This window comes from Notamacropus eugenii, chromosome 6 (assembly GCF_028372415.1).
Source record: "Notamacropus eugenii isolate mMacEug1 chromosome 6, mMacEug1.pri_v2, whole genome shotgun sequence".
Classification (NCBI taxonomy): Eukaryota; Metazoa; Chordata; class Mammalia; order Diprotodontia; family Macropodidae; genus Notamacropus; species Notamacropus eugenii.
The window spans coordinates 23055573-23632288 of NC_092877.1; the positions used below are offsets into that span (position 1 = coordinate 23055573).

The window sequence follows — 576716 nt, forward strand, 5'->3', positions numbered from 1 at the left end:
AGATGAGTCTTCATGTCTCCCAGCCCAGCAGTCTGTGCACTATGGCTCCACCTAGCTGCCCTAAACTACCTTCTAAGCATTCCTTGAAGAATGTTTAAAGACTCCATGGAACAATGGTCCAAATTAAACAAGGATCACAGCATTTTAATCAGAACCTACTCCACTTAAAAATAACCTTTTACAAGGCTCAAGATTCTGGCTTTTCACGTCATTTAAATTTTGTTTCGCCTGTACTAGGTACGATAATTTGATGATGGGAATTTCTTATATGGAAAACAGGGAGCAGTTTCCGATAGAATAAAAATCAGACAAAAAGGCCTGCCAACGAGATTTCGCCATTGTCTCTTGTTTACTAGTCAAACAACCTACAACTGAGTAATACGCTACATAAAGTATGATTTGCAAGTGAATTTCCCCGAACCTTGGATCACACATTCCCAAGAAAGACAGAGGGTGCTGTATCGACAGTTCTCTTCATTAAGGACATAGCTGTAAATAATTCATGACTGAATTTATTAATTTCAGATCTAATTAGATATTGAATAAATTATAATGCAAAACTCTAAGTGAATATAATGCCTATACACAGACTGCCAAATAAAAAGGTCTGGCTTAAAACTATATGCCCTGTGTGTGTAATAAGCAAGCTTAGTAAATAACCTGTTAAAAAAAGTGAATTCAAAACATTAAGATAAACTTCAAACTAAAAACACATTCTTCTGTCCATTGACCAATGTGAAACTAATGAAATGAAGAGAACTTTTTATTATGATAGATATAATTTAGAATATCCTCTAGAAATATTAACATTATAGAAATAATAGCTCATCATTTCTTCACAAGTTGTAAGCTGAACAAATTCCTACATATTGATACAGAAAAATGTGGTCATACATAAAGTTCACTGTTAGGAAAGGGTAGTAAATACAAATTCAGGAACCAAGATTTAGTCCAGCAACATTCTGATTTTAGAATTTTAAAAATTTCTTCATTTAACATAACATTGTTTACTTCAAAGGCCAAGAGTAACGAACAATAAACAGGGACAAATAACAGATTAATGAAAGACAACAATTGCTATCATACTCAAATGGAATTTTTCCCCCAATTTCCTTCAAAGATGCTTTTTCTCAGCTGTATCAAAATATTTCTTCCAATGCATATTCTCTGTTTTAAGATTGAATATTGCTTCCCTCTTCATCTTCATTTTCTATGGTCAAATATAGAAGGGAGCAGGAAATTAAAGTATTCTCTATCAAAGTTGCCTGATGATTATGTCATGTTATTGTTATAATAGCTGAATAGTAGGCTTCTGACTTAGCAGGGACCTTAGAGTACATCTAGAGAAACTTCCAATGTAAGGGTTATTTGAACAAGAATACATGAAGGATAAATGTCTTGTCTTTGCACCTCCATTAGCACTTAGAATATAGTGTGCACTTCAATATTTGTGAGTTGTTCAGAGTGTGCACTTGAGGATTACAAATGCAAAAAATATGCAAAGAGACTGTATATGGTATCTTTCATTCATAACAAACCCATAAAAACTTCCTTCAAGGAGGAAACTTTTTAAAAATTCATTTCTCCAAAGCTTTGCTTCTTTTGGTTCTAATTCTACTGCACATATTTCAATTTATCTAATTTAAGCAATCCTAGTGTCAATTCAAGAGAAAATTAGAATGGTGCACAATATATTTATGAACTGAGGCAAAGTTCTATATCACACACAGAAGATGAAGACATAAGGAGGCTTTTCCATAGAAGCATGCCCTGCTTTCTGCCACATTAAGTAATACAAAAGCTGACTGAATTTTTCCAGGTTATATGGCAAGAGGAAGTTATCCCCCAGGAGTTCAGGGAGCCTCTATTGTCCATCTCTAAAAGAGTAAAGGGAATAGATTGTCCTGCGACAATCACTGGGGGATCTCTCTCTTAGTCATTGTTGGCAAGATTCTTGCTAGAGTCCTCCTTAATAGGCTGCTCCTTCACCTGGAAGATGGTCATATACCTGAGAACCAGTGTGGCTTCAGAAAGGGCTGAGGAACAGTCGATATGGTGTTTGCTGCCCAACAATGGATAGAATGCTAGATCTGGAGTAGAAGACTTGTCTTCAAATTTTGCCTTAAGAACCTAGGGCAAGTCACTTCCCTTTCTGGGCCTCACTTTAATTTGCAAAATTATTTTGCAGAATAATAGTACCTGTTTCACATGGTTCTCATCAAATGAGACAGTGTATGAGTGCTATTTAAAGGTGAAATACTAGTAGTAGCAGGAATAAGAACAGTAATGGTTACCATTTATATTGCTCTTTAAGGTTTGCAGAAGGCTTTACACATATCACGTCATTTTATACACACAACCACCTTGACAAATATTATTATCCCTATTTTACAGATGAGGAAATGGGCAGACAGACATTAAATGACTTGCCCAGGGTAACACAGCTGGTAAGTGTCAGAGGACACGTTTGAATTCAGGTTCTTCCTGACTTCAGGCTCAGTCCTCTATCCACTCACTGCATCATCTAGCAGCCTTAGTAGTAACTAATAATAACCGCTAGAAGCAGGAGCAGTGATATTAATAATATTGTCCAATAAACAGGATATTGGGTGAAACAGTATTATAGGAGTCAGTCTGTGCCCTAGAAACAATGTACACGTTTCTGCTTGATTTAAGGAAAAACTTCCTCATACCCAGGGCTGCCCCAAAGTGCAACGGGCTGCCCCACGAGCTGGTAACCTCTTTCTCCTCATTAGAGGTGTTTGAGCAAAGGCTGGAGGAGCCCATATTGAAAAGACTGTGGAGCAGATTTTTCTCCAATGAGGTTTCTTCTGACTCTGGACTTCTGTGATTGTGTGCAAACATGCTATAAGCAACAGGAGACTGACTGATGCTGAAGGGACTTCTCGTGACTTCAAGTGTTCCTTCAGATCTCAGCCGCTCATATATTTTGTGTGTCAGGTCAATAACCAAAGGATATCAATGAGATTTTAAAATCATATGCTGGCATTTGGTTCTCCACAGATTGTGACCTTCTTGTGACTTGTCCTTCTTGGGAGCACACTGCATGCCCATTCTGTGCTCCTTTCTTGTTACATTTCCACATTATCCATAAAGTACACATGCTTTCTTTGGGACTTTCCCAGTTTGGTATCAGTCTCTGTTTATCTGCAGAGACAGTTGAGGCTTACTGTGAAGATGGGGTTTACTAAGCAAATTAATGGTATAAGCAAGATTTCGGGGAACATAATTTTTTAAAGAAACTGTTTTCAAAGAGATCATGTCACATGAAGATCAGTTGAAGAAATTTAGCAAGTTTAACCTGGAGGAGAGAAAACTTAGGGTCGTGGATGGGACATATAGCTATCTTCATGTATTTGAAGGGCAGTTGTGAGAAAAACAATTAGTTCTGCTTGTCCTCATAGCTCCTAGAGAACTAGCAGTATCAGGCAGAAGCTGCAGATGGAAGTTGATGGAAGGGGAAATTTTCCCTTTTTTAAAAAATTATTTAGTTAGTATTTTATTTTTCCCAATTACATATAAAAAATTTTTAACAGTTTTTACAATTTTGAGTTCTAAATTCTTTCCCTCTCTCCTCACCTCCCTCAATGCAAAGGAAAGCAATTTAATATATGGGTTATAGGAAGGCGAAATTGTCTAACAGAGCTTTCTCAGAAAGTGGTAAGCTGCCTCCGGCCTCCCTCTCTTCACTGGTTACGTTCAAGCACATGCTAGATCAGGCCTGCACAACCTGTGGCCCACCAAAGGATTTTGGCTGACTGTGAAAAATGTAGAGTGGGCCTCAGGTTGTGGGCCAGATGAAGACTTGCCTTGTATATGGTAGAGGAGATTATTATTTAGATATGAATTGGACTGGAGAGCCTTTGAGGTCCCTTTCCATTCTAGATTCTGTCAGTTTCAGGAGGACCTTTAAAATCACTCTTAAGGCTATGTTTACAAACAAAGATAAACTAGTTTTGACTATTCATTAAAGCAGATCCGCAAGGAATTTCCATTTTACAACATTTTGCTAGTCTACTAGCAAGTTACCATAGTTGTTTGAAAGTAATACCTTGTATTTGTATATTTCATAAATCACACTTTTTTAATAATTAAAAAAGCTTCAGTCTATTTTCTTTGGATCTATAAGAGCTAACATTTTTGTCACTGTTTAGAATTTCAAAAGCGCTTTGGGTATATTACTCTGTAACTTAGGTGCTATCATTATGCTCATTTTATAGATAATGACACTGAGGCAGGGAAATCAAGGGCCACAAAACTAGTAGGTACCTGAGAGAAGACTTTAAATCCTATCTTTTTTCCTGACTTTAAGTTAAGAGCTAACTATGCCAATGAGCTATCAAACGATCTACGAAATGAAACATTCAAAAGATAAGCAATATCACACCTTAACAAAGTTTTTCTCTGTTAGTTAAAATACATATTCAATACTTGCTTGATGAAATGTTTATTTTCCCAACTCATGAAACTGATATAATAGAATGATATCATGCCTGGCTCATAGTAGGTGTTTAATATAAATGTTTGTTGACTTGATATAATAGCAATTTTAGTGTTATATCATATAGACTATTTAATAAAAACCCTTTTAGATATTAATCATTGCAATCACAACAATGAAATCCATCAGTATAAGGCGATTTCTTAATGAGAGATACTTGAAGATTGTTAATTGTTAAACCTAATACCTGTATTTGAGAAAGCTAGAGTAATAATTCTTTATTCCCAGTGAGAAAAAAATAAGTTTCCTTTTATAGTTAGGTACAATTCATTTAGTCATAAAAAGACTTGCATAATTTGAATTTCTAAGTTGAAAATTTAGAACATAAAGATATGGTTACAATATCCTACTCTTCTGACAGTTTGGGTTTACATATTTAGGTAAATATAGTATTTATTCTCCTTTAAATTGCATTCCCTTACAATTTATTAACCTTCTCTTGATTAGGGGACTACTTAAAAAAAAAAAACCCTCGCATGACTTTTTTTTTCACTAAAATGAAATCATTTTCCAGTCTTAAAACATAGATTCGTGTGCTGAGTTTTTCTTGTCATGTTTATGTTTCTTGAGTCTCACTTTCCACAAAGAGTGATACTAAATACCCTCAAATCCTGAGTTCTCTTACATCACTAACATTTTATTTTATTTGAGCTGTTTCAAAAGTTCATTCTTTTAAATGATATAGAAAAACGAGGGGCAAGGATGGGCAATGTTTGTGTTTTTACAGCTTGATAGCTGCCCGGAGCTTGGCAGAGCGCCCTCGAGGATTGTCCTGGACCTCCTGGCTTTCCGGAGTCACTACCTTCTTGTGTATCATTTCCCATTCCAAGGGAGATGAGCTTCTAAAGACTTCTTCTTCATTTTCTAGATTTAAACACAGTTCTGGGACTTGGGCTATCTTCTTTCTCCTTTTGGGACTAAGCTTTTCTGCCACATCTATGCCATGTAAGAAGCGTTTGATGATGCGGTCTTCCAGTGAGTGAAAAGAAAGGGCCACAAGGCGACCCCCGGGCCTCAGGAACTTCTGAGCTGTCTTCAGTCCCGCATAGAGTTCATTCAGTTCATTGTTAACAAATATTCGAAGGGCTTGGAAAGTCTTGGTAGCAATATGGGTGGATCTCTGGAGTAAGTCTTTCCTTTCATACAAAGCAGCGGCAGGAAAGGCACCTGTGGATACATTGGGTAAGGGGTTGGGGGTTGGGAGAAGAGAAGAAGGATTGAATTACAATTTTCTCCTATGAGCTCAGCAGCTCTTTGATGAATTTCTGCCCCTTAGAAAGACTGCAGCACTTTCTCTGGCCATCCCACTCCCATCTCCATGTTTCTCTCACATTATGTCTTTCCCTATTTTCTTTTGTAATGCTACACATGGGCAGCCTACCTTAAGGAAAATAAAACAAGGGTGAAAACTTCTACCTGGCCCTAGTGGAAACTCTTTTTGTGACTACCCACAATTCTGTGAAATTTACTTACCTGTTTGTACATATTTAAAATGCTTAAAGTTGAGGTATTTCCTTCCTCTGTGCCCACACCTGCTTCCCCTCCCCTCACAAGTTTCTTAGTTCAGTGGAAGAGTCAATGCAAGTCTTTTCCACATCTGTTCAAATCAGCATTCTAAGAATCTGGAGAACAGGGATCATTAAGTTTTGTTTGCCCCATGTGGGGCTACTTGAACATGGGTTCTTAGACAGATGCTTTTCAGGAGAGGTTTTTTTTTTTTTTTTTACTCTACTTACTACAACTTGGACATTTAGTTTGGAGTGGGGGCACTGAGGCAGAAGATGGGTACAGAAAGGTAACACCTGTTGGATGCTAAAGCCCTTGAGGGAAAAGGTATCTCATGGGACATTAAATGACTTTCCAGGGCCACAAAGTAAGTGTCTGAGGACATATTAAACTAGAGTCTTCCTGACTTTAGGCTCAGTCCTCTAGCTGCTGCATCATCTAGCTTCCAGACTAGTATTAATAGCAATAACTACTACTATTAGTAGTACTGTTAGTACTAGTGGGCAGCTATGTGGCACTGTAGTGGACAGAACTTGGAGTCAGTAGGACCTGGGTTCAAATCTAACTGCATACACTTACTGGCTGTGTAATCCTGGGCAAGTCACTGAACCCTGTTTGCACCAGTTTCCCCTATCTATAATATGAACTGGAGAAGGAAATGACAAACCACTCCAGCATTTCTGCCAAGAAAATCCCAAAGAGTCAGGCATGACTGAAACAACTAAATAATTACTAGTAGTGGCAGCAGCAAAGATGGCAGTGATAGTAGTAATGAAAATAATAATGAAGATGGCAAAGTTATTTGAACAGCTCGAGAGAAGGGGGTATTAAAAGTCTCATAACTGGAAGACAGGGAAGAGGGAACACCTGAAGTTTGGAGAAATATATAAAAGGGAAGTCCTCTGATGCCAGATGCACCAATGCTGTTTGTCCTCCTTCTTACGGACAATTTTATGCCCAATATGACTGAAAGTAATTGAGGGTGGCCACACATTATGCCCTTCAATGTGTTGGCAATTTGACTTACTCTCCCTATACAACTGATTGCATGTGGTTAATTCCATCTGGCAGTAGTCAGTCAAGGTCTTGATTAACCAAGGACTTGCACATGTAATAAGAGCACCTAAAAATGATTCTGACCTCAAAATAAGCTCAATCTTGTGAGTGCCAGTTGTTCATGCTGGATCACAGTGTGGCTAGGCCAACAGAAAAGATGTCCTGTTCCCCATATTTTTCTTGGGTGGATACCATAGTGAGAATGTGATGCTACTACTGCTGCTACTGCTGCCCACAAAGTCCAACCCATTCATCTATGCCATAGGAGAGTGGGGGAGAGGGGCATGACAGCAAAATAAGATAATGGCAGCCAGGGTGATATAGATGGGAACTCTGTGCCCTGAGATCACTAGAGTTATCTGTGAAGGCCTGGTTGGAACCCTGAAACCCTGGCCAACTGGGTTATGGTGAGACCAATGAATTGTCCATCAAAAACTGAAGGCTCTAAATTCACTGAAAATCTTCACTTAATGCAGGCTATAGATATCACACCCCAAAACAAAACTGATGATAAAAGCAGAATCCGATATTTAAAATGATTTTGAAAAGGAGATGAACATACTTAGACTGAAATTCCAAAAAGCCCTTTCTGAGTCTGACAGCATGAATCCAGCTAGCAGATCAACTACACCAAAATACAGAAACCAAGTAGAAGAAATCCACACCATCCGGGCACAGGATGAGATATACATCATCCTCCTTGTCCTATGTGCAGCTGCAGCTGTCCTGATGCTGCTTTCAGGGAGCTACGACAGACAATGTGTGCACACGAGTCGGTGAAACACTTCATATAAAAACTAGTATGATAGCGACTGGTTTTCTCTCCACTCCACAGAAAAGGTAAGGACATTCATATGATAATAATAATAGCAATAATGGAATGATGATGATGATGATGACTCATTATGGATATTCCCTCCATTGGTGCAAGTTGCAAATAATCCACCCCTCTTCATTCTATAGAATGTTACTGTCTACTACCAAGAACTCTCCATAAAGTAACAACCAAAAGATCAGAGGTCTTCTTTTGCTTGTCTTTAAGTATTCTGTGGATGTCAGTGTCCCATTCGAGTGGTCTATTTATTGGTATCCCATACAAGTTTGCTTTTATTGTGATTCCTATAATATACAATAATAATAATGATAGACAATAATGATAATAGTGCTGGGTGGAAGTTCTACTTCAACACAAATTTATACCAAGATATGAAATTCATTGCTTTATAAAAACTACTTCCTTCCTTCTCCTTTCCCCTAAAGAGGAGAATTTTAATTAGGGGAGTCTTACGCAAGTTTTATTTCCCACTTAACACTTAAGAGCTCCTGAATCACAGGAGCTGACACAATACTGCAAGGTGATAAAAATTTTTCCCCATAACTGATTAGAAAAGAACTTTCAATTGTGATTTTTGCATTTAACAGTAAGGATTTTCCAAGTTAAACATAACAGTCTATAAAATAAGTAAATGCATCATTCTGAGTGGCTGAAGGGCTGATAAAAAGGTCCCATTTAGTTACCATTATTATAGATGCATGAAATGTTAAGTAAGATCTGACCTTCAGGGTAGACTGAGAGTTTTACACATATTCTCTGTTGCTCCTCACAATCACTGTGAGTAGTAAGTGGTATTGGGGTTTGATTTAATCAAGAGATGATGTGCCCTTGATCACACAGGCAGTCAAAATCAGGAACAGAACTTGAAACCAGGCCTCTCCTAACTCCTAGTTCAGTTGCCTTTCCACTGTGTCATGGCACCTTTTAAGAACTAGATGAAAGCCTCCAGTACATTGAGTGGCATCTCTACCAAAGACTTATAGGAGGGCATGGATAAGAGTTGCTGAAGTTTGGAGGCATGGATGGGTTGCGATGTGTGCTGTTTGAAGGGAGTTTTCACAGTGATGAGATTGTGGATCCACTGAAGCAATAGAGAGGTGATAGTAACCTATGCTACCTAGGTATCCAACAGAACTTTTGGGAGAATGAAAGATTCATTCTCCTCTCTGTAGTACATTACTGGTGATGTCAAATGCCAAGGGATGACTCCTATTGACTTGGGTAGTTAATATTTAATTGGAATGTGAAATTTCACTATTATCCTCAGTTACATCAATCTAAATATTCATAAAAAAGATGCTTCATCATTTAAGTGCAGAACACTAATAAAAAGTACTTTATGTAAGTGTAGTGAAATGAAAAGAACACTGAGCATAAGTTAGGAGATCTGGATTTTAATCCAAACCCCTCAATTATATGACTACAGACTATCTATAGCTAGTTTACCTGTCTGGGACTCAGTTTCTTGGTTTGTAAGAAGAGTGGAATATGTAAGGCAGCTGAACTCTCATTATAATTACTACTTTGGGTCCAGGAAAACAGATGGTCAAATCTGCCTCCTTCCTTTTTGTAGAAAAATGTGACACCAGGAAATGGTTGGTTGCACACATGGCCAGATGTGGTATTTGTATTGATTACTTTTGCTTAACAATATTTCTTTGATCCAAGGGTGAACTTAGGAATATGTTATGTCAGGAAGCGACTACAGTGTAAAAACAAAATTTGGTAAAATAAAATAAACATAAAAACATGAGAGGAGTACAATTACTTGATCTGTAAAGTTCCTCTCAGATATAACATTTACTCTACAATCCACTGACTTTTCAAGGATAGAATCACATATGAAGATCTGTACAGCACAAATTAGTTAGTCATAGAATCACAGGATTTTACCAGTGGAAGAGATCTTAGAGAACATTTAGTTCAACTTTCTCATTTTACTGATGGGGAAATTGAGGTTGGGAAGGGTTAAGTGATCTGCCAAAGGACATATGTATCTTATAAATGGGAGAATGGGAACTAGAACTTCAGATCTACTGATGTGGGTCAAAATTTCAAGTAGGCATTAGAAGAAGCATCTTTCTCTGACACAAACTGAGCAACCCTGGGCAAACTACTTAAACTCACAGTGCCCTAAGCAACTCTGCAACTGTTAAATACAGGTGAACTGTTTTTACATCATTAGATGGAGTTTCCTTACAGTGAAAATCACAGTGACAAAAACACCCTCCTAAAAAATCAGAATAAACATTCAGGAATGCAAGAGGAAGTATGTTATGCCTATTAAGGATCTATTACAGTGAATTTATTTGAATACAAAATACTTTTTCATTTGCACATAAACAAAGAGGTGAAAATTCCAGAGGTCTGAGAAGACAGGAAACACAGAATGAATAAGGAACCATTTTTCTAGTTCAATGACTATTTAGATAGTTGATACGGAGTGGTGAATGGACCCTGACTCTTCATTAACCTAAATCCTGCAGGTTGCCTCACAGCCACATGGACACAAGATTATTTTCCACAATTATGGTCAGGCATCGCCCTCCTTGCTGTCCTCCCCACATTCACCTCCTGTGCCTTCTAATTCAGACAGCCTGTGTTCTGACATTTTAAGCCACTAAACTTATTCCCTTGCCTCTCATTTTCACAGACTGCCTATCTCCGAGCAGGTATCATTTTACCAGCCAGGGGTCCACAAGGTTAATGCGTATTTTTGGTCCTTTTAAGCATTTCCTTTGCTTTTCCAGTCCATAGGGAGCAGTTTACTTGGTCTATCCATAAGCTGTGCTGAAAGACATGCCTTTCACATGCGGCCTTGGAAGGTAGTAGTGATTAAAACTGATATCAAGTCTGACAAAATGTGGAGAGAAGTTGAGGGAGTGGAGCTACTTCTGTATTTCTTAGACTATAATATTTTCTCTATTTCTTAGACTACAATATTTTTAAAGTAGAAAATGAAGACTTTCTTCAGAAGAAAGCCACTCAAATTATGGCTGGTCGGTCTGCAATGCAATGCCTTCTTTAAGAAGTCCAGATCACCTTCATTCCGATATTTTGGATTAAATGAATTATTTGAGAATGGTACAATTTGCTTTGCCAAAGTTACCAAAGACTTCTAAAGGTTGCTTAAACTGAGGCAGTCATTTTAAGAAGCCATATTCATCAAACCATTCCATCATACTTTCTCTGTTTGGCATTTTATTCAACAGGTTCTTTCTGAGAGAGAAGGATTGTGGAATCCTCAATGTGATGCCTGAATGGCCCTATATTGACAGATGTTTTAATGGAACCCAAACCACTCTGCATCAAGTTGCAATACTTTGGCCTTCTAGCTACATTTCCCTTGGGGAAGGGTATATTGTCAGTCTTAAATACTGTGCATCTGGCGAAGGAGGCAACTTCTCTATTCTCTTATCCTGGGAACTGTAATGAATACCTTGTCTTTTGTACTGTTTGGGCTATTGGAAAATAACATATTGTTAACTCAGGTTATTACACTGTGTATCTCTCTCTCTCTCTGTCTCTCTCTCTCTCTCTCTCTCTGTCTCTCTCTCTCTCTCTCTCTCTCTCTCTGTCTCTCTCAGTACTACTGATTTCATGTGTAGGATTAAGAATTTTAGACTATCCAGTGGTCCACACATTAATGTTTTCCTGACTCATTGTGTAGGAGTACAAAATAACTAAAAAACAAACCCTTCACATTTGTTTTTATCTAATAAAAATTAGCTCTTCATATTTCCTATTCAAATAAATAAACAGGAGATGGACCAGTGGAGCTCTGTAAATGAAGCTCTTAAAAAGTTACTGAAGTACATCTAAAAGATGATCTTTAAATCCTGAGAACTTGAAAAAGAAAATATATTTTGGAGAAAATACTCCTTGATAGAAGAAAGAAAAAGGTTTCTGGACAAATGAAAATAAAAAGATTTCTCGGCAATGATGTTATATAATTCTGCTGGCCATGTACATTTCAAGAACAAAAGTACGTCTCTAGCTATGTAAGATGGAGGCTCTGTTTGGCAAATGCTTGTTTTGGAGCTGACAGAGGTCTTTTATTGTCTTCTAGGTCACTTATCTGATATGAAATGTTCAAAGTCAGGCAACCTTTGCTGGGAAAACATCTCCTCCTCAAACAAAACAAAGCAAAATAATCCAAACCCCCCAAAACTAAAAAGAATGACTAAATAGAAGTTTAAAAATAAACAAGGTAGATTTTTGGATGAATGGATGTATACCATGAATATCTATAATTTTATTAATATTTATACAATAACAAAAAAAGGAAAACATTATAAATGTATAAACAGATATGTACTGGCATAAATATTAGTAGGAATTTGATCTTTCCCCAGAAACCATTTAAACAAAATGTCACCTTCAAACTAGTAGTACTGTCACAGTTCAAACAAATATCTAGTGAAAACTTAGAATTTCCTACTAGCCACTAGCCAAACATATCCATCATCTAGTGAATTCTATGAGACTTTTAGTGAAGACTTAGCCTGTTAAAATAACTTCTCCCACCCTGAAACAGTTAATTCTCCTTGAAAAGAACATGCTATTTTCATATGAAATAGGTAAAACTATACATATATAACAACCATTAACAAGTCATTAAGTCACCAGTGATACAAAATGACACAACCTTGCACTAGCTGTTCTCCATTGCCCAAAATTCTCCCCTCCACAGCTCAGCCTCCTGACTTTCTTCCAGTTTCAGCTAACCTCCCAATGTCTTCAAGACACCTTTCCTGATTCTCCTTCATGCTAGTGCTTTCCCTCTGTGATTATTTTCAGTTTATCCTGTATGTAAGCTTATCCGTATGTGGTTGTTTATATGTTGTCTGCTCCATTGGACTGGGAGCTCCTTGAGAGCAGGGGCTATTTTTTGTCTTTTTTGTATCCCTAGTATCTAGCCCAGTGCCTAACACAGAGCAAGTGCTTAATCAATATTTATCGACTTGATTTATAATTTGCATTGAAATGTCATACATCTATCTATAAACAAAACAGACTTACCAAGTGGAGTTAACTCCTTGACTTTTACCTATCCTAGCTCCGTGATGCTCAGTGATTATGGGGCTTTGGTCAGGTTATTCAACTTTACTGGGCATTAGTTTCTTCAATTGTGAGAGACCTAGAACCAGATGATCTTTACGAACTCCTCAGTTTATCATTTGTTTTCTTTCTGCAGCAAGTTGCTAATTTCATTCATGAGCACAACAATTTTAATGCACTCTAACGTTAATATACAAATCTATTAAATTTTAGGAAGTTGCACAAGGTTGTTCCCTAGACATGATCTTTTCCTTGGGATATCAAATAATTTGTCTAAGAAGAGCACAGTTGGCTAGCAGCGGGTCCAACTCCACTAGCTAACTGTGCCCCCCATGTACACTTCCAAAGAATTTTTGTTTTAGAGTTTAGCACACACACACCTTGCATCTATTGCAAGGAGGAACTGAGAATATATTTGTGTGTGTAAATAATGCGTGTAGAGGCAGCAAGATGGCTCAGTGGATAGAGTTCTGGGCCTGGAGTCAGAAAGACCTGAGTTCAAATCCAGTTTCAGACACTTACTAGCTGTGTGACTCTGGGCAAATCACTTAACCTCACTTTGCCTTAGCCCACTGGAGAAGGAAATGGCAAACTACTCCATTGTCTTGGTCATGACATCCCCATGGACAGGATGGTCCACAGGGCCATGAACAGTCGGACACAACTGAATGAATGAACAACAATGTGCACGTATATGCATGCAGACATACAAGTATATGTGCAAATACATATGCATATGTGATTGTAGGAGAAACAAAAGTAATGGCAGTTCTTCATTTGAAATGGTAAGAAATTTGTGTGTTTTTTTACACGTCCTCATGAGGTACAGAATTTTTAAAAAGAATTTCAAAACCATGGTTAGTTATTAGTTTTTACGTTCAAGGTCAAAGGCTGTAAGGTGTTTTTCCATAGAATCACAGGATCTCAGAATTGGGATGGCTTCAGAAGCCATCCCGTCCTCTCCGTACTGAAACGAACATCCCTCCCACAACACATTGCTTCAGTGGACACATGTCTTTTACCTTACAACTCCAGTGAGGGAGAACTAGGCCACTTTTGCTCAGCTCTTCATTATTTTACTGGTTTTTCCTTACTTGCAGTCTACACCTGACTTTTGTATAACTTACACCCACTGCTCCTCCTTCTCCCCTCTGGGGCCATGGAGAACAAGTCTATTCCTTCTTCTTTATGACAGCTATTTAAATATCTGAAGATAATTATACACCCACTAAATCTTCTGTGGGCTAAACATCTCCAGTTCCTTCAAATGAGCCTTATATGGAAATGAACTCAAGTTGGAAAAGCTGAATTACAGTCTTGACATTACCACTGATTTGTGGAGCAGACATTTACCCCATAGTCAGACTGACATTCAAAAGGTGCATATTCTCTTCTCTTGGGTTGCCTTTACATGACACTTAAATAAACCTGCAATCAAGTCTGTAACACTGAAACACCCAATTATGGCAATTCCATAAACAATTCAGCAAAGTTCAGTGGAAAAAAGAATATGACTTGGAATTTTGTAGCCATGACCTAAATCAGCTTACTGTGATTGGGATAAAGGGATATCTGTGGACCCTACAAATGACAACTCTGCCAGCTACACATATACCTGCAGTCAGTGCAAGAATACCCACAGGCCTGTCCAGAGAGCCAAGGTGAATATCCCACTGACAGATAAGAGGATCTGGTGAAGTTTCATTTTTGACTTTACATCCTTTAAACTTGTTTCAGAAGAAAAAAAAACCCAAACAAAACAAAAACCCCTATATTTAAGGTTTTTTTTTTAAAGAATAAAACTTTACTACCAAGAATACCATTTTGCCATTTAATTCCACAATACCATTCACATTTATCAAGCAATGATAATAAGTTAGCATTTATATAGTGCTAACCATGTGCCAGGCACTGTGTTAAGTACTTTACAAACATAATCTTATTTGACTGAATACCCACTTGATGGATGGGAAGAGGTGGGAAATATGATGGCCAATACTCAGTTTCATTCTCATTTACAAAGGAAACTCGTATTAAAAATAAAAGAAAACCTTGCTGAGGAACAGTTTGCACTATATATAATAATAGAACACAATTTGTACTGAGCCTGTAAGATACATTTCATTCATAAAAAGCACTATGCTTCTGGCTAGATAAGTGATTTGAAATTCCAGAGAGAAATGATCATTTTGGGTTCCTGGATACTCTTATACTATTCACACATTTTAAAATTTAATAGATTCACATATTAAAATGTATTGAAAATTTTAAGGTTATGAATGAAATTAGCAATGTGCTGTGGTTGTCAATGTGATGCACTGCAATCTCTCAAGTGGTTGGGTTTAAAAATCATTTCAGATTTTGCGCGTTTGCAGGAATTCATCTGTTGAATTTGTATCACATTTACTAAGTCTCTGTGACACAACTTGTGTCCTTTTCGCCCAGGCTTCCTGAATATAGTGTTAAAGTCTTAACCATCAAGAAATAATGATACAAATCTTAGATGGTTAATTAAAATTTTTGAACTTGGATAATTTGAATTAAACTTGCTTTACAACAAGGTGTGTGTATGTGTGTGTGTGTGTGTGTGTGTACATGACTTCTTCAGTTTTCACATAACCTCTAGCTCCTATCAAATCAGACGACAACATGCTCTCACTATGGGTATCCAAGGATTATAATTCAGAAATGACTGGAAAACACCAAGTTTTAAGCTTTAGAGAAATCAGAAGAAGGAATATTACCTGTCAAAGTGAAATAAAAACCTTGGCACAGAATTGTTCCATCTGAATTTTTCAGTAATTCCATTCATGTCCCACTCTAATGCCATAGGGTTGACCCTGGGCTTTCAAAGACCACACAAGAGAAAGTTGTGGTCAGTAGTCCTAATAAGCCTTGGAGTGTGGGCCCAGTGAATGCTGAATTCCATGACATCTGGAGATAAACCCAGATGAGTCTGAAAAACACTGTCACCAGAGAGGGCTAGCCAAGAACTCATGAATTGTTTTGGTGGCAACTCCCAAAGACTGTGTGTGAAGAGTGCTGCATGACCAACAAAGAAGGGTACACCTACGCTGATGAAGTCATAGGTACTTGGAGCACTGAAAAGTATTCTGTACTATTTGCCTTAAATTTCTGAATGTAAACTATCTCAAATAGAACCATGTATCTTATTAGCTAGTCTAAATGGTCAAGATGTACTCAGTTTTTGGCTCTTTAAAAATTGGTCAGAGACCATCTGAAAAGATCGCATGAACATAAAGTTTTTGTTGTTGAGTTGTTCCAGTTATGTCCAACTCTCTGAATGCCTTTGGGGGTTCTCTAGGCAAAGCTACTGGAGTGGTTTATCATTTCCTCCTCCAGTTAATTTTACAGATAAGGAATTGAGGCAAACAGGGTTAAGTGACTTGTCCAGGGTCACACAGCTAGAAAGTGTCTGAGGCTAGATCTAAACTTAGGTCCTCCTATCTCCAGGACTGGCGATCCATCCACTGCACCATCTAGCTGCCCCCGGTCATAAGGTAGAAGTCTATATAAGAGGGATCAGCTTATTGAAGTCACAAAATGAGCTCATTTAAAACCATTGTAAATATTCTACAGTGTATCCACAGTGTGCTATTTTGGGAGATGGGCTCTTTAAGCTTCCTCCAAACATCTGCCATGACAGAGGAGCTCTGAGGAGAATGGAAAAAAGATAATCGATAATGTTCTTATGTATTAGGCACTGATTGGGGAGATCAATACTTATTCCTAGGGCTAATAACAACAGGATTTTATTTATGGGATAAAAGATAAACAACCAAAGGGCAAAGGCAGTGGGATGTGTCTGCTAGAAACAATAGGTTACTACTACTGTTTCTGATTTCCTTTTCTCCACTCAGATCTAAGACTGAATTGCTGTTTCTGATTGCCAGTTCCCTCCATCCTCTTCACAAAACCTGTGGATGACTTCGGGATTATGTGATGAATGAGACAGAGGGCTCAATATTTTCTCTGATCTCCTCATCTCTCCAATCTCTCCAAAGCAGAAATTATGCATCAAAGATAAAGCAACTTGAACTGTCACTATGATTTAGACCACCCAGGATCTGAGAGGTTAAAACAAACAAACTCATAAACTGACTTGTCATTTAGCATCCCACCCCCACCTCCCACACTACCAGCAGTGAGGCAGAACTTAGCTGGCTGAAGGATTTGAACAAAGAACACAGTATTCCCCAGTGTCATGGAGATTCCCAACAGTAGGATGTGAAAGTCTGCTGAGGTTTTGTGCCTTGGCAGTGCTCCAGGGTCAGGAGTTTGATGAGGGGTGCAGTGATCTGTGTTGCAGCAGAGAAAGAATCAGAAACAAAGGGACAGGACTCTCCAACTTAATCCAATCTCCTCCAAGAGCCCAGGAAACCCAAACTACAGAAATCAATCCTGGAGAACCAGCCCTGAAAGACTTTGATCTGCTGATTCTGTGGAAGAGAATTGAGAAATGGAGGGAGAGGAACAGGTTACTGTGTAGGGAGACCGTAGCACTCTACTAAGCCTGAAGGAAAGAGCTCAGCATCCAACTAGGGCACATTCTGTCTCCCTAAAAGTCATGTGGGTCAGAAACCTCAGTGGGTGAACCACAAATTGCCCAACAGGGAAGAAAGCTAGAGCATTCTGAGATCTGGTTTCCAAGGAAACCTCCATCAGAGGGGAGGGAGTCAGACAGAGAACAACAAGGAAATATAAGGAAAAGAAAAACAAAAATCTGAAATCACGAAAGAGCTCAGGAAGAAGGAAACTTAAAGACCTTGAATATAAGTAAATAAATCAACGTGGAAAATACTAACAGTTGAAAGAAACATGGCCTCTAGATCTAGTAAAATAGTTCAAGTATCTATGAATAAATACTGTAAAACACAGTGTGTGAATGTGTGTGTGTGTGTGTATACACAGTGCCCAGCCTATAGCATTGGTCTAACACATGTTTTTTGTGCTTTGTTGAAGTTTAGCATCATTGCCCACTAGTTCCCTGAAGATGACTTTTTATACTAGTTCTCTATCATTAAAAGGATTCTTAGTGTGCTGTCTATAACAAGTGTGGCAGGCGCACCACTGGTCTGAATGAAGTGTCTTTCACTATTAGGAGGCATCTCTGTTGCATGGATAATTTGGATTATACCCTCCTTTACTACAGACAGCCCAATGATGAACCATGGCTGGTAATGCTCCAGAAAGGATAACAGGTCTTTAGAAGGAGGAAAGTTAAAGAAGAACAGTAAAGAAAAGAACAGCCTAACATAGGGCATACATGTGGCAAGTTCTGAATTTGGCATCTAACTCCATCTTAGATAAACAGAACTTGCATCAAGTCAGTAATTGGTGCATCCTATATGATTATCACTTGTATTTATCAGTTGTTAGATTAAAGGTACAACTATTTCATGTGGATTTTGCATAACTTTCAACAATTAAAAAAAGTGAAATGTCAAGTTATAATAAAAGTAACACTACCTACAAAATCATAACAACTGGGCAGCAGACATTATTATTCACTTATTTAATAATCATGATTATTCCTATTACTTGTTACCAAGGCATTTTATTCTCTCAAAATCCAACTTCACAATCTGTGATGGGACCAGTGATGGGAGAGGCAACTCTTAAGACTAGTACACTATGAATATATTGTCAAATCATCATGGAGTTCAATCTTACCAGTTAAGTACTGGTATGAAACCCAGGAATGCAATAGTTCAGTAGTAATAAGATGTGACAATGCTTTCTTCCATCAGAGAGAAGTGCAGCAAGTAGCAGTGCCCCAAAGAAGGAAGGAAAATCATTTTTGAAAGAGTGAAGTCCAACCAATTCCAAGTTTTATAACAGCAAGTAAGTCAATTAGCAGGGCTGGAGTGCTCAAATAACCATGTGAAACCAATAACAGAAAGAGTACCAACAATGTTATGGGCTGCTCTTCTAAAGGCTTCCTGTTGTCCTAATTAGAAAAAGATATCTCAAAGACAAAAAACAGCAGATTTTGTCATCAAATATTCAGATCTGACAATGCTTTATCATGTAGGAAAATATCAGGTTAGAGATAGAACGCTGTGAAAGGAGACCTGGTGTTAATGTTTCTATGTAAGTCATTAAGTGAGAGATGTAAAAGGAAATGGGAACTAAGAAACATATGAAGAGTCTATAGTTAAAGATGATGGAAAGACAAGAGTAGTGATAGAAATTTTAAAAATGGGAAGCCACATCTTTCAAACATTAGAAAATAACAGGAGAAAATGACATTCATCTGTTCTTTAAGTTCATTCATTCAACAGATTTTTTATTAAACACGCATCATATGGGCAAGGGCATTGTGAAAAGTAAAAAAGGATATGGTAACTTCACCTCTATCCTTAACTTTTAGTTTGGGAGAAAAGATGAGACAGGTACATATATTGCCAGAGCTAGCTCAGAGTTTAGGAGACTCTGAAGAAAAGTATGGGGGAGAAGAGGTATTAGACTGACTACCAAACTGAAGGTCTACACAGGCGCTGTGCTGACCTCATTGTTGTATGCCTGTGAAACATGGATAGTCTGCCAGCGCCATGCCAGGAAACTGAATCGCTTCCATTTGAACTGTCTTAGGAAGATTCTGAAGATCACCTGGCAGGATAAGATACCAGACACTGAGGTCCTGGTTCAAACTAAACTGTCAAGCATTCAAACTATGCTTGAGAGAGCGCAACTCTGATGGGCTGGCCACGTGGTTCAAATGCAAAATGTATGCTTGCCAAAAAAAGACTATTTTATGGAGAACTCACATGGGGCAGGTGATCACATGGAGGTCAGAAGAAACTATACAAGGACACTCTCAAGATCTCCCTCAAGAACTTTGGATTTGATTGTGTGACATGGAAGACACTGGCACAGGACTGCTCAGCATGGCGTGCCCACATCAGAAAGGGTGCTGTGCTCTGTGAGCAAAGCAGAATTGGAACAGCACAAAGTAAACACAGGATGCACAAATTTGGAAAAACCACCCCAATGTTCACGCAGACTATCTGTACCCAATCTGGTAAAGCCTTCCGAGCTCATATGGGTCTGATCAGCCACAGCTGGACACGCTGAAACTTGACTTTATCATGGTGATATCATTTTGGTCCTCTGCGAGAAGGAAGGACAACAATCAAAAACCCATACAGAATATACGATATTTACACAAATAACTACATGTTCAGAATGCAAAAGGACAATAAGAGTTACTATATGTGAAGGGAATTTTAGAGGAGGGAGTGACTATTTTTCTAGCTAAACATATGTGGAAGTCGGGGGAAGTACTTCAATTTCCTGATAGAGAAAAAGAAAAATTAGCTTTGTCGATTTATTCACTGCAAACACATTGAACCTGATCCTCCCTTTTGCACTGTAGGACACTGGCGGTAACGTCCCCACTAGCTTCTTCCATAAAGGTGAGTCTGCGTCTATCTCTGTAAAAGTGATTGAGTTATTGGTTGTTGCTGAACATTCACACTTTAAACCAGCAGCTAGCTGGAGACCAGTGAGCTGAGAATGATTCCTACAATTTAAAATAAAGTTGTGTTACATTTTTAAATAAAGTTTTGTTGTATTTAAAAATGTAAAAATGATTCTTAGCGCACTGGCTGGGCAAAAACAGGAGACGTTCCCCTCATGCTGTAGTTTTCTGGCCTCTGCTTTACATTTCACTGGTCCAAGTCCTCCACTCCAGGTCAACGAGAGAGAAAATGCAGTCCCAAGGCTCATCCATTAACTTATAATAGAAAGAACATGGATCCTGAAGTTAGAAGACTTGAGTTCAAGTTCCAGCCCCAACACTTAATAGTGGCGTGATCCTGTACAAGGCACTTAGCTTTTCTGAGATTCCTTATTTGTAAAATAGGGATATTACTCACAACTACATAGAGGCACATGGCGAGGAACAGTCTTTGTAAACCTTGAAGTGCTATACAAATATGTTACTATGATCATTGCTATATGTACAGAACTGCTAAAATGATTTTAAAAAGAGTCTATAATATAGTTAGGGAGAACCTAAATGATAAGAAATCTCTTCCAGAACTAAAATCTATACTATTCTTTGAATCAAAGATGACTGTAGTAGACGAAGCGTTTGAGAAATAGTGAAAGGGTTCATGTTCTTATTTGAAAACTACATTAAAGGAAAAGGAGCATATGGAGAGATGCCCTCCATTTCCTAATTTAAAAAAAATGTATCCATAACTCCTGAGGGGTTTCTTTTCCAGATACCCCATAATTTTTCATCTTCATCTCTAAAACAAAAGGAACCATGCACACCAATTTGTGGACATCATTCTTGATTCTTACACTTACCATTTGACTTCAGACATGAAAATTTCCCTTTCATCCATTCTCCCTCCCCCAAATACTATCTTTGATCTATGTGACCCCATTCACATTGGAGTTTTCTCCTCTTGACATTCCTTTAGGATGAAATAAACATTTTCAAGTTTGCAAAATGAAAGCAGATGTTTGCCTTTAAAGTGTTTCCACATTAAAAAATGTAATAGCTAAAGTCTGAGCAAATCTCTGAAACCACTGCCTTGGGGATTTGACCACCTATTTCATTCACTTATTCACTCAACAAACATTTATTCTGCACCTATTCTAGGCACGGTGCAAGGTAGGTGTATTCAATTTTTCTTTGGGGGAAGTAAGTACACACATTATCACCTCTATTACAGAAAGGATGGGAAGTATATAAGTCTCAAAAGCAAGTAAAAATTCTATTAAAATGCAGTTCTAGATCATCCTCATTCTCAAACTGGTTGTTCTTTCTAAGATTTTTGCCATGTTAGCTACCTCTTGAAGGCTTCTATAGCACTGATCATCGTAATAGCAGGAAATTATTATTTACTTAAAAAAACAAAGCAAAATGAAGCAGAATGACATATAAGTCTGTAAAACTGCACCAAGATAAAAACCATAAATGTAATTTGTACTTGGAATACATCATTTTTATTTCCATCAGTAGAAATACACAAAATATGGGATGACGAGAAATAGAAAGTAATGACGTAGTTGGATTATTTTACCTCTTCTCCATTCCCTCGAGCCAGCTTCAGATTCAGCCCAGGTCCGGAGACATCATAGAGCCTTAGCTATGGAACATAACAGCACTATGTGAGCTGATTTGGGAGTCATCCCTGATCTACAGTACTCCATAGTAGTCTATTTTGCTCTGTACTTCATTCGTACAAGTAATATTTACTTGTGTATGTCTTGTCCATCGCAAGTCAATGAGCATTTATTAAGTGTTGGCTGAGTGGAGGTTTTCTTCAAAGTCTCTTCCTTCAAAGAACTTATATATTCTGCTAAGGGGCACATGTTCATAAGTAAGGACATATAGGACAAACACAGTGACTTAGTGGGTAGGCATTACATTTTAAGGTTGTAATCAATCAGCAAGCATTTACCAAGCTCCTATTAAGCTCATACAAGATGCCAGGCATTCTGCTAACTGCTTATGATTTTAAAGGAAAAAAACAGGCAAAACCAGTCCCATACCTCAAAGACCTTACATTCTTCCTCCATGGGGAAATGATGAAAGGTAAATTGAGAGGGGAAAGCTCTAGTACTTGGGGAGAGGAAGGTCTAGGGAAAGGCCTCTTTCAGAAGGTGGCAAATGGAATCAAGTCTTAAGGCATGAAGATCAGAAATAGTAAGCAGGTAAGTATGGGTTGCTCATAGATTATATGGTGAGGAATAAAGTGTAAGGTAGGAAGGGGCAAACAAAGGATGTCATATTCAATCCTGGAAGGAACAGGCAGCCACAGGAGTTAATTGAGTAGGTTGGTGACCTACTCAGACCTGTACTTTAGAGTTGTGTGGAGGATGATCTTGAGTGGGGCTGTTGGGTTAGGGCAGAGAGAGTAATTAGAACATCATTTGGCAATTGATTGGATGTATAGGGTAAGAGTGAGGAGGTGAGGATGACACTGGTGAGATTTCGAGTCTAGGTAACTGGGAGAATTGTGGTCCTTTTGATGATAAAAACAGAAATTTCAGTAAAGAGAAGGGTTCAGAAGGGCAAGATGATATGTTTTGCTTTGGACATGTTGAGGTGAGATACCTATGGGATATCTTGTTCCAAATGTCCAACAGGTAGTTGGTGATATGGAACTGGAGCTCAAGAGACTAGGTGGGGGAGATATATTACAGATCTGGGAATCAACTTCATTAAAAAATTAACCAAATCTATGGGAGCTGAGGGGGTCACCTAGTAAGAGAATATAGAGAAAAAAGAGAAGAGGGCCCAGGAGGGAGCCTTGGGGGTCACCCACAGGTAATGGATACGACATGGATGAAGATCCATCAAAAGAGAGTGAGGAACCAGGGAGAAATTATAGCGATTGGAGCACTGAGAGACCAATGAAGACTTTATAGGAGGACGTATCTAGGAAGAGGTGATCAACACTGCTTAATGCTACAGAGAAATCATGAAGGATGAGAATTGAGAAAAGGTTACTGGATTTGGCAATTCAGTATATTGGTAGGCAGCGTAGGTATTCAATAAATGTTCCTTACATTAAAAAAGAAATGGGATGTTTCTGGGCCCAAATCATTAATGAGAGTTGCCTTCACAACCCGGGATTAGACCTGAAAATACCGTCTACCATTAGGGTTGGCAAGAAGCCACAATGGATTAGACCTGTTCTGCCCAACTTCATCCTTAGAAACTTAACCCAGTCAGAGCTAAAATGAAAGTAGATGTTCAATTGTTTTCTGTCTTTTTATTCAGTGTTGAACTTTCTGTACAGAACGTCTCCTAAATGACTTATTAAAAGGAAGAAATAAGTCTCCTTATGAAATGTCACTTGATAATTTCCTTGGCATGATGCACATATAAAAAATGCACAGTGTACAATGGATTGAACTCAAGAGACTTGAGATGACAGAGGAATAAGTGCCTTGTCATAGCAGCAATAATTCCAGCTCTGACTCACTGGTAACCCATCCAAATACTGCTGTAGGTATGACCATCAAACTTTACACAGAACTGGTAATTAAATGTCCTGACAGTTTTATTTCTTCATAGTGGCAACATCAGTATAAAGAAATTTATGGTGGTTATTTTTTGAGACACAGAGCTTACTGAAAAGAATGGAAAAGTATACTTAAAAAATGCAAACAATGGCAAAATAGTTTGAACTTATTGATAAGATGTGTGTGGGCATCTTAAGATCATATTAAATACGACGTTATGAGTGAAAAGCCTTTATTAAGTGCTTGTTACATGGTGGGCACTGTGCTAAGTGCTTTAGATCCAAACAAAAAGTGAGACAGTCCTTGTCCTTGAGGATCTTACATTCCAACAGGGGAAAGCAGCACTCCCTTCAATGCCAGAGAGCAGTGTTGTTGCAGGACTGGTCATCGAAGACAGGGCAACTGATCAAGATGAACACATCCCTTCTAGGAACGGCGACATTTATGGCTGCTCTCAGAGGCAGGCTGAAAGTGCAGATGAGTAGAGAGAACAGGGGATATATAGCATGAAGATGGCCAGGTATTGTGATGGGTTTGGGTGCAGGACAGAAATGGTGAGTGTCAATCAGTCAAATGCACAGGATCCCAGGACAGGAGCTTCATTCAGTGCCTAAATACTGATGAAAATCACTACTTTGTAATAATGGTTGCTGCTTTATGAACAGTATGATTTCTATTTTCCTTTTTCTTGATGCTAAGTTCTCCTTATTTCCTCTAGCCTACATCCCTGGAGAACCAGGCGAGAAAGTAAGAAGCATTTAAATATCACCTATTATGCGCCAGGTAATCTGCCAAGTGCTTTTACAAACATTATCTCATTTGATTCTCACAACAACTCTGTGAGGTAGGTGCCATTATTATCCTCACTTTACAGATGCAGAAAGTGCGGTTAAGTGACTTGCTCAGGGTCACACAGCTAGTAAGAATCTGAATTCAGCCTTTCCTGACTCCAGGACCTGACTCTATCTACCACCCGTAGCCTCTTCCAAACAAGTTACATTCTTACAGGTACCAACAGTAGAAGCCAGAGGAAAGAATACTCAGGAAAGAGATAGTCAGCATAGGGGCATGGGGGAGGAGGGGGAAGAATATTCTTTCTTTGCATTCCACAAAATATAGAGCTCAAACACTCTAAAAAAGTGAGGGAAAGAATGTAACTGTCAGTAACGATGTTCAAGATTATAGTTTTTACATAAGTTAAATTTCACTCTGGGAATATACAAATCTTTCATTGATTTATTTTTCCACAAACATGTTTCAGCCACGTATCCAGAAATGAGCTACAATAAACCTTCAATTTTTCTCAGGTGATGACCACACTATATATTTCAACTCAACAGCATCAACCAACATTTAGCAAATTCCTCACACTTCATATAAACTTTACTACCATGTAATTTCAGGCAGCTCTAACCATAGCATCACAGATTCTTAGGACTACAGACTTTATCTGGTAATAAATGATCTGCACGAGTACAAGATGGGGGAGATAGAGTTAGAACAGTCTCCACTGCCAAAGACATGGGAGTGTTAGTGGGCTGTGAAGACAGTATGAGTCAAAACTATGAAGTGGAAACAGAAAGAACTGATATGACTGTAGACTGCATTAATAGAAATATATTATCGAGAATGAGGAAGCCTCTGATCCCAATATATTCTAATGGAGTCAAACCATATTTGAAGTATTGTGCCCAATTCTGGGTACCACATTTCAAGCTGGATTATGTTCTGGGAAAGTTACCAGTATGGTGAAGACATGAAACTGGGACCTAGTAGTTGACAGAATTAGTGATGATGGGAAAAAGCCAGGAATTGAGGAGATTTGTGAGGGATGTAATAGCTGTCTTCAAATACCTGTCATATGAAAAAGTGACTTGATTTGGTCCCCACAAAGGTAGAGGGTGGACTCCTTGGCTTTCTACCTCACTTGATGTTAATAAGCATAGGGGATGTTCAACAAAGTTATCAGTGTTACACTTTTTAAGGAATCTTGGGTAATGGTAAAACATTAATTGTAAAACTGTAAAACTTGTAAAACTGTAAAATAAAAAAAAAAAGACACCTTGTTGGAAGAGAGCCTAAAAGTGAGAATTTTGCTCTACCAACTGACTAAAAATTTGGAGTCAACAATAATAAACACAGTGAATCCCATTGTCCCTTTCAGTCCAATGTATGATTTTTAAGATGTGGTCTGTTGTAGTCAAGTTTTACTTAGGGAAATTTTCCTCTTCTTTTCTCCTATCTTCATCCAGGCTGCACATGTAAATTATTCTTTTTAAAACCCTGAGCTTTACTAACATCAATAAAAGGGAAAATATTTCTTCATATAAAATATAACAGAAAAAGAGATTATATGTGATTCTCTATTACATACAGCTTGTTTTTATTAAAAAGTAATCATAAATTCAACATATAATTTTCAAAGCTGTGCCACTTGTGTGTTTCCTTCTGGATTTCCTTTCTGTGCATTTTAAAAATGACTTCCATGGCTCTTTTTCTTGGCAACATTGCTTGGCTTCCCTCCTGCTTCCCTCTACCCCCCACCATGTAAAGAAGAAAAACACAATCCTTGCAACAAGTCAGCAGAGTGAAGCAAAACAAACCCACACAGTGGCCATGTCCAACAAAGTGTGTTTCCTCCTTCTTGAGTTGACAGTGGCCCTCAGAAGGGTCATGGTGTTAATCAGTTTTTAAGTGTTTCCAATTTGCTTTACTTTAAAATGTTGTTGTTTCTACATAAATTCATTCTGTATCAGGTTAATCAAATGCTCCCATATTTCTCTTTTGTCATTTCTTATGGTGCAATATAGTGTTCCATGATATTCACGTATTGTAACTTGATAAGCCATTACCTAGTTTTGGATACACCTTTGGTTTTTGGTTCTTAGATACAACAAGACTTTCTAAAAATAGTTTTGTATATATGGGTCCTTTACCTTTTCCTTAGATTTCTTTGGGTACAGGCATAGCAGTGGTAAAGAGTATGTGCACAGTTTAATGACTTGGAGAGCACACATCCAAATCGCTTTCTTGGATATTCACCACCACCCTGCTCTTTACAACAGTGCACTAAGGGGCTTGTTTCCTCCTAAACCTTCCATTTTTCTTTCCCTTTTGTGTCATCTTTGCCAGTCTAATAGGTGGTGCAATCTTGGGGTTGTTTTAGTTCGCATTTCTCTCAGGCATTTAGAACATTTTTCTGTAGGATAGTTTGGATTTCTTTCTTTAACAATTGCCCATTTACATCCTTTGATCCACTGTAGAATGTCTGTCATTCAAATATTTTCCAGGGTAAATTGGGTGTTGTAGAAGTCTGTACTAAGTCTTTTGGAAGATCTTACATATTTTAGATATTAGATCTTTATCAGACAAACCTGATGCGAAGATGTTTTCCTAGTTAACCAATTTCCTTCTAATTTGATTTGTATTGGTTTTGTTTGTGTAAAAACATCAATTTTATGCAGTCAAAATTGTCCATTTTATCTTTTATGATTCTCTCTTTCCCTTGTCCAATCATGAATTCTTCCCCTACACAAAACTGTAAAAAGCATTTTCTTTCCTGCTCCTCTAATTGGTTAATGATATAAGCTTTTACATCTGTGTTTTGGGAGTTTGTGAGATATTGACCTAAAAACTAATTTTTGCTGCAATACTTTGCAGTCTTCCCAGGCTCAGTGGTTGGGATTGTGCTATCTTATTATGTATGGTTGTACATGATCAAATAGTTCTGATCATCATGGCTGCTTTGTAATATAGTTGGAGATCAGTTATTTCCAAGGTCCCTTCCTTCCCATTTTTTTCATTATTTCACTTGAAAATTTTTAATTTTTTCTCAGGATGAATTTTGTTATTTTTTCCTAGCTCTCTAAAGTGATTCTCTGGTAGTTTTGTGGGTATATTGAATGAGGTAGTGCAGTGGATAGAGCACCAGTGCAGGAGACAGGAGGACCTGAGTTCAAATCTCACCTCAGACACTTGACACTCACTAGCTGTGTGACCTTGGGCAAGTCATTGAACCTCAATTGCCTCATCCTGGGTCATCTTCAGTCATCCTGATGAATGACTGGTCACCGGATTCAGATGGCTCTGGAGGAGAAGGGAGGCTAGTGAGCTGCACAGCCCTCCCTCACTCAAAACAAAGTCAAGTGCAAGTTATGGCATTATTTCTCTGATGGCATGGTCTTCTTCGGCAACGAAGGAGGAACACACATACTGAATGAACAAATTAATGTAGGTAGAGTTTGTATTTTTGTTACATTGGACATAGACCAACTATGATTACTAACCTTTCCATTTACCTAGGTTTGTCTATTTACATTAAAAAGTTAATAGTTGTTTTTATATAATTCCATTAAAATAAAACCATTGCCAAGTAGATCTGCAAATATTTTTTTTATTCTAAAGTTATTATGAGAAGAATTTTTCTATCTCTTCCTGTTGGATTTTGTGGGAAATATAAAGAAAGGCCAGTGATTTGTTACTTTACATCCTTCAACTTTGTTGAAGTTATTGTTTCAATTAATTTTTTTAGCTGAATAGTTTCCTATGAATATCATCATATCATCTTCAAAAAGTTGTAGTTTCATTTTCTGTGCTTATTCCTCAGTTTCCTTTTCTTCCTTATTACTATAGCTATAGCTAGCATTTCTAGAACTCTGTCAAATAATAGGTGTGATAATGAACATTTTTGCCTTACCCTCAATCTTATGGGAAAGGCCTCTGCATTACATACAATGCTGGTTCACTTTTTGTGATCAACACTATTTATCATATTAAAGAACATTTATTCCTATGGATTTTAAGACTTTTTTCAAGCATAAATGGATGCTGTATATTGGCAAAGCTTCTTCTCCATCTATTGAAATAATCGTGATTTTGACTGTATTTTTATTAATATGGTCTATGATATCTATAGTTTTCCTAATACTGAACCAATTTTTGCATTCCTAATGTATAGAGTATACCTGGTCACAGTGTGCAATCTCTCTGATATGTTGATGTTGCCTTTTTTATAATATTTTAAATTTTTATATGGACATTCACAGGAATATTGCTTTATGACTTTTTTATTTTTCTCTCACCATTTTAGGTATCAAGATCATTTCTGATTCATCATAATTATTTGGTAGTATCCTTTCTTTTTTCTAGTGTTTCAAAGAGTTTATGTAATATTAGGATTATTTTTAAATTGACTTGTAAAATCATGTAAGTCTAATGATTGTTCTCTTTTGAATTTCATGAATGGCTTATTTAATTTTTTTTTAAATTGGGTTACTTAAATTCCCCATTTCTTTTTGTATTATTCTGGGAATTTTATATTTCATAAATATTTGTCCATTTCATTTAATTGGCCAATTTTGCTTATAACTGGGAAATATAGTTTCTAATATTTTTGGAGGCAGCATGGTGGAATTCAAAGAGCCCGGGATTGAGTTAGAAAATGAAGGTGTAAAGCTGAGCTCTTCCAATTAGTACCTAGGTCACCTTGGACAGATCTGGGGCCAGACTAGAGCCAGTTCTGTAACACAATCCCATGACCCTTTCTCCTTTTCATTTGTTGTGATTCCCTCTTTCATTTTTTATGCTGGCATTTTGGTTTTTCTTTCTCTTTTCTTTTCATCAAACTAGATAACAGCTTTTCTGTTGTTTTTTTTAAACCACCTTCTTTTTTATTTATCAGTTTAACAGATTTTTTTCACTTTCAATTTTGTTCATCTCTTATTTATTACAGAATTTCTACTTTGGTGTTTAATTGAAGCTTTAATGTATTGTTTTTCTAGTTTATTTTTGCTTTACATCCAGTTCATTGATTGCTTCTCTCTCTTTTTTGCTGATCAAAGTGTTTGGGGCTCTCCATTTTCCCCTCAGGACGACTTTGGCTGTATCCTAATGTGCTGCTTAGATTGTGCGTCTTATTGAGTTCTTTGGAGCATTTCTTTTCCACCTACTTCTTTGCAAAAGATAGTGAAGCATTTTTGTTGCATATTTTCCTGGTAGTCTTTTTTTTTCTTTTTGCAAATGTTTACCACAAGCACTGTAATACAAGTTAAATAACCAAGTCATAAACTGATATTTCTTGTTGCTTTGGAAACATAAGACCAACTCCAACAATTCCATTATTTCGCTCACCAAAAAGAGAGCCTGCGAGCCATCCTTTCATTTAGCTATAATTTGCTATTTCTTCTGCATTCATAGTATAAATGTTAAGATTGATAGGACTTAGAACTAACTTGCCATTGCTAATCAAAACCTAATAATACTGTAATGGCTCTTCTTTTTCCTTTTTTAAATTTAGTATTTTATTTTATTTTCCCCAGTTACATATAAAAACTATTTTTAACATTCGTTTTTAAAACTCCGAGTTCCAAGTACTACTCTCCCTATCTCTCTCCCCATGTCCCCTCACTGAGAAGATTTCCATAAGTCATGTTGTAAAAGAAAACATAAGCAAATAAACAAAAAAAACTTCCAGAAAATTAAAGTAAAAAAAGTATACTTCAATCTGTATTCTGACACCAACAGTTCCTTCTCTGGGGATGGATTGTCTTGGATCATTGTATTGCTGAAAATAGTTACATCATTCACAGCTGATCATCTTAAAATACTGCGGTTATTCTGTATACAGTACATTTCATTTTTTATCACTTTATGTACGTCTTTGCAGGTTTTCCTGAGAGCATTCTGCTCATCATTTCTTATAGCACACTAGTATTCCATCATAATCGCATACCACAGTTTGTTCAATCATTCCCCAATTGATGAGCATGCCCTCAAATTCCAATTCTTTGCCCCCAGAAAAGGGTTGCTGTAAATATTTTTTGTACATATAGGTCCTTTTCCTCTTTGTTTTGTTCTTTTTTTTAATCTCTTTTGAGATATAGACTTAGTAGTCATATCACTAGGCCAAAAGGTATGAATGGTTTTACAGCCCTTTGGTCATAGTTCCAAATTGCTTTATAGAATGGTTGAATCAGTTCACAATTCTATCAACAATGCATTAATGTCTCATTTTTCCCACATCCCCTCAACCATTTGTCATTTTTCTTTTCTGTCATTCACCAGTCTGATAGGTATGAGATAATATCTCAGAATTGTTTTACTTTTTATTTCTCCAACCAAGAGTAAGTTAGAACATTATTTTTATAGGGCTATAGATAGCTTTGATTACTTCATATGAAAATTATTTGTATCTTTTGATCATTTATCAATTGGAGAATGAGTTTTATTTTTATAAATTTGACTCAGTTCTCTACATGTTTAAGAAATGAGGCCTTTATCAGAGAAATCTGCTTCAAAATTTTTTTCATGGGTACTATTGCTAACTGTATTTCTCTCTATTTCACCCCATTTATTCTACTTTCTCTCTCCTTTTACGCTGTCCCTCCTCCAAAGTGTTTTGCTTCTGACTACTCCCTCCCCCAATCTGCCCTCCCTTCTATCACATCCCTGTTTGAGCCAATTCTGAGGAGAGTAATGTTCACTCAAGCTCCCTCACCTCCTCCCCTTTTCCCCTCCACTGTAAAAGCTTTTGCTTGCCTCTTTTAGGTGAGATCATTTTTCCCATTAGATTTCGCCCTTTAATCTTTTCCCAGTACACTCTTCTCTCATCCCTTAATTTTATTTATTTAGATATCATCCCTTCACATTCAGCTCACACCTGTGTCCTCTGTCTATATATACTCCTATCTGCCCTATGAGTTACAAGTGTTCACCTCCCATGTAGATATCTAAAGGGTTTAACTTTATTAAGTCCCTTATCATCTCCCTTTCCAGTTTCCCTTTTTATGCTTCTCTTGAGTCTTAGATTTGAAAGTCAAATTGTCTACTCAGCTCTTGTTCTTTCATTAAGAATGCTTCAGTCCTCATCTTCCCCTCCCCCCTACCCTAAGGATTATACTTCGTTTTGCTCCACAGGTGATTCTTAGTTGTAATCTAAGCTCCTTTGCCCTCAAGAATATATTCCAACCTCTCTAATCTTTTACTATAGAAGCTACTAAATCTTCTGTTATCTTGACTGTGGCTCCACAATGCTTAAATTGTTTCTTTCTGACTGTTTGCAATATTTTCTTCTGAACCTCAGAACTCTGGAATCTGACTATAATATTACTGAAAGTTTTCATTTGGTGATCTCTTTGAGGAGGTGATTAATAGATTCTTTCAATTTCTATTTGACCCTTTGGTTCTAGAATATCGGGGCAGTTTTCCTTGACAATTTCTTGTAAGGTTATGGCTAGGTTCCTTCATCATGGTTTTCAAGTAGTCCCATAATTTTTAAATTATCTCTCCTGGATCTATTTTTTCAGGTCATGTTTTTCCAATGAAATCTTTCACAGTTTCTTCAATTTTTTCATTCTTTTTGTTTTCTTTTATTGTTTTTTGATTTCTCATAAAGTTATTAGTTTTCATTTGCTCAATTCTAATTTTTAAGGGATTACTTTCTTTAGTGAGTTTTTGTACCTCTTTTTCCATTTGCCTAATTCTACTTTTTAAGGAGTTGTTTTTTCTTCATTGAATTTTGGTGCCTTTTCATCGGCCAATTCTGCTTTCTAAGTCATTTCTCTCCTTGGCTTCTTGTACCTCTTTCACCATTTGGCCCCATCTGGTTCTTAAGGTGTTCTTTTCTTCAGCAGTGGCAGTTTCCAGACCTCTCAGTGCACAGGTGGTAAGAGGAGTGGGGGAAGAAGGGGCATCAAACAGCTGGTCAGAAGGTGACTACAGTTACCCAGGTCTGCTCCTGGTTTGCTGGGGTCTAGTCTGTGCAGACGCAGTGTGTGCCAGACTGTGCTACTCTCTCATCCTGCTGCAACAGACCTTTCTTGCCAACCTTCTAAGTTGTCTTCTGCTAGAAAATTTTTTACTGTCTTTTTGTGAGTTCTGTCTCTCTAGAATTTGTTTAGAGTTATTATGTAAAGGTATTTGAAGGGATTTGGGGGAGAGCTCAGGAGAGTTCCTGCCTTTACTCTGCCATCTTGGCTCCACCATCTTGGCATTGTGTGCTGTAATGGCTCTTTTCAAAGGGGCAGATCTCAACCCATCCATACCTTCTCATTCTGGGAAATTCTCATTCATGTCTTTTCACAAATCCTCTAAAGATGATCTAGCCAATGTACAGGGGGCCTTCATCTGGTTCCTTCAAAATTCTGTGGTTGCCTGTGGAGCATGTGGGTGGTGGAGTAATAGCTTTAATATTAATATACTAGCTTTAAGATTTGCAGAGTACTCTACATATACTTCCTTATCTGATCCTCACAACAACCTTGGCATTCTTATGGTCATTATATTTCAGATGGGGACACTGAGCTGAAAAAGATTACTCAATTTTCTCAGGGTCATTCAGCCAACAGGAATCTGGAGCAGAATTTTAATTTGGGTCTTCTTGATTCCAAGTCCAGTACTAGTCCCCCTTTAAGAACACACTGCATAACAGGCACTTTCCTGTTCCTGGTGATATCTCTTATGGCATTCCTTAGGCACATGGAAGGTGGTAAGATGCTGCATCCCATTTATACCTAGTATGCATATTTCTATTGTCTTTTAAGTCAGTTGCAATTTAGATTATTCTGAAATTGCAAGGTTATGAGTCCTTTAAGAAATGATGAGTCATACAAGTTTCCTTTTATCCATTTACATGTTGTTTTGTTAAATCAACAACTTCTTTAAAGAGACCAGATTTTCCATAATTCACAGCAGAGATAATGTTAGGGTTAAAATGGTAGGTTTTCTTGAGATATCTTAAAAATTTGTCCCTAATATAAGGATTCCTATCATAATTCCTTGAAAATCCTATTATCCTCAGAGATTTCACCTATGCAGAAATGATCAGAGCTAGACACCAGTTCCATCTTCCTTTCCGCCTGTATTTTGATGGCACTTTTCCCTATCTCTGAGCACCTAGAGGTGACAACCAAATATTGCACTTTTACTATAATCACGAATGAGAACAGACTGTTATGGAAATATGGCAAATCTGCTTCATTTCACGTCTATTTGTTGTCTTTCCAGTTTAATCTACAGCTGCTTTCATGATGATCTGACTTAGCTTGATCTCACACCAAACTCTTGGCAGGCTCATTTCCCATCATCAGCTTTTCACTGTTTGGTAAAGTGATATTACCCATAATGTCCTGATACTTCCTGCTGCTTTTGGGTGCATGTAAAGGCAAATCCTTCAATAGCTTTTTGACAAAATTACTGTCACCTCTCCTTTCATTTAGTTGCAAGTCCTTCAGTCTTCTGGTTTCACTATCTACTTATTCATCATTGAACAAAGATCTCACGTTGAAAATGACAGAAATTAAGATAATGTGTATGAACGGTCTAAGGGTAGTGTGAATCTTAACATCTTTTCCATCTTTTCCTGCATTTTGACCACCATCATTGCAAAAGCAGAACTGGGGAATATTCTGTATTTTGACCCATTTTCTACATTACTGGGCAAAAATCATACCTGACGACCAACCTTCTTGTGATGAGCTTCTCGATATTTGATCTTGAAGAGTAGACACCATCTATCTACAATTAAGATTGTGTTGACAGGTTTTATGGCTGAGTAGAACCTGCTGGAATGCGTACTCTGCTGACCAGACTAGGAGAATTGGGGCTGATCTCAATATCTTTATGAGGCTCTGAAGCAGGAATTTTGGAAAAGGCCTAAATCTGGAACTCAAAAATCGCACCTGAGAAATGATTCCAATTCAAGGTTTAAGATAATCACTATCTACCTAGACGCCCCCGAGTAAAGTGAACTGCCTTCAGCTCCCTCCTGTCTCGCTTCTCTGATTCCCCCAGCTAACAATGCTGCTAGCCTGCGCACCTTGGAAGCAGAGGACAACCTCTTTCTTATGAGGGCATCCTCAGATGGCAAAATCACAGGGAGAGGTGCTGTCATGAAGTCAGGAACAGCTGGGTTCAACTTCTGCCTCTGATACTGACTGCCTGTGTCACCCAGGCCAAGTCCCACAACAGCCTCTAAGCCTGGAAGTTACAGAAATACGTCTGATTTGCTTAGTGGAAGGAGTTCACACAAACAGTGAAATCACAGATCTATCACACTTGGACATAAAGGCAAATTAGCACTGAGGAATTTTCCCTATTGTATACACAAAAATTAAAAGAGCACTTTAAAAAAGGAGAGAATTATTGAACATTTAATTCTTTTAATGCAATAAACATTAATTTTGTTTCTTACGCAGTGGGAAAGAAAGGAAACATATTAATTCATGTCTTTATTCATTCAACATGGATCTGTTATCTATTTACTATGTGCCAAGAACTGTGCTAGGCACTGAAGATTTAAAGAAAAACTAATTTTAAAAAGCTGTCGCTGTACTCAAGAAACTCATAACTGGGGAGAAATGATGAGACAAGTACATACAAAATCTATGAGAAGCCAGTACCAGTAGATATTTAGGGAGGAAAGGTGCTCATAGTTGGGAGCATTGAGAACAGCATTTTAAAAAGCAGAACCTGAGTTCTGAGTGTTGAGGAAAGAAGGGATTCCTGCTGGAAATGAAGAAGAAGGCCAAGAGGTTACTGGACTTATACAAGCAGATGTTTGAACTCAAGTCTTCTAAATCCACAACCAGTCTCCTTTCCACTGTACGATACTGCATCGGTTTTAAGGTAATAATATTTCTTAAGTGCTAAGTGTCTGTAAAATAACTCTGTGGAGGGGACAGGAGCAGATATTATTTTTGTTTATGGATAAAATGGCCAAGGTACTCTCTTCTCACCTCTCCTTTTTAGAATCCCTGGTTTTCTTCAAGACCTAGCCCAGGTGCAAGCCACCTCTGAAACTTGTCCTGGTTCCTCCAGCTGCTGGTGGCCTAACTCCCTCCCAAAGCTTCATTCCGCTCTCCCTGAGGTCATGGCTGGTTTTACTTCTGCCTCTGTATTCTTCATACTCAGCACAATGCCTGGCACATAGGGCAGGACAAATATTTGAATGTTGTTTTCCATATAACTAGCAGATAAAAGGGTAACACTTTCGTGAAAGATAGTTATGAATAAGCAGGACTACTTCAAGTATATGTTCTTTAGATTTTCTCATTCAGCAGAATCTCTCATTTACAAATCATAAAGTCACAGAAGTATAGGTTTTTTCTACAGTCTCTCTTTGTTTATCTGGATTTTTTTAAGGGAGTCTGGAGGCTCCAAATGAAACTGTGAATATAAAACACTTTGTAATGTACTAGAGAAATATAAGCTGTGATTATTAATTCTAAAAGTAGGATTCTAGCTGGGTTCATATGGAAATTCTTCATTAACATGTTTATGGATTCATTTTTCTGTACCTTCACATGACTGCTACACTTTGAGCATCTCTGATTCCATCACAGATGGAAAGAGTATTCCCTACAAAGATCTTAACCTGATAACTTGGCAGGTGTCCTCTGAAAGTTGCTGTGGCTGAAAAATTAATTACTTTGCAGCCAATCTGGTGATGAGGCTCTCAAAACATAGCTGAGCTGGAGTTCCAGTGGGACTTATGTAGTCAGTCCCTGGGAACATGCCCTTGTGAAGCTTTTCTAGCTTACTGAGATCTGCAAAGGGTCGTGATCCCCTGGCAAAGTCCCTAAAAGTCCAGGCTCATTCCCATGTCACAAAAGGCCTTCAGAGTAGGAAATTAGTAAGGACAGCATAGGCCCTGAAAATCCAGGGTTGTTCCTTTGTCACAAAAGTAGGACTTTAGTAAAGATGCTTCGCGTTATATCCTTGTAGATGATAAAAGTTTCCACTATATATAAATGTATACATATATGTGTATATGTACATATGAATGTGAGTATACATGTATACATACCTATATGTAATATATAATATATACCTATACCTATACACACAATCATATATATATGTGTGTGTATATGTACATATATATGTATATATACATATATATGTACATATACACACACATATGTGTGTGTGTGTGTGTGTATTTTTTCCTTTTACATATTGCAAGTTTCATTTTCCCTGCTTTTCAGGTGAGGAATGTCAGGTGGAGAGGTCAAATTATTTCTCAAAAAGAAATAAGCAACCAAGCTTAGAATTCCAGATTCTGCTTCCCAATCTAGTCCTTACTCTGTCACTAATTAAATATATGACCTTGAGAAAGTCAGTCTCTCTGGGTCTGCTTCTTTATAAAATGACAGGAACAAAGCACATAATCTTTTAAGGTTCCTTAGAGTTCGAACATTTTGCATTTTTGTCATTTAAAATGAAGTAGAAAAAAAAACAACTTTATTAATCACTGTCTATATTTGAAGCAGTGTGCTAGGCCCTGGTGAGAGACATAAAGATGAAATAAAGATACAGCCTCCTCTGTGCCCAAGAGTTATGTGAGCAAATGTTTTCTACCTATGAAATAGTGTGTTTTACTCATGACTTTTTGTTATATCTCTGTCTGAGAGAGAAGGGAGAACAACATCCAGCTTGCGGAAGAGTGATAGAAAGGGCCTGAGTAGGACAGGGTCAGTGGGGATGGCGTGGGAAGAGAGAAAGGTACTGGAAACTAAGGCTGACTGCATGCAGACACGTTGAAGTAGATACTTTTTCTTAGGAAAGATACCACGGAATAGCTGACTTACTTATCTAAAAATAATCTCCATGTTAAGCAAGAAAAAGCATGAGGTACAGAGCTTAAAAAATTAAAGGTGTACTGAATTATTTTTACTGTGTGAGCCACAATCATCACAATTGTGTGGAAGATGATCTTATTAAATGATGTGCCCAAGCTAAATTACCTCTACATTTTAATGATCTAGTTGAGTTAAAGCAGATTTAAATTAAAATTAAGTTTAGTTCCCTAAATGATGAGTAATTCTAAGGTAGAGGCAGCCAATCTCAAGTTCCATTTATAAACAACCCAAATATACCTTCTGAAGTTTTTTAGTTCTTTAGAAAACTTAAGATGCAACAACAAAAAGAAACTATACTACAGCCTAGTTGGCCAGTTTTCTGACTCTTACCAACGGCAGCTGCAAGTGATGGGTTTAGAGTTCCCACCAACGCCCTCCATTCTCCACTAGCAAGTAGTAACTACAGGAAAAGTATTTTTTACCTTGGAAAACTTTCATCATGGGACACAGCTGTGAAACAACTCTGGCTTCAAAAGGGGAGACTATCATAAAGCACCTCCTAGCTAAATTTTGGTTCAGGAGGTTTATGATGCGGAACAGCAGAAGAGATGAAATGCTTCAACAAAGCCCTCAGGCTGATTTAGTTAGCATTCACAAAGTGAAATAACCTATACACAACATACCCTTTGTTAGCTGGTCGTTCAGAATAGAGGGGTGAGTCACCAGATTTTATTTTAGGAGCTGGGCAATGCAGTGTTACTTTCCCCGAAATATTAAAATGCAGAAATCTGAAAACTAAGGAAGGCTAAGTCATATCTGATACTGGATACTTCTCAACTCTGGGAATGGATGGAGAATTCCCTCTGCTTTTGTCATTCCATGTTCCACACCTTGGTAGGCACCAGTGATAAATTACTTCATGTAAAATCAATCAAGAAACTAATCAGAAAACTACAGTGGTAGAAAAAAATAGGCGCTTACAAAACAAAAATAGAGGGAGAGGCAGAATTAGATCCTGCATGATTTCAGGAACAAATAGGTCCCTCTGGGAATTGGGGGGATTAATATATGTGTGTGCATATGTTATATACACACACATATATTTCTTTTTCTTCCCCTCTCAGACACTGTTTGGAATTAATGAGGATACCTGCAACAATGCTGGCAAGCTGCTGGGTTCTGGTGATGGGGTAGATGCTGCGTGCCTGAACAATTGCTGAAGCGATTTTCTTGGCATACTTCTCTTCCCCGTATGTTCTCAGGATCAACGTGAGTGCCTGTTGATCTAAGGCATTCACAACATCAGCAGCAGTGGGCATGTCAGGGTACCTATGCACAAGAAGAGCCGATTAGTGACAAGAGGTGAAGCTTCCGAGCTTTAAGACGCACAGGCTATGAGGGCTTCAGAGATTTTAAAATAAGAGACTAGAATTTTGTGCAAATGGGAGAGATGTTCCCTTTAACGTCTCATATCACTATATCAAGTGGTTCCATTTGCAACATTAACAAGTACATAAAGAATACAAAATTCTAAAAAGTTACAATAATATATGTATACACACATATGTGTGTGTATGTGTGTGTGTGTGTGTGTGTGTGTGTGTGTGTGTGTATGAAAAAGAAAATCATTTTAATGGGGCTTCTTTAACCTACAACAGTGGGAAATGCTGAGGGTCTTTATAATTCTGTATCCTATCCATACGGTCAGTCATTCTGAATGATGTTGTCAGTTTGGCATCTAAGCTTGGTTGCTTATTGCTTTTTGAGAAATAATTTGATGCCAGGGACATCACGATCAAGAGATAAATAAAACAGCTGCATTGGAGATGCGAAAATGCATTGGCCGCTTCATCAATGGGGCTGCAACACAAATTCGGAAAGTGTCTGGAAAATGTTGCAATTGGTCAGTTTCTGTTATGAGAACTTCTTGAGGAGCCCCAATGACAATGATGCCATTTACCACCAAAGAATATTGTGAACCAAAAGGAGTTACACAAAGCTGAAACACGAAAACAATCAACAAGGATTCACTTAAGCACCTGTTGTGTATGTTCTGGGCACATTATGAGTCAAGGGAAAGGCAAAGATGAAATGATAGCCCCTCCCCCAAGGGAGCTTTCATTTTACTGAAGGAAATTATATGTGTGTGTGTGTGTGTGTCTGTGTGTCTGTGTGTATGCATATGCATGTACATGTGTATGAATGTGTATTCCTATGTGTGCATATGGGTATGGATATATGTACACACACACCTTTAAAATGCTGAAAAAGGGAAATACCATTTTCAATCAAAATTAAGGTGAAATTATTACATGAGAAAAAAAAGAACATTAATGTTTCAGGATAGCTTAATTAATATTCTACAGAAATGGGCCATGAAAGCCTGGGTTGACAAAGACCTGACTTGGTTTCTTACTCAGATGCATGAACTAATTTGGCATTTATTACATGCTTACTACATATCTAGTACTGTTCTTGGTACTGGGAATTCACAAAGAAAAAATGAAATAATGCCTTCCTCAAAGAGCTCATATTTTCCTGAGGGGGAAACAACGTGTATAACGATTAGAAAATAGAAAATATTTACAAAGTAAATGTGAGTTAATTGCAGAGGTAGCTATGGTAATGAAGGTATGAGTAACGAGGGAAGATAACAGCCAACATCTACTACTTTTAAGTTAACAGTACTTCATACACACATGTACGTTATCTCATTGATATTTCACAGTAACTGGAAAGTTGCAGTTATTAGCTCCACTTTACAGATAAGGCACCTGAGGCTTAGGATGGTTCTGTTTTCCCTAAGGTCACACAGCTAGTAAGCATGTGAGGCAGGAGTCAGATCCAAGTCCAGAGATCTATCCATTTGATTTGAACCTGAATGGTAATCTGGGATTTTTAAGAGACAGCTGATGAGGGAGAGCATTCCAGACATGGGAGACAATCTAGGTAATGGCACCAAGAGTGAAATGAAATGCTGTGCAGGGAGAAGAAGGAACACAGTGGACATGGTGGGGAGTAATGTGAAAGCAATTTGGAAAGAGATCAGGTGGACTGTGAGGGCTTGTAAGGGCCACAAAGCTTAATGAAGGTGGAAGCAGGGCAAAGCCATGTTCCAGAAATATCAATATAGCAATTGTTGGGGGCCTGAGGGGTGAGTTTGGGGAGGGCAGAGGCTGGAAGGAGGTTACTAGAACAGTCCAAGATAGAGGTGATGATAGCCTAAACTTGTGTCATGAATGTATGAGTGGCAAGAAATGTTGTGGTGGGTGATAGAGTTGATACAAGTTGTTAATTGACTTGATAATGGCAGATGAAGAGTTCAGGATTACTTCAAGGTTAAAAACCTGGATCATTAGAAGGAGAGTGACAGAAATAGGAAGAAAAGGAATGGATCTAGTGGGAAAGATAATGGCATCTATTTTGGCCATACTGAATTTGAAATTCCTGTGGGACATTCAAATGGAAATACCCAGGAGGCAGTTGGTAAAACTGGGAGGTAGATGATGACTCGATATGTAGATTTAGGAGTCATTTCTTTATAGATTATGAAAGCTGATGAACTTACCAAGAGTGAGAAAAGAGGGTCTGGACAGAGTCCACCCACAGGTTGCAAGACATGAGCAATGGTCCTGCAAAGAAAACTGGGTAGGAATGGCAACCAGAGAGGTAGGAGAACTACCTATGTGGCCTAACAAAGGACAATGCATAAAAACCCAGTAAGAGAGTACATCGCAAAGTTGTGGTTTGCTGTGAATCCTGTAAAGAATTCAAGAGAGAAGAGCTCAAACAAAGCATTGGTTTTAGCCATGAAGAGATGATAGAGAATCTTGCAGAAGGTCATTTCAGGTGAGTGGTGGAGTCAGAAATCATGCTGTTAGAGGGGAGAAGTGAACGAGATTTGAGGGAATGGAAGGAAGTTGTACAGAGAGCTTTCTCTAGGAGTTTGCCCACATAGGTCAAAGTAGGACTCCTTACAGATATGACAAAAGCTTATCTGTGTGACCTTTTTTCCTTCTGAGAACTTTCCCTTCAGATGTACTGAAATCTTGTTTATACTTGCTCTTAACCTTGCCTGCTTCAAGGAATCAGAAGAATGCATGTCATGAGCCCGCCATATTCCTTTGCTTTCACCTTCCTCCATCTGAAGTTGACGGTCATTGCAAATAACTAGCATTCAGATTTGGTTGATTGTGCGTCTGAAGGCTTGAAGCCTCTTTTTGCACAACTGAAAAGCAAAAATTTACTGCTCACGGTTTTGTTACTGCGGCACAACAACTTCAGTTTCCAAACACGAGAAGGTGTTGGTCCTTTTCCATTAGTTACTCAGGAGATTGTTCTTCCAAGGAATTTTTTTTTAAGGTTCTTCCTTATATTCACTGTCACGTTCTCAATATTTCCAGTCTTATATCACTAAAGATATTGGACTTATTGGACATTTCCAAAAGGATATTTCAAAGACATCGTAAACTCAACCCATTCCAGTTGGAACTCACTATTTTTCTCCACCCCTCTTTCAACTTCGCTATTTGTACTGAGGGTAAGAATATCCTCCTAGGAACCTACGTTCACAACCTTGGAATCACTGAATGCTACTTCTTACAGACCTGGTAAACATTTGGTTTATAAGAATGTTTATGCACACTGAAAACTACAGAATAAAAATAATGACATATGTTCCATTTAATTACCTGTGAGAAAATGACCTACACCATTCAAAAGTAAACTTGGCTTTCATAGCATGACATTCTCCTCCTCTTACCTGCTGGTCTCTTCTCAATCTCCTTTGGGAATTATCTTTCATGTTCTGCTGCCTGAATGTGGGAGACCCTCCTGTCTATTCTGAGATGTCTCCTCTCCTCCCTTTATACTATCTCTCAGTGATATCATAGGCTATCTTTATTAGCTGACTTCCAAATCTCCATTTTAAGCCCTAATCTCTTTCCTGAGCTCCAGTCTCCCATCACTAACTGCCTCCTGGACATATCCACCTAGATGTCTCATAAGCATTTTAATTTCAATATGTTTAAACCAGAATTGACCTTTCTAAATCAAACTTTCCTCATTTCGCTATTGTCAAGGAAACCACTCTCCTTTTTGTCTCCCAGCTTCATAACTGTGCCATTAACCATGACTCTTCCCTCTCCCTCAGCTTCCATATGTGAATCTGCCAAGTCTTCTGATTCTAGCTGCATACCTCTCACCTCACCCCCATGCCAACTCAGGCCCTCATCACCTCCTGCCTAGATTCCTGTCATCCTGCACTTATGAATGGTCATTGCACTGATCAGAGTTCCCACAGTTTTCAAAGCTGTTTGTTTGTAAAGCACTGTTGTTCTCCTGCTTCTGCCCCTTTCCCTCTGGATCAGCTCCTCACTGCTTGCAGGCCCTTCAATGAAGCCCAGCTCTTCTCCCCACTCTATGTTGTCCACTATACAGCTGATAAGAGTAGCTCACTAGGGCACAAGAAAGTCTATGGATCTGGAAAGTGCACTGGTTTAGAGTTGGAGGACCTTGATGACCTTGGCCAAGTTATTTGACTTTCTTTTGATCTCAGGTATCCCCAGTGTGGATGGAGGAGGCAAAACTAGATGGCCTCTGGGATCACTCCCATTGCTAGCTCTGTACTCCTATGAGCTATACTGCTTCCCTACTCAACAAGATTTAGATTCTACCTATTACTAGGAGGAATAAACACAAGCAGCTAGCTGGTGTAGCATTTAGTAGCTGTGTGACCCTGAGCAAGTCACTTCATCTCTGGAAGAGGAAATGTGCGAAGAAAACAATAGACAGTCCACAGGGTCACAAAGAGTCAGATACAACTGAATGACTGAATAACAACATTGAATGCAATGGGCAGAGTGCTAGGTGACTTCAAACACTACCTCAGATCGTAGCTGTGTGACTCCAGGCAAGTCACTTAACTTTTGATGGCCTCAGTTCCCTAAACTGTAAAATGGGGATAATCCCAGCACCTACCTCCCAGGGCTATTGTGAAACTCAAATGAAAGAACGTAAAGCTCCTAACGCAATGCCTGGTACATAGTGGGCAGTTACTAAATGCTCATTCTCTTTTCTTCCTCCACAATAAAATATGGACTCCTCGGTTTGGCTTTAAGGCTACCACTCCTGGCAAATTCCCTGATTCATACATGAACTCTGTATTCCAACCATGACAACCTCCTTGTTCCTCTCTTTATCTGTGACCTGTGCACCTCTGCATAGGCTGCCTCCGGGCCTGGACCACACTCCTTCTCCAGAATTCTGATCTCCCTTTGAGGCTCAGCTCTCACGCTACTTCCTCTGGAAAGCCTTTCCTCTTTTCCCCTGGTCTTAGTGGTAGTACTCTCCTGAAACTGGCTTCCCCCCTTGTTTACTCAACCAGACTCCAAGCAGTGTGGAAGTTCCCTGACAGTTACGCTGGAAACAAAGTAAGACTAGCATGTAATTGAGCTCAACAATATCAGTTTCATCACAGAAAACTACTATTGGAAATCATATAAAACTAGAGATTTAGATGCATCTTCAACCTCATTTTGGCTAACGTAACTACAATGATAAAGGCAGGAGAATCAATTCCTTTCTGAGTTTGTGACAGTAGGAAGAAATGATTTTTCTCTGATGTAAAATTTTAAGAATACTCATTTTAGAAAACTATTACTTTAAATATGAAGACCAAAAACCAAAACACAGATGGCTATAATGGAAAAAAAAAACCCCAAGTTGATTTATTATGGATGTATAGCTTTAGGTATAGGCGTGTGATGGGAATTCTGCAGTCGAAAAAGGAAATTGAATTCAGAGTGTTGTTGAGAAATTGATTTTTTGTTGTGAGAAGTGTTTTATCAATACTCACCTGCCACCATCCATCCTCATGTCCAAAGGGCCATCCTTTCGAAGGGAAAAACCTCTTTCAGGAGTATCAAGTTGCATGGAGGAGCACCCGAGATCTAGAAGAACTCCATCAACCATCCCCGGCTGTACTCCAGCTTTCGTTAGCATGGCCTCGGCTTGGCTAAACTGGCCGAGCAAAGCTCGAATCTGTTTTCTGGAAACAAACAAAGAGAAATAGTTCTGTTAATACTAAAGCATTTCCTTTCTTATGTCATCAATGGCCAGAAACTCATTCTAACAAGTACCAGACAACCTTAGGAAGGACCTTGGAGGTAAACAAGTCCAGTTCTACAGATGGAGCAATACTTTTGGGTAATATTATCCAGCAAATATCAACATATTCTACTAAATGATCAAATACAAATTAAACAAAATTTAAACTCTGTAATACAAAATGTCCAATCTGCAAAAAAATTATTTTAATCTCTTTGCCTATCTTAATCTTTATGCATGAGTACATAAAATTTTTTTGAGTGTTCCCTTATAATTGTGGAGAAAAAATCTAATCTTTGATTAGTTAAGAAAAGAAACAAGTTAATATATCTTTAGTATCTCCCCACACTAGCCACATTTTAAAGGTTAAGAATGTGGAGTATGCCCTTGAAGTATGACAAAATGCCAATAAAATAGAAAAGAAATTTGCATTTAGGCTTGAAAAGATATTTGCACTATCTTAGCACAAATTTCATTCAAAAACGGTCGCTGTAACTTTTCTGTTTCTTCCGTGATAAAAAACAAAATCCCACCAGGACTAATTCATCATTAGTCAGAAACGTAAAGAAAAGCTGTTATGTTTATTATCTGTACTATTTTCCCATATATTTTTCTCACCCTCTAAATAGCTAAAATAAATAGTCTACACATTCCTGCTGATGGAACTTTTTCTGAGAGCTGAATTACATTCTGTCAATCTACTTTCAACTTAAATGAACATGTAATAAAATTTAGTTTTTAATAGATGTTTCAACTGAATCTTTCAATATTCATTATAAGTGTACATTTGCTGTTTTTATGCAAACTTTTGATACTGTTTTATCAAAGATCAATATGAGATTTGGGTCTTGGAACACAGCATCAAATAATTTGTAGGTTAAGGTATCTCACACACACACACACACATATACACACACACACACACATGCATGGAATTACTTCAGAAACATGGCTTAAAATGCCAAAAATGCAAATCAAGGTTCAAGATAATACTGATGAGTTGGCACAAATCCATTCTTACTACTCGAAAGTTATCTCAAGAATGTTGATGGGATCATTTTTGTATGAGGAGGCCATAACATCATCAGTATTAGAGTAGAAAGAGGCAAATTGGAGAGCCGCTACAAGTGGACAACAGGTCAAGTCCCGAGGAAGAATTGTGTAAGTAAATGATTAAAAGTGAAGTTAAGATAGGATGCAGCTTATAGAAGACGCAGTGGAGTGTGAGTAAACAGTACAAATGAGATGAGCCATCCTCTGGTACTTCTTGAGTCCTCTTTCCCCTTCCACTCCGAGCTCATCAGATTTGCTGTAATGTTATGAAAGAGAAAAGGATGCTATGGCATGAATTGTGGGTAGGACTTTGAAGGGAGAAGAGGACTGCACAAAATGAAAAAGCTTGACAACTACTGGCTTAATACCACCCAGTTACCCAGGTATTCTTTTATTACGTGGAATAATTTTGCAATTCATATTCATTACATTTTATAGACATGAATTTATTTCACAAATCTACCAGCCCTTGATATTTAATTTTATTAAATGTAAGAAAATAGGTTACTAAAGGAACTAAAGGAAGACAATGTAACAACTAACAATAGCTACAGAAATCACAACATTTTGGGCATAGAAGAAAGGAAAGGAATGTTTCATAAACAAGAAAAAAGAAAGATGAAATGAAGGGTTTACATTTTTCTCCTGAAGTTAGGTTTGACCAAGTGTGCCATGCACCTCCAACGCCCTATGTGGTCTACCCACTCACTGTGGTATATTACACTTGGGTTTAAAACCATTTCTGTTTTACTGATGCTTTTTATTTTCACACAACGGCAATTTTTCAAGTCCCAATCCCTGCCCTGTCACAATGTCCCTCCACCAGCCCCCGTCCCTTCCTTGAAAAAAGAAAAAGAGTTAACACCCACCTACACATTGGCTGCATTTGGGTGTGTATGTAAAATCCCATACCCTTAATTCCTTATTTCTGAACTAAGAGGAAAGAGATATATTCCATTCTACTCTCCAGATCAAAGTGGTTGCTCAAATTAAAGTTTGGCAATCTTTGGATGTTGTTTTCATTTACGTTACTGCAGTAGTGAGGCTTACTGTTTTCCTGGTTCTGTGTGTTACTCTATCCATTTAGATTTCATGCAAGTCTTTCTGTGTTTCTCTGGATTCCTCATGTTTGTGGTTTCTTACAGCAGCACAATAGTAGTTCATGCCATTCCTATACCATAATTTGTTTGGTCATTTCCCAATCAATAGACACATCCTCTGTTTCCAGTTGTTGCTTTATTGTAATATATTTTAGAAAATACCTTCTAAGACTTTGTGAAGAACAGTGCAGAGGGCCCTAGCTTTGGAGTTTCAAATCCTGCCTGAATAGAGGGCTGGAGCTTGAACCTTGTTCCAGACACTAGCTGTGCATCTCTGGACAAATCACCTAATATCCTTCAGCCTCAGTTTCCTCATCTGTAAAGTTAGGGAATTGGAATGGATGGCATCCTAAAAGTAATCGTAATATTTTAAGTTCTTTGGCCATCCTGAAACCTTCAGGATCACTTATGCATTCCAAGGGTTGAAAGAATGTTTTCCCTGCTGCACTTCAATGCTTTTGTTCATCTTTGAAAAGTAAGGTGGTACCCTAATTTTTAGGATTTTAGAAGGGGTTGGTTAGTGGAATTGGACATTTTTCTCCATTAAAACTGATTAACTTACTCAGATGCATGCAATTATTTTTTTTCAAGTCACTATTTGTTTTCTTTTGAAACATGAAAGTCTTCAAATGAGGGGACATTAGAATGACAGGTTAAAATAATAACAAAATGTCACCCTTCTAATATTTATTAATAATTATGTTTATAATTATTCATTATGATGATGAAAGTGATGGTGATGATGATCTCCATCTCACATATTTTCAGAAGCCTTCTTAGAGGAAGGTGGGGGAAGGAATTCCTCTAAGAGTGGTTTATCTGAGTGACATCAGGCATGGAGATTTTCTTTTTATGGTGGAGAAAAATCAACTCCATTCCCTGTTTGGTCCCTTTTCCTTGGATGCTTTGTCCTACATCATCGGATCCTGGGAACTAGAAGGACCTCAGAAACTATCCAGTCTCACTTCACTCATTTTACAGATCAGGAAACTAAGGTCCAGGGAGAGCTTAAGTGCTGAGTCATGTTAGCAGAGGAGGATTCCTGTCCAAGAGTTATGACCCTCAATCCAGTACTCTTTCCATGACCTCTGCTCTTGATAGCGCTTTCAGAATGCCTTACACTTAAACTCATTATCAAGGACTAGACACCCTCCCTTTCTGGTTTTTTCCTTTACCCCTACAATAAATAAATATTTCTTAATGACCTACTACATGTAATCAACTGTGCTAGGCATTGGGGACAGGGACCATATATTATTATATCTCTGACAAGAAGCTTAAAATCTAGTAGGGACAATGTGACCCCATGTACAGAGGTAAGTATAATATGAAGTCAAATATGTTAAGTTCATAAGAAAAATGTAAAATCCCATTAGATCCCACAAAGGACAAATCATTCTTAGCTGGAGGGATCAGGGATGAGTTCATGGATGGGATCGTGTGAGAGCTATGCTTTGAACATGAGAAAGACATTTCCAAAGAGAGGTGGGCAGAAAAGGGGGAAGCACATTCTAGCAACAGGGATCAATAAAATCATGGTATGGAAATGGGGCAACAGAGGTGTCTGGAAGATAGCGATGTGCCCAGTGCATATGGCACACTGTGGGGACCAAGCAAGGGAGATTCATGGGAGATCAAGTGTATATTTGATCCCAAGTGTCTGTCTCAGTAGTTATCACTCTTAATCAGTAGTCACACAAGATTTTATTTGAGTCAGTACTTTATACAAGTCTTATGGGGGAAAGTTTTTTTTTAAAACCTCTCCTTTCTCTTTTCACACTTAACACCTTTGCCACACTGATAACTCTCCAAGATCTCCACAGTACAGCACAGAATCCAAAACACTGCCTGGGATAAAAAAAAAAAAATGTACATATTTGAGGTATTTTAGTAAATTTGGGACACAAAATACATAGATTTTATTGTAGAAATAATGGCCTTAAAACCATTTCAAGTATACAACGTATGTTCTAAATGTTAGGTGAGTGATAATACATTCCTGATTGCCAGATAATCATGTTTTGAAAATGAAAGTAGGGATACTGTGTTGTATTTTATTTCTTTAATCTTAAGTAAAACTTGGCTTAATGTATTTGCTGTATGGTGTTAGGATCAATTTGTTTTCTCCATATTTTTCCTAGGTTACACAAAGAGAGTAGCTATTTAAGAATGAAACCTATGTTTAATAACTGCTTCCTTGCAGAGACTGAGTAGTGAGTGGGGATTTTGAAGCATGAAGCATTTAGAATGAACGGAACACACAGAGAGGTACAGATCGCTTGGTAGCTGTATTAATTCTTCTTTTTCAGAGAGGAATGCTCCCTTCTCAGTTTCTCAGAAGTCTCAGGACAACAGGCTTACCTTTGCAAGACGGAATGAATGTGGAGCAAGAAGAGTCAAGTATAGCTCTCAGGGCCTCATTCTCTCCTTCCTGGAAGTGGGTGGAATGAGTGGGGATTTAAGAAGGAGGTGGATTAGGAAAATGACTACTTTAGACATGTATAATTTTATTTAGTGTGAGGTTAAAGACTCATGAAAGAAATCTTTTAAAACTCAGATAAAAAGAGTGAATTAATTAAAGAAATGTTAGAATTGAGAGGAACTTTACAACACATTTAATCTAACCCTCTCATTTTACAAATGTCTTTGTTTTCACACATGAAGAAATAGACCCACAATTGATTCTCAGTGGTAGAGCCAGGAGAGAATCTGAGTCTACAACTCTTTCCATTATCCCCGATGGATGCTCCATACTGAACTTTCTATTAATGCAATCCCTGAATGACCAATAGCAAGTATTAATGCCAAGTATCGATAGATTTACTGTAGTTGGAGACGTCTTTCAAATGCTCCTGTTTTGTATGACACTATGTTGACAGCATCTAGCCCCAAGATTCAGAGACTCTTAGAACAGATATATTTGGCCTGTCCATCTAAACAGGAAAGACTCAATGAATTCAGAATGTTTGTTTCCCATATTCCAATGCAAATTTGGATGGATGCTACAGAGCAGAAACCCTTAACCTTTTCTGCGTCATGGATCTCTTTGGCAATTTGGTGAAGACTATGCCTCTTATCAGAAAAAAAAATTCATAATTGAAGAAAATGCTAAATTTTAGTTAGAGGTTGGTGAAAACAAAAATTTATTTTTTTCCATCTAAATTTACAAATTCCCTGAAATCTATCCATGGATCCCTAAAGGGTCTACGCATCCCAACTTAGGAACTGCATTTTCAAGCTTGTCTGAGATTATGAATATCTGGGATAGACAGCGTAGGTGGCCAATGATCTGAGCCCAGAAGTGTAAAAAGGCAGAGAGCTGGCTGGGACAGCTTTGTGGACATTGCTAAACTCTTTTACTGATTGAAAGCTTCCTATGAAAGCAAAGGCCAGTCTTTTCAATTTAACAGTTTTATTAGTGCTTCCATTTGGCAGCAACACTACTACCTCTAAAGAACTAAAGATAAGAGGAAAGGTAGACATAATGGGTGTGAGCAGGCTCCAACACAGAATCAACAAGAGAAGCAGTAAAATACAGGTGCACAGCCAGAGCGCTGCATGGGCACCCTTCTGATGTGAGGAGAAAGCGAGGAGGGCCTGCAGCATATCAGATGGACTCCCTGAGGCAAACTTGTAGAAGAAACTGGCCAAGAGTCACACGGGACAGGTGGCATAGATGGATGTGGTCTGCATCACTATAGGGAACAACCTGATTTAATGAGAACACAATTCCATTTGAGTATTTGAGTGTCTACAGATCTCATTTAAAAACACCAAGACTAGATTAATGCAATGCTAACTCCTTGGAACTTTCGTTACTGCAACCACAATAGTTATTTCCAACTTTATATAACGATTAGAATTTGCTGAGTTTCTTCAATGAATGTGGTCAAGTAGCTGTCCAAATATTCTTTTTTTCAACATCTAAAAACCTAGTTATCCTAATTTCACAAATATTGTGATAATTAACAGTTCCTTCTCTGCAACAATTCACAACACTGTTGGGTTTAAATTATTTCTCTTAGTTATCAGGATCTTCTTCACTATTAGAAAAAAAACCTGCCCTATCCTGATCCAGGATTCTAATTTCTCCAGAACTAGAACATTAATGTCTCAATCAGAGTCAATGTAAAGGTTACAGTTTTAAATTATGTACTCTTTTAGGTAATATATTCATAATGTACACAAAAATAGAGCCAATCTAAGTCAGCAATAACAACAAATATGATATAATTTCCTCAAATTATCATCATCATTTGTTATTTTTTCCTCAGGGATATCTATAAAATCTGAGTCTGCTATACCACAAATGAAGCAGCTAAGTATAAATAAATCAAACACCAGTAAATTGACCATTTGACAATGTGTTCTTTAACCATGGTCATCTATGATAGTTGCAGAGTTGTGGAAAAGGAGGCAGACGATTCTAAGAATCACAGCTTTTAGACCGTCTATAAACATTTATAGATGTTCTAAGTCCGACTTCCTGGCTTGATGAGAAGTCTAAATCTTCCAACTTTGTGAAATCACAAGATCATCTCTTGATCAAGGAGGTAGGGTGTGTTTTGGAGGAGGGGGAGACTCCTCTCCATCCTTCCACTAGCAATTCCCTCTCAGGAGCTAGATGAAGCTGCCCCACCACTAGGCTGGTTAGTTATTGGATTTTTCCTATAAAATTATAAATCATATACATAATCTTTTCTCTGAACCTCTGGAAATGTGCTCTGCCCAAATCTAGGATATATGTCAGACTATGCCAAGTTTTCCACTGTTCAAGACCATCAGTGTTGCCTTTGTCAGTTGTAGTCTCACCTGGTTTTACTCTGGAAAAGGAATCTTGGGTGGGCTGAGTGTTGGCCTGTAATGCTCCAGGCAAAGATATGGTACAACCGAAAATATTTTTGTGAAAACCTACTTGATCTCTACTAATACTCTTATCAAGGATGCCTGACTTTGTGTAAAAATGACTCATCAAGATTTTGCATAGGTAAGCCAACAGGCATTGAAACTAGTCATTTTTAATGTTTTCTTCACTATTTTTGCCACTAATAAGGTTCAGAATTGTTCCTCTGCCTTTATCCCTCCTTATTTCAGATATATCAAGGGATTTTAATCCCTCCAAAGCTTCTTCAATATGTCTCCTGAAGCACAGACCTCGTTTATGCATACTTGGTCCAATACAATGCTTTTCACCACTCTTCAGTGCCTGTTTTGATCTTTCCTATAAATAAGTATATTCAAGCCTGTGACATTAAAATCTAAGGGTGATAGTTCTAGTATCTTTAATCAGGATTACAGTAATCTTTACAGATCTTTTCCATTTTTTTCTTTTGCTTGTCTTATTTCCTTTTTAAATGCCCCTGGGATAACTGCTTAGTTGGATTGCTTGCCACATATTCTCTAAACTGGTTTTCCTTTACACTAATTTTCTCTGCTTTGTGAAATGATGTTACTCATTATTGCCCTCTATCCTTCTTTGTAAGATTATATAAACAACCACTCTTGGCTTCATCTAACATCTCTCTCTGCTTTTAAGAGAAAGTAGGCTGAGTAGATTGCTTCCTGATTTTCTTGTGGCAATAGACTTAAAAAGGTTAAAATTCTACATAAAATTAATGTGATCAATATCAATGTCATTTCTGATATCCACTTCCTAGTTCTTGCTGCTGATGCAGATCATTCAGGATAGAGTTCACTCAACTATACAAGGTATCTTTTTCTTATTACTCTCTTTATTCCTTTATACCAACAGCTAATTCAGGAACAACTGAATAACATAAAATAGAATTTATTTTGGTATTAATCATGTTTAACATCTTAATTTATGTTTATTTACTAATTTTTTTCTCAACTAAAGTACTCATGATATAAAGACTTAAACCTTCTGTGCTTTTCAAGCCATTAGTCTTTCCCATTTATTTTCTGGAAACATGTTTTTCCACATTTCTCAGCAGCCACATTATTCTTCAGCTTTCAACTGAAGTCACAAAGTGTAAGAATGTATGCTGATCTAATATGGAGAACTATTTCCGGTTATTCACAGAATTCCTCTGCCTCTTCCTCCTCAGCTCTCTCTTGCCAACTCCTTTATGTTTCTCCATGGAGGACTTCTGACACTTCCTTCCATTTATCCACAACTTTCTTCTTTCCTTTTATTTCAATAACAACAAGGAAGGCAAGATTGATATGATTTAGTCCCTCAAGTAGGGACTAACCCTCTCACTGATTACTAGGTAAGGACTGTGTTTTCAGACTACCAACATTAATAAAGTATCCATACACCATTTTCATCCACTATTACTGCAGAAGGAAACTGTGGAGGACTGAGGACAATTTTGTATTGTTGTTTCATAGATTCATGTGACAAAAAATATTCACTACTAAGTGGCCAGGCAACTGGTATCGAGCCACTCTATGTTTTGTTGGGATGTTTTTCACTTTGTTGCCAGAAACCTACTTGAAGTTTTTCTAGCATAATAGAACCTGAAAAAGCCTACAAGTAGCTAGCATAGCCTGTTAGAAGCCATGGTCACTTCCACAACACGAAAAGACATCATGGAGGAAAAAAGGGAAACACATCATGTATGTGTGCACACGTGTACACACATGGGATATCAAGTAAGGTATGAAGTGGGCAAAGGAGAATTTCAGATAAATTTGAAGATATGGGGAATATTCTTATCCAAGGAATCTGGGAAAACTTGATGGAGAAGATGGCTTCTAAACTAGGCAGTTAAGGAAGATAAGGATTCTGATACACAGAGATGAGGGTATGAATTCGAGAGAGACAAAAAACATGTTGAATTCAGGGAAAAGTGAATATTCCACTTACAATGAAACATATAGAATAGAAAAATAACATGAAATAAACCTAAAAGGGCAGTTTAGAGTCATATTTTTGGGGGTGAGTGGGACTTAAATATCGCACTGAAGACGAAACTGAGGCTCAGAAAACAGAGGAGTTGCCTATGGAGACATGGCCAGGAAATGAAGGCGCTGGTCATGAAGTCCAGTTTCCCAGTATGTGAGTCCAGTGCTCTTTTCCTTCTATCACAGGCAATCACTTTGGGGAACCAGCCATCTTTTGGCTTCAAAATGTGTTAACTGTAAGCAAAAATACTTTTTATTGTCTACAAATTCATCGTGTTTGAATTTCCAGGTTTATACAATGCAGGAGGAAGAACAATCCTACACATAAAATAAAATTACTTAAAACCAGGCTGTTAATACATATTTGCCAAATCTATATAATTTAACATATACTTTATTTGGAGGAAAACCATGCATTTAACGAAAAGCTATTTCTGCAACTGCCAAAGCAAGATAAACATCACTACTACATTTATTCACCTACAGAAAAGGTCAACAATTTATAATGAATGCTAGAGATGAATCTGTATTCCCCAGTCTTGTGCATGATAATGGACAATGTCTCATACATATAAGAATAGACAGGGAATCCAGATATAAATGATCTAAAGTAACTGCCTCCAACAAAGTCAAGTTAGGAGGCTATTGCTGTAGCCTAGACTAGAGGTAATACATGGTGCCTGGAATATTCTTCCTCCTCAACTTTGCCTTTTGGGAAGCTCTGGCTCACTTGAAGGCTCAGTTCCAGCACCACTTCCTTCAAGAGGAATTTCCTAATGTACCCTTTTGTTTGATCTTGAGGACAGGGACGATCTTGGTTTTAGATATGTGTCTCAAATGCCTAGAATAGTGCTTATTCCACAGTAGGTGCTTATTTTGTTGATTGAGGAAAGCAGAAAAGAAGGGATACACACAAGATATTTCAAAGGTAAGAACCAATAGGACACAACAACTTGGACAGGGGAGTGTAAGAGTTGAAGAAAAAAAAAGGAGTCAAAAACTACTCCAAGAAGTGAAGCTAAGTGAATAAGAGGATTATTAGACAAGTGTTATCAAAAGAAATTGGGAAATGAAGAATAGTTTTTTGGAGAACAATAAGTTCAGTTTTAGAAATATAGAGCCTGATATCCTAGTGGACCACCCAGGTACAAAAGTTCAGGAAGCATCTGAAAATAAAATTTCATTGCTCAGGAAAGAGCAAAGAATTGGCTTTAGAATGATACACGTAGAGGAAGAACTCCTCAAGGAAGGCACTGAGTGAGAAGAGGAGTTAGGGAAAGAGAAAAAGGAGAAAAGGTCAATGAGGAAGGAGAACTCTGAGTATTCAGTGGAATGAAAGCAAACCAGGGAGAGTCTATCAGGAGGTCCCAGGGATTAGTCAACAGTATCAAACACTCCTGAAAGTCTGTGAAGAATTGCATTTGAAGCTTAGCAGGGTCTCAGAAACAGAATTAAGCAGTGCCTTTCCCAGTGATTCCTAACCTGCCACATCTTTATTATTGTTGTTGTTTTTCTACTACCAAATATTTATTTTTTTCTTCTTCTCACCTCTTCTCCCCCCATTATAAAAAACAAAACAACCTTTAAACATAGACAAGCAAAACACATTTCCACAGTGACAATGTCCAAAAATATGTGTTATTCTTCTTGGATCCATCACCTCTATGCGAGGAATTAGGCGGCATTCCCCAGAACTGTGGTTACTCATCTTATTTTTTACATACAAAGAATAAAAGAGAAGATGGTCAGAACCAACCACTGCCATTTCCTTGGCGCACTGGGCATCCACTTCCCTGGTCACTTCTCTTCTCACTTAGTACCCAACGACAGGTTCTTACCCTTTTTTCTTTCCTTTTAATTCCTTCTTGTTGATCCATTCTCCAAAGTTAAAGTTTGTTTTGCTTATGACTAATCCCTACGCACCCTTGTCCCCCTCCTCATTCCCTACTGTTTCTTTTTTGAATTGAATGTATTCTACACCAAACTCCTCCATGATCAAATATAAGTCCTTCATAACTTGCCTCCTCCTATCTTTCCAGGCTTCTTAAATTTTACTCACTCCAGTGATACTGGCCTTCCTGTTGTTTCTTACAAGTACACTCCATGTCCCAACCCCTTGCATTTTCACTGGCTATCCTCCATACTTGGAATACTTTCCCTTTTCATTTTTGCTTCTTGGCTTCCCTAGCTTCCAAACTAGAATCCTGATTTCTACAAGAAGGTTTTCTTTTTTAAAGAATATTTTTTTCTAAATTACAGGTTAAAACAAATTTTAATATTCTTTTAAAATAATTTTTGGGTTTCAAATTCCCAGCCTCTTCCTCACCCCTCCTTGAGAAGGTAAGCACTTTGATATAGATTATATACATAGCCATGCAAAACTTATTTTCTTATTAACCATGTTGCAAAGGAGAACACAGACCCTCTCCAAAACAAAAAAAGGAAAAAGAAAAAGAAAACAAGAGGAATAAAGTAAAAAAGTATGCTTCAATTTGCACTAAGAATCCACTACTTCTTTCTTTAGAGGTAGAGAGCATTTTTTCATCAAAAGTCCTTTTAAATGATGTGTATCACTGTATTGCTGAGAATAGCAGTCATCCACAGCTGAGCATCATACAGCATTGTTTTTACTGTGTCCAATGATTTCCTGGTTCTGCTCAGTTCATATACATCTTCTCAGGTTTTTTTCCGAAACCATCCCACTTGTCATTTCTTACAGCAAAATAATATTCTAGTACAATCATACGCCACAACTATTCCCCGATTGATGGATAACTCCTCAGTTTTCAATTTTTTGCCACCACAAAAGGAGCAACCATAAATAGTTTTGTACATATAGGACCTTTTCTTTTTCTTTGATCTCTCTGGGAGATCTACAAAACCAGTAGTGGTATTTCTGGATCAAATTTCTGGACAGTTTTATAGCCTATTGAGTATAGCTCCAAATTGCTCTCCAAAATGGCTGGATCACAATTCCACCAAGAGTGCATCAGTGTCCCAATTTTTCCACATCTGCCCTGACATTTGCCATTTTCCTTTTCTATTACTCAATCTGATAGACATGAGGTGGTATTTTTATTTGTATTTCTCTAATCAATATTGCTTTAGAGAACTTTTTCATATTACAGATAGCTTTGATTTCTTCTGAAAACTGCCTATTCATATCTTTTGATTATCAATTAGAGAATGACTCAATTTCTTACAAATTTGAATCAATTCTCTATGTATTTGAGAAATAAGGCCTTTATCAGAGAAATGTGCTACAAAATGCTCCCCACCCCTACCCCCGTGTCCAGTTTCCTGCTTTCCTTCTAATCTTGGCTGCATTGGTTTTACATGTACAAAATCTTTTTAATTTATTCTAATCAAAATTATCCATTTTATATTTCATATTGTTCTCTATCTCTTATTTGGTCATAAATTCTTCCCTTACCAATGGATCTAACTAAAATATTCCTTGTTCCATTAATTTGTTTATGACTTCACATTTTATTTCTAAATCATATATCCATTTTGACCTTGTCTTGGTACACAGTGTGAAATGTTGGTCTGTCTCTAGTTTCTGCCAAACTCCTTTCCAGTTTTCCCACCAATTTATGTCACATAGTGACTTCTTTTCCCCAAAGCTTGGATCTTTATGTTTATGAAACACTAGATGACTACGGTCATTAACTAACTGTGCCTGGCTCCGCAGATCGACCACTCTGTTTCTTGTTCAGTACCACACTGCTTCCATGATCATTGCTTGTGACACAGTTTGAGATCCGGTACTCTAAGCTACCTTTCCCTTATATTTTAAAAAAACTGATTCTCTTGATATTCTTAATCTTTTGTTCTTCCAGGTGAATTGTTTTTTTTTCCTAGCTTCAGAACAATTTTTGGTAATTTGGCATAGCACTGAATAAGGAAATTAATGTAGATAGACTTGCGATTTTTATTGTATTGTCTTGGACTGCCAATGAGCTATTAATATTTTTCCAATTCTTTGGATTTGACTAGGTATGAAAAGTGTTTTGTAATTGTGTTCATATAGTTCTTGGGTTTATCTTAGCAGCTAAGTTCCCATGTATTTTATGTTGTCTGCAGTAATTTTAAATGGAATTTCTATTTCTTCTTGTGGGACTTTGTTGGTAATATATAGAAATGCTAATGATTTATGTGGGTTTATTTTATATCTTGCAATTTGCTGAAGTTTACTTGTTTCAACTAGTTTTTTATTTGATTCTGAAGAATTCTCTAAGTATACCATCGTATCATCTGCAAAGAATGATGTTTTTGTTTCTTCAATACCTATTCTAATACATTCAACTAAGTATTCTATTTCCTCTTCTGTTAATCTGGGCAATTTGTATTTTTGCAAATATTCATCTATCTCAATTAGGTTGTTAAATTTATTGACAAATAATTGGGCTAAAGAGCGCCTAATAATTGTTTAATTTCATCTTCAGTGGTATTGAATTCATCCTTTTCATTTTTGATATTAGAAATTTGGTTTTCTTCCACTCTAATTTTCAGAAATTGAGAAAAAGAAATTGATCAAGCAACAAATGAGCTCCCTAAGTAAAAATTCCCAGGACCAGATGGATTCACAAGAGAAATCTATTAAACATTTAAAGAACAATTAATTCTGACACTCTATTAACAATTGGGAAAAAAAATGTTAAAGATGGAATCCTACTAAATTACTTCTGACACAAATATGGTGCTAATATCTAAACCAGGAAAGGCAAAAGCAGAGGAAGAAAACTATAGACTGATTTTCCTAATAAACGCATCATTTTCAGATCAGAATGCAGTAACAACAGGAAAGACATCCTGCAAACACCTAAGCCCTAACATTGCAGTAACACTTACGTGTCCCTCCTGTTAGACTGTGAACTCCTTGAGGGAAGGGACTTTGCCTTCGTGCATGCCCTGGCACACAATGGCTCTTAATAAACACTTACTGACTGACCTTGGTTGATCCATTTTAATTTTCAGGAAGTTTATTCCTTGTATACGGTGCTATTCTAAACTGTTAATTCTTCTCCCGTCTTTCTTCCAGCACCCTCATTTCTTTTTCATTTTTTTGCTGGTCCTTCCTTTAATTGACAATATCGTCAGCATCCTCAAGGTCTTGCTTCCTCACTCCCAAGAATCTCAGGTGAGCTCATGGCCAAGCTCGGTGCTATCAGAGTCTTTCACTGTTGGTTGCTGCTGCAGTTCTTACCCTTCTGCAGTCCAGCTCTGAGGTCACAGATGAAGTTGCTGGGCTGGAGAAAGGCCTCCTTGTGTTTTCTCCGTAGATTTTCTGGTCCTCATTTGGTGCAAGGTTCCTCTTAGATCTTTGCTGATGTAGTTATGTGGTAGGGACGGGCTATACTGCTTCTTTGGATTCCACCGCTGACTGGTCTGTCCACCTCAAATACCAAATCCTCCAGAAAGCCTTCCCTGATGTCCCTCTAATCTCACAGAGCACTTTGTTTTAAAACTCTTCAATAGAATTTTAATGTGATATTGGACACTATAGTTATCCATGTTTGTGCCTGATCCTCCTATAAGCCTAAGCTTCTCAGCACTGCCGAGTGGAGATAAAAGTAACATTAATAAATATTTTGTTGACTGATTGTCACCTATCATAGTCTGTCCTTCACTTGAATAGATTTTTCCTTTCCAACTACCTATGATTCATTTCTTGCAGTACAATCCCTCAAGTAGCACATAGCTCCAGAGCTTCAGGCTACTTTGTGATTAAAAAATCTCTCAGGTTGGCTTCCCTTAGCTGCTAGCAGGTACTCACCAATCACAGCCAAAAGTGATCTATTTACTTTTAGACTATCAGATGCAATTAAAAGATTGACAGAATCTCAAGAAAACACCACTTTGCATGGATCCTGTACAATGTAGAACAGTCACCCCTCTGGGAAATTCAGGGGATTCCACTGCCATCCAAATCCGTTAAACACTTTTCTCTCTTGGCTAGGGAGACAGGGCTGGAATAGCTACACTAACTTTAGGTCAGTCAAGGATAAACTCCTGAGACTATTGAGTGATGGAAGTATAAATGAAAAGGATGATTAATGGGGAAAGATGGCAAGTTTGATTTCAGAAATGTTGAATTTAAAGTGCTGTAGGTGAGGGTGGGTAAGTATTATATTCCAGAGGAAAATGCAACTTAAGTTATGAGGAATGGAGCTAATAAATGGAGATAGAATAGACTTGAAAAATGCTGGCATTTAAGTAGGCATCTTTTATCTTCTCTTAGCAATCTACTGATTTTGCCTTTTCTGTATGACCGAAATGTAATTACAAAGATTTCTTTTTTGATTTAAAAAGGAGCTGAAACAATTTCTGGCTCCAGGTAGTAATTCACCTGAAAATAACTTCCAACTCACTAATTCTCAAAAATCAGATGATATCTTAAATCAAGGTTAGCATATAATACTATCTTATTTTTCTAATGATAAGTATCCTTGATTTATAAACAATGTATTGCATTTAATATACAGATCATTTGAGATAAAGAAGCAAAACAATTTTTTTATTCTGAATAATTATTCTAAGGGTAGGTAAATTCTTTTCAATTAAACATAATTTAAAATTTTCCATATATATATACATACACACACACACACACACACACACACACACACATATATAAAATCTTTCCCACTTTGGACAATGCTCTGCCATGAGGCCCCATTCTTCTTAGGATTTCTTCTCAACCTCCTCCCCCCATCTTTCCAATTTCTCCATTAGAATGTAAGCTATGTGAAGGTAGGGTTGGTCTTTTCCTTGTATGCCTAGCTCTTAGCACAATGCCTGGCACATAGTAAGTATTTAATGTCTTAATATTTAAATGTTTTCATTCCATCTCTCCCTCTCTCTCTCCTTCTCTCTTTCTCTCTCTCTCTCTCTCTCTGTCTCATCCAAGCATTATTCATCTTCTTTCCAGATGAAGAAACTAATGTTCTGAAAAGCATCATGAGCTTACTTAGTGTGTGATAACATTGTCTGCTCATTCATCATTGGTAATGTTGTCACTGTTGATTGAAAAATGACTACCTTTAAGGTATGTGGAAGGGGACACATGAAAACATGAACACCCTCACCTTCAGTCAGAACAACAGGTCTTGGAAAAGTGATCAACAAAGGGCGATGTGATTGGCTGAGGCAACATTTTTTTTTGTTATTAACAGCTAGACTTTCTTGGAGAAAATATAATCTCCTCCTTAAAATGGTGGAATGTCTCCCTTCCTCTATCTTCCCCCCCCACCCACACTACAAATCTCAAATTTGGCACAGAATTTGGAATGAATGAAGCACATGATATTTTGCTTCTAAGCCTTACGAGGTGCAAAGGAGTTGATACCATGGAGTCTAGGAAAAGGAGTTGTGAGGTGACTGTAACAGCAGCAGTCATGGATGACTTCTGCCCTCTTTAGGAGCTTCTACCTTGGTGGTCAGGGCAGCAGATTCTTAGAGGTCTGATGACATTGCCCTGCTTTTTTTCTGATCACATCAAGTCACAACTTGTGTAGTTTTTCTTTAAGGGACTTTATTTTCTCTCTGCTCCTCCAGTCTAAAAACTAATCTCTAACCCCATTTTATGTGAATTAATGTTTACATGTCTCTCTCTTTAGGGTGATTGCTAAGAATTAAACTCTCAATTTCTAGGACTCATTTCTGATAAATTTGCATCTTTTCACTGAATTAGAAATTTCCCCCAAAATCCCTTAAAATGCTTTTAAGTCCTCATTAACTTTTCCATTCCTTGCCACCCAATCTGTGCCTCTACTGAATGAGATTCACCTAAATGAACAGCCTGCTATATAGTCTGTTAATCTCTAAAGATGCCAGCTTGAAAGGGAATTGATTCCTCTTCATTTCTCCCCCAGCACTCCTAACTCATCATCAGAGGACTTTGTCTACCATTCCACAGAAACCTCTTCACCTTGGAAGTTCACTCTACCACCTTCTCCCATTAAATATACCCTCTGCCCTGGGATGTCTCTCTCTCTGATGAGTGAGTTCTCCTAGAACCTCCATGCTAAGAAAGAGACCCAGGCCAACCAAGTGTTCATGCTTCTCCAGGCTTTCTCGACAATGCCCTGAGCTGGGTACCTCCCCCTCCTTCTCTGCATCTCTCTTTTATGTGCTTCTTTTCCCCAGTAGAATAGAAACTCCTTAAGGGCAGCCAGGGACTGTCTTTCTTTCTGCTTGTATTTATACTTCCAGTGCTTCGTGCAGTGTCTGGTACACAGCAAGCATTTAATAAACGCTTCTGTACTTGACCTGACTCTCGAAATTCCTCAGCAGTGTTCACAATAAATTGCAAAACAAAAAAAAATCATCACAGAATTTTAAAAAAGAATTAAGTATTGGTAACATTTGACCCAAGTAAGGACTGGAAATAAAGCTTAAACCCAGCTAAAATCCAGGCCCTTCCTACCACTACACCTGAGGAATTGTTTCTTCTGCTTCTTTTTAACCTCAGAACCTAGCTCATAGTAAGCTATCAAAAAATGTTTGTTGCTGATTTCAAAAAGGAGAAAGATGACATGGTAACACACTTACAATAGAAAATGATAGGCAACAACTCAGATCTTAGACCTGGAAGTGATCTTACAGAGAATTTATTATAGAGCCACCATTTTCCAAATGACAAAAATGAAGGTCAGATCAAGGAAGTGACAAAGGAAATGATGGGGACTTCAAAGGTAGCATTCTTTCTAAAGGATGTGAGTTACAATACTTCATATTAAGAAAAGGGAAGAAGAAGACAGATATTGGTAAATGTTCATGATGTGTGAGGCTGGAAGGGAAAAATGTGTCCCTGTGACTTCCTAAAGTATGCTTCAGAAGCGTGACTGAATAATAGGACAAGGGCAAAGCTTTAAGTACTTATTTTTATATGTATAATGGCTATAAGAAGCTCTACAGTCACTGTTCAACTGCAGGAGATCAATTGAAAAGTTTTTTAACTGAAGTTTTGTTCATGGAACCCTGCCACATATAGTATCACAGCAGAACTTAAATAAATTCAGAGACAAAAAGCTAGTGCATGTTCTAATAACAAAGGGAATAACATTCACGACTTAGACCAGCTAAAGCCAGGAAATTCAGTTAAGGCTGACACTCCATCTTTAACTCACAGAGTGTGGAAAAACTTTGAAGTTCTTAGCTTTGAAGGTTTGTATCACAATCACAATGCTATTTAAGCAAAATTCCCTTTTCAGCTTTTTTTTTTTTTTTTTTTTTGCTTTTCTGGGGCATTACAAAAGTCATAGAAACACAATTTATTTAATTTAATTCTCAGGAAGACTTACTCATTTTTATTCTTATCTTCTCTGAATTATAATGATCACAGAACATTACGCAAAATCCCCTTTAAATGGCTCCTTCCCTAACGTTCTGTGTGCTGGCAACCTGTAGCTCAATACCCTCCTTTCCTTCCTCCCAAATTCCCAAACTGTCCAAACTTTTCACTTGAGTAAGCAGAACAAGGCACATCCATCTCTTTCAACCATCACTGTCAAACAGTCATACAACTCAACACAGTTCAGACCAATAAACATAAATCACCGCATAAATCATGTTTCACCTAATGCCAAAATATTTAGGCAATTCTATCAATAATTCAGAGAATTCACAGGAAAAAATCAGTCAGTTTGGATGTTTAGCATTTTGAAGCCATGAACTTGTGTAACTGGATAAATTTTTAAATCACTGATTAGATGTTTTTTCTGAAGTTAAGATGGTCTAAAAAGAAGATTTATTATATGCCTATTAATGGTGTTCACTCCTTTAAGGCAAGATCAACTCTTGTAAGAGTAATAACTAAACATTAAAAAACTGGGCAGCAAAACAAATGAGAATTTAGCGTTCCAGCTTCCTTGGATATCTGAGCTGAGGTCAAGCATCATCTAGTCCAATGTCCTAATTTTATACATTAAAAAAAAATGAGACAGACTGATTTGTCAAAGGCCAGACAGTGACAAAGGAAAAATAACTCAGATTTCCTGACTCCCAGGAACATATTCTTTCTGTTGAAACATGCCGATTTTTGTGTCTTTTACTGTACTGAGGTGTCAGTATCTGGGATGGCATCTCTAAGTGAGCAGAGTCCGATTGATGGTGCTACAGGGTCTAACACAAGCTAATGAATACAAAACGGTCACAGGGAGAGCTTGGACGAGGCAATTAATTCCAATGGTACCTGATATTTGGGGCAGAGCTACCCCTTCCAGGAATAGTATCAGTGCCATACTTATGAATAACGGACTCAGCAAGTTGTAAAAATGCTTGTGTCATGGCACAACCTCTTGAACTTGACATGCCAACACAGGGAGACATTGACGCCCTTTAAACAGGCAGGTAAACTGGCAAAAGTAGGAGGTATTAAAGAAGGACTGATCGCAATATTTCAGGACAGGGATGTAAACTTCATTTTGCTAGTTCTTAACTTATAAGGGTAGAAGAACATATGAACCAGCTGTAAGTTCTTAGTGTTAGATTATCAGAATTTTCAAATGAAACACCAAAGTGAGCTTGGACATATGTAACATATGTTCATTTTTATTTGAATAGCTATATTTATTTACTATTAATATTCCTTCTGAAAACCAGTCTGCTTTAAAAATTAGAAACCTAAAATAAATTTTAATTTTTAGAGCTCTGATTTTTTGAATACTATTAATTCTGAAAATGAGCTCAGAAGTTGATCAGAATGGTGAGGTTACTAAAAACTACATTATAGTAGAATGAAGGGAAGCAGAAGAGAACCTAAAATCTGAAAAGTAAATAGTTGGTTAAAGTAAGATCGTGCATGAGAATGGGATTTAGATTTCCAAAACAGGTTCTTGACTAGAGTAGAATGCACCTAATAAGACTAATAAGAATATATTTGCCTAAAATCCAAAACTAAATAAAAAAAGGAAGGAGAAAACTATACATTCACTAGATATCAGAGAAGAACTACACTGTAAGGACAGCAGCAGTTGAAAAGGCCACAAGTTCACACAACACAAAATCCAGGAAAGAATTATCCAGCTTAACCTTTAATCACCGACAGTCACAACTAAGCAGATTTGTTTCTTAAAAGATGCATGCCTTCTGACCAATACAAGGGAAAGAAGAGAATTCTTTTTAAAACATCATTCTAAGTGCTAAATTTTGTCCATGAGGGTTATTTATTTATTTATTTTTTTGCGTTTGCACCTCTTGCCAGAGCTGGGTATCTAGTAGGTACTTGCAAAATTCTTGTTCAATAAATGACGAGATAGAAAAAGACATCACCTGACATAATAAGTCCATTACTACAGTATCATGCTGTTTCTTTCCCTGACCTTAAAAGTGTTCTCCTTGGAGGAGATTAGGTCAGATGAGAAGCAGAAAGCTGAGATGGATCAATGTCAATATTACAGAGAAAGAATATGAGGGTCTCAGAATGTCCAGTAAAGTTACCAAGTCAACAATTATTTATTGAACACACGCCATATGTTCAGAACTATCTTATGCAGGGGAAAGAGAAGAAAGAAAAAACATAGTTCTTTCCCTTTAGAACACTGTGTTTTAGCTGGAAACCCAAGACATGAACCCATACATGAAGCCATTGCAAACCACAGAGTAATTAAATTAAGGTCCAGAAAAATGTGAGCTTCTTAAGGTCAGGGATGACTTCATTTTGTCGTTGTACACACAGAATAGTGCCTGCCAGGTAGATGCTTAATAAATACTTGTTGAGTTGAACTGAGTCATGGATTTTTAGGATGAATTAGTTGATTTTGTTCAGGTGCATTATGGAGACAGCATATGAGCATATGACATGAAGGTTTGAAGTTAATGTGCTATTTTCAAAATAGGAATTATTCTTTTACATTAAATACCAAATGAACCTGCTGAAACCTTCTTGTGAGAAAGGTTGTGATAGAGCAATCTGTAGCAAGTATACTCGTAGGATGACCAAAGTGATGTTGACTTGATAATTTTATAGATAAATAAGTAAACTTTACCCAGGAAAACATACTACATTCAAAATTATTACAAGATTAATGGCGAGGCCAAAATGAAAGCTTATGGAGATTTAGCTCTCAAATAGAAGACCAAGAGAAAAGTAGACAAACTTTCTCATCTTAAAGAAAAATAAATGCATGGACCTCCTTAGCCACCACAACAAAATTATTTCCCAAACAAAAGTTTGGCAATGTCCTCTTGTACAGTTTTAAGAGAAGCTGGAATACTAAATAAAAAACTGAGGTCTTTTCCTCTCCTTATTCCAAACAGTGGTCTCTTTATATTCAGCCTAAACTACTCCAGAACAGCTCTGTCTCTGTGCTGGCTCCACTGCTGGCTCAGGTGTTAAGGGACTCAGGCTTCATGCATGGATGCCCAGTGCAGATTCAGTACCCTGGAGAGAAGGTCAGTGAAAACTAAGCAGGAGGGAAACCTGTCTGTAACAGATTAGATTACATTTGTACACAATGGCATTTCCCTCCTTAATTTCCACCCATATGCACTGCTGATAATAAGCCAAATTTAAGAAGATAAAAAAAGAAAAACCCCCTTAATTCTAACCTAGACAAATATGATTTATGAAGTTCAAGAAGGAAACCTTAATACAGTTTTTGAGAAGGACCATGCTAAAAAGACATATATATATATACATATATATTTTATGCTATATATTAATATCAAATTAAAAGAACAGGTATATGTTGTCTTTGTGTTTTACATGCACAGATATGTAAGCATATAGACATGTACCCTTTCTTGAACACAAACACATGGATATACAAACATATAACTTCTTATTTCTGGAAGAGAAGAATTCTAATTGGTCAAAACTAGTCATAAAATTTTAACCATGTTTCTGAAAAACAGCAGTGCCAAAGGGTAATGCATCGCTAATGGTTTCCAGTGGAATAAATAGCTACTTTGACGTCAAAACTTTGTTACACTCCAATAACTGGCTCACTTGGGGCTTCAGGTACAGCAAGTTACATGTCAGTTTTAAATAAAGTTATAAAAATAGAATGCCTGGCAAATCATATTGTCGCTATGCAACCTGATACGATATGATTTATATCCAATAAAATGTTAACAAAGGTGATAGATGATACCAAAATAGTATCTGGCGGCTAAGGATGTCCCAGCTCCTTAGATTTTAGATAGAAAAATAAAATATTATGTTTTAATCTATCTCTCTCCTGAAAAAGTATACAAATGAGTTATCTATTATTTTAAAGAGTATCAATTCAGAAGTATTGACGTTCTTAAAATCCCTTTCTAATGATCTCCAAAAGTGTTCTAACTAGCCATAAAGAATGATAAAAGAGAGAATATTCTTCATAAGGATGCTTCAAGAAGTTAAATAAGCAATTGTTCTTAGAAGATCATTTTCTTTCCAGAGAGGAAAAAAGAATTCAAACAGAGTGTCTTACAACCAAAGCTCAGCAAATTTCACTTACCGTTTCCTCATCCCTGAACTAGATGGAGCAAGTCGGCTAAAAGAACCAGGATATTTATTCCAAACAAACGTCTGGAAGTACTGCACTCCTTAAGTAAGAGCTAGTCTATAAAGGTTTACCTGAAAGGATACACAATTGAGAAAAAGCAATACTTGAACAATTTTCAAGCAAAATATGTAATTACTGCATTTTAAGCATGTTTTTATATCAGTGCCTTGTTGTAGAATAGGGAATGAATGGGGAAGGGGAAATCGTTTAATGTATTAATTTGCTCAGTGTGGATACCTACATGGGTCACATAGTCAGTGCAAGGAAGGGAAGAAGGAAAGGGAATAAACAAAGGCCTAGTTCCACAAGAGGATTGGGTCAAGCCCCTACAGAGAACTCATGAATGGAGAAGGGTAGGCAGGGGAATTGTGATTTGCTTCAGTAGAAGTATACCCACAATAATGAAATCATCTGTTAACAACGGTTTACACTAAAAGCCTGCTGAATTCAAGTTCATGAGACACAGAATTCTGAGGCTGGAAGGAACCTTAGAGGTCATCCTTACCAGGACCTTATTTTACAGATGAGGAAACCACAGATCACAGAGGTCAAGTTCTTACTCCACATCATGAAATGAGACATTGACTGATCAAGAATGAGATCCCACATCTCCACTCCTAGGCCAGGCTCCTTGTACTACACCAGAATTAAGAAACTCATGGGATAAGAGATCTCTCTCTTTCTTTCTTCTCCCTCTCTCTCCTCTCCCTCTCTAGGTACACACACATGCAGATATGTAGATATACATATATATTACACACACATGTAATATACATACACATATACACATAAAAATTAAATGTGGACATATGTATATCTATATATTACAACTTACCTGTGTGCTCTCACTCTATAAAACATGAATCTGAGTTTATTTGTAAATTCTCTGCAGAGGCTAAACCAAATCTACCTGTAGTATGAGGCCTTTTAACCTTTTATGGGTTCCAATAAGTATAGTGCTATACCATACTTGCATGTAGAGACAGAGATAGAGATATAGATGGATATGGATCATATATATTTATGTTAAACATAAAATGCTAGCATTATTCAGTTAAAAAATTTTAAAGGAAAAGAAAATGTTTTTGCAAGAAGATTTCAGAGGGCATTCTATCGGTCCCTTTGCTTGGACAAATGGGGAATAAGTACAATTACAACATTTTACACAGGTAGGGCACCCCACGCTGGGATGCAGTGCTTCCTAGACTCTAGCATGGCAGAAGAGATTTAGAAAGGGAAAAGGTAAAGACAAAGACAATGTGTGTATTCAGAGTTGTTTTGTTTTGTTTTGTTTGTATTTGCTCGAGTTTTTTCTGGCTTATTAAACTTTCACCAACTCTCCACCTTGATCCTAGAGCATGTGCTGCTATATGAGGATGCACTGATACAAGATGTATTTTCCTGCTCTTCTGTAGAAAGGGATCGTGGGTGCCCTTGAAGAGAAGGAGTGCCTTTAGGAAGTGCAGAAGAGTAGGAAATAACCATTTATACAAGTCCTGCTAGGTGCCAGGAACTGTACCAAGCACTTTTTACAGGTATTTCATTTCTCTTCCTGCAAAGGAAGGAAAGTTTATACCAAATACCTTCTAGGGCTGAAATTCTTGACTGGGGATGTTGATTAAAAAAAAAATTTATAAATATTTAAATGGAATTGGTTTCCCTTAAAATCTGATACATTTTATTTTCTGCTTTTGACAGATTCTGAGAAGGGGGTAAATAGGTTTCACCAGATTGCTACCCAAGGGGTCCATGACACACACAAGGTTAAGAAGTTCTCATCTTGACCAGGGGCATGGTCTCAAACCTTGAAGATAACATGGGTTCAAGGAAAAGAAACTTGAGTTAAAGTTTAAAGATCTGGGTTTGAACAACTTCACTACATATTAAAAAGAATCAGACGAATATGTATGATCTTGGTTATCAAATGTGTCATTGTGATGATGAAATGGGATAAAATTTGTTAAACAAAATTTGGTGTGTACTATGTAGAGATGAGCTATCATTATGATCACTCTCGTTATTTCTGCTGTATTCAGAGGGCCTAAAGGTTACTTATTGCCCTAGGCTCATTCGTCAGCTTTCAAGTCATCCACATTGGTGGGGAGAATGGCGCTTTTTATGAAATTCTAATGATGCCTCTCATAATTGAGTTAATTTGGGCTTAAATAGAAATGTAGTAACATGTATTAAATGTAATAAACTAGGCTAGAAAGTTAATCATATCAAAATCAGTGGAAAGGATAGAAAGAATTAAGTTTTAAACACTGTCTTTTAAAAAAGCATTTTATTTTTAAAGTCAATTTTTATTATAAAATTCAAATGGGGGACAGTGGTGTGTTTAGACTCAAAGTCAGGAGAGGTGAGCACGGTCCTTCATCAGTCAGGTGGTACCTGACCAATCACTTATCTCCCTTGTCTAAGCCACAGTTTCCTTACCTGTAAAATAAAAGGATTGTATGAGATCATCTCTAACATCCCTTCCAGATATATGCTGAGGATCATAAGAACGAAATTCAATTCAAGAGAAATTCTGTATGGAATATTTAGTTTGACAAACACTGGGTCCCTGGGGTTTACAAATGTTGTAAACAACAATCTTTTGTTCTCAAAAAGTAAACATTCCTTTTGGGGAGATATAATTTACACAAGTGAAACAATTAACGAATGATAGTGATAGGTGTATTCTATCTAGCTGAGAAAGCTAGTTGGCTCAGTGGCTAGAGCACTGGGCGCAGAATCAAGAAGACCTGAGTTCAAATTCAACCTCTGTGATGTTTGGCAAGTTATTTAACTTCTGCCTACCTCAGTTTCTTCAACTGCAGAAGGGGGATCTTTATTGCATCTGGCTCTCAGGATTATGTTAAGGATCAAATGAGATATTTGTAGCGTTTGCAAACCTTAAGATGATCTATGAAATCTCGCTTTTGTTATTATCACTTATCTGGTATGAATTTGACAACTCATTCAGTCTCCTTGTGCTTCACTTTCCTCATGTTGCAAGAGTTGGATTACATGATTTAAAGGTCTATTTTGTTGTCTTCAAAGACCTTAAATGTGCTCATATGGAAGGATTTAACTGATTTAATCTTTGTGACCATGATGGGTAGAACTGACACTAATGAGCAGAAGGGCCAGGAAGGCAGACTTGGGCTCTACAGAGGCACATGGGTTTACATCCTTCAAGTCTTTCATTCAAGGGGTGTTCTGAAACTGGCAGCCAACCTCTAGGAACAAGATCTACCAAACTAGAAAAAAAAGATAAACCAAGCAGGCTCTGCATATGATAAGCTCTATCCTAAAAGTACATGGTCTTTATCTAGCACCTGGATGGTAGCCATCTTTGTCAATCAGTGAATCCAAGTATTTATTAAGGGCCTAAGCTGTTCCAGGCACTGTAAGCTAGAGTATTCTTTAAGGAGCTTACTGCCATTCTACTAAGTCCCAAGTCATCTAACTATTACAGTCTTTTAGTTATAACCACCTGGGCCCTAGAATAAATTGTGGAAGATTCCCTCCCCTGCAGTCCCCCCATACCACTCAAGGCAATGAGCTCCTCAGTTTTTCTGTGAGCACTGACACGTGTGAGGCGCCACCTGGATAAATCACTGGGGCTGCTGTGCCTGTGGGTTAGTCTTGCTCAAGGACAATTGGCGATTTCTAACTCAAGCCCTTTCCTTCCTCTCCCTTTTCACCATCATTCTAAATTAAATTGGTTTTACCCTCACATTCTTGCAAAATCTTGAACTCACACAACGAAATAGAAAAAATTTCCCTAACCAGAAATGAAATGGGCTGCCTCCATCTTCAAGCAAGTCTTGGATGTTGTAAATGGGAACTAAGCTTTAGGTAAGGGCAAGAGAACTTGACCTCTGTGATGCTATCTAACTCTGGTGATCAATGATGTAAGCTGAAAATACTACGATTATGACATGCAAGTACATTACAATTAAATGATATTAGAACATATAAATGTTTAATAGTTCTATCAAACTTACTTTGTTTTCCCCAGTCACAATGAAAATCTTTTATTACACAGACTGTCATCTTAAATAGCATGAGAAATTTTCTTTAGAATTTTCTAAATGTTTAGAGCTATGAGAATTCTGTGCGTCTACTCTAAATGAATAAAATGTGAATATTTATATTTTGAAAATCCTCTACGTGAACTAAAACATTTGTCAGTTGAATCCTGGCCCAGTTTTGTTCCTGACTCTTTGCCCTTTTTCACTTTCTCAGCTGCCTTTTCATCTTAGAACATCCCTCAACCATTCTGGCCCCATTCCCTGATCACTGAGTTCCTCTAGAAACTTCCATTTCAAGGCAGTGGCTGGTCTAGCCATGCTCACTCCTTCATTCCTATCTTGACTTCGCTCCCATCATCCACTGTGTTGGTATTTCTCTCCCCTCTTCTGACCTAGAATGCCTGCATTTGTGTTCTGTAGTCTTTAGGACAGTGCCTGCCATGTACTAAATGCTTAATAAATGTTTGTGACTTGACAGTTTTTTTCTCAGCTTCAAGAAATGCCTTCGTTATCTTCACTCACTTGACTAGCATTTAGTTAGCATCTACCAATATATGTGGAAGGTTTTGTGCTATGTGCTTGGGATGCAAAAACAAGAACGAAAAAGTCTTTTTTCTCGAGGAGCTCATAGTCTACAAGAGGAGAACAGTATGTGCACAGATGGAACATGACAAGAAATATACAACATAATTTCAGGGATCTGGGAGGGAAGTAACAATTGGAAAGACAAGAAAAGTCTCCTCTAGGATTTAGCCCTTCTCTAAGAAGGGCATGAATTTCAGCCATGAGGCATAGCCTTTACAAAAGCATGGAGGATGGAGATGAAATGCTGCATCTGGAGAATAACTTTTAATACATTTCTCTCACATAATGTGTGAATCCTCCCCCAAGGCATTTGAACCTGGTAGGCCTTGGTTTCCTCATCAATAAATTTTGTATAATAATATTTGCAAAACCTTAGAATGCCATATAAATGTGGGCTGTTACTGTTAATGTTAGAAGTATATATTGAAGAAATTTATATGAGGTGACATAATTTTAAAGGCACCCAGGAATCCATTTAAGATATTTCTAAGAGGAATATATTCTAAGAGGGGGGAAAAAGATCATGGACAGTATTATCACCAAAATAAAGCAAATGAGAAGATAACCTAAACCACGGATCAGTGCACAATAGCAGGCTACACTAGGTGTTTTTGTACGGTCTATGAGCTAAAAATGGTTTTTACATTTTTAAATAAAATTTTATTGTCAGTACAAAAAGAGAAGTCCTCGCTCTGTCTCCAGGTGTGCCTGCAGTAAATATAATAAAACTTTATTTTAACCATTCTTAGCTCATTGCCTATACAAAAACAGCTGGTGTATGCCAAAACAGCTGTAGTTTGCTGAATCCTGTCCTAAACTATTGACCTATACACAATTTCTTATCTCTTTAAAATTTTAATCAGCTTTATACAGATGCCCATTCTTCATTAAAATATAGGCAGGGAAGAGGTTGGCTTGTACATCTGATTTTCTGTAATTGACCATATATTTATCGTTTCATAGACTGAGTGGCAGAAAACACAAGATTTTTCTGTGAAATGCTGATTACAAAAAAGGCCTGGACTGTGTAAAGTAAAACCTGTGCTTAAAGGGGTCTTTCCCCACAAAGTGTCTCCCAAAAGTATATTAAGATAAGAACAGATATTCCTTTACAGATACAAGTACAGAGACACATTTGCTGACTAATCCTAGTAAGACCATTAAAGTTGGACATAAAAGGCATATTTTGCCATTGTTAAATACACTAAAAGATAAATACACTAAATCCAAAGAGAAAAAAAAAACCCTTCCTTATAGACAAAGCTCTTCAGGTGTCACTCATCTGATCGCATCTACCCTGAAACACCACGGAGCTGCCATGCAAACTTGAAAGAAATCAGACCAACAATATATTATGTCCAGTACATTGACAAGATGTAGATTAAGAATGCCTATTGCCTGGATGAGATGTCGCTGAATGAGCAGCATGGTGATCAGACACTCTAGCTTAGGCAAAGCAGTAAATCAACATTTCTTAAGTGCTTCCTACATGCCAAGCGTTGTGCTAAACACTGGAGGTACAAAGAAAAGCAAAAAACATGGGCTTTGTCCTCCAGCCTGGAGGGAGAACAGTCCAGGAACAGGACAGCCAGTGAAAAGGCACAGAATTGGGAAAGAGTGCCTTGCGGGGAGAACAGCATGGAGGCCAGTGCCACTGGATCATAAAATATGGGAGTGGGGGCCAGGGCAGGTAGTAAAGTATAAGAAGACTGGAGAGGTAAGAAGGAGCCACTTCAGATTTTCAGGTAAAGGGTTTTCAATGCCCAACAGAAGATTCTGTATTTGATTCCAGAGGTAATGGGGGGCTACTGGAGATTTTATTAAAGAGAGTGATAACATGGTCAGACCTGTGCTTTAAGAAAATCACTGTGGCAGCTAGCTGAATGGAGGGTGGAAGGAATGGGAAGGATGGGAAGCAAGAGACTGAAACAAGCATTTCTATAGGGTCTACTATGCTCTCAGTACAGGATACCGTGCTCAGTGCTTTTTGCAAATATTATTTCATTTAATCCTTATAATGACCCTGCAAGGTAGGTGCTATTATTATCCTCATTTTACAGATGAGGAAACTGAGGTAAACAGAGGCAAAGTGACTTGCTTAGGGTCATAAAACTAGTATATGTCCGAGGCTTTATATTTGAATTTAGGACTACCTGGCTCAAACCCCAGCACTCTATCCACTGCACTACCAGATGCCTTTCTGTAACTTGAATAGGGATAAACAAATCTTTGGAAAGCTACTGAAATAGTCTAGGCAAGAGATGGGAGCCTGCACTAGGGAGGTGGCAGTGTAACTGGAAAGAAGATGAGCCTACCAAAGATATTGTGAACTTAGAAATGACAAGGCTTGGCAGTGTGTGTGCAACAAGAATGCTAACCCCAGCCCAGAAAAGAAATGGAGGAAGGGGATGATCAGTCATCTGCACTTTAGAAACTTGGTCAGACTTTAAATCATTCCAAGCTGCTGCCTGTCCCTAAAGTTCCCTCTTCCCCCACCCTTTTAAAACACTAATAGTGTCTTGACTATAGTAACATGAATGTGAATCATGACACAGCATAACCTCAGAGAAATCAAAATTCCAGGTGACAAAAGAGCAGTGGAAGGATGCACAACAGGTACAGAAAAGAGAAAATGCAAAGCTAACATGACTGCTTTCTTTGAAAAAGGGAAGGCCATTCTATCTGGAAGGGGAATTAAGTTGACTCTAGCTGTAAAAAGTTGGTACCAATGGATAGGAGGTATAACAAGACAATTTCAAATTTGAAGTTAATTAATGCATTTTCTAACAATAAAACAATCTCATTTATATGGCAGTAAGGTCCCTGATGCTGGAATCATTAAAATTAAATCTTGATGATAATCTGGAAAGGGACATTTATAAATGAGATTTTTTTGCACGGTTTTAGAGACTGGATTATATCAGGTTATGATTCTGCTTTATCCTTCCCGGGGAAATGTGGGTGGATGGGGGTGAGGTATCTATCGACTTTGAGTAGGCAAATCAGAACATTATTAATAATGTCATTCTATATGGAACACTAAGTTTAAGTGTTCCTTCTTACGGAGCCAGATTTTCTCAAGCCTTAAACAACTTTCTGAGAACAAAGGAAGCACCTTCATCAACTGCAACAACTGCTACATTAAATTACCACTTTAGTAAAACTAAAAAAATAACAATACCTTACATTTGTGTACTGCTTCAACTGTTCAAAACTGCTTAACATTGGTTAATAAACGTTTGCTGAAATGTCTTAAGTTGGTCATCCATGACCCAGAAAAGTAGATGAATTATTCAAAAATACTTAGCATCCTAGCAGAGAGTAGCTTAAGCACTCAGAAAATCTGGCTCGACGGGTCTTACGTGCACACAAGTCCAACACAGAATGTCCAAGCAGAGGCTGGACCCTTACCTGGTGCTCCAACACCTGCTTTTCATTGTATCCCAAATTGCAAACTGGATGATGTAAGTAATGTATTTTGTAACTCTAGAGCAGCCATAAATGACCATTAGTAGTAGTAATAACAGTCAAATAATCAAAAATACCTTCAGGTATGTTAAAGAGCTAAAAAATGCAAAGAGATCAAATGACAGGATGGGCCTTATCAGCAAGGACCCCGGCATACCCAGGAGGGCCTATTGTGCAGGTTCTGAGATCTGCATTTCTAAAAGGAAAGCAACTTTTGAGGGGTCAACAATCACTTTAATCAAGCATATTATATCATTCACTTAGTCAGCATCCTGAACTACAGAGAAACCAAAGATCAGCCAACAGACAGGGCTTCCAACTGTCTGACTGTAAGCAGTACATATGTCACAGATCAACAGACAGATCCAACTGTCTGACTATACATACATAGCTACCAGAGAGAGAAGTGCCAAAACATCTCGATTTTCAAAGCTGGCAGGCTCTTTAATGGCTGCCCAGAGTCTTGTCTGGTCAAACAAACACTTCCAATGAGTAAGCCTCAAAGTAAAACCTCACCTCACAGTATCTGTACACTTTTCAGAGCCAGAGGGCATCACAACCCTTGAGAACCAGAGCCTCGTTAGAAATTAAGAAAAGATGTGGGCCTCCCCTAATCCAGCTTCCCCTAATGGGCAGGCCCATCAATGGGTGGGGAAGATCCTTGACTCTTAGCATTACATGGGCTGCTCTAGGTAGCCAATCAAAATGAAAGGTTTACTCTTATTGGTAGCTGATAATTAGAAACCCAGAACCTCAACATGACAAAATACCCAAACCTCAAGGCTTAGGAGAAGCAGGAATAGGAAAAGAAGACAGGACAAATGCTGTTTTGGTTTTGTTTTTGTTTTTAGTCAAGGAGAATGGAATGGAAAAGAACATACCAAAATAGCTGAGATGGCAGATTGCAGAGGAGGTTGGAAGCTCAAATAAGATGGGAAAGGAAGAAAAATCAGTGACAGTCTATCGACCCATGAACAAGGAGAGGACCAAGACCAAAGAGCAGAGTGTCTGGGGGCATTCAGTGAAAGGATCCCATATGCCTCAAGAGTTGCTCACACATTAACCAGCATGACAGAGCTAAATTTTAGGCATTTAGCAAAGTAGCAAGCTAAGTCTTATTGAAATAAGAGCCTCGGAGGACTTCACGACATTTCACAGATTGCAATGCTAAAGTCATGCTGACTACTATACCACAACAGTCTTTGGCAACCCAGAAAGTAGAGGGAAAGGAAAGGAATAAGCATTTATATTAGCAACCTACTATGTGCCAGGCACCGTGCAAAGCACTTTTAACCAATATCTTCTCATTTGATCCCAACAACAACTCTTTGAGGCAGGTGCTGTTATTATTATCGCCATTTTACAGATATGGAAAAGGAGGTAGACGCAGGGGTTAAGTGACTTACCCAGGGCCACACAGTTAGTTAGCGTCTGAGACTGAATGTGAACTCAGCTGCCTCTTTCCACTGAGTGCAGCATACTGTAGAAAATGGAGGTGTACTACTAAAGAGTAGCACGTACAGAGAATAGGAATGATGTGGCTTTGATTATACATATATCTATGTCTACTATACGATACTGTTGCTCAGTCACGTTCAACTCTTCATGACCCCATGGATCAACTATCTATGGGCTTTTCTTGGCAAAGATACTGGAGTAGTTTACCATTGCCTTCTCCAGTTTTATTAAGGAAGGGATTCAGTTACTTGCTCAGGGATATATATGAGATACATGCAAGAAGAAATAAGCACCTAATACCAAGTTCAAAGATCTGTGTTCTTACCAAGAAAGACATTTTTCTTTGAGCCCTAACAACAGTTTCTAAGAATCAAGGATATCTAGAAAAAAGCACCACCCAATTTTTATAGCTTGACACATCTACTTTTTTTTTATCCTTTCTGCTACCTGGCTTATGCTTTCATAGCCAGATATGTTTTTCTAAGCTGTATTTATTTTTTAAAAAATAACAATATTAGAACTGGGAGTGTCCTCAGAAATCCTCTGTAGTCTATCCTGTACCTGAACAAGAACCCACTCTGCAATATATTTGACAAATGGCCATCTAAATGTTCCTTGAAAACTTTTACTGCTTCTGAAAGGGAATATGAGGGAATATACATGTTCTTTAACAACTCATCATAACTATAAAAACTGATCATCAAAGAAGACATGAAGAATCAAAAAACAAATGTAAAAAAGCAAAAAAAAAAATGCCCTGTTTATCAATTTTAACACAATAAAATAAATGATGAATAAAGAAAAATGGGGAAAAGATACAGATATAAATGTAAACTAACTAACAACATACTTAATGATTGGGTCAAAGAACAAATAAAAAATTATAAATAATGATGTTCAGATCAGAGAGGTTTTATTAGTGAATTTTATCTTAATCTACAAAAAGTATTCTGCAAAATACAGAAAGTATTCTTCTAAACCTCTTTTGAAACAAATATAATCCAAATACTCAAATCAGAGAGAAACAGAGGACTTAAAATCAATGTCACAAATAAATTTTGATGCTTAGATTTTCAATTCAATCCTAACAAGAATATGACAGCAATGCTAAAAATATTTTACAAGGACAAGTTGGATTTATACCTAGGATGCAGGGACAGTTCGATATTGGGAAAATAATTAGCAAAATTAATCATATAAACGATAAAAACAACGTAATTGCACCAACAGATTTAGTAAAAGGGTTTGACTAAATTTAGCATGCATTGAGGCTAAAAACTGAAAAAGAAAAGTCTGGAAAAGCTCCTCTTTAATAGCAAACCAAAACTTATATTTGACTTTCTAGTAAGAGGTAGAATTGATTTAAATGGAGAAACAGAAACTTTCCCAGTAACAGGAGTAAAGCAAGAATGCTATCTATCCTTAGTCTTAAAAGACAGATTTCTAGAGGTGCCTAATGTATCCCTAAAAGCACAGAATCAAAGGCAAAAACGTCAACAAAACTATAACCTGACAGTGTACTTAGAAAACTCAAGAAAATCAGCAAAGGAAACGACTTGATTAATAGCTAGAGTAAGGTTGCAGGTTGCAAAATCAATCTACAGACACAATCAGCATTTTATATAATATATATATATGTATATATATATATACACACACACACACGCACACATGTATCCACACACATATACATATATATTTATACATGTATGAAAAAACTAGAAGAATTCTAATAAACCATCTTCCATTAAAAATGACTATAAAAAGTATAAAATAGCTGGGAGTTAATCTAGCAATAGGCACCAAATTTATATAAATACAATAAAACACTCTTTAAAGAAATGAAATGAAGCAAGCAATTGGAAAGATATACATTACTTATGATTGTATCACACATAATACTTCCTAAATTAATTTACAGATAAAGTAGATATTACCCCCCAAAATCTCGAATAAGAAAAGAGTTTCAGAACTCCAAAGAGTATAATGAGAAAAAGTACAAATGAAGGGGGCAGCACATTACCAGACTTCACACTACAGTATAAAGCTGTAGTCATCCAAACTAAAGCAAATTTTTAAAAAAGAGAAAATGAGATCAATGGAGCTGACTAAACAAACAAAAGACGAGACGCATTACAAGACCGTGGTCCAGTGTTTGATGAACGGGAGAACAGAGATTACTTGGGAATAAATTCCTTTTTGTCAATAAGTAGTGGGAAAAAAATTTTTGAAAAAAAGTTTATACAAAATTATAATTAGACTAGTATCTTATAATACATAGTATAAGCTCAAAATAATATATGTAACTTGAACATAAAACTTGAAAACATTTTTTAAAAACCTTGAACAAGTTCTGGTAGCTTTAACAACTATGGCTGGGAGGAAAATTCTTAATGACATAAAGAATGAAACTTATAAAAGATAAAATAGGCAATTTTAACTACAAAAAATTAAAAAGCTTCCACATTGTTAAAAGAAAATCTTGGTTTGGGCCTCATCCTGGTCAAAGAAGGCAAACTCAGGAAATGAGACAGAGGAGTTTGTTGGCACTCCAAGGCAGCTTGGGTTGGAGCACAGCTGCACAGGAATTCAAACTGCTCTCGGCTTTTATAAATAGGAGTAAACAACTTCCATATAAGGACAAAAGTATTTTGATGGATTATGAGGAGATGAGATTAGCCATCTCAGCTCCTCCCTAAGTATTTTGATTGGTAATTATGAGGGGATGGAGTTAGTGTGCAGGTGCACTGCCATCTCATGCAGGAGAGCTGCTGATGGAGTTCAGACTCTGGGAACTTCCCTGAATTCTCCTTGAATCTCCCCACTTAACCTAGGCTTTCATACTCAAATCTATAGCCATTAGTACCTCTTGATTGCCTCACCTGCTTCCCACCCAAACCTTCCATTGTCAGATATCTCCAGATTGCCTCCAGCTGTTTCCAACACTTGACCAGTCATTCCCTCCTTGGACTTCTCCTCAAGATCCTCCCTAAACCCCTCCTCCCATCACCCTAGACTACCAGACCACCCCCAGATTCCTCCTATAGTCTTTTCTGTATTTAAGTTCCATCTTGCCTCCATGAAGGCACTCAGATTCAATCCAGCTCAGACTCTGTCTAGCCGGGATTCTATCTGGCCTGCTTGTGAATACAAGCATTACAAATGCTTAGGCTCCCTAAGAGTCAACCTAAGGTGGCAAATCTTTAATAAACTTTGTCTTTCTTTGACTTTAAGAAGGCTTCAGTTGAGTTCATTCAAGCAGGACCCGGACTCTCGGTATTTTGGGGTCCCAAGTACCCCCAACCTCATCAGAGCTATCAATGAATTGCTATAACCATTCAGGATTTCAATTTACAGTAATTCAAGAGAAGTGACTAAAATATCTATGCTTTTTGACCAAGTGATTCCACCGGGAATAACCTCAAGGAAAACAAACTCAGAAACAATGCTCCAAAATATTTATTGCAGCACACTTTGTGATTACAAAGAAATAAAAACAAAGTAGGTACCTGTGGAATAAACAAAATTAATTGTATATGTATGTAATGGAGCATTCCAGTATAATGAAATATGATTAACATGAAGAACACAGAGAAACCTAGGAGGATTTATGAAAAATGATGCCATCACAACCAAGAGAATAATATACCCAAGGATTACAAAAGAGGAAGAAGTCATCTAAAGTAGAGGTGTCCAATCCTTGCAGCAACAATCCCCAGCGCAGCCAGAATCAAATTAAAATGTAACTGGGAAATAGTTAACAAAATAAATAAAAATGCAACAGAAAACAGATAATGTTCAAATAAGATGATATACGGCCACAGGGACCCTCAGCACAGTTTAGTAGCCTCTGTTCCTATTTGAGTTTGATTCTAATGATCAGAAGGAAGGTAAATTCTAAATAAAGGGAAAACCAAAGAAAGTCCTGTAGAAGAAATAAAGAAGTAGACTTCCTCCTTCACAGCAGAGGAATGAGAAACAGCCAGGAAATAAAACTGGTTTATGTAATGGAAATTTATGCTGATTTTTTTCCCCACAAAGAAAGATTCAATCTGGGGAAGTAGATGGGAAATTATTATTGATGTGGTCTGTGAATGGTGGAAACCCTGAAATGTCAGGGTACAGGGCAGCGTCCACCTGGAAGGAATTCACACACTCAAATCTTCTTGCAGTCAAAGCAGCAAGGTTTCCAACAGAAGATGGAAAGGTTTTTAGTGAAACTGCAGCTTAATGGGGATGAGACTGATACTTATATATAAAAGGGACAATGAAAGGATCTAGATGGGATTAAGGAGCAGTACGTAGTCTGGGAGTGGGTCAGGTGCAGTAGTGAAAGGAATATCAAGTATGCTAATGAGGTCATCTAGGTGGGATGGGGTGGGCCAGTAGCCTTGAGTAAAGGCACCAGTGATCTGGGCTGCTGAAATATATGGGAAAATTCTGGGACTGAGTTGCTTTCAAAGACATGGTCTTTTCCTTTTAGGAGTCCAGGTCCCATCACCCCTTCACCCCAGGATATAAAGACAAAGAACATCAATAAAAGATTTTTTAAAGAAAATATCTAGAGAAGGGGAATGCACTACCATCTCTGGAATCACACCATTCCAGTTTTGGATAACTCTATTTGAATTGTTAGAAAGATGTTTTTTGTCTGTTTTTGTTTCCACAGAGCACATTATCATCTTTGTAAATCATACCCAAAGTTTCTAGTTCTGCCCTCAGGTACCAAGCAGACTAGGGCTTTTCATATGAATCCCCTTCAAGTGTTTCTAAGGTACTTATTACATGTTAGGCTTTGTGCTAAGTGATAAGGATCCAAAAAAAAGGTGAAAAACAACTCCTACACTCAAGAAGATAACAGACTAATGGGGGGAAAAGTGGGAAATGAAGACCTGCAAACAATTTTTTACCAACAATCTATTTAGTCAATCAAGCATCTACTATATGTCACTGTGCTAAACTCTGGGTTTACAAAAAAAGGCAAAAGACAGTAATTGTCCTCCAGGAGCTCCCAATCTAACGGAAGAGATGGCAAGCAAGTACAAACGAGCTATACCGGTTAATTAGGAAACAATGGACAAAGGGAAGACACTAGAACTAGGAAAGATTTGGAAAGTTTCCTATAGAAAGTGGGATTTTAGGTGGAATCTGAAGGAAGCTAGAGAAACCAGGAGGCAGAGAAGAGGAGAGAGAACAGGGAACAGCCAGTGAAAATGCCAGAATTGAGAGATGGAGGATTTTCCCATGAGACAGGCTTTCTGCATCAAAGAGCTGCTGTTGTTCATCATCCTTCACTCCTGAAGAGGACCGATGACATGTCATGGCTCATGGGTGAACTGGATTTAAGTCAGGCAAAGTTAAGCAAAATCATCAGTCACACTCTCTCATTGAGAGTCATAAAAGTCCAGTGGCAAGACAAAAGTCAAGATGATTGGCACTGGCCCAGGATGCGGTGGATGACCTTGGCATCTTCAATGTCTGATCAAGCAGTAAGAGCTCCACAGTGCCTGCTTCAGCCACTTTCATTACCATTGGAACAAATTGTTTTCATTCATCCATTCCACTAGGGGAAGTCTTCACATGCTTGAGTTAGACATTACCTAACTCACTGACCGGTTTGAGGTCTGCCAATTACCCTCAACCTGGTTTAGCCCATCTGCTGAGATGGTTTACTGGGGTATGGTTGCTGTGCATACTAAAGTTTCTTGAAGCCACAGGTGAGAGTTGAGTGCCGGGTGGACAAAAAGGTGGATGAGTGGCCCTGAAAAGGGCGTGGCAGTCCTCCTGGCAGAGGTGCTAGTCCTCCTTGAACAATGGAGGAAGACACTAAAAAGGTGGAGGGGGTTGATTATGAAAGGTTTTGAACAACAAGCAGAGGATTTTAGATTTGATCCTTGAGATAACAGGGAACCATATGTTTACTGAGTAGAGAGGTGATAGGGTCAGACTTAGGCTTGAGGAAAATCACATCACTGGTTAATGAAGGATGAACTGGAAGGGGGAGAGACTTCAGGTAAGGAGACTAAATGGCAGATTACTATTTTCCAAAGTACTGGCAGTATGAAAGGAGGGAAAGGGCCACATTCAAGAGATGTTGCAAAAGTGAATTGACAGGCTAGAACACTTCTGTTATGTGATATGGAAATAATACTACTTTCAAAGTTACTGACAAGTCGAGGGATATGGTTAAGAGCAGTGAAGATAAACTTCTGAAGGGTGAGAAGACAGAAAAGATTTTTGGTTTTGATTCAATAATTATTTTTGCAAAAAAGAGCCACTCTATACTACCTAGTAAGACATGACTTACACTTTTTTGGAAAAGATGCAAATGGCTAAAAACGAGGTAGATTTTTTTCAAGAAATCAAAACCTATGGCTTTCCTGGTATTAGTATCTGTTCAGTCCTATGTTCCATCCTGGTCATCTTTGTATGAATTACATCTGTATCTAAAACCAAAGTACAGTACAATTGATTTTCATAATGAAGACTGTGAGTCATCAAGAATGGATGTGTGTTTCAAGCAATCTGCAAACAGCGCCACCCTAAATTAGTGATGAAAACTGCACAATTCAGAAAATGTCTATTGAATTTATCTGCACATTAAATGAAAACATAAAAGATGTGGTAATAATTAGGCATTAAGTAACTAGTATATAGAACTACAGCCACAAAATCATAGAATGATTCGATATGATCCAAATTTACATTCAAATAACACCTGCTCTAATCTCAAATCCTATCTAGAGCATCCCCAAGATTGTGCTCGTCCTTCGTTGCCAAAGGAGGCTGTGCCATCAGAGAAATGATGACATGACTCGTATTTGACTTTGTTTTGAGTGAGGGAAGGCTGTGCTGATCACCAGAGCCTCCTCCAGAGCCTTCTGGATCCAGAGACCTGATGTTCCTCAGGATGACTGGAGATGCCCTGGGAGACCTTGCGCCCCTTAGGCCAAGGTCTTTGCAGGTACTCACTTAGGGTGAGGCAATGCCCATTCATTGCACAGGCCTGTTTGAGAAGTAGCCAAGGCATGGCCCCTTTAATGAGGTCAAGAAAAAGAAAGACATCAGGCTGGGAGGGAAACAGCAACAGTTACTATTGATAATCACTCTAAAGCCAGGAGGGTCCAGAGCGGTCCTTAGGCAGGGGCCCACGGGAGTCCCACTTTCAGAGTCCCCAAGAAATGGTAATCTGGTTGCCATTTGTGATGCCTTGAATAGAGCATGATGCTTTAGATGTCTTCTTAACAAAGAAGTATAAGAAAACTTCTATCAATATATCCTATTAATTATATAATAATTATACTAATCATATAATAATATCATATTAACAATTTTGTCTATCAAAAGCTAAAACTTGACTCATACTGAGCTTGAAGTACACTAAAACCCTCAAGAGCGCCTCCTTTCCCCCACTTTTTTTTGAATTGCTTTCTAACCACATTTTCTTCATTCTAGAATTGTTCAAGTTTTACTTTTATACACATCCCTACTAAATGTAATCCATAGAGCTTTATACCACTATTCCAATCTGTACATATATATATACACATATATATATATGTATGTACGTATGTATGTATATGTGGTTGTGTGTGTGTATGTATTCACCCAACATACTAAAAAAAAGTGGAAAGGCTAGCTAAATGGAGTAGTGGAATAGAGCAGAGGGCCTGGAGTCAGAAAGACCTGAGTTCAAATGTGCCCTCAGATGCTTATTAGCTGTGTGACCCTGGGCAAGTCACTTCACCCTGTTTGCCTCAGTTTTTTCATATGTAAAATGAGCTGGAGAAGGAAATGGCAAACCACTTTAATATCTTTGAAAACCCCAAATGGAGTCATGGAGAGTCAGACACAACTCCAACAAATAAACAAAAATAACAAGCTCCTTGAAGTCAGGGACCATTTCCATTTTTGTCCTTGTATCCCTGGCATCTAGCACAATGGCCAGAATACAGCAAGTGTTTAATAAATGCCTGTTGATTGGAAATATTTAAGAGGATATGAAGAGTTTTCAAAAGAATTGCAGTCTAGCAACCACAATATGAAAGTGTGCTCCAAATCACTAACAATAAAAGAAATGAATATCCAAAATGCCCTAAGGTTTCAGCTCAACCTACCCCCCACCCCTACCCCCCCAGCCTCACCAAAGTGATGAAGATGGTTGAAAACAATTGAAATAGTCATGCTGAAGAGCTTGTGGGAAGATTCTAGCCCTTTTATTCTAAATGCTTCTTCCTACTAAAAGCAGAGTAACTAATCCAAAGTGTCTTATTTAGCTGTGAATTTCATCTAGGAGAAAGGCATGTTTAGCCTAGGCACTTCTTGTGGTAGCAAAAACTCTAAAATGATAAAATGGCTGACCTGTTCATTGGGGACTGGAGGAACAAACGGCTATATGCAAAAAATGCAGTAATATTGTGTCATAAGAAAGAAAAGGCACAAGGAATTTAGAGAAATATGGAAAGACTTGAGCAGATACAGAGTAAAGCAATCTGAACAAGAAGGAAATATACTATGACAATAATGTAAGCAAAAATAAGGCTAAAAGGCAAGTGAACTTTGAACTTGAAATGACTGATCTGGGGGCTAATAACAGAACCCATAATAAAACAATTCCCCCTCCTCTCAGTGTAAAGGGAGGGTACGATCCATTTGGTCAGGTTTGGCTTCACTGTTTGTGGTTGTTGAAGGTTCAAAAGAAACACTGTGAAACAGAAACAAAACTGAACCATGAAACTTAAAGACAGGGACAGGGAATAGACCTGTAATTGATTTGTACAGGGAACTCCAAGGGAGGAAACTTCTCCCAATGCAGTTTGGTACCCTCTCTGCCACTCACAGTCCTAGAGAGCTGCCTAAAGAACTGAGGGGATCAGTGGTTTGCCAGGATCATAGGTTATATGTGCTGGAGGCAGGACTTTAACTTAGATCTTTCTGGTGCTGAGGCTCTACCTACTCTGCATATTCTTCAACACGATTTTGCAAAGAACAAAAAGAAAGAGTCCTCTCCACGTCTAAATCAATGAAGTCCTCTTTCATGGCTTTATCTTGACTTCATGCCAGCCTTGTGATCTCTATCATCCAATCCCCTGGCTAGTGTGTCCATCTCTGCTCTACTCTCACCACGCCCCTCCTGTGGGCCTCCTTCAGATGGCCCATGCTGTGCTTAGGTTACTCAGTTTCATGGACTTCATCCCTACTTGATGTACAATGCTGCCCTGCTGCCTGTCTGAACAAGGTGTATCCTTCTACTGACAAGGTGCGGTCGGGAGACAAGTCATGCCAAGACTCAGCGATAATGGTGAAGTCATGTGTGCTTCCTCCTGGTAAGATCTAGCTTATTTCTTTCTCCCCATTCTGTTAGCTGATGCAGAGGCTGGGCCTGTAGTCGCTGCTCCTTCTTGTTCCATGTAATAGCCGCACTGCAGTTCTTCTCCCTAGGTCATTCCTACTACTCTTCTCTGGCTGCTGTCTCCTCCCTCCCCTTCCATTCTGGTTTGGGGAAGGTAAGGCCAATGGCCACAGTGGATGCCAAGGATGATACTGTTGACCAAAACTTGAGAAATCTTTAAGAGAAGATGCTTTTGTGGAAAAGGAGACAAAGAGAGAAAGAATTAGATCTTGAACATGTTGATCATGTATTAGTGGGACATCCAAGTACCTTATAAAACATTTCAGAAAGATGTTCATCACAAGCCAATAAATTAAGATGGAGGAAACTTTCAGTTACTTCTAAATCTGGGGGGAATGCTTTGTTCTCCAACAATGCTGGATAACTCACGTGCAGGGAATATGTTAGAAAGGTTCTGGTAGCTTTCTTCATCTAATTTTAAAATGGTTATTCAAACTTAAATGAGACTAACCATGGTCAAAGTCCCAGAAATGATCTGATAAAATGAGGCTCAACAACGGCTACCTCATCTCTGTCCTTACTCCTGTGTTTTCCACTTCATTTTCCTCACTTGCAGATCCTCCACAGGTTTCCTTTGGTTATTTTCCTGGTCGATTTCAAACCCTTGGGAGACTTGTTAGCAAATGATTTGGAAATAAAAAGTGACGCAAAAAGCCATGTAAAGCCATATTAATCGTTAACTCACTCTACCTTCAAGCCACCTGCTGTACCTCTAAAAGTTGATTATGGGACAAAAGACGTCAGAAGGCCATAAGAAAAGAAAGTGTGTTTGGTTCCGGATATGCAGCATGATGCATTATTTCAGGAAGCTCTGTTCAAATTGCCACTCAAGTTTAAAACGTGCCCTGGTTCTGACCTTATGGTTTGATATGTGCGTCAAACTATACCAAACTACCAACAGCAGTTAAATATAGACAAACCATTCCACATGCCACCCAAAAAATGTATATTAATAAACTCCCTAACTTGAAAAGTCTATGAGTTAGTAGAAAGTAGTTCAAAAGAGTTAGAAAATTAGTATTTGGTAAATGGATTATAAAATATTTTCAAGCAGCTATACAAACAGAAAGATGTGTATCCAGGCAAGCTTATTGTGTAATGTATCACTTCTAATGACAATTAAGCTCCAGTGTGAAATGCTTCAATTTCATATCTAGATGAGTATTAAACACACATAGAATGGTCAGTCCTCCTGGTTAAGACTCCTGATAAGATGATCAAAATATCAGGAAACAAAATATATAAGTATATGCTAAGATTCCGGTGGGAGGTATTTGGGGTTTTTTTTTAAACTAATCCAATGGCAGTAAAGGATGGAACTAATTAAACAATACATATTTTTTAAAAACACTGGTTTTATTTATATCTTAGTTTTTTTTTAAACATAGGGCTTATAAATCACAATTGATATCATTCATTTTAAAAGGTTTTTTTTTTTAAATGAAAAAGTTGTTCTTGATTTTTAAACAAAATAAGTAGGTTTCTCAAATTTCTGAGGAATGTTTAGCGTTATGCTCCAAAGCAACCTATACTGTTATATAGTAATTCGTCAGTCCCTGAAAATACAACTATTGTGCTACCTTGAAGTCTGAAAAGGTAAAGAAATAACTCAAAACGATTTTTAAAAAATAGAAAGTTTTGGGGACAGCTAGGTGGCATAGTGGATGGAGCACCAGCTACCAAGTCAGGAAGACTTGAGTTCAAGTGCAGCCTCAGGCACTTGATGTTCACTAGCTGTGTGACTCTGGGCAAGTCACTTAACCCTGACTGCCTTGCAAAAAAAAAATAAAAGGTTTCCTATCATGGTAATGAAAATTTGAATGTAGGAAAAATCCAAGAAAGACTTTAAGTGATTTATAATGTAAAATAGCGGGACATAATCATTCCTTTCTTCAGTATTATGAGTAATTTCATAGAAATATTGAAATTACATATTATTTGTTATTATTCAATTAATAAAACTTGTTCAGTGCCTATGTGCCAGACACTGTGCTAAGCAGTAGGGAGACAAAAAGAGTCAAAGATTAGCACCTATCCTCAAGGGTCTTACAATCTAATAAGGGATAAAACATATATGAAAAAATATATGTTAATATGTACAAGTTAATATCCATGTGTATGTTATATAACACTTCTTCAGTCATTTCCAAACTGATGGGCACTCCCTCAGTTTCCAAATCTTTGCCATCATAAAAAGAGCTACTCTAAATATTTTTCAACAAGTAGGCTATTTTTCTCTTTGGGGTTTAAACCTAGCAGTAGTATTGCTGGGTCAAAAGGAATGTACAGTTTAATAGCTTTGGAGGAAACAATCTGAAGTTGCTTTCCAGAATGACTAGACCAGTTCACAGCAACATTAATATATCTGTTTTCCCACAGACCCTTCAGCATTTGCATGAGATTGAATGTTAAGCATATCTTTAAACTTATACGAGCTGTATAAATACATTCTTCTGCTTTTATGGGATTCTTAGGAATCACTTTGTCATGTACTCCAATTAATTAACAGTGATTAAGTGCCTAATACATTCCAGGTGCTGTGCTAGGCACTAGAGATACAAAAGTGTAACAGCCTCTGTCCTCAAAGAGTTAACATTTGAGACAATGTGTACACATGTACATCCATAAGAATGTATGGAAAATAAAGAGTGTGTTAGGAAAGAGGAAAGTCACAAACCTCCAGGAGCACAGGAAAGCCTGATGTAGGAGGGACTGATTTTCTTAGAGGTGGAAGTGAGGATGTGGGAGACAACAGCCTGAACAAGCAGAAGGAGTTCCATGAGCCAGTTGTGGAGGTAGAATGAACAAGACTTGGCAACTTCTTTGATATGTGGGCAAGAGTGAGGGAAGAGTCTGGAATGATTCTGAGGTTTGGAACCTGGCTGATTAAACCTTTCATGAGATGTAGTATATTTCAATGTACAATTCTGAGATGAAGGGTTATTATTGCTAATTCTGCCCTAATATCTACTTAAAAGGAGGTGCTGTTTTCCCCCCACAAAGTTAAGGAATTCAGTCTCAGAAACAATTATTTAAGATGAAATCGGAAAAGGTGAAAAAGTAGTTTTATTTTATTATTCAAAGGAAATAGGAATAGGAACCAGACTTGTGATCTATAGACAACTCCTATGTAAGTAAACTTCTACCAATGCAGGTTGGCACCGTTTTTGCAGCTTAGGGTACTGAGATGTTTACTGACGTGCCTATGGTGTAGACACAACTCGTATATGTCAATGGTGAGGCTTGAATCCAGGTCTTCCAGTCTCTGAAGCCAGTTCTTTATCCTTTATACCAAGCATTTTCACTGGCTATCTCCATGCCTGGAATCCTCTTCCTCCTAACTTACCTAGCTTCCACTGAATCCCAATAAAATTCCATCTGCAAGAAGCTTCTCCCAATCTCCATTAAGGCTAGTGCCTTCCTTCTAAGATTATCTTAGTACCTGGATCATGGTAAGTACTTAATAAACCCTTGTTTATTAACTGATGAATATCTTGGTACTATGAAATTGGAAGGCCTCTAACACGATCCTGTAAATATCACTGGCCATAGATCAGCAATTACACCTCTCAACTATTACATGGTCTGAAAGATACATAGATATTAAGTGCTAATCATATGACAGGCACTGTGCTGAGAGCTAGAGATAAAGATATAAATAAGTAAGACAGTCCCAGCCATGAAGGAGCTTACTTACATTCTAATGGGGGAGATCTATATGTCAGAAGAGCTGGAAAGGGAGGTGGGGAGAGGTAGGAATATGGCATCATGGAGTCAGGTATGAATATTGTGGGGAGGTCTACTACATAGCCCTATGCAATTTCATTTCCTTACATCCAATCCAGATCTATCAAAGACAGTAGATGTAGGGATGGAGTCCAGGTGGGGAGGAGGTAAGAATGATGACTTGAGTAAAGAAGTCTGAGAATGGGACAGACTGAAAAACTCATCTGGAATGAGTGACTTGAACTCACCAAGAATAATGAGGTGCTATTCTTGTACTGGCCTCTTACTTATAGTGGTTTTATACTCCCTAGAAACCATTTTTTCCCTATCATTTAAGGTCCAAACATTGTTTTTCTTAGAAAAGAAAACAGATAAAACAAGAAGTCCATCTAGAGAAGGATGTGTGACCCTGGACAAGTCACTTCACTTTCAAGTCATTTACCTCACCTGTGAAATGGAGATGATAATAACTCCTACCTCCCAGGGTTGTTGTGAGGATCAAATGAGATAATAATTGTAAAAATATTATCTAGCCCATAACAGGCTCTTAAAAATGTTTATTGTCTGATTTAAAGACCTCAGCACAGTCCCTGGCACATAGTAAGTAGTATAGTAGTAGTAATCATTAATAGTAATAATAGTAATCATTAAATCATTTACTCTGTCTTTATGTCTTATCATCCTCCTTTTTCCCTTACAATGTAGCTTTAAAAACAAACCAAAAAACCCCACTTTTATCCCTAGCATTCATCCCAAGCCTCAGCTCATTCTGAGCTTTAGCCCTCTTGGCACTGTTCTGACAGTACAGTCTTTGCACACAGCCTCCATTATGTGTTATTCTTATCATCTGCTGTACCTGCCTTTTAAAAATCTAAGTTGGTTGATGTGTTCCCTGTATAATCTCATTGGTCTCTGTCTGTCTGTCAGTCAACACACATCACAAACACAAAACACAAGACAGTTCTTGATCTTAAGGAATTCACAATCTAATAGTGAAAGACAACACATGCTGAGGGAAGGGGCAGAAGGAAAAGGACCCATGAGGAAGGGGTAGAAATGATCATGAGAGAGTTCAGCCCAAAGGAGAGTGGCTATCTAGGGAAGGAAGAAGAAGAAGCCAGCCTGGAAACCCTCTTCTAACAGCGGCTTTGCAAAGAATTTGGTTTTGAATAACCCTTCAATTTCCTCCTCACTGGAATTGTCTTTATTTGAGGATGTATAAAATGTGTTTATAGTTTAAATTCAGTAGCAAAATATAAAATCATATATTCTGATGAAGAAATGAAAATAATTGATAAAATAAATTAAAATAATTTGAACAAAAACAGTTAAATAATATTATTAATTTTAACACAGGTCATTAAATCCTGATTAAAAAGATGACTCACTTACAAGGGATTAGTAATTTAACCAAAGATAACTAAAACAGTGATTAGGTCTGACATTGAATACAACTTTCTACATTTGTAGTCCCCCACCAACCTATTAAAAGAAGGGAAGTATATTTCATTATCCATTTTCCAGGACTGAGATTGGTCATTACAGTTGCTTAGAGCATGGCTTTCACTTAATATTCTTTTCCTTTATACTACCATATTTTATTGATGGTAGAGAAATTAGCACTAGGCTTGGCTCCCAACTACAGGTATACTTTGGGGCAGGGTCTGGGTGTGGGGTATGAGATTCATAAGGCGAAGAAATTGATTTGGGATGTGGACTCCCCAGTGGTCAGTCTTCTTTCAGGTAGGAAGAAGATTCATGGTTTTCTACTTTACTCCTTTGAGGTCATGTAGACCATGAGTTCTACTACACGATTCTTATAATCATACTTATTGCCATACCAAAAAATGAGCTTGACAAAATGGTCTTTAAGGGCAATGCCAGCGATGGAATCAAAAGTACAAATGGTTGTCACTATGCAAGTCACATCAAACAACCTGGCCTTTTGTAGTCTAAAGATGCCCTTCAAAGACTTCTCTAGTGCTTGTTTCACCTCTTTCTTGGTATGGTCTCATACTCGGCATCCAATATAGCCAAATCCATTGGCCATGACCTTTACCATCATGTCAACTGCAACTGCAGTTACTGGTACCAAGCTTAGGAGAACAGCTGAGAGGCTATTAGAGCTGTAATGGACTTCAGAAGTCATCAAGTCCCACTAAGTCCTACCATGCTGTTGTTGCTGTTCTGGACTCATCTTATTGTATAATAACATTCCATTCCATTAGCATACCACAGTTGTCAAGCTATTTCACAACTGAGGGTCATCCTCTTAATTTCCAGTTCTTTGCTACCAGAAAAAATGCTGTGAATATTTTGTCATACATATGTCCTTTTAAAAATTTCATTTCCAGTAGTGGGATTACTTGGTGAAAGCTTAGTTAATTTTCTCTTATAAATACAAACTGTTTTCCAGAATAGTCAGACTACTGTAGAACCTGACCAAAGGGAAACTAGTATGTCCTTTCAACAATGACTATTTCTGGATTTTTTATCATCTTTACCTGTTTGCTGACTATAAGGTGAAACCTCAGAGTTGTTTCAATTTTCAATTCTTTTCCTAGAAATGATTTCAAACATGCTTTTTTTTTGAATGCTGAAACTTTTGTAAACTATTCGGATCCTTTAACATGTGTTTGTTTGCAGTCAGAGGAGTCCGTGAATTTTTACTTGGTCTTTTGTTAGATTTTTAGCTCCTGTGAATTTCTGGCTATTTCTACTGCTATCATTCTTCCAACATTGGAATTACTCTCTATGGCAGTAAGCTGGATGAATATAGGCAGTTTTCATATACAGGCAGGTTTTTCCCAGTCTTGCTTTTTGGTCTCGAGTTCTTTGGATTTGAAAGACTCAAGGCAGATATGTTTTTAACAGCGCTATTTAGCCACACTCCATCTTTGGCTAGGAATCCATACCTCCCATCTTTTGACATAACTCTGGATTTCATCCTTGGATACCATCTCCTTAAGCAGTTGTTTATTTCCCATAGCTACCTTCTCGGCTCAAACCTGACATGCCTTTGAATGGTAGAGTAATGGTAATACTAGGGGTGTTTCTAAGGTCTTCAGGATCTAGTCCAAGATTACAAAATCCTAATAGAAGTGCAAATAAGGGTGTGCTACAAATGTAAACATAGAATTTGAACCTGAGGACACCGTGCTAAAAGATTGAAGTTTCTGGAAGTATGGTCTCCAGAAAAATAGGCCTTGTCCTTCTTTTGAACTAAATCTACTAAAAGAATGCAGAACTCAAGAGATTTCATTAGCAAATCACAATTTATACACTGAACTTAGGAAGCAAGGGTCAGAGAATCACAAAAACTCAGAGCTAGAAAAAAAATGCAGAGATTATCTGGTCCAACTTCTACACTTCAGAATGGATCTCCCTCACAGAATTACCAGGTGATGACACCACCCTGTTGGTGAAGGAAATCTTTTTCCCCCAAAGTCTTAAGATTCCTGAGGGATGGGGAGGAAAGTAAGAATGTAGCCTTTCACAAGAGGTTTGAAGGCAGAGCCTATAGCATCAATGTGATATTCACAGTACCTACAGTGGCCATGAATATCCCGGCTTTATTCTGAATCATGAAATACAACAGATTCTTCACATGGAAGACAGAATCAAAACATTTATTCAGATACCGGAAAGCCAAATCCATCGTAGTAACAAAAATCTATACACAATAACAATGCAGAGGACAACACCATCCCCAAGCCTTTCCCCTGCTAGGCTTCCCACAAACTAGCTCCCTTGAACAAATCACAAACAGGTTCTCCCACTCCCACTAGCCAGCTGCCTGATTGTCTGTATCCTTCCTGGCTCTGACTGCTCTCATGACTAACTTCCTCTCAGCTCTGCTCTAGCTCCACCTCTTCCTGTTCCATCCTTCCTGCTCCACCCCTTCCTATTCCATGTGACTTAGACACATGGGCCTATTAATGAATGGGAAAGATCTTCCCATTTAAATTACCATTACAGAGCCATAACTAGATCTAGAGACAGCTATATTTCCTGGCATCCTGTTATGGGCATTGACCAGTCAGAAGAGGGAGAAGTACATGACAGAAGGGATGACATGGATGCTGGCTTGGCACTCTCCCAGACTGAGGCTTTGAGATATACAAGTAACTGCTGGTAGAGGATGCCATTAAATAATATAGCACAACCTAAAATAACTCTAAAAGACTCATGATGGAAAATGCCGTCCATATCCAGACAAAGAAATATGGAATCTGAATGCAGATCGAAGCATGATATTTGCTCTCTTTTTTGTTTTGTTTTTTCTTTCTCATGGTTCCTCCCATATAGTCTAATTCTTCTATACAACATGACTAATGTGAAAATATGTTTAATAAGAATGTATATGTAGAATCTATATTGGATTGCACACTGTCTTGGGGAGGGAAGAGGAGAGGTAGGCAGAGAAAATTTAAAACTTATGGAAGTTGAAAACTAAAAATAAATTAATTTGTAAAAAAAAATAAAGAAATACAGGGGAAAAGTGATATAGCAGATCTAGTGTTGCCATTTTTATGTATTTTAGCCTCTACTTTTGCTGTACACTGTAGCTACAAGAATCCCCAATTGCATGTATCAACACTTTTCCAGAATCACACTGATAGCTCAAGAGGCAGACGCTATCAGTAAAACAAAGAAAACATAAAGTTGAAAAGAGAAAGGTTGACACAGGCACTCACCACTCATCTTTTGAGTTTTACCTCACTCAAGCGAGGACCTGAAAAGACCTTAGCCTCAAGGGGCCTGAGTCTCCCAGTGCATCCTGGGCCATCTCCAGGCTTCCTGATGAATATCAGGCCACTAGACCCAGATGGCTCTGAAGGGGAAAGTGAGGCTGGTGACCTTGTACAGTCCTCCCTCACTCAAGTGATGTCCTCATTCCCTGATGCCATGGTCCTTTTTGAGAGTGAAGGACAAACACAGCAGCAACAACAACACAAGCAGTGGATCATCCTCAGAAAATAGCTTGTTCCCAGACAGCTCCACATGCCAGCACACATCAGTGTGTACCTGTTTGGCTAAGTAGGGAAGGGGGCATTTCAGTCTCGTTAGTTGCTCCTTCCATATGACATCTGAAGACACCACAACAGAGAAAATACATTTACTTAACTGAGATGTGAATCTTTAAAAAGACGGTGTCTTTTTAGTGTGCTAAATGCAGCAAAGTAAAGCAAATCATGGCAGAGCTTCTGACCACAAGCAAATGATCATTTAAGTGTCTGCCATATCAAGAGGACTATGCTGTCTCTCTCACTGTTTCCATTTTATGACATTTTAAAAATCTAATTACATCTTCTTAATGTCTTAAGCATTGCTAATACTTTTAGCATTATAGTTAATGTTTCATTAAAATGTTGTCTGACACAGAGAAAAAAAAGTTTAGAGAAGGCAGCAAGACCAGAGTTCAAATCCAGCCTCGGCAACGTTCTGGTTTTAAAGCATGGAGAATAGTCTGTAGCCTCTCAGTTCCCTAGGAAACTGTCTAAAGCTATGAATTACAGAGAAATTGCTGATTTTCAGTGAGGAAAGTTTCCACACAGGGAATGTTCTACAGGGATGAAGTCACAGGAATGGATCACCAACAACAAATCATCATTTGCAAAGTTTAGAGAAGACTATCTCTAAAGAGTCTTCTGTTCTACTCATCTTTTGTTAGATTTCTATCTCCTTTGAATTTCTGACCATTTCTACGGTTACCATTCTTCCAACATTGGGACTCCTCTCTCTGCTAGCTAGCTTGATGCATATAAGCAGTTTTCATTTACTAATTTGATCCTGGTTATCAAAGGTGGGATATAGGATTCACTTAGAAGAAGTCATTTGTTGCTTTCACAACAAGGTTCTCAGGAGCACTCATTATGTTATGTGGTCCATTAGGCAAGCAAGAATCTTAAGAAGGATGAGCTCTCCTTTCTGAGCAAGGATTGGTCACTTATGTTTGATGCAACAAAGACAGCCAATCCAAGGACGTTATAACTGTACTATTAGAGTTAAAAGCCAATATGAACATTATTTGATTTCATATTTAAATAAAGTAAACCTGGTGGCTGAGAAGAATTTAAAAAAGTAAACCTGCCGGCTAAGAAGAATATTTTTAAAAAAATTTTTTCGATTAAAAAAAAGAACCTTGAAATTCCAAATCTCTATAAAGCTATAAACTCTTGTCACGAAACTCAAATAAAATATAAAAAAGAAGAAAACTCCAACATGTACATGAAAGACATTTTCCCACGTATTTTGCACTGCTTGTTTTATTTTGATCCCAAATTACCACCAAGAATCATATCATATCATATTAAATGCACAGGACTTGGCCATGGAGAAATAAGGCTTATGTTATATACTCTCCTTTCTCACCTTTCAACCTCAAGGTTGAAACATGCTCTTCTTTTTCCCTGTCTCATAATTTAGCTGATGGATGCCAGCAAAAGCTTGACATTATGGGTATTTAATAGCAGAAAATTAGGAAGGCCTGGGATAAAGTGCCTTATCCCATACAATACACAATACACAATTAGCACATCATTGCGTATTCATTGTGCTAATCATATGCAGTCATCTTTGCGTCTCTGCTATGTCAACTTCCTATGATCTGAGATTCAAGGGAACATCATTTTAAAATGTGAATTGTTATTAATATTCTTAAGAGCAATGTATGTAAGTTCCAAGTGTTCATTCCTATAGAACAGTTCAGGTCATAGAGTATGACTTAAATCTCAAAAGATTTCACAGAACTTCAGAACTTTTATCTGTCAGTTTGGGCTCTTAACACTTTATAGAATCTAATTAATTGAAAGTGAGGCTGAGGTTATTATGAGGATTTTATGGATGGTAGAAAATTCAAATGGTGATACCTCTGCTTCCATATAACACAAAGTATATTCTCAGGTGACATCACTACAAAATAAATCTCTCCTAAATTCTCTTTACCAACTCTATTCTGATTTCTAGATCAAAGGGCTCAAAGATAGTTATCCTGAGACCCGCAGTCTGCAAATTATGTAGTGGATCTGCTAAATAGAACTGTAGGCATGAACTGGAAGCAATTTCTTAAAAAGGCCATAAGAAAATTCCTCTAAAAAAGAACTGTAATGTTTCTATCGATTTGTTAATTTTCTCTCCCTTCTACTACAGTCTCAAATTCCCCAACTAGTACAACCTCTGCTCAATAAATCAAAGGAAAAATAATAAACTGTCAAAGAGATTATAAAATCAAATTATTTTAAAAATAGTATCTCTATAACAAGTCAACAGTAATTGATTACTTTGGGGAATCTGACAGCTTTGATATTTACCAAGTGCTTTCCTCCTGACAATGGTGAGAGACTGGTAGTGCAAGAAAAACCAATACCCATTTTACAGATAAGAATATGCATTGCACATGTTAAATGCCTTGCCCTGAGCAGGGCTAAAGCACCACTGTCCAAGTCTTACCAGCTCCTAAAAGAACAGTTTCAATTGTATCTAACAGTTGTCTTACTCTAACACTTAAGGCAGTTTAGATGAATGATTCAAAAACTTTTTCAGTTGCTGATATACAGAAATTCCCTCACCTCTACCCTCCATTCACCAGAGAAGACAGTCATCTCTCTTTCCATCTGTCCCATTATACACAAACATTCCAGCTATTTATGATTATCATGAGTGTATCACAATAGAGTATAAAAAACTGGCAACTGGAATGAAGAAATTTAATAGGATGTTGCACAACCATCACCTCATAATGCAGCAGTGTCCCAATCCATTAGTTGGGAAACAAGGATTTAATTATTACAGTTCTATGGCTAAACATAATCAAAACAGAGTAAAAGCTAAACTCCCAGATTTCTGGGGGAAATGAACCCTCTCCTCACTAAAATAGAAGCTATTTAGATTTTGCCTCAATATACCCCCCAAATCTCCCGTGTTCAGCATAGTATCTGGCACATAGTAAGTTCTTAATAAATGCCTTTTGAAATGAACTGAATCTACTGAAAATCCTTATCAATAGAGAATCCCTATTATACTTGAACTTTGAATAGCACCAGCCTTTAAATGAACCTATTTCCTTGTTTTATTCACCATGTTTAATGGTCTAAAACTCATCAATGAAGTACCGAATATACAGCATCTCTGCGAAGGATTCTGAGTTCATTTTTCATGATAGTTGGTTTTAGGAAATGGAGATGCTTAGCCTGGAGCCCAGAAGAAAAAGTAAAGACATGGTAGTAGATTCATCCTCAATGGAGATCATCCACGAGAGCTTGAAGAACCGATGTCAGGTATATCATAGAGGGAATTTTTTTGGAGCATGGTTTAGACTAACTGGCCACTGAAGTCCCCTTCAGCTCTAAAATTTTGTAATTCTGGTTGCATCTGTCAAGAACTCTTGTATGACTTTATGTGTGAGAGAGACACCTCATTGCAGATATCCTTTAAAGCTATATTTTGTCAAGAGACAAAAGATGCAGTGTGCCCTTATTCCTTTACCATTCTGTTGGAATAATTCCTAATCAGAAGACTCCTAAGTTCCTTCATCACAGATTTTATCTGGAAACACTACGTTTTCAAATTTCACCTTTCAAGAAATTTGATACATATCATTTTGACACAACAGGTAATTCCCAAGAAACACCTAAACAAGTCCCCTTACCAGGGGACCCATGTGGTAGCACTAGGCACAGGACTGGTAGCATATGGCACCTCCTTCACCCACCATCCAGTTTGGGGTTGCAGTTCCAGGGTGGACAGGAGCAGTTGTAGTCACAGAGGAGTAGGATGCCTATGTGGGTAAGTACCAGAGCACAGGACAGGAGGGCCATGACCAGATGAGCCCCTCCAGACCAGGCTGTGAAAGCAGCAGGACATAAAAGACTAAAGCTCTGATTGGTAATCCCTCTTTCACCCCTGTGATGTGAGCAGAGTCCAACCCTAACAAAATTCCAAAGTCAAGAAACAGGCTAAAAAAATGAGCCAGGGGGTGTAGGAATGGGGAAGAGGATAAGGACAAGATTATGGTGACAGTGAAGCCCAAGACAAAAACTCACAAGAAGACAATGTCTTGAAAATACCCATAAGCAAAGGCTCAAAATAAAATGCAGACTGATACACACCCAACAACAATTCCTAGAAGAGCTAAAGACGGAGACTTAAAAAATTGAAATCAAAATGATAAAAGAAAAAGAGGGAAATTAAAATAATGGAAGAAAATTATGAAAAAAAGAATTAACAGCTTGTTAAAAAAGGCACAAAAATGCTAAAGAAAATAACTCCTTAAAAATCAGAATTGGCCAAATGGAAAAAGAGATACAAAAGCTCACTGAAGTAAATAACTCCTTAAAATTTAAAATTGGTCAAGTAGGAGGTAATGATTCCATGACACATCAAGAAATAATAAACCAAAGTCAAATGACTGAAAAATATAAGAAAGCATTAAATATCTCATAGGAAAAACAAATGACCCAAAAACAGATTGAGAAAAGAAAATTTAAGAATTACAGAAATCATGGAAATTAAGTAATTACAAAATCACAGAAAACCACAATCACAAAAGAGCTTAGACATTATATTTCAAGAAATTATAAAGAAAACTGTCCAGACATCTTAGAGCCAGATGGCAAAGTAGAGACTGAAAGAATCTACTGGTCACCTCCTGAACGAAAACAAAGTGAAAACTTCCAGGGATATGATACTCCATATTCAGAGCTCCCAGGTCAAGGAGAAAACGCTGAAAGCAATCAGAAAGAAAGAATTCAAATACTGTAGACTCACAGTCAAGTTCACCCAATATTTAGCAGCTATCATCATAAAAAACCAGAAGTCTTGGAATACGATTTTGTATTGTTATTTTGACTTTGTTCTTTAGTTTAGATATGGTTTCACAGAAGTCTACATATTGATCATTTCTTATGGCTCAGAAAGAGTCTATTGCAGTATCATGATAAATATTTCTCCGATGTTCTGAATCATCAGATATATTTTGTTTTACAGATTTTTTTTTGTTGTCCCAAATAATACTGGTATTAACATTTTTATGTGTGTTTGTATGCATGCACATATATATGGGCTTTTTTTCAATTATTAATTTATTTGTTTTCAATTTGTTTCAATTTGTTTACAATCACTTCCATAAGTCTTAGATTTTCTTCCCCTGAATGTGGATGGCATTTTGCTTCAAGAGTCCTTTGGGAATGTTTTAGGTCCTTGAATTGCTGTGACGGGCTAAGTCTACCAGAAAAATTCCTCATACACTGTGGTTTTTACTGTGTACAATGTTCTCCTGGTTCTGCTCCTTTCACTCAGCATCAGTTCATATAGGTCCTTCCAGGCCTTTCTGAAGTCTTGCTATTCATCATTTGTTATAGCACAACAGTATTCCATTACATTCGTATACAACTTGTTCAGCCATTCCCCAACTGATGGGCATGTCCTCAATTTCCTGTTCTTGGCCACCACAAAGAGAACTGCTACAAATGTTTGTGTACATGTGGGACCCTTTCCCATTTTTATGATCTCTTGGAGATACAGTACTAGAAGCGATATTGCTGGGTCAAAGGGTATGCATATTTTTGTAGCCCTTTGGGCATAGTTCCAAATTGCTCTCCAGAATGGTCGACCTCTTTTTCTTATCAAAAACAGTTTAGTAAAATTTCCTGTGTATATCCCCTTATTTGATAATTTTTGGACCTATTTTTATATCCTCATACAAATATAGGAGTAAAGGAGACCGAATCTGGTGGTTTTAATAGCACTTAAGAAAATGTATAGCTCCTGAAACATTAGCAGATCAGATATTTTCCATTTCCATTTATTTTCTGTCCTTCCCATTTCATCAATAAATATTAGAATGGTCTGGCTTATTTCAATTTCCTAGTGAGGTCTCCGCAGGTTCAACTCCCACCCCCTAAAACTCATTCTTCTACGAAGTCATGATTCTTTAGAATCTTGTGACATCTTTTATTCTACTTTGCAAAGGAGTTTATACTCAAGATAATAATATCGCTATCCAATTATTATGGAATGATGATAGATATTGTGGAATTGTAAAATAATTAAGGATGAAGTCTCATATTATTGTCTTTATCTTATTCTATATCATCCTCATATGAGCAGATATGAAATGAACATATTGGGTGGAATGTGGAGGCTCCGAGTGGATTCACATCATTAAAAATTTCCAATGACACAGTTTAATTGTTAGATTTTAGTAACCTTTTCATTCTACCTCTTTTTTTTTTAATGGGTGTTAAAGTGTTTATTTGTAATACACATTGCTACTGACAAAATTTATTTTATTCTCTTGGAATCTCAGCAGCAATTCCCATGTTAGAGGTTTCCCCAGAAAACCCGTCAAAGGATTTCCACCTACATACTGAATATCTAAATAGGAATTGACCTATTTTTGCCTTATTAATGCACCAGTATACACAACATAAGGGGTGGTAATGGGATGGGAATTAAAGCTAGTCTGAGCTTTAAATAAAAAGAATTACCAAGTAAGACAATGAAGGGGGAACTTTATTCTAACCATAGGACTATATTTTATTTCTGGTATATATTAAATGATAATCTAAAATTCTATCCTTAATCAAGGAATAGCATCTGTTTTCAAAAGCACAGTTTTGTTATTTAGTTTTAAAAATTTTATATTCATAAGCATGAGAAGAAATGAATTTTCATGTTAAAAACAGAATGCAATATAAATCAGCCATACATCTTTCTTCCTGTGCCTTAGGGCAACAGAATATATTACTTAAGGGTTAAATATCTCAATATTAAGAACATAATAAAATGATTAAATGATGAATAAAGACACTACATGACTATACTATACCAGCACTGTATAGAAAATATTATAATTTATATTTATAAATATGATTTTTATTTTGTAACTGAACATATGCCAATATTCTTTTCTTCCAAAAATATGAACCAATTAAAAGTTTTTTCTTCTGTGACACTACAGAATCATGGCATTTTAGATTTTTATGGGTCCTTAAAGGCAATATATTCCAAACTATATATGACTGAAAATTCATCCTTTCTGCAACATCTACAACAGAGCTTCACTTGCATACCTCTAATGAGGTTCTACTCATGTTGCAAGGCAGCCCATTACTTTAACTCTTATTGTTTATGTTTTTTTCCCCTTAAACCGAAGGCAATTTGGCCCGGTGACCTTCATTCATTGTTTTTTTCTTCACATTTTTTCAAACAATATGTACTCTCTCCCTCTTACCTTTCCCCTTCTGCTTTGTCCCTTCTCCAAACCACTAAGAAAAACAAGAAAAAAAGGGGGGGGGGGGAAGGAGGAGAAACTGTCCCAAACACGTATAAGCAAGCAACACAAATTCCATTTCCAAAAAAGCCCCCTTCTTTTAATCTGTATACTGAGTCTACCACCTATTGAGGAAGACATAGGCAGCATGTTTCACCATGAGTCCTCTGGTGGCTGGTCACTGTGCTGATCAGAGTTTCCAAGTCTTCAATATTGTTTGTATTTACTATAGTTTTGTTACTGTATAAATTGTTCTCCTGGGTTGTAGAAGCTCACTTCATTCTGCATCGGGTCACATAACTCCTTCCAGGTTTCTCTGAGGTTTTCCCTCTCATCATTTCCTATGGCACAACAGCATCCCCTCACATTCATACACCATTAATTACTTGTTCAGCCAATCTCCAATCAATGGACGCTTCTTTCAGTCTCCAGTTTTTTGTTCCCACAAAAAGAACTGACACAAACATCTTTGCACATCTGAGTCCTTTTCCTCCATCCCTGATGTCTTTGGGGTACGGATCTAACAATAGCATTGCTCAGTCCAAGGGCATCCAAAGTTTAACAGCTTTTTGGGGACACAATTCTAAAATATTTTCCAGAATAGGTCCATTCATAGCTCCGCCATCAATGTATGAAGGTACCTGTTTGCCCACAGTCCCTCCAGCATTTGTCATTCTCCTTTTTTTGGTCAACCCTGCCACTGTGAGGAGTATGGAGTGGAACACCAGAATTGCTTTAACATGAATTTCTCTATTAATGATTTAGAACATATTTTTTAATGTGGCTATTGATAGCTTGAATTTCTTGTGCTGAAAACTGCCTATTAATATCCTTTGACCACTTATCAATCAGGGAACATGCCTCAGTCTTATAAATCTAAATCAGTTCCCTACTTTCATTCATGGTTTATGACTCTGATTGTTGGGGACAAGCACAAGTCTAGCCCTGTTTTCCACATGGCATCCCGTGCAAATATTTAAAGATTACCATTCCTCATATCCAAGCCATCTTCAGGCTAAACAGCCCCAGTGCCTTTCACTAATCCTCCTACAGCATGACTCGGAGGTCCTTCACTATCTTAACCACCTTCCTCTGATGACTGTCAATTTATCAATATGCTCTTAAATCCCAGATAGCCTCTGACCAGAGCAAAACACAAGAGGACCTCTTCTATCTGAATACTTTCTCTTAATGTGGTATAATTCATAGTAGCCTTTTTTTAGGTTCTAAGTTGAACTTATATTAAACTTGAAGTCATCTATACCTTTAACCCAACTGGCGATAAAAATGTTGAAGAGCATAGATCCCTAATGGTTTCCCCAGATACCTCTATCCTAGTTAACAATGGCCACTAGTGATGATTCTTGGGCATGCCAATTAACAAGTTCTAAATCCCACCTCCCCCCCCCACACACACAACTAATTTATCATTTAGCATACACGTCAGTATCATTTTCACAAGAATAACAAATGAGACTGTGAAATGATTTGTTCAAATCTGGACATGTTACATTTATGCCATTTTCCTGTTTTACTAATCTAGTAACCCTTTCACAAAGAAAAACAAATGTACTCTAGCATGACTTAATCTGGCCAGCTGTCTCTTTGTGATTCTACTTCCTTGTCTGTATCTTCAAGAACAGGAAAACCCATACCACTTATGATCTCAGATTGAGAATTCCTGGCTAGGAAAAGGCTCATCAGAAATGTGGACATTAGGGCATGACTAAGTTTATCTGAAAATCCCAGAAAAGCAGTGCATGTGGCCAGATAGAGATTTTTATGCCTTCCTAACTCCAACCCACACTGATCTTCCCATCTGTGAAGTTCTATTGGCATTCTAGTCAGTACCGCACAATTGAACACATTAATTTTCTTCCATACACAGTAGACTTGTCTCCCTACTTAGACTGTAAATTCTTTAAGACCAAGAACCATGTCTTATATTTCTTTTATATTACCATGTTCCTACCTTTTTCCCTCTTAGAATATCTAGCATAGACATGAGCATATATATGTTTTTAATAAAATTTTGGTGATTGATTATGCTGCATTCATGCTAGGGCTAATGGCCAAAGTGTAGGATAGGAAGATGCTGCCTCTGGTCATTTCTAAAACTTGGAGCCTGTAACCAAAAGAGTAGAACACGAATTAGCTTTCAATGACATTACTGTTTTTCTTCTCAAAGAGTTTAGTCCACATTCTAGACCTTAGTATATGGCAGGGATTTGGGTCAATTTATTTCCTACTTTAAAAAGCACCAATACCTGGGAAAAGGGGGTCTTACAAGCTGATTTTTAAAATCCTCTTAAATGGCACAGGTATGAACTCCAATTTGCCTTATGAATCAAAAAGAATTAAAACATGTCCAAAGGGTTATATAAAAGAAATCTCATCAAAATAGATATCTTAATACTATTGCTTTCCAAATTTAGTACCTCTTAACAGGATGGTGGGGAGAAAATTCTTCCCTAGAAAAGGAACAAAATGTTCACTATATCAGCAATTTAACTGGTTTCCCTTTTCAAATTAAATAACATCTGATGGCCATTTGGTCCAGGTGGTATTTAATAATATTCAAATAGGAAAAATTATAATGTCACTTTTTATCATGATGCTAAAAAGGTAAAAGCTTGTTATCAATAGTTAAAATGACCCAGGTTATTTGTTTCTAATTTATCCCTCTCTTCTTTAAAATTTAGATATAATTACAGAAACGCATCCACTTTAATGTCACAGAGCAGAAATGACCCCCTATGGCTATGAAATTTACAGCAGCTGTGTACCTCACAGGGGAAAACTGTGTGAATATTTACCAGGAAATATGAATTTTGAGGAAGAAGAAATGTTTGATATATTTTCTCGATACTACCCTACACTCACTCTCTCTCTCTCTCTCTCTCTCTCTCTCTCTCTCTCTCTCTCTCTCTCTCTCTCTCTCTCTCTCTCTCAGTCTCTCTCTCTCTCTGTCTCTCAGCAGATAATTTAACAATAAAAGGTGGTGGGAGAGTATTAGGGAATTACTAGGATAAATTGCTTTCCTTCCCCATCACTCAGCTATGCAAGGTAAATTTGGAAACTCGCTGTTGAAAAGGGAAGTGTATTTCCCCAACAAGTAAGATTCCTGACGTTTTTGTCAGAGTAGCTAAGCATTGTTATCACTTCTCTGAGAATTACAATTCCACTTAAAGGAAATAAGGTTATTCTTTCCTCTTTGACTACTTCTAGCAAAGCTTAGACACAATTTAAAACAGCTTGTCAAGAGAAAAGAAAAGTAGACAGATGAAAAAAATCACATATTCCCTTGAATAATGAGGGAAATGGCAAGGAGGAGGCAAAATACATGAGTGATGCGAATATCCAAAGATTTATGGCATACCTTTTAACTTGGTGTGGTAAAGGTTGGTTCATATCTCTCTCCAAAGCAGAGTTGTTGAAACAGGAAATATTCAAATTGAGGTATAATCAGAAAGCACTTACCTGTATTCCATGCTGTTAAAACGGAGATTAAATTGGATGTTCTGCAATAAAACACTTACTTCACCACCCCAAGGATCTGTAACCAGTCAATATGGACCCTCCCCTAAAGCAGATCACAGCTCCTCACAGGTGGTTTCTCAAGGTAAATGGGGGATGGAGGAACAAAAAAATGCATCATCCTGCCTGTTGAAACACCTAGGGGAAGAAACCAGAACTCATCGAGTTTGTCCTCACACCCAGCGAGACAGAGCAGTGGACAGAGCGCTGGGCCTGGAGTCAGGAAGATCTGAGTTCAAATCCACATTCAAACACTTTCTAGCTGGGTGACCACGGGCAAGTCACTTAACCCTGTTTGTCTCAGCTTTCTCATCTTTAAATGAGTTAAAGAAGAAAAGGCAAACCACTCCAGTATCTTTTCAAGAAAACCCCACAGGTGGTTTTTATTATTTATCATTCATTATTTAATTATTAATTAATTAATTATTATTAATTATTAATTAATTATTAATTATTAAATAATTTTTAAATTTTAATTTTTTAAATAAAGGAAAACACAAAAACAATCAAGAATTCTTTTTTTAAGAGACAAGTTCAACAAGTTCAACAAGACAAACCCAAAGGGGTCAAGTGGAGTGAACCATGACTAAACATCACACACGACACAAAGGGACTCATCGGGCCTGTGGGGGAGACTCTTCTAGCCTAGGAGGACCTGCTTCACCTTCCAAAATCAGGGAATATTTCCACTCCAGGATGAATTGAAGAACAGGATGAAGCAATGAACATTGTCTGATGGAAATTTAAAAGAAATCCTTATGTCTCATATATAAATAACACTTTTCTAAACTGCGGCATTTGGATCATCAACAATTTTACAATCCCCATGATTCCAATTTTTTTCTTCATCATTATGTATGTGTACACTTTAATTTTAGGAGACCTGGGTCAATGCAATGGGGTATATAACAGATAAGGCAAAAATAAGAAACAAGAGTTTTAAGGATAACAGCTCAAAATGACACAAGAAAATTAGAAGCAAATGCATGGCACACACTTAGAGTTCATAAATGCCCCTTGCACACATGCCATTACATACTACTGTTTTGTGTGGGTGAAGAAAGGGGGGTTATATAAGTCACTTAGTTCTATTAATCTACTTTTACTTATGCAGAAGTTTAATTCAATTCTTTCTCTTTTACTATTTTTTTTAAATTAAATATTTTATTTTTCCTCAATTACATGTAAAAACAGCTTCAACATCCTCTCCTTTCAAACTCTGGATTCCAAATTCTCTCCCTCTTTCTCTTCTGTCCCTCATTGAGAAGGTGAGCAATTTGATATTTTCCCTTTTATTATTAAAAATCAATGTAACTCCGTATTGGTCTAATTTATATTTTGTTTCCTCCTGTCCCCAAAGGACAATGACTATGTGGGTTTCTGACAAGATATGATTTGACAAGTTCTTGCCTACAATGTAAAGCATGAGTTTAAACTTCAGGCTTACCTATTCATTACTTAGGTTTTGTTAACATGGTTGGTATGATCGCCCGTGAAAGTCCAAAACACTATCTTTTAGAGGAAAAATTATAAGTACTGTTTAAAAAATAAACAAAACTTAAGAAGATTATGTGATATTTTCTCAAAGGATTTCACATCACTTACTTCTTTGATAAAATCATTACAAGAACCTCTACTCAAATTTCAATCCCTGGATTGGAGGAGAAATTAAAAGAAGGGCCAATGTAAGTCTCTGGCAGGTCCAAGCTACAAGGGCTTTGAATATGGCTCTTGTGACAAACTGGACTTCTCTTGCTTTGTGACAGGCCTCCATGAGCAAACAGGGAATGGCTACCAGAGATTTAGTTACCATTTTTTGGTAATAGTGATGTATAATGATTGTTGATTAAAAGTGGGAAGAAGCTGAGCTCTCTGACAGTGAACCGAAACGGAAATAAAAATACTGAATTAATGGTAAGGTGAAAAGATAGCATCTAATCCAGGAGAAAACTGATTGGTAAAGTTTTACTGATTGACAAGACATCGTGATGTAAAGGAAGTTATACTAGCCTGGAAGATAGAGGACTTTTCAGTAATAAGGTGGGTGACTTCATAGAAGGCACTTAAACTCTTGGGCCTGAGTTTTCTCACTTGCAAAATAAAGGTGGGGAGGGGTGTGGAGAGAGAAGGCTGTAGACTGTGTTTTCAGAGTGTCTAATGTCTCTTCCAGTTCTAATGAGGTCCAGGTTCTGTGAAGTTCAAGCCCTAAGAGTGGTAAGAACAAAAGATAAGGTGGACCACAAGAACTGGGAAATAGCAGTCAAAAAAATAGGAGATAGGATGCACTTCATTGTTTCCACAAATAACTCTGAAGATGACTGGGAAACAAACCATCAAGTGAGAGAATTCGGAACACTGCAAGGAGGGAGGCATTATAATTGCTTACTTTTTAAGAAACTTTTTTTTAAAAAAATCACAAAATGTTCTTGAAAATGGAACAGTTAGCATGCTAGGTTAATAAGAGGAATTCCAGAAAGATTGAATTGCTTCAATTTATTTGTAAAAAATAGCAACTCCAACCGCAACTTCAAATTCCTAGGTAAAAGTATAGAAGTAAACTTCAGACATCTCAAGTCCCACGTCTGAGCCTAGCATTTGCATCAATGTGATTCCCGATACAAAAAATGATTCACTGATTCAACAACTATTCATTCCATGTCTACTTTATTCATATAATTGAAATCTAGAAGGAAATTTGGAGGTCATCGTTTAGTACAATTTACAAACCAATCTCGTTCTAGAGTGTACCTAACATCTCGGATTCCAGCCTGACATTTCCCATCATGAAAACTAAGCACTATTTCCTAAAGCAGTCCATTCCATTGTGCAGCAGCTCCATCTTTAATGAAGTCTTTCCTTCTATTGAGTTTCCGTGTAATTTCTACCTATATGTTCTACTCTAGAGAAAAAAGTTACCATCTTTTATGCATAAGAGCCAGCTCTTCAAATATGTGGAGACAAGATTAATTTCCACAAGTCTTTTTTATTCTGTGCCAATGCTTTTAAAATAACTTTTAATTTTGATTTAATCTACTCCCATTCACATTTTTCCAAAGGAAAATGTTATCATCTCATTTTTATCAAGGATATAATTTTCCACAACTTCAACATGTGCTACTAAAATGGCATTGATTTAAGTTATTTAGGGGAAAGTCAGTCTGAATGTCAGAAAAAAAAATAATGATGTGCAGTGATATTACTCTGAAACATTTATAGTAGAAATGCAGTCTTGTGAATCTATGTGAATTTTCTTGTGCTTGTTTCTCCCCAGTAAATAGTATGGAGTTCGAGTACATTTCTGGAATCTTAATCCATTAATGTTCTTTCTTTTTTTAAGAGACAAGTTCATTTACCAAATTGCTTTTCATGTACTAAATGTGTGTGTGTGTTTCCATATTTCTTTGATTTTGTGACCAGAACCAGTTACTGTATTTCTGTATCTATGATGGCAGGAAGAGGAATAATACAGCACAGCAAACACTATTTAAGTGGTATCAATATTGCAGGTAATTGCTTTAATGACTGTGGGGAAGACAAGGAGAGTGTTTAATAGGAGAGCAAAGTTGTCACTATTATGCAGGATAACAGAACTCAAACCAGAAGATTTCATAAGAATTTAAACACAAACTACATAAAAGAAAGAGCACTATACTTACGGATACAATTCTGAAAGCTGCTGAGCTATGGCATAAGCTGTTGGATCTCTGTCTAGAACATATAAGGTAACATCCACTTCTTTCTGTAGTATGGCTCTTGAGTGGCCTCCTGAACCAAATGTCATATCAAGAATATTCTAGTGAACATACAAAAAAGCAAAAACAAATTATTTAAATGTGAATTTTAAGTCTTCATTGTTTTTTCTTTCAAGTAGCTTGTCAATTTCTAAATATGTGTGATTTTTCTCCAATAAAAGTAATACATACTGATGAAGTTATATAATCAGGACCCAATTTGCTGTATGTGAATTCTGGCTCAGTTTTAGACAACTGTCTAATGTAGATTGAGCTCAAATTATTTCTTTTATGACAATATTAATCTTCCCTCTTGTCTCTATAGGATGTCAATATTTAAATCCAGAAAAGATCTGAAGAAGTCATCCAGTCCAATGCATTCAGTTTTACAGATGAGGAAATTGAGACTTAAGGGACTGGTTGAGGCAGTCAGTGGAAAAGCTGGGGATCAGAACCCACACTCCCACTGTTTGTGAACAGCTTTCTGTGTGGGCCATTTTATCCCAATGTTCAAAAATGTTGCATACAAATGAGATAAATATTCAAGAACATGAAAATAACTCCATATTCCAGACCCATCCAATTTCTCCCTCATTTTTTAAATAAAGGAAAACACAAAAACAATCAAGAAAATCTTATTGATATAGTATGAACTTAAAATGACAAGACGATTGAGATATTGAGCCCTTGTCTATGTTTTGTTGCCCAAACTACAAAGTCAACAATTCAACAAGCATTATGCTTATAAGCATTTACTATGTACAAGGCAGTGTGTCAAAAAAAAAAAAAAGGATCAGAGTTCTGGAGTTGAGAGAGACCTTAGAAGTTATCCATTCTAAAAGCCCTATTTTATAAATAAGGAAACAAAGGCCCAGAGAGTGATTTGGCCAAGGTCATAAAGGCAGTAAATGAAAAAGCAGGGATCCGAACTCAGATCCCTTAACCTCAAGTCCTTTAGTGTACTCCAAGGTCAACACCATAGTCCCTCCCATGCTAGATCACAGTTGGATAGGGAATTAAATTATATTTGCTTCCTGGGTAACCTAGGGCAAGTCACTATCTAGGGTTTTAATTTTCTCAAATATTTGGTGTGAAAGGGTACACTAGATGACCTCTGAGGTTCTTTGCAGCTCAAATCCTACATGTAAATAAATGGTTTGTTAGACAAAAAACTCCCTAGACTTCTTCTTAGGTAATCACTAATACTGGAGGGTATGAGTCAAAAGTCATTTGGAGCCTATATATATGCTACAAGATAAAATGCTTCATATTAGACTATCTGAAATATTCTTGGTGTTTCTTCTACCTCAGAAAGGGAGAACTTTACTTTTCTCCATGAAAAAATAAAAATAATTTTTATTACACAAGTAGTACAGGGGACTATGGGAGGTTCATTCTTATTTCTGAACCTATTAAAAGGTAAGACAATTTCTGCAGGGGCACCTGGCCATTCCCTGACCCTTTAAATCCTATAGCAGCATTAACACCTAAGAATTTCCTTTCTTGAACTGAAACATTAAAATCTTTGTTAAATTCCTTTCCCCTCCCCATTTTTAAGACTGAAAAGAGCTTAGTTAAACTAAGGAAACATTTACCCTGGATGATGCTGGAAAACTATGTTCTTTTGCTAGAAAACGATTTTCTTTTGAATACCAACTCTAAACTTAACCACTGGACTTAAACAAGGCACACATTTTAAAAAAATACATTTCCCTGAGACTGCTTGTTACATCTTCCAAGTCAGAGCAATTCTAATCAATATAAAAATTCTTCATTAAGATTTTTCCAGGGAAATAGGAGATAGATTACAATTTACATGATTATTTTTATTATATCATGATTATGTCCTTGGAGATGTGCTGATAACCAAGTAAGTTTCCAGAGGGGAAAAAGGATCTAGCATTGCAAGTCAAGGGTAATACATCAATTCCAAAGGGGAGAAAAGAAGCATTTATTAGATGCAAAGTGGAGACCACCACCCAAGTTCCCGGATTATCCAGAGAACAAATTCATCTCCATTTTCAATTCTTGTTTAGTTTGTTTTTCACATTTAACAATGCCATCCAGGTTATAAAAGGAAAACTAAGATGTGTGTGGAAATAGAAGATGGGAAAACTTTCACCTAGTTATCTAAAACACTATTTCCAAATGGTGACCAAGAAGGAATAAATTATTTGACAATTAATTTCAACAAACATTATTACATACCAATCCAGGTTGAGGAACTGTATGAGGTGGCAGACAAAGATAAACATAAAACTGTAAGAATGGTCCTCTTCAAAGCAATCATAACAAAAAGATATGCAGTAATGGAAGTAATGGGTACAGTCTTCAATTGATGTTGGAAACTTCAGACAATGGGCTTTGAAGTCAGGTGATGTGTAAGTAAATAAGAAAACCATTCTCATGACTAGTTATTTTTACCAATCAAGGATCCAAATGACTTTTGGATCAGTATAAAACAGACCCTTCAATAACCTGTAGCCGTTGGTTATTCAAAGGAAGTTAACAGAAGTTCTGAAGGCAACTTACAAAGATTAACTCCAATCATCATCAGATCTTGATCTAACAGACAGAAGCATCAATGCAAAATATCTCAAGTCAAATAGGCAGGCAACGTGGTGCAGTGGGAAGAGCCCAGAGTGCCTGGATTTAAACTCCAGTTCTATTACCTACCACATCTGTGTGACATTAAGCAACTTGTGTGACTTTTCTCACTCTCATACGCTGTATAAGAAGTTTGAACTAGATGACCTCTAAGGTCTTTTTCAGTTCTAAATCTATGATGAGAATTCAATTCTTAGGCTCTTTTGGGTCCAACATTCATTTTGGACATACAAAGGTGTGTCTTTCAAAGTCTGCGTCTTTAACTTCTAATCACAGCTGAATGATATGTGTGTGTATGAAATTCTATAAAAAGGATGCTCAGCTACCGAGTGCAAGCTACATAAATTCAGTAATTTGACTAAATATTACATGTTAACTTATTCCTAATGATAAATATGCCCTTCTTGATGAACAAACCTTTTTGGAACATTACCCATGAGTTGAAATTAATTATAATATGTTACAATTTCAACAGCAGAGTATTTTATTCACTGCTCAAGTTTTCTCTACCTTTCAAATGAAAAACTAGATATTTCTGCCACTAAGGTCCCCTTAGCTTTATATTTAAGATTGTATGATACCTCTTTTTTTCCATTCCTTAAATTTTTGTGATTTTTGCACAGATATACATATGTAGTTATATAAATAATACTTTCTTCTTATGGTTTTATAACTACAATAAAATAATTATACCTATTCTTCTGAGTTTTTGACAGAAGTTATGCCTGCTTATCATAAAATCGTAACATTACTTAAGAATACAAGTCTCCTCAGAGATCTCTTACAACCTCCTCATTTTTATGATTAGAGTCGCAGAAAGATGAAATGACTTGTTGATGGGTAATGAAATGAATCACTGACAGAACCAAGACTTGAAATTATAAGTTCCAACTCCAAGTCCCATGCCATTGTATCTACACTGCCCTGCTTCTCATGTAATACACTGTTATACTGTAGATGCAGAGTATTATGACTACAAGAAATGTTACTGAAAATCTGGTTTTATTTACGCAGATAAAGGAAAGGAGGATCAGAGGGGAAAAGTGAATTGTGTAAGGCAACACCCTAAATTCATAGCAAATTTGAGCCTCCAATTCAGGTACTCTGACTTCTAGTTCAGTCTCTTGCTATAACACCGGACGATATTCCCCTAGGGGAATCTTATACAGAGACAAAAGGGAAAACTGGGGCCAGGGAAAGGGGGAGAATCAGGATCACCAACCTTCAGTTCTTCCCATAATGTTCAGCTAGGTAATATGGTAAGTTGATTCTTAAAACTGTTACAGTTACTAGTAGGGAACCTCAACTTTACCTTCTCAGGACTAGATATATGTAATCATAAAATAAATAAGAAAGAAGTTAAGGAAGTGATTAGAATTTTTGAAAAGTTAGATATGATAGATCACTGAAGAAAACTGAATGGGAATAGAAAGGAGTACACATTTTTAACAGCTGTATATGGCATCTTCACAAAAATTTATCATGTATTAGGGCATAAAAACTCAAAACAAATGCAAAAAAACAGAAATATTAAATTTACCCTTTCAGATCATAATGCAATAAAAAGTTCTATTGCGTAACGGTCCTTGGAAATATAGATTAAAAATTAATTGGAAACTAAATAATTTAATTCTAAAGAATGAGGAGAATAAATCATAGAAACAGTCAATATTTCATTAAAGCTAATGCAAAAATTGCATAAAAAACAAAATTTGTGGGATGTGGCCAAAGCAATACTTCGGGAAATTTTTTATCTTTAAATGTTTATATCAACAAAAAAGAGAAAGAAGAGATCAATGAATTGGACTTGTAATTTAAAAAAAACAGGAAAAGTACAAATTAACAATCCCCAATTAAACATCAAATTGGAACTCCTAAAAATTAAAGAAGAGATTAATAAAACTGAAAGTAAACAAAAATTGAACTGATAAACCCAGGAGCTGGTTTCATAAAAGAAAAAACAATCAATAAAATATATAAACAATTGGTTAATTTGGATTAAAAAAAAGATGAAAATCAAATTACCAGTATCAAAACTAAAAAGAGTGAATAAACCACAAGTGAAGATGAAATTTAAGCAATTTTTAAGAGTCATTTTGCCCAACTGCATGCCAATAAATCTAACAGTTTAAGTGAAAGGGGTGAAAGGGGTGAAAGGGGGAAATTGCCCAGGCTACAGAAGAAGACATAGAATATTTAAGTAATCCTGTCTTAGAAAAAGAAATGGAAAAAGCCATAATGAAATTGTTAAAAAAAACAAACAAACCCAGAACCATAAAAATTCTAGCAAAATGAATTCTACAAATGAATCCTACCAAACATAAAGAAAATTAATTCTAATAACATTAGAAAAATAGGTAGAGTCCTATGAAATTCCTTATGTGACACAAATGTGGTTTTGATACCTAAACCAAGAAAAACAAAACCAGAGAAAGAAAATTACAGACCAATTTCCCTAATGAATATTAATGTAAACATTTTAAATAAAATACTAGCAAGGAGATTACAGCAATATATCACAGGGGTGTAGGAATTTATACCAGGAATGCAAGACTGGTTTATTATTAGGAAAGCTATTAGTATAATTGATCATATTAATTACAAAAACAACCAAAACAACATGATTATATCAACAACTGGGAAAATAATAATTGCTCATGGGAAGTCTGAGCCAATATAACAAAAATGACCATTTTACCTAACTTAATCTACCTATTCAGTGCCATACCAATCAAACTACCAAAGAATTATTTTACAGAGCAAGAACAAATAGTAACAAAATTCATTTGGAAGAACAACAGGTTGAGATTATCAAGAGAATTAATAAAAAAAATATTAAGAAAAGTGGCCAGATTTCAAATTGTATTATAAAGCAGTTATCATCAAAACAATTGAAATTGGTTACAGAACAGAGTGATAGATGAATGGAATAGGTTAGGTACACCTTACATAGTAGTAAATGACCACAGTAATCTAGTGTTTGATAAATTCAAAGATCTAAACTTTTGGGGTAAGAACTTAACATCTGACAAAAATTTCTGGAAAAACTCAAGAGCAGTTTAGAAGAAAGTAGACACAGACCAATCTCTCATATCACACACCAAGATGAAGTCAAAATGGTGCAAGATTTAGAAATAAAGGGTGATATAACAACTTAGGAGATAATGGACAATTTTACCTATCAGATCAAAGAATCAGGGAAGAATCTATGACCAAACATGAAAGAAAGGATGACAGGAAGTTAAATGGACAATTTGTTTAATGGGTATATTAAATTGAATGGATATATTAAATTAAATTTGACGGATATATTAAATTGAAAAGGTTTTCACAAACAAAATTCATGTACCTAACATTTGAAGGAAAGCAAGAAATTGAGGAAAAAAACATTTTACACTAAGTTTCTCTGTTAAAGGCCTCATTTCTCAAATATATTAATATCTGAGTCAGATTTATAATATGAGTCATTCCCTACTTGATAAATGGTCAATGCATATGAATAAGCTATTTCCAAAAGAAGAAACCAAAGCTATCAATAGTCATATGAAAAAATGTTCTAAATCACTACTGATTAAGGAAATGTAAATTAAAATAACTCTGAGGTACCAACCACATATCTATCAGACTAGCTAACATGGTAGAAATGGAAAATCACAAATGTTCAAGGGATATGGAAAAATTGGCCCTGCTGATGGAGTTGAGAACCGGTCCAATCATCCTGGAGAACAATTTGGAACTATGCCCTTTGACTCATCAATACCACCACTCGGCATGTACCAAAAAAAGAAAAAAATCAAAAAAAAGGAAAAGGACTTATATGTACAAAAATACTTATAGCGCTCCTTTTGTGCTGGCAAGTAAGTGGAAATTGAGGAAATGCTCATCAGTTGGGGAACAGATGAGCAAGTTGTGATATTATGATTGTGATGGAATACTATTGTGCCATAAGAAACAAGCAGGATGGTTTTAGAAAATCCGAGACTTATAAGATCTGATAGAGAGAAAAGTGAGCAGAACCAGAAGAAAACTGTATACATTAACAGTAATATTGCAAAGATGATCAACTGTGAAAGATTCAGCTACTCTAATCAAGACATTGATCTAAAAGAATTCCAAAGTACTCATGATGAAAAATGCTATCCACCTCCAGAAAGAGAACAAATAAAATCTGAGTGCAGATTGAAGTATATATTTTTCAATTTGTTTTTTTTGCTTTTTTGGCAACATGGCTAATACGGAAATATATTTTGAATAATTTCACATGTATAATTGATACAGATAGTGTGCTTTCTCAATGGACTGGGGAAAGAATATGGGGAAGGAGAGAATTTGGAACTCAGTTTTTTTTTTCTAATAATATATTCTAAAAATAATTCTAAATTTGGAACTCAATTTTTTTCTAATAATATATTCTAAAAATAATAAATTTATTTTTAAAGAACTATTACAGTTTTTATAATATCACTACCTAACTTTGCATTTTAATGTGTATAGACTAAATTGATTAATTAAATTGTAAAGAAACTTATCTTATATAATGTACTCTACCCTAATACAGCAGCATGGAAACCAGAATATCGTGTTCCATTTGGGAGTCACAATATATCACTGACATACTGGAAGGTGGACAGAGGATGGTAACTATGAAGCTGAGGGGACTAGCAACCTCAGAATATAAAAGTAAGTTGAAGAAATGAGTGATGTGTAGCCTATAAAAGAGAATATAGAGTAGAGATATGATCACTTATCTCCAAATATTTTAAGAACTACCACAAGGAAGACAGAATAGAATTGTTCTGATTGGGCAAAATTGGATGAAGGGGTCAAAGTTTCAGAAAGGCACATTTTGTTTCAGTATACAGAAAAACTCAGAAACACAGAAAAAAAAAGTACATTAAATCAATGGGTTACTCTTTCCTGGAATTCCTTCCAAAAATGCTGGATGATAACCACTTAGAAGAAGCATTGGGGGCATTCCTATTCAAGAGCAGTTTTGACTAGATTGACCTTTAAGGTCACTTCCAGCTTTGAGAGTCTGTGCTATTATTGAATTCTAAATCTTCACACTGAAGATATAATTGATAAGTACTTATGAATTTGAATGAAATATAGTGCAACCACCATTATTTATCTGCAATAAGACAGGTATTTTCACAATGACACATATATCTAACATCTTAAGTTACAAAACATTTTTTACATAGTAAATGACAAAATACTTCTTCTTTTCAATCCAGTAGTTAAAACACAATTGCTGGTGACATGCTAGAAAATATTGTTAAAATTGGACATGGAACCATTTTTAGACATGAGCAACACCGGTACAGATTTTCCCTTTTTATTTCCCTAATGTTGATTAGTCATTTCCAATCTGTGCAAGATTTTTAATTAGTAAGTCCTCCTCCCATTTTGGAAACAATATGGCCTTATTTCGCTTTAAATTTTCCTCCTATGAACATATTTTACTTTTTTTGCTAATTACAAATTCCTAGTGTTATAAAATAAAATGTTTAACCTTTTTTCCCTTTTAATTTACATATCTGCAACCTTGGACTTCTTTCTGGCAAAATTCAATAAGTATATCCTTAAATGAAAGGTTGAATGTCTGAAAGATCCTTAAGTAAAGCCAATAAGAACATCATTTATTAGGAGATTTCAATATTTTTTTAATAAACATCTCATAACTTTACCTTTCCTAAAATTTAAGCACACGATTAATTGTTTTAACTTCAAAAAAAATTTCAATCGGCAAAAATCTACTGTCTCACCATCTCAACCAACTCCATCCACACAAAAGTACAAAAGAAAAACAAAATCCCTATTACCAACATGCAAAACATGTCAAAAACATGTCAAGCAAAACAAATTTCTACATTGTCTATGTCCAAAAACATCTTCACATCTCTAAAATGAAGTGGTAGCATGTTAATCTTCTGGAATTATAATAAAAACATTATGCTCATCAAAGTTCTTAACTCTTTCATAATTGTCTTTACCAAACTGCTGTCATTCTTCTTAATTATTCGCCTGGTTCTGTTTACTTCAGTCTGTACCAGTTCATGCAAATCTTCTTGGGTTTTTCTGAAGCCAACTCCTTCATCATTTCTTATAGCACAATAGTATTCCATCACATTTATCTACCACGACTTGCTCAACCATTCCTAAACTGAATCTTTAGATTGCCATTTTTTCACCTCAAAAAGAGCTATAAATATTCTTGTACATCCTTAAAGTATGTTGTACTTAAGATTAATCCTTCCCTTAGTCTACCCTCCCTCTATTTCTCTTGCCCCTTCTCCCTTTTCTCTATTTCCCTACTGAGTAAAATAAAAATTTATTTAGTTACCTGTGTCTGTCTATGTGCATTTTCTTCTTTTTTGATCAGCACAGATGAGAGTGATGTTGAAATGTCAGCTATTCATCCAATCTCCTCCTGCTTGTTTGTATAGATGTCTATTTGCCTAACTTGTTTATGTGAGATAATGTTGGGGTTGGAAGCTCAATTCCGTGTGGACAGTCTCAGGCGGGTAAAGGTGGGAACTTCTAAATCTTAGAGCTCTCACGAGACCCCCCCAGGAAACGGCTGGGAATCGAGGTGAACCGAGCTATCTCGTGTATTTCCGCCTCTTCCCGTGAGAAACGTGATGGGAGAGAGATCTCCCCGCCCTCGAGATTGTCCCGGATCTGGGCACACTATTGTTATCTAACAGCACGGTATTTAGATGCAAACTATGCGACTGGAGAGTTAAGTAGGATCAGGGAAGCCTGAAAGCTCTCTTAGCATGTGAGGAGCCAAAGAGGACACAAGGCTCCGCTTTTCCTCTTCTCCTTCTCTCCCCTCCCCCTCTCTCCCCGCTTGTACTTCTACTTCCAATCTCTTATTGTAAGATCTTTGCCTCCTTGGGAGATTCTTCTATCCCTCCTAAGGAAGAATTCCCCTGCACTTGTAACTAGACCCTGAAATAAAGCTCAACCCTTGTTCGACTCTGGAACGTCCTTTCTCTCATACGAGCATCCGGTTTGGCCAACCGAAGACCTCGGGAGGTGAGGTAAGAAGACTCGGGTAGCCCACAGGCCTCTAGGCCTGGCAAGATAATTTCCTCTAATATTCATTTCCTTTCTTCACTCTCCCAAAACTCCAACCTTTCCATGAGTTGTAGTATTTTTATCTTCTTATTTGATTCTTTTCTTAAGATGACCAAAACATAACAGAAAGACTCCCTCACTTGTAGACCAAGATTGCACTCCAATGGCCCCTAATGATGATACAGTTCAGAAGGGACACATAACTATCTTCTCATGTTGTAAGCAGTTTGTCCTCATTTGGTCCTTTGTCATTTTTCATTTGTGTTTACTTTTTTTCTGTTTCTATTAAGTTCTGAGTTTGAATTTAAAGTTTATAAGTAGCTCTGGTCTTTTTATCAGGAATATCTATAAGTGTTCTATTTCATTAAAGGTCAGTAGTTTCCCCTGTATCATTATACTGTTTTGCTGGGACAGTTATTCTTGAATATAAGGATATATTCTGTGCGTCCTAGAATATTGTAGTCCAAGTTGGTTGAGGCTGCTAAATCATGTGTGATTCTGACTGTGTATATGAATTCCTTCTTTCTGGATATTTATAGTATTTTTCTTTAACTTAGAAACTCTGGATTTTAATTATGAAGTTTTAGGATATTTTCATGGGAGGTCACAAACAACCAAATGATGAAAGGTTTCATGTGGAAAGGTAAGTGATGGTAGGGGTCTTGAGCATTCAAGGAAGTTGTAGCTATATTCTATGAGGGAGAGAGAAGTAGAGACTTCATTGCACAGAGGTAGAGACAGAATGTCACATATAAGGAAGGTCAAGTTACCTAGACTGACTAGATTGTAGTGTGATGAAACAATGGTATTCTTGACAGAAATAGGAAAGTTTGGAAGAAGGGTAAGATAATGAAGTATATGTCCATCATGTGAAATATCTGAGTATTCTCTACTTGGAAATGAACAATAAACAATTGATGAGTAAAATCCTGATGTTTACATCCAATTCAATAAACATGTAGAAAGCCCCATTATGTGCTTGTTAGAGCCTGGTTATTCAATACGTTAACATCAGAGATTTCACCCACATAGATAATATTGCCAACAATGCAAACAAAATGCCACACCTCTATGTATTAGAAGACAGTGGCCAATCCTCTGGAAGTGAGCAGCTCCAAATACAGATAGGCTGATCTTTAGAGACCAGACATATTATCCGTGGCAGAGCATATATCTTAATATCATCATTTTTATTATATTGGCTTGGTCTACTCATGAGAAATTACAATTTCTCCACTTATACAGATTTGCCTTTATTTGTATGAAGTGTTTTATTGCTGTCTTCATATACTTAATAATTATAACAACAATGATGAGAATGAGAAGGAAGAGGATAGTTAGCATTTATATAACATTTATTTTATGCTAGGAATTGTGCCAACCACTTCAAAATATTATCTCATTTGGCCCTCACAACAGCTCTGGGAAATAGGCACTGTTGTTATCCCCATTTTGTAGTTCAGAAAACTGAGGAAAAAGGAAGTCAAAGGGCTTGCCCACAGTCACAGAGTTAGTAAGTGCCTGATGATGGATCTAAACTCTTGTCTTCCTAACTTCAGGACCAGCTCTCTATCAACCCCACCTATGTTTACTGGAAGTTTTGTCTTGCAACTATTTGGGGAGGGTGGGGGGTAATTATTTCAAATAGGATTTCTCTGTCTCTTTCTGATGGACTCTGATGCTAAAAAACAGAAATAATGATTTATGTGGCATTATTTAAAATCCTACAACTTTGCTGAAGTTATTAATCAAATCAATTAGCTTTAGAATGACCGATTTTCAAAATAAGCCATAATATCTGCAAAAAGCAACTGCCTTGTTTCTCTTTTACTTATGCTCATTTGCTCATTTTTTTCTTATTGCTACAGTTTGTGTTATAAAATAAAGTGTTTAACCTTTTTTTTCTTTTAATTTACATATTTGCAACCTTGGACTCATTTCTGGCAAAATTCACTAAGTATATCCTTAAATGAAACTGAATAATAATGGTGATGATGGACATCTGTGCTTTACCCCTGGGAGAGGTCTCCAATCACAGATGCTGGCTGTGGTTTTAGACAGATATTACTTAACTTATTAAGGAAAGATCTGTTTATTCCTATGCATTCTAGTGTTGTTTTTTAAGGAAAAGGTGTATCTTGTGAAAATCTTTTTGTGCAAATATTGATGTAATCATGATTTTTACTTGTTATTAATATGGTCAATTATGTTTAAATTATTCTAATATTAAAACTGCCAATGAATTCCTAGTATATATTCAACCTGGTCAAAGTATAAAATCTTTTTGATAAGCTTCTACTGTCTTCTTGATAACACACTATTTTTAAAATTTTCAATTAGATTCATTAGAGATATTGTCCTTTTTTTTGACTTTCACTGGTATAGACATCAATATCATATTTATATCATAGAAAGAATGTAGTAGGACTTCATTTCTTGTTATTTTTTTAAATAGGTCATGTAACTTTGGAAATTTTAAAAAAATATTTGAAAGAATTCACTTAGAAATCCATCCAGTCCTAGGCCATCCTCTACCCATTCCCCATTAACTTTGGGAGCACATTTATGACCTGTTCAATTTCTTTTTCTCATATTAAGTTGCTTAAGGATTTTATATCTTCAATTAATCTGTGTATTTTATATTGTCAGAAATATTGGGGGAGGAGGGCGCCAAAGTGGTGGAGTAGAAAGATGGACCTGTAGAAGTTCCCCACATAGCTCATAAAATACCTGTAAAAAATTACTCTAAACAAATTCTAGAGAAGCAGAAGCCACAAAATGACAGAGTGAAAGAGATTTCCAGCCCAAGACAGCCTGGAAGGCCAACATGAAAGGTCTGTTGCACCGCGCGCAGAGCGCAACCCAGCACAGGCATGGCAGGGACAGGATCCAGAACAGGCTTCAGGGGATGGAATCCCTGGCAGCAGCAATTCCCAGATTGCTCAACCCACAAATGCCAAAGACAGCTTCAAAGGTCCCTTTCACTTGAGTGACAAAGGAACGTGGTCTAGACTGCCTGCAGCAGCCACTGCAGGGGCAGCATCAATTTTTGGAGCCCTCCGCCTAAAGTCCCTAGAGGGACTGAGTGGTTGATCTCAATGACCTGAGTGGTTGCCCTGGGAGCCCTCTGCCTAAAGCCACTGGCAGAGCTGAGCCGCTGATCTGAATCTCAGCCCTGAGCAAGGCTCTGGGAGCACTGGTGTGGTGGAGCTGGAGGCAGTTGTAGAGAGGGAATTCTACTCGCAGTTTCTGGGAAGAAAAGTTTTTAGTTGCTCCTAGACCAGTGTGCAGGCCAGGAGAGAAGTAAACTCCTCTCCCTTGATTGTGCCACCTTGGAGGAACTGAGAACTTACAGGTCCCCAGAACATACCCTCCTATGGACAGAGGACTCAAAAGTCAAGTAATTGGCTGGGAAAATGCCCAAAAAAGGGGGAAAAAATAAGACTATAGAAGGCTACTTTCTTGGTGAACAGGTATTTTCTTCCATCCTTTCACATGAGGAAGAACAATGCATACCATTAGAAGAAGTCAAGGTTTCTGCATTTAAAACCCCCAAAATAAATATGCAATGGTCTCAGATCATGGAAGAGCTCAAAAAGGATTTTGAAAATCAAATAAGAGAGGTGGAGGAAAAATTGGGAAGAGAAATGAAAGTGATACTAGAAAATCAGGAAAAGCAAGTCAACAGCTTGCTAAAGGAGACCCAAAAAAATGCTGAAGAAAATAACACTTAAAAATAGGTTAACTCAATTGGCAAAAGAGGTCCAAAAAAACCAATGAAGAGAAGAATGTTTTAGAAAGTAGAATTAGCCAAATGGAAAAGGAGGTTCAAAAGCTCACTGAAGAAAATAGTTCTTTAAAAATTAGAATGGAACAGATGGAGGCTAATGACTTTATGAGAAACCAAGAAATTACAAAACAAAACCAAAAGAATGAAAAAAATAGAAGATAATGTGAAATATCTCCTTGGAAAAACAACTGGCCTGGAAAATAGATCCAGGAGAAACAATTTAAAAATTATGGGACTACCTGAAAGCCATGATCAAAAAAAAGAGCCTACACATCATCTTTCATGAAATTATCAAGGAAAACTGCCCTGATATTCTAGAACTAGAGGGCAAAATCAATATTGAAAGAATTGACCAATCACCTCCTGAAAGAGACCCAAAAAGAGAAACTCCTAGAAATATTGTAGCCAAATTCCAGAGTTCCCAGGTCAAGGAGAAAATATTGCAGGCAGCTAGAAAGAAACAATTTGGGTATTGTGGAAATACAATCAGGAAACACAGGATCTAGCAGCTTCTACATTAAGGGATTGAAGGGCCTGGAATATGATATTCCAGAAGCCAAAGAAACTAGGATTAAAACCAAGAATCACCCACCCAGCAAAACTGAGTATAATACTTCAGGGGAAAAAATGGTCATTCAATGAAATAGAGGACTTTCAAGCATTCTTGATGAAAAGATAAGAGCTGAATAGAAAATGTGACTTTCAAACACAAGAATCAAGAGAAACATGAAAAGGTAAACAGGAAAGAGAAATCATAAGGGACTTACCAAAACTGAACTCTTTACATTCCTATATGGAAAGATATTATTTGTAACTCTTGAGACTTTTCTCAGTATTTGAGTAGTTGGAGGGATTATGCATGCACACACACACACACACACACACACACACACACACAGCACAGGGTGAGTTGAATAGGAAGGGATGATATCTAAAAAAAATAAAATTAAGGGATGAGAGAGAAATATATTGGGAGGAGAAAGGGACAAATGGAATGTGACAAATGATCTCATAAAAGAGGCAAGAAAAAGCTTTTTCAATGGAGGAGAAAAGCAGGGAGGTGAGAGGGGAAAAAATGAAGCTTACTCTCATCACATTTGGCTAAAGGAGGGAATAACATGCTCACTAAATTTGGTATGAAAATCTATCTTACACTACAGGAAAGTAGGGGAGAAGGGGATAAGTGAGGTAGGGGATAAAAGGGATGGCAAATGGGAGGAGGGAGTAATTAGAAGTGAACACTTTTGGGGAGGGACAAGTTCAAAAGACAGAATAGAATAAATGGGGCACAGGATAGGATGGAGGGAAATATAGTTAGTCTTACACAACATGACTATTATGGAAGTCTCTTGCAAAACTACACATATGTAGCCTATACTGAGTTGCTTGCCTTCTCAGTGGGGATGGCTGGGGAGGGAGGAAGGGAAAGAAGTTGGAACTCAAAGTTTTAGGAATGAATTTGAGAACTGTTTTTGCATACAACTGGGATATAAGAAATATAAGTAATGGGGTATAGAAATCTATCTTGCCCTACAAGAAAAGAGGGAAGATGGGGATGAGGGAGGGGTATGGTAGAAGGGAGGGCAGATTGGGAGAAGGGGTAATAAGGGGTAATCAGAATGCACAGCATTTTGGGGTGGGGGGAGAAAATTTGGAACTCAAAATTTTGTGGAAATGAATGTTGATAACTAAAAACAAATAAAAATAAAAAAGAAATATTGGCCCATTTAATTTAGATAGTAAGTTTTACTGGCATATAATTGGGTGCAGTAGTGCCTAATAATTTTTTATTACTTCTTCATTGGTTATGAATTAATCTTTTTCATTTTTGATACTAATAATTTGGTTTTCTTCTTTCTTTTCTAAAAATTAAGTTAGTTAATAGTTTTATTTTTTTACTCCTAAAATAGCTCCTTATTTTATTTACTAATTCAATATTGTTGTTCTATGGTTTTCAATTTTTCACATCTTCACTGATTTTCAGGATTTCAACTTTGGTGCTTAATTGAAGGCTTTTAATGTTTTGGTTTTCAAGTGTGTGTGTGTGTGTGTGTGTGTGTGTGTGTGTGTGTGCATGCGCGTGTGTGTGTATGTGTGTGTGTGTGTGTGTGTGTGTGTGTGTGTGTGTGTGTGTGTGTAATTCTTTTAGTTCCATGACTAATTCATTGGTCCACAGTTTTAACTTTTATTGATGAAAACTGCTTATAAATTTTCTTCTAAGAACCACTGTGGGGGGCGGAGCCAAGATGGCGAAGTAAAAAGACGCACATACACATAGCTCCGAACACACAAACCACAGAACGGCTAGAGGGGACCAAGCCAGGGCGAATTCTGCACCCAGAGACCACGGAGTATTGGAGCGAGGGAGATTCCTGCTCCGGAGAGACCTACGGACCTCTCGCGGGGGGTCCTTCACGCAGCAGACTGGGCGCCGGGACCGGGAGCGGAGCCGGGACACTGAGGGGAGGAGATCTGAGAGGGCTACGGGGACGGGATCTCCAGCGGCCACGCGGGTCCCCCCACCCACAGAGCGACCTGCAAACCTCTCGCAAAAGGTCCGTCGCGCGGCAGACACGGAGCCCAGCCCGGACCTGCGGCGGTGGCGGCGGCGGCCACGGCTCCGAGAGGCACAGATCTGAGAGGGCTCCGGAGGCGGGATCTTCAGCAGCGGCACGGGCCCCCCCACCAACGGGGGTGGATGAGAGAGTCTCTTTGGCAGGTTGAGAAGGGAGTGGGGTGGCCCCAAGGCTCGGGCCCCCCCGGGAGGTGGGGGCTGAGAGGCGGCCGCGGACGGGGGCCCGGATCCATTGTGGAAGGTCTGTGCATAAACCCCCAGAGGGAACTATGCCTGAGAGGCGGCCCTGCCCCTGACCACCTGAACTTAATTCTCACACTGAATAGCAGCCCTGCCCCTGCCAAAAATCCTAAGGCGGGAAGCAGCATTTGAATCTCAGTCCCCAAACGCTGGCTGGGAGGACCAGGAGGCGAGGTGGGTGTGAGGAGAACATTCAGAGGTCAGGCCACTGGTTGGAGAAAATGCCAAGAAAAGGGAAAAGAAATAAAACTATTGAAGGGTACTTTCTCGGAGAAAAGACACTTCCTCCCTTCCTTTCTGATGGGGAGGAACAATGCTTGCCATCAGGCAAAGACACAGAAATCGAGGATTATGTGTCCCAGCCCACCCAATGGGCTCGGGCCATGGAAGAGCTCAAGAGGAATTTTGAAAATCAAGTTAGAGAGGTGGAGGAAAGACTGGGAAGGGAAATGAGAGGGATGAGGGAGAAGCATGAAAAGCAGATCAGCTCCCTGCTAAAGGAGAACCAAAAAAATCTTGAAGAAATTGGCACCTTGAGAACTAGCCTAACTCAGCTGGCAAGGGAGGTGCAAGGGGCCAATGAGGAGAAGAATGCTTTCAAAAGCAGAATTAACCAAATGGAAAAGGAGATTCAAAAGCTCACTGAAGAAAATAGATCTTTCAAAACTGGAATGGTACGGATGGACGCTAAGGACTTTTCGAGAAAGACAGATATCTCAGAACATACCGCGCAGATTCGAAAAATGGAAGATAATGTGAAATATCTTATTGGAAAAACAACTGACCTGGAAAATAGAATCAGGAGAGACAATGTAAAAATTCTGGGACTACCTGAAAACCATGATCAAAAGAAGAGCCTAGACATCATCTTCCATGAAATTATCAAGGAAAACTGCCCTGAGATTCTAGAACCAGAAGGCAAAATAAATATTCAAGGAATCCGCAGAACACCGCATGAAAGAGATCCAAAAAGAGAAACTCCTAGGAGCATTGTGGCCAAATTCCAGAACTCCCAGGTGAAAGAGAAAATATTGCAAGCAGCTAGAAAGAAACAATTCAAGTATTGTGGAAATAGAATCAGGATAGCACAAGATCTGGCACCCTCTACATTGAGGGATAGAAGGGAATGGAATAGGATATTCCAGAAGTCAAAGGAACTAGGACTGAAGCCAAGAATCACCTACCCAGCAAAACTGAGTATAATACTTCAGGAGAAAAAATGGTCTTTCAATGAAATAGAAGACTTTCAAATTTTCCTGATGAAAAGACCAGAGCTGGAAAGAAAATTTGACTTTCTAACACAAGAATGAAGAGAACCATGAAAAGGCGAACAGCAAAGAGAAATCATAAGGGACTTACTAAAGTTGAACTCTTTACATTCCTACATGGAAAGACAATATTTATAACTCTTGAAACATTTCAGTATCTGGGCACTGGGTGGGAGTACACACACACACACACACACACACACATGCACACATACATAGAGACAGAGTGCACAGAGTGAATTGAAGAGGATGGGATCATATATTAAAAAAAAAATGAAATCAAGCAGTGAGAGAGAAATATTGGGAGGAGAAAGGGAGAAGTTATATGGGGCAAATTATCTCTCATAAAAGAGGCAAGCAAAAGACTTATTAGTGGTGGGATAAAGAGGGGAGGCAAGAGAAAAACATGAGGTCTACTCTCATCACATTCCACTAAAGGAAAGAATATAATGCACACTCATTTTGATAGGAAAACCTATCTCATAATACAGGAGAGTGGGGGACAGGGGCACAAGCAGGGTAGGGGGGAGGATGGAGAGGAGGGCATGGGGAGGAGAATGCAATCCGAGGTCGACACTCATGGGGAGGGAAAGGACCATAAGAAAATAGAAGTAAAGGGGGACAGGATAGGATGGAGGGAAATATAATTAGTCCTATACAATACAACTAGTATGGAAATCATTTGCAAAACTAAACAGATATGGCCTATATTGAATTGCCTGTCTTTCAAGGGGAAGGGGTGGAGAGGGAGGGAGCTAAGGAGGTTAGAACTCAAAGTGTTAGGACCAAATGTAATGTTCTTACCACTGGGTAACAAGAAATACAGGTTAAGGGGTCAAGAAAGCTATCTGGTCCTACAGGACAAAAGAGAAGACAGAGACAAGGGCAGGGAGGGAGGATAGAGGAGAGAGCAGATAGGTCACAGGGGCAATCAGAAAGCTCGGGTTTGGCAGGGGGGAGGGGATAAAAGGGGAGAAAATTTGTAACCCAAAATTGTGTGAAAATAAATGTTAAAAATTAATAAAAAAAAAAAAAAGAATGAAGAATAAATAAAAAAAAAAAAAGAACCACTTTGACTGAACCACAAAAGTGCTGGTGTAGTGTCTTATTGTTCTTGTTTTTAATAAAATTATTCATTTTTTCTCTGAATTATTCTTTGATACCCTTATCCTTTAGGATTAAATTCATTTAGTCACAAATTAGTTTTTAATAATTTCCTCAGTATCCCTTTATTGTATGGAGATAATTTCTATTTTATTGTGGTTCACAAAAGACATGTTTGATATTTCTGCTCTTCTACATTTATTTGTGAGGCTTGTAGACTCTAATAGATATTTAATTTTTCTAAAAGTGCTATCTACATCTGAAAATATATATATACTCCTTTCTATTCTCATTCAATAATCTTCAGAGGTCAAGCATATCTAACTTATCTCAAATACTATTAAGAATTCTTTACTCTTTATTTTTTGGTTAGATTTATCTAGGTCTGAAAGCGGCAAATTGAGGCCTTCCACTCAGCTTTACTGTCTATTTTCCCTTATAACTCATTTTAACTTTCCCTTTAAATATTTCAATTTTTTGACAATCCTGGGGTCAGTACCATGCAACTATTTTTTAATTCTGAACTTGTTCCTTGCTTAGTAGATAGTCTTAGGCCTTCTTAGGTCTTCTCCACAGTCCTTCTTGTATCTGTGAACTGGAGCTGGGTAAAGAACAGCAGAGTTTCCAACTGGCACCGGTTCCTGCCTTCTGCAGAAGATTTGGGCTCTCCTTTTTGGAACTAAGGCCTCTTCTTCTAGTGCTGCAAAGCCTTAGTCTTTTCTCAGTTCTAAAATGCTAGAATGCTATCCATAAGGCCTTGCTACCTAGATTCTGTTCCCAATGTCCATACATCTCTCTAGATGTTTTTTTATTGATCTGAGTTGGAAATATGACTTGCTGAGATGTTTTTCTTTAATTTCTCAATTAGAACTTCATCTGGTATATTTTCTAGATCTTTATGGAAGAGCTCTGTTGGGAAGCTTGGTTCTGCTTCTTCCTGTTCTTCCCTCCACAACCATGCAATTCTTCATTGTCCTTCAGGTCATAGTCAATTTCAGTTCTTTGGAGACTGGAGGTTTCATGACTGGTATCCATACAGTAATACCAGAATGATGTGGAGAAGACTGGAATCGTTAAAAGAACCATGCAATTTCCCAAAGACAATTGAGTCTTCTTTACTTCTGTTCAATACAGGGTAGAACTTTTTGTCCAGACATATTTTATATTTATAATTTTCTCTGTACATGTTATTCCCCCAACAGAATATTAGCTCTTTGAGGCCATCTGTTTTGCTTTTGTCTCTATATTTCCAGGGCCTAACACACAGAGGTCCTTAACAAATGATTATTGAATTTTAGTTGAAATGTGTAGTATCTACACTGACAGATGAAATCTGTTGATCATTCAGACATTATCATTTAGACATTGGGCCTTGTTCATTCAATGAATATTTCCTGTACATAAAAGCCAAACTGGCTAAAGTGATTAATGGATTTCATTTAGGAGGCTCTATATAACATTTTAGAGCTGAATTGCATCAATATAACATGATCTGTAAAACAGAGCATCAACTTGTTCTCTGAGCTAGGTCTCCACAACAGTTGCAAGCATTTTTTAGTAAACATATGCCTTGACATTTTTGCCTGTCTTGATATTAATAATCAGATGGTTACTGGATAACCTAATCTATGTTGTTATCTATTTCAAGAAATCATCTGTATATCTGACACATGCATGGGAAGCATGTTGTTATGTAGGGAAAGTTTTAAGGAGGCATCTGACTTTACTGAATTAAAAGCTTTTTTATCATCATCAAACAATAAGCAGAGCAGGATCTTCATCCTCTCTACCTTTAAGCCAACTGTGCAATGTTAAAGATATGGTTTACTATAGAAAATCCCTTCTGAAAGCCTGGCTCCTCCTAATGCATTATCAAGAAAGCCCTAAATGTGTATATAGATTATTCTCAACATAATCTCACACAAATGAGGAAGTAGGCATGGATGTTGGTAGTTCTAGACATTCTCCTACTTGTCTTTTTGGGGAAATCATGATGTCCGAGGTTTTCTCCTCACTTTGGTAATTTCTGAATACCATATGCTTTCCATGCTCTCAAAACTACATCACAAAACAATCCACCTCTATGTGTATTTGGTCTTATCAGACTGTTTGTCTTATCTATGTTTTTTACCTCTCTAGAAACAATCCAGGATTGTGTTAAAAGTCCAAATGTGATGGCTCCAATGTCCTCAACAGTGAAAAGTTTTTGCTTATAAAAATCTTTGTATACCTTTGCTCCCTTCTATTTATTATTCTCTTTCTAGTGTCTTCTTTCAATTATACTGAGGACTATTTTGCTTACATTTTTCTTTTAGTAAGTTTTCTTTATAGTGTCTTTTCTTGTCATAGCTTTTGTGTTCTTTATAATAAAATGCGGCTTATGAGCTTTCTCAGTAATATTTGAAAAATTAAGTTAATATTCTAAATGGATGTTGCTCTTGGCTGTCACTGCTGTCTAGTTGGCAGGTAAGTCAAAGGGCTGCTGGTGAAGGAGCTTTTCAGCTATGTTTAGTCTTGTGGTTATGGCAGATGATTTATATCAGTCAAAATTCCACGTGAAATTATAGTTTCTATATACTTTCATAATCAGGTTCTTATTTTTCCACATCAATAATTCACTTAAAAAGGTCAAGATGGAATTATTTTAATTACATGCCTTAACTTTTTCTCATTTTTATTTTTTCTTCTAGTTTTGTATTAATTTTGATCTTTGCTCCAATAAGTCAGTGATCTGAATGCACGCAGACATCTGGTTCATGAATGACTCGTCCATCAGTAATGAATCATTTCCTGCTAGCTAGGATCAATTTCAGGGTGTTTTTTGTGATGTTATTTGGTACTCATCATGTCTAGGGCTTTCTGAGTATTTTTTTTCAAAGCAAGTATTCATAAAACCTTTCAGTAGTTCACAAGTCTTTGACCTCTCCCATTTCCTCCTCCTGAACTATATATTTCAACATAATTTTTGCCATCTTTGTTTATTCTCACCTTTACATTACAGTAAACAAAAACAAAGTATGTGTTCAGATGCATGTATGCATGCATAATTTACATATAAACATATAAATCATCATGTATGTGTATACTGATTGAATTTGTAGGGTCTTATTGAGTTTATTATAGATTTCCTTTACCTCTTCATCCTCTGCAACAGATTAAGCTACAATTATTTTGATGGTGGCCTTTTTGCTAATAATTATGAGCACTGTAATTCAAGATGACCAAATGCCCCATAAAATATTGCTGATTTTGTATACATGATAAAACCAATTCTTAACTCCTCCTTCATTTGCCTCCCCAAGGAGAAGTTGTTAGCAATGAATAATCCTATTTAACTCCAACTTCCTTCTACCTTCATTTATGGTTAAAATACCACAACAGATACAATTCAGCCCTTCCCAAAGCACCTTTATTTATCCTTCCTATGAAAAGGATAACAGATTTAGTTTACCAACAGTTAGGTTAGTGTTTATATGATTTGAAAACTGTGTGGTTTTTGGAACTCTCTTACCTGTCATTGTAGAGGTATAAAGGGACTACAGGCTACATATGATTGAGGGTCCTTTTGAATTTTTCGTTATTTTATAGGTTTCCATAGTCAAAGAATTAGTCAAGTGGCCAGCCTACTGGTGATGTACTCTGAACTTTGCTAAGCCGGTCAGTGAAATGAAGAGGTAGTTTTTGCCAGGGACCATACTCAAAGCCTTTTCAGCATAGCAGAATCTGCCAGAGATTGCAGTTCACTGAGAGAGCCTTCAAGAACCCAGGATCACCTTCCAGAACAAATTGAATTAATCAGAGTAGGACTTTGTCAAGATACCTTCCATAAGAAAAAATAAAAAATTATCTCTTCTGCAGATGAGAACAACTGTCTAGTGGACAGAGAACCAGATCCAGAGTCAGGAAGACCTACGTTCAAATCCAGCCTCAGACACTTACTAGCTGTGTGACCTTGGGTAAGTCACTTAACTTCTGTTTGCCTCAATTGTCTCTTCTGTAAAATGGTGATAACAATGGCACTTACTTCCCATGGCTGTTGCCAGGATCAAATAATGATTGTAAAGTGCTTAGCATAGTGCCTGGCACATGGTAAACACTATATAAATGGTAACAATTATTATTATGAGAAACTGAGATTAAATGAAATTAAAGTACTTATGTCAGGTCACATGAGTGCCCTGCAGTTATCATGGTCAAAGAAGTAGCCACGTTGTAGAACTGGCATATGAACCAAAGGTTCAAAGAGCAGTGGTTCTTTCCACTATCCCACACCCCTTTCTATAAGTAATTGGTTCTAAATGCCTATTACACAAAGATTATGACCAACAATTGAATGGACTTATCTAGATAATACATGGAAGGAATCAGAAGTTCAGAACGGGAAAGAACTTTAATAGCCATAAAGTCAAAACTTTAAAGAATCCCCTTTAAAATGGGCAGTATGAACTTGGGAGTTAAGGGAAACCTGGATTTAAATTCTGCTTCACGTACTTGGGAGGCATCAAGATATAGTGGCTATAGACCTAGCCTTAAAGCCAGGAGGAAGAATTCAAGTATTGCCTTTAGGGCAGCTGGATTGTACCACAGTAGACCGAGCCCTGAGCCCGGAGTCAGGAAGACCTGAGTTCAAATCCAACCTCAGACACTTACTGTGTGACCCTGGGCAAGTCACTCTTTTTATCTCAGATTCCTTATGTATAAAACAGGGATAGTAATAGCAACGACTTCACAGAGCTGTTGTGAGGATCAAATGAAATAATAATTATAGAGCCTGAGCACAGTGCCTGGCGCTGTAGTCACACAGTAACATGAAAATGTCAGCTACTATTATTAGCTCTAATTGACTGTAGTCTTGGGCAAATCACTACTGTTTTCAATATTCTGTATATTACTCTCAGTATTCCAGGCAACTGCCTAAGAACATGAATTGCGGAGAAGGTGCCGATCTGCACTGATAAAGGGAATTTCCTCTGGGGAGCTCCCTACATCAATGAAATTAATGTGGAGTCTATCTACTCCTTCCTAACTGTGTGACCATGGGCAGATCTCTTAGATCATCAGTTCATTAAGCTAAAAAAGAAAGATAACTATAAATTGTAGACATGGTTCCAACCTACACTGACGAGGTCCCTAAAAAAGTGGTGTTATAGGTTCAGTCCCTATTCCTATCCCATTCTTCAACTCCTTACTAGTTGTGACACCATGGGCAAATGACTTCATCACTTAGAGCCTCTGCTTATTCATCTGTAAAGTGAGGATAACAGACGATGCATTACCGACCTCACGTGACTGTGAAAGTGCTATATAAATGGAAATTCCTGTTACCGTTGGCATGCTGTCATTCCCATTCTAATAAAGTTTAGATTGAAACAGTCCGAGGGCAGGTCCTTAGTCTTTTGTGTCTAACAGTCTGTAGACTATTATGCCACTGGATAAAGTAGATGCCTTTTGTAACTGATTAGAAGTGTTGATTTGAAGCTCTGTATTGTGGAGGCTCACTGAAAGCATCTTTGAGACTACTCTGCGTGCAGATAGGAGGATGGGAATGATATGTATATACTTCGGCCTCTTTCCACATAGTACTGATTTATTCCTCTAGGTCTCCATTTTGAAATGTTTTGATTTCATGCAGCTTGGAAATTGTAAGCATTTACATGGCGACATCTATCTTAAAACACTGTTCTTATATCTGAATAGATCATTGGTAGATCCGAACAAGTGAGAACAACAAATCTGCCTAGAATAACACTCCTGTATAATTTCTATTGAATTCTCAAGGACATTGTGTTTGAATTCTCGGGGATCCGTCACCTGTGTTTCATAGTTATTGTTATGTCTATTGTCTCCCACAAGTGATCATCATTCATTCTTTACTTGCAGACCATCAGGGAGGGGGAATGAACCACTTCCTCCAAGGACAGCTATAACCATACAGCTACAACTATACAGAATTTTCCCTAACATTGTCTAAATTGGTGTTTTGGAAATTTCTTCTTACCGCTACTGGTTTTGCTATCTGATGTCAAGCGTGATAACCCTACAAATGAGAGCTACCATAGCCCTCTATTCCTTCTTCATAACCACAAGTACGTTTAGCTTTGTACTTAGGCAAACTTGGTATGACTTGAAACTATGGCCCTTCACCATACTGATGGCCCTCCTCTTGACACTCTCCAGAAAATCATATAGGATGAGAAGGCATGGGCGAATTATAATTGTCACACTGAAATGAGTACCCAAGTCTATCAAATCACAGATCTAGAAACTAAGAAGAAAAAGTTCAGAATTGAGTAGATTAAAATAAATACAAATGATTAGTCTAAAAACCAGTAATTAGGTAATATGCTACTATTGCAAAGCCCATATAAATCTATATCCGATTGTGTTTTCTGGTAGTAAATGTAATACCATTTTTCCACTGAACATGAGATACTAAAACACTATAATAATATAAAGACCAAATTTAAAGATTCTCTACGTTCAGACAGCAATAATCAAGGTATTAAAGAACTTAAAAAACAATTAGGTCTCTTTGAAGAGTTGCTTGTAGAACATAGAAGCAGATATACAAATCAGTTAAATTTTGTTACTAAATTTGTACACTAAAATTTAAATTCAGCCATCTATTCAAATCACAAAATAAAAATGCATATTGTGGAGAAGGCCCTATATACATTGGTTAATGAATTTTTTTAAGGCTTTCAAGCAACTTTTCTAGCAACTCTGGCTAGAGTTCTACACCATTTTCATTAATTCCTAATTTTCATTACATTAAACATTTATGTTTAGTTTATTCTGAATTTTAAAAGTTAATTTTGTCTTAATCCTGGACTCATATATTGACATGTGTCAATATCTAAGAGAAATGGCTTTTCACACCATTATATTGTGCAAACTCACAGAGATTTGGGGCAAAATCAGTATGTCATTCATATATATGTATGGATTTATATATATATATATATATATATATATATATATATATATATATATATATATATATATATATATATATATATATATCAGTATTCCTGGTATATCTTCCCTGAAAATAACCAAATGCAACCTTTTTGATGCAATTAATACTTCAACTGTTAAGAGAAAAATGATCTATTCTGACATGATTATGCTAGGTTATTCACTGGGACTAGTTATCTGCTTTTGCATGCTACTGACTTACTTGTACTTGCTAAGTCAAACCATCACACACTGAATCAGTCAGAAATAGTTCACTGACTTCTCTCAGGTTTTACCTATGTTTCTTGCCTATTACGCTGACAAGGAAGCATTTGTCACCCTGATTCGTTTCTATACCTGCAATGATTTACAGCATGTATCTGTGAACACAGAAGGTCAACTCAATAGACTCGACACTGTGAACCAACAATCTGGCCATCCAAGCTCTTGATTCATTAGTGCACTGCTAAGCTTGCCTGGGTAGCTATCTGCTAAACACTTATTTTGTTTTATTTGTGACTGTTACATTAGCTTATGTTGTGGGCAGGGGTGACCAAACCATCAAAGAGCACAAAAGTTATATCATAAACAAAACAAAATCAATACACTGCCCTACATTGATCACTTTTTTCCATTTTATTACCAGTGTTTGCGTTACTATAAGACTTATCCAGCCATTGTGCAACTATTTCAGCTTGCTGTCACTCTTATCCACAAAGAAAGTGTCATTTTTCACAACGTATTTTTCCTACGGAATTTTTGAAACAAAAGCTCTAAGGCATTAAAATGTCATGGAAGAGACAACCTGTCTTGTGACTTGTAGCTGGGATGACTCCTTGGTTACAATCGATAAATAGTGTGCTGTTCAATCGAGAGTGTTCCATCATCCTTTCTCCAGTGCTTTTTGATAATCTTACAGGCACAAGAATCCACTCAACACAAACGGCCAGAAGTGTTGTTCAATGAATGTCTGTCAAGGGAATCTCCTTGCTTACATGACTAATCTGCCAGGTCATTTCTATACATAAAGTTTAATCAATATGTTGGTCTAAATTCCCTCATCTTTAAACGAAGAGGTTAGACCATGTATTCCCGATCTCCACCCCACCCCACCCCACCCCGCCAACTGGACATAATTTTCTCCTCACTTGATCTCATAGCATCTCATCTGGTTATAAAGTAACTTGTATTATACTTATATATCACATGCTTTGGTGGTATTATTCCAAATTCTGATTCTCTGATTCTCACTAACAAGCTAGGTACATAGAGGTTGATCATTACTTACCCCCTCAGAGTTCTAAAGGACTCTGAGGAGATATAAGTCCTGTGTTTCTCCTATTGGATAACCAGTTGACATTGATTAGCTAAAAAGACTTAATTATCCTTTAAAACATATATTTACTTACATGGCATGGTAAAGAGAATTAGTACAAAAATGAGCCCAAACAGGGCATACTTCTGTTAATATTGAATCCTGGGAAAAGTGAGCTTAAGCTTAAAGAATCCATTTGATTAAAGGCTGACACATATCCTGGCTGCTGGGAGTCCTTTCCTTACTTTTGTGGAGTACTTATGAGATTCCCCTTTCTGTTGGGCTCCTTAAGAGTTCTGAAAATTCCTTTATTTAGTGTATGTAGTTGTTCCTTAATTCCCAATGCAAACCTTTCTGCTAGTCACCACTGCTTTGGGGACACTGCTAAGAAGCAGATGAGAAGCCAAAATCCTCCAGCCCTACAAAGTTCACAAGGTTTCCCTCTTGTCAAGACAGGAGGGAAAAGAAAGGGGACAGAGGTTCTACTTCTTCCTTCTCTTCTCTGGGCTCAAAAGATTCCCTCTCAAGAGCTTGACTGGAATTGCTCTCTCTTCTAAGCCACCATATACTTGAATAATTTGGGGTTTGGAATTGGTTGGCTATTTTATAGAATGTGGAACAACATGGCATATATTAGTTTAATCGATCTGATTAATTAATTCAATAGAATTGTTCTCATCTGATAAAGCCATCATGACTAGAACCTCCAGTTATTTCAAGTAGGGTGGAGTGACTGATCCAATCAGTATTCTCTTCCCCAGTTAAAGATCTGCTGTCCAAATCTATTGGAATGTGAAGGAATGGAAAGACAGAGCATTTATTAAGCACTTACCACATACAATGTACTGTGCTAAAGTGGGAATACAAAGAGAAAAGCAAGAGAGTCCTGCTGTCATGAAGCCCATGTTCTAACAAGAGAGACAAAACAGGTGGAAGGAAAGAATGGCATGCTCCTTAGAGTGCAGTGGCAAAGCAGATGGTAATGCTTCTCCTCTATCAGTCATTACCACTGATAAAATCATGTTATTTTCTGATGCTGAACCATTTGACAGTGCGAAGGACTTTAGTGACAAGAACTTTTTTTTTGAGTTTTCAATAAATGGGGCTTTAACACCTTCAGGATCCAGTTGCCAAGTTGTACCTCCACAGGAATGACAGATGAGGGTACTGGGCTGGAAGCAATGCTAGTCCAAAGACTTTTAGGTTCAGGAAGAGTTTCCAGTCCCAAGTCCTTAGTGTCTTGTAATTCAAAGGACTTAGGAAAAGTCAACCTGGCATAGTTTGTATTCAAATATAAGAATTAATATTTTTTATTCCCTCCAAAAACATGGTGATACAATTTAACAAAATGTATAAAATTCTAATAGCCTGTCTGTGGGTCTCCTGAGCCCTGATGGTGAGCCTGCCTCTCCCATTAGATGTAAGTTCTTTGAGGGCAGGGACTGTTTTCCCTCTTTATATATGCCCAACAGTTAGCATAGTATCTGGCACATAGCAGATGCTTAATAAATATTGATTGATTGATTATCTTACTGCTGGCAAAAAGTCTTTCTGAACCACCCCGCCCCCCCCCCCAAAAAAAAAACCAGAAAAAGCAAAAGCGAAGGAAATTCAACCCTCCCTTCTGAAAGGCAAAAGTCTGCTTTCTTTGAATGCCCCCAAGCAGGTAGACTTTTCCACTGGGATTAGGGAACTAGGGTTTATTAGAAGTAACCTCTTAATCCTTCAAGTGAGAAACTCAACCAATTTAGCTTAGTGTTTGCTAGCAAACAAAAGCAAACACTAATCACAACTTTGGTCTGCTAATTCTAAAAGGCTGATAACTTTGACCTCTCCTCCCAATGAGAAACTCCTTTATTCTTGGCTCAGGTGCGTATAAAACAAAACCACTCCAGACGTAAGTGGTGTGTTCACCCTCACCCTTTCCTTCTGTGGTACCTCTCCTCTAGACCCATGAGCTGGGTTTAACTGGAGACTAACTGAAAGGGAAAATAAAATGAAGCTTCTTATTTCAGAAAGGTTCCTTACAGGGATCCCAGGGCATGAAGAGCTCTTCACACAGGTTTTAAGGACCTGGACTTGACTAGACATTATTCATTCACCCTTCAAGTGAGAAACCAAGTTGTCTTTGGTAAAAAAAAAAACTTCCATGATTCCATCAGAACATGGCCATCCAATGGGAGTATGAAGAAATATAAAGAAACCAGAATTTCTTCCAGAGTTATTGTACCACAGGTATTTCCTTTGGATGTCTGGGCAAATTTATTGGGTCTCTATAACATGAAATTCTCCCAATGAATCTCTGCTTTTGTATGCATAGTTCAAATTGAGTTTCTAGCTTACTTCTCATTAGGACAAGCAGGTTAACCTAAAGAAAACATACTCATAGAAGTCCTCAAAAATATGGAGCTCCTCCAAAAGATTGAACACTTAGGATTATCTACTCAGGTTTTCTAAACCTTCAGGCAAACCTTATCTTGTGAACTGGTTGTCCATAAGGATTTCAGGACAAGAAATCTGAACTCATATCACAAATAAGGCAAGTAGTCTAGGACAGCTCAAAAGTAAAAAGAAAAAATAAAGGAACAATTAAAAGCTGCCATAGTTTGACATAGGTGAACTTCTAAGCAATAGTCTTTCAGGGATGCAAAATCCATACTTCTCCTTTTTTCAGTGCTTATACTGTGTATAGTAATACAATACAACAAAAGAGAAAAAATGCTGACTGTCTAAAGAGACTCTAAAATGGATCAAAAGAAGATGGTGGAGTAAAGGCAAAGACTCACCTGAGTGCTCCCAAATTCCCTTCTAAACAACTTAAATAATGCCTCAAAATGAATTCTAGAGTGGCAGAATCAAAAAAACGACAGGGTAAAACAATTTTCCAGCCCAAGACAACTTGAATAGTCAAGAGGAAAGCTCTGTTTCACTGGGGTAAGAGTAGAGTGCCAGAAGTAGGCCTTGGGGATTGCTGAATCAGCAGTAGCAGCTTTGGGAGCTCTCAGTCCACAGACTGTAAGGGGGTCAGACAACTGGGTCAGAAAGAGATTAAAAGGGACCCTTTGCTGGCACTGGATGCAGAACTCTGTTACACTGCACATACATAATTCTAGATCACAGATCACTAGCACAATAGAGCATGCAACTGCAGAGGAACAGGGACCATGGTCTCAGTTCCAGGGTAGAAAAGAGTGCTTATGGTCACTCACAGGCCAGAAGAGTGGTGACTACAACTCTCCTTCAGAATAAGTGAAAGCTTACAGATTTCCAAAACTACCTCTGAGAACAGCAACATGAAAAACCTGATTTTGAGACAGTGTCCCCTCTACCCACAGAACAGAGCCCAAATTTAAGATAAAGGTAAAAGTCAAAAAACAGGCTGAAAAAATGAGGAAACAAATAACAAAAACAAGCTTGACCACAGGAAGTTCCAATGATTACAGAGAAGATCAATACACAAACTCAGAAGAAGACAACAAAGTCTTACATACTAAGACTCAAAGAAAAATGAGAATTCATCTCAGACCCAAAAAGAATTCCTAGAAGAGCTAAAAAAAAGATTTTTAAAATCAAATAAGAGACAAAAAAAATTGGGAAAAGAAACAAGAGTGAAGCAAGAAAATTATGAAATGAAGGCCAACAGCTTGGTAAAGAGGCACAAAAAAATATAGAAGAAAATAATACCATACAAAACAGAATAGGCCAAAGGGGAAAAAATGTACAAAAATTCACTGAAGAAAAGAACTGCATAAAAAGTAGAACTGGCCAAATGGCAAAGAAGGTACAAAAGCTCACTAAAAAATTACTTAAAAATTAAATTGAGCAAGTGAAAACTAATGGTTCCATGAGACATCAAGAAAAAACAAAAGCAAAATCAAAAGAAAAAAAAGAAGAATGTGAAATATCCCATCCAAAAAACAACTAATCTAGAATATAGATCATGGAGAGATTATTTAAGAATTACTAGGCTATCTGAAAGCCATGATCATAAAAAGAGCCTAAATATCATATTTCAAGAAATTATCAAGGAAAACTGCCATTATGTCCTAGCACCAGAGAGTAACACAGAAATTGAATGAATCCACCAATCACCTCCCAAAGAGATCCCAAAATGAAAACTCCCAAGAGTATTGTAGCCAAACTCCAGAGGTCCCAGGTAAAGAAGAAAATATTGCATGCAGCCAGAAAGAAATAATTCAAATATCATGGAGCCAAATTCAGAATAACACAAGATTTAGCAGCTTCTACATCAAAGGATCACAAGACTTTGGAATATAATATTCAGAGGGAAAAGGAGTTAGGATCACAACCAGTAAATCAGAAAAACTGAGTATAATCCTTCAGAGGAAAAAAAATTGACATTTAATGAAACAGATAACTTTTAAACATTCTTGATAAAGACCCGAGCTGAACACAAAATATGACTTCCAAATACAAGACTCAAGAGAAGTTTAAAAAAGTAAACAGGAAAGAGATATCATAAGGAATTCAATAAGGCCAAACTGTTTACATTTCTACATGAGAAGATGGTACTTGTAACTCCTAAGAACTTTATCATTATTAAGGTAGTTAGAAGAAGTATACTTAGACAGAGGGCAAAGGTGTGAGTTGATTATGATGGGATGAATTCTAAAAAAATAAAATTAAGGGGTGAGAAAGAGGGATGCACTGGGAGAAGGGGAAGGGTGAGGTAAAATGTGGTAAGTTATCCGACATAAAAGAGGCACAAAAAAACTTTTACAGTGCAGAAAAAGATGGAGGAGAGGACAATGTTTGAACCATGCTTTCATCAGAACTACCTCAAAGAGAGAATAACATACATACTCAGTTGGGTATAGAAAGTCATCATACCCAACAGAGAAGTAAGAGAAGAAGATAAGGAGGGAGGTATGTGAGAGAAAGGAAGGAAGACTGAGGGAGGCAGTGATTAGAAGGATCAAGGTGAAAAAAGAGAGAAAAAAATAAATAGGGAAATAGGGAAAACACATAGTAATAATAACAGTGTAAAAAGTTTTACAGCAAGTTTCCTGATACAGGTCTTATTTCTCCAATATATTGAGAATGAAGTCAAATTTGTAAGAATACAGACCATTCCCCAACTGATTAAAAAAAAAGAATATGAACAGGCAGTTTTCAGATAAAGAAATCAAGGTTATTTACATCTTTTATGTAAGTCATATGAAAAAATGATCTGAATCACGATTGATTAGAAAAATGCAAATTAAAGCAACTCTAAGGTAGCACCTCAGATATATCAAATAGGCAAATACAACAGAAAAGGAAAATGACAAATGTTGAAAAGGATGTGGGAAAATTAGGACACTAAAGCATTTCTGTTGTGAACTGATTCAACCATTCTGAGAACAATTTAACTATGCCCAAGGGCTATGAAATCATGTATATTCTTTGACCAAGCAACACCACTACTAGGTCTGTATCACAAAGAAATAGATATTTTAAAAAAAGAACTTACGTGAACAAAAACATTTAAAGCAGATTTCTTGTGATAGCAAAGAATTAGAAATTGAGGGAATATCTAGCAGTTGTGGGATGACTGAACAAGTTACACATGATTGTGATGGAATACTATTGTGAAATAAGAAATGACAAACTGAATGTTTTCAGAAAAATCTGTGAAGATTTACATGATAATGCAAAGTGAAGTGAGCAGAACCAAGGCAACATGTTTTCCTACACAGGAAAAATAATATTGTCTAGTTATCAACTGTGAATGACTGAGTTCTTCTCAGCAATACACTGCTCTAAGATAATTCCAAAGGACTCATGATGAAAACTGCTATCCACCTCCAGAGAAAGGATTGATGGGGTCTGAATGCAGATTGAAGAATTCTTTTAAACTTTCTTTAACCAATATTAAATTGTTTGACTTCTCAATAGAAGGAGAGGCAGGGGAGGGATGGTAAAGATGCTACTTGCATTTTTAAAAGAGTGAATGCTACAAAATGTTTTATATGTCATTGAAAAAAATATGAAAACAATAAAGGTCTTAGTAGCTGTCCTAGCTACAGTGGAAAGAACGCAACAAAAGGAGAACAAAAAAGAAAAATGAAAAGCAGGATGCTTTCAGAAACACCTAGAAAGACTTATATGAACTGATTCAAAGGGAAGGAAGCAAGAAAAAGCAGAACGTTGTACACATAATAAGATGTATTATTATATATACACATACACACATCCAAACATATCCACATGTGTATATCACAAAAAAAGTATTCATATTTTCCTTAAAAATTTATTTGTAAACCTCACATTATTTAGATATGGTCTTTTCTACTAAGATAACAGGTAACATATAGGATAAAAATTAAGCTAAAAGTCTAGGTTAATTGGTAATACAATGACTTGTTTTGGAAGTTGGGGAAGAGATAGTGTCTACCAAATTACAAATTATAATATTACCTTTTCACAGTTTATTTTTTAAAGTCTTCAAATTATTATTTAATTTTTAAAATTATGATCCTTTAAAGTTAGTATAATATGGCTGAAATTTATTTTAAAATTGTATTGGTAACATGACTTTCTCCTCCAGTCTTGATACATGTGAACATTCTGTACCATATGACATCCGTGAAACAGTACTAGGTAAACTGGTATGACTTCTATTCCCATTCTACCATCGAACTGTTGCATACTTTTGGGTGAACAAGGCAATTCCTTTATCTGAGCTTCAGCCAGACTAGCGGCCTTGGTGGCTGCTTCCAACTGTAACTCTATGACCCTCGTTTATATAATGATGGGACTGTGCTCAAAAATATCTTAGATTTTTTCCCCTAGAATCCAACATTCTATCATTTCAGATTTATTACAGTCAATTACCTTCTAAGACGTTTAACTGTACACACTAATAATTTCTGGCACAATTCCACACGTAAGTAAATGCCTTGGTGCCTAATACTTTGCAGTGTACCCAATGGTTTTTTTTTTCTTTATACATATTGCTGAAGACAGTGTCTAATTCCATCTAAACCATCATTAGAAAAAGTTGGGGGGAACATTATTGTTGATGTACACAACAAAGGTAAAGTAAATATTTTTTATTTAATTAAGAAATATTTGTAGTGGATCAAAAAATTAGGGGTACTATCTTTTGAATATTAGGAGTCGAGAAGGCCTGGGCTCTGTTTCTGTCTTTGCAAATAATTAAGGGTGTTACTCTTTGAAAGAAAGTCACTTGGTTCCTGTACATTTTCTTACCAAACAACCCTACTTATCAGTTATATTTAAAAAAGGAAAAAAAAAAGGAAGGAACTGCCTGAAACAATTCAAGTTCTTTAGATATGAAAAGTTACATAAATTCAAGGTTACCACTGTTAGTTGCTTAGGCTTTAAGGAAATTCATAGCTACATGTATACTATAAGATTGCTGGTTTTAAAAAGATCACTTTTCTTTCTACAAATAAAGTTGCCAAGACAAATACAAGTTATTTTTTGCAAAGACATTCTAAGTCTCCATAAAGTAAAAGGAAGGCACGCAAACTTCTCTGGCTTATTTTTGATTCTTTCTATGTTTAAAAAGTGTTTCTTTTGAGAATTTTTATTCAGCAGATAAAACCAAAACACTATTTTCCTGAATGGAACATTTCATTTTCCACCCTAAAACAAGTATATAGAAACCGTATCTTGAAGACAAGTTATTTATTCATCAACAAGCCAAATTAAAATGATTTGTCGTTTTTCTAATAATTGCCTCTTGTTCCACCACCCATACATGCTTTGTTTTGTAAGTCTTTGTGCTAAAAAACAAGTCCCAATGACAAAATACATTGGTGAAATATGATTAGTTAAGTTTTAAGAAATATCATTAGAACATTTTTATATAGCTTAAAAAAAAAACCGACCATTGAAATTTTTTATCCATGACATCTGAGCAATTATATTTTTTAAATATAATTTGATATTTTAAGCACAATTATTTAGTTCATCAATTTTAAAACCTATTCAATTTTCATTTTTTCAATTTAAAAACTGCACAGACATCAAATTCCCTATCTGAAATGCCACCAGACTCAGCACCAGAGACCCTGCTTTCCTTTTTTGAGTAGCGGCTGTACTCATCTTTTGAACAAAGCCGTAGAGCTAAGCTGAGCTGCCAAGTAGGTGAGTGTGAACTCTCCTATGGAACGACATCTAGTAGACTGATGAGCATGCTTGACTTACCTGCACCCTGCACCCCTTGGAACAGCTTCACATTCTCTCTGCCACTCCCCTCTGCTGGGCTTCTACTTATTGTTCTGGGAGAAATAGTTAAATCAATTCTACCAGTTTCTGGAAAGGGAATCCATTCCAAATGCCACCCCCCCCCCCCAGCTCTATTCACTATTTCTTGAGTCCTTACTAAAACAATAAAAAAAAGCCCCCAGACTCCCTTCCTCAGACAATACCACTCTATGTTCAAAGACCCTTGAGGGAAGGGACTTTGTCCCTTTTATATTTTTAACTCCAGCACTCAACACAGTACCTGGCACACAGCCAGACCTTAATATCTCTTCATTCATTCTGATAATATCTGGAAAATTCCTCTGAACCTGAATCTTACGAAGGTGCAAACAAGACGACCTCTGGAAGAAAAGAAAATCCTTATATCGTGGATAACCCTCCACAGGTCTATTAGGGTCATTATACGCACTGTGCTTGCCAACCTCTATGCTTTCCTCGCTTCAGAAGGGCATGCTGGTGCTAAAGCGCAATCAAGTACAAGATGGGATACACGATGGGCCTCTAAAAAGGGGTGTGTTAGATACTTCATGATGATATTTTTCAATATTGTTCAATAAGGTGATTTTTAGTACTTGGCCCTGTCCAGCTAAGATCACAGTTATGACAGTAACAGATCAGTTCTCCAGAGATAACCCGATGCATAACCAACTGTCTCAGAGAATTGACAAGACAAGGAGGAAGGGCTCTTTTCTTCATATGCTGCCCTGTACTTCTGAACCAGAAATTATGCCCCAGAGATTCTAAATAAGGACTCTAAAAATTAAATAAGGACTCTGAAAATTAGGAGTTTACGCAGTAACTTTGAAAGCTTAGAATTTGAATCATTGACAGGATGAAAATCCTTATGGTTCTTATTTCAATACTTTAAAAGACATAGGATTCCTCTAGTATGGGTAAATTTTCCACTAATAAAAACAATTCACATTTATATCACGCTTTAGAATTCATAAGGCACTCTCTTCCTGACAACTCTGTGAGTTGGGTAATATAAGCGTTATTATCATTTGCAGATGAGAAAATTAGGAATTAGAAAGATTTTCTCCTGGCTAGCATTTCTAGCAGCTAAAGCTCAAACCCACCTCTTCTGATGCCAAATCCAGGGTTCTTTCCATTACGTCACACTGCAGATAACAAAAGGCATAGTCCTCCAAGATTTAGTAAATGGTTTTGTTAAGTACAGCTTTAAAAAAAGTAACGGAAAAGTTTTTAAAGTAATTATTATTTGACTTGTTACTTTAGTGCTAAGAACTAAAAATCCAAATAGGAAAATCAAGGCAGTCCTTGTTCTTAAGGAACTTTTACTCTAATATAGAGATATAAGGCAGTAGAGGCCGGGAAGTCTGAAAATGACCGTAATGCAACTGACTGACACATGCTTTTGCAGGAATGGATGTGTTGATTTGATGACTATTCTCAGAATCAGAAGAGGAAATAGGGGAAGAGGGTAAGGAAGTAGGTGGAAGAAGGTGCCTCCAGAGCAGCATGACAGTTCTGAGTTGGTTTCAATATGGCAGTGGCAATAAGCAAAAGGGTGGCAGGAGTACTTATTTCCCCTGTTTTAGTCTAAATTGTCTGGGTACCAAAAGAACTTTTTGATTTGATTGCTGAATCATCATTTCATTTTTGAGGCAATAGAGTGAAAGGAAGATGTACCTTCTTTTAGTCTTAGAAATAAGTAAATATTCTGATTTTCAAAAAGTAGAAGTGATACACCTCATATTAAATGCTGATAAAATGATATGGCAAATTATTAAAAGTGTGTTAGCACAAAGAAAGGGAAGAGATCATTAATATGAGCCAATCTGAGTTCCTTAACAATTATATTAGACTATGCTCACATACTTTTTTCCCCCTTAGGGCTTACTAGACTGGTAGATCAGAGAGATACAATACATAGATTATACATACTTTGATTTTGTCAAGGCATCTGATAAATTTTCTTACGTTATTCCTATGTTCTAGACAGAAATCTATGGGCTCAATGATAGCTGGTGGTTAAACTGGCAGGACCCAAAGTATTAACGAATGAATCCACAGCAACTTGAAAAGAGTAACATGTCATTCTCTTGTTGAGAGCAGGTTCTGGTTAACATTTTTATCAGCTTGGATGGCAGCACAGGCTATAAACTTCTCAGATTTCTTGACTACACCAGTGATAGCATAACCAGGATTTAATAAAACCCTGAGAGGTTAACATAGTGGGCTAGAGCTTGAAAAAAATTAAATTTACCTAGAATGTGTGATGTCCTGCATTTGAGATTTAAAAATTAAACTGTACTCTTAGTACAAGAGGAGGTAAAAAAACACTTTATAGGAAAAATACTTATGGATCTATAAGCTCCATAAGAAAGCAGTGCTGCAGCAGTCAAAAAAACTGATGCACTCATAAATTGGCTTTGCGGAAGAACAGCAGAGAGGTGGACATCTACCGGGCTCTATTTTGGTTAGGCTATAACACGATTGTTGTGTCCAACTCTGGGCACCACTTCTTAGGGGAAACAGCAATAAGCTGCAGTTCATCATAGGATGGTGATCAAGACATTGAGAGGATATAAAACCACAATACAGGTGAATAATTTACAGAAACCAGAGAAGGAAAAAATCAGAAAGGACAAGATTATCCTCTTCAATTATGTGAAAATACGCTGTCTGTGTTGTGTAAACTCATTGCAGTGGCTTTGCACAAAATAAAAATAAACCTTTGGGAGGCAGAAAGAAGAAATACTGTTTGGTAAAAGAAATAATAGCTTAATAATGAAAAGAGGATGCCTCAGAAAGTACTGAGTTCTGAACCACTGACAAGTCCTCAAGCAGAGACTGCAGTCTTTTGTCAAAAGGCCACAAATGGGATTCATGCTTTCAGCAGGGGTTCTATCCCTTTCAACCTAAAAATCCTGCTATCTGAGGTTTTAGGATCCAGCATTTGTCATTAGGCAAACAAAAATCTGCAAATATAAAAGAGCGCCACTTTCTATACATTAAAAGATTTCTATTTCATTGGTATCAATGGTCCTGAAATACAAGACAAAAAAATAGCTGCTCAGTTTCATATCTCTTAAAAGTGTACCTGGTCGTGCAATTAGTCAGCATGCCTTCCTGTTTCAGTTCCCCACTTCCTTCTTCTACAAAGATAACTGGACTGGCAGAAAATGTCCAGACCAGCATTTCATACCATGTAACAAGAATAAGCTCCAAATGGACACATGATCAAGATATAAAAGTCAAATTATAATTAGGAGTAGACAAAGAGGGATCTTTCACAACTATGGATAAAGAACTGTTGAACAAACAGAGGATTAAAAGGATTACAGGAGACAAAATGAATAACTTTCATTACATAAAAATGAAAAGGTTTTGTGTGAATAAAAGGAATGCAGCTAAAATAAGGCAAAGAATTAATTGGGGAAAAAAATCTTTGCAGCAAATTTCTCTGATAAAGGTTATATATCCAGGATATATAGGGAAACAATGTGAATATCTAAGAATAAGATAAATACAATTTATTAATTTTATCAATTTTATTAAATTTAATTCATTAAATAGATTTTAATTTCCAAAATGAATTATTTAATTTTATTAAGTTATTATGATCCTTCAATTTTAATTTATTTGATTGATTTTACAAAATAAAGTAAATAATTTTTATTACACAGAATTGAAAAGGTATTGCATGAACAAAATCATGATAGTCAAAAATATAAGACAAATTTTGCAACAAATTTATCTGATAAAGATCAGCTATCCAAGACATATAAGGAATAAACATGAATATATAAGAACAAGAGCCATTCCCCAAGAGACAAATTGCTAAAGATCATTATCAGTATTCAAAAGGAGAAATGCAAGCTACCAACACTGATTTAGTTACTGGAACACTGAATTTTTCATTCAGGAAGCAATTAGCCATCCACTGCATGTTTTATGGGGGTGGGAGTCAAACAACATGAAAGTGGAGTCTACGCAAACACAATGACTTAACTTTTGCAAAGTAACATATACTCATATTTAATGAAATGTTGAGTTGTTTCTTCTTCTAAACAAAATACTGAGACACCCTACACTTAACCAGTTAATCATTATAAAGTTCTTCAAGCACATAAACAATTTTAACCTCAATTTCAGATCCACGGGACATAGGTTAGGTTCTCATAAGCCCATTAAAAGTGATCCCTATGCAATAATTTTCTTGTCCTTTGTGGTTGCCAAAAGGGAAAAGTCAGGCCAATTATTTACTAGACAGAGACTATCATTTCTTAGAACAACTATCCTAATAGTAGATTTATTTTCTGTTAACTAGTTAAGGTATTTCAGTCTTAGAAAAGAACGCATAGCTATTTTCTACCTGTCCAGTTTTAATGAGATACTAAAAATAAATCAATTTTGTCTTACGTAAGTTAATTTCTAACATACAATTGTTACTTCTTTACATATTTATGTGCCAAGAAGATGCTTCCATGATGTAGTACCATAGCTTGTTCACATTTCAGATTCATAATTACACATGACAACATCTCCCACAAAACCTGTGACATGACACAGAATTTTGTCCATATACTATCTTTACAAAATGGAATGGGATTTGAAGAGGCTACTCCTACTTACAAAGAATTAAACCTAACAAATTGCTTAAGAAGAGGTCATAATTCTAGAAAGGTATATCCTCCCAAGTTTAAATAATTAAGAATTTATACAATTATAAACAAGTTTCAGATTTCATCCCCTACTGAAACCTTTATACTACATTTTCAATTCCTTTTATGATTTCCATATGATCATTTTAATCTGTTTTATGTCTAAATATAGACACATACATGCTATATGCATATATTTGTGTGCAAGATCTTTTCGTCTGACAAAACCCCCAGCACTAGAACACGAAGATAAAGGAAGAGCAATATATATGAGCCTAGTATTTATAGAGAACAATTTTTACTTTGCAATCTCAGAAACAAATTTAAATTAAGGAAAAACAATGTCAATTAATGAAAGAGGAAAAGCCCTGCCTCTTCTGGTGCTTCCACAGCTAACCCTCAACACAGTAATTTACGCAGGCTCAGTTACACTTGGCAATCTGAAATGTCAGGGCTGACTTTGGAATACCTTACTATGGTAACAACCAATCTATTAAAAAGAGCTAGTGGAAGCAGGATCACTTTTCTTCTGTAAAACATATGGAGTCTCTTTTCTGTCAACTGAAGTTCATTGTTGGACTCGGTTTACAACACACCCTGGCCCTGAGGATGACTCTCATTACTGTACACTGTACCTGGTTGTCTCTTTGCACAAGCCGCAACAAATAACACAACAGCAGAGCAAATGTTCCTCCTGTCTTACTCTATGATCATCCATCAGAAAAAAAAAAGTCACCAAAGCTTAGGACTGAACCACAGAAATGGGACCTTACATAAACCTCACCGAATGCAGTCTTAGAGATCTAGAGCTGGAAGGGACTGGGAGGTCCCCTACTGTGATGCTCTTGTTTTACAGATGGCTTTAAACCAGGGCCAAATGAAAATATGCTGCCCTGCCTCAAAGGGCCCTTCTAGTTCTAGATATGTGTAAATCTGAAAGCATTCCATCAACGTGACCGACTGTTATGAACATCGAGCAGCTTGTATACACAAACAAATGAAACTGCAGCAAATGAGGTTTGCTCATCGTCTAAAGAATGCTTTTCTTTTCACCCACAAACTAACTAAACAGCCATGAAAATACTTAATTAGTATTTAAATCTGACTACAGCAGAATCTGAATATCAAATCTGATCCCTGCCCCTCAAAAAGAGATCAAAATCATTTCCTAAAATGGTAGCAAAATTTACCATACTTTTTTCCTTAATAATATTTTATTTTTTTCAATTACATGTAATGATGGTTTTCAACATTCATTTTTATAAAATTTTGAGCATCAAATTTTTCTCCCTCCCTCCCTCCCCCTCCCCATCCTCAAGACAGGAAGCAATCTGATATAGGTTATACATGTACAATCACATGCAAACATATTTCCACATTAGTTGTGTTGTAAAAGAAGAATTAGACAAGAAATAAAAGGGGAAAATCATGAGAACGAAAAAACAAAAAACCATAAAAAATGAAAACAGTCTGCTTCAATCTGCATTTAGACCCCACAGCTATTTCTCCAGATGTGGTTGCACTTTCCACCATGAGGGTTTTAGAATTATCTTGGATCATCATGTTGCTGAGGAAAGCTCAGTCTATCATGATTAATTATCGCACAGTGTGGCTGCTGCTGAGCACAGATGTTCTCCTGGTTCCACTCACTTCACTCAGCATCGGTTCATGTAAGTCTTCCCCAAGCTTTTCTGAGAGCTCCTCATTTCTTATATCACAATAGTATTCTATCACATTCATGAACCACAACTTGTTCAGTCATTCCTCAGTGGATGGGCATCCCCTCAATTGCCAATTCTTTGCCACCACAAAGAGCTGCTATGTATATTTTTGCACATTTGGGTCTTTTTCCCTTCTGTATGATCTCTCTGGGATACAGGCCTAGTAGTGGTATTGCTGGGTCAAAGGGTATGCACAGTTTGGTTGCCCTTTGGGCATAGTTACAAAGACTGGGAAAATTTACCATCCCCAAAAGAATCTGTAGCTCCCTTTATGGCACCAGTAGTGTCGGTCAGATGAAAACAGTCCATGACTCCTAGGGACTTGGAAAATACCTAAGTGCAGGAATAAAGGCAGTTAAATTAGTCTGAAATTCTAAGGGGTTTTCAAAACCAAAGATCAGCAAATTAGGGTGAGTAATAGGAGCTATCAATTCCTTCATGAAAGCTGTCAGTTTTAAGCTATATTTTATTTTAAATTACTGACCAATAAAAATTAAATCAGTAATAAAAATATCTATATCTATGTCTATATCTATATCTATCTATCTATCTATCTATCTATCTATCTATCTATCTATCTATGTATCTATATATATCTAGGAGGAGATAAGTTTTATCGTTTCAAACCCCAGGAGACAACAGAGAGGGTTCTGAAGAAAACTTTTCACATTTCCCCAAAAGGACAATTTGTATCAATCACTACAACTACCGATTTACAGGAAATCCACCACAAAGGGCTTCACAGTCACGGCTTCCTAAGCAGAAGGCCCGCGGCCATGCTGGCCGGAGCTCCGCACCTGAACTCAATGGCCCTGAATTGGAAGGCCTGTTTACACCTGCTTAGCTCTGGGACCACTGGCAGGTGTCTCCCCTACTCTGGCTATGAAGCATGACACCAACCTAGAAACATCTCTTACAGAAGATGGGTTTTGAGGTGTGTCTTCAAAGAGACTGGGCAAGGCCAGTGGTAATGGTGAGGGGAAATGCACTCCAGGAACAGGAAAAGGCACACACTTGGGAGACAGAATATGTTTGTGAGGAACATCCAGGATGCCAGGGTAACTAGGACAGAACATGTGGAAGGAAGTCAGGTACAACAAGCCTAAAAAGGAAGGACAGATCTGGATTGTAAAATGCTCTAAATACCAAAAAGGATCTTTTATTGGATCCTGAAGATAATAGAAAGATATTAGAGTTCACTAAGTGTGTATATGTGTGTGTATATGTGTGTGTGTGAGAGAGAGAGACTAAGTGTAATATGGTCAGACGTTACAAACCTACTCTTTAAAGGATGAATTAGAGTAGTTAGCGATGAGGCAGGAAGAGCAACCAGAAGGCTATGGCAATACTAGTCCAGGGCAGGAGGTGATGAAGGCCTACACCAGAGTGATGGTCATTTGAGTGGAGAGATGTTGTGACAGTGCAAACAAAAAGACCCGGCAACAACTTGGCTATGTGGGGTGTGTGTGAGTAAGGAGTTGAGGATGACAGAGAGATTGGGAGACTGGGAGAATGGTGGGACCCACCCCAGAATCAGGGAGGGTAGAGGAAAATGCACATATGTTCAGGAAACCTACAGGACATCAAGTTTGAGATGTCAAAATGACAGTTGGTAATGTGGCCTTAGACCTCAGGAGAGAGAGACTAAGGCTGGATATATACGTTGGTGAATCATCTAAATGGAAAAGATAAAGGAACCCATGGAAGCTGAAGTGAGATGGTACAGTGGAAGGGCAGAAGAGGGCCTAGAAGAGACCTGGGGAGCCCAGAGAGTAGATATGACCTAGATGAAGAGCCAGCAAGAGAAGACTGAAAAACAACAGAAAGGTTAACGTGGCGAGCTCTGGCAAATCAAGGAGACATCAGCGTCACCAAAACCTAGACAAGGCTGGAGAGAGGTCAAGAAGGAATTAGTATTAGTAAAAAATCTAGCAATTAAGAGATCACTGGCAACTTTGGAGACAGAAGTTTCAGCTGAATGGGGAGTTTATTCAACTATAACGAAACTACTGATTTCAAACATGAATTGTATGTTTTTAATCAAAGTACACTACCAGTTCTATCAGGGGTGGGAACTTGCAGCCCTTAACTAAATCCAAACTTCACAGAACAAATCCCCTTGGTAAAAGGATTTGTTCTGTATAACTTGGACTCAGCCAAAAGGCTGCATCCAAGGACCCAGAAGGCCACATGTGGCCTTGAAGCTACAGGTTCCCCACCCCTGCTCTAAGTCTTTGTCTTGGCAGAGACATGCTTATCTTATTACAAATTCACCTAACAAATAGTACATAATATGCTTAGGGGTCTTCAATCAAACAGAAGAGACCTTAACATATATAAGTAGTCCAATGGAAATAGAAGATACTAAGTTATATTCCCTTCTATTTCTGGATGACAATCTATAACTTGCTTTCTTTGTTAGAAATTAATATAATGTACATGTATATACACACCTACAACTTGTATTTTTAAAAATTAAAATGAAGGAATAAAAAGTTTTATGCAGACTAACCTAGAAGCAGGAGAAAAGAAAGCTACCCCATTACGGTTTCCTTCTCTAATACTCATCTTCAACATTTCCACTGAAGTCCTACTCTAATGTCTCATTTTGGCATGACCATCTCATCACCATGACCCTGGGTTCTTGAAGACTGGGATGGCAGAAGAAAGTTCCTACAGATTTCAATGAATGCCAGTTTCTCTTCTGTAACATAAGGAGGTGATAATAGATGATCTCCAAGGTCTCTTCGTCCTGATTTTATGATTCTAATTCAAACTGTGGTAGTTTCATGGGTCTAGAAAGTCTTTGAATATTGGCTTGGTGAAAAACTGTCTGACTACCAGTCCCAGGAATAATCTGGCATTTATCTAAAATGGAAACCATTACCATTACCTTTTCCTTTCCTTTCCTTTGGATATAAAACTTAAGCTATAAAAAGAAGAAAAATAGTATGAGTGTCAATGTGCTAATATTTTAAGTTTTATGGCTTAAATTACTGCACGAATACCATATCCCAATACTTCAGAATAGTCGGCAAAGGAAACAAAGGAAAGAGAAATTGAAATTATGACTTGATACTAAATCACATAAAGTTTCTTGTGGGATTTACAGGTAAAAGTATATATAACCAAATGCACTTACTACAATAGTATTTCACCCAGTTTATAATTTTACCTGTAAAGCTACATTTGATTCTGAGTTCAACAATGCTCTCAGAAATCAAAATGATAAAGCATACCATATAGCTCAGTTATAGCACAAGAAGTAAATAATATTGTGTAAATGTTAATATTAAAAGGAACAAAAAATACAATAAATCACTAAGAAATTATTTATATGCTTAATACTGGCAACTTCTATGAGTAAGTTTTTCTTCAGAGCATCACATCATTTCTTTTAAAAATGCAAAGTCTTAGTCATATTATTTTACAATGGGAGAAGAGGAGCTGGAGGTAAAGAAATGAACTGTCTGGAAGCATACTGCTCATATTTCCTTCTATTCTGGATGCATTTGGAATGCCTACAAGGCATCAAGTTGGAGACATCCAGAAGATCTGGTAATGTGGCACTGGAGCGCAGGGAGTAAACCAAGGCTGGATATATAAATCTGTATGAAGATGATAAAAGAACAAAACACAACAGCCAGGGGCAAGTTGTTGTGGTTTGTTTAAGTCATGGCAGAGCCACAATGAGAATATGGAATGTGTAATAACGCTTTGTAGCTAAGCAGTAGAGTGAAAATTCAGGTAGGTTGTAAAAGTAAATCTGTCTTTAACACTCTGGTTAGTCTTAAAAGTGTTAGACATTCTTAGAGACCTTTCATTTACTTCCACTTACTGAGTACAGACCATTACGGAGTTTTGTGTTTGGTTCATCTGAGTCCAATTTTAAGTCCTATATAATTATATTCGTACTTCAAGGTAGGAATATAAAAGTTATGAAACAAAGTCTGATCCCGTCTTCTTTCATAAATCTGAACAAAAGAATCCAATCCAGGCAGAAGGCACAACGAGAGAGAAGCAGTGTGGTTGGGGGGAAGGGTAGGGCGGTGAGTCATAAGCCTGGGCGTCTGGTGCCAGCCCTGCCACAAACCTGGTGTGTGACACAAGAACATGATAACTTCTGGAGGCTCCCAATGCTTCATCAGTAAAGAGAGTCATTTAGTTCTTTCCAGCTTTACCAGTCTCTGTGCCTCAGGTACCAAGGGCCACTCATTCTATAAGGTTCAGTAATAGAAGAAAACATATCACAATAAATAAAAAACACAAACAGTGAACACGAAGCAGACATTAAAACCTAGATATACCGGGTTGTATGCTAAGTGCTAGATTTTAATTGTATGGTTTAGAAGGCATAAGGTTATGCTTCCATTAAGTCATTTGAAAATATTTTCAAATAAGCTAAACTAAGTGATCCGCATCTCATGCTGTTTTGTTTCCCACATAATAGCCACAGTGGAACTGAACCACTAAGATGTCTTCCACAGCGATGGGAAATTCAGAAAATTTTGAATAATCAGGTGAAATTCAACAATATGAACATTAATTATCTTTAAAATTACATCAAGGTGAGTATAACAGTGGTGAGCCTACAGTTCTGGTGCTCTGAACCAGGGATGCTTGCCAACTCACTGAGAGATGGTAGAGCCGACAACTGTCCACTGGAGCTCCAACCAGGGGAAAATCTGTAGTTGTGTTTCCCAGATCCAGACTGAAGTCGGGAGCCCCCAAAGTTGGTACCAGAAGAATTAACAATCAGATGGTACCTTAGAATAGGCCCCTTATGGACTAACTGAAGCCTTAGGTCTAGCTGCCTCTGAAACCCTTGAAGAGCAAAGCACTGAATAATGAGAGAAAGCCCAGCAACACACTGGATAATACAGATCAGAACCGTACAAGTCCTCAGTATTCCCTCCAGAAGTACGCAAAGCCTAGACCTAATAAAAAAATTCTAATTGAGGAAGTAAGTCTGGAAGAACGAGAAAACAAAAAAGATATTACAGGCAAGGACCTTTTGTAAAACCAGGGACACCCAAGACACAAACACCAAAAGATAGAATAACTCCATAAAACTTAGCAAAAAGACCTTAAAAACAAAAACAAGGGGACAAAAGGAAATGGTAAGGAGAAAGGAAGGGAATGAGAATGGGGAGGGGAAGGGGAGGGAAGGACCAAGAGTCAGAAAGAATCACAGAAAAGCAAGACAGCTTTTAAGGTTACATGAAGAATTTATTCTATACTTTAAAAAGAAAAACAAGTTGGATATAGTAGAAATTCAATTTTCAAGTAAAATTCTCTATTTGGTGGTTAAATTCAGAATGAAAAGCAATCAAAGAGAGAACAAAAATTATCAAGACAGCTCTTTTAGGAATCTGGCTGTTAAAAGGAGGTGAGAGGATAGCTTGAGGAGATGGCAAGGTTAAGTGAAATTAAGGGAGGTAGAAAGAGAAGAAGAGAAGAGAGAGGAGAGACTGAGGGATTGAGAGAAGGAAGGGAGGGCGAAAAGAGAGAGACAACAAATGAATGAATAAATGAATGAACTGTGAAACCAGGTTTCAGAAGAAAAGAGAAATAATGAGATCAAGGGCACCATCATTTTATAATACCAAATGTCACATGAACCAACATTTTTATTTGTAAAATACACTAAAGTCTATTTGAGCAAATAGATGACATTTGATCAAATACAATAACATCCACTGTAATTAGCACTGGTTAAGAGGGATCTTTCAACCTACCAGTACAACAATGAATCCCGAAGTCAAAATAGGAATCCTGGTATAATTCTAGGTAGCAATGAGAGCAAAAGAGAAGCAGCAGCGAGTGACTGAGCACTAGTCTAAGTTGAACACCAATTACCAGCATAAACTGGGATCTATCATTGAACTTATCAGTGTCCTCTGAAAAATGTAGATGCTGAACTTGATGATCTTTTTTTAAATTAATTAATTTAATTTATTTTCAGTGTTCTACAATAACTACCATATAACTTAGATTATTATTTTCCCCTCCCTCCCTGAGACGGCATACAATTTTGTGTAGGTTCCACACATACATTCCTATTAAATACATTTTCACTATAGTCATGTTGTGTAGAAGAATTAAAAGGAGTGGGAAAAATCACCTAACAAACCAAAACGCAACACACACACACACACACACACACACACACACGATCTGCTACATTCTGCATTTTGCCTTAAGAGACCATTGGGAATTTTTTTCAAGTCCTTGCACTGCAATGAAGTTCCAAGTCTACCAGAAAAAACCCTCACACACTGCGGTTGTTGCTGTGCACAAAGTTCTCCTGGTTCTGCTCCTTTCTCCAAGCATCAGATCATGTAAGTCCTTCCAGGCCGCTCTGAAGTGTGCCTGCTCATCATTTCTTATGGCACAATAGTGTTCCATTACATTCATATATCATAATTTATTCAGCCATTCCCCAGTTGATGGGCATCCCCTTGATTTCCAGTTCTTGGTCACCACAAAGAGAGCTGCTATAAATATTTGTGTACATGTGGGACCCTTCCTCATTTTTATGATCTCTTGGGGATACAGGCCTAGAAGCGCTATTGCTGGGTCATAGGGTATACACGTTTTGGGCATATGAACTTGATGATCTTAATAGACTCCTTTGTGCTTTAACATTCTGAATCTACGTGGCCCAAAGATGAAGATCACATTCCAGAGTCTTTTCAGCTTCTAATCCAACTAAGAGAACTTGAGGCAAACAGATTTACACACCCATCATCACTACCTGTCATTTCTATCTGCCTCACTTCTCTGAATTACTTCTAACATCTTACATATTCTCTACCAAACTTTCTTTCTATAAAAACTAGAATTTTTCAAGGACTTTGGAAACTTTGGGATTTCTTAAGAATGTGAAGTTCTGAGGAAACAGTTTTGTGTATTTTCAGTTTATTCTGACATCACCAGACACTGACTGTTTGACTTCTCTCAAAGCTGATTCATACTATAGTTGATAGGCCTAGTCACTAAACTAAAGATCCCTGATTAGTAAAGTGCCTTATTGAGAGAGAGAGAGAGAGAGAGAGGGAGAGGGAGAGGGAGAGGGGGAGAGAGAGAGAGAGAGAGAGAGAGAGAGAGAGAGAGAGAGAGAGAGAGGGAGAGGGAGAGGGAGAGGGAGAGGGAGAGGGAGAGGGAGAGGGAGAGGGAGAGGGGGAGAGAGGGAGAGGGAAAGGGAGAGGGAGAGGGAGAGATGAATGAATACAATTATTCACAATTAACTTCACATATTCAAAAAAAGGAAACTCCTTCCCTGAGTAGTTTTCATTGTATGACAATTCACTCTCAGCTAATCATGACACCTTTTCTCCCACTATGCCAAATAACCAATGTGTCAATACGTATTTATGAGTAAAGTTTGTACTTTAAGGCAATCAAGGCCAACACACTTTCTTTTGTCATTCTATAGAGCAATCCATCCTAACTAAATGTCTTTGTACTGGAAGGGCTTAATGACCTCCACTACACTGTAACTTAAGATACTCATATTCTCATCTGGCAAACAAGTACAATGCGCTAATACATAATGAAAGAACAAGCAGTTACGGTGATTTATATTTATGTGAGGTCAGCTTTACAAAGCAACATGTTTCAGACTCAGGGGGCAATTAAACTAAGATTCATTTCTTACCACAAATATGAAGTTCAAATTGCTAACAATATCAGGAAACGCTAATAATGAAGATAAGAATTGCTAAAATATAAAAAGAACAAATGTCTCAAATAAATACGAATCAGAAAACTTCATTTTGCTCTGTCCATTTCAAAAGGCTCATGAAGTACTTTAAAAAAACTACAGGAAATCAACACAATTGAGTCTTTATTTTCTTTTTCCATTGTCCATTAAAATAAAATTTAAGTCAGTTCTTTAAGTCAGATCAAAGAAAAAGCGATATTAATTTCAGGGAACTATTATCTCCAGAAAAATACCAAAAATGGGCAACAAGCTGAACCTCATTAAAGCGGGGGCTCATTACAACTCATGGTGTGGCTGGAGAAAGCTGGTTTTAACCTTCATTTTTATGAGTATCTTTTCTGCTACGTCACTACAATTTCTGAATTTGCCTCCCCACTGAGTCCTAATACTTAACAAGAACATAAAGAATTGGAAGAGCAAAAACAGAAAGTGGTTCAGCAAAATCATCCAGTGTCCACGGCCAGCGCCTCCCACCATGTGAATGCTCAGAACAAGGAATACTTTCTTGTCTTCTTTAAGACCAGTCTGCATATTGTAATTACCCCAGTGCTCAGTGGCTTCCATCGTAGTACTTTCCGTTTACATTTCTGTGGTGAATGAATCGGTTCTGCTTATTTCGTACTATCAGTTAATCTAAGTCTTCCACAAGTCTCTGAATTCCTCGTACTCTTCACTTCTTAGGTGGTTGTAATATTATTCCATTTCCTCCATTTATGGTAAATTGCTTACAATTCCTCAAACAACGGGCATCTTTTTGATAGTTTTTTTTCTTTCCTACCACAAGAAGTGTGGCTATGGATATTTTGGTGTATACAGGACATTCCCTTCTGTCTTTGGTCACCATAGGAACTCTGGGTCAAAAGGTAAGGACATTTTAGTCACTTTTTTAGCATCCCAAAACGGATGGAACCAATTCACAGCTCTGCTAACAGTATGTTACTATGCCTTCAGCTTGAGGCTGAGAATTGATCTGACAGATTAAATTTATAAAGTACCAAAAACTATGTTCCTCCATAAAAACTTCAACAATATATTTTGCTTATTGTAACTTTCATGAACTTAATGATGACTAAAGCTTATACAGATGTTAATGGTCATCCCATATCCCTAAAATGTCTTCCTTTTTTACCTCTGCCTCATAGAACCTTTCTCTCCTTTGACACAGTCGTAGTACCATTTTTTGAATAAAACTTTCTCTGAAGGGAAACTAAGTGGTACAGTGGATAGAGCACTCTCCCTGGAATGGCAAGTATGGGAGTTCAAATCCAACCTCAGACACCAGCAGGAGGAGCCTGGTACTTGATCCCTGTCCAAGTGCTAGTGGCCTCCCTCCCAACTACCTTGTGCTCACCTACTTGGGTTACTTTTGCATTTGTCCACTTTACATTTATGCATCTTTTATATATGGATTGGCAGATACTCCATTAGGCTGGATCCTCCTTGCAAGTGCGGCTTGTTTTATTCTTTGCTATTCTTTTTATTTTATTATTAGTCTTTTATTCTTTTTTAACCCGTGCCTGACATTTGGTAGGTGCTAAATATATGTTCACTGATTGAATGGGTCCATAAACAAATGCTAGTACTATGATGCCACTGTACAAGGATCAATTATCTAACAAACTGCCTCCTAAAATATTCATTTTTGCAAAATAAGTAATTGTTTAGAACTTGAATTTTGAAACAGAGTGACTCAGAAGCCCAGCACTTTGCCAGGTGTGTAGTTAACTCTATGTATGAGATGTGGCACTGTTCTAAGAAGTCCTTGTAGAATAAATGTCAACATGGACCAACAGGTTCAGGACCTAGAAGTTAGGATATTCAAGCAACCCATAACACGGATGTTGAAATTTCTTAAACTCAAAGCAGAAGTTGGGATTGAACTTTTTTTACATGTTATTTGATGCTTGTCACTGAAATTTTTTAAATAATGTTTTTAAATGATCCCAGTGACTACAACTTCTTTTATAAATGTAAGGTAAATAAGCCAAAATCATGCGTAATCTACACATCTATGGCCTCTCTTGATTCTTTCTGAATCATGCTTTCCTATATACTTCTCCCCAGTCTCAGTTTTTCTACTTTTACGATGAATTCACCAAATGTTAGACTGCGTGCCAGTTTAAGCTTGGTGGGGTCTTACCAAGGTTCACTGTTTATTTTCTCTTTTTTCAAATTCAGCCACCGATCTTACCACCTAATCCCTAATCATTTTCATGATGACCTCTTTGCAAATACTTATCATTCCTACTGCAATACATGCTAAGAAAATAACACATGAAATTATGTTTCTTGTTCTGAGCAGGACAACCAAATGTATTCATTCCAGTTCCTTTCACTGTCTCCTCAAGGAGTACTTGTGAACTGTCTTTCCATTTAGCTACAAGTTCCTTCTTTACTCCCGTTTAGTTTATAGCAATAATGTCAAGACTGATATGGTTCATAATGGGGTGGGGAATGTACGGCCTCAAGGCCACAGATGGCCTGACTGAGTTCAAGTTTTACAGAACAAATCCTTTTATTAAGGAGATTTTTTCTGTGAAGCTAGGATTCAGTCAAAAGGCCACACTTGAGGACCTACGGGGCCACATGTGGTGTAGAGGCCGCAGGTTTCCCATCTCTGGTTTCTTATCTTCCTGCTGAAAACAATAGCCTCCCAAAATCAGAACAGGAATTAGTTATTAGAAGTGTTGGGAAAATAGTACATATTTCCCACACTTACATGGAAGTACTAGCAGAAACACTAGGGAACCATAGAACTAACTAAAGATGAGATGTTTAGTATGCAGAACAGAAAAAAATAAAAATATGAATACTGCTATTTACAAAATCATCATTTCTTCAGTTTTCTTATCTATTTTCTTCCCTCTCCTCAATCCATGTACTTATCTCCACTACCTGTCCCTCTCCTACCATAAAGACAGCACAACACTAGGTTCCCTGTAACAACACGAGGTTCACAGCAGCTCCCTACACAGGCTTCTAGAACTGCTTCTTGACCTTTATCTCTTGCTGTTGAATCGTTCACGTAGTACTAAATTTCTGCCCTTCAGAAACATCTGAGAGGAAAATAATAGATAGCATTTTAGAGGAAATGGACTTTGGGAACCATGAAGAGAAAAATTCCTGTTGCAGGCCTGGCATTGCTTTGCTGCTAACAGCTTCCATCTTTCACATCACTGCCTCAAAAGTGTGTTTCCTAATGAAAACATTCTTTCTCATGACATCCTCTATGACTATATTTCTTATGTTTTGACCATCTAGTAGGAATTCCACAAATTAATGCATGACTCTAAGAAGCACCTAGGGGTTTTTTTTAACGTAAAAATATGCCATTCTTTTTTTTTAATGGTCAAATCCCCATGGGGATAAGAAGAACACAACTGACCAAACCTCTGCATATATCTGTTCACTACTGGGCAAAACTATATATGTGCATATGCATACATATACATACAGATAATCTGCCTGAATATTTCCTCCCACTTTAAACTAGTAATTGTGTTGCTAAAAGAGACTTCCCTAAAGTGAAATAAGTTTATTTTTTTTCCCAGGACCACAAAAGTTTAACGTAAATGAGGAGTTTACCATTTGATTGGGTCAAAGAAAAGAAAGAAAATAAGTGAATTCTTCTTCCCTAGGAATAAAATAGCGCTTCAATCCCAAATAGGAACTCTAATAGCAAAGCAAATCTTAATAAAATAATATACTACCTTCCAAATATTGAGAAAATTTTTTTTTGCTCCTTTGTTTCTAAACTCAAATGCAAGCACTACTTCAGGCTGACCCTTCATTCCAAACCCCCCGTCACTCTTCAAGAGCTGGACTGAAATGAAAATTGTTACTGTATTTTTGCAAATAGAAGTGAGAATGTTGAGGGTATAAGTGAGGGGGGCAGCAGACAACAACCAAAATGTATGCCGTTTACAACAAAAACATGGGGCACTGTGATTACTTTTTGTTCTCAGTTAAAGATTTTTAAAGTCTTCACAGGGTGCAACAAAGTCTCAAAGTCCCATAGTCTACTTGTAGTAAATAAAAGCAGGGTCTGGATCTGTCATATATTATATGTACACATACATGAACAATATAAATGTAACATACTAGCAAATATAGGAGCTTAAATTTGTCATTTCATCAATGCAGGGCATTCTTAGCAAATTCTCTGTCTACCCTTGATCCCATGCCCTTCCATATTTTCCAATACCTTGCTCTCCCATCCCCCATTCTCTCTCTCTCTCTCTCTCTCTCTCTCTCTCTCTCTCTCTCTCTCTGTCTCGCTCTCTGTTTCTCTCTCTGTGTGTCTCTCTCTGTCTCTCTCTGTTTCTCTCTCTGTCTCTTTCTGTCTCTCACTATCCCTCCATCTTCAATCACTCTATCTACTGATTTCTTCCCTGTTGCCTACTAATATGTCTAAACTCCCCCATCCTTAAAAAGAGCTCCCCAATTCTCACCATTCCTGCCACTTACTGTCCTATCTCTTTCCTCTATTTCTCAGCCAAAATCCTTGAAAAAGATATCTATACTAAGTGCTTCTACATCTTCCTCTCCTTCACTTCTACAGAACTCAACTGAACCTGCTCTCTCTAGAGTTACTAATGGTATATTAATTGCCAAATTTCATGTGCCTCTTCTTAGTTCAGATCTTTCTTGATCTCTGTAGTATTTGGCACTCTTGATCATCCTTTCCTTCTAGATACCCTCTTCTCTCTGGGTTTTCTTGACGCTGCTCTGTCCTGGTTCTCTTCCTCTTGTCCAACTGCTCTGTCATGATCCCTGTTGTTCATTTGTCCACTGTCTTGGCTTCTCTTTCCTTTACTGTCTACACTCTCCCACTTGTTAATGTCATTAGCTCTCATGGCTTCATTTACCAACCCTATACCCATGACTCGCAGATCTTTAGATTCAGACTTAGTCTCCCCTGGGTGCAGTGCATCGTAAAATGCTTACTGGATGATTCAAACCTATTCCACAGGCTCTTAAACTCAACAAGTTCAAAATAGAATACGTTACCTCTCCCTTAAGTCTGCCCCTATTTCTACATCCCTATTTCTGTTGAGGTTGCCAACACCGTTCTTCCAGCCACCCAGGTGGGTAATCTTAGTGCCATCCTTGATTCCTCGTTGTCATTCCACACATGAATTAAGTGTCATAGCCTCATACCTAGAGTTCACTATGAATAAGTTATCCTAAGACAAGTCACAGCTTATTTCAGTCCCATTTTCCGTATCTGTAAAATGAGAGTTTGATTAGATGACCCTTGCAATTTAGATCTAAGATGCCTCTTCCCATCCAAATCAATACTTACTTTACAACTGAGTTTCACAGAGTTGTAAACAATAGCCACATGTGTATAGATTATATATGTATATATGTGTGCATGTGCATGCGCACGTGTCTGTGTGTGTGTGTGTGTGTGTGTGCGCGTGTGTGTGTATCATAGCATTATAGACCTTAGAGAAAGAGAGAGGCCAGAATGTGAACTTTGAAATCAAGAAGCCCTGGCTTTAATTCTGCTTTTAACATGTCACCATGGGCAAATCTTTAAGGCTCTAAATTTCAGAGGGAGGTGTGTGTGTGTGTGTGTGTGTGTGTGTGTGTGTGTGTGTGTGTAACTTTGTCTACATAGAAAATATTTAACTCAAAACCATCATACTATCTAGAACATTTGCCGACAAATAAAACATCTGCTTTACCAGCAAATGTTTCAAATCCTCAAACATTTGTTTCAATCGTCCTTGGAGAAATCAGCATTTTCTTTGGGTTACTTCCAAGTATTTTGGGGGAAAGAAAACCATTAATTCGGTCTATTACTTTTGCTGTAGGGATATTCCCTTCTATAGAATGAGTGAATACATTTACAATAATATGGTTGGGATACAAGAAATGTACATGAGTCTTCTCACAAAACATGCAGATTTTTCAGTCAAAAGTTTTTCCAAAACATTTGTAAGTTTTTGCACATGCTCTTCTAGGAATGAAATTTTTATTTTTATTTTTATGTTTTATTTTCATATATTTCATAGAGATACTCATCTTATACTGGGTGATTGTCATATAAGGATGAGAAAGAAATAACTAGATCATGAATTCGTATTCATTTCCTTGGTAATTTCCTCAATCAGCCTTAAGTAGTGCTATTAGTATATTCAAACTAAATTGCAGATACTACAGTTGCTGGCATGAATACAGACATGTAATATTCCCACATGCATTACTTCACAATTTCAAGGATTCGTGATTTTTACAATGTACTGTCTCCACTGAAACAGCTTTCTATCATTCTGCACCTTAAAGGACAGCAATCCTGAGTTACAGCTGAAAAAAATGTCACTTACAGATCCATCTAATGATCTACCTCCCTGTTCATGGTATGGCAGCCCATAGCTTGACCCTCCCTCAAAGCCTTTCCAACTTTGTAAGACCTACTAGAGTCACAGTTATCAATGACTCACACACAGAAATAAGACTTTAGCAGAGAATCAAGCACCTAAAATTTCTTTAACTTTTTAACAGTAAATTTATCATTCAAAAATATAGTAGCATTTGCTCTTTGTTGTCACTTAAGAATTCTGAGTCATCTGTTCAATGAAGATAATAATTTCTATACCTAACCTGATTAGACTCTTGAAAAGAACAAGTGAGATCACAGGAAAACTACATGCATGAAAACAGCATGAAAACTTGAAAGACCAGGGGCAGTAGCAATAATAGGAGTAAAATCCAGTGTAGTCACAGAGAAACAAGCTGGTCCTCACAGGGCAAATTTCAGAGAAAAGGAACATTTTTAAGTGAATAAAGTACGATCTCTCATCATCCTACCAGTGACGTGGCATAGACTGTTCTCCAATTTGTACAAGGTGCATTTTACTATATGGAATTGTGAATGGTAACACAGTATCCTGTAACAGCATTTCAATATATAAGCCTTTGCAATAGTTTGAAAATCCTCTTACATATTCCAGCAAATGTTTACATTTTTTTAAAAAATCCAAATTCCTTTGCCCACGTTTGGAACACACAATAACAGAAAAATGAATATGCATCTCTAGAAAATAAAGCATACAAATTTCCATATGGAAGAAGTAAATACTAGAGAAGGAAATAGCTCATACAAAAGTATTCATTCTGAGGAACTGTTTTATATTGAATGTCACATAATTGAAATAATGTATTGAAAGGAAAGGGATATCATTCAAAAAAGGCAGAATCTAGATTTTGTAGTACCTGACATATAAATGATTCAGATTTAAAGTCTTTAGTACTGAAGGAAATAAATTTGGTTCCAGAATTTTCATTGCTTAGTGAAGATTTTATCAGAGGCTGGCTTACATAAGTCAAACTGCCAAGCACTTAAAAGTTTTCTATGTAGTGGGCACTAATTAAAGCACTGGGGCTAGAAAAAAAGAAAAAAAAACCATGGACCTTGTTTTCAGAGTGGAGATGACAACATGTAAACAATTATGTTCATTAAATATGAGGCAGTTAGGTGGCTCAGTGTAAAGAGCACTGGGTCCAGAGATAGGAAAACCTGAGTTCAAATCTGTTCTCAGACATTAGCTTTGTGACCCTGGGAAAGTCACTTAACCCCTTTTGCCTTAATTTACTGGAGAATGAAATGACAAATCACTCCAGTATCTTTGCCCACAAAACCCCATGGACAGTATGGTCTACAGGGTCACATAGAGCTGGACATGATTGAGCAACTGAACAACAAAATGTTCAACTGAAACCTAGATGCATGTATCCATACATATAAGTGGAAACTGCTTCAGTGGGAAAGGGAGATCAGAAAGTTGTCCTACAGAAAGTGGAATTTGAGCTGAGGTTTAAAGGAAGCTAGTGACACTGGAAAGTGGAGGTGAGAAGGCATTCCAGGCAGGGAGAATAGCAGGGAAAGTGAAGTTAGGGGCCAGTATCCTGCCCAAGGAGCAGAAACAAGGCCAGTGATGCTGGATTGCAGAATGCATGGAAGAAAGAGTTTTCTATCTGATGCTGGCAGTCACAGGGAACCAATGGAGTTTATGGAATGTGTTTAGGGAGAGAGATGTGTGAAACACACAGACCTTTGCTTTAGGGAAGTTACTTTAAATGAAGGATGGATTCAAATTTTTAGGATATAACAGAGGTAGAAAGGCCAATTAGAATGCTACTGTAGGAAAAAAATTAAAAATAAATGTTGCAAAATGACAAAGAACAAGCTTGGCCCCAAGGAGGAGATATGAGAAGGCACCTCCCTCACCAATATTTTGCAGAGATGGGAGATAAATGTGTGTTGAGCATTGTATATGTATTATGTCAGCTATTTTTCAACGTGCTAATTGGTTTCACTCAATTTTTTGTCTTCTTCCTCTTTTCTTTAAAACAAATACTCTATGGGCTGCCTTTGGGGCAGGAGGAGCGCAGGGACAAATGGAGGCAAAGCAAAAAACAAAAGCTATCAAGAAAAATTTCTTTTAAAGAAGAGAAATGTACTGCAGCAAGCCAAGCAAGAGGCGATAAAGGCCAGTTGTGTGAGTGGAGACCAGGACACGCAGAGAGATGCTGTAAAGAGAAGAAACAGCAGAGCTCGGTGAGGGACCGAACACGTGGGGTGAGTGTGAGAGAAGAAGGAAGGATGCCACTGGGACAGGGAGCCTGCGACAACGACCAGAGAGGTACAGAGGTGGATGGGGAGAAGAGAGGGTGTATGGGAAAATAAAGAGTTCTCACAGCTTTTGTTACTTTGAAAACAGGCAACTACACGGCACAATGGGTAGAACACTGGGCCTAAAGTCAGTAATAATAAGTGTATTTAGGCGTTTTTTAGTTATATTCAAATTAGCAAAGTTACATAAAATGCACTGTCAGTCCTAACAATCCATATAAATGACAGTTATCATAATTACTATTGCTATAATCATAGTTCTTATGGAACATAGTTCTTATTGGTAGGTAATATATTAATTACAAAAATATCTACCCTTTGTATAGTATTATAAATATAATAAAGTACTTTCCAAATTTTATTTCATTTGAGGCCCATAAAACCCCTGTGAGGTGACAAAGTCTCAGAAAATGGTTGACTTGCCCCTGGTCCCACAGAGAGCAAGTATCAGACATACTTTGAATACAGGTCCTTTAATGGCCTTCTATTCACATTTCTAAGTAGAACTGCTGAGATTCTACAGAGGGGGCTCTACCTTCAGAGGCAACTTTCTTTGGAGTTCACCATGCTGCCCCTCACAGAAAGGCTATGAGCAACCTACACCTAAGAAACCAATGATGGCACAAGAGTGGGAGCCTTGAATTGCTAGTATTGTATGTATTCATCAGTAATCGATATATTTCTGGTAACTAACCAACAATGAGGAGAAAAATTTCATAGATATTGTAAAAGTGAGTGATAAGCCAGACAACTAGGGCTGTAAGCTCACTTTGGGAAGCTCATATCTATGGACAGACATGCAGCAGTTCAGGTTGGCTAAGTTTCACTGTGAATCCACTTTGGATCCTTTTTGTACAAAATAATGTAAAAAGCTAATTTCACGCACAATAACATCAATGAATATGATGTCATTCTCCAAGATCACTAAAAGAAACCTAAATGAGAATAAAAATAATGGTTGCAAATGGAAACAAGTTACAGATTGCAAATGCAAAACTGGCATTAACCACTACTGAACTGAAGGTTAAATTTCAAAATGGTAATATGTATGAGTGAACTTGGTTAAAAAAATACTTCTGACAACGTCAATTTCACCTTTTTGAAATTATTGAGAAAATAATAATTGACATGGAGAGTTTTAAAGTGTTTTTCATACATAATCCCATCTGAGCTGTCTCTGAGAGGGGTAGTACTAGCACTATTACTCCCATTTCGCAGATGAGCAAATGGAGTCTAAGAGACCAGGGACTTTCCCATGTTCACAATGCTAGCAAGTGTCAGAAGTGGGATTTGAATCTATGTCTTCCTGAGGTCCTATACTCGGCATTCAAAAGAGTGATTATTTTGGAAAACATCCCCTAAAGGATTTTATTGACCATTACCTGAGGAACAGCTAAGCCAGTGAGAGTATAGAAATATAATAGAACATAATTGTGCTGTAAAAAATGACAATAACAGCGACTCTATAAAGACAAAAACCTCTAAAGACTTAAGAACTATGAATAATGAAGTGATCGAACAGGATTCCAGAGGACCAATGGTAAAATGTGATTCTCAGCTCCAGTGAGAAAGAAAGGACTCAAGACGCATCCTGAGATATATTTTGAGGACCCGGCCAATGCAGGAATTTGTTTTGCTTGATATAAATATGTGGTAAATGAATTTCTTTCTCTTTTTTACCAAATTGGGGGGAGAGGTAGGTGGGAGAGAGAGAAAATAAAATTTTAAGTGAAAATTTTTTAATTTAATTGTTAAAGAGATGATAAATAGACTAAAATAGAAAGTTGTAAATTTTAACCAAAATAGCAGACTTTGAAAAATTGGATGGAACAAAAATTACTATATGATCCCATAAAACAACAATAAATATTAGTACAAAATGAAAAACAGGAAAAAATAAGAGAGTGTAAGATTACAAAAAGGCATAAATGATATGGAAAACAAGATCAAGGAGAAATAATTTAAAAATCACTGTACTCCATGACCATTAAAAAAAGCAGTACCATATTTCAAAAAATCATTAAGGAAAATCATCCAATTCTATTAAAAACCAGAGGAAAAGGTGAAAATAGAAAAATAATACAGTGGCCATTTCCTAAAATAAACTTGAAATTTAAAACACACAGAAAGCTCAACTGAATAAAAAAAAATAAAAATTCTAAAAAAAAAAAATGAGATGAAGAAAAGTAAAAAAATATAAAACCACTAAATTCATAAATTTAAAATGATACGGTTTTACTCAGAAATAACCTATAATGTAGGTGAACTATTAATTTACAAAACCAATTTAATAAAAATCAAACTTGAGAAGAAAGGAGAATCAAAATAAATGAAGAAGAAATTAAATTGTAAGAAACCCTTTCCTCTCTGATAGTTTGTCCAAGCAAAACCTGATACCTTTAAATAAACATAACAATATAAAATCATAGATCACGACAGATTTCAAATGACCCTATTACCAAAAAAGAGATCAAAACAAGACACAAGGGGATTCCAAAAGGGAAAAAAATCCATAATCAGATGGATTTGCAATCGAATTCTATCAAATATTGTATGAATTGTTTGCAAAAATAGGTAGAAATCATGCCCAACTGCTTGTGTGAGACAAAAAAGGCAACAATAGCTAAACTATCAAAATATACCAAGAATAAGAAAACTACACATCATGAGCGAATATTGATATAATAATAATGGATAAATGACTACGTGATGTTAGGTAGTATTGCTAGATGCATAAAAGGCCACAACATCCTGAAAAGAAAATAAATTACAACCAGACTGAATTTATACAGTGATGGAAGGTTGGTTCGATATTTTGAAAACTATAAATACAATATACTTTATTAATAATAAAAAATCAGTAGAAGCAAGAAAAAGTTTTTATGAAAATACATCAATTTTATGACAATATTGAAAAGATGACAAATAAATGGAATTTTCCTTAATATGGTAAAGAGTAGCTAGTCAAAATCAAAAGCATAGCAGTATAGATACTGGAGAAATATTAGAAGTCTATCTAGGAACATCAAATTTTACATCAAATAAGAACTTTAATTGTCCTTATTATTTGATAGTTTTAGATATGCCAGCTATAACAATATATATGATATGTAACAATATATATAACAATAAGATAAGAAAGAAGTTGAGTGAATAAATATACGCAGTGAGGAAATAAAAGCATTGCTTTTTGCAGATACGATGGTTTAGAAAACCCTACATAAAATCCTACATAACTCAAAAAAAAAAAATTGAAACAACAGCTTTGATAAAGTAGCAAGATATAAAATAAACCCATAGAAATCATCACCCTTTCTATGTATCACCAACAAATCCCAGAAGGAAGATATATAAATAGAAATTCCATTCAAAATGACTAGAGTATATAAAATTATCTGGAAATCCAGATGTAATAGTAAAGAAAGTACTGGATTTGAAGCTAAAAAAGATAGAATCCTGCTTCAAATACTGACCCAGGGCAAGTGACTCAACCTCTTTCAGCCTCTTTTCTCATCTGTACGTGGAGATAATAACAGTACTTACTTTACAAGGTTGTTACAAAGCTTACGCTGGATCATACGTGTAAAACCTCTTGCTAAACAAAAAATGCCACATAAATATTAACCATCGCTATTATTATGAAAACACATGGGAATTATATGTATGTAACTACAAAATAATGTTCAGAAGTAAAGACTTAAGTAACTGGAATATTTTAATTGCTCATTGGTGGGTGGGACCACCATAATGAAAAGGACAATAAGATCTAAATTCATTTATAGACATATGATAATAAAGTTCATCTGGAAGAACAAAAAGTCAATAATTACAAGGGAAACAATGAAAAAGGAAAAGAAAGATACATAGTAGCAGTTCTCAAACTTTAATAAAAATAATAAGCATCAAAACGATTTGGTACTACTTAAAAAAAGAGGAAGTTGATCAACGGAACAGGTTGGACACACAAGATGTAGAGGTGAGCAAACAGAGAGGCTAACGTTCAATAAAATCAAGGACTCCAACTGCTGGGGTAAGGACTCACTATTCAACACAAACATCTGGGAAAACTGGAAAGCAGTCTGGTGCATACTAAGTTTAGACCAGCCTAACGGAACAGCAGTAGATCTCAGCCACTTGACTGCTGGAGGCTCAGGATTCTCTACGACTTGGCTATACCTCGCAATGTCCTGAAGGCATCCACAAGGATGGATAGACCCCCTGTTGAAAACTTATGGGCAAATATGAATAAGAGTCAGGCAGGAGAGGTAGGCGCAATCTGCATTGCTAGAGAGACAATCCAATTGGATGAGATCACAAATCTATTTGAGTACAATCAGTAGGCATCCAATGTTGACTAATTTAAATTGTGAACACACTTTGGACTTAAATGAGTTACAACTAAAATGGAAGATGAAGCAATAAAATATCCTATAAATAGCATTATTTGAATATTCAATTAGCTCTATTACTGATATGTAGCTGTCTATATAAAAGAAAAAAAATTGAAGAGGGTAACTTTGGAGATTAACAGAAGCCAAAAAATGAAACAAGAACCTTCACAAACTCGTCATTATTATGCTTACCTCATGTTTCCAAGTCTACCACAGGAACTCTTTCCTAAACTGTTAGTGCTCTGTCCAGAGTCATTCTAAATTGGTACCTTAATTGTTTCTTTTCATGAGTCAGCGGGTGTTAGATTTTATCTGCTGGATTTTCTAAATGCCAGTTCCATCATGTTCTGAGCATTTACTCTTGCCCACTCACTAGCCTGGGTCACCAAGACAAACCTTTAGTATAACACTTACTGAAATGAAGTTTTTGATTCTTTACTTTGTCTCTCACAAGTGGCCAATGGACCAACACGTTCCTCGGCAGGTTTTTCACTATATACATTTTTTAAAAAATTTTGTCCATTTAAGGGAACTATACAAATTGAATTTTAGCACATTTCTTTTTTAAAAGATATTTTCCAAAGTTTAAAAAAAATTTCCAAAGACAGTGAACAATTTTTAAACAATGTTGCCAATAAATATTTTTCCTTTCATTCTCCTGGAAATACTACTCAATTATTAAAATTAAAAAATGTAGCATTGCCATAGTAAAAGCAATCACTGTACTAGTAAAATATGAAAGGATTTTGTCATAAATTTATCAAATGAACATCTTTTGAGCAAAGCTGGCTAAGGAATAAAATATGAGATCTTCCACGTCACTTTTCTCTTGGAATACATTATTAACACTTGTTTCTACAGCTCTTTCACACATACAAGGGAAACACACATGCTATTTTTTTAATTTGATCTCACAACAACTTTATGAGGTATAAATGGCATTTTACAATTGAACAAATTGTTCAGACTGGTAAACTGACTGTGCAAAGTCACAAAAGCATGATGTGGCAGAGATTGAACTCAAGCTTAAGTACTAAAAGAAACCCCGAGGTAGTCAGGTAGGAGCATATTCCTCTATTGGTAAGGCTGTAGGGTGGTTCTTCTCTCACCTTGACATTCATTAAGCCAAGAGGAAATGACAAACTTCTTCCAATAACTAAGACTGTGGAGTTGAGAATTCCATCTTGGTAAATCCAAAAGACAAGATGACTGAAACTAGAGGGACCTTTTCTGGTCTCTGCTTAGCCCTTTGCAACACAGCCCATATTAAATAGGCCCCGAGTGGCAAAAGAAGCCAATGCCTCCCTGTCCTATCCCTTTGGCTACCCAGAAAAGCCACTTTCCTTAGCAACATCTGGCTGCACATGAGTTCTGACAAAGGGACAAGCAGAACCAATTCTGTGCAATAGCTCTGAAGCTCTTTAAGAGTTACTATCCAGAGAAAATTCACCAAGAAAATTCTGGAATGGAGGTGAAGGAATACTCACAGCTTAATTCGATCATTTAATGGAATGTCACAAAATGAGAATTCTATCTTCCCGATTGTCTAATATCAGGATGTGCTCTCAAAACTATAAGAACTGAAATCTATTTTCCTACATACTATTAGATCTACGGTATTGCTGTATACTGAGCTTTAAATTCAAACAAGTGACAAAATGAATAAAGGTGCTATGTGTTATATTTAGAAACAGAAGATTAAAGATTAACTAAATTCCAAATATTTACTTGACCTCAGATAGAAATATTTGTCACAAGAAAGCAAAAGACCTCTGTCAATTATTTCAAAAACTTCATCCTCCACCAAAACAAAAATCACCAAAGAGGATTTTTTCCCCTTAGTTTAGGTTTATCACTTCTCTTTAGTCTTGAGAAACCTGTTCCATCTCTAGAAATTTCAAATGCTAAGTAAGACTTTTTTGGCACAGGCTCACAAAAGATGCTTATAGCTATCAAACTAAACAGCACTGGATTATTTTAGAAAAAGCTGTGCCAGGTTCAAGTCTGTCATTAATTTGTGAGAATACTTTTGACAAATACCAAGATTCAAGTAAAGAAAGCTCAAGCCTCTGCTCTGACGGGCCAACAGCACTTCTCAAATGTTCCTATGGTAAAGTTGCTATATCACTTCTAAGCAGAAAATAATTCTAGTGCAATCTCTTCTGCAAAAATAATCAGGTAATCAACTCAATTATGCTCTTCATTTCTAAGATTTTAGGCCAAGTCACTGCTTTGCACTAGGGGCAGGAAGCAAATTCTTCCAAATCTTGACTATGATCTTGTCACTCTTACATCCTAATTTGACTTCCTTTTTCTTCCACTCTGCTGCCTCTTCAAAAGCCAGAGTGGTAGATGAATGGAGGATGCGGGGTGAGAATCAAGTTGGCTGTGTTACAGTGGAAGAATCTTGTATATCCTCCTGCTTGGTAAAATCTGTGTACTTACAAATTTTTTAGTATCACAGAAAATGCAAGATTAAGTAAGCTAGGTCTCCTGAAGAGTGTCAGAACATGAAAGCAAATACCCTGATTTCAACACAGAATGGATTCAGAGGCCAAGAGATGCAGAAACCAATCTTTGAGCATTGAGAAGCTAGGTATAAGGGAAATAGCAATTTACTCTGATAGAGTAAATCCCGGGCTACTGGAGACCAGTGATCAATCAAACACTTATTAATCACCTACCATGTGCAAGGCTAAAAAATCAGCCAGATCTCTCAACTGTAAAAAGTACAAGACATAAGAAAAATCAAAAGAAATACAAATAAGCTAATATAAATTTTTAAAAAGGCATGGGAACCTAAGAAGGGCATGTGCAAGGCTAAATCTTAGAAAAAACTTAAAATGGTGAAAAAGGGTAAAGAAGACAAAAAGAGCTCTTTCAGAAACCACTGTTTGGAGAAGACAAGTTAATGTAAACAGATGACACAGAAGGACTCTGGCAAGAGTTTATAGTTCTTCCCAGTTCGGGATAAGAGGAAACCAAGAAGAGATCAGTCCTCCAACAGCTGAGCAGAGGGTTCTCACATACAACGGATGATAGGAGCTTTGGAGGAACAAAGGAGAAGACAGCTGTCCAAGGGGGTGGTCATCCAGTGACCACAACACTGTATCTCCACATCTCGAAGCTTTCTTCTTCAAGGTTATAAGAAATAACCTCTATATGAACAAGTCACAAGATATTAAACTGTGTGAGTTTTTACCACTGGTTTGCTTCAGTAATATAAGCACATTAAAAAAAACCGCAAAGTCAAACTTGAGTAGGGCCAGGGAGTGGCCAGTACAAAGAACTAAGAAATCAAAAGAGCCCAAGTTCCACTAAATGTTCACAGGGGGCAGAAGAAAAGTTCCAATTATCTATCTGATGAAGTTAAGCATCCAATCACGAAGTAGCATATAAACTCTAAGAATGAATTTAAAGTGAAATGGGATCTGATACAAAATAATTGATCAATAGTGAGTAGATTTGAAAAGTAAAAATTCAAAGGCAAAAGATGATTGAATCCTTGAACAATATTTCATACGTCTGTATCAGGCAACTTATGACTCTCCATTTTGATCCCTGAGCAACAGAATCTACTATTGTCCCCAGCACTACATAGGGTGAATACCAATCCCCTTGGTATTCTACACTATGTGCAGTGTAGCTGTACATGGACAAGACAAGCAATACTTAGATGGCCATTTTACCAGGTAACAGGACCTAGAAAAAGACACCCCTGTGGGGTATCATCTGTACTTTGGGGTTCCTTTGGAAACAACTGTGGGAAAAGAAATAAGAAAAATGAACAAGAATTGTGAAAGGCATTTAGAGGGCACTGGAAATGTGAAGAGACCAAGAAACTGAATGGGAGAAGACTTGAAGAAGAGGAGAAGGGAAAAAAACAGGACTCAGGATAAGGAGGAAAAGGATCAAAGTTGAAGAGACAGAGAAGAAGAGGAGGATAGAAGCAGACAGAAAAAGGCCTGAAGGAGAAGGACTTGAGCACAAAGAGTGGAAGACAAGTAGGAAACTGAAAGAGCAAGGGAAAAATTCAAAGAGGAAGAGGAAAGATGAAGAGAGGACTTTAAGAAAATATGAGAGGTAATTGGCAAAACAAAGTAATGTAGATGAGGTAACAGAAAACAAGACAAGAAGTCTGAAAGACAAAGAAAAAAGAAAGGAAAATGGTTGTTTAAATGTCAAGAAGTTACTAAAGAGGTGTGGCCAGTAACAGCTCCAGAACTGAAGATCTTCACAAACCAGGGGAGTTACAAGGAAGAAACACAAAGCTTAAAGGATTCCACTTGCAGTAAATACGGGATTTATCAACGACCAGCACCTGAAAAGCCAATTTTTGTATTTCTTCAGTGACAAAATATCCCCTACCTATGCTCAAAATGAAAATGGCTTTCTCTCCAAAAAGAGATCAAGGTGTTTGAAAAACACTTCTCTAATCTCCAAGTTTTCAGGAAAAATTAAATCTTCTTTCAAAAAAAAGGAAGGGTTTCAGCAGGAGGGAAAAGAGATGAAAAAGGATCTGAGAAGGAAGAAGACAATACTGAATTGTGTCAGGAGGTTGGACGATAAAAAATGTCACTCAGAAGAGAAAAAAATAAGTAGTTTAAGACAAGAACAAGATGAAAAGTGTTTGCTCGCAAAAATTTAATAGAAAAAGGCAGGAGGGTTTTACATTTTCTTACTGGAAATTCCTTTTTTTTTTTAATTTTTAGTTACCAAAGTAATCAGTGAAAATTAATAACCAGTTACTATGTATTTATTTTTATACTGGAAAATGATAAGCATTGTATAAAATAATAAATATACTGAAATTTCAAGTGTAAATATTATTTCATTTTAACAATATGTATACATAAGCTAACCATTATAGGGCAAGAATCTCTATAAAAGTGGCTTTCCCCTCTTCCACTCCCAGTACTCCGGCTACATTCTCATGAAACGCTAGTGAATGAGTGAATAGTATTGCCAACCAGATCATTTTAAAATCACAGAGATGGAAGAACAGCAAAACAAGTAGGGCAGCTAGGCAGCACCATGGATAAAGTGCCAGGCCAGGAGTCAGGAAGGAGCATCTTCTGGAGTTCAAATCTGGCCTCAGACATTTACTAATTGTGTGACCCTGGGCAAGTCACTTAACGCTGTTTGCCTTAGTTTTCTCTTCTGTAAAATGAGCTGGAGAAAGAAATGGCAAATCACTCCCATATCTTTGCCAAGAAAATCCCAAACTGGGTCATGAAAAGTCAGACATGATTGAAACATCTAAACAACAACAAAAAAGGGGAGAATAAGTTAAAATCAGAAAACAGCCCTAACACTGCAACGAAAGGCAACATAAGGCTTGTTTCTGGAGAAATTTTGGGATGGTCCATGACGATTTCCAGATCGTTTGTAATGCCAACATTCACCACTTCTTGATCACATGATGACATAACTGATCAGGTACAATCATAGGAAACAGAGAGGAATGAGGAATCTGCATCTCCACAGCCACTGGGCGTGGACTTGGGTTCAAATATCGAACCCTTATGGCAGTCTGGACAGAGTCTGATCAAAGGCTGAGAAACTCTAAGAGCACAACGATAATATGCTTACTCAGAAATGGTCAGAGTTTGATGCTGTCAGTCTACACAAACACCAAAATCATTGTGTTCATGATCCTGACAGCTTCAAATCGCCACAGAAACAAACCTATAATACCTCAAATCTGCACATCATTGTGAACACTGAGGGAAAATATATTCATACCATAATTGTGTAATTATTTGTTGCTTAAGATGCCATTAAGGAATTTTCAGTGCAAAACCCCTAGACCATAATTATGGACTCACAAGGGGTGCATGAACTACTACATGGAAACCACTGTCCTGTATACACTAAATCACAGGTACAATCTCTGCTTGTAGGATATTAATTTTGCTCTGTAACAAGCCAATAATCTAGTTACATACATATGTGTATATGTATGCACATACACATATACTGACAGCTGATTCAAGAATGATTTTAGAATCATTAAAACATAACCATTTTTGGTGGTGTTGAACATTTACAGTGTCTGCTAGTTATTTTTTTTTCAAAGAAAGCATTCATAAATTGAAGATCATAAGGTTTTTGCACAGTCTCCAAGTTTAGGGGTGCTCTCATTTTTTATTTATGAGTCATTATTCACTCACTTCCCATTCCCACTTTGGTAATGTCATCACTAAATATCAACATTTGTTTCTGTTTGGGGGAGGGGGGATTTCCCCTCCATTAGTTTTATCAGTTTGAGGAAATTCTGATGCAGAAATTCCTCTCACTGATCTATGTCAACAATTCACATAATACATGACATAACTTTTAGAAGGTTTCCTTGGAAAGGCTTACATGAAGTAATTACAAAGTAAAGTAAGTAGAGACATGAAAACAAAATACATAACTAAAATAATGTAAGTGGAAAGAGCAATTACCATGAAATAATCGTTTTTAAAAAGAATATTGTAAAATTAAAAAGAATAAGCTTATTCTCAAAGAAAAGACATCTTCCCCTACTCCTTTAGAGTTGTCTGGCATGTAGGAGAAGAGGTATTTGATAGTGTGTGGGATGGCTCAGGTCCCTACATAAATCAATTACTCAGAGGCCTCTCAAAGTGATGACAGAAAAGTGATTTATTCGATTCTCGAGAAGCGGGGCTTACCTGTAGGAGTAGGAAAGCCGAAGACAAAGAACAGGACAGTGATTTATATAGACCCTAACGCAAGTCCCTCCTCCCCGCACTGACCATTATCCTCATTAGCTGAGAATATGGTCTTACATTCTAGACGCGAAATCTAACCAATCCCTTTTGAAATGAAGACATCGAGGAATTATGTAAGTTTTGTCCAATCATTGAGACCCTAATACACTACACAGTTTTATATCCTTATATGGAACTATTCTATTCTAAAAATATTGTAACCTTGAGCCTTTAGGCCTTACCTCACCCCTGGGAGAAAAATTACAATCTGAGGAGTCTTCACTAAGTCTGTCCCACTCAATAGGTACTGAATATAATGAAAAATTTTTAGGATGCATTGATTAGCTTTGCTGATTTTCTTTTGATATACTGATTTTTTAAAAAATTTTCCTCTTTTTTCTTCTTCTTTTGTTGTGGTTGATATAAGGCAGAGGTGCAGAACCTGCAAGCCTCAAGACCATTTGTGGCCTTCTAGGTCCTTGGGTGTGGCCTTTTGACTGAGTCCAAGCTTCATAGAACAAATCTGTTTATTAAGGGGACTTGTTCAGCAAAGTTTGAATTCAGTGAAAGGGCTGCACTTGAGGACCTAAAAGGTCCCATGTGGCATTGAGGCCACAGGTTCCCCAACCCTGATATAAGGGATAGATCTCTGGCAGGGGAGAAAGAGATACAGTGGAAAACCTAAAAATATCAAATATCTGTTTTTAAAGGTAAGGGGTTTTTTTGGGGGGTGGGGGGGGAGGCTTGTGAGATTATGTTAACACTGAAAAAGTATAAGAATAAAAGAATCTTAATCATCAAAAATATCTTGCTAGATCAAAGATCTGGTATTATTCTTAATGGAAAAATACTGGAAGCTTTTGCAATCAGAACAGGGGTAAAGCAAGGATGAAGCATCTCTCCACTATGATTTGACATTGAGCTGAAATTGCTAACTATTTAAATGAGAAACAGAAACTGAGGAACTATGCACAGACAAGAGAAGCAAAAATATATCTATCTGCAAAGAATACATGGGTTTACTTTGGAAACCCTAAGAATCATTGATAATGGCTTTAGTAAAGTAACATGATTCAAAAATAAATCCAAAAGAATCATTAGCAAGCAGTCAGTAAATTGCTAAATAGCTACAGAAGAATAAATAGTCCAAGAAATTACATTTAGGACAATAAAAAAAAGTGCATGAAATATATGATAATCAGCCTACAAAGACACCCAAAGGCCTTAAATAAATAAAATTACAATTTTTTTAAAAACTCAAATACAAGATTTAAATAGAGGCATAGTCTATGTGTATACCTGGAATATACCAATACATTAAAAATAACAGAGTACACAAATTACTCTACAGATTTAATATTATATATCAAATTACTAAAGAGAGACTTATAGAATTGGACAAGAAAATACATTTTACTTGAAGGAATAAAAAAATAAAATATATATAGATACAAAAAATAATAAATACAAAATGTTTAATAAAGCTTGGGTTTTGATTAAAAAGTATATTCATTTGCAAATCTATATTTAAAAGGAATTATTATCAAAGCAATCTGGAAGTGGATAAAAAAACAGAGAAGTAAAACTATGGTAAAAACAGGTAAGTAAGACCTAAAAAAAATTCATGTGGTTAGAATTTGGTAAAATGGAGAATACAAATTAGTAGAGAAGTGACTCCTCTATTCAACAAGAACTACTGGGCAAATTCATGAGCAGCCTGATAAAAAATCAGTACAGAAAAACATCTTACTGCATATGCTATAATAAAGTCAAAATGTACAATCTAAAGAAAAAGACTACACCAAAAAATGGAGAAGAATGAAGAATTATGACTTAAAAATTTATGAACTGAGGAAATTTTACAAAGAGATGGAAGAAAAAATTTCATAAAAGGCAAAATTAGGCAATATTATGTAAAATTTTAAAAGCTTTGTAAAAAAACACACAGTTATAATCAGGAAAAAATATGTAAATTGGGGAAAATATTTTTGCATTAAATTCCTCTTATTAAAAAAAAATCCAACATTCAACTATATAATGAATTGATATAAAAAAGTGAAACTTAATCACTCCATGTGTGATCATAAAAAGTCAAAAGATATGAAAAAATTTCAAAAGAAAATCAACAACTCCCTGAAAAAAAATGTCCAAAATCACAAATACTCTGAGGGAAATGCTAATGAAAATGACCTTGAGGTAGTACCTCAGACCCAAAAGTGGCAAAGATCTCAATAGATGGAGATGCAGAACACATTAAGTCCAGTAGTCCCCAAATAATAGTTCTACATCATAAAACATCAACTTTATCCGGCATGATAGATTTCTCCCTTAGGATTCACACCTGACCCACAAGTCTCTAGTTCCTGAGAAATCTCAATAAAACCATAAATATCTTTGCAATAATTTTCAAATATCACAATTTTCCCTAAAAAGTAAAGGACATAAGTTGAACTATGGACTAAAAAGAAAAAAACATAATTGAGAACTGTCCATACTACTGTGACCATACTCTGGCTATTTGAGAAGTCTGAAGTATACGAAAGCAGCAAAAGCATAAAACTTACTCATATTCAAATAAGTGCTCTTCCCCTTGAAGTAGAGGAGTATCTCAACCATCAGGACATATGTTTTTCTAACCTCTTACAGAGTCCCAAAGAAGCATCCCCTAAGTTACTGCTTCTATCCATCCAAAATATTTCAATCTAATTCTTCTCATATTCATTTCTCTTTACACAAGGAGCTGACTTGATCATCTTCCTCTCATCTTCATGAAGCCAATAATTAAAGTATTCATTTTTCAAAATGAATATGAATAGAATGGACAAATAAAAAAAAACTTTTATAGAGAAAAAATCTTTTTCAAACAAACCTCACACAAAGGTATAACTATAATACAGGCTTGCTTTTCATGAAGTACACATGGGAATGGTTACTGAAAGGGGTCATATTTGACAAATCAATATAACTTCTATGATTTTATACATTAGGAAAGATTTCCCTCCTAAGAATCTGATGAATTAGGAGACAATTACATATTATAACATCTAAAGGGGAATAAAAAAAGGAGAATCTAAGAAAGAAAAATTCAACACAAATGACACACAATTCATTAAAATGCTTTGGGAAAAATCAGTTTGAGAATATTCACTACAATGTTTTGTTGTGGTGGTTCTTTTAAGATCTGAAGGCAAGGAGGCAAAACAAAAACCCAAATGCCCAAGAACAATTAAAGCAAGTTGCCAAAAACCAAAATACTTTGGTGGGATGTCAATCAGTAACACTGGGCTGACAGCTGTGCCTTAATTAATTTTGAAACTGTTTCCAATTAGTTAGTCTAGAACACTAGAGGCTTCATGCTGCCGATGATTCAGGGTGCTGACTCATTCAGCAAAACTTTTCTTACTGAAGAAATATCCAAGCACCCACCAGGATGCAAGATCAAACAGAAAAAAGGTTCACCAACCTTCTTACTTAGAGCCTTGTGATAAATTTAGATGACCGGAAGAATAGGGAACAACCTTCCAGAAAGGTTTAGTAGTCAGAAAGTTATAAAAGTTTGCTTTTTGCATACATTAATAGAAATCCTTCAATATCAGTTTTGGGGAAAAAAGTATATTTTCAGACAATTGTATTAAGAATCCTGGTTACAGACAAAATAAACCATAAAGGATACAAATAATAATTGATATATAAAATAAGATTTTAATAATATAATGAACTGTTACTCTCCACATAATTTTTAAAAATACCCAAGTTTCTTCCCAATCTCTTAATTAAAAAAAAATTCAAAGGGTCAAAAGAATAATCTAAAATAAATTAGATGGACTACATACCAATTTGGAGTGGCAGAAGCTTATCTCCCCTGACCTTAATACCAGAGACTCTCCTTACCCAAAGCTCCTACACACAGTTGCTAAAGAAGAGCTCAACACTGCTCAGAGATTTAGGATAAAGGAACTTCAGTAGTGAGGAGGAACTCACAAGAGGAGCTAAAAGCTACAGATCTTGACAAAGATGCTCCAAAACAGTAAGGGATTTGGAGATTTCACCTCTCTTACTAATTTTCAGTTCTATTCTCATAATATTTCTCATATCTGTCCACTCTTTTCCATTCTCATTTGTTCATAAGGTCATAAAATTAAAGATATAGCAACCTTTGAGGCTATATGATCCAACCTCGTTTTATAGCTGTGGAAACTAAGGCCCAAGGAGCTTAAATGATTTGCCCAATATCACAAACAGCAGTAAGGATGTCTCCTAACTGGACTACCACAGCAACTTCCTCACTGTTCCACCTTTCTGTTTCAACATGATCCAATCCATCCCCCACATTGCAATTAAAGCAGTCTTGTCAATATCATGCTTGGACCAAGGTCCAAAAACCTTTAGTGGTTTCTCATCACTAAGAGGACAAAATCCAAACTGATTATTGACATTCCACGGCTCCTAAACTGTCTCTAACTTTATTTCTACAGTACCCTCCTTTAAATACTCTATATTCCACATTAACCAGACTACCTACCTGCCATGTCTTTCCTAGCTCCTTATATTCCTATACAGAATCCAAAGATCCTGGGGAAAAAAAATGAAGACCCCAGTCTCTGTCTATTGAGAGGAAACCTTCCTTCAAGGAACAGCTCAGAAAGCTTCCATGAAGCTTTCTCTATCCCTTAGCTTGTCTCCCATCTTCTCCACAAATCTCTTGTACTCCTCTGTTGGTATCACTTCTACATTTATCAAATTCTAACTTATATTATTCTTATTTGTATACATCTTTACTCAACTATACTAGCTTGAAAGTTCCTTGAGGAACAGGACTACATCTTTTTCATGGTTTTTTTTTTTTCTTGTTGGTTTGTTTCACTAAGAGTATAATAGATCCAAGCTTAAGCCTACAAAGGCAGAAGCTTCAACAGCATCCACGGAAGTAGTAGCAAAGGCAGCAGTACTATTCCTGTAGTATCAGTGGAAGCATTATCATTTCCAAAGTCATCAATAATCTTTTTTAATCAACAAATCTAACAGTCTTTTCTCAATCTTCATCTTTCTCGACCTGTCTGCAGGATTTGAAACCAGTGGTTATCTCCTCCTCCTGAACACTCTTCTCTACATTTTCTGGACACTGCAATCTTCTGGTTCTCATTCCACCTGTCTGATAATTCCTTCTCAGTCCTCTTTACTGGTTCTTACCAGGTCATGCTCACTAACTATGGGTGTTACTCCAATGTTCTTTCCTGGGTCTTCTTTTCCTTTAACTATCTCATCAGCTTCCATGGGATCCCCATTTTCTTTCACTGCAGTCATCCTCCCCAGAACTCAACCCTTGGAACCATCCTTACCTCTGATAGGTAACCTTTTACCTTATCTTGCCAGAATCCAGGCTTCCAAGCCACTTTCTCATCATTTACATGCAAAGTCAGCCACATACACCCTCACATTTTTCCAGTTCCGTTTGATGTGTCTTCCATTATTAGAATGTGAGATCCTTGATGGAAGGGACTGTCTTGCTTTATTTGTATTTCTAATGATAAGCACAATGCCTGGTAGATATTAGGGAATTAATGATAAAATTTTATCTTTCTGTATGAGTAATTCCTAGATCTATATGTTCAGCTCTATTCTCTCTCCTGAATTACATTACTACATCCCCAAATTCCAACCCTGTCTCCCAAGCCACTTATCTTTCTACATGCTTCTGTTTGTTTGTCTGTGAACAAAATATATTCAGTTCAATCTAGTATCTACAATCATTTCCAGTTCTAAATCTATGATCCTATGTCCAAAACAGAATTACTTCTCTTTCATCCAAACCCTCCTCTCATTAAAATGTCCTTGTTAGTGCTGAGGGCACCAGGTTCCTCTCAGTCATAGTAGTCACCCTCGTTCATCTCACATATCTAAAGCAGAACCAGGTCTTAATGATTTCTACCTTCACAATAGTTCTCCTATATGTTCCCTTCTCTCCACTGATAAACCCTAGTTCAGTCCCTTGTTACCTCCCACTCTCAATGCTGCAGCAGCTTTCTAATGGATCTCCCTATGTCATGTCTTTCCCTACTGCAAGCCATCCTCCATGACCATCCTCAAATGCCAAGGTGATTTCTGTAAAGTGCAGGTCTGACAGCACCACCTCTCCCCAATAGGCTCCAATGGTTGGTTCTCTACCACCTCTACATCAAATATAAGTAGTTTTTAAAGTTCTTCAAAGCCTGGATCTTTTTTACTTCTCTAGACTTTTTATATTTTGTTCCCCTCCATACCCTCTGAGATTTAGCTAACTGACCTCTTTGTTATTCTGTGAACATAACCCTTTATCTGGCACCCTCAGACATTTGCACTTGGCTCTCTCCCATGCCTGGAATGCTGCCTCTTTCACCTCTACCTCTTAGGGGAAAGACAACTCCTGTCTTTCTTCAAGACTCAACTCAAAGCCCACCTTCTGTAGGAGACCTTCTCTAGTCCCCACCAGTTGCTAATGCCTCCTCTAAAAGATAATAGGTACCTTATAGAGGTATCATATCTCCAAGAGATACTACATATATATATGTATATATATTTGCATCCAGCATATATCATCTATACTTAGTTATTAACACATCTGCAAATTCCTTAAGAGCAGGAACTGCCTTTGCCTTCCTTTGTATTACTAGTACTTAGCACAGTGCCTGGCACATTGTAGATATTTAATAAAATGCTCATTAACTGAATGAATGGCTGTTAGTAGTAGTTTACATGAATAAACAGTTCTTAAATCAAGGCCTAGTGACCTATTTAAAGAATCGATGCCTACATCTTTTAATAACATGGATTTTTACCTGATAGGAATTTCTGTCTTTTAACTCTTGCTCATGACTCATTAGAAAAAAAAAATCACACAAAACTTCCCAATAATTACATACTTTTTTTCAGGAAGTAGTATCCAATCTGTGAGGAAATTAGAAGTCAAAGAATGAAGACCAAAATTTAGTTAATAAAAATGTATATGAATAAAATATCAGAACCACAATAACATGTGCCAAGTGCTTTACAAATATTATCTCATTAGTTTCTTACAACACTGTGAGGTAGTTGCTATGATTATCCCCATTTTACCTTTGAAGAAACTGAGGCAAAGAGAAGTTAAGTGACACGCATCACTGCATGCAGCGAGGAAGTGCCTCAGGCATCTTCATGATGGCTGGTCCAGAGTGCTATCCACTGCTACCTACCTGCCCTGATCATTAATAATCTAATTCATTAGGAATTTATTATTAATGAGGGAAAGACAACAAAAATTGGTAGAGAGGCAAGAGGCAAGAGGCAAGAAAGGGGATGTAGAAAAGGAGGCAAACTCAAATACTGTTTATTATGGGACACAGAAGCTTCCTAAATAAAATGGTGGCCAAGAGGGAAAAATAACAAATAATCCCCTGAAGCCCCTGCAGCCATGCCCTGGAGCCTGCAAAGGAGCAATGAGATGTTTTGGTCAGACCGGGGTAATCACTGGTCGAGACCTTCACCTCAGACATACATTCTGTCCTAAATGATTCACTTGATTCTTGTCTCCCGTCTTCATTTCATCCCCACTGTTCCCTTCCTTCAAAGCCTGTGTAATGTTTGAATTATTCCAGATCCTCCCAACTGAAAGTGTTATCAACTCAAATTCTCCTAGAACGCTTGGTCTAGATTCCCTCTTTAGGCTCTATCACATGCTACAATGTACTTAACATATTTATATGCACCATATTGTATCCCTCTTAATAGAACTTAAACTCCTTGAGGGGAAAGATTATCTATCATAGTTATCTCTTATATCCCAAGCAAATTAAATAGTATCGGGCAACTGGTAGACAGTTAGTAACATGATGAATTCAAATGAATGACTGAAAACATGTTTTAAAAACTGGTTTTGTTTTCCTCTTCTTTGTGTCTTGCTACTCAAGACGATTCTTAAGGCCTTTTCTGCTCTAAGTCTTATGAAAACCAAATTAAGCTTTGGCCTTCCTTGACTTCCTATTTCTACCCCACTGAAGATGAGGGATCATCAATTTAGAGTTGGGAGGGACTTTGAGGGTCATCTAGTCTACCACCCTGGTTTTTAAAGGAGGCCCACAGAGATACTAAGTTCAGGTCCTCTGACTCCAAAACTCAATTACAGAAGTCTGAGATAGAAAATGTAGGTATTTTATCCATCTATAATATAGTCTGTTTTGGAAAACACTGATCTAATACAACCATTACCTAACTCATGAAACTATTCTACATTATCTCCAAAAAAGTTATTTGTTCTCAGACTAAACATCTCCATCAACTCCTGCACTACTCTCTTTGTTAAGTTTTCAGGATCATCTATTTAGAGATACAAAGTGCTCCAGAAGTCATCTCCTCTGACCTTCTCCTTCACCCTCTCATCCTCAGGACCCAAAGGGGTGACATCCTTTGCCCAAGGTCCCACAGGTGCTACAAAGCAGATCTACAATGCACACTGAGGTGCTGACTCCTGGACCAATGTTCGGTCAGTCACCTTTCTTCCTTCTGCTGATCTGAAATCCACCTCTCCAGCAACTACTAATCAACCATGGACCCTGGTTATTTCCTCCTCAGATGAGGAAAAGTTTAATCTTTGTTTTCCCCATCTCAGCATAATCATTTCGTAAAGACAACAACCATCACACTCTTCAATTCTTTTCTAAGTTAACTATTTCCTGGTTTTCTAACTAATCCTTGGGTGAGATGACTTTTTATCCAAAATAACAAATAAGAATGGTTCATATGTATATGGGCTTGAGAATTTATAACATCCTTTTATTTAAGATAACCTTGTGAGAACATGGCCAATGTGGTCATCTTCGTTTTACAGATAAAGAAAGTGAAGAGGCCGCCCAGTGAGTGCTAAAGCCAGGATGCCCAGTATCAGAGCATCTGCCAGGGAACCAAGTGGCATCCAATCCAGCTCCCATTTCAAGCGAGAAACCCCATTATAATATTTGTGAAAAGTGACAATCTAGGATTTGCTTAAAACCTGAAGTAATATGATGCCTCCGACATAGGCCATCTTGCTTGAGGACAGCTCTGATGGTTAGGAATTTTTCCTGACAATCCAGTTGAAATGTACTTCTTTGCAATTTCGCCTACTGATTCTAACTCTGCCCTTTGGAACCAAAAAGAAGAAGTTTAATCCTTATTCTACATCTCCTAGAAAATGATACCTCACCATCATGGGTTCTCTAATACAGTCAGAGTCAACAGGCAAAAAGCTGAAATAGTGGATTATAAAGCAATAAAAAAAAAATAATAATAGCTGGCATTATATCAGCACTTTACAAATGTCTCATCTGATCCTCACAACAAATCTGGGAGGCAGGTACTCTTATTATCCTCATTTCACATTTGAGGAGACTGAGGCAAAGGGACTTGTCCAGGGTCACCCAGGTAGTAAGTGTCTGAGGCAAGATTCAAACGCAAGTCTTCCTGACTCCAAGTCCAGCACTCAGAATTCACTTTTTCCTAATAACATGAAATCTAGTGCCAAGAAGCACATGCTATAACATAGATCAGATTTAATTAGATCATTAAAATCTAATTAAAAAACTGAAAATTTCAAAGCCCCAACTGCCAACTGACTTCAAACATTCAAAATAACAAAATCTCCATATGACAAAAGTATCTGGATAGTTCCTTGCAATTCATTAAGTTAGGACTAGATCTACAGAAATGGAAATATACCCACTTGTTTATGGGAAGACCAGTACTAGACCTCTCACCTCTTTGGGGTTCTAGATTGAGACATGAGCTGCCAAGTGTGATGCACAAAGCAATTTTCCATAAACTTACAAACTGTGACACAAGCATCTACTCACTGCAGTAACAAATACCAAAGTATGTAGAAGGTCATGAAGCAATTTTTTCCAGAATGTTCACGCTGCTATACGTGGCTTTTTAACAAAGCTCAGTTCACATTTGTTTTACTGAAAAGTCAAAGATATAGAGCAGCTGTAAATATAACCAAAGATGACTATTCAGAAAAATTCTCTGAAAAGTATCTATGAATACTTTAGAAATAATAAGATATCTGGGATCAGCTTGGTCCTCGCCTACATCTTCGTTTCTCTATCATATAAGAAGGAACATTAGCTTAAAGAATGAAAAACATCGAGCGCTTAGTATTCCTTTTCAAGCCGATGTAAAAACAAAGCTTTTGACTGAAATTTTGTTCTCTAATAATATATTCCTAAAATAAAATGTTCAGTTTCACCTCAACATCTGCTAGCAACATAAAATATTATTAGACTTAAATTTACACTCTCTGAATGCTATCACCATTTAAATATTTACCATCAAATCTGTTTTCTCTCCAATATTAGTACCTGCTGGTGTCAATTAAAAGTAGTAAGCATAAAACAAAAATCAATAAAAATGAGAAAAATCGATAGTAAATGCTTTCACTTAAATAAAGATAAAAGTGATTTAAATATCCAAATGCTCAGATTAACTGTCTGAAATTTCTACGTACTAAAGTCTTTTAAATTATTTTGAATTGTAAGTAAATTCCTTAATTCTATTCCCCAAACACTGTCCCAGGAAATTCTCAAGTTGTTGGGACCATGAATTGATGTTCCACAAGAACATATCAATGCTAGCGATACTCCCCCCAAAAGTACTATATATGAAAATGTATGTAGATAAACATTTCCAAGTCTAATAATTTTTGAATAAGACTATCTACTAAATGTTCTCTATTTTGCTCCAGAATTTCCCTAACCCTTCTCTTTATCAAAGTGATATTTAACAATCACTCAGACAAGCATTTGTGGGTTCTTCAAATGTATTTCAAGCACAGAAGTGTTTTGTGGCCAAATTCCTTTTGGGAAGAAGATGTTTCCAATCCAGTAAGCCAAGTATGTCCAGTCCTTCATTTTCCCTCCTCAGGTGACTCTGCTCCTGCCTCTCCCAGCTTTCCACCACCCCTTGCACATGAACCTTCTCTCTCCTCGTCCCCCTTCCCAGTTTCCTTTTATGTTCTGTCTTCCTGTTAGAAGGGAGCTCCTTGAGAGGACAGTCTAGCTTTCTTTTTGCCTATGTTTGTATGCCCAGTCCTCAGCAGAATGCTTTCTACACAGTAAGCACTTAATAAATGCTTGTTGATTTAAATAGTATGTTTGACGACCCAGGTTATGTGTCCCAATTAACTGGGCACGGTCAAAGGAATGTAGGATTTTGAACAGAGGAAGTGGTTTCAAACTCAGCTTCACTTTTCTGGGCCTCAGTTTCTCCAATTTTAAAGTAAGAATGAAGCATTCTTTTTTCTCTTTTCTTTATGTTTCTTCCTTTTTACTGGTCTTTTTTTGTAACATAGCTCATAAACATGTTTTGTATGACAGCACATATGACATATTCTTTGCCTTCTCAACAAATGAGGAAGGGGTAAGCAGAAGAAAGAAAATATAGAAATAAATCTTTTTTACATAAATGTTAAAAAATAAATTAAAAATTAAAATAAAAACAACAAGCAAAACACCCTGTAAAGTGAAAAATTTGGGCTATGACCTCTAAGATCCTTTATGATACAGGAATCCCTAGCATTACCAATTAGAGCAATAAGAACAATCTCACTGAAAGAGGTGACACGTAAGCTGAACTTTAAAGGGACCAGGAATTCAGATAAGCAAAGGAGAGGAAGATGATATGAGGGACAACACACACAGAGGCACAGAAGGAGATGATATGAGGGACAACACACACAGAAGCACAGAGGGAGATGATATGAGGGACAACATACACAGAGGCAGAATCAAATGTTGTGGGGGGCATAGCAAGGAGTCTAGTTTGACTACAGCACAGAATGCATGAGGGGGACTGATGTACAATCACCCTGTAAACGAGAGAAGAAGTCAAATGGTGAAGTTCTTTAAATGCCAAACTTTTATTCTAAAGCAGGAGTTCTTAATCTGGGGTCTATGGACTTTTAAAAATTATACTTTGGTAACTGTATTTCAATATAATTGGTTTCCTTTGAAACCCTTGCATTTCACTCTCTTCATTTGAAAACCTTATCCGGAGAAGGGGTGCAAAGGTCTCACCAGGATGCTAAAGGAATTCATCACAGTAAAGAACCCATGTTCTAGAGGCAGTGTGAAGGCCCTGAAAATTCCAGAGCAGGGAACATGGTGATCTAGTGGTTTTAGGAATACCAAGTTGGCACCCACATGAAAAATGGATTAATGTTGCAATCATTCAGACAAGAGGTGTTGTGATCCTGAATTAGAATGGGTGCAATATGATTCGGGAAAGGAATGGATGCAAGAGGAGTGAAGGAGGTAGAATCAAAAACATTGGACAAGTGACTGCACTTGGGGGCTGAGATAATCAGAATGACTCCTATGTAGCAAACTTGAATGAGTGGAATGATAATGGTGCTATAATCAGGAATAAGGAAATAAAGAAGAAGGCTGGGTATAAACAGAAAAATCATGAGTCCATCCAGTTTTAGACAAGATGAGTTAGAGAAGCCCATAAAACATACAGGAGTAGATTCCAGATCAGGAAAGAGATGAGGGCTAGATAGATAGAGCTGAGATTCATCTCTACAGATGATAGCTGAATCCATGTTAGCTGATGAAATAACCTAGAAATAGAATATAAAGAGGAAGGGAAAGCTCAGGATGTATTCCACCCAATCCAACCACCACTGACTTCCATTTCTGCTAACCTTTAAGTTGTACCTACCTGATAGCTCCACTTCCTCACTATTTTTTCTCTCCTACTGCCCTGTAATCAGGCTCCCATGTTACCCCAAAAATGTTTTCTCAAAGACCAATAATAGCAACCTAATCTAAGAAGTCAGTAGCCCTTTGGCCAGCTTTGTTCTCTCTAACCTCTCCAGAGATCTTCACCTTCACCTTTCAATGGATGTTCTCCCATGTCTTGGATGTGAAGACATCACACTCCTGTGGTTCTCCTATGTCTCCACAGCATTCATTCTGCCTCATTTCACTGGCTACTCAACCTTTTTTTCAACCCTGTGTACTATAAAGCCCAACCTTTCTCAAAAGAGACCTGGCAACTAACTGGATGTGTTGAGTGAAACAGCATCAGGAGTCAAGGATGATTCTAAGGTTGTGAACCAAAATGAATGGGAGAATAGTGGTGTACTCACTGAAAGAAAAAAAAGCACTTCAGAAGAGGACTGAGTGTTTGGAAAGGTCTGTTTTAGACATGTTGAATTTGAGACGGCTACAAGAACTTTATCTCCAGGCCTGACTTTCCTTCCAAACTTCAGACCTATATCTCCAGCTCCCTGTACAGTAGCTTTATCGGAATCACAGGATTGTTGATTTAGAGTTGGAAAGGCCCTCAGATGCCATATTTTCAAATCCTTTCATTTTATAGATAGAAGCACTCAGGCCCTGGGATATAGTATGAACTGCTCTTTGTGGATCTACTAGGTTCTGTGTAGGGAGGCCTGAGCTGTGAAACATATTGCCATCCCCTCCCTTCTACTAGAATACTAGCCTTCTAAAACTCACAGAGGATCTAGGACACAATAAAAGGGGTTCACATTTACATATCATGTGTGTGTGTGTGCGTGTGTGTATGTCTATGTGTGTGTGTGCGTGTGATCTGCCTTATGAGAGACTGTCAGAAATGGATTTAGATTCTAAAAGCGCAGAGGCTTTGGCCCGGTACCCACTTCTGGAGAATGGACAGCCTGAGCGCGGCCCAGAAGACAGCAGACAAGCCTGTGGGCGCAGCTCTGGAAGCGGGGGCAGCGCTGTGTCTGGAGGAGGCCAGGCAGCGCAGTGGTCAGGGAGGCAGGAGCTCAAAGCCTCCTTCAGACGCGTCTGCGCCGTCCTAGGTCAGTCACGGAACCTCTCTTTGCCTTGTCTTCTGTTGATGAAATGCGGATAATGGAGCATCTGCCTCCCAAGGGCCTTTGGGAGGGTAGAATGGAATGACATCTGTAAAGCGGTGACGAGCCTTAGAGCGCCGACGCTGTCTGTGCTGAAGGATGAGATTGTCATCATCATCATCATCACTCAGCTGCTCAGAGAGGAAACCACGCGCAGCCCGCCTGCGTCCTGGGAGGGTTGTGTGTGCGTGTGTTTATGTACATATAGAACATCTAATGTATGCGCTAAACATGGATACATATGCATATGTTGTAGCTTTATAGCATCTGTTATACCTGTATGTAATTATGTAGAACATACACATGTTTTGTATACATATGTATGTAAAACTATTATATATGTAAAATATTATATATAGTTACAGTATTACTGTACTAATTTTTCTCCTCTATCAATTAAAGCTGAAAATTTATTACAGTGTGAATCTCTACATGTACATATATTTACGATTTAAGTGTATGTTTATGTAAATATACATGTAAATTTCTAGTTTTAATTGATGAGTAAAGGAGAAGAATTCAGAGCATAGTCATTTGGAAGGAAAAAACGATCAAAATTAAGAAAATTACACTCATTACCTGGGGTGAAGTCATTCTCACAAACACTTAATGTATGCCTGCAACACATAGGTATCTCTGCTAGGTAATCAATTTAATTAAAGACAGGAATAAGCCCAAATCTCCTCAATTCTCCTTTTGCAGGGCACAAAAATATCCCTCCCCCCAGAACTTAAAGAGCAGGACATTTAACAGACTACACTGACACATTCCTGTAGGTTAAAGAATTAGACTGATTGTTTTATAAGATACTCATCACATAGTATTAGATTAGGAATAAAAATATAACCCTGAGCTACCTAAATCAACAAGACCAAGGGTTAGCAGCAGTGAAAATGATTCTAGATGGTAATAGTATCAATTGTGAAGCACATGACATGAATGTGTCTTTGGTGCCCTACCACCTCCCCAGTCAACTGTGTCCCTCCTAATGCCACCACCTCTCTAAGGCACCAGTCCTTCAACCTACTCCTCTTCTCAGCTAGTTGTCAAATATCTCAGTCAAGTGTTACAGTGTTAAATCAGCAAATCATCATTGAGAACTATCATGTGCAACTCACTGAAGAACACATAAAAACCCAAGACCCAGTGTCTGTTCCCAAAGCATTGAGGTAGTTGCATTAACTAGTAATTAAGGTGTTAGCTGGTAACAGATAAACTTATCATCTATTCAGATAATGTAAAACGGGGACCTTGAAGCTGAGATCAGTGGACTGAAAAGTGATAGCACTCATGTTGTGAAACGGTCAATCTTAGACATATCATCCAGGATTATAGAGAAAGGTACATCACATGGGGGAAAGTATTTCTCCTATGGCCATTCTCTACTTCCTGATCGTTAATTCTCTCAGGAACCCAAACTGACCTCAGAGTACATTAACACCTCAATCAATCCATGACCTCATAATTATGAGTGTTCCCTCCTTCAGTGTAGATCCCAACCTGTCCATGCCTTGTTGTGCCATGAGGTTCTTACCGAATCCCTTTATCAAGAGTCACTTCAAATACAATGGCAGTCTTCTTTGATTCTTTCCATATTGCTGGGTTATTTGGCCAGCACTCAGGTTTCTACCTCATTTCCTTCACTCTCACTACATGAAGGGCCTACCTCCTTTTCTGATCTTACTCATATAATTTTTTTTTTTTACATTACATCAAACTACAGAAAATTCTTCATGCTTTACATTGTAATAGTGGCATGCCTCACAGAAAATTAAATATGTAATCAAGAAGAAATAAACAATAGATATTTAATATTAAAAAACAAATTACTCCATATATTTATGTTCTTTTAATATGCAGAAAGCCTTTAACACACTAAGCCATTAAAAGCCATGTAAAATTTAGTGAAATGAAAAACAGCATTTTCACAGGATACACAGAAACCAAATTGTATTAGTGGATGATATAGCATCAAAAGAGATTTTTTCCCCTAATTAACTAGCAAAAGAAGGAAACAAATAGGACTTCTGGTCCTGGAAGCCAAAATGACAGGGTGATCAGTAATTGTTATCTCCCTCCCCTTGCTGACCTTGACGAGCCCAGAGAATATCTCCCCAGGAAAATCCCTGGAAGCATCAGAAAAGGTAAACAGACTCTCAGCCCAGGAGGCTAGAAAGATTGCTAAGGAGGGTTCCTCTTGCTGTGGCCAAAGGCGACCAATGCAGGATCGGAGCTGTCCCAGATGGCCCCACTTCAACAAACCAGGAAAAGATCCTGAACCCCAGTGGGGGTGAAGCCAGTAACTGCCAACACCAGGACCCCAGACATGCCTCAGCACCCCAGTGGAATCAGGAAGAAAACAGTGGAGACAGCTAAGCTTGTCTATGCTCTACCTAAACAGAGGAGGCTCCAGCGTCCAGACCACCCCTTCCCCACACTTAATGAGCTAGCTCCAGGGTAACTGTGGGAAACCCAAAATGACCTAAGTAGCCTCTGCCTTTAAATAAATACCAGTCAGCTCAGCATCAGGTGAGCTGTGGCATTTTAGTTTCTAGGTGAAAGAACCAGAGGCCACAACACACAAAGCCTCAAGTTTTAGACACAAGAATTGTGGGACAGAGCTCCCTGTGCCACAGATGCAGAGATCTACCTTAAAAGTCTGAAAAAGGGTTATTATCATGAGTAGGAAGAAAAGCAGAAAAGAAAAGACCACAGAATCATTCTACAGGGGCAAAGACCAAAACATAAATACCAAAGAGGTCAGCATTGAGACTGTACTCCCATCTGAAACTTCAGAAGGAAATATGAACTGGTTGAAAACACAAAGAGCCTTCTTGGAAGAGCTCAGGAAGGATTTAAAAACCCAAATTAGAGAAATAGAAGAAAAACTGACCAATGATTTTAAAAACATAAAAAAAAAAATTCACTGAAGAGAACAGCTCCTCGAAAAGGAAAATTGGACAAATGGAAAAGGAAGTACAAAACCTAACTGGAGAAAATAACTCCTTAAAAGGAACAGTTGGACAGATGGAAAAGGAGATGTAAAAGTTAAGTGAAGGAAACAATTTGATAAAAAATAGAGTCGGGCAAGTAGAAGCTAATGAATCTATGAGACATCAAGAATCAGTCAAACAGAATCTAAAAAATGAAAAGATAGAAGAAAATGTAAACTAATTGGAAAAACAACTGACCTGGAAAATAGATCCAGGAGAGAAAATCTAAGGATTGTTGTTCTACCAGAAAGCCATGATGAAAAAAGAGCCTGGACAATATCATCCAAGAAATCATCAAGGAAAACTGGCCAGAAGTCCTAGACCCAGAGGGCAAAATAGTCATTGAAAGAATTCACTGTTCACCTCCTGAAAGGAACCCCAAACTAAAGACACAAAGGAACACTGTTGCCAAATTCCAGAATTATCAAGTGAAGGAGAAAATACTGCAGGTAACCAGAAGGGAACAATTCAGATATTGAGGAGCTACAGTCAGGATCACACAGGACCCTGCAGCTTCACATTAAAAGACCAAAGGAGGTGGAATAGGCTATTCCATAAGGCAAAGGAAATGGGATTACAACCAAGGTTTAATTACAAAGCAAAGTTGAGCATAATATTTCAGGCAAGGAGATTAATTCAATGAAATAAGGGGTTTCCAGATCTTCCTGATGAAAAGGCCAGAACTCAATAGAAAATTCGATCTTCAAACACAGGTCTCAAGGGAGGCATAAAAAAGGTAAACAGGGGGGAAAAAAACAACTTGTTACGCAACATGGGCAAACAGTTTACATCCCCATTGTTAATCCTGAGAATTGTATATTTATTATGAAATGTAAAAGGGATATACATAGATAGAGGAAGTGGGCATAAATTAAATGATATGATGATAACAAATGTGATTTAAAGGTGGAAAGGATTGTAAAGGGAGATGTGAAAGGAGGAGGCAGAAAGAAAGAAATTCCATCAGAGGAAGAGGCACAAAAATATATTATAGTAGAGGGAAAGAGGGAAGGGAGATGAGCATTGTTTGAGAGGTACTGTCATCTGATTGGATTCAAGGAGGGTACAAAAAACTCAGTTAAGTATAGAAATACAAATAGCTCTATAGGCAATAGGAGGGGAAGGGGGAAAGAAAAGGGAAGGGAGGCTAAAAGGGAGGGAAAAAGTAGTAAGGGAAAAGGGGATTAAAAGGGAAGGAGGCTGAAAGAAGGGAGGGAACACTGAGGAGATGGTGGTCAAAAATTAAAATTCTGTTGTGGAAGGGAAGGGAGAAGGAAGAACTAAAAGCATAAACAATGGGAAAGGGGATGAAGGGAAAGAACACAGACAGTAATCATAACTGTGAATGTGAATGGGATGAACTCTCCTATAAGACAGAGCCAGATAGCAGAATGGATTAAAAACCATAATCCAACAATATATTGTTTACAAGAAACACATTTGAAACTGGGAGATACACATAGGGTAAAGGTAAAAGGTTGGAGCAGAATATACTGTGCTTCAACTGATGTAAAAAAAAAAGCAAGGGTAGCAATCCTAATCTCAGAAAAAGCAAAAGCAGAAATAGATCTAATCAAAAGGGATAAGGAAGGAAACTATATCCTGCTAAAAGGCACCACAGACAAGGAAGCAATTTCATTAATAAACATATATGCTCCAAGTAGTATACCATCCAAATTATTAGAGGATAAGTTAAGGGAGTTACAGGAAGAAATAGATAGCAAAACTATACTAGTGGGAGACCTCAACCTCCCCCTCTCTGAACTTGATAAATTTAACCTCAAAATAAACAAGAAAGAAGTTAAGGAGGCGAATAGAGTTCTGGATAAGGTAGATATGATAGATCTCTGAAGAAAACTGAATGGGGATAGAAAGGAATATACCTTTTTCTCAGCAGTATATGGCACATATACAAAAACTGACCATGTACTAGGGCATAAAAACCTCACAATCCAGTGCAGAAAGGCACAGATAGTCAATGCATCCTTCTCAGATCATAATGCAATAAAACTTACATGCAATCAAAGGCCTTGGAAACATAAACCAAAAACTAATTGGAAACTAAACAATCTAATCCTAAAGAGTGAGTGGGTTAAACAACAAATTATAAAAACAATCAACAACTTCATTCAAGAGAATGTCAACAATGAGACAACCTACCAAATTTGGTGGGATACTGCAAAAGCAGTTCTTAGAGGAAGTTTTATATCTTTGAGTACCTACATGAATAAAACAGAGAAAGAAGAGATCAATGAATTGGGCATGCAGCTGAAAAAGCTCGAAACAGAACAAACTGAAAATCCCCAAGTAAATACCAAATTAGAAATACTGAAAACCAAAGGAAAGATTAATAAAATTGAAATTAAGAACACTACTGAAATAATAAATAAAACTAGGAGTTGGTTTTAAGAAAAAACCAATAAAATGGATAAACCTTTGGTCAATTTGATTAAAAAAAAAAAGAAAACCAAATTACCAATATCAAAAAAGAAAAGGGTGAACTCACCTCCAGTGAGGAGGAAATTAAAACAACAATAAGCGATTACTTTGCTCAACTGTATGCCCACAGATTCGACAATCTAAATGAGATGCATGATTATTTTAAAAGATATAAATTGCCCAGGTTAACAGAAGAGGAAGTTGAATACTTAAATAATCCTGTCTCAGAAAAAGAAATTGAACAAGCCATCAATGAACTCCCTAGGAAAAAATCTCCAGGGCCATATGGATTCACAAGCGAATTCTATCAAATATTAAAAGAACAGTTAATTCCAATGCTATAGAGAATATTTGGGAAAACTGGGGAAGAAGGAGTCCTCCCAAATTCTTTTTATGATATAAATATGGTTCTGATACCTAAACCAGGAAGAGCCAAAACAGAGAAAGAAAATTATAGACTAATTTCTCTAACGAATATAGATGCAAACATTTTAAATAAGATTTTAGCAAAAAGAATACAGCAACTTATCACAGGAATAATACATTATGATCAGGTAATGATTTATACCAGAAGGTAGGGCTGGTTCAATATTAGGGAAACTATTAACATTATTGATGATATCAACAACAAAACTAACAGAAACCACATGATTATCTCAATTGATGCAGAAAAAGCTTTTGACAAAATACACCACTCAGTCCTATTGAAAGCACTGGAAAACATAGGAATAAATGGAACTTTCCATAAAATAATAAGCAGTATCTGCCTAAAACCTTCAGCAAAGCATTATATGCAACGGGGATAAGCTAGATGCATTTCCAATAAGATCAGGGGTGAAACAAGGATGTCCATTATGACCACTATTATTCAATATGGTACTAGAAATGTTAGCTGTAGCAATAAGAGAAGAAATTGAAGAAATTAGAATAGGCAAAGAAACTAAGTTATCACTCTTTGCAGATGATATGATGATATACTTAGAGAATTCCAGAGAATCAAGTAACAAGCTACTTGAAATAATAAACAATTTTGGCAAAGTTGCAGGTTACAAAATAAACACACACAAATCTTCTGCATTTCTATATATTACTAACAAAGCCCAACAGCAAGAGATAGAAAGAGAAATCCCATTTAAAGCTACAGTAGATACTAAAAAATATTTGGGAGTCTACTTGCCAAAACAAACCCAGGGGCTATATGAACACAATTACAAAACATTTCACACAAATAAAGTCGGATCTAAGTAAGTGGAAAAACATCAGTTGCTTGTGGGTGGGCCAAGTCAATATAATAAAAATGACAATTCTACCTAAATTAATTTATTTATTCAGCGCCATACCAATCAAACTATGAGACAATTATTCTGTAGAGCTAGAAAAAATAATATCGAAATTCATCTGGAAGAACAAAAGGTCCAGAATATCAAGGGAATTAATGAAAAGAAATGTTAGGGAAGGTGCTAGCTCTACCAGATCTCAGATTGTATTATAAAGCAGCAATTATCCAAACCAGTTGGTACTGGCTAAAAAAGAGATAGGTAGACCAGTGGAATAGGTAAGGTACTGAAGACACAGCAGTCAATGAATATAGCAATCTACTGTTTGATAAACCCAAGGACCCCAGCTTCTGGGATAATCACTCACTCTTAGACAAAAATTGCTGGGAAAACTGGTTAGCATTGTGGCAGAAACCAGGCATAGACCAATGTCTGACACTGTGCACAAGAATAAAGTCCAAATGGGTCCCTGATCTAGGTATAACGACTGATACTATAAACAAACTAGTGGAGCAAGGAATAGTGTATTTATCAGATTTATGGAGAAAGGAAGAATTTTTGACTAAACAAGAGATAGAAAACATTATGAAGTACAAAATGGATAATTTTGATTACATTAAACTAAAAAGTTTTTGCACAAAAAATTCAATGCAACCAAGATTAGGAGGGAAGCAGAAAACTGGGAAAGAATTTTTGCAACTAGTATCTGTGATAAAGGCAGATATTTCTAAAATATATAGAGAACTGAGTCAAATGTACAAGAATATAAGTCATTCCCCAGTTGATAAATGGTCAAAGGATATGAACAGGCAGTTTTCACAGGAAGAAATTAAAGCTATCTATAGTCATATGAAAAAAATGCTCTAAATTACTACTGATTAGAGAGATGCAAATCAAAACAACACTTAGATACCTATCAGATTGGTCAACATGACAAAACAGGATGATGATAAATGTTGGAGAAGATGTGGGAGAGTTGGAACACTAACTCATTGCTGATGGAGCTGTGAGCTGATCCAACCATTCTGGGGAATATTTGGAACTATGCCTAACATTTGACCCAGCAATACCATTTCGAGGACTGTATCCCTAAGAGATCATAAAAATGAGAAAGGGTTCCACATGTACAAAAATATTTATAGCAGCACTCTTTGTGGTGGCCAAAGACTGGAAATCAAGGGGATGCCCATCAGTTGGGGAATGGCTGAATAAATTGTGATATATGAATGTAATGGAATACTATTGTGCTATAAGAAATGATGAACAGGAAGACTTCAGAGAGGCCTGGAAGGACTTATATGAACTGATGCTGAGTGAAAGGAGCAGAACCAGGAGAACTTTGTACAACCACAGTGTGTGAGGATTTTTTCTGGTAGACTTAGAACTTCATTGCAATGGAAGGACTTAAAATTTCTCAGTGGACTCTTAAGGCAAAATGCCTTCCACATCCAGAGAAACAACTATGAAATTCGATTGCAGAATGTAGCAAATCAGTTTCTTTTGTATTACATTTTGGTTTGCTTTATGATTTCTCCCATTCATTTTAATTTTTCTATGCAACATGACTAAGGTCAAAATTATTTAATAGGAATGTATGAGTAGAACCTATATAAAACTGTATGCTGTCTCAGGGAGGAAGGGGGGAGGGAGGAGGAAGGAGGAGGAGAAAGGGGAAAAAAAAATCCAAGTTATATGGAAGAGATTGTAGAACACTAAAAATGGATAAAATCATAATAAATTTAAAAAAAGAAAAAATACAAATATACCTTTTGAATTATACCCCTATTGTCTGAGTCTACTATAAAACAAAATTAATATGTAAAACCACTTTAAGGTGTGATGCCAGAGTGGGGAGGAGGGACTGTAAGAAGTTTCAGGAGTCCAAGGTAAACATGACATATCTTTTTACAGTTTACATGCCTCTTACACGGTCACCCGTAAGTCCACAGGTCAGCTGTGAATATGAACAATGCTTCTAGTCTAGGGATCTATCTCAGTCCTCTATTACTACAGCCACGACATCAATTTACATTAAGAAAAAACACCCATACTACCTGATATACATTAGCAATTAAGTGGCTTTCTATTATACTAAAATATTTTTGTTGTGCTTTCGCACTGTCTACATCTTTGTGACCCCTTTTGGGGTTTTCTTGGCAAATACGCTGAAGTGGTTTGCCATTTCATTCTCCAGTTTATTTTACAGATGAATAAACTGAAACAAACTGGATTAAGTGACTTATCAAGGATGACATGGCTAGGAAGTGTCTGAAGCCAGATTTGAAGTCTTCCTGACTTCAGGCATAGCACTCTATTCAAGGCACCACCTAGTTGCCCTAAAATATTTTTTAACCTAACTAACTTTAAAAAGGAAATTTATTGTCAATGCATCGCCATGTCAAAAAGAATGAATGTAAATGTTTACATGTACACAGCTTTACCTAGAAAACTAGTCGAAAAATTTCATTAGATTCTGTCGAGTTTTTTCATAATTCTACAATAAACAGTATGTACTGAGAAAAAATAGGGAAACAGATTGAAGAAGAAAAATATAGAAAAGTCTATAGTGAATGCATACAATGTTTGCTCAGTTATAGAATTGTTCAAAATGTTGGGGCATATGAGGTGAGGATATGGAGAAATTAATTTTAAAACCTCCAGATTAATTTTCTAATAAGTATACTGGAAGAAATACATTTTTCATAACATTATTATTTTACAATTAAATTCCCTATAAAGAGTTTTATATCTAAATATATAATTAACACATACATTTATATTAAATTCATAAAAATAACTGTATCAAAAATATACTTTCTATATTTCTTTGAAAAATCTTACACAAATACGAATTTAAAAATTTTAAGTGCCAGAATAATCAATGACTGAATGAAGATTAAGGGATGTGGCCAAGCTCCTGTGTATTTGAAGCCATATTTGAACCAAGGTGTCCTGATTCCAGGCCCAGGGCTCTCTCCATGGTGCTACCCAGATGCCTCTAGCTTAACATGTGCGAAGGAATAAACTAAATGAAGGGATAAGAAATAAAAACCAAAGAAACTCCTTTAACACAGGACTGGAATTTAGTAAGTGCTTAATAGGTACTTTATCTCTCTTTCTCTCTATGCCCAAAAAGGTTATGTTCTCTTTACTTCTTTTACTTTTTTTTTCACTTAAGCAACAAAAATACTACATTTTCATATACACAGCAGAATACCATGAATGTGAAACTCTTAATCTCTATTTCATACTGCTTGCTCTAAATATGTGTGTGAGTATGGGTGTGTATATACACATAAATACACACACACAATAAATTATATGTATATATAACTTTCAAAACTATCATCCTTATTGATGCTTCCTTCTAAACTGCTTTTTCATTCTCTTCTTACATTTCTATAGTGGTTCCACAATTCACTCCCCTTTTTAATCACCATTGCTACTTCTCCTTCTCCCCAGCCCCATACTCTCCAATTTTAAAAATGAAAGAAAAAAACTTTTAAAAATAAGTATAAAAAGGCAAAACAGATCCACACAGTAGCCATGTTCAAAAATGTACCTCTTTTTGCACCCTGAGTTCAAGATCTCCCTATTAGGAGTTAGGTAGGAGTCACTCTTCCTGACACTTACAGTGTTTCCTTCCTTTGGATTTGGGCTATAATGTTCCTAGATTTCATTTTGAGCTGTCTTTTGGGAGAAGATCTTGCATCCTATTTGTACCTGACCTCTGACTAAAAGGTATCTGGGCAATTTGATGATTTCTGAAATATGAAGTCCTCTTTTTTTGATCTCTTTCAGACAGTCCAATAACTCTTAGATTAGCTCTCTTGGATCTCTTTTCCAAGTTAGTTGTTTTTGCTATGAGATACTTTACATTTTCTTTTATTTCTGGGGGATTTTTTGTTTTGTTTTTACTTTGTTGTTCTCCCATGGGATGATTCTGTTCTGTTTGGTTCCTTCTCATTTCCAGTGAGTTTGTTTCTTACAGGTCTCAAGTCAGGAAATCGGTTAGAGGAACAAACAAACCAACAAAATTTCACCATAAAATTCTATTACAATGATGTCATATTCAAGACCCAAACCCAGGAGAAGGACTCCAAAAACATCTACAAACAAAGACTCAAAGAGAACCACAGCTTATGGAGAAGTTCAATTAAAATTCCTGGAAGAGATAAAGCAGGAGTTTTTCCTTTTTAAAGCTTTACAAATGAAATGAGAATGCTAGAAAAAAACCTTGGAAAAGAAATGAGAGCTATTATAAAGGAAATGCAAAAGGAACTAACACAATATATACAAAAATAACAAAACTAAATTGAGTCCAAAAGTGAAGGGAAACAATGAAAAAGATATGAATAAAGGGGCCAAATCTGTTTCTGATCTCAAACTGTATTGTAGAACAGTAATCACTAAAGCTATTTGGTACTGGTAATAATTTTTTTTAATTAATTTTTTTTTCAAAGTACATCAGTGAAACACACTAAACAAGACCCAGAAGAAAATATGCACAGTGGTTTCCCTAAATGTTAAGCTCCCAAATCCCATCTACTAGGAGACATCCTCTAAACTGGATAAAAATTACTGGAAAAATCAGAAGCAATTTCATAAAAAATAGCTTTAGGCAAGCATCTTAATTCTATTATATAACAAAATAAGTGGGCAATGAATAAGAAACTTGAATTTAATAGTTTACATTTTTTTAAAAAAAAAAGTATATCAGAAAGTAGTATTTTTCACAGTTATAGTTAAGGGAAAATTTTTTCAAGTCAAAAGGGATATACAGGATTAGAAAAAGGAAAACTGATAATCTGATAATATAAAATTTAATAGTTTCCACATGAACAAAATCAATATAACTTGAAGAGAAGCAGTCAGGTGGGAAAAATCATTGCTTTTGGTCTATGTGATTAAAAAGTATGATATCCAAGCTGTACATAAGGAATTTATAAAAACATATTGGGCAGCAATTCCCCCAACAGGTAATTCAACAATTCGATTCAATTCAATAAGCTACAGTTTTAGGTATTATATTAGAAACTGGAGATACAAAGACAAAAATGAAATAACATAAGAAATAAGCAGGTAAAAGACAGGAACAATTTTCAAAGAGTTATCAAAAACCTCATTTGTAAGACTGTTCCAAATAAATAAAAAAAAAGAAATGCTCATTAAAACAACTCTGAGTATTAACTTCACTCCCATTATTTTGGCAAAGATGATGAAAAATGGAAATAGTCAATACTGTTGGCACCATGGGAAGGAAGCTACAGCTTACAGCGTACTGTTGGAAGAACACTGAATTGAGCCAGTTGTCCTAGAAATCATTTTGGACTTAAAGAAAAAAATGAAGTGACTACACTATTAATTTGATCCAGAAATACCATTTTTAGGCATATAATCAAAAGGGGTAAATCATAGAAAGATCTTCTATTTGCCAAATTATGTAAAACATTCTACTTATTGCAGTAGTAACAACAACCACCCTTGAGTGGGCGCTTTTCAGCTGTGGAATGGCTAAATAAAAAGGGGTAAATGAAAGCATAATGGAATTGAATGTAAGAAATTGTGAATGTGAGGAAGTAAGAAAAACCGATGAACTGAAAGATCAAAGAAAGAGTAGAAATAGAGCACACAACCACAGTAACGTCGATTAAAACATTAAAGACATCAGAAGTCAGATTAAAGACAATGACCAAAATTGGTTACAAAGAAATAATGATGAGTCACTTCCTTCCTCTCCATGAAGACCTGGTAGACTACGTGTACAGAATATTTTAGAAGCTGTCAGCCAAGGGCCCTACACTAGTTATTTTGCCTAAATGTTTTTCTTTAGAAAGTGACTATGGTATAACAGTTAACAAATATACAGTGCTTCCTATGTGCCAGGCACTGTGCTAAGTGTTTGACAAACAAAAGAAATATATTTTTTTTAATTTAAAGGGCTTGGGGGAGGAGGAGATGTCATACAGATATCAACAGATTTAAAGATTTATTTTACTTTTTGTGTTAAATATTTTCCCATAATTTTAAAGAGTTGTTTTGGAGGGACAGGAGGAATGTGGGGAATATATACGTTAGACTGAAATCTTAATGTCTGAAGTAAAGAAAAACAATTAGTAAATTCATAAAATGTGCCTTTTTATCCTTTTATACTATTTTAACAGGGCTGATGTCAGAAAAGGTAGGTTGAAGTCAAATGGTGAAGGGATTTGATAACAATTTAGAGGTTCTGAGATGCAATATCCATAGTCCCAGAGTTCCTTGAGCAGGCCTTGATCACAAGGGCTCCTGATTCCAGCTCATTCCTTTTTTTCACCTTATCAAATGTCCTCCTCTTTGAAAGTCCACCACCTCCTATTTCCAGCCTATATTTGTAGGCTTTCCAAGCTTTGGAAAGAGGTAAGGAAAGAGCACATGTCAGTCATCCTCTCAATATGTACTTCTTAAAGTAGATGTTGTCTTCCCCATTAAAGTGTAAGCTTTCTCTCACCTTTTCTTTCTCTCCCCAACTCATACACTTAATATTTGCTCACTGAATAAAACACAAAACAAAGATTGAAGCAAGGCAAAGGGACAGGGGATGGAATAATGTGTGTGAAGGCAAAGTCCTACAAACATCATGAACATCAAAGAGATCTTAGCCACAGAAAACACTTCCCCAAAACTTGTAGATTTCAAACTAAAATTGAGCCTTAAAGACAAATCTCAAATTTCCCACAGTGGTTCCAACTCTTTCCCCATTACGAAATCCCCAAGCACCTTTCTTCCCTATAAGCCATGTTCAAAGCTAATGGCTCTTCCTATTCTCTGAATAAATAGTAGCAATCTCCCAAGGCCTCAATTTTACTCCTGCTCTCTTCTAGGTCATAATCTAGAGCTAAATCTAAAGCTCGAAGGAACTCAAGAGTTTATCCTATTCAACCCTTCTCATTTTAAAATTTTGGAAACTTGAGACTCAGTGAGTTAGCTAGACTTCAGAGTTTATAAAGGAGAGTAATGGAAAAATAGTTTGCAGCCAGGCTACAGAAGGCTTCCAAAGGCAGAGTTTACACTTTGTCTTCAAGGTAGAAGAAGACAGTAGAGTTTATAGACCAATGGAGTGACTCTGTAATTTGGGAAAATCATTTTGAAAGCTATGAGGCCCACAAGATAGGTAAGAGAGAGACTTGAAAGAAAAGCCTTAAGGAAAGAAGAACAATTAGAAGAACAATATCTCAGGAATGGGTTATATAATGATCTTCCCTAGGCTTGTGGCCCCATATTAATGGAAGATGTGAAACTAGAATAGACAAGATTTGGAGAGTAAATGGATATTATGAAGAGGGAAAAATCAAATATGATGCCAGATTGTGAACCTAAGTAATTGGTAATATGTCAATGTTTTCCACAGAGCCAGGGAAGCTCAGGAGAACTAAGGGTTTGAATAGAAAGATGAGTTCTGTCTTTGAATAGGTTGAGTTTGAGATGCTTGCAGGACATAGTTTGAAATGTCCAAATGGTAGCTGTTGATGTTGTACTGGATTTCAGAAGTGAGACTCAGGCTGGATCTCCAAATGTCAGATTCATCTGCATAGAGATGATAACTGAATCCATTAAAATAATGAGGTCAACAGGGGAAACATGATAGAGAAAGAAGAGGGCCCAAAACAAAGCCTTGGGGTATACCACATTTAATGGGTGGGACATAGCTGATAATCCAGTAAATTAAACTGAGGAGTTATAAGACAGGAATGAAAAAAAGTCAAGAAAACTGAAAGAGATGTGATTAATCACCACCACATAAACACATAGACATCATAGATGTATGTTCATACACGCTCCAATGCTGTGCATTCCTTCTGGTGTCACAAGAATGCCTTAGCACAGAATGTGGCGTAGACTTCTCGACTGGTATCAGTGGACAGGAGAACACACCGACACCTTAAAGACTCAACAACCAGCCCAAAAAACATACCAACATTTATTTAAACATTGGAGCAGAACAAATTACCATGACTAATCAAAACCAAGACCCAATTTCCTTTGGCAGCTCATTCGTACTCCATCCTAGATCAAATCAGAACATGAAATCTTGGTGTATAAAATGTACCACTTCACTGGAGGCTACTCATCTTTAAATAAAATATGCTCAGAATGTTTGTCAGGAGATTGAATAAATTTAAATTCATAGACCTTCACAATTCATAGCTAGTGTCTTGAATTTAACTGAATTTGTACTTTCAACAAGAATAAAATTTCCTCTGCAATGTTAAAATTCATAAATAAGTCTATCAGCGAATCTTAGTTATACAGTCAACAATTCAAAGAAAATAATGCTACAGTAAACTACATAAATTAAGAAACTTATTATGTATAAATTTTTAATGTGGTTCTAAACCTGAACAATGTAATATAAAAATGCAAACTGCAAATAAGTGTTATTATAAAAATACACATTTCAAAACTACATTTATAATCATCTCTCTGAACCAGATATTGAACAACTTTTTAACCTTTATTATATGCTACGCCTAACTAAAAATAGTACTTCTTGGAAAGTTTTACTTCTAGCAACTCCAATCATTCATAAAATAGTAGAGGGGGAGAAAGTAATTTAAAAAAAGGTCTCTGAGCAGTGATCAAAATAGCTATTATAAAATTTACACACTTCACTGCCCAGGAGTGAATAACTTGCAATCCAGAATTGTATGAAAAATATTATCTCCCCCTTATTCTAATATCTATATTTTGATTGCAAATAGCTGTTTGCATGTTGTTTCCCTCAGTTGAGACTGTGAGCTCCTTGAAAGTAGGAACTATTTTTTTCCTTTTCTGAGCCTGGCACTTAATAGATGCTTATTCTCTGCAATTATTTTCATGGTATGCACATTTGAGTACCACAATGGGCAATGATCAACATCTCCTGAAACATTTTTGTTGTCTTTGAAAATGTGATAAAACCAACTCCAGTGCTTTTCCTTTTCCTTTCTTTAACTCTTCTAGAATAATCTTTGGGCCATTCTACCACTTAGGTTGATTTCACTATCTTGTTTAAGAACTCAACAAAAATGTGGTTATTTTACCAAGGATAAACAAAATAAATAACCGAAATCACTAGAAATTAAATTGTGCCAATAAAGGTCAATTATGACTTTCTGGAGCATAATTCTGCCACAGTGGGTTAAGAAGAAGGCATCTATCATACAAAAGACCAATTGTCTATTTTAACATGGTTTCAATGGATGCGTTTCTTTGCCATTCTATTGTTACACTACTTTGATTACTAGACTTCTTCCTTAAATTGAGAGGAAACCTGCCACCCTTTAACTTCTAACTTCTAACTTCTATTAAGTATACATTCTCTAATTTTTTCTAATTTTATAAGATAACCCTTCAAATGTCTGAAGTATTATCATGATCCACCACCAAGGTCATTCCAAGTCAAGCAAGTCCAGTTTCCTTAAGCATTGCTCATATGACAGTTTCCAAACTCTTCACCATCCTTGTTACAGTTCCCATGATGTACTCTACTTTGTCAATGTTCTTCATAAAATTTGGTTACCTGAAGTGCACTGCAAACATGTTCTCAAGATCAGAAGTCTTTGACCTAAACAGGAATCCTCAACTTCTACAAATGCCTTAAAAGCCCAGTGAGAGCAAAATTTTCTCTTGTGAAAGACAATAAGAGTAAACATAGAAATAGGATTTTTGTGGAAATCTGGTTGTGAATTTTTAACAGTAATACACCCCAAATGGGTAAAGAAATAGTACAACAAATAAAATATATTTTTGAATCAGTGTTTTTTTCTAACATCTCAAATAAGCAAATAACATACACGAACACAGACATGAAAGAAAATGAGTAGCAGTAACAATTAATTAACAACCTTTCTTTGATCACAGTTCGTAGTAAGAAAAAAACTTTTTTTAAAAAAAATGTATACTACCTCCTGGTAAACTGTATTTGTTTTACCCAAAGGGGGCAAAGAGTAATACAAGCCAAAAAATGAGTTCACAAAACATTATTACAAGGTGAGTCACCACAAGGCTCTGCATCTTGGTTTATTATAAAATCATAAATGTACTACTAAAGCTCTCTAATATGTGTAAGAAAGGTAGTGGGAAAATAATGACAATAAAAATTAAATGTTTGGAAAAAAAACTCATGAGGTGAAGGTATACTTTCTACCACCCTTTACAAAAACGGTATGGCACTTGGAAAAATGGTGGTAAAAGGTAACAACAGTTCACCAAGACCCTGGCAGAAATGATGATCAGGGACTAGTGCTCACCTAAAAGCACCTAGCATGACTCATGGGAAGAGGAAAACAGCATTTGCTTTTCTTCTTTTTATTTCTACTTGTTTCTCCTATAATATGGACCTTATTTTTCTCCTGAGACATCTATTTCCTAAACCAGAAGTTATTTCTAAGTATTCTAAATAGTATAAGTAAATATCATGCCTTTAAATATGAGAAAAATAAATCTTTATAAACTATATTATTATTAAAAATTCACAACCTGAATCTTTTTATATATTCAGTCCATTGCTTTTCTTTTTTTCAAACAAAATGAAAATGGGGGGAAAGAAGCTTATATTCTCTCAGGTTTTCCAAAGGAAAGTTCAAACTAGAGAAAAGAAATTTTAATATACTCAACCCAATATGTTAAATAAAGTGATCATCATATACTGTCCCACCTCCTTTCCTTAAGTTCTACCCTATAAAATCCTAATGAGGCAAACTATGGTACAGGAGAAAAGTTAAAGGAAAACTTCCAGAATGCCAAGGATGTTTTCATGGCTATTATGTCATAATAATAATAATTGGTCATAAGGACTTTGCATTCAGATGCTAACTGAATGTTCATTGTGTCACAGAGGTAACCCTAGATTTCAAAGGCTATCTTAGTGAAGCTGTAGTTTTGGTGTGTCCTTCTAGTCTGGAAGGGTTTTGAGCACAGATCTGACAACAGACTCCTCATAGGTTGTCTAAAGACAGAACTAAATGACTTTGGAGAGATTTCTTATAAGAAGGATGGCCATCCAGGGATAAATTTCTTTGGCCATAGCACTTCTTGGAACCTTTCACAAAACATAGAAAGGTGAGGTATACTGGTATAAATGCTATCCACATGAATGAAATCACAAAGCCTTCCTGTGAAGGCTATGCACACACAATTCCATTTCATTGCACCTTCTCCAACACATTTCTCTTTCTCTCTCAATTATCTTCAATCTTTCCATCTACTGGCTGCTTCTTACCATCTCCCCATGTCTTCCCCACTCAAAAAAACCCATCACTTCATCCACCCATCCATCTATCCATCCATCCACCCACCCATTCCCCCATCCCCCCATTCACCCATCCACCCATCCATCCACCCACCCATCCATCCATCCAACCATCTAACCATCCATCCATCCACCCACCCATCCATCCATCCATTCATCCCTGCTTGCTATCATTCCATATCTCTCTTTTTGGCTAAACTCTTTGAGAAAAAGGTCTATAATAGCTGTCCCCACCTCCTTTCCTTGCACTGTCTTACTAACTCTCTATAGTTTGGCTTCTGACTTCATCATTCAATTGAAATTGCTCTCACAAAAGTTACTTATGATCTCAAGAGCCAAATCTAATACCCTTTTTTTCTCAGTACTCTCCTTTACCTCTCTGTAGTCCTCCATATAGGTGATCATTCTCTTCTCTCTCCTGGTTCTCTTCCTACTTCTCTCATCACTCCTTTTCAATCTCTTTTGCTGGGTCTTTGCTCAGGTCACACAAGCTAATTGTTCTGGGCTCTGTTCTGGCCCTTCTCTTTTCCTTCTATACTTCCTGACTTAGTGATCTTGTCAGCTTGCATCAATTTGATTATCATTTCTCCACTGCTGATTCTCAAATCTTCATATCTAGTCAACCTCTCTGGTGATCTCCAGCCCTTCATCTTCAACTACCTATTGAACATCTTAAACTGGATGTCTTGTAGATATCTTAAACTCAATATGTCTAAAACTAGACTCATTATCTTTTCCCCAAAACTCTATCCTTTCCCTAACTTCTCTACCACTGCTGAGGGCATCATCATCCTCCTTCAGCCTCATAACCTATGTGTGACTCCTCACCTTATTTCACCAGCCTAATATTCATTCTGTTGTCAAAGTCTATCTATTTTACCTTCATAACATCTCTTGCACCATATATAGATATCTATATCTATATATGTATATATAGATATCTATATACGCATATATATAGATATATATACATATATGTATATATAGATATATAGATATATAGATACAGGTATAGATATATCTGTATGTATATATCTTTCTCCCTTCTGACAATGCCATTACCCTAGTGCAGAGCATCATACCAAAACTACTGCAATGGCTTAATTTATTTTCTGGCTACATGTCTCCCCTCATTCTATCCTACACTCACCTGTCAAAGTAATCTTCTGGAAGTGCAGGTCTGACCATGTCATACCACTACTCAATAAATACTGGTGGCTTCCAATCACCTCCAAAATCAAATATAAAATTCTCTAGTCTTCAAAAAAGTCATAACTCACTACCCCACCTTTCCAATCAGCTTACATCTCACACCCCCACCCAACCACCACCTTGTATTCTGCAATCCAGCGACTCAAGCCTCCTTGCCATTCCTGACAGAACATTCTACCTCCCAGCCACAGGCGTTCTCACTAGTTGCCCTAGTACATGGCAGGTTCTCCCTCCTGACTTCAAGGCTTCCTCCAAGTCCTGGCCAAAATCCTAATCACCACCATAAGAAGCCTCTTTCTGCTTTTCCTTAATACTAGAACCTTCCCTCTGTCGATGATTTCCAATCTGTCACATATGTAGTTTGTTTGTATAGAGCCGTTTTCATATTGTCTCCTCCATTAGTTGCGAGTTCCTTCAGAAAAGAAGCTATCTTTTATCTTTCTTTGTACCAACCCACTTAGCACAGTGCCTGGCACACAGCAGGTGCCTAATAAATGTCTACTAACTGGCTACATATGGCTTCCTCAGGATGGTTATAGGCTACTTGTAAAACCGTGCTACTGAAGCTACATCACAGACATTACAGAACTATTTCTGACTATCTTTTCAACATCAGAGCAAATATTGCCATTGATGTATATATATATTACATGGATACATATATAGAGAAAATATAGAAAAAAGGCACCTCTGAGGTCATTTAGTCCAATCACTTAATCTTACGTATGAGTAAAGTATGACTGAGAAAGCTTATGTGACTTGTGTGAGACAAGACAGGAGGTAAGTGGCACAGCCATCATCTGAGCCCAGGCCAGCTCATTTTAAAGCCACTCTCAGAATCACGGTAAATAGAAGTACCTAGGGTTACTCTTATTTTCCCATGAAAAACAGATTCTGTTCCACAAAATTAAAGAGTTGGGAAGAATAGGTGGGACTTTTGACACAACCTAACCCACTCAATAATGAGATCTTGCTTATTAATATGCTACAATCATGAAAACACAACTTGATAAGATGCTAGAAAACTCAACTTCCACATGCCTTTCATAACCTTAAGCAAATGAATATTTCTTAAGTAATATTACACAAACACTCTTGTTAGAGAAAATGTATTATTTAGCAATTCCTGGAAACCCTTCTGCAAAGGAAAGAACTTCTAAATATTAAGGTTTTTCAGTTAACACCTTTATTACCCTATTCAAATTCTAAATGTTTAGAGAAATACATTTTAATTGAGTTAAAGTTTCAAACTTTTTTTTTTTTCTAATTCCTTCATGAAGTAGGCAGATAAGGCTAAACTACAAACTCTTTATGGTAAAAAAAAAAAAATAATCCTTTTTTTTTTCTTTTCCCTAAATTTCTTGTATAATTTCTTTCAGTTGAACCACCTCAGTTAATAAAGAATGGAGAAAAACTCTTCAGGCCCTGAAGACGTTTTAAGGAGCAGGATGTTTGGGAGCAACCAAATGTTTGCCTCTAGCTTTCTCCTTGCTTTCTCCTACAAGGCAGCAGAATCCAAGGGGGTAAAAGTCCCCAATAAAGAGGACTGATCACTGAGAACCCTCAGTTGTTCTCTTGCTTGGCCAGATGAAGGTGAATGGAGAACACTGAAATGTAAAGACTCTAGAAATAGGCAGCACATCCTGAATATCTGCTAGATGAGGATTCCAGGTATCTCAAAGTCACCCAAATCTTATCTCCAGTCTTTTCTGGTCATTAATTCTCTTGATATTTCATCCAAAAATGCCTAAAAAGTAAAATGTTTCAAAAATAAGTGAGACAGCTACTGGACATGGGGCATCAGAACTCCTGTACACTCTAATACAACAGCTTAATGGTAGGGTTAATTCTATTTCACTTAGTTTGAAAAAAAGTCCTTGAAATTCTGTCAGACCTTACTAAGGGTCACTCAACTATCTTCAACAAGTGATCACTAAACAAAATATTTTGTTAAATGGGGAAAAATGCTAATTTTATTTACTTCCTTTTATAGTTCATTTTTGGAGATGCACAATTGATTTTTTTTAAACCATGTTAATATTTTGACCTTATGTGCAAAGCTAAGTTAATACATATTAAAATGCCCTCAGTACTAAAGTATTTCTACAAATCAGTCCCTTTACTTAGGTAAACAAATTCTTAAATTTGAAAAATCTATAAAATATTATGGCCCTCAAATGCACAGTATCTCAGATATTAAGAAGTTCATGCTACAAGCAAAATTCCCATTTGTAACAACAGTGTTGATGGTAATGCTGAAAACAGTAATTAAGTGTGATGGACACAAGTGAAGTGCATGACTCATGGTTTATGAGGGAAAGGGATTTAGCAGAAAGGGCTTAGAAAGAAAAGAAGCAAAATCATGACTTCTGGATGAAATGGAAGCCTTCCTAGTCTAAGGGCTGCAATGACTCTTTATTACACTAGAAAATAATTAGGCTGCCTGTGCTGTAGCTGAAACCATAGTTTTAAAAACCTGTATCCAATACAAAAAGGTTTAGGATGAAAATGTTTAAATAAGACCTACAAATATTAACTGAGAAGGCCAATTTGAGTCATGAACAATGGCTGCTAACAAGGAAAACAAGCTCTATTTCTCTTAGAAAAATTACATGAATGAAATATTAATTAAAGAGTAAGTTTTTTGATGATCTGTTTCCAGCAGAATTTAAAAGATCTATTATTTCAGCACTATGGGTTTTCCCACTATTAACAGATAGAGCAACATTGTAATAGTTATGTACCTTAGAAACTGCTATGGTCAAAGAAATTGGTGGCATATGTATTCTAGGGGTTAGCCTCTCTCTCAATTTAGGTTAGACCCTAGATAGCCCATGACCAAGTCTGTATCTGAAGTTTTATCAGCATGGTACAACCTACTAAGTCTTTAATATAGTAATAGTTCATTTGGATAGCTCCCTAGTGCTGATTTGAGCTGATTCACTATATTAAGGGCTCTTAATATGGGGTCAGTGAACTTATTTTTTAGTATTTTGATAGTAAACTCCATATAATTGGTTTCCTTTATCATTAATGCTATGTAATTTTATTTTGTGCATTTAAAAACAATGGGTCTCACCAACCCCCAAAAGGGCTCATGACACTAAAGAGACCGAACCACTGAACTAGGCTAAGGAGACGATGAAAATCAAAGATTTAGAGCCAAAGCAACCAATAATATCATCTACTCTAAACCTTTCATTTTCTAGACCAAGAAAATGGGGCTCAGAGAGGTTAACCAAAATTATTCAGGCAGAATGAGACAAAGCCAAAATTCAAGCCCAGGTCTTCTGACCCTAAATTTAGCACATTACTGCTCTTTTTCAAATTTTAGAAAAATGAGCTCTTTGGATTTACATAGGGTTCTATAAATGAACAGTTAATGAACATTTCTTGAGGGCTCTGTGAGAGTAACTATACCCTTATTAGAAGAGATCGCAAGATAGAGTCTATCTAGGGGAATACCTATGCTCAGTAAGCATGCTGAAGAACCAGCAAAGGAGACTAAAAAATAGATTGTTGGAAGAAAGCACTGTAACACCCTAAAAGAGAGAATACCTAAGTCAAGAAGGATGGGGACTGAGAAAATTGGACAATTAAGATATCACTTGTAACTGTGGAGAGAAATTTTAGTTGAATGATGAAGTTAAAAGCCAAATTGCAGACATTTTAGAAGAGAGCAAGAAGAGAAGAGGGTCTATCAAGTAAAATTGGTTTTCTCATTGTTTAGCTTTGAAAGGAAGGAAAGACACAGGATGACAGCTAGTGGAGATGATCTGATCAAGTAAGGGTTTTTTAAGGATGGGGGAAATACGGGCAAGTTTTTAGGCAACAGAGAAATAGCTAATAAACAGGGAGAGACTAAAGATCAGTGAAAAAGTGAGGTTGATGGGGAGATAATCCACTGGAGAAGTCAAGGGTGCTTGTAGAAGACATATACGTTGGCAAGGAACAAGCCCCCTTCTTCATGGGAGATAAAAAATGAAGAAGGAGGTAGTGGAGACAGAGATCTACATGACATGAGGAGGAAGAGGGAAGGGGGAGTTATCAGCGAATTAGCTTCAAATTAGTTCTGATTTGTTTCAGCTAAGTTCAGTTCTAGTCTCTGATTTCCACCTTATGTCTTCCTACTAATTAGTATCCTTTAATGTAGAAAGATTTTTTAAGTAACACTTGTTTATTTTTCTTCATTAGGACCTCTTCAGATGGCATATATGACTATAAAAAATCTTGTCGTGTTATATCCTTGTCATCCTACAAGATAAAAGGAACTTTGAAACTCATGCCTTCTCAGGTCATTTCCTTCCACCACTGTAGGACTTCCTCATGCCCCTAGGTGGGTTAACTATTCCCCAACCCTACCACCCCTTTGCCTTCTTTTGATGTGTTGTGTCCACAATCATTGTGAGTTCCTTGAGGGCCTGGACTGTCTCATATGATCCCCAGCATTTAGCGCAGAGCCTGGCACACTGTGTGTGCTAAATAAATGGTTACTGACTAGTGACTACTGAAAAACAATAATTAAACATCACTTTCATATACATGACTATTCCCCATGCCTAGAATGTTCTCCCTCCTCACTGTCTCTTGGCACCACTGGTTTTTCTCATGCCTTACCTTCTACAGAAGGCATTCCCTATCCCCTGCCTCAGTCAATTGCGCCTTCCCCTAGAAGGTGGCCTTCCTTCTCCTCTGTCTATATCTTGCAAATACCTTCTCCTTTCCATGTTTTCTCTCCATTAGACTGAAAGTTCCTTGAAAGTAAAAATCGCTTTTGCTTTTCTTTATATACCCAGCAAATTGTCAAAGATGATAAAAGATGGGAATGATCAATGTTGAAGGGGTTGTGAGCAGTGAGGCACTCCGGTGTATTTACTGGTGGAGCTGTAAATCAATACAACCATTTTGTAAAGCAATTTGGAATTATGCAAACATATGACCCAATAATTTCACAAGTAGATTCATATCCCAAGGAAGTCATTGATTAGAAGACAGTCTCCATCTAACTCTTTATAGTACATCTAAATATTTATAGCAACACTTTTTGTGATAGTAAAGAATTAGACACACAAAAAAAGAATTAGACAATTCAAGAAAACTTATGCAAATGGTGGTACATATAATAAAATATTACCATGCTATAAGAAATGATGAATACAGAGAAACAGAGAAAGATTTACATAAATTGATACAGAGTGGAGTAAGCAGAGCCAAGAATACAACACACACAATGACTGTGACAATGTAAATTATAAAGAACAATTCACAACTTGAAAGAAGAGATATAAGAGAAAATTCCCATTTCACTTCTTTGCAAAAGTGAGAGGTCTGTAGTGGTTTCTACCTTGCAAATATTTTCAGATTTTTCCAATATATTGATCAGTTATGCTGATTTTCTCCCTATTTTATTCCTTTTTTTGCCTCTAAAAATATTATTTCATATAAGGGGTGGTGGCCCTTTGGGAAGGAAAGGGGAAAGAATACTGGGGAAAATTATGGTGATATAAAAAAAGATATTAATAAAAACTTAGTTTGGAGGAGAAAAGAATGTTAAGTTCCTTGAGAAGGGAATGTTTTTGTGTTTTTGTCATTTTTTGTACCCTCTGAGTTGAGCTCAGTTTCTCACATGGAGAAGGCACTTAATCAATGCTTGTTGATTCGTATCCCACCATAAGGTATACAAAATACCTTAGATGAGGACATTATGTCAAAAAGGTAAGTATGACCATGGGAAAGTCCCTTAATGTCTCTGACCTTCACTTTCCTCATCTATAAAATGGGATAATAATCTCTACCATATTTCTCTTCACCTACAGATCTATACAAAGAGCAAATGAAACAATGCCTGCAAGGCACTGTGTCTAAAGAACAACTATTATTTTTATTACATGACATTCCTTGGTTGCTCCAGGGTCACTGAGCAGCAGAGCAAGGCTAGACCTTCTGAGAGGTCTACTAATACTGCCAAGATAGGAAAAGAAAAAAAGAATGAGGCCTCTAACATGGTGATTCTTTGGAGAGAATTTAGAATAAAACTGGGACAAAAATCATACAGGAAGAGGCCTGATTCAGATTTAACTCTCCAGCTGGCAGGGCCTCTGGCTCCCATGATGATGAAATGAAAAATCTACCAAGATCGCCATTAGTCCTATTTTTAAGGAAAGGAAAAGGATCTTTGTAGAATCAAAATGGGGAATAAGTTTACTATTTTTAAGGATCTTTTATGCTAATGAAGATCGAAAATTAACACTAGAAGTAATACCTAACATTTTGTTAACAGAGTAAATAACATCAGGTTAAGAAAATTATTCACAATAATTTATTCAATAATTACACAGAGTCTAAGGTCTTGAGAAGATCCCACTTTTCACTACTTCATAACATCGTATAGATTTTTTACAGTAAAAATTATAGTCATTCAGTTTTAATGAAGACAAAAAAGTACTTTAAGAAATCTAGTTAAGTCAGTATTAGCTCTTTCTTCCTTTCAAATATCTTTTGCAACATCACTCACATAAATTCTGATGTTTTTACATTTACACCTATACTTATTGAGAGAAGATCATGCTTTTCTCTAGGTCAATATTGTAGTAAAGAATATAAAATTATTTTGTTATCCATATATTACACCTAAGGAGAGAGAAATGAGGCCAATTATTGTCTTTGAGCTGGTAACATTTTAGAAACATTAATCATTTCACTGCCTACGTTTTACACTAGCAACAAGGCCTTCTTAAATTTTTTTTGATCAACAGTCTGAAAGATCATGTAAAAAATGACTACCTAAGTATTAAATAAGATGAATATGGGTAGCTTCTGTACAGCAGCTGATATGTGAAAACTAATAAGGAGTAAAGTTAGCTTGGGCTGTATGTACCAAAAAGGCAGGAAGTACGACTTAGGAGATTTAAAATGTCACCTTTAGCAGGGTCTGTAGCGTAAAAAGCCAACTTTCTAAAAGTAAAGAGATAATTATCAATATGTGGAAATTACAATAGAACTTTCTAGAAAAAAATTATATTAAACTTGCTCTTTTAAAATAAATGTTTACTCACAAGTTCTAGCATTTGTCTTTCAGACACAAATTTGGACTTTCTGAAAATAATCAACTATAGAAAGAAATCAGTTAACTCACCTGCCCTTGCTGTGGTGCTAAAAAATTAATAACTTCATTGACCATCACAGGTACGTGTAGCTGTTTTACAGTTTCATGGTTTCCACCTGGAGAATGATGCATTTCCTGATCTTTGGAAACACTTGCATGTTCTCCATCTTCAGGTTCACTGCGCCGGCTGACTGATGAATGCATTTCTTTTGGGTGTATGCCTCTATTAAATACGCCAGTTTCAAAACCGTACGGGAAGAATCCTTTGTAGATTCTGCAAAGATACTGGTATCGAAGCATCCTGAAAGCTCATAGGATCTGGAAGAAAAAAATAATCCAAAATGTATTTTTTTAATTTAAACAATGTTTATGAGTGAAAACTAAGTTTGAATTCTGTTAAGTATCATACCTTCAAAGTATACTAAAAACGATCAAGAACATCTATTGCTTCAGAAACTTAATCCTACAAGACATCATTCATTTGAACATCTTAACCAAGAGAAGTTGTCTTCTTCTAATATGGAGCAAAGAGCCTAAACAAAACCTTAGAAAGAGCCCAAAAATGCAAATGTTGACCTATCTGATGAGCCATCCAAACTGCTAGATATTTTCTAACAACTGAAGATCTGAAAATCATCAATCATCATTCTTCTGAAGAATAGTTTTGGAATATTGATCCAGTCTAAATAGAAGTATAAAGCAAGTGGGTGCAATAGCATAAGAAATATGTTTCAAGAATGGTGCCGTCTGTTGCAGCAAACAACGGATTCCAATGACCATGTTCCACAAATCTCTCAGTTTGTAAACAGAATTCTAATTGTAGATGTATTTTTTACCATGGTCATTATCATGTTATTACCCTTGATTTAAAACATTTGTTTAAGAAATGCTAAATATTATATACTTATCACACCAACTTATTTGTTTTAATTATCTGCAAAACTATAAAATTAAGGGTGAGTTTTTTGCTTTTTTGTTTGTTTGTTTATTGGGAGGAAGTTAACTTATTTATTTGCAAAGACTAATTTTATTTTAAAACACCAGCAATTCACATGTCAATATGAATGGATTGTACTTTCAAAGTCTTTGACTCATTTCTTTTTATAATTACATTTATACATCAATATTTCACTAATTACATTTATTATAAATTAAATAAGTGACACATTTTGAAATACAAAGTAGCAAAATTAACTTGTGAATGAGTTCTACCCTCATCAGCTGGTGCCTTCCTTGTCAAATATTGAAACAAACATTGGTTCTCTATTCTTTCAAAAATGTTTACATGACATTACTACCCTTTCAGAACCAATCTTTTAGAAACAGCATTTTTTCCATCTTTTCATTTCTTCACAACCAACTCACTCCTCAACCTCTTTCAATCAGGCTTTGATTCATGTTTTCTTATGTTAGGTCATTTTTCCTTTTCAGTCTGCATATTATAGCTTCACAGGACAAAAATACTACTAGGATAAAAAAATACAATCAAGATAAAATATACATAAAATATATCTCCAAGATAAAATTCTCCTGCACATCATAATAACTATTTTGCCAAATGATATTAAACAACATTTGAGGCACTATCCCTTATTTTCCTCAAAACAATGAATACCTAACTAATCATTCCAAAACATGATATTTCAGGAACTTTTTTTTTCGGCAGAAACAGCCAAATCAGAATGAAAAGTAAAAATTCCTAAAATAAAATTTATGGGACTTTAACTTCACAACAAGAATACAGAAACCATTCTACTTCTAAAACATTCCAAAAAGACTCATAAAATCTGGCTTAAAAAAATTCTTCCTTTCAGAAGATAAAACAATAGATATTGAAAAGTTGATTGTATAAAATCTGCAAAAACATAAACCACTTAACAAGTAACCTGAGGAAAAGACTTGATTCAGCTATGTCCAAAAAGAAACAAATCTAAACAGTACACTGCCCTAAATAAAGATAAGAATAAGTCATTCAAATTTTTTTTAAAAGGCCAGTTATATTAAAAAAAAAAAACCCAAAAAACTATATAAACATAGTAAATACTAACAGTGTCAGCATAGTTACATAGTAAAAACTAGACACTGGTAAAGTTGTAATAGACTTGGGAAAGTAAAGTGATGACAAGTTAAACATGAAATAATGCTTTCTATTTTCCAGAAAGTTTTTTTGAGGATACCAACTACTTTCCTACCTGACAGTAAAACTCCAACCAAACTCTCCTATTTAATAACTACATAAAAACTTATGCAACAGACATCCATACACACTCAGAATCATCACAGTATCTCAGAGGTGAAAGTGACCTCAGAAGCATCTACTCCAACTCATATCTGAGAAAGAAGCCCCCCCACACACACACACACACACATCCCATCAGCTATCATCTAGTTTTTGGTTAAATTCTAACAAGTCTTTCATCTTCAAAAACAGAAATATTCTATTTAGACAATTAAACAGTCAAACATGTTTGGTTATGGTCCATTGGCCAAAGTATGTATGTGAATAAAGAGTTAGATTTCATTCATCTAGATTTTAGTTTAAAAACTAGAATCAAACTAAGAGTCTATAGTCATGGAGAAAATCAAAATCAGTGGAAGAAATTTTGGAAAAGTAGCACTAACCTTTCACTGACCTTTGGAATGTTTCCAGAAAATCAGATTTTGTAAAGTCACTAAACTGTGCCCCAGGCACACAGCTAGAGGGTATTATTAAAGGAGAACTGTGGGAAAAAATATAGAAACCCAGAGGGGGAGGGCAACCTTACCTCACTGAGAAAGTTTTGTTTGTGTTGTTTTCTACATGACTGATCACTTTAAGGTAGCCAGCACTGAGCAGTCCCCCGAACATCTCCCTGGGACACCTCACTTGCTGGCCTGTCTCCACTGAAAAGGGTGATGATCCATTAGGACCAGAGACAGCGCGCCGGACCTGAAGGAAGACCTCCGATACGAGGCTGGCTGAGACTAGTGGTATGACACCTACCAAGTCACTAAACCGAGCGGAGCCTCGGCGGCCGCGTCTGCAGAATGGGATTATAACAGCCCCTCCCTCTGGGGACTGTGCAGGAGATAAAACGTCCTGGGAGCCCCCACTGGGACCTTCCCCGACCTCCCCGGCCTGTCCTCTGTCTCCCTCACAGACTCCCACGGTATAGCCGGGCACCAGCTACCCTCCACCCCGGGCGTGAAATGCGCCTTCGCAGACGGCGGCGGTGGGAAGGACCCGCGGCCCGGGAGCCCAGGGGGACGGCGCTCGCTCGCCGGGCGGCTGCGGGGCCGCGGGGAAGGTCTTCCCCTGGGGGAGGGCAGCCTCGCCTTCCTCACCTGGGTCGGACACGAGGCCTTACGTCCAGCTCAGTCTCTAACTGGCCTTTGCTCGGGCCCTGAAGGCCGAGGCCGGGCGGAGCAGGGGGCGAGCAGAGCGGCCGCTCGACGTGGGCCGCCCGAGGGGAAGGCGCCGCCGGAGGAAGGCGCCGAGGACGGACGCGCGGGCCCCGCTCCCCCGGCAACCAGCCGCGTCGCCTTTGGTTCCGGGGGCTCCGAGCCGCGGCCCTTCCTCACGGTCCCGGGCGTCGGAGCCGAGCGGGGCGCACTAAGGGCTCCCTTCTCTACCGGGGCCAAATCAGAAGGGGCCGAGCCCCGGGACAGAATGGGATGACAGTAACGGTAGCTTCGGGATTCTCAGAACTGTTCACGTGTGAAAACTGAGAGATGGAAAACTTCCAAGGGGGCCATCCTGGTCTGGCTTCATCACTTGGGGCTACACCGCATGTAGTGGCAGAACCTGGCCCGGGAGATTGTCCAGAATAAACGATTCGGAGCATGATCCTACTACTCTAACATTGTGCATTTCAGAGTTTGCGGGTGCAACTGACACACCAAAAAGGGACAAGATGTAGCAGCTTCCAGGCTACTTTGTAGCAAGCTCCTCATGTAATCTCAAAGTATCACACAACCCAATGACTCATCTACGAATGGCTGCTTAGCGCAAGCCTGTGAAAAATCATTTGTAGGATATTCTCCTATAATGTCCTAGTGCTGGAAAATGGCTTTCCATTAGACATCTCTTATTTAATCCCCGTTATTTCCACACACCTTGCCTTCTCATCTTGGCCTAGTGGCTTCCTTCAAGTCCTAGCCAAAATCCCAGGCTCTATAAGGAGGCTTGTTTCCCTCGATGCTAGTGCCTTCCCTCTACTGATTATCTCCAATTTATATATCTTGTTTGTATATAATTGGTTTTATGTTGCCTCCCCTATTAAACCGTGAGTTCCTAGAGAGTATGTTTTTTTGTTGGCAGTATAGTGCTTAAAGATGCTTGTTGGCTGACAACTTGAATCAGGCTTGGTTTTACTGTGTAAGGATGTCGTAATTGAAGGAGTCAAATCACAAAATTTAATAGAATAGTAAGGAGGGCTCGCAGTTCTACAACATTTTAAGGCTTACAAAGCACATTATTTCACTTGGAGAGCCAGCCCGTATTATTAGGGTGTATGACTGTACAAAAGAGTCCTCCTTTTCTGTTTATTAATACTTTCAGTTAGATGGATTTGGGTTTAAATTCTACCTCTTTGCCACCTATTGTCTAGTCCTGACCTAGCCGCCCATCCCCAATTCTGACTCTAACTTAGAAAAGTTACTCATCTGCACTTATGACAAATTTGGTGAAATCACAGGTACAGATCAAGAAGAAAGATAAGTTTTAATATGTGTCTTATTAGGACAATTTGCTCTATGTCAAAAAAAAAAAACCCAAATCCTAATAAAAGCCTTTTATTCATATGGTTCTATCCATTTTGTGGCTATTTTAAAATCCCTAATTAACAAGTATAAATGTCTTAATAAACAGAGGAAAGGATGCCTGTTTTACTACTTGTACACCCCAATACTACAAAAAGTATTGTCACAAAAGTAATATAGAAAAGGATGGCTGTTTTGCTTTTTTAAAACCCTAATTTTAACAAGTACTCATCAGTGACTAACACAAAGCACTTTTCCCAATGAAGATATCTCAGAAAGGAAAGGCTTCCCAGTTTTGCCCCTTCAATATCTCACAAAATCCTTACAGGTTTGTTAAGAAAAAATATATTTGAGCAATGTCCATCTCCGCCCCACTACGAGGTGATCTGACCTAGGGCCGAGGGAACTGCTTCCAACTCTCCGAATCAGTTTTGGGGGCTTTTCTGAAATCGGTTTAGATTTATGAGGCCAGCTCGGATCACGAAGAGGTGGTCAATAAGCACCGGCCAGATGCCAGGCGCTGGGGGATGCCAGGCGCTGGGGGATGCCAAGCCAGGGCAAGGGCAGGCCCTGCCCTGGGGAGGCTTCCAGTCTGATGCCGACCAGGCTCACACAACTACATACAAACAAGTCAAAGACGGGAGAAATGGGCCTCCGCAGGCTTTCGGCGGCAGGAGGCCGCGGGGTAACCCCGGAACCGCGCCCCCGACTCCTCGGAGGGGATGGAGTAGCGTCCGCTCAGCTCTAGCACCGCCCTCCAGTCGGGGCTCCGCCTCCAACGGCCGCAGCCAGTCCCGCCCAACCGCCGCCGTTACCAGGGCAACGCTAGGGGCCGACGGGCTCCCGCTCGGGCCAATCTACCTCGAATGCGGACGCACGTGGCTTCGTCCGACGGGCGTGGTGACGTCAGGCGGATGGCAGCCAATGAGATGCGCCGGAGAAGAGACAGGCGTGCGTTTGAATCTGGAGTGTGGAGCGGGCCCTTTCCCGGAGCCGGCGCGGCGGCGGAGGCGACGGGGTCGGGCGCGGCCTCGGGGAGCACGGGCGGCAGCGGGGTGAGTGAGGGCGGGGAGGCGGAGGGGCCAGGGCCGGGGAGGCCGCCTCTCTCCCGGGGCCGGGATGGGTCCCGCGGAGGGAGCGCCAGGCACCTTGCGGCCGCGGGCGCGGACCCGGGACCGTCCTTCCTCAGGTGGGACTGGGGGCGGGGCCCCGCCTTCCAAAACAGACGCCCCCAGGGAGGGAAGAGTGGCAATTACCCCCCCCACCCCGACCCACCTTGTGCTCAGTTACCCGGTGAAGGCTTTGCTTGGGGGGCCTGGTTTGTCCCCCCCTCCCCGGCGGGAGTGAGGGTCCGGGAAGGGGCTGCCGGCAGAGTGGGGGAGAAGGGAAGCCCCCTTGTGGGATGCGGTTGTGAAGCGCTCGGCCCGGTCCGCTGCGGGCGGTGGGTGCGAAGTCCGTGCTTGTGGTCCTGGCCCGGGGATGCTGAGAGATCCGCCGCCTTAGCCTTAGCCGAGTGTGTGTGTGTGTGTGTGTGTGTGTGTGTGTGTGTGTGTGTGTGTGTGTGTGTGTGTGTGTGTGTGTGTGTGTGTGTGTGTGTGTGTGTGCGCGCGCGATAATAATAACACATATAACATGTGTTATCTATAGTAATAGCAGCGTGCAGGGATTAGGCGCCTACTGCATGGCGGCGGTGGGGGCGAGGCTTCCGATAGGAGTTTACATTCTAGTGTGTCGATAGCTGCTAACTAGAGAAGCCTCGTTCAGCCAGGGCTGACTGAGGGCTTAGTGTATAGAAGTACTTTCTGCAGCCACAGAAAGGAAGCAGGCCGTCCCTCCAGGCGCCCGCCTTTCTGCAGAGAGTGTAGTAATAGGATCATAGAGTTCAAGATTGCCAAGCCTATCCAGATGGGACCTCACAGCTTTGTAAAGAGGCATGCGTGTGCCCATCTCACAGAGGAGGAAAGGAAGGCTCCTTCTCCTAGGTGTTCAGTCAGTTTACATTATTCAGTTGTGAGTGTGTGTTTTTAACTTCTCTTGTTGGATGTAGGGCAGCCCAGACCAGAAGTTTTCCCTCCCCTGGCAGGGGCTGGTATGTTAGTATTCACAACCTTTTTTGCTGATCTGAGTACAAGTTTGAGGGCAGGGGCAGGTGCAAGCTCAGGCTTACTGTGTGCTGATGCCCTCTTATCTGGCCTGGAACTTGTCTTCCTGGAATTGTGCTATACTGTTATGTGTGGTTTGACGCTCTCTGGAGTTTATCTGAGAAAGGAGACAGGAATGCCTCGGTGACATTATTATTTTAAAAAAAATGGATTTTTAAGCCTTTGAGAAAGTGTACCCTTACATTTTACAAAGCACTTTCTTCATGTCAACCAAATGAGTTCTATAGTGTTGTTGTGAAACAGGGTGTCCCAAAAGTCTTAGGGCAGTTTTGAACTCTAGTAGCTTTGAGTCACTTTGTGTTATCCTTCCCATATTACAGTTGAGGAGCTTGAAGTTTACTCAAAGAGGTTATGTGAGTTAGGCTTTGATGATGGTAGTGTCCACATACATACATAGTACCAGACTTGTGGCAGCCTTTCCGTGTAAAAGTGTTACCATCACTATTTTATGAAAGAGGTGATTTACCACAGTTGCTTAGCCAGTAAGTTTGTAAGCTAGGATGAGCACTCGTTTCTTTGCTGGGTCCCCAGGTAGCACTCTGTAATGCCATTCTTGTAGTAGCAAAGGAGGCATTCAAACAAAAGTGTTTGGGTTTGGGTTTGACTTGGTTCTTTGGCTTGTTTTCTGGTTTTTGGAATAGAGAGAGAGAACAGCTCAGAGGATGAGTAAAGAATCAAGATCGTAGATGGTGCAGCAAATAGAGCCCCAGGCCTGGAATCAGGACCCGAGTTAAATCCAGCCTCTGATGCACTAGCTGTGTCACGCAGCAAGTTACTTAAATTCTGTCCGTCTCAGTTTCCTCATCTGTACAATGGGAGTAATAGTGGCACTTCCTTCCCAGAGTTGTTGTGAGGATCAAATGAGCTAATAATTGTGAAATGTTTAGCACAATGCCTGCCATGTAGTAAGTGCTATGGAAATATTAACTATTGTTATTATAACTTATGACCTTGAAGAGATCTTGAAGGTCATCTAATTCCCAATCCCCTTGTTTTCTGGATGAGAAATTGGAGGCTGTGGTGGATGAAACAACTTCCCCAAGGTCACACAGCAAGAAGCAGAACTGAGATTTGAGCCCAGTCTTCATCTCCAGATTGAATTCTTTTTCCAGAGATGACATCTGAGCTGAGCCCGAATGAAAGCTCAGGATTCTCAACTTGGAGGGGCACCAGTGAGGAGCAAGGACATTCCACAAGTTGGGCACTAACTCATTTCTCTGTTGTACTGTTATCCCTATGATAGTATGTGATAATAGGAAGTCACAGGTGTTATCACAGTGGACATGGAAGCGGGAGGGGTAATGATCATTTTACCATCTCAGATAATCCAGTTCACCTGAGAAAGAGAGACTGCAGCAAGACTACTGGCAGCCTTAGGGGACTAGGTAAGGAGCTTGTGTCTGTAGGGGAAACAAGTGGCCAACTCTTTGAACAGAAGAGTGAGATGGTCAGATGTGTCCTTAAGGAAGATGGTTTGGAAGCTGTATAGATGGATCAGAGCAGAAAGAGACTGGTGGCAGAGAGGACAGCCGGGATGCCCTCCTAGGCCAGTGCCCTTTCTACTGCTCCATGTTGCCAGGTATTTGAAAGGACATTTTCCTTTGCCCACGTATTGGGAAGAGCAGGCTTAATTGTCCTCCATCGAGAAGCCTAAGTATGCCTTCCTTTCATATATGCATGTATAAAGGTTTGCACAAACTGAGCACCTGCTTAGAGTTCCTAAGGAGGTGACGTGTCTTCTTTGGCAAGTGGTCTGCCCCTAGGATCATCAGCTTGGCATGGGCCAAAAGGTTCTTTCTATCTGCTTTATCTCATTCAGTGCATTCGATGACTGACTTCTGCCATTGTGGAAGTCATGCTTCCTTAACTCATGTTGTGATCCCTTATTCGTGTATATGTTGGCATCTTCCCTGAATCAAAGCTCCTTAAGAGCAGAAACTTATTCATTTTTGTCTTTGTATCTTCAGGGCTTTGCCAAAAATAACCATGTCATGTTTCTTGTAGAATTGAATTGAATTTGTTACCCAGACAAGGACTAGTGGAAATTCTTTGAATAGAAACATAAAAAGGAAATAACAAGGTGAGATCTGAACTGTACTTGAGAGGAAGACAGGACTGGGAGATGGGATGTCGTGGAGGGGGACCAGCTATGAGGTCAGTTTGACTGGCAGAAGAAGTAAAGGAAGGGGTTAATAAGTATTATACTTGAAAGGTAAGTGGAATCCATATTGGAGAGGACTATGATTGACAGCCTGAGGATTCCATATTTTTTCCTGAAGACAATAGGGAGCCACTGAAGTTTGGTGAGTGATGTCATGACATGACATGACCAGACAGGTGTTTTAGAAATAACAGTTTAGCATCTCTGTAATGGAAGATGGATTGAAAGGGGAATGCCTTTAAGCAGGGGCATTGAAAAGGAAGGCACTGTAGAATTCCAGGTGGATGGTAGTGAGAATCTGAACTAGAGTAGAGGCTGCATAGAGAATATGGAGCAGATGGTAGAGATGTAGAGATAGAATGAATAGGACTCTGCAAATGTTCTGTTACCGGCAATTAGGGAAGAGTCAAGGATGACTCCAGGGGAGCAAATGTCACAATTCGAAGAATGACAGCACCCTCAGCAACAGAAAAGGGAGTTTGGAAGGAAGTAGTAGCTCCATTTTAGACGTCCTGGTGGTATGTACAGGCAGTCAGATGTGTTGATATGAAGAGGACTAGATAAAGATGAAGAAAAGGGAAGAGAAGAGCCCAGGGCAGAGCTTTAGGGAATGTTCACGCTGAGTAGGGTGGATAAAGGAGATTGAGAAGGCACAATCTCAAAGGTAGGAGGAAAGCCAGGAGGTTTCCTTGTCCTGTAAGAAAGGCAAGTGAAGATTGGGTAGGATGGGGAGGGAATCAGCACTTATTAAGCACTAGTGACCAATGGCAACCCTGGGAAGCAAGTGGAGTTGAGGAAAGGGAGACCATGGTTACACAGCTAGTGTCTGAGGCTAGATTTGAATTCAGGTCTTACCGTCTCCAGTCCCAGAGTTCTGTCTGCTGTGCTTCCTTCAAAAACTACATGGTTCTAACAGAATGACAACTGCGAAAAGGCCATTAGATTTATCACTGAATGACATTTCAAATGAAAATTGAAAAAAAAAATTTTGAAAAAAAAATTAATAACTAATTGACTCCCAAATAACTAACCTTACATCATAGAAAATCATAGAATTTATAGCTGGGAAGTAATTTAGACAGGCCCTGGCACAGTGGATAGTGCACCAAGCTGGGGAAGCAGGAAGATATGAGTTCAGATCCAGTCTCAGGCACTTACTAGCTGTGTGACCCTGCATTTGCCTCAAGGTCCTCATCTGTAAAATGAACTAGAAAAGGAAAGGACAAACCACTCCAATATCTTTGTCAAGAAAAGCCAAAATGGGGTCACAAAGAGTTGGACATGACTGAACAACAACAATTTAAACATTAACCTAATATCCTCATTTTACAGATGAGGAGACTTGACTTGCCCAAGAGCTTGCAGGGGCTTCTGACTCCAAATCCAGTGCTCTTTGACCCCACTTTGACAAAGTATGTTCCCATCTGCACTACAAAAAAGCTTCAGTCTGCTCTCCCCCTGCCATGTGTATGTAACTAAGACATGCATCTGGGCAGCCCTGACTGTGGGCATGACTGGCTTCTACCCCAGCTGCACCTGCCTGGTCTTTCCTGAGGATTGTGGGAGGCAAGGATGGTCACAGACAGTGAAAGAGGCTAAAAGTTGAGGCAGTCAGTCTTTTCCCTGTATTGAAAGAGGCGACTGCTTGGCCAAGGGTTGTGCACTTTGACCACTACCTCAGTCCAGTCTGTTTCCCCACAACTCCCACACCTTTTATGTTTCTTGTTTTAGTGATGGTAGAAGCAGAGCTGAGAAGGTAAATCTGCCTGTGAAGAACTGGTTGGCTATCAGTAAAATAAAAATTGTCTAAGGACCAAGAAAAATATTGCAAGATGGATACTGGCCCATAAGAGATAATATGATCTATACAATATATACACACTGTATACATTATACATTAATCTCATCTTAATGCCCTGTTCAGAATCATAGTAATTGTGGAGAGTGTGCTTGTAAATCTGGAACTAATTATTTTATAAAGATGAGAGATGACACCTGTTTTCCCCTATAACTTGATTTGAATTTGAATCAGTGTTTTCTAGAAAAAGGAATCCCATTGTAGGATCATAAAATCACAAAGTGTACAACCCACAACAACTGTTCCAAACATTCTTTCTCCTCTTATCTTCAACTCTACCCTCAACTTTGAGCCTCTTTCAACAGAAAAATGAATCCCTCTGCTTTCCCCCATTTCCTCCTTTCCTGCAGGCTTCGATGAGGTACCTTTATCACCATAGCTAGGCTTTCTATCTACATGGACCTTTGATCCCTTCCTCTCTTTTCTAACAGTAACTTTCTCTACCCAATCATCCTCTCTGTCACTCTAATCTTCATCTCTCCTTCCTACATAAAGATATATCCAAGGCATATTCATCCTTTAAAAAAACAGTAGTCTTTACTGCCCATCATCCTCCATCTCTCCTTTCTTTTTCCACCAAACTTCTCAAAAAAGCCATCTATATGGAGTCTATACACTTTCTTTTTAACCCTTGCAGTTTGACTTTCAGCTTCATTATTCAATTGAAACTTCTCTCTCAAAAGTTACTAATGATCTCCTAGTTGCCAAATCAAATAACTTTTTTCTCAGTCCTCATCCCTTTTGACCTCTCTTCAGCATTCAACATTGCTGTCTCCTCTTTTCTCCAGAGTTTTTCTCCTGAGTTTTCATGACACTGCTGTCTCCCAATTCTCCTTCAGTTCAGTTCAATAAACATTTATTAAATGCCTCATATGGAGGAGATACTGCTGGAGATACAAATTAAAAAAGGATGGTCTCTGCCATCAAGAAGTTTACAATCTAATGGGAGAAATCAACACCCAAAAGGAAGCTGTGAAGGAGAGGGATGGTAAGGGAGGAAGGATACCAGAGGGTACACAGCACGGTGCCAAGCAAAGCTGGAGATAGAGAGTAGAATGAGCCTCTTAGAAAGGAAAGTTTTGGGTGGAGTTGAGTGCTTAGGGTGCTGAGGATAGCATAATTAGATTTCTGGTGCTCAGTTTATCCTGGGAGGGGCATCTTATGGGAGTTCTCTATGAGTCTCCTTTGATCACTTATCATTCCTGTTAAACCCACTCATTATGGTTTTACTCCTAGTCTCTGTCCTGGGCCCTCTTCTCTGTTCTCTGTAATCTCTCACTTGGGTTCACTTGCGTTCCCAAGGTTTCATTTTCCATCACCATGCAGATGACTCCCAGATCTTTCTGTTCAGCCCTGATTTCCAGTGCCACATTACCAACTGCCTATTGAATACATAGCAGTGGATATCCATAGGCCTGTCAAACTCAACATGTCCAAAGCAGAATTCATTCTCTTCTTTTCTTCCTGACAATAAACTTACCCCACTTCCAAGTTCCATCTCATTGTTGAAGACACTACCATTCTTCCAGTCACTCAGGTGTCATTCTTAACTCCTTGTTATAGGTCATTCAGCATAAATATCAAATTTGGGCCATATCTTGTCAGTGTGACCTGCCCAGCACATCTTTTCTCCATTCACTCACATAGGCACCTTCCAGTTCAGACCTTTATCATCTTTCCCATGAAGAATCGTAGCAGACTCCTAACTTTTCTTGTTGCCTCTCCCATCTCCCACCGGTCATCTGCACAGGCACCGCAGTGACTTTCCTCACACCCTAGTAGCTCCATCATCCACCTCTCCAGGCTCCTCTCACACTGTTCTCCCTGTGCTCTGAGTACTATCCATACTGATCTTCTTGCTGTTCCTCACACATGATACAAAGCTTCATCTCATCCACTCCTCTGCACCTTGGTGCTGGAGATCCTCTAAACCGGGAATGCTCTCCCTCAGCACTTCTGTGTCTTGGAGTCAATGGCTTTCTTGTGCAGGATTCCCTTCCTGGCCCTTGAATGCTAATGCCTTCCCATCCAGGGTACCCTGTGTCTGTTTTGTGTGTGGCCTGTATGTTGTATCACCTGTGTTAGAATCATGAGGGTCAGGGATAGCTTCATTTTTGTCTTTGTACCTCTAGCACCAAGGTTCTGCAACGTATTAGGTGCTAAATAAAATGCATGTTGATTGAGCTTTCCATCCTCCCATCCTGAAGATCTCAAAACTTTTCCATAGTCTCTGATCTAGTCTTAGGCACCTCGTTATCTTAGTGCTTGAGGTGGCTTTCCTTGCCCGCACTGAGCTCTCAGACTGCTCTTGGTCCATCCTCTCTTTTTCTTAGTGCTTTATTGGCCATCCCTGTTATATTTCTTCCTGTGCCTCTTTCACCTTCCTATTTGTCTGCAAATTAGTATTTTAGTAATGACTAAATAATAACTGTTTCTCTTTTACCAGGAGCCCTGAGGGTCTTCCCCTCCCGGTTTGATGTTTTTGTTGTTATTTTTCCTTTTCTTAAAAGGGGCCTTTCCTTGCGCATCCACTTAAAGAGGCATTGAATGAATTAAATGTATTCATTAAAGTGAATACATTGAATGGGTGTATCTCACTCAAAGTGAGAGTCTGATAACACCTTAGCCTAAAATGGCCAAGGTGTCCCAGTGCATCCTGGGATATCTCCAGCCATCCTGATGAATATCAGGCCACTGGACCCAGATGGCTCTGGAGGAGGAAGTGAGGCTGGTGGCCTTGTACAGCCTTCCCTCACTCAAATTAAAGTCAAGTGCAAGTCATGTCATCATCTTGATGTCACAGTCCTCTTTGAGAATGAAGGACAAACATAGCAACAACTTGTCTGCAGATATTCACATAACACCCCCTCCCCAATCCTTTGCAAAATAAAAGTTTCCTTTGACCTCTCAAGCTCTCATTCTCCCTTCAGATCTAGACTTTTAGGAAGAATAGTTAAACTTATCCTCACTACTTGTATACCATCCCCTCACTAAAGCCTGTTTGAGCCAGCTTCTGACCCTAACATTCCCCTGAAATTGTTTTCTCTGAGGCCACAAGTAACAGTCATTGTCAGTCTTTAACGATTCCTCATTCTTAGGCATTCTGCTTGCAGCATTTGGCACTACTGAGCCACAAAGGCCTCACTGATGCTCTCTCTCCTTTCCAGTCTGCTCTCTCATTTGCTTTCTCTTGGTTCTGACTGATCTTCTCATTCTTTCCCCACCTCCACCACCATGTGTGGATATGTGCAACAGGGTCTGTCCATACTCGTCCTCTTCTCTTTTTCTACACTCTCTCCTTTGGAGATCTTTTCCCCTTGCCTTATTTCTTCTTTGTGAATCGTTACCAAATCTCCATTTCCAGCCCAAACCTCTCCCCTTTCCTCTAGGTACTGGACATCCTATTGATATTTCAAATTCAGCATATCCAAATTGGATTTTATCTTTCCATTAAACTGGCCTTTCTTCCTAACTTCCCTCTTTCTGGTCACAGTGAGTTCCATTATCATCTCTGAGCAAATGATTCCCAAATCTATGTATCTAGTCCTCGTCTGTCCCCTGAATTCTAGTCCTTCATCACAAACTGACTGCTGGTTATGCCACTGGTGTCTCAGCCTCAGTCTATCTAAAACAGTTCTTTACTGTTAAAGATCCACTCTCTGTATCCCCAAGAGATCATAAAAATGAGAAAGGGTCCCACATGTACAAAAATACTTATAGCAGCTCTCTTTGTAGTTGCCAAAAACTGGAAATCAAGGGGATGCGCATCAATTGGGGAATGGCTGAATAAATTATGGTACATGAATGTAATGGAATACTATTGTGCTATAAGAAATGATGAACAGGAAGATTTCAGAGAGCCCTGGAAGGATTTATATGACCTGATGCTGAGCGAAAGAAGCAGAACTAGGAGAACTTTGTACACAGCAATGACCATGGTGTGCGAGACTTTTTTCTGGTAGACTTGGAACTTCATTGTTTGTTAGGTGATTTTTCCCACTCATTTTAATTCTTCAACACAGCATGACTATAGTGAAAATGTATTTAATAGGAATGTATGTGTAGAACCTATACAAAATTGTATGCTGTCTCGGGGAGGAGGAGGGAGGGGAGAGGAAGGGGAAAATAATAATCTAAGTTATATGGTAGTTATTGTAGAACACTGAAAATAAATAAAATTCATTAATTTAAAAAAAAAAAAAGGATCCACTCAACAACTCTGTTTCTGTTGAGAGAACCACTATTCGCACCAAGGTCTGAAACCTAGTCGTCATCCTGGCCTCATCACTCTTTCACTTACTTCTCCCTCTTCCTTCTTCCTCCCTCCCCCACCCCCACAGTCAGTCAGTCTTGTCCTGACAAATTGAGATTTCTTAAAGCACAGGTGTGACCATACCACCTGCTCAAGAATTTTCAGCGGCTCCCTAGTGTTACAGAATCCTTTTGTTTGGCATTAAAGCCCTTTCCCCCACCCTTTCTAAACATATTTCCTGTTTCCTAACTTCCTCCATCCACACATACACACACAAAAACTGATGAGCTTGCTATTTCCCATACGCAGTATTCCATCTCCTGTCTTCATCCTTTTTTTTGCACAGGTTCTCTCTGCCCCAAGAATGTCTCCCTCTTTACCTTCACCTTTTGGAGTTCCGAGAGTCTTCCAATTACTCCTTCCTACCTTTCCCTATGTCTTTTCTCTCCTCTACCTCCTTAATTATCTCCCTCCACCAGGACAGGGTGGGGGAGTTCCTTTGCATTTACCGTATGTTGTGTCTTTTGAGTCTAAAATCCTTCAGGGTAAGGACTTACTATGTTGTACTATGTCTCTGGTGACTAGGACAGTATCTTATAGCATATGCTTAGTAAATTTTTAATGAATGAATAAATAAAAAGTTGCAGGATCTAGTAATAACAGGAGGACTAAAGCCCAAATAAACTGAAGCTAGGAGGAATGCTAAGGAAAGGGGAAAAATTAAACTATATGGTGTATTGCAGAAGTGGGGCAAAAAAAGTATAGGACTGGTGCTCAAGGTAGTTAGTAGGGTGTTAATAGATAATAGTGAGAAGTTTGAATTACTTAATTTCTATTTTGATTTTGTTTTCTTTGTAAAAGAAAATTATCTTTTGGGTACATACTAGACCTTAATAAATGCTTGTTGACTTGACTTGATTAGAAAAGTACTCAACAAAAAATGGCTAATAGAACATTGAAATCCAAAAGTAAATAGAGAGATAGTGAGACAGCATCTGATGGCCTTTCATCAGTTCTGAGTCGCCAAGCCAAGAAGAACTGCCTTCTGGATATTCTTGGGTCACTCTCAGTGACTGAAAGAATATCCAAAGTGGGAGAGGTGCTATAGGACTGAACATGGCAAAGGTTAACAAGATCATTTTAAGAAAAAGAAAAGACAGGATTGAATTCTGTTGGCTGATCGTCATGTGATTTTTTTGGCAAAAATATAGTAAAATTAAAGGTATAATTTGTAAACATTTAAAAAAGGAAACTGATCATATTGTTGTTTGGCATTATTGTTTGTCCTTCATTCTTGGAAAGGACCAATGACATCAGGAAGGGTGATGTCTTAATTGATTTAAGCGAGGCGGGACTGTGTGGTTTTGTCATGAATACAGCAAACCTTGTACGTGTTCAGGCTATGACTGACATGTTCTAAGACATTTACTATGTTGGTCAGTTTTTCTCTGTTTACAGTGGAGGATTCTGTGATTGTGATGGAAGTCGGGTCATGTGAACTTTCTTTTTTGGACAAGATTGCTGCACCAGTTGGTGAGAAAAATAATCTAGATATCCGTTACCTAAATTTCAACCAAGTGTTTGACATATTTTCTCCTACTGTTCTTGTGGACAGGATAGAGGACTGTCAGCTGTCAGCTGTTATGACAACATAATTAGGTGAATGTGTAGCTGGTTCAATGACTGGACTCCAAGAGCAGTCAGCTCAGAAATGGACGTCTAGTCACGTGTCTGTGTGAAACTCTGGGCTGCTAACGTTTTTCTTAATGGCTTGCTTATCCAGCTTGCAGGTGGCACACAGCTGAGTGAGACAGCCAGCATGTCAGCTGACAAGACACCCAAAGTTTTGAACATCTCAGGACTCAGGCACACTGTTGAGAGGAGATTTTAATAGGGATAAATGCAGGTGGAGGCTGAAAGAGTGTGTTTTGGAGGGGATTATTGTACTAGGTAGACTTGATGGCCTCTGAATACCCTTCCATCTCTGATAAAGATGGACAGGTAGTTGTACTGGAGGCAGAACTGGACTTGATGTAAGGAAGACCTACCTCAGAAACTTGCTAACTCTGTCCCTGTGCAAATCACTTAACCTGAATGTGTCTCAGTTACCTCATCTCTAAAATGAAAGGATTGGACTCAGTGGCCTCTAAGGTATCCTTCCCACTCTGAATTCATATTAATATTGTGAACAAACATTTCTGAATTTCTTACCAGTAGTAAGGTAGTTTGCTAAGCAGTAAGGAATACATATGTAACTAGCACAATAGCTAGGTAGCATAGTCAGGAGGCAAGAAGACCTGAGTTCAAATCCATATTTAGACACATACTGGCTGTATAACCCTGGGCAAGTTACTAAACCTCTGCCTGCCTCAGTTTTTTCATGGCACCTAACTCCCGGGGTCATTGGGAAGGTCAAGTGAGATAACATTGTAAAGTCCTTAGCATGTAGGAGGTGCTGTAGGAATACCCCCCCAAAGCTACCCTTTATCTAAGAAAGTGTAAAGATTACTCTTCGAACAAAAGATCAGTAATTTACAAGGTTGGGATGATAATTTCAGAACCTGTTGGGACTCTTCATGTAAGCAAAATTTTGTGAATCAACCTGTGTTCTTGACAGATCAGAAACAGTACTAGGATATTTGTTCATGTTTTTGTTGCAATTTCATGATGTGTTGTGGCAACATCATCTCAAAGAATTCAGAATCAGCCCACCTCTAATCCAAGTATAGGCATTTATTGAGAAGTGATGCCACTCAGAAACCGGCTAGGTTCCAAGAGGAACCTGCAACTTAGTAAGACAACGCAGGCAAATTTATAACAACTTTATGATGATGATTACAAAACAAAAATTGTGAATATTAAATAGGCAGGAGGTATTTGTTAAGGGATTAAGTAATGGGGAGGGGTCCCTTCTATGGTTTAGTGGTCAAACATCCTGGTTGTGCTGCCTTCCAATTGGCTAGCTGCTGTGGTCCTGTCTGGTCAAGATGGATAGTTAGGTATTGTGCTCGATGGATTGTGTTCCTCCTTCATTGCCGAAGAAGACCATGCCATCAGAGAAGTGATGACGTGACTTGCCCTTGACTTTGCTATGAGTGAGGGAGGGCTGTGCAAGGTCACCAGCCTCACTTCTCCTCCATGAGATAATAGTTGAATATAAGAATACACTTGTTCAAATATATGAATTGGATTTGAGGGCAGTGGCTAGTGTCCCCACGATCTGGGGACCTATAGTGTGGTTTAAAGCCAGTTTACATGGTTAAATAAGGACATGCTGACTGCTCAGTGGGGCCCATAAGGGAGGATATTGGGACTGGGGACAGCTTTATTAGGATTTCATCATTTTCTCATTAGACTTGATTCAGGATCAATTTATGTGTTGTAAAGCCTTGTCTAAACCAACCCAGGAATCCTTTCTTGTTTCACATATTCTAGCTTCCCAGTCTTAGATTATGGAAATATTATATCATCCCAATAGGTCCCTTTCTCAAAAACCTTTGATTGCATTTGCTTCCAAGATAAAGTCCAAAATCTGGACCAGCTTTATATATCCACACCTCTCTTCTTATACTTATCAGCATTATCCCTGCCCCTAGTCTATTTGTACCATTTATGTTTGAGTTTAATCCTGAATGTCTTTGTATTATTTCTGTTTAACTGTTTCATTTGTATATTCTTTGACTCCCTGTTCAAATTAACATTAATTTGGAGGGCAGAAATAGTGTTATTAATGCTTCTTTGCTATGCTTCCTCTCCTGCTGCACCATCCCCCTCTCTCTCCAGCACCGAACACCGTGATGGACGTGCAGTAGAGTTGGATGAATTCAAATTGGAAAAGAGGACATTAAGCAGTGTACTTGGTAAGTGGGAAGCTTTCCTTCTGATATTTATTTATAAAGTCATCTTCATCTCCCAGGTGAGAATGGAAACTCAGATCCCTACGTGGAAGGGGAAGGACAGAAAAGTGTTAAAAAACAAAGGAAGGAAATGTGCCTCTATTCTGGGGAAAGGGAGGGCACTTCCACAAGCTGAAGAAACCCAGACTCCCTGGGAATCTGGTTCTTGAAATGACAGTAACAATTCTTTCCCCTCCTCCCTTGCAGTGAGGGTACTGCGATTTCATGCAGGCATTTATATTTCAAAACTAAAAGCTAGAGGATGCTGATACCTGCTGAGATATAGTCAAATCTAGGAACTCTTTTTGAGGAACTTCCTCATTTTGTCGTTGGGGATCCAGCCAGCCCAGGTCCCACACCCACAAACAGACCAGTGGATCCTACCCTACCTAGAGCAGAGTTCTCTTTCCCAAGGATACAGACAGGATAAACCCTTCTTTCTCAGGCCTGAAGTTTGTAGGCACCAAGCCATAAAAATTTGCCTGCATGTGAACAGGCTTGTCTTATTCTCACTATGCTAAGTTCCTCTTGTTGACTGTGGTTGTATAATCCATGTGACTTTCACCAGCTCCCCTTGGCTTTTTTTTTAACTTGTAGTTTCTGGTTCCTAGAGACTTAAAGCCTTTGAGTGTGACCTTTTTATGAAGGGCACAATAATCTTTTATGGGGTGGAACTCTGAAAAACCTTAACTTATTTGATTTATTATTATGTAAGGCAATAATAGTCACTCTGAGTGAGAGACACAAGGTTTCTCCTTGTGAGTAAAAAAACATGTTTTACTGCAAGGTCATTAAACATCCTACATAGTCTATTCAGAGGCCTTTTTTTATTTACTTTCTAATTCTCAGCCATTTTCTAGATCATTTGATTTGACAAATATTCATTGAACACTTACTTTGTGAATGTGATGTGTTAGGCATTGGGGGAGATGCAGAGATCTGTAAAATGGTACCTGTCCCCACACATCTACAAATAAATAAAATTCTTCTAAGTAAGAGAGGTATACGGAGGCTCTTGGCTCCAAAGAGAGGCCTGACTTCAGTCCGAGGTAAAGCGAAGTTTTATTTCACTGTGGCCTCCCTTGCCTTTACTGTGCTTCTAGTCCAGCCTCCTCATCTTCCAGAGGAGGAGACTGAGGCCCACAAAAGTTAATTGTTCTAGGCCATCCCGTTTGTAGGCGGCAGAGCTGGAGATCAGTCTAAGGAACTTTCGTGCCAAGTTCAGGGCTCTGATACCGATACACCTGAAGGCCTTGTTGATCACTGAACAGTAATGTATTTATGCAATAGTTAAAATAAATTTGTGTGTCACAACTCCATAGGAAATGGAGAGTTACATACCATGATGGTTCTGAATCGATAACTTTAGGGTTTTGTCCAGGTTAGTCCTGAGTCTTTGGAACTATTTGTATCTGAAAGCCAGGTAGGGACAGTTTGGCCATATCCCTTCTCTGATGCTTTAAAAGTCACCTACTGAGTTCCTTTTTTCCTATAAAATGTCAAGAAATCAAAATACCTCCTTTCCTCTCTTCACATCAGATCTGACTGAAAGTTCCTATCCATACCTTCATTTCAAATTCAAGTGTTGCTATCATCTTCGAGAAAAGAAATAATGAGGACTTTTAGTCCTGACTAGACTCTGAACCAGAGCTTCTTAACCTATCTTGTGGCCAGGACCCCTTTGGGGGAGTCATGTGAAGCCTTCAGTGCCCTGTCTCAAAACGTTTGTAAACGTATGAAATACAAAGAAATAGGATTACATATAAAATACAAAGGCATAGGATTATATAAAGGAATCCATTAGTTTGAAATTCAGTTGTCAAAATATTAAAAACAAAGCTCACAGAACCCACGTTAGGAACCCCTGCATAAACTAAGCTAATGAGTGTTCTCCCAGTCATTATCATTATCACATCCTAAATACTACAAGGTAGAAGTAGTATTCTGTAAAATTGCACATATCAATTAAAGTGATGGACTTGCCTTTTTTGAACTTTTTTTTTTTAAATTGTAAAATACAAGCTATTGCTTGAATGTTGACCCTTTAGCTTATCTGAGAAAGTCCGGTTATTTTGTATAGTAAGTGGTGTTGGAAAACAGAAGACTTAAATGGTTTTGTTTGATTATCCCACAGTGAAATTAACAGCCAGAGACATGACTATTATGGAATTCTGCTTGAAAATGATTCTGTGTATTCCCATGGTTTATTGCACAGTGTAATGTACATGTCTTATTTGATAGTCTACATAAAGTGCGTACTTAAATGTTTGAATCAGCATGTAAAAAAAATAAAATATCTTGTTACTTATCAGAATCTCCTTGTGGTGTTATTGTTGAATTTCAGAGAAATCAGGCATTCAGTTAAGGAAAGAAGCAAGAGAAAATAAACATGTCAGTTCCCCAAGAAGATGTGTGTAATCACATGAAAGTGGTCGTTCGTGTGCGTCCTGAAAATCAGAAAGAAAAAGCTGTTGGATTTTATAAAGTGGTCCATGTTGTGGATGAGCACTTACTGATCTTTGACCCAAAAGAGGAGGAAGACGCTCTCTTTCATGGGAAGAAAACGATGATTCGAGATATTACAAAAAGGAAAAGAAAGGACCTGAAGTTTGTCTTTGATATTGTTTTTGATGAGAATTCCACACAGTCTCAAGTTTTTGAACACACCACCAAATCTGTGCTTGATGGTTTTTTAAATGGGTATAATTGCACAGGTAATCTAACAATTTTGACTTCAATTTTTTCTATCAATCTCAAATCTCAATCTCAATCAAAATCAAGTTTGGAGTTACCTATTAGACTTTCTCCCAAATATAATCAATAGAAAAATGCATATATGGTCAAACTGAAGCGGAAGTAGCACAGTTGGTTTTATCTTTGGATTTTAGACTATTTTTCTAAAATGACAGTAGCTTGCTGAAATGGTGGTAGTCTATGTTATTTGCAGTTTAACATCTGAATGTGAAACTTATTTACATTGTCATAGCTTATACTTAGTAATAGTTTTCTCTGATTTTCATTTCCTAGCTCTGTCTTTATTTATAAAGATGCCTTTAGACAAGATATTAGTCCACAATTGATGCTTTCAGAGAAGCCACCTGGGTTGGTACTGTGCTGGAGCTAACCATTCCAGTCTCACACAGGACACTCAATCTCCCAAGTCTGCATTTGCTACTTTGCTTTCCCCCATAAGTGGTCTCAGACCTCTTTCAAGACTCAGCTCAAATGCCACCCTCCATGGGAGGGCTTCCCACCTCACCCCTTAATTGCTAGTTTGTTCCCTCTAAGATTACCTTCTCCTCACACTCTGTATACCCGGTACGTAGTTTTTTGTCTGTCTTTTCCCCATTAGAATGTGACCTTGAGAGCAGGGACCATGTTTTTACAATTCTGTATGAATGACACTTGGCTTACAGTAAAAACCTAATAATTGTTTACCTAAGTAAAGGCCTTGTGGTTGTCTGGATATGGGAAAATTCCATTATGTCTACCCTTTGTAGAGAAAAACTAGGTGCCATGTAGTATTTTAGATGTCTCTCTTTTTTCATTATTTATGGTGTCTCCCCTACAGCTTCTTCATGGCACACCTAACCTCAGTTAGTTTTGTTTTGTTGTAAGAACTGTATTCTTACAGTAATAACAGGGTCTCCATCCTATCTGAGAGTTTTGTTTCAGGAGTGTCTTACTATCTTCCCAAGGTTCAATATGGTGGTTTGGGACCATCAGTTATGCAAAAGCATTTAAGTAAGATATAAAGACAGTATGAATGTGAAGAAAAAAAGAAGTGAATAGACCCATTCTTTATTGCCCATACAGTGGTGAATGTAACCACATATATCTTGAGGTGGTAGACAGAGAACAATCCTGGACCAGATAAGCACACTTATTGTATTCCCATTTCTTCTTTGGTGGGTTTCAGCGTTCAATACTGATACCTGCTGGCGTCTTGGGAAGGCTGGAGGCTGCTCCTGCCTCTGGGCTGTATCCTGTCCTAACCATATTTCACCAGAGACTCCTGAGTTTAAGGATGCCATGGCAAGACCACTGCATGTACTCCTTCTTCCATCTTTCCATCTCCAATTCATAGACTCTGAATGCTGAGCCCAATGACCTTATGATATTATGCTTGTCTAACCACTTGTATTTTCCCCATCATGCCCCCTGTCTTCTTAGTTTCATGTTTTTGCCACCTCTTACATCTCCACATCTGGATGCAAGGTCCCTTAGAAATCTAACATTCTGAACCTGTCTCCAGTGAATATCAGCAACCCCACCTTGTCATTTTGGGGGCAAAGTTTGCAGTGGAGAAGTTGCGTTAAGGATATCTTGTTTCTATTAACAATATATTTCATTGTTCTTAGTCTTTAATCATTCAGAAATTCCGCACTCCTTACTTTAGAGAAGATATACTTTTCTTCTTTCAACGATTAGGTACTGCTTCTAGAAATTCTCTTAATTCCTATTTCCCCAGAGGACAGATCTGGATCAGAGATAATTATAATAGTAAATACTTTGAAACATAGCATCTTCTTCAGCATTTTCTTGCACCTTTACTGAAATTTGTTCTTAGAGCTCACTTTTAAATTTGCTTTCATTACTTAAAGAGAAAAATCAAACCTCATTGTCCTTCCTGTATTAGAGAAGATGCTAGGCTTGGAGACAGAAGGCCTGAGACCATCCACTTTCTCCTGGCCTCACTTTCATCTCTGAAATGAGTATTGGACCAAATGGTTTCTGAGTTCTAGTTCTAAATATCTCAATTTTAGATAATTTTTTCAACTGGAAAAGCTTTTCCTAGTCTGCTTTACATGCCTTAAATTCACTTCTTAAACTGTGGGTTACAAACCCATATGGTGTTAGGAGTGGAAAAAGTTAAGTAACCCTGTTTTAAAGAATGGATAGGTTTTTTTATATATATAAGTACTTTCCACCTGAATTTATTCAAAACTGAATTTTTTTCCTCCTCTATACATGTTTTCACAATACATTTAATTTTATATTGATACCCTCTCTTCCTTTCCTTTAACTTCCCCCCCCAAAAAAATAAAAGATTTTAAATTGTTGTTCCTTGACATTGTACTTTGTCATAACAATTATTTTTTATTCCAAAAACCTTTTTCTGAAAATTTAGTGCTTGCGTATGGTGCAACTGGAGCTGGGAAGACACATACAATGTTAGGATCACCTGATGAGCCTGGAGTGATGTATCTGACAATGTTAGACCTTTATAAATCCATGGATCAGATTAAAGATGAGAAATTATGTAGTATTACAGTTTCTTACTTAGAGGTGAGTAGGAAATCATTACTTTTTAGAATAATTCAGTATACTTGTGAATTGTCTAAAAAATGCTCTATGGAGGTCATCTTTTTTTTAGAGTAGAATTTTGCTAAAATGAGCCTAGTAAAGTTTCTTGGCTCATTTTTTTGTAACATTTGCACTACTCTGCTAATTCTTCAGGCACTTCATCCACACTCCTCTCTATCAAGCTTTCCTTTTCAATGCCTTTTTAATTTGATTGCTGATTGATTTGATGTTGATTGCTTCACCGTCTATGAATACAGCATAGTTAGTATGCAAATATTTCCCTGTTTTGTAGAGAGAAAGATGTCTCTAGAATGTACACTTTTAGGAACAGAGATCATAGATATCCTGTATATTTTGCTCACATTCTCATTTCCAGTCTGTAGATGCTAGAAATTAAAACAATGTCCAAACATTCCAAAAGAAGATAGCTAAAGGAAGTGATCTTACTGAGAAGGAAAAGAGAAAACCTGAGGGTTAAGAGGGAAGTGAAAAAGTGTTCTACTTCTCCTTAAGTATTTTCAGAGAGGGATCCAGCTTTTTGCTTGATCCAAGGAGGCAGAACCGTGAGCAGAAGATGACTGAAGTTGCAAAGATGTCGATTTAGGGTTGACTGAATAAAAATCTTCATAAAAATTACAGCTGTCTAAAAGTGGGATGATGTGTCTCAGGAGGTGGTGGTTCTCTGTGCTAAAAGACCTTTAGGCTTGGGGGGGAGGGCATAACTTTACAGGGGTGTCACGGAGGCAGTGTTAGTCACATTCAAGTCAGAACAGTTGTTACCTGAGATTTCTTCTCAACCTGGAATTTCTGGGAGGAGGGGGAAGGGATCACACACATAGCTGCCTTTCCTCTGCTGTCTTTTGGATACTTTGCGTGGGGCTTTTTCTCCTTAATGAGTTTTTCAATTTAGGTTTCTGTGTTTCTGGTGGGTTGGTTGGGATATTTGAGGTGAGAAGGTATGAAATGTCAGAGCAAAAGATTTGTGAAGAGCTCAGCTCTTTCCATATTGTATCAGGGACTTAGTGAAATAGTTGCTGTTTGAGTTATTGATTATGAGAACCTATGAATCGATGGTGATATGAGCCATTTTCAAGAGTGCAGAAATCAGTTTTTTTAATCAGGTGAGCACTATAATGATAGCAGTTTTTCATCTGTAAATTTTCCATTTTTTAATCACAGTTTGGGGAATTAGTAAAATTATACAATGAATAGTTGCTTGAAATGAAGGTAATCCGTTCAGTAGAACTGTTATTGCAAAGAATGCTCCATTTGGAGTTTGTCATCATGGGTATAAAGGTGAGTTCTTCCACTTGGTCCTAGGGTAATCTTGGAAAAGTTACTTCTCTCTGGGACTGACTACATGTTTTCAAATAAAGGACTATACTAACTGATCACTGAGATTCCACCTCTGAATCTTATGATGTTAGCTTATTAATAAGTTTTCCAAAATTAGTTTTAAAAACAAACAAACAAAAAAAGCCTTGAAACTCCAAAATACAGAAATGCAGTGTAAAGTGGACAGGAATCCAGACTTGCATGTTAGGACCAGCTCTTATCTTAACTAGCTGTGTCTCCTTGAGCAAGCAATCTCACATAGCTTATTTGTAAAATGAGAGTTGGTTATCCTGAGCCTCCTTGAAGTCTCTTCCAAACCACAAATTCTATAATTATCTAACTAGTCTAAGATTGTTTCCAAATTTGAAAATTGAAGATTGTGTGTTTTATCTTGAAATTGATGTTAATGCCAAATTTAAGAAAGAAAATAATCAGTTCTGCGTGATAGGTTATAGATTGACTCCTGACTTTTATACCCTCAAATTCGTGATTTGACTGCACTCTACACCACTTATGTCTCCAAATGACCTCCTTTGCATGGCACAGCAAACAGTAGTAAATACACATTTATTCAGTGCCTGTGGACATGGCAGGCACTGTGCTAAGCACTGGGGATACAAATGGAAAAAGAAAAACAACCCCGCTCAAATGTGCCATGGCTCTAAATCTTCCTCCCCTCCCCCCCCCTTATTTCTGGAAGCAATAGTGACAGTCATATGTCACTGAACAAAAATATGTTAAAGGAGTATTGATGTTTCTGAGTTGACAATGTGTTTTAATCAGCACTAAGCAACTGTTTTTGTTTTTATTTCAAGGTATACAATGAACAGATTCGTGATCTCCTAACAAATTCAGGGCCGCTGGCTGTCCGTGAAGATGCCCAAAGAGGGGTAGTAGTGCAGGGATTAACATTTCATGAGGTATGTAGAGTAGACTGGTTTTGTTTTAATTAGAATGATAGTGGCTGTAATTTTTCAAGCATTGTCCACCAGTTCCTTTTTGTTTTCCATTTATTTTCTCAAGGAAAAAGGAAAATAATTTCAAAAACCTGAAACTATTTCAAAATATGAAATATGAAATTTATGATTAGTGAAGTACGCTTTTTGTTATTTTATGTTGCCACAAATAAAATTTAGTTTGAAATATTCTTACAATAATATATCCTATTCTTTTTCCAAAATGAGATTTACAAATTCTTTGAAAAGAGAGCAGGTTCTAATCTGTAAACAAGTTGTTTTGTGATCTTGGACAAGTTACCTAACCTCTCAAGCTCAATTTTCTCCTGTAAGAAATGAGTGTAATGGATAAAATTAGCCCCAACATCCCTCTCAATTTTAAGATTATAGTAATACACTAGAGACCACAGGGTTTTCTCCTCTGTGATCCCCCATCCCTCCACACAGACCCTAAGGCACATTTACAGAAAGCAACTTCGTTTAAGTTTGATGATTTCGCCTTAGCATCATAGATTTATAGATGGAAGAAACATTAGAAAACATGGTGCTTCTGATTCATTTTACAAATAAGGAAATTGAAACAAAGAGAGGATAAGTCTCTCTCCCAAGGTCACATCATTTATTTTGAGATTCAGTAATAGAAAGTTAATTTATGAATGCTTCTTTTCCAAAACCCTCCAGCCTAAAACCTCTGAGGAAATTTTACAGTTGTTGGATGATGGAAACAGGAACAGGACTCAACATCCCACGGATGTGAATGCCACCTCCTCTCGTTCTCATGCTGTCTTCCAGGTAAAGTGAGGCCCCAGACATCTCAGTCCTGATGTCCCAGGCATCTTGGTGTTTAAAATGCTACTCTGAAATTCTTTAAAACATAAGGAGCTAAATTTCCAAGTTAATGGATTGGTAGAATATATTTTTTATATGCAAAGGGGATTCCTTCATCTAAATCCTTTTCCATTTTCAGTTTAATATGTTCCATAACATTCAGTAGATGTACCATAAACCATACTTAGCATGGATATGGCATGACATAGAAGTTCTGATTTGTGCCTTTGTCAGACTTCAGTCTCAGTCTTTGTTTTCCTTTGAGATCTTTAATTGGTAAAAGATTTTTGTGCTCTCTAATAAATTTGCTGTCCATTTGAAGGAAATCCGCTCTACAATTACAGTGATTATTCACTTTACTTGATTCCTTTAAGTGACAAGATTCTTTAGTGCTATTAAAATATAATTTAGTAGACATCACTTTTCAGAAATAAAACCTCAGTAAGAACTGGTACTTGTAATTATGTCTGTTGTTGCATTTGTAAAAACATCTTTATATCTAATGAAATTGTAATAAATACTTGATTTTTGTGTCATATGTGAAAAGAAAGATACTTATTAGTAATTAACTCCCCACCTATGGTGATTAAAACATTTAAAAAATTTAGCTTACAGAATTTGAAGTAGACATTTCATCATTTCCACTTTTATTCCTTCCTATTTGGCTCAACAAAGAAGAAAAAATATATACTCATAATCCTAAGACTCTCATTGACTATGTATGACCTCCAGATACTTCTCATGAAAACGCAACATAAAGTTTAATAATTAGAGAATATTTTGTCCTTCTTGGTGTGCCTTTGTGTGTATTGTATTAGCTTTTCATTTTGCTACCAGCTTTCTTTGCATTGTGAGCACACGTTCAAAGGATGGTGCTAAACACTGAGAATACACATAGATAAGCAGATCAGGCATGGGCACTATGCAACCTCTAGGTCCTCAAGGATGGCCCTTTAGCTGAATCCAAACTTCTGTGAAGGTTCCCCACCCCTGAGCCAGAAAGTTCCAGCTCTTAGGGCCTTTTAATTTCAGGCACTACTCCCTCACATGCAGCCCTGCCAGGAGTGGTGTGGGCTGCTTTTTTGTTCTTCACACAATTGCTGGAGGATCTCTTTTCAGGTATGGCATAGAAGCGATTGTTTGTCAGTCACTGGCTGAATAATTTTCTCTTAGATTCTCTGGTTGTGAACTCTGAAATTTCCCTCTGCATTGATCATCTCCTCTCTTTTCATATGCCTTGGAGTCTTGGATTTTCAAAGTTCATAGGGAGCTTAATTGCCATCCCGTCTGATCTATACCTTCTTCAGCATCCCTAACAAATGGCCATGCAGTGTTTTCACGCAGCCCTCCGAGGAGAGATGACCCACTGCCTCCTGAGGCACCTCATTTCACTGTTGAATAGCTCTGAGGGTTAGGAAATTTGACCTGATGCTACAATGAAATGTGCGTCTCTGCAACTTTCTCTAAGGATTGTTCTCAGTTCTGTCCTTTAAGACCAGTCAGAACACACCCAAGCTTTAAATCACAGCCCTTCATGTTCTTAAATACAACTGTCATTCCACTGATCTTCTCCCTAGCTAAACAATTTCAGTTCCTTCAGAGAGCCTTATGTATCATGAACTCATTGTTTTTTACCCTTCTAATTTCCCTCCAAACATTCCAGTTTTTCATTATTTTTTAAAATTCAGTAGCTGAGATTGGACATATGATAATAATAATGATGATAATATAATCTGCCTATTCCCATAACTTACCAATAGTAATGCCTTTTTCCTAGCCCCGTGGTATGTCTTAGCACAAACCAAGATCACATTAGCTCTTCAGTTACCTGGTTCTGCACAAAATGTCTCTCCACTGGAATGTCTGCACCTTATAGAAAGGGGCTGGTTTGTACCTTTGTTTGCATTTCCAGTGCTTAGCACTAGACATAGTGAGTATTTAAGAAATGTTCATTGACTGACTGCCATATCGTAACTTTGACTCATCTAGAGCTTTCAGATCATCAACACTAACTGCATCTTAGCTATTCAGCTTGATTATTTAACTTAAGTATAACACTTTACATTTATAACTCTTAAATTCTATTTTCTTCGGTTCTGCGTAGTGTCAGAGCCTGATATTTTAAAAAATGCAGTGTCATCCAGTGTTTTATCTAGCTATTCACACTTAGTCTTGTGTCATCCGCAAAGTGATTAAACATCTCATCTATATCTTTTTCTAAATCATTGATAAAAATGTTAATGGGCACGAGACCAAACACAGTTCCATAGGGATCAAGAAGACATTGAACCCATCAGTGGCTACTCTTTGGATCTAGTTATTCAGTCAATTCCTGAGCAGTCTCATATTATCATCTGGCTGATACTCCTCCATCTTTTCATCCAAAGAAGCTTGGCCAAGTGCTGTGTGAGACTCTAGGTAAAACATCTCTTACAGTCCCCTAATTAAGCAGCTTCCTTAAAAGGAAGGAGCTTAGTGTGGCATGAACTCTTGGTGATAAAACCAAACCAGCTTCTTTTCCTTGCCCTTCCATGTTCTGAATGTTCACTAATCAGCCCCTTAATAAAAACCGTGAAGAATTTTGCCAGGAATCAAAGCCTAATGAACTGAATTCTTGTGTGCAGACTCTGTGTGCATCCCTTTTTTTGGAAATAGGGCCATTGACCTCTCTTGTGTTCCATGATCTTTCAGATATTACTGACAATAATCATATTCACTGATTTTCAGTACTCTAAATGTGCTTAATCTGATCCTGAATTTGAATTCAGTGAATTTGAACTCAGCAGAGGATACCTAGTTCCCTTACTCACTCCTTACTACTAAATAATTGATTGATTTTAGCTGTCAGCTTCCCTTTAGCTTTTTCTCTTTCATCCTTTCCAGTCCAGAAATTATTGTTCTTATCTGAGAAAAAGAAGCAAAATATAAGCATTAAGCAGCTTTGTCTTTTTTTTCTGTCACTATCAGGTATTATCACTCCATCCTCCCTGAGCAGTACTAGCCCTTCCTTGAACCTTTTATTTTCCCCAATAAAGCTTTAATCCTTTTTCTTATCTTTCAATTCCCTAACTAACCTAGCTCTTTCTGAGCTTTTATGTGAATGACATGATTAATGTAGACCATACAATTAATCCTATATTACCCATCTTTGATTCCATCTTCTCTACATACCTTTTTAAAACTCTTAAATTTGTTGTTGTTTTCTGTGAACTATAGTAGCCTTGTTAACAATTCCCCTTTCCTTCATTCTTGGAATTATTTTCCTTTTTGTCTTCAAAATTTCATCCTTTTCACCTCTCATGGGACCTCTGTTTTAATCCATGAGATTCTGCCTACCCCTTCCTCTGAATACTTTGAAGTCTTATGTCTAAAAATCTGTGATGTGTATCAAATTCTTAGTCCTACCATGATCTTCAAACTCCAAACCCTTAGTGTTTTCTCAATCTATTATCCATAATCTGGCCTCACTTTTTTTTTCCTCATATAATCTTAACCATAGTTAACCCATGCCCAGGATGATGGACCTTCCTTCTCCATTCTGTTTCCCCCTTGTCTTTCTATCATTGCCAAGTCTTATAAATTGGTCATAACCTCTTATATCCATGCCCTTTTGTCCTCTCAAATGACAACCCTCACCTCTTGTCCAGCTCTTTTTCTAGCCTTTTTACTGTCCACCCCACATTCTACACAGCAGTAAATACCACTTTTCTAAGGCTCAGTTTGTGACACAGATGTTAGTTACTCTAGCGAAGTGCCGCATACTTAGTGGGTACTTAATAAATGTTCCTTTAATTCTAGTCCAACAAGAACCAGCAACATGAATAGCAGTTATTTTCCCCTTATTTGAAGTCTATGGTCATTTTATATATGGTACATGTACATAAAGTTATCATACTGTTACTAGTGAGGATTTTTTTCTGTTTTAATTCATTTTTATAATATTGGGGAAAAAAGCATTGAATTTTAGTTTACTTAAAGCTGATAAATACTGTTTTAGTTGAGCCACACCCCCCTCCCATGCACTCTTTGATCCAGTGATACTGCCTTCCTTGCCATTCCTAACTCCAGATACTTTCACTGACTGTCCCCCTTGCCTAGAATGTGTTCCCTCCTCATTTCTGCCTCCTGGCTTCCTTTAAGACTTCAGTCCCACTTTCTACAAGACACCTTTCCGATTCCCTCTTAACTTCTAGTACCTTCCATCTGTTAATTATTTCCATTTTGTCCTGTATTTAGCTTGTTTCTATATAGTTGCATATATGTTATTTCTTTCATTAGATTGTAAGCTCCTCAAGGGTAGAGATTGTCTTTTGCTTTTCTTTATACCCTTAGCACTTTGCAGAGTACCTGTTACAAAGCAGGTACTTAATGTTAATTGATTGGTGTGTGACTTTTTATGTATTATATTTCACTTTTAATTCTTTGTGATTTTTTTCCTCTATTTCACAAAAGATTTACTTACGACAACAAGACAAGACAGCAAGTATAAATCAAAATGTCCGCATTGCCAAAATGTGTCTTATTGACCTGGCGGGATCTGAACGTGCCAGTGCCACAAACGCCAGAGGAAGCCGTTTTAGGGAAGGCGCAAATATTAATCAGTCACTTTTAGCCCTTGGAAATGTCATCAATGCCTTAGCAGATGGGAAGGTTGGTACTGTGGACATATGTCTTATACAAAAATTTTATAATTTCGTGTGAAAACCATGACCCATTAACTGCAAGGTACACTCCTTTATTCCCAACAAACTTTCAAGATGATAAATGGGTTTTTTACACGTAGTTCTTTTCCCTCAGAGTATAATCTAGCATTACACATGTTTTCAATTTTTTGTTCTCTTGCAATAGGTATTGATTTAACTATAAGTAATAAATATCAGTATATATGCCTCATGTAAAATATTCTTCATCCGGGGAGAAATCTAGCTAAAATGTAAACAACACGTAGCTTCCCAAAAAAGGCCAGAATTGGGTAATTTTGAAGCAGTGAAACCTTGAGGATTAATAGTTAACACTTATCTTTTGTTTTTAAGGTATGTTAGATTTATCACTCACGTAATATTGGCACTTATATGCCTAATGTGTACCTAGCATGCTCCTTACTTGTCTTAAAGTTATTTTAAAGTTTTAATTTATTACCAGATTAGAATTTCTTTATTTAGTGTAAATACTTTGAAATTACAAATATGGTTTCCCAAGAAGGAAAAGCAAATGTGAGGCGTTGTAGATTGAACTCGATGGCTTTAAGTGCCTCCCAACTGACAGATTTTGTGCTTTTCTTCTGTGTTTTAAGTTTGAATTAGAATTTTAATACTTATTTTAATACTTTTCTTCTTTGTAATAACCTTCATGTGACCACAAGTCAACTACTCCTATATTTACACTTGTAGGCCCTCCTCACTTAGAGTAGTTTTATACTCTTTATAGTGTGATATCTATGTGCAGAAACAGGTGAGTGAACTTTCAGAGCTTTTATTAGTTTGTATAATAGACAGGCCTGCAGTGAAAGGGAGCAGATTTAGTTTATTTTCATATTTTATTTGTTTTATCCTTTTTTCCTGAAAGGAAAGCCATAGGAATCCTTGAGAAAGAGAAGGAAAAATGTCTCTAAAGAACTCTGTTGGGCATACATATGCATGAGTTGATGTTTTGTCTCATCCCTCTCTTAATTCTTTTCCCCCTCAACTTTATTGACCACCCTTACTTTGTTCTGGTGTGTTAAGTATAGGCAAGGTTGAGCAGAGCTGAGAGTCTCAAAATGACTTGGCAAGTGGATTACATTTGAATGTGGAAAATGACACATTTTTGTTCTTTCAGAAAAAAAATCAGCATATTCCTTACAGAAATAGCAAGCTCACTCGCTTGTTAAAGGATTCCCTCGGAGGAAACTGTCAAACTATCATGATAGCCGCTGTTAGTCCTTCTTCTGTGTTCTATGAAGACACATACAACACTCTCAAGTATGCCAACCGTGCAAAAGACATTAAGTCTTCTGTAAGTGCATTTACACTGCTACACTTGTGAACGGATTATCAGTGTGCTTGTTGTTCTAGGCAGAATCTTATTTGGGGGAACATCAGTGGGATACTTGGGGAGACTTTCTTCATAAGTCACTGCTGGGTTTTATTTATCCAATAGGATACCTGAAGAAATATTAACTTAGGCTATTTTGAGTAGCATTACTAGCAAATTATTTTTCTCAAACTTTTGGTTATACAAATCTGTGTAGATATTTAAAAAATTTTAAACTAGCCTATTATTACTTGAGTCTTAACCGTCTTTGTCCATCTTCTGAGACTTCATTATTACCGCAGCAGAAGGGAAAGATATCACCCTTAGATGGAAAGCCATGGGGTAGCTTTCTTCTATTTCATGGGCAACCGTTATTCAAATAAAGATCATTAGATTACCTGGAGTCTTCTCTCCTGCTGCCGATGATCTCCTAACAGCCAAGAGTTTGTTACCAGACTTATTTTAAAAGCCTTTCTAGACTGGTTGAACCTGCCAGATCCTGAGAACTCAGGGTTATCTCCTCATCTTTCTTAGCAGTAGAGTGAGCCCTGGCCCTAGAATCACATGATCAGATTCATATGCCACTTCTTTCCCTTACTACCTGTTTTACCTTGGGCAAGTCACTTAAACCTGCTACACCTCAGTTTCCTCATCTTTTAAATGAATGTGTTGGACTAGTTGATCATTAAGGTCTCTCCTGTCTCTAACCCTATGAACTTGGGAACCTGCCAAGATCTGCTGGTGGAGGGACCGCCGTCACCAGTGAACTCACAAGTCTAGAATAGCATGCTTCCAGGTGGATTATAGGGCAACTTGATTCCACAGCTATGAGTACGAGTAGCGTTCTTACTATGTATCTGTCTCCAGAGATATTTGGACGATTTATTAAGATTGTAGGATCAGAATTGAAGAGACCTTTGAAGTCTTCTAGTCTCATCCTCTCGATTTAAACCTAAATCTGAAGTCAGTTGAAGAGAACATGACTTCCTAAAGACACATAAGTATTAAGTCACACAGCCAGTTGTAAACCAAAGTTGTTTCCACATCACTGTTCTTGTCACTGGCTACACGGTGTCTGCAAACACTCAAAAAACTATTTTTCCACAGCTAAAAATTAGCTCTCTCATAATGATGTTAGAACTAAAGAGCAGGAAAACCAAGTAAGTAGAACCCTTGGAGAATAATAAGATAGAAAATGAGCAGAAATGGAGCTGTTACACTGTAGGCCACTCACCGACTTCAATTCTAGCATATACTGTGTATTTTAGAGTGACTCGTGTGCTCACAGGGAAGTGGTGATTTCAAGAGAAAAAGGGAGGGTTTCATCAAAAACAGATCATGAATTGAACCTCCTTTTCTTTTTTGACAGGAACACATAAATTAGTTGATATATATATAGAGACATCATTCACCTTAGTTTGGCAAATGATTTGACAGACTTGTTCATGCTCTTGTGGAAAAACAAGAAAGCTGTGGGTTGGATGATGACTGAAGTGTGAAATGATTCGGTGTCTAGTTCCTCCAAGTAATAACTAAGGTTTTCTTTATCACCTTGGGAAGAGGTCTCTAGGAAGGGTCCCTAGCATCTCTCCTTGACTCTTTCATATTCTTATCAGTAGAACAGTGAATGGGGACATGAGAGGCATTCTCATCAGCAGGGAGCTCAAAACTGAGAGGAAGAACCAATAGTGAGTGACTGATTTCAGAAAGGTCAGGACAGAAAAGACTGTTGAGATCAATCCAGACTGGAAAAAGGAGAAGGGCAGCTAGGTGGCACAATGGGTAGAGTGCCAGGCCAGGTGTCAGGAAGGCCCGACTTCAAATCTGGCCTCAGATGTTTACTACTTCTGTGATCCTGGGCAAGTCACTTAACCCAGTTTGCCTCAGTTTCCTCATCTGTAAAATGAGCTGTGGAAGGAATACAAAATAATGCAGTATCTTTGCCAAGAAAACTCCAAATAGGGTCACAGAGTCAGATGTGACTGAAATAACTGAACAGTGTCAAACCTTACCTGTGAGTTCTTAAAAATTGGCTTTATCAGTGCAAGATGAGGAAGGAATAGTGAACAATGCTTTTCAATGGCCTAGAAGCTCAGTCTGAGTCCACCTTAGCTTACCTGAAGAAGCATGCTGTTCTACAGTGGGCTGTGGGATGTGCTAGAAGGCCATCAGGCCTCATTCAAAGCCTATCCCTCAGCCTTATTGGCTGTACGTTGGCCCTAGGCCACAATCAAAGGGGCCCCACTACTCCTAGACCAGGGTGCTGATAATCCTGGCATTGCTGCCCCATCAGATCATACCTCGGGTCTTATGTTCAACTCTGAAAGAGGGCGTAGGACAGTGAAGGTGCTTAAAGTAAAGGTCTGTGAGAATCGGTTGAAGCAACTGAGGCTGTTTAGCTTAGAGAAAAGAAACTTGTGGGAACAGGATAACTGTTTTCAAATACTTGAAGAGCTCTGAGCTTCCAGTTCTGCACTAATGTATGTTCTGTGTGAAGCGGTAGAAGGGAGTTCATATATAGAGCTCATTGCACAAGCATGGCTGATGTCATGTCCATAGCTGTCACAGAATCATAGAATTAGAATCATTGGCACTAGAGAGGATGATCAAGATTTATTTTGAAGTTTGTTCCAAACTTCTTGGAAAACAGAATATAAGTCACTTGAGAAGTAAAGAAGCAAAATATCAGGTATTTTAACTTGGAAGCATACAAAACCTTTGCAGGAGTGGTTAGAAGCAGACTCATCCGCTAAAGCCCTACTCCAAGAATTAGCAACAGTATTTTTTCCAGCTTTCTTTTTTATTCTCTGAGAAAATAAACTTTAGACCTCTTGGTGCTGAATAGATGTGTCTAGATTGTTAGCCACTATGAGCAAACAAATCCTGGCAGACACAAACAGATAGGAGGGCCCTCAATACAGCCCTGGCAAAAGATGTCATCTGAAGATGAGCCTAAATTCGGAGTTCATCTCCAGAAGATTGACCACCATGTGGGGAATGTTTATTAGTGAGCAAAGAGGGACATTTGCCATCATTATCATAATGACTGAGTTGTGGTTTTCTATTGTGAATAGGACTAAATAAAACCAAGCATTTGTGAGGCCTCTACTGAAAGAATATTGCTGACCTGTAAGGGAGAATTGGCAAAGTAATTGGAAATGAAGACTCTCAGAGAGTTTCATGTTCGCCATGCCATTTCCCACCTCTGTCCATTCTCAAACCTGTACTTACCCAGGTCCAAAGTGGACCTTTTCCTCATCTCAACCTTCAGTATCTTCCTTTAAGGTTTATCTCAGGTACCTCTCAACCGTTTCCTGGATGTCATGTACATCAGTACCACATGAGCCAGCTAAGGGCTCCTCTCCCTCCTCAGATTCTCCTAGATCCCTTGGGCGGAAGTTCTTTTTGCTTTGTTTACACCCTACCCTGAGTTCTCACCACTTTCTCCTTGGTGTAGCATAAGCTTATCCCAAAGGCCTTGCAGAAAAGGAAGCTGTTACGTCTTATTTACATGATCACTTTGCTTACCAAATCATGTTTTGTTGTGGGGAGCAGAGGAGGGAATTAGAGTTCTTGTTTTTAGCTGCTGCAAAGATCAACTTTAGCCTACCCTAGGTCAAAATGATCTCAACTTCTAAAGTAATAAATCACGAATTAATGAAGTTTTCTTGTATGTTTTATTAGTGCTGAATGGACTTGTCCATTCAACACATATTTTAGTTCCTTTCCCCTGCTCCTTTGCTATCTATACTGCCATCTTCCCAAAATCAAATATGCATCTGTGAATTTTTCAAGTGATATGAATACATCTTTAGGTCCCATATTTATTCCTTTCCCAGTGGCTTTCCTTTGAGAGAAGGCTTTAGCAGCACATTTCTTAAGAAGCCTATTTAAAAGGTTTTAGCTTATTTGTCCCTTTTCGTGGACTGAATAAGGCAAGATAATGGCACAGCCTTGATGAGGTCTGCATAACTCTTGTTAATATTATCCATTTCATCTTTTAACAGTTGAAGAGTAACGTTGTTAGTCTGGATAATCACATAACACAATATGTCAAGATTTGTAATGAGCAAAAGAAAGAGGTACGTGTCAGGCACGCATCGCTCTTATCATTCAACTATTTGCCATACTAATAATTGTCTCCTCCTTTTAACTAGTTCTTTGGTTCATTCACTCACATCTTGCTTATAATTCTGCTACAATTTGTCACAGTTGAAATATTCCAGTGTTTTGAGGAGTCACACGACTGCTTTTGTGTTTCAACTGAAGTTTTCTCTCTTATTTAGATTATGATGTTAAAAGAAAAACTGAAAGCCTATGAGGAACAGAAAATCATCACTCATGAAAGTAGTAAAGGAATCCTCAAGCTTTCCAGCCAGGAGGAAACAGAAATACAAAGGTAGGCTTATTGAAGCATTGGAGGTCTCATTTGTGGATTTTGTTGAGAATTTTTTATTCATTTTTGTTTATTTATACTTTAATTCTTTGTGACGGTATAGTTTTTAATACCCACATCATCTGTTCATATTATAGAAATTATCTGGTAATAGGAGAGTAATCCATAAGCTATCAATTTACTATAGTTGAAACTATTCCAGGAGCCAAAATACCTGCTTTATTTTAAAATTTCTCAGTTGTCCTTAGCCTTTCTACTAGAAACACATGCTTGTTTGGCTTTTCTGCACTATTTTTATAAACTTTCATTTAATTGTTTCTGTTATTTAACTTCATTATGCTTTATTGAATTAGCTTGCTTATGAACCATGACATTTGATCTTTTTGCCTCTTCTTTAATTGGGTACCATAGTTTTCTCCATAGCTAAGACCTAAGTTCAAATATAGTCTTAGTCATGTTCAAGTAATTGATTTTTCATTGATGACCAATGGTAAAAATCTTGAAAAATAGTGTGATTTGTGAGTATGATGTAGTGGGAAAAAACTGCCTTTAGAGTAAAGAGAGACAGGCTTTGAATCCTGTTTCCAAAACTTAATATCTCTGTGACCTTGGGCAAGTCAGTCAACAAGTGGTTATTAAGTGCCTACTGTGTGCCAGGCACTGGTCGCTTAGTGTCTGAACAGTAGCTTTCTCATCTGTAAAATGCAGAAAATGATACTTGAACTCTCTGCTGTGTAGGGTTGTTTGGGACTTAAGTGCTGAGTGCTTTGTAATCCTTAAATTATTTTATAAATATCAGCTGCTGTCATGTGGAAAGATAATAGAAGAAACTAACAAAAATAAAATGTGAATCATTTTTTTTCTGAACTTTGTTTTTAAAAGCATCACCAAACAGATTCAAATTCATAGAATAATTTTATTTTTATTATTTAATTTTTTTAAAAAATATCCTTTTTACTGTCTCCCTCCTCATCCCACATTAGAGAAGACCATCATTTGACACAGATTTATAAATGTATTTAAAATCATACTATTTGTCAGTTTTTTCTCTCGAGCTGGGTAGCATCTTTCTTCATAGGTCCTTTATATTTGATTTGAATATTTATAACACTCAGAATAACTTGGTCTTTCACAATTACAGAAAATTTTTTAAAAGATTATACGTGAAATTACAGATTTAAGTTATTTGCTCCTTACTGAAAATTTGTTAATATTCATTTTAACTTTAACAAGTCAGTAACAAAATAATTCTTCATTTTTTCTGACTTTTTTTTTCCATGTTTTTCCCCTGGATTTTGTAATTATGAAGTAGTAATGATTGTGTTTTACTATTTGAGTTTTGTTTTCTTCCATGAGCATCATTTCATGTCATGCTGTATTTATGTACTTCATATTTTATATTTCTGATAGAGCAGGAACATTCTGATGTCACAAATTGTTCCTCCTTTTTCCCCATTGCTGGGTACAGCAGTCCTGTCCAAGTTATTACTATTAAAGATCCTGTTAGGAATATTTTTGTGCTACTGGGTCTCTTTTTTTCTGTTAATAACATTCTGAAAGTATATTCCTAGTACTGAAATTACTGGATCAAAAGATGAAAACTTGTCTAGCTCTTGTGCTTTCCGGAGGACTTGCACTGATTCCCAACCTTATCAGCAGTGTAGCAGTGTACCTGTTTTTCTTGCAGCCCCATACTGTTGATTTTTATCATCTTTAGCCGTCTTGGCCACTTGAAGGGATGTGTAAGCCTGAGTTCTTTTATGGACTTTCTCTAATAGAGTTTGAACAGGCTGTTCAGTGGTTTTTGATGATTGCATTTATAGTTTATTGAACTGCTTGCTCGTTCATTTCCTTGGACCATTTCTTTGGGGAGTTGATCCTCAAATTTGTCAGTTCCTTCTCAGTTTTGAACGTCAGTACTTTTATTAGAAATATTTACATCAAAGATTTATCTGCCCCCCAAGCAGTTTCTTCCGTTTTCAATCTGGATGCATTGCTTTTTGTTTTGCAAAAGGTTGTTATATATAAAGTAACCAATTTATTTTCTGTAATTTCTTCTATTTTTAAATATCTTTTTGATTTTCCACATCGACACAGTTGTGATTGCTTATTGAATTAAATCTTTTATTTTGCTCTGCCCTTTTCTCTTTTTTAAAAATAGGCTCTTTTTATTATGTTTTTCTTCTTTGCTTAATTCCACATTGAAATCTAGAATGGTTGTTTTATTTCAGAGCTCTCCCAACAGTGTATCAGTGTGTTGTCTTCCCACAACACCTCTAGCATTGACTATCCCACCCGCTTTTCCTCATCTTTGCCAGCTTTCATAATGTTAGCTGGAACCTGAGCTGTTTTACTCTTTCCATCTCTCTTGTCATTGATTCATTTGTAACAGGCAATTCTTATTTTGAAAACTATCATATCATTTGACCACTTACGTGTTGGGAAGTGACTGAGCCTCAAATACTGGTGTCACTTCTCTGTAATGTTGGATATACCAATATTTGATGCAAATAATTTTCCCAGTCTGGTGTTTTGTTTTATAATTCTATCTACATTGATTTGATTCACACAAACTCTTTTTAACCATTGTACATGTTATATACTCTATTGTTTCTTGTTTGGTTAAGAAATTTCCTCCTTTCCGTAGTTGTAAAGTATACCTGATGTCATCTTCTTGTCATCCATTTTAATCTCTTGTGTAACGTATTGATCTAATCCTGATTCCTGCCAAATGTCCTCTCATTTTACCAGAAGTCCTTGTCAAACACTAACTTATCCCACGAATTTGTATTGTTGGCTTGGTAGAACCCTGTGCCACTGTTCTTTGATTGTTTACTGCCAGATAGCATGCTCCATTGATCACTGGTTTTTAACCAGTAGCAAACAGGTTTGATTTCTCCTGTTTTACAATGCAATTTCAGCACTCATGAGCTGTGCTCTCTTTATTAGAAATTTTCTCATTGTTTGCCTTGGGATTCTAGACCTTTTTCTTCCAAATGAATTTTATTATCTTTTTTTGTACTAAATGTATCACCGTAGCAGTTTAGGAGAGCACTAAATCTGCAAAGTCGTCCAGGTAGTGTTGGCATGGGCTGATTTGGAACAGTGTGTGCCTCTCCAGTTCTTTCCTTTGTTTTTGTTGTTGTTTCCTAAGAATGTTTTGTTGTTGTATTATAAGTCTTGTATGTGTCTTGGGGGATTGTTATTGAGTCATATACAACTCTTTGTGACTTTCTTTGGGGTTTTCTTGGCAATGATACCGGAGCGGTTTGCCATTTCCTTCTCCAGCTCATTTTACAGATAAGGAGACTTGCCCAGGTCACAAAGCTAATAAGTGTGTAAGGTTGGATTAGAACTTATATCGTCCTGACTCTAGACCTGGCAGTCTATTCACAATGCTGCCCAGCTGCCCATCCATAGGCTTTACTGGACTTCTAACAAGTGTAACACATGCATACACACATACACACACACACACACACATATACACACACAGATATTTGGTTCATTTTGTAGCTGTTTTTGAATGTTTTCAAAGGTTTTTTTTTCCTGCTTCTTTGGAAATAATTATCAATGTTCATTAGTGAGATTAGTCCATAGTTCTCTTACTGTTTTGTCTCTCACTAGCTTTGATGTCATGACCATATATGACCCCCAAAAAAAGAGTTGGCTGCATATGTGCTATACTAGCTTTTATAGCATACATGCTAGCAGTTCTTTATGTGTTTGATAGAAATCATTTTTATATCCATCTGACAGATTATTTTTTTTTGTATGCTATAACTTGCTCAGTGTCCTTCTGAAATTTGTTTGAAATCTCTTTTTCTTGGAAATTTTTATTTGATTTTATATTTCTTAGAAACTTGTGAACTTCCTTTAGATTCTCAGTTTTAGTGACATAGAATTCTTCGGATACTCATGTCTGCTTTTTTATTTCTTCTCTGTTGCTGATTTACCTTGTTTGGTAATTACATTTTCTTCTCCCTTTTTCTTGGTCATTGATCTTTAGCATTAATCTTTTCAAAAATCCAGCTTTTAATTTTGGTTTATTCCTACATACTTTTTATTATAAATTTCTTCTGTTTCTCTATTTTGCTCATACAGATTCTTAAGGCAGCTTGGTGATAGTAACAGTCCCACTTCAGATATATGCCAGCTGTCACACAGTCATATAACTTTTAACTTTCAATCTGTAAAATGAGGATGATGATAATACCAACTGCCAGGGTTGTTGTGAGAGTCTGTTAAGACCGTAGCCTAAAATGATCAGGGTCTCTCATTGCATCCTGGGCCAGCTCCAGTCGTCCCGATGAATATCAGGCCACTGGACCCAGATGGCTCAGGAGAAGAAAGTGAGGTTGGTGACCTTACACAGCCCTCCCTCACTCAAAACAAAGCCAACTGCAAGTCATGTCATCATCTTTGGCGTCATGGTCCTCTTCCAGAATGAAGGACAAACACAACAACCACCTGTGAGGATCAAATGAGATAACAGACAGTGATCACTATATCAGTGGTAGACATTTTCACCAGGGACTGCTTTTACATTTCCCATGAGCCTCAGTGTGCTCTCTGGTGTTGTCATTATCTTTGACACCATAAAACCATTTGCCTCTCTGCCATTCCATACATGGTTGTGTCCTTGTTTTCTCATTGTCTAAGATTCCTTTGTGCATATGGCCTTCTTGATGTCATTTGTATAATCCATCATTCCAGAGGAGTAAAACAGTTCCTGCTCCGTAGAAGCTCCTGTTTTACTAGGGACAAGCGCCACCATAGGAGGTTTCAGCTTCCAAGGTGCCCCGGTTTTTTAGCAGCAAAGCAGATGGCGCTCCAACTCCTTAATCCACTTCCATTAACAGAACCTTATTGGCGGCTGGAAGTAGGACCGCGCCTCTGGCAGGTAGCTGGTCCCAAGGCTCTTGGACTTTTCATTGGCCAGCAATTGATGTTGGTGGTGACAGGAAAGTATCCCATGTAGCTGATTGCTGTATATTCACCTCTGGTTTCTTTTGAAGGAATATTTAGTTTGCTTCCCCCAAATATTTAGTTATTGCCATTGAGTTTTGTAAAATAGGTTATCTTGGGATGCTATCAGATATTCTTTGCTCTTTGGAATATCCTATTCGGATTTTAATGTGACTTGTTCTAATGAAGGAATAATTCCCTGCTCTGCTGATTTGTTTCTTCCTGGATTCTGAAGGGCTTTTTCCTTTCTGTTTGTGAAATTTGAGGTGAGAGTGGTCGTGATCCTTTTAGCCCGCCTCTCACTTGGCGGTCTGCCCAGGATCTCCTTTCATCTTGTAGCTTCACAGCGATGGTGTTAATCTTCTTTTTGTGTTTTGTTGGTGCAGCTACTCAAGGCAGCTGGATGAGTTAGTGCATAGAGAAGGACACTTCCTGTCTTCACCTGGCATGTCCAAATGATTTTTCTCTTCCTCTTCTTAAAAAAAAGTAATTTTGATTTTGTTCAGTACAGCCCTACCATTGTTTTGTTACTCCGCTATGGTGATTATAGGATTGCCCATTTATTTTAGTATTTATCATAATAGAACTACTCAGAATCTTTGCTCTCATTCTTTTGTTCTATTAAAAGCTGTCTCACTATTGACCCTGCTATACAAAAAGTATTCAACTCAGGAATTTTAAAATAAATATCTTTTGTCTTTGTAAAGACTATTTCATTTTTCTGACAAGCAGATTTGGAAATTTTCCTTTATATCTTAATGTTCAATATATACCATATGCTTGCTTCTCTTATTTCTAATTTTTATAGAAAGCTCGTATGCAATTCAAATTATTTTTGGTATATAATGTTTTTCTTTACTCCTGCTGGTGAAAATATTCTCCTTGTCATTGAATTCTTGGAGCTTAACGGTGATTCACTTCAAATATTTATTTGTTGAGTCTGACTAAACTGAGTTTTAAGTTCACCTTTTGTAACATACTCTGAATTCTGTTGATTTGCAGTCTTTCCCTGAGCTTCATTACTTCTGGGAAATGTCCTTATACCAATCCCTGAAATCAAGCCATCAGATTATTTCCTTTAGCTTATTGGAAGTCTTGTCATTCTGATGTTTTGTCTCCTTGCAATTTCTTCTGTGTCTGTCATTCTTTTCTCTGTACACTCCAGTTCATTTTCTAGATGTAAAGTCTTTTGCACATGGTTTTTTGCTGCTTCTGCTGTTTTCACCACTTTCTCCAAATCTGTATTTTAAAAAATATTTTTCATAAATAAATATTTATAAATAAATAATTATTTTTAAAATAACTTTTTATTAATATTTTTTATATTGCTTCAGTTTTCCAATGTATTTCTTTCTTCCTTTTCCCCCAGATTGGTTAGTATTTTACCATGTCTTCAAATGATAATAGTTTCATTTCTGGCTTTTTGATCTCTTTTAAAATTTTATTATGTTTTTTTCGTTGTCTAGATTCTTATTTATTTCTTTGCTTTACTAATTCGGGCTAATCTCCATTTGAGGAGATCATTTTATGTGTGTTAATGTTGCTTTTAAAAGGAATTTGACGATTTGGCAAAAGTATTTGTTTCCCACAAGAAATTATTCCGTTAGAATTCAGTATTTTATGTACTAACAAAATTATGTACTGGCAGCTAGGTGGTACAAAGACCAAATTCTAATCTGGCCGCAGACAGTTAGCATCTGTATGACCCTGGGTAAGTCACTTAACTTCTGTCTGCCTCACTTTACTACGCTGTAACATGTGGTGGTTGTAGCACCTGCTTCCCAGGGGTTGTTGTGAGTCTCAAATGAAGTAACATCTCTGAAGTGCTTGGCACAGCACCCGGCACATGGCAGATGCTTGATAAATACTTGCTCCCTTCTCTCCCTCCAAAGATACAGATTGCAGCCCCTTCCCTGACATAGCAGGAGGATGACATGAACGGCTTTAGTCAGACCTCTCATGCTCCCCCTTCTTGAGTGGAGTTGAGCTGCTCTTTGAATGGCAGGCCGATGAACCATTCTGCTGTCTGAGCTGCGCTGACTTGGCAGGACCCTCTAGATTAATGCTTCTTAAACTGTCAAGGGTCAAAAAAAATTTGGCAGTTGCAAAGGTTTCTGAATGTGCAACCACCAAAAATAAATTAAGTCAAACCCAAAATGAAACCTGGGTGTTTCTAGCAGTGCTTGCTCCTGTTACCTCATGAAACTTTGCTGCAGCCTTAGTTCTGAACACAAGGCATGTACATTTTGTGCTGTGTACACCGTTAGACTACGCTAATGAAAGCTGCCAAAACACAGAAAGGGGTAGGGAGTGGAAAAAGTTTAAGAAGCTGGATCTAGAACTTACCATCCACTGCTGGGATTGCCTCCATGGATGTATCCACAGACTTCACAGTTATAGTCCTTGAAGAAATAACAAATATTGTCACTTTTTAAAGAAGTTCCTGGGGAGGGGGGTGGGGAAAGAGGTGTTTTTGTTGCTAAGTTCCTTCTCTTTTGTCTTCCCTTTCCTCCTACATGAATCCAACCCAAGAGTAGACCATAAACTTACAAAGATTGACTGGAGTTCTAGCCAAGTCTCTTATTCTCGGATAAAATGTTGCATGGAAATAAGCCACTGTCTTGTGGGTGAAACCTAGAGAAAATTCATCCATTTCATTTACTGGCATACCTCTTGTTGTGACATCATCCAGTAAAGCTTCAGTGTCTTCTCTATCTTGCTCCGTTAATTATTTATCATCAGTTTGACAAAACAGCAGTGAAGTCAGCATGCTGTGGTTTGTGTTCATTCCCAGCAGATCTTCATTGAGAACTGTTGGTTCATGGCCTCAGTGTTTTTACGTACAACTATATTTCTGAATCTTGCCACAGGACACTTGTTTTAAAAACGGGCACCCTCCAGTCCAAAGTCTTTTTTTAAACATCTTTCTCTTTAAAATTCTCTTCTTAAATGGTTGTGCCTGTGCATAACTGTTTACATTATTACTGTAGCTGGAGCCTGACTCTTTTGTGACCTAAAGCACAGATTTTATTTTTAAACAATTAGAACATTTTTGAGGCTTGTTCTTTGCTGACCCTGGAAGAATATGAAAATGCAGGTTCATTTCAGGATTTCTCTAGGAGTCCTAACCTGCTTCAGTGCTTTAGACATCAGTGGGAAGTTTACATCAACCAAGTCCTCTTTGGATGTCTGGAAGAGGGTGGGCTTTGAATTGATGGGCTGTGGTAGGTTACTGGGCCCCTGACGAAGTGGACTTGTATCTCTGGAGAGCTAGATTGTTGAGGATACCCCACCAACTAGTCTCCTTCCTTGCTGCATTGCAAGGGCTAAAGTAAAAAACAGGCAGGCTGGAAAAAATGTGTTATTTAGGGATTCTTACCACTGCTTACTCCTTATTTCTGTATTAGAGGCACATTAGGAGTGTGTGTGTGTGTGTGTGTGTGTGTGTGTGTGTGTGTGTGTGTGTGTGTGTGTGTGTGTAGTGTTCCTGCTACATATCTGATTGAAGATTGGAGTTGCTAGAAGAATTTCAAGGAGGATGTCCCATCCCTTTTTTTTTCTTTTACAAGCATAAATATGTGATGTGCCCAGTCTATCCCATTGCATAACATCCTTCAAAATAATTGTTAAAAGATGTTGCCTTAAGAAAGTACCTCTGGATTCCTAATAGCTGAGATGAGACTATATTATTAACTTTGAGAAAGACAGTTTTACTTGGCATTGCTTTAAAATTTAGTTAAGTGAAAATCTTACCAGTTTTGCCTTCCTTGGAGCACATTTTTCATTCTAGAAGTACATGTATTAGGAGTCGGGACCTAGACTAATGGGCACAATTCATTGGGATTGTATGGTACCATTTTTGTGTGTGCTGTTCTCCATGTGAATCCCTTCATTTTCTTGTACATTATTAATATGCATTGTGAAATATTGTTTTTGGTAGATTTCGAGGGATTTTAAATTGTTTGTTCCGGAACCGTGAAGAAATCAGACAAGAGTATCTGAATTTGGAGATGCTGATTAAGGAAAATGAACTAAAAACATTCTACCAGCAGCAGTACCACAAACAAATAAAAATGATGTGCTCTGAAGAGAAAGTCGAAAAGGTAGTTGGGCCTTTTACAACTCTGTACTATAACTGTGTTAGCCCTACGGGGTTTTTCCTGGCTTAGCTGCACAATTGCTAAGGGCAGCATCGTTTTTATGCATCAAAACTTGCTGTCTGTTCCCTACTCTAGTTAGAAAAGATCCTCATTTTTTTTAAGTGAGATCTTTTAAAATAAATCTGACATTGTCGTCTGTAAAATTAGGAATTAATCAGAATTTGCAGAAAGCAAAATGAAAATCGTGAGAGGGTCTGTTTTGTAGTAATTGCATTTTAGTAACGTCCTAACAATGAGGCTGTGCCGCAAGAGTATCTGAGTTCAAGTCCTGTCTTTGATGCCTGTGAGAACCCATGGGCAATCATTTCATGGCCCAGAGCTGTAGACAAGAAAAGAAGTGACAAACTACTACCAGTCTGTACCAGTGAGAGGAGTTTCCGACCCCAGTGAAGCCAGGTTTTTGTTTTCCCTTCCTACTTCCTTTGTCTCTTCCCCCTGCTCCCTCACCAGATGTACCCAGTCAGTATATTTATTACTCATTTTGTATTAGAGGGTCTTTAAAATGAAAAAAAGCTGGACTTGAAGACAATAAAACAATGCCTTTTGTTTTAGACCTCTAGGAAATTCTCTGTTTAAACATTTTGAACATATTTTGTCTATATTTTTGACAACTTGATATTTCCCAACTGACATAGGTTTGAAATAACTAATATTTAATTTTTTGTTGTATAGGTCTTTCCTGTCAGTGGTGAAATGGAAATCTCAAGTAGGCCTTTGATATATTTCAAAGACTTATACTTTTTATAATGTTGTCTAGTCTCTTCTGTGTAGTAATTCTGAATGCATATAATAGTAAATCTCATCTCCTCCTCAACCTAGTATAGAATGGCTGTTAACCGCATGTCAGTCATGAATGCCCAGGCTTCTGGGTCATTTTTCTCCCAAAGGCAAGAAAGTAGATCCTAGAAGTTGATCCTTATCCCTGTGTAACTCAGCTTTTAAGTGCCTTCTTTAATCACTGTCCACAGATATGTTATTTCCTATTATTTACCCAAACACTGTGTTAACACATTAGAGGAAGTGTGGAAACCTGTGTTACTGCCCCTGTTTTTCAGGAGGCAAAAGGTATTTAAGCATTCGAGAGGTTACATTAGAGCTATTTCTTGAAAGAAGGGGTTTTCAGTATCGTTTGCAGAAATGAAGCATTGGGAAGATGTCAGTAATATTCTCGACTAGATCAGTTTAGCTGGACTGGACTGCTCTGGTAGAGAACCACTAAGACATTTGGAAAGATTGTGTTGGGTTTGGGCAGCCACACTGAGCCCTGTGATCCAAGAGAGTTAAAGAGGGGTTGCTGGGCCTGCCGCAGGTCAGGACTACTAACGAGCTATTGTTGCATAAGGAAATCACAGGATTTACTTAGAGGACACTATCAGAGTGGAGTTACTATTAATAATTATATTTTTAATAAAACTGTCATTTTTAGAAACTCAATAAAACCAGCTCTCCATTTCCTTTAATCCTATATTTGTCTACTTAGTCAACATCTACTTTATGCTGTTTTTCTAGTAAGTTCTGAACTTTCCTGAAGGAAACTGGCTCCTGGAATCTTGTTTCAGGATTTGTCACCTACATCAGACTAAGTTTTCAAGTGTCAGAAACCTGTGGAGAATGTAGAAAACTACATATTTACATCCTCTGTATCTGTGGACAGCGATTAAAGACGGCACTTAAAAACTGAATTACACAGGGATAAGGATCAGACTCTACGATCCACTTTCTTGTCTTTGGGAGAAGAATGACCTGGAAGCCATTCTGTACTAGGTTAAGGAGGAGATGAGGCTTGCTATTATATACACTGTCATATTTTTTATTTTGTTAAATATTTCTCAGTTATATACCCTGATTTGAGCTACACTTCGGATTGTTGCAGGCCTCATGCACCCCGTGGACTGAATGTTTGACACCTATGCTCTAGTCTATTAATCTTTTGGGGAACTGACTCTTCCCCAGGCTGCTAGCTCTCCCTCCCAAATTGGTGCTGTTTTCAAATTTGATAAGTGTACCATCTTTCCTTTGCCCAAGTCACTGATAAAAATCTTAAATAGCATGGTGTCAAGCATTTCATTGGCACTGATTCATTAATTACTACCCTTTGAGCCTGGCCTTTCAATTAGTTCTCAGCCCATCTATTTGTTTTATCAACTAGTCCACATTTACCCATCTTTTCCAAAAGCATAGTAAGGAGTTATTTTTCAAATACTTTGCTTAAATCCAGATATCCATAGCATTCCCTTCATCTGCTAGTTTAGTAATCCTGTCAAAAAATGAAATAAGGTTAGTCTCACTGTTCTTGATGAAACTGCCATGCCAGACCTTTGTGATCACTGCTTTCTCCTCTGGATGTTTGCTAACCCTCTTCTTAGTGATTCATTCTAGAGTTTTTCCAATAATTGGAATTAGGCTCACTGATCTGCATTTTACCAAGTCTGTTCTCTTTCTCTTTTTGAAAATTTGGACATTTGCCCTTCTCCAATATTACAATGCTTCTTTTTTCCCTTGATCTTTTAAATATTACTGACTTAATTACTGACTCCGCTTAGTAGTCACACATATTCAATTCCCAAGAATGTAGTTAATCTGGACTAAACTCTGTTATTCCTGATCCCATGTTCAATACCATCTACTATGCCTCAGTGCCTCTCTTTAATATTCCCACCTTACCTGACTCTGCCTCACCTCCCTGACCTTGACTAAATCTCATCTCACTCTGTTCTGTCCCTTTGAGAAAACCGAACTCTACAGGTCATAATAATACCGTAGAGCCTGACTGTGACAACTGAATGTCTCTCTCTGCATTGAGATTCATCTAGCGCTGAGAAATAGCACTGACTTTGGAGTAGATGACATGTATTAAGTCACTACATGTGAATTTTGGCGATTCCTCATTTTTCCCCGTCTCAGATTCCTCAGCTCTAAAATCAGGTAGTTGGACTAAGGAATTTCTAAGGACCTTTTCAAATACACATCCTAGTGTTCTAGAACTCATTCAGTTGTTCTACAGTCTGACCCTCCTTCCCTCACATACCCAAGGGAATAGAGGTCTTGCTCGTTTCCCTGGTCCTTGGCATATATTCTTTGTTTCTGAATTTCCTTATCCAGCCACCTAACTGCAGATTTAGTTGCTGTTTGTTTTTCAGTAACTGCTTCTTGAACCAAGTCTGAAAATTTATTCCTACCTATAGTCAGTTGTCACCTCAGAGTCACCTATGAGATCTGATGCTCAGTCTACCTAAAGAAGGTAGACATCTTGTTCTCAGAGTACCATTAGGGTCCCCTAATAAGATCCTCTAATGATAAAACCAAAGGGCAAGTCTAATCTATTTGGGGTCTGGGTCAAATATTATAAATCAGAGTCAAGAACTAGGTGCAGGCATGAATCAGAAGCTAATCCTTAAATAGAGTCAAACCTACTTTTTTTTTTTTTAATCCTTTATAGGATCTCTGTAGTCAGTCTGTCAGCTAGCATTTATTAAGCATCTGATACGTTCCAGATATTGTGCTAAGGATACTCAAAAAAAGACCAAGAAAAAAAGACAACTCAAAACCTGTCCTTGGTCTCTGAAAGCTCACAATCTAATGGGGAAAACAACATGCAGACAACTTTATACAAACAAGATACATACAGGATAAATTGAAGGTTGTCTCAGAGGGAAGCCTCAGAGATTTAGGAGGAATGGGAAAAGTTTGTTGCAGAAAGTGGGACTGCAGTTGAGACCAGAAGGAAACCAGGGAAGTTAGGAAGGAGAGTGTCCCAGGCTTGGGGCCAGGCAGGAGAGATGCCAGAAGTCAAGAAGTTTGTGTGTGTGTGTATCCTTGTAGCTTTATCAGGTTATTCTAAGCAAGGCCAAGGAAGAAGAGAAATGCAGACTGAGAAAATGCTGTGAAACTTGAAGGAGACCCAAAGCTAGGAGGGAATGAATATAGGGTAAATGATAAAATCAGGACCCAGAACGATTTCAGGGAGATAGAATTACAAGCAAAATCTAAAGAGATCACTATGAATTCTTGCACATTTCCAAAAATAATTCATTACAGGATAGAAGAACTATATCTAAGAACAATATGTGCTAGCATGAGTGGATTGCATTCTCCAAATGAGTGAGCTCCGTGGTGTGGCAGCCCCAAGAAAGACGGTTTAGACTGTCTTTCTTGGTTATGATCCCATTGAAGAACAGGGGCCACTGTGTTATTTCAGTTTTGTGTTGCTCACACCAGTGTAGCGCAGCTTTGTGCAGAATTGACAATACATTGTCGGATTGGGCTAAACTAATAGAAATATAGTGTTCAGAAGAAGAGAGATGGTAGTCCCAACTCTATTCAGACGTAATCAGATCCCATGTGAAAAAATATGTTCTGCTCTGGACGCTGAGTTTAAGAAGAACCTTTTTAACAGCTGGAGGGTGTTTCAGAGTGGAGTGACCACAGAATAAAGCCTGAATCAATAAGAGTTCATTAAGTGCTTGTCATGTGCCAGACACCATGATACAAAGAGAAAAATAATACTGTCCCTGCCCGGAAAAGAGCTGCCATTTTACTGGAGTCGGTGATCTATTTTACTATCATGGAATCAGAAACTGTTTGAAGGAAGTAGCAATATTTAGCTTCAAGAAGAAAAGACTTGGGTTCTGGCTCCTTCTTTGTTGCTATATGTTGTGTGAGAGCACCTGAAACCTGACAAGGGGATCAAGAGCCTTGAGTTCCTGCCTCATGCGTAGTATGTGGAGGAACTGTGGGTATATTGTGTCAGGGGAGTGGAGGGTTAGAGAGATTGGGGGAGAGGGGGTTCTTAAAAGATGTCTTCAAGTATTTGAAGCCCTGTCACATGAAAGAGGAAGAACGTTTATTCCACTTGGTACCAAAGGGGCTGAATTAGCAACAACAGATGAAAGTCACAGAGCCTTTGTGCAAGAAAATCTTCCAAACAATTAGAAAAGTAGTATTGGCTACTAAAGGAAGACATGGGATCCCCTTCTTGGAAGTCTTTGAGAAAAGGCTGTATAACCACATGTCATGGAGAGCGTAGAATAGATTCTTGTTCAGGAACAATTTGGATCAGGGGCTCTCTGAGATGTCTTCCCACTCTAAGGTTCTGATGATATTAATTAGGTAAATAATTATAGCCTTCAGATTCCTCACCTCTAAAAGTGACAGGGTGAGCTAAAGAATGATAATTTGCAAGGTCCTTCATACAGTAATATTTCAAGGTTAAAAATCATGCCTGTACCCCACGTGTTAACTAACGTATCACTGTAAGTGGTGGACTCTTGTCCCTAGAAGTAATTCAGACAGTCTGAATGACTGATAGCTTCTTGGAGGCATCATGGAGAATATTTATCAGATATGGTGGGGGGTAGGAGGGAATCATATTTGTTGATTCGTGGTAAGATTTATGTTTGTCTCAGTGTCATATAAGGTGATTTAAGCACCATAGAGAGAACCTGAAAGGTGCTTTCATTTTTTCAGCCTAATAAATGTATTTTAGTAGAAATAATTTCAATCTTTAATTTAGCCATTGTGTTTCTTAAAGCCATAAACTCTTTATGTGAAATTTTATAAAAGTGATTCAATTTCCTGTTTTCCTGCCAGCAGTTGTAAAGATTTCAAGGGAGTAATAGCTCTAAATATGAAAGCATAGCCTAACTTAATTGACTGCAAGAGCATCCTACAAAGTGTGTTACTGTACTAACCTTATATAGATCAAAGAGCATTATGGGAGCCTTGGCTTTTGGATTATGAAATTCAAAGAGATCTTTCATTTGGTATAGAACTCGGTATCTTTGTCCCATAATTTCCTAGGAAATATCTTGTATTTCAGGCCACTTGCAAACGAGATCATAGGCTTGCAATGCTCCAAACCCGTCGCTGTCACCTGGGGAAGAAAAGAGAAGAAGAAATGAAGCGATTTCATGAAAATACGAATTGGCTTCATCAGGTTGAGCATGAGATGTGTCTCCTGAGCAAAAATGGCCCTGTTTCAAAGGTACCGAGCACTTATTACATTCAAGTTCACTTCAAAGCTGAGTTCTATGTATTGTGGCCATTTTTAAGCAAATATCTTTCATTCAGTGATTTTCCCAAGCCTTGAACCTATTAAGTTCATTTGCCTTCAATACAGACTAGATCTTCTGACTGACTCATAATCTGATGCTTTGCCTTTTCTGTAGTTTAAAAGATTGTCGTTATCTCTAATTCTTATTAGACTTCAGTAATGAGACCTTTATATAGGTTAATTCCTGTATTAGACTGGGAGTGATCTATTTCAAACTTGATTTTAGGATTAATCGTCTTGTTAATTTTGATCCAGCTCTAAATACTAATTTTTAAAGTAATAAAATATTTATTCTTGATCTTTCTGTTTAATATATAAGAAATGTCTTTCAAAGTCTTTGGCATCTTATGATAGTAAAGTATAAATCTGAGGTTAGAAAAGTCTACCTGAAATGATTAAACAGATTATTTTGAGAAAGGGTAGTTGTGTGTCAGTGTTAGAATTAACAGCTTTTGTTGCGGCTTTATTTCCCTTAGGTAACACTTAATTCCTTTTATGGAAGAACTTTTTTTTTAAAATTTCAGACTCCAGACAATCATGAAATTAGAGCCAGTAGGGATATTAACTGTTCATCTCATCCAACCCTCTCATTTTACTAATGTGGAAGGGCCTACAGGGACTTAAGTGATTTATCCAGGTTAACAGGTTATAAACATCAACCAGGACTCAGAACCAGGTCCTCTGACTCAGTAATTATTTTTTTCTCCATTATACCATTCTCTCCATCATTCAGTGTAGCTAAGAAGTGAGAAGCACCAAAGTTCTTCTTGATGTCTTTTGTGAGACCTGAACCCTCTTGAATCCAACCCTCTGGACTCTCAGGTTTCTAGAACAGCTATGGATCCAAAACTAGCCAGGGAAGAAAGCAAAAAAGTCCTCAGATACCAGGGAATATCAAGGTACCTAGTGATGGATGGGCTGTGATGGAAGGGGAGTGGGCAGGAAAGAAGAGAAAAGGCAAGGAGGGTGGTACCAGGAGTAACAGTAGCAATTAAAACAGCAGCTAGAACAGGGAGGAACACGGGGTAGTAACAGGAATTGTCCTGCAACCAAGAGGGCAGGGGGCAGAGAGGGAAGAGAGGGAGAGGAGAGGACATAGAGAAAGGAGAGAGACAGGAAGATAAAAAGAGGAGGGAGAGACAGAAAGAAGAAGGGGGAAGACAAAGAGGAGAAACAGATAGAAGGAAAGGGGGGGGAGAGGACATAGAAAGTGAGGAGGGGAGAGACAGAGACAGAGAAAGACAGAGTAAGTGAGAGGGGAGAGAACACAAAAACTATATGATTAGTAAATGTGCAAAGGACTATCCTAGGTATTGTTGTTACAAAGGGACTTACATTCCAGCAGCTGACATTATGGTGGCCCAGGTTCTACTTATGGTCTCTAATAAAAGGCAAGAGTCACACGTAAAAAGGATTTTTCCCTGTAAAATAAAATGTCAAACATGCCCAATCTGAAAAGGGAAAGTATAGGGAAAATATTGATCTGAGCTTCCAATCTGAGCCTTCTATTCTTTAACACTATTGACACTCCAAAAAGGCAATCATTGGAATTATTTTTCACGTTGAGCTCTCCAAAGCTGAGGGCATGACCATGTGATTGTGTTCTAAATGACTGGTTTTCCCTGAGAGTACTCAAATGTATACATGTATCCTTCCCTTTATATTAGCAAATATAGAGTGATGATATAGAATAATGGTGGCATTTTAAACTAAAACATGGCATTGTAAGACCAAATGTTGTGGCTTTCTAAGACAGAGAACTCGGTCTTATTCATTGCCTCTCCACTGAACAAATTTATCATTCCAATGAAATTGTTCTGTTCTGGTGATGCCTTCCTCCTGTAGTTATGTCCTGTGCTGTTTTTGAAACAGATGTCTCTGTTTTTAAATAGAAACGTCGACCGTTCTTATAAACACGCTTAAGATTATTACATGTTAATGCTTTAGGTTTCTGTGAAGGGAAGTACCTTTACATCTTGGCCCATCTTCAGTTGTCCTGATCCATATCTGGCCACTGGATCTAGATGGCTCCAGAGGAGAAAGTGAGGCTGGTAACTTAGCACAGCCCTCCTTCACTTAAATCCAGTTCACTTACATGTCATGGCATCACCTCCTTGATGTCATGGTCCTCTTCGACAATGAAGGACAAACAGCAACCTTTGGTGACCATAAAATGTCAACATGGTGGTTGGTGCCTTCCATATGATTATACATCATAACAGGATTCCCAGAAAAGACGTTTAGCTTTAGTGTTGACAGGCTGAGGTTCAGCTCCTTTCTCTGGTGCTCATGACTGGGATGGCCTTAATGCCTCCCAGGGCATCACTTTGTTCCTCCATGACCTGAGGAACTTGGACCAAAAGATTTGTGGTAGCTTTCAGTATACTCAGGAATGAACAAAAGACGATGTTCTGGCTGGTTCTGTTATCAGTTTCTTTTTTTTTACCCTCAATGAAAGATCCTTTCGGAACCCTGTACTTAGTGGAAGGTGGTATAGCTAAGCTGTTCTAGAGTTCACTTAAGACATTAGTGTCAGGAACATTGACTATCTTCCTGTCTTCTACTGTTACTTTACTGATGTTAACTCAGCTCAGAAGTCAGTTAAATGCCAGTGTGGTCGCCCTGGGGACACCAGAGTTTAAACATGACCCATCCCCTGCATCAGAAACATTTCTTCTGATTGGCAAACAAGATAGAAACACAACATGTTCTAAGATAAGTATAATAAAAGGTTGACAGTAAAGTAAGTAAAGTTCAGATTAACTCTCTGCGACCCCATTTGAGGAAGGTTGGAGCCCCAAGAGCTTAAAAGAAGAACTCAAAGATCTCTCTTGTGGAAGAGTTAACATCTAAGGGGACCCTGGAAGAAAGAGAAAATCTGAAAAATTGAAGACAGGATTTCCCCCCAAGTGCAGGGGAAAGAAAGGACAGATGCACCAAAGCAGAAAACAAGGCACATTGAGAGGGATCTGTTGATGGTAAATGAGGTGGCTTGCACATGGAGTACACGTGTGAACCAGGGCAGGGCTCAGCATGTGCTCCATGCTTGCAGGTTATTTCTAGGGTAATCCAAATCCTACGTAATCTGTTGTCAGTCTTTTACTTTTCTGGCCATCATTTCAAAGAATTCCAGTCAACTTAATAATTAAGAATAAGGGAAAGAAGAATTCATTTTAAGTGTTGTGAAAAAAGAAAATGTCTCTCAATGATTGCCTGAAAAGGCAAAAAAAAAAAAACAAAAACCAGTCAGATTTTCAGATTTGAAACAGATTTTTTAAAGACATGCTGAACAAGCTCCAGGAAAATAAAATAGAGTATCTTTTCACTATAATTGGTTTCATGAACTAGGTTTTCTCCTAAAAAGCTTTCTGTACATCAGCTTGAATTTCATATATGGAAACCTTAGAGAAGAAAAACCTATAGGTAATCACTATGAAACTGAACCATTCTTTTCTAAACAACGTCAGCTGAAAAAGCCTACTAGTCTGTTCTTTGTTCTTAAACCAGATAAACAAAAGTTACCACTTTTGCTTCCTGCTTGGAATTGCCTCCTCTATTTCCTTCATTTATTTAATTACTACTTTTGAGGTCTAGCTCAAGTCCTATATTTCTCAAAGGAGAGAACCTTCTTCAAGCTATCCATAGACCTCTGGGGTCATGGTTTCCTTTGGACTTATCCAAGCACTTATTCTACACTAATTGCTAGACTTTCACTGTCTAGCACACAGTGCCTTGTCCATTAAGTTTTTGATTGTCAGTAATGTACCATTCACACAGCCTCAGATGGTAACTTCTTTTTGATGTAGGAAACAAGACGTTGACCTCTCATGGAAGAACCACAGCTTCACCCAGTGATGTACAATGGAACCACTCATGTGTGGGCCTGCTAGGAAAACGGGAAGCAGCCATATTATGAGAGAGTGGATTTGTTCTGTTTGGTTCAGAGGGTAGGGCTCAGAGCAGTGGTTGGAAGATGCAAAAACACAAATAGAAGCCATTTAGCAGGAGATGTTGACAGCAATGTTTTACCTTGGCGTCTCATTGGCTGGGACCAGGGTTTTTCTTTTATCTCATTTTGTGAGGAGGTAGAGGGAAATGATGGAACTGCCTGTAGTCAAAGCTTATGCTCTTGACAGAAAAAATATATAGGTGAGTGGTCACCAAAGAAAAGTATTTGGGACGGGAAGTCAAAGAGAACGGCAACGGGCAGCATAAGAGAAATGATTGGCCTTTCCTTCTAGGTGTAGCGTTATTGATTTGGTTTTTTTCCTAGATAGAGTTGTAAAGGGGATGATGCTATGCCCTGGGAAAACAGGTTTGTATGAAAGGCATGGAAATGGCCCGTAATAACTTTAGTGAACATTAAATCGCAGTGATGATTTGGGGCCATGGCCCATCTGTCAGAGCCCACGGTCAAAGCAGTAAGAAATTAAGATCAGTTTTAACCTTAGTTGAAATCATTTTCAATTTTCTCTGCCTCCCTTCTCTTCCCAAGATGGTGTGCAATCTGATAAAGACTTTACAGATACATTCTTATTAAATATATTTTCGCTTTAGTCACTTTGTAAAGAACAAATAGTAGGAACGAAAAGAAGAAACAAAACCAAACAACACAAGAAAAGAAGAGCAAACTTCAGGCTTTGATCTGAATCAGACTCCTTAGCTCTTTCTCTGGCGGTGGATGAGTTGTTTGGAGTTGTCTTGGATCTTTTCATTGCCGAGAAGAGCTAAGTCTGTCAGAGTGAATCATCAAGCAACTGTGACTATTCCTGTATACAGTGTTCTCCTGGCTCTGCTCACTTCACTCGCATCAGTTTGTATACATCTTTCCACATTTTTCTGAAGTCTGCCTGCTCGTCATTTCTTAGCACAATTGTATTCCATTATATTCGTATAGCACAACTTGTTCAGCCATTCCCCAATGGATGGGGATCCCCTCAATTTCCAATTCTTGGCTGTCACAAAAAGAACCTATGTAAGTATTTTTGTACATGTGGATCCCTTTTCCCATTTTTATGATCTCTTCAGAATACAGCCCTAGAAGTGGTATTGCTGGGTCAAAAGATAGGCATGTTTATATGCACAGTTCCAAATTGTTTTCCAGAATGATTGGATCAGTTCACAACTCCACCAGCAATGCATTGGTGCTCCAATTTTCCCACATCTTCTCCAGCATTTATAATTTTCCTGTTTTGTCATGTTTGCCAATCTAATATGTGTGATGTGGTACCTAAGAGTTGTTTTGATTTGCATTTCTCTAATCAATAGTGATTTAGAGCATTTTTCGTATGATTGTAGATAAATTTAATTTCTTAAATCTGAAAACTGCCTATTCATATCCTTTGACCATTTATCAATTGTAGAATAATTTGTGTTCTTATATATTTGACTCAGTTCTCTATATTGGAATCATTTCTTAGAGTTTAATTAGTACTTTAACAAAAAATCAGTTCCTACTCCTACTATTATAGTGGTCCATAGGCTGTCCCTTGACTTGACAAGGGCCATTGAGATTGGGGGTCAGGGGTGAGAAATGGAGAGGGACAAGAATAGAGGGAAGCTAGGTGACATAGTGAATATGTGTCAGACCTGGAGTCAAGTAGACCTGAGTTCAAATCCAGCCTCAGACACTTTCTAGCTGTAGGACCCCGGGCAAGTCACTTAACTCTGTTTGCCTCAGTCTCCTCTTCTGTAAAATGAACTGGAGAAGGAAATGGCAAACCACTTTAATATCTTTGCCAAGAAAACCCCAGAGAGGATCATGAAGAGTCAGACACAACTAAAAATGACTAAAGAGCAACAAAATAGAATAGAAGCTGAAAAAAATACAGCATTTTAAAAATTCATTGGAAAAGTGGGGTCACTCAGTCTGGAGTGTTGAGTCAATAGGCAGGTTCTCAGAACCTCCAGTGGAGAGTAGGTACATAGGCCAATTAATAGACTCATGAGAAGAGTGAAAGGATTGATACTCTCCCAGTTTCTCAGTTAAACGCATTGCCTACAAACGTGCTCATGTCTAACCTATCCTTAGAAAACTCTCTCTTGATCTTGGCATTCCAACAAGCTATCATCCCATATCTCCCCTGAATTCCACACTGATGCTTCTAGAAAAAGTCCTTTATTCTCCATGCCTTCTCTTCTCAGCTTCTTAGAATCAGCCTTCCAGTCCCATCATTCCACCGAAACTGCTCTGTAAATTTGCTCAGGATTTTTTAACTGCTAAATCTTAACAGACCTTTTTAGTCCATCTTCCACTCCATAAGTCTTTCAGAGCTTTCCCCATGGGCCTTTTCTTCTCACTCTGCATTCTCTCTTAGTGATCCCATCAGTTCCCATCAGATCCCATCAGCCATCATCCATCATCTCTACATATCCAGCCTTAATCTCAGTCCAGATCCATATCACTAACTGCCTGCTAGACATCTCTACCCCAATGTTTCAGCAACATCTTAAGTTCAAAGTGTTAGAAACAGAATTCATAGTCCATCATTTTAAATTCATCCTACCTCCAAAATTCCACATTCAATGAACTGCCTTCTGTGTGAAAGCATCCTAGTCAAGCAGTTGTTGATAAGCTTAGAGCCATCTTTGCATCATCTTTCTCCCTTTCTTTCCCATTTTACCCCAACACTGCCCTAATTCAATCATTCATCAAGTCTTGCCCCATTCTGCCTCCATCAAAACTCCATGAGCATCTCTCCCCTCCTCTCCATTCACGTAGGCTCTGCCCTAGCTAAGGTGATGAATTACATCTCACCTGGAATATTACACTAGACTTCTAGTAGATCTCTACATCTTTTACACAGATGGCAGAAATAAGTTTCCTCAGGTACAGGCCTATTCATATCAGTACTCATCTTTTTGAGATTTCAGTGGCTCTCTGTTGTCTCCAGAGTAATACAAATTCCTCAGGCTGGCATATAAGGCCCTCCACAAATCGGCTCCAGCCAAAAGCTCTGTCAGGTGGTATCATGGGCAGAACACTGGGCTTGGAATGGGAAGACTCGAGTTCAAATCTAGGCTGAGTCACTAGGTAGCTGTGTGATCCTGAGCAAATCATGTAACCTATGCTTTAGTTTCCTCATCTATAAAAATGGGGACAATAAGAGGCTGCCAAGGTTGTTGTGAAGATAAAATGAGACCATGTGGTATGCTTCATATGCTTGAAAGTACTATGTCAATGCTAGCATTGTATTACTGTTTTCATCACTGTTGTTCATAGGCTTGACATCCAAGTCAGTCTAGACTGTTAGCTAGTCTTTAAACTCAGCAGCTCCTTTGCCCTGCCTCCTTCATGCACAGATCATTGTCCATGCCTGTAATGTATTCCATCCTCTTGCTCAACATCCCATGAAATTATGTTGCTTTTGGCCTTGAATTACACAGTGAAATCAATTCTACCAGCTCCCTTATGTGCTTCTACAGAAGAGAACCTTCCATTTAAGTTTTATATAAATTGAGGTTTCATTTGTAATGAGAATATCCACATTGATAAGGTTTAGTTACAGTCCTAACAATGAAAATAATGTTGGGAGATGTAAAAATTAATTCTTTGTCCTCTCTACTCCTTTCCTGCCATTCTCCTTCTTAAGGACAGAACTGGGGAACATTTTGTAGTTTTGTTTGTTTTGTGGATTGTTGTAGCCAAGCAATTCATGACCTAATGTCCAGTTTGCTTTTGAGCCTTTCTGTACTTAACTAGGCCAATCTACAGACAGCAAACATAACAGACTTTTTTTTTAAGGCCTACTTATATAGTGTTTGATCTACTTGAATTTTCTTAAACCGAACTTCATCACTTAGGTATAGTTTCATAATTGATTCTAATGATGACTCAGAGGTAGCATACAGCTCTGTGGAATCATTCAGGTGCACTTCTTGGGGTGTTCCCTTTGCTGATATGAATGACTGCACCTCAACACCTCAGGAAATGGTTTTCATGAATTCCTTGGACCAAAAGTATTTGTCGTCAACCTGATGGTGAAGAATGATCATCATGAACCTTGTCGTTATCTTGTCCTTGTACAACAAATGCCATAGGTCTCTGGTTGGGTAAAACTTCCCCAGGCCTGTATTTCACTGGCATGGCTTTTGAGAACTCATTTTATCCCATAAGCACCATGGCTGTGATTTAATCATATTGTTATTTTATTTTCTTGAAATTGATGTATTTTGTGGGAGAATTCTGATTATTTGGGTAAGATATTAATTGTATTTTCCTACTGGCATAGGGTAATACTCAGGGTAATCTTTGTAATTAGAAGTTACAGGATAGGAGGTTCATTCTGACTTTATATATCAAATAGGATTTTTACGCTGTGCATTTTTTAACTCTTTGCCATGTCATTTTTATATATTTTAACATATTTTTGTTTCCTGTGAAAAATTGTAGTAGAACTTTACTCCCTTTCAGCTTGGAAAGGAAATATCAGTTGTGCTCCTCCCAAAAGTTTTCTAAACAAAGCAAAATTAGAATAAAAACAAGATAGAAACTACCAAATTGTTTTCTTTCCTATCTAAGAGGTATAACTACAGCAGAGAACAGGATGAAGCATCTGACCTTGGGTTCCCTGGGGCTGGTGCCAGTATTACTGTGTGTCTGTGTTGTGTGCACAAAACGTTTGATGCGGGCTGTAGCAGGAGCATGGGGATAACAAGGCCCATCTACCTCATTGCTAACTCACAAATCAGGCAGACACCTTGAGAAAGACCACCTGTGACTGGATCAGTCATGATGGAGGAGCTATTTCATGAGATGGATAATTTGCATAACAATCAATTAACAATATATTTACTAATACTAATTAAAAGATTCTTATTGAAACTGTTCTGTGTGGATGATAACTCTTTTTACTGGTTATCTTACAATTTGACACGCAGCTCCTTTGTACACTTTCATTCCATGTTTGACCCCCTATTTTTCAAGGAGCTCAGTAAAGATATCCACGACTTCCACTTGAAGCTTGAGATAAAAGATTTAAAAACACAAATCAGACACGTGATGAATCTCGCCTCTCTCCAAGAGCAGCAGCACAAACAGACGGAAAAGTAAGTCAGTGATGTTTTAGAAAAGTCTGAAACTCCTCCTGTGTCGTTTAACTTTCTCCTCCTCTTCCGGGATCAGAGGGTGGGAGTTGGAAGGCGTTTTAACAGTCATCCCCATCAGCCCCCTCACTTTGGAGAGGACGAGGCTGAGGCCAGAGACATACAATTGTGTGACCCAGGGCGCGCAAGCCAGCACTGCCCGCCTTTGCTGTGCGCATTCTAATTAACTAATTAAGCATATTCAGAACTGCCTGCCATTAAGAAACCCTATTAGAAGTTAGTATTATAATGTTTTGAAAGATAATATTTTTGCTTTCTAATGTCACTTAGGATCATGAAACTCATTATTCCAAAAGGAACTTGACATGATAACTTAGTGATTACCACTCAGAACATCCTTTATTTACTTTTCTCTTCGAACAGCTCTTCAGCTCTGCCATGAGAGTGCCTCCTCCATTTTTCTGCTTCTTCTGCTGGCTCAGGAGCAGTTTATTTATCAGGGTACTCCCACAGAGCACTGCAGTTTTCATTAGCAGTTCTGCTTTTTTAAGAGCTTTTCCTCTTCTGTGCAGAAGAGTGGCCCATTAAGACCACATCCTCCTCTAGCTCCCTGGATGTTTCTTCTGTGGCTTTTCCCCCAGAGTTGTTTTCATCCCTAAGATGAGCAGGATATTCGATCCCTTCTCAGACCCCCAGTACTGTCCTGCCTTCTTTTGCTCACACTATTCTCTCCTGGATTACCCTCCCTCCTTACCTTCTCTCCTCTGCCTAAGCCGTCATGATCACCATGGATCCTGCCTTCATCTTCCCCAAAACCTCAGCGGAGCATCACGGCAGGCAGCGATCTCCCCCAATAAACTCCTTTGCAGTCGTTGGCTGTAGTCATTCAGCTTTTGACATGTCCTGACTGAATTGCTTTTTCCATATTTATCGTTCACATTTCTATCTGCTTCCCCAGTGAGTCTCCATTGCTTGAAGTCTACATCGCTGCTACTAAATGGCAGTAGCCATGTCTTAAGCTCTGCATGTCCCTGCCGTGCTGGGCACAGTTCTTTCACATACTAGCTGCTCATTGCATCTGTCTTGACTTGGTTTAATTTTGAAAACATTTACATATAATTTTTGTTTGTCTTTCCATTTTTACTAAATATAACATGCTACACTAAAATATTGCATAATAATTTTAAAATGCATTTTAAAAAATAATTCGAATCAACAACTAAGCATAAGAGTTTAATTGTCCAAGACAATTAAAAGTTTAATTAATGTAATTAAAATTTAGTAAGAAACGAATTCAAGACATGAGAATTATTCTTAGCCCTTAAACATTCTTAAATAAATAACAAAATGACAAATAATATTATACATATATGTGTATACCTTTACATAAGTATATGTATGATATATGAAGAAATAAGTAAAATGATAAAGTTCTTAAGCATTCAGTTCCATTCAACTCATATAAAGAAGTGTGTAATTCATTCCTTTCAAATTTCATATATCTAAGGATCCTGGGTATCTTCATTTTGTCAAATCATCATTTGAATCCACTGTTGCTCATTTTAAGAACATCAGTAATACTTAATGTTGTACATACTGATTTATCATTTATGAGCCCTTCCACATATGTTATCTCATTTAACACTATGACATGGGCAGTACAAGTATTTTTACCTGGGGAAAGGTAAAATGGGGAATAAGGATATAAATGGGGAAAGGATGACCCAGAGAAGCAGTTTCTTAGCCAAAGTTACACCACTTTTGTGGAATAGAAGCAAATTTCGCAACCTTATAAAACCCCTCACTATCTTACATATCTGTTGTTATGATTCGTTATGTTATTATGTTGTTTTAGTCATGAAAATGCAGAAATATTTGATTGCCTTTATAATTTGTTCCAAAATAAAATATCATAGTAGTTTTCTGTTTTAACAAGTCTCCCTCATACTTTGGGTGAAATTGGTGGTTGTGATTGGCATGTTCCTTAGGATTTAATTATAAGTTATATTTTCCCTTGTTTGTTGTAGTCTGCTGAATGCTTTGCTCCCAGTCCTAAGAAAGCAGCATGGGGCATTAAAAGAAGCTGGGCTAGCAAGTTCTCATTTTGAATCCGACTTTAAGGAAATTGAACATTTAGTGGAGAGAAAGAAGACGGTAGTTTGGGCAGACCAAACTCTTGGAGACCCAAAGCAAGCTGACCTGCCAGAGATTACGACCCTCATGACCTTTCCAGAGCTAGAGTCAATCCAGTCCATTCCAAGCTGTAAGTAGACTTGGCTTTTCTGTTAAGAATAGTGTCATTGTTGATATTTAACTTTGCCTGTATGTTGTTAAATTTCTAATGGACTAGGATTGTTCCATAAAGGCTAAAGGGGAAAACAGTTTACAGTTTGTAGACATACGGCCTGTGTTCAGCACTCTGCAGGATGGAAGTGTTCTGCGTGAGTGAATTTCTGAAATTAAAAGGTTTTTTCCTTTAAGCAGTAACTTTTTAAATATCTTTAGACCATTTTATGTGTTTATATATATATGTATATAATGTGTTTCTATATATAGTGTGTTTCTACATATAATATATGCATGCATGCATACACATATATTCATATACATATGTATATAATGTGTTTCCTTGACTTCTTAAATAGTGTATATACCAAAGAGAATTTAGCCCTTTCTTGATGACTCAACTTCATCATTAAACATTCTTTCAATCTCACTGTAATCCAGTCATGGCCCCGACACCTGCTCAGAAAGAAGGAGCATGCTATTTCCCCTCTCTCAGAGGCCCTGTACTGCTGTGATTTGGGGGATGTCTTATATTAGTCACTTATCATCTTTTAATCTTTTTCTCCTTGTTGTCACTTCCGTTGTGTTTTGCTTTGTGTTAATTTTCCATTGCTAGCATAAGGTCCTAGAAAACAGGCACTGTCTCTCATAACTTGCTTTGTAAGACCAGGTCCTAACAGTTAATTCATGATGATTAATTACTGATACCTCTGTTTCTCTATTACCTGCATTTCTGAATATATCCCTGAGCCTTTCTTTGTAACAAAGAGTAAAAAAAATGGGATAAAAATATTTACATAAAACTAACCAACTTGTTAACTATTTTTGACAATGTCTGTGATATAGCACATGCAGAGGCCTCTTAACTCTTCTCAAGGGAGAACACGGAGAACTTGGGACATGTCAGGGTTCTTTTTTCTTCTTTCCATTTATGTTGTTGTAGTAATCATGTACTCTGTTTCTCCGACTGCTCGCTTTCTTCTGAATCAGTGCCGATCAATCTTCTCATACTTCTCAGAATTCATATTGGCAGTCTGTTATGTTGCAGTATATCCCATTTGGTAGATTCATGAACCAAAATATCTTTCACCATTCTCCAGTCAATGGACAGCTATTTTTTTCTACTTCTTTGCTGCTACAAAATAGGCTGCTGTGAATATTTTGATACAGATATGAATTTTCTTTCTATCCCTGACCTCCTTGGGTCATGTGTCCAGCAGGAAGACCTCTAGTGAATAGATATGAACATTGTCATATTTTTAAATATAATTCAAAGTAGTTTTCAAAATTTCACCAACCTGCACTTGATTTGTCTGTATATCTACAGTTCCCTCTATCACTGGCTATTCTCATCTTGTGTTTTCTTGGCCAATATGCTGAGCAGGAGGTAAAGTTGTTTTGATTTGCATTTCTGTTGTTTTCAGTGATTCAGGGCCATCTTTCATATGGTTGTGGAGCAATCCACAGTTCTTTTGAGAGCTCCTGGAGTACTTATCCATTGGGGATTGACTTTTGGTCTTTTATTTATATTAATTCCAGTCATAGAATGGCTATGAAGTCATCAGATAATTTATGGAAAAATTATTCTCATTTACTATTTTCCCTTTTTACAATAGCTGCACTGATTCCATTAGTACAGACCTTTTCAGTGTCATACAAATGAAATTATTTATCTCATATTTTGTGACTCCTGTCACTTCTTGTAGCTTTCATTGTTTGTGCTTCTCATAGGATCCTTCTCTGCTGACACTCTGCTGTATTGCTTTTCTCCCGACTGGTCATCAGATAACAAAATTTGTTCAAATTATGTTTGAAATAAAAGTAGACCATGAATAAGAATACGTGGACCTTTCCTTATAAATAAGGTGCCCAAGCTTTAGTGTCTGGACTTTATGGTGTCCCTTTCTTCTGCTCATTGGCCTTTAGGAGGGAACCTTTGCAGATAGGTGAGGTCTTTCATGTGTGTGTATTCGTATTCGCTTCTCTGGACTGTAACCTCATGGAAGGTCATAGACTATCATTTCACCATATTATTGAAAGTCAGTTTGCGAGATTGCACTGTGTGTCTAGTGGAAGCATGAGTTCACATCTGAGTATTGCTACTCACTATTTAGAGCAAATCACTTAACATTCCTGGGCATTAATTTCCTTATTTGTAAATTGATGTACAAATGTATGAGATGACTTCTTGGATCTTTCAGCTGTAAAAATTTTGTCTTTTTGATCTTTTTTTTTAGGGAATATATCTAGAGAACAGGTCAGAGTGAACAAAATGCTTTCTTTTCTTTAGCATCATACTCTGACCATGAGATAGTATGGCATAAATGGTCATGATCCCTTACAGTAGATGGCTGACCTCTGTTTGAGCCTGAAGAGCTCATTTGACTTCTCAGTACTCTAGGTGATTCTCTTTACAAAGGTCAGAGAGAGCTCTGTCCTGTCCTGCTAAAGGAGTTTCCTCATCCTGTAAGTTCTCTATAATAGGGAAGTCACAGGTGTCCAAATCCTGTCCCCATTCCTGTCTAACTTAACTATCAGTCATAAACTACTTCAACAGATAGTAATTGTTTTCCTACTATTTAAAAAGATAAAAATTTCTGTGGTCATCTATTCTAATGCTCTTTTTTTTTTTTTAAAGGAAGCCCAGAGATGTTGTGACTTCTCTAAAATCCTAAAGATGTGAAACTGTTTCAAATGCATTTTGTCCTAGAACAGAGTACAGAACTATCCCTTGTTGACTATTTGCGAAACTTCTTTTATTATCACTTATGATCATGTTAGCTTGTGCTGCTACTACAGGGCACTTCTAACTCATGTTTGTAATTCACTAAAACTCTCATGCTGTTCACATGAATTACCGCCAAATCTTTCCCATATTGTGCAATTGATATTTTTAACTCTCGTAAGAAGACTTTAGTGTCCTTATGTATTATTGCTCATTACAGTATCCTTTATAAGTTAAATTTATTAATCAAGTATTTTCTGAATCCCTACTAGGAGTATGTCTGTCTGTTGTTTCTTTCTAGATTTTCAGAACCTATTTGGCTCCTTTTAACCTAGTTTATCACCAAAGTTCCTAATGTTAACAATAGAATTCTCCATTATTGATCTAAACAGTAGCCGGATAGCCACTTTTCCTTGGGATGGATTTGTGAGTAGTTTTTAACACAGTCACAACATGTAGAATAAACTTTTATTTTTAAATTTAACAAGCCTACCATACTTTTAATCAATAATGCAAATACATATGTGTACGTTTACATGCATATTTACATAAATGTGTGTGCATTTTAAGTCAGATAGCAATTTATAAGTACTCCATGTTGACAAGACATTCTCTGGTTTTCTGGATGAGATACAATTTAGTGGTTTCTAAAAGGAGTCACCAAAGTCCCATAATATACTTATTGACTTCTTCTTCTATTTTAGGTATTCTGAAATTATCTGGCAAAATCATTTTTAACCAATGAATAATATATGTTCACTATGGAGCAAATCTAGTTGCTGCCAGTTCTTATTTCAGCTGTGAAAAGAATCATTCATTTGTAAGGCTTAACCTGTACCTACACCCTTGGGTTCAGTGCATCTTTAACAAGATTATTCAGGTTCATTTTTAATAGCTTTTACTTTTTTAAAATATTTATTTATTTATTTTTAGTTTTCAGCATTCATTTCCACAGAATTGAGTTCCAAATTTTCTCCCCATCTCTCCCCTCCCCTCACCCAAAATGCTGTGCATTCTGATTACCTCTTCCCCCAATCTGCCCTCCCTTCTATCATACCCCTACCTTCCCTTATCCTCATCTTCTCTTTTTTCTTGTAGGGCAAGATAGATTTCTATACCCCATTGCCTGTATTTCGTATTTCCAGTTTGCATGCAAAAACAATTCTCAACATTTGTTCCCAAAACTTTGAGTTCCAAGTTCTCTCCCTTCCTCCCTCCCCACTCATTCCCACTGAGAAGGCAAGTAATGCAGTATAGCCTATATATGTGTAGTTTTGCAAAAGACTTCCATAATAGTTGTGTTGTGTAAGACTAACTATATTTCCCTTAATCCTACCCTACCCCCCATTTCTTCTATTCTCTCTTTTGACCTTGTCCCTCCCCAAAAGTATTCTAATTACTCCCTCCTCCCATTTGCTGTCCCTTTTATCATCCCCCACACCTCACTTATCCCCTTCTCCCCTACTTTCCTGTAGTGTAAGATAGATTTTCATACCAAATTGAGTGTGCATATTGTTTCCTCCTTAAGCCAAATGTGATGAGAGTAAGCTTCACTTTTTCCCTCTCACCTCCCCCCTTTTCCCCTCTATTGAAAAAGCTTTTCCTTGCCTCTTTCATGAGAGATAATTTGCCCCATTCCATTTCTCCCTTTCTCCTCCCAATATATTCCTCTCTCACCCCTTAATTTTATTTTTTTAGATATCATTCCTTCCTATTCAACTTACCCTGTGTGTGTGTGTGTGTGTGTGTGTGTGTGTGTGTGTGTGTGTGTGTAATCCCTCCAACCACCCAAATACTGAGAAAATTTCAAGTTACAAATATTACCTTTCCATATAGGAATGTAAAGAGTCAGTTTTGGTAAGTCCCTTATGATATCTCTTTCCTGTTTACCTTTTCATGCTTCTCTTGATTCTTGTGTTTGAAAGTCAGATCTTCTATTTAGCTCTGGTCTTTTCATCAAGAATGCTTGAAAGTCCTCTATTTTGTTGAATGACCAATTTTTCACCTGAAGTATTATACTCAGTTTTGCTGGGTGGGTGATACTTGGTTTTAATCCTAGTTCCTTTGGCTTCTGGAATATCATATTCCAGGCCCTTCAGTCCCTTAATGTAGAAGCTGCTAGACCTTGTGTTATCCTGATTGTATTTCCACAATACTTGAGTTGTTTCTTTCTAGCTGCTTGCAGTATTTTCTCCTTGACCTGGGAACTCTGGAATTTGGCTACAATATTTCTAGGAGAGTTTCTCTTTTCAGATCTCTTTCGGGAGGTGATCGGTGGATTCTTTCAATATTTATTTTACCCTCTGGTTCTAGAATATCAGGGCAGTTTTTCTTAATAATTTCATGAAAGATGATGTGTAGGCTCTTTTTTTGATCATGACTTTCAGGTAGTTCCATCATTTTAAAATTGTCTCTCCTGAATCTATTTTCCAGGTCAGTTTTTCTAATGAGATATTTCACATTGTCTTCTATTTTTACATTCTTTTGGTTTGGTTTTGTAATTTCTTGGTTTCTCATGAAGTCATTAGCTTCCATCTGCTCCATTCTAATTTTTAAAGAACTATTCTTCAGTGATCTTTTGAACCTCCTTTTCCATTTGGCTAATTCTGCTTTTTAAAGCATTCTTCTCATTGGCTTTTTGGACCTTTTTCGCCAATTGAGTTAGCCTATTTTTAAAGGTATTATTTTCTTCAGCATTGTTTTGGATCTCCTTTAGCAAGGTGTTGCCTCACTTTTCATGATTTTCTTGCATCGCTTTCATTTCTCTTCCCAATTTTTTCTCCATCTCTCTTTCTTGACTTTCAAAATCCTTTTTGAGCTCTTCCGTAGCCTGAGACCATTGTGTATTTATTTTGGAGATTTTGGATTCAGAAGCCTTGACTTTGATATCTTCCTCTAATGGTATGCATTATTCTTCCTTATCCAAAAGGATAGAAGAAAATACCTGTTCACCAAGAAAGTAGCCTTCTATTGTCTTTTTTTTTTTCTTTTTTGAGCATTTTCCCAGCCAATTATTTGACTTTTGAATCCTTTATCAAGAGGACGGTATACTCTGGGGACTTGTAAGTTCTCAGTTCCTCCAAGGTGGTACAATCAAGGGAGAGAAGTTTACTCCTCTCCTGACCTGGGGTCTTGGCTGTGAGCAACCACAAGCAGTTTTCTGCCCAGGATCTGCGAGTACAATTCCATCTCCACAACCGCCCCCAGCTCCACCATGCCAGCACTCTTCCTCAACTCAGGGCTGCCACTCAGGACTGAGATCCAGGTCAACTGTTCAGTTCCTCTAGGGGCTTAGGCTAAGGACTCCAAAAATGACCACTGCTGCTGCAATGATTGCTCCTGGCAGGGCCAGACCCCATTTCCTTCTCATGCAGGTGAAAAGAGCTTTCTCACTGACCTTTGAAGCTGTCTTTGGTGTTTGTGGGTTGAAGTTTGGTGTTTGGTGTTTCTGGCAATAGCAGCTGGTGCTGGGGATTCTGTCCCCTGAAACCTGTTCCAATCCTGTCCCTGCCACATCAAGCCCAGAGCCGGGCTGCACTCTGTTCCTTACCTGGTGCCGTAGACCTTTCCTGTCGCCCTTCGTGTCTTGGGTTGGAAATCTCTTTCACTCTGTTGTTTTGTGACTTCTGCTGCTCTAGAATTTTAGAGTCATTTTTTGCAGGTATTTTATGGGTTATGGAGGGGAGCTTTTACAGGTCTGTCCTTTTCTACCATCTTGGCTCCACCCGACCTTTTAATAGCTTTTTCAAGGGGCAAAGTCATTAACAGGATTTGTTATTCATGATATTTGGATTATTTGACTATTTTGAAAGTAGTATGAATAGGCACATCCCAGAAAAGTATTTCCTTTGCCTTTTCTTCCACTTGGCCCAAACTTCCTCATCAGATATTATTTCTTTATGCACAGTTCATGTTACATAAGTGTTATAAATGACTTGATTTAGTGGAAAGAGCCCCAGATTCTGAGACAGTGACTTGCCTTCTGCCTATTCTTCCTGACTCTGGGACCTTGCTTCAGTAAATCCCTAAATCCTCCCTGCTTCACTTTCTTTATCTGTAGTATAGTCATGTAAAGACCTTTATTAGCCTTAAAGCACCATGGAACGCCATTCATCTCCAGGATCATGTTTCTCACTCCAAATGGTGAACCTTAGAGCCACCACCACCTCCTCCCCACAACCCTATTTAAATAGAGCTACAATTATTCTGCAGCACGTTTTTGGTTATACTGTGCTCTAGAGGAGGAGCTCATGACCCTTTTTGTTCCTTGGACTCCTTTGGCACCCTGATGTTACTTCTGGACCCTTCTCAGAAAAATAATAAAATCATTTACATAGGACTACAAAGGAAACCAATCATAACAAAATACCATTATCAAAATAACTTTTTTTTTTAAAAAGATTTCAGAGCCCAAGGGAAGTATCTCTGCTAAGAGGTAAAAAGTGTTTTCAGGCTGTTTTTTTCCTCTGCGTCAACAGTTGATTGCCAAGTGTCCTGTGTCCTCTTTCCACATGTCTGATATCCATCCCTAGGCTAGGCTGTCTTTGCCTCTCAGCCAGGCCATGGTGGAGGGCTTCTAGTTGGTTTCCTTCATTAAGTCTCTCCTACCTCCATCTCTCAGAACTCACAGAGTGAGGGTTTGACCATGTCACTTTCCAGCTCAGTAAACTCCCACAGTTCCCTATTCACTCAGAGATCAAAGTCAAACTTCTTTATTTGGTCCTTACAGTCTTTCACAGCCGGACTCCTGCACACCTTTCCAGACTTACTGTATATGAACTATTATTATGTTCTCCCATATATCTAAACTAGTTTTCTTCTTCCTCACATATATCCATTCCATCTGCCGTCTCTGAACATTGGTACAAGCCATCATCCCTCCGTGCTTGAAATGCTCTCCTTTCTTGCCCCACCTCTTAGGTGTCCCCTCTTATGTTAGGCCTTTCCTAATAGCCCTAGTTGCCAATCCCTTCCTCCTCCTCCACCACCACCACCACCAACATCTTGTAATTGTTTTCTCTCTACCTTCATGTACCTATTGTCTCCCGTGAAGGAATGTGGGCTCCTTAAGGGCCAGGGCTGTTTCATTTTTGTTTTTGTACCCCAGCACAGAGCTCAGTGCCTGACACAAAATACGCTTAATGAAAACACTAGTTTACTGATTGATCTCCATTTCAGTAGGATGTGATGTGGTGGTTGCTTTAAATGATATTCTCAGTTTCAAATTCTTAACTCTGGGATCTGTGAGCTGGTTTTTTTTGTTGTTATTTTGATATTTTTTGTTTTGATAGTTGTATTTCTCTATGATTGATTTCCTTTGAAATCTTAGATATTTTATTTTATGTCTATAAAAATATTCTGAAGTGTCCATGTATTTCACCAGGCTGCAATGAGTCCATGACACCCAAAAAAGTTTTCAGAACCCCTGTTCTAGATGATTTCTCAAGCTGTGAAAATTTTTCACATTTTTCAAAGCCGTTTAAATCTCTGATCCCTTCCTTATGCCCATAAGCTCCTTGAGAGTGGGAATTGTATTTTTTTTTTCTTCTATATACCTCAGTCACTTAGCACAGACCTTAATACATTGTTCATTAAATTGAATTTTATTTCCAGCTTAATTAGATGGTGGACTGAAGGAAAGTGGGTGCATTTTGCTGTGGTGGTTAGCAAGTACCTGGTATTTTACTCAGCAGAAGTCCTCGAAGGCTTCTTCTTTGTCATTGTTTTTTTCTGTATTGCCTAATTCCTTGTTCCACACATAGTAGGGCACTTAATAAAAGTTTAAGTGAATGAATTTTCTTCATAAGAACCTATACTACAAAAGAATTATCAGTCCTTTGTTTGTGGGTTGATTTTTCCTCAGGTTTTCTAAACCAGGAGGGATACTGAGTGCCTCCCACATTCTGGCTCCAAACTTACTTCTTTGAAAAAAAAATTAGTTGTGCCTTTTCTATTTATATCATAGCCATTTTACCACTATCCCTCTCCTAACTGGACCCTCACTTACGAGAAAGAAAATAGCTAAGCAAAAAACGTATGATGACATGTATATATTATTCTGTTGCGGCAGTGCCCTGCCTCTGCGGTAAGGAGGGAAGATGTGTTCCATGATCTCTTCTCCAAGAGGTTCACTGCTGTTCAGTTACTTGGACTTCAGTTACAGAGGAGTTTGAGCACCTTTTGATTGATGGTCTCTCCATTGACACTATTTTAGTTATAGTATATTTTGTTCTCTTGGTGCTATTTGTTTTTCTCTGCATCTGTTCATACAAATCTTCCCGTTTCTCTGACTTCCTCTTATTTTTCTCTTCTTACTGTACTTCCACCCTATTTTTCCAGTTTTGTATTGTATTGTTCCTCTTTATGTACTCAGTTCTAGCCAGCCAAACTGGACTATAGGCTGTTCTCAGAATTTGGCCTTCTCGTTTTTGTTCTGTATCCCCAGTCCCTAGCACAGGGTCTTCCTTAGGGTACGTATTTAAAAGTGTTGAATAGCTAGTGAGTGATAAAAGTGCAACCTAACCCCAGAGCCTTTAGTTATACTAACTCATTATATATCTCTGTAGCAGAATATTTTGGCCAATTGGGGTAATGTATTCAGCATTTGTAGGAATTGCTTCATTTCTTTGGAAAGAGGTTTATAAGTTAAAATATTTTACATTAATTTTTTCTTTGAAATGCCTCCATATTCAGAGACTCAGGAGTAATTGATGTCTCTTAAGTGAGTTGAGTTAATACACTGCTTTTCTGTTACATTCCCTTGACTCTTTATTAACAGTGTCCATTATGCGTATACATGTAGGAATGACTAAATTTTAACTGCTTAAATTATTTCCAAAAACATTTGAACAAAATGTTTTAAATCCCCCAAATCAAACTTCTACCACTTTCCCAAAAGGGAATACTTATGTATGAAATATTTTAAGTCTTCAAGGCAGTGTTCTTACAGTTTAGAATTACTATGAAAAAGAATTTGGAGCCAAAAAAACCTTATTTTGCTATATTGTCAACAAGTATAGTTCATACAGTCATGTTGTGTGTGAAATATGGATTTTTAAATAAGGAATAATGATCACTGTGTAACAGGTGGTCAGTATATTTTCAGGCTTGGTGTAAAACCCTTTAGCATCTTGAATAGATTATGTAGTATGGGAAAAAATGCACAAAAGGTGTGAGAGAATCTCTGTAAATCTATAAACATCATTTTACCAGAATTCTTAGGTAGGGCAAGACTGTGCATTCCTCCAAAATGTCTTCATAAAAGAACCAATTCCTCTTTCCCAAATTATTGTGCTTGTATCCAAACCTATCATACATACACGCACACATGCATGTGCACACACAATCTCATACACCATCAGCTTAAAGATGTTAGTAAACAATCTGTGTGTTGTCATATTCCATTGACTTCACTTGGTGTCTTGTTTTTCTGTGATTGGTGTCCTGAGAAATAACACCTACAAAAATTGATAAAGTTTGAGTAGAAATCATTTTAAATTTTCATTGTATTTGTTCTGAAATAAGTGCTTTCCTTTGTCTTCCTTACCAAGTTATTTGCATTTACATGGTTAAACCAAAGTCCTTTGAGTGATTTTAATTCTCATTTAGGAGGCTCTGCAATATACTGGGGCTTAATGAAATCAGCACGGTGTGTCATTTACAATGAGTGGCATCTCAATCACTTAATCATGTATCAGGAACACCGCCCTCTGTCTACCCTCGTTTGCGATATGCTCCATGCCATATGGGAGGTCTTGCACCACATTTCTGATATAACTATAAGAGGCAGCGTCCTGCCAGTGGGTCAGGAAGCCCATTGGCCAAAGTGTGATGGGTAGTTACGTACACAGGCCATCAGGCTGGTCTATGGAGTCGTATTTCTGGGACAGACTGCCCAGTGGCGGTTGGTGGAGCTAGAACTGAACAAGAAGAGGGCTACCTAGATGTCATTTGGGAAATTGCATAATTCATTTAACAAATATAAATTTTTCCTTGAAAAAAGACTATATTTTAACATTACTCTTCCTCTGGCGAGCATGTAGGCCTTCATGTCTTGGAATGTAGCAGTCTCCGAACAATTGTGGTTGTCCTTCACCCAGAGGGTGATGGGCAGGGACATGTTGAGGGTCAATAGGCTGTACATTGTTACCAGTCAAGAATTGTCCAGCAGAGCAGTGTAGGAGCATACAGTCTGGATCTGAGACGATCTTAAACGTCTTCTAGTCCAAGTTGAGAAAATGAATTATCCACATTCCCAGGGCTGAGATAACTGATCATCTTCTCTATTGAGAAAAGTAAGCAAGCCCTTCCTTCCACTGTTACCCAGCAAAGTCTGAGGGACTTTCAAAGGAATCTTTCAAATGTACCATACTCTGTATTGAATTTTCTCTCTTCATATAAACAAGAGTTATGGCTTAGAATGTACAGTACTAGAAAGCGTGAGATCAAATCCTGTTCCTGATGTTAGTGTCTTTATGATCTTGGACAAGTTACTTAATTTCTATGGTCATTCATTCATCCCCTTGTTTTTATCATTAAGTTTATACGTTTGGGGGAGAGAGTTCCCTGGGATGAGGAAATCATCCTGTATATGTTTGGTATACAAAAGAATAGGCAGAGAGGGAGAAAACAAGAGAAGGAAGGAGAGAGTTTACTAAGTGTTTGGTAGAAATGTAAAGGATAGCATCTGAAAACCTCAGGACTGGAAAAAGAGATGAACTGGTCATACAACAGGAAGGATGACCTGTGAACAGATTGTATGCCACACAACATCAAGCAATGTACAGAGTCCCACGGAATGAAAAAGCATAGATGAGTTAAACATACCGTCAGACAGTTACCCAAGGTAATGATCCTTTGAAGTACCATACCCCAAACCATTAAGATTACACAGTGAGGAATATTTAGTAATATCATAGCTAAGCTTAGTTATTTATGATATTCCTAAACATTAGAAGAGAAATTCTGAAACACTGTGTAAATTAATCTGCACCATTAATGCCCAAAATATCCTGTGGAAAGAATACTGATGTTTTACACAGTATGGCTTAGGGTTCCGTAAGAATTTCTGTTAATCATAGTTTAATTTTAAATAGACTGAATTTCTTTTATTTTGCTCTGAAGTGTACTTAACATCCCTTTTTATCCTGAGTTAACATTCCAGATTTCCTGGACTAATGTTTGTAGGTTCCCTCATGGAAAGATGGATAAGAATATGCTTTGGAATTCAGTATTCAAGCTTTTACAAAATTACAGTCCATATTACAATAGTATTGAGCTGGTGACTTTCATTGAAACTGTTAGCCTTGAGCCTAGTTAAAAGATTTCTGGAAATGCTGCAGTTGATTGATACAACCTTTGAACTTAACCAACTACACATACTTAGAAACTGATTATGTTACTAAAGCAGAATTGTCTTCAGTGATATATCCAGAAGTCTTTTGTCTTTAAGCTTGACAATGAGGTGGACTTTTCATATGGTCTCTTGAATATATTCAAATGTGATAGAATTTGAATTGGGGGAGGGGAGTCATTCCATAGGTATTTTTTGAGTACATCTTTCTCACCAGGGAAGGAACATTCAGTTTCACCCTCTTTGGGTTGTAGGGCTTTTGTGTGCGCTTGTTTGGAAGGAGTTCAAGCTCGACCTCATGGTTCTGTTTCATGGAATATTGGAGATGATGTTTCAGTCTCTCTTTTCCATAAGAAGAAACTGATGCCCAGAGAAAAATGACTTTGCCAAGGTCACCTAGTAGTGAGTGACAAACTCAGACTTGAACCTACACTTTCTGATTCCGTTTGAGTATCTTTAGGGATTAAAATGTCTGGATCAAGATGACTGTCAGTTTCTTTCTGTATTTTTAATTGCTGATATTGATCTCCCACTTCCTTTTTACTATATAAACCATTTCAAAGGTCTTAATAATAATACAGTGATGTAGTTGACAGAACTAGTGTTCTAAGTTACAGGCATGAGCATAAGGTACAAATGTAAGTTCTTCTTCCCCTAAAGCTCCCTACAAGCTAGGGCTACGTAAGGTATGGTCAGTGTATATGTCTAGGACAGATCTCACAAGTGTATAACATTTGGTGCCTGGAATTGAACAGGAGGAAGAGAGCGGGCTGAATCTCCTTCAGAAACTGCAGAGTTCCTTTAATAATCCCATGCTTCTCCTGGAAACAAAGACCCATCTTTTTAATTTCATCATTCTGCCAGTGGTTATGTTTGGCTAGGAGACATGAAACAGTCTCCAACAAATTAAAAAAAAATGATACAGAGGTTACTTGAGAGATGTGTAGTGAATGTGATCAGGATGCGATAAATGAGATTTTATCAAGGAAGTGTACACCAGGAAGGGAAAACTGATGAGACATATTGTACCTGTGAGATATGTCAGGTGAGTGGGCCAAGTACTCCACTAACAATGTCACAAGAAAATGAGGAAGACGTCTAGCACATTTGGTGGACACCTTGAGTTGAGCTCTTGAGAGGAAGTGCAGGAGTCACACAGGATGAGAATCCATGAGAGGGTTGCAGTCTGCTTTTTTCAGGAGGATGTGCAAATCAGTGAGCTCACAGAGCTGTTTGAATTAAAATGAAAGGTAATCTTGTTTCATAGCTGCAAAATTTCCTGTAGAGATGGACCTTCCATGTTTTTCCATTTTCCACACTTGTTAAATTTTACTGAGAAAATTATGCTTTGAGCCTTAAAATTCATCAAATAGAACTTTTGGTCCCTATTTACATTTGCCAACATTTAACCAGTTTATTCAGTTCAAAAAGTGTTTACTAAACACTATATATGTAGGGCTGCATGAAAAACTGCTTGTGATACAAAAGCAAAAATCTCCTTACTTTTAAGGAACTTGGAGACTTCTTCAAGATTCTGTGAATCACAATATTTTCTTGGCAAGGATACAGAGATGGTTTGCCATTTCCTTTTCCAGTAAATTAAGGCAAACAGGGTTAAGTGACTTACCCAGAGTCACACAGCTAGTAAGTGTCTGAGGGCAGATTTTCACTCAGGTCTTTCTGACTCCAGACCTAGAGCTCTAGTCACTGAGCCATCAGCTGCCCCTAATTTTTAAGCCTACACACTGGGTATTCCCACGTAGTCTCCCATCTAAGTACTAACCAGGCCTGACCCTGCTTAGCTTCCAAGATGAGACAAGATTGTGAAATGAGTTCAGGCATGTTCAGGCTGGTATGGCCATAGACTGTAGACTGCAGGGCTATAAATCAGCTAGACGTTTAAGTAAAGGCATCCAGACTAGACCTGTAACTTCATGGTAATAAGGAACTCCACGTAAAGAAATTCTTCCAAGGCTAGTCAGCACCTTCTCTACAACTTATAGTTGTAGAGGCTCAGTGCTTTGCCCAAAGTCATACAGCCAGTGTTTATCCAGAGTGGGATTTGAACCCAGATCTTCTGGCTCTGAGGCTGGATCTCTTATGCACTGTGCCACACTGTTTCACACAAGTGCAAGATAATTTGAGGAAAGGTGATCCATAGGAGCTGATGCCTGAGCTGAACATTAATGAAAATCAAGGATTCCAAGAGATAAGGAAGTCGTAGATTCTAGGTACAAGGAGGGCAGCCCATGAAGAAGCAAAGGGACCTGAGGGGGTCAGCTAGCCAGTTTCACTGGAATGTCAGGTACCTGGTGGGGCATGGGGATGCACATGAAGTATTTGTGTGAATAGGATGGTTGTTAGCCACCGTCATTTCCTGCCTTCATTGAACTCAGTAGGAAAATGGAGACTGATCTGAGGCACAATTTACTGCTTCCCACACAGCCCGGTAGCAGAAGGCTATGTCTAGTTTATTGCTGAAAGTGATGAATTAATTTATATGATGAAGATAATGTGTTACTACATGGGGAATGCTTAGGGTCCTCTTTACAGTGTTTACATATGACTGGTGTCCTCTACGTTAGCATGAGTACAACTAATAATCGTAGTGAATGCATAGTGTTTCATTGCTTTCTCCCACAGAAGTTATTTTAATTGCTTAAGAAAATGTTACTTTATTATGAAGTGCAAGGTGGATAATTTTGATGACATTAAACTGAAAAGTTTTTGCACAGCCAAACCCAATGTAACCAAGACTCGTAGGGGTGCAGAAAACTGGGAAAGAATTTTTGCAACTAGTGTCTGATAAAGGCCTCATTTCTAGAATATGTAGAGAACTGAGTCAAACGGACAAAAATACAAGTCTTTCTCAGTTGATAAATGGTCAAAGGATATGAAGAGGCAGTTTTCAGTGGAAGAAATTAAAGATATCAGAAAAAATACTCTAAATCACCATTGATTAGAGAGATGCAAATCAAAACCAACTCTAAGGTACCACATCACACCTATCAGATTGGCACACATGACAGAACAGGAAGATGATAAATGTTGGAGAAGATATGGGGAGTTGGAACACTAATTCTGTGTTGGTGGAGCTGTGAGCTCATCCAGCCATTCTGGAGAGCGTTTGGAACTATGCCCAAAGGGCTACAGAAATGTGCATACCCTTTGACCCAGCAATATCCTTTCTAAGACTGTATCCCCAAGAGATCATAAAAATGGGAAAGGGTCCCACATGTTCAAAAATATTTATACTGGCTCTCTTTGTGGTGGCCAAGAACTGGAAATCAAGGGGATGTCCAACAATTGGGGAATGGCTGAATAAATTATGGTATATGAATGTAATGGAACGCTATTGTGCTATAAGAAATGATGAACAGGAAGACTCCAGAGAGGCCTGGAAGGACTTATGTGATCTGATGCTGAGCGAAAGGAGCAGAACCAGGAGAACTTGGTACACAGCAACGACCACAGTGTGCGAGGTTTTTTCTGGTAGACTTGGAACTTCATTGCAGTGCAAGGACTTAAAAAAATTCCCAATGGTCTCTTAAGGCAAAATGCAGAATGTAGCAGGTGTGTGTGTGTGTGTGTGTGTGTGTGTGTGTGTGTGTGTGTGTGTGTGTGTGTGTGTGTGTGTGTGTGTTGCATTTTGGTTTGTTAGGTGATTTTTCCCACTCATTTTAATTCTTCTACACAGCATGACTATAGTGAAAATGTATTTAATAGGAATGTATGTGTGGAACCTATGTAAAATTGTATGCAGTCTAGGGGAGGGAGGGGGAAAACAATCTAAGTTATATGGTAGTGATTGTAGAACACTGAAAATAAATAAAATTAATTAAAAAGAAAAGATGTTACCTTAGACTTTAAAGCATGAGATGGCAAGCTGTGGCCTGTGTTCCAAATTTGACCCATCACCTTTTTTTTTTCCTCATGGCTCAGCCTGTGAGCCATACATTTGAATCTTTTAATAGAGTTTTAATATATTTTAAGAATAATACCATTCTTGTCATGGGGGCCATAGTTTGCCCACCCTTGCCTTGGAGTTACACAGATAGAATGATGCAGGGGGAAAGTGTACAAGGTTTGGAGTCAAAGGACTTGGTTCCTAGTTGTGTGACCTCGAACAGGTCTCTTCCCTTAACCTCTCTGCCTCTTAATTTTCTCATCTGCCGAAAGGAGGGGAGGGAATTGAAATGGAATGGAATGAATGACCTCTGATTTCTATTCAGTAGTCCTCATTGAATGTTAAAAATAGTTAAAATTCATTCACTTGTATTCAGTTGCATTCTAGCAATGAGAAGTAATATAGTATATGTTATATCATTTGCAAGTGTGAATTCCATGAGTCAGAAAGCTATTCAGAATCCGTATTTATAATTAGTACGATAGTTGCATCAATCATTTTTAGCCTTGAAATATTTATTCAAATGCACATATTAATACATGGTTTTACTTTAGGAGAACTTTGCTGACTAATTTTAATTTAGCAAAATTTCCTGAAATATCTCCTCATGCTCATATTAACAGTCAGGCACAAAAAGAAAAATCCCAGCCATCATTCTTTCCCAAACTTCAATTAGCTTTAATCCCATTCATCAATGTCTCCCTGTCATGGATCCTACTTTGCAGACTCTGTGACTCATGTTTGTTAAATACTCCATTCGACTTTCCATGGTCATTTCCAGCTCTGTAAATCTCTTCCAGTTTCTAAGTGTCATTTTTTGATAAATTAGTTCCTCTGGGTAAAGACATTCAGGACAGTTGATATGGCATACCACAAAATGACCTCAAAAGGCCTGCCTGGTTTTTGTTGTCCTTTTTTCTTTAAAGAGAGGAAGATTTTTAACTTCCTCACGAGTACATTGTATAATGCATTCACTTAAAAGAACCATCTGTAGAAATCTTTTTTTTTCTTGAAACTCAAAAATAAACACAAATATATCTCATCTTAGAAAGCACACTGACCCAGTATTTTTTTTAAAATCAGTGAGTAATTGTGTTTGATAATAAGCTATACTTTTAAAAAATGATGAGTGTTTAATAAAGGTTGTTTAATTCAGTTTAGTCTCAATCACTCTGTTCTTGTGCTACAATATAACATCAAAAAATAGGTATATTTTCCTTTGAGTACAGAGAATCCAATCCCAATGAATTTTTCAATTTTTTTAGGCTCTTTCCTGGGCTAGCAAAGAGAATCTCTTTTTAAAACTCAAGCATATCGGTTCTTCCAAAAGATAAATGTCCTGCTTCTGGTTCCGCAGCTCGCATATTTTCTGATACTAAAAAGTCAAGAAATGACTGGGCAGGACTGTGAGGTCCTTGACAGCAATAACTGTCTTATTCATCTTTCTTTTGGGGAGTTCCCCTCCAGCACCACCACCGCTGACCTGGCACAATGCCGTGAACATGATCTAGGCATCCGTGGGACTTAGAGCTGAAAAGGAAATCATTTTACAAATAAGCAGACTGAGGCCCAGAACACACCTTACCCAGGGTCATCCAAGTAAGACATCTGCAGAGCTGGGAGCAAACTCCAAATCCAGGGCTCTTTCACACTGTGCTGTGCGCTTCTCAAGGCCTTAGGTGCTTTATTATTCTCCTTGTGAGTAAATGGCTTTATACTTGTATCTTCCATGCTTAGTGCAGTACCTGGCATGTAGTAGGAACTCAGCGTGTGCTTCTTGGTTTGTCTGCAGTGGTTCCTGCATGGAGAAGGTGAGGGAGGGGAGAGATTGTTTCCTCAGTCAGTGCTAAAAATCATTTTGCATATTTCATATCTCTGTGAAGAGTTTTAATGAACCTACTCAAATTAATCCCAGTTAGAGCCATAGTAACTTCATTAACATAGTATTGATGCTATTAACTCGCTGAGAACAAGACACTGAGGTTACCTTGGTCCCAGAAAGATGATGACATTTAAGTGGCTAGAACCTTGCTGAGGGGCATCGCTAAACAGAATCCTCCTCACTTAAGGAGCTTACCTTTCTAACAGGTAAGTACAGAGTGTGTGCCCTGCTCACAAGCATTAGCTTGTGCTGCATGAGACAACATGCAAACAGCTGTATACAAACAAGCTATATCTAGGATGCATTGACGGGAATCAACAAAGTCTTTCTGTAGAAGATGAGGTTTTAGCTGAGACTCGGAGGAAGCTAGGGAGATCAGTAGTCAAAGGAAGAGGAAGGAGAACATTCCAGAGAGAGTGCCTGGAGCTGAGAGGTGAGACAGCCAGGAGGCCAGGGTCACCGGATCAAAGAGTACTTGGATCAGGCATATAGTGTGAAAAGACTGGAAAGTGAGGAGGGTGCTAGGTTGTGAAAGGCTTTGAATGCCAAGTCGAGAATCTTATATTTAATCCTGAAGATAATAGGGAGCCACTGAAGTTTGTAACTCTACGACCCTGGGCAAATCCCTGGATATCTTTCAGTCCCAGTTTCCTTATCTCTAGAATGGGATAATAGTAGCACCTCCCTCACAGGGCTATTGTTAGATCCAAATTAGGTAATGGATTTAATGTGCTGTGCAGAAGTTAAGGCACTCGGTAAGTGCTAATTATCAGTGGCTTTCATTCTATGAGATGGTGTTCCTTATTGCTTGGAAATACAAGACCAAAGCAACTCTACTGACTCTTTCATTGGCCTCTGCCGGTAGAACTTGCGGGCCATTTTCCATGTGACTATAATGTAATTTTTAAAATTTCATTTATAATAAGAATGCCAGTGTGGGTGTAGTTTGGTCTTTTCTCCAGTATATCCTCTGGTTCCTGGTTGGACAAAGATCCCCCTCAGTGGGCATCTGCTTTGTCTAATTCTTTGCTCTCACAAAAAGTGCTTCTATTTTCCCCTTAATGCTAGTGCCTGATTACCTCCAGCTTATAATATATATTTTCCGGTCATCAAAGTTATCCATTTTATCATCTATAATTGCCTCTATCCTTTGTTTAGTTAAGAATACATCTTCTAACTGTAGTTGTGGGAAGTGTATATGATCTGCTTCTCTTCTAAATTCCTGTACGGTGTAATATTCAATATTAAGATCCCATCACCATTGAAATGTAGCATGTTGGTCTGTACCTAATTTTGTCTAGAATGTTTTTTTCCCCATTTTCATATAAATAGCATTCTTAAGTAATGTATTTTTCCAATTTATCAAACACTGGATTACTGAATTCTGTTGTTTTTTATTTTCCCTTATCTAGTCTGTTCCGTTGATCTACCTCTATATTTTAACCAGTTCTAAATGGTATTGATGGTTGCTACTTTATAATCCAGTTTGAGATCTGGAAATGCTATTACTTCTTCATCCTTTCCTCTTTTTATTATTTCCCTTGATATTCTAGATCTTTTATCCTTTCAGATGAGTTTTGTTATTACTTTATTGAGCGATCCTTTTGACAGGTCGACTAGTAAAGCATTAAAAGTGGAAATTAACTTTTATTGACTTGACCCAGTCATAGCACTGAATAGAAATTCTCTCGTCTTTCGAAGTTCTGAATTAGGGTTTGTTTTTGTTTGGTTTTGTTTTTACTGATTCCCTAGGATTTTCTAAATAAACAAACTGTCATGTCATGAGCAAGTAGGGATCATTTTAGCTCATCTTTATGCTTTCACTTTCTCCTATCTTGTTACGTAGTATTTTTTCCAGAACTTTTTCAAGTGATAGTGAAGAAAATGGGCGTCTTTTCTGTCCTATGTTTAATTGGGAAAGTTTCTAGTTTATCACCATTGAATATGGTACTTGCTTTTGGTTTTAAATAGATACTTTTTATGATATTAAAAACAAGTCCCTCCATTTCTGTACTGTAGGATTTGTAGCACAAATTGTACAACTGAGCATCAGTGAATGTTATACTTTGTCAGAGACTTTTCTTATGCCTGCTGAGATAATCATGTGGATTTAGATGTTTGGGTTTTTAATATGATTGTGTTTATTGTTTTCCTAATGTTGAACCATCCTTGAATCCTCTAACTTGATCGTAACAAATAATTTCTTGAACAAGTTGCTTTAGCCTGACAGTATTTTTAAAATTTATAATGATATTGGCATATAATTCTCCTTCTGTACCCTATCTTTCCTAGTTTAGGTGTTAGGACTCTGTTTTTCTCATAAAAGGAATGGGATAGAATGTTTTCTTAATTTCAAAGAATTTATATAATAATAATATTAGTTGTTCCTTTAAATTTTGATAGATTGTCCTCTGAATACATCAGGACCAAGAATTTTGGGAATTTTTAGGGGGGGGGGGGTTCCTTGTTTGTAGTTCCTTTCCATCTAGTTCTTTTTCTTAAAAATATCATCTTAGCCAGAAAAAAACTATTTAATACTTAATTCTACGTTGTGAATCTTATTTTGACAGGATAGTTCCCCCTCCCCCCCAATTTTTGTTTATGGTAGTGACATGTTTTTTGTACTAGACAGTTAAAGAAATGTTACTATGCTCGCATCATACGTTGTATTGCACAATTTCAACTGATTATTTCATAAATACTTTCTATCTGCTTCATAATTTCAACGTGTACCTTTTACAGTTTATTTTTCAAGTGGATGCAACATTTAAAAGTCTTTTAAGAAGCTTCAGAATCTTGGAGATCTCACCAAAATGTTTTTGGCAGACTTTCTAAAGCCTCTCTGAGGGCATTGTAGAACCACCAGTGTCTTACAGTAAGCCTGATTTTTTCCTGAAGCGGGAACCTCTAGTGGTAATAAAGGAATAGATTAATAGAACACTAACCACTTTTCCATGAAATGCACATTTTCAGTTGCATGTAAGTTCCCTTAAAGTGTCACATAAATATTTTAAAATGTTTCCTGAAATGTTAATGGATACGTGTTACACGAATCAAAATTGGATTCATTGAACAAAGCGTATTGCTTGGTTAGCGAAAGAAGCTCTTGAGAACCTTTCAGCGTGTGTATACCTGACAGCTCTTAAACCTGCGTTTCACTTGTAGTCCATAAGTACTTAGTGATGCTGATGTTTCGTCGTATTCCCCACCCTTCCCTCCCTCTCAAAAAATTAAGTGCTTTTTGATGAAGTCAGTCTGCAGAGTCCTACGATCGGTATAGCACTTGCTGAATTATTACTTCTCTTAGCGTTGACCTTTTAGTTTCATAAGCATTAGAACCTGAAATGCTGCTTGATGGAATCTTTAAGACACCGGTGAGTCTCTAAAGATGTTAACCATAATTCTTCATGATGACAATTTCAGAGTGCAGTATTCATTGTGTGGTATTAAACTGTAGTGCTACATTATGCTGTGCCATAGCATAAGGTGTGTGCCTTCCACACAAGAGGCTGTCAACTCTTTATGAATAAGCCAACAAAGTACATCTTTAATTTAAGACAGTTTTTAACTTTTCACTTTAGGCAAAAAATACCTCCACTATCCCTCCCCTTCACTCCCCTGTTCTTGGATTCCACGTTTCTCCCTTTCTTGGCCCTTCTCCTGTCTCTCTGATCACTTATCAACTTTCCTCAAACCTGTACCTTCCAACTTCTTCATTTCCACTTACGGTATTGCCCTTCTACCGGGGCACAGGACTCAGACTCTCTCCTTTACCTTTGACGATTCTGAGGCCCTTACTTCAGACATCCCTTCAGTTACCGGGTCTTAGGGAGTCTAGCTCCATGATCTCATTCCTATAACATCCATCCTTTTCTTTCACCATCCACTGCTGCCATCCTAGTTTAGGTCTCTATTACCTTTTATCTGAAAGACTGTAATAGCTTCCTAACTAACGTACTACCTTCCAGACCACCCACATCCCAATTTATTCTTCCTCCAACATTTTATGTCAGGAGTGGGTTTTATTCTGCCACTTCCCTGCTCAAAAGAATCCCTCTATCATCAAACAAATAAATGGTATAATTCTTCTCTTTGTATTAAAGACCCTAATCGACTTCACAATCCAAACCAACCAGACTATTTGTGATTGCTTTTCCCTGCCTCCATGCATTGTTGTGCACTAATGTCCAAAATACATCTCTACTTTTTTGCCTCCTCTTCTTTCATTACCTATCCCAAGTGCTACCTCATTCTATCAACCAGCACTGTGTGCCAGGCCCTGGCAGTAGGACTAGGGATCCAAAGACCCAAACACAAATCAGGCCTCCAGTTCCAGCCATCAGGCCATCAGAGAGCTTACATTTCTCACAGAGGAAACAACCTACATCTCCATGCAGAAAAAAAGCATAAGAAAGAATAGTCAAAATGACATCAGGGAAATAAAAACTATGCTAATGAAATCATAGCCATTTGCTATAAAATGATGAAATGGGAAATAAAGTAAATTGTAGAATATAAATACATTTTCCAGTAGCTTAGGTATATAAAAAATTCCAGCTTTAATAAATTTATGTCCTCTTCCTACCTTCTGGTCAATTCAGATCAACTGAATGCTGGGTTATAGAGCTAAACTAAGTCAATTTTATAAATAGTGACATGCCTGTTTATGTGAGAGAGATTACCTTTGGTGCTATCACTCTAAGGGTAAGGAGGGCCCTCTTTGCAAATTCAAATAATCTCTCCTACTTCTGATCTTTGTAATCAAAGAGAACAAATCTAATTCTTCCTCCAAATGATTGATTAATTCTTCAGATGCGGTAAAAAAAAAAAACAACAAAAAAAACCATCCTTTCCCCATTCTGTCTTATCTCTAAATATGCCAACTCTTCCAGCTAACACTCATACACCATGACTTCTTATCATTTTTGTTGCCCTTCACTAGATACTCCTTTTTATCAATGTCCTTCCTAAAATGTGGCACCAAAAATTGAATGAAGTACTCCACTTGTGTTCCGTACAACAGCATTATCACCTCCCCACTTCTAGACACTCTGCTTCTTGTAATGAAGCCTTGGCTACATCTCACACAGGTGACTCAATAAATTTGTAGTCCACTAAAACTCCCTGATGGGTGGGGGATTTCAGATGACCTGCTGTCTAGCCATGTCTCTTCTACCTTGTACCTGGAAAGCTGTTTTCTTGGTTTTTTTCAGCTTCTTTAATACTTTACATTTATCCCTATCAGATTTCATCCTATAAGAATTGGCTCAGTGTACTAGATCTCCTATTAAAATCTTTTTGGATCCTGGCAACCAGCATGTTAACCAGTCATTGTAGCTTGTGTCATTTGTGAATTTGGTGAGTGTACTATCTATGCTTTTATCCAAGTCACTGATAAAAAATGTTCAACAGAACAATCCCAGGCATGACCCAGATGAAGATCCTTGAGCAAAGGAGTCAGAGAAGGAGGAGTCAGGCAGGTAGGAGGAGAAGCAGAAGAGAGAGACTTAGAAGGCAGTCTCAAGGACGAGGAGGGGAAACAGTGGCACAAGCTCTCATAGGACCAGTACGATGTGGATTGAGAAAAGGTCATTAGATTAAGAGATTATTCGTGATGCGGACACTCTTTTTTGCTTCCCTCGATGTCAATATTCAGTGGGTCTTCAAAGTTGATTCTTGGAGGCCTGTCAGGGAAACTTTCAATTCAAGAAACATTTATTAACCACCTCCCATCACAGAGCCATGAACCAGCATTTGGAAACACATGTGAATAGGAATCATTTTGTTGGAAGAAAGCCTTTAAGGTAGCATTTTACTCTCCCAAATCAATTGCTTTTTTATAGTTGTCAAACAGATTGTGGCATCTTTGTAGTAGAACTATGTAACTCTAAAATCTGATCTGCCATTAAATAATGTTTGTGAAAGCCTGTTCTCATGCCTTTAACAGAGGTGTCCTTGGTACTTATGTATATTACCTCTTAAACATTGTGTAGAAACTGAGAAGTATTTATCCATCGTTATTAATATTTTCTCCATTTTTTTATAGTAGTATCTAACATGTGTGACTTTTTTCCTGGAGCATTTGGTGTCCTTTCCTTTTTAAGGCCAGACTGATCCCTCAGCACCTTGACTGTTGTGCCCAAACTAGCCTGAACCTCATCTATTGACACTTGTTCTCTTCCATTGTTTTTTTACTATTTTCATTTTCTTTTTACTGGCTCGTACAAGGAAAGTGCTGGATTACTAAACCACTTCTCTCAGCAGTTCCGCATTTTAACATATTTACAATTGAAACCATGGATTTCATAACCATTAAGGCGTGTTAAATTCTGTCTACTGGAGTTCAAACATAGTGAGTCCATTGCTATTTTGGAGGAAAATAATTTACACACATGATACTATTGGTACCATTATCTTGATTACTTTTCCCAGAGCAAAAAGAAGAAAGTGAAAAAAGTACACATGAAGCAACAGGCAAATGTCCTAATGGCTGGAGTGGGGAGATGGATGGGTTGTACAAGTGATGCATGGTCTAGTTTGACATTAGTACTTATGCAGCCTCCCTAGTCCAGACAACTGAGCCCAGGGCAGGGTTCTAAGAATGAGGGGATTAACTATGACCATTGAATCTTAGGAACACTAAAGAACTATTCAGTGTCCTCTTTTTAACAATGAAGAAACCAGAGCCCAGAGTCCCATGACTGTAGGTCACATGGCTTAGTGAGTTCCATTTATAATTTGTGATATAGTATATACTTTTTCAGAGGCCTCAGTAATGGGGCATTTTATAGATTGAAACCTAAAAAAGAAAACAAGATGTTGGGGGAAATTAAAAATATTTTTTGAACACCTGGTAGAATTATTAGAAAATAAGGGATGCTTTTCCCTGTACAGGTAGAGTAACATTACTTATATCTATATAGCATCTGTCCCAATTCAGAGTATTTTGTGAGTGTCCAATCCTAGAAAATTCCCTTACAACATCTCTGAATGATAGGTGATAGGATATTAGCCTTTTTTGCCATGGGGTATTAAGGCCTGGGCTTCTTAAGTGAGTTGCCCAAGGTCACTCGGCAGGTCATTGGTGGAGACAGAAATAGAAGCCAGGTCTCCTGACTCCCAATTCAGTTCTCTATCCTCTATATAGTTTTCTATCCTCTATACCCCTGCTGCCTCTCATGGGAAAAGAAGTTAATCTTCCAGCTATTAATAGCCACCAAATTGGTGGTAGCAGCACAGTGGAGAAAAGTCACTGTCTTTACACGGCAGCCTTAGTATAAAAATATCTGGTAATGGAAAATTTGACAAATGTCATGTAAAAGGGAGTGGAAAATTATTTTAAGATGTGGATCTCATTTATCTAGTTCTCAGAAAAGTAAAATTCTCCTGTAGCAGAGGGATCAGAGATCTCTTTTTTCTGTTTTTAAATTTTATTTCCTAGACGTTGATTGTGCACTTAGCCATTGTATAACACATTGTCGACAAACTTAAGAATAAAGCGTATGCTTGTGGGTTGGTGGTAGGGTTGTGGTAACTGTGCTTTCTAACTTGGCTGAAAGTTTCAATAAGTTTATTGAAATGCATAATGTCATATCTTTCAATTATTTCTTAGTTGATTTTTTTTAACTTCAACACAAAGGATGGTTTTAATGTGGTGGAATGGAGGATGATTTCAGGGAATTTTTGGAGTTGTAAACCTATAGCAATCCTTGGTCATACCTCCAAGCCAACAGAAAAAAAAGAAAAACCAATCAACACCTATAAAATAAATGCTAGAGATAATAGACATTTTTATTTATATAGCCAATTTTTAATTATCTTCAGAACCTTAGAATTACTCTTGAGTGGTGAATAAAATGTGGAAATGTATTTTTGTACTTAACAGCTGAAGTACCACAGCCTCTTTTTTGTTCTGTAAATTCCTGCTCATTTAAACAAAGTCAAGACGCCACAGAGTGTTGTGCACCAGTGTCTGTCCACTCCTTAGCTCAGTCAAGTGCTCGTTTGTCCCTTTTCTTCCCCCACTGTGTAGCCATTTTTAAAAACCCTTCTTTTTGCTACCCATACCTTCCTAGAAACCACAGTGTAAAGTAAATCACTTTCCTCACCAAACAAATTAGTGTTACTTCACTGAAAAGATGCCATTCAGCAGTATCTCTCTCCATTCCCTTCCTTTACTCCTCAGAACTCTTGTAATAATTTCTATTTTCTGCCCTTATTTCCTATCACAGAAGAGAATAGGCTGACCCAGGGAGTGCTGGTAAATTTAACATCCAGCTTCCCCCAAAAAAAGAAATTGTAAGCAAGACACACCTTTAAGTTTAATCAGCATTATTAACATTTCCCTCTTCACCTTCTTAAGACCAGACTATCAACAAAGCAATGTCAAGTCCTGATTTGTAGTATTTGGTCATTTCCAAGGTGTAAATGCTCAGTGAAAATTTAACAAATCATCCTCTTCAGTTGGTAGGAACTGACACCCCCTTGACCCACCCTTTCTAAGGAGCTAATCCATATATATTTGCCCTTGTTCCTATTCCTCTAGAATGGGTTCCCACCTCCTTTGGAACCTAGATATAGCAAATAGTCTTTCTCATTCGTCTTTAATCTCTTCTTCTCATCAACCTACAAACTTCCCCATGTCGCACCAATCCCAGGATTCCTCACCTGAACTCCTGTCCCATTCAGACAGCACTGTTCGTTCACCCAGGTTCCCACATTTATAACTTTCTTTTCCCCTCTTCCCTCTCCCTGTCTCCTCATACACACTCAGTTACCAAGTCCTGTTATTTCTGCTTCTTCATTACCTCCTGTCTCTATTCTAGTACTAGGAGTAACCCCATGGGTCTGCCCACCTCTGCTGTCCTCGCTAATAATCATACTTTGCAATACTCTCAGACTTAACCTTTCATGTGCACAAATGTGGCTTTGTCATTCCCTAACTCATAAGTCTGACATTATTTCCTATTGCCTACCAGGTAGCATTCTCCTTTGCCTATCCTCAGATCCCTCCATAATATGGTATCATTATACAATTCAAGCTCTATCTCCTATTACTCTTCCCTGCTCATTTTATGTTTCAGTCAACCCAGACTACTCACTGTCCCCTGCACAAGCCCATAGCTTTCTAAAACCTTTGTACGTTTGCTCACCCTGTTCCCTGTCCTTAGAATTTGCTACCTGCCTTTTAAATCCAAAGGAAATCTGATCCAAGAAGCTTTCCTCCAAGTTGCAACAGCACTGGGTTGTAATTCCCTAAGGCATTTATTTGTATATAGCTTTATGCACATGCCACCTTCCCTACTAAACCAAGTTCAGTAGGGATTAGGGATTATATCCCAGCATTGGTATCTTTCCCTTCTCCTGCCAGAGTATTCTGCATAAAACAAGCACTTAATCAGTGTTGTTCAACTTAATTAGAATGCTGGATTGCATTGATGGGATAACATAATTAGAAGAACCTTTAAGAGGTCATCTGGTCCAAATCTCTCATTTTATAAATAAGTAAAGTGAAAAAAGACAGGTGAAAGGATTTCTCAAGATCATGCAGGTGGCAGTAACAGATCCAGGGTGCCAAGCCTGATCTGAAGACTAACTTTACTGTATGCTGTTTTTCTACTAGGCTGTGCTGCTCTCTCTGCATTGGACTCTGTTGACCACTTCCTTCTTTTGTTATAGCTGTCTCTTCTGGATTTCTGAAACACCATTTTCTTTAAGTAGTCAATATCATATAAATCCTGGTTGCATCTTTCCAGTTATACACATTGTAGGTTGTAACTACAACCAATACAAATTTAAAACAGAAAGTCCTCCTGTCCTACAAAATGAGCATAAATATATTTTCATTTATTGTCTGATGATTATCAGGTCGTATAAAGATCCTAATTTACTACAGATTATATAAAGAGCATATTAAAATACCCCTATAAGTTTGACGTGTCCAAAACCAAAATGCATTAACATTTTGTAAATATTAAACATTTCATTAATAATATTTTCTGAGAATTCTTAAGTTATGAGGGAAGTTTAAGGCAGAGCCTTCCTTGATAGATTTTCGTGTAGCAAGCATTGGCATTCAAAAATCATTAAACCATCTCCTCTGTTATTCTTTTCAAAACTAATCATTTCATTTTCTAAATATTTAAAGATCTCTCGGGGACTTTAGTTGTGATGGTTTGAAATGGAGTAAGTAGGATCTTGAATTGAATCTTCTTATTCATCTTCTGCTTGTTCATCCCAGCAAAGACATTCCCTAATATAGACAAGACTCACCAGCCCCTTCGTGGTGGATGGGTAGGTATTTATGGACTGATAACATGAGTCTGAAGCTGTGAGGCTGTTAGCTAATAAATAACTAAAATGGAGTTAGATTTGGGGAGGGACTCCAGGTTTTCATTTGTACATTATTGAGTTCTTTTTTTTCCCAGTTTACTCCCTTCTCACATTTCACTTACAGTTAAGAATTTTCAAGTCCCCAGTATAATTTCAAAGCTCCCTAGTTGAACTCTTTCTGACTCATCACAAAATATTCTAAGTGACCACAGGTCCCTAGTGAAAACCAACTTTGTGACTTTGAAAGTGTCACTTTCCTTCTGGGTCTCTTTCCTCAACTGTAAACTGAGGAGATAGGATTTACGCAATTTTCAGTACCCACAAGAAATATCAGCCATGGAATAATACAAGTGCATCACTTGGAGTACTGGAAACATTTTCCTAAGCCAAGAAGTAAAAAACAAAGTACAGCTGGTTTTGTAGAAAAGTGTCTTATACCATTTAATAGATCTTCAATTAACTAATTAGTTAGATTAGCCAAATCTTCCTTTTGTCCTTTGCTCAGCCTTTGGAAAAATAAAAATGGAAAAGAAAAACTTCCAAGGGCTGGCCATGGGCTACCTTTGGTATCATCTTTGTAGTACCAGATTACAAAAATTCATATTAAAACACTTGAGTCACAGTGGAGGAGTAATCTTTATTTATTTGACTTAATAAAGCCAAAAAGTATGCTGATTAGTTTTTGAAATTTTTTTGGTTGAAGAAGAATGTGTTTTTTGATTTAATCAAATACCCAATTTCATTCATTCAGCAAGTATTTGATGTCTGCTATATATAAAATACTGTGCCTAGGCTGTGTGGATGAGACAAAAAAAAAAGAATTAAGTTCCTCCTGGAGCTTACAGTTTAATGGGAAGACAAGATTCATATGTTAAAAATATAATGTGTAACATGAAAGATTTCAATTCCAAGTGCCATGCTCATTCAGAGTAGAAGAAGATAGCTTTTGGAGGGAGGTGACAGTAAAAGTAAGGCCTTGAGGCCTAGCTAGGCCAATACGTCACAAGCACTAGGACAAGCCATGCAGCAGCAGTACAGCCAATGGACTGCTTTAGCTAGTGCATTGGGTTCAGGAAGGGAACAGTGGAAGACAAAGAATGAAAGGCACATTGGAGTCAAGTCTTGTTTAACAGTCTATGAAACTTAGTAGATAATGGGGAGCCATTGAAATTTTTTGAGATTGAATCGAAGTGACCAGAAGTATGCTCTACAATAATTACATCTATCCAGAGTAGAGTATGGTTGGGGGGCCAAGGGGACAGACTGTGCTCTGGGCGATCTGTTAGGAGGTTAGATCAGGCCTTGGACAGCCCTCCAACTCCACCTCCAGCTGAGGATCTCAAGTCTTTGTCAAGAAAATCTAGACCATCATTTTTCTCCTTTATTCCAGTTAAAATGACCAACCTCTCTATAGAATCCTTAGTCCCAAGACCTCCCATGTTTTTCAGTAGACTGACCCCATCATCATCTTTTCTCTCTCATTTTCAATCTCTCTTTATTACTCCTTTCCCTGCATCCAAGTCTCCGCCATACTTATTAAAAAAAAAAAATCTTACTCACTAATCCCTGCCGTCATCTTTACTCATTAATTCCATTTCCCCTCTTCCTAATTTCTTCTAAAACTTCTGTGGTCTGGACTCTTAACACTCAACTGTAATCAAAATTACTTTATTGCCGATTCTAATGGCCTTTTTCTCGGTCCTCTTCCTAATTATCTTCTGTAGCATTTGACCTGGCTTACAACATGTTCTCCTTCTGGGTACTTTTTTCTCTGGTTTCTTGTTTTTAAACACTGAACACTCTCTTGGTTTTGCCCCTGCCTATCTGCCAGCTCCTTCTCATTTCCTTTTGCTCATTCATCCACAGCATTCCTTCCAGTTGTGGGGCTACCCAAGGCTAGTTCTCAGGCTCTCTTCTCTTTTCTGTCTACTCTTTTACCTTGGTGGCCTCATCTGCTCCCACGGGTTTAAAATGTTTGTCCCATAAGCATCTTGAACTCAACCTAACTAAAAAGCCCATTGTCCTTCCCCTCAAACCTGCTCCTCTTTTCTGTTGATGACACCACCCTCCTTCCAGTCATTTGGATTCTTAACCTTGGTATCATCCTTATCTCACTCTCCCTTGTGATTTCCACCTCCTCTGTCCCCTTCTTTCCACTCACACAGGCACCAGCCCAGGTCAGGCCCTCATCACCTCGTACCTGAATTATTGGCACTAAAACTCCAAGGTGGTTTATCTTAAGTCTCACATCTCTCCCCTACGTATTCATCTACCTAGACTGGTTTTTGTAAAGCTCCTGTCTCACCATTTCACACTGGCCAGTGCTCCCCACCCCCTCCCAGTAATCTGCCCTGATCCTCTGTTAGTAGCTAGCAGATAATATGACCTCCATCACCTGATTCACACCGTGTTTGGTGTCCAAAGTTGTTACTTTTCCCAACAAAACCCCTCCCTCTGCGTCTTTGCAGAAGTGGAGGCCTGTGGGTGGCTGACAGTACACAGAAATTATCAGGTTTTTTCCAACATGTTGTTTGGTTTTGCTGAACTTGTGTCTCCTTTTTTATCTTTTGTTATGAGGGGTTGCTCTCTCAGAGGGGCTGAAAGGAGGAATAGAGTGAGAAACATGGGGGATGTACAAAATGAACATAACAGTAAGAATTCCTTTCTAAAAATTAGAAGAAAACGTGTGGATGCTGAGTGTTCCCTGAATAGTGAGTGCATTGTCCAAGTAAGTGGCTAGGAAGTAAGTTCTTGAAATTTATAACTAAAATTCATTTCAAAACCTGACACCCCGAGTTGCCAGTTTAGCCTTGTTGTCCATCATCCCCTTCCATGCTCTCTGCAGTCCAGCCAGGTTAGCCGTCTTTCCATCCCTCACACGAGATACTCCTTCCTTCTCTGTACAGCCCTTGGTACTCAGCTGTTGCCGTTACCTGGTCACAGCCCCTTCCAGGTCCAGCTCATGGCTCTGGCTGCCTCTGCACAGGGCTCTTCTTGCTTTGAGCTTCTCAGTGCTTCCCTCAGACAGGAGACCTTGGTTTTGCACGTGTCTGTAGACACATTTCTAAGTGCACATGGTGTTACCCCTTAGAGTTTAGCCTTGAGAGAAGAGACATTTTTATTTTGTCTTCCATCCCCAGGGCCTGGCAGGACCTTCATTTTGTTGTTCAGTTTTCAGTCATATCTCTCTCTTCATGACCCCCATTTGGGGCTTTCTTGGCAAAGGTTCTGAAGTAGTTTGCCATTTCCCTCTCCAGCTCATTTCACAGATGAGGAAACTGAGGCAAATAGGGTTAAATGACTTGCCCAGGGTCAGACAGCTGTTAAATATCTAAAGCCAGATTTGAACTCAAGAAGAAGAGTCTTCCTGACTCGGCTCAGCTCTCTGTCCACTGTACCATGCAGCTTGTCCACCTGATTCATAGCTGAGATTGATAAATGATGATTGCTCAATTGACTAATTGCGATCTTCTAGGCAAGATGTATTGAGGCATCAAATTAGGGTAAGAGCAGGGAGAATGAAGAGAACAGAGCAGAAGGTTTTATGGCATTTGAAGGATGAAATAATAGAGCTTCACTAATTCGAGAGATGAGAATTTTCCTGGCTAATTTAGATTTTATCGTATATTAAAAAGACAGACAGTGAAGGTGCTGGTTATTGGAATGATGAAATCCTCAAAGGTCCAACCATTTTCAAATTTCCCTTAGGGATCTGAACTAGTGGGCTTCAAATTCAGGGCAACCTGATCCCAAATAGTACGGGATCACCCCATCTATCAAAGGATAGGAGGGTGGGCTGCATCCCCCTCTCCCCATGATAGCCAGCCTGTCATGGGGCTTGTCGTCAACCTGAGTAGATCTACCTTTATTCCTCCCTCCACTGTATAAATTCACAAACACTTCTCGCTTTGGGGTCCCTTGGGGCAGTTATAATTCAGTTATAAGCTAACTGCCTTTATCTATATAAAGTCATTTCAGCAGCCACTTACAAAGGTAGCCACTGACTCTCTCTTTCCAATTATTATTTTATCTTCATCATATCCTCTTCATTTACTGTTATAATTAACAGTACTTGTTTATAATTTATAAAGAAGTAAATAGACACATGGAGTTCCAAAATACTTTTAATGGTAATGGTATGTAGTCACAGAAGTTTGGAGACACTGTTCTGGAGTCTAGGGTCAGAATCTTGAAGGATAGCATGGCCAGAGTCCCTTCTGGGCAACTATCCAGTCAGAAAAGTACAATTTTAAATTTGAAAACTTTTAAGAGATTAGAAAATTCTAAATGTCGTTATCAAAGACCTCTTTCCAGGGCAAAAACTGAAAAAAGATCTTGTGCTGTTCTGGGTCTAGGTACAAGGAGAAGTGGTCTCTCTGACCAACCCAGAAGCCCCATCAAAATTTGAGGGTTTTTGTTCTTTGTTTGGTTTTTCAGTTTTTTGATTCTGTATTTTGCTTAGTTTTTTTAATTAAAGGGGGATGGGCACCTTCATGGTTTTGGTGAGTGAATTAGGACAAAGCAGTAGATATCTCTAGGTTCAGAAATAGAACAGAAGAAAGTCAGTGATTTACTTAGTGATTATTGTTGGAGGAAAAAGTTTGTCATTCAGTTCAACAGATATTTGTTAAGCAGCTGCTCTGTTCTAGGCACTGTTGTAGGGCCTGGGAATAGAGAGACAGAATGGGACAGTCTTCCCTCTAGGAACTCACAGAAACTCAGTTTCTTAGGGCAGAAGGAAAGGAGGAGGACATTCCAAAGACCCTGAAAGATCCAGCCTGGTTAGGCTCACTGTAGCTACTAAAGAGTTATTTTTAAAAGTCCTGTTAATCACAGCTCGTTGGTCAGTGTCCTTCGTTCTGGAAGAGGACCAAACTGACATCCCTATGCCAGAGTCAAGTTTCAGCGTGTTCGACTGGCTGAGCAGACCATTGAGAGCTCAACATGCTCTACCACAGGTCAGGCACAAAGGTGAACATTTGGAGCAGATTCTCTAAATTTGTGTACCCTGTGTTTCCTTTGAATTACAGTTCTCCTTTGCTCATAGAGTACAGCGCCTTCTCTGATGTGGGTATAACATATTTTAGCCGGTACTTCTATATGTTGCCTTAATAATCATCAAAATGATTTGACATCTTCTGAATCAGAGATGAAAATATCCTTAGTGTGTTTTAATACTAAATGTATATTGTTGTATCCTAATAGTTTAACAATCTAAACACAATGGAATAGTGTTGGATATAGAATCAGAAGGCCTGGGTCCAAGTCCAGCTTGGCCATTTATTACCTGTGTGATGTTATACAAGGCACTTCAATTCCAAGTTTCTGACTCCTCATCTAACTATAAAATCATGACTGGTCAGGTTTCATCTCTAAATCCATGATACTGTGATATACCAACTCTTACACCCTTATCAGTCAAAAGAATTTAAAGCATTTTTCCACTGTAATCTGCAAATGTTCAGTTAACCAAAACCTTCCTGGCCGTATGAAAGACTGTTGTCTTTTCCTGCTTCAAATGAACTTTTTCCTCAGTAATTCCAAAGGAGGCTTTGCTGTAGTTGAAACGTTGGTAGTTGTTGTATCTGCTGATTATTGTTGTCATTTTCCTCTTAAAGCTTACTCCTAAATCAGGTATAAAAAGGAGGTATTTCCTTGAGATCTTAGTAAAGCCAAAGGTTGTTCTTGATTTTTTATCCAGCATGATCCCAGGTTGATAATATCTGTAATGTAGTCCTAATGCTAATTACTTGTCTGTGGACAAATTATGTGTGCTCAGTTTCCTGGTCTTTTATTACAACTGTTTGAAAATTCATTAGTAGTTTTAAATTTTGGTTGATCTTTATTCCCCGGTAGCCTTATTATTTTCTGTATTTTTTTTTTTAATGAACTAATAGAAAATAGCCCTCCCACCCCCTTTTGGGGAATTGCAGTGGTGTGATTAGTGGGAGAAAAGTTCAGATGAAGCTATTGAATTTTGTTTTACTTTGCTTAACAGGTACGCCTTCAGATGAATCCAGTGAAAATATGCAGCCAGTAATTAATCAACAGAAAACTCCTGCACAAAAAAGAACTCGGAGGAAATTAATCCAGTCTCCCTTGATGACCGAACATTCCGAAGGACTTAAACTGTCTAGTAAAACTCGACTCAATGATTCTTTCACACAGGAACTCCAACCTATTGTATATACACCAGAAAATTGTAGAAAATCCATTCAGAATCCCAGTTCACAGTCGTCATATGGAACCAGTTTTCAGGAAATCAACAGTTTAAATACAGACAGTACTGTCTTTCATGCTCCGTTTTCACAAAGTTGTGTACCTCTGGACAGAAGGCTAGAGCACGTCAAAGAGAATCTGGAGTCTACATTCACTGTACATGAAGACACCAGGGACACAAATGGCGTGTTCTCAGGAAAGGAGTTAGAACCAAATGGAAATGAGACCGTGTTACCAAGGTATGGTATGGCATAAGGGTTTTCTATCAGTGGAATTTCCCAAATGTATTTACTCAGGATTCTTCAGATAGATTTAATTACTCCTTTCCTTTTCCTGCTAAAGATTTAGTGTGGATTTATTCATGGAAAAAGCCAGTACCTGGAACTCAGCAGACCCAAGTTCCTACACCCGGTCTCTGTCACTAGCTAGCTGTGTAACCTCATGTACTCCCCCTAATCTGAGCTTCAGTTTCCTCATTATTTCCATAATGACCTTCTCCACACTGACACTGTATAAAACATATTGACTAATTTTTAAGCAAAATATGCACTCTTCATTTTTCTGCCATTCCATCTTAAAAGCCTTCACTCCTATTTCATACCTCATCTCCTATTTGGTACCTCCAGTAAATGTACTCTAACAAAGTGACTTAAGTTGAATGGGCTGCTCTGTCCTTTAGTTGCCGAGCAGATGACCCAAACCATCTGAAAAGGATTATTGTATTTGTGATACTTTTAAATTTCCTTTGAAGGAAATGCCACAATTTCTCATGGTGTCTGACAGCTCTTGGTACTCCAGCAACCCTTGTATCATGTAAAATACTTCTAAGCCTAAACCAATTTTCCCTGCATTTCCTCTAAACCAGCATATGCTTCCATATTTTACCTGTTGAGTCACATTTCATCCATCATATTTTGTACATGTTGGTGCAAGGAAAGATATCCATGCCTTTTCTTGCTGCTGGTGACATGACAATATTATGACAGCTATGGTTTCTGTATTTGAATGGGATAAATAGAGAGAAAGGTAGAGAGAGATGTGTATTTAGAGATATCCTACACATTTTCTAGTTATTAATATGTAGGTGTAGGAAATCTTTACTAAAGTCTCATTGCAATGCTTCATCGTGGTGTGGAAATGATTCTTGGTCTATCCCAGCAGAGCACAAATTCCAGTAGGTCCTACCAGACTGAACAAATTGGGGCACAATGCCTTGCACAGAGTAGGTTCTTGATAAATGGTGAATGAAGTGAGGTCCTAGTAGAAGGTGTCTATTTGTCACCATAGCTTAGTATACAGTCTCCTCCCCGAGTGCTGTTCATCAGGGGATAACTTGTTACTGCAGCTTCCTTAGATACCTTTACCTCCATGGGCCTCAGGTGCCTCGTAAATATGTAAGGGATTGGACTAGGTATGATGCCTGAAATGCCACCAATGTTTTTGGTTTGTTGAAAATGTTTATGGTCTGTATTTATTACCATCATGAAAAATCTGGTTTTCCACTCTCATAAACTGTAGGCTTAGCCTCCCTTCATTATTGACTAAGACATCTGTCCACATAACAAATGAAGCCCCATCCTACATGGCAATGACTGCTGCTGCCAAGAGGAAACGAAAATTAGCAAGGTAAGATTCAAGAAAGCGAGCCCGTTGCTGAGCAGTGTCAGACCTGTCTGCTGCTCAGTGGCCTCTCCTCAGGCTTTATATCCTGCTTCTCTCATTTTTGTGTAACTGTTTAAACCTGTAGTCTGTCCATAGCAACCAGTGGTGATCAAAGAGCCGGAAAACTTGGGTTCAAATCCTGGCCTTACATTCTAGGGATCTTCCTTGGCTGTCTGCACCTCTTTTTGTACAGTGCGGGGGAAATAGTGCTTGTTCTACCTTGACCATGAGGTTGTGGTGAGGAAAAGCACAACGTAAAACAAAGGGCCAGAAATCAGAAGTGTTATTCACAAGGATGTGTCTGTAACACAGACACTCTGTATAGTAGACCCTTTGAGAATGTTTGTGGAATGTGTTGAATCCAGGGGTATGTTATTGTTAATTTAACAGTTCAGAATGGTCAACTTGAATAAAACCTCCAATTTGAATTATCTTGGGGGTTTTTTATTTTCACATTTAAAAACTGCTAGGAAATTCTTTAAACCCTAAAAACATTATATTCATCTACTGAAGTTCTACCACGTTGGAGTTTTCAAATGGATGAAAAAGTGGATGACTCCAGATTTGTACAACCATAACTGATCAGACTTTTAGGAGAGGGATAGATAGACAGGGGCCTTCTCTGGAAAACACTCTATTTAAATGTGAAAAATAGATTTTCCAGCCTTCTTGTTGCTACTACCTGCCTCACAAGTATACTGTGAAGAAAGTGAACCTTGAGACATGTTTCTTTTTTTCACTAATGTGTCATTTCCGTGTGTTTTAGTACAAAGCACCCTGTATTTGGAGTCAGGTTGTGGGGTTGTATCTGTCCCAGTCATCCAGGCCCTAGCTAGCTGGCAGATCTTTGGCAGGTCACTATCTCTCTGAGCCTCAGCTCATGTAATGGGATGAGTTTTGCACCATGTATTTTGCAAGGTGTTATGAGAATCAAATGCGATCACCTATGTTAATTTGACATTTTAAGGTATTTACAAAGTGCTATGTGTCATAATTATTATATGTCATATACTATTATTATTAAAGTCATTCATCACTTTTTCCCTGCTCAAACCAATTATCATACTTACTCCATATTAAAATGCTGAACTTTTTTTTACGTACAGCTTTGTCTTTGTTTTCAACTGCAGATATTATTCTTTAACTTGGGTGACCTTGATAATAATAAGGTAATAAGCACAGTGAGATAGAAGTACTCTTATCTCCTTCTTCCTCGTTGCTCATTGACACAACTCACACATGAGTGACGGGATGTGGAAGGAGCCATTGGAGCTGTCAGTTACGTTGGATGCTTTGAAATTGCCATCGTTGTAGGAATCAGTATGTTTAGTGACCTGTAAATACAGTTGTGTGCTTCTGCAGTAGCAGCTAACACTGTGGTGTTCAATAACAAGACGTAAAGAAAATAAGTTGATTTTTTCAAGCATAAGAATTGCTTTTGTTAAGTTCCCTCTGGAACCAGTAATTAGATCCTGTCATTAACTAAGGTTAAGAGAGATTAATGCTAGAAATGTACATAATTACTTTTTTTTGATCCTCCTTTTCCTTAATTAAATCTACATGAGCGTGATAGTAATAAACCCTGGTATTTTCCACTTATCCACCAGCTTAATCTATATATGTGTGTATATTCATAGTATATCCATTTTACTTCCTACCCAGGTATTAGAACAAAATCTGAAAGTACTAGCAATTCCCACAAAATACTAAACTGCTCATGTTGACTCACTACTTCAGTTGGAAATAATAAAATTTTAGTCTTAAATTAATAGAGCATAACAACAGAATTACCTGACTGAGAATATGCTTACCAGGTATAGTCCAGATCACAGTATAACTTAGCTATACTTAGTTTATATTCATCAGATTATTTCAAAGCTGGAATCTTTCATTACATTCAGTAATAACCTTATCCTTCCATTAAGATTGAACTGATTTTGAGAGATTGTGCTGTTCCAAGAAGCAGTTTTAAATAATGTATAGTAATACTTTGTTTATAATTCAGGGGTCATCTATCAATGAAAACTTTTTAAAGAGAATATAACATGTATTTGTTAGCTTTCAGAGACAATTTCAGAGAAACAGCTAGCCACAGTTTAGAGAAAAAAAGGAAAACCTCATCTCCCTCCTCTTGGTGACCATTAATTTTGTCCATTTGATTTTGTACTCCTCCCTACAAATTTTGTGTTTTTCTCTTTACAGCTGTAATCTCAAAAGCAGGACACAAAGCCCTCTTGTGACGTGGATATTGAGCATGTTTCATCAATGGAATATTAACTAAATCTCAAGACTTTTTTTAAAGTGTAGCTAAAAAGTTTATTAAGTCAGCTGTATATACCCACCCATAAACATTCCACTTGATTACATTGGGATTACATTCCTGGAAATGTGAGTTTTATTCAAGTGGTGCTATTCCAAGCCCAGATTTCCCATAGGAAGGATGCTGTAGATAATGTTTGTGTTCTTTACACAATCCTAAATGACTGTAAAATAAGATGTGAGGATAAACACTCATCCACGATAGCCAGTGACAGCCTTATGCAGGATGCTTTATTTCTTGGGGTAGGAAATCTAATGATTTGATTCATGAAACAAGTGTATTAATTTAAAGGAATGCGTGAAATAATGATCGGACCTCATCTGGCATTATTCAAGAATGAGTTGTTCCACAGAAGTGTCTTTTTAAAAGAATTTGAAGCTTATTAAAATCTTTATTTTCACAGTTTTGCATGGAAATTTTTCTAAAGTGTGTCTTGCCTTTTTCAACACAAAACTTTTTCTCAATGACTCAGGGTCCTCATTGTAAACATCCATCACTTGTGTAATGCTGTAGTATCATGAGTGCCCTTAGGGCTCATTGAGACATATGTGGCTCTTTACCCCTTCGGTAAATGTCCCCAAACACCTGTGCTTTTGCCTCTCGTGTCTTGCTTTTCAGTATTTTTTCTTTCTTTTCCTATTATTTGCTGCTTGTGATCTAGGCTCGGAAACCATATAACTAAGCTTGTTACAATTCACAATAAAAGTAAATACCCTGTGGAGCTTCTCAGTAATAATAGTCTCCCTTAGATTTGTATGGGGCTTTACGATTTTCTAATCACTTGTATGCACACGATCTCATTAGATCTTGTTTCTGATAATTAAGGTATGTCAGCTTCAATTGCATGAGCTTTGTAACATCCCTCTCTGTCTGTCACTAGGGCCCTTTTTTTTCCCTCCCTCGCAGTTAACTGGGTTCTGGATTGTTGAGACAGCTAGATAATGATTGTTCACCTCTCGCTTTCACTTGGCAATTTATCGAGTACTTTCTTCCTTGAGATAAAGCCCCACAATAAATTCCTGTGGTTACAGAAGTGCTTCACATACATCTTCTCCTCTGACCCTCCCAGCCTTCCTTACAGCAACCCTGGGAGAGGGAGGCCATTGAGGTTCCTTTACCCTCCTCTATAAAGCAAGGACAGTCCTTGGGGCCTCTCCCCCTCCTGATGTAAGGCCCAAGAGAGCGTAGTTATAGCCCTTTGTAACATAGCCCTTTGTAACCGAAATCATTCAATGTATGTTAGTTATATGTACTTATTATGTTGTAAAAATAGCAACATTTTTTGTACTTTTTTTTCAAGTCCTGCCCCTAGCAGTTTGTTAAGGACCACGCAAGATCCTGTAGCTACGAAGCGTGTTCGAAAAGATCTTTCAGGTCATGAATATTCTAGGATAAACAGATCAGCAAAGGGTAAGTTGTAGTTTCTCAGCTCTTGACCAGAATTAGAGAGTATGGTTATTGAAAGTCAAGATATAGTGATACAAGTCATTGGGCTGTTTCTTGAATTCATCTTTAAGAGGTTATATCCATTTAAAGCTTTTATACAATCTGTACAAAAGGCAGCATAGCACCCAGAGGACTGGGCTGGGAGTCAGGAGGACTTGGGTTCTAGGCCCATCCCTGGCCCATGCTGCCTTTGTGGTCTCAGGCGAGTTCCTTAACCCAGGGCGCCAAGCAGCAGCCAGCTCTCTCACCCTGAGTCATAGAGGGGCTGTTGTCCTGCATTATTAGAAGGAGTTTTTGCAGTAGGACTTCTCTGCATGATTACAGAATGATTCAGACAAAAATCTGCGTGTGTCAGGCAATTTGAAGAAACTGCTTCTTCACCTGCTGCCATTCCCAGGCTCCCTGTCTCTGGCTACTGAGTACCCTCAGACTTGTACAACCCACCAGGGTGTAAAAGCAACTAGAGGAAGTCAAAAGAGATTCTCAGAGTTCAAATAAGCAAACATCTACTGAGTACACAATCTGCAGGGCCTGGTGTGAGGTCTTAGGGATGCAAAGATCTGACTTCACAAAGCTTGTATTCTCCTTCGAGATAGAATCTATTCACAGAAGAGTATGATATGAAGTCATTTAGGGGAGCAGCCATCTTCCCAGCTCTTTCTTCACCCGTACTACCTAGCCTGCTGGCCACCCCACTGCCAACATTCATGAAAATATCTTCACTGAATATTCCTGAAGCCCTGAGGTAGAAAGTGAGCTGTCAACCTATCTGAAAATAGTTGTAGGTAGAGCAAATCATAAAAGGTCCACCTGATGCCTTTCTCCTTTTAAGATTTTACGGTTCAGATGTTCTATCTGTGGACTGTATTTCCCCCATCTCATTGTTTTTCCTTGCCCGAATTCCATGTGATCATTTGTTAGATAATAACATAGTAGAGGAAAAGATGAAGAAGACGTCATTGTAGCACTCAGATTTTCAGATTAGAGCCATGGAATCTCAAAATGAGAATGAACCTCCAAAGCCACGGAGGTTGACACTTGGACAATATTGTGAATACTATCAACCCTGATTAGAATGTTTTTAGGTGTATAAAATAAAATACATAGGATTACAGGAAGGACGATAATTTCGTTGAATGACAAAACATTTAAGATTCACCAATAATAAAAATATCAGTCCCTGTATTAGGTGTCCTCCCAGTCTTCCTCATTAAAAGGAGGTAATTCCAGGGATTGAGTCAGTGGCATAGGGGTTCAGGCAGATCTCTCTAACCTGGACAGCATTCACTAGCACAGACATTGACATGGACTCTGTCAACGTGGTTCATCTTTAGATAGCAAGGTTCCAAGAGAGAGGCTCGTTGACAGAAGATTGGCTTTTTTGACACTTTTGGATGGTGTCATTGCAAACAGCATTATAGTAGAAGCAAATTCATATACCTTGGAGGAAAACGTTCCGTTTTCCTACAAGCTTCAATGGAGGCTGTTTTTGAGATGCACATGAAAACTCCTAATTTCACTATACTTCATCAGTGTTGTATTTTCAGTTAAAGTTCTTAAAATTGGTAGACTTTATTTGTAAATTTTGCGTGTTGTGATAGAGCAGTATTAAGTGAAAAGAGATTTATAGAAATGTCTTTAAGAAAGCAAGGAAAGTCTTAAGAACTAAAATGTCCTCAAATTATTTAACTTCTTGCATTGTATTTAGTGATAGCTATTTGCTCTATAGATGTGTGCTCTCAGGAATCCTCAAGTTCATTATAATTTCGCAAACAAGTAACAGATTGTATCATATTAGTCTAAACCACACCTTCCTAAAATTAGATGTCTTTGGAACGAAAACACACCAAAAAATAATCCAGACCTTAGGCTACACTTAGTTATTTTTATACACACCACGTTCAAGGGGAAGTTGTCATCTGTATTCAAACGAATTTGGCACATAAAAGTGGAGAGAAATTGTTTTGATAGTTACACTTTATAAAGAAAACTTAAGATATAAATGCAAAAAGTACCTCCGATCTAATGAATGGCTTTATTTTTAAAGGAATTTCTTCTTTCTTAGATCAGTCTCCCTTCTTTGGTTCTTCCCCAATTCTGGAAAAGTTATCATTCGTCCTTGTGCCTCCTCCACGTGTAATTTCATCTCTCATCTGTTTCCTCATCAACCCTTCTTCTCCCTGTTCTCTCCACCCAAGATTGATGTAAACTTATGATTGATGATAATGAATAATTTGGGAAAGGGTTATTTTGCAAGGTAGATGTTTTAAAGGGGAAGATGTACAAGTAAAACGAACTTAAATATATAGGATTGAATTCTGGACAACAATTTGGAATTAATCATTCTAGAAGGGTGAATGGCCCTCAGATCCTACTGTTAGGCATATACCCCAAGGCGATCAAAGTCAGAAAAGCTTCCTATATGTCAAACTATTCAGAGTGATCCTCGAACAGCACTTTTAGGGGAGCCAAGAACTAAAACCCAAGCAGTCGCTCACCCCCGGGGGGATGACTAACCAAATTATAGTAAGTGAATGGAATGGAATGTTATTGCAGCTGAAGAAATGAATATTAATTCAGAGAAATATTGTAATGCTTCCGTGAGCTGATGCAGGGTAAAGTGAGCAGGAACAGGAAAATAATGGTGTACCCACCGACTATGGTAACATAAATGCAAAGAGCTAAACCAGAACCAAATTGAGTGTTGTGTAATGATAATGACCAAGCTTGTTCTTGAAAAACAGTGAGATCCACCTCCCTCTTCTCTTTGCAGAGAGGTGGAAGATTGTGGGTGTGGAACAGAGTATGCACTGTGAGATTTCCTTTCTTTGTTGGTTAGTTTGGTGAAACAGCTTATTTTTCCACTTTTCTCTTTAAATCTTTATTACAAAGAATGGCCCGCTGAATCTGGGGATACATTTGGAAATGAAGGTTAAGTTAAAACCAAAACAAATCAATAAAAAATACCTCTTTGTTTTAAATCCATAAAATTGAAAGAAGCAGTGAGATCAAGTGTTAACTTTTTTTCACCAGAAACTGGGAAAATGTACATATATATATATATTTAAGACAGAAGAGAAGTGCAAAGCTGATGAGCTAAGAAAGGCAAGGAGAGTGACAGAAAATATGATTTTTAATTAGATAAGAGTAAATAACTTTAAAAAAGGCTATTTAGCATTCTGGAGTATATGAAAGAACTCTACTTCCATGAAATCATTGCATATAATGTCTAAAAATTTGTATTTAGCACCTCTAGATAGGATTTTAACAACCTTACTTTTACCAAAAGGATTGGTATTTATTTTATTTTTTGCACGGTTTTTGGTTTTATAATTCTGACAAGTATTAGTTGAATGAATTATTTCTTGAATGGCACTTTTACATTTTTCTATTTGTCTTTCTTTTCCAGCATGTAAAAGAAGTCTCCGTGAACTAAATCCAGGCATGCAGAGAAAATTTGGGAGAAGTATTTTAGAAGGAAACGTAACACTCAGTTCAAAATCAAAGTCGTCCACTTTTATCAAGCCTAATTTTCTAAAAAGTTTTCCCAAGAAGGACTAAAGTATACCTTTTGTGTGTCCTTCCAGGTACTTTTGAAGAAGGTTTTAAAAATAGACTTTGTGTTTTTCCTCAATTCTATAAAAACATCCTAGAATAGAAGAGAAGACATTCCCCTTTCCCTTTCATGCGTTCTTAAATAAATGTAAATTTCAACAGCAAAACTAGATGTAAATTTTTGATATTTTTAACATAATATAGTTTTTGTTTTTGTATTTGTTTTTTATTGTAGGACCATTTAAATTAAAATTTCCTTACCCAGGGTCTCCTTTTCCCTAAATATTTTTCTGTACTAATAGCTTGTAAGCCTATAGAGTTGTAAATAAATTATCTAAACAGTTTTTGTTCTTAGAATACACTCATTCTTGTCTCTGCAGATGCGGATTTTACAGCTAAATTTGGGCGTGGTTTGTCCTCCATGGTGAAAACAGTATTTGATTTGTACGTTGGGCTCTTACGATGCCATCCACACCTCCTCGTTAAGCTGATTGTTTGGAACTTTCTCTTCATTCAAAGTAGGCCCACCTTTTTTTTTGGTGCCTAAACTTGGTCTGAAAGTAATTCACAGGACTCTGATAACAATGAAAACTAACCATATTGACATTCATTTTTACTAATGCCTCTTACATTTGTTGTGGTTTCCGTTCAGTCATTCAGTTGTGTCCAACTGTTCGTGACCCCATGGACTGTAGCATAGCAGGTCCTTCTGTGCTCCATTATGTCTTGAAGTCTGTCCAAGCTCATGTTTGTTGCTTCCATGACATTATCTGTCTTATCTTTTGCCATCCCCTTTTCCTTCAGCCTTTCCCAGCATCATGGTCTTCACCAGTGCATCCTGTCTTCTCATTATGTGGCCAAAGTATTGAAGGTTCAACTTCAGTATTTGACTTCCAGTGAATAGTCTGAATTAATTTATTTAAGTATTGACTGATCTGTTCTCCTTGCTGTCCAAAGGACTCTCTCAGATCTCCAGCACCACAGTTCAAAGGTGTCGATTCTGTGGTGCTTGGCTTTCCTTATAGTCCAAATCTTACAGCCATATACATTAGTGCTGTAAAAACCATAGCTTTGACTGTACGAACCTTTGTTGGCAAGGTAATGTCTACAGATATGCCATCCAGATTTGCCATAGCTTTCTTCCCAAGGAGCAAGCATCTTTTAATTTCAGGGCTGCCGTCTTGTCTGCCATGCTGCTCACCATGATTTAGGGTTTTTTTGATGTTAAGTTTCATGCCAGCTTTTATACTCTCCTCTTTCACCCTTGTCCAGAGGCTTCCTCTTCACTTGCTGCCATCGGATGCCAACAATATCCTCTGCATTTCTGAGGTGGTGGATGTTTCTCCCGGCACCCTTAATTCTGATTTTTTTCTTCATCCAGCCTGGCGTTTCACCTCATATATCTGCGTAGAAGTTAAATAAATAAGGTGAAAATAGACAGCCTTACACCAGGTTCTCACGACTTGAGTTTGACTGTTGTTAACCAGAGCAACTGATTTAAATACATCCCAGTAATTTTCAGACTAGTGAATCAGCCTTCAGGAAAGTCCCTCCCTGGCATCACAATGTACCCAATAACTCTAATTTCTCTGAGACTATTGCGATTAAACCCAAGCTCTGGCAGACCCTGCCACGCTGGAATGGCTTTAGGTACAAACTAAGTCTCTGTCCTCCAAGGCCCCAGTTAAGAGATGTTCATCCAAAGATTGGCCACCAGGAAACATTTTTCTCCTTCTCCCTTAGCACCTCAATCAGTAAACAATGTCTAGTGTGTGTGAGGAACTTGGAGGGACTGTTCAGGTTCTCGGGAAGATGCAGTTTTGGAATCATCAACTTGTAGAAATCTAGTCCAACCTTATTTTACAGATTGTGAAATAAGGTCCAGAGAGGCAAAGTTACTTGCCAAAGATCACACAGCCAGTGGAGAGAGCTGGAACTTGATCCTAGGTCTAATGACTCCAAGTCCTGTGTTCCTACCATTATGCAGCATACCCAAACTTCTGTGTACCTCCACTGCTATTGTACCTATTATACTCTGCCGCCTTGAATAGTATCTGCATTAGTGACTGTAGAGACCTGTTTCTCCCATCTTGACTTTTACTTTAAATCCCTTGCAATCACATCAGCATGTCTTTACATAAAGCTATTTAACCCTCATCTGATGCGTTCCAACCCTTGGTAAGAGCCCGTATCATTCATATGTCTTAGAGCACAGTCCAGAATGCCAGGCCTTGTTCTCCATTGCCATCTCTTTAACTGACAGTAAACTTCCTGTGTTCTACCTTCACATTAGTGGCCATGAGGAAAGTATCCCCTGCACCCATAATCTCTTCAGTTCCCTGTCTTTCCAGAAAAATAGGATCTTTTCTGGAAGAGTAATTTCTTATCTGCAAAAGCACTTAGCACAATGCCCTGGTACATAAACGGTGCTTAATAAATGCTTCCCTTCCCAACTGGATGAATTGTAGCTTTCAGTGTGTTCATTATGAAAGGGTGCTCCAAAGCACTAACACTTTTAAACCCTACAGATATACTCTTTTCCTATTTCCCCTTCCTCCTTAGAAACAAGTGTTCATATGTATAAAATCCTGCAGACAGCCCAAGATGCAAGCCCCGGACTACATTGGGACACTTTAATGACATCCAGCGGTCCTTTCTATTGTACCTTTGAGCATTTGCTGAAAAAGTGTTAATACTGATCGACTTTAGTTTCCCTGTGACTCAGTAATTCCATTTTGCTTTCTTCACATCTGCCAAACTGGATCCCCATCTCTACACCACAAACTCATTCTGTCCACACTGACAGCAGGAAATCTTCCATGTTCTAACCCAACATGGACCCTGCCCTTATGGCATTTACATTGTAATAGTTATAAGATTATAACACTATAAACTATGATACACAGGATTTCATGCAGAGAACATTTGATCTGGACTTCGGATTTTATTGGAACTGCCTATGAGGAGACTCCCTACCACTACAGACCAGCAGCTTTTCTGCATAGGTTGTGAGAACCCCAGGTCAACTCCATACTCCCACTTCAGTGGAAGAACATAGTTACGTAGTTCCATGTCTGTTTTCCTTTTGAGCTCCAAAAAACATCATACCAATGGAGCAGAGACTCTTAACTTGGTCAACGAACTTTGATGGGGGAAAAATATACATCTTTATTTTTTATACTGAAAACTCATAGGTGAGTTTTCCTGAGAACTTCGATTTTGAGGAAGGGCCCAGAGCAGTCGTTCTTCCTTCTCCCAGCTTCACCCTCATAACCCTGAACTGGTTCCTTTCCCCTTTTATGTGTTGTCTTCCCCCATCATAATATAAGCTCAAGAACAGTATCCCCAGTCCTTAACACAGTCACTAGCACATAGTAAGCAGTCTTAATAAATGCTTATTCTTAACTGACATTAACTTAACCTTACCTAGTTTTAGTATTTTCCTTCAATTCTGAGAAAGGGTCCATAGGTTCCACCAAACGGCCAAAAGTATGACACAAGAAAAGTTAAACCTTCATTACTGAGCGTCTGTAGCCAAGGACATATATGTGCCCACCCAAAGGTATATAGGACCAACAACAATAGTTTCCCTAAATATATCTTAAATAACAGTCACTCAGCAACAGAAGTTAGCAAAAATTTATCATACAAACATTACAGAATAAAGTATTCTCAATATAAATCGAAAATTATGAATGCAGCCATAAACAGTCATTCTAATTTAGTAAACAATAATGCTACAATTTAGCCTTTTTACATTCTTTAGTCATCTCAAATATTAAAGATCTACTGTGTTAACATCTGGAGACATGTTTATAACATGTAAAATGCTTTGCAAACCTAAAAGTATCATAAATATTAGTTACTTTTAATATTACTTTCCTGGTGATACAAAAATAAAGCTGTCTCTCACCCTCATGTAACTTAGGTTTTACTGGAAATAAGCCACATGTACATAAAGGAGTAAGTACAAAACTATTACTTATACTGTGTTGATACAAAAAACTTTACAAGGGAGAATACACTAGGAACTATGGTGATTAGAATAGATTTTCTATAGGAGACAGTCTATAAGTTGAATTTTGAATGAAGCTAATTATGACGTGGGGGTGATTACCAAGTACATTCTGCTACAAAGCTACAGAGATGGGAAATGGAATTTATGTATGTGAAAAGGGAATGAGTGTCTGGAATATGGCACATGAGGAAAGTCATGTGCAAAAATCAATTAATAGTTAGCAACTACCATTTTAAGGAAAAGAGCTTGGAATATGATGATCATCCACAAAGCAAAAGATAAAAGTTTACATCCAAAACTAACTTATCTGGCAAAACAAAGTATAATCTCCCATGGGGGGAAATGGAATTTTAATGCAGTAGGGGACTTGCAAGCATTCCTAGTTTTAAAAAAAAAGGCTGCATAGAATCTGTGCAGTGTAAAAACGAGAGTCAAGAGAAACCTAGGAAGGTAAATATATTGAAACTACTGAAAGGAACCATGTGATAAGGAAATGTTTACCTTCTAATAGAGAAGGAATGAGTATCCTATAATAATCTTAATGTCTTCATTGATCATAGAGGAAATTCAGTAAGATGGCATAGGTGGTTGTGGGGTTTTGTTTTATTTTCCGATTCTTACGTGAAGAAAGAAAAGGGAAGAGAAAAATAGGAATACACTCATCTTAATGCTTATAAAATGCTAACTTTGTGCTAAGCACTAGAGATAGAAACACAGAAACGAAAAAAATTCTTTTTCTCAAAGAACTTATATTGTGCACAATGGCAAGTACGTGTGTGTGATGAATTTAGAAGTAATACAGCGATTCAGGATAGCAGAGGAGGATTCAGGGATGTGCCAGAGCCAAGTCTTACCATCTGGGAGTATCCAGTTGCGAAATTACCAATATGAGCATTTACACCTTAGAAATCAGCAAACACTACATATTAGGGCTTGATTTATTATTGTGTTCATTGTCTAGACTGAAGAAAGTGATGGAGAAAAAATAATGCATATTCAACCTAAAAATTGTGTTATGCGCAGTTTGCTTTTCCTAAAGTACTGAACTTTTAAAAAACCTCATGCCCCTGAAGAGATGGCTCAAATAGGGGGATTAAAAAAAGGTTTCAGAAGGCTCTAGAAAGTAGTGTTGGAGTTGTGTTTCCAAGGAAGAGAGTGAATGATTCAGTGTAGTAGTGACGAGGGGTGAGTGTGTTCCACACGTAGGGTATAGATGGCCAGTGAAACAGAAGGGAGAGAGAATTGTGTGAGGAACAGAGAGGGTCAATGTAGTTATAGCTTAGAATTGGGAGTCAATCAACAAGCCTTTATTAAGTGCCTTCCATGTACCAGGGGTTGTGCTAGGCACTAGGGATATAAATATAAAAAAATTAAACCATCCCTACTGTCCACTAGGGGAGAAAAGGGAATGAGGAAGCATTTTCTTAAATTGAACTTATAGGTCAAGCTTTTTTTTTAATGGATTACTAGTTTGCCCTTCTTAAAAAATGCTTCAATTTATTTTTAAAATTAGATTATATTTTATTTCTATCTTTCCTTATATCACATTTGTTTCCAAACATCTTCCTCTGTACAGCAAGTTATATTCTTTATTTGTATTCATTGCCTATCAGGGGTGGCGAACTTGTGGTGTGGCCCTCGAGGTCCTTTAACTGAATCCAAACTTGACAGAAAAAATCCCCGTAATAAAAAAAATTTGTTATGTAAAACTTGGACTCAGTCAAAAGGCTGCATCCTAAAAATCTTCCTAAAAATCAGCATCCTCTCTCAACATAGTCTGCACACAGTAGGTACTTAATTGAATATTTGATGCATTCAGCTCAAATGAGTGGTATAGTGAAAAGAACCCTGGAATTGGAGTCCAGAAATGTCTGCCATCTGCTGTGCAGGCTTTGACAAGTCATTTCCTCACCCTGGGTCTTTCCCTCCTTCGTCAATGGAGGGGGCTAGACCGGAGAATCTCCCTGGGCCCTTTCAACATTAAATCCTTATGGTAATGATTACTGATCAGGAAATGTGCATTCTGGTCCCACTTCAAAGGAACCTTTAAAAACTTTACCTTTAACTGTACCTGAACCAGAGAAGCAGATTCTATACCTGGAGGTTTTCACTTGTCCTCCTTTTGTTGGAATGAATTCTTTAAACTGTAAGTGATAGCATACTGTACAAGGCTGCTTGGCTGCTTTCTAGTACTCTAAGGCCTACGATTTGCAGGGGAGCCTCTGAATTTATAAAGCAGTTGTCTCAACTCTCTGGATCAACTCATCCTCCCAAAAAAAGAACATAGTTCTTGATATTCGTGATATAAGTTCGTGATATTAAACATCTTCTGTAGGTATTGGGTATATTTCATCAGTGTTTTCCTCCCCCCCATCCCCACCCCACCACTATTGGAAGTTCATTTTTCACTAAGGCATGGTGGGAAGTGATGGCTGTCAGAATAGCTGGAACTCACTTCAAAATTCTCCATCTGTCAGTAGTTGAACATCACCATTCAAAAGCCCAAGCTGAGCTAGTTAATTTATAGCAAAGATGTTTCCAGGTGAAATTCATTTGCAAAAGGGAACTAATTTCTAGTGATGACCTTAAGACCGACCATTAGAAGGCCCCTTCCCAGATGGAAGTGAGTTAGAAAGAATTAACTGAAACGTTTTCTTGACACCCACCAAATATGAAAATCTTTTGGAGGAGAGTGTGTGTGTGTGTGTGTACACAAACATATATGTTCACATACATATACATGCACATATGTATTTAATGCTCATTTAGAAATGCACACCCAACTGGTAGGACTTGATATTTAATTCTTTTGCAAGCTATAAACACATCACAGCGGTATTTGGATAACGTACAGACTTTGTCTGTAAACAGAAGTTGCCTTAAGGCTTATTCCAAATACTTACTAGTAGAGAATTTCGAGATGTTTAACAAGTTCTTCAAATGAATGCCAATAATTTTTCAACATTTGGAAGGGAAAAGCACACTCAGTCTAATGTATATATTTTTTAATGTTGCCGTTGGAGGTGGCAACATTAAAGGTCACTGCTGAGCCACCTTTCCCCAGGTAACGCTGAAGGATAACATCTTGAGATGAACTATACCTGGAGCCGATGTTTAAATGGAATCACAGAATACTGTGCCCTCTCGTGTTACATCATACCAGATGGGATGTAACATAATATTGCACAACATGATATGACTCAGCCATGCAGGTGGCTTGGATTTTGAATAGTTTTCAATTAAAAGGAAGCATTATTAAAAAGAATCATGTGTGAAAAATCATTGATGGCATGCTATTACTGAACATACATAGTTCCTGTCTTCTTAAGCTCATAAAATCATATTTAGAAGAGACCTCAGAGGCCATCTAAGTCCAACTCCCTTATTTTACAGATGGAGAAACTGAGACCCTTGGAGATTAAGTGACAGAATGGCCTATTTAGTGTGATTGCTGCATAGTGGTACATTCTTGGTAAGAAAGAAGTCAGATCAGGGAAGCTGGACATTTAACTATCTTGATCACTATAATAGTTACACTGAAGGTTTATGTAGGTTTCAGGGATCTTCAATACCTAAAATGGAGCCACATTCTATAAGGAGGAGGTTTCTGTGAAGGGGCTAATCAGACACCGAAAAACAGACCACTGAGAGTCAACCAAAATAAAAATGAAGATTGAAAAATGTCGGTGGTTTCTTTTTCTTGTTACACCACAATCATTATCTGATGTCCTTCCCATCCCTCCATCCTGACAGAATCCTTCAAACACAGATATGGCCTATATTGAATTGCTTGTTTCCCAAAGGGAATGGGTGGGGAGGGAGGGATGAAGAGAAGTTGGAAGTCAAAGTTTAAGGAACAACTGTCGAGTATTGTTCTTACTACTTGGAAATAAGAAATACAGGTAAAGGGGTATGGAAAGTTATCTTGCTCTACAGGACAAAAGAGAAGATGGGGACAAGGGAAGGGAAGGATGTTAGAAAAGAGGGCAGATTGGTGAAAGGGGCAATTAGAATGCTCAACGTTTTGGGGTGGGGAGAGGGGAGAAATGGGAAGAAAATTTGGAACCCAAAATTTTGTGAAAATGAATGTTAAAAGTTAAATAAATAAATGAAAAAAACAAACAAACAAAAAAGAATCCTTCTTAATGCTTTGGAAACCATTGGGTAAAACCAACCAACACCGTGACCACAGCTGACATGTCTGGGTAGCTGAAGTCCGTCATCTGTAACTCTGCCATAAAAAGGGTAATGTGTTTCATCATCCATCCTCAGGGACCAGAATTGGTCAATACATTTCATCTGAAATCAGCTGCATTTTGTGTTGTTTTCATTTGTATTATTATAGTCTCTTGTATGTCTCCTGGTTCTGTTTTCCTTCATGATGTGTCAGTTCATACAATTTCCCCCCACATCTCTTACTTCCTCATACCTGTCATTTTTTTTGCAGAGTAATAATATTCCATTACATTCAGATACTGCAGTGTCAGCCATTACAGTGGATAGACACGCACTTTGTTCCATTTTCTTCTTTGCTTCCCTAAAATATTTTCGTGTATATTCAGGTTTCTAAGTAATTTAGCAGTCAGAGCTCTGGGTAAGGAGTCAGAAAAACCTGAGTTCAGATGTAGTCTTGGACACTTCCCAGTTTTCTGACCCTCAGTTTCCTCATATGTGCAGTGGGGATATATAATAACATCAACTTCCAAGGGTTGTTAGGAAGGATAAAATGAGATCATGTGAGCTGGCAATCCTTCAAGCACTATTTTAAATGCTAGTTCTTACAGTTATTATTATCCTCTGGAAACTTTCGGTCTTGCGGTAGCATCCTTTGAAAGAGAAATAACAAGGCAAATATAAAACCACCTGTGTTTGTCATAAATCTAGTAGAGTAGATACCTAGATTTGGATCTCACCCCAGATAACTCCCACCTGTGTGACTGCAAATCACTTAATCTCTGTACCTCACTTGCCATCTGTAAAATGAGAGGGCTAGAGCAAATGACCATCAATGTCCCTTTTAGCTCCAAATCAATGGAGCCATGAACCAATCTCTGAAACTCATGGGGAGATACTGACTTAGAGGAATTTTGCTTTGCTGCATTATGAGGATGAAGAAAGATCCCATAGAGGAGGAATGGCTTAGGGTGTCTTAGAGAAGCAAGATAAATATTCCAGTGATTATAAATGACTTTTAAAATTTGCCCACCTTTACCCAAGACCCCACTCCTCCATCTGCATATGGGCATGCCTCTCAGGATTACCTTGCTTCTCAATGAGACTTGAGAGAACCCTGAATTTAAATTCAGAAAACCTGAGTTCAAATCCTACCTGTGGGGCTTTGGGCAAATCTTTCCACTTCTAGGTGGTGCAGTGGATTAGAGTATAGGACCTGAGGTCAGGAAATCCTGAGTTCAAATTCAACCTCAGATGCTTTCCTAGGTAAGTCACTTAACCTGTCTGCCTCAGTTTCCTCATCTGTAAAAATGAGGATATGGTCATTGCTCCTACCTCCCAGGGTTGTTGTGAGGATATGAATAATTATGAACTGTTTGTAACCTTTTAAGTGCTATGTAAATGATAGCTATTATTCTCATAATTATGTAAAATGAGGGTGGGCAAATTAGAGAGCTCTAAATTGGATGTTCCTATGAGAGTTCTTTTGAAGGAAGCCACTTCGTTTTTATGTGGTTCAGTGGTCTAGCTATATGGGTTTTGAGAAACTCAACATGTCTTCATGCAGCTTAATCAAATTACTTTTCTGTGTAGCATATCCTACTCTGCCATGTGGAAAGTGTGGAATTCAATAATCCTATTCCACATAAATATATTAATTGCTTCCTGTGTGCCCTTAGGCACCATGCTAGGTACCACGGATACAAATCCAGTCACTAACTGAAGCTTGCATTTGGGGGAAGGTGGAGAAGGTATACAAGAAGTCTATAACAAGCGGAAAAAAAGAGGAGAGAGAAAGCACTAATGACTGGGAGATGGGGGTCAGGGTAGGATTTAAGCAGTAGGTGATACCCCTGAGCTAAGCCTTAAAGTCCATTAACTAACCAGCTCCAGATGAGGCCATGCCAAAGCCTCACCATCTTTCTGCCTCACCTACCTGCCACCTCAGACCTACCCCTCTCTCCTTCCTTTCACCTTTTTCTCAAGGAAGAATGATTACAACACTCCTGTTATTTCTGGTAAGATCATCTCTGTTAGTTCTGGCCACAGGTCCTCTCATGGCATGGTGCTGAGGCCATCATCCCTGCTGCTCACCTTCTTCTGAAGGTCTCCCAGATTTTCAGGGTCTCTTTCAAAATTCGTTCCCCAAACCTCAGCACAAATCTCCCCACGTTATCCTGTTAGCACACAGTACTGTGGCACTGAACCCTCTCTCGTTCTAAACCCTGTGCTTTGGCAAATACTACCGAAAACTGCAGGAGGTTCGTTGCATTGTTGAAAAGTTAGACTGAATCCTGACTGGCACAGACTTTCAATGCCACTCTAAGGAATTTATCCTAAAGGCAATAGGGAGCTCCTGAACCTTCACGAGCTCAGAAGTGACATGATCAGACCTATCATTTAGGAAGATTATTTTGCCAGCTCTATGTAAGACAGATAGGAGAGAATGGAAGAGAGACCAATTAAGAGCCTATTATCATGGTCCAGGTGGGAGGTAATGAGGGCTTGAACTAACAAGGCAGTTGTGTAAGTGAAGGGAAGGGGATCAATTTGAGAGATGTTATGAGGGATAGAACTGACAAGACCTGGCAACTGACTGAACCTGAGAGATGAACCCTCTCACTGAAATATCAGAAACTAGGCCGTGGTTGCTTAGCATGGCCCTGGTATGGCCAAGGAAACACAACTCAGGAGAATAAATTTCAGAGACTCTCCAAATGGCAAGACTGCAATGTATTTCTTTTTTATTATTGCTGACAATAAGGAGGTTGACTTATTTCTAGCAATTAGCTTTGGAAAATATGCTCCGACACCCCCGGAGTGGTCTGGGTCATATGTTCTCTATCTCATAGGTAATGAGTCATATAACTTGAGAGGTACATGCCATTTTTTTCTCCATGAGTGGGCAGAAGGATATATGGCTAAGCTGTTCTTGGCAAGGCTCTCTCATCTTCACCTTAAATGTTGAATTGTTTTCTAATCATTCAATTCGTTAAATTAAAAAACATATAGTTTTAATATATAACTTTATACTTTGCAGTTTCCAGTAACGTCAAGGTAATGCGATAATGACCTAGCATGACATTTAATTGGTCATAATTTAATTGGTAGCAGTACACAGTAGTCTACTTTGTCATACAGACAAGCACTTTTATTTCAGGTTGTCCCTCATTTATCTGTTCCATGTAAATTCAATCTTTGTATAAATTTATTTATAGTCTGAGGTTTATAATGTCATCCAGTATCTCCATACATATTTGCTCACAGAATGGTACAACTTCAGACATGGAAGGCTCCTCAGAGCCCAGCATTTAGCCCAAGCAGGAACCCCATTACAACATGCCCAGCATTTGGTTGTCCATCTTCTGCTTGAAGACACTCAGAGACAGGCCTCCCATCCCCCACGAGAACAGCACTGCCAGAAAGTCATTTTTTTTTCTTCTTTTGAGCTGAAAACAGTATCTATGTACGTAATTTTCACCCACTGCTTTTAGATGTCTTCTGAACCAGAGAAAACAACTCAAATCCCTTTTGCATATGATAAGCCTCCAGATATTTAAAGGTAGCTATCATATCTCTTTGCTCCTGGAGGCTCATTATATAGATCCCAAAACTAAGTGTCTATAGCCACTGCAGCTCAGAACTCCTAAACTCAAGAGATCCACCAGCCTCAATCCTTAGTAGCTGGAATTCTAGGCATGTGCTTCTATGCAAACCTACACCTCCCTTGCCCTAAACTTTTGTAATTTTTTTTAATTCAAACATAGTACTTTACATGGGACAGCGAGATGGCATGGTGCATAGAGTGCTGGCCCTGGAGTCAAGAGAACCTGAGTTCAAATCCAGCCTAAGACACTTATTAGCCATGTGACTCTGGGCAAGTCACTTAACTTAACTTAGCCTCAGTTTTCTCATCTGTTAAAAGAGCTGGAGAAGGAAATGGCAAACCACTCCAGTGTCTGCCAAGAAAACCCCAAATGGGATCATGGAGTCAGACATGACTGAAGAATGCCTGAACAACGAAAAGAACTTTATATCCATTCCTATCAAATTCCACCTTTCCTCACCCAGCCTATCATTCCAAGCCTGCAGAGATCTTTGGGGATCCTGAAGGTCATCGCTGTACCTCCAGTTTCAGAACCTTCACAAATTGATAAGAATGCAATTTATGTCTTCATGCAATTCACTGATACAGACGTAGGTTGAACAGAAGGGGATCCAGAGCAGTTAAATGGGTTGCCCCAAGTTACATAAGTAGGAAGCTAAAGGTTGGGAATTCAAACCAGGCCAAACAAGGAATGAATGAAATGCTTTTGTAAGCACATGCAAGGTACAGTAGTAAGTGCTGGGAATACAAATTGAAAAGCAAGACAATTCCTATGTTTAGGATTACCTTCTGATGGGAATGATAACATTAGCAAGGGCATAGTGCTGTTTGATTCCAGAGTCAACATAAGGTAGCCTAGTGTTGTAGCAAATACAGAACTGTTCTCACAACCATTAAGTACTGGCTTCAAATCCTGCCTCGGACACACAAAGTCTACGTGACCCTGGGCCAGTCATTTAATCTCTTGGTGCTCCAGGGAAAAGATTATAAATTGAAAAAAAAAGTATACACTTGCATCTTCATTTGGGAGTTCCCTATAGTAATGAAACCACTAGCCCAGTTCCTCTCTCTAGCCTATGGATATGGATGTTGTCTCTCTGTTAGAATATAAACTCCTTGAGGGCAGGGACCATTTCACTTTGAGCTTTGTACCCCTAACAGCAAACAGAATTGGTGGTGGTGGTGGTGGTGGTGGTCCTTCATTCTCACAGGACCAATGACATTCACCTATCATACAACAGGCTACTGCTCTTTCTGCTTCAACCTGCTACAAAACATCAATGAAGCAAAAAGCTATTGGACATCTACCTTACTAGAAGATAATGTGGGAAAATCCTTTGGAGTTCAATCCTTATTCAAAATCCACCATTCCAGGATTCCAAGACCTTAGTGTCAAAATGTCAAAATGACTTTAGAGGCAACCTAGTATTTATTCTAGCTTCCTTCCAATTCAGGAATTCCTTCTGCCACATTCTACCACATTTCTAACAAGTGATCATCTGCTTTCTGCTTGAAAATTTAGTCATTTAGACCATCATGGACTGTTAGAACTGGAAGACACATTAGAGATCAGCTAGTACAATGTCCTCATTTTTTCAGATGAAGAAACAGCCCTAGAAAGTAGAAGAGATTTGCCTAAGGCCATGCAATTGGTCAGAGGCAGAGCCAAGGTCTCATACCATCCAATTCTATACTGTTATGAAGTCAGCTAATCTTGTAGAGCTAAAATGTCTTGGGTGCCATCATTCTCCTTTTTCTGTATCTTTTTTATCCCCCTTCTTGGTGCCCCCTCAATTTTTCAAATGGAAACATTGATAGCCAAGTTTCCTGCTTAAGACAGTTCCTTCCACCATTGGACAGCTTGAATTATTAGCAAGATTTTCCTTCATGTATTTGCCCTCTTCACTTCCATCTACTGCTCCTAGTTCTGCCATGTGGAGTCACAGAATGCTTCTGCTCCTACAGAACAGCTCTCGTTATGATATAACACCATTACAATAAAAGGTTCCCTTATGACATTTGCTGCTACATAAGTGTCCTTCCCCCATCTCCCTACTTTCCCTCCCCTCGGTCTTGTCTTGAGAGAATCTGCAGGAGGAAAAAAGTAATATGGGCTAAGTAGAAGTAAAACTCAGATGCTTCATACAAACATACCCCACTTAAAATCATTATTTGGTTTCCTGAAAAGCCAGCATTAGTCAAAATGACATTCCATGGGGCAGCTAATTCCACAGGAACAATGTTATAAATGAACAGTCAGCCGCTAAAGGAACTCTGTGTTCTCCAAGAGAGGAGAACATTGAGGAGAGGAGATAGTTGTCTCCAAGAATGTGTCATGTGGAAGAGGTATCGGACATTTTATGCCTGACCCCCGAGGATGATACCAGAAACAAAAGATGAAAGTTACAGAGAGGCAGATTTCCACTCAGTGTAAAGCAGCACTTTTCTAAGGACTACACAAAGAGAAAAAAAGGGCTTCCTGTCACCAGGAATTGGGAATTTGCCCTCTGGCCGCATGGGCTTTCTGCACATAAGCCTCACTACCCTAGGACTCTCAGTCTAAGCCTACTCTTTCCCTGGACTCTGTATGTACTTATGGAGGAGTGCACCCACAGACTTTGGTGATGAAATGTTTAGTACCAAGCATTTTTGCTATATCATTTTAGTAAATACCCTTTGCTGAAAAGGTAATTAAGTCTGGCTGATTATCCATGGGGGCTCAGAAGAACATTGTTAGTTCAATGTTATCTAATAGCACCCTGAAGGCAGAAGTACCTAACTGGGACCCAAACTGTGTGTTTCTAGTACAGGCTAGTGGAGTGGCCCCAGAGGAGATGTTATGTACCAGTATTTACAAGACACATATAAAGCAGCTATAAAGAAACCTTGGAGTGGAAGGCATCTTTTGGCATGGAGGGAGATCAGGAACTAGAAAAAAGCCTCAAGTCTAATAAAAAAAAAAAAAAAAAAAAGAAGCATTAAATGCCTACTATATGTGAGGCACTGTGCTAAGCATCAAGGATCCAAAAAAAGTCAAAAAACCAAAAAGCAAAAAGAACAGTCTTTGCTCTGAGCTCACAGTCAAATGGGCAAGCATTATGTCCAAAGAAGATATATACAGGGTAAATTGGAAGGAGGTTCTATAGATGGATTTTGAAAGAAATGAGAGATGATAAAAAGTAAAAACATAAGAAGGGAGAGTATACAAGCTATGGGGAGCAGGCAGTCTCCAGATTTCTAGACCTGAGCTCTTCCCCCACCCCCATCCCCTCCACTGTCGAGTTTGTTCTAAGAAAAGACAAACGAAATTAGGTTGAACCCATCATTTTCTTTCCCTCAAAGCAGGCAGCATGCAATATACATGGAGCTACAGCGTTGGAACTTGAGTTCATTTTGGGGTGGAGGTACCTTTTCAACAGGGGCTGATATCACCCCATCATCATTTTACCTCTGGACGGAGGAGATACCTCTTCCATCAGACCACTCTCCCAACATACCAGACCCCTCCCAGCCTTGGGCAATCTAGACATGATGACCTATCTCCATCCAAGCCTGAGCAGAACACAATGGAGCTTCTGTACCTTAGAGATTGCTTTGGGGTTTGACCAGGATAAGGAGACTCAATGTAATCTCATTATCAGAAATGTCCTGAAGAAAAACTGAACTTAAAGTCAGGACTTTGAAAGAAGGGGGTGGGGGAAGCTCTGAGTCACCAAGATAATGATTACTAAGAAATATCATTTTTCACACCATACCAGGGGTGGGAAACCTAGTGCCTTAAAACTCATGTGGTCTTTTAGGACCTTCGGTGCAGTCTTTTGACTGAGTCCACGTTTCATAGAACAAATCTTTTTGTTAAGGATTATTAAGGACCTCTGTCTCACACAAGGCTTCCTGGACTGAATAAGAAATATTCATCAACATATTTCTAAATGTCATTGTATTTTCCAGGTTTTAAAAAAAAAATTGAGAAGGATATATCAAATGCTCAAAATGCCCCACATAAAAGAATAAAAATAAAAACCAAAACCCTTGAGGTTTTATCCTGAGCTAAAGGTGGGTACCCATCTTGTCATTTTCCAGATGGTGATTCTGAGAAAGAAGGGAGATGGTGAATGGGGCGGAGCTGAGCCTGGGAGGCAAACCTGCCTCTGCCAAGCCAAGTGCTCTCGGCTCACCAGAACATGCTGCCTTATGAAATGTTTTGTTGCTTTTTTTCCAGATATCAACAGAAAAAAATGGGCTGGGGGAGCTGCTTGATTCTCTCCTAGGCATCTGGATGGGCATTATTCATCAAAAACAAAAATAAAAGCCCAGTAATTGTTTTTAAGCCTGTCTATATGGATGAATGTAAGTTGAACCCAGGGCCAGTCTGTGAAGCCTCATTTCCATAGTTATCAAGAGCCAGGACCATGCTTGGGTTGGCTTGACTTGGGGGACAATGCAATTATATCTGTTCCGATAGGTGTTGCCTTCCTCCCCCGAAGAAATCAAGTCAACAAATATTTATTAAGCACCTGCTCATCACTTAGCACTGCGGGAGGGGTTAGGGCTGGGGCTGGGGAGGGGGGAGTCTTATGGAGAAGATGCTGTCTATAGACGCAAGCCCTTGAGCAACAGACAACTGAGATACTGAGACGAGAATTTTGCTAAATAATTATAATGAAACACTTGGGGGAATAGAGGGTGCGGTGGGGGGAGGGGCGAGGTTGGGATCCCTCTTTCCGCTCTTCGGTCCTACCAAACTGTCCTCTCAACTCCTCACCCTTGTTCATCCACCTCTGTGACTTTGCATTGGCTGTCTTCCATGCCTAGAATGAGACAGGGCAAACTGGCTGGAGAGCCCTTGGTATCATTTCAGTATGAGCATTTTTACCTCGGAGATCAGCAAACTCCACAAATCAGGGCTTCGTTTATTATTTTGTTAATTGTCTAGACTTAGGAAAGTGATAGAGAAAATGTGAATAATGCAGATCAAGCTTAAAAGTGTATTGTGGGTACATTTTTTTAGGAGCCCCATTGTTAAACATTTATTAACACTGGATCCTGGATCACACTCCCTCCTTACCTGGTCTTCACTTCCTTCAGTGGTCGCCTTTTTTACATGGAATCTTTCCTGACCCCTTCCAACTGATAGTTCTCCCCCTCTACTCACTTTATATTTATTCTGGGTCCATGTTTTCTGCATAGACTTTATATGAATTTGTTTTCTCCAATTAAATGTAGCTTCCTTAAGAGTAAGACCATTCCATCTTCTTGTGCTTGTATTCCAGTGCTAGCATACAGGAAGTTCTTAACAGAGGCTTATTGATTGATCCTAAGAGCTAGAAGTATATTTTTAAAATTTTTTCCCATGTGTTTCCATTTGGATCTCATGGAGCTAGAACCTAGGTCAGCATTTATTAAATACCTACTATGTACCAGGTACACTGCGCCAAACATGGAAGATGCATGAAACAGTCTTTGTCCTCAAGGAACTTCTATTGTCTAGTCTAATTCTTCTCCACCCCTAAACTCATTTTGCAAATATGGAAACTAATGAGACAAAGTGACTCAAACTCAGCCTATTAAAAACTGAACTCACCTTCCCTCACAAATCCTTAACTTCATTCAGCCAACATGTGTATGTGTACAACACTATGCTATGTGCCAGCTGAGATGACAGTAATACTAAAAATGCTGCTGCTGATAATAATCCATAACTAACGTGTAGCACTTACTCCATGCCAAGCCCTGTCCTAAGCACTTTACAATTTTTATCTCACTTGACCCTCACAACAACCCTGGGAAGTAGGTGCTATTATTATCTCCAATTTGCAAATGAGGAAACTGAGGCAAGCAGAAGCGATTTAACCAGGGTCCCACAGATAGTCCGTGTCCAAGGCTCAAGTCTTCCTGACTCTAGGCCCAGCTCTCTATCCCCTACACCACCTTGCTGCCACATGGTTTAACTAAAACATCAGTCCTGCCTTCACGGACCTTACAATCTAGTGGAGGGATGAGTGGAGCGAGAATATTTATAACACAATGCTACATAAATAGATTTGAAAGATGTAAGACAAAGTTCTGCTTGTGGTTCAGGCAGAGGTGGGGCAGATCAGGGAAGGTGGCATTTGGGCTAAGTTTTAAAGGATGGGTCAGAATTCAGCAGAACGAGAGAGATAAGGAGATATTACGGGCATAGAAAACAGTGCACCAAGACTCAGAGCAAGCAGGTGCCTTCCTGGGGCAGAGAGGAAAGGAACGGGAGCAAAATTAATGAGTTGAATTGGTGCCAGATTGAGGAAGGCCCTGAATACAGATAAAGAAGTGGAAGCAGGCCACTGAAGGGGCCTGAGCCACAGGAAAGGCTTAGTTAGCGTGCCGCTGACTCCATCCTCCCAGTTGTTGGGCCTGAGAACCTCAGAGTTCTCTCTTTCTTACCTCTGGTATCTGTGTGACTCTGGACTGGTCACTGAACCTACTCGGGTCTCACTTTCCTCAACTACAGAATAGCAGGACCAGGCTAAATCTGCCAGCTCCCAGCATTGATTCCACCCCCTAACAGCCGGCTCTTCCTTTCCAATGCTACTGCTTCGGCTTTTAATTGAGGCTCTCATCACCTCTACCCTGGAGTATTATAATAACCCTAATTGGACTTCCTGGCCTGGGCCTCTTCCTTCCCCAGTCTGTCCTTCTCCCAGCTGCCTACATAAGCGTCCTAATGCAGTGCCCTGACCATATTATTCTTCTACTCAAGAGTTTTCCCTAGCTTCTCAGTGCCTACCAAATAAATGTTTTGCATTCAGGGCTCTCTAATCCAATGAACAGTTATCAAGTGCTTGTGACATGCCAGGCACCATGCTCAGGTCTGGAGATACAATTAAAAGAAGACAATTCCTGCCTTCAATGAACTTACAATCTGTTTAACAATCTAACTCCAGTCCATCTTTCTAGATTCATCTCACTCTGTTCCCAATCCCATACTCTACCTTTTTTTTCAACCTTTGTCTACCAATCTTCTCCTGTGAGATGGGGATAGGGAGGAGGAGTGGAGAACAGCCATGGCTGCTGAGAGGGAGCAGAACCCATCTGGTTTCCCCTGTTCTTCAGGTCTGCGAAGTGTTCCCTGCTTACTTCACTCACTTACCGTCTTCCTTGCCTCACCCCATTACTTGTTCCTCCCCAGGGCTCACCTCTTCTTCTTAAAGGGGAAGGTGGTTCCAGGCTTGGGGCAGACCAAGAGTGAGGGAACTTCAAGTGGTATGACTCCCTTTCTCTTGTCTCTCCCTCCACACTCCTTTACTGTCCATCGCAGGTCGCTTGACATCTGCTTTGCCAGCCTAGAGCCTGACGTTAGCTGCAGCCACACAGATGTGTTTGAGTCACCTCACTGGCTACTCTCTGGATTTACCTGGCACCTTATAGGGCAAATGCACTCAAAGCATGAAGTGCCTACAGGCTGGGCTGGTGTGGGTCACCGGAGTCTCTGTAATTATCTTGAGCTATTTTCCCAGGGAATGGGTGGGATCATGAAGTAACATGGAGTATAAAGTTCTTGTGTAAGCCAAAAATTATCTACCACATCATGCCCAAGCACTGGCCTCTTCATCTTGTCCTAAAGGTAGCCAGGGATTTGTCAATGATTCAATGAATGAAGCGTTGAGCCTGGAGTCAAAAAGATCTGAGTTCAAATCTAATCTTAGACACTTACCTAGCTGTGTGACCTTGGGCAAGTTACAATCCCTATTTGCCTCAGTTCCATCAACTACAAAATGAAGATAATAATAACTATATCCCAAGCTGTAAATATGAATGAGATGATATTTCTCAAAGTTTTAGAACAGTGCTTGGCACATACTAAGCACTTATTAAATGCTTATCTCCTTCCCTTTCTTCTTTCTGTCCTTCCTCCCTTCTTCCTTTCCTTCCTTACTTCCCTCCTTTCTTTCTTTCCTTCCTCCTTCTTATCCCCTCTCCTTTCCTCCTTTCCTTCTTTACTCCCTAACTATAGGTGTTTCCCAATGCTTTTCTTTGGCTCTTTCCCCATCTTTCAGCAATCTAATGAATTTCCATAATCACTTCCAGGAAGATGGCTCCCATAATTATTCTGTATCTAGTCTTCATCTCTCTTGAGTTCTACCCTGGTGGTACCAGATCTCTGTTGGCTCTCTCTCTTTATAGACATCTCACCTGAACATTTCCAAGATGGAATATAAACCTCCCCCACCTTCCCTGTTTCTGTTGAAGTCACCACAACTCAGGAGTCATTCTTCATTTTTCCCTATCCCTTCCCTGCCTACTTGCTCCCCAGGCTGCTGACAATGGGTAAGTTACTTCTCCTCTGAGCCTTTGCATCTAACTGACAAGGATTCTGTGAGTATCCAATGATGTCATGTCTGTAATAGGACTTTGTAAACCTTAAAGCCCTCTAAAAACGTCAACTACTTTTCATCCTTAAGTCTCACTTTCAGTTATATCAGGCAATGGAAGGAAGGAAAGAAGAGAGGGAAGGAGGGAGGGAGGAAGAAGGGAAGGAAGGGAGGAAGGAGGGAAGTAAGGAAAGAAGGAAGGATGGAAAAAAGTATGGAAGGGACAGCCTGCATGAACATCAATAAATAAAAAAAAAAATGCCAAATAAATTCAAATTAATTTTGTGGAGCACTGGTAGCAGAGAGATGAAGAAGGGGCTAATAGAGAGAGTGCACGTGAGCTGAACAGTAAAAGGTCAGGGTTCTAAAGGATGGAGCTGAGGAGAAAGAGCATCCTGGGCATGGATATCATTCACAAGAAAAGCACCACCTTCTCTTATACCAAGGTTAAAAAGTTATACTATAACAACAACTTCAAAGACAAATGCCTTTGAAATACCTAAAAACTGATCAATGCAAGGACCAGCCATAATTCCAGAGGACTGTTGATGAAGCATGATATCCAACTATAGATGGAAAGGTGATAAACTTTAGACCTTTGTGAATCTGTCCCAGGATCTTGAGCCCTCAGAACAGCAGTTCCTTCCCCTCCCCCCATCCCAGGTTCTCAGACACAGGTTCCAGCTTGGCCCTTGAAGTCATCATGAAGGACAGCAATCCCTCCACTAACACCTATTGGTGCCCAACTGCCACTGTTGGGCATATTAGCCCAAGAGCCTAGGGAATAGCCACACCCTTCATACCACCAGCCCTCTGTCCAGTCTAACCTCTCATCTAGAGAAGCAACCCTTATGGAGATGGGACATAGCAACTGCTTTGTTTCAACCTCCTGAAAAGCTGAAACTATTTAAAAACCAGAAAAGAAAATTCTCACCATCAAAGTCACTGTCAAGTGTCAGCATCAGAACCTATGTGATTTTATCAACAGGAATAGCATTAAACATGATGCATCCCCAGCTACTTGGCAGTTGCCTTCTGGTCCTTTCCACTTGACTTGAAGTTGAAATTTCTTATTAAGAATGTGAGCTCTTTCAGAGCAGGGACTGTCTTCTATTTTCCTGTTTGTACCCCTAGTGTAGCACAGTGCTTTGCACATAGTAAGTGCATAATAAATGCTTTCTCCTTCATTCATTTTAACCATTGATTTCACCATTAACTAAGAAGCACCTCTTGGACAATCAATCACTTCTATCCAAAACTATTCTATGTCAAAAAGCAAGTTTTCTGAAGTTCCCCTTAGATCTTTCCATCTCTCCCTCTGCAGCCCCAGGACCTCTGGTCTCTATACTCCATTCTGCTCTCCCATTCCATCCCTAGTTTTGTTCTCACCTTCTCCCCTTCGCAATCTGACTCTAACCTACATTTCCAGACTTAATACATATTCCTCTTCTTCATAGACTGGATTATACAATCCAGCCAAACCAGCCTGCTAACTTTACCCCAGATTCAATGTTTCATCTCTCACTTCTGTGCTTTTGTAAAGATTGTCTCCCAAACTTGGAATGCTTTTCCTTTGCTCCTTCTCCTCTTAGAATCTATTATTTCTTTCAAGGCTCAACTAAGGTGCCACCTCCTACCCAGCCTTTCCTTAATACCCTTTGTGGTTAGTACCCTCTCTCTACTCGATTTATCTTATTGTTGTGTGCCTGTGAAACATGGACAGTCTACCAGTGCCATGCCAGGAAACTGAATTGCTTCCATTTGAACTGTCTTAGGAAGATTCTAAAGATCCTGGCAGGATAAGGTACCAGACACTGAAGTCCTTTCTTGAGCTGAACTTCCAAGCATTCAAACCATGCTTCAGACAGCACAACTCTGATGGGCTGGCCACATTGTTCGAATGCAAAATGTACATTTGCCAAAAAGACTATTTTATGGGGTAGGTGATCACATGGAGGTCAGAAGAAGTGATACAAGGACACTCCCAAGGACTCTCTCAAGAACTTTGGATTTGATTGTGCAACATGGGAGACACTGGCACAAGACTGCTCAGCATGGCATGCCCACATCAGAAAGGGTGTTGTCCTCTATGAGCAAAGCAGAATTGAGACAGCACAAAGTAAATGTAGGATGTGTAAATTTGGAGTATCCACCCCAAATATTCACATGGACTATCTATGTCCAATCTGTGGTAGAGCATTCCAAGCTTGTCTTGGTCTGATCAGCCATAGTCGAACACAATGAAACTTCATTTTATCACAGTGATGTCACTTTGGTCCTCTTCAAGAACAGAGATGACAATCAACCAATTCACTCATCTGTTTCCATGTTGTATTCCATGTATGTGAGCATCTTCAGGACAAACAGTTACTTTTTTTTTGTATTTGTACCCCTAGCATCTACACAATGAATGGTATATAGTAGGCACTTAATAAATGTGTTGAATTAAAGTAATTTGAAGTAGGAAGATCATATTAGGGACTTACTTGGTCATGGACTTTGCTTATTTAACAGATTTTGTCTGTTTTCCATAGTCCAACCTACCTAAGTGAAATTCATCAACAAAGGATGGGTGAACTTTTTTTTTCTTTTAGTCCATAACAATTCATGATGACCATCTGCTAAGATGTGAAGAGTCTGTGATCTGACTGGAACTCTGGGATTGGCCACATGAATGAAGGCAGGGATTTTTCGAGTACTGAAGTACGTACCCTGGACAGCACTTTCCCATGGATGTGTAGACACACCAAGAATGGGACTTCAAAATCATCTAATCAAACCAATGGGCAATCTAACGGGACAAAGAGATGACATATTATTTCACTTTAATTTTCAAATAACTGAGTTAAGCAAGGGGTGTATTTGTCATTACTATCATTATTACTCCCATTGCACAGAAAAGAAATTGAAGCCTAGAGACATGGACAGACTTGCCATGGGTGTCATGGCTCAATGACAGCAGAGGTTAAAATCAAACCCAGGGCCACTGGCCTAGTACTCCTTCCACTCTGCCATGCTTCCTCTCATTGATAAAGAGACACTCATCAGGGGATTAGATACTATTTTTTATCTTATTATTTCACCTAAAATTCCATTTGTGATAAATGAGTATTATCTTTATTCTTAGGGCTTGCCTTGCCTTGTATTTCCATGAATGTAATCATTTTAAGAGCATTGTTCATTCCCTTTCCTTTTGGGCCAATATCCAATAGGAGACAAGTAATTAGAGTATTCAATGAGATGGGAGAAATGGCTCCCTAGTTTTCTCCCTCCTTTCCACCTTGCCAACCCAGACAGCCAACACACTTATTAATTTCCCCTGCTTCCATGCTCCCATTTCTTCCCCACCCCTAGCTTGCTTCTACTTGTTCCTTTATGGTGCCAGCCTCCTCCATATATTCACAAACAGTCTCAGCTGGGGTCTCTGCCCAGCTCCTCCCTGTTTTCCCCCTCCCAAATGTGCTTTTTCTTCTATCCGTTACCCCTCCTCCTCCCCCTACTCTGATGGAAACTGAGAGACCAGAGTAGAGCTTGGACTCCTTACAAAAGTTAGAACTCCATTTTAGATGATGCTGATACAAGTCTTTCAAAACATGACTAATTTCTTTGCCTCCTCCCCCAAAGGTAGAACATGCAATATAGTTTGTTATTTAATATTTATTTGATATTTTAATATTTTATTTCCTGTCTTTGTGCGTTAAGAACAAGTTTGCTCTCACAAGTTGAATGCAGGGAGAAAGACACTCTCAAGCAACCATTCAGAGACACTCACCCACACTCTGAGGCTTCCAGAAGGTATTCCTGCCCTCCTTGTTTCAGAAAAGGAGGCATCATGAGGAGTGTTTGGTCTTCCTGATTGGGTCCCATCACTCTGCAGGGAAAGGGTGGACAATTTAGCAGGAGCAGAAGGGATTTCCTGTGTAGTAAACCACTCTTAGACACAGAGACACTGCAATCCCCCTCCCCTAGTGCCTTTCCTTCTGTGACTCTGCTGTGTATGCAGCTGTGGAATCCTTCCTTCACAGGAAGGCATCTGAGCTGTGTGTGTGTGTGTGTGTGTGTGTGTGTGTGTGTGTGTGTGAGTTTCCCTCCTCTCTGAGTCATGTCTGTCCATATCCACTACCCATATCCCCACTGACCAGTGGGGCAATGACCAGTGAAGAGTTGAATGTTTGCTGCCAAACACAAAACTGGCTGTGCCAAAGGGATAGCTTTCCTGAGGCCATTTCTTCCTCATGAAAGTGAAGCCCTGCAATAGAGACTTGCCTCTGACAATAAGTTTCATTCTTAAAGTCATAAAATTCATATTTTTATTACAAACAAAAACAAGAAGAAATGGACCCTAATCTCATTCCAGCTTCTCCACAACTCTGTGACCTGACCTGAGTCATGAAGGGGTTGGTGTGGTTTAAGGTTTGTTTTTTCTTCCTTCTATTAAATTCCTTTTTATTTTGAACTTAACAAAGGTCAAATAACAGAAACATTTCCATATCCATTGTGAAAGAGGTGAGTACCTGATAGATGAAACTATGGATCTCTTATGTAGAGATTGTTTTTCTTTTTGAGTGTATAATAAATTAATCTTGTAATTTTCCAAGCTGTCCTATTGTAATGTCTTTCTGTTGTGTTTTCTTTTTTTTTTTGGAGGGGGGACACCCAAGCCCTAGCCCCTTCTCCCTCTCAACTTGTCCTCCACTGGAAAAAAGAAAAGAAGCCCTTATAATAAAAATAATGAAACTTTCACAGGCAAGCAAAACAAATGACTACATTGATGATGTCCAGAATGAGAGGTCTTAGTCTGTATCTTGAGTCATTCACTTCTCTCTGAGGAGGTGAGTAGCTTTCTTCATTATCAGTCCTTTGGAATCATGATTGGTCATCATGATGATCAGAGTTCTTAAGCTTTTCAAAATTATTTATCTATACAGTGTTATTACATAACTTAATCTCTTCATTCTGCTCATTTTTCCCTGTCTTCATAAAATCTTCCCAACAACCTCTTCAACTTTTCATCATGTCATACAGGGCAATAATATTCCATTACATTAACATTGCATAATTTGGTCAGCCATTCCCCAACTGATGGGGTACCCATCAGTTTTCTTTAGTTTCTAGTTCTTTGACACAACAAAAAGAGCTTCTATAAAAATTTTTGGGTATAAGGGTCCTTTTCCTCTCTCTTTGATCACTTTTGGGTAGAGGTCTAGTAGTGCTGTCACTGGGTCAAAGGGTATGCACATTTTAGGGACTCTGAGGACATAGTTCCAAACTATTTTCCAGAATGGCTGAAATACTTTCCAGCTCCACTATTCATCCATGCATTAGGGTGACTGTCCTTCCACAGACCCTCCTACATTTGTCATTTTCCCTTTTTTTTCTTCTTGGCAAATGTAAGTCACTTTTCCTCTCTGGGCCTTAGTTTTCCCTTTTGTAGAATGAGTGCCTTGGACTATGTACTCTTTAGGGTTCCTTCAAGCTCTAATACTTCTATGTCTGTCTATTTCTCAAGAAATAGATTTAACTCAGACCAAACTCCCTAGTGATTAAAAAAAAAAAATCTAGGTGGCTCAGTGACAGTGTTCCTCTTATCAGCTCACCTGTTTAATTTGATGCTGATAGCAAGTGTTATCTTTATGATGCACCTGGGAGCAGTTGGTTTCTGTTGATAAGCTTTTGCCCATACAGTGTTACATACCTGTACATTCCAGGTCTCCCATTTACCATGCAAATTTGGGTTTCTTCACTTTGAGTTCTCCCTCCCAGAGGTTCCTTTTAAGCTGTTTGTGTCTGTGATCTTTGGATCTGCTCCATCTTTAGAGGCACCCTGGGTCTCTACTTAAGAACAGATATGTGATGTGGTGAAAGGAGCCCTGAACTGTGTAAATCACGTAACTTGGATCCAAGTACAAGCTCTACCCCTTGCTTGTTGTGTGACCTGGAAAGAAAAAAAACAACTCTCCTGTCTGATCTTCCCTTTCACCATTTATAAAATGATAGTATTAGTTTCAATCTCCTCCAAAGCCCCTTAAGGTCCTGACATTCTATAGTCTAAGTTCTAAGATTTGTTCTAACTCTAACATAGTCTAGGTTCTTAGGTGCCTTCTGACTAGAAACCCAAATGGGCAAAGGGAAATGGGCAGGAGTAGCTGATAAATGTTTAACAGCCAGCTCTCCCCCCTGAAAAATTATGTATGATGCATTTCTAAGTTTAATTAGTATTATTAACATTTTCTTCATCACTTTCTTAAATGGAGATAATTAGCAAAACAATTAATTAATCCCTGATTTGCAGTTTGATAATGATTTCTGAGGTGCAAATACTCATTCTGAAATTTTAACAATCAGCTCCTAGGAGCCAGTCCAAGCTCCCTGTTCACTCCCTGGAAATGGGTGACCTGAAAGATGTATTTATGTTCTTTATGTTAAGGTCCCTTCTAACTTTTATAATCTTTGTTCTAAGGTCCCTTCCCACCGTGATGGGCTCTAATCTAGGTTGTAAGTTTTCTTCAAGCTCAAACTTCTGTTTTTCAACATGAATTCATGTCTCTGGCAGCCCTATTCACAAATTTTCAATAGTCAGTAGAATTTTCCATTGAGTGTTTGTTTCCTATTCTTCACTTGGCAAAAACTAACAAATCAATGTAAAAACTGCCACGTTTTGTCATTTCAATCTGAAGTGGGACCTGTTGTCAATTATGCAGCTAAGGCAATGCTTAACTTTATCGAAACCAGCAAGTGAAGGATCAAGGAGCAAGCAGCTGAAGGGGAGGGCCATGTGACAGAGAAACATCTTTAAAAAGTTAAAACCTCCCCGAGTCTCTTGCCCCAGCCTCCCCTCTGCCCTTCTTGGTGAACTGAAAAGATTGTTCTTCTCTGTTTGAAACACAAGAAGAGCCCTTTTGTGTTTCCACAGCACGGTCCTATCACATACAAAGGAGCTGAGACTGGGGGGATGAGACAGAATCCTAATCCACTAATATGTCACGGTTTGTCCTTCCTTCTCGAAGCTTCCTTTCTGAAATGTAATTCTGGGAAAGTCCTAATTCTCAGAGATGAGCTGAAGAGGGAACCGAAATGATGGTGTTGGAAATGCACCTGACAGCGAAACTGAGAATTAAATTCACCCATTCACCCATATTCAACATATGTTTCTTGAGTGCCTACTACCATTAGACTAGGAGCTCCTTGAGGGTAAGATCTGGTTTGTATGCCTAGTGTTTAGAACAGCAGCTGGCACACAGTGGCAGAGGGGTGCTGGCTCCCAGAGCTGAATATTCCATTTTCAGCCTGAGCTTAAAGGCTCTGCGCATGTAATGGTCCCCTTCAGACAAATGTTAACACTAAGACATGATGTCCCCAAAGATGCTGCTAAGAAAATTCCCCAGCAGGGAGAGGACTCAAACTTACCTTTCGATATCCAGTCATTCGCTCACTGCTCAAGTAAGTGTACATATCTTCTAGGGTGACCATACAGAGAATGCAAAGACTTTGGCCAAAGCCCCCAAAAGTTCCATTAGCTTCCTTCTTCCTCAATAAATAAATAATAGATAAACAAATGAATAAATAGATGAGCAAATGGATGAACAAATAAAAAAATTATGTCTAATATATATACGTACAAAAACATACATACATGTATATGTGTATATATATGTATATATGTACATCTATCTATTTCCATATTTATATAACTCTACATATATACACTTATATACATACATACCCACCTACATATCTGTATCTATATCTATATCTATATCTATATCTATATCTATATATCCACACACACACACACACACACACACACACACACACACACACACACACACACACACATAGAGCAACGTGAACTGCCCTGGCATCATGGTATAGGGAGAAAGTACTAAAATGTCATTCAAAAGCCTTGGCTTCTAATCTTGTCCCTGACGTTTAATCGCTGTGTGACCAAGGCACCTAATCTGAGTCTCAGTTTGCTCATTCATAAAATGGGAATGCAGCTAGGTCCTGAGGAATGTGAATAATGAATCCCAGTTATAATTATAACTTTGAATAGTGCAGATTCAAGTCCATGCATCCACTTCATGGGATCCATTATTCACACTAATTGGAACTTAGCTGTAAGCGCATTTTCAGTATCTTCCTTCACAGGGTGTTTAAAGGAAAGAGCTTTGTAAACTACAAAGGATATAAATGGAAGCTGTTACTGTCGATGATTTCCAGCTGGATACCACTGACTAGTTATAAAGCTGCCCTGGTGTAGGATGACCGGATGTTATAGTTTGACCAGGCTAGTTTTGGATAAATGGCTTAAGTAATGTTCTCAGCAGGTTTTGGTCAAGGGTCAGAGCCTCTATGTACTAGAGACACATTGAAGGGCAGGAGGAGCATTGTGAATGGTCATAACTGGGCTCAATTGCTTTGGTATTTTTCTACTCTCTCAAAACCCAGCTTAGGATTCACCTCCAAGATGCTTCCTTCTCTGATTCCCCAGGCCAGAAGTGGTTCCACCCTCCTTAAAGCTCTCAGCCCCCTCACTGTGGAAGCTCTTCCCACATACCTAATCATTTTCTCATTTGTCTTAGGGTGGTTTGTGTACATATCTCATCTCATTTACAAGTACAAGATGGGGGAGATATGTTTAAACAGCCTCTTTGAAAAAGCTCTTGCTTTTATTTTTAGTGGACCATAAGTTCTTTATGAGTCAATAGTGGGGCAGCCAAATCTGGTCATTCAGTCTTGGACTTCATTAGGTGGGCCATATCTTCCAAAAATAACAAAGAGATAGTTGCCTCCATACCTGGGAATTGTAAGTTCTGGGTACTACAATCTGAGAAGAATATTGATAAATTGGAAAATGTCCAGAGGAGGACAACTAGGGTGGCAAAGAGTCCTGAATCCATGCCATATTGAGTTGAGTCTTGGAGGAAGGAAGAAGGCTATTTTAGCCTAGAGTAAAGAAGATTCAGTGGGCATTTGACAGCTAACTTCCAACATCTGAAGCGCTGTCATGTGGAAAAGGTATTGGATTCAATCTATTTCATCTGAGAAGGCAGAACCAGAACTGGTGGAAGTTGCAGAGGAAGATTTAGACCTAATGTTAAGGAAAACTTCCTAATCATTAGAGTTATTTAATGGAGGAAGGGGCTGCTTCAGGAGGTAGTGAGTTCACTCTGACTAGAGGTCTTCCAGCAGAGGTCAGATGACTGTATTTAGTGTGCTGTACCTTTGTCAAGAAATCGCCAAATAGGGTCACGATGAGTTGGACATGACTAACGCCACCATAGTGGAGAGGCTTGTTCAAGTCTGGGTTGAAATAAGTGTCTGTGAAGGGCCCTTTTGCTCTAAAATTCTGTGATTCCTTCTAGATAAGGGTTTCTTAACCTATTTTGCATCTTGGACCCTTTTGTCAGTCTGATGAAGCCCAACACTGCTGTGGTTTGTTACATTCGTAATTGAAAGAAATGCTCAATTTCAGTGAGACATTAATGAAAATAAAGATGAAACTTATTTCCCATTTGCAAATTCATGGACTCCTCCCCAACACACCCAGCCCCAGTTTTAAGAACTCTAGTTCTAACGTATAAACTCTTGGAAGCCAGGGATATATATTTTTTAATATTTATATCCCATTGGCAGTACCCTTCACACAGTCACAATTTAGTAAATATCTCATGAATTGAATTGATCCTCATCGTAACCAAGGTATAGAAATGCCCATCTTTGTTTTACAGTTAGGAAAGCTGAGGTTCATAATAACAAAGTCAAAGAGCTGGTAAAAGTTATAGTTGGAATTCAAATCTAGGTAGTTTCCCACCAAGTCTATTCTTTTCCACTATTTCCCAAAAACCAATTGTTTAAAGGCTTACCTACATCTCTACCCAAGAAATAAACCAACTTATTTCTCATACTGCTTTTTTTCCCCCCTAGATTCTTAAAAAACCTCCTTTCATTATTTGAATCAGATTTTAAAAGGAAGTGAAAAACATCTCTACCACTTTTTAATTCATGCAAATACAGCAGAGAAACACATCCGCAAATGCCTCTGCTGGAGATCAGAATGGTTCTTTTGGTGAGTTCACTGGGGACGACTCCCCCAGCTGTGCACAGTAATCAATGACAGGTAAGGTGGAGAGGTTTCTCAGGAACTTAGAAATTAATCGCCCCAATGAAAACCACACCAAACCGTATCCATCAATTATCTTGACAATGGCAATGGGAGGAAAGCTGGCTTTAATCAAGGACCTCTGGCCAAAAGACTTCTTTTTGAAATTCTTTTATTGTAGTCCTCTCTTTCATAGAGAAGGATCAGATTGGAGGTGGAGGAGACAACATACTTACTCACTTTTCTAATATGCAAGGACTTCTATCTGAATTGCCTTAAAAAGATCATTACAGCTACCTTGTCAGGTAGGTCTTAAAAGGAATGTTATCCCATTTTGTAGGTGAAGAAATTGAAGTCTATTAGAAGAGAACTCTGTAGCTTTTTCTAATGAAAACAAAATTAGCAGAAGAGACTTAAAAAGCCTTGAATTTCAACAAATCACAGGAAATTAGAGCAGGGGAGGGGAGATAGCTAGGAGGTGCAGTGGATAGAGCAACGACCCTGGAGTCATGAGGACCTGAGTTCACAACCAGTCCAAGTAGCTGTGTGACCCTGAACAAGTCAATTAATCCCAATTGCCTAAAAAAAAAAAAAAAAAGGAAGAAAAAAGAAAAGAAAAAAAAAAGAAAAAAATGGAGAAAAAATTGGAGCTGGAAAATGTGAATTCTTCAATATCTTCCTAGAAGGCTCTTCAGTCACAGAGATCTAAGTTTTTTGTTTTGTTTGCTTTTCCCCCATTACTGTATTACACCACTATTTACCTTTAAAAACCAAGATTGAACATTCATTAACACCTGATAGATGATAGGTTGCTTGTGTTTAGGGCCTGGAGACTAAGCACAGTTGGGCTTTTGGTTTCCAGAATAAGAAGACCTGTGATCTGATGAATTAATGTAAATAGGAAACACTTCTTCTTCAGCCTTCTAGGGACAAATGATAGATCTTTGATGGTCTACTTAGTGGACCTCTACTTTGATATAGCGAGCTTCCAGGGAGAAGTTCTCTTTATTACCAAGACAGACTGACTCCTTCTCAGGAAATTGTAGTTTAAAGAGTTACTCAGAGCACTGTGTAGTGAAGGGGCTTGCCATCTTCAGTGGGCATGTGTCCTGGTTTGGAGGTCAGCTCTCTCTACACCAGGACATACTGTCTCTCAGTTCACATTTCAATAGGACTTTAAATTTTCCAGAGCTCTTTTTGTCCCAGGTATGTGGTGTAACCGTTTGGCAGGTAAGAAAATATACTCAGAGAGTTTATACAATTTGCCCAAGGTCACATAACTAGAATCTCCATCAGCAAAGGCTGATAGCATAGGAAATTAAGTAACCTTTCCCCCTGGAGCCTTGGGAGGAACTCTATTGCAGGCACCCAGGAAGCCTGTGCTTAAGGAGCAGGGCCAGGGAAATAGAGGATGCTCTGTGGAGGTTCCATACAAAGCATGAAACACATACCATGATCTCAGGAGCCAAAATTGCCATGAGACAAAAGGCAATGGAAGGTTGTGTGGAAGGCATACACTTAGAGCAGCATCCTTAATGCTTATGCCTTCCCTTGGTTGAGATCTCCGAGCTGTCCTGTGTATAGTGTGTTTGTATCTGGGTGTTTGCTTATCATCTTCCCCATTAGCCTGGGAGCTCCTTGAGAGCAAGAACTGTCTTTTGCCTTTCTCTCCAGCACTTAGCACAGGGCTTGGTACACAGTAGGCACTTAATAAATGCATATTGACTGACTGACAATGTTGCATTGGGGAATCCACAATATAAGTGTCTCACTCAAGGTCTCACAGGTAGTAAGTGACAGATTAGTGGAACTGAGGTCCTCTGCCTCTGAAACTAGTAACCTTTCTATTACACCCCACTCTTCACATTAAAGGACAAAGAGAAATTGCTGGACTATCAGGGCTCTTCTTCAGAGAAATTCTTGGATGGTGATCTACCATTTCATGCAGTGCCCAGGTCATCCATGCTTGCTTTACAATCCATTCTGCTCCTGATTTTGTGAACTTTTCTACCTCCTCCCATTATTATTTAAGCATCTTAAGGGCAGGCATGAGCTTTTTGGTTTATATTTACATTCAAGTGCCTGGCCCATAGTAAATGCTTAATAAACGCTTGCTCTCTTGTTCCCTCTGTGTATCCAGATATATCTATCCTCCATCTATTTATTTATCTACCCATCATCTATCTATCTATCTCTCATCTATCTATCCATCCCTCATCTATCTATCCAGTGATTATCCAGCCATCTATCATCCATCCATCTACCCATCTATCTACCCATCTACCCATTTATCTGTCTATCCATCTATCTATCTATCTATCTATCTATCTATCTATCTATCTATCTATCTATCTATCTATCTATCCATTATCTGCCTGGAAGCACGAGTTCAGGGTCTGGGACTCTTGGGTATGAGGTCCTAAGGTATCTCCACTGGTGTCTGAGGGAAGCAATGGTCATAGTGGTCAAGGTGATGGAAACGGTTTGACCTGCCTTCTACATGCTAGGTCCTCTCTTTCCTCCGGGGGCCTTGCCACTATGGCTAGGTTGACTTGCCTATTCTAGTTGTAGTGAGTTGGCAGTTGACATGGCTGGTTTCAGGAATAGTAGGGTCCCGTTCTACACCGGGGCTGATCCTTTGGATGGCCTCCTGAGTTGGGCAGGACTAAAAGCAGAGGTGGTAGGGAATAGGGTGCTGCTATTTCTGGGGCTCTGCCCATCACATCATATAAAGCAAAATATATCAATCAAAACAAAGAAGTAAACAAAATACAACCAGTGCCCTGAGAATATTTTTTTCTATGATGTCCAAACCAAATGTAGGGAAATTCTTTCAGGTACTTCCTTCTATTGGCAAGCCTCCATTTCCTCCTTTGGAGCAGTCAGGGTCTATTAAGTCTGGGAACCAACACCTTACAATTTGTTATTTCCCACATTAATAATGATTTCAGTTCATTTCCTGTTTTTCTTCTCTGCCAGCAGCAGTGCTGGTCAGGCTCTAAAATAAGTACATAGGAAAACAATGGATAAATTATTAGTAGAAAATCTGTAGCTGCTTTAGCTCTTTAGAGCATTTGGAAAGAGGAATGGTTGCTCTTAGGATTTACTTAGCCCAGGATCAAAGGTAAGCAGCATGGTAAAGAATGATTTAGAACTAGGAGGGACCCTAAAAATCATCTGGCCCAAACCTTTGATGTAAGCATGAAGAAAGGGAAGCCCAAAGAAGAGACTTGCCCAAGGTCACACAAGTAGCAAACAGAAGTACTGGGATTTGAAACTAGGACCCTCAATGCTAAAGTCAGGAATCCTTCCAATGAACCTCAATTTACAACAACAGAAACTGAGGCTTGGAGAAGGGAAATGATTTGTCCAAAACCATGCCTGTGGGTGGCATAGGAAAAACTCAAATTTGGATCTTCTGAGTTCTCAGATATTCCCATACCAGAACCCTTTCCCTGATATTAGATTCCGGTGTGAAAACTTTAATCGTCCTTTGTGGATTGCTTCAGATTCAATTCAGGAAGTATTTATTGTGTTCTGTTATCATGCTAGTCTCTGGGGGATATAAAGGTGAAAGTCAAGATAGTCCCTTTCCTTGGGACTTCCATTTTCCTGAGGAAAATCGGCAGGTATGGGATAATTGTGGATGTAAAGAGAAGGGCCTTGCATCAAGTAACTCAGTCAGACTCAGTATACACTGACTAGCGTGCCAGGCACCATGTTAAGCACTGAGGATACAAAGGAAGGCAAAAAGAAAAAAATCATGGTTCCTGTCCTCAAAGAACTCACAGCCTAATGGGAGAAATAAGTTTCAAAAAACTGCTGTGGCAAGTGGAAGAATGAATTAGACAAGGATAAAAGGACTGCCTTGCTGGACACAACTGAAGTTACCCAACATAAACTTGTTGTGGACCCAGTCCGCCTGAGGTTATGATGTTCTCCAGCATGGGAATAGGAACCAAAGGTAATGTATCATGGGAGTTATCCAGTGGTGTGTGGGTAAATCTTTAACAACAGACTCTCAGAAAACTGAGTCAGAATTTTCAATTTAATCTGCCTTGAAAAACTTGGAAAGATATATGTAAACTGACACAAAGTGAAGTGAGCAGAACCACAGAATGTTGTACACAGAAATAGCAATATTGTACGATGAAAAACTATGGATAACTTAGTTATTCTCTGCAATGCAATGATCCAAGACATTCTCAAAGGGACTTGAGGTGAAAAATGCTATCTACCTCCAGAGAAAGAACTGATGTCATCTGAATGCAGAATAAGAGAGCAAGCCTTTAAGTGCTTACTATGGGCCAAGCCCTTTGCTAAGCACTGAGCATGAAAATAAGCCAAGAAATTTTAATAAAATGTTATGATCAGATAAAGGAATTTCAGAGTTCATAAACATGGAAGGAGAACACTTGTGGTTTATGGTATGACCATGTCTTCTGGTGGGATAAAGGAACAGACCATGAGAAATGAGTAGATTAAGGAATGGGGAAGTTAGGGTATTTGAAGAAATATTAGTATGTGTATTGAACTCCCTTAATAAGAGGGCAGGGGCGGTTGAGAAGGAAAAACTGTGACTCCAGAGAATGTTCTGGGGGCCAACTGATAAAGGCTATCAAGACCTGGATTGGGTGATAAATCTGAATAGCGAAGCTCAAAGGATCAGTTGCTGAGTGATGGTGGAAGAGGAGACCAAAGTGGAGCAAAGAGTATTCAGGCTCCTTCCCTGGTGAGGGGTATGAGTAAAAGGGCAACCAGTGCTAGAAAGGATGACCAAAGACGCAGTGCCATAAAGAAGGAGTCAGAAGATGAAATGAGTGAGAAAAAGGAATGGTTTGAGCTGAAAGGAAGTATTTTAAGGCATTTGGGGAGCTGGGCTGAGGGGTATCAGAATAGGAGAGTGGGAAGGAGGGAAAGGGAAACTGGTTCAGAATCACTGTGATAAGGAAAGCATGAAGGATCCTAGGCTTAGTTTTACTTTTAATGTTTTAAGAGGAAAAATGGTGGGTGTGGGTGCGTAAGAATCTTTTAAATGTTCACTCTCAAACAGCATTACACCAAATTGTGCAGTGGTGTGCTGAGAGGAATCCTTTGCATGCCCAGCTTTGTAGTGTTGAAATTTAATTAAGAAAACTGTAGGCAGAATTTCAAATCTGGTTTCACACCAGTGGTTTTGATAGCTTGCACTGTATTTTTCATCATTATTGCTTTCAGATCTACATAAATCTCTTTTTTGTTTGTCTTAAGGTTGAATATATATGAAATGCGATCCTTCTCTGTGTTCTTGAGGCTCTTTTTAGAATCCAGATACTCCACTTCCTCTACATCTGCCGTGAAACCAAATAGTGATTAATGTGACCTGTGATTATGACCAGTAAGTGGGGCCAATGACCAATTCTTAAGTCTGGTGATTTTGAAGGAGTACCTGTCATTTCCCTTAATCTGGCGAATATTCAACAGCACAAGCTTTTTGGCTTATAAAAAGGTTACGGAAAGATAATTTCAACGTCAAAGACTTCTACAACATCTGAAGTTTGTCATTTAAATTTCTTACAAATATTTTGTGTCTCAGGACAGGCAATCTAACTCAATTGCAGAAAAATGGGGCTGCTGAATATAAGTTACAGCATGACATTTAAAAAGATATATGTATATATATACATATATACACACACACACATATATATACACACACATACATATTTTCTTTACATTATCCCATGAGGTAAGTAATGCAAATATTGTCTCAGTTGGCTTATGAGAAAAAGAAGGTGCAGATGTGAAGTGATATGCCGGTGGTTCTATTAAGTGCTACAGCTGGAGCGTGAACCCAGATCCCTCAATCTCACATCCAGCATTCTTTCCACTATCATACGCTGCCTCTTAAATATGATCCTAAGTAGCTAATAATGAAATAAAAAGTCAACTCTCAGTGATCCAGATAGAATAAAACAATCTCTTGGAGAAAACTTAACTCTTGGGAATTTCACAATCTCATTTCTGTAGTGAACTATACTTTATGTTTTAGATCAAGAAATATTTTCATTGATTCATCCCTTATGGAGCACAGACTGACCAAATATTGGAATCAATAACCCCATATGTGGTGCTTCCCTCTTTTTTCAGCCTATTTGTTGATCCCATTGAGTTTTGGACCTGAGAGTTGTGGTCCCATGGGATCTAGGCTAGAAGATGAATAATTTATCTCTAATCCTTCATCTAAGCTACATTTGACTTTGTGCAACCTGGATACCTTGAGGTGGGACTACAAGGTAATGTGTCTGAGGTTCTAACAAACACATCATTTACATTTTCCAGAGAATTGACCTTCAAAGATGTCCCCTTGGGATATTCTACATTTTTGAGTAATGCTGTTCAAAGCCTGTTTGAATTTCTCCTGGGGAACAGCCAGTGCCCAAGACAAAGTCTCTTGAATATCATCGATAGTGACAAATGTTTATTCTTTTAAGAGTGGGTTTGATTTTTTTTTTTAATAAACAGACATCTGAAAGTGACTCAAAGCTAAATCTGGTAAATGAGGTGGGAAAGAGGCTAGGGAATGGCATTTTAATTTTTTAAAAAATATGCCAAAAGAGTAATTGGATTGATATAGGTCAATGAGCTTCATTTTAGGTCTAGAATATGTTGCTGAAGAGATATTTTCTGAGCACTAAAAAAGGTGATGAGTGATCATCAAGAACCAGTGTGGGCTAGTCAAGAATAGTCAAAATAGTTTCATTTCACCTTTTGATAGGGTCAAAAAGTCAAGGGAATGTTGTAGACACTGTATATTGAAATATCACTAAAGAATTTAACAGAGACTTTCCCACTATAAGATGAGATAGAGAGATATGGGCTATATGAAAGCATACTTAGCTAGATTTGGAATTGGTTGAATGGCTAGACCCAAAGAGGAGTCATTTTTAGGTTGATGTCACCAGAGAGGAAGGTCGCTAGAGGAGTGCCCTAGGTATTCATCCTTGGCCTACTGTTGAAGATTTTCATTAGTGATTTGGATAAAGGCATACATGGTGTACTCATCAAGTTTTCTGGTGCCATGAATCTGGAAAAGATAACTAGCATGTTGGATGTCAGAGCCCAGACCTCAAGAGACCAGAGAGTTAGTTGCCTCAAGGTAAGATGAAATTTAATAGAAATAAATAGAAAATCTTTCATTTAGATTCAAAAAGTCAGTATCAATATGCATAAGATGAGGGAGGAGTGGCCATATAATGCCAAAACAAAACTTAATACAGGTCAACAGTATGACATAACCCAAAATGGTTGACATGCTCTTAAGCTGTTAAGAGGGAGATAACAGTTCTGCTAGTCTGACCATAACTAGAGTCCTCTGTGCCACAGTTTAGGAAAGCCAGTGACAATAGAAAAGAACATGGACTAGAAGACTGGAAACCATTAGAGGATGATTGATTGAAGGAAGAAGGAAAATGCTTTGAATGCAGGTAAGAAGACTTAAAGGGATCTGATAACTATCCACAAGTATCTGAAAGAATGTCAGGGATGAAGAGGGATGAGATTTGTTCTGCCTGGTCCCAGAAGGCAGAACTAAGAGCAATGGTAGAAGTTGCAGAAAGGACAATTGAGTCTTGATGTAAGCAAAAACATTCTAACAATTTGAGCTCTCTCCAAGAGGAACGGGCTGCCTTGGGAAGTAATCATTTCCTTCTCTCTAGGGGTCTTCAGGTGAAGTCCCTATGACCATTTACCCATGACACTGTATATTCGTCCTTTGTTGCCAAAGAAGACCATGCCACCAGAGAAATAATGACATGACTTGCACTTGACTTTGTTTTGAGTGAGGGAGGGCTGTGCAGGTCACTAGCCTCACTTCTCCTCCAGAGCCATCTGAATTTAGTGACCAGATATTCATCAGGATGACTGGAGATGACCCACAATGAGGCAATTGGGGTTAAGTGACTTGCCCAAGGTCACACAGCTAGTGAGTGTCAAAAGTGTCCAAAGTAAGATTTGAACTCAGGTCCTCCTGACTCCTGCACCAGTGTTCTATCCACTGCACCACCTAGCTGTGCACCCATGACACCAAAGAGAGGATGAATGTTCAGGAGTGGTTGTGCTAGCAGCCTTTCCTGATCTCCCTTAATGTTGGTGCCTTTCCTCTGTGATGATCTCCGATTTTCCTGTCCATATCTTGTTTGTAGTATGTTTTCTCATTTTTGTCTTGTAACAGCAAGGACCCCAGCATACACAGGAGGGCCTGCTGTACAGATCCTGAGATCTGCATTTCTAAAAGGAAAGCAACTTTTCAGGGGTCAACAATCACTTTAATCAAGCACATATATTATTCACTTAGTTCAGGGGGAAAAGTCAGCACCCTGAACTTCAAAGAAAATATAAACAGAAATTACAAGCAGAATTGACAAACAAAAAGACCAGCAGACAGGGCTTCCACTGTCTGACCATAGACAATATGTACATTGTTACCAGAGAGAGAAGCACCAACATCTGGGTGTTCAAAGCCAAGGGGCTCTTTAGTGGCTGCCCAGAGTCTCCTCTGGCACATGAGCCTTCTTCCAAAAAATAAGACCCAAAGCAAAACCTCACCTCAGAGTATATATATTCTTTTCAAGGCTGTTGGGCAAGACGCTTGTGACCCCTGTGCCTCATTAGAAATTAACAAAAGGTGTCTGAGGCCTATTAATGGGCAGGGAAAATCTTTAACTCTTCCCCCCACCCACCATTAACCTTACATGTAGCCATCTCCCCCCTCCCCCCCATTAAACTGTTGAAAGCAGAAGCTGTCCTTTGTCTTTCTTTGTATCTCTGGTACTTAACACAGTTAGGACAGCCAGGTGGTACCATGGATAGAGGACTGGACCTGGGATCAGAAAGACCTGAATTCAGATCTAGACTGACACTTACTAGCAGTGCGACTCTGGGCAAGTCACTTCACCTGGTTTGCCTCAGTTTCCTCAAGTGTAAAATGAGTTGGAGAAGGAAATGGCAAACCACTCCAATATCTCTTCTAAGAGCCCCCATCACCACCACCCCCACCCATAAAAAAGACCAGAAAGAGTTGGACATGACCAAAACTATTAAACAGTAGCAAAATACCTGGTCCCCAAGGGAACCAAGAGTTTCAGGGATTTCATGTATTTCAAAGAAATATATAGCTTTAGAGCTCATAGTCAAGATGGAGAAGTGGCTGAACAGGAAGAGATTCCTGGAACAGTCCAGGAGCTATAGGACTGTGAGCTAGAAGCAGTGAAGGAGCAGTGGTGAATAGGGCATATGCCTGGACCAGTAGAGGCTCAAGTCGGAGCCAGATCCAAGAAGAGTTAAAACCACTGGAACCATGAATTACGTGGGTTGTCTTCTTTTGGATGGATGGAAAATCACTCATTAAGTCCTAACCACTTTGCCAAGCATTGTGTTAAACTCTGAGAATACAAAATAGAAAAGCCAAGATAGTCCCTACCCTCAAGAACCTTACATTCTAATAAGGAAGACAATGCAAATAGGGGAGTGTGGTGGGGCTCTCTGTTCTAGACTTGACTCGATCATGATTTAGAGCTGAGGAGTTTGTGGTAGGGTAGTGGACACAGGCACAGTTGAGAACATGCCTGAAGAGTGGAGAATTAAAAGAAGCATGCCTATGGCCAGTCTAAAGTAGTGCGCTAGGTAGGACAGTCATCTTTCCGGACAGTGGGCTCCAGGGAAGAAATTACAGAGATGGAAAAGATAAAATAAAGCCTCCTAGATATGTTGCCTGGCAGATGGTGACATATTACTAGAGGAAATGGTAGACTCTCTAGAAACTCTTAGTGCTTTGGGGAGAAGTGTACTTACAGTATACCAGATTGTGCTATAAGTATGGAATTCTGTGTAAGGTTCTGGGTACTCATTGGAGAGGGAAGAGGCGTTTTTTCACTATTTATGAACTCATGTATGAATCCTTTGGGTTTTTTGTTAAGTCAAAAAAAAAAGGCTTTCCTATGTTAAATGCTTTGTTAGCCTGAATGCTTGCATGGGAACTCTGAGACCTTTACTTTTTTTTTTTTTAATGGTAAAGATTTAGATACAGACCAGTTCTTAATGTTTTTAGAAAGAGCCCTGAGTGAACAGGAAAATGAGCCAAATTCTTATGTTACTAGGTGCAACTCTGCCTTCAGACATGAGATAAAGAAAAAAAATCAGCTCTTCACGTGATATTCACAATCGCTGCATTTATATATCGATTTAAAGTTTGTAAAACATTTTACATATCTTAACTCATTTCAATCTCAAGATTAAACCAAGTCGGCATAAACTCAGAGTTCGTGATTCTGAGCCAAAAGTTAGACATAGTTATCTGTAAATTATTCTTTTGGATGTGCTTTCTGATCTAGTGCTTTTCACTAAGAAATACTCATTCTCTTTATGAGTACAAACAAAAATTAGAAGATTTTAAAATTTCTGGAGGCAACATTCCTTCACTCTAGGAGAGTGGCAAGGTAAGAATGAGCCTGTGTTCACTTTTTTTCCCTTTCCTTTTGAAAATCAAATATGTTCAACCTCATTAAACACTTTGATTTATTACCAGAAAGAAAGAAAGAAATGAAAGATATTATGTGATTGATAAGTCCATTCAAAATTGGAAATCTTTACTGCTTGCTTGATGTGACCAAAAGGTGAATTTTGAAAAAGCGACTTTCCAGGAATTATGTTGGTTCACAATTTTTTTTAATTAATTTATTTACCTTTTAACATTCATTTTCACAAAATTTTGGGTTCCAAATTTTCTCCCCATTTCTCCCCTCGCCCCTCCCCAAAACGCTGAGCATTCTAATTGCACCTATCACCAATCTGCCCTCTCTTCTAACATCCCTCCCTTCCCTTGTCCCCATCTTCTCTTTTGTCCTGTAGGACCAGACATCTTTCTATACCCCATTACCTGTATTTCTTATTTCTTAGTAGTAAGAACAATACTCAACAGTTGTTCCTAAAACTTTGACATCCAACTTCTCTTCATCCCTCCCTCCCCACCCATTCTTTTTGGGAAGCAAGCAATTCAATGTAGGCCATATCTCTGTAGTTTTGCAAATGACTTCCATAATAGTCATGTTGTGTAAGACTAACTATATTTCCCTCCATCCTATCCTGCCCCCAAATTGTTTCTGTTCTCTCTTTGGATCCTGTCCCTCCCCAAGAGTGTTGACCTCAAATTGCTCCTTCCTCCCACTGCCCTCCCCTCCATCATCCCCCCCACCCCTTCTATCCCCTTCTCCCCCACTTTCCTGTATTGTAAGATAGGTTTTCATACCAAAATGATTGTGCATTTTGTTCCTTCCTTTAGTGGAATGTGATGAGAGTAAACTTCATGTTTTTCTCTCACCTCCCCTCTTTTTCCCTCCACTGAAAAGTCTTTTCTTGCCTCTTTTATGAGAGATAATTTGCCCCATTCCATTTCTCCCTTTCTCCTCCCAATATATTTCTCTCTCACTGCTTGATTTCATTTTTTAAAGATATGATCCCATCCTCTTCAATTCACTCTGTGCACTCTGTCTGTGTGTGTGTGTGTGCATGTGTGTATGTGTAATCCCACCCAGTACCCAGATACTGAAAAGTTTCAAGAGTTACAAATATTGTCTTTCTATGTAGGAATGTAAACAGTTCAACTTCAGTAAGTCCCTTATGATTTCTCTTTGCTGTTTATCTTTTCATGCTTCTCTTCATTCTTGTGTTTGAAGGTCAAATTTTCTTTTCAGCTCTGGTCTTTTTATCAAGAATGCTTGAAAGTCAATTTTTTCCCCTGAAGTATTACACTCAGTTTTGCTGGGTAGGTGATTCTTGGTTTTAGTCCTACTTCCTTTGACTTCTGGAATATCATATTCCAAGCCCTTTGATCCCTTAATGTAGAAGCTGCTAGATCTTGTGTTATCCTGATTGTATTTCCACAATACTTGAATTGTTTCTTTCTAGCTGCTAGCAATATTTTCTCCTTGACCTGGGAACTCTGGAATTTGGCCACAATGTTCCTAGGAGTTTCTCTTTTTGGATCTCTTTCAGGTGGTGTTCTGTGGATTCCTTGAATATTTATTTTGCCCTCTGGTTCTAGAATCTCAGGGCAGTTTTCCTTGATAATTTCATGAAAGATGATGTCTAGGCTCTTTTTTTGATCATGGCTTTCAGGTAGTCCCATAATTTTTAAATTCTCTCTTCTGGATCTATTTTCTAGGTCAGTTGTTTTTCCAATGAGATATTTCACATTATCTTCCATTTTTTCATTCTTTTGGTTTTGTTTTGTGATTTCTTGGTTTCTCATAAAGTCATTAGCCTCCATCTGTTCCATTCTAATTTTGAAAGAACTATTTTCTTCAGTGAGTTTTTTAATCTCCTTTTCCATTTGGCTAATTCTGCTTTTTAAAGCCCTCTTCTCCTCATTGGCTTTTTAAACCTCTTTTGCCAATTGAGTTAGCCTATTTTTCAAGGAGTTATTTTCTTCAGCACTTTTTTGGGTCTCCTTTAGCGAGGTGTTCACCTGCTTTTCATGATTTTCTTGCATCTCTCTCATTTCTCTTCCCAGTTTTTCCTCTACCTCTCTAACTTGATTTTCAAAATCCTTTTTGAGCTCTTCCATGGCCTGAGCCCACTGAATATTTATTTTGGGTGTTTGGGATACAGAAGCCTTGACTTTTATGTCTTTCCCTGATGGTAAGCATTGTTCTTCCTCATCCAAAAGGATGGGAGGAGATATCTGCTCACCAAGAAAGTAGCCTTCTATGGTCTTACTTTTTTTTCCCTTTTTTGAGCATTTTCCCAACCAGTTACTTGACTTTTGGGTCCTTTGTCAGGAGTAGGGTATACTCTGGGAATCTGTGAGGTCTCAGTTCCTCCAAGGTGGCACAATCAAGCGTGTACTGGTCTGGATGCAGAAAGGGATTTTTATGCCCAGAATCTTAGCAGATACCTCTCCACAGCCACTTGGCCTCTAGTTCCGCTAAGTCAGCACTGGGGGCTGGTTTTCAGATAAGCTGGATGGGCAGGGCCACCATTCAGTGTGAGACAAAGAAAGACTCAGCTCTTCAATGCCCCCAGGAGTTTTTACGCTCTAACAATAGAGCTTCCCATAAGGGCTGCTGTGCAGGCTCTGTGGCCACTGCCTGCTTCTGGAGGTATGGGAAAGCCCTTCTCCCTTCCTGGACTACTGATTAAACCCCCTCACTGACCTTTGGGGCCTGTGGGCCAAGGGATCTGAGGACCTGCTACTACGACTGGAGATTCCGCCCCCAAAGTGTCCTCCTCCCAGAGTCTCATCACTCAGTGCTGCCACTCGGCCAAGGCCGGGCTGGGCTCAGTGCTCAGCTCCGTGTCCAGCACAACCGACATTTCCGTGGGCCTTTCAGGTCATTTCTGTGGGCCTTTCAGGTCACTGTGGGCTGCAAATCTCCTCCACTCTGTTGTTCTCCACTTCTGCTGCTCCAAAATTTGTTGAGAGTCCCTCTCTACAGGTATTTTGTGGGCTGTGGGGAGGACCCTGCGTAAGTGTGTCTTTCTAGTCTGCCATCTTGGCTCCGCCCTGTTGGTTCACAATTAATCCTTCATTGGCTGCAGATTTTTTATGTCATCATAATGGGATAGAATAATGAAATCATAATGATAAAATTTTTTATTATCCAATCCCCAGTTTGCAGTAAGAATTCCATCCCTTAAACTTGAAGTGGTTTAGGGAGCTTGGTTTATCTCTACACAAGTTCTATGAGAGGGACTTCAATGCAATTACCCATGACATTGACCCATTGTACAGATGAGGTAATGGAAGAAGAGAATGAAGAGATTTTTTCTTAGGTCACATGGCTAGTAAATGAAAGAGCTAAGACTCTTTCTGTGTCAACATATATGAGTAAAATCACCTCATACTGCAACAAAACCTATAACTTAAATGCATTGTACAGTGTTGACACTCTCTTGCTGAAAATAGAACAAACAGCCTTCTTCTCTTTTACAAAATGTTAATTTTTAAAAATTACTAGCCAGCATTTACATAGTGCCTACTATGTGTCAGGCACTATGCTAAATACTTTACAAACATTGTCTCATTTGATCCTGACAACCACTCTTCGAGGTAGGTGTTTTTATTCCTTCCATTTCACAGCTGAGGAAACTGAAGCAAATAGAGGTTAAGTGACTTGCCCAGGGTCACACAGCTAGTAAGTGTCTGAAGCCAGATTGGAACTCAGGTCTTCCTGACTCCATGTCCAGAACTCTATCCACTGTACCATCTCACTATCATTTTAAAAAATAATAATTTTTAAAAAATATTAATAGCTAGCATTTACATAGCACCTACTATGTGAAAGGCACTGTGTTCAAACCAGTCTTATTTACATTATTGGCCATAAATATATACTTTCCTGTTTGAGTGTTTTCTTATATTTTCATTAGCTGAGCTAACAGCGAAGTCATCATGTTAGATTTATAATTAAATTTAAAGTTTGTAAAGTACTTTACAGGTATTACCTCATTTGATTCTCACAACCACCTTGAGAGGTAGGCGCTGTTATTATCCTCATTTTACAAATGAGGAAACTGAGATTAAGTGACTTGCCCAGGATCACACAGCTAGAGAGTATCTAAGGCTGGATTTGAATTTAGATCTTGCTAAATGCAAATCCAGGGCTCTAACCCTTACACAACCTGCTTGTCTCAATTAAATTTTTAAAAATCTAAATTTTCAGTCAGGGAATCTCTGTTCAAATCCTTGCTCTACTATTTACTATCAGTGTGATTTTAAACACATTAATTCCACTCTGTGTTCTTCAGATTTGTACAATTAAGATAATTGGACTAAACCAAGGATTATGGGGCTATGAACAGATTTCAGGGGTGGGGATCTGTGAACTTGGATAGGGAAAAATTATTACCCCCTTATTTTCCCTAATGTCTAACTAAAATTTAGAATTTTCTTCAATTATTTAAAAACATTGTTCTAAAGGTCAATAGGTTTCTCCAGGCTTTAGTAGTGGAAGGCCATGGCTATGGTAGAAAGGGTTCCAGGAATCAAAACACAGAAAGAGTCTTAGCTCTTTCATGAAACAAACAAACAAAAAAACCCCAAAGAAGTAAAAAACGTTAAAAACCTCTCAGCTAGACAATTGATAAAGTCCCTTCCTAGCCTAACTCCCACAATCCTGTGAGTGACATCTCCACTTGGGTCCTATTGGGATTTCTCCTTGTGGCATGGAGATGACTGGGTTTGCAGAAAGTCTGTCAGTGGAAGAAAAACCATGGTGGGTCCTACCAAGAGAGAGAGGCTTTCAGTGCAGAACTAGCCACAGTTTATGATCTGCTGCAAGGTGACACAGTAGACTGAGAGGCCTGGCTTAGAGTCAAGAAGACCTGAGTTCAAATGTGGCCTCAGACACTTACTAATTGTATGACCCTGGGCAAGTCAGTTAACCTTGTTTGCCTCAGTTTCTTCATCTACAAAATGAGCTGGAAAACGAAATGTTAAACCACTTCAGTGTCTCTGCCAAGGGTATCCCAAATAGGGGCATCAAGAGTTGGACGTGATTGAAACAACTGAACATGAGGATTAACTGAGGGTTGGTTCAGTTAAGGAATCATGATCTGTGAGGGCAAATAGAGTGCCCACATCAATGACATCCCAGAGGCCCTGAAGTATACAAAGAACACATGCATAGATATCAGTTACTCTAGGTTGTGCAGGGCCAGGGACTGCATGGTTTCTGTGTGACTATCTTTTTTGAGGGCTACTAAAACTGTAGAGTGATCTCCTTTATGTCTAGACAGATATTCATAAAGAAATAGATGTCTTAGTAATGAAGTTCACCTCCCCAGTCTGTAGCGACTTCTGTTTGCAAAGGTCAGCCTAAGAATGGCCGACTCTGTCTGGGTGGAGATCTCAAAAACTGAGAAGGAAGATGCTTTCAGTTTATAGACCTTACAGTCTATTAGGTAAGCACACCACAATCCTGGGAAGTGGGTAGTGCAAATATCACTATCCCCGTTTTACAGATGAAGACACTGTGACTCAAAGACATAGCATGGCTTGTTGGGGATTATAACTCCCCGGAAGTTTTGTTGCTTTGAGCTGTCTTTTCATCTTCTGTTGTCAAAAAAGATAAGCACCACAGCTTTGTGATGTTTGCTTACAGTGATGGAATGAGAAAGGTGGCAGAAAAAAATGAAGTGTCATCATGCCTTAATGCAGAAGGGCATAGAGTCAGATGGAAGTCAGAAGAGCTGGGTTGAAGTCTTGGCTCTGACACTAAATAGCTGTGTAGCCAATTAAGGTAATGACGCTTGATTACTTGCTTTCCACAGGGCTTTTGTGGGATAGCTTCATTCAATGATATCAACTCTGTCCTGGGAATCAGGAGATATGGCTTGAAGTCTTGCCAGCTAAGGGGGCCAGGGACCTCAGCTTCTTGCCTGGGTCTCAGTTTCATCACCTGTAAAATGAGACGGTTGACCTAGATGATCTCCAGGATCTCTTCTAGTGTTTTTTTAAAATCCATGAAACATCAGGGAAAACATTTTCTTTCTGGAATGGTAGTAGTAGTAGTAGTAGTAGTAGTAATGATAGTGGTAGTAGTAATAATAGCAGCAGCAGCAGTAGTAGTAGTTAGTAGCTGTAGCAGCAGAAGCCACAACTAGCATTTAGATAGCATTTTAAGGTTTGCAAAGTGACTTTACATAAGTTATTTCATTCAGTCCTCACTGAGGTAGGTCCTATAATTATTTCCACTTTACAGATGAGGAAACAGAGACTGAGAGAGGGTATGTGACTTGCCTAAGGTTATACAGCTTGTGAGTGTGTGAGTTCAGGTTTTCCTGATAGAATTCCAGCAATCTATCTACCAAGCCATCCAATGCTCCCACGTGTCTGTCAGGTGCAATTTGACTTAACAACACTGCACAGATTATTGTATTCCAGACAACATATCCATTCCTGAAATGTTTCATTTCCTAGAGCTGTTATAAATTGAATCCCATTTTCCTATTGACTTACATTAAACTAACAGAGATGTGTTATCACCATTTGATGAGTCTTCAATTGGCAATTGCTTTTAACATTTGAGCTTGGGTTTTCTCTGCCAAATCTCTGTCCAGTGATTAATGGTCTATAAACTCACTCCTAAATGCATGAGGGAGGCTCCAAATTTAAGGGAAATTTGGATGAATTCTGTGAGCTCAGGAAACCTGGTGTATAATTAAATTTGTATTGGTAGGAAAGGTGGAGTTAAAAGAGCATTTTTCTAGTTCTAGCTTTGCCGCTTCTTTTGTTGGGTGACCTTGGTTCTGAACCTTGGTTTCCTCATCTGTCAAGTGAAGGAATGAAAGAATGAATGAAAAAGCATTTAAGTGTTTACTCTGAGTAAAGTATGTGCTAAGCATTAGGGATACAAATAGATGAACAGGACCATCTCTGCTCTCAGAGAGCTCCCATTCTAACAGGATGTTGAAGACCATGGTGAAGTCTTCGGCAACAAGTCAGATGGTCCTTAGTTCCCGTGGTCCTTAGAGTAAGGTGACAAAGTAGATCTAAATATCATTTCCACTGATAAAATCCCATCAGTAACTGATGCTGAGCCAAGGTTTTGGCAGCTGTGGCTGCTGAGAAGGCGGGGATGCATCACATGTATAAGGGCTTCATGTCCACGAGGACTGCTGGCCCTGAGGATAGCTGCTGGGGTAGTGTGGAGACAGGACAGTGGTCCCGTGGGAATTGGAGGGAGGCACCACTCACTGTCTGGGTTGTTAAAAGGCACAAGGGAAAGAGAAAGAGACTGGAGATAGGAGATAGGAGTTAGGGTTCCTGGCTTCAAGTCCTGTGTATAAAAATACATTTTTTAGATGTGTTTCTGACTTTTCTCTGAACCTCATTTGGAAGATGAAGGAATCTCTGAGTTTCTATGGAATACAACTTAAGTAATACTCATGAAAGCCCTTGAAGACTGAAAAGAACCACATTGGCCATTATGGTGCCCATCCTCAAACTGACCTAGTGTTTCTGATCTGTGGCCAAGTCTTCTTTCTTTGGACTTCACCGTACCTCACTTCCTTACCCTCTCTCTCCTCAGATAGCCTTACTCACAGTATTCTTATCCCTCATACCTGGATTCTTTCAATAGTTTTTTAGTTAGCTTCCCTGCCTCAATTCTCTCTCCACCCTCATCCATGTCCCACCAACTGCCCAAATGATTTTTTTACCCAATAAACTCCATGGCTCCCTATTGCCTCCAGGAACAAGTATAAAATATTGTGATAATTATTCAGTCTTTCACAATCTTGTTCCTTCCTAACTTTCCAATCTTTTACACTTCACTCTTCTCCACTGGTTTTCCAATTCAGCAATGCTAGAAGTCTTGATGTCTCTCCCATGGGACATTTTTTCTGTTCCCCACTCTCCAGCCCCTTTCCCTTTTCACTGGTAGTCCCCCATGTCTAAAATGTTCTTTCTCCTTTCTTCTGCCTCCTGGCTTTCTGGTCATCCTGTCTCTTCCACTCCCTCAGTTCTTAATGCCTTCTCTTCTCAGAGTGATATCCTTGTATCGTGTATCTGGGGAGCTAATCAGCTAGATTCATTTAAATGGGGTGGACATAGATGTGAGGTGCACATGGGGCTTCTAAAAGGGGACAGATAGTTTAAGCAAGAGATGTGTGTGTGTGTGTGTGTGTGTGTGTGAAAGAGAAAGAGAGAAGAAAGACAGATTGACACACACACACACACACACACACACAATGATTTCTTAAAATCAAAATTCAGGTCATTAACCTTGCAGTTAAACAAAAGAAGAACTCAAAAGTAAAACTTAGGACTGGGACTTATCAGAACTCCATGGGATCCTAGAACTCAGGCAGAATTCTCTAGTTTTCTAAATTACAAAACGAAGGTACACAGATATTACACAGATATATATCCTGCTATTGCCAGAGCTAGAACCAAAGCCCTGTCTGATTGCATTCCATTCCAGTACTCTTTCTACCATGCACTGTAGCCCCTGGTAAACCTTGGCACCCTGGATCATTTCACCCCAGTTACAGCTCTGTTCAGGGCAGATTTCTGAAACTAGAGTTTTTATTCTACACGTTGGGAATCTTGTTTCCTCTGGAGAGAAGCAAGTCTTCTTTGACTTGTATACTGTTTTATAAACTGTTTTATTAAGTCCTTAAAATGCATGTGTTTGAAACATTAAGCTGGAGGCCAACACTCAAAGTAAGCTAAGAGTCCCAATGTGTAGAACTGAATATATAGTTTCAGAAATTTCCCCTTTGACAGAACTATAATTAGGGTAGGGTGTTCAAGATCGTGCTCTTGGATGCCAAAATTTATCAGGAGCAATAGGTACCTTAAGCAGGTAGAAACAACTAAGCTTAGCATTTAGTTAACAAGAATGATTCTGTCAATCTGGAAATAAATCAGATAGCAAGCTTCCTACTCCACCCCATGGGAGCGTCTCCATGGTCCAACCCTGCTTCCTTTCTGCCCTGCTGGCTTCTCCACAAGAAACCTTGAGCTTTCCCAAGGACCTTGTTCTTAGCTTTTTCTCCCCAACATCTCCAACTTAATTTGTCCTTTAAAGTTTATTTAAAAATATGTTTCAAGTTGTTTCCCTCACTTGCCATGACTCTTTTTTAAGTGAGGCAGTCAGGGTTAAGTGACTCGCCCTGGGTCACACAGTATGCGTCAAGTATTTGAGGCCAGATTTAAACCCAGGTCCTCCTGACTCCACATGATTCTTAGCTATAACTTTGGCTCTGGAATGGGGAGTTTGGGGGGCAGGGGGAACGTTATAATTCTGCCATTATAACTTCTGGGTTGCTTTGACCCTGCCCTTGTGCTGTGGCAAACATGTCACGAACCCCCCAGGTTATATCCCACATCCACCAACAGGCAGCCTTTAAATGTCATCACTACGCCTGTCTGTGGGTATTGGAATAAAACGGAGCTATTGCTTCTGACCAAATATCCTTTCTAATCTGTTGTGTTAACAGAGAAAGCAGGCATAATTGGGATCCTCTGAGGTCATCGAAATCGAGACCTGCAGAAAGGGAAGAGATGGAAAGGTCAGCCTCCACCTTCTAGGATGCTGGGTGTCTATCTTGGCATGAGGCTCCCAGAATGCTGGTGTTAGCTTCTGATGGTTTAATACTATTGCTTAAATTTCTCTTCATCCCCTTCTCCCTCGCCCAGATCAGGTTTACGTCCCGACCATCACATCGGTTTCTGTGTGTTCCTTAAACGTTAACTTTCAGATAATCATAGTGTATTTATGTAATTAGTGTAATTCCATGTAATTATGTGTCTACAGTCTATAATTATGGAGAGCTAACAGCTGACAGTGCAGTGGCTACGCTCTGGAGTGAGCATGTGCCATACGTGCCAAGCAACAGCAGATGCTTGTTACTGGGGTATAGTCGGGGTTCTTCTCATCTCAAGGACGTGAGGATAAGTGTGCGCTTATTGTAAACTTATTATCTATAAAGTATATGTCAGCGAAAACACACGTGGAAGGGGTAGCAGGAGGGGGAGGGATGATGGAGATTCAGAAGCAGCCTTAAATCTGGTACCCTTCAAAAATGAGATAGCAAGGTACAGTGCTGGCAATCTGGAACAGGGAGTTTGAGGTGGCTTTTTTGTTATTTAGTCATTCTTCAGTCAGTCTTCATCCTATTTGGGGTTTTCTTGGAAAAGATACTGGAGTGGTCAGCCATTTCCTTCACGAGCTCATTTTACAGATGAGAAAACTGAGGCAACCAGGGTAAAGTGACTTGCCCAGGGTCATCCAGCTAATGAGTCTCTGAGGCTGGATTTAAACCCATGAAGATAATTCTAGGCTGAGCACTCCATCCACTATGGTGCCACCTAGTTGCCTAGTTTGAAGACTGGTATTCAAATCTTGTCTGTCACCAACTAGCTGTGGATCCTTAGATCATTGTCTCAATTTCATCATATGTAAAATGTTGGGGTTGGATGGGATGGTCTTTAAGGTCCCTTTGGGTTTTAGATTCTATAATATCTGCCATATTATGGTAGCCCTTACAGTCCTGGACAGTTATCTAGAGAATAGAGTGGTCAAGTACTTTCCCAGAGGTCACACAGCCATTATAAGAGAAGACTTTAACCCAGATCTTCCTGACTCTGAGCCAAATTCTCTATCCACTATGTCATACTACTACACAGACTCAGGAAGACTTGAGTTCAAGTTCTGATCCTGACACTTAGTTCTTTGACCTCCTGCAATTTCCTTAACCTTGCAGTGCTGGAGGTCAGTGGTGCCAAACTCAAGTAGAAATGGAGACTGCTAGTGTGAACATAAAAGGCTGCGTATTGACTTAGTTCTAAAATGTAATGTTATCTCTTTTTTGCATTTTCATTTTTTTTAATGATTTCCCAATCACATTTTCATCTGGATTGGCTCTATTTGGGAGGCAGTGGGCCTCATTTCTTTCACTCCTCTGTACAATGCTAAATTGTAGAGAGTGTTGATGAACACTGATAAAGGGAGTTTCTTCACCTGGGAATTCCTCAGACTGAGAAACTCATAGGTCTTGGCCCTATCCTTTCCTAACAAAGAATTCCATGAGGCGGCTGAGGAAGCCTTTTTTATCCCTATTCTGCACATAGGGAAGCTGAGGGGTGACGTGACCCAAGCATAGTGGACAGAGTACAAACTATGGAGACAGAGGACCTGGTTCAATACCCACTTCTGATATCTGAGTGACCTTGGACAAGTCACTTTATCTCCCTGAGCTCAGTTTTCCTATCAGTAAAATGGGGGGGAGGGTTGAAGGAAGTCCTTTCTAGTGTAAGGTCTATAATACTGTGACAATTGCTGTCTATGTGACCTCATGTCACCTCAGCTTCCTCATATGTAAAACGAGAAGGTTGGACTGAGTGAGCTCAGACTCATGTTCTGGCTCAGGACCCAGATATAAAATAATTAAAGCACTGTTCTTGGAAGGTCAAGGGATTGTCCTTAGTAATAATCATGGCTCTTCAAGGACAGAATGGGCTGCTTCAGGAGGTAGTGAGCCTCCAGATTCCTAGAGGGGCTTCAAACGGAGTCTGGGAAACCTCTTGCTGGGGATGTTATCAAGGGGATTCCTGTTCAGACAGGTGAGGCCCCTGAGGTCTGATCAGGAGAATCTATGGTTCTGGACTGCCAATCACTCCCTGGGATGAGTTCTAGTTGCTCAAATGTTCTTTTCAATGGGACAGCCTGTTCAGAGCAGGCTGGATCATGGGGAGGGAGAGTCCCCTGAGGTCACTGGATATTGGAGTAGGGTAGAGGAGGTGAACAAGGAATAGGAAGAAAAGAAGACATAGAAGCATTTGGAGAGGAACTTTGGCATGAAAGGAAGTGACATTTTCTTTACTTTTCTTGCTTTTATTTATTTATTTTTTTACAACATGACAAGTATGGAAATATGTTGTTCATGATTTCACATGCATAACTGGTATCATATTTCTTTTCTTCTCATGGATTGGGGAGGGATTAGATGGAGGAATAGAATTTGGAACTCAAAATTTTTAAAAAATGAATGTTAAATAAATAGTGAAATTTAAAAAAAAAAAAAAGAAAGAAGGTGATAAATTTCAAAAGGGCCAGTTTCCCCAAGATCTGGCCATGGCTCAAACACCCCTGGGTCATGTGGATCATCAGGAAATGCTTCTGTCATCTCCTCCTTCGCTTTAGATATATCACACAGCCCTCTGTCTCTTTGTTCTGCTAAATTAAATAATGACAAATTACCAACTCACATTTACTGGATATAGTGGTTTCCTTCCTTCCATAAGAAAGAGAAGTGTTATCCATATTTTTATAAAATCATAGATTTGAAATTCAGAGTGTCCTAAGAGGCCATTTTTCAGACCAGAAAATTGAAACATGATTAAATGATTTATTAAGCTCTCCCAGTTAGCAAATATCAGAGCCAAGAATTGACTGCAGTTATCTGGATTGAATCAAGGGTTATCTTTGTTATATGCTATCAGATTAATAAATCTTGGAGAAAGGAAACAAGACACCAATCGCAAAAAAATAGATCATAGAGGGATGGAGTCAAGATGGCAGAGTAAAACAGGGACTTCCTTAAGCTCTCCGCCAAACCCTTCCAAATATCTGTAAAAAATGACTCCAAACAAATTCTAGAGCAGCAGAACTCAAAAAATGACAGAGTAAAACAAATTTCCATCCCAAGGCAGCCCAGAAGGTTGACAAGAAGGGTTTATCTCACCAGGCTAGAAATGGAGCAGAGTCTAATATGGGCCACGCTAGCCCAGATGGGCAGAGCAGGCCTCAGGGACTGAATCACTGGCAGTGGTGGAAGTTTCCAGACTTTTCAACCCACAAACTCCAAAGACAGCATAGAAAATCAATGAGAAAACTCTCATGGACTTGGATGATAGGGAGCCTAGTTCAGCCCCAGCCCCAGGCTGGAGAGAGGAGCCAGTCAGGTCCCAGCTCTGGGACAGCAGTGGGTGATGGCAAAGCGCATGGGCAGCAGCAGAGGCTTCTGGAACTCTAGGTCTGCAGATGATGGAGGGACTGAGGGGCTGATCAGAGGGGGAGTGTAGGAATCTCTTTACTGGTACAAAGGCAGGATTCTCTTGCTTTCCCCATGTTTGGATCTGGGCCATAGTCTTGGGGCAAGAAGGAATGCTGGTGAGGTAGAGTTTGTGGCTGCAGTGGAGAAAGAATCCTCCTCACAATTGAAGAGTAGAAAAGAGTGCTTATGGTTGCTCACAGACCAGAGCACAGACCAGGAGAGGAGTAAACAACTCTCCTTTGATCATGCCAACTTGGAAGAAAATTTACAGGTCCCTAGAAATATCTCTGAAAACAGTTGCACAAAATCCCTGAGGCTTGGGACAGTATACCCTCCACACTAGAAGCAACAAAAACTTTTAACTTAACAAAAAGTTAAATACTCAAGTAATTGGTTGGGAAAATGCCCAAACAGTGGGAAAAAATTCAGACTATAGAATCTTACTTTGGTGACAAAGAAGATTAAAACATACAACCATAAGAAGACAACAAAGTCAATGTTCCTGCATCCAAAGCCTCCAAGAAAAATATGAATTCATCTCAGGTCATGGAAGAGCTCAGAAAGGATTTTGAAAATCAAATAAGAGAAGTAGAAGAAAAATTGGGAAAATGAATGAGAGTGATGCAAGAAAACCATGAAAAGTGAGTCAATAGCTTGCTAGAGGAGACCCAAAAATACTACAGAAAATGACACCTTAAAAACAGACTAACCTAAATGTGGAAAGAGGTCCAAAAAGCCAATGAGGAAAAGAATGTCCTAAAAAGCAGAATGGAAAAGGAGGTTCCAAAGCTCACTGAAGAAAATAACTTCTTAAAAATTAGAATGGAGTAAATGGGAGCTAATGACTTTATGAGAAATCAAATTATAAAACAAAACAAGAAGAATGAAAAAAATAGAAGACAATGGGAAATATCTCATTGGAAAAACAACTGACCTGACAAATAGATCCAGGAGAGGGTATTTAAAAATCGTTGGACCACCTGAAGGCCATGGTTAAAACAAGAGCCTGGACATCATTTTTCAAGAAATTATCAAGGGAAATTTCCTTTATGTTCTGGAACCAGTGTGTAAAATAGAGATTGAGGGAGTCCACTCATCACTTCCTAAAAGATATCTCAAAAGGAAAAATCCTAGGAATATTATAGCCAAATTCCAGAGTTCCCAGGTCAAGGAGAAAATATTTCAAGCAGCCAGAGAGAAACAATTCAAATATTGTGGAAATAATATCAGAATAACACAAGATTTAGGAGCTTCTACATTAAGCAATCAGAGGGTTTAAAATATGATATTCCTGGAAGTCAAAGGAGCTCAGATTAAAACCAAGAATCACCTATCCAGCAAGACTGTGTATAATCCTTCAGGAGAAAAAATGGACATTCAATGAAATAGAGGACTTTCAAGCATTCTTGATGAAAGGACCAGAGCTGAATAAAAAATTTGACTTTCAAATACAAGACACAAGAGAAGCATGAAAAGATATTTGTAACCTTTCTCAGTATTGGGGTAGCTGGAGGAAATATACATACATATGTACATATTCATATAAACATCTATACATATATATGCATGTATGCCTATACATACATATTTATGTGTGTATGTATATACATATACATATATATATGTGTACATATATATATATATATATATATATATATATATATATATATATATATATATATATATATATATATATATATATACAGACAGAGAGCACAGGGTGAGTTCAATATGAAGGGATGATATCTAAAACATAAAATTAAGGGGTGAGGGAGGAATATACTGGAAGAGGGAGCAAGGGAGAGGTGCATTGCAGTAAATTATCTCACTTAAAAGAGGCAAAAAAAAGCTTTTACATTGGAGGGGAAGAGGGGGAAAGTGAGAGAGAATGAGTGAACCTTACTCTCATCAGATTTGATTTAAGAAGGGAATAACAAACACACTCAACTGGGTATGAAAATCTACCTTACCCTACCGGAAAGTAGGGGGGAAGAGGATAAGAGCGAGGATGGTAGAAGGGAGGACAGATTGAGGAAGGGGGTAATCAGAAACAGATACTTTTGAGGAGAGACAGTGTCAAGAATAAATGGAGGATGGGATTGATGAAGGGAAATATAGTTAGTGTTTTACAACATGACTATTGTGAAAGTGTTTTGCATGACTACATATGTGTAACCTATATTGAATTCTCACTGTGGAGGAGACAAGGAAGGAGGAAGGGAGAGAATGTGGAACTCAAAGTTTTAAAAAAATGATGTTAAAAAACATTTTTACATGTCACTGGGAAATAAGACAAACAAGCAATGGGGTATAGAAATCTATCTTGCCATTTAAGAAAATAAAGGGGAAGGGGGGAGGGTGATAGAAGGGAGGGCAGGTTGAGGCAAGGGATGATCAGAATGTATGCTATTTTGGGGTGGGGGAGGGGAGAGATGGGGAGAAAATTTGGAACTCAAAATCTTGTAGAAGTGACTGTTGAAAACTAAAAATAAATCAATTAAAGAAAGAATACATCCCACCCTCCAAAAAACATAGATCATGGAGTCTCATAGATTTAGAGCTAGAAGGGACCTTAGGGACCACCATCCTACTCCCCCTCATTTTACAGATGAGGAGACAAGTTTAGGTAGATTAGAGCTGTCTTCCCCCAAGATCCAATTCCTTCTCATGCAATTGTCTTTCAATTTCCAAATTTGTAGACTCCAGTCCACCAGTAGACTCATTCCCTGACTTGCTTCTGTGTTTCTCTATAGACCTGAAAGTATATCTGGTTCTTTCAGCCAGTCACAAAACATTTCCTATGTGATGTCATGTTACCATCAGCCTTCATTCAATGTCCCAAAGCCTTATAATCCTCACTGATTTAGGGTTTAGTCACATAGTTTTAGGAAAATTCTTTTAGATCTAGTATTCTGTTATTGAGTAATTGATACAATTCGGTAGTCCAGGACTTCTGTAATTATATTCATTTTGGGATGAGGTGAAACTCTTATCCTTATATTTAAAATAAACATGCAATTTCAGTTTTAGCCTATTGGTCTATAATATCCTTTAAACTCTTAGAATCTTAGACATAGAAAAGACTGCAGAGATCATCTAGTCTCTAGAGCTCATCTATTTTCCTTTGAAATTGGAAGAAATAGGATCCTAGACCTGGACAGTGACTTTTTCTTCCTTAGAGGATTAGATTTTGGGCCTAGATCACCTCACTCTTATTCTAGCACTGTCTGTTACACTGTTAGCCTGATCATGACCAGGCTAATGAAATATACATTTTAAAAATTAATTCCTTTTCTAAAAAAATTTAAAATTCAATTTTATTTTTAGATCTAAATTAGTATTGAGAAGGCAAGAAAAATAAAATCCATAACAAAGATGTATAGTCACGCAAAACCAATTTTCTCATGAAATATACATTTGTAATGTAGGACATTCCAGATGCTATGTGCATATATGCAAGACCCCCATTACATATTTCCCCCTCCCCATTGCCTGTCTATATACATACGTGAAGAAGTCTGCCTTCCTTGCCTGCCAAGATACTTGAGAGCTCATTACCTTTTCATCAGACTGTCTTTGCAAAAAAAAAAAAAATGTGGGATGAACCTTGCATCATGTCTAGAGCAAAAACACAGTGAAAGCTAATGTATAGAAACCTGTGAGGTTCAACTGAGGTATATTCATACCGTTAAGTCTTAGAATGTCAGAACTGGAAGGAACTTCAGGGACCGATCATTGAGGACAATCCCATCATTCTTCAGATAAGGACATGGAGTCTCAGAAAAGGGCTATCCCGAAGAGATTGCTTACTGTTTTCTGGAACGCATTTCATAAGATCATAGGAAGAGACCTGAATCATCATTTCTAGGAACATAGCTATAGAACAATAGGAACACAGGGATGTAGATACAAGGAAGTTTTGAGATTATCTGCTCAACCTCACTCATCAGATAGATTTGGAAACTGAAGCCCAGAGAGGTTAAAGTAACTTGCCTAAGGATACATATGTGAATAACTGAGTTGAAACTAGATCCTCTGGCTGCAGAGGAACTCTTAGAACTTGGAACTCATTTTTTTCTAGATAAATAAAACAGAGACATCAAGAAAGAATATGACTTGCTCAGGGTCTCTCACAGGTCCATTGGTCACTATTTAGAGACTTAGAAAGTTAATTAAGTAGTACCTATGGACCCAAAGAAGGCAAAATACTTGCCTGAAATGGTTGTCATGTATAGGTAATAATCATTCCTGGAATATTCAAAGTAGAATTATCACACTGTATACAGGTGGAGTGCAGGCTCATAAGGTAAGCCATTGGAAGTAGCAGGCAGCTTTCCATCTCTCTTGACTTCTCTATAAAGGACAAAAGAGACTTTGGCATCAGAGAATGAGATGGCTGGGGAAAATGAATCATGTTTTAAAGACCCTGTAAATCACTAAAACTAGGAAAATGAAGCTCAGGTAAGAGTGGTACTATGAAAATGGTGACAGCCTGGAAATCTGGAGACCTGGAGGTTCTTTGACTTTGTGCCTTCTTGGGCAAGGCTTTTTCCCTACTCTCAGCCTCAGTTCCCTCATCTGTCAAATGACGGAGCTGAAACAGGTAAATTCTTTTCCTTCCTTCTCTAGTCTTCCTTGACTCTGAGTCAACTTTCAGGCTATACTTCTACACATTTCTCATACTAGGTTGCTGCCTATCCAAAGGGTTACTCTCCCCAGTAATGATCATTAGAACAGAAATGTTCTAAGGGTCCATATAGGTTATGGAAAGAGGATCATGCCAGCAAGGAAAAGAAACAAGTAAGAGCTTGGGCTTGGAGAGTGGTTACAGAAAAAACCAAGCAAAGAAAAGGTCAACAGTGAAGTTGAGACATATGTATGGATTAAAGACCTACTGTGTGCAGACACCCTGCAAGTCACTGGGCAGAGAGAATTTACAGACGCCATATTGCTTCCTCTCAGTGGCCACCAGGAGATTAGACACACAGAAATAGCCACAATACAAACTAATGTGTGGTCAGTGCCTACAAGCAAAGTGCTACGTAAGGTTAAAGATTAGAAAGGTCAATACCTAACCTGGATGGGTCAGAGAAGACTTCCTGGAAAAGGTGATATTTGGGACACTTAAGAGTATTGTGAATTATGTGTTTGACACCTTGGACATAGTGGATAGTGTGCTGACCTCAGAGCCAGAAAAAATATCACCACTAATATGTATTGGCTGTGTCACTCTGGGCAAGTCACTTGGCCTCTAGTTGCTCTAGGCAGCTTGCTCAGGCAAGACGTTGCACAGATGGTGTCAGCTTGCATTGGTAGAGGGGATTGCTTCATTTGGGATTTCCCTGTCGCAATGAAATTATAAGTCCAGTCTCCATTACCATTTTTAGAAGAATTTCTTCCTTTTCTTAACCACTAAAGAAACTCTTTCAATCCTGCTTTAATATTTTGAAGAACCACATTCTAAATATGTAAGTAGAGTTGACTACAAATAAAGGCATGATATGAAGTGACCTGCCAAGTCCCTTTGGGCTTAAATATTGTTTAGGGATCTTGGTTGTTAGTAGGAAAGCAGACTCTAATGTCAGGGAAACAAGCTAAATTCAGAAGTTCCCAGTTTGATTATGTGGGTAGGGGAGAAATGAGTCATAGAATGTATTAATTATTCATGTCTTCAAGATTTGACCTAGGTCCATGTGAAACTAGGGTGTTGTCTGCTTTCCTGTGACTCTGGGCCAAGGGTTACAGTGATCGAAATATTTCCTTATCTACTTCTTGGTAATTGACATAGTGCTTTTAATAACCTCAAGCTTCTTCCTGAAACAAGGACTCATCTTGATTTTATGTGGTTGGGAAATATACAATATGGCAGACTCCATAGATTTAAATTTTCAGGTTACCACAAAAGACAATGAGGAGACCCAGGCTGGGTGTGAGCAGATTGCAACATATGATTAATAAAGAGTTTCAAAAGACACAGGGCAAAAGATATTGTCAAAGAAATATATGACTAGCAAAGGAGATGAGCCTGGGAGAGCAACAGATGACCAGTAGAAAGTGTGCTCCCTGCAATGTCAAGACCTCAAAAGAAAGATTCTCAGCACAGAGTGAGTCCAAGGGTGGGCTGGCAAATATTTAACAAACAACTCTCTGAAAAGGCATGATACATTTGAAAGTTTAATTCATATTATCAACACTTTCTGCATCACTTTTTAAAATTGAGACCATCAAAAAACCCAATAAATCAAAGTTTGATTCATAGTGTTTGTCAATTTCTGAGGTGTAAATGCTTGCACTGAAAATTTAGCAATCAACTCTAACGAGGTAGATTGACTTGACTATAGTACAACCCTGGGCTAATCCCTAGTGGAGGATTGATGATAGAAAGCATTCAAGAGTTAAACAGGATAAAAGGTGGTGTGGTGTAGTGGATAGGGCACTGGATTTGGAGATGGAAAGACCTGGGTTTGAATCCTACTTTGAAAACTTACTAGCTGCAAGACCTTATGCAAGACACTTAGCTTTTCTGGGCCTCTATTTCATCATCAGTAAAATGAGGGAGTTGGAATCAATGGTCTTTGAGGTCGCTTCCAGTTGAAAATCTAAGATCCTGAAAGGCATTAATGGGGGATAGTCCATACTATTCAAGAGAGTACCCACATTGGTAAGTTCATAGACAGATGTGTGTAAGTAAATACCTCTAAGACAAAAACAATGTTCATAAAGGGGTAAAATAATGTATTTATGATCATCCCAAAGTGATAAAACAAAGTATTCTCCACATGAAATGGAAGAAGAGAAGAGCACTTTGAGTTAAGATATTTAGATCATAGATTCAGAGATAGAAAACATCTTAGACATTATCTAGTCTCACCCACTCACTTTACAGGACAGAAAACTGAGGTTCCCAAAAGGGAAAATGACTAGTCCAAAATTACATAGAAATTAGGTAGCCAAGCTGGGATTTGAACCTTGGGTCTCAGCACCATGTTGTGTCTACAACTTAATTTGTCTATGCCTTGTCCCATCTAATTCTAGGGACTAAGCATGGAAAGTAAAAAACAATTATTTCCATCTTACCCCTGAGATAAGACAAATTTCTAGTATATTTCTTTATTTTAAATTAATGTTTCTGGTGACATTTTAAGTTCCAAATTGCCTCCCAGTTTCCTCTACCCTCACTAGAGAAGGCCACCATTTGACACAAATTAATATCTGTGCGTGTATAAAACCATACTAAGTATACTTCCTTTTATTAATTCTTTTTCTGAAGGTGGATAGCATTTTCTTTCATAGGTCCCTTGTGTTTGATTTGAGTATTTATAATACTTGGAATAATCTAGTCTTTCACAGTTATTCTTAGAACAATGTTGCTGTTACCATATACAACATTCTTCTGGTTTTCGCATTTCACTCTTTATTATTTGATGCAAGTCTTTCCATGTTTTTTTCCCCTAAAATCAACCTGCTCATCATTTCCTGAAGCACAGTAGTACTGCATCACAATCACATACCATAACTTGTTTAGCCATCTCCCAGTTCATGGGCATCTCCTCAATTTCCAGTTCTTTGCCACCACAAAGAGAGTTGTTACAAATATTTTAAAACATATAGATTCTTTTCCTTTTTCCCTGATCACCTTGGGAAACAGACCTAATAGTGGTATTGCTGGGCCAAAGGATATACTCAATTTTATAATTCTTTAGCCAAAATTCCAAATTGCTCACCAAAATGACTAGATTAGTTCACAGTTCTACCAACAATGTATTAATGTCTCAATTTTTCCATATTCCTTCCAACATTTGTCTCTTTCCCTTTCTATCATTTTATCCAATATGATAGGTATAAGAAGATATCTCCAAGTAGTTTTCATTTGCATTTCTCTAATCAATAATGATTTGGAGCATTTTTCATATGATTGTATGTAGTTTTGATTTCTTCACTTAAAAATTATCTGTTCATATCCTTTGACCATTTATTAACTGGGGAATGACTCATGTTCTTGTAAATTTTACCAAGTTTTCTGTATATTTGAGATATGAGACCTTTATCTGAGAAACTGTCTATTAAATGTCCCCCCAATTTTCTCCTTTCCTTCTAATTTTGGCTACATTGGCTTTATTTGTACAACCCTTTTTTAATTTAATGTGATCAAAATCATGCATTTTATACCTCACAATACTCTCTAGTTTATTCACAAATTCTCCTGTTCTTAAGTCTGAGAGTTAATATGTGCCATGTTCTTCTAGTTTACTTATGATATCTCTCTTTATATGTAGGTCACATATCCATTTTGATCTTATCTTAGTAAGTGGTATAAGATATTGGTCTACATCCAATTTTTGCCAGACTGCTTACTAGCTTTCACAACAATTTTTTAACAAATAGTGAATTCTTATCCCCCAAAGTTTAAATCTTTCGATTTCTCAAACTCAAAGTTACCATAATTTACTGCTGTCTGGTCTATGTCTACTCTGTCCCACTGTTCCAGCTTTTTGCTTCTTAGTTTTGATAATTATTGCCTTATAATATAGTTTAAGATTTGATACTGATAGAGAGAGGATTCTAGGAAGATGGTGGAGTAAGTCAGAAAATTCCAAGCTCTCAAGACTTTCACCTACAAAAAAGTTAAAATAACAAACAAAGCGTGGATGGAGCTAAATAAGAATAGGAGCACGACCTGGGTCTTCCTAAGACAATTTCAGAAGATCCAAAGAAAAATCCCAGGATGAGGTTTGGTCCCCATGAAGAGTAAATACCTCCAGGCTGGGGTTCATTTAATAACAAGCCACAAGCTGCTTAAACTGCAAGTGGCCAGCCTTGGGGTGGGTTGGTTTGAGAGGCCCCAGCCACAGGAACTTCACCCTGCCCCTCACTCCCCATGGTGAGGGGAGTTGGGTGTTTGAACCTGGGAAGTTTGAGGGAACCTCTGCTGAGAAGGAACGCTAGACCCAACTGTGCTGCAGAGAGTAGCAGGGGCAAGAAGAATCGTATCCAGTACCTGCTGAGTGCAGAAGCAGTGGGGCACAAAGCCCCTGGCTGTGGGCAACTACAGGAGGTTGGAGGTTTGGCTTTGGTTCCAGACTAGAGTGGAGAACTGAAGATCTGGGGCAAGAGGCAAGAGGCCCCATGTCCCAGGGCTAGAGTTGAATACAAAAATAAAGCTATTACCACACAAAAAAAATGTACAGGCAAAAGAGAAAGCTATTATGGGAATAGAGATGACCAGGTTTCATTCATCTTTAGATAGTGAGGATATTGAAGTAAAGAAACCTCCAGAAAGTAATGTCTAATGGTCACCTGCCCAAAAAGAATTCTTAGAAGATCTTTAAAAAGACTTTAAAAATCAAATGATAGAGATGGAAGAAATATAAAAAAAAAAAAATAAAAGAAGCCAAGAAAAACAAGAAGGTTATGAAAGGAAAGTCAACCAATTAGAAAAGGAGATCCAGAATCTTGAGGAAGAAAATGACACCTTGAAAATTAGACCTGGGCAAGGTGAAGCCAATGAAATTATAATATATCAAGAAATAATTAAACAAAATATGAATAATGAAAAAATAGAAGAGAATGAGTAACATCTTAGAAGAAAAACAACAGATTTGGAAAAGAGATCAAGAAGAAGAAACTGAAAAATAATCAGACTAATTGAAAGTTGTGATCAAAAAAGGAATCTTGATACAATAATACAAGAAATAATTAAAGAAAATTGTCTGGAAGCATTAGAACAAGGGTGGCGGTGGGGGGAAGTAGAAATAGAAAAAATCCATTGATCATCACTTAAAAGAGATCCTATGAGGAACACTCATTGAAATATAATAGTCAAATTCTGAAACCCCTAGTTCAAGGATAAGATATTAAAAATATCAAGATTGAAACAATTTAAATATGATGGTGCCACAATTAGAATCACACAAGACTAGCTGCAGAGACATTAAAAGACCGCAGGTCTTGGAACACAATATATCAAAGAGTAAAAGAACTGGGACTCTGACCCAAAATATCATACCCTGCAAAGTATTATCCTGAATGAAAAAAAATGGACATTTGACCAACCCAACCCTCAGACTTTCAAGACTTGGTTAAAAAAAATCCTGAATTAATAGAAGATTTGACATACAAGAACCAAGAGAAATAAAGGACATACCAAAGATTGATTATAAGGAATTCGTAAGGATAGACTGTTTACTTTTTATATATGTAAAATGTATGTCAAATATTCTTATTGACAATTAGGTAGCTCATAAGACAGATTGGGATAAACCTGATTATAATATTAATTTTAAAAGTAAAACCAATTAGAAACAACTAAAAAGAATAATTATTTTATACCAATGAGGTGAAGAGGAAGAATCAATACAGAGGAATTAGATGGGGGAGGAGGGCTGGTAGTTCTGGTAACCTACTTTCATTAGGAATGGGTTTAAGAGGGGAAAATAAATAAATATTTAGAAAAGTTTAAAAGTCTTCTAAATTCAGAAGAAATAAAATGGTAGGGGCATAGGGAGGGGGGAAATGACAAGGGAGGGATCTTTAGAAGGGAGAATGAGGGAATAGGTAAAAGGAGGGGCATAAAAGAGTGTTTAGATTTATGGGAATGGGAGGATAGGGGAGAGATCCTTGGAGAGGGCTAGGCAAGTAATAGGAGTGCAAGGTAGAGGGTAGAAGTAAAGTAGAGGAGGCAGGAGGGATAGGAAACAAGAGATATGCACAAACATAAAAACAAAGATCAGGAATAGAATAAATTTGGGAAAGCATATGTCCATATGTGTATGTACACATGTATATGTGTATGAATAGGTCTATAGCCATAGAGAAACATATTCAAACTTTATTGTAGCCTTCTAGGGGTGGAATGAGGGGAAGGGAAAAAAGACAAAGTAAAAAAGTGCACAGCAGAGAACAAAAGAAAACTCACAAGGAAGCAAAGAAAAGATGGACACTTCTGAATACAACATGTATTATTTATCATAACAGCTTTCTTGAAACGAAAATTTATTGTTACACATTTTGAATTCTCTCCTATTGTTCTTATATGCACATGATGTTTTTTTCTTTCTTACTTTTTATTTAAGCTCCAATATTTAAGTTTATGATATATTTTTGTTTCTTTTCTCAAATTTGTATTTGTGTCCTGGCCTTTGAGTCTAAAATAAAAATTTTATGAAAAAAAAGATCTGGTACTGATAAACCTCCTTCCTTTACATTTTTCATTAATTCCTTTGCTATTCTTGACCTTTTATTCTTCCAAATGAATTTTGCTATTATTTTTTCTATCTCAATAAAACAATTTTGGGCAATTTAATTGGAATGGCATCGGATAAGTAGATTGGGTAAAATTGTCATTTTAATTATATTGGCTATGCCCACTCATGAACAATTAGTATTTCTCCAATTATTTAAATCTGGCTTTATTTACATAAAAAGTTTTATAATTATGTTTGTGTGATTCTTGAGTTTGTCTTGGCAGGTAGACTCCTAGATATTTGATGCTGTCTATGATTATTTTAAATGGAATAACTCTTACTATCTCTTCTTGCAGGTTTTTGTTGGTGATATCTAGAATTGCTGATGATTTATGTGGTTTTATTTTATATCCTGCTACTTTGCTAAAATTATTGTCTCAACTAGCTTTTTAGTTGGATCTCTATGCTTTTCCAAGCACATCATAATATTTTTTTGTAAAAAAAAGATGGTTTTGTTACCTTATTGCTCATTTGAATTCCTTCAATTTCTTTCTCTTCTCTTGTTGCTGTTGTTTCTAACATAATATTGAATAACATTTGTGATAATCGGCATCCTTGTTTCACTCCTGATTTTATTGGAAAAGCTTCTAGTTTATCCCCATTGCAAATAATGCTTATTGATGGTTTTAGGTAGATGCTTGTAATCATTTTAAGGAAAAATCCTCTTATACTTATGTTTTCAAGTATTTTTTAATAGGAATGAGTGTTATGTTTTCTCCAAAGTATTTTCTGCACCTATTGATATAATCTTATGATTTTTGATATAATCAATTATGTTAGTAGTTTTCTTTGTATTGAACAATCTCTGCCTGCCTGGTATAAATCCCAGTTGTAGTTTCCTGGCTAGTATTTTATTTAGGAATTTTGCATCCATATTCTTTAATGAAATTGGTCTATAATTTTCTTTCTCTGTTTTTGCTTTTCCTGGCTTAGGTATCAACACCATATTTGCTTCATAAAGGTAGGACTACTTTTTGTCTATCATTCTAAATAATTTATAAAATATTGGAATTGATCTTTAAGTGTTTGGTAGAATTCACTTGTAAATCTATCTGTTCCTGATTCTTGTTACTTAGGAAGATCATGTACAGCCTGTTCAATTTTTTTTTCCTAAAATAGGTTTATTTAGATATTCTATTTCCTCTTCTGTTAATCTAAGCAATTTATATTTTTATAAGTATTCTTCCATTTCACATAAATTTTCAAATTTATTGGCATATAATTGGGCAAAATAACTCCTAATAATTGCTTTGCTTCAATTTCTATTAGTGGTATGTTCACCTTTTTAATTTTTGATACTAGTGTTTTCATTTTCTTCTCTCTTTTAAATCATAGTAACTGGTGGTTTATCTATTTTATTGTGTTTTTCCCCACAAAATAAACTCCTAGTTTTATTTATTAATTTGATGGTTTTCTTACATTAAATTTTATTAATCTCATCTTTAGTTTTTAGAATTTCCAATCTGAGGTTTAATTGGGGATTTTTCATTTATTCTTTTTCTAGTTTTTTTTTATATCACATACCTTATTAATTGTTTTGCTCTTTCTCTTTTCATTGATGTAAAAACTTAGAGATATAAATTTTCCTCTGATTACTGCTTTTGTTGCATCCCTTATGTTTTAGTGTGTTATCTCATTATTATTCTCTTTGATAAAATTATTTATTGTTTCTATGGCTTGTTCTTTAACCCACTTATTCTTTAAGACTAGGTTAATTAGTCTCCAATGATTTTTAACCTGTGTTTCCATGGTCCCTTATTAAATATAATTTTTATTGCCTTGTAATCTGAAAAGGATGCAGTTAGTATTTCTGTTCTTCTGTATTTAACTATAAAGTTTTTATGCCTTAATTTGTGGTCAATTTTTGGAAAGGTACCATGTCCCACTGGAAAAAAAGGTGTATTCCTTTGTATTCCCATTCAGTTCTTTCTAGATATCTATCATATCTAGCTAGTAAAGATTCTATTCATCACCTTAACTTTTTTTAATAATAATTTTTGATTAAATTTATCTAGTTCTGAGAAGGGAAGATTGAAGCATTATATCACTAGTATAATTTTGCTCTCTATTTTCATCTGTACTTCATTTAGCTTTTCCTTTAAAAATTTGCATACTATAACATTTGGTGCATTTAGATTTCATATTACCATTACTTCATTATCTGTGGTACCCTTTATCTTAATGTATTTTCTGTTTGTCTCTTTTAATTGAATCTATTTTAGCTTTAGCTTTAAGATCATAATTTCTACTCCTGCCTTTTTTTGCACCAGCTGAAACATAACAAATTCTACTCTAACCTTTATTTTTACCCTATGGGTGTCTGTCATTTTTAAAACTGTTTCTTGTAAACAACCCATTGTTGGATTCTGATTTTTAATTCATTCTTCTATCTGTTTCTATTTTGTGGGTGAATTCATCCCATTCACATTTAATTATAATTGCTAGTTGCACATTTTCCTACATCCTATTTTTCCTCATTGATCATCCTTCTCTTGCTCTTTTTTTATCCTATCCCTCCTCAGATGTCTAACTTATTTCTGACTACTACCTCCCTAATCTGTAACCCTTCTAAGAGGCTCTCCCTTATCCTATTCCTTTGCCTTTCTATTTCTCTGTAAGTTAAGAAGACTTTCATACCCTTCTAGATATTATTCCTGCTTTAACCCAGTTCTGATGAGAATAAGGTTTTAGCACTACCATGCACACCCTCCTGCCCTCCACTGTAACAGTTCTCCCAATTCTTGTGGATCAAATTTTCCATTGAGTTCTGTTTCTTTTTTTCTTATGAATACCTGAAAGTCTTTTAATTCATTAAATATCTTTTTCTATGAAGGATTACACTCAGCTTTGTGGATGTTATTCTTGGTTGCAAACCCAACTCCTTTCCTTTTCTGAATATCCTGCTCTATGCTTTCAGTCTTTTAATGTGGAAACTGCTAGATCTTGTGTTATCCTTACTGTATATCCACAGTATTCAAATTGGTTCTTTTTAATTGGTTGTGGTATTTTCTCCATGACCTGGGAGCTTCAAACCTTAGCTGTAACATTCCTGTGAGTTTTCATCTTGTGATATCTTTCAGGTGGTGATTGGTAGATTTTTTTCAATTTCCATTTTACCCTCTAGGTCTAAAACTTTAGGATAATTTTCCTTAATAATTTCTCTATGCATGGTGTCTAGACTATTATTTTTTATCATAACTTTCACATAGTCTAATGATTCTTACATTATCTCAGTTATTTTTCTAATGAGATTTTTCATAGCCTCTTCTATTTTTTTCATTCTTTTGATTTTGTTTTATTATTTCTTGTTATCTTATGAAGTCATTAGCTTCCTCTTGCCAATTCTAATTTTTAAGGAATTATTTTCTTCTGTAAGTTTTTGTATCTCTTTTTTGTAATTGACTTTCTTTTGGTAATTTTCTTGATTTTCTTGCATTACTCACTTTTTAAATTTTATATAAATATATATGTATTCTCATTTTTCCTCAGCCTCTGTTACTTGATAAAGTACCTTTTAAGCTTTTCCAATAACTTTTTTTGGGGCTTGTGGCCATTTTACATTTTACTTTGAAGTAGAAGTAGTATTTTGACTTTACTATCTTCTTCTGAGCTTGAACCCAAATCTTTTCTATCACTATAATAGCTATCTATGGTCAGGTCCTTTCTCCTTTGCTTACTTATTTTTAGTGCTTTATTTCTTAACTATTAACTTAGTGTTAGAGTCATTTCTGAGGTATGGGGGATAATGTCTCAAGCTTCAGGGTTTTTTGTGCTGTTGTTTGCTAAACTCTATCTGGGGATCTCACCTTGGTTACTCCTCTCTGCCCCTGAGCCATGACCAGGGCCCTCAGCAATGCTATTACTGCAAGGACCATTATTCCCTCTGATCCTTCCCATGACTCCTCTGTCCTGGAACCAAAGTCAGGGACTCCTTAAGTGCCCACAGCCAGCAGAGACCCTGCCCTCTGTGAACATAGCACTTACTACTGTGTGTTCACTTCTCCTCACTAATAACCACAGTCCAGGACCAAGTTTGATCAATGTACCTGGGCCCTACGTGCCATTGGAGGACCCTGAAATCTTCCCTGATCATCCATCTGACCCCAACACTATGGAATGAAAGTTTCTGAAGCTGAGGCTGCCACTGGACACAGTTGCCCTCCCCTCCCCTCACATACATCTTGTTTTTCTGTTGATTCGTCAGTATCTGCCCAGAAGTATCCTCACCTCAATCAGGCAAGATCACCTTCCTGGTAGGTCAGCTCTTCCAAACATCTTTCCAAGTTGTCCTAGGTGGGAATCTGCTTTATTCCACCTTTTAATTGTTTCTGATACTTAAAGTTAACTTTGAGGCATTATTTTAAATTGTTTGTGGGGGAATTTGGGAGAGGCTGGTAATTTCTTGCCTTATTACGTCATCTTCCCAGAATCTTTTGATCCATCCATGACATGTTGTTTCTGAAAAGAAAGCATACTTTCTTTTTCATCCTAGTGAGTATATCAGTACATTAACTTTTTTTTTTTTAAATCATTATGATTCTGGTCAGTGTGGAAGAATGAATGAGGTTTCATTTGTTACCCACGCGTACACTCCTTCATAATGAAAATGACTGACAAGAGATACCAGAAGTAATAGACCCATCTCGCTGGCTTCTGTCTTTGTCTCATTTCAAATAATAATATATGGCTTCAATGTGTTCTATTATTTCAAAATATGTCAGAATGATTTTGTTTGACTATAAAATTTGAGAGAACTCAAAGTCATTAGTAATACCAGAAGGGATCATACTGAAGTTTAATATTAAATGTTAACATCTGTTCTGGTCTCTGATGTTATTGAAACTTGCATTAAAACTTTTCAAATCTCAGAAGAAATCTTCAAGTTAGGAGAAGGATACCTGACTTTATGAAGTATTTTACATTTTCTCGTAGCCAGGGGAGGGAGAGAAATGGAAGAGAAAGTCTGTCTCCAATATGAGAAATGAGAAGAGAAATCTTTCAAACCTTGTCTTCATTAGACAAGGAGAAGGATTTAGGGTTCAGCCATATGAATTTAATTTTAAAATGATTTTTCTGCATCCAATGTCTGGCTACCATTTATGCAACACTCTCTATCAAAACAGCTTTTATAAACTAGAGACATCATCCATACCTCAGCATGTGCTACGTTTTTTCACTACACAGAATCGTCAGCATGTTAGGGCTGGAGGAAATCTCAGACATGAATTAGTCTTCCTTTATCAGAGCTCCCTGGACTGTGATATTACTAAGGGCAAGTTTATAGAAATGCATATAGATTCAACCATTTTGAGTTCTGGGTCCCAATCTAAATTTTAATAAGGAAATTGACTGGGATTGAAAAAATGCCATTTTGTATACTCCAAATATATTTTTTGTTTAGTGTAGGTACACCCCTAGTAAACGGAATGATATAAGAATTAAGTGCAAACAATACCGCTGAAAGCCCTGGCAGATGTGACTGAGCTGTAGCCACGGACTTTTTAAAGATGTGGGAGGATAGTAAAGGTGCTGCAGTATTGGAGAAGGACAGCTGTCAGGAAGCAGTTGCATAGAGCAGAAGACAGAGCTCTGAGTCTGAAGTCAGATTGAAGTCAGACAGACCAGCCTCAGACACTTACTAGCTGTGTGATGCTGGGCAAGTCACTTAATCTCTGTTTATGTCAGTTTCCTCAATAGTAGAATAGGGATGATGACAGTAGCAACTGCTGCCTCCCAGTGTTGTGAGAATCAACACCAATGATCTAATATTTGTTAAGTACTTAGCACACTAACTGGCACATAGTAGGTACTTAGCAAATACTTGTTTCCTTTCTTCCAACTTTCAAAAAAGGAGGGGAGAAGAAGAGGATAGAATTAGGAAGCTGCAGGACAGTAAGTTTATCTTCAATTTTTGGAAAAACTCTAAAATACAGCATTAAAAAGATGGTTGGTAAACACTTAGAGAAGGAAGCAATGATCACTAAGAACCAATACTAAGCTGGTGGATGAGGAGAAAACAATAACAACTCTACTATTACTACTACTACTACTACTACTACTGCTGCTGCTGCTGCTGCTGCTGCTGCTGCTGCTGCTGCTGATGCTGATTATTACTAGTTGTTGTGCTTGTCCTTCATTCTCCAAGAGGACTGTGACATCAAGATGATGACATACTTGCACTTGACTTTGATTTGAGTGAGAGAGGGCTGTGCAAGGTCACCAGCCTTACTTTCTTCTCCTGAGCCATTACTACTAGTAGTAAATATTACTAGCACTACTACTACTACTATATTTATATAGCATATGAAGGTTTGCACAAAGTGCTTTCCATATGTTAACTCATTTGAACCTCACAACAGCCCTGTGAGGTAAGTGCTATTATTATTATTTCCATTTGTCAGATGAGAAAACTAAGGAACAGAGAGGTTAAGTGATTTACTCAGGATCACATGAGAAGTATATAAGGAACAATTCCGACTCAGATCTTCTGAATAGCGTTCTAGTCACTGCACCATCTGACTGTCCTAGACATCTATAGATTCACGTCTGGTTAAATGGCACAGACCCAAGAAGAGTCATTAATAGCATTAAGCCAACTTGGAAGGGCATGGAGTACCTGAGGGATTCGTATTCGGTCCCTTGCTATTTAGCATGTTTTATCAATGACTTCTATACCTATACAGGTGAAATATTTATCACATTTGCAGACTATACAAAACTAGAAAGAATAGCTAACCCCACAGGATGAGAGAGTCAGCATTAAAAGAGGTTAGAACATTGGGCCAAATCTAGTGAGATGAATGAAAATAAATGTAAAGTCTAAATATTTGGATTCAAAAAAATTGACTTCACAAGCACCACTACTAGAAGTGTGCCCAAGCCGAGGTGAGAGAGAAAAGGGGAATAAGCATTTATATACGCTGAAAAGTAGGTACTATTATTATCCCCATTTTACAGTTGTGGAAACTGAGGCAGCAGTTCAGTGACTTGGCCAGTGTCACACAGCTTGAAGATATCTGAGGCTGGATTTGAGCTCTGGTCTTCCTGACTCCAAGCCCAACCCTCTGTCCATTGTGCCATGAGCTGCCTAACCCCAAGTTAAAAGACAAAGGAGAAGGCTCTCTGCATACAAAAATATTCGTAGCAATACTTTTTAGGGTAGCAAAGAGCTAGAGGCAGAGTGCTCACCCACCAATTGGCAAGTGATTAAATAAATTGTGATACATCAATATGATGGAATATTTTTGTACAATAAGAAACAAGAAGTATGAAGAATTGACCTGGGAAGCCTTACATGAACTGTAATTGAGCAGTGAACGATGTAAAAAATGAACACATTAATGAAAAAGAAAACAATATTAGAAGATGTCAGAATTCTTATCGATACAATGACCAACCATGACCTCAAAGGATATCATGGTGAATCAAGGCTGGACTTGGAGTCAAGAAGACCTGAGTTCAAATCCTGCCTCTGTCACTTACTAGTTTTATAATCTTAAAGAAAATCACTTAACATCTCTGGGCCTCAATTTCCTCACCTGTAAAATGAACAGGTTGGACTCAATGGTCCCTAAAGTCTCTTCCAACTCTGAATCTATGATGCTGTGGTCAGGCATGCTTTGTCAGAGAGGTGGTACACTACAGCAATGGAGTGAGACGTGTTATCAGATGTGGCCAAAATATTCTGTTTTGCTTCTCTCTATTTCTTGTTTAGAAGGGAGGGAGATCATGTGCTCACTCTAGATGTCAGGTTCTGGATCTTACAGTGGAAGGCTGAATGTCTCTTCTTGGTGAAAGTGGTCACTAACTGTTAGGTCAAGAGAGATGAATTGAGAGGCTCTGGGGGAGTGCTGGGGACTTAAAATAGGGCAGTAGCCTAGTGAGTGAAGAGAAGGATTTAGACTTGAGAGATATGGTGAAGGTAAAAGCATATGTAGGGAGTTCTCTAGTGAGAAAATACCATCTTCCAATGCAGATTAGAGATTATTCTTCAATTTGTAGTCTTAGAAAGCTACCAGAAGGGCCATGGATCATGATCACAGGTCAGTCTATGTCAGAGGTGGGATGTGAATCTCTGTTTCCTTGACTCTGTGGCCAGCTCATTATGCCTTACTCACTCTCTTGAGCTCATAATAGCAAGTGTTTGCACATAAGAGCCATATCAAAAACAAAAATGAAAAATATACTTGTTGAATCAATGAATTCAGTTTGTCAGCCACCAGCAGTGAGCGTGGTAGTAGCAAACTCATCAACAGGCATTCAGATGTTGTTCAGGTGTATTGGTCACCCATCAAAGAACTAATCATTTGTCTCAGCTGGCTGAATATTGCCTCCCTAACTGTCCAAACCTTAAGAACTTTGTTTGTTTTGAGTCTAGTCTACCTTGAAAAAAAAATGATCAGATTCAGGTGGGTGGATTTCATTACATACTCATCAAATTACAGGTATTGATTGCAAGTTACTACACCTTAGCATATGATACCCTTAAGATGTTCTAAATAGGCACTATCTCATTTCTTTTGGGGACAGGTGAGGGGAGGGGTAAAAAGGGGTTAGCATTCCATAGCAAATTTATTTTCTTACCATTTACATCCCAGATGAACTAAAAATGGATTGACTGCTCTTAGGACTTTGGGAGGCCTTGATTCTTGCAGGGGAAGTTGCTAATGTTTTTGTAAATACCTTCTTTGAGTTATATGTCCCATCAGTAGGCAAGGCAAAGGGAGAATCTTAGTACACATTTGTATCTGGTTCATTTGTTGTCTCTTACTGCTCTTTCTGAATAGGAACTTTATCTAGTGTTCCTCTAGGAGATGTCCCAAAATCATTGCCCACCTGATGTTGCTAAATAGAATTTTATTAGTTCAGATCTTGCCACACTGTCCCCCCTCCATTTTCTCAGAACATTTAAAATCTGTGATCTTTCCATCCTGAGATGTTATTTGTGACATGCTGAAGGCTCTATGACCCTTGTTAAGTAGCGATCATTAGTTGGAACACCTAATTGAGAGACTGGTGTAGTGGAAAGAGATGAAAGATCTGATGTCAAGGCTTTGTGATCAAAGGATCTACAATGGAAAGAAGACTAGATTTGGAGTCTAATGCTGGGTTCAGATCCCAGGGCTACTATTTTGCCTATCATCACTTGGGGCAAGTCTCAACCTCCCTGGGCCTCAGTTTCCCCATCTGGAGAATGAAGGAGATTGGATTAAACAATCCATAAATTCTCTTCCTGGGTCTATGTTAACATTCTTTACCTGAACTAAGATAGTAGCCATAGGGATGGAAAGGAGATGATGTTCCTCATGGATCTTTTCTATAAATTTTGTTGAAAAAAAAGTCCTTCTTGGTGAAGGAAGATAGACCCTAATGCACTGGATGAGGAACTTCAGGTTGTGCTCAGTGCGTGGATAACAGATGAGAGAATGATGTGATCAGCTATACTTTAGGATTGGATGTGAAGGGTAAGGCAAAAGGATGTGTTAAAGATGTAACTCCGAAAAGAATTCGCTCTCCACAGGCAATTAGCTACCAGGCTTTATCCACTGCACCTTGGTATTATGTCTTTCATGCTTCCTATCCTATCTTTTCCATTCCACTGCTATCATCCTAGTTAAATCCCCTTATACCTGAATTACTAAAGTAGCCTCCTGACTGATTCCTGCCCTGTCTCCCACTCCTCTGTTCTATTCCCTCCCATTACACTGATCACCTCACTCATTATGATCAAAAAACCTTCAATGGTCCCTTGTAGTCCTTGAGCCTTGTAAGCTATTAGACATTAGCTGTGAGCTATTAGTTATTAGCTTTTAACCAATGGAGCTCCTCCATTAGATTATGAACTTCTCCATTAGACTAGGAGTTCCTTGAGAGTAGGGACTGTTTTTTGTCTTTCTTTGTATCTTCAGAGCCCAGCACAATGCCTGGCACATAGTAAATGCTTAATTAATGCTCTCAACAATTTAGCCCCACTCTACCACTCCATTCTCACCTAACATTACTCCCATCCACATACCTGTGCACTAGCCAAACTGGATTACCTGCCATTCCACAATTTTTTTCCTTCTCTTTCCTACCTCCAGGCTTAAAAAAAATAGATTTTTATTGATATCTTTTATTTTTACATTGCCTAGATTTCCTTCTGTATCTTTCTCTCTCTCCCCTCCCAGAAAACTACCCCTTATAATGAAGGGTTTTTTAAAAAGAAAAACAGGAGGGAGAGAAAGAGAATTCATCAAAACTGATCCACACACTGAAAAAAATCTGACATTCTATGCAATGTTCCATACCCACTGACTCCCACTTCCATGCTTTTATTCACACCCTGTCCTGGCCCTGAAATGTTCTCCCTTCCCCCCCACCCCGTCCTCCCATCTCCAACAGTCGACATGCTTCCATTACTTCAAGTGCCTACTTCATTTGCCACTTTCTCTAGGAAGCCTCCTCTGAGTCTCTCCTACTTTTCCTCTACATTTCTAATGAATTTATATGCTTGTTTAAATCGTGTGTGTGTGAACGTACATATGTGTTATAACTGCATTATCCTCCTGAGTAGTTTTGCAAAGATAGGAATTGTATTTTTATTCATCTTTGCATCTGAAGTGCCTAGCATATGGATTTACATATTGTCAGCAGTTAAAAGATGCTTACTGAATATAGTAATAAACTAAGACTTTTCTCCGTCAGACATTCCCTTAAATTTATTTTCAATCTTTTTCTCTCTGCTGGGTTCTTTCAGTCTATAAATATGCTCATGCATCTCTTATCCCGTCTCAACAAACAAACAAAAAACTCTTCCCTTGATGGTACCCTACTTCCACTACACTGCATTTTAAAAAATATATATTTTAATGAATGCCTTTTGGTTTTATATCAAGTTCATTTCTGGATCTACACTTACCACCCCTGTTAAAAAAGGATAACTACCCTGTAGTAAAAATAACAAAAAACCCAAATCCTGCCTGCTGGTGCATGTAACATTTCACACCTGCAGTTCCCACCCCTCATCCCCATTGAAAAGGCGGGGCGAAATCTTATCATCATCAAGACTAATCATACACTCCTTCAGTTTCCCTTTGTGTTATGATTCTTCTTGTTTGCATCATAGCGGCCATTTTGTATGTCAATTTCCTGGTTCTATTCACTTCATTCTGCATCTGTTGTAAGTCTTCCTGGTGTTTCTTTGACCTCCTCATATTCATTGACTCTTACAAGAGAGGAATATTCTTATATTTGCATACTGCGTTTGTTCTGCTGTTCCCCAACCAATGGGTACCCATTTTTGTTTCCAGTTTTATGATAACATAAAAAGTGTGACTATAAAAATTCAGGTGCATAAGGAGCCTTTTTATTTCCTTTGCCCATTAATGAAATCTCTAGGTCAAAGATTATGAACAATTCAATGACTTTTCTAGAATAATTCCAAATTATTTTCCAGAATGGACTATTGCGCCTCTCTTCCTAAAGTTTTTCTAGAATGGACTATTTCCTATGTTGGTCATCAGTGACTTCCCCCAGTGTCCTAGTCTGTTCACACATCCCCACCATATTCCCCCACCAGAGAGCAGAGCTAATCAGATACAGGAGACTTTTCCCAGGACCCCAGCCCATTTCCTGCTCACATCCCCTCTAGGATATCCCATTTTGGAATGGGGTCAGGGCCCACTCCAGGGTGCTGGATATGGCCATTCATACCTCTTTGGTGAATGCAGAGTCATTGTCTACAAGCCTTCTAGGAACATGGCAGGCACCAGATGTCACCACTTGCCTTGCTGCTGAACCCTAAGGACTCCAAAGCTTTGACATCCACTCTGCTTCTGTGCCCTCCAGACCTCAGCAATTGCCATCCACTCTAGCTGAATCCTCCTCTACACGTTGTCTTCCCTATTAGAATGTGATGTTCTTAACATTAACTGCTTTCATCTGGTGGAAGATGGTATTAGATGATACCAGAGTTCCCTTCTATCAGATTCTATGAGAGGTGTGGAAGTGAGGTTTAGGAGTGCTGGGAACCCCAAAATACCGACATGCTGGGTCCTGCTTGAATGAATTTGACTCAAGTCTTCTTAAAGCCAAAGAAAAACAAAGTTTATTAAAGATTCGTCATCTTGGGTTGGCTCTTAAGGAGTCCAAGCATTTGTAACTCTTGTATTCACAAGCGGGCCAGATAGAATCCCAGCTAGACAGTCTGAGCTGGATTGAACCTGAGTGCCTTCATAGAGGCAAGATAAAACTTAAATACAGAAAAGATTATAGGAAGGATCTGAGGGTGGTCTGGTAGTCTAGGGTGATGGAAGAAGGGGTTTAGGGAGGGTCTTGAGGAGAAATCCAAGGAGGACTTCAGTGGGACTAGGGTGACTTGTCAAGGGTTGGAAACAGCTAGAGGCAATCAGGAGATATAATCAGGAGATATCAGGCAATGAAGGGCTTGGGTGGGAAGCAGGTGGGGCAATCCAGAGATCTGGATAGGGCGATATGGGAATGAATACAGATCTGCAGCCTGGGGAATGGGGTTTTGATGGGATCGAGGGTGGGGAGTGCAACAGAAACACAGTGATAATGAAGAAGATAATGAAGAGTCCTGAGACTGCTGGAACAATGGGAAGATTAGATTTGAGTAAGAAAGACCAGATTAAGTGGGAAGATTCAAGGGGAGCTCAAGGAGGCTCCCAGGGTCTGAACCCCATCAGAGGGAAGCCACATGATATAGGTGGAAAGAGCCCTGGATGAGGAGTTGAAACCATAGTTCTAGTAGTGGTTCTCGAAAACAGCTGTGTTCTCTTCTTAGGGTCTCACTATGTTCTTCTGTAACATGGCAGAGTTAGATATAATAATCTCTTAAGGTTCATGCCAGGGGTAGTAAGGTGGTACACTAGATAGAGTTCCAAGCCTGGTGTCAGGAAGACTCATCTCCTTGAGTTAAAGTCTGGCCTCAGACACTTCCTAACTGTGTGACCCTGGGCAAGTCACTTAACCCTGTTTGCCTCAGTTCCCTCTAAAATCTACAAAATGAGCTTGAGAAGGAAATGACAAACTACTCCAATATCTTTGCCAAGAAAAGCCCAGATTAGGTCACAAAGGGTTAGATACGACTGAAAACAAGATTCATTTCATTCTAGGTCTACAAATTCCCTTCTATGAATCTCTGTCATTTAATGAAATGGGCAAGGTTAAATCTCCACATGAGAGAATAATTCCATAGACCCTTGTATAACTAGGCCCATTGTGAAGTGTCAGCACTCACAAAAATGAGAAGGAATATATAAAAATATTTGGTTATAAAAATGTCTTGCATTTCATCTATTGTGTGATGGCCAAGTCAAATCCACAGGAGGATTGGGGGCCAAGTCAATCATTTCGCTGTTGCCAGACTAATCTTCCCTTGTGTGGATCTAAGCATGTTATTAACTCCTTGGCTTAAAATATATCCACGGCTCCCTGTTACTCTTGAACGATTTTTATGTCTCTACCTGGCATTCAGAGTCCTCCACAATCTAGTCCCACCACATTTTTTCATACTTACATTCTTCTTCTTTTTATATTATTTACTCAGATCATGCAGGAATACTCACCCCTGCCCCCTCTCCATGTGCAGGGACTTGCCAATTAATAAATTTTCAGTGTGAACATTTATCCTCCAAAAATTGGCAAACCCTACAAATCAGGGCTTGATTTATTGTTTTATCAATTATCTAGACATATGAAGGTGACAGAGAAAATGTTAATAATGCAGATTAAAAATGAAGTGTGGGGATTTTTTGGAAAATTGATTATTCAGCATTTACCAGCACATCTCTGGTTAGATCCCTCTACTAGACTGTAAGCTCAATGAGGGTAGGGACTGCACCTTACCTAAACTTTGCATCTCCCACAGCCACTAGCAGCATTCTCTGCCTTCAACACAGCAGGCTCTTAATAAAAGTTTTAAACTTTCCCTTCCCTCATCTTAAAAAAAAATACATTCATATACTCATAGATTTAGAGCCAGAAGGTATTGTAAAGGCCAACTTCTTTATTTTGTAAATGAGCAACCTTGGTCCCATAAAGAGGAAGCAACTTGTCTAGGGTCATACAGTTAGCAAGAATAGAGCCCTACGCCTGCTGTCTCCAGCCGTGGTGCTCTTTCCAATGTTCCACAATGCCTCTTCTACCTCCTCAGAACAGGTGACTCCATTTCTCTACCTGGTTGGATGAAATGAAACCATGCAGTAAGCAGACATGAGGTAGAACAGGGCAGCCTTCCCCTTTACAATGGGGCTTCAATCTATCTGTTCAAGATGACTTATATCATTCCTTCTCTCATCCTCTCAATCTTCCAACCAAACTGGCGTATGGCTGTTCCCAGAACTTAGCTCAATGCCTGGTACATAGTAGGTATTTAATGCATATTTGCTGACTGACTAGTGTCTGTTCCTCATACATGATATGCCAGCTCCTGTCCCTATGGCAGATACAGTGTAGCTCCCATAACTGTCACTTCTGTCTCTTAGAATCCCCCATTCCTTTCAATGGTCATCTTAAGGACCGCTTTCTACACAAAGAGTTTTGTTAATACTTTCACCGTGCCCCTGAAATTACATTTATTTGTTTACAGAGTGTTCTAAAAGTTTGAGTTCAGTTAAAACCATATTTTGTATCAATAGTTTGTTGTTGTTCAGTCATTTTCAGTCATGTCCAACTCTTCATGACTCCATTTGAGGTTTTCTTGGCCAAGATACTAGAGTGATTTGTCATTTCCTTTTCCAGAAAATTTTACAGATGGGGAAACTGTGGCAAGCAGGGTGAAGTGATTTGTCACATAGTTAGAAAGTGTCTGAGGTAGGATTTGAACTCAGGAAGATGAGACTGCAGATCCTGTGCTCTAGCCACTGTGCCATCTAGCTGTCCCATTCATTATTTAATACATGTTAATCAACAGCCTTTACAAAGTGCCTATTACGCATCAGATGCTATACCAGGATACAAGTACAAAGAATGAACTCATGCTTCCTCACAATCACCTTAGATTCGAATGGAGGACATGAAATACATATAATGGGGGCAGCATTTAGATATCACTTTAAGGTTTGCAAATATCATTTTCTTTGGTCTCATTGACAACTCTGTGAAGTAGATGATATTATTAAGCTCACTTTACAGATGAGGAAACTGAACTTGAGACCCCTGTTACCCAGGTCGAGGCAGAATTTAACCACAGGCTTTCCTGATTCCAGATCCAGAATGCTGTCCATGAACCCACCCACCTGCCCATATGAAAGTATATATGCAGCATAAATACAAATACATAAAGTAATTTCCCAAGGAGAAAACAAGCTCCTCCAGAGCAAGGATGGTTTTCATTTTTGTCCTTGTATGGCCAGCCCCTAAGTGCTCCTCCCCTTCCTTTGAGGTTTACTGACTAGGTGTCCTTCCTTCCTTCCTTCCTTCCTTCCTTCCTTCCTTCCTTCCTTCCTTCCTTCCTTCTTTTCTCCTTTTCCCCCTCCTTCCCTCTCCCCTTTCCTTCCTTGTCATTCCTAAAACCTTACACCCAGTGCCCTCTGAAGCCCACACACTGGACCACAGCTGGTCCTTGCCCAGGTGATTATCCATAGTAACAGTTTCTGTTCCCTCCCAGGTTGATTTAGTTATTTCTTTCTTTTGTTCATTAAAAGGGCCATTCCCTGACTTCTCTTAAAGAGGCCTATTCATTCAGTGGGCATTAACTCCCTCTAAGTGAGTACCTGAAAAGGCCAGCCTAAGAAAACCAAGGTCTCCCATTGCATCCTGGGCCATCCCCAGTCATCCTGATGAATATCTGGTCACTGGATTCATATGGCTCTGGAGAAGTGAGGCTGGTGACCTGCACAGCCCTCCCTCACTCAAAACAAAGTCAAGTGCAAGTAGTGTCATCATTTCTCTGATGGCATGGTCTTCCTCAGCAACGAAGGACAAACACCCACAACAGTAACAACAACAGCTTTGCACATAGTGGGAGCTTAATACGTGTTTGTTGAATGCTTGAAGAGGCAGACTCCTAATCTGTCTCTTCATCTTTACTCTGCCCAAATAATTTTTGTTTTGTTGGCATTTAAGCATTGGGGTTTTACAAAACTTGAAGTTTCTCAGTAACTAATGGAAGTTAAAAAGCATATATCCCTTAACATTCTTACAACATCTGTTATAAGGCAATTGAGTTAGCAATAAAGAAATAGCTGGGAGAAAGAGAAAGGTTCTTGCAGGTCCCTCAACTCAGGCAGCATTTAAGCCACAAAAATACTGGGGTTAGATCAGGAGATCCAACTGGCTAGTTTTCTGCAGATAGCACCCAAGACTACAATAGAGAGGTTCAAGGCCAAGGTTCAAATCATGGCAGAAGGAATGAATGGACTCATGGACTGTCAGTTGACAGATCTTAGGGCTGCCTCTTTTGTGTTGGGAATGTTCCTGGGGTCCTGAAAACTGTGGTGATGGAGACTGATCAGGATGACCTGGGACCCACTCCTGTTTCTCTGCATCAGACGGTTTGTGTTCCTCAAGGGGAGGCATCGGAGTGAGATACAGATGATACAAAATCTCATTTTTATCACCAGTTTCAACTTTGTTTCTTTTTCGACCTGCTGATTTTGAATCAGATGGAGTAGCTGATTTCTCTCTTTTGTCTATGCCATTGGGGAGGACCAAGAATCGCAGCATTCTAGCTGTATTTTGAGCTGAAAGGAATCTTATTTAAAACATATCCAACAAGTAGACTTACAAGGAGGGGAAACCCTCCCAAGGCCACTTATCTCACATTTGGACCATTCTGATTATTAGAATTTTTTATGGATATCAAGCCAAAACTTACCACTGCAAATTTTATCCATTTTTCCTAGTTTTGCCCTTTGGGACAAAAAGGAAAAGATTAGATTGTCTAATACTGTTCCATATGATAGCCCTTTATATCCTCCCTCCTGCCCTTTTCCCAGTCTTTGCTTCTCCAGGCTCAATATCTCCAGTTCCTTCACTCTTCATATGCCATGGGCTAATACTTTTCACAATCCTGGCCACCCTCCTCTGGACACTCTTCAACTTATCAATGCCCATCCTAAATGTGGCACCCAGACCTGAACAGATATGGACAAACCAGGATAGAATACAGTGGTACAGTTGCTGTTATTATGCATCCTGTGTTTTCTTAGAGGACCAGTAACATCACAGGTGATGTCTTGATTTGCCTGTGAACTGGATTTAGGTGAGGCAGAGTTGTGCAAAGTTATCAGCTTCCCTCTTTCTTTCAGTCATTAAAGTCCAATGGCAGGACAAACGTCAAAATGGCTGGCAATGGTCAGGGACGTAATGGATACTCTTGACATCTTCAATATCTGACTAAGCTCTAAGCTCCTTCTAATGCCTGCTTTAGTCATTTTCATGACCGTTGGAACACATTGTTCTCATCTACCTCTTTGTCTTCACATTCTGGGGTAGATATTCCCCTAACTCACCAATAGAGTTAAAGCCTGTTGATTACCGTCAACCTGCTTGAACCCATCTACAGAGACTGTTTTACTGGAGTGTGGCCACTGTATATGCTACAGCTTCTTGGAACCACAGATGAGAAGTGGGTGACAGGTGGACACCAAAGGCAGATGAGCAGCCCTGAGAAGGTTTGACAAGCCCCACATCAGAGGTACTAATTCTCTCTGAACACTCCAGTGGCACCATTATTCATGGCAGCTGTGCCTAAATAATAGAGGGAGGAAAATCACTTTGGAAAAAAGTATTCCTCTCACCCATAGGATATGCAATGGGGACATGTCAGAAGGGTACTACAAAATGCGGGGAGAGACTAGACTCTGTGATCTCTAAGGTCCCTTCTGGCTCTCAATGTATGATCCTATGATCATACTTGATTCTCAGTTTGTCTTTTGAATTATCTCTGACTGGTTTGCCCTGGGCATTTTTTAGTGTAATTTAAATCACTGTCACACCTGGATTCCAACGATATGACAGTACAGATCAGGTTACTAGAAGCCAGGACTAGGATTTGAGTTAGGTAGGAGTTGGGTGGCATAATACTGAAGGTAGGAGTGCCAGGATCAAGTCCCTCATGTTCAGAGAAGGCACATAGGCAAGCTCATATGGGTCTAGATAACCTGAAACAGAGAGATTTGCCAGGAAGACAGAGTAGGCAACTGTTAGATGCTACAGAGAGTTAAAGAAGGATAAAGGATGGAGAAAAGTCCCTTGACTTTGCACTTAAGAGATCACTGTTGACTTTGGAAGGAGTCATTGCAGTAGAGCTATGAAATTGTAAGCCAGATGGCAAAGGGTTGAGAAGAAACAAGACGAGAGGAAGTGGAGGCAGTGAGAGGAGATGCATTTCAAGGAGTTCGGTTGTGGAAAGGAGCAGAATATAGGACGATAGCTTGAGGGACGGATTGCATCTAGGGCAAAGGAGGAGTCAGTAGATGAGAAAATATCTCAAACTTGGGGAGAGATGTTTTGTAAGGACAATTTGTAAAATACCTGTAAGAAGGCAAAGGCTATATGTTGAGGGGTTGGTCTTGTCAGAAAAAGGGCTTCCTTTGCATCAAACTTGATCAAATGAGGCCCAGGAGACAAAGTGGGTCCTGACATCTGACCATGGAATTATTAATCATCAAGAAAAGAATGAATGACCATTTTGTCCAGGACGTTGTAGAGGGGAATTCCTGGTCAAATTAGTGTTAACCTTTAAGAAAACCTATAAGTAAAGTAAGATATCCAGGACTTTGCCAAAAAGAGCTCTGAAATTTAGAGGACGTTGACAGCAATTACAAGCCTTCTGCAGCATAGAAATACTGAAAATTGTGCTTTGCAAATGTTGCCCTTCTAGCTTTTATATTATCGACAGATAGTGACTTTTTATGGGTATATAGATTCTAAGTTTATGTTATTATTTATTCAGAAGGAAATTTCTGATTGGAATCATTGTCATGTAGTAGTGGTTGGGAATTTTGTTTTATTAAAATATTGATTGAATAAATTCAAAAATATCTATTTAGCAAGTTTTGGAGGGGATGGGTAGAAGAGGGGCCAGTTCTGTGATTCCATCCCTTTAAGGAGCTCTAGGTGAGGGCCTTTCTTTATCAATTTGGACCTTTCTCTGCATCTTAGGGAATTTAAGGTTAATTGACTCAGCCAGTCACTATATATCAGAGAGAGAACTTGTACCCAGATCTTCTTGACTTTCTATCCAACATGCCATGCTGGCCTCTCCTTAGCAAGAATAAGTAGTTCAGTAAAGGAAGCCACCAAACAGCTATTACTTATTTTTGGGGGGAAGCCATTCTGCAGGTAAGTTCCTCCCTGGCCCTCTCTTTCAGTCAAGAGACTTTCAGTGTCTGCCTTGTACCATTATTCAACTTCATGCACTCTATAATCCAGCCAAACTCACCTTTCTGTTCCTCACACATACTATTTCATTTTCTATCACCATGCCTTTGCCCTGGCTGTATCTCATTCCTGGAATGCATTCCCTCAGCTTCAACTCCTGGAATCCATTTTTTTCCAAACTGATCTCCAGCATACCTTTTGCATCAGGCCCCTTCTTGTCCTCTTAACTGCTAGTGTCTATCCCACCACACGCACCTTAATTCAGACTACTCATTGGAAGGACAAATGCTGAAGCTGAAGCTTATGCTTTGGCTACGTAAAGAGAAGACAAGAATCATGGAAAAAGCCCCTGACGTTGGGAAAGATTGAAGGCAAAAGGAAAAGGGGATGGCAGAGGATGAGGTGGATACACAGTCATGAAACCAAAGAACATGGGCTTGGATAGATTTTGGTAGACAGCGCAGGATAGAAGAGCCTGGAGTGCTGTAGAGTCCATGGGGTCACAAAAAGTTGACCATGACTGAAAGAAAAAAGAAGAAAAAAAGAGTTCTACCCTAACAAATGTAAACTTCTTGACAGCAGGGATTTCTGCGACTAGTGTACAGAAGGGGCTCAATAAATAACGGTGATTAACAGCGGTAATGTTAACGATAATAATATATAATTAATATGTACAATAGCATAGAGATATATCATAGTATAGAAATAGTATACACGCAATATAATAATGTATAACATTATTATGAATTATTTAATCTCACAACAACCTTAGGAGGTAGATACTACCATTATCTCCATTTTACAGTTGAGGAAACTGAGGCAAGTGGCAGTTGTGACTTACCCAAGGTCACACAGCTGGGTAAGAGTCTAAGGTCAGATCTGAACTTACATCTTCCTGACTCCAGGCCTAGAGCTTAATCCACTACATTATCTGGCTGCCTCTGTTGATTTTGACTGATTGGGTCCGTCTTAACTGAATTAAGTGAGGATGGCTTTCTTGCCTCTTGCCTTGGGCTTGTCTCTGCCTCTTGTTCCAAGTGAAAAAATAACCAATTTTTTTTCTTAGGTCACTTTAAATCTGAGATTCTGTAATTAGTATTAAGTATCAATATACTGGGTGTCAAGGCAGCCCCTGATGGGCTTTCTCCATCATGCTGCACTAAGAGGGACATAGGATCACCAATTTAGACCCCAGGAACCGGCGATTCTGGTTTAAACCACTCATTTCACAGATGACAATACTGAGGCCCAGAGAGGCTAAGGTCTCCTGGGTGGCTTCTGCCAGAGGCAGGATTTCAAGCCAGGTTCTCTGACTCCGCCAGACTTCTTTCCATGGCCTCACGGCTGGCATCTGGGCTAGCTCCCCAGCTGGGAGTGAGCCACACTTCCTCCCTCTGAGGGAATGTCTCTGTGTGCTGGTTTGCTTTGGGCCCTTAACGCATGACTGACAGACCTTAAAGTCAGTTATCAGCAGCTCCATTTTTCTGTTGGCTCCCTGTGTCCCCCTGGACCTGACAGACCTGGGGTCCATGGGACTTTGGCTTTGGGATGTTCCTCTGTGCTTGCCAACTGGTGGCCAGGCCCCAGAACAGGCCTGACCAATTAGCTGAAACCTCCATCTGGCTCTCGCACTTGCACCCAAGGAGGACATGAACCAGTGGACTCTGAGAGGTCAAGAGGCAGCCGCTTTCTGCTTGGAGGGGAACAAAGCTGGTTTCATCTGGAAGTCAGGCTTTGCAGATCCTGTTCTCAGCCTGAAAAGTAATCCTGTGATACTATCCTGGGTTTAGCAGCCCTGGGACATGAAAAGTGGGATAAAGGTTAGGGGGATGTCACAGATTGTCCCTGACGGGCAACTGTCCCTGTAAACCTGAGCCCAAAGGACCTTGTTGAGATGTAAACCAAGTTGTAAAATAGACCCATTGGGCCGCTATTGGATTTCAACCCCCAGACAGTGGGGTGAGTGTTATTGGTCTGGAGCATTTGTTGAACGGCTTCAGAAGTCCTGGGTTGCTGAAAAGATAGGAGGGGAGCTATTATATTAATAGGCCAGTGATTAGATTAAATGGCCAGAGAGCCAGGCGCCTGGTGCTCGCTTCTGCTGGTGTGGGTTTCATTTCATCAGGCGTCCTGGGGTCCCACAGAGGCAGGACTAAGGGAGGGTGGGTTCCCCAGAAGGAGCAGAAACAAAGGGTAGACTAGTTGCATCCCACAAGAGAAGGAAGGAAAAGCCTTTCCATTGTTGCCTTTTTTTCCTCCGTAGAAAGACTATAGAGAGAATACTTGTTTCTCCCATTGCCTTGTGTTCTGAGCCACATTCTGCTTGAGAGGATGCCTCCTCCAGGCCCCGGCTATTGGCCATGTGCTTTGCACACTTGGGTAAAAGCTTTAGAAAGTGGGAAAAGCCTGGGAAGATCTGGGTCTCCCGGAGCATCCTTGGGGAAGGGGAACTCTTTGGGGTGGGTGATTGGAAGGTCTCCCCGACTGGGGATGGAGGAATTAAGAATCACTGTCTTTACTCGCTTCTCCTTTCTCCTCTTTAGTTAAGAGTTTATTGTCTTCTATAGGGCTACTTTAAGGACATTCCTTGGTATGGGAGGAAATTGAAACTCTTGCCAACCACATTACAACTGGGATGATAGCGTTTAGTCCAATGGCTTCTCCTTTTCCAAAGACACTTTCTGCATCTCCCAACACCAGTGGGGAGAGAAGTAGGAGCCCCTTAACTCATACAAGTGTGAGTAGGTACACAGGAAAAAGGAAATCATGAGAGAGATGTCTACAACCAACAGAGGTGGTTTGATCATGCAAAGAGAATGCGTTATAGTCACTCATGGAAAGTCCTCTTACCCCATGAGGCAGGAAACTGTTGTTCAGCAGTCCAACTCTTCATGACCATGGACCATATCATGCCACACTGTCCATGAGATTTTCTTGGCAGAGATACTGGAGTGATTTGTCATTCCCTTCTCCAACAAACAGAGCTTAAGTTATTTGCCCAAGGTCACACAGCTGGTAAGTGTCTGAAGCTGGATTTGACTTAGGTCTTCCTGTTTCCAGGTACTCACTAATGATATGGATAGAAACAGTGCCCTGAAAGTTAAAATAATATTGATTTACTTTGTGAAGTCCTTGGTGCCCTAAAGTCTCCCCTTATTACAACTTCCTGGACCAAGAGATTCCTTGTTCTCACCCCTCATCCTGGGGAACGGGATTTCCTTATCATGTGTCCTGCATAGTCCTCACCCTGTGCTTTTATCTTGCAAGACTTACCCTAGATCTCCAACCCCCACAAGGAAACCCTAAAATCATCCTATATAAGTCTGCTCCTTTTCCCATATCATTGCCTTTGTTTAGCTTCTTGCTAAATATCAGGTCCGCTGCTTTTGCGTCAATAAAACTCCCAATGGCTACGGAGGAGGTCTAAGTGAATTCATTCACATTTTGAACCAGCTCTCCCATCTCTCTCTCTTCAACACTAAGCTACCTAGCTGCTGAGTTCAAATCCAACCTCAGATACTTGCTAGCTGTGTGACTTTGGGCAAGTCATATAACCTGTCTTCCTCAATTTCCCCATCTGTAAAACAAGGATAATGAATAATAGCTCCTACTTCCTAGGTTATTGTGAAGATAAAATGAGATATTTGTAAAGTGCTGTTCAAACCTTAAAGTCCTCTGTAAGTGCTATTATTATTATTATCACTGTTATTATTTATTTGATGTCAAGAAATCCAGTAGAAGGTCCTTAGTACATTAGGGGGATACCCTCGGGGAGATTTGTAAAACAAGAGCCTCACGGGGATGAAAAAGCATAGTAAGGTGCTACATGCATCAGTGGAGAGCTCACATCATTCCTGGAGTGCTCACATTGATGAGATTACAGACCTGATGAAAGATTGACTCTGCCAGGTCCTATTTGCAAGTATCTATTATGTTAAAGCAAACCATATCACACAGTATAAATGAGATAACATATGTAAAGCATTTTGCAAACCATATCAAGGCTAGCTATTGTTATGAACAATGTTAATTAATTAATTGATTCATTCCATTCATTGAGCAAACATTGATCATTGAGTATGTAGAGATACAAAGATTAAAAAAAAATGAGTCTTGGCTGTTGGTCTAAAGTAGTCTAATGTGGGGGGAGGGAAGAAGGAGAAAGGATAGCATCTTTTCATAAACAAATCAGCCTGATGCAAAAACAGAATGTGATAGGTCCCCAAGAGCTGGTCAGAGGGCAAGGAGAAATTTGAGGAGGGAGAGATCATTTTAACCTGCAGAGGTCAGAGAAGGCCTTACGGAACTGGTGGCATCTGAACCAGACCTTGAAGGAAGAAAACTGCAACTGATTGACATAAGAGGAGGAGAGAAGTGGGGTGGGGGAAGTGGCGCACTAATCCAAGCGTGGGGAACAGTGAGAGCAAAGGGATGGAGATGGGAGAAGGCACAGTAAGAACAGAAAAGAGTAGTCAGTCCAGTTTGGCTAAAACAGAAAATAGGAAAGGGTGGGATTGGGGTGGGGGGTAACATGAGACTCTCCCTTTGTAGAAGGTCTCAGAATGCCAGGGTCGAGTCGATTCTTTCTTTGGTAGGCTTTTCTTTAGTACAAAAGGAAAGTTTTTGAGGAGTGATATGATGAGAGCCATGTGTTAGGGATGGTTATTTGAGTGACAATGTAAGGAAATGTAAAACTCCATTTTCTGCCCACAAAACTCCCAAATGCATCCCTGAACACTTTAAAGCATGACTGGGATCTGTATACATATGTGTGTATGTATATATGTGTGTATATATGTATGTGTGTGTATATATGCATGTATATGTGTGTATATATGTAAGTGTATGTATGTGTATACATGTATGTGTGCATGTATGTATGTATACACACATATAATACAACACAGATAATGTTAATTTGTGGTTTTCTAAGTCAATATACTAGGGCAGGGATCTGTTTTGATTTAAATTTGACACACTGGGTGGGAGTTATGTTGGCTTCTTCACTCTGTTTCTCTCTCATCTGTTGCCAAGGCCCATTGATTTCACCTTTGCTACATCTCTTGGATATACTCCCTTCTCTCCTCTGACACTGCCAATACTCTAGTACAGACCCTCATCACCTCATGCCTGGATTATAGCAACAGCTGCTAGTGGGTCTTTCTGCCTCAAGTCTCTCCCCACTCCAATTCATCCTTCTTTCAGCCACTAAACTTGATTTCTCCAAAACAAAGGTCTTATAAAGTCACCCCCCTCCTCAACAAATTTCAGTGGTTCCCTATTGCCCCCAGGAACAAATAGAAAATGTTCTGTCTAGATACTCAATCTCTCACGTCCAAGAATTTTCTATGGATGTCCCCCCTACCTAGAATGTTCTCGCTCCTTCCCTCTGGCTACTGATTTCTCCAGCTTCATTTAAGAAAGCTCTTCCTATCCCCTCTTAATTCCAGTGCCTTTGCTCATGAATGACTTCCTCTTTATTTTGTATATTTCTTGCTTTGTATGTATTTATTTGCCTATTGTCTCCCCATTTGGATTGTGAGCTCCCTGAGGACAGGGACTGTCTTTTGCCTCTTTATGTATCCCCAGCCCTTAGTGCCTGGCGCACAGTAAGCACTTTGTCAATGTTATAGATTAATAAAGGATGGATTGGTTTAGAGCAGAAACAAAGAAAGGCAGGAAGGCCAATGAGGAGGCAAGTGATTGACATCCAGACAGGGTTTGAAGTCCCTCCTCACCTTTGCCCATTAGCTTCCTGGCTTTCTTCAGGATCCTGGTCAATCACTATCTTCTAATACCTGCTCTAAGCTTGTCTTCCACCTGCTTTGTCTGCATCTTGTATGTACCTCATACTGACATGTTGTCTCCCTGATGAGAATGTAAGCTCCTAGTTTTGTCTCTTTCTGTATCCCCAGAGCTAGGCACAGAGTCAGGCATATAAGTGTTTAATAAATGTGAGGGCAGCTCAGCAGTCAAGTGGATAGAGTGCCAGGTCTGAGGTTGGGAAGACTCTTCGAGTTCAAGTTCTGCCTCAGATACTTCCTCCCTGTGTGACCCTGGGTAAGTCACCTTTTGACTACTGACCTCAAATAGTCAAATTGACTATTTGAAAACCCTATTGACCTCAGTTTCCTCATTTGCCAAATGAACTGGAGAAGGAAATGGTAAATCACTTCAGTATCTCTGCCAAGAAAACCCCAAACAGACTCAAGAAAAGTCTGAAACAACTGAAAAAACTGAACAAAGTTTGCCAAGTAATTAGTGTCCTGCATCTTAAATCATTTGAGACCATTCTGCCTCCCCTTTATCCCCTAAAATCTCACTAGAAAAGCTTATACAGTGCAACAAACTAAACAGTGTCCTTCTCTAGATGTGGTGTGGGGAGGAAGGAGGAGAAGAGCCCCCCCTATCTCCTAGGGGATCTCCTAGAATTCTATTTCTCCATTTCTTCATTTAACCTCTGCTGCGCTGAGCTCCAGGCTAGGAGTTTGTTTTCCTGCCCCTTCTACTAAAGCTTGCCCTCCTCTCTCCTGCTATCCTTGGTTTACACTAAGAAAACTGGGAAAAGGCTTTGAACTGAAAGGCATGCCTATTCCAAGGGTCCCCGAGGATCTGTGTTGCCCTCTCTCTCGCCCTCCCCTACCTTCCTCTGTTCTCCACCTCCAGCCATTAATTTTGGTCTAGTATCCATTGACTTCTTAGAATTCAACAGTTTCATCATTGCAGAAGCTCTCTAAGTGTGTTCATTTCGTTTTGAGTGGTCCAGGTTTTACAGTAGCAGTAAAGAGAAGAGAGAGTCTGAAGTCCTGGGTTCAAATCCCTCTTCTGCTTCTTCTTGTCTGGGTCACCTTGTGCACACTTAAATTTCCCTGAGCCTTAGTTTTCTCATCTTTAAAATGATGATGGTGGTAAAAATATTTAGCAACCAGGTAGACAATCCACACTTTTAAATTTCATCTGAATTATTAACATTTTCTCATCACTTTCTAAAGTCTAGACAAGAGGGGCAGCTAGGAGGCACAGTGGATAGAGTGCCAGCCCCGGAATTAGAAGGACCTGATTTCAAATCTAGTCTCAGACACTTTCTAGCTAGTTGTATGACCCTGGGCAAGTCCCTTAACCACAATTGCCTCCAAAACAACAACAACAACAACAAAAATAAAGTCTAGACAATGAACAAAGCTGTAAATTAGTCCTCATTTGTAGTATTTGCTGATTTCCAAGCTGTAAATGCTCACACTGAAAATTAGCACACCCCTGACCCAAGAGATAATACTTGCATTCCCTGCTTTATTGTGGGGTTTAAAGGAGATCCTTGTAAGGGAGGGGTTGATTGACTTATTCCATGAAGAATGTTAAATAATATATAAAAGTACACTTTCAAGTGCTTTTTAGGGTCATGGATCATCTAATCCAAATTCTTCATTTTAAAGATGGGAAACTGAGGCTCAAAGAAGTCAAGTGACTTGTCCAAGTTCACACAGGAGTCTAATTTCAGCACTTAGCTGAGTGCCTGGCATATAGTAGGCATTTCATAACGTTTATTGATCGTCTGGCTCCACTGCAATACATCTGCCTCTCCAGTGAAAAATAAAAGTGAACCTATGGCATGCTGTGGTTTGAGGGGTCCATTTTTCACCCTGAGCACATCTGTTTTTGCATTTTCAGCCATCATCAGCCATATTCTTGGTGGAGGTTGATTTTCTTGATCATGTCAGTATATTCAAAAACTTTCTGTGGCTCCCTATTGTTTAGTGGGGAAAGTACTAAACTCCTTAGTGTGATATAGACTCTTAGGGATAAGCCATCTCTAGTCCAGATCCCTCATTTTACAGAGGAGGAAACTGAGGCCCCATAAGATTAAATGATTTGCCCAATGTCCTACAACTATTAAATGACAAAGGCAGAGTTTGAATTCAGGTTCCCTGCCTCTGGAACTAATCCTCTTTCACACACAGCCTTACACAGTGGGCTCCAACATGTCTTTCCAGATATTTTTCCTTTCTTCTCTTTTTTGGCAAGGTAATTGGGCTTAAGTGACTTGCCCAGGGTCGCATAGCTAATAAGTGTCAAGTGTCTGAGGCTGGATTTGAACTCATGTCCTCCTGAGTCCAAGACTGTTGCTCTATCCACTGCACCACCTAGCTGCCCCTTTCCAGTTTTTTTCTTGTAGAATTCCTCTTTTAGCCAACCCAGAGTTCTCATTGTTTGCCAGTCTTTGCTCAGATCATCCCTTGCACCAAGAACATTCTTCATCTCAATTTCTTCCAAGGAGCAGCTGGGTGGCATTGAGATGAAGTAATGACTTTGGAGTCAGAGAGACCTCAGTTCAAATCCCTCCTCACACACTTACCAGCTACTCGACCTTGGGCTAGAATCATCTAATTTCCTCAATTTCCTCACCTATAAAATGGGAATAAATAATAACACCCACCTTTCTTAATAATATATGTAAAGTGATTTGCCAACATTAAAGCCTTGTACAAATGCTTTCTATCATTTTACTGATTATTTCCAGCTCCAAGTCCACTTCCTTTGGGAGTCATTCTGAGGTCTCACTAGATCTCTCCAATGCCTTTGCCCTGTTTTCTCATTCCCCTACTTAAGTGCAATGGAGTTTTCTGTAGTTTTCCTCTAATCCTGAAGGGCCAATAATCTTTCAGTTAATCAAGGAGCATCTTTTTAAAAACCTAGACTGTGCCAACATTGTCTTAGCTGTTGGAGGTACAGAAAAGAAAACAGAACTGCCACCAACCTCAAGAAGCTCACACTTATCAGGGAAACAAAATTAAACATAGACATAGATATAAAATATACACAAATAAATACATGGTAATTTGGGGTGCACTTTCAGTCATTTTAGGCCCTGATACAATAGGCTTTGGTGCCAATTAAGGAAATTTAGGTCAGACTAAGGAAGAACTTCCTCAAACATTGAACCAGATTGGGGAGGTAGGTGTGGTCCAGGGTATTTACTGTTGTTCACTTGTTTCAGTCTTGTCTGACTCTTCTTGACCCTGTTTGGGGTTTTCTTGGTAAAAATACTGGAGTGGTTTGCCATTTCCTTCTCCAACTCATTTTTGCAGATGAGTAAACTGAGGCAGACAGGATTAAGTAGGGTCACATAGCAGGTCTGAGGCAGGATTTGAACTCTGGTCTACCTGATTGCAGGCCCAGTGCTCTAATCCTGGATTTCTTAAACTTTTTCCCCTCAAAACCCCTTTTTCTGTTTTGGCAGCATTCCTGGGCCTTGCCTGGCATGAGGGCATGTACCTTGCAAAGTACACATGCTATGTGCTCAAAACCAAGACTGCAGTGAATTCTCTCAAGGCGACTGGCATGTGCTGCCAGAAGCATCTTGGATTCATTAAATGTATGATTGTTTTAGATTAATTTTTGGTCATCGCATGCTCAGAAATCTTTTCTTGTTGACAGATTTCTTGAAATCCCATAGAGGATTATGACCAGTGGTTTAAGAAGGCTGCTCTAATCCACCGAACTACTTAGCTGCCCTGGTCCAGGGCACAGAGAGTTGAATCTGGAGTCAGGAAGATCTGAGTTTGAACTCTGTCTCAGTCACATACTAGCTGTGGGACGCTTCAATTTTCTCTTACAGAAAATGAGGGGAGAAATACCACGTCTTCACAGGGTTGTTGGGAAGAATGAATGAAATAGCATGTATAAGGTGTTTTGCAAATATTAAAACCCATATTAATGATCATTTTTTTTACTGTAGAAAGGTATAGATTGTCCTTCTGTAGCAATCTAGTCAAGCCTCATTAATTTGGACTCCATTTATTGGAAAACTGTAATCATTTGGCCTGGACTGAAGTGGCCGTGGTATTGCTAATTCTGAAAATAGGGCTGGCTAAGCAATTGAATGTGGCCAAAGAGATGGATGGAATATCTTTCCCCGGTTTCAGAGGGCAAACTTTTAAAGGACTTCTGAATATCCTTTGTTTGGATGCTGCTAATTACAAGTTTTAACTATTCATTAAAGCAGGCCCCCAGGGAGTACTACTTGGAAACATTTTGTTGGCAGTGAAGGGAATGAGGGAAGGAGGGCTAACTTAAAGCTTCATTTATTTAAAGATATTCTGACTGGTCTTCTCCCACCCAGGGAGCTGGGACTGAGATCCTTACTTAAGAATAGAATGAGGTTTATGTTTAGGATTAGATTTTGTGTTTGTATGAAATGGGGAGGAGTTAAGCGGGGCTGGAGTGCAGGGATGATGGGAAGCATTATTGCTCAGAGATAGAGACCGGGATGGGAGATGCCCCTTGAAGCAAACATGGCTTCCAGCTTGATACCTAATTCATCAACCAAAAGGAACTTAGCAGTCTCCAAAGTCTCAGTTCTATGAAAGTGCCCCCAAAACAAAGGTAAAATAACAACCACCAAACAAGAAAGGAAGGAAAAGAGAAAGAAAAAAGGAAAGGAAGGAAGAAGAAAGGAAGAAAAAGGAAGGAAAAAAGAAAGGAAGAAAGGAAAGAAGGAAGGGAAGGAAGGAATAGACAACAGGATCTATGATGTCACCTGAACAGAACTCTTTTGGTATGGCAACTCCCTTCACCAATACAGATCAGCAACTCATTTATAACTTAGAGTTTGAAATGATTTCCTGGAAGAGACTGTGACGTGGCCCCCGCCAACACACAGCTAATGAGTCAGAAGCAGAATTTGAAGCCAGGTCTTCTTGACCTCAACGTAGGTACTTGGTTCACTCTAGCCTGATACCTTTCCTGGTACACAAGTAACAAGGAACCTAGGGAGTGGATTTAACACCTACAGAGTGATGTCCATTTTCATCACCCACATTTAGGATTCCCAGATTCTTAAGTCTCATGCTTTGAAGGCTACTGATGATAACTGGGAGCCAGTTTGGGCATGTTTGAAGTAGCATTTCTGCTTTTCAGCAGGTGACCCCTAGCTGTCAGTCTGCCTCCAAGTAGTGGTCTGGCCTGCAGTAAGGCCCTTTTCCCTCATAGGGCTCAGTGTTTTTCTTTATATGTAAAATGAAGGTGTTATCCTAGATCATCTTCAAGACTTCTCAGGGTTGTAGTGAAGGTAAAATAGGAAGGTATATAAAGTGCTTAGCAAACATGGGGCAGCTGAGTGGGGCAGTGGATAGAGCTGGAGTCAGGAAGATTCATCTTCCTGAGTTCAAATCCAGCCTCAAACACTTACTAGCTGTGTGACTCTGGGCCAGTCCCTTAACCCTGTTTGCCTCAGTTTCCTCATCCGTAAAATGAGCTGGTGAAGGGTCATGAAGAGTCAGACAAAACTGAAAACAACTAAACAGCAACGAAGATTACATAAATGTCGGTTGTCATTAGAAAGTTCCAGACTCTTCCCTCTACAATTTATTTTCCACTCATTTGCCAAATTGATATTCCTAAAGTGTAAATCTAACCATGCTACTCCTCTACTCCAAAATCTTCAACGACTACCTCATGGCTCTAGGATAAAAGGCAAACTCCTCAGTCTATCCTTTAAAGTTCCCACTTATCTTTCTAGGAATTATTCCATATTCCATCCCTTCACACATGCCCTATCCTAATTCAAACTAGTCTTCTAGCAATCTGCCACATACATTCCATGAGTGATGAGGACTTCCACATGTCCTTATCTGACAAGGACATCTAGTCCTGGAACACTGTAGAGTTTCCCGGATGAAATCCACAACCATTTAAGAGTTTGGTGTAACAATCCACACAGGGGAAAGCAAATGGATGAAGAATGCCTTACATCCAATTTATGACATACAATCAGATGGACAATCCATAGAGTTTATCCCTTAGCATATCTAAGACAGGACAACAATCTGGTCCTAAAATTAAATATGAGAAGCAGGGTATGTTACCTTTAGGAAATCGAAAAGTTTCTTTAATGACACCTAACTTGTCCCAGATACAAGGCTCATCTTTTTAATGTAAGTTTCTTCCTGGAGTTGTTATATGGCTGCAAGACATGGAACACCAAAGAACTGAACATGAGATGCAGGAGGGCACATGATGGATATGAGCAGGCTGTAACATGTGACAATGAAAGGGCATCAAAGAAGGCTGAGAGTGAAGGATGTCACCAAAGAAATGTGTGATTGAAAAAGGTTAGTCATTTGGCAAGGGTAAAGGATAACAAGTGGACATCCCATGTACTTCACTGGTATCTCCATGTTAGGAGGAAGCAAGAAAGGTCCCAACATGTTGAGTGGATCTCCTAGGGGTAAATTTATGAGAGGATGTGAACAAGAGGCATTCAGGAGAAGCAAAAATGGGTGAGTCATGGTCTGCATCTTTGGAGGGAATGGCACCACTAGATCATGGACACATGAGAGTGCTTAAGTACCCTTAGTCCTCAGCACTGGGTTTGGCACACTAGTTACTTAATAAATCCTTGTTGAGTTGAATTGACTATTCTATGACTGCTCCTTCCCCTCCCCTGTCTGCCTCTCCCCCATTCTTCTCGTCTCTTTTTCTCTTCTCCATTCTTTCCATTTGCTTCTCTGGTTGAAATTCTTTACACATTACTCTGCTACCTATGAGTCATCACAGTCTTTTAAGCTCTCCTAAGATTTGTTTCTATGACTGTATTTTGCTGTTTCCTTTTTTCATTATCTTGGCCTGTATCTCGGAGTTGATAATAATTTGAGTTTAAAAAAAACCAGAATCATTAGCTATGCAAATCAGAGAAACATACAAAAATTCAAAAGGCATTTCCTCTAGGTTTAAGTTCTGAGACCAGTAAATGGTATCAGGGATTAATTATTCTGGGACAACTCCCTTAAATCACCCTGTCAAGACCAGCCATGGTAAGAAGTTAAACAGGGTCTGACACTGGAAGGAGGGGAAGGAGCTTCCCTCTAAATGCAATGACAGTCATCCTAGTTTCCTGTTTCAGCTTTCTAGGGCTGCGTCCTATTTCATTGGCCAACCTTGAACCTGAACCTAATGGTTCAGGGATCTGTCCATTGAACATTAAGCAGGGAAATTGACTAAGTGCAAGCTAGAGTGTATGAATATGGAACCCAAGAAGGACTTTAGTCTCCTGAATGGAATTTCATCCATGGATGGCTGCTAGTGATTTATGATTGGAGGTAATGGAAATTAATTTAACTTTAATCTTGGTGCAACAGAAAAATGCCTAAGTGCTGAGCCATTTTCAGGAAGTGGGCAATAAAGCTGCAACTCTTAGAGGCCTCTCCCGTGAGGTAGTGGTGACCAGTTGCAAAACAATGGGCCTGAAATAGGAGGTTAATGAGCTAGTTGGTCCACAAGCAGGCCTTGGCTCTGATCCCCAAGCATGGGCCACCATCAACCAACTGCTGTCAAGAGTATATTTTTATTTCTTGACTCCTAAGATAAGAGATGCTGGAGAAGGCCCTTTATCTAAAAGGAGAAACAAGGAGAAGGAGCAGGAGAAACATCTCCAAGTATTTTCTCCCTCTGCCAATGACTAGACTATTTGTATAAGGATTTAGAAGGATGGTGGGAAGGGGGGGATGACCACATGTCTGGGGAGTGCCCTTAGTAGGAAGCAGAATGGCTCACGACTATAATTGGGCTTTGGGGAGATCCTTTTACTAAAGAAGGGGCTGGGAGCAAGATCTCAGAGCCTAGCTCAGCAAAGGGGGTGTGCATTCAATAAAATGTATTTCTAAAGATGTCTTACCATGACATTCCCAAGCTACAGGGCCCTCAAGGCTTTGAGACTATGCCCAAGGCACGTTTCAAATTGTCTGGAGAAATGCCCTAGACCCTTATGCTGTATTTCTTGATGAGATATTTATGTCACAATATGAGGCCTTAGATAAAATTTACTTCAGCTGTTCATTGGAGGATGGGGCGACTCTTAGAAGAGGACTAGGAAAGTTGGAATGTGTGGAGTCCAGACTCTGCTCTCCTAAGAATGCACAGGGAGCAGACCACTGTCCTGGACTAGAACTAGTTATGATTGTTCCAAGTAGGGCCTATGGAGTTATGCTTCTTCCTCTACCCCATCCCCCCAAAACAGAGGAGATCATTGCCAGGCCCAAATTGTACTAATACTCATCTTTGATGATGTGAACAAGCATTTTTTAAGTTCCGTGTGCCAGGCACTTTGCTAGGTATTATATGTAGGGGATCCAAAGACAAGAATGGAACCATTCCTTCCCTCAAGAAGCTTCTAATCCTTTTCAGAGAGACAGTAGGTAAATACTTAGTGGCTTGAGAGCTGCTTCAGAGGGGAAGACCAGGGTTCAAGTCCTACCTTGGACACATTCTGGATGGGGCTCCGTGAAAAGGATGCTTAACCTCTCAACCAGGCAACACTCAGGTGTGAATCTGGATTATTATGAGAAATTTCTTCCTGGTAGTTCTCAAAAAAAAATTATAGGTCTGCTTAACACAAAATATACTACACATTTTTGGTTGTTTTTTCTTTTTATTTTGCCTCCCCCTTTCATGTCGAAAGTGGTGTTTAAGTAGAGGACTGAAGGGTTTTGAAACAAGAGATTCTAAATTTTGAGTTCTACTCTGAGGAAACAAGACCTGAATGCCAACTTCTGCCATCAAATGTGCCTGCTGTGGATGAAGACCACTGTCACTTCTTAGACCAGTGATTCTTAACCTTTGGCAGGTGGCAGCAGCCTGGAGACTCCTTCTTAGAGTGAGGTTGTTAAAGGAATAAAATAAAATAATAGGATTATAAAGGAAAGCAATATAGTGAAATAATCATCTACACTTTATACAATACACATGTACATGCATATGCATACATATATGTATACATGTATATACATAGGCACATGTGTGTATATGTTCATGTACATGTAAATGGCCCCCAGCTTGAATTTTTGATCTAGAGAATTATTAGGAAGGCTGAATCTGTTTCCTATGTCCCTCTTGCACCAGGGTGACTCCCTCTTTGAAAAGCTTCCATTCTTTTCCTTAGTAATCTCTTATTTTGAGCCTCTAGCCAGGCACCAAATCTGTCTCCCCTTGCCTGGCTCAGAACCTACATATGTAGAGGTTTTTTCCCTTTTCAGAGGCAGCTAGTGTGCCAGTAGTGTGGATAGAGTAGATAGACTCATCTTCCTGAGTTCAAATCTGACCTCAGACACTAACTGTGTGACCCTAGGGAAGTCACTTTTACCCTATTTGCCTTATTTATCTCATCTGTAAAATGAGCTGGAGAAGGAAATGGCAAATCATTCTAGTATCTTTCCCCCACTAACAAACTCCAAATTGGGTCACAAAGAGTCAGACTCAACTGAAACAACTAAACAACAGAAATTATGAATAATCCGTCAAAGAGAGCCCAGCTTATTCCAAACAGGAAAACAGTAGAGGAAACCTGATCACATCAACATGTACTGGGAAAAGGATAGATTGAAATCCTTCTGAAACCATGACAATCCTTGACCTTAAGGAGCATATATTCCATTGTAGTTGCCATAATAAAGTAGTGGCCAAGGAAGGACACTTTGGCACCAAGACTAACAGGGATGGTGAGTGCGGCCACAGGAACAAACACAGCCCCTCTAGGAACATGGTAGAGTTGACTTGACCATAGTTCCACCAACTGAAAGAGGTAAGACAAGGCAATTGGTGATGATGGGAGTAGGGAGCCAGGTGGTAAGACAGTCATCAGTCAGGTTATTTTACCAAAAGTCATCCTGTTGCCTCATAACAGCACTCTCTTAATCTTGGGTCCATTTCCTATATATTTTACATAGGTCCATATATACATGTGTTGTTATTTTGGATTCAACCCCAGAGTCTAAGTTCCTCACTTTTGACTTTGTATCTTCAGTGCTTAGCCCATGTCTGCCACAGCAAGGACTTGATAAAAGCTTGCTGACTGACGAGTATCACTTCCGAAGAGAGATCAAGATGTTGACTGAAGTTATTCAGGATCAGAGAGATTCCGTGAATGAGACTTTCAAACACAGGCAGGACTTTCCCAGTCCTTTTCCAAGTCTGAGGATTTATGTTTTGGCTTTTCCTATCAGGGGCCTTCTAGTCATGTTATGATGATGAAACTAATCCCTTGGGATTTGGGGGTGAAGAAAGAATGGTGTTGGCTTCCATCTGCCTCCTGGATATTCTTCTATGTTCTTTGTTAAAGTTCAGATTTCTGAATTGGGCAGGACTGAGAAAAGTCTTTATTGGGCTGTGAGACTTGGCTTTTGATAATCTTTTTGTCTCTTCTCACCTAGGGAAAACACCTAGCTTTCACTCTCAGGTGAAGTAACCAAGAAGTCAGTTGTTGGGATAAGCCAAGAAGAGAATCCAATCCATTACAACAAAATACAAACAGAAACACATTTCTTTAGGACTTAGTATGGGTAAGGTACTGTTCCATAAGGTCTTTGAGGGCGCTGTATCCCTAGCAGCTAGTATCGTGGCTGGCTCAGAGTCAGCCCCAATACATGTTTGTTAAGTCACTCATTGTCTATACTAGTGTCTATACTAGCTGGGTAGGGATAAAAAGTAAGAATGAAAACAATTGCTGTCCTCAAGGAGCTTATACACTACATGAAGTAGATATGGGTGATAATTTGAGGAGAAGCAATCACTGACAACCAGGGAGGGCAAGCAAAGCTTCCTGCAGGAGGTGATGCGTAAGGGAAAAAAGCAAATTCTTGAAGGAAACCAGAGATTCTGAGAGACAGAGGGGGAAAGAAGGGGTACAGTCTGTGCATAGGCATGGAGGTAGGAGATTCATAGCTGACATTTATAGATCACTTTACAGTTTCAAATTTATGTATCACTTTAAGATATTTTAAAAATATCATTGTATTTGATCCTCAAGATTAACTGGAAAGGTACAGGTATTGTCATCCCCAATTTGTTAGTTGGGGATACTGAGGCTTACAGAGGGTAAATGGCTTGGCCATGGTCACATACAACCAGTAAAGGTCAGAGGCAAGATTTGAACCCAGGCCTTCCTGACTTCAGGGCCACACACACTATTACCTGTCATATTCTTTACTATATCATACTGACAGGGGTCAGAAAGACAAACCAGAGGAACTCACAATTGGGATACAGCCCATTCTCCCATCTCGCTGTCCTCACTGTGTGAAAGAAAGATAACTGGTCTTTGGGCTGTCAAGACCTGATATGGAATTTTAGTTCTAAAATATAGTACCTGGATGAGTCACTTCAATGTTCTGAACCTCAGTTCTCTCATTCCCTCCTTGAGATCTATTGATCTAGACAAATCCCATCATTTTGTAGATGAAATAACTTGTCCCATTTTACACAGGCTGTAAAAAACTGAGTGGGGATGTGACCCGAGGTTCCCTGACCCCAAATCCAAGGTGCTCTTTTCACTATACTTTCTGAGCAATGACTATCATATCTACTCCAAAGGTCACTCCCAGTGACCAGACCTTACTGAGACCCCTCCAATTCCCCATCAGGAAATGGAGGGGCTTGGACAAACTGATCTTGAGGGTCCCTCCCTGCTCCAAATCCCTTGATCTCAGATAGAAAGTCTCAGTATTGCTTCCCTGCAGTTTTGTTCCACCGGGTTGAGTTCTGTTCTGTGTCGTTACTGCCTATGGCCTTTAACTTCTCAATCACAGTGTGTGGGATTTTGTCTGTGAGACTCTTATTAAAGTCAGTAGGAGTTATAAGCCTCAAGCCCACTCAGTCCCATTACAAATGTTCCCCTTCCGTTGTCTCGCCCTGCACGAAGCAGTATAAGAATATTATCTGTGCTAGATGGGAAGAAAATGAGATTTGGAGTTTTTGGAAATTTGGGTGGTCTTCTGGCCAATCTCAGTCCAAGCTCCCACTAGGCTTGCAACAGTGATGACTTGTGTATATTTCCCAAAGGCTTGAATACTGGGAATACTTTGCAGAAGAGGATGCTTGCTACCTCGTTTATTGGGCTTTCTCTCTAGTTCTTATCTCTCTTTAATGAAATAAAAATGTAAATAGCGTGAAAAGTGCTGGTCTTTTCTCTTCTTCCCCTCCCTTTTTTGTTTCTGTTCTCCCCTCTGCTTCAATATAGGAAAATCAGTGGAGTTTTTAGTTTTTGTTTTGCTTAGTTTTACAAGGGAATTCAGGTTTCATGGAAGACACCATTTCTGCTACAGTGGGTGGAAGGAAATACGGGCCTATTTGCTCTCTGATTAAGCCAGAGAGGCAGAGAGAGCAGCCGAGTAATGATGTGGAAAGTAGGCTCTAGGGTCTGGAATGAAGCTGAAGCCAATCGGATGATAATTGTGTAATATATTATCTTTATTGTCTAAATTGTATCTTTTGAATTTCCTGAATCTTAATCCCAGAAATCTCTTGATGTTGCTCAGGTGGTAAATTATTTATCTCTGTTTCCCCCTCTTTTATTAATCTCAGTTCCTGAGGTTCCTGTGAGATCTCATCAGTTACTAGCAACCTAACTCCAGACCTCCTGAATGGAGCCAGTGGGAAGGGTTACTACAAGAGACAGTCTGGGCTTTCTGGGAGCGGTAATTGACACAATTAATAGTGTTCATTGATGATATTTTTACCTGTGTTAGGCCAGTGGAGGGTAGAGTCTGGGATAGAGAGGGAGGAGAGGAGTTCATTGAGAAAAATCTTTTAACCCATATTAGCTCACCATGCTTGGTTCCATGTAAATGTCAGAGTGAAATCCAGCCACACTCATATGCCAAGGGCCTTCCCCTACTTCTCCCATCCACCTCCAATGGCTGGTCTAGATCTAGCTTTGCCAGGAAATGGATAGATCCGAAGAAGAACCTTCTCTGGTCTAAAGACATGCCTCCAAGTGAGTCCTAAGGTCCTGATTTATCTACACTAGGGTGCTCCTAGTAGTAGTGAGTCCCTGAACCCATTTTAGGGTAAAGTTACATGGATACATCCATATTACTGGATTCATATTATAGCTCTATAACACTCCATGCTACTTAAATGCTGCAACATGACATAGTAGGCAGGCAATTGGGCAGGAAAAAAGGAGATTTATAGGTCCTATCATCAGTTTGCCACTAACTACCTCTGGGACCTTGGGCAGATCATTTCAGTTTGAACCAAAGTTTCATTTACAAAGTGAAAGGACTGAACTAGATGATCTCTCATCCAGCTCCCAAATATTATAAACCTATGAACTGGAGTTAGTCTGTTAGATTTCTACTAAAGTCTAACTTGGCATGGGGGTTGAACAAGACTAGTACTTTTTACCCATCACCCACTTTGTAACTAACGCCTATTTTGGGCTCATCAGGGGTAAGCCTATATACAAAAGCACAGAATCTAAGCATAAGAAAAGACATATATGACCAAGAATGCTCTCTACAATTGTGATGCTGGACCTTTGCTCATGCCATGACAAGTCATCATCCATCCTTTGCTAGACTTACTGTGGGTATCAGATCACTCCCTCCCAAGGTAGCCCATTTCATTTAGAGGTCTTCTTTCAAAGGATCGTAGATTTAGACTTTTAAGGGATCTTAGAGGCCATTAAGCCCCAAATCCTATTTTACAGATTAAGATTTGCAGACAACCTTACTTAACTGCCTGAGTTAAGTTTCTTTATTTGTAGACTCATTTTCTTTATTTGTAAACTGGATGGCCTCTGAGATCATATAAATGTATGACCAAGGAGTCTGACTTTTATTCCCCTAGTAGTACTGGAAGGGCACCAAACATTTTGAGGAGGGGAGTGACATGATTGAGCAAAATCAATCTCAGACAAGAAAATGACCAATTAAAAGGCAAAATGCAAATTTATATATGTTGAAGGTGAAAAAAGATCCTTAAAGTCACAAAAATAATACCACCTCTTTTTTAATGTGGCCCAAGGGAAGCAGTAGTGGTACATCCCTAAATCTGGAGGGGTAGTAGTAGTAGTAGTAGTAGTAGTAGTAGTAGTAGTAGTAGAAATAGTAGTAGTAGTAGGAATGGTAGGAGGAGGAGAAGGAGGAGGAGAAATAGTGGTGGTAGTGGTAGTGGTGATAGTAGTAGTAGTACAATTATTAGTGCTAGTGCAAGTAGTAGAATAACACTCTAGGAGGCTAAGAAATTTCCTTAGGATCACAGAGGTAGTTTTCCTAACATCAAAGCTGTCTCTGCAGTTTTTGCCCATTACCTCGAGTTCTGATATCTAAGTTAAGCAGAACAAGACTATTCCCTCTTCCATATAATAGCCCTTTGAATACTTGAATGCTACAATGCCTCCACTAAGTCCTCTCTTCTCCAAGCTAACTTTCTCCATTTCCTTCACCCAATTCCCATACCGCCTGACCTTGAAGGCCTTCACCATACTGGTTACCCTCTTCAAGACTTTCCCTTAGCTTATCAATGTCCTTCCTAAAATCTGTCTTTCCCCTAGCTGAACACAGTACTTCAGGGGAAAGTCTGACTAAGTGGGTACCTTGGGACTAACATCTTTATTCTGGACACACAATGCCTCTCTTAATACAACATACAATTTCGTGAATTTTTTCAACTGCCATGTTGTATAGTTGACTCATGCTGACCTTGCAGAGCACTGAAACCTTGAGAGAAAGGTGACTGAAGTAATAAATTAGTTAATGAAAAAAACACAGGATGGAAATCGGTAGTCACATAACTAGGGAAATGTTGGGAGTATATGAAGCTCGGCATCATTGCCTAGAATGGAGCAAGACTGATGATGTCCAGGCTTTACCCAGTGTGGCTTCATTTTAATGAGGAGATAGATGTGCTACGTTTGGGATCCCTACTTTGGGCAAGGCATCATGGCAGAACGATAATGAGGGAAACAAAAGAATAAATGGCATGATCTCTATTCTCATAGAACTTCCAATCGAACTGGCAAGGCAAAGCCTAAGGACAGGAAAATATAATTTTAAATTACCAGGCACTAAATACAAAGCACCAAACAGCATTATAGACAATAAGTACTGGAGGAGTGTGTGTTCATCCTTCATTGCTGAAGAAGACCATGCCATCAGAGAAATGATGACATGACTTGCACTTGACTTTGTTTTGAGGGAGGGAGGACTGTGCAAGGCCACCAGCCTCACTTCTCCAGAGTGACCAGATATTCATCAGGATGACTGGAGATGACCCAGGATGAGGCAATTGTGGTTAAGTGATTTGCCCAAGGCCACACAGCTAGTGAGTGTCAAGTGTCTGAGGTGAGAATTGAACTCAGGTCCTCCTGACTCCTGCACTGGTGCTCTATCCACTGCACCACCTAGCTGCCCCACTGCAGGAGTGTAGCAAAGGTTTGGAGGGGGAAGTAATATTCATGAAACAAGCAGGATTTGTGCTGAATCTTGAAGCATGGATAGAATTTTGACAAGTAGAAAGAAAAGGGAGGAGATTTTTTAAAATGGTGTTAGCAATTACCAAGAGGCAAGAAGGATCAGTTTGGTTAGAACATCTAAGCTATGGGTAGGAGATTAATGGAAGATAAAGTTGGAAAGATTTGCCTTATCTGAACATGAATTTCTAGCATCCCTTCAAACTCTCTCATGTGATTTTGTGACTTAATCTCTTTGGCAGTGGTGTATGGAATGATCCAATCAAGAGAAAGACAGGAGCTGTGCATTAAAACAACCAATCAGAAGAAATCAGACTGACTATTGAACAATAACCATACAAAAACATTTCAAGCTTAGGATAATGAGTCTGGAATATATATATATACATGCATGCACATTCATACACATACATATAACATATATATGTATGTAAATGTATATATATGTATGTATGTGTGTATGTGTGTGCATGTCTGGGAAAAGATAGTGAAAACAGGGACATGAATTAGGAGTGCGACCACCATCAGGAAATACTGTAGGCATCAGTCAAGCTACTTCGTCCTCTCAGGAGAGTTCATCATTCACCCATTGGCTCTGCTCCCTGCATGACCTTACCAGTTTTAACATGATGTTTATAATTATATCTGTGTATCCACCAATCAAAATCTCTCTGCTCAGTCCCCACTCACTTAGTCACCCCCTTCTTTCCTTCACAGCTGTCAATCAAAAACAAAGCATCATTATCTTAATGAACAGTTTAATTGGATTATATTAAAGGGTAATAAAATGTAGGCAAAAATCTTACACATTTTAGAAATGTAATTATCTCAGTTCTCCCAATCTCTTTCCATAGGGTAGAATCTCATCTCAGTATAAATTGTTCCAGGAAGAAATAACTAGAAAGTTCAGAACCTAAATGCAAAACTTGTTAACTGCTGCTATAATAAAGTTCTGAAAGATTCCTATGGTCTACTATCACTGAGTGTTGACATTCTCAGTCCTGGTCTCACACTTGCAGGGTCCTCTTGCCACTCTACTCTACTTTCCTAGCTCAATTAGATGATTCTTCACCCACTAGAGTGTTCATTTCAGCTGGCTTCTCTGCTAATGGAATGGGATATTTCTTTACCAAATGCAGAAGCAAAGCCAAGACAGGGATGGCCTCTATTGCCATATATCACTGCCTCTAACTTTTGCCTTTGAAAATCTCATACCCAAAGACTTCCATTAGTCATACATAGGATTCTTGGAGGAACTCCAATCACCCCCCCCCCTTCCTGCTACAACCTATGACTCATGAACGAGGTAGTATGAAGACCTTTTGAGAGATGTTGTTCATGGAGGAAAGTAAGCAAGTTGTCAGTTACAGGCGGAGTACAGGAGATCATATCAGTGCTGCTAGATGTGAAGTTCTAAGTACCTAAAGTAGGCTGACAGGTGCAGGATTGGTAATAAGGATATACATCTGGCCTTAGCAAATTTATTTGGACTCTAAGAATTAGGATGTTGGGTCTCCATGTTTATCTCCTGAATAGCTTGAGAGAAAACTTCCTTATCTTGACTAAATGAGAGTAGAGGAGACTCAATGAAGGACTGAGGCCAAGATGAAAGAAAGGATGGGAAGGCCAATGTTCCATTGAAGCCAAAGTCCAGTCCGGGTAGTCATTCTTCCTTTTCACTTACCTTTCAAGTCTGTCCTTCCCAGAGAGTCTGATGATATTACTGCGTTTCATTTTTTAAAGTTGATTAAAAAGTTAGCACTGAGGATAGATGAGGATAGATTGCCTTTTAAAACTCTTTGAAGTCTTCTGAACAATCAGGAAACTTCAGCCCATGGTTTTTTGTGTTTTTCTTTCAGAATCTGCTGCCAGGGAAGGTCATCTGATTCATATCCATCAAATGTTGAGGATGATTCACCATCAAACAAATCTCACTTTTAAAAACTTATCTTTATAAATACACAAGAAGAAATCACTTCTCTTTCATTTGAGAGTGCTTCTCATTTCCTTTGCCTTCTCCCTCCCTGCCCCCAACCCCCTTGGAGAAACAATAAACTAAAGGACCCACTGGATAGAGACACATTATAAAGCAAGGAGATTCTAGATGGATTTTAGATTATGTCAAATCCCCCTTGGCTATTCCTCATTGTTCCTCCTCTGGTCCTTCACAGAGCTGACTCACTGGATCCCTGGGCCTTTGTTCCCATCATGGTTATGGCCACAGGAAGGAAGCGCATGTGGTAGCTGGACAGGATAATTACAGAAACACGTGCAGACCAATGGATGGCTGCTGTGACGTGGCCCTCCATTGAGCTGCAAAGTCCAATATTGGATGCTTTCATCGACCAAGGAGAGTAGTTTGTTCTCAGCCTCCCCCAGAGATGAGCGTCATTCATTCCCTTCATTAAATAATCTAAAGGGAGAAAATCTTACCAGAAACTTGCCACCACTGAAGTTGTTAGCTTTTCCTCTTGGGTTTTTTGCTTCTTTGTTGGCCAAGGACCCTTTGGTTTTTATCCTCAGATTTAAACTCTTCCTTCCCTCCCCACCCTTCGTTTATAGTTGGGAGATGCTTGTCATGGTCATCTAATCTGTCTCTAGTTTTGTTTCATCTCTTGCCATCAGAGACACCTCCTCAACCTTCCTAAAAGATGGCTACCCATTTGGGCCTTAAAAATATCCATGGAAGGGCTAGTAACATAGCATCTCTTAATGATGGCTATAAGAATTCGTAACAACTATTTCAGTGAGAAAGTTATTCTTTGATTCCATATCTGGGTCATGTCTCTCCTAATGCAAATCTAGCTTGATAAAGATGAAAAACAATTGAGAATCATCTCCCCAGTAATCAGTCAACAAGTATTTATTAAGAGCTTACTATGGATTAGGGACTTTGTATCCCTAGGGATACAAAGAAAGGGTAAAAACAAGGAACTTACAATCTAACAGGAGAGACAGCAGATAAATAAAATAGATAAAAATTCCTAAAAGGAGAGAGTGAAGTTGTATTTCTTTAAATCTGGGATTCTCAACCTTTTTTGTGCCATGGACTCCTATGGCAGTCTGATGGAGACTATGTCTGTGAACCTCTTCTCAGAATAATATAGCTAAATTATAATAGAAAGGACATAGGATTACAAAGGGAACTAATTATACTGAAATACAATTACAATACCAAAAAATCCCCACCAGATTCACAGATTTTTAACTTTAGACCCAGTGGGCTCAATTTACCAAACCATAGTTCATAGAAGATTAGGGCAGAAAGTGGTCTTTGAGGTTATTCAGGCCAACCTCTTCCTTTTATAGATATCAACTGGATTAATGAATGAAAAAAAGCATTTATCAAACACTTACAATATACCAGCACAGTGGCAAATGCTGGGGATACAAATGCAAGCAAGCAATACAGTTCTTTCCCTCCAGGAGCTTACTTTCTGAATGTGAAGACAGCACATATAACTAGAGTTGGAAATGGAGGAGCAGTACTTGTACAATGGAATGGCATTGAAATGACCAGAAAGAGAAATGGCATGGTAACCCCAAAATCCAGATTAGAGGAGGAGAAAGCTCACCAATCAGACAGAACCCACGGTCATATAGGTGGAAGACCAGGATCCAGGTGGGAGATGCTGGTGCCATGGTATAGAAATAACGTCATTGTAGGCCTGAGATCAGGACTAGATGAGGAGAAAGTTCACTAGAGGCCAGAGTTTCAGAGGCCTAGGAAGAAGAATCAGTGGAATTAAGTGTGCCCTTTGGCTCTTCTAGCTCCCATTATCCTTTTTCATAGACTCTCCTTTCCCTTTGCCCTTCTCCCAACTGTAGAGGTTCTCTTTGGGGTCAAGCAGTCGATGAAAGTTAGACTGCCACTGACCTTATGAATCATGGTAGGATTTGAGAAGGGCCATAGAAGAGCTCTCTTCCCTAGAATATCTCTCTGACTTGGTCCTGGAGTCCCATTCATTCACTCCTTCTTCACCTGGAGTCATTGACATGCTGACTGGTTTAGAAGGCAGAAGATGTGATTTCCTTTTCCCACTTCTGTCAATATTGACCTCAGTGACCTTCATCAAATTCCTTGCTTGCTCTGGGGATTTTGTTATTACCTTGTCTAAAAAACAAGGTGGATGGATGAGATGTTCTCTAAGGTCCCCTCCAGCTCTAATTACCATGATTCTTTGAACTATCCTTGATTCACATTAAGCTTTTATTGGCTTAACTTGAATAAATTTATCCAGTTAGCTCATCAAAAGGAAGGAGACAAAGGCCGGGTAGTTTTGATTAGGGAAAGGAGGGATAGAACTTGGTAACAGAGAGTACCCTGAGAAACATAGCAGCAGGGAGAACTGGTTTCAGGGACTGAGAGGTGGAATTGGGAGGGAGGCCCAAATAGAGAGAAGGGCTATGAAAACCTGGGGGGAGGGCATACCCCATCTTAATTATTTTGCTGCAGCTGCCCCTAAGTCTATGCATCAGAGAAGATCATCCTAAAAGGAGCCATATTTGGAAAAAGAGGGGAAATGTAAAAAGAAGAATTTTCTTTTCTCCTTCTCCTCCTCCCTCTGCCTATTGGCCACTGACTCTCAGCTCTCGAAGAATGATTGCAAACGGCTCCAGTCTGCCTGTGCTCCACACCCTCCTAAAGAGCCATGCCTCATTACTGACATGTTCAGCATGCCTTCTCCTCCCTGGTTCAGTGGAAACTAAGCCCTTTCCTTGCCCTGGTTGCTATTAGCAACTGGGATCCCAGGTGCTAGTCCATCAATCAGTCTCTAGCTGCCTCCTGTTAAGTATTTCCAACCTCCCAGGAGCTGAGCACCAGGCCTTTTGCCTCAGTCTGGGCCCCAAGACTACCAAGGGTTTTCCTTCTCAACCTATTCTGTTCTGGTCCACCCTATTCCATTCAATAACCTTGCAGCAGGCACCTAATAATGCTTCAGGCCCTGTGCTGTCTGCTAAACAGTTGCAAACCCACCTCTCCTCCCTCTTCTGTTTTGTTCAGGGCTCTCTAGAGAACTCTTCCAAGACTCAGGCGGGTCAAGGCCAGGTTTATGTCATCGGCTTATAGAACGTTAGAGCTGGGAAACACCTTAGGCATTCTATTAATATTCTCTCACCATCGTATGGTGCTTTAAGGTTTATAAAGAACTTTGATTAGATGTTATGGGGTTGGAGAATGTTAGGGCCTGTAGTCTGGTCCCAAAGGGTGAAATAGACCAATCAGAGGTGGGGGAAGACGGATCTCCTCATATCCTAGCCAATCATGATGTGGGTCTCCAACACAACCACACCCAGCCTTATTCCCCAAGTCTAGTTTTCTCCCTCTGCTGTGCAAACTTCCAGCCTCCTTCCCCTTTTTGAACCACGCCCTGGACTCTCAGGGTAGTCATCGTCTGGGCAGCATCAGTGGCAGTTGCCAGTTGCCATTCTGAAAATCCCCTCCCAAGCATACCCACTTCCTACCTCCCATGTCACCTGATGACTGTAGGAGGGACCCTGGAAGAGGACGCTGTGCCTTGGTGACAGGTCACCCAGCAACCCTATTGTCATAAAGAAATTCAATTCAGCAGGCATTTACTCGGTTACCACTCTATGCTGTGCTGGGATACAAAAATGAGAAGCAGTACAGGTCCTGATCTCAAAGAGTTTACATTCCACTGGGGGAGATGGCTATGACACATCTACAAATACTAGTAATACAAAATAGTGTGACCCAGACAAAGCATTTCAGGGAAATCTGAAGAGGGAGGAATCTCTTTCAGATGGGGTGGCAAGGAAAGCTTCACAGAGGATCACTGAGAAGGAAGATGGACCTCATGGCTGAGCTATAGAGAAGGGTATTCCAGGCACAAAGGGGTATGCTGCACTCATGTTTGGAGGAAAGAAAAGGAAGGACACAACTGAAAAGAGCTAGTAGTTAGTGTGGCTGGAGCATTGCGTGTATGCAAGAAGGTAGGGAAAGTGGGCTCAAGTCAGATTCTAGACAGCCTTGAATGCAATTTTTTTTTTTTAATTTTACAATCAATATGTGGTACAGTGGATAGAATTATGGTCCTGGAGTCAGGAGGACCTGAGTTCAAATACAGTCTCAGACATTTACTAGATATGTGACCCTGGGCAAGTCATTTAGTCCTGTTTGCCTAAGTTTCCTCATCTGTAAAAATGAGCTGGAGAAGGAAATGGCAAACCACTCCAGCATCTTTGCCAAGAAAACCCCAAATGGGGTCATGAAGACACTACTGAAAAATGACTGGAAAATCAGGTGGGAGTCCCTCGAAGTTTTTGAGTGGTAAGTACAAGCACTCACAGACCTGTGACTTGGGTGTGCTAGCCTGCCTGGGTACAGCTGAGCCACTCTGTAGAACACTCACAACAAGGTGTAAGTAACATGATGAGACATCCTTAAATAGAGGGCTCTTCTGTAAGGTCCCTTCTAGCTCTGATTCTCTGAGTGTATGTGTGCCTTGGGAAGATTGTTTTGGCAACTAAGTGAAGAATGAGTTGGAGAAGGGGGAAACATTGTATATGACAGTCTTTTCATGTGAGGAAATCCAGGAACCAGACAACCTGGGAAAGGAATGCATTGTTGGGCAGTTAGATAAAGATCAAGGGAGGGAGAAATAGAATTGCCAGAGTTACCAGAATGTAACACAGACCACCTGAGCAGAAAGAGGAAATAGATGAGAAATTCAGGAAACATCCCAAGCCTGGCACATGATAGAGTAGTGACAAGCGACTTCAATTATCTGGACATCTGCTCAAGTTCCTCTCTGCCAAAAGCAAAGCAACTAATAATTTTCATGATGTGTCTTAATGATCATTTTGTCCTTCAAAAAGTAGAGGGACCCAGGGAAATTCTATTCTGGATCTGATTTCTACTTGCAGAGTGGAACTGCTTATGGGGTGGAAACGATAGGCACCTTGGGGGAAACTGACCACAGCTTCCTGGAGCTGGGGATGGAAAAGGAGAGGAAAGCCAGGCATAGGGTGACATGCATCCTGGATTTTAATAGAGTAAGTTTCAAAGGATTCAGAAGTGGAATGTATTATATGCTATGGACTGAAATTCTATAGGGGAAGTTAGCCGAAGAGAAATGGGAAATTCTCAAGAATTCTGAAGACACAAAGGGAAACAACTCCAATGAGAAAGAAAAAGAAAAATTGTCCAGAAAGATCTAGAAGAATGTACCAGGTGCTCACCAACCAACTTAGATTTTTAAAAGATTTGTGCAGAAGATGGAATCAAGTGCAAATAACAGACTATAACTAGGAGACTATGGCACATCAAATCAATATTACTATTGCTTCTAGAAAGGACCCTATATCTCCATTCACGTCCCTGTTACTTCATCCTCCTCTGACCACTATTCCCTATATTTATTGCCTTCTCCATGAGGGTGTAAACTCTTTGATCAGACTGACTCTTGCTTTTGTATTTTTATCTCTAAAACTAGGTACAGTCCCTAGTTCATAAGAGCTGAATAAAGGTTTCATTCATTCATTTATTCACAAGAATAAATAAATAAATTCGTCAGCTAGCTCAGATGAACTATATCCTTTAAGGCTGTGTTATTATCAGTGATATCTGAAATATCCTGGGAAATCAGAGAGAAATGAAGACAGCCAAGTATTGTCTTGATTTTGAAAAAGGGGAAGAGAATTGATTCGACTGATTTGGCAACCTATAGATCAATGAGCTTGACTTGAATTCACTGGAAATGTCTAGAATGACTCATTAAAAAGATATTGGCCAATTAGAAAAGGAAGCAGCGATTACAAAGAATCAGCATGGCTTAATCAAGAATAGGTTCTTTCAGACAAATCTCATTTCTTTTTTGACAAGGTTTCTAAACTGGTAGATTATGAAAATGCTAAAGATCCTGTTCACCTAGATTTTGCCAAAGAATTCCATAAAGTATCTCAAACTATTCTTGTAGAAAAGATTTCAAAATTGAACTAAATGATAATACAATTAAATGATTTTGGAACTGGTTGAATGAGCTAGCTAGATTCAAAAGAATAGTCTCTAATGGGTCAATGTCAGCTTGGTAAGGGGTCTCTAATGGGTGCCCTACGGATCTTCCTTTAGCCTTCTGTTTCACTTCTAGCTCTAAGCCCATGAACCCATGTTTCACATTCTCATAAATTCCTTCAATAATAGCACTTGCTATGTTTATGTTCATGGTGATATGCTAATAATGATATGCTCATCAAATTGTAGGGAAAACTAACACCCTGGATGACTGACTTAGTATACAAAAAGGTCTTAGCAGGCTAGAGTATTGGGCTGAACATTATAAAATGAAGCAGAATGATGGTAAATATAAAATCTTATTTATACTTGAATTCAAAAAAATCAACTTCACAGGTGCAACATGGGGAAGGTATAGTTAGACAATAATTTGCCTGAAAAAGATCTGGACTTTTTTAATGGGCTTAAAAATCAGTGGAAATCATCAAGCCCCAGCAGCAAAAACAAACAAAACCCTAATGCAATCTTGAACTATATTAAGAGAGACATAGTTTCCAAGAATAAGGAAGTAGTACATCTTCTCTATTCTGTCCTGTTCAGACCACAAATGGAGTGTTGTGCTCAATTCTGGATGACTCATTTTAAGAAGGACATTGATAAGTTAAGAAGGTTCAGAGTCTATAACACATAAGGATCAGCTGAAGGAAATGGTGTTTTTTCACCTAGACAGGACTCAAAGGTCCCATGATAACTGTCTTCAATTTGAGATGCATGTTGCAAAGAGGTCAAGTTAGGTTTGATGTCAGGAAAAATTTCTTGACTTTTAGACCTGTCCAGATTTAGAATGAGTGGCCTTGGGAGGTGATGAGTTCCCTTTCACTGGAAATCTTCAAAAGAGTCTAGCTGACCACTTATTGGACATTTTATAGTCGGTATTGCATTTGTGTGTGGATCACAATAGATAGCCACTGAGATGCCTTCAATTTTGTGTTAGCTGGAACAAACATTTCCTCCACAGCAGGAAGTTCCTTACCCAGGTGCCAAGCTCTTTGGAACATAGAGCAGTCCCAGCTAGCCAGGTCCTCAGGCTTAAATATGTGTTTTGAACCATATTTCCTGGTCATTGAGGGATACATCTCTGTTAGTGACCTAATTAGGATCTAAAAGATAATGAAAATCCAAATACTTAACTACTTTCAGTCAGTTTCCATTTGGATCAGTACCCTTCTAGCAAAATTACCAAGGGTTTTCAAGGTTCAGGGTCTCCTTAATTTCTTGACTCCAAAATTCTTTTGCCCTCTCCTGTAGATGGTTAGGAGGAGGAAAGGCTCAAGTACCCATTTGCTCTGGATCAAACTAAATCTAACATGACTGCCCTTTAAATACTTAAATACTGGGAATAGCTCCTTAAGTCACTCAGGATAAAGGTCCACAGTGGTCCTGTTCTCCATGTAACTTGTTTTGAGGTACCCTCATCATCCCGGTTACCTTCTTCTGTAGGTATTCCGGTTTGTCAGTGTCCCTCTAAAATCCCATACCTATAACTGAACATAATAATGCAGATAAGGTTTGATAAAAGATATTAGGACACACTTGTATTAATATAGCCTAAGAGAACAATAGCAGTCTACTTTAGTCTTGTTATAGTTATGGATGTTCGCTGCTTAAAAATAAGAGAATACTTTTGTTTAACACAGAAATGACTTTAAAATCGTAAGTCCCAATAGACAGGTTGACAATATCCTGAATCAAATTTTACCATTCTTAGAAATATTCATTCATGAGTCCTTCTCACACTAGGGGAAGAATAACCAAACACTTAGCAGTAATGAACACTAATTCTCCAAAGTACAGGAATGGCAGGAGGAGGGAGGAAAGGAGGAAGGAAGAAGGAATATTTTCTACTTTTCGAACTCTTCTCATGTTCTTACAACGATCTTTCTTCCATATTTAGTTTCTTTTTGTTTCATATAGGAACTATTTTGTCCCTTTTTACATGAATAAACTGGAGTACCCAAGGATACAGAGCTAGTAAGTGTCAGAGGTACACTTGGAACTCAAGGCTTCCTGGTTCCAAGTCCACCAATATTAACTGCTATCCCATGCTACTTCTCAGTTTGGGAAAGGCACAACTACCTGGTTCATTTGAAATAGAACCATGCTTTGCTATCTCTGTGGTTTAAGGGTTGGAAGTATTACTAAAAAAAATTGGGGAAATTTTGAGTGGACATGATTTTAGACCTACAGATGGATGACTTCTTCCACAGAATGAGGAATAGCTATTGTCTATTACCAAAAGATGGCAGGACTACAGCAATGTAGGTAGATGTGTCTAGTGTGGTATCAATAAGAACAAAAAAAAGGGGGGGGGTGGATTCAGAAGACATTTTGAAGGAAAAAAGGGAATAAGGAAGAGTCAAAGAAAATCCCAAAGTTACTAGCCTGAGAGAAAGAATAGCAGTGCCCAACACAAAAACAAAGTATTTGGAAAGAAAACTGCATTTGGGATGATGTTGTGATTAGAGGGACAGATAAGCTTAAATTTAGACTTTTGAATACTGAAATCACAGAGGGATAGCCAAACAGACAAAGGTCTGGGGTCAGAGCTCAAGTGAAAAATTCAGACTGTTTTGTGAGTTATCCACTTGGAGGTTATAAATGAAACCATGACAATGGATGAGAACTTCAGTGACAGCAGCAGCATAAGGCAACAGAAAGAATACTGAACCTGCAACCCAAAACCCCAGGTAACTGATAAAAGTGCAGCCCTGGGCAAACCACTCTGACCTCCAGTTTGTTTATCAGTAAAATGATTGTCCTTTCTTCCTTCCAGCTCTTACATTCCCTGAGTCGATGACCATTATTAAATACCTGCTGTATGTGAGAGACACTATACTAGGTGCTAGGAACGCAAAAATAAAAAGGAAATTGTTCCTTCCCTCTAGGAGCTTACATGGGGACAGCCATTGCAAAGGCACAGAGTTGATTAACAGAATGGAATGGGGGAGGGAGGTTACAAAGGAAAGAGAAGGCTGAGGGCAGAGTTCTAGAAACACTCAAGGTTAGAGATGGAGAGGAGAATTATGATAAAGCTAGAAAAATGAAATGGCATGCAAAGTAAGAAGGGGGCAATTGGTTTTGTTTAATCTTAAAAGGCTGGTAAACTTTATCAAAGTGCTACAGAAACAGAAAAGAATGAAGACAGAAAAAAGGACACTGGATTTGGCAAGATGGGGGTCAGTGGTGATCAGTTTCAATAGACTAATGCGACCAGAAAAAATGTTACAGGAGCATTAAGATGGGAAGAAATGGGCCACAGTGTGGTGAAATGTGGTGTTTTGGGAAGTGAATTTTCTCACGACTCAAAGGACTACGGTTCAAACGTCAGCTTTTCTAATTGCAACCTCTGTGACCTTCAACTATGGGTCTAAGTTTCTTTATACTTAACTGAAGAGATTGGATTAGACCATGGGTTTGGAGCTGAGAAACCATCAAGTCAGATCCCCCTCATTTTACAAATGAGGAAAGTAAGGTACAGAGAAGGTAAGGCATTTGCCCAGGGTCACATAGTTAGGAAATGTCTGAAGCAGAATTTGAGCCCAGGTGGGTGTTCTAGACTCCAAGTCCAGAGCCCTGTCCACTACATTAAACAAATTCTAAAGCCTATGAAACCCAACAGTGATGGTGAGGTTCCAGAAGAGTCAGGAAGAAATAGGGTTCAGGTATAAGTACTCCAGTTTTTCTATGAATCAATGGTCTTATGAATATTGGTACTCAATGCATGTTACAACCTATCCTTGCCTTTCCATTCTGTGTGACTCGGGTGTCATGTATCTCATATGTCATATGCCATGCCTCACATGGCATGTATCACATATGTCATATGTGGCATGAAACAAATCTCAATATATTTATGATGTCATCGTGCATCACATATGCCGTATATGTAACATAACATGAAACATACAACCCGTAATGCATTTCCATGTATTCATATGGCATGGGTGTCATATATCACTATGTCAAACAACACATGTGCCACATATGTCGTGTATCACACAAGTCCTTTCACAATGTGCCATGTGTCACATATGTCACATCACATGACATGCATGCCACATAACACGAAACAGGAAACATGTAACATAAGCCCCAGGGGCAAGGTCATTGACTCCTGCCCCACCACACTCTTAGTCTTTCCATCCCTGGAAGATTCTATAATTCTGAGAAGGCTTTGATTGTAATCCTGGCGAAACAAACCAAACCAAAAAAAACCAACAGACTCCTAAGTCTGCTTTCCAAGGACTGATCCAGCCCTGTGATGAGTCGCAAAAGATAGAGATAGGAAAAGTCTACAGACAAGAACCTCCAAATTAAAGCAACGCTTGGTCATCTTGCTTTGGCACATAAGAGAAATTGTACTGGAAAAACACAATGCAAATCTGCAGCAAGATGCAAAGATGCCTGGGACAGGAGGTAGATTTTCTTATGAAAATTTTCTTTAGCTTGTACCTATTCTGAGCCTATGTGGTTTTTTTTGGCCTCTAATCGGTAGCAACTTTTTTTGGACTTTGGATTTAGCAGCTTGTTGGGGATTTAATTATTGGGACGAGGTTTAACCTTTCACACTGATTTCAGAGATCATAGGGTTTAGAACTAGAAGGGACCTTAAAGGTCATTTAGAATCAACTCCTGCAATTTAAGACAAGGAAACAAGGCCCAGAGAGATCAAATGATTTGCCCAAAGTCACATAGATAACAAGGAACAGGACTGGGGTTTGAACTCAGGTCATCTGATGGAACATGTCACCACATTCCCCTTCCCCTCCATCACACAGAGCCAGAAAGGAGTAACACAGCAAATTGATAAGAAGTTAATCATCATACCATGGTCAGTGAATCCACTACTCTCTCACCACTATAAGATGTATTAATTCACACTAAGGTATGAATGATTGACATTAGATATTTCCAAGCTGTTAGCAGAGCAGCAAAGATGAAGGACTTCAGAATGGAACAAAGGAGAAAAAACGGAAGCCTGCAGGGGGAGGCAGGCTTTCTTGGGGTGTTCCTAGCTCGAAATAACCAGAAGGGTTAGCAGCGGTCACAAGAGTGGGGTATGAAGTACAGAAAGGGGAATGGGAAGGCAGGGAAAATGAACTTGACTGCCCAGGGCTGTTTCAGAAATCTCAACGGAACAATTTTAAAAAGAAAACCAGGAAGGCATGTTTTTAGCTTATATTCGGGGAACACGATGGAATTTTCAGCAATTTTTTGGTGGGGCCTTGGCTGTGAGATCATAAATATCCTGGGGCCAGACGTAGGGCCTGACCTTGTCCTGTCCTCTCTACCCTTTTTTCTTCCCACCCTCCATCCTGGGTTCAAGGTCTTCTGGCGCTTCATTTTTTGTGTATTTCCAGAGCCTAACTGGGTGTGTGAAACAAAGTATGTGAATTACCTTCCAGATTGGACAGAATCAAAAAGGAAACAATCCCTGCTCTCCAGGAGTTGATACTCCTTTGGGGGAATCCACAGTGCCTATAATACAAAAAACAGACAAGATTAATTCAAAGTGATTGGAGAAGAAAACAATAACGGAGTGTGAGAGAAGACCCTTCAAGAGAGCCTAGGTGGGAGCTAAGTGGTCCAAGAGAGAGATGAGGAAGGATAGCATTACAGGTATGAGGCATAGCATGTACAAAAGCACTGAGGTGGGAGATGGAGGGTTATGTACAGGAAGTAGGTCAGTTAGATTGGAACCCAGAGTACGTGATGATGGGTAATGTGTAATCAGCCTAGACAGGTAAAGTGGAGTCAGGTAAATAATAATAATAATATTTATATAGCATTTTAGGGTTTGCAAAGCACTTTGCTTGTTTTATCTCATGTGTGCATCACAAAAATCCAGGAACCTAAGGTTGATAGAGGTTAAAGAACTTGACCAGGGTCACACAACTAGCAAGTGTGAAAGCCTTCAAGTGCCAGAGAAGCTTGTATTTCATTATAGAGGTGTGAGGAAGTCACAGAAGCCTCTTTAGCCCAGGAGTGACATGGTGAGAACTGTGCTTTAGGGCCATTGATTGAATAGTTGTGTAGAGGGTGGATTAGAGCAGGTGTGGGCCAGATCCCAGGGGTGGAAAGACCAGCTAGTAGGTTTTTGTCTTATTTAGAATGTGGAAAAGGAGGAGAAACTGAGATTTCTGGAGCCTGGGACCTGCCAAGGGGACATTGCTGCTTGAAATTACCAGGGAATAGGGTGATAAGGAACTGAATTAGAGGGTCTGTGATGTTGAGTGGAGAGAAAGCAAGGGATGAGAGTCATTTGTCATGGGAGGAGTCTTTCTAAAATATTTTCTGTGAAGCAGACTCCTTTTCACTGGCTTTTCTGTCACACCTCTGGTTCTATTTAAGGGGGTCCGTGCTAAAAAATTGGGTCTTGCCTCAACTGCTAAGGCAAGGTCAGTGCCATGAGGGTTGGGGGGACTTCAGGTGACTGGGGCAGGAAGGAGTGAAGAAAGGGTACCTCTGTCAGCTGGTGCTAAAAGCAGCTCCTGCCCTCTGCCCCTTCTCTACTTTTACACAGCCCCCTCCAGCTCTCTTTTCCTCGTCTTGTTCTGTTCAAAGCTGCCCTTGCTACTCTCTTTAACCTGGTCTCACCCGGATACAGATATCCTGGGGTTTGGGGGAAGGCGGACAGATGAGGGCCAAGACAGGGCGATTTGCTCAAGCCAGCACCACAATACCAATCCCCAGGTGACCAGACCAGATGTGCCCAGCTGAGATGGAACAAATCAGGGCTTCCTTCTGGGGCCTCTTACCAGGCCAGCAATAGCCCTCCCTTCTCCCAGCCCCACTCTTGTTCTCATCCTCATCACTAACCCCAGCTGAGCTAAAATAACACATGCAAAAATCACTTATGGGTCATTTGGTATGGAGAGAAAACACCTGGCCTGTCTGTGTTAGCCTTGGGGGGGGAAGGTTGGAGATTAACCAAGAAAAATGAGGTGGTCAAGCCCCATAAAGAGCCCCAAGAGAAATACTCGGGGACTGTTACTATTTATTTTTTCCTCAAGGGGATGGTTTCCTAAGGAGACTTCCCAGGGATATAGATCTCACTTTCCTCATTTTCTTGACTTTTCTTTTTGGGCAACAGCAGTGCTATAACTAACGGTTTTTGTAAGTTTTACAAAATGCTCCCTCCATTCAGTCTGGTGGGGAGGGGAAGGGGAAGGGGGCTGTGAGATTCAGGGACCCCTTGAGGCCGGTTTGGCGAGGGCTCTCTGCAGGCATGTGCTGTAGCCAGCCCAAAGAGGAGAGCAAGACTTGTTCATTTTGCCACAGAAGCGCTGATGCCTTGGGAATCTGCAAATGCTGCAAATCACAGCTTGTTTATTGTTTTCTTGATTTTCTAGACTTCAAAAAGTGATGGAGGAAATGTTAATAATGTGCATTAAAATTCAAAGTGCGTCCTGTTTACATTTTTCCCCCCCAGAGAGCCAGTTGTTAAACATTTACTAGTATACTCCCCTTCCTCCACCTGTGGTGACTGGGGCGGGGTGGGGGGGAGGGGGATGAGGAGGGGTAGCTGCCATTTTTTAGTATCCTATTTTTACTAACTACTCTTTGTAAGTAAATACTAAGCTTAGTTGTCTCTATGTTGTTTAAGGGTGACCCAGGTAAATTTTGGTGCCATTGAGGAAAGTGCCAGTTGCCTTTACCTAGTTCAGGGGTGGAGAACCTGTGGCCCCCAGGCCACATGGGGCCCTCTTGGTCTTTAAGTGCAGTCCTTTGTCTAAATCCAAACTTCACAGAACAAATCCCCTCAATAAAAGGATTTGTTCTTTGAAACTTGGACTTGGTCAAAAGGCTGTACCCAAGGACCTTGCAGGCCATACATGGCCTCGAGGCTGCAGGTTCTCCACTCCTGCTGAAGAAGAACAAATGGATTTTTTTCCCCTCATATTGGAAAGGCAGGCATTCCATGAGCAATTCTGAGATGACCTAGCACTATTTTGTTTTGTTTTGTTTTGCTTTGCCTAGTTCCCTCTATTGGCCAACAGAGAATGAAAGAGAGTTGTTGGATATTTGCCTGCCTATCATTCCTGAGTAAAGGAAAGAATAATTTTTCCTGGGCCAATGAGTAGGGTAAGGATGGGAAGAAGAAAGAAAAGGTTCTGGATAGTTGGAGCAGACCAGACTTTGGAGCCACCAATGCATGTTAATCGGATGTTTGCCTGTAGGCTCTCTGGTCAAAGGGGCTGTCAAATACATAACAAGATGGCAGCCCTTGCTTAGGAGACCCCTCATCTTCCCAGAGTATTAGCAGTGTGTCTCTGATAGACTCTCTTCACTGTAAGGCCTCGTGAACATAGGAAACAATAGTGGGGGCAAGGGTGCTGATTGTTCAGAGACAGAGACAGAGGAGATGGAGAGAGGACAAGGAGATCAAAAAGGAGACTCCTACCTTGCTGTAGGTGATGAGGGTCTCAGCCAGGGTGAGCTGGATAATCATGCTTGTTTACTACCAGGTGTAAGATTGAACTTGTCCAGAGTCAGGAGAGAGTAGAACATGGGGAATTATACCTAACCAATAGTGATGCTATCAGCATGAGGCATCTACCTCAGAGGGTCCCAGTACTCTCAGGAGAAGCATGAACAGGAGGTGTTTCTCCTTACCAGCTCCTAAGAGGAAGTAACAAGACTCACTGCCAATCCTCCCATACTTTTAGGTACTGAGGCTAGGACAGTAATCCACTAAATAAGTCATTAACATCCCTTGAGGTCCTTGGCTAACAGAAATTCCAGATTGAGGCAAGACAGAAGCAGAGATGAGTAGACTTATTTCCTCTTAAATTAGAGGCATAAGAAGGAAGTTTTAAAAAATGGGAGATGTTGGAAAGGTAGCTGTTGATTTAACCCTTTGTTGTTCAACTTGCCTTTGTTTCAAGAAATTGACATTTATCTTCCTACGATGTCACCTGTTTAATTGTAAGCTTGATTAGGGGGAGATCCAGTGAAAAACAGGGGTTCATGAGTGATGGTGCTCATGGAAAGATGGTGCATCCAAACAATTCCAGGAGCACCTTTGTACTACTTCATGGCTCATCTTCCCAACAGGATTGTAAGCTCACGGAGGAAATGGAACAGACTCCTCAGTAAGACTAGGGCTTGGCTCGCAGATACCAACATAGTGCCCCATGTATAGTAAACTCTCAGCCTAGCGCTGGACCTGGAATCAGGAAGATGAAAGTTTAAATCTGGCTTCAGGCCCTTTCCCACTGGGTAAATCACTTAACCACTGTCTGACTCAGTTTCCCTATCTGTAATATAGGAATAAGAACAGCACTTCCCTCCCAGGGTTGTCGTAAGGATGAAATGAAGTAATATTTGTATAAGTGCTTACAACGCTATAGAAGTGCTTTCTATAATAATGATGCTGCTAGTGGTGATAACGAGGGTGATTATATTTTTTTTGCTGAACTGAATTTGTTGAGTTGACCTTGAATGAGCAAATAGAGAGTATGAATTGTGAAGACTTGGAGTCCTTCTAACCCCTCTGTAATGAAGGGCTATTGGCCCCATACACCATTTTGGCATAGGGCCAAAGTGAGACCTGGTAATCTCCATCATATCTCTGTCTTCTCTGCCCCAAGGGACAGAGAATGATGGATCTCCTTGCCTTTCCCATGCCTCACTTTTTTTTAGATGACTTGGGCATAGAAAACGATAAATAACATCACCAATGATTATGTCTTGTAGTTAATTGACTGTGTAACATAGGCTACAAGCCCATAGGCAGTTACATCATGTTAAAGGCAATTAATCACACTGATCTCAGTCCGACTACTAGGTTACATTAGATCTTGGAGCACTGAGCCATGCTGCTACATAGCAGCTTTTCATTTCTCAGCTTAATTCCCTCTTTACTCCTTTAAACATGCCAGAGCTTTCCCATGTTTTAAAAACAAAACCAAAATAAATCTTTCACTAGACCTTGCCATCCCATCAAGTTATCATCCTCTATTTCTCCTCCTTTTCTCAGTCAAGCTCCCCCCAAAATAAGTTATACACAGTTGATGCCTTCACTTCTCTCGTTCACTCATCAGCCTTTTAGAGTATTGCTGACATCATCATTAGACTGAAAATGCTTTCTCTCAGATCACCAATGATCCTTTATTTGCCAAATCTCATGGCTTATTTCGGTCTCATCCTTCCTGATCCCTCTAGCATTTGTCTCTCCTAGATTTGACACTCCTCCTGGATATTTTTCTTGGCTCTGTTCCTGACTGTTTCTCATCCTACTTGTGTATCCATTCTTTCTCTGTCTTTTTTGATGACATTATCAGGTTTACTCCCCAAATGGTGAGTGTTCTCCAAAGCTCTGTCTTGGGCCTCCCTCTTTTGTTTTGGCACTGCCTCTCTTAATGACTTTATCAGCTTCCACTGGTTTAATGACCATTTCTATGCTGACAACTCACAGGTCTACAACCCAGTTCCTTTCCTTAGGTTTCGTTCTACATCACCAGCTATCTATTGGACATTCCAAACTGGATGTTGCAGAGATATCTCAAGATCAGCCTAAAAGAGAGCTCATTATCTCCATGCTCACCCTCACCCCAACCCACCTAGCTCCCAAATTTCCCTAATCCTCTTGAAGACACCCACTTTTTCCAGTCTCCCAGACTCCTAGCTTTGGCATCACCTTTGATCCTCCATATAATTCGTTACATGTTAAATCTTTCCATTTCTATTTCTATAGCATCTTGCCCATCTGTCCCCTTATTTCTACTCACACAGCTTAGGTCAGGCCTTCATTACCTCTTGCCTAGATTATTACAAGCCCCTCCTAATTGGTTTCCCTACCTCAGGTGTCTCCGAACTCCAATCCCTCCTCCATAGAGCTGCCAGTGATTTTCCTTCAGCTCTGATCTGACTCAGTGACTCCTCTAGCGGCCTCCTATTGTCTCTAGCATAAAATAAAACTCATCTGTTTAGCTTTTAAAGCCCTTTAAAGCCCTTCCCAACTTATCTTTTCAGATACATTATTTGGCCCTTCCACATACTCTTTAATCCATTCAAATTGGCCTTCTCTCTGTTCCTCATACAGAGCACTCTACCTCCTGTCTCCAAACATTTATACTGACTGTATCCCATATCTGGAATGGATAACCTTCCTTCTTCTCTCAGAATACAGCTCAAGCATCATTTGATGTATTTCTTGACACCCTCCCCCCCAACTGCTAGTACCCTTGCTGTCAAACTACCTTGCATTTAGCTATTTTGCGTTGCTTTGTTCACCTCTGTTCTATATATGGTCTTCTGTGTCCTTATTGTTTCCCTGGGTTTGTAAATGTAAAACTTGCAAGTAAGGCTCATTTGTATTTATATCTCCATTGTCTGCCATAGTATCTGGCGCACATTAGGTGTTCAGTAAATACTTGTTGATTAGGAACGACCTTTTGGTAGAATTGAAGGAACACTGGATTTAGAGGCAGAAAACCTGAGTTTAAATCTCATCTCCAATGTGGATTGACCTCTCTGGAGTCCAGTTTTCACAACTATCAAACAAGGATGTTAATAATTGTACTGCCTGCCTCACAAGATTGTTGTGGGGAAAGCACCACTGTGAGTAGGCGCTATTATATATCTAGATATTCTATAAAATTATATATTATTATATTATATGTAACATATACCATATTATCTTATATCTTACATGTAATTATATGAAGTCTAGCTTTTCTATGTCAACCTATAATGATAACAGCTAAGTCAGCTAATGATGACCAGATTTGTGTTCTGAAAGCTCTTTGCTTTCATGTTCTCAGTTTATATGAGGTAGTTTCCACAAGTAATGTTTTACAGCAGGCAACCTGATGATACAGGAGATAGACCATTGGCCTGGAGTCAAGAAGATCCTCAGTTCAAATCCAATCCCAGACATTTATTAGCTATGTGGCCCTGAGCAAGTCTCTTGACTTCTCTTTGCTTGCCTCTGTTTCCTTAACTACAAAATGAGGCTAATAATGGCACCTCCCTCCCAGGGTTTTTATGAGATTTAAATGAGATAATATAGTGCCTGGCACATAACAGCTCCTATATAAATGCTTATTCCCCTTCCTCCTTATATCCCGATTGGTTCTCTAAGCAGCATTGTGTATAGCCTGGTCTTTATGAACTGCCCCATCACTGTAGACTCCTTGAGGACAGAGACTGAAGTTACATTCATACAAGTATTTTAAAGTTTCTAAAGCACACTGCAGATATTATTTCCTTCGATCATTACATTCTGGGAGGAAGGTGATAGTGCCATACTCATTTGACAGATTAGGTAAACTGAGGGTCAAAAAAGAGAGGTCCTAACTCTCATGAATCAGAGTTTCTTGGTTTAAATTCACCTCTGCCACTTACTGTGTGACCACAGACAGGTCTTTTAACTTCTTCTGGCCTAATTTTTCTCATTTGCAAAATGAGGAGGCTTGACTAGATGGCATTTAAGGTTCCTCGTAGTTTTAAATCAATGATCCTATAACTTACAGTGTCTCTAGAAAGTGGGATTTGGACCCACGTCTCCCCGGGTCTCTCCTTCAAGTAATGGATTCTAATGCCAGTGGGGTCCATTACATCAAATTGCCTCTCTACTGGGTATTTAATAAATGGCTACTTAATCAAATTGAATTGAATCAAATTCCTAGCATCTTGTAGCTGACCTTGGATGTGTTGCTCAATCACATCGCTAGGGTACTTTGTGATTGAAGCAGCATTTCAGAGCAAATGGTTGGCTATTGCCATAACATTTTCTTGAATTGACCTTTTCTAAAGAGAGACATTCAACTAACATAGGAAAACTGGAAAATAGTTTAGCAGAAATTAGATTTAGACCAACACTTTAAGCCATATACCACAATAAGTTGAAATGAACACATAACCTGAATTTTAAATATCAGCCATAAAAAAAAAAAAAGCAATCAGAAGGAAACCAGAATTTTTATAGCTTTGGCTAGGAAGAGAATTCTTAGCAAACAAGGCATAGAAACAATCGCAAAAGATAAACTAGAGAATTTCAATTAAATGAAATTGAAATGTTTTTGCATGAACAAAATCAATTGCAATAAGAAGGAAAGCTGTCCGTTGAGGAAAAATCTTTGTATACAATACCTCTGATAAGTGCCCAATATCCAAAATATATAAGGTTCTAAAATATATATAAAGTCAAGTCCCATTCCCCAATGGATAAGTAGTCAAAGGATGTATATAAACAGTTCTTAAAAGAAGAATTTCAAACTATAAACAACCATGTCAAAGATGGCTCTAAATCATTAATTATAAGAAAAATGCAAATCATATATTCAGCACAGGTCAGAGCCTTTTTCCTAGCGCAGTGAAAAGAGATCAAAGCCACAGCTGGTCTAGTCCAGAATTGCAGTGCAACCATAGTGTAGCCACTCTATTTTATATCTCTACGTTCTTAATTCTCATTTTCGTTGTTTTTGGCTCTTAGAAAACAGTCTCCCAACATCAACTATTTTAGAAGTGAGAAACAGCTGTGTAGTCAGCATAATTGTAGAAGGCACATACCATATAATGTGTAAGAAAGAAAAAAAGAAGTCTGCATCTAGGTGGAGCAAAGAGAAGGGCATCCTTTTAGCTGCCTGCTCCAATTAAGGCTTCCCATCAAGTACTTTTCCTCCAAGAGAAGACAGACAAGCTATAGTATAACCTAATGTTCATATACATACGTAAATAAATTGTCAACCAATACATTTTTAAAGGGAGCCCATTATCCTTATTTATTGAAGCTTTCAAGCGTTATGTCTAATACTATAATACAGTAAATAATTAAGCATCTCCGTATCTGCTTTAAAAAAAAAAATCATCCTGGTTCCTTCACTGGAGACAGGTTTCTCATTCTACCTTAGAGCTCTCCTTAAGCATTTCAGGAAATTCTCATCTCTCATCCACAGTTACTTTCAGAAATCACAAGATCCTAGAATTTTTCCCATTTTAAAGGGACTTCGATGACCATCTCACACCCAAAAAAGAATCCCCACAATGACAAATCAGACAAGTATCATCCTGCTGCCCCCATTTCCTTCTAGGGTAGCCCATTTCACTTCTGGACAGGTGTCATTGTCTGGGAGTTTTTCCTGACCTCAAGCCTCAATTTGTCACTTTCTGCCTCTTCTTCTTGATTCTGCCTTTGTCTGAGGCCATTGGTTTCCAGTTTTTGTATGAAACTAAAGAAAGCTATCTGTGACTTAGGTAAACAGAAAAATGCAAATCTGGATTTGTCACTTCCTCTCTTTGGGTGGTGCCTTCCCCTCTACCGTCCACTCACCTATACCTTAGACCTCCACTCTTACTCCTTAAAGTCCCTTCACAGGAAGTTATTTTCTTTCAACAGATAGAGATAGGAATTTCCTGACCCCAGCAGAGGTGAAAAGGGAACCCTATTCTCCAAAGGACCAGAGCTGTCTGTACCCACATAGCTTTGTACGCTACCAAGGAGATTTCACTTTCAAAGCAAGGATAGAATGATTCCCTGCTCTAGTCAAATAAAAACAAATTGATGACTCTGGGAATGGAAAAAGAGCAATGTTTATGTTTTGTAAAGGGTTCTAGATCTCTGCTTGCCATTCTCTATTGTCTGCCCAGCATGCTCTAAATTTAGAGAGGCAGAACAGTGGAGGGGAAAACCCATTGGATCTAGAGCCTGGACACTTGACTTCAAATGTTGGCCTTGAGAGTTGACCATGAGCAAGTTACTTAAATGCTCATAGCTTTGTTTTCATCATATGGAAAATGAGGATGATAAAACCTAGACTATCTAAATCAAAGGGTTGTTATGAGTAAGAAGGCAGGTAAACCTTAAAGCCCTGGGGAGGTGGGAATTTCCACCATATCACTCATACTAGTCTATACACTGCCCCAGAAGCAACTACATAGACCTTGGGCATTCCCACTTCAGGTCTTTTACTCAGCATTACACAACTTCCTTATCCAAATCTCACCCATCCTTCAGACCCCTGTTCAAGTGCTATCTCCTCCATGAGGCCTTTCTGATCACTCCAGGCCCCAGGAACCCCCATTTCCAGATCTCTTTTAGGGTTTATCTTTCCCCATTATAATGTAAACTCCTTGAAGGAAAGGACTGTTTTCTTACTTGCAGGTCTTTGCCCGGCACTTAGCGCATGGTCTGGCACTAGTAAATTCTGCATATATGCATACTCACTCTTTTATTTGTCTGTCTATCTTATCTAGCTGTACAGTTTATTTATCTTATGTATTTGAAAGTGACCCAGAAGATAGAGCCCCCTCAAGCCTGGATTCTGGAAGACTCGTCTTCTTGAGTTCAAATCTGGCCTCAGACTGTGTGACCTTGCTAGCTGTATGACCTTGGGCAAGTTGTTTAATCCTGTTTGCCTCAGTTTCCTCATATGTAAAATGCATTGGAGAAGGAAATGGTAAACCATTGCAGTATCTTTGCCAAGAAAACCCCAAATGGGGTCATGAAGAGTCAGACACAACTGAAAATGACTGAACAACCATATCTTATCTATCTCTGTCTATCTCTCACTACTGTACATTTTGCTCCTTCTGCACTTACCACATTGTCTTGTATCAACAACCACCTTTTTGTTCAATCCAAAAAGCATTTATTAAGTACATTCTATTTGCAAAGCACAATACTAAGCTTTAGCAAGAATACAAAGACGAAAATTAAACAGTTCCTGTCCTTGAGGCTATTTGTGTCTCATCTCCCCAGCAAGCCTCTGTCAGCCCTGAGAGAGAGATACCACCTAGCACGGAGTGTGATGAATTTGGTTGGAGTCCTCTTTTCTTTCAAGACTGCTCCAAGAATCATCCCTTCTTCAAAGTATCCCCTGATAACCTCCAACCAAGAGTACTTTCTCCCTCCTCAAAGTTTTCCAGGGGAGTTTGCTTTTGCCCTGAATCAGTAGTCTTTTATAAAATGCTTACTATGGCCAGGCACTGTTCTAAGTGCAGGGAACTCAAAAAGAGACAAAGGACAGTCTCTACCCTCAAAGACCTTAGAGTTTAATGGGGAGAGACTATATGCAAAGAAATATATGCAGAGCAAGCTACATATAGGATTAACAGGAAATAATTAACAGAGGGAAGGCACTGGAATTAAGAGAGGTTGAGGAAGGCTTCCTATAAAAGGGGGGGACTTCAAGGAAACCAGGCAGGTAAAAAAAGGGAGAGCATTCCAGGTATGGGGGACAGTCAGAGAAAATGCCCTGGCTGGAGCCAAAAGATTGGAGTATCTCGTTTGTAGAACAAATAGTTAGGTCCTACCTATCTGTGAACTTCTCGTGCCTCCCCTAGTAGATTATAAGATTCTTGAGGTCCTTCCTTTTTTTTAATCTTTGCTTCCCTAATGCATGGAGTTTGAGAAGTGTTGAGTTGAATGATAGTCTGATTTGAAAACCTTTAACTCTGCTAAGTGGTACCTAAGACCTCAACGGAAAGGTTCTCAAAAAAGATGTGTAATTCTAATGAATGGAAACCCTACCATAGGGATCAACTAGTCATCCTAACTTATCTCTCTGGGTGAACATTTTCAGGGGTCAAGGTTCATGCCATCCTTCTCATTGCCTCCTGGTCAATGGGGTTCTTCCAACATCGGGAGAGGAAGGGGATGTTCAAAACCTTTTTTCTATTCTAAAAAAACCCTGTTTTTATTCTAAATAGATAATTATGTCAATTCATATTTTAGACTCACAGGTTTCCCCCTCTAATTCTTGCTTGATTTCCACTTTACTTCCTTAATAATGTACGTCTGCACTCATTGTTATCAATCTCTTTGAATCTGCTGCAAATCCATTTGGCTCCGGGTAATTACTCCTCAGTCAGGCACTTTGCTGTCACACTGACAATGAATGAACATGAAGGGGGGCAAAGTGGGGGGAGGGAAGAGTACGGCAGAGAATGGCTCATAAATTTACTGCTATGGTGAAGAATTATTCAAAACTCAGTGAATATCTATTGTGCGGACCCAGTGTCTGATTATCCTCCATTAAGGACAGTAGGAGAACAATAACCTAAGTTGTAAGTGCAGTTCGGAGCCTCTCAGGTAGCAGACAAATAGCATCAGTATTCATATTATTTTCCTAGTACCTTTACACTTGCTTCGAAGCCACGAGCCATGATCACAGGAGCCCAGGAGCCTGGGAGTCTCCAGCATGGCTTCTGGACGTAAGAGGCATGACTTATTAAGGTCTTTTTGTGTTTCCCACCCCAAAACCCCCTTCCCCCAACACTCCAAGTGGTAACAGTTCTCACAGCTGCTTCCAAACATACCTGGCTGCAGAGTCTCCCTATGAGAAGAACTAGAGAATGAAAGGGCCCTTTGATCTATGCAGGCCAGCTGTTTGCCTGCGTTGATTCATATATCGAAAAGACTCACCATGTTGTAGGACGGATGGTACCATCCATCTTCTTGGATGGATTAAAGGGGGAGGGGAGGGGCTGTCAGCTTGGTAAAAGTCACTTAGTGTGACAGGCAAAAGACATGCAGCACATGGGACATGAAAGACAGTTCAGAGTTCTCTGAATCATCTGTATTTTAAAAAGTATGGTACAAATCATAAAGGCACAGTACTATAACCCACTATATACACACATACACACACAGAGTAATGATAAGTTAGCATTTATATAGCATTTTAAGTTTTGCAAAGCACTTTATAGATGTTGTCTCATACCATCCTTACCGCAGCCTTGGGAGGTAGGCACTTTTATTGTCCACATTTCACAGATGGGAAACTACAGACTGAGTGACTTGCCAAGGTCACACAGCAAATAAATGTCTGAGGCAGGATTTGAACACAGTTCTTCGGGACTCTAAATTCAGCACTCTATCCAATACTCACCCTAACAACTTCTATACCTACATGGTCTCCAAAAACACACATATATAAGAGACATCTTTAATTTTGTTTGAGAAATTTGACCATGATGGGCTGGCAGTTGTTACTCATATTGAGAATCTTGTGTGTGTGTGTGTGTGTGTATGTGTGTGTCTGTGTGTGTGTGTCTGTGTGTGTGTCTGTGTCTGTGTCTGTGCGCATGTGTGTGTGTCTCTTGGAATGACTCCTAACCTGAAATGGATTTCTTCTTCATCAGGCTCTCTGTTCGGTGGTCAAACTTAACCAAGATGGCCCCTAGGGAAGGAACATTGCCATTAGTACTCTTTGAAGGAGACATTTTTAAGAAAATTAAGACTTTGGATATAGCAAGCAACAGGCTATGGTGGAAAGGAGACTGTATTTAGAGACAGAAGTTGAACCTATCTCAATTCCCTACTAGCTGTGTGACCAGAAGCTAGTTAATTGACCTCTCTAGACCTTCCCTGTAAACTGAGAGAATTGGACCAGATTACATCCAGGGTCCTGTCCAGCTTCATAACCTCTGACCCTGAGAATGGGCCATCTCCTAGGTAAGAAAGGATAATATTTCAGCCCAGTAATGATATTAGAAAAGTGAGCTGGGGTAAACTTTTCCTTGAGCTCTGTGAGCTTAGGAAATCCCCAGGTGCTGAAGAAATCTCCAAACCAGCCTTCTGACAGACCATGTGCACAGCTGTGAGATGATGTTTATCAAGATGGCATCTCCTGTGCATACATGCACCTACCTGAGAGATCAGTCATCTCTACTCTCACCCCCTGTTCCCAGCCCTTGCCAGAATGCTCATGACATGGCCACTGAACATGGGAAGAGCAGCTGGGGATAGAAGGGGGAGAGCTGGATATATAGGAGGACTGGAGATTTAGAGGGTCATAGATGAGGGTCAACCCCCTCATTTTACAGGTGGGGAAACTGAGACCCCAAGATGTTACATTTGGCCCAAAGCCACACAATCAGAAAGCTAGGACTCTAACAAAGGTTCCTTGACCCCAAATCCAATGTATTTTCCCTTGAACCACTCACTCTACATTCCTCATTCATTAAAGTTGGACCTTGGTCATGCAGACTTTTTATCTCTCCTTTGCCTTCTCCAGAGAGTACCCAGAAGGGTGATCTTGGGGTGATTGGCTCTAGGAAGGCATATGCTTGCCAGAGCAGTAGGCAAGCATCCCAGTAATTATGAGTTTACTCCCTCTTGGCATTAAATGACTAAGATGCAGAGTCCCAGCTCTCACCCTTCCCGAATGGGTGATCTCCTACTGTACCTATGTTTTCATCTTTAAAATGGGTATAATAATGCTGTTCCTACTTGCCTTGTGAGGGGTTGGTGAGGATACTGTTGTGTCACTCTCAATATGCTATTCAAGGCCAACTAATATTTTTTTAAATTTTAATTAATTTGTTTTCAGTTTTCAACCATCATTTCTATAAGTTTAAAATTTTCTCCCCCTCTCTGTTCCTTCCCTCCCTGAGACAGCATGCAATCATATATGGGTTCTTCACTTACATTCTTATTAAACACATTTTCACAATAGTCATGTTGCACAGAAGAATTAAAATGAATAGGAGAAATCATGAGAAAAAACAAAGTAAACCAATACATAACACAAGAGAAAATAGTCTGCTTCTTTCTACATTCTGATTCCATAAGGCAAACTATTATTTTAAAGGAAATCCCAGAATCCCCTCAAAACCTTGGATTATCACCCTCCACCACCACCAACACCACCCCCAACCCCACTGAGTTTTGTCTCCTCCAAAGATTCGTTGCCTTCTTGATGACATGGACCTTTTCTTTGGCAGTTGGGTGACACGAATGGACCCTTCTCAGATTAGTCTCTTTAATGTATTAAAAGTAAAATACATAGAATGACAAAGGAAACCAATTATATTAAAATATACTTATAATTTTTTTTAACCCAAGTTCACGGATACTTAATTGAGAACATCTGATAATGTAATAAGGTCTCTCCAAGTAAAGTCAATCAAACAAAAAACCAAAGCTCCACAGGGATTAAGCCACGCCAGGGGAGGGTGAAATTGGACTGTCCTCCATGGTCTTTCTTCCCTGAGCTGCACCCCTCGAAAGTAAGGGTGTCTCCAATGATATTTCTTAAAAGCTAGAAGCATGGGGGCATGGGGGGCATAGGGAGAGGATTGGGTTGGAGGTCATACCTGACTGTAACCAGAAACTGATGCCTGTTAAGGGCCACTGTATCAATGTGCTAAAGTTTCATGGCAGAAACTCAACTTCTTCACCTATTGACACAACCCCATAAAGCAATCATTGCAAAGCGATACCAAGCCACTGGCATCTGATTATTTTACATCCCTCCTTGACTCTGTGAGAGGCAAGTGAGCAGGCTCCCCTCTCTTGTTTCCCCTCTCTTCCATGAGGAGCTGTTCCCAACAGGCGTGTGCCGAGGTCAAAGTGTCAGAGAGCAGGGAGCAGGGAGGAATCTGACTCTTCTCCTTCTTCTCTCTCCATTTTGTCTCTTGCTCTCAAAAAGTGGTTTATGAGGGAGAGACTTCCCACTGTTTTTCCTGAAACCTGGTAGAAACGGATGCCATGTGGGCTGAGCTCATAGAGGCCTGAACTGAGGATGCTAGTTGTGGACATAAAGTGCGGAGGGGAAATATCAGATATCTATGGGGAGGGTTCTGATATCCAGGTTGTCATGAACTGGAGTCAGATCTGCCTCTGATACTGAACTCTGTGACCATGGGCAAGTCCCCTTCGGCTCTCTGAGACACAGATTTCTCATTTGTGCATATTAATAAGAATGATCTATAGTATGTAATAAATAATGAATAGTAATAAGAAGTAACTTATTAAAATACGCCATTACTGGAAGAATGGGGAGGCAGAGAGAGCTGGCCTCAGAGTCCAAGTGACAGATGTTGAAGCACCTATTCTGGTTGTGTGACCCTGGGAATGTCACTCCCCTCAATTCCCTAGGGAAAGTTCTCAGACTAAGAATTGTGAGTAGGTGCTCATGTGCATTGTAGAGGGAGTTTCCTTATCAAAAATTCTCCAGACTAATGATATCACAAATCAATTCCCACCCAAAACATTTACCAGAAAGAGCTTCTGTCATTGTGGGAACTCCGTCAATGTACCTAAATCTCAGACCTTGTTTGACTTGATAAATCCAAGGGTGGTGGGTTTGGGGTATGTGTGTGTGTGTCTGTGTCTGTGTGTTTCTAATCTCTCCTTTAAATGACTTTCCCAGGGTCACTTAGATAGGAAGGAGCAGAGACAGGATTTGAAACGTCCATCCCCATCCCAGTTCCTGACCCCAAGGCTGGTATTCTGAACATGGCAGTTGTCTTTACTATATAAATATGAGGGGTTAAAAATTACTGACGTCCCCAAAAGTAAGACAAGGGAGTCCTGTAAAGATCCAGAGTACCTTTCTCAAAACCTCATTTGATAGCTATAGGCAGATAACTGGCAGATGAATTATCAAACCACCTTGAATGGGAAAGAGAGGAAAGGGAATTTCTAACCTCTCTTTTTGAGTGTCTGTGACTAATATTTAAAGTTCGAAATTAGGGAGTGAGGAAATGCTGTGGGTAAGTGTTATGGGATCCTCCTGTCTCCCTTCCCTACTGCTGGGATGCATGCTCCTAGGGCACTTGAGGCCTCTCTGGATCACAGGCTGTTCAGGAAACCAAGGAAAACTGATTTTCCCCACCCAGAACAAGAATCCAGATGTATGCCTGGCCTCCCTGTGAAGCCACTGGGCCCCCTTTTTACTTTTTTAACCTCTTCCTGACGCTCTCATCTGTCTCTCGCCTGACACAATGTATTTCTCTCTCTCTCTCTCTCTCTCTCTCTTTCTCTTTCTCTCCCCCTCACTCCACTCTCTCCCCTTTTCTCTCTCTCTTTCATCTCTCCTTTTTTTCTCTCTCCTTTCCCCTCTATTTTCTCTCATTTTCCTCTTCCTCTTTTTCTCTCTTTCTCTCCCTCCTTTTCCCCTCCTCTTTCTCTTTCTGTCTCCTTTCTCTGCTCTCCCCCTTACTTTCTCCCTTTTCCTCTATCCCTTTTTCTTCCCTCTCCCTTTTCCTTTCTTTCTCTTCCTTTCCCCCTGTTTCCCCACTTTCTCTTCTCTCTCCTCTCTCCCATCTCTTCTCTCTATCTCACTCTCTCTCTCCTTTCTCTTCCCTTTCTCTTTCTTTCATCTCTTCTCTCTTCTTTCCTCTCTTTTCTCTCTTTTCCTCACCCCTCTCCCCTTCTTTCTCCTGCCAGCAGGGTGGGGGCCTAGTTCTACTCTCTAATTTTGTATTGGGTGATTGTCACCTCTGATTCTGCCCTCCTTATTTATATGCCACAAAGACTTCACTGAACAGTTCTCTTAAGTTTCTCAGAAAACATCTTGGAAATGGAAAGCGTATAAGCACCATGTGTCAACACAGATGAGACTTTGTTTATGCAGACCTCATATATCCGAGGGGCTTCCTGGGCACCTTCCATCCTCAGAAGCCTTTCAAAGTGAGATGTGTAGGATCCAAGGCCCCATCTGCAGAAACAAGAAAAAGGTAACCCATGACCTGACCCCCACTAACCTATCAATAAACCAACACTGATCAAGTGTCCACAGAGTCCCGGCCACTGGGCGAAAGGCACAAGGGAAAAAGTAGAACAGCCCCTGTCCTCCAGAAGCTTACAGACTAGCAAGAGAGACAATCTGGACATATATAAACATATACAAAAAGTACCCAAGGTAACTTTGTTGGAGGGGGCACAGGTCAGCACACGCAAAATAAGAACAAAGTGAATGCAAAATAATTTTGGGAAAGCTCTAATAAGAGGTAACATTTGTATAATGTTTAATAAGGTTTGCAAACCACTAACATACATATGTATAGATGTTATCACACATGGTCCTCACAGCAACCTTAGGAAGTAGGTGCTTTTATTATCACCACTTTACAAATAAGGAAATGGAGGCAGGCAGAGGTTAAGTGACTTGAAGCGTGATTTGAATCTGTCTTCCCAACTCCTGCACTCACATCTGGGGAGATCAAGAAAGGCTTTTTTGTGGGGGTGTGGGGGTAGGGGCTGTGGCGAGACCACTCAGAGAAGTGGTTCCTGGTCCTCACCATTCCAGTTCTTCTCTTTATGTCCATCCTACGGAGTCCCAGTCAGAGTCTTCTAGACCAGCCTTTGGAGAGGACCAAGGAGGGCTGACTGCTCAGCCCTCTGATCTGGAGAGAAGCTGAAGGATCAGTTAGTGATTCCTGAGTGAGGAGTGGTGGGACAGACCCTGGGATTCCTCTGCTTGATCTGGTAGAATGTATACTTTAAATCTACTTTTTGAATATGTACAAGTTGTCTCTATGAGGCCAGCAATTGTATCATTTTTGTCTTTCAATCTCAGTATAATATAGAGCCTGAAATATAGCAGATGCTTAAAAAATGCTTGTTAATTGACTGATTTTGTGTGTGTGTGTGTGTGTGTGCGTGTGTGTGTGCGTGTGTGTGTGTGTGTGTGTGTGTGTGTGTGTGTGTGTGTGTGGAGGGGGTTGTGGTAAGAAGGTTCAAGATCAGCCCCTTTCAGGAAGCTGTCTTGTATAGTGAAAAAATATTTGACCTCTGTCGAGATATTTGGTTTTGAGTTCTGCTTCTAATATTTACCAGTGGTGTGACCTTGGCAAAATCCCTTCCTTTCTCTGGGCCTTGGTTTCCTCATTTGTAAAATGAAGGTGTTAGACTAGGTGATCACCAAGGTCCCTTCCTGCCATGGTTGGTCCAGATCATTTAACTTCTTCAAGCCTTAGAAGCACAGAATAACTGAATTTTCAAGTTGAAAAGGAACTCAAAAATCACCTAGTCTAACCCCTCCCTGAATAGCAATCCTTTCTCCAATATACATATCCAATGAATAGTTATGTATTTGAAAACTTCTGCTGAGGGAAAACCCATTGCCTCCTGAGGCACACCTAGGTTCCACAGTTGATGGCTTTCATTCTTAAGAAGTTTTTTCCTTATATCGAGCCAAAATCTTCCCCTCCTCCACCCTCCAAAGTTCCAGTTCTACTCTCTGGGTCCAAGCACATCAAGTCTAACTAACCCTGTTGAGTTATTTTCTAATACTCCCATGCTTCCCCTAAGACTTCTCTAGGCTAAACACCCTTATTTCTTCAACCCATCTTTCCAAGGCACACACTCAAGACTCTTCACCCTCCGCCATCCAGATCACCTTCCAACGGATACTCTTGTTTTGACATTGCCCCTACTAAAATGTGGCAAACAGAACCAAACAACACTGTGGAGGGAAGTGACCAGCAGAGTACAGAAGAGGTGATATTGGCAGATCTTTATGGTTTGTAATGTACTTTACAAATACCATTTAATCCTCACGATAATATATGGTTGCTATCATTAGTCCCATTTTTCAGAAACATTGCTACCCTCCTAGACCCAGACTTCACATAACCTAAGGTCAACTTAGAGTTTTTGACTGCTGTATCACAGACTGTTGATTTACATTGAATTTGCAGACTACCAAAGAAAAGAGATTCAATCAAAAAAAAGCATCCTCTTGCCCAGCATCTAATCCACATGTAACTGACAAATACTAAAAACTGGGAAACTCTGATGGTTAGACCTATTTGATGACCATGAATATATTTCCTATTAATGTCTTGATGATAGAAATATGGCTTTCTCACCATAAGATAGAGATAAGTCAATTTTACTCAAGAGACCCTGCTTTATGTTCTTCAAGACCAAACTTTTGAATGATCCGAGAAGAGTCACCAGAACTGGGTCCAAGAAGGTATCTCAGAGCTTCCTCACGTCAAGATCACAATGGGTGAACTGTCATCAGATGTTCAGCAGAGCTGATTGGAGGAAAAGATTTGCTCCTTAAAAAGAACAGATTGGAAGAAAACTTTGTGCTTGGAAGAGCTAACTATAGGGTCTAAGTTCTATCTTTCCCTTTCCCCAAATTTGCCATCTACTACCTGAGTAATGAAAACATCTCCGAGCCCATCCAGGGGAGTAGACCCAGCAAAGCTCTGTTATCTCAGACTTAGGGTTTCTATTTTGACTTAAAGAACACAAGGCTAACTTAGCAGCCCAGAGGAGGAGTGGTACAGCTGGAGCAATCATCAGAGAAGCAACCTTACCCAACCAAAAAGTGAAGATGCCCAATGGTTCCACCTTGAAGTATCTTGTGATACAACTTGTCCCTGAGGGATACCAAGGACATCAAGCCTACAGCCCAGAGTTAGGAGCTACCTAAGCATATATGTCACCTATACATATGCCTCCTTATTAGAATTCTAAAAGTTTGTGTCCTTACCCCCAATAGTGTGTACATTGGTGGAGAAATATGTCTTATGTTAATGTTTTGTTTTGAGCATTTTTACTTTGCCTTCTATTTTTAAAATTTCTGTGGGTAGAATGTTATGTTTTGATTGTTTTGTTTTGTCTTCTAATTATCAAATGCTTATGATTAAGAGGTAATTGTGTAGGTGGGGAGTCTATGGATATGGAACATTGTATACATTGTCAGATGTTTTTAATGTATTAATCAGTTTTGCTGATTTTTTCCCTCATCTTTCACCTTTCCTTTTTTCTTTTATAAACATTTTTTGTTATAAGAGATGACTTTCTAGAAGGAAGGAGTGATGCAGGGGGAAATTGGGGTGATATAAAAAAGAAATCAAGTTCTTTTTAAAATTAATGGTGTTTTCTTGATTGATTTGTTCAGTAGGAAACACACCAATGGGGGTTCAGGAGCTATGATTGTAAGAAATACGAGTGTATTACCCTCACCAGGGTTATTCCTAGGGCACTGAGAATGAGTTGTAGCTGTGTGAACATTTCTTCTGGGAACCTTGGACCTGCCAGTGTGAGCACAGCATGAGTGAGCAAACCCAGTCAAGAAAGAAGAGAGAGAAGAGGATAAAGAGGTGGGTTACCATGTCCCATCCTATAAGTGCTAGGGGGATTTTCTTTAGATGTGAGTTAATACAAGTGAAGAGATTATATCTTCTCAAATCCACACTATCAAGGATCCTTTCTATAGCATTCCTCAGAAGCCTTTCCTTGAAAACTTCTACTGGGTAAAAGCCTACTACCTGGCACATAGTAAGCACTTAATAATTGCTTGTTGACTGACTAACCTCCCAAGGCAAATATTTCCATTCTGGGATTACTCTAATTGTTAGGACCTTTTTCTTTATATTGAGCCAAAAATTCCTCTGCTACTTCTTCCCGTGGATTCTAGTTATGATCTCAGGGGCCAAGCAGAAAAAAAAATCAAACCCTCCTATATAATAACTCCTAAAGAAAACTATCCTCTTCCTCCTTCTTCCTCCATCCCCCAAGACTTCTTTTCTCCAAGTTGTTATTGAGTCATTTTTCAGTCCTGTCAGACTCTAAGTGACCTCATTTAGAGTTTTCTTGGCATAGATACAAGAGTGGTTTGCCAGTTCCTTCTCTTACTCATTTTACAGATGAGGAAACTGAGGCAAACAGGGTTAAGTGACTTGCCCAGGATCAGACAACTAGTAAGTGTCTGAGTCCACAACTGAACTCAGGTCTTCCTGACTCCAGGCCTGTCAACTCTATCCACTGGACCACCCAGCTAACTTTCTCTAGGTTAAACAAAACCAATTTCTTCAATCAAACCTCAAATAGCATAATCTGGAGGCCTTTAATCATCATAGAAGTAGGATGTTATAATAGATAGAGCACTGGACTTGAAGTCAGGAAGTCTCTAGAAAAGTCACTTTCCTATGTGTGATTTTTCTATGGCAGGGATGGGGGCATTGGGGCCTCAGAGGTCTCTTCTAGTCCCAAATCTATGACACTGTGATGATGACCTCTTCTCAGCTGGTCAACGTCCCTCTGATGGCATGGTCTTCTTCGGCAACAAAGGATGAACTCAACAACAACTTAGAAGTGACCCCAGTGCTCTAGATATTTTACCAGGACAGAGGACAGTGGGATGTCCATTTATGTAACTCATTTTTCAAAATTATGTGTCAAAATCATAGCAAGATTGCTATGAGAAAGAGCATATAAGTAACGTATTATGGGCCCCTTTTTACAGATAAGAAAATTAAGGTTTAGTGTTTCACTTGGGTGAAGTAGAACTCAAAACCCAGATCTCTGGCCTTCAAATCCAATGCTGCACCAACGCCTCTCTTCGTCGTCAGGAGAGTTGATCACTGGACCAATCTCCTAGGAAGATGTACAATGAGAGAAGAGAATGTTTTAGAATGAAGGTTGACAACCTTTGTCAGAAATGCCAGAGATGGCAAAAACGATGATTTCCAGTGACACAGAAGATGAGATTGTGGAAAGAGGCAGGCATGGGCATGCAGTTCTACTAACAAGATCTGTTAGGCTGTTTGGGTGTGTTTCCCAAATGCATGTATACAAGGGCCAGCTGCCACCACCTCATGCCTAAGAATTGCCACAGCTTTCCCCACCCCATAATAAGGGAGGGGATGAAGACAGACCTGACATGCCATCTTGGAAAGGCTCCTGGGCTCTGATACCAACCATCTCTTAGTATGATCTATCTCTCTGGCTCTGTGACTCCATCATGATTGGCATGCTCCTCATCAAAAACCTACATCAATTTCTTCTCTATCTGTGGACCAAGATCAGGCACTAGTATCTAGCAAGATTAAGAGCTCTGATATTCACCATCAAAGAGCACATGATCCTACATGTATAATCCTACATGGCCTTAATACAGGGGTCCTTGAACTTGGTGTTGGGTTGTTGTTTTTTCTTCATTTTGATATCTGTATTTCCATGTAGTTGGTTTCTTTTGTAACTTCTGACCATCCCTAGGTACAAAGTCCACACAGATCACTTGGAAGATGGTATATGTCAGAGACTCTTAACCTGGAGTCTATAACTTATTTTTCAAATATTTCAATATAATTGGTTTGCTTTATAATCCTATGTATTTTGTTTTAAACAGTTAAAAACACTATTGTGAAAAGAGGTCCATAGGTTTCACCGGACTGCCAAAAGGGTCCATGACCCCCAAAACATTTAAGAACCCCTAGACTAGACCTTGTTCTCAGAAGTCTTCTTGTGCATCAGTCCAGGAGGAGTCACTGAATCTCTTGGCAATGAACTTCCCCTGGGGTGGTCAGTTCCCACAACTCGACGGTTCTTTCCAAGGGAACTGCCCCAACTGGCATTGAGTGTAAATGGCTCTGGGAGGCAAACACCTGGCTGGGCTTCCCGACAGGTCCTGGAATGTTGCAAAGGGCATCGTTCTGCATTCCAGAGTGAAGGGGGGTGGTGGTGAGGGAGAGTGAGGAGGAGGAGGAGGATTTGAAAGACCTAATTAATTGCTTCCTGGCAAGGCTCAAAATTCTAATAAGTATGGCTTCGTTTCATTGCTGTTGACAGTTGATGTGCTGCCTTTAAGACACTGGGAAGGCCTTGCAACTGGCTCTGGCCATGATGGGCAAAGGTAGGAGGAGCTGGCCAAAGCCCAGCTGGGCCATTTAGAGTAAGGTACCTCAGGCAGCCCGGTGAGAGAGTGGGGTGGCTTCCACCTCAGCCATCAGTTCATACACCCCAGGACCCAGTCCCAGTCAACATAAAGGCTGCTATGTGTGGGGTGCTGCCTTGGAGCTGGCTCCCGTTCTCCAGTGGCAGTTACAGCTTGTTTGACATTTGAGTTAGTGGTGCTGAAAGGCTGGAGCATCCACCCTTGGGGAAAGAATGTTATTTCTCCAGCTAATTGACTGGCTGACACTTCCATTGGCGAGGCAGTACATCGGTGGTTATTTACCACGGCTGAAGGCCTCCGAGATTTATGGCCGATTGCTGTTTCTGCTGCTGTCGCTGCCGCTGTGCCAATAAGGTGGCCTGCTCACCCAGCTCTGGGTCTCTGCTCACCCCCTCTGCACAGTCCCTCTGGCTGCTGCCCAGCCAGCCCGGGCTCCTGGATCATGCATTTGTACTACCTGATGAGATCTGTCCTGGACCTGGAGCTTTAATCACCACCAAGCCAGTTTTCCAGGAATGACTGGATGTGAGCAAAGGCTTAAAAGGGATGGGAGAGGGGATGGTCCTGTTGCCCTCTGGCCAAGTACACCCTGTTTTTCAAGTACTAAAAGGGGACAGAATCATTGTCCCATGTGACCCAGACTGGCCTTGATCTGATGAGGGGAGATTTTGCCATGGCAGGGTTCTCACTGTACCTGCCCAGGGCAAGGTGGGCATTCACTTCAGTTCAACTCAATTGAGTTCACACACACATACATCTACAATGAGAAGGACCTCAAAGCTCATGTGCTCCAAAGGTCCCTAAACTGAGGTCCATGGACCCCTAAGGGGTCCTCAGGGACTGATGGATAGATACCAGGGGGAACTTTCATGGAGGACAAATTAAATCTTTTTTTTTTCCTCCACTGATTTCTAACTAAAATTTACCATTTCCTTCAATTATTTAAAAACATCATTCCCAGAAAGGGTCCAAAGGTTTTGCCAGATTGTCAAAAGGGTCCATGACACAGAAAGGATTAACACCCCGCCCCCAGATGATCTAAGTCTTTTAAAGTGAAGAAACTAGGGCAGCTAGGTGGTACAGTAGATAAAGCACCAGTCCTGAAGTCAGAAGAATCTGAATTCAAATCCAGTCTTAAACACTTACTAGATGTGTGACCCTGGGCAAGTCACTTAAAAGAAAGAATTAAAAGTAAATAAATTGAGGAAACTGATGCCTAGGATGGGGAGGGAACTTGCTCAAGGTCACATAGGTAGTTATTATCAGAGGCAGGATCTGAACACAGTCCCTCTGGTCTCCAAGCCATTGCTTTAAAAATTTTAAATCATTAAGTACCTTCAATGCTGGACCCTAGGGGATGATACAAAGGTAAAAATGAAATCCACCTTGCCTTCTATTGGAATAAGTAAGGAGAATATCTCCAAGGGAAGCTCCTATGGCTTCACTTTTCCCTCTGTCCTGTAGCCCTTTCTTTCCATCTTATTCTCCCCTAGAGGTCTGCTAGGGAGTCCCATAAACCCAACCTCAATAATGTCTCTGCTGGGTTAACTCACTACTGCCTCAGAAGCCTTACTCCAGGGGAAAATACCTTAACCCAATTAGAATCTCTAGCTTCCTTCAAAGTATAGCTCGGCTGTCACCTTCTACCCAAGACCTTTCCTGATGGCTCCCAGTCAATGTTCTTCTTTTCTCTCAATTATTTTCTATAGGTTTTCTATTTACTTATCTTTGTACACATACATCCCCCAACCAACCCACCCACCTTGTTCAGTTCCTGTTCTGTAAAATGAGCTGGAGAAGGAAATAGCAAACCACTCCAGTATCTTTGCCGAGAAAATCACAAATGGGGTCATAGAGAGTCGACACATGGCTGAAACGATTGAACAACTCCCCCCCTATAGAGTGTAATCTCTTTGGGACCAAGGGCTGTTTCCATTTTTTTTTCCCTTTGTAGCCCCAGTGCCTAGCTTATTTTCAGGGGAAGGGGCCTGGATCTGTGATTTCCTTGGTGTAGGCAGCACCTGGTACTTCCTTTCCCTCTATTCTTGCAGCAGAGGGTGGGGGAGGGCCCTTCTCCCACTTATGAGTTGCTCCTGAAATCTCCATTTTGAGAAAGTGCCTAGAATGGCCATCCTTCATTCACCAAAACTTCACCATCAGCCTCCTGCTTGGGTGCCCTTTCCCTGTGAAAATGTAAACTCCCTTTTTGTTTGTATCTGTGTCCCCAGTGTGTGGCACACAGTAAGTGCTTGGTAAATGCTTGTTGACTGACTGGGAGGAAACTCCTATTAAGGCAGACCGCTGAATATTGTACAGCATTACGCTGAGAGATTGTGACTTACCCAAGGACCTAGCAAATACATGCCAGGTAGAATCTGAACCCAAGTCTTCCTGACTCTGGTCAACCTGTTCTCTATCTGTCATACCACGTCAAGTCTCACCTTGCACACAGCAGGCGTTTAATAAATGTTTGTAGTTAAGAATGAGCACTTGCTGATCTTGCTGAGTTACCCACATCATGCCTTCCAAGAGCTGGACCCCATTCTTGGGATATTTTCCCACAGGGACTTTGGTTTGAACCACCTCTATGAAATATATTCTCTTTCAAGAGGTCTCCTGAGTTAAAGCCAATAGAAGAACCATCTCCTGCCTCAAACCATTTTGTCCTTAGTCTTTTCACCAGCACCAGCAGGGGAACCAGGGACACTCATGGACTCATAGCCCTGTTAGAGTTGGAAATAACCTTTCTATTCAGGACAAGAGAAAGAATCAGAGAATCTCGTCGTGGGAATGAGCATTGAACAGAATTTCTAAGTTCCTGGAGAACAGGGCCTTTCAGTTTTGTCTTTCTGTCCTCTGTGTACCAGAGTCTAGCACAGAGTCTAGCAATAAGCATTTAGACATGCTTATTGATTCATTATAAATCATGTACTCCAAACTTTTCATTTTACAAATAAGAAATCTATGACGGTTCCCACAGCAAGGTGTTGGCAGAAGGCGAGCCAGACCCTGGGTCTCCTGAGACCCAGACAAGAGCAGCTTTCTCTTTTTATACTTGTATTCACTCCTTTTTCTATGTAACATACAGTTTCGTTTCTTTGTTCTTGGCCTAATACGCAGAATATGCATTTTCTCAGCTTGTTGTACTGTTTCCTAGGTGTTTTCTATCTTGTTTGCTATGGCTATGTATGGCCACGTCTGCACAGTGTAGCCTGCTTTGGAGTCTACGTCCCCAGGGAGCAAGGCTATACTTTGTACGTGCTAAGGAAAGTGTCATGCATATATAGGCAGTTTAGTACATCTGGCTGATGGAGATCTCACAGAAAGGCTCACTTTTCTTTTTTTTTTCTTGGGAATCTTTTCCCAAGTCTCATTTCCACTGATGAGTTGGGTCCCTAGAGCTAGGCTAGCTTCATCTCCCCCTCAGGATTCTAAGGATAACCCGGAGGGGTCAGGGGTTAATCTCTAGAGCCATCAGCTTGAGCCCCCACTAGTATGCTTTCCTCAAAGCTTATCAGTTGTGAATGAATCTAGTTAGACATCCTTAAGTAGCTTTTAGAAAGTGGGTATTTACTTATGTAATTCTATTAAAGCAATTGGTATAAAATATCCACCCCCCAAAAAGTCTGAAAACCACTCTCCCACAAATACATAGAGAATCCAGAAGCTCAAGCTTAGAGAGCTCATGTGGCAGGGGGTAATTCATAACTCCTCTGTTTGCTGGAAGCCCTGTTCTCCCACTCATAGGATGTCCAAGAAATACTCCTTATGCATGGTGAATCTCCATTTATCTTTATTCTTGGCTCCTTCTGTTAACATTCCCACACCAGCTGTGTCCAGAAAGATCTTTAGGCACTGCTGGGAAGTCAGGTATCCTCTGGACTCTTGGAGTCTGGAAGGTCCTCCTCAGGTTGTGGTAGAGGCAGGGAGGAGACCCAGAGAAGGTCAAAGGTGAAGCCTCTCCTTCCTCCCCAAGCATTTCTTCCTCAGGGACATGCAGAAAAGCCCCACTTTCTCCAGTGCCTGTAAATAATTCTCTTTTCAACTTACCTAATAATTTATATACAATCCCTGGTGTGTATCAAGTCAATCAACTAGCTTTTATCAAGTACCTGCTCTGGGCCAGACACTGTGCTAAGCTCAGGGGGTACAGAGACAGGCCAAAGACAAGCTCTGCCATCAAGGAGCTTGCATTGGATGAGAAGACAATGTGCAAACAACTATAAACAAACAAGATACATACACAATAAACTGAGAGTCATCTCAGAGGGAAGCCACTAAGATTAAGGAGGAAGGAGAAAGATTTCTCACAGAAGGAAGGAATTTTGGCTGAGCCAGGGAAACTGAGAGGCAGAGAAGAGGAAAGAGAAGATTCCAGACATGGTGGACAGCCAGTGAAAATGACCAGAGCTGGGAGATGGGGGGGTCTTGTGCAAAGAACAATCAGGAGGAGGCCAGTGTCACTGGCTCAGAGTACGTGAGATTGAGGTGAGCGTGGGGGTGGGGTGTAAGATGGTAGGAGGCTGGAAAGGTAGAAACCAGGTCATGGAAAACTTTAAAAGGCAAACAGAGGATTCATATTGATTCTAGAGATAATAAGGATCCACTAGATTTGGTTGAAGGATCAGACTTGCTCCTTAGGAAGATCAGTTTGACAGCAGAGTAGAGGATGAACTGCAGTAGGATGAGAGATGGAGGATGGAGACTCACGACTGCATGAGGTGATGAGGACCTGCACCAAGGTGGTAGCAGCGTCAGAGGAAAGGTGAGGGTGTGCATGGGAGATGTTATGAAGATAGAGACGTGGTCAAGTTTCTCAGCCTCTTTTAAATGTAGTTATTGTGTAATGATCAAAGTCCTTTTAACACTTAGTCTAAGGCCTATTTGTGATTGATTGGGGCAGATATGATTTTTCCTAGTTATTTCTGGATAGTTTTGATACAGTTTAAGGGTAGAGGGACCATAAAAGTAGCCAGGTACAGGGTGGAGTTGTCTGGAAAGAATTGATAGACTCATGCAGTCTTCCAGACAAGTGGCAAAAAGTTTATTGCAACACTATGTAGTGAGGAGAGCTCTTTCTAGGGAACTTGCAACCTAATAGGAGTGATGTTAAAGCTTATATAAAAAAATTCAGTGAGTAGTATGCCAAGTATGTTAATTAGGAAGTGAACATACGGTTTGTGTACCTTGGATACAGGCGTCATTCACTACTGTCATGTTGGGAAGGAGGAAGTGCTTCTAAAGGGTCTGTACATCTATACATTTATGTCTGAAACAAAATAACCTTGGAAGTTGATATCTATAGCTTGACCTCTGGATTATATATGGTAACTACAGGAATCAGTACATAATGGTCCTGCTGGTACAAGATAGTCTTATTCATAAAAGGGAAAATCTACAGAGACCAGCTTGATCTTGTAACAAAGAGGGCTAGTTTGTCTCACCGGGGTCCACTCATGAGTTATTGCCAGAGATAGGGTCTTTGGGCTAGGGAGAGGTATAGTCCTAGGGCTGAGGTCCAAGTACACCATCAGTTTCAACCCCACATACCATAAAATATGAGAATGGCTGATGAAAATGGGATAACTTATCTCAACCCATTATAGCATTCCTTAGCAGGGGAGAAAACATGGCTCAATGGAAAAACTACTGGACTACAAGTCAGAAAACATCCATAATCCTGATCTGCCACTGATAAGGTGTATGGACTTTGTTTCTCTATATTTTTATCTGTACAATGAAGAGACTGTGCTGTATGGTTTCTAAGAGCCCTTCCTTGTGAACTATGGAATTATAAAAATTAAAGATTGGAGACTTTCCCCCCACCCTAATTTTTGCTTGATTTCCATTGTAACTTCCTAGTCATGTTAGTCTTCGTGTTTCTTGTTATAAATCTCTTTGAATTGCCTTCAGAATAATTTACTCTAGCTAATCATGCCTGGGGGGGGGAGGAATGTTTCATTATACTAGATATTATATTATAATGTTATATATTATATTTCTTTGTGTCTCAGGTACCTAGTCCAGTGCCTAACGCATACTGAGAATTTAATAAATGAATGAAATGGATAAATGAATGATAGAATCCAATGCCTGGCACATTAGAGGCACTTAATAAATGTTTTTGAATGTTGATTTGACCCTTTCCTGTTCTGCTTGCAATGTGTGTGTTCATCCTTCATTGCCGAAGAAGACCATGCCATCAGAGAAATAATGACATGACTTGCACTTGACTTTGTTTTGAGTGAGGGAGGGCTGCGCAGCTCACCAGCCTCACTTCTTCTCCAGAGCCATCTAAATCCAGTGATCATATATTCATCAGGATGACTGGAGATGACCCAGGATGAGGCAGTTGGGGTTAAGTGACTTGCCCAAGGTCACACAGCTAGTGAGTGTCAAATGTCTGAGGTGAGATTTGAACTCAGGTCCTTCTGATTCCTGCACTGGTACTCTATCCACTGCACCACCCAGCTGCCTTCTGCTTGCAATAAACTAACATCAAAGGAATAAATTCATTGATTTAATAAGTATTTATTAAATGCCTACTAAGTGTCAGGCATTGAAAGAAACTGATGTTTCTAAGAGGAAGAGATGAGGAAGGAGTTCATTCTAAGCATGGGAGGCTTCCTCACGATTTTCTGATTTGCATGTCTCAGTCAGTAAAACATCTGCCCACTCTCCCTTATCTTCTGAAAGATCTTCCTCCCTGTTCAACCTAACTTCCTAGTAATGTTAGTTTCTGCATTCCTTGTTGTCAGTCTCTTTGAACTGGCTTCAAATTGGTTGACTCCAATTTGAAAGTTCCTTGAAGGCAAACGTTGTCTTTGTATCTCTAATGCCTAGCTACACCAATGCACACAGTAGAAGAGAAAAAGAAACAAGACCCAGCAGAAACACAAGTACATTTGAAAGAGAGTATGGTACAAAATATGTCAATATTACAAATTCTCAGGGCTTGTGGTCCATTTGTGACTCATTCCACCAACATGCATCACAACTACTCTATGACTTTGTTAATAGTTCCAGATTTGCCATGGCTAAAAATATCATTGCATTGTGGTCAACTTATTGATCAGCCTTTCCCTCCACTAGTCTTGCCCTGAAGTAGCAGACATGGAGTCCATCACTGAGTCTGTCATCAAAACTTTTCCAGTTTCGTAGGACCAGCTAGAGCTAGAGGTCACTTTCAAGACCTCAGGGTCACCATTATACCTTGACAAGGCAATAGAGTAGGATTATAGTAAAGGAAAACAATTATTTCATCATGAAAAGGAAGTGACCTATGAGAAAGCAAAAAAATGGTTTGAGTGAAGTGGAGGCTGTTTTTCGAGGTCCTATGCTGAGTTGTTTACGTTAAGCCCTATTTAGCTCCCAGCTGTCTTCTGATTGACTTGCACTAGATGTAGTTACCTGATATCTTCTATCAACTAATCCTTCCATGTGGTTAGAATTATGCTATCCATCGCTGCTCATTTCTCCACTTATACTTACTAATTTCAAGTGAAGATCTTCCTTCTAGCTAAATTATTCTTTTTCCTTCATCATTTTCTGATGTTTTACTCTGGTTGCCTCAAGGGCTAATGGAGAATGGGATGTCTTATCTCAACACTTCCTATGCCCTGACCTTTTCCAGACCTTTTCCAAATCTTTTCAACCTTTCACATATTTTGCCAAAGTATGACAGGGAACACACGGTTTGAGTTTATTGACTTTGGAACTAACCTAGGTGCTGGTTTTGTCTTGGACCTTAAGTTATGGGTCTTATGGGTGTTGAGAATTGGGGAGGGAAGGGAGAGATCATTTGCTTTCTGACTCTTCAGGTCTTGTTTCATCTCCAAAGCTTAAAGACAAACAAATTGGTCTTTTATAGAGACACGACTCTGAGAGCCAACTCAGCTTAAAGCTCCGTTCAAAAGATCACAAATCTAGGCTCTTAGCAATGAATGCAGTCACTCTGATCGTCACCTCTCAGTTCAGAAAAACAGTTTCCATAAGGCAAGGAGAATAAGGTATAAAATCTATACAATAGATGAATTAGTTAAGATCCTGAAACTAAAACCCACAATCAAGTCATCTAAAGTCTTTTGAAACCCTGAGTGAGAGACAACTCAACAGACTACTAAAGTTTACCAATGAATGGTGCCATTTTTTCATTTATTTATTCTGCAAACCTTTATTAAATTCCTCCTGGTATAAATACCCACTGTGCTAAGTTTGGAAAGAGACACAAAAAGACAATCCCTTAACTCAAGGACTAAGCCAGCTGTTGAAGTTCAGTCATTTTTTAGTTGAGTCCTTTTTCATGACCCCATTTGGGGATTTTTTGACAAAGATACTGGAATGGTTTCCCATTTCCTTCTTTAGCTCATTTTACAGATGATAAAACAGGAGCAAAAAAGAGACATGGCCAAAGTCACATAGTTAGTATCTGAGGCTAGATTTCAACTTGAGAATATGAATCTTCCTGATTCTGGGTCTGGCACTCTATCCACTGCAACACCAATAGATCTGTCAACTTGGAGTTAGGGAAATCTGAATCTGTATCCTGCCTCAAGCCACTAGCCATGTGATCTTCAGCAAGTTACTTAGTCTCAATTTCCTTAGCTCCAAAATAAGACTAATAAAAATTGCCCCCACCTCACAGGGTTGTTGGGAGGATTGAAGGAGATAATATTTGTAAAGTGCTTCATAAACCTGAAGGCACTCTATAGATGCTAGCTTTTATTATTAGTTCTACTGAACATGACCTAGAAGAAAGAGTTCTAGAGGCCAATAACCTGGGTTCAGGTCCTTGCTTTTTTTTTTTTTTTTTTTTACTAATGTGACCTTGGGCAAATCATTTAACTTCTCTGGGCCTCAATGTCTATAAAATAATGGGAATTTAACTGGATGGTCCCTAAGATCTTTCCATCTTTAAAGCTGTGATTTAGTGATTCTATGACTTTGTGATCCAATATGGAGCATAAACCATAGATAGATATAGATATCGATATTGATACAACCATTTTAAGGCGTGTCCAGGAGCTGCTTAGATGATGCAAGGACGAGGGAGCCTGCCATTTAAGAACCAATTCAAGGAACTGGCAATGTTTGACTTGGAGAATAGAAAACTTAGGGCAATATGACAGCTGTCTTCTAGTGTTTGAAGGGCTTTAATTTGAGACTCTGCTTTAGTCCTAAAGGGCAGAACTAAGGATAACATATGGAAATGGTGGAGAAGTAAAATAAACAAACAAACCAGCAAATAGATACATGAAATAAAATTTGATATAAGGACAAACAGTCTACTAATGACAGTAGAATGTAAGCTCGAGAAGGAATTTTCCTTTTTGTTTTTTTGCCTTTGTATGGCTATTGAGTAGCACACAGTAGGTGCTCAATACTTTTTTTGTCAAATGGGCTGTCCAAAAGTGCAATAGATTGCTTTGGGCGGGAACAGCCCCCCTTCCATAAGAGTTCTTCATGATGGGGCTGGCTGATCACTTGCTGGGAAAGTCATAGAGAGGATTCTTGTTCAGACTCTTATAGGACAGGTAATCCTTAAGGTGCCTTGACAATCCCAACATGACTACAATCAGTTCCCCATTTATGTGATTGGGATTGACATGGAATCCTAGGAGGCTTAAGTCATTGTATAACTGAGTACTTATGACTCTGCATATTGGTAAGATGACTTCTTGAGTGGGAAGATTCCAGTTCTTTGCTCCCCTAGTTCTATTTCTTGTGCCTGATCTTTGGTCTTTGCTATGGCAAAGTATCCATTGACATCAGCAGAAGGGAGTCCATTGTTTTATTTTCTTTTATACTCCCTGTTGTTATTTATTTCTGGTGGAGAAGGCCGGAGGACCTGCCCAGCCTTACACAGAGCAAACAAAGATTGTGTTCCTGCCCCAGGGGCTTGGAAAGCTCATTTTTTCCTTTCTGCTCACTCTATTTTTGCTTCTCACTTGCCATGAGTGGCTGAGTTGTGGCCGTTCTGAAATACTCCACTGTGTTTTGTTTTGTAAAAAAGACGAGTTTCATGACCAAGACTTATAAAAGGTTTTCTTTCTCTGAGATTTTTCTGCATCAACATGTTATGGGTGGGCCCCTTGCAGATGAATAGTGATGGGAAAGAAGGGTCAACGGTCAGCACCCTGGATGTCTGCTATAGGGCTGCCTTCCTTGGCTGTGGCTTGGTCCTAATTTTTTAAAACGTGCCCCCCTTTGGATTTGTTTATTGGGATTAATATTTCATATAAAGTTTAATATTTAACTTTCATTTTCAATATTTAATGTTCTATATCTTACATTTTGGATGTCTCCCTTCTGGGAGTGGTCAGCTGTGCTGAGTGATGCAACCTGGCTAATCCCCCTTACTTCCAGTAAAACCAAGTCTTCTCTTCCCTTTCTATTTCCCCATCCTTCTGTATTTGAAAAACAAAACAAAATGAAAAAAAAAATAAAAAACCACAACCAAATCTGTCTTGCCAAGGGAGTCCTGCTTTATGGCCCATTTGATGTTCAGCCAGGGAAAGTCTGTCTGATGGGGGAAGGTGATGGGAAGGGAGTTAGCAAGTATTTAATAAGCTCCTACTGCATGCTCAGAACTCTGCTAGGTACTGAAAGCAGAGAATCCAAGAGACACAGAGGCACACCATCCTTATTTCTGAAGCATTTTCAGTTTGGCTAGGGAGACAAGACAAACACACACAAAACAATTAGGGAAAGAATGTAAGACAGTATGTGGGTTATAAATTATGCTAAATTGTGTGCTGGAGCTGCTAAGTGCTATGGGAGAGATCAGTGTGGGCCTGAGTCCTTGGCAAAGGCTTCTTGGAGGGGGTGGGGTGTCATGCTAGGATTGTGGGGAATGAAAGAGTTGGTCATCACACCGAGACTGGGATTAGGAGAACTGGGCACAGAGACGGGGATCTAGAGTTAGCAGAGTTTGACAACAGGCACAAGCACTGATGGAATCCCACAGGTACCTCACAGGTTAAGCTAGCCAGAAGCCAGGGCATGGGATAAAGGCCTGAAAGAATACAAGGTAGCTAGGTTAGATCCATAAGCCAGGAGTCATTGATCCTTGCAACAACTCTAGAAAGTCAGCATTATATTTATTATTACATATGTGGAAACTGAGGCTAGGTGGTTAAGTGACTGATTGGAACCTAATTCAGAGGCAAGGTCTGCTTCCGCCTGGGTTCTATATGCTTCCAGCCAGGGCAGAGACTGATCCCAAGTCCACAGAGGCATCATTTAGGTATGAGGCTTCCTCCAAATTGGAAGAAGGTAAGTAGATCACAGGAGCATAGATATAGAGTTGGAAGAGGCCTTGGAGGCCATCTAGCCCAGTCCCTTGATTTTACAAATGAGGAAACTGAGGCACAGAGATTTAACTAATTTACCCAAAGTCACACACATACTAAGTGGCAGAGGTAAGATATAAAGTCAAGTATTTTGACTCCAAGCCCAGCACTCTTTCTACTACACTGCCCCTCTTGGAGTCTGGCAAAGAGTGTGATACAGTGGAAACAGCCCTAGAATTGGAGTTAGAGGACTTGAGTTTGAGACCCAGGTCTGCTGCTTAACCTTCGTAAAATCACTTTATTTTGTCGTTCTCAAGTCATTTCAGCAATTAGCAACTCTCTAGGACCCTATTTGGGGTTTTCATGGCAAAGGTACTGGAGTGGTTTGCCATTTCCTTCTCCAGTTCATCCTACAGATAAGGAAACTGACACAAACAGAGTTAAGTGACTTCTCCAGAGTCACCAAACTATTAAGTGTCTGAGGCCAGATTTGAACTCAGGTTTTGTTGACTCCAGGGCCAGTGCTCTATCTCTACCACCTTATTTATTTATCTCCCCTCTTACATTCTCCACAAGGGTCAATGCTGGGCACATATAGTTAGCACTTAATAAATGCTTACTTAAAATTGCTTTATAAAAAAAAGGAGGGGAAAAAGTGTCAACTAAATGAGGTCAAAGTTCACTTATGACTCTAAATCATTGATCCTTTATCGATTTAGACAATGAAGAAAGGGGAATGTTTCCAGGAAGATGGAACAGAATGAGCAGAAGTGTCCAAGAGGGAATGCGCACAGTATTTACGGGACAAAGAGGGTCTGGTACTGAACTGTGAGGCAGAAACATGGGCACCTTCTCAGCACACCACTGACTGACTTCAAAGTTCAATCAAAACCAGAACATCAAAGTTTCAATTTCTATTCAATAAACTTTGACTGAATTGGTTGAACTGCTTTTCACTAAAGGCTAGTAGTGCTTTAAGGTTGGCAAAAAATTCCTGTGAAGCTAGTGGTATCATTATTCCAACTTTACATACACAGAAAATGAGGCCAGATGGTTAAGTGGCTTAGTCCAGGGTTACATAGCTGCTTCTAGCATTCTAATGCCACTATGCAAAACTGCCTCCACCCCTAATTTCTTTGTCCTTCAGCTTACCTTGGAAAAACAAAACTGTCACTAAGGAGTTCCTTCCTGACTTCTAGAAAGGCTACATGGGACTAAAGAGGACCAAACTCTTACCCTAGCATGAGAAGGCAGGGGCCATACAACCTCATTCCAACTACATAATTATCAAACAACTCAACCTGATTGATAATAGTTGGTTCTCAAGACACAACTGGTCAGTTTCATCAGAAACATGGAGGGGAGTGGGGGTGGTTAGAACTTAGAATGTGTGTGAAAAGGTTGTGGGGGAAGGGTATATAATGAAAATAAAGCTGAATAGTTATACTTTCTACAGTCCCTTTTACACTAAGACCTTGTGAGCACTTTACAAGCATTGAATGAGTTATTATTTGCAAAGCTCTTAGAAGCCCTGGTTAGATATTGCCCAGGTCTTTGCTTCAGACAATTTGTGCTGACTTTTTTCTTAATAGCTATTTGTAAATATGTTAACAACAGAAGTCAAACAGATAGAAGGAATAATTCCATGTAAAATAACTGTAGACAATATAAAATACTTGGGAGTTTATCTGCCAAGACAAATTCGGGAATAATCTGAACACAATTACCAACCACTTTTCACACAAATAAAGTCAGATCTACACAATTGGAGGAATATCAATTGCTCATGGGTAGGCTGAGCAAATATAAGGAGAATAACAATTCTAACTAAATTAATTTTTTGCCACTAGACTTCTATGACTCTGGAGGAGGACTTTGTGCAGCTCCGCCTTACTCAAATCCAACACACACACAAGTCAAGATATCATGCCCAGGACATCACTGGTTCTCCTCAGGAAGGAAGAATAAGCAACATCAACTTAGTGTCACACCAATCAAAACTGCCAAAAAATAATTTCGTAGAAAAACAACAAAATTCATCTGGAAGAACAAAAGGTCTAGAAAATCTAGAAAATCTAGAAAAGGTCTAGGAATCAATGAAATAAAAACATGAAGGGAGGTAACCTAGCCATGCCAGATCTCAAACTATACTTCAAAGCAGTAATCATCAAAGCTGTCAGATACTGGCTAAGAAATAGAGGGACAGATCAGTGGAATAAATTAGGTACACAATACACAGTAATAAATGACCCTAGTTATCTAGTGTTTGATAAATGCAAAGATCCAACCTTTTAGGACGAGATCTCACTATCTGACAAAAATTGCTAGGAAAACTGGAAGGTAGTTTGGCAGAAACTAGGTATGGACCAACATCTCATACCATGTACCAAGATAAGGTCACAATGGACAAATAATTTAGACAAAAAGGAGGATATCATATCAATTAGGCAAGTGTGTAATATTTTACCTATCAGATCTGTGGATAAGGGAAGAATTTATGGCCAAAAAGATAGTGAGCATTATAGGATATAAAAAGGAACAATTTTGATTACATCCAATTAAACAGTGTTTGCACCAGCAAAGCCAATGAAGTCAAGATGAGAAGGAAAACAAAACTGGGAGAAAAATTGTACACCAAGTTTCTCTAATAAGGGCTTCATTTCTAAAATATATAGAGAACTGAATCAAACTAATAAGGATGCAAGTCATTCTCCAATTCATAAAGGTTCAAAGGATATGAATAGGCAATTTTCAGAAGAAGAAATCAGTTATCCATAGTCATATGTAAAAATTCTCTAAGCTACTATTAGTTAGAGGAGCACAAATGAAAACAACTGTAAGGAATCACCTCATACCTATCAGATTGGCTAAGAAGACAGAAAAGGAAAATGACAAATATTCAAGGGGAGAGACATGGATGTGGAGTTGTGATCTGATCCAACAGTTCTGGAAAGCAATTTGGAACTATGCCCGAAGGGCTATAAAACCGTACACACCCTTTGACCTAGCAATACCACTACTAGTGCTAGTATCCACTAAGTCTGTATACCAAAGAGATTCAGGGGGAAAAGAAAAGAGCCTATATATACAAAACATTTATAGCAGCTGTGTGTGTGTGTGTGTGTGTGTGTGTGTGTGTGTTTGTAGAGAATTGGAAATTGAGGGGATGTCCATTAATTGGGAGATGGCTAAATAAGTTGTGGTATATGATCATTACAGAATACCATTTCACTATAAGAAATGATGAGCAAAGTAGTTTCAGAAAAACCTGGGAACGCTTAAATGAACTGATGCAAAATAAAGTCAGCAGAACCAGGAGAACACTGTACACAGTAAGAGCAATATTGAAAGATGGTCAACTGTGAATGATAGCTATTCTGATCAATGATCTAAGATAATTCCAATGAAAAATGCTATCCACCTCCACAGAAAATTATTGAAGACTGAATGCAGATCAAAGAATACTTTTTAAAAACTTTCTTCATTTTTCTTCTTTCTTATATTTTTTGATCTGGGTTTTCTTTCACAACTAATATGGAAATGTGTTTTGTATGACTTATGTACAACCTATATCAAATTTCTTGCCTTCTCAATGAGGGGTGAGGGAGGGAGAGAATTTGGACCTAAAAATCTGTTTAAAAGTGTTAAAAATTGTTTTTTATTGTAATCAAGGAAAAATAAAAATATTTGTTAAACACCTACTATGTAAAAGACCCTGTGCTGCACTGAGGGAGGTAAAGAAAAATACATCTCAGCTTCTGTCATCAAGGAGCTTATAATCATCTCAGAAATGACCTTGATTCTAACTGTTTACGAGAACATCCTCTCCTACACCAGTAGTACAATAATAACATTTATAAATTGCTTTAATGTCTGCACAGTACTTTCCTCAAGTGAGTTCTATCAAACAAGCATTTGTTAAGTACTTTCTATGTTCCAGGCTATGTGGTAGGTGCTAGGGATGATTCAAAGACGAAAAGTGAATCAAGTCCTAACTTCCAGGAACCTATCTCCTCCTGGGGAATACAACATGCAAACAGTAAGTACAAGACAGTGTGAAGAGAGAATTTTAACATTTAGGGACAAGGAGGGCTTCACACTTGAGCTAAACTTAGGGGAAGCAAGAGATTGTAAGAGGGTCAGGTAAAGAGGGGAGTTTATTTAGTCTGAACAAATGAGGAGAGGCAAAAGGGGAAAGTCAAGTTTGGGAAACATCATGGAGGACAATTTGACTAGAATATAGTCTATGAAAGGGAAGTTTTATGAAATGAGGGGAATCTACCTTAGGAAGGGTAGAACATAATGGTGGGGCAGGAAGGATGAACCCTTAGGAGACTGGTACTGATAACAAGGGGAAATTAGAGAAGGTCTTTTATAGATGGCAGCCCTATAGCCAAGCCTTTAAGGGAGCTAGGGCTTCCAAGAAAACAGAGCATTTCAGGTACCAGTCTTGTGAGGTCATTTTACAGACAAGTAAACTGAGGCTCTAATTAAGTCATATATCTGAGGCAGAATTCAAACCTAGGCCTCCTGACTGCAAGTCCAGGGTTCATCTCAACTTGTTTCTGGTTGGTTTTTTTTTATGTCTAAAAGGCCTATAAAACGAAGGGGGAACCTCATTGGAAAGAACTCTGGACATTAGTATTATTTGTAACTGGGTTATTTTTTCATGAACAAGCAGGGTCTTTGTGTGGAAAACCAGGCTCTGGGAAATGGCCATCTGCTGCGTTCATAAACTGAAATGATTAGGAACAGAAGAGTTTCTGGGGGCTGAAATCAGGCTTGGCAGAATTGGCCAATGCTGAGCAAGGTCTTTTCCCACCAGGATGTTTCATTTCCCACCTCCCTCCTTCTTGCTCCTTACCCCTCAAACTTCCCCTGACTTGCTACTTTCAGAGTCGCTGCTGTGGGCAGGGAAAGGTGGCCTGGGGCCAACTTCAGGGGGCATGACACTCCAGCCTGGTTCTGTTGCATCTGGAGTTTGATATGTCCCTACCAAGTCTCTTCAGGGCAGAGGACACTCTCAGTTTCTTAATTCACTCTGAATTATTCATGAGCTAACACTTTCCGCCCCCTGAGAGCCACAGGTGAATCCCAGATCAAATTTTTCTCTTCCCCTGAAAGGGACCCTATCAATATCTCTGGTGTCAGACAGATTCACCATATAGACTTTCTTACCTGGGATGGGGGGTACTTGAAAGCTAGCTAGAGCCTGGCTAAGCAGATAATATTTCTATCTATCTCCTCATTGTGACAGGGTGAGTAAGGTTCGAGGGTCCCTTCTCAATATTATCTAATGGCTCCAATGTTTTTTCTTCTTCAGAAATCAACGGATCTAATCACATTATTGCACTTGCTACCAAGTAGTGGTCTCTCTGTCTCCCTCACTTTCCGCTTAATCTTCTTGAAATGCCCCTCTCTTCTCCCCTTGACTCAAACACTTTTAATAGCCTTCTACTGCCTGTAAAATCAAAGTCAAGACTACTTAGTTTATCACTCAGATCCCTCAGCAGTCTGGCCCCTGCCTACTTCTACAGCCTCAAGCCCCACTAATTCCAACACTCCCCTAAACTCAAAGAGCTTACATCCCAGTGGTCGAGACACCATTTACTCTGACAAGTAAATGCAAATTAACTTGATGTGACAGAAAGTGTTTACAAATAGCAGAATCATGGTGCTCACGGTCAAGTGATGGTGGTAGAAGGCATATAACTTTCTTCTATACTTCAGAGATCTGTAATTTTGCCAGTGTGGGTGGCACTCTACCTTCACACATCACAGGTCTTCTATGACTAATCCAAAGGTTGTACCTATCAACCTCATGGTCATTTTCTGGTTTCTAAGTGGCTCTCAAACATTAGCCATATAGGTCATCCATAGGCCTGTCCTTGAACCCTTCCCAAGTTGAGGTTTTAAAGCAAAAGCTGAATGACCTCTTGTCAGAGATGTTGAAGAGGGGATCCCTGGTCAGGTGTATTGGACTGGATGGCCAGGTATTTGAAGACCTTCCTGAGCATTCTCTTCTCTGGGATACACATCATCAATTTCTTTGACAGTTCTCGTGTGGTATAATCTCAAGGCTCTTTGCTATCCTGGCTGCCAACATCCCTACACTTTCTAGTTTGTCAATGGCCTTCCTAAAGTGTGGCCTCCAGAACCAAACACACAAATCCAGAAGTCTTTTGACTGGGTCAGAGTTCAGAGACATTATCATCTCTTCTAGCCCTGACCCATTACAGACTCTACTGAAGCTCATAGCCCTACAGCGTCACAATTTGGATACTAGTGTTCAAAGATTTTTTTAAAGAGAAGCTTGGGAGCATTGAAAGCACTGGGTAGTTTCAAAAAGGCAATCCAGCCCACTCTACCACCTATCCGATCCTGTTCCCAGTTCAGGGTCCTTCCAGCACGTTTGGTAAAAGATATATATTAGCAGACCAGCTTCATGGCTGTCCATCCAACTGCATATTATAATCTGATTAGGAGGTATTGTAAGAAAGAGATAAAGAGACAGAAAGGAGAGAGAGAGACAGAGAGAGAGAAAGAGTTCCTGCCCTTAGGAGGTAGGTCTCTCCCCTCTTTCTGGATCTTAGTTTCCCCGTGTCAAACATGATTGGGATAAATGTCTCATCTGAACTCTAGCATTCTATGATTCTCAAGAGTCATGATTCAGTGCAGTGTGTGCTAGATTTGAAGCTGATTTGAGTTTGAATCCCAACTGGACCACAGACTACTGATAGACTTCAGATAAGTCACTTCACATAGCTGTTCCTTCAACTACTAAATGAGGTAATTGAACTGGATGGCCTATAAGGGCCCTTCTGATTCTAAATGGATCTAGAGACAGCTATGTGGTGTGATGGATAGTGAGATGGGCCTGAATCAAGAAGACCTGACTTCAAATCCAGCCTCAGGTACTTACTAACTGTATAACTCTGGGCAAGCTACTTAACTACTATTTGCCTCCGTGCCCTCATCTATAAAATGGGCATGATAATAGCACCTCCCTTCCAGGATTGTGGTGACCATGCATGAGATAATTGTAAAGGGCCCGGCACATAGGAGGTACTTAATAAATGCTTGTTCCTTTCCTTTCTCTCTACTAAATGTATGACTTGCTGTCCCCTCTGGGCCTCTATTTTCTTATTTGTAGATTGATGCCGTTGGATTAGGTGATTTCAAAGGTCATTTTTAGCCCCAGTTCTATGATCCTGTAATGCTTCGCATGATCCTATCCTGGCTTCCAGGAACACTAACTCTTTACAAAGCAGCAAAGGGTAAAGATGGTCTTGGCCCTTGTGCCCTCTGCCTCTCCCCCCTCCCATCCCCTGCAGCTACCAAAGGTTCCTGATGAACACATCAAACTGCCAAGCTTTCAGCCTCTGCCACGTTCTGGGTTTCTAGGTTACTGACCATTTCAGCTAGACCTTAGCCTCAAAAGCTGCTCCTCCCCTTTCCATCTTACTTGTTTTATCTGTCTCAGTCACTGGCAACTCCCTTTCCTGAAATCTATGGTCTGATCCTTGACCTGTTTTTTATACTATTGTTTATTCCTCTCCTTCTTGGTTTCAACATCAAGCTCCCTTCCGTCTCTGTGTACTGGCGGCCCTGCCTCTGACCACCTTCCGCCAAAATGGCATGGGGCCACTCAACTCCCACCTAGCTAATAATGGACAGCAGAGCCATAACTAGGGTGGGGTTACTTGGGCTTTGTCTCAAGCCATCAATATTTGGAGGGTCCTAACAGCCCTTACATTCCTTCAGCAGCATAAAAACACTCAGCTAAGCTGAACAAGAATAATTAGTTAAAATGGGAAGCTACTAGATGGTGCTTTCTCTCCTGGGTGACTAACAGCAGCTGAGATTCTCCTAATTTTCTCCCTCCTCTGAATTTTGGCACCCTGACACAAAGACCCAGTTGCCCTGCCATAGTTGCAAATCTTCCTATCAGTTGTTTTTGAGTGACTGAAAGCATTTTAACCCTACAGTTTTTTCGTCCTGTTCCAAATGTCACAACCCATGAGCTCACATGTGAGAGAAGAGCTTGGAAGGAAAGGGAAAATGATGTGAAATACAACCTGACTGTTCTTTTCTGAAAGTAATCGATGTAGATGGAAATCCAGAGTCCCAGGTCCAGAATTCAGCACACAGTAATTTTAGCTACCACAGAGCCCGCAGACTTGTGAGTTGACACTGAACTTTAAATAATTCATTTCACATCATAAACAGCACAATGATTTGGACTCTGACAGGAATAGCAGCTCTCCAAAGTCACAGGGCCATGGTTTTCCTTTATAACTTGCTCAGTTCAACAACTTGGCCACAAGCATTGAGTCTAGCACCTGGACTTGAGCCAGTGGCAGCTCATGCTACAGAGAACATGGGCATCTTACTCTGAATGACTCAGGTTCTATCTGGTTGGGAGGGAGGCTATGAGATTTTCTTATTCTTCTTAATCAATATAGGTAATTTTGGTATACCCATCTTCAGGATTCTACCACTCAGGGCATTTTCTCTGAAAATGGAGAAGACCATAATTGTTCTTTGGTCTGATATTTGAACCAGAATAATTTTCTGGATTCTCAAAAGAATTGTATTTCAGACCACACGTGGAATATTTTGGTCACTTCTGGAGGCCACTTCTTAGGAAGGACACTCGTCAGCTGGAGAGCATTCCGAGGAGGATGGGAAGCTCTTGCCCCATGAGGAGTGACTGAAGAAACTGAGGATTCTTAACCAGAAGGAGGCGACACTCCATATAGCTGTCTTTGAGTATTGAATGGAATGTCATATGAAAGAGGGATTGGGTTTATTCTGTTTGGTCCCAGAAGGCAAAGATACATGTTTAGATGAGGTCAGGAAAACTTTATCATAATTAGAGCAGTCCAACAGTGAAATGGGATGTTTGAGGGCATCACTGAGAGATTTCAAGCAAAAATACGATGGCCCACTGTTAGGGAAGTTATTGTGCACATTCTCCTTCAAGTAGGAGTTGGACAACATGACCCTGGAGATTGCTTCTAATTGTAAAATTCTGTTGATTTTATTGCTTGTGACACCTGACTTCTCAATTCTGTGAGAGACATTTCTAGTTGAGAAAGCATTTTATGGCTAATGTTATATATTTTCTCAGCCTGTATCTATCCTTTCCCCTATTTTTTCATGTTTAAAAAATACTTTGTGGAGTTATTGTTAATAATTCAGATTAATCTTAAAAGTGTGTTCTTAAAATCACAAAATGTTAACCTTAAGAGGTCATTGAGTGCAGAGGTTTCAAACAAGCATGTGGTCCACAACACTCCAAAATGTGACTGGAACCAGATTAAAATGTCATTGGGAAATATTTAAGAAAATAAATAAATACAGTAGATAATAATGAATAGGATATAACAATATAATAATGAAATATAATAAAAATAAATACCATGGAATGTAGATAATGTTAATATGTGGTTTTCTAAGTCAGTATGCATTCATAAGGATACTTATGATGGTTTAGTAGCCCCCATTTCTACTTGAGTTTGACACCATTGCTCAGGCCTCATTTTAGAGATGAGGTTAACTCACACAGTGGGTCAAATTGGGTCAGATCTTATCTCTTCCCCACTTGCATTAATTTGGATGAATGTGCATGGAATATGACAGGGTACACATGTGCCTAATTAAGCAGATTGACACATTTCCTCCTCTACTGCCTCCCCTTACCCACATCTGTAGTTAAAGAATGACAAAAAGGCTTAAAAAGATGAAAGGATCTGAGGACTCTCAGAGAGAAATTTGATGAGAGTATCATGTGTTTATAAGAAGAGAAAAAACAAAGAAAAGATCTGGAGGCTAGAAAATAAAATCAGATGCAACTAGCAAAAATAATGTTGTTCCTGAAAATAGACTCCAGACTAAGGGCTTATCAGTGGTGTGATGATTTTTAATGCTTTCAGTTAAAATGATGAACCAGTAAAAAAAGAGGAAATGTTTCTACTTTCTCTCTGGATTAAATACTGCTTGACAGGGAACAGAAACCTGCCTATTACCAATGACAAAAGCTATGGTGCCTCTTACCAGTTATGAGGCAGGAAGGCAGCTGTTGCTAATAGCCTTAAGGAGGGCAAAGGCCTTTTCCACTCTGAGGGAAAACCCAGACCTCTGACCTGGTGTTCCTTAAACCAATAGCTGGACTCCCTCCTCCCTCACCTCCTTCCCATAAGAACATTTTCAATTTGCTACTTATTTCACTCTGGGTACAATGACTTCACCACGTATTGATTTTCACATTTGGAGATTAATGTCTCTGTCTTAATCTCTGTCTCTATGTCTCTGTCTTGGTTACTCCCTACCTGCCCCCCAATTCTACTTCGTTCACTCAATAACTGCTCCACATATGGACAGACACACCCAGGGACTGGACCCTACTACCATGCCAAGTCATGCCCCATGACCAGCATCAAGGGAATAGTACTACTGATGGCGTTTAAATAGCCCAAAGGGACAATTACTGATCATGGATAATAGATCTTCCATCCACAATTGTCTGTCTTTCCTAAGATTCTCAAATTGGACAACCAACACGTTGTAATTGCAGAGCTCAATGTGTTGGTAGAAGAATGTGGTTGTATGGTTGTGGTTTGTCCTTCATTCTCCCAAAGGACATCAGGAAGATGATGACATGACTTGCAATTGAATTGGATTTAAGTGAGGGAGGGCTGTGAAAAGTGAGGCTGATAGGAAGGATAGTGAGAGGGTCAAGTGGGATCTTTTCAGGGCAGGGGCTGCGTAGCTTTGGAAAATCTGCTTACTTGGCTGGTTCTCTGTGTGTCTCTGGGAAAGTTTCATGCATTGGACTGTGCTGTAAGCAACCTGAGGTCTCAGCCCAGGCTTTGCCATGATGGCTATGTCACAAGATCAGGAATAACCTATCAGTTAGAACTGTCGATCTGCATTAATGGAAAGAATTTACACACTGGGAATGCCTTATGCTGATGGAATCTCATCCAGAAAAATAAATTGTAATTCAAACAGAAAGTGAGATGAGTCACAGTTAAAGGTTGTTATAGGATCAGTAGATACTGGTTCAGGAAATATACCTTTGCTATATTCTTACAGGGGGCCGGGGCATATTATCCCTCAAGCATTATAGGTACTCAATAAACAATTCCATTCGGGGATATTTATTGAGCACCTACTATATACATGATACTATACTCTACATTAGGCAGAAAATTTGTTCTGCAACAGCAAAACATGACCCGGTATGATTTAGAGGTAGATAATACACAACCTCCTCCAACCCACGCCCTGCTCAAAGGCCCATGCAGGTGAAACACAGTGAAAAGTCAGGAGACTAGAAGCATCTCCTCTTTCTTTGCTGCAGAGAGAGTCCAACAGCTGCAGAGAATTGCTTTTCAATAATTCCTAGAGCATTGACAGTCTCCATCAGGTACAATCTGGTGCTGGATTCTTTTTTACTTTCCCTCATTTTCTAGCAATTGTTCATGTATATATTATCCTCCCAACTTAGAAAAAAAAGTTCCTCAAGAACAAGAGTGGTGCCTTTCCCGCAGGGCTCCGGAAGAAGGACGGATGGGTGTGCAGCAAGCCAGCTTCTGCAACCTCTCCAATGCACTATCATAGTTCCTGAATGGTGCAAAAGCAACACTGACTCATTTGGTCCATTTGTGGCCAATTGTAGTGGTTCAGATATGATACCTTCAAATATAGACCACATCCCTAAAATGAGACCTATTTTAGAAGGATACATGGGGGGGGGGGTCAGTATACATATGTGTACATGTATGTATTATATATGTGTGTGTTTACATATGTGTTAATATCTCCATATACAGATATAGACATATACAGATACAGACATGTATACAAAGATGGAGAGACACTCTTAAATATTTCAGGTGGTGACTAAAAAATAATAACACAAAATTGCCATATTTAAAAATGTGTACTACTTATTAGAACAGAGATGAAAAGTTGCATTCAGATTCTGTATGTTAGGTTTTGGGAGAAGCATAAACTAAATTCAGAATAAAACAGTATTTAAAAACGTAATAAATTTATAGGGTGCTTAAAAATTGGCAAAGCACATTACACAGTTTATCTCATTTAAGCCTCACAATAATTCAGTGAGCCAAGTACTAATTATTTTTATAACCATTTTTCAGGCGAGAAAACTGAGGATTCATTAAGTACAGTGACTCAGCTATGATCACACAGTGAGGAAGTGTCAGGGGTGAGGTGTGAATGTAGGTCTTCCTAACATCCAAGACCAGCACTGTCTCGTCTCCTAAACCTATTTAACAGACAGAGTTAACCTATCAAACATTTCCTCCCAGGGCTCTACTTCCTAGTTGTTGTTGAGTTGTATCTGCCTCTTTGGAACACCATTTGTGGTTTTCCTGGCAAAGATACTGGAGTGGTTTACCACCTCAACACATTTTACAGATGAGGAAACTGATGCAAACAGGGTCACGTGATTTGCCCAGGGTCACACAGCTAGTAAGACACTAGGAGGACTAGCCTGTGTGCTGGACTTTATATATATGTAAAACCAAACACTAAATAAAAATAGAGAATGAATTAATCCTCCTCATCCAGAGGGAAAATACATGACTTTTACTATCTCAGAAGATTTCAGAAGAAAAACACTGAGAAAAGAAGAGTCTATTCACTGAGGGAAGTGATACAGCATTGTCCTGCAGTTCAAAGCACTGCTTGCATCACCCAATCTTTGAGGCCACTCCAATACTCAAGGGTGCTTGGGGGTAAAATTGTTTCCAAATGGTTTTTGCCCATTAGCTGACAATTCTCCCTGTTAGTCTGAATATAAGCAGCCCCTGAACACTGACCACATCTCTAAAATTAGATCATTCCAGAAAGGAAAATGATATATAAATCTCACTAAAAAATAATACCAAGTTCAGTGGACATGTGATGATTATCTGCTTTGTGAAAGGTGGGGGTTAGTAGCTAGAGAGCCACCTTGGAATCAGGGAGACTCACCCCTGATAAATACTGACTTTGAGACCTTGAAAAAGTTGCTTAACCTCTCAGTGCCCCAAGCAGCTCTCCAAAACTTGATGTTACAAATTAGCTGTCAGTAGGCATCCATGGAAGGAGCTTACTGGCCTGGAGTTCCTCTTAACAGAAAAACAAAACGTGTAAGTCACTAAGTATTAGGAATCCAAAGCTTGAAAAAAGAGAGGATAGTGTCTGTCCTCAAGAGGCTTGTATTTTATGGGAGTGGGGAAGAATTCAACATGTCCACAGGTAAACATAAGATCGTAGATCTAAAAGGGATCTTAGAAGTCAGACAGGGCAATACTCTCATTTTATAGATGAGGAAACTAAATCTCAGAAGCGTTAGTGACTTTCCCAAAGTCACACATGTAACATAGCAGGGAGAAGTAGGGGGGAGGCAGAAAGAGAAGGATTTGAATCCATGGTGTGAGGCTCCAGATCCATTGTTTTTTCATGATGTACTCAGAAAATTTGAGGAAGGAAGAGACCATATTTTAGCTGTGGGGAATCAGGAATGACTTCAAGGAGGGAATGGCACCTAAATTGGGCCTTAAAGTAAAAGAATTATTTCCAAAAGGATAGATGAGCTGAGTCTAGGGGAGGGTAACATGGAAAATCATGGAGGGGAGACAGTACAGGATGAGATTAGAACATTGCTAGCAGTCTAGTTGGCTAGAAGATATAGCGTTTAGAGGAGAGTGGTGGGAAGTAAGGTTGGCAAAGCAGATTTGAGGCATATTCTGATGAGCCTTCAAAGTCAACAGAACATGCTCAGATCGGGGCTGTCACTCCTGAGCTTGTCACCAATGAGCTTGAGCTATTCCCACTCTCAGTCTCACATCCATCATGGAACCATGCAGAATGAATGGGTTAGCATGTTGCCAAGGAGACACACCTGCTTGGGCCTCCATCTACGGAAATTTAATGAACACCTGTCCCCTAGGACAGGGACCCAGATGGCGAAGGAGACAAAGGGATCCAGGAGAAGGTGAAGTGCATGGCAAATAATGGGACATGAAGGAAGGGTGCCAGTTCACATTAGACCAAGGACACTCAAGCCTCCCTAATTCAACACATGTTGGTTATATACCTACACTGTGCCCAAGGTATTGCTCAAGAAGCTGGGCATGCAAAGGGAAAAAAACCCCAACAAACTAAGCAGGTCCTGCTCCTTGGAAGCTTATAATCTAACGAGAGAGGATACAGTATGATCTACAAAAATAAATATCATAGGAGGTAGGGTACGGTTAAGGCAAACATAAAGAACCTTGGCACAGACCCTCTTGTCTTGAAGCTTTCCTGGACTCTGCTCCTCCCTAGGTAATGTAGGTATTGGGGAGCTGTAATTAGGGAAAAGTGGCCAAAGTCATTAGGAGGAAGTTACCTTAGGGAGTGGAGGGAAGTAGGGTGGGACTGACTCAGTGAAGGGAGGAACCACCACTAAGACATGGGGAAATTGTGGGTCAACTGGTGGCTTCATCTTCTCATTAACTATCTGTGCTAAATGCCTACTCATCTCTGTTGTTTCTAAGCTTCCAGAGTGCTGCAAGTGATATTAATTAAATTTGGCATTCTGTGGCAAAGGCCTGGCCACCCTGCCCTAGTTATAGCTCTTAATGCCATTTCCTATCCCCAACCCAACACATCTATCTGGGCTCACCAATGTCAATACCCTTCTGGCTCAACTCTCCCAAATTCAGGTTGACCAAGCCTCCTCATCTAAATTTTCTCCTCAAGATTGCTCTAGACTCAATAAACTATTCAAGTGGTCCTGAATTTGTGTGTTAATCCAGCGGTATGCTGGGGCCTCTTGACCACCACTCAAAAGCCAATTGTTAAATTTGTAGTGTGAGCATCATTTATACCTCAGAAATCAGAATGTGAGAAATTATTCATTTGGACCCCTACTCTATTCTAATCAGTATTAATCAGTTTGATATTTTACATAAATCATATAGGGATAGTTAGAAAAGATAGGTTCTTATAGTCTACCTTTATAATGGGCCTCAAACTTTAATGTAATGTTTGCTAATTGTTCACAACGTGATGAGGCTCACTTGTGCAACCACAAAAATGCTGACAAAGACATATCCATCCTGTTTTGCTCAAATTCCATGTCCAAACCCAGCATGGGTAGGATGCCTTAATTCTCTAGAGAGTCCCCTAACTTATTTTTGTACCTCTGGATCACACTGTCTTGTCCAGCATGAACATGTGACCATCTTATGACCACTTGGTCAATAGAAATGCTCCATGCTTCACCCAACCTGAGACTTCCCTGTTGATATACCATTTCTAACTGATGCATTCCTTTTGGCCCTCAAAGCAAGGTCCATCAACCAATGGAATTCTGTATTTTGTGTAGTCCCTCTAGAGGGTCTGACTATCAAATCTGGTATCAAGTTTTATAAAAATGAGTTCCTGGAAGAAGAGGGGACTTCAAATCATGAGGAGAATCTGAGGTCTGCTTCATTAGAGGGGACCATGGATCCTTTAATAAAGTGCCATTGGCTCAGGGCTCTGCCTCAGTGGTTTTTCTTGCAGAATGGGCAACTGTAATCCCCACAAGCAAATGCTGTTACAAATCAAGGTGTAATTTATTGTTTTGCTGATTGCATGTTCCTAAATGTCTAGAATTAAGAAAATGATAATAAAACAGTAATACAGATCAAACTCCCCAGTGTGTCATTTTTCTTTTTTTTTCTGGACAGCCGGTAGTTAAACATTTACCAGCATACTCCTGGCATTTTATATACATACATATATATGTATACACACATATATAAGTACAATATATATCCAGTTACATATGTATGCACATATATACATGCATACACACACATATACATATGTGTGTGTGTATATGAACCTGATGGGGAGTTTTCTATAAAAGGAAAACTCCTTTCATACAAATGAATAATTTATATATTGTGCCATTCTGGACTGGGCTAAACTAGTTTCTTCACCATTCCCTAAACATGCTCTGAGCTTTCTCATCTTTTCCTGTTCCATCTGCCTGTAATTTCTACCTCTCATAGTCTGTCAAAATATCATTTATCCTTCAGGGATCAGCTTAAGTTCCACTTTCTCTATGAACACTGTCCCTTTCCTCTCTCCCTGAAAATGATTTCTCCCTCTCCTGAAGTCCTATTGAATTTCCTAACTGCTCCTTTCATTATACAATTCACCCCATACTATCTCATTTGTCTTGAACTATTAAGTCTCTCTGATTATATTACTTTTCAAGTGACTTTTTCTTGCCACCTCAACTAGATTGTAAACTCCTTGAAGGCAGGGGCCACATATTATATAGTTTTTTGTGTGCTTAACACCTTGAACAGTCCCTTACACTTAGCAGAAACTCAACAAATAATCATTTTTTTCTTTCCAAGTTTTATTTTATTCTTTTTTATTAACAGGCATTTATTTTTTTCCTCCTCCTCTCTCCTCCTTCTCCCAAACCGAAAAAAAAGTCCTATAATAAATATTCATCATCAAGCAAAATTAATTTCTACACTGGCCATGTGTATGTTTCCTTCCACATCTTGAACCATCACCCCTCTGTCAGGCAGTGGATAGCATGATTCATCATTGGTTCTATGAATCATGATTGGTCATTGCATCGATCAGAATTCTTAAGTATTTCAGAGTTGCTTGCTTTTTTCCCCCCACAAAGTTGTTTTTATATCATTCGGTCTCTTGGTTTTGCTCACTTAATTCTGCATCAGTTCATATCGGTCTTCCCAGGTTACTCCAAAACATCCCCTTTGTCATTTCTTATGCCCCTACCTTAATGTACAATAATTTGTTCGTCTGTTCCCCCATTGATGGGAAAGCACCCCTCTCACCTTCATTTCCAGTTCTTTGCCACTACAAACAGAGCTCCTATAAATATATTTTGTAGGTATAGGGGTGAGGGGAAATACCAGCAAAAGCCTCCCGAAGAAGGTGGGATTTGAGCTGAGTCTGGCATACGTGGACAGCAGTAAAATACTAAAAGAAAGGTAGCTTCCAGATGCTTCAAATGTCAAATATTTGATCCTGGAGGTAATAGGGAGCCACTGGAGTTTATTGAGTTAGGGTAGGATGACAAGGCTTCGCCTATGCCTTAGGAAAATCACTTTGGCAGCTGAATGGAGGGTAGTTTAGAATTGCAATCATCTGTGCATGAGGTGATGGGGGCCTGTACCACTGTGGCATCTGTGTGAATAAAGAGAAGGGAACTTATATGAAAGCTGTGACAGTGGGCATCAGACTTGCCAGCAGACTGGGAATGGACAGTGTGAGGGAAGAGTCAAGGATGACGTTGAGACTATGACTAGAACTATTTTTTTAATTCTGCTGCCAACTTTATTGAAGAAAATTGAAGTCCCACAGATTCAATACATTTTCTCTGTGAAGTTCAGAACACCCACTGGCTATCGCTGCTCTTGTTTTACAGAAAATAGAGCACAGAAATGGTATTATTTTCCTTGAGGTCACACAGGAAGGAAAAAATGTTTTAATTTTTATCATTTTTTCACAATAGTTTGCATGTTGCCAGTATACTCATTCTGTTGATTGATCCCATTTGGGAACAAATAATTCATATATTCTAGGACTTCACTTATTTTGAACATTTTATTTTAGCTCTTCCCCTTCCCCTCTATTCCAGTCCCATAGTCTGAAATCTGAATTTTCAGACTCCCAAGTCTCCTTTAAGACCTGGTACCTTGGACTCCCAAAGAAACGAATCTCTCTATAAAGAAACCTTTAAAACAAGAGAAGGAAAGAAACCAAACATCTGCCAGCCAATACCTTGTAGCCTGTACAGACAGAACTTGTACCTTAGTTTCTCAGAAATGGTGGTGCCTGTGGACTGATGATGAAAGGTGTGGCTCGCACAAGCTTGGGGGCAGAGACAGCCCTAGAAATGTAGCCTCGATTATTATGACAAGTTGTAAAAATAAGAAAATGGATCATATGGTTTATACCCCAGGATCCCTCTTACCCTCAGGGGGAAACGGATGAAATGACTTAAAAACATGGTAAATCCAAGTAAGTGATCCATCACCTCCACAAATCCTTCCCTCCTGGCTTCTAATCTCATGCAGATGTGGGGAGAATATTGGAGATTGGCTTCTGATACTTGGCCCTTCCTAAAAGCAAAACAAAATTTAATTATTTTTTTTACTTTCTGCCACCTACTGGCAGGTTGAGATGCTAAAACTGGGCATTGGGTACATGCCCTCAAGCAACTCAAGTTGACTGCCCTCTGTACTGGGCACCCTTTCTATAGAAGTTAAGTGTATCACTAGTTCTTGTACAAACAGAGTTTACTTAGCTAGGAGAGGAGGCTTGCATTATATAGAAAAGTGAAATGAGTTTTCTCTTGCCAAAAGAACCCTTGCCACTATCCCTGCCTGGTAGGTTCAGACGCCAAGTAAATTTCCCCATCTTTGGTTTCTCTTTACTCATGGTGTGAAATATTCCATGGTATGGAATATTCTGGGTTGGAATTTCAGGGTTGTTGGCTATAGATACTGAGCTAAGGATGTGTGTTTGATTTTTCTGTCACACCAGACTCTGGTCAGAGCAACTGGATGCCTAGTCCTTCTTGGTGTAATGTTAGAAAGGCAGATTTTTTTTGTTTCTGGACTGCACCAAATGAACCTGAATATCAATCCACATCATGTCTGGAAAGAATTTAGAAACGTTGTTGGTGTGTGTGTGTGTGTGTGTGTGTGTGTGTGTGTGTGTGTGTGTGTGTGTGTGTCTTTTGGAATGAGCATTGGTTTGGGGTTGGCACCCTGAAATTGACAGCCAAAATAGAGAACTCTGGCTTTCAACTTTGATTATTGTCTAGGTTTGTTTTATTGGTTTGGTTTGGGTCTATATGCTTTTTATCAGCATTAATGTAAAAAGTCTCACTACCAATTCATATTGGCAACTCATAGGAAAACTCATAGTCTTTGAAAATTTCTCTGGGGCACTAAGTGATTATATGACTCATTCATGGTCATGCAGCTCACATGTATCAAATGCTGGACTTAAATCCAGGTATTGTTGACTGAAAGGCTAATCCGCTAATCATTTATTCCATGATAGTGCTCTTATTACAGATGCTGAATCTGACCATTGTCAGTTGGAACCAGCCTTTATAAATCAAGCTCTTGGAAAAATTCCTATCTCCATCCCCTCCCTCCCTGATGATCCCTGCTCAAAACTCCTACTTGTCCTGGTCCCCTGTTTTGTCATTTTCAGAAAACCTGAACATCACTTCAAAGAGTTGATTTAGACTGGCGGTGGGGGATAGGGCAATCAAAAAGAGATCAAAGACTTTCAGCCTCATTCTGCCATAGCCTAGTAGACCCTCAAGTTTATGGCTTCAGATTAATCACTCTTTAAAGAGTGTACCTGTGAGTGTGAAACTTGAATCCTGAAGAAAGCAGATGAGAAAAGCTTTGGAAATGTGGTTGAGTCACTAGACATGAAGGTGTCATTTATACCAAGACAGAAAAATATCGCAAAGGGAACCAGCAAAGATCAAAAAGCCGAAGGTAGCTTGGACATATGGCAAAGAGTGAAAGCCATCTGGAAAAGTGGGTTTTTGTAGGGAGGGAAAAATGCTGAAAAGGGAGTGGGGATTTCTTTTAAAGTAGGGTTAGATAGCCATATGAATGATAGACAATAAACAGGCTTGGAATTTAGGGGATACCAGAGTGGATGATTCATCCAATAATGAATATAGCTACAAGAGAGGTCAAATGAGATTTATTTTGGAAGATTATTATGGATTGAGAGCGAACTTTCTCATTCAAAAGCATCATAGACAAGTGGGGAAAGTGATGGATTAGGAGTCAACGAGACTTGGCTTCAGTTCTCCTTCTTGTGGAATTTTGGGAAAATCTGGGCCTCGGTTTGCTCTTCTGTAAAATGAAGGGTTGGGTGATCTCTAAGGTGTCAGTCCTGTATGTCTGGGTGTTCCTTGTTTGAAATGTCCTTTGTGAGTTGTTGGCAGAATTCAAGGACTAGACCTTGAGATATAATCATAACAATAAGTGACATTTATATGGTTCTTTAAGATTTGCAAAATACTTTACAAATATTTTATCCTCAAAACAACCACAGGAGGCAGATGCTATTATTATGCCCACCTCAGAGTTGAGGAAACCAAAGCAAACCCAGGTCTAATGACTTACCCAGGGTCACACGACTAGTATCTGAGTTTGTATTTGAATTCAGGTCTTCCTGACTCTAAGTCCAATATTCTATCTACTGTACCTCCTAGATGCTGTTATGTAAGCTCCTTGAGGGCAGGGCTTCTTTCATTTCTGTACCTAGAATGGTGCTAGGTACATAGAGGGAATGAATGCTTCGTGATTACTTGAATATTCCCCTTTTGATTGATTCTTGACTAGAGCACAGAGATGTAGGTGGGGCTAAGAGAGAGAGTGCTAGAACTCGAGGACTCTCCCTCTTGCTCTTCTTAGCTATGTGATCATGGGCAAGTTGCTTCAGTTTTCAGGGTCTGTTTCCTCCTTTGTAAACTAGTGTCTACAGAGATGGCCTACGGCTCAGGAAGAGCTAGATTCAAGTTCCACTTAGGTCACACATTTTTGTGCAATCCTTAGCAAGTCACCTAACATCTCAGTGGCCTAAGCATCATTCTCCAATGATAAATTCCAAAGAAAATGCAAGTCTGCACTGAAAGTTTTTTCACTAGGAGCTCTCTGTACTAAAAAAAATCAAAGCCCTATAAAATATTATTATTATTAATAATTTAGTAATACTTCATTATAATATTATATTATAATTAATGGTAAAACATAATGCTCTAGTAATTATATTGTAACAGCCCCGTGAGGTAGGTGCTATTATTACTCCCGAGGAGGAGAAGTGAGGCTGGTGACCTGCACAGCCCCCCCTCACTCAAAACAAAGTCAAGTGCAAGTCACGTCATCATTTCTCTGATGGCACGGTCCTCTTCGAAAATAAAGGATGAACACATTTATTATTCTCATTTAAAGTTATTAATTATCAATAACAACATACTATTGTGATATATTAATAATTATCCTATAACATGTTACCATTATTATAACATACAATGTGTTATATATAGCACATTAATAAAACATGTTGATAATATTAATAATGATGACAAATAGCTGCTTCACTTGCCTCACAGGCTTTTTGTGAGAAAGAACTTTGCAAATCTATCTCTAGGTAGTGAAGGAGGCGGTCTACTATCATGATTTGAGGGGTACTGACTATTCAAGCAACATCTAACTTTAGAAAGAATGCTGGGTTTGATGTCATAGGATGTGGGTTGAAATCCTGGCTCTAATAATATAACAACATTGGGAAAACAACCCCTCAGGGCCTGTTTCCTTATTTATCAAATGAAGAAAATGGATCAGATGATCCTTAAGGTATATCCAATGGGCAGCTAAGTGGTGTGATAGAGTGCTGGGCCTGAAATCATGAAGACTCACTTTCATGAGTTCAAATCCAGACTCAGACACTTGCTAACTCTGTGACCCTGGGCAAGTCACTTAACATTGTTTGCCTCAGTTTCCTGAAATGAGCTGGAGAAGGTATTGGCCAGTATCTCTGCCAAGAAAACCCCAAATGGGGTCCCCGCCAAAATGACAACAAAAACAAAAGATCCATCCATCCAGCTTCCAATCTATGATACCATCATCTTAACTGCTTCCACATTAACTTCTGACCAGAAGGTCTCAGTGCCAGCAGGTCTCACTGTTTGAGACACCCCCTCAGATAAAGGGACTATCTTCTCAAATCTTCTGTTGAAATGAATTGGGAGAAGAAGAGGTATGGTGTACAAGACACTGTCCTTGAAGAGCAGACTTGGGGTCAGAAGAGGAAGGAAGGGATGGTAGGGAGGCCATAGGCAACATGAGGTCACTGGGTACCTTGAGGTTGGGGATGTGGGTACTACCCATGACCCCAAACAGAGTCTTGGCCTGCTTCTCAGAGTTGCCCAGACCTAAGCAGCTAGGTGGTACAGTGAATAGAATGATGGGCCTGGAGTCAAGATTCCTGTGTTCAGATCCAGCTTCAGACACTTACTAGCTGTGTGACTCTGAGCAAATAATTTAATTTCTGTCTAACTCAATTTCCTCGTCTGTAAAATGAAATGTTAAGACTAGGACGCTCTGATCCACATAACAATTCTGTCTCATATTATACAGAGACAGAGGTCATAGATTCAGTGAATTATCAATTTTCAGACTTGAAAGAGACCCCAGGTTCATTCAGTCTTCCCCATACCTGAATAAGAATTCCCTCTACAACATTTTGGACAAGTAGTTCTTCTGCTTAAAGGCCTCCAGAGATGGAGAATTCACTCCCTCCCAAGGCAGCCCAATATGAGACAGCTTTACATTAGAGGGACAAGAAAATGTAGATAGAAAGTAATTAATTATTTTTGCCAGGTGAACACCACACTGACCTTGTTTTATTATCTGTTGCCTGGATTCTGCCTCATTGTGGGCACCTGAAAGCTAAATCAAGGATCGAGGTACTCTGGGTCAACATCTATTCAAAACCATAGCTCATGATGCTGCTTCTTTTTGTCCAGATCCAAGAGAAAGCATTTAATTACATATAATTTCAATGTAAACAACAAGGGAAATTATCTTTCTCTCTTCCTAATATAAACAAAGGCAAACTCTCCCACAGATCCTCATGCCACCAATAGAAGAGGAAACATACAGATAGAATACCTTTGTTTTTTGGTCACTATGGCCACTGGCTACTATTGATATCATCCACAGATCTACTGGGGAGCTTGCTGTTAATGTCATCTACTGGCCTCCTTTCTTTACTGCTTTATTCACTAAGTATTATTGTCATCCATTGAAAAGCAACTTTTCTTGAGTCACTTCTCCTCAAAGAAATGTTTCCAATTATAATGTAAATGAATCCATAACCTCAGTGTTATTAGAGTATTTTTGTGAATCAGATCCATTGACCGCACCCAGTCAACACAAAAGGTTTACTCAATCTAAATCTGTCTTTTGAATACTTTGCTTCCCCACCAGGAAAATTCTCTCCCTCCACACATATATACTTGATATGTGGTTTAGGGTGAGTAAATCCCTTTCAACTTTCATTGTACAGATAGCATCCATACAGCTTCATTTAGCAAAACTCTAGGGGTAGAGTAGAATTGGTAACTTCTGTCCTGAATTCTTGTGGCTACAAATTGCTACTCTCCAAGACATCAGATATACGTGATGTGAGAGGAGAGAAAGCTGGCAAAACATTTCCCACAAACTGGTAAATATTTGGAACTATTAATCATTTCACTGCTAATGTTTATACCATCAGCATCTAGCTAACTGACCTTCCAAACATAGCTTAGAACCTGGGTAGGTTCATTAATACTGTCAGATTTACAATTAAGATCATCAAAAGAAAATGACTCAGTCTCTTTGGGGCAGAGGCCCCAGGAATTATTAATATTTAATAGGAGTATCTAAAAAGAATGTAGGTTCCTATCTGTCTGGGGATGATTTTATAATCTACTGAAGTCAATTCATACATAGAATTGAATGCCACACAATCTGTCCTAGGACTATATAGGAATTGATATTAAAGTTATAAGTGTATCAATAATTTGATCATTAAAATGATAATAACTCACATTTCTTTCAAATATCAGGCACCACCTTCTCCATGAAGTCTTCCTTCATCTTTTTGGGCTAATGTAATAGATTTCCTTGAATTTCTCATAGCATTTTGTGGGTCTCTCCTTTGCCCCATCACATACTATCTCATATATTTATTTGTGTACATGTCATACCCTCTCTTCTTAGGCTATCAATGCCTTGAGGGCAGATACTGTGCATTTTTTATCTTTGGATAGCACCAGAGTGTTCTGCATACAGTAAACACTTAATAAATTTTATTGACTTGAATTTATACACTACCTTGAAGTTTCCAAAGGGCTATTCCCACAACAATCCTATGAGGCAGGTTATGTCCTTATCCCTATGTTATTGGGGATAAGATGAGACTCAGAACAATGAGACTATTTGCTACATGTCCCACAGTCAGTAAGCATTGGACCCAAGATTTGAATCCAATCTCCTGCCTCCTGGTCCGTCGTTCTTTCTGATGAATACTAAGTACTTTGTACTTGTTTTCTTCCAAGTTAGTATGTAAGCACATTGAACATATGGATTATTTCATTCTTTGTATTTATATCTGTAGTGCCTACGTACCTGGTATATAGAGGGACTTAATACATGTTTGTTGATCAATTGATTTTACTCATAATTTCTGCATGTGTGTGTGTCTGTGTGTGTATGTGTGTGTGTTTATAACCTCCCCTATTTGACTATAAGTTTCATGGGGCAGCTAGGAAGTGAAATGGATAGAGAACTGAGCCTGGAGTTAGGAATACTCATCTTCTGAGTTCAGATCTGGCCTCAGATACTTACAAGCTAAGTGACCCTGGACAAGTCACTGTTTGCCTCAGTTTCTTCATTTGTAAAACAATCTAGAGAAGGAAATGGCAATCACTCTAGTATCTTTGCCAAGAAAACCCCAAATGGGGTCACAAAGAGTTGGATGTGACTCAACAACCCCACATAGCCAGAGACAATGTCTTTTTTCTCTGTATTTTGCCCACTGTACTAGCACAGGGCCTTCCAAAATGGGTGTTTTACACACACACACACACACACACACACACTCACATTTTTAAAAGTAAATAAATAAATTTTACAGACTTTTTAAAAATATCAAATAGTTGAGAAATATTTGTGTAGGAGATCAATAAGAGAGAAAAAATAGAAACAGGGAAACCATGAATCCTGAAATAATAAAATTGAAAGGAACTTCTGAGAACTTTTGGTCTGACTAGCTCATGAATCGTCTTTAAAACACTTCTTTGTAAGTGGTCATCTCATCTCCCTTTGAACAACTCCAGAGATGGAGCACTCACTTCTCAGAAAGTGAAAGGAAGTAAGGAAAAAGGAAGAGCCTGAAATCTAGTCATAAACATGCTGATCAAAACTAAGATTTCCTCTGATGTTACCAGAGGAACCAGGTGAGCGGCACATGGCTGCCTTTAATCTGCCTTTGGGCATTATAGCCATACCTAAGGTTCCCAACTCTACTTCTCCCCAGACCTATGGGGAAGGGGGTGGTGCTAATGCTCCTTACAAGAAGTAATGGGACATAGGGGATAGTGTGGGAAAGATGGGGGTCAGGAAGACCTGGGCTAGAGTCCTGCCTCTGATACACCCTGACAGTGTGATGTAAAACAAAGTACTAAACCTCTCAGTACTCCAGACAGCTCTCTCTGAAATGGTAGGTTACAGATGAATTGTCAGTCTGGAATGGTGAAGGGAATTCCTGCACTAAGTGTTACCCACTGGACACTGAGGTCCAGGCCAATATAGAAATACAAATAATATCACATAATACAATGTAATCTAACATAAAATATAATAAATATATCAATAATCATATTTAGAATAACAAATAATATTATAATATTACATAAGTATATTTATTTAAATTATGGGGCAGATATATAACTATATAATTAAAATAAGCATAATTATATATTTTTAGAAATAAAATATTTATAAAAACAAATATATGATAAATGTATCTATTAAATGTATGTATAGAGAAATATACATACGTACATACACACAGGGTATCTCAAAAGTCTTAGAGCAGTTATATTTTATTAAAGGTTAAACATTTGTTTATGTTAAAGCTTTAACATTTATATATGTATGCATATGTGTTTTTGTGTGTATAAATGTTCCATATGTTTTTGGGTCAACTCAACACCTTAAATAGATATTCATTCAATATCTGTTAATTATTAAGTGCCTACTGCATCTGGAGCACTATGCCCATTGTTAAGGTAGATAAAAAGTTTAGATAAGACATAGAGCTCAGACCTTTTTTGTCATGTTTATCATCACCATCTTTTAGCAGGCATCCAATTGATTACTGAAGAATGAGCAGCCTTTGGATAGGCTGAGATGAGACGTGGGTATTACAGGTAGGGGGAAAGTAGGATATATAATATATATTATATGTAATAATATGCAATAATCGTACATACTATGATAGATACAGTATGTTATATAATACATAGCCTAGGGTGTGTTTGGAGACTAGTCATCCCCGGGTTAAGTTTTGTAAAAAAAGAATGACTAATATACCACTTTCTACCTTAGCCACGTCCCATGCCCTCTTGCATCTTCTCCATTATCCAAATTGTATCTGTCCTTCAACACCCATTTCAAGTCCTTCAGGAATAGTTCAAGACTCCTTCTCCCCTGCGAGCTTTCTCTCCTCTAAATTCCCATAGTTCTTGTTATCTTTGCTCCTCCTTTGGCATTAAACACCAACAGTCTTTCCACATCTCTTAGATCAGTGGTCTGAAACTGAGATAGAAATGGAGGCCACTAAGCCTTATGTAAGGATCTCTGCCCTGTACATGTTGACTTAGAAAATCTCATGTTAATGTTATCTATGTTTTATCATACTTTTATTTATTTTGTTAAATATTTCCCAGTTGCATTTTAATTTGGTTCCTCCTGAACCTAGGGAGGTTTTGGCCTGTGCATTTGAAACCTCTGTCTTAGCCCATAGTTTTGAAATTGGAATGTACCTTAGAGGTCATCCAGTCTAAACCTTTCATTTTAACAGAGAAGGAAACCAGGGCCCAGAAAAGAAAAGAGACATACTCAAGGTCACATAGCATAGTTAAACCCTGGTACTCTGGCTCCAAATCCAGTAATCTGTCTACTACCTCTTCTACATGATTGTATTAGTTAACTTTTCACGTGTGAAGTATTATATTCCCAACTAGGTTCTCAGTTCTCTGAGAGTAAGGACCAAGTCCTAAATCTGTGCATCCTTCACCAAATCTATCTCAATTCCTTGTAGGTAACAGGAGCGGATTCCCAGTAAATGTTGCTTGACCTCAGTGCACAAGGATGAGGAAGCCTCCTGGAGAGGTGGGAGACCCTTGGGCTAGCCATTCAGCTACCCATCCAGCCGTTCAATCACTCCTTTCTTCCCCTCCCTGCTCCTGGAGCTCCAGAAGCAGAATCAATAAGGAATCCTTGTCAGTAGTTCTTCGAGGCTATAAATCTTCTCAACACAGAGCCAGGTTGGAAGATTGCAAACATAGCTTGGGGTTCCTGTCTCTTGCTCACTAGAGCTGTTGCCAGGAGGTGGAAATGGACTATTCTCTGTTGTAATAACCCTCACACTTTCAGGCCCTTGAAAGTCAACTAAGCACTTTTCTCCCAATAGTGGAGTAGTAAAGGATTATTATCCCCATTTTACAAGGGAAAAAAGTGAGGATCAATGAGGAGTAGTGATTTGCCAAAAGTGATTTGGAAGTGATTTTAGTCCTAAAGAGACTAAACTTTTTTTAATCATAGATTTTAAGCTGAAACTCAATCAATGAGTAAGAATGCACTATGTGCCTACTATGTGCCAGGCATTGTGCCAGGTACTGGGGATACAAAGACAAAAATGAAACAGCAACTGACTTCCTTAGAAGTGAACTAGTTCGACTTCTTCATTCTATAGGGGAGGAAACTAGGAAACTGAGGGGGAAGGAGTCCTTATTAAAGTGGGAGAGTCAAAATTCAACCTCATATTCCCCAGTTGCTAAAGTGACCAACCCTATTTTCATTTTCATCTTATTTCTTTACTTCCTCCCCTCCTTCTTCCTTTCTCTCCTTTCTCCCTTTCCTTCTTTCTTTCCTTCCTACTTTCTCTTTCCTTTCCTCCTACTCTTCCTTCCCTCTTTCCTTCTTTCCCCCTCCCTCCTTCCCTTCCTTCTCTCCCTTCTTTCCTTCCCTTTCTTGAAATTAATATTTTGTGGATGCCTTTTTTTATACCATAATCATTTACAGATCAGCCCTCCCTTACTCAAATCAAAGTCCACGGCAAGTCATGTCATCGGCTTGATGCCGTGGTCCTCTTCAAGAATGAAGGACAAACACAATCATTTACACATATAACTCCACCTACCCTCATATATATTAATGCACAGCTTCCCTAGTTGCAAAGAAAACCAATTAAGGACAACTAATCAATATATCTGATGGTGGTGGCAAAATTCTGTCCCAATAATCCCCCGCCTCTCAAAAGAAAAGAGTTAGGTGCATCTCCTTGTTTCTTCTCTGGGCTAAGACAGGCAATTGTGGTTGAATGTGCCCAACTCTTCATGATTCCATGGACACACCAATACTTTCCAAGGGGTTTTCTTGGCAAAGATACTGGAGTGGTTTTGTCATTTCCTTCTCCAGTTGATTAAAGCAAACAGAGGTTAAATGACTTTCCCAGGGTCACACAGCTAGTGAGTGTCTGAAGATAGATTTGGATTCAGGTCTTCTTGACTCGAAGCCCAGTGCTGTATCCACTGAGCCATCCAGCTTCCTCTTAGATACACTGTTGGAATTATACAACCTTGGGCTTTGTTTGTTGATGGTGGCGATATTGTTGACATTACTGTAGTCACTGTGGATATTCTGCTTGCTTCACTCTGCATCACTTCTCTTAAGATTTCCAATGCTTCTCTAAGAGGAGGAGGTGAATCTTGAAAAGCAATGGTCTGATGAACATTTTTCATTTCTCCATTTCTCTCTTCCTAACAGTAATGAAGATTTAGTATCACTTCTGAAACAGCAAAGCACGGATGGTAACCCTATCACACATTCTTCTAGCCCATTTAAAATTTGAAAGCACTTAAAGATTCCATTTTCTCATTTCCATGTTGGCTATATGTCCACTGAATGTTCCTCAAAAGACAAGCATTATTAGCCCCAGGTAAGAGTAGTTGATGGGTCAATTCTCACCCTCCATTAAGAAGTTGTCGGGAGGGATCATCAAAGCATAATAGCTCTGGAGCTGGAAGCCTTTAGACTCCATGAGTTCAAACCCCTTATCTTCCAAATGAGAAAACTGAGACTAAGAGGCTAGTAAGGGGGGAATGTACAAAGCAATGTCCATCACTTGGGGGAATGGCTAAACAAGCTGTGGTATATGATCGCAATGGAATATTATTGTTCTATAAGAAATGACAAGGTAAGGTAAGGCTTATATATATATAAGGTATACATATCTATATCTAGATAGACAGGCAGGCAGACAGACAGACAGACAGATAGATATAGATAGATAGATAGATAGATAGATAGATAGATAGATAGATAGATAGATAGATAGATAGACAGATGGATATACACTTAGATATAATACAGATTAGAAAACCTAAACCCAGGGGACTCAGCAAAAGTTGTATGTCAGATGTCAGGGCAGATTCTAGAACCTGGAACTTTGGACTCCCAACCCCTTTATTTTCTTTTCCAATCTAGACTCCACCAAAGTAAGTCTTTGCCCAGATCTTATCATTAGGTTTTCTTAAAGGATTGAAACTTGGTGCGATAATCTTCACTTCTCCTTTCTAGTTCATGTCTCCATATTGTTCACATAGACTTCTACCTCCATCTCTCCTCCAACATTTCTGTTTATTAAGATTGTCTCACATATCGGGCTCCCGTTGACCCTGGCTTTCTCCCTAATTGAACCCAACTACTAAACCGTCTTTTACAATAAGCACGTCTTCATAATAATTTCCTGGATCCATAAAACAGCTTTTAGAGAGGGCTACACTGTATTTAAGGAAGACATTAATAGAGTGCCACAAAAGGAAGCTTGCTGACATATGACTTTTTGAATAATTTACTTTAAATAAATTAACACTAGAATTTACATTTACCTTTTAAAGTCCAATTTACTGGAGCCAACCTAAGGATACGTGCTCTCTGGAGATGGGAATAATGAGAAACACCAAGCCTAGTTTGGCTGGCTTGATTGGAACTCAAATGAAGTGGCTACATTTCCTGAGAAATTTCACAGACTTCATGCCCACACATCTATCCCTGCTCCCTCCCCTAGCTAAAAAATAAAAAAACAAACCAAAAAAACCTGAGGGCATCCCTTCAAATTTCTCCCCAGCTTCCCTCTACTTCCAAATAACAAGTTGGATGCCCTTCCTTTTCCATGGAAGGGATCTGGTTAGAGTTCTATCTTTCAGTGAGGCATGGAGCAGTAGATAATACCTTGGATCCAGACTGAGAGGACCCAGGCTCAAATCCTGAATGTCTTATTTACTACCTAAGTTATTTGTGCAATTTCTGTTAACCTCTATGGGTCTCAGTTTCCTCATCTGTAAAAGGAGATGAGCGAAATAACCTGTAAAATCCCTTCAGCTCAAGATCTATGACCCCATAATCTCTTCTCCCCTTATTTGGATGGGGTTAGCCATCGTAATCAATTCCTTCCTTCACTACAGGCATTTCAGAGGGACCTTCAACTCTCACCTCAGGCAGCTGGTCCAGTGAATGCTTTACCAGAGCCTGAGGTCTCTGTGATGTTCTCCAGAGCCCAAAGCACTTTTGATGTGCCGGGTGAGGGATAAGAATGTCCACAAGGTGCAACTCATTTGGGAAGCAAAAATCTAAACCAGGTTCTTTCTTATTTCCTCTTTAGACTAAGAACTGACAAGGAGACGTAGGGGTGCTCTGCTCTGAGCCTCCTTCCCTCCCTCATTTTAGGGGTGTCTCTAGAAAGGAGAGGCAAAGAGGAGTGGCTCCTTGGGAGATTCCCCCCCGCCCCCAAGAGACACACACACACACACACACACACACACACACACACACACACACACACACACACACACACACACACTACAGCCACACTTTCTCCACCAGCAACTTCATTAGATGCTGTGCTCTAGGGTCTCTCAGGACCCCAGGGGAAGCAGGAGTGGCCTTGTCGGGTCTCTGTGGACAGCTCCCCTGGGACACAGTCGGCTTGGATCCCTTCTCCTCTGTGAGGCCTCTGGTTTGATTCCCTCGCCTTCCTGACACTGATACAAGGGATGCATTTCCATTCGCCAAATGCTCCCTCATGTGGTTTCCCAGTACTAACACTGAAACATTTATACATCCTCCACCGCAGCAGCTGTGTGTCGGGAAATGAGCCACGATCCGCCTAGGGGGCCTCCCGCTGGCCGCTGACCCCAGCAGACAAGCCGGCTGGCTGCTTGACACCGAATGTGGGCTAATTTCATTAGTGCATTAGCCCTTTCGCCAGGAGCTGGCTCTTACCTCCGAGTGAGGAGGTCTGGGAGAGAACTGGAGTCAGCTCTGGAAGGAGGGGAGGGCTGCAGGCCCAGGGACTTCCAAGAGTAACAGCTCTGGCCGATGCTTAAATAGGAATTAGATCTTTGTTTTCAGTGGGACCCAGATTGCCAGGTGAGAAAACTCCCTTCACTAGGGCATTCTGCCCCTTTTAGTTTTAGGGAGTTGCCTAAAGCCTGGGAGGTTAAGGAAATTGGCCAGAGTCACACAGCCAATATGTCAGATATGAGACTCGAACCCAGATATATCGCTCCATTCAGTATGCTTTATCACTTTCTCTCCCTTAAATATGTTTAGGCCACCTAAAAGGTACAGAGAAGAGCCAGTCGGACAATACTCATTCTCTCTCTCTCTCTCCCCACTCCCCAGTCTGTGTGTGTGTCTCTCTCTGTCTGTCTCCCTCCCTCCTTTCTCTCTCTTACTCTTCTCTCTCCCTTCCTCCCTCCCTTTCTTTCTCTCTTCCTCTTTCTCTTCTGTCTCCCCCCCTTTCCTCCCCCCTCTCTCTCCTCTCCCCTTCCCTTCTCATTTTTCTCTCCTCATCTTTCCTACCTATACAAACACACATAGAAATTGACTCTCATGCAGAATGGTCCTGGGAGGAAGTGCTCTACTTAATTAAATATTCTGGTTGGTTAAAGATGTGACACTTGTGGCCTGTAGAATTGAGATTCCTTAAGAAAAGTACTAGTTTCCATTTTGCTTACCACATACCAGACACATGGCAGATTGAAGAATCATAGACTTAGTGCTGAAAGGTCACTGAGTACTTAATAAATGTTTATTGGATCAGATTGGTCATCTATGAATCAGTCATTTTGAAAGAATTAAAAGGCAATACAAGATCCAAGACCTGAGCCAGCAATGGTGCCTCAGATAAGCAATGGACTGGGAGGCAGGGGAGTCCTAATCTACTTGGCTCTCCTTCAGACTCAGTTTCTTCATCTGCAAAATGAGGGGTTTGAACCAAATTATCTCTCTGGTTCTTTCCATATCTGACAATCCATGTTCTTTTTCCTAAGAGTCTTTCCAGCTCTAGCATTCTATGTTCTAGATCCAATGGGCCCCTGTAGATGTGACATTTGGTATTCTAAGGTACCTTCTAGTTTAAACACTTTATACTCTATTTACTAAGAGCCCTTCCAACTCCACTGTTCTAGTTTCTCTGTTCCACGGTCCCTTCCAGCTCAAAAATGTGATGTTCAACCATCTAGTATCTGACATTTTGTTCTAATTTGAAATCTTTCAGCTCAGTAGCCCAGAGATATTAAATCTCTGATGATTCAGAAGACACACAGTCACATCGTGCAGGATTTTGTAGGACCTAAGGGTCAGCACTCTGAAGTGTGACCATCAATCATTATTATACAGAGACTGAAAGTGTATTCCAGTTATTTGAGCTTTCTGGTTTCTGGGGCTCTGGATAAGTGAGGTTTTATTATATAGTCACACCTTCATTTTCTAAGATAACAACATTGGACCTGATGAATTGTCCTAACAGTTGCTCCGCTTCCTCACTCATTGTGTTTGTTCTTCCTTGCCGAAGAAGACCATGCCATCAGAGAAATGACATGACTGCACTTGACTTTGTTTTGAGAGACGAAGGGAGGGCTGTGCAACGTCACCAGCCTCACTTCTCCTTCAGAGGCATCTGAATCCAGTGACCTGATATTCCTCAGGATGACTCCTCACTCATAGATTATCATCAGACCTAATGTTTTCTTAGAGACTTCATTGCCTATGTGACCTTATTTAAGTCCCTTGACCTCTCTGGGCCTCAGTTCTTCATCTATAAAATAAGGAGTTAACTAAAGTCCCTTTCATCACTATGACTTTATGCCCTACCTGACCTCTCTTATATTGGATGAGAGTAGCCATCTTAGTTAGTCCCTCCTCTATGAGAGGGTTTAAGAAGGGTCTGTATCTTTCCTCCTACACCTAGAGGGCTATGGAACAGAGCAGACTAGCACTTCTCTTCACATTGAGGGTCCATAGTTTACACTTTGAATAAATGGGGACAGCATCCAAAGAGTTTGCCCTATTTCTGTTCCAAGATCTACCCTTCAGTAGATGGTCTTCTGAAGACCAGTGCAGTTCCCTCAGGCTGTTGCTTGGAAAGGAGATAAGTAGTTACTTTTCAGTCATCTCTGGGAACAAAAGATTGCTTAAGAGTGTGTATCAGTAACCTCTCCAAGTATTTCTTTGGACATCTCTGCTTAGAATCTTGATGTTGCCCATGACTGGTCAAATGGGGTTGTGAGAAGTGTGAGGAGTGATGCTTGCATATGATGCCCAGGAGGACCTTAGATGAAGTTAAACTGTGGGTATGTTATCATACCCATTTTACAGTTGAGGAAACTGAGGGAAATAGAGAGTAAGTGATTTACCCAGGGTCCCACAGATAGGTAGTATCTGAGATTGGATTTGAACTCAGGTCTTCCGGACTCTAGACCCAGCACTCTATCCACTGTGTCACCAGCTGCCTGATACTACTATATGGTGTTCCTCAATTCTTCAGTGCAGTTTTAAGCTAATGAAATTTAAAACAAAGATGGCAAATACCAGATAGTTTGAGGGGGAGGCATTAGCAGGTGGGAGAGATCATCAGAAGATGGTCCTTGAGATGGTGGAAGAAAAGAGGCATAGAAATGGAGAAGAAACTGTGGGAGAAACACAGGGAAATCCAATTTGGCTGAAAGTTACAGCACAGGACTGGGAGCAAGTGAGGCTGGAAGGAACCAAGTTGTGAAGGGTTTTAAAAGCTAAACTGGGGAGATTATATTTTATCCTATAGGCAATAGGAAGCCATTGAAGTTTCTTGAGGAGGAAAGATGTGGTCAAGTCAACACTTCAGGAGAATGACTTCAATAGCAGCAGGTAGAAGGAACTGAAACACTGAGAGACTTGAGGCAGGGAAAGCAATCCAGAGGCTGCTACAGTAATCTAGGGAGACATGATGAAGGCTTAAGATGGTGGCTGGGAGAGTGGAGAGAAGGGGCCAGAAATGAGAAGAAGAGATGATTAGATGATTTGTTTGTGATTTTACACAAGTAGAAGAACTGGAATTCAGACCCAGGCCCTTGATTCTAAATCTAGTTTTGCTTGCACCATGTTATTCAACCTTTCTAAACCTCAGTTTCCTCTTCTGTAAAATGAACTTCTTCTTGCCCCTCCTATCCAAATCTTAAAAATCCTTCATGTCCCCAAATACCACCTCCTCCATGAACCAGACCTAGCCTACTATCCTACTGCTTACTAGCTGTTTGACACTGGGCCATATTCGATTTCTCTGGGCTTCAGTTTCCTGTGCTATAAAGTGGGGATAATCTCTTACTTCCCAGGATTTTTGCAGGGATCAAAGTAGATCATATCGGTAGGATTGCTTTGAATTGTCAAGTGCTGTACATATGTAACATGTTATGATAATAATGATCGGTTTAGGGTTAGCATGGATAGAGACCAATATTGCAGTCCTGAGTTTGAGTCTTGCCTCAGACATATTATCTATGTGACCCTTTGCACTGGCCACTTAGCCCCCAGGACAGCTTCAAGACTATGTTACAAAGGAGTTGCCAAGTTACATTAGTAGAGGGAGTTTCCACACTGCAAGTCCCCCCATATTTTGTAGGTCTTCTTCCAAAAAACTAAAAAGTACCTTCATTAAAAAATCTCGGAGGGCCTTTGTTAGGTAAAGAGTATACACTGTCCAGCAACACAGACCTGCTTGCTAGTCCTCAAACCCAACTCAGAATCTCCAACGTCCATGCCTTTGTACTGGCTATCCCTGGCATTTGCAATACATTTCTTCCTCTCCTCCAACTCTTAGAATCCTTGGCTTCCTTTAGGCCTCAACTCATGTGCCATCTTCTGTGAGAGGCTATTCCTGTTCCCAACACACACACACATACACACACACACATACACACACATACACACACACATACACACACACACACAAACACACACACGCACACACACACACACACACACACACACCAGCTGCTAGCACCTTCCCCTCTAAGGTTAACATACCTATTCTGTATGTATCTTGTATTTACCCATTTGTATACTTGTCTTCTCCATTCAGATATAAGCCCCTTGAGGACAGGAACTATTTCCTTTTTTTTCTTTGTACGCCCAGGACTTAGCAGGAGACCGGTCCATCCAGCTGCTCAGTGAATGCTTATTGATTGATTGGTGTTGATGAGAACAGTTCAGGTTTCTCTTGGCTCCTGGGGAAGAGGGGTTATTTGCTGTGAAACAGGCATTTTTCCCCCAACTCTAGGGCCATTTCTGGGGTTAGCAGGCTTCACCTTCAAACAGGGAGAGGCTGCTCCTTCTTTTCAGCCCAGTTCCCCTTTCTTCCCAGCCTAGCCCCAGAGGAAAGACGTCTGATCTCCTTTTACCATAGAGCAATGCTCAGGAGAGCTGAGGAGACAGGGTGGATTCAGCAGTGAAGAAATGCCCAACTCTGCCTTAATTGAGCTGAGGGGAAGCCTGGGGCCACAAGCAGGGTGGTTTACACTAACATCCTTCCAATAATCTCTGTCTGTATTACAAGGAAGTCTGAGCCTTCCCCTAATACATTTTCAGCATTCCAGTTAGAGGTCCCGGAAGCTCTGGCTGAGACATTGTTGGCAGGGCCAACCAGCGTGGGTGAGGTAGAGTTCTTGGCCACTTTACACCACCAAGATTCTCCACTCTCGAACCCTCACACCACCTAGGCTTTTTTCCTGTAAGACTGTTTTCTGATGAAAGCAACTATGCTGTAGGCTTGCCTAATTAGACCTTCCAACGAAGCCACAGAGGTGACTGGTGACAATGACTGAGCAGTCACACACACACTCCCACACACATACACACACACACACACACACACACATATGCAAGTCAGCCTCGCCTTACCCTTGTGTCTAATCTAAGCCTGACTCGCCACCTATACATGTTAGGAGAGTCCTGACTACTGGCCCTAGAATTACTAGAGATGATGGATAGGTTTGGGGGGGATGGTCAGTCTTTCCTAATGGGTGCTCCCATATAACCCATTTGAAACTGGGCAAGCTCCCCAGAGAGTGGGGGTGGGATGGAGAGTGTATAGGGGAATGTCTTCCTCCTTAACTCGATCAACAAGACTGATATAGCTCCTACTGAGTAAATGGAGCCCATTAGTGACTTGCATTTCCCAAATGCAGGTAGAACAGGGAAAAGACCATTGCACAGGACCTGAGTTCAAACCCTGCTTCTGATGCTTCACTACCTGTAGTCATACACCTCCTTAGGTCTCAGGTTCCTTATGAGACCAGATGACCTCTCATTCCTTCCAAATCTAGATAACTATCTAGAGTTCCCTGAATAGCTCACATTCATCCAATGAGTCATGAAGATGTGAAGAGTGCATAGAAAGGGTGAAAGAGGATGATGACTTCCCTGGGGTTGCCCAGATATCTGTTCTTGGGATCAATCCACACCTGTACCGCCTATTGTTTTCTATCTCACTGATATACTGGAAGGAGGGCTGAACTTGTACCAGTCAAATAGAATATGTCAAAAGGTCCCGGGTTGCAAGGATAAAAATTAAATAGTCCCTGAGCTCAAGGAGTTCGAAGTCAGAAAAGCTGGATCTGAATCTGAAACTTAGTCAGCTATATGATTACAGACAGGAATCCCCACTGAACCTCAGTTTCCTCATCTGTAAAATGAGGGAAATGACTACCTACCTCACAGGGCTCTGGTGAGAAAAGCATGTTGCAAACCTTAAAGTGTGATGGGGGACACCTTCTAATACCCTCCTTCTATACAAGACCTGGCCTGAGATAGCATCTTTCTAAGTGTTTAATGGTAAAAATGTTTTTCATTACTACATTAGATCATTGTTCTAGAGCTAAAAGGGATCTTTCAAGTTAGAGTCTAATTGATTTTGTAGATGAGAAAATGAGGGATTTGCCCAAGGTTACACAGGTAGTGGGTAATAGAACTGGGATTTGAACCCAGGTCCAGACTCCATCCTCTCGCCACTGTGCCACACTGCCTTATTCTTTTCCTTATGTGTACCACTCTAAACCTTTCAAAGTTTTCTCAGTTTTCTGTTCTAGCAATAGCAATCCAAGGAGGAATATTAGGGTAGGTATTCCCATTTTAGAGAAAAGGAAACTGAGGCACAGAGAGGTGAAATCACTTAAAATCTCATTTCCTAATTCTAGTCCAGTGCTCCACAAGCATCCTTATTCTCACTGTCAGAGTTAGGGCTTCAGTATCATCACTAATTCTCAGAGATGGAAGGGAACTAAGAGGTCAAAGGAACTCATTCCAATAGGCAAATACACAATTAGTGCCTACAATGTGGCACACCAGCCTGCTTTTGAATAAGAAGCCTTTCAAAAAGTATTTATCTAATTTCTGGTTGGAAACCTCTGCTAAGGGCAAACCCAGCACCTGCTCAGACAGCCCATTCCACTTTGGGACAGCCCCAAGGATTGGAAGGTTATTCTTGGCTTCAAGCCCATCAAGTCTGGCTCTTCACAACATCTCCTCATTCTGCTCTCAGAGACCCAGAAGATCAAAGCTCATCCTTCTTCCCCAAGACAATATTTCCATTACTGAAGGCAGCTGTCATGTCACCCCAGATGCCATAACGCAGAGGCCCTACACCATCTGGGTTGGCTTTCTCTAAACATTTTCTAGCTTATCAATATCTTTCCTATAATATGGTTCCTAGAATGAACCACAATATGAGTTGACCAAAGCATCTCCCCTCCCATATCTAGACAATCTGCATCTCTCAAGCCTGTCTAATTTAGAGGGAGGTCTACCACAAGCATGAGAAGACTTCCCCCAATGAAATGGGAAGACAAGAACAATTTGTTTACATGACCATGGAGGTGACTGGAGCAGGTGCTATGGAGCACTCAGAGTTTGGTCAGGCATCTTATTCTGCCACTTGACTTCTATGACTCTGGAAGAGAGAATGAGAGTGGTGACTTTGTGCGTCTGTCTCAATCCAATTCATGCCCAAGTCAAGACATCACCCATCATTCACTCTTTTAGTCCAGCATCATGATACCATTGATCCTCTTCTCAAGTGAATGATGAACAATAATGCTTCTCCCAATATATTCTAAGATTGCATTAGCATTTTGGAGAGCATATCATACTGCATTTCCATCATGAGCTTGTGGGCCAGGAAAGCTGGCATCCAGGCATCCAGGTAGCACAGTAGATAGAATGTAGACCTTGGAATTGGAAAGAGCCAAGTTTGAATTCTACCTTAGACATTTACTAGCTGTGTGACCCCCAGCAAGTCACTCAACCACTGCCTGCCTCAGTTTCCTCATCTGTAAAATGGGGATAGTAACAGCACCTACCTCACAGGGTTGTTGTAAAAAGTGAATGAATTAGCACATATAAAGCGCTTTTCAAACCTTCAGTTGCTATATTATCTTTTCTTCTCTCCCCTCCTCAATGTTTTTCACAAAAACTAGTGTCCAGCTGAGTGTTTCTCATCTTATACATGTGAAACTGGTGATTGGAACCTATGCAGGACTTAAAATTTGTCCATATTAAGTCCTGGCATACTAGATTTGGCCCATTGTTCTAACCTGTAAAGGTCTTTTGGATCCTAACTCTCTAATCCAGTGTGCTAACTATCCCTTCCAACTTTATATCATTTGCACATTTGGTAAACATGCCAATTGTAACAATGATAAAAATATTACATAGCATGAACTAAGGAGAGATCCCTATTGACATCAGTCTATCAACCACTACTCTTTGGGTCCAGTCATTCAATGAATTTTGAACCAATCTAACTATATATTTTGTGAGGTAGATAGATGGCTCAGTGGATAGAGCTCTGTGCCTGGAGTTAGTAAAACCTCAGATACCTACAAGCTGTGTGATCCCGGGCAAGCCATTTAACACTCTCTCCTTTAGTTTCTTCATCTGTAAAATGAGTTAGAGGAAGAAACCACTCCCATCCAGTATCTTTACCAGGAAAACCTCAAAAGGAGTGACAAAGAGTCATCCACAACTGAAACAACCAAACAACAAACTAAAATAACTTCTCAAGTATATGAAGTGGAAGTAGGGCCAAGCAATAGTTCATCTGAAGACAATACATGAGGTTTTGATGGACTTCAAACTCCATATGAGTCAACAATGTGATATGGAAACCAATTTTAGAATATCCACATTGAGGCAGAGTGCCCATATCTGGGGCAATAATAGTCCTGGATTCCATCCTTAGACAAGATCTGAAGTATTTTGTTCAGTCTTCAGTTTCATGATTTAGAGAAAGCATTGTCAAGATGGAAAATGTCAAGAGAAAGGTAAATGAGACGGTGAAGAATCTTGATATCAAGTCACATGAAAATCAATAGAAAGAACTGGACATGTTTAACCTGGAGAAGAGAATACTTAATGAGAGACCTTATAACTGTCTTTGAGCATCTGAAGGGGTATCTTATAGAAGAGGGATGAAACTTTTTCTGCTTGGTCTTCAAGGGCTAAACTAGGAATAATGGCTGGAAACTGCAGATATGTAGGTTAAGGATCAATGAGTGAATGGACAAACTTTCTAACCATTAGCACTGTCCTAAACTGGAATCTGCTAGCTCAGGAGGCAGAGGGTTCCCTGCTGCCATTGGTCTTTGAGAAAATGAATGACCACTCATCAGGAAGTCAAGAAAGGTGATTATTGTTGAATTAGATGGCCTCTGAGGTCCCTTGTAACTCTGAAACTCTGGAATCCTTTACTGGTTAAACTCACAGAGAGGTAGTCCAGTCACTCATCCATATCTCATCCCCCCACTGAATCCCAATTTTACTATAATTTCTTGTCAGTTCTTCTAACTGTCCCATTGTCCCAAAATCTCCCACCATTTTGGGTGATGTCCCAAACCACCTAAATTTGAATTTTTTAATGGCCACATGTGTCCTCTTAAGTAAGATATGCATTAAAAAAAGCAGCCATTTGATGGACTGAGGCTAGAGGGGACTTATTGAAGGAGGAGGAGAGAAAAGGGTCGTGAACTCAAAGTCACTCATTCCCCCAAAGGAAATAGCCAGTTGACCCCCTCAGTCCTGAATACTGGTAACAAGGCCCACCTCCCCTTGGACAGATTCAGTGAAAGTAGTTTGGGTTATTTTCCTTTCCATTGAGGTCATTCAGCCCTATATTTCTCCACCCCCACATGGAATCTGGGCTGTGACTGGTGACCTTTGGGAGGGATTTAGAGACCTCTGTGATTATGTGGATGGATTTGTCTCATGTTGCAGCTTCTAAAGAGTACCAGGCCTTTCATAGTATTTATAGTCCAGCCAGGGCTGACAGAATTTGTGATGGGCTAAGTGGGTCTCTCTGAGTTTCCCTTTAGCCCCTGGGATTGGGGTTGAGAATGGACTCTAATGGTCTTTTCCAACATTGATGATGGCAAATTCCTAACTGGGTGTTCTTCTTCCTCCCCAAACCTAGGCAGTGACTTTTTTCAGGAGTGTTGACAAATGTACGTGCACCAGGGAGACTCTAATCAGGTCTAAACCCGCTGGGTCTTTCCGGCCCTGAATCACAACCTTAATAAGTAAAGATAAGTGGATGCCATCTGTCCATCCGCCTCCTCACTGGCTCATCAGCCCCTTCTCTATCTGCTCACCCAGGGATATCTGCCAAGCTTTCATCAGCCACTGGGGCCATGGATAGAGCAAGGGGAGGAGTCTGGGCCTCTTTTCCTGGAGTTGCCCTAGGTGAAGTAAAAAGTCTACAGTCTAACTTTCTAAGTTAAAATTTTTTGGAGTCACATCCACCATTTGAAAGAGGCCAAAAGACCTACCTGTCTCCAAATACCTCCCTCATAGGCCCTCCATGGAGCCTAAACTTCTCATCTTTAACATTCCTCCTTTGGGTTAAAACATTTTGTTTCTAGGAGGCCCCTGTTAAAAATTAAGTGTTACTCTGAGAGGACTACAGTTTGATGAATATAAATAAGTTTAGCTAACACAGAGTAATATCTTAAGAAAACTGTACACAGAGAGACTTAGTTTGTATCTCTACTGTCTAGCACAGGGCCTTGTACAGAGCTGGTGCTGAAACATTGACATCTAATTGGAGAAGATTAGAGAGAGGCAGTTGGGAAAGAGTTGGAGTCACCCCTGGGAGGGGAGACAGGGAAAGTGGGAGCAGTGGCAGATTGATCTAAATGGCCACCTAGCTCTATGTCTCTGATCCTCAGGCCACTTGTGGCAAGACATAAGTATCATGGAATCATATAATGAAACAAGGCCTAAAAGGAAACTTTTGTTTAATCTCTTACTGTATGTATAAATATTCTGTGTACTGTCCTCTTCATCTAGTCATCTACCATTACGTGGAAGCTTCCACATATGGTCAATCAGTTATTTCTGGAAACAGTCCATTCCATGAACAGCAGCTTTAATAGTCAGGAGGTTGAGCTAAAATCCATTTCCCCAACTATCTCCATTTCTCCAGTCCTAGTTACGCTCTGAGATCAAGTCTAATCTCTCCTTCAAATGATAATCTTTCAATGGTGGGACCATCTCCAGGTATCCTGATCTATGTTTCTCCACTGGACCCATATGGCTCTGAAGGACAAAGTGAGGCTGGTGACTTTGCACAGGCCTGCCTCACTTAAATCCAATTCACTTGTAAGTCATGACATCATCTTCCTGCCATCATGGTCCTCTTCGAGAACAAAGGACAGGCAACAGCACCCTTCAATGACTTGTTCCTCACACATGATGTGCCATCTCCTAACCTCTTACCTTGCACAGGTCATTTCCCATGGCTGGAGTGCCCTCCCTCCTTGTGTCTGCCTAATGGAAGGCAAACATGACCTTCTAGATGCTTGCCCCAAATCACATGGGTAGTAAATGTCAAAAGTGGAATTTAAATCCAGGTCTTCCAATTCCAAAGCCAGTGTCTTTCTGCTGTATCACAATATCTCCAGTACCTTTCAGGGTAGCTTTCCCATCATCCACCAAGCAAAATCCATGCTCTTCAGCCAGTCATTCAAGACCTACCACCCTTTAGCATTAGCCTTCTATTCCTTCTTTATCTCAAACTAATCCTTTCCAAGTACCCTGTAATCTGTTTAAACTTTACCCCTTATTCTCTATAAATATCCCAGAACAATTTAACATCTGCATTTTTGCTTATGCTATTTCTTATGTTGGTCATACCCTTCTTGCCACCTCTTTCTGTTAAAATCTTAACCAGTCTTTAAGACCATCCCCTCTAGAGTGCTCTTTCTTTAGCCCCTTTCCTAACCCCAGTTCCTAGTGACCTGGCCTGTTTGTCCCCTTACCCTTTATGCCTCTCATTATCATTCAATACCTTGACCTTTCCCCATGCCTACCCACCCCCCAACCCTCAGCCCCAATATATTAAAAGCTCCATTAGATACAAGGACTGCTTTTTATTTTTTCCCCCTATCTCCCCAAGGATGCTGGTCATGTACTAAATGGATCTTTATAAACGCTTGTTAAATTGAATAGAGTTGGCAGGGAAGGCACTACATTTTACAGATAGGGCAACTGAGGCTCAGAGAGCTCATTTAATTTACATATTGCTTTGAGGTCTGCAAAGTACTTTACATACCTTATCTCACTTGAGCCTCATAATAATTGGGTGAGGCAGATGCCCTTATTGTCCACATTTTACAGATGAGGGGACTGAGGTTTATGGAGGTCAAGCAAGATGCCCAGGGCTATTCAGCCAATAAGTATCAGAGGAAGAATTTGAACCCAGGTCTTCCAAGAAGTTCAATGATTTGCCCATGCCCTATTTTGGTGCCAGTTTTGGACACCTTGGGCACCTTGAGAATAGGGGCTTTATTTTGTCCTGATCCTACTCTGTTTCAGATTCATCACTATAAAGTCTCACCTGGATGACACTCATGTGATTTACTCTTCTTCTCCTCTGATGCCCTTAAACTTCACTCTCATTTGATCTTCGCAACAACTCTGGGAAGAAAACGCTATTATTATCCCTGTTTTATCCATGAAGAAACTGAGGCAGACAGAGGCTAAGTGATTCACTCATACCACTAACCTGTATCTGAGACTGGATTTGAACTCAGGTCTTCCTGACTCCAGAAACCACTAGTAGTGACTGGGTGGAAGTTACAGAGGGGTTGATTTAGGCTTGAAATAAAGAAAATCTTCCTAAAAATTCAAGTTCTGCAAAAACAGAATGGGTCCCTTGGAAGCTAATGAGTGAATTCCCTCTTAGTGAAGATCTTCCAGTCATTAAATAACCTGTTTAATGGATAGATGATCCAAATGACATTACCCAAACACTGCTGACCTTCCTCAATGCTTTTTTCCATCATATCATAAGATCACATTCTTTATGCTGGCCTCCCCTCCACACTGAATGGGGATTAAAGAAAATCAAGAATCATCATCCAGCAGCATTTCTTTCCCAAAGATTCAAACTCACAAAATTTCCCATCTATCTCCTCCCTCCACCCACCTACCCCCAGCACAAACACAAACCCCTGATAATGACAAACTGCAGTGAAGGCTTCAACACATTATGAAATGACCCCAAGGCCAATTACCTCTCTATTAAGCCCCAATAATTTTGAAAATAACAGAACTCATCTTGCAATAATTTCCATTGTAATGGCTAGCAGCTCTCTGGGATTAGATGGGAAGGAAAAAGTGGGAGGACTGGAGAGAACCTAGAACATAAGAAAACTGAAAGAAAAATATGAAGTGATTGGAAGCAAAACAAAACACTTCCCTCTAGTAACCATTGCTGTGGGTTAGCACATTATACACTTCTTTGTTCTCAGGCAGGTCAATTTGAAGCTGAATGAGCAAGTCTTTCTGAAGGGAAGCAAAATTTTAAAACTATTGTAAAAATAGGGGAGTGTCAAAAAACTTAAAGCAGGCATCATATCTGAGCCTGAGACCACTAATTAAAACCTAGGTTTATGAGTATCTTTCCTATTGCTTTCTCTCTGTTCTACCCCTGCAGGAGTCTCCACAAACTGGGCCAGTCATTGTTCATGATTAAGAGTAGGTGGTATTGAGGAATTGGGGCAATCCCATGCCTCCCACTGGAGGAAAAACCCAACAACTCAGAGAAGTACTTGAGTGCTGATGGTGGGCCCAGAACATTTTCACCAGATGAAAGACAGCAAAGTGATACTTGACAGTCATTGTTGGCCAGAATGCTCCCCTGGTTTATGGAAAGAAGTAGACACTCTATATGTAGGGTGTTTTGAAGCTCCTGATTTTGACTTAGTTTCTGAAAGTCCATTTGCATTCCCTGAAAGTCTGATCATCTCATAGAATCTTCTGTTAGAGACCAGCTGACCTTTAAAAAGACCCTGTGTCACTTGGCACAGTTCTCCCTTGCCAAATTTATCTCCTATTACCTTCTGATCAAAGTGGACTGCTTTCTCTTTCAAACACATCTTGGCCTTTCCCCTCTATGTGCCTTTGCTTATACTGTCCCCTGTGTCTGAAAGGACATCCTTCCCTTCCTTTGTCCATTGAATATCCACTTATTCTTTAAAGTCCAACTTTCAAGACTCTTCTTTGCCAGAAACTAACCTCATGACTTTGGTCAATCACATTATTCTACCCTCTAAAAGAAGACTTTCCTGATTTCTTTCCTCTTCCTAGGGGCAGCTTGAGGGTGCTAGGTGATCTTGATCTCAGGAAGACCTGAACTCAGACATAGCAGTAGACATTCACTGGTTGTATAACCCTGGGTTCGCTACTTAACCTCTGCTTTTCTCAGTTTCCTCAATCTTCAAGTAGGGATAATAATAGCACCTACCTCACAAGATCAAATGAGGCAGTATTTGTAAAGCTCTTAGCACAGTACCTGGCAACTAGTAGGCACCATGTTGGAGATTCAATTAATTCTTATCAAAGGCATTTACTCAAATGGCAGAGCAAAATAGTTGGTACAAAACATTTCCTCCCCAAGCCTGGGCACACTTTACTACAAAAACACACAGAAGAATTCATGTGAAGAGTGTGGGTACAAACAATGTACAATTGCAATGCGGCCCAGGTAGGGAACATATATGGCCAGGGCCTCTCACCACTCCGGAAGCATATGATGCCTGTCTCTGGAGAGTCCTCCCATAGAACAGGGCATCAGTGATGGATGGGCTAGCCCTGCTGCTGAGCTGGGCTGGCTCCTTCCTCAGCTCAGTATCTCTGCTAGATGAGGTAAGCCAGGGGATTCTCTGAGCTTATTCCTTTATGGGCACTGGGTAGTCTCCATCTCCTTCAGCTGCAGCCTTCAGATATGTTGCTGTTGGGCTCTTTCAGAAAGGGAAAAATGCAACCTAGAAACTGAAGAAAGTGCTACAGTTCTCCAGTTCTGCTCCCTCATAGCCTTAGTGGCTCTGAGATTTGTCACCTCCCACAAAGGAAATGGGAGAAAGTAGTATAGCTCCTCCTTTAAACAATTCTTACTGATTCAATGTTGGTTTCCTCAAGTGAGAGACCTCACCCTAACTTTTGGTAATTATCCAATACATTTCCCAAATCTTCATCTCTGGAGGCGAGATCAAAACAAGACCAAATAGTCCATTTTTTAAAAGCATTTCATCTTCTGTTTAGCAATGGAAATGAACAGTTGAGGAGCAGGTACCCATAGGAAAGGGAGGTGGGAGTAATTTCTTTGTTTCTCCTGGCCTTTCCTAGGTGTATGAGCTACTAAAAGCCTTAGGGTCTAGACGGTGAGTTGTTGTTCAGTTGTATCCAACTTCATGACCCCAATTGGTGTTTTCTTGGCAGAGATGCTGGAGTGATTTACCATTTCCTTCTCCAACTCATTTTACAGATGAGGAAACTGAGGCAAATGAGGCTAAGTGACTTGCCCAGGGTCACACAGCTCTTAAGCATCTGAGGACAGATTTGAACTCAGGAAGATGAGTCTTCCTGACTCTAGACCCAGAACTTTAGCTACTCCATCATTTAGTTTTTCCTTACTAGGTCAAGACTGATTCATTCCTGAAAGGGCCTTACTTACACGTCATTTTTCTGGCCTTGCCCCTTATAACCTCTACAAAGCGCCCCCCATCCCCAACCCTGACGCCCCTTTCAAATAAATACAAGGTAATTTGAGATCCTAGCCCAAACAGCCAGAAGGAGGAAACAGGAAAAGCCTCATACTACTTGATCTGAGCTTTGAAGAAGGCTAGAGATTCTAAGAGGCAGACGGAAGGAGGGAGCTAAAATCCAGGCATGGGGCACAGGCTGTGCAGACTGGGATGGGAGACAGAATGTCTTGAGTGAGGAACAGCACTGGGAAAGAACTGGAGACCAGAGGGGAGGGATTTATAACAACCCTCAACAAAGTAGGCAGGAGCCAGGTGGTGAAAGGCTTTCTGCGGCAAACACAGGGGTTTGTGTTTGATCCTAAGGGCAGCAGGGAATCCCCAAAGCTTACTGAGCAGAGGAGAAACATGTTCCAACCCGAGTTTTTGGAGTATCACTCTGGCAAATCTCAGGTACATCACTCAGCCATTGTATGCCTTGTCTCTAAAGATGGGAATAGTGCTGTCTATTATTCTCTGCCTCAGTGAGGGGATTGTGGTGAGGATCAAATGAGCCATGAAAATTCTTGGAGGGGGCCGGCGCTGTTTCATCTTTGTAGCCCCCTAGAACAGGCCCTCCCTCAGAGAATGCTCTGAATAAATGTTTGTTAAACTGAATTGAATTAGGTTGAGAAGGTGCATTCCGCTCCCCCTCCCCAGTCAGAAAAATGGGGATACTCAGTGACTCCACTGCTATCTCAGATACAAAATGTAGGACTAATTGGGGAGGGGAAGAGAGTGGGGACCTGGGTGAAGTGGTAAAAAGGGATCTGAGTTAAATAGCAATTAAGGGAACAAAGGTCAGTTGGATGGTAATTATAGGCAGTTAGGGAGAGAATTAGAAAAGCTGAGGTGCTAATTACATGAGCAATTCAGAGCTGAGTTTGGGGAGGAGGCTGGAGCAGGATGAAATGCGGGCTGATTGCTGGCTGGAAGGAACAGCTGCCCCTTTGAGTAAGCACAGAGGCACATCTGGCAAATGGCCCATCCTCCCCCGGGGATCAGCCAGGAAACATGCCCTGGGACAAACGCTTGGGGGCCTGGGTAGACAAGGTTACCACCCTCTTCCTCTTCAGCCTCTTCTTTCACCTTTCTGTGGTCAGCTCAGTGTGGGCCCTGCAGAAACTGTTCTCCAGCTGGGATGCGAGTCTGGATTGACCCCCCATCTATGAGGTCTGATGCTCTAGTTAGCTGTGGGATTATGCTAGCAACGATAATGACAATAATTCCCACATGTGCTTCTTTGGTATTTCGGTGGACCTGGGATCTCATAGGCATTTCTTCCTTTTGTCGGCACAGAGCCCAACATATTCATGCCTTCTCAAAATGAGGGACTCTTGCTTATGTTGCTAATGAACATCGGCAGGGGGAGTTTGGTCACTGGGAGTTCCCTACGCAAATAAAATCATAAAGCTAGATTCCCCACCCCCCTCCAAAATCATCTTGTTAGGTACATTTCTTTCCATTGTCTTTTGAGTTGCTCCCAGTTTCAGTTCCTTAGAGATTATGGGGTTCCTATATTATCAACTACAGAATATCTCTGGGAGACCATTTGTGTGGGATAGCTCATCTCCCGGCTCACAATGATGAAGGCCTTGAAAATGCCCAATTCAATCCCAGAATGCACCTGAAGCACCCTCAGGCATAGTTTTGAGTCTCTTTACAATATGAAGAAGATTCTATTGATTGGATGCTGAGCCAGAGGCAGTAACTGACCAAGGGATTCTTTCTTTCCTATCTGGCTACATTCGAATGAGGAGGCAAAATCTACCGTAAAGGGAAGAAAAGTCCAGGTCTTTTATCACTCTACCTATCAACATGCAACCCATAAGTGCATGGCCCTACTGGTGCTTCTTTTGGTGAAGTATTGGAATAAGCTATGATCATGAGATTTCCCCCTTCTCTCTCTAATTGTCAGTCTTTACTCATCTACCACTAGTTCCTCCCCTTTTGCCTTCAAATAGGACTCAATCTCACTGTACTTAAAACAATCTTCCCTTGATCCTACCATCCCCTTAAGCTATAATTCTATTTCCCTCCTCCAAGTACCAAATTCCTAAGAAAAAAAAGTTACTCTCTGTACTCATGATCTTTACTTCCTCTCCTTCCATTCTTGTCTCCCAGAGGCATACTAGTAAATGTTGAGCACAACACACTTTGTAGAGTGTTGATCTGTTATTAAAATTTTCTATATCACTTTCTAAAGCCTGGAAAATAACAAAACAATAAATCAATAAACAAAACGATAAATAAAGCCCTGGCTTATAGCATTTGTCAATTTCTGACAGCTGATTATTTAATAATCAGCTCTCATGAGCTAGCTCCGGCATACCTCAGCACATCCCTTTGCAGTATGGCTTCCCACCTTATCACTCAACTGAAATCGTTCTCTCCAAAGTTACCGATGGTCTCTTGGTCTTTTCTCAGTCTTCATTCTTCTTGACTCCTTTGTAGCATTTGACCCTGTTTGATACTTGGTGTTCCTAGTCTCTTTCTTCCATTTTCATGACATTCCTCCCTCTTGATTCTCCTCCTACCAGTCTGACCACTCTTCAACATACTTTCTTTAGTGATAGATGTCCCCAGACGCTTTTATTTGGGTCCTCCTCTCTCTTTACCTTATCTCTAGATGACCTCATTAGCTCCCATTGTATTAATGATCATATCCATGCAGATGACTCCTGGATTACTTTATCCAGACCCAGCCCCTCCCTGCAGACCTCTGGTCCAAAGTGACAAACTACCTATTGGATATTTCAAACTGCATATTTTGGAAACATCTCCAATTCAAAATATCCAAAGCAGTGCTAAATTTCTTTCTCCCCAGACGTAATCCTCTACCAAACTTCCCTATTTCTGTCAAGGGCATAAACTTTTTTCCAATTTCCCAGGATCCTAACCTCAGTATTAACCTCATTTCTTAATTCTTTCTCACCCCCACACACCCAAACAGTTGCCAAATCTTGTTGATTATATCTCAAAAAGTATCTCAAGCATCTCACTCTTACTCTCTGATTACATAGTCACCCTCTAGTTTCTATCCTCATCACCTCTTACCTGGACTATTGCAATGGCCCCCTAATTGGTCTCTCTGCCTCGTCTCTCCCCACTACAGTCTATCTTCTGCACATTTACCAAATAAAGTAACCATGATCTAAACATGTCATCCCCCTACTCAAGGAACTCTAGTGGCTTTCTATGATTGCTTCAGGAGCAAATACAAATGCTGGTTTGTAAAATCCTTTACCAATTGGTCCTAACCTTTCTTATAACTTCATTTTACATTATTCCTTTTCCCACGCTTGACAATCTAGCCAAACTGCCCATCTCTCTGTCCCTTATACTATATCTCCTGTCTCTGTGCCCTTCAGTGACTATACCTGATGCCTTGAATGCACACCCTCTTCACCTTTGCCTCAGAGAATACCTCATTTCCTTGAAGACACAAACCAAGAATCATCTTCTCCCTGATTTTTCCTAATCCCTCAGGTATTAGAGCCCTCCCTCCCAAACTACCTTGTATTTCTTTTGTATTTACTTATTCTATGTGTGTATGTATATATGTGTGTGTACACAAACAGACACAGAGGATATTTCAAAAGTTTTAGTGTAATTTAAGCATGAATAACTTCAGAAGCCTAAATCCTACAAATTAACCAAAAAAACCCTCCAACATTTGAAAGATTAATTATTAAAACTTTTGAACTATTGATATGGTTTTTATCGAAGTTCAACATTGCTTCTGTCTTGGGATATATACCACTCTAGTCAAAGAACTTTGTAAAAACTTTCATTGGGTGGTACCATGACTGAAAGGATCGCATTTGTAATCCAGACCTTAGAGTTATCCAAAGATCAAGGTTCTAACGCATCTTTGGAAGTTCTGATTTGAGTCTAGTAGAAAAGGTCCAGAAGAGATAGATCAGGGGACTAAGGTGGCCAAGCAAGAGGAGACATCTTCTCCCTGTGCATTGATCTGAGAGAGTGCTACCCAGAAATCATGCACAAGCAACACATGACAACAAAGTATCTTGTCTTATTAAAATCAAAATTTTAAATTTATTATTAAAAATTTACAAAATTAAGTGTAAAAGAAATTTAAATAAACTTTCACAGTGATTTTTATAGGTTTGTCATAGTTGTACTTCTGAAGTTATTAAAGATGAACACTCTCCTCAGACTTTTGGGACACTGTATTTATGTACATTGTCTCCATTGATAGAACTTAAACTCCTTATAGAAAGGATTGTTTGATTTTCTTGTCTTTTTAACTTTTGCATCTAACAGAGCGTGAATGCTTAGATAAATACATGTTGGTTGACTGATTGACAATGTTGGTCTCTTTCCATAACAGTGCAGACTGAGAACCATTCATGACCAATTCTGACTGTATTGTAGATAATATGATCACTTTCCTTGCTGCACAGAGTCACCATAATACCCAACTCATGAACCTAGAGAGGAAAGAGCCTTTGAAAGAGTCACTTCAAGTGAATGCCCCAAAACAATTGAGGATGGCTTGAGTCTACAACAACAGTTGGCTTACCTTTCTTGACTCTCCGAGGTGATATATCATGAACAATTATAATAGTTCATATTTCTAGAAGACTTTAAAGTTTACTAAGTACTTTCTTCACCATCCTATGAGGCAAGGCTTTACAAATACCATCATCCATATTTTATAGAGGAAGAAATTGAGGCACTGAGTGGCTTAGTGATGTATCCAGTGATACATCTGCATGTCCAGTGACATCGAAGTGATGTATAAAATGAATCCATGTTGGGGCTAAGATTCTAATTCAAACCTCTTGATCAAAGAAGGCTTAGCTCCCTTTGTCCTACATGCACCACCTCTTAGATACCAACTGTTTTAATAAGCCATCTGTATGGATATATCAATTCCATGTGAGGAGGCTTCCTACTGTCTGGTTGTTTGCACAGCTGTGGGTACCTTTAATGCCACCAGCCAGCTCAGTCCTCAGCTCCACGATGGCCTATTCCCAACGTTCACTCCTGGGCTACAGGTTTGTTAGAATTAATCATATGTTGGTCAAGACATAATTTGGTGTGAATGCAGGCTCACTTCAGAATCTGCAGGAAAGAGGTAAGATACCAGGAGACAGAGGGTTTTGTTTGTATGCCCGTGAAAGCAGCTACCTCACCTTTAGAGGGACCTTTGGAGTTTGCAGAAGGATTTCCTCACAACAATCCTATTAGAGGGATAGAACAAGTCTTTTAATCCTCGTTTTACAGATGAGGAAACTGAGATTCAAAGAGGTGAATGACTTGGCCAGCATCACCTGACTAATAGGTAGGAGAGAAAAAAAGACAGTGCATGTCTCCTAATTCCTTTCATTGAAGAGGAATGGTGGTCAATTAAGTCAGATGATTCTTCATTTGTCTACTGTCATCTTGTCTGTGAACAATATTTGTCATTAAGTATGAGGCTGTAGAAACCAACACACAGAGAAGCTTGTGCAGGTGCTACAGTACGAGGCATGTAGAAAGAGAGTTACTATCAAATTCTTAGTAACTGGAAAAAAATGTTAAAAAAAAAAAGTTAAAAAAACTTACATGTTAAAAAAATTTTTTTAAAAGAAAGGTGAAACTGTTTCTAGGTAAATCAAGCTTTCTCTTGGGGATACATTCAGATCAGGTAGTAAATCAGGCCTCTGAGTTTTGGTGTGCCTTCTCTCTGAGTTCCCACCCTCTTATAATTCCAAGGCACACAGTAGTTCATAAATCATAGGATTTCACATTCAGAGTTGGAAGGGATTTAGATCCAATCAAGTCCAGGTCCCTGATTCCACAGATGAGGAATCTCATCTAAGGTTAAGTGACTTGCCCAAGGTCACATAGTCTGAGGTGAGATTTGAATCCAGAGCTTTCTGACCCTAAGCCCCGCACTCTTTCCTCTCTTGGTACTGAAAAAAGCTTCTGTGCTCTGATAAACTTTTGCACACTAAATCCAACTCTTACACACGAAATCCAATTCATGTGCAAGTCAAGACCTCCCTCTACTACGACATTGGTCCTCTTCAAAAGCAAAAGGCAAACAACAGTAACAACACATTAAAGAATCTGAGAATTAGCATGTTCCCCTGCTCTGAGGCATTTGCATCAAATGAAAAAAGGTAATTAATTCAAAGGAATATATCTCTACTAATGGAACTTCTTGTCTTCATTCCCATTATCTGGCAACTCTACAATGTGTTAAAAGCATAACCCAGTTATGTTATTAACCCTCCTAGTTTGATTTTTTAATTTTTTGATTAAAAGGAGTAACTACTTAAAGAGGCCTGTTCACTGAATGGGCATTACCTCACTCAAAGTGAGAACCCGAACAGACTTTAGCCTAAAAGAGCCAGGGTCTCCCATTGCATCCTGGGCCATCTCCAGTCATCCTGATGAATATTTGGCCATTGGAACCAGCTGACTCAGGAGGAGAAGGTGAGGTTGGTGATCTTGCGCAGCCCTCCCTCACTGAAATCAAAGTCAACTGCAAGTCATGTCATCATTCCCTGATGTTATAGTCCACTTTGAGAACAAAGGATAAACATAACCTGTGAGTGTTCAGAAATTCACCTTCTTCTCAGGCTTTCCAGAATACATCTGCTCGGTAAAGCCAGGAACTTCCATATCATTTCTTACCACGTATTTGCTGTGTCAGGAATCAAGCTATTGGTTTCAAGGTGTAGGAGCACCATGGACAGCTTTTCCATATCACCTATGGATTTGATCATCCATAGTCCTGTCTGGCAGTAATGGGAAATGTCCCCTCTTGGCTCTAACTTGTTTATTCTCACCAGGGATGATAACAGATGATTGTGGAGGATCAGAAACAAGCCATTATCTGATTTCTCCAAGTTAGCATCATCATCAGTTGGAAGCTGGAGACAACATCAGATAGAAAAGTGAAAAGAGTGTGGTGGGAATATATTCCAAACATATTTACTATCTACAATCCCGGGTGAGCCCAGAAAATCTGTTTCCCTTCTCTGAGATGTTTTTCTGAGACTGCATCTGTAGAACTAGTCAAACGTTAGAGCAATTTCCATTAACAGCAGGTTTCTTCCACATCCCTCTTCAGTTTATACAAAGTGACAGTGTTTATTGTGTCAGATCCATACGTTATGGCTCCAGAGTCATTTTGTTGGATGGCGCCTACTTTGTTTAGTGTTAGACTATGTCTTAAGCAGAACAGCTTTCCCCCTCCTCTCCCAGGAGAAAAACTAGAATTTTAAATAAATGCCGAACATCAGAAAAATGCTTTTAAGGAGGAAAAAAACATACATTTCTTGCAAGAGCTGATAAACTCAACAAGCTCAAGTGTATGGCAATTCTACTTTAATCTATATCTACTGTCATAGTGAACCCACATTATTGGGGGTACTTTCCTTTGTTTTGATTATCACTATTATTAACGGTACTGAATTAATTGGAGTAATTATAATAATGGAACAGGGAATTGACTCCTTGGAACATATGTGGGGTGCTCTGTATGGAATCAACTCACATGGATGCTTAGAAAGTCTGTTTCTAGAAATGCATGATACTGTGTGATGGAAAGTCCTGATCCTCACTTTAGCATGCCGAGGTAGATTCTGTTTTCTGTTGGATTGCTGCATGGTGATGAAAAAACTTTTAATTAGCTGCCAAACCAGAACTTTATATGCCTACAAAAGTCATGAACAGATGAAATTTCTCTCTTTCTCTCTCTCTGTCTCTGTCTGTCTCTGTCTTTTTCTTTCTCTGTCTCTCTGCTGCCTCTCTCTGTGTGTCTGTCTCTCTCTATCTCTAGCTCTGTCTCTCTCTCTTCTCTCCCCTCATGGTAATTGAAGCAAGAACTGCTGGAAACCTCTGGGTGGAGTGAGAGGTAGCAGATGCTTCTACCCACAACCTTATCTCCCCATCTAGCCTTCTAGGCATCTATGAACCCATAATCACCTCTGTTTTTCCTGTCCTTGTGTTTCTTCTTTCTTGATCATAGGTGAATGAGTATTAGAAATTGAAAGTTCCATATTATAACCTAGTGAGCTTCAAAAGGTTGGAAGAGCCTCCAGAGGCCCAGCTATGGGAAACCATAATAGAGTCTGTCTGAGGTTCTAACAGTCAAACTTAAGGAATGATCCCTGAGAAATAACCTACTTTGGCCCAGCCTACCAATGATTTTAGCTCAGTCTGGTGCAACTGAGACACTGCATCCTGCAAGCCAGAGATCAACTCGTTCATCAGCTATGACACACCCAGAAATGAATTTGGTGGGAGGAATATTTGTAGTCACTTTTAAATTCGAGTCTACTCTTTACTGGAACAGATGTGGGAGAGGAAAGTGAACTCCTGATTTTAGAGAATTTTGTACTCTGGATCTAGTTGTATTGTCTCAGTAAATATACCTCTGTGTGTATGTTTTTAATCTTGAGTTATGAATTTTCTTCCTCCTCCTCTCCCCCCACTCATTGTGAAAGGAAGAAACGTGAAATCAATTATACATGTGAAATCATGCAAAACATATTTCCATATTAACCATGCTCCTATATTAACCATGCTGTCCTATTAACCAAGAAAAATAAAGAAAGTGAAAAAATATGTTTCAATCTGCATTCAGACTCCATCCATTCTTTCCTGGAAATGGATTGTATTTTTCATCATAAGTCCTTCAAAATTGTCTTAGAACATTGTGTTGACCAGAATAGATGTCATTCACAGCTGACCATCATACAACGTTGCTGTTGGTATGGGCAATGTTCTCCCAGTTCTGCTTATTTTACTTGGCATCATTTCATGTAGGTCTTACCATGTTTTTCTGAAACCATTCTGCTCATCATTTCTTATAGCAAAATAGTACTCCATCACAACCATATACTGCAACTTGTTTAGCAGTTTCTCAATTGATGAACTTCCCCTCAATTTCCACTTCTTATCTACCACAAAATAGAAGTCCTTTTCTTTTTCTTTGATCTCTTTCAGATACAGACCTACTAGTAGTATTTCTGGGTCAAAGAGTATACACAGTTATATAATTCTTGGGGCATAGCTCTAAATTGCTCTCCAGAATGGTTGGATAAGTTCACAATTCCACTAATAGTGCATTAGCATCCCAATTTTTCCACATTCCTTTCAATATGCTTCGTTTGCCTCTTCTGTCATTCTGTTAGCAAATCTGATATGAGGCAGTACCTTAGAGTTGTTTTAATTTCTGTTTCTGTAATCAACAGTAATTTAGAGGACTTTTTTATATGACTGTAGATAGCTTGGATTTCTTCTTCTTCAGAAAACTGCCTATTCATATCCTTTGACCATTTATCAACTGGAGAATGACTTTTATTCTTATGAATTTCATTCACTTCTATATATATATTTAAGAAATGAGGTCTTTATCAGAGAAACTTGCTATAAAAAATTACCCAGCTTCCTGCTTTCCTTCTAATCTTGGCTACACTGGTTTTATTTGTGTGAAGTTTTTTTAATTTGATGTAATCAAAATTATTTTTTACACCATGATATTCTTTGTCTCTTGTTCGATCATAAAGTCTTCCCTTATCTGTAGATCTGATAGGTAAAATTTTCCATACTCCCCTAAATTGCTTGTGATATCACTCTTTATGTCTAAATCATGTACTCGTTTTGACCTTATCTTGGTATGTAGTGTAAAATGTTGGTCTATACTTAGTTTCTGCTAAACTGCTTTCCAGTTTTCCCAGCCATTTTTGGCAAAGAGTGAGTTCTTGTCCCCAAAACTTGGATCTTTGCATTTATCAAACACTAGATTACTATAGTCTTTTGTGTACCTAATTTTTTCATTGATCCATCACTCTATTTCTTAGCCAGTACCAGATTGTTTTAATAATTATGATTTTGTAATACCTTCCTCCACATTTTTTTTTATTGATTACCTTGGTATTTTTGACTTTTTGTTCTTCCAGATGAATTTTGTTATTTTCTAGTTCTATAAAATTATTTTTAGTGGTTCAATTTGGCATGGCACTAAATAAATAAATTAATTTAGGTAGAATTATTTTTTTATATCGGTTCAGTTTTCCCATGAGCAATTCATGTTTTTTCAATTGTTTAAATATGGCTTTGTGTGAAAAGTGTTTTATAATTGTGTTCATATAGTTCCTTGGTTTGTCTTGGCAGGTAAACTACCAAGTATTATATATTGTCTGCAATTATTTTAAATGGAATTTCTCTTTCTCTCTCTTCTTCCTGGACTTTGTTGGTGATACATAGAAATGCCAATGATTCATATGAGTTTATTTTATATCCTGCAACTTTGCTGAAGTTATTTCAACTAGTTTTTTCATTGATTCTCTAGGATTCCCTATCATATCATCTACAAAAAGTAATAGTTTTGTTTCCTCATTGCCTATTCTAATTCCTTCCTTTTCTTTTTCTTGTCTTATTGCTATAGCTAGCATTTTTAGTAGATTTTGAATAATAGTGGTAATAATGGGTAGCCTTGCTTCATCTCTGATCTTATTAGGAAGGATTCTAGCTTATCCCCATTACAGATAATACTTGCTGATATTTAAATATATATACTTATCATTTTAAGGAAAGCTCCATTTATTCCTATGCTTTCTAGCATTTTTAACAGGAATGAGCATTATATTTTGTCAAAAGCTTTTTCTGCATCTGTTGAGATAATCACATGATTTATGTTGTTTTTGTTGTTGACATGGTCAATTATGTTAATTTTTTCTGTTCTTGAACTTGCATTTCCAGTATAAGTCCCACCAGGTCATAATGTGTAATCTTAGTGATATATGACTGTAATCTCCTTGCTAGGATTTTAAAAATTTTGCATCAATAATCATTAGGAAAATTGGTCTATACTTTATTTTCTCTGTTTTTGCTCTCCCTGGTTTAGGTGTCAGCACTGTATTTGTTTCATAAAAAGAATTAGGTAGGTTCCTTGTTTGCGTTTCTCCACGAATAGTTTATATAGTATTGGAATTCATTGTTCTTTAAATGTTTGGTAAAATTCACTTGTGAGTCCATCTGGTCCTGGGGATTTTTTTCCCTTAGGGAACTCAATGATGGCTTATTCAGGTTTTTTTCTAAGGCAATTATATAAGTATTTTATTTCCACTTCTATAATTTGGGCAATTTATGTTTTTGTAAATATTCATCCATTTCACTTAGTTTGTCAAATTTTATTGGCATATAATTGGTCAAATAGGTTCCTAATAATTGCTTTAATTTCATCTTCATTGATAGTGCATTCACCCTTTTTATTTTTGATACTGGTAATTTGATTTTCTTCTTTCTTTGTTTTGAAATCAAATTAACCAGTGGCTTATCTATTTTATTTGTTTAAAAAAAGCAGCTCCTGGTTTCATTTGTTAGTTCAATGGTTTTCTTACTTTCAATTTTATTAATCTCTTCTTTGATTTTGCAGATTTCTAATTGGGTGTTTAATTTGGATTTTTAATTTGTTCTTTCTCTAGTTTTTTTTAATTGCATGCTCAACTCATTGATCTGCTTTTTCTCTATTTTATTGATGTAAGTGTTTAGAGACTTTCCCCTAAGTCTACTTTGGCTGCATCCCATAAATTCTGGTATGATGTCTCATTCTTGTCATTCTCTCCAATGAAATTATTTATTGTTTCCATGAATTGTTCTTTGATTCACTCATTATTAAGGATTAGATTATTTAGTTTCCAATTAATTTTTAATCTGTTTCCATAGCCTTTTATCAAATGTAATTTTTTTATTGCATTATGATCTGAAAAGAATGCATTTTATATATTTGCTTTTCTGCATTTGTTTGTAAAGTTTTTATTCCCTAATATAGGGTCAATTTCTGTGAATGTGCCACACATACCTAAAAAAAGGTATTCTCCTTTCTATTTCTATTCAATTTTATCCAGAGGTCTATCGTATCTAAATTTTCTAAAATTTTATTTACCTCCTTAGCAACTTTCTTGTTCATTCTTTTGGTTAGATTTATCTAGTTCTGAGAGAAGAAAGGTCCTACTAGTATAGTCTTACTGTCCATTTCCTCCTGCAGCTCGTTTACCTTTTCTTTTAAGGATTTGGATGGGAGAGAGGATTCTGGGAAGAGTAGGTCAGAAAACTCCAAGCTCTCCAGATTTTCCCCCACAAAAGAGATAAAATAGTACCTTAGGGAAAACAAAGTGTAAAAATAAATAAGAATAGGGGAACAACAGGGGTCTTCTGGGACATTTTGAGAAGATCAGAACAGTCCCTGGATGAGGTTTGGTTCCTGTGAAGAGTAAACACCACCAGGCTAGGGTCCATTTTAACTACCAGCAAGTAAGTCCTGGGCTCAGGTGGTTTGAGAACCTGCCTCATTCTCAGCCATAGAAACTTTTACCCCTAGATAGCGAGGGGGCGTCTGAGCCTGGGAAGATGGAAGGAACCTCTGCTGACAAGGAACACCAGATCCAACTGTGCTGTAGAGAGCAGCAGGGCCAAGAAGGAACCAACACATGTCCAGTGAGTGCAGAAGCAGTGGGGCAGAAATCCTCCATCTGTGGGCACTTACAGGAGGCTGGAGGTTTGGCTTTGGCTCCAGGCTAGAGGGGAGAACTGAAGATCTGGAGCAAGAGGCACCATCCTCCATGCCCCAGGGCTAGAGGTGATTACAAAAATTAAGCTATTACCACAAAAAAAAAAAAAATGCACAGACAAAGGAGAAAGAATACAACCACAGAAAGCTATTATGGGAATAGAGAAGACCTGGGTTCATCTTCAGAGGAGAATATTGAAGAAAAGAACCCTCCAAAGAGTAATGTCAAATGGTTACCTGCCCAAAAAGAATTTGTAGAAGACCTTTAAAAATCAAATGATAGAGATGGAGGAAAAACTTAAGAAGAAGAAGTATCCAAGAAAAACAAGAAGGTTATGAAAGGAAAGTCAACCAAGTAGAAAAAGAGATCCAGAATCTTAAGGAAGAAAATGACACCTTGAAAATTAGCATTGGGAAAGGTGAAGCCAATGAAATTATAATATGCCAGAAATAATTAAACAAAATATGAATAATGAAAAAATAGAAGAGAATGTGTAACATCTTATAAGAAAAACTACAGATTTGGAGAATAGATCAAGAATAGAAAACATAAAACTTGAACTAACTGAAATTTATGATCAGAAAAAGAATTTTGATACAATAATACGAGAAATAATTAAAGAAATTTGTCCTAAATTATTAGAACAAGGGAGTGGGGGGAGTAGAAATAGAAAAATTCATCAATCACCATTTAAAAGATGCCCTATGAGGAAAACTCATAGGAATATCATAGTCAAGTTCTGAAACCCCTAGCTCAAGGAAAAAATGTTAAAAACAACAAAAATAAAACAATTTAAATATGACGGTGCCCCAACTAGAATCACACAAGACCTCGCAGCAGAGACAGTAAAGGACCTCAAGTCTTTGCACACTATATGTCAAAAAATAAAAGAATTGGGGTTCTGGCTGAAAATATCATACCCAGCAAAGTTCAGCATAATCCTAAATGGAAAAAAATGGACATTTGATCAATGCTTAGAGTTTCAAGACTCTGTTAAAAAAAAAAACCCTGAACTTAATAGAAAATTTGACATACAAGAACCAAGAAAAATATAAGGTACATATCAAAGACTGATTATAATGGATTCAGTAAGGACAGACCATTTGCTTTTTATACATGTAAAATGTAAAATACATATCTAAGATTCTTATTAATAATTGGGTAGCTCATAAGAAAGATTAAGGTAAACCTGAGCATGATATAAATTTTAAAAATAAAACCATTTGGGAACAGCCAAAAAGAGTTTGGTTTTTTTTTTTTTTTTACAAAGAGGTGCAAGAAGTAGCATTGATACAGAAAAGTTAGATGGAAGAGGAGTGCTGGTAGTTCTGTTAACCTACTTTCATTCAGGAATGGGTTTAAGAGGGAACAATACATACATATTTTGAAGAGTATAAAAGTCTTCTAAATTCAGAAGAAATAAAATGGTAGCAGCATGGGGAGGGGGAAGACGACAAGGGAGGGATCTTTAGAGGGGAGAATGAGGGAATATGTAAAAGGAGGGTATGGAAGGTGTTTAGATTTATGGCAATGGGAGGATAGGGGAGGGAATCCTTGGAGGGGGTAGGCAAGTAATAGAAGGGCAAGATAGTGAGTAGAAGTAGAGGAGGCAGGAGGGATAGGAAACAAGAGATATACACAAACATAAAAACAAAAATCAGGAATAAAATTTGTTTAGGAAAGTATATGTTTATATATGTATGTACGTATGTTTATGTGTATGTATATATCTATATCTAGTGAAACATATCCAAATTTAATTGTAGCCTTCTTGGGTTTGGGAGGGGAGGGGGAAGAAGGACAAAGTAAAAAGTACACAGCAGACAACAAAAGAAAACTCACAATGAAGCAAAGACGGACAGTTCTCAACTCAATGCGTGCTATTTATCATGCAAGCTTTCTTGAAATGAAAATCTATTGTTACATATTTTGAATCCTCTCATGTTCTGTTATGCAAATGGCATGCTTTTTTCCTTTGTATTTAAGTTCCAATCTTTATATTTATGATGTGTTTTTGTTTCTTTATTCAATATTTGTGTTCCAGCATTTGGGTCTAAAATGAAATTCTTAAAAAAAAAAAATTTGGATGGTATTCTCTTTGGTGTGTATATGCTTAGTATTGCTATTACTTCACTGACTATGGTACCTTTTAACAAAATGTAGTTTTCCTGCTTATTTCTTTTAATTATGTCTACTTTTGCTTTTTTTTTTTTTTTTTGCTTTATCTGAGATCATGACTGCTATTCCTGCCTTTTTTTTTTTTTTTTTTACCTCAGCTGAAGCATAATAGAATGTGCTCTGGACCCTTATTTTTACTCTATGTACGTGTCTCTGTTTCACGTTAGTTTCTTGTAAACACCATATTATAGGATTCTGATTTCTAATCCATTCTGCTATTCACTTCCATTTTATGGGTGAGTTTATCTCATTCACATTCACGGTGAGGATGACTAACTGTGAATTTTCCTCTATCCTCTTTTTCCCTATTTATTCTTCTCTCTCCCTTTTTATGCTTTCCCTTTACAAAAGTCTGTTTTGCTTCTCACTACTGCCTCCCTTAATCCACCCTCTCTTCTAGCAATACCATCCCCCTTTCTTATCTCCTTCCCCTCCCACTTTCTTGTTGGATAAGATTGATTGCTATACCCAACTGAGTGTGTATGCTATTTTCTCTTTGATTCAAATCCAATGAGAGTTAGGTTCAAGCATTGCCCAGTACCCACCTCCATTTTCTCCTCTATAAAAGGTCTTCCTTGCCTACCCCTATAAAGTGAGATAATTTTTGCATTCTTTCTCTCCCTTCCCCTTTCTCCCAGTGTATCCCTCTTTATCACCTCTTAATTTTTTTTTTTAGATAATTCCATCATAGTCAACTCACACCCATGACTTCTGTCTGTGTGTACTCCTTCTAACTGCCCTAACAATGATAAAGTTCTTAGGCATTACAAGTATCATCTTCCCATATAAAAATGTAAATAGTTTAATCATATTGAGTCTCTTATGATTTCCTTTTCATATATATCTCTTATTCTTTTCTCAGATCTTGTGTTTGAAAGTCAAATTTTCTATTCAGCTCTTTTTTTTTCATAAAGAATGCTTGAGAATCCTCTATTTCATCAAATATCCATTTCCTCCCAAAGGATTATACTCAGTTTTGCTGGGTAGGTTATTCTTGATTGGGATCTTAACTCCTTTGCCTTCCATAATATTACATTCAAATCCCTCTTCTTCTTTAATGTGGAAGCTGCTAAATCTTGGATCATGGTTCCATGACATTTGAAAAGTTTATTTCTGGCTGCTTGCAGTACTTTCTCCTTGACCTGCGAGCTCTAGAATTTGACTATAATATTCCTGGGAATTTTCATTTTGGCATCTCTTTTAGGAGGTGATCAATTGATTCTTCTTTCTGTTTTACCCTCTGGTTCTAGTATATCGGGGAAGTTTTCCTTGTAATTTCTTGAAATATGATATTTATCTTTTCCCTTTGATCATGCCTTTCTGGTAGTCCAATAATTTTTAGATTATCTTTCCTGGATCTTTTTTTCCAGGTGAGTTGTCTTGAGGAAATATTTCATATTTTTTCTATATTGTTTTCATTCTCTTGACTTTGTTTTATTGTTTCTTGCTATCTCATGAAATCATTAGCTTCCACTTGCCCAAATTTAATTTTTAAGGAATTATTTTCTTCAGTAAGCTTTTTATATCTCTTTTTCCATGTGAGCAATTCTGATTTCTAAGGAATTCTTCTATTCAGTGGATTTTTTTTTTTTTTGCCTCTTTTACTATTTGGCCAATTCTGTTTCTTAAGGGGTCATTTTCTTCAGTATTTCTTATGCCTCTTTTACCAAACTGTTGACTCTTTTTTCATAATTTTCTTGCATCACTCTCATCTCTTTTTCCAATTTTTCCTCTACTTCTCTTATTTGCTTTTTAAAATCCTTTTGGATTGCTTCTAGAAATTCTTGTTGGACTTGTGTCCAATTCATATTTTTCTTTGAGGATTTGCTTCTAGATGTTTTGACATCATTGTCATCTTCTGGGTTTTTGTTTTGACATTCCCTGCCATCATAGTAACCTTTTATGGTCAGGTTCTTTTTTTATTGTTTGATCATTTTCCCAGCATTTCTTGACTTTTAGCTTTATGTTAACGTTGGTCTCTATTCCTGGGATTGAGGAATCACCATCCCAAGCTTTGAGTTTTTCATGCTTCTGTTTTCAGAGTTAGTTCAGGGGGTCTGTAATTTTTCATTGCTTCTAAGGGGGTAGAGTTCAAGGAGAGATGTAGTCATTGCTTTCCTGACCTGTATGCTGGTCTTTACCCAGGAAGGGACCTTGTTCCCTGGCAGCTACAAATGCTAATGCTCTTTTCTGCCGTAGAACTGAGACCAAGGACCCTGTTCCCTTGTGAGTGACCACAAGCAGTCTTCTCTGCCCTGGAAATGTGACCAGGGTCCCTACTCCCTTGTGGTCACAAAAGTTAGTGCTCTTCCTCACCCTAGTATTGTGATCTGGAAATGCATATGGACAATGGAACAGGATCCTGCACCCAGTGTCACCAAAGGATCCTCTATGATGCCTTTCTGACCAGTTGTCTGACCCCCTTGCCACCTGTGAGCTGAGATCTCCCAAAGCTGCCACTGCCACTGTTGCAGCTGCTTCCTGCCTAAATATACCTTTTTAAAAGCTAATTTATATCAATTGATTAATTGATATAGAGAAATCAGTTGGTCTGATGGTTACACAATATAATACTTTGATAATATTGGCTTGTAACGATATTGGAAGTAATACATCAGATGGGGACTTGAGCTAGAGAAAGATACCTCCATTGGGGAAAAAAAAAAAAAAACATGACAGAGTTGGGCTGGACAGCTACCAAAGTCTATTCTAGCTTTGTGATCTTATCATCATAGTTTCAATTCAGCAAGCATTTATTAAATACTTGTTATGTGCCAGGCACTGCTAAGATGCTGATTAGACAATGACATAAACAGAACACCCTTTACCCTCAAGGAGTTTTCAACAGTCTCCTGATGACATTGAAATACTTCTGTTGCATCATTTCATTTGTGTCTTACTCTCCATGTCCCCATTTGGGGCTTTCTTGGCAAAGATAGTGGAGTGGTTTGCCATGTCCTTCTCCAGCTCATTTTACGGGTGAGGAAACTGAGACAAACAGGGTGAAGTGACTTGCTCAGGGTCACACAATTAGTAAGTATCTGAAGCCAGATTTGAGCTTAGGAAGAGGAGGCTTCTTGACTCCAGACACAGCATTTTATCTACTGTGCCACCTATCTGTCCCATCTTGAAGCACCACAGACTGCAAAGAATTGAAGTCAAGGATGGAAAATGGCATAGTGGATATTCCATTAAAAATAAGGAAATGGCATCTAATGATGATTTTTCAGCCATTATCCAGATGGGTCTTCATATAATAGAGATAGAGATATATTTGTGTGCTTATGTATATGTGTATATGTACACATATATGTACATGCACATGTATTGTAAATACACATATAATATGTTTACAGATACCTATGTACTATATGCAGATACATAATATATACTTATATACGCATACATGTATATAAACACCCATGCATCCACACATATAAGTCATCACCAGGCCAGAATCTAAGCCCTTTTCGCTTGATAAAAGATGGCTGAGTTTTTGTTACCATGGCTAGCTTCTCAGAATCTAAGGCCACCTCTATTTCACAGTGAGGCCTCAGGGGAAAATCTAGTGAAGACCATGGTAATTGACACAGCATGGTAGAGTGGACAGAGGACTGATCCTACAGTCAGATGAACCTAGGTCTAAGGCTTGTCTCTGACACATTCTTGCTCTGTGACCATGGACAAGCTGTTCTAAGCCTCTCTAACCTATAGACAAGCTGTGAGTCTTGGCTAATTTTATAATAATTATAAATTAGAAGGTAATGCTGTAGTTTTATAACTATGTGATTATTTATAACATAATTCAGTGATAAAAAATATAATTAAAATACTTTCTTATGCATACTTCATCGGGATATTATTGAAAGCTCCATGTAGGGAGGGAGCATTCTGTTTTGTATTTTTCCAGCCAATACTTAGTAGTGCCTGACACACGGTAGGTGTGTAATAAATGCATCCTACTTGCAATAGTTTTATCTTTGGTTATGACCATTTCCCTTTCTGTTTCCCATTCATTCACTGATATTTTTAGCCCATTTATTTATTTGACCCATACAATGTGTGATGCAGCCCAGAAGGGGACAAAGTATTAGAGAGATTGCAAGTATTCATTGGGCACAAATTTAATATGGAAAGATAGTACCCATAAACACACAATAACAAAACTAAACAGTAAGTAATATGCACTCTCTGAGTGGTACAACCAGGAGGAACTCAGAAGAGGGAGAGATCTGTTCCAGCTGAGTAGCCAAGGAAGGCATCCAAGGTAGGGGAGAACAGAGAGGGGAAGGTGAGTCTTGAGCTGAGCCTTGAAGGATGGGTAATATTTCTATAAATGGATTTGTATTGCTTTTTTAAAGCTGTCTCCAGATGTGAGAAACCTCTTTTATATATCCAGGCTTTCAGTTTTCACGTGTAGCCTTTTAATAATGTGGGATTTCAATAGAATATAACCTTCTCAAGGGCAGGGATTCTTTTCTGGTTTGTCACTGTATTTCCACTGCCTTTCACTGTGCCCTGTACATAGTAGGTGTTTAATAACTGCTCATTAGATTTGGTTGTTTGCAGATTATTCTAGGTATTTCTCACATCCCTTCAAATCCTGCTTTTGCTCCTTCGTAGGATGCTTTGTGGTATAGATGAAAGGTTTGGATAATAAGATTTGCTGGCCTTTATATAACACTTTTTATGTATCATCTCATTCTGAGTTTCACAACAACCCTATGATGTTCAGTCACTCATTTTTTCAGTCGTGTCCAACTCTGCATGACCCCATTTGGGGTTTTCTTGGCAGAGATACTAGGATAGTTTGCCATTTCCGTCTCCAGCTCATTTTAAAGATGAGGAATTGAGGCAAACAAGATTAAGTGACTTGCCCAGAGTCACACAGCTAGTAAGTGTCTGAGACCAGATTTAAACCGAGGAAGAGGAGTTTTCCTGACTCTAGATCTGATGCTCTATCTACTAAGCCCCCTAGCTGCCCTTACCCTGTGAGGTAGGTGTTATTATTCTCTCCATTTTTACAGATTAGGAAACTGAGACACAGAAGTTAAGTGACTTTCCCAAGGTCATGTAGGTAGTACATGAAGTGGTATTTGAGCAAACCAATCTGCTCTCCCTTTGTTTCTATCATATTCTTATGATGACTCCCAACTCACTTCACAGATTTGAGTCTCCATTTCTTCATTTGTGAAATAAGGGGGGGGAGGGTGAGCTAGATGACCTTTGAGGTCACGTCTAGCTCTAACTCCTATAAGTCTTTTAATCTCAGCGGGACTCAGTTTCCTAATCTGTATAATGAGGGTAAGGAAAATGCTTTAGAAACATTAAAAGACCAATCTAGAAATGTGAGCTAGTCTTCTTGTCTTATATTTGTCCTAAATATGACCAAGCCTGCTGGATAAAAGCGTCATCCTTCACCACAGCAGCTGCCTAAAGAGTACAGATTAGCTTTCTAGTCATAGCTTGTGCAAAATTGGGTCTGAGAACAAAATCTCCAACCCAAAAGCTATTTTCTTTCTCCTGTCCATGGGTCATTTATCAGGAATGGCTCTGGTAGGTGATTGTCTCTCTCTTTTCTTTACAGTCCCCACCATTTGATGCATTTGGAAGCCTTCCTCTCTTTTCTTCCCTTTGAATACAATTCTGAGGTAATCTGGTTCTCAGTTTACAGTTCAAATATTTGCTCTAGACTTCTACTTCATAACTCCATCCCTTAACCCTTTCCCTCTCTTTTATTTTCTGTCATTCTTTCCCTTCAATTATTTGAAAGGGACATTTATGTTTCTGAGATACTGGGGTAGATTGGTAAATATTTTTGCTCCTTTTGGATTTCCCCATCACTTCTATGGATAAGTTCTTTCAAATAAAGTAGAGTTGACTTTTCAAAGCTCTTGTTGTAAGTTGTCTGTGTAGCAGAATTCTAGCATTTCAAGTAGTCAGATCTCTATCAACCAAGAAGGCTGGTTTGGAGTAGTTTAATTTCCTGGTTAATTGAAAGGGTATACAACAATCGTTTTTTTTCCCTTTTCATTTGGAAACTTGTTGGAAACCTTTTTTTTCTTTTAAAATTTAATTTTAGTTTTCAGCATTCACTTTTATAAGGGAAATCTTTCTTAAATGCATTAATCTGCTTTCCTGCCTTAGTAAATAGAACATAAGGAATTCAGTGCTTGAATATGATAAAGGTTCCTGTAGGCTTTGAATCATAGTGTTAAGGCAGTCAGTTAACAAATATTGATTAAGCACTTACTGCATGCTAGATACTAGGCTAACCATGATGGATACAAAAAAAGACCAATACATTGTTCCTTACCTAGAAGGAACTCATATTCTTTTTCCTTCCCTTAAATGTAGATTTGAAACATGTAGGATTGCAAGATTTAGATCGTAATGGAAGGAGCCTTACAGCTGATTTCACCCAAAACACCCATTTTACAGGAAAGGAACCTGAGGATGGGAGTTATAAGTTGTACAGAGTTATCCAGAGTGCAGTACTCTTTCCATAGTAGCCTGCTGCCTCAGGTGGGGCCAAATCTCAAGGACTTGTTCCATGGAAACATCTGTAAAGTCATAGAATTCTGGAGTTGGAAGGGGTCTCTGAGATACTCTCCAAGTCCTATCTTGGGGCATCCCTCACTTATGGTCATCGAGCCTCTGCTCAGATTCTTCTTGTAACAGGTAACTCACTAGGTCTTGAGGCATCCAATTCCAATCCAACAATAGGTTGGCTCTACTTGTTTAGGGATCCTCCTTTATGGTGAATGTTGCCGAAATTTCCATTCACCGGTGTTGGCTCTGAGGGCTGGGTCTGAGCTGGATAACTCTAATATCTCCCAGAAATAAGGACCAGATAGAAAGAAAGGCACAATATGGGCTAATGGAAGGAGGGTTCTCATAGCACAGAAAAAGACCTAGATTAGGAATCAAAAAAATCATACCATTTACTGTGTGACCTTGGGAAAGTCATTAAATCTCTTTAAAGTGACTTTTCTTCTCTATAAAATGGGGATCATAATACCTCTCCTGCCTGTCTCACAGCTTAGTTATGAGGAGGCTCCAGCAGTACAAGTTATATATAAAGAGATATGTGAATGTCAGCTATTATGAACTCCCATGAATCACGACCATTGTCCTTATGTTTACTTTTTAGTTCCCAGTGGTGATGGAGGCTTCAAAAAGCAGCCTCTTGATTTGCTGAGAGACCCTTCTGAGAAAAGAAAATACATCATTTGTGAGAACCCAGGTGCAAGGTCAACTATTAATTGCTTGATCATGGATGAGCTGGCTGATATGTGTTAGCTGGCATATACAAAAGACCAAAAGGAACCTTGGAGATCAGAGAGTTGCAGATTTAGAGATGGAAGGGATTTCAGTGATAACCTAAGGTTATCACTTTACAAATGGGGAAACTGAGTTCCAAAGAAGGTAAGGAACTTACCCAAAGTCACACAGCCAAGATTCAAACTTAGGTCTTTTGACTCCTGTTCTGGTCCCCTTTTCATTATCATCCCTCATTTCATACTCCTTGGATGGATTCCTTGTTCAGTGGGCAAGGAGCCAATTGATTTTTTTTGTTTAGTGCTCCTTAAAACAGTCCCATCACACAATCCATCCTGCAGCTGGTTAATCTCTATAACCATTTTCTCCCAGTACAGTAGAAAGATCATTTCACATAACCCCATTGCCAGTGACCAGTTGGTCTTCAGGGAGAAAGGGATGACATGATATGTAGGGAATGAGAGTCAGAAATGAGTCTAAGTAACTTGGACAACTTTCTACTAATCTTCTCTCCTTCTCCTCCCCCAGTCTCCTTTAGAAACTTCCATAAATCTGATAGGAAAGCCTACTCATGACACCTTCCATTCCAACACCATCTTTCATGTCATCTTCTATAAACCTTTGCGTATTTTTCCCTCACCCATCCCCCACTTTGGGATTGTTTTCTTTTGCTTTAGATCTATAAAGCAAAAAATACCTTCTGGTGACTCACTCTCCAGAGGATCAGCAGTGTCTCTTGACTCTGAGGCATTCTATCTCAAAGAGTGGGGATTTGTCCAGGTTGCCTTGTGAAACAATATGCTCCCATTACTAAAGTTATTTAAGACGAGCCTGGGCACTTAATGGGGACAACGGGGAGGGGATTAGTGTTGTAAGTAAGTGCCTGACTAGAAGAGCTCAGAGATCCAATATGGTGCCTGACACATTCTGGGTCTCCATTCTTCATCTCTAAAATGAGGGGGTTGGACCAAATAGCCCGTAAGATCCACCCCTTCCAGTTCCAGATTGATGCTGTTATGATACCTCTCTAAAAAGAGAAGCATTGATGGATAGGTAGAGGCAGTAGAGGATGATGGATAGAGTCCTGGACCACATGTCAGGTTAGGTCACCTCTAACTTGCTGACTGTGTGGCTATGGGGAGAATTATCTCATTTCTCTTTGCCTCAGTTTCCTCATCCATAAAATAAAGGTAACAATAGCTTTAGTACTCACTTCATAAGTGCTGGGGTAAGTTTCAAGTAAGAGAATGTGTGTAAAGTGCTTTGCAAACATTAAAGCATTACCAAAATAAGCTGTTAGTAGTAATAGTAATAATCACAATCATAGTAATGTATCGGGCTCAAGTTCAAAGATCTCCCTCCTCTCGGCTGTGTGATATTAAAGAATCATTTAACCTCTAAGCCCTAATTTGTAAAAAATAAAAATAAAAATAAAAACAAACCAAAAAACCAAAGGATGAGAATACTTGCGCAGTCTACCTAACAGATTTTTTTGTTAAGGGTCAAATGCCATAATGTTATATAAAAGCATTTTGGTAAAATGTCATATAATTGTGCATGGTTGCAAGCGGTTTTATAAATGTGACTCCTTTATAGCAATTTGAAGATACTTGACTTTCCAATAAAGTCCCTCTCAAATGACTCAAAATGAAATGGAGAGAGCCCAGGATTCTCCAAGACTATGCCAACATAATGCAGTTTTGGGTAGTTTTACCAATTGAATCCAAGAAATTTTTTTAAATTTTTTTTAGTTTGAATTTAAGGATATGCAAAAATATGAACGTTTTCATATACAGCAGAACCAAAAAAGAGGATTGTGTATGAAACACTTAGTCTCCATTGGAAGAAAAAATATCTCATGAATTATGTTTCCTGATTCTTGATAGAAAGGTGATAGAACACAAACGAGTGCAGGCTGATACATGGTTTTATTGCCATGGCCAATTCAATAATTGGCTTCACTTAACTGAACATGTTTATAACAAGATTTTGTTTTTCTTGCCTACTCAGTGGGGGAAAGGAGAGGGGAGAGAGAAAACAGATTTTCATTGATTTAAAAAAACTTTTAATTTAAAATAAAAATCACAGGATTTTCTGAAATAGTCTCCATCATATCTTAAGGAATAATATATTTCTAGTATGAAATGTTTCTCTCCATGTATGTAACTCTCTTTTGTCCACTTCAGATAAGAGTGATTTTCATCTTATAGCCACTTCCCAACCTTTTCCACTATATTTATATGCTTTTCTCAAACATCCTAGCTACGACGGATTACATTCTACCCCTTCTTCCTTCTTTCTGCCCTAATGTATTGTTTATCTTTTCTTTTTCCTCTCAAAACCCTCAGAACAGAGCTAATTTATCTGAGCTCCATTCTTTTTACTCATTTATTCCATTTGAAGATATATAAGTTCTGAAGGGAGATTTGGTTTTTCTCCCCCTGTTAAAATATTAACACCACATTATCAGTGTTAATCTTCCAATTGCTCAAATTAGTTTACCCACTTAGGTTTCTCTGAACATTCATGTTTATATTTGAAAATTCTTATTCAGCTTTGGTCTTTTCATCAGAAACACTTTGAAGTTCTCTGTTCTTACTAACGGTCCATCTTTCTCATACTCAGCTTTGGAGGGTAAACTATTCTTGGTTGTAAGCCCAAGTCTTCTGTTCCTTGTAACACTGATTTCCAAGCTCCCCTCTGGTTTTAAGTAGAAGCTATTGGGTCTTATATAATGCTGACTATGGTTCCTTGGTATTGAACTGTTCCTAAAATGCTTGTAGCATTTTTCTGTCATGTGGAAACTCTGAATTTTGGCTCTGATATTCTTGGGACTGTCCCCTCTAGGATTTCTTGTAGGAGGTGATCTGTGGACTCTTCCTATTCTTACTATACCCTCTGGTTCTGATATAACCAGACAGTTTTCATTTATTACTTCTTGAAATATATGTCCTGGCTTTTTTTTTAATCATGGAGCCTAATGATGCTCTTAGATTGTTTCTTCTTGATTTATTTTCCAGGTCAGTTATTCTTCAGAGAAAAGACATCAGATTTTTTCTGTTTTTTCAATCTTTTGATTTTGTTTTGATATTTCTTTCTGTTTCATGGAGTCATTTATTTTTATTTAGTCTATTCTAATTTTTAGAAAGTCTTTATCTTGGATATGTTTTGTCATTTCCTGCTCTAAAATTCATATTCTCCTTCCAGTTCTTTCCTCCAGAGTTTTACTTCTTTTTTTTGATTTCTTGCTTCATTTCTTTTAGCTAATCATGTAGTCCTTCTGGAAAATTCACTTTCCCTTTGAATTTCTACTTGAAGTTAATTTCTTCTAGGTTTGATTTGGGGTCCTCTATAAATTTACAATAAATCTTCATACTGATTATTTTCTTGATTTGTATGTTCATCTCTGTGGCCTCAATGGGGTTTGTCCTAAGGCTGGGCCCTACTCCCTACTATATTTTTGGGTGAGGTAGTCAGCCCCAGTTAGCCTCAGCCTGGATCATTTGGGTACATGACCTGATCTCTACCTCTCTGGATTAATCTCTCCTAAATCTTTGGGGTTCAAAGTATTAGCTCTTCAGGGCCCTCTATGTCATCTTGGGACAAATTGCTAAGAACCTAGGGGCCCTGGAGTGTCCCAGTCTGAGCAACCGTGAATCTAAATCGATCCATATTGGTTGCTGTCACTCTTAATGGCTTCTGAGTCCCTTCCTGTGGAGGACTTTCTCATGGGAGCCACTCACTCTTGCTGCTCCTGGAAAAAAAAACCTTCAGGCATCATATATCTCTGTCCTGTCTTTGGCCACCTTAACAGGCTTTCTGGCTTGTTTGCCTGCACTGGTTCTGAGCAACGTGGAGCTAGGCAATCGAGAAGTACTGAAAATAAAATTGAACAGAAGAATAAAAAAACCCCAACAACAAGGCTTTGAAGGCTGGTATGAAGGATAGATTGGGGACCTATTAGGAAGACTAAACACAGCATAAAAGTAACACTCATTCCAGCTATTTCTAAACCATCTTTCTTTTTGTTATTTCCTGTGGTAGGGAGTACTTAGCTCTACCATTCAAAGTTTTTTTTTTTTATCTGTTTGTTTGTATAAATAAAGCTATTTGAAAAGGGGGTTGATACTTTTTAAGTGTTGGCTTATGTTTGTCAATCCAGTAAACACAGCAGCATGGTACAGCATAAACTTAACCCAGACTAGAAGTTAGGAGACTTAGGTTCTTGTTCTTATTGTAACTAACTCACTCTGTGACCAGTAAGTAACATCTCTGGGTCTCCTTTGCAAAATTCCTTTTTACTGATGATTCAAATTGAGGTGCATTTCAAGTAGAAAAAAGAAAGGATCGTACTTTTTCAGTATGACTTTTAATTGGGTCTTATAAAATTGGACCCACTCTTCATCTTCCCCACTACAAACTTTGACAAAAGTCAAAGATCAATTTTGATTTATTCTCTTCTACTCTTACAGAAACTATTTTGAAAATGATCCGAGGTCTCAGTGAAGTTCAAAGTGGTTGGATTCTTGTTTCTGTCAGGCATGCACCAAACCTCAGATAACTCCAGCTGGAGCAAGTACTGAGCACAGCAAACTGACATGCCTCTAGTGGCCTTGAACCCTCATTGCTTAACTCATTTCTCAGAAAACTCTAATACTAGCTTGTTCTGTTTGTTTCCTTTAGAATTCTACCCTAACTAGGTCTCAGTTCCCTAAGCTGTGTTTTAACTGACCCTCTGGGATGACAATTCCATATGACTGTCCTGGTTTGACCATAATCTAGGCCAGTGCTTCTTAAACTGTGAGTAGAAACCAGCAACAATAAAAGGTTTCTGAACGCACAATGACCAAAAATTAATTCAAAACCAAACAGGTAATGAATCCAAGGTGTTTCTGGCAGTGCTTACCCATGTTTCATTGCACATCTGCACTGCAGCCTTGGTTCTGAACATAAAGTACGGATTCTTTGCACTGTGCAAACTCTGATGCTACTCAACGCCAAAAAAAAATGGGGTGAAAACATGAAAAAGGGTCATGAGTAGAAAAAGTCTGAGAATCCCTGGTCTAGGCTCCTGAACTCCACTTCTTTCTCTCTGCTCCTGATTCTGTAGCTGGCCTTATCCTACAAAGGACAGCAAATATTGTGACTTAACCTAATGGGTGAGAAGGTGGGGAAGGAGAGGATGATAGAACTTTCTGTTGTGTGTTCATTGTTCCAAAAACCATCTTCAGGTTCATACCTTTCCCTTTGAGACATGACAGATCCTAAGTCATTACTCCAAATATCATAGATGTGTGTAGACTAGAGGTTCAGTATGCCTAGGTATGCCCGGGGGATGAACATTAGTAATGCTTGCATTCTATCCATGCTTATGTGTAATATGTTTGGAGTTTGGAAAGTATATCTGGAAAGTGAAGGACAGGTACAAGGACATGGAGAAGAGGAGTCATGGAATCCATTTGGAATTGGATGGAACTTTAGAGGTTATCTAGTCCACCCACCTCATTTTAAAGATAAGGAGACTGAGGCTTATAAAGGTTAAACTTGCCCAAGTTTACACAAATAGGAAGTAACTGTCCTGAGATTTGAACTCAAGGACTCTGACCCTAAATCCATGGCTCTGGAGGAAAGCAATTTGGCCTTTCATTCTTTGACTAGGAATCCAGTTTTTGAATGGCTCGGTGGGAACATTAGGACTTGTTCCAGACTGATTGACTCAGGGCAGGGGACTGGGATAGGAAGGAAACCATCATCACTTGAATGACTGAGAAAGACAGGAAACTTTTCTGGTTAGCCCACCTGACATCAAGGTTAAAAAAAAACAAAACACAAACCCATAACAGAATGAGTAACACAGGTCTCTGTCTGAAGTTCAGAGTTAGCATTATTGCCTCACGGTTTCCTGGGTTCATCTGTTCCACTAGGCACCATTTGCTCTGACTCTTCCTACTTCAAAGTCATAAATGAGTTTCTCTTAGACTCCCAGGTCACAGGGTCACCATCAGAGCCTTAGACTGTCCCCAGGATCCTCTTAGCCTAGCTTACCGTAGGCTCTGTCCCATGGGGGAGGAGCCCGGTATAAATATATAAATAGTAGGCAGACCAATGCTATTTTCTGAAGGATCCCCTCTGGGCCAGGAGATGCCTGTGAATTAGTCATAACTTGGATTCACTTAACTTTCTGATCATCAAGATAAAACCATTTTTGTTTAGTACCACACTATTGAGTCTCTCCTTCAAAATATAGACACATATGTCATTGAAATTGTCTGCCTATATGGGCTGCTCCCAAATATAGGCTACCCCCTTAAAATGAGATCTCTTTGAAAGGAAAAACAATTTAGGTAGATACGGCTAATTACACAAAATTACCATATTGAGATAGATGTATGTGAAAGTATTTTTGTTTTACATTTCTTCCATTTCAAACAAAGATGTTTTATTCATTTCTGTCATCATGACTCTTCATCTTTGCCACTTTCGTTGTCATTCTCATCTTTCCCAGCTTCCCACGATGTTGTCTTCACTACCATCCATTGCAATGGAAAGGCGGAATTGTTTGAAGCTGTAGATGGTAGTTGCAAGAGCTCTTCCTTCCCACACAGTTAAATTCTAGAGACAGAGCAGATCCCTTGACAGCTTCTTAATTTTTTTTGCCTAGACTTTGGTACTAAGAGGGTAATTAACAAGCCAAACTCAGAATTCACACAAGCCAGAATTCAGTGGGGGGACTTGGGGAGAGGATGACCTACATTTATATGAATATGGTAAGTTTAAAATTTATCTAGCTATTTAAAGTTTTGCAAAATAAGTTGTATTTATTTCTCATCTCCTGCTTCTATTTCTTTTTGCAAGCTATCCTCCAAGTCTGGAATATACTCCCTTCTCACCTGCTTTCTTTTAGACTCTCTAAACTGCACTCTGGGGTGTACAGAGGTAAATGGGATCTTATTATTGTTCTCTGGGAGTTTGCTCTGGTTTTTCTCTTATATTCAGGACCAAACTCTATTGGGTGTTGTGTGGTAGCGGTAGAGGTGGAGGATGGAGGGTAGGGAAAGTAGCTCCCTTTTGACTAGAGGGGTGGACCCCATGACTGCCTTCCCTCCCAAAATAAAAATTATGTAATAAGATTTTTAAAAGATTTTTTTTTAAAAAAGCATGACTTCTGATCTGATAATTTCATTATTAGGTGAGGAAATGAAAAAGGGTAATCTTATTAAAAGGTTTTCACATTTCCATCTCTTCAATGATTTTGTGATTACTTTTTGTAACAAAACGTGAGAAAAATGTTCAAAGGTAGGAGATTCGGTTTAATATGAACATAGTGGAATGCTATAATTCATCGAAGACCAATAAGCGTGTGAGATGGAAAGAAATCTGCAAATAACTATATAAAATTCTGCAAAATGAATAAAGTAGAACTACAAAAATAAAATACACACTATCTTCTTATAAAAAGAAAAGTGAATATAATGAATGAATAAAAATTCCTGATGGAGACTTTGAGGCAAAGTCTGGAAAAAATATTTTTAATGTGTTGAGTTATGGTGAATGTCAATAGTTAAAAAGTGAGTTGGATTAACATTAGATATTAATTTTTTAATTATTGTCTTGAAATAAATACAATAGTCAGAGGCTTAGTAGCATTCCCTGTTCACTCATCACATCTAGTTTATCCCATATACATAGGACCAAAGATTTAAAGGTGGAAGGGACCTCCAAGTCCACTGATTTATAAATGAAGAAGCCAAGAGGCTGTGTCCAAAGTCAAATAAATAAAAAATAGTAGAACTGAAGTCCAAACCCAGATCCTCTGACCCCAACCCAGAACACTTACATTGCATTCCTTTGTGACCTGAATAAAGAGTTTAGGTATTGAAAAGGATTTCCTTTGAACATTCTTAGTTCCCTCCAAAGCATACTTCACTCGGGTACCATCTCCTATATGAGGTCTTGCCTGATCCCTCCAGTTAAGAGTGTTCTCCCTCTCTTGAAATTACTCTGAACTCCTTTATACTTTGAATTTATTTATCCATGAACTTAGTCTAGCCCCCAGTAGAATGTAAACCTTGAGGTCAGGGATTGCTTAGTTTTTGTCTGTAAACCTCCAACACCTAGCCCAGTACCTAGAATATATTAGATGTGTAGGATGTGTTAAGTTAAATTGAATTGAGTTGAAAAGGATTGCCCTAAACAGCTAGTCTTCCCTGAAAATCCATTTGTTCCCAGTCCTTGAAAACCATCCATGAATAAATACATCCAACTTCCATATCTCTTCCTGGGAAAGTCTGACATCAATCACTTTAGCTCTGGGTGAAAACAGCTCCATAGCAAGGAAGACATTTATGGTTTCCACATGATCAGGCTGGCTTATAGCAATTCCTACAGAACAGGGCTTAGAGACTGGAGAGTATTTCCTCTCATCAGGCTCCCGGCAGATGGCATTTGTTCAACACGCCAGCTCTGCCCGCTCAATCCTTTACATTTCCATCCACAGAGGAACTTCTGGGGCCACAGAAAGGTTCTGAGTGATGACTTTATAGCTGCCAGCAGGTCGCGTCTCAAGAGCTTTCCAATTAAATGTGATCATTTGTCTTTCCATTCCAAGACACATTTTAGGGAAAATGCCCAATCCATTTGAATGCTCATTGGCTTATCCTCCTCAGGAAATGTGCCTTCAGCCCAGCTGATGTATGAGAGCTCATATCCAACAGTCATAACTCAAAAAGAACACACCATGAAACATAGCGGCATGAATTACAGGAAGAATGGGAACCAAAGTACCAAGGGAAACCATTTTCATTCTGTGACTTCCATAGCTTGGGGACAGTTGTTGGCAGTTGGCTCATGGGATGGTAGATCTTTAGAGGTCTAACTTCTTATTTCAAAAGGGGAGTAAACTGAAGTTTGTTTAATGTCACAAGACTAGTGCCAGTCAGGATTAGCAACCAGATCTTTGTGACTCTAAAGTCACTGAATATTAAATTATTATTCTATGGCCATGTAACCTTGAGTATGACTGCTTTTGTCTGATCTTGGAAGATAAGTAAAGATAGGCCTGGTTAGTACCTAGATGAGAGACCACTTGGGTACAATGAGAGGCACCATGATATACTGGGATAGAAGGCTGAACTTGAACTTAGATGACCTGGGTTCAACTCCTGCCTCAGACATTTATTAGCTGTGTAACATACATACATAAGTCATTTTAACCTTTCTCTGCCTCAGTTTGCTCACATACTAACTGGATGCAATGTCCTTCTCAGATCTAGCTCCATTACTATTTTTTTCACTTGTTTTCAGTATGAGGAATTTAAAAATAGTTTGTGTTGTCCATTTGCCCTGGAGTTTCAAGTGCATGCATTTAATGTTGAATCAACTGTTTAAGCTTTTGATACAATGGCATTGGTGGAAAAATAGGTAAATTTAAGCCTTCATTGAGATCACTGCTCAAGCATGTAGAAAACCTGTGGGAGATGGGGAGCTGAAACCTTGGTTTTAGGGACTCAACTCTTGCCCCTTGCTTACCTCCTCAGGGAAGCTTTCCATAATCTCTAGCGAATTCTTCCTTCGCTAAAGTCTGGGAGCCCATTTTAGTCAGCATCACACAGTTCCACCTTGATTATATCTTAATATTTCTTTCAGTCTCAGTTTCCTCATCCATAAAAGGAAATAATATTAGACTTCAACAGGATTATTTTTGAGGACCAGATGAAATGATGCTTTAAAGCAGAGGTTCCTAATTCTTTTCTATTGTGGACTCCCTTGGAAGTCTGGTGAAACCTCTGGACCCCTTCTTAGAATAATGTTTTCAAATGTGTAAAAAAATATACATTATAAATAAAACCAATAATCTTGAAGTACAATTATCAAAATTGTAAAACAAAACCAAGTTCACAGACCCCAAGTTAAGAACCCCTGTTTTAAAGTATTTTGCAAGCATCAAAAAGCCCTATAAAAATCAGCTACTGTTATTATTCTGTTGAGCATTTTTCCTTGTCAGGCCTCATCTGGAATAACATGTTCAATTCTGGTCACAGTGTTCTAGGAAAGGACATTGACAAGCTGGAGAGCATCCAGAGGAGGACCAAGATTACAAGAGGTCTGAAGATTATGTCATTCAAGAATAGATTGAAAGGATTGGGGATGGTTAGTCTAGGAAAGAGGAGATTGGTAAAGGATAAATGCAAAGAGAATAGACAGTAGACTTGGTCAGCTTGGCTCCAGAGGGTGGGAGGAGCAGGGAGAATTAGAAGGAAGAGGTGGGAATTACAGAAAGTAAGATTTAGGCCAAATGCAAAGGAAAACTTCCTTAGCATTAGAGCATGAGATGGGCTGCCTTCATAGGTAATGAGCTCTCCATTATTATAAATGTTCTGATAAAGGTTAGACAATGTCTTGTTGGAGACACTATAGAAAGGAGCTGTTCAGGTGCAGTTTAGAGTAAATGACCTTTAAGGTTTCTTCTAATCTGAGATTCTGTTGTATTTGGGTAAGCCTTTTCACTATGGCTAGATTATAACCTCTGTAAGGGCTGAAATTATCTTCTATTTTATTTCCCATTCTGTACATAGCCCAGTACAGGGCATTCAGAAGAAGATTCATCAATGCACCAACCAGGTGTGGTGGGTCACACCTGTCATCACTACTACCAAGATGGCTGAAGTTGAAGGATCTCTCAGGTTTGGGAGTTTGGGGCTGTAGTAGGTTAAGATGATCAGGTTTTGAACAGAGAACTGCCAATTTGCTAAGGAGGGGTGAACTCATCCACATAAGAAAAGGGTGCAGGTGAAAAATCTCCCATTAATTAAAGTGAGAGTAGACCCATAAGTGGCTACTGTACTCCCAGCCTGGTAACCTAGGGGTTCCCAGTCAAATAATTAAGTAGATAAATGAATGGATGGATGGATGATGGTTGGATGGATGGATGGATGATGGTTGGATGGATGGATGGATGATGGTTGGATGGATGGATGATGGTTGGATGGATGGATGATGGTTGGATGGATGGATGGATGATGGTTGGATGGATGGATGATGGTTGGATGGATGGATGATGGTTGGATGGATGGATGGATGATGGTTGGATGGATGGATGATGGTTGGATGGATGGATGATGGTTGGATGGATGGATGGATGATGGTTGGATGGATGGATGGATGGATGATGGATGAATTCATTCACCAGATATAAGCCAGAGAAACTCAACTCTGATAATTATCAGGTTCAGAACTTCAGTTCACCTTAAAACCCATGGCCACGAGAGGAACCCACAGTGGGTATGGTCACATCTATTCTGGAATACACACAACATAGAACCATGATTTTTAGTAGAAAGAGCAGTGAATTGGTTACTCAGTAACCCTGGAAGCACAGTTTCTAATCTAGGCTCAGCCTTGGCACCAACTTGCTGAATGTATAAGCTTGGGGAAGTCACTTCTTTCTGGTCCTCTGTTTCCTCATCTGTCAAATAAGAAATGACATTCAATTATCTCCTAAGATCCCTTTCTAGTTCCAGAACTCTATGGAAAGAGAACATCCATGGAAGGAGAATTCACACACACACACACACACACACACACACATATACATACACACACACACACACACACACACACACTTTTTTTTTCAGATTTTGTGCTCAATTTAACTGTATAAAAATATAACTGATAAACTTAAAATGTTCAGGATGCCGACTCTCTCCCCCCATCTTCATTCCAAGAAGCCGTGTTCCCTATGAGGAAATCTCCGTGGCACCAGCCAGTGACTGACTCACATTCAGCTGCTCTCTGGCTGAAGCCTGAATGTATTCCATAGTATGTGGTTTTTCCTAGTGACTCAGCATAGTAGGCCCTTTTTAATTTCTCTCTGACTCTCGAGCCAAGAAACTCTCCCACCTCTCTCTGCCGTATGCTACCCAGAGAGCAGTTTGGATCATCGGCTGGGCGAGAACTAAGTTTAAATTGGAGCTGGAGCCTTATAAGGCTATTAACACTTCCATGCAGGTCGGACGTCATAATAGCAAATGAAGATTGAGTGCCAATAATAGATTTCCTTAGACTTTTTTTTGCACATTCCTCAGGGCCATCTGAGGGGAACTGAGCAACATGGCAGCCCCTGAAATATTCCACTTCTACACAGAGAAAAGGGACGTTTCCATAAGCAGGCAAATAACCAAACATTCTGTACCAGTTTCATGCTCAGCCCTCACTGATTTTCTGGGCAGAGTGGAGTTCTACAGGTGCTGACTTTAACAGACACTGGAGTTGGCAGGCAGAGTGGGAGCAGTAGAATGGAGCTCTGCAGTAGGAATCCAAAGAATTGAGTTCAAATCTCAGCTTTAGCCACAAACTTCCTGTGTGATGCTGGGTAAGTCCCTTGTGGGGATGGAGGAGTAGACAGAATAAAAAACAAAGTATTAAAATAAACACCTCATATGTGACAGGCACTGTGATAAACTTTTTATGTATGTTTTCTCAACAACCCTGGGAGGTAGGTGCAACTATGATCCCCGTTTTACAGCTTGGGAGATTGAGGTTAAGTGACTTGTCCAAGGTCACACAGCCAGAAAGAAGGAGCTCCATTTCTTTATCTTAAAAATAATGACTATGCACATTAATGAATGAATAGGTATTTATTAAGCTCCCATTTATAACCAGGTGCCATACTAGGTACTGGCAATATTTATTCTTTGTGGTCTCTAAGATACCTGACAACAGCACTTGTGTCATTGGGGGAAAAAACCTACCACATTCCATGATAATTTTCCATGTGACAGAGACTTCTAGTTTCAGAGCTGGAAGGGAACTTAGAGGTCATTCAGTCTAAACCCCTCATTGTACAGAGAAGAAAACTGAAGCCCAGATAGGCAAAGCCATTTGCCTAAGGTTGTGCATAAGCAACAAAGCAATGAGATCGGAACCCAGGTCCTTTGACTTCAAATATTTGTTATGTTAAAATTTCTAAAACAACACAATCGGCCAACAAACACTTATTAAGCACTTACCATGTGCCAGACACTGTGCTAAGTGCTGGGGACTCAAATGCAAGCCAAATGAAGACAGTCCCTGCACTTGAGGTAGCTTATGTTTTCATGGAAGAAGATGATGCATAGAAGGGAGGTAAGCAGGCATGGTGATGGGGAGAGAAAGAGGAAGGTACCAGGCTTTGGGATGTGATGGAGAAGACCAGAGCACAGCCTGGGGAGAAAGGAAGTCATGGCAGCTGTCTCAAATGGAGGCTCTGGGAGGAACCATTCAGTGAGGGAAGTAGGAGTTCCAGGACTCAGGGTGTCTTCCAGGATGAGGAGGTTTGTGGGGAACGATGGAGTCTCACGAAGAGATTATCATTCCCACTATTTGCCAACAACCAAAATGTCTAACATTCAAATTTATTAAAACCTGTCTAAATGCTTGACTGGAATTGTCTATCAACAAAATCATACTATTTAAGAGAAGAGCTCTGCTCCATCAATACCGCATCCCTTTTCTGGGTCAATGGAAATGATCAGATTAGTTCTTCCTTAACAGGGAGAGACGTATTAACTCTCCTTTCTCCATTTCACTTCATGGTAGAAGAGAACAGCTGGTGTTTCTGAAAAGACTGAGTAGCTGAAGATCAGCAAATGGTAGCAGAGAGAAACTAAGAGAAAGGGGAAGGAAGGAAGGAAGGAAGGAAGGAAGGAAGGAAGGAAGGAAGGAAGGAAGGAAGGAAGGAAGGAAGGAAAGGAAGGGAAAGCATTTAAAAGCTTACTGTGTATAAAACACTGTGCTAATTGCTGAGGATACAAAGGAAAAATCATCAAAGTTCCTTCTTTTAAGAAGCTCACACTCTACTGTGGGGAGACAACATATGCAATGTGTCTATCCATTGCAATTCAGATGTAAAGGTCAGTGGCCCCTAGGGTACAATATGAAGGAAAAGGTAAAGCATCTTCTTGGTTGTCATTTCTGTTAATAAAGTTTGATCAGTTTCCAATGGTGAATCATTTGACAGTGTCAAGGGGCAGGTAGGTGGGGCAGTGGATAGAGTGCCAGGCCTGGAGTCAGAAAGACCTCAGTCTGAATCACGATTACTAGCTGTGTGACCCCAGCCAAGGCATTTAAACTCTATTTGCCTCAGTTTCCTCAATTGTAAAATGAGGACCATACCTCTCCCCCAAGGCTGTTGTGAGGATCTGATGAGATAATAGGTGTATAGCACTTGGCTCAAAGTGCCAAGCTAGCTGTCATCATCAAGGATGGTAGCATGGAGAACTTTCTTTTATGAATCTGTCAGAGGTGTGATTGACCTGTCATGGCAGTTGAGCAATAGACAGTTTGCATCTTCATCAGGATGACACATCCCAAAGTTGGTATTCCATCCTAGGACTTTGGGCACCAATTCTATCACTCTGCCCAGCACCACAAAGACTCACTCTTCCCAGCAATGTGAGTTTGAGGACATAGTGGCTTCTTAGCAGACCAACAATAATACAGCCAGTGTGGTAGTTAGCGGGAAGCAGAATTCTGGGAACCAGGCTGGGCTTAAATTAGCACCTGAAAGTATAAAGGCTTCACGAGAATACAATCTACTCGCTTAAGTAACATAAGCTAACATTTATCTAACTATGGGCAGCAGTGTTTAGAAAACAGGTTGAAACTACAATGAATATCTCATCAGTCCTTGCCTAACCCGTCCAATGGAGCAGGGGAGTACCCCCCATACCCAGGAGCACCCAGTACATTTAAAAAATTTTTAATTGAAGTAATATCTACCCACATGTCTCATATTATCTCCTCACATGTCCCAACTATAGCTTAAATGAAAGAAGCATGTTCCAAAGTCAGCATAATACTGAGTTCTACTTAAAATTCTGCCACTTACGACCCATGTATCCTTGAATCTATCACTTTCCATCTCCTGGACCTCAATTTCACCTCTGGGAAGTAAGTGAATGGGTCTAGAATAGGATTTCTTTCCTTGAGATTATTCCTATACTCCACATATTCTAGTGGCTTCCTCTCACTGCCATGATTTAAAAAAATCCATCAAGCTCTTTCATAATTTAGCCTCCCCCACCCCACTCACCCTCCCCAAACACACATCTTTCCAGTCTTCTTATGCTTCGTGACTCTCTACACACTCTTTGATGCAGCAAGGCTGACCTCCTGGCTCTTCTTTAAACAAGATACTGCATCTCTCTGCTCTGGGTATTTTCTAGAGCTGTCTGCCATGTCTGGAATGCTCTCCCTCCTCACCTTCACCACCTGACTTCCCTGGATTCCTTCAAGTCCCAACTGAAATCCCACCTTCTACAGAATGCCATCTTAACTCTAGTATCTTCCCTCTGTTAATTATACTATTTGTCCTATGCATAGTTTGTTTTGTATACATTTGTTTGTGTATATTTGTTTCCCCCACTAGACTGTGAAGGCGGTAAGGGCAGCAATTGTATTTTCTCTTTTTTGCACAATGCCTGGTATACAGTAGGTACTTAATAAATGCATATTGATTGACCAAAGTTCACAGATCATCCCCAAGAGTCCATGAATAGATTTCAGGGGTTCTGAGAACTTGGATAAGAAAAATTCCTTTTTATATTCACTAATTTCTAACTGAAATGAAACTTTTTTTTCCCAGTTATTTAAAAGCATGCTTCTGAGGAGGTCATTAGCTTCCGCAAATTCTCCATGGTACCAAAAATGAAACAAAAAACGTTTAAGGATCCTCTGGGCTACTTGATCTTAAAAGATCCCTTCCAGCTCTGACAGGTCACAGTTCAAAAGTGCTCAGAGGCAGCTAGGTGGTGCTGTGGATAGAGTCCAATCCAGACTCAGACACTAGCTGTGTGACTCTGGGCAAATCACTTAACCCTAATTGCCTCCAAAAAAAAGAGTACTCAGAGGCATCTTTCAAGTCTCTAAAAGTGGTAATCTCTAAGACCATTCATTCAAAGATATCTATATCTATGTATGTGTGTAAATATATATATATGTATCTGTGTATGTATGTATACACACATATGAGGTCAAGATAAGCCCAGATTTGTGATTTCATTAGAATGGGGAATGTCTAATAAGGAACGTCCTTCTACCAATACAAACCACTTAGTCTTATTGAGTTCCCTGGGGCATTAAGACTTAGTGACTTGCTCAGGAACACATAGATGGTAACTGTCAGAGGTAGGACATGGAACCAGATTTTCCTAACTATAAGTCCAGCCTTAATGCCATATTGTCTTTCATTGAGGTGATAGCACATGTAATAGGGGATTAAGAACTGCCTGGCATTCTAGGATATGGAGTTCCAAGAGCCAATCTTTCCTTCCCTCACAACCCCAAGAGTGAAAATTTTAGACTATCGCGATCTGATCTTTGAGCCAGAAGGAGGACTTGAGTCATACCCAGAGTTTTAAAAGAGATACACAGCCTGTTAGAGAGCAGCCTGAAATGGGGGAGAGGAGTGGGGAAATGCCAAGTTTTGAGAGGAGAAATGCTTTCATTCTCTCTCTTTATATTCCCAAAACCTAGTCTGATACCTGGCACATGGTAGGCTAAGTTTATTAATGGATGGATGGATGGATGGATGGATGGATGGATGGATGGATGGATGGATGAGTGGGTGGGTGGATGGATAGCTGAGTGGGTGGGTGGTTGGATGGATGGATAGATGGATGGATGGATTCATCTTTGCAACAACCTTGTGAGGAAGGGGTGTAAATTTTTGTATCTTCATTTCCCATGGTTCTCTAAGTCTCTAAAAGGTATAGAAACTTGCCCAAGGTCACACAGTCAGGAAGTGGTAGTGCTGGGAAGGAAACCTCATGTCTCCTAGCTCTAAGTCACAATGCTACTCTAAATGACCACTAAAATGAAAATGAAAATAGTTCATTTTTAGATTATTCTTTCTAGTCACAAAGTGTTTTTATTTCCTGGCAATAGGAATGTTAGGTACTATGGTGTAAGAATCATCACCATGCCTGGCTCTCCATCAAAAGGAAGTTGAAGAAACCTACCCAGAGTAGGGACAGATATGGGACAAATTTCAACCCAAGATGTCCTAGGTCTAGTTCTAAAATTCTATTTATCATAGTCCTTTCTGCTTAAAGAGGACCAAAGTGGCATCATTGTCAGGATCTATTGTACCACATACCAATAGAATGTGAGTCACAAGTTGTATGTAACATAGTTTGATCTGGTCTCTCTCTCTATCAGGACCACCTGCTATAACACCCTTGAGGTTACAGGGTACCCTGGGTAATGAATAATATCTCTCTCCTCTGCCACTAGATCAACCCCTACATATTCAGTTCCTCCCATTTTAGGGACTCAGTTATTGGCACCCTAGCTCCTTTTAACCACTTTACACTGAGTAGCTTATACAAAGGGAAATGTACTTCACAGATATTGCCATAACAAACATACATATATTTTCCCCTGTATCTTTGAGAAATAACCTGCCTTACACCACTGTGGTCTGAGATCCAAAGAAGCAGCTGCCGCTATATGGATGGTGCCATCTTAGCAAACTGATGAGTCTGCACATGTGCTAGGTCCCCATTACACTAAAATATTTCCTCCTCTGTCCCCTCAGAGTTCTTAGGTTTAGTTTTCTGGGGAACTATATGTAAGATGAACACTATAGTGTATAATGGGAATCAAGGTTCTGTGTGTACACAGATAGAACTGGAAGCACAGACAAGCTAGATTCTGCCCAATCCTTTATCTCCCTCATTTCTGCAAAACCAAAAAACCCACTGTGATTTGTGTTCATCATTTCAAGTCCAGCAGTGGCCAAGTGGGTGGGTGGCACAGTTCCAGGTCCTACAGACGGCAGGATTTTAGCTGCTGGAATGTTAAAGACCTTTTCCTATTTTGATTCCCTCCCTCCCTGGACTTTGTTGGCAAAACCATTTACAGAACTGTAATAATGGAAGTCCATCCGTGAGCAGTATTCATCAATCAACCTCAGGGCTATCTCCAGAAAACAAATTCAAGAGATCAGTCCACAGGCTAATATTGGACAATTTGGGCCCTTGTGGAATGAAATTTTTAGCAGCAATGCACACGGTGGTTTGAAGGCAAGAAACAGGAAGGGACACCTGACCTGTACCTGAGCCAATTCCATACCTCCACTTGGCAGGAAGAACTCTCTGTCCAAGGCTGAGGGATGCTTCTAGATAGCCAAACAGATCTTCTATGTGCTTGGAAGTTGATTGTTAAAAAATAGGTACCTGGGCTTTATCTACGATTTCACAGTTTCAAAGAATTCCCATATGAAGAAAGTCCTTTTACCAGTGCAGGTTGCTGAGAGCACTGAGAAGTTAAATGATTTGCCCAGAGACTCAACAGCCAGTATGTGTCAGAGGCAGGGCTCAAATCCAAAACTTCCTGTCTCTGATAATGGCTTTTGATCCACTGTTCCATCCTGTCTCTGTCTGCCCCCTTCAAAGTGACTTCTTTTGGGGAGTGTCCATCTATTCCCAACAATGATACCATTGCCCAGCGTGTTTGAAGACTGGAAAGAATGCTAATGGAATTTGAGGAGCTGAGTTCAGATCCAGGCTCTGCCACTCTACTACCTGTGTGATTTTTGAGCAAGTTATCTTAAGCTCTTTGGCCCTCTGTAAAATGAAGGGATTGTGGCTAAAGTCCCTTTCAGCTCTAAAATCCATGTTCTTATGAAAGGTGGATACCTGTGATTTCACCTTCAGAATTCATTTAGTAACCACAAGAGAAAGCTGAGTCTCAGAGTTTTGGAATCCTACTTGATTTCTGGATGAAAATGTTATTTCCTAGCCTGATTCTCTGTTTTTAAACAGACTTGGCTCCAACTCTGGAAACAGTTTGGGGGCTACTGTTCAAAGTCAATCCCATCCTTTATTCTCAAAGGATAAAGATTTGTGACCCTTGAGAATATTTCAGTGTTCATGTCATGGTCTCTGAAAGAAATCTCCAAAGAGGTTCTGAAAATAGTATTTTCCAGCCTGATCCTCCATGTTTTTAAACAGACTTGACTTCAAGTCTGGGAGCGCCTTTGGGGTTATTCTTCAAAGTCAAACCCACCATTTAAGGATAAAGATTTTCCACACTTGAGAATCTTCCAAAGATCATGCCTCAAACTCTGAAAGAAATCTCCAACAGGATTCTAGGCAGAGGCACCAATGTTTGAAATAAATTTGTTGCTTCCTAAAGAGGACTGCTTGGATGAAGACAGCCCTTGTTTGAAGGTGGACGTTGGGATACTTTGTTCACCCAACAGTCACACTATTTCACACCCCAGCTTCCCTTAGGGCCAGGAAAGCAAATGCTTCTCTGTGGTGACTCAGCCCTTCTGCTCCCCTCAAACACTCAAGGGAATGTCAAGTGTGTCCTTGTGTTCAACCTTTCTTCAGTGGCGGTTGTGTTTATATTGGGCAGCGCTAGGAAAATCTCTATTCCTTTACGCTTGATTTGTCCTAGTACTTCCCACCCCCTCGACTGTGGCAGTGTGGGGCATAATGGCATCCCAACCAACTATCTTTGTTCAACTTCCCACCCACACACATCCCCGACTTTGAAGCTGCCACCTTGGGGTAGTGACCTCCACAGCGATGTCTTTACCTCTCAAGGAAATGAGGGGATTTAAATTGTCTTGGCTTAAAATACACACCTCTTCGCGTCAGCAGTGGCGGGGCAGTGGGGGGGGGGGGGGACACTCCATCCCAGGAAAAACTAGAATAGCGTAGAAGGCTGTAGTAGAAGAAGCACTGTATTTAGGATCAGAAGACTTGGGTTCGAATCTTGAAAATGTCAGACAGGGCTTGTGTGACTCTAAGTCAATACACTTCTTTGGGTCTCAGTGTCCTCATTTGTAAAATGAAGGGATTGGACTCCATGACCTCTAGGGTCCCTTCTAGCTCCAGAATTAGGGAGGGATCTTCTCAGATAAATAGTCCAATGTTCAGCCATTGGTCAGGAGGCAGGAAGGATGCATCATAGTGCTAGATTTGGAAACAAGATAGAATCACAGATTCACAGAATTTAATTGAAAGGGATCTTAGGGTATATCTAGTCCAACCTATACTCAGTTTAAAATCTTGGACCCTGGACTTGTGCCACTTACTGTGTCCATGGCCTTGAGAAAGTTGTCTTACTTTTCTGCACCTCAGTTTCCCTGCCAATAATAAGGGGATTAAATTAGATCAGGGCTTCTTAATCTGGCATCTATGAATTTGTTTTCAAAAATATTTTGATAACTATTTCAGTATAATTGATTTTCTTTGTAATGATATGTATTTTATTTCATGCATTTAAAAACATTCGGAGAAGAAGTCCATAGGTTTCTCCAGACTGTTCCAGGGGGTGATGATGTAAAATAAGGTTAAAAATCCCTGAAATGGAGGAAACCTAAGGTCCCTCCTGACCTGTGAAATGAGACATGCATTTACTGGTCTGGCTCCTGGATGGAGCAAAAGTTTGTGAAAAGTTTTTGGTAGAGGTCATCCTCTACGTCCAGAGCACGGTTTCTGCTTCATTTCAGTTTTTGCTATCTGTTGGACATTGTTGCACTATGATGTATTCTCAAGATATGCACTCTTCTGGTTTGCCCAGAGCTAAATGATGATGCTCAGTTTTCTTCTCCATCCCTAAAGTAGATCCCTTCTCCCTTAAGAGAGCCATGAAGTATAGGACTCCCTCCCTAGTCATTAACCCTTAAATGACCATTACTTAACGACTATTGGTAAAGCTCCAGAATGTTATGATTATGTGTTGAGGAGTCATCCTATCTCCTTAACCTATATGCCAAGAAGATTGAACATGATGCCTCGGATATACCTCCTTAGAGACCTTCCAGACACATGTGCATTTTAATTGGGCTATCTGGGAGTGGTGACCCCTTAACTAGTTTTCACCTTAGTTCAGATGGCTAAAACCTCAACCAGTCATAGTCATCTAGCTCCAAGAAAGGACCTGAGGAAATATTACAATGATTAGGAAAGTTTCAATAGGAGGAAGGAGATCATGAAAAGGTCAGTGCCTGGGAAGGATGTTGGGCAAGGCCAGTCCAATAGAGCACCGCAGTAGAAAGCCCTGGGCAATCTGGAGTCTGAAGATAGAATGATCCACTAGAAAGTATGCTGGGTTTAGAGATAGAGAACCTAGATTCAAATCTCAGCTATGATTGTGTGCAGTTATTTAATCTCTCTGGCCTTTGGTTTCTTCTACAAAATGAGGACCATTTCATTAGATAAGCTCTAAGTTCTGCATCAAGTCTGAAAGTCTCGGGTCTCATGAAAGGGTAACCCCAAGTCCTATGAACTTTGATATCTGAGCAGCTGACGGAAGAAAAGATTCCACTTCTCTAAGAAATATCAAGGTTTCATGTCTTAAAACTATCCTGCAAGGTAGTAGGTGCATGCCTGTGAAAAAAATCTTTTTTTTTTTCAGTCATTTTGAAAATGAAATAGTTTCCATTCCTACCTGTTGGAGGCAGAAAACCCTACATAAGCTTCTGACTCTGCTGGCATTTCAATGGGAGAGTTATGGCTAACTGGTGCCCTTGAACTCCAGGAAAGTAGAATGGGAAGACCCTTCTTTCCCACCTTGGACTTCCCAAAGCATTTTTCTTGCATCTCTCTGATCCATTTATCATTTATTACTGTGCATTATAGTCATTTGTGAATGTGTCATTCTCTCCCTGGGTGATCTCCTATACTCCCATGGCTTCAATTAGTACCTCTACCCAGATGTCTCTCCAGTTTCTTGCTTCACCCTCACCCTCACTCCAGAGCTGCAGTCCTAGGTTTTATTTTGTTACCTTTGCTTGCTGGATAGCTCTACTTGGGACATCCCACTAGTACTTCAGAATCAGCCTGTCCCCATCTAAATTCGTCACTTCCCCTGGGAAACAAACAAACAAACAAAAAACCAACAACCCACTTTTCTATTGAATTTCCTTATTGATAATGATGTCATTGTTATCCTCTCAGGTGACCAAGGTGACATGTCACACACTCACAGAATTCTAGAAGGGACCTCAGTAGCCATATAGTCCAATGCCAGGAGTAGGGAACCTGCAACTACATTTGGCCTTCTAGGTCCTGGGGTTCAGCCTTTTGACTGAGTCCAAGTTTTATGGAACAAACCATTTTATTAAGGGGATTTGTTCTGTGAAGTCTGGATTCAGTTGAAGGGCTGTACTTGAGACCTCGTGATCTCAAGGCTTCCAGTTCCCCACCCTTGGTCCAACTCATGCCAAAAAGGAATACCCACTACAATATGTCTTACTAGTAGTTAGCTTCTACTCAAAGACTTCCAATGACGAGGAACCCATCATCATCTGAGACATGAATGAAAATTAATAATTGAACGAATAAACATTTATTAAGCATTTACCATGCAATTAGTAAATGTGCTAAGCACAGTATCTTTTGTGCTAAGCACTGAGGATACAAATACAAAAGGGAGACATTCCCTACTTTCAGCTTACATTCTAACAGAAAGATTACACATACTAAGGAGTTGGTGGCCAGAGAGAAGATCTGGAAAGTCATCGAAATTATGAAGGCAGCTGCAGAATAGTATATTAATAGGTCTTTTTTCAGAAGCAATGATAGTGATGATCTAACTATAGTTCTTAGCACAGGAGGTGGAGAAAGGGTGCAGAACGACTATATGTGGAGTGGTGGGGCAGATAATGGACAGAATAAATATGAAGATGTGTGGTCCAGGGAGCAGACAAAACTGAGTGGCTTAGATTTTCCCTGATAAGGTCCCTGGAGGTTCAGTCTGAAGGATGGAACAGCAGAGGTGGAAAAGGGGAAAGGCAATCGTCTACCATTTGGGCCATATCATCGCGATTTGCCTAGACCAGAGAAAGTGACTCCCTCACTCCCCAACTACTATGAAAAGTATCAATCAATCAATCAATAAGTATTTATTAAATGCCTATTATGCTAGAGCACCAAGCTTAAGCTATTCAACACAAGGCACTCAAAGGATCAATGCATGCACACTTCAGAGACATTTCTTGGGGAGCACTGAATCCCATTAATTGATTGGACATTGACCCCTCTGAGAGGCTTTGAGTAGGTTAGCACTGGGCATGCTTGCTGGTTCTTGGTAAGACTGATGGGAAGGTCTGAGTGTGTTGTGATATGCCTTGATTTGGGGCATTCTTGTAGACTGGTAAGTCTACCTGGGCTTTGGAGGAGCTATGGGTCAATAGCCTCCTTTAATTATCCTTTATTCACCTCGCTTCTCTGGATATGAGTAAAGAGCTCTATTCAATCAAACCTTACTTAGTTGATCAACTTCATTAAGTTATATTAGTGTAAGGAGAGGGTTAAATTTTCCGATGGGTGGGGGAGGAGCCAAAAAGATTAACTGTATAGAGCCACACAGGGTGAAAAGGAAAGTGAGAGAAGGAAAGAAAAATAAAAGATGAGCCAGAGGAAAGAAGTGGTCAGCTCTCTGAGAACTTGATGTTTCCCTTCACCACCCCTCTGCTGTTAGATAGAATACATAAGCAATGAAGGAGGGTGGGATTGTTAGTGCCTGATCTTTATTATTGAGCTAGATCTGGTAAGTGGCCAGCAATACCCCTGGAGGTTAAAAAATTCAAAATAGAATCTGAGAAGTACGTAAGGGAGAAAGTGTGTTGTCATGGAAAGAATACTGAACTTGTTCCAACTCTGCCCTTAACTATGATATTGGGCGAATCATTTTACCTTTTTTAAGCAGTAATTTCTTTATCTTTAAAATGAGGGGGCAGGAGGAAGAAGATGTAGTGTGATGGGAAAATCATTGGCTCCAGAGTCAGAGGACTTGGTTTTATGTCCCTCCCACTTCTAAACCTGTGTGATCTTGAGAATAATGGCCTCATTTTTCTCATGTTTTAAAAGAGGAGATCAGATCAGATAGCCTCTGAGGTCTCTTCCCATCTTTAACACACTATAATTCTGGGGTATAGGCAACATGCTATAAGTAGCCATGGAATGTAGAGTTCATGTTTGGACAAAAGGTGGAGAGCACAGGAGAACACTTCCAAGGGAAGATAGTATTTGGGATGAAACTTAAAGGGAAAAAAATCAATATGGAGAGATGGAAAGGTAGTATGGAATCAAAGGTATTTTCAAGAGAAATCATGAGCAAAAGTCCAAAGGCAGAAGAATGGCAACTAATCCATTTAGATTAGAATTTAGGGGTGGGGAACCTGTGGCCTCGAGGCTACATGTAGCCCTCTAGGTCCTCAGGTGAGGAGGCCCTTTGACTGAATCCAAACATCATAGAACAATTCCAAACTTGAGGACTTAGAGAGCCACATGTGGCCTCTAGGCTTCAGGTGCCCTACAGTTGGACTAGATGATAGATCAAGGCACAGAGAGGGAGAGCTAAGGGTACAGAGCTTAGAGAGACTCTTGAAGTCTTTCTTTTACAAATACACAGATAGGCAGATTTCTACAATTAGGAGGATACTGGCATCTGACTCTAAACTTGTCCCTGTGAATGGGACTGACTTAGAATTCAATCGGTCCTATAGCCCTTCCAGAAAGTTTAATTATTGATATTTTTAACTCTAAAAGAATAGGAGGCAACTTGTCATAATGGGCAGAGAAGCAGCTTTGGAGTCAGGCAATCTTGGGCTCGTCTGCCTCTGACACATACTAGTTACGTGAGCAAATCATTAAACCTCCCTGGGTCTCCGTCTCCTCATCTATAAATGAGGAGTTGAATTCAGTGACCTCCAAGGTTTCTTCCAACTTTGATCCTACTGAAAGAGTGCTTCACAACTTTTCAGCAATTATGGGTCTGAAGAAAAGGAAGAAAACTTTAGAAGTTGACAATGCTATCTAAAGCAGAGGAGGAGAAAGCAAAGAGAAGAAATTGGCAAGACCCTCTGACATCATTTTTCCATCAGTATTCATGGTTAATCTGACCAGATTGCAGTGACATGCATGCGATGTGTGTGACTCTTGAAGTTTGTTGTTTGGAGTTGTGTGTGTGTGTGTGTGTGTGTGTGTGTGTGTGTGTGTGCATTCAGGGAGGGTGCTGTTCCAAGAACAGCTGTGACTCCGCTTTGGAACTATATATAACCATCTCCATCCTCATCCTCATCGTCACCATCAAATGTCAGTTCTCTTCCCTGAAAGCAATAGGCCCCATGTGATTCAGCAAGCTCACAGTTATTCACTCTTCCCAATGCCCACGCCAGGTTTTAGTCAACCCACTCCACAAGGCCATCCAGCCACTGTTTCCAAGACAGAAGATGGAAGATTGAGCACGTTGGCAGAGTGGGCAGCTGAGCTCATGGGAAGGGAGACCCATTCCCATCTCAGTGGGGTCACCTGGGAATGGGACCTATATCCTCGTTTCCAAGGCAAGGAGGTAAAGTTGGCATCGATCCTAAAAAAAAAAATCCAAATATGTCTTCTCCAAATATCTGCTGCTGTGTTGGGGGTGTGTATAACAGTTATATTAGTAAGAAGGAAAGATAGGAACCTAGAAGATCTATGAATATTTTTAGTGACCTAGAATGTACTCTGAAATGAATTTATTCCCACTAGAATTTGGAACTCTAATTTGGACCCCATAACTTCAGAGAACTTTTCTGGATTTCTTGTACTAGCCTTTGGGTTTTCTCTACAACCCTTCTTCACTCCATCGGAGCAAGCTTTGACTTTCTCTCTGCTATTATTGATCAAGGTGGAAAGTCTCCATCTTGTACATAATTGGTTGTTAGTATATTGTCTCCCGTATTAGAAGTAAGCCCCTTAGAGCAGGCACTTGGTTTTGCCTTCTTTGTATCATCAGTGCCTAGAACATGGTAAGCACTTAATAGATACTTGTGGACTAACTGACTAATTTGCCTTTTCAAAGTATCTGCCTCAGGGCTCCTGGGACAATCACAAGGGTAAGCATTTACTAAGTGTCTACCAAATGCAGAGCATTATACCACCTATGTGAACAGTCAGAGAATTCAGCTTGAAATCTCGACTCTGCTAGACAAAAGAGTATGTACTCCCTCTGGGATACTGTTTCCTCATCTATAAAATGGAATGATTCATTTCAATTCAGCAAGCATGTATTAACGAGGGTAATGAAGGAAAAAATGAAATAGATTGCCCTTGAGAGGCATATGTTCTAATGAAGCCGAACAGGTCAAGGTCTCTTCCAGCTCTAACATGCCATGATTCCTGGACTATTGTAGTGGTGCTACATTTTTTAGGCCTGTTACTTAGGAAAGGGTAAAAATAATGATGCCAATAATTCTTATAATAACAATAGTAATGTATATCTAGGTCTATTGTGCTTTATAGTTTATAAAATGCCTTACTTTTCACTATCTAACTTGATGCTCAACTCCTAACAACCTTTTGAGGTAGGACTGATATACTTACCCCATTTCACAGATGTAGAAACTAAGGTTCAAAAGAATCTAAGTGACTTGCCTAGGTTCATGAGAGAGTTAGTGATGGAGGAAGGGCTCACAGCCAGGCTCTTTTGACTATACCCCACTGCTTTTGCAAAGACACCAATCTCAGAATGTTAATCACATCTTTAGAGTTTGGGCTGACAGGCTTGCAGCCACACAAAGAGAGTTTGAAACTCAGATGTATGTGGGTGCATCACGTCTGCACCCTAGATCTCTCCAAATATCACTAAGGAAAAAATCTGACTCATTACACTTTTTATGTGACTTTCTAAGACGTACATTATTCTTGTTTAGAGCCCAGAATGGAAGATTGGATTCTGTAGGGCAAACACTAAGAGAAAATAAATTACCTGTAGTTGGTTTTTGATACCTTTCCAAATCCCACATCCTTCTTCCACCATCTTTTGCCTCCCTGTACCAAGCACCTTAACAACATCCGTATCCTCCACTGTGTTCAACTCTACCTTCGTTTCCCCCCACTCTAAACATGGGGTAGGCCCAGAACTCACCTCCTTCCTTTCTTTAGCAATCATCTTTCCCTGAAAAAAGACAAAGCTATACCAGGAATCCAATTCATCCTGGCTTCCCTGACACAGCTTTCTGATCACTTAAGATAATAAAAATCCCCAGCTAAGTTGAGTATCAGCTTTTCTGACTATGAATTACTAAAGACCCATAAGTTACCATGTCTTTCACCGTCTGCTTCCCTGATGACCAGACTCATTTTCACATGGAGACCAGGGAAGCCCTGCCTTGCATAACTTTGGTAGGTTGCAGCAAAGTAAACCTCCTTTTGTTAACTGTTCCATGACTTCTCAGTACCTAGTATCATTCCAGTAGCAAACCTGAACTAAGAGAATGATGTTGTTGGAGCCATCTCCAGTGGCATCCCATGGTCCAATCCTTGTCAATCTACCGACTCAAAGGCTCACAGATTTAGAGTTTGATGGGACATTGTATGTTATTTAGTCCAACCCCTCCATTTTACAAATGAGGAAACTGAGGCTTCATTTCCCAAGGGCACACAGAAGCCAGACCCCCTGGTTCCTGAGCTAGTGTTCTCTCTATTCTACAGTTTTCCTTCCTTCCATAATGCTCCCCACTCCCCTCATCCCCCAGGGAAATCTAAGCTCCTTGAAGACGGGACCAAGACATATCCATTTTTAAAAACTTTTGTGTCCCCAGCACCTAGCACAACGGCTGGTACACATTCTTCACTTCATCAATGCCTGCCAAACGTAATCAGAAAATCTCCATTCATGCATCAAGACTTAGCTGCTTTGGGCGAGACTCAAGGCTTGGTGCTGGATGTACAATAATAAAATCCTCTCCCACAAAGAGCTTTATTTCTAGGAAGGTGGTACCCATGCGCTTAGACAACTATGGAAGTTGGTGGAATCTGAATGTGTAATAATGACACGTGTAGAGGGTTATGGAGAGAGTAAGCCAAGTCATTCATTCTTTCACCAAGTGTTGTTTCAGGGCTTACTCCATGCTTATGCTCTTATATGCTTGGCGGAGGGGAAGGGCTTGTAACACATCGTCTCTGCACTCAAGGAGTTTACAATCCAGTTGCAAAGACAATGTGCACAAGAGTTAATCAAAGAATAACATCAGACAATATACATGTGCCAAAGAAGCCATGTTGACAGTAAGAGAAACAGAGATACAAGTCCCAGTGGGCAGACCCCATATTTGTACAGTAGAAACAGTTAGATGGTACGGTAGAGCACTGGGCTCGAAGTCAGGAAGACTTGAGTTCAAATCTGTCCTCAGACATTTACCAGCTATGTGATGTTGGACAGGTGACTTAGCTTCTGTTTGCCTCAGTTTCCCCATCTGTAAAAATGAGGATTATAATGGCTTTTGTCTCCCAGGGTTGCTGTGAGGATAAAATGAGAAAACATTTGTAAGGTGCTTTAAAACTAAAAAAAGTGCTGTGTAACTGTGAGTTACTATCATTATTAGAAAAGGTTCTAAGGGACTCAGGGGTAGAAGGAAGCACAGGTGCACTGTACATAGCCCAAGGAAGGCTCCCTTTGGATGATATTGCTACTGCCAGGGACAAGGAAGGCAAATGAGAACAGAAGACACAGGACTATTGAGTTGCATTAGATAGAAGGAAGGAGTGTATGTGGACACTGGTCCATACTAAGTGAGGAAAGATGTGCTTATGAGAAAGAGCCTAGGAAGCTAAGATACTAGATTTAGGCAGTGCAGTCTAATGGACAGAGAGCTGGGCTGAGCTTCAGGAAGACCTACATCCTGGTCCTGCTCTGA

General features: G+C 38.9%; 2 protein-coding genes and 3 long non-coding RNA genes across 12 annotated transcripts; 2 read left to right on the plus strand and 3 right to left on the minus strand.

The window, feature by feature from the left end:
- Positions 1 to 745: 745 nt before the first annotated feature.
- On the minus strand, positions 746 to 224110 carry METTL15 (methyltransferase 15, mitochondrial 12S rRNA N4-cytidine). 4 transcript variants are annotated; one of them, XM_072619286.1, is made up of 6 exons: positions 223969 to 224110; positions 218635 to 218922; positions 109335 to 109471; positions 44427 to 44618; positions 38721 to 38899; positions 746 to 5689 (listed from the first exon to the last, which is right to left on the minus strand). In XM_072619286.1, exons 2-6 carry the CDS (start codon positions 218902 to 218904, stop codon positions 5244 to 5246), a joined length of 1224 nt encoding a protein of 407 aa, XP_072475387.1. In that variant the 5' UTR covers positions 218905 to 218922; positions 223969 to 224110; the 3' UTR covers positions 746 to 5243. The 4 variants fall into 4 exon arrangements, with proteins under 4 accessions (XP_072475387.1, XP_072475385.1, XP_072475383.1 ...); XM_072619284.1 differs by lacking the exon at positions 223969 to 224110 and adding an exon at positions 223736 to 223949; XM_072619282.1 differs by lacking the exon at positions 223969 to 224110 and adding an exon at positions 221929 to 223049.
- On the plus strand, positions 209885 to 218664 carry LOC140510546 (uncharacterized). Its single transcript, XR_011969277.1, has 3 exons — positions 209885 to 210097; positions 215694 to 215835; positions 218578 to 218664. It is a non-coding gene; the product is annotated as an uncharacterized lncRNA (long non-coding RNA).
- A 157-nt stretch (positions 224111 to 224267) lies between the features above and the next one.
- KIF18A (kinesin family member 18A) lies at positions 224268 to 334032 on the plus strand. 5 transcript variants are annotated; one of them, XR_011969275.1, is made up of 20 exons: positions 224268 to 224399; positions 237561 to 237637; positions 240018 to 240387; positions 242805 to 242962; positions 245131 to 245235; positions 245953 to 246063; positions 250552 to 250749; positions 251917 to 252093; positions 256119 to 256193; positions 256398 to 256510; positions 265416 to 265578; positions 271454 to 271618; positions 280614 to 280735; positions 282760 to 282995; positions 317215 to 317674; positions 318954 to 319061; positions 322718 to 322827; positions 326273 to 326450; positions 326799 to 326936; positions 333830 to 334032. XR_011969275.1 is itself a non-coding variant. In XM_072619280.1 (19 exons), exons 3-18 carry the CDS (start codon positions 240063 to 240065, stop codon positions 326422 to 326424), a joined length of 2778 nt encoding a protein of 925 aa, XP_072475381.1. In that variant the 5' UTR covers positions 224268 to 224399; positions 237561 to 237637; positions 240018 to 240062; the 3' UTR covers positions 326425 to 326450; positions 326799 to 328941. The 5 variants fall into 5 exon arrangements, 3 of the variants coding, with proteins under 3 accessions (XP_072475381.1, XP_072475380.1, XP_072475382.1); XM_072619280.1 differs by lacking the exon at positions 333830 to 334032 and having other exon boundaries at positions 326799 to 328941; XR_011969276.1 differs by lacking the exons at positions 326273 to 326450; positions 326799 to 326936; positions 333830 to 334032 and adding an exon at positions 321300 to 321485 and having other exon boundaries at positions 322718 to 322807.
- On the minus strand, positions 259879 to 264918 carry LOC140510543 (uncharacterized). The gene is made up of 3 exons (XR_011969274.1): positions 264146 to 264918; positions 263822 to 263877; positions 259879 to 262714 (listed from the first exon to the last, which is right to left on the minus strand). It is a non-coding gene; the product is annotated as an uncharacterized lncRNA (long non-coding RNA).
- A 71397-nt stretch (positions 334033 to 405429) lies between the features above and the next one.
- On the minus strand, positions 405430 to 446872 carry LOC140512492 (uncharacterized). Its single transcript, XR_011969775.1, has 3 exons — positions 446662 to 446872; positions 445463 to 445542; positions 405430 to 405634 (listed from the first exon to the last, which is right to left on the minus strand). It is a non-coding gene; the product is annotated as an uncharacterized lncRNA (long non-coding RNA).
- Positions 446873 to 576716: the final 129844 nt, after the last annotated feature.

What these genes read in the sequence shown, in the direction of transcription:
- METTL15 (XM_072619286.1), bottom strand. Translation starts at nt 218,904, where the DNA reads ATGCTTCGATACCAGTATCTTTGCAGAATCTACAAAGGATTCTTCCCG. An exon ending in TAGCACCACAGCAAGGGCAG is followed by an intron (nt 109,472 to 218,634) that starts GTGAGTTAACTG and finishes TATGTTCACTAG; the next exon opens with AATATTCTTGATATGACATT. An exon ending in ATGAGGATGGATGGTGGCAG is followed by an intron (nt 38,900 to 44,426) that starts GTGAGTATTGAT and finishes TCTTGTGCATAG; the next exon opens with GTACCCTGACATGCCCACTG.
- KIF18A (XM_072619280.1), top strand. Translation starts at nt 240,063, where the DNA reads ATGTCAGTTCCCCAAGAAGATGTGTGTAATCACATGAAAGTGGTCGTT. An exon ending in GTAATGAGCAAAAGAAAGAG is followed by an intron (nt 256,194 to 256,397) that starts GTACGTGTCAGG and finishes TCTCTTATTTAG; the next exon opens with ATTATGATGTTAAAAGAAAA. An exon ending in AGGAAACGAAAATTAGCAAG is followed by an intron (nt 319,062 to 322,717) that starts GTAAGATTCAAG and finishes TTTTTTTTCAAG; the next exon opens with TCCTGCCCCTAGCAGTTTGT.